Below are 459,934 nucleotides of genomic sequence, written 5' to 3' on the forward strand. Positions count from 1 at the left end.
AGAAACGTAAATAGTGTAATATTTAAGTAAGATTGTGCAGCTAGCTCGGCGATGCAAACCAGCCCTGTGTGAAGCAAACCACATACAAATATTGCATCTAAGCAAAAATGTAATTAAACTCTCAGCAGACCCTAATCAGCATTCATGAGTGGCATCAGCTCCTAACATGATATACTGTCAAGGTGATTTCTCACTCCTCGCAAGCTCCTCCAACGGCCCTCTCAATGGCCATCTCATTCACTCACACACACACACACACACACAGCTGCTGCATGCTGGTCCCTCCCAAATTAATACCCACAAGTGAAACCGTGACCTGCAGAAGGCAGCCCCGACCCGCCGTCCCAGAGCTTCTCAGTGGATCCGCCCCCATGAGCGCATGGCTCTGGGACGGGCTCTGTCTGCCCCCCCTCCCATCCACCCACCCCAGACTTAACAAGGACAAGAGCTCACCCCACTCACAGGCTGACTAAATGGATAAGATCATCGCTGGCACTACCTGAAAGTGTAGGTTTGTGTGTGAAAACATTAATAAAAGGTGTTTTACTTGCTTTATTAAAACAATTAAGTTGTTACCCTTGACTCACATTATCCTATCACAAAAGTTAAGAGAAATGAAAAATTACCATCGGCTACTGTGAATATGAACTGAGCATCAAGTCATCGCTAACAAAGCAACATTCAAAAAAATCATTGTCACACACTCATCATTTATCCCACATTTCATCTGGTTAGGTTCTCCCCAGTGGTTGACCAGGCCTCCAGTGTTTCTCACCACAGAATTTTGCTGATTAACGAGAATGTGTACGGTAGCCTGGGGGGGCCAGAGAGGGGCTGGACCACAGAGCGGGGCAGAAACAGACTCAAGGCCAGGGAGACAATAATGGGCCTTGTCTGTACAGTCACCAAATGACTACTGCTTGGTTAGCTGTAAGCTCCATTTTGGGACCTTTGGTTCCCACATTTAATTAAAAATCCATTATCACCTCTCGGCATAGTGAGCAGCACTACAGCCCATACAATCCAGATCAGCTCTTTTAATTGGTCTTAAATGGCTAAACTACATTTCATGCAATCAGTCTCCCAGTTTTATAACAAGAGAAGTTAAGAAACTATTGAAAGTAGTTTAAATTGTTGTGCAAAAGCTACTCTCTCAGTTGACTGATTGTCTGGACTGTGTACACTAAGAGGCAATCAATGTTATTACAAGGAATTCCCAGACATTAGAATGCACGCACACACACACACACACACACACACACACACACACACACACACACACACACACACACGCAAACTTGACCAGACCTTGTGGCAGACCTTGCAGGCAAACTGTTGTTTAGGTGGCACATTAATATTCAAAAGGTGATGCTGCCAAAGCACCTTGAGCAGATGCACACTGGCACACATCGATGGCCTGAGTGAGGAGCCGCAGAAGCCACAGCAGCAGAGAGAAAACATTGCAAGAGACAGACTGACAGAGAAAGAAAGAGAAAGATAAGACAGATAGAGACTGATGCAAAAGAAAATGAGGAAAAAATGAGAGAGCTAAAGGTAAAGCAAAGAAGGAAAAAGAAAGGAAAGTAGAGGGAGAAGGATGAGCTCTCCGCTCTCCTTCATTGTTACCTCAATGAGTGCGGCCAGGGCTTGGCTCCCTTGGCAGAAACTAAGTGGCTTGCTGGCATATGGTGTAACCTCCATTTGAGTGCTAAAAGCTGGATATTGTTTTTGTGGAGCAGATGTTGGCGGGCATGGCGAAAGGCACAGCTGACTGGGCCGCACAGCTGGGAATGGTGTGTGTGACCCACATACAGGGGGAGCAGTAGTCAACTGAGAGCCACAACCTTAATGGAGAATGGCGAGACACGATTACATGATTTGAAGATTGTCTCCCTATCATCTTTACACGCAGAAGGTGTAGAAAGAAGTCCCTTGAAGCTCTCTACTTCACTCATATTTTATTTCTTTTCCTATCACTGCTCTCTTACATACCCATATAATTGCAGGAATACTGTCATCGGAGCTTCCAAATTCTTTTGCTTTGTACTATTGTTCGCTTGTACTTTTGGAAATCCAGGAATCTAAGTTTTTTCTTCTGATGCACTCATAATCTGCAGTTGGTAAGAGTCAGCTAGATGCTTAAAGTGTAATCGAGAACTCCTGCTGCAAACATGCAACTCTAAAATCAAGTGGGGATAAGAGTAGACTCTCCAACAGATTGGACTTTTTTTCCAGGACCATTTGAATTTTGGGAATTTTAGTCAGGCTAATCACCATAGGAAGGCAAATAACCTCAGGTCCCCGTGTGTCTCTGAAAACACACAACCACCATGTTATAAATTGGAATTAAATGAGCTTTCATGCCCAGATTTGAGCTAATGAAAATGAAACGAGGACACTTAAGAGTCCTGACCGATTTCCCAAACCCAGAAGTGTCCCATTGCCAAAAGTGGACAAATGAAGATTATGCTGAGATTATAATAAGGATGCCAAAGCCATTATCCAGTCTACTTTGACAAATGTTGTGCCTTTCTGTGAGCAGATGGGACCTAGAGTTTGGGTGGGGAAACAGGCAGAGTATCCTTCACCCAGTTGGCTACAGAAGACCAGGATAAACGGCTAGCAGAGACTCTGTCAAGATACCGCAATATTCCATGTAAAGATTATGTGCCATTCATTTATATACATACACACATATGAAAAAAGTTCAGGTTTTACCAAAGAACACTTTCTGAAGCTGCAACAATTTTATCATATTTTTTTAAAAGAAATTTAAACATAATCAAAATTCCACATTGTACCACCTTCTCATATAGGTGCTATATGTAATGTGTGCACTGAAAACATCCATATTTTAACGACAGCAGGACATCAATTCTCCCTGCACTCGTCTGTCAATCAGTGCCAGGCAATAGCTTCAGATAGGGAAGAGCACTTTGGCATCAGCTACTTAATTATGAGAGTGTTAAACGCCGTATGTTGTGGGCTGGGGCAAAACAAACTGACCAGGGGCTGCAATAAAGGCTGTTTCCCTGGTGAAAAAGGATTAGAATGGCCTGTCACTCAGCAGGGTCATGCAGAGCAGAGACACTACTTAAAAAGTCATTTAGAGAATTAAGATGCCCCCAGTTGGGCATGGGAGCAGGAAAAAAACAACATGCTAAATAAAACACCAAATAAATACTCAGCACAGCCTTCAGGCAACCACTGACTGACCTGTCTCCCACCAACTATTTTGTTTTGAAGTTCGGAGTCCACAAGGCTCTGGCGTATTTAAAGCTGATCTCTCATAGAGGTCTCATTAATTAACAAGAGTTTTTCTTATCTCCAGGCTGATAACCGGGGCCCTGAGGGAGAAAGGTAAAATGTGGGCAGCACCTTCATGTATACTTTCCTAGTGGGAGCTGTGATCTCCAGAGGCAGGGTTTAGCCAATTGCACCAAGGCTAATGATGTTAGAAAAACACTCATTTTCCCTGCGAAAACAACTAAATTTTCAATATTTACAATGCAGATGTTCTATTTGAAGTGTCTGTCCCTGAACGGACTGGGACTGGAAAAGCACCTACAGCAATGCATGATGGACGTGCAGCCTGTTCGAGGACAGAGATGAGATGAAAACAAGCCTCCCACAAAGTGATCAAGGGACTCTGCTGTAATTACCACACAATTACCTTTGATTACTGCTGTATTTAGTTACTGCTGCTGTATTTAGTTAGTCTGAAAACACGTTATTGTCTCACCAAGAACGGTCATGGCAAAAATATGAGCAAAACCTCAAGTATGATCACTGACTGAGTGGCTTTAGTACATTTCAATTTGTGTGGTGACACTAAAAACTTATTCAACAATTATTTGATTGTCTCAATCACAGGTCTAGGTGATGCAGACAGAATCAAATATCACACTTAATTATTTGACCAAATACCCCAATACTGATATTGTGACAAAACTGTGGGTATAATTATTGGTGCTTTGGCGAGATATTTACACAAGAGATTTTATTAATAAAGTTATTTGTAATGTGGATATGATGGCCAAGCAGGTAGAGGCAAACAGAACAGCTAGAACAGTCTAATTATTTCAGAGAGTTGCCTCTCTTTACAGGAATGCAGCCTTTAAAACCAAGATCATGTCGCAATATTCCGATTACAATATCTCGTCTCATATCACAATATCAAATCAATCAGTCAAAATCTATATCATGGTCTGAATGAATACTTAATTCTGAACATGGTTTAAACAAAGGTCTAGTACACTTTTAAACCGTGTAATGCACACGTGCTACAGTCAAATTCTTATAGCTTCAAAAAAAATTGTGATTATTTGCCAGCAATTACCACTGGCATAACATTAACACCAATACTGAGCTAGCCAAACTATTTCTGTATGTTCAATATTTAATCAATTAAGGCAAAACCACAATGTCTAGAATAAGGTGGCTTGCAGTTACTGGTGTATGTTGCTAACATAGGCTGTTCCATATATTAGTCTGACCCGTACAAAAATTGGGTAGGCAGATTTCTTTCCTCCAGATATATTACTCCCTAAATTAATTCTTTCTCCCCATTTTTGCTGTTGGCAAGTGACCATGGCATAAGAAAGACAATCCACTCCAAGGTGTGCAACCACCTACCACTTTTCATCACTGTTCACTCATTTTGTCACTGTTTTTCCCCACCACGTTATGTATTAAAACCCTTTAACACACACCTCGTTGTGGATTATCCCTTGTACAGCCCTGTTAAATCATTATAATGTTTAGAGTTGGCATCACTGACAATGTTATTCATCCACTGTTTCCGCAAACATCAGTGTAACACCCCTAGCTCTCTCTTTCAGGGCTAAACAATCCATAATTCATAAGTTGAGTGAATCAGATAAGGTGTGGTCCATGGTTGTAGCGTGACTCGGGACCTTTGAGGATGCCGTGACAAGGTTTAGGTAAAGCAGCAAACCTCAGTCAGTACATCTCTCTGTGCTTGGCCACAAAGCCGCATGATAAGAACAGGTTAGAGAGATTATACACACGTTACTGAACACTGCTGCTGCTGCTCTTCACGGAGGCTGCGAGGACAGACTGGATGGTGCTGCTTTGACAGAAGTTATGAATACAGATCGGACCTCATAACTGACAGGCCTTACTGATGGACGCTCGGGGCCTCTGGGACTGAACAGAGAATTTGACGGCGAGATATAGAGACCTGCCACTACAGAATCCAGTGGGTGGACAGCAGACAGGTGAGCACCAGCTGGTGTGTGTGTGTGTGTGTGCATGTGTGTGTGTGTGTAAGGGAAAAATGTCAGGGTGAGATGCAGATGTATCTTAGAGGGTTATCAAAAATCAACACCTTACCAACAAGACTGTTGTTAAATCAGCTGACCATATTAAAGTATCAGTTCACCCAAAATATAATAAAAGACATTTTCCTACTTAGTTCTAGTTCAGTCTGTACATCAAGACAGTTCATCTGTGATTTGGTGGGTAAAATTGCACTAGGGGTAAAGGGGAAAATATGTCTTTTGGATTTAACTTTTCCTCTAAGGATACTATGTGTGCAAATGTTGTCTATGATATATGGATAATGCAGATCTTTTAAATGGTCTCCTGATCAGTACTGTCACAAGATAATGTTCTTTATCTGAGAAGAATATTTTCCTACTCATCCCTCCATAGTGTTCCATATTGTATTTGAATATGCTCCAGTTGCCATAGTTGCCACAGTTCTCCATAGATCCCGTGTGCGCTGATACACTGTGGCAGTGTGCTGTGTTGTGAGTGACATGCTGATTCCTGAGCTTCTGTATGAGTCAGTCCCACCCTTCCATCTCCCAAGCAGGCCTCAGCCCTCACGCCTCATATCAGCCTGACTTTGATGGACACATGCTCCCTCCATGCTTGGCAGGACGTTCTTTTGAGGAAATGGAACAAAAACAGCAACAGGGATTGGGACGACACACCCCGATGCCCCCATCCCACAACCACCAAAGACGTACATGTACAGTTGGCTCTCACAGACAGACACACAAATACAGACACACATGCCTTTACGCAAACCTTTATTTCACTGGTTGATGTTCTCCATGTTGTCACGATGAACTCTGGAGATACGTTTGCGCTGAGAGCCTCTTCCCCTTTAAAATTTGAGGCCAACTTCAGTCCGCCAATCAAATATATGGATAATGTCTGAGGGAACAAGCAAAGGTGGAAGACAACGGTGACACCTTGAAATCATGCTGGTGCCAAGCCATTTTCGTGTGTGGTTACATGTTGCCTGACAAATATCTAGCATGCAAAGAGCACATAACTACTCAGACACAGAGAAGTGCCAAAAAAAAAGCTCATGTTAAAGCTTTCATTAGAAATGTGTGCTTTAGTATGGGGTTAAACAAACAAAAATGTATTATTTGTTTTTGATTAGATTTGTTTTGATGTGCTGTCTGTATTTTTATAATTTCCGCGTTTAGAAGCTTTTTCTTGCCCGCTATGTGGGCAGTTTTGTTTCATTTTGTATAAACTGTGAGGCTTTAAAGCCCTTTGAGACTGTAAACAGTGAATATGGGCTACTTGAACTCTGCATATCGTAATTACTGGACACTTGTTATGTAACTTTTTAGTTTCAGTTTCCACTGCAGTGAGGAACATCTAAATTCCAAAGCTTTGAAATTGCTTCATCTAACATCATTATAGTGTAATAACTAATAAATCAATGCAATACTTACTGCAGCACTGTACATTAAGTCTTATTTTTTGTAGTAAATAGTGTAGTTAGCATTAGAGTTGGATGCGCAGTGCTGTGGAATAAAAACATTATTTACATCTTTAGACTATTAACATTATTTGAATGCTTGCAATACTAATGCCAACACATCACCCACAGTGCTAAAACTCTTTAGTTGGATACTCTTTATTCAGCATGGCGACATATTTGACTGAAGCAAGGTCTACTCCTCAGCCCACAGACAAAGGGAGTCCTGTACTACGTCTGTGTCAGTCTGCTCATCCCATTATATCCACTCTGCTGCTCCCGGTCTTCAGCTATGACGAGCCTTCACCTGAGTTGACAGGTGACTGTCCTGAGGCAGCGCAGCACCCAACAGGGGAGCCTTAACCTGCCAACTATCTGTCAGTCCCCCAAAACCAGCTCTGTCATGTCATCTCCTCCATGCCAATCACAGTGACACATCAAGTTTGTGTCAGGAAACAGTGTTGGAAATTATAATCTAATATAACACTGCCCTGAGCCAATGGGAGGATCAGGCAATTATTATGAGACAGAGATGATAATGTAAATGTTGCCAGGGCACATGTAAATAATTATAAATATGATATCTCTCCCTACAGTTTTGACTGCTGTTATAATTACCTGTGGAATATGAGGGAGGGGTAAAGACTCAAGAGGGCACATTTCTGAAAAGATGGCAGAGTACAGAACAGGGCCAAAATGGATTCCATTAATAAAGTATCATGTAAAGGTGTTCACCTTGCCTTTAGTTAGACGGGGAAGATGAAAATAATTTACCATTAATGTCCAATTTACCAATGTTTAAGATCCATGAAGAGATGACAAGCTTGCTAAACTATAGTTTCTTACTTTCACCAACAAACTACTTTGAATCAGGATCGATAAAGTAACAAACAATACCATGATTCCTTCACATCTCAAAACTGTGTGAACCTATAGCAATTAAATATGGTGGTTGTATTCTACATTTCATTGATGAACTATCAAGAAATGCTGCACGTCAGCCCTGTTTCAGCTTTAATTTTTCTGTTGTCCTTCCCCTTTGATCAGACTGAGATTCATTTGCGCAATGGTTAAGGTTGCGCTGACCTAGCCCTGTAATCGCTGATTTTTGAATGTTAGGAGGGGGGAGCAGTCTGTGCCATATGGCTAACGATCACAATAATAAATCAAGTTCAGACACCCCATTATAATTTATCTGAGAAATTATGCATTTTTCCATTCAAAGAGTAGTCAGTTGTTATGGCATTCCAGCACCTCATTTTACAGAGGCGTGTGGCAAACGGGCAGACGAGAGTTTCAACCGACTGCTGGGATTTTACATGGGACTGATCATGAAGTGTTGATTGATTGAAGCTCTGTTATCAGTGGACGTGTTTTTTCCCCCCATATGTAAATGAGTAACCTTTAGGAGGGCTGCGAGTGGCAGCAGTGGCAGATGGGCAGTAACTGTAATGGGGTGGAGGTTGGCTTGAATAAATATCCCATGGTCTGGACCTTACCTAGTCTCCACAGCGTCCAACTAGGCGCCATTACAGAGTCCACCACAAAGAGAAGGTTACCATACTGGAAATCAAAGTCATGAAGAGTTTCTGGCACTCCGACAAAACATGGGTTATATAATCGAAACTTTTAGGGAAACAATAAAAAATCATATGTGCATAAAAAATCAAATATGTGAAACATGATTACATCTCGCATCAAAACCATGTATTACCTCACAAGCACTATGAAGTGTTTTCCTGCCAATCTCCTATACTTTCTGTGAGGAAAATGCATAATCATGCATTTATGTATTTAGTCAAACGTCTAAACAAAGGATTTTGGGTATTTGTATGAAAAGCCTCTATGGATTTGAGTGTGCCATTCATTTCAATTCCAGATACTTAAAATGAGAAAGGCTGCAGTGATGAGGCCCTTTTGTCTCTCCAGCCTAACTACAGGGAATACACAGACACAAAAGCATCAGTGGCGTCTAATTGAAATCCTTTAGAGAAGGAAAGGAGATGGAGGGAGGGGAAACAGACCGACAAACAGACAGAGGCAGAGATCATGTTGGGATAGAGAGACAAAGGTGAGAAGACAGTGGAAACAGTGTCAGGCCACCCTGTGAAAGTGGCAGCCGACATACCAAATAAATAAGAGGAAACAGACAGAGATCCCACCGTGAGGCAGAGGTGGAAACAGCCATTTCCCCCCACAGCCTTAAATTAACATGACAGTCAGTAGCTTCTTGCTATTGCAAAAGTGAGTGATTAGTATTATCGTTTAAATTGTAATTTGGCAGTTAATTAAAGTGACCTTGGTTTCTACTGCTGCATCTGTAAACGGGCAACCAGAGTGCCGTTCTGCCTCTCAGCCGTCTGTGAGTCCGCTGTCACCGGGGCCCGTTACAGGATTAAGTCACCCCGGTGACAAAACCAAATTAAGCAGCTGTCACCGCCTACCTGCAGCTCGGAGCTTAAGATGATCAACTTATGACCGGTTGGGGACCAGGACCTTTTCTCTCCCTCCCTGCTCCCATTATCATTTTGTAATTTATGATGAGGTTTAATGCTTTTATCAGAGTGTCATTAAAAGCGAGATGTAAAGAGCGAACTGCATGAAATCATTGGTAGCACGCATTAATGTTTGATGAAAAGTCTGCGACAACATCTTTAAAACCCAATGGAGTGTGTTTAACAATTAGTTGTGTAGACCTGAGTATGGAAATTGTTCACTGTGCCGTCTTACTTAGATGAAAGCGTGCAAAATGAATAATTTAACAGAAATGCTAATGTTTGACATTCCCACTGTATAACGTTGTCTAAACATTCTAACCTCTGGGGAAAAATCAGCTGTGACAGAAGTAAGTTGAGGTAACCTTCACAGGACACAGAGGCAGATTGCGCTCAGTCAACACCATAATGTTATGATACATATTTCATATACTGATGTAGTGTAAGACGTGAAAAGAGTCATACATCGTGATATAAATTATACACACATTCCCATCATCCTAGGAGATGCCAACAATGTTTGAATTGTTACAACTCTGCATACTAATTTACTTGATGTGAAGCTTTGTAAAACATTTGAGTTTACAGGAAAAACTGACTCTTACACCAGTCTATATTATTAACCTTTATTGTTGAAATTCGAGGAATTAATTTGTGATGAAATGTTGCAATTTGTTTTTTTTGTTTTTTTTGGCTTGCCTACATTCGCTCAGCCTGCTTCATTTATTTCTACTTCAATAAAACCGTGCTTGAACTTCACATGCTGGCAGGAAGAGCGATAGCAACAAAAATAGTATAATGCAGTTACAACATGAAAGTAAACTCTACACTGCATTATAAAAGCTGAATTATAAACTTCAAAGTTTAGTATGTAGTTAATATATAACTTCAAAGAGATTTGTATCTTTTACTTTTCTAGGATTTCCCCTCTATGACACAACCCTGGTTAAGAGCAAACAAGTACAGACCATGTGTGGACGGATGCATGGATGGATTTATGGATGAATGTGATTGTTGAACATCAGAGTAACATCATGGGACAAAGAAGACAACCTTGCTCTTTGATTCTGAAGAACACTAAAACATCATGTTTACCACTGATTTTAGATAGTGTAACGATTTTCTGCTGTTAAACTGCACTGTATAGTAATAACAATTCACAGTCTCACAGATCTTAGTTTACTACAGAAGTCAGTCCACAGAGGTAATTTGGCGCCATCATACATCATAGCTAAATTGAACAACAAATGTACACATGAGCCAAATTTACCTTGAAATTTAATAAATGACATCTGGGGTTGCATAATGAACCTGCCCTTACTTTAACATGTCGTCATAAACTGAGATTGGTTCTAAGACTCCACTACAAATGGTGAGCTACAAAAATCCACAATATCTTCAAAAAAATGTAGTCTTACATCCACACAATTGCCAAAATTTCTCCAGTGTTTGTCAAGTGTTTACGCACTCTTTTTGCCCTCTCCCTACACAAATTAAAAGTCTGCTGTCCTCATGTTACACTGTGCTCGCTGACTGTGTTTCTAACATGCGGTACAATGACAACTCACTTTCAAACAGGACTGATCCCAGGCTCCACCCAGTCTCTACAGCTTAAAAGACAATCTGTAAACCTTATCTCACACTCACAGTCACTCTTCACCTCTCTTTAACTCTCAACATGTAGCTGAGGGCTGAAAAAGGTGGAGGGAGGTAGGGAGGCGTGGGGCATCACAACAAATACTCATAATAAAACGGGCCCATACGGACTGACAGCAGGTAAATTATGTGTCAGCGAGGTCTGCATTTCAATCCTCGCATATTTCGAATATGCACTGATGAAAAGCCTCTCCGCTCTCCTGCCTGCAAACAGACTGATTCAGTGTTAACTGTTTCTGATTAAAACGTCAATAAGGCTGTGGGCTCCTTTCATTTCTGAGGCCCCAAGCTGTCCATCTCTTCGCCCCTCCTCTCACAAGCAGGGTCCGGCTCGCGACATGGACAGCCATTTATCTACTCTGAGGATCATGTCATGTAATAAGCCCCGTCTCCAGAGAGCATTTAGCCTGATAGGGAAAGCTGATTGGGACAAAAGGCCCCTGAATCTCATTCTGACTCCCACGGTGGCAGGTGACTGCCGAGGTAAACACACATTTCTCTGGGGATGAAGCGGGGGAGACGCAGGGAAAAGCAGGCAGCAGGAAAGAGAGAGAGAAAATGCGAAAATGTGTGTGTATTTCATTGGCATGACAGCTGCTGCTTAGGTTGAGCTCCACTGTAGAAGAAATGAATGCCCAGAGGTGCGATTTGTCACCATCGCTACTAGCAGTTACACTAGTGGTAACTTTACTCTACCACCTGTAGGTGCTGCAGGTTCACAGTCTCAATGTTGCACACATAACAGACTCATACAACATAAGGAGAGACTTGCCATACTGCAAAATTATAAAAAGTTGATGGATATGGATGCAGTGTTCTTGCCAAAAACAAGACATGAACTGGCATCATAAACAATGGGGCCTGTAGATTACAACACTTACCCAAAACAGGCACACAAGGCTGCTGTCTTGTTTGGCTTTGTTTGTTTGAGCTGGAGAGAAACAGAGAGGAGAAGGCAGGATGGTCAGAGCGAGCGGCAGCTGTATCCACAGATGCTCATGTAAAAACATCCTTATTCACATGTTCCTCTCCACTTGTTTGTTTCCTGGTAATTTAGCCCTTCAGCACAGGAAAAAAAAATGCTGCTTTGTTTTCATACTAACAAGGCAATTAGCAATCATTACACATTTTTACTCTGGGTTGCCTATTGGTGGTGATTTAAACCACTGATAGCTAATCTGTAATCTGTACACATGCTTGTGCATGTGTACAAAAGAGCAAGAGATGGATAAAAGATAACGTCCTGGGCAGGTAGTGTGTTTTCCCTCAGCGATACACTTTGACCCGCGTCCTCCTCTGTATAGACGTGTATAACAGATATGTACCTTCTGAGTAGGGAGTCTGGTGGAAAGTGGGGGGAGGCTGTGCAGTGGGGAGGAAATAGGAGCAGACAGGAGGCATTGACACCAAAAGAGCTGTAAACGGTGCTCTGGGCTCCCCAAGGACCGTCTGTCACACTGTGATCACCGGTAACACCGCCAGGGGAGAGAGACCAGAGGGAGGAGGGGAGAGGGGCGGCAGGCTACAAAAAAAGATGATAGCATTGGTACACCTAAAAAGCACCAAGAGTAGCACCTCAGGGAGTGAGAACAAAGCCCAAACTAGAGGGCAGTGGGTCAGCCTGTACTGTACTTCAAAGCAGATAAGCCTATGAGAAAAAAAGTATCCTCAGACTCCATTCATAATATGATACTTGAATAACACCTGCAGGGATTTTTTTTTGCTTGCCACACTAAACATAAACATCTCCAAAAAACATCATCTTTATAAGCCAAGTATAAATATGTTGAAAGAATATGGCAGATCAAGCCATTAACTCTTTAAATAAACAATTAGCATAGGAAACAAGTGAGATTATCCCATCCCAAGGTCTGTTTTTTTAACTTGTTTAAAAAAAAAAAAAAAAAAAAAAGATTTCAACACTGAATATGAGACTAAATGATTTGTTAAAATGGAGGTTGTAGAGTGCAGTGTCAGATATGTGAGGACAGAAGAGGGCCAGTATCTTGCTCAAGGACACTTCAGCAGTGTAGACACTCGCTAACATAAGGACCTCTTTCCTCTACAGGGTGATGTCACTATCCACTATACCACGCTGCTGCTTGGTCACAATCAATAATTTTTGCGAAATTACTTTTAATACTACTCCTAAAATGCATCATCTTGAGGAAACTCTGCTGAACTTTAACTGATGAACTTTACAGCTAAAACAAGCCCATTCCCATATGTCTAGCCAACACAGCATACACAACATCTACGCTCTCCTCCCTTGTTCAACGGTCCCCAGCTCTTTGGGCTCTGTGCCTTCATTTCATATGCAGGTTCATCTGGCCTGGGACAGCGTGGCCCTCACTGCAGAGTGGCCCAGCAGAGTCCCCAGGGCCAGGCCCTCTGTTCGGGGTCCCCAGGGGCCAACCCCCTGCCCCCCTTACCTGCTTCAGTTCATATGAGCAGCTACGGCTGCCATATGTGAAGCTGTGGGAAAGCAGATGCTGTTTTTCCATTTGTGAAATCAAGTTTTTGGAAAACAGTCAGGGTTTTCATGGCCAGGGTCGGCAGTGTGAGGAGGAGAGTGTGGTAAAGAGGCAGCGGGCTGCATCATGTTGGGTTGAGCGCTACAACTGCTACATTTGGAGTGATGATGGTATGTGAATGTCTGATCATCTCTGTGAGGTTATGCTGATCTCGCAAAGAGATGGCGCGGCAGTATTTTATGTTCACACTGTGTTAACACCTGCATCGTGTGCATACAGACCACACGCAAACACATACACTCCTACTCACGCACACACAGCCCTGATCTGGACCTGTCTGTAGCTGAGCAGTTCCTTTGTCAGTCATCTGCTGATGCTGACAGACAATACGGGGGTGAGGATGCGTGTCAGAAAGAGAAAAGCCTGAATGGAATGACAGACTCTCTCGCCATCCCTCTCCCCCACTGCCTCCATCACTCCCTGTCCCAGCAAATCTCACCCACAGCAGCCAGGAAACCCAATGACAAGCCTGACACCTGTCAGTCACACACACACTCATACACACATAGAGTCTGGATGGCAAGGACCACACCACACATAGCTCCACATGTTACTGCCACACAGCACTGAACTTAGGGAGTCTTCCTCCCTGTCTGACTTCCTTTCTTTCACACACACAAACACACACACACACACACACACACACACACACACACACACACACACACACACACACACACACACAGCAGGTTTACTACTGTGCTGCTGCATGGTGAAACTGCTGATGTGACCTATGCAAAACATAAACTGTTTATCATCCCTCTTGGTGCTTCATCTGCAGCATTTACAGTAAAAGAGGAGACAATGAACAATTAATTCAATAAAATTTGAGCAATTTCATTATTTCTAATAGGTTATCAACAATCTGAGAGCAATAATCCTTAGGGCAACCTAATGTATAATGTTTGGATGTGGGCAATAATAATATTACTATTAAAGTAATGCTGAGTTGAAGTTTGAAAGGTTAGATTTCACACAATTATGTGTCAAGGCACTGAACGACCGCAGCCACCGACTTCCTCCTGGCGACAAATTTCATTAACAAACCTGATGTATACAGCACACGGAGCCACAGTTCAAATGGAGGACATAAATTTCAGCCTGTGGGGTACTGCGGTCACATTACAACTAATCAACCGCTCTCCTTATACCCTTCTGGAAAAATCTTCTTCTGTTCGGATGGGGGACGGGGGGGTGGGAGTAAAGGAAAATATGATGCTTTATTTCTAATCAGCATAAATTACCAGCATCCATCAGGGGAGGCTCAAATTAAAATCCTCATCTGACAAAGCAATAGGAACAGCGTGAGCTCACTCATGAATCAATATGATTTAACCCAATCGCAGAAGACCCCCAAAGCCAAAATTTCCAGTCAAGATCAACCCAATTGCGCCTTTTCACATTTTCTTCATTAAGTATTAAAAGGGAACATTTGGCTCTGAGGTTCACCCCAGTTCAAAGCTCCTATCACATTTTTCTCCTCATAAGATCATGACCCACAGAAGGACCTCAGCCTGGCTACACAAAGTCCTGAACAATCACATCATGTCATTCTGCCCAAAACCTGGCCCTGTCTTAATCATGTTTCACTTGTATGATGAAGTACAAGCCTTGTAATATTCTCTAAAAGAGCATCAATCAAGCCTTTATCTGCAAACCATGTGTTACTGCAGTGAGTGCACAACACACAGCACAACTGCTGTACTTAAACTTCTTAAAGTTTTAAAGTCCCAGCAAAAACTGATAACAAAATTACTCTATACAGCTCATTTAGCATGACCCAATTTTTCCAAAGCCAATCGCATTGTATCATATCCTGAGTTACACTGTTATTTAGCTCCTCTACTTAGCACATTCACTACAGCCTTTGAGAGCAAAACAGTTCAGCAAAGCCTCTCATGTCTACGACCTCTTCGCCACTCATAATCTTTTCATTTTTGAGTGAATTGCTCCTTTGAAACAAAACAAAATAACGTGGTACACAAACAAGACTGCAGCAATGATGTAGCATACAATGAGTCCATGACTGGTGAGATTTATTTTGACTTTGACTGTAAATTTGTTTTCATACTTCTCATTTAGAAGATCTAATGCAATGTTGTAACTATCATTACATCAAAAATAATCAATTTCTAGTAACTGGTCAGTCCCTAATGTGCTGTTTATTTTTGCATGCAACAGCAAGATCAGGGCTGTCCAGCAGCTACTATTGCTAAATATCAAGTACCATTACTTTAAACACTACATGACAACATTGACATGAGCATCAAGTTCAGGCTGTTGTTACACACATCTGTTTGTAAGAATAATGTATCAGGGCCCACACACAGTTACATGAACTCAATTTGCATATTTATGAGACTAATATACATTAAAAGTATACTATTAATTCCATAAAAACAACAGTGCGCTCTATCCTCAACCTAACAATAACGGTAAGTGGCTTGTGAACAGAATGTTGCTGGTTCAAGTCTGCAGACCCGCTGGGGAAAAAAAGTGAAGTAACGTCCTTCTCTCTGTCAACAATTTCCACTGATATTAAGCTACATAAATAACCCCTAACTGCCCAGGAACCAGCAGTCGAACACTGTGGTTGTACATGTGAGGCAGAATGTTAAAAGTTAAATAAATGGTTAAATAAAAAGTCCTCATAAGATTTTATTCTACTGCAGTGGTCCCTTGGTCTTACAACTAATATATCTCCAGGCCAAAAACGACCAATTCAATTTGGGTGAGTTTTTTAAGTACTATTATGTTAACCTTAACTGAAATGACCAAAGCCTTGATGTTCTTGCAGTTCATCTGCACAGCCACCGGTAATAGATTTAATACCAGAGTAAAAAAGACAGCATGCAGCGGATATCAAACCTTAAAGCCACTTTACTGTTTTCAATTCAACTTATAATCTTAATTAGTGTAATTGATCTAATTATTAGCTGAAGTGCACATATTTAACATTTGTAAAAATGTTTAAAAGTGGATGATTAAGAGTACTCCAGGACACCTCAATAAAACATGGCAAGTAGAGAGTGGCTACAGTGGAATTTGTCCAATTAATCAAATAAGTGTGGCAATTAACTAAGTGAGTGCTTAGGGGGTGCAGCAGAGGAGAGGACAATTGATTTCCTCTGGAAGTACTTATGCCCTCTCATTTCATTAGAACTAAAGAATGAAGATGGTCGAGAGGTTGAATCCAGATATACAGTGTACAATAAAAGTGCCTACAACTGAATTATTAACATGGAAGAACTGTTAAATATGATAAAATACCATGATGGCAATAAAAGACCTCAACTTAAAAATTAGGGAATTCAAAAATCTAATTCTAGTTAGAGCTCTTGGGGGGAAATCATGACAATCCAAGACCTTGATTAGATTTGTTTTTGCTTGTAGACCAGCATCAACAGAAATGCACATTCACTTGCAACTGACAATATCCTGGGCTGATTCTGAACCTTGTGGCAGGGAGTTCAAAGACAAGAAACACATCCAATCAGGACAGCCTTGGAAGCAGCTCTCCCTGCCTAGATTAGTTTTATTGAACAGATGGCGTTTCAATTTTGAACTTTTGCACTGGTGCAAAAAAAGCTTGGAGAGTCAGGCTGTTTTTCTCACATCACTGACAGAAGCTGCGCATCAGATGAAGGGGATGTGTGAAATAGCATTCCCAAGCATTTCTGTCTCCATGCTCAGCACACAGACACTCAGATACAGACACAGTGCGGAGGCCGGACCATGCTGCTCCATCAGATGTTGAATCAAAAAAATATCAAAGGCTAAGATTTCAGTATGAGCCAGCTCTCCATTGAATGTCAGGAAATTTGATAGTGACGGGGTTGTGATATATTTAAAGATGTCTTTTAATGTCTGTGCATCTATGTGTGTGTGTGTGTGTGTGTGTGTGTGTGTCTGTGCGTGTGTGTGCACGTGCCTGCATATGTTATCAAATAAACAAAGAGAGGCAAATCATGGGGGTCCTGTCATATCAAAAATAGAGTACCCGTCGTTTATTTAATGTCTCCCCACCACCATCCGCTCCCATTGCCCCACATTAGCAGCATCATGTTCTCAATTTTCCCCCAATAGCATTGCTAGTCCTGGCAGCCAGCTCGCCCACGCCGGCACGAGTCGAGAGGACAACTGGAGAAAGATCACAGTTCAGGCTCAGTCAGACGGAAAATATGGAAATCAGGCGGTGGATGGACGGACCGCTGTGTGTCCCCCCTGTTTCAGCAAGCTGCCACAGTTTGACTGACAAACTGACTTTTTGAGGGGCCTGTGCCCATTCCAGTCAGAGTTTATTGAAGGTGATTTTGATCTCCTCCATGAGGCCACAGCAGTGGCGCGGCCATCTGTCACCTTGATTGCATGGCGGCCTCTCTAGGGGGAGCGCCATGGCTCCTGATCGTTTACAGATTGCGCTGCTTTCGCCTCCATAAGGGCCACATGCACAGGGCCAGATGGTGAGCATACACGCTTATTATGAGTCTTTATCTCTGTGCAGGAAGGAGTGGAACCATTAGGCCTCCCTCAGGATCTCCACTCCTCTCTGCAGCCATGCTGTTCCTCCACAAATACAGTCCTCTTCTTCAGCTGTCACTGGCCTACTACACACACACACAAATACATACCCTGCACACAGGACCACTTGTCAAAGAAACAAACACAAATCTACTCAGGGCACGTGATGGTTTTGTAAATACATCTGCATACACACACACGTACACACTAACACCTGTTTCTGATCCTGAATAATGGGAAAATATGGCTGGTGGCAAAATGTTTGGTGGGGATGGGTGTTGGTGATGCTCGTTGTCATGGTAACACAGTTGCAATTGTGTCATGGATTACACCTTTACATTTCAAAGCGGTATCAATAGTCTTTGTGATGATTTGATGTATTTGCACATATAGTATGATCACTGACATATACTGTGAATGTTACACTTTATTATACAGAGAATAACTAATTGGAAAAATAATATAGTAGATAAGACTGAGAATATGACCACATGGCCAAATCAAGGCCAACAAAATCAACCCTAATAAGTGGTTCTACAAAGAGACTTAAATGTCAGAGACTAGAAATTGTCACAGTAAAATAATGTGAGCATCACTCTGTGCAATAGAGTCTGTGAGCACAAATGTCCCTTCATGCGTGAGGCTGATTCAAGCAGATTCAGCCTGGTATGAGACATTGGCAGGAGGCTGTTGTCCCTATCCCTGACATATGTACTGCATGACCAGGAGGGTGAAGAGTATGTTCAGGATTACAAACTGACATGTGTAACGTCACCACACATTTGTCATGCTCTTTCAGAATTCAGAAGTCTATTTGCTTTAATACCATTCACCGTTTGGCAAAGTGTGTAAATTTACAGGGAGGCAAAAAAATGGAATTCATAATTATTGAGGCATTCACAGTGTAATGCTTTGATGAGCATTTAGTAAGCTCTTCATAAGAGGTAATATCCCACTTGATCAGAGATTAACAAAGAGCATTTCAGAGCACACTTTAATGCACAAAGCTTAACTGCTTGAAGCATGGCTTCATTTCTCTCAATTACATGTAATCTAATGTTTTGGATTCCCTCAGCAAAGATGCACTATTCAAGCGCATAGCTGACCTAATGAATGGAGTAACACTCCCTTGCATGAATAATGTCTCTGAATCACCACTGTAGCATATCGCCTGAAAAAGAATCAACATAATGCCTTTGTATAAGTACTAAAAACCCATTACAACTACCATCTCTGCCTGTTTGTCATAAGGATGGGTTGGCGGCAGTAGAACACTACAGTATGCATGCTATTGTCCTTTGCTGTCCCTGATTCTCTGTCCTGGGGCAATATGGCAGTGTGCTGCACTTTTAGGACAACAGCCGGCTATCTGCAAGGGTGAGCCCCCTCGTCAGTCTCCAGCACGGTGTACAAACTGACATACTGTACGCCAGCCTGTGGTCACATTTCGGCTCAGGGCAAAGCGGAAACGCTCCATGGCCACAAAATGTAGTATTACTTTGGTCAAACTCAGCCAAGGCAATCAGTACAACTAATGTAATAGAACCTCACAAACTAAGAAATTCAGAAAACAATTGTTTAACCACAAAAATTCTAGGTTACAATAATGAATGATAATAATGCCAAACACACAGCTGCACATTTAGCTGCATCACAAACTCACCTGTTTGTACCCCCCATCTCACAGTCACAGCCTATTAGCAAGTCATTATTATCCAGTATTCAATGTATCACCAGTGATCTATTGCAATTTCATGCACAAAAACAAACATCACACAAGTAGCTACCATAACCCACCACCAACCCCATCAAAGAGACAGAGTGCCTGACTAGCTAAATGACCACAAGGTGCTATAATGTCGCCATGTTAAACATGAAAATAATCGCTCATGAAAGAAGGTCATCGGGGCCTTCAGGGGGTGTACTGTACTGCGCAGCACCTGAACTGGACCCAAGTGCAGATCAGTGGGGTATCATGGAAAGTGCCACAAGCACCCAGCCCTCACAGGCCTGTCACAGACTGAAGGTGTCACCCAAAAAACAGCAGTTAAATTAACCTTGGTGGGCTCCAACCACACACAGCCTGCAGCATGCCAGCACAGCCAAGCCGAGTCTTCTCATTCTCTGCCCAGTCCTGTTCAGTCTTATCTGCTCTGGACGTTGCTGAAACAGAGCTGTAATGATATAAGCAAATTTTGGCATGAAAGGGAGAAAAGTTTGGTGAAAATACTATGCAGAGTGTATTACATTAATGAACCACAGCGCTTTGCCTTTGAAGGCCTTAAGTCAAATGCCAAACATTTAAACAGTTTTAGATGCTGTCTGATGACTGATGTAACCATCATGAAGAACCTCTGTGGCCATATTACATGCATTCAGCATTTCTCTATGACACAAACATAGTGTGTGTCTTACAGTTTAAGCACAGAGGAGCAGCAATGAGTGTACTGCTAAAAAGCACTTTGGCAGGGACACACTGGCTGCTACAGGGGTCACATTCCAACTCTGGGACAGTATTTCCAAATACCATCCCCTCCCCTGAGGTCACAAAATCTGACATGAAACATTCATCCAATTTCAGATTATTCAGATCCCATCAATGAGACAATATTTGTTAAATTCACATTCTACTATCTGTAATATAGGGGATTTGGTGGCCAAACTTCCATATAATTGAAGGAGCTATGCAAGACCCCACAGGAGACATACCATCAGAGCACACCAGAGCTGAGTTACTTAGAGGAAGCTTTCTCTTGTTTGCCTTGGAATTAGCTTGAAGAGCACACACACATACACACCAATTTCAGTGCACACATACTCACTCACAGCCTTTTTCACCCTTCTGCATCAATCTGTTCCCAAGCTGTTCCCACATTTTGGTGAATTTCCCAGGCTTATTCTCTGGCACAAGTGGGTACTGGGGCTGATTACTTTAGTGTGAACCCAACAAGTCTGCCCAATGCCGGCAAAGTATGCATGTTCAAAAACCAACCACCTTCCTCTTTTTGTCTTGAGCTTCTCAGAAAAAAACTAAAACTTGAGCATGAATACAAGACAATGATACATACACACCCACACAAGATCCTCTCTTCCCAGATGTGCTAATACACCGCAGCATCCACATCGGTCTTCTATAAGGAGCAACAACCAGTGACGAATCCAAACCTCGTTAAAGAATATAAATTCAAAATCTATTCTGGCACTCAAACCACTGCAGATTTTCTCCCTCTTTCTCTCTCATAAATTACAGTTCTGGTGCACTGTGCAAATATTACCAAGCTGTAAGACAGCTGTGCCCCATTAAAATGTGTTATGGTTGCTGATTTCCTACAGCACATGGTCATCGTGCCAAATCTACAGCCAGTAATTAGCGGAGATGAAATGTTTAATTGTGCCTTAATTTTGATAAAATTTATCTGTCACCCATCCTATAATCAGGCATTATGCTCACAAATCAACGTCAGCAGATTTAGGCAGGGAGACATCCACTAACCTGACAGACGTGTCTAGATGTCGCTGCCCTGCTCTGCCTGCTTAGGGCCCAGGAGAGAGGGGGCATGTTATTACTGCAGAGAGGAGACTACCGAGAGGATAAGGTTTTACTGCAGAGGGTATTGCATTACTGTCGTGGGTACTTCACAAAAGTGCATGCTTTTACTGTACGAAGCACAATACAATATACTCTATGCATCCAGAAATTTTAGATAATATGTATGCTTATTTAAATATTACAGTAATAAATGAAAGAAACCCAAGACCAACTTTCCAGCACAAACAATAGTTGTGTTTAACGTCTGTCTTTGTCATCACACACTGCAATGGGAGCTTGTGGGTGATGGTGTTACAATCATAGGATGACAGGAAGAAAGCATTTTCTGACAGATGGATGACAGGAGAGCAAGAGAGGAAGAAGGTCAAGATGGAAGAGATACAAATCTCTCTGCACTAACAGGGAGAGAGTGTGTGATCTCTCAGGGCGCTAAACCCTGTAGTCCTGCCAAAGCACGGCCCAGGCAGGCTGAGAGGGGCTGCTAGTGTCTCTGAGAGGTGACATCACTCTCCAGAGGATGCTAAGACCTGAGATGAAGCAGTGGAGAGGATCACTTACTAAGTCCACTCTGAGAGCAGGAAAGAGACTGAGGCTGAGAGAGAGGGGTAATGAAAATATTATCAATTCATCAACGGCTGGTTGAAGGCTGTGGCAAAGTGATTAAATGGTAAATGATCAGCTGCTCAGCCAAGTAAACATTCTTGTTCTGCTTGAGCATCATGTGGTCTTCCACATTATCCAATTTAATGCAAAACATGCCAACACTGAAGAGCCTAAAACATAGAATCAAATTCATAAACTGCTATAAGTCATGGTGTCTTTTCAAACTATATAAATAAAGCATTTTTAAATATACAGTATGAGCAACCTTGAGCCAATGCAAAGCCCTCTGACTGTGTTTGTGAAATAACACGCACTAAGGACAGTAGCTGTTTTGCATATTTATGACTAATGTTGTCCCTGAGAGAGGCCGCACCCTCCCTCGGGGCATTATGGGTGATTATTGTCATCTCGGTGCAGCCAGTTATTCACCAACATGCACCGCATAAAACACATCATTACAAAGGGCCATGACAGGAAATGAGATGTGGGGCAGGGCTCCAGGAGCAGCCCTTTCTAATCACAATGGCCAACTGTCACCCTCTGCATCCACTCGTCTGCCACAGCATTAAGCAGCAGCATGGAAGGATTTCACTGCAAACTTTTAAGTGGATCTGCAGTGGTAGGACATCCTGCATAACATGTGGCACCCATGATAATTACGGCAGAATTAACACAGGCGGGTTTATGGCCCTTCTGCCGCCAGGCAATGGCTGCCAGATAGACACAGGCCTTGTGTTTGAGCAGCAGACTCGGGTCCAGACGCCCACCCGTCTCTAACACTTCTCACTACAACAACTGTTCTGGAGGAGAGGACCACTTTCAGCAGAGCTGCCTGTCACAAACCCTCTCATCTTCACAGAGGAGAGTGAATAAATTGAGGACAGTTCTAGGAAACTGGCAAATTCCAAACACATAGTTGCCAAATGAATATTGTTAGTGCTAGACTTATAGCTTACATTTCTGAATGTACTTATTGTACTATAAGCACAATGAAGAGGCACACTTATTTTGTATTTTTGTCACAATGCTAAAGTATATGAGAAGCCATGGTAAAAAAAAAAAAAAAAAAAAAAAAAAAACATGTACAATATCAATCATATTAAAACAATCCAAGTATGTGTTAACATTTCAGCCTATTTTCTTGAGGCACCTTCAATTAAAAAAAGTGAGATGGCTTGGAAACAAAGGCAGTCACCCACCTGATCCTGTGTACCTTGAACAGAGAGATTTCTTTTCCACAGATCACAGAATACACAGTACTATAGCATTATCAGTGTCATGTATATGGAGTAATTGAGCACCGACAACCAGGCCCATCAAAGCCTTTTTGTCCCCCCATAAACTCCAATCTATGGGCTGCCACTACAAGGGAGGGGACATCAATAAAAAAAGACCGAGCCACCCTCCCGTCCTTGATTTCTTGTTTTTTGTTCTTAGATTAAAGAAGAACATTTGTGATTTGCATTTTAAAACATCATGATCAAAAACAATTATCCTCCCCCTTCTGTATTTTTCTCACAACAAATGAATCAGATTACAGGCCTTGGTGAGCACCGGCTTCTTATGGCCTTGTTGCACTGACAATATTTGAAGTTTCCTGCAGTAACTTCATTAAGCGTATTTTGTCCAGAATTAGTGGAGCGTGCTGAAAATTGCTAATGACAGATGTTTCTCCACACTGTCACACTCCTTGTATCATTTGATTTGGAAAGCAACATACGGTGTTCTGCTCCATCAGTATGTCACAGACTGTCTGCAAACAGCTGGTCATAACTCAGTTCAGTGAAAACCATTACTTTCCAATGAAGTGCTGGACACGTTCCAAATTGGGTTTTGGCATGGCCTCAGCTGCACCCATGATGCAGTGCAGCCCAGTGTTGCAGGTACACAGGGAGGAGAGAGAGGGGAGGAGGGAGCAGGTGAAAGAGACAGGCTTTCCACAGGCTCTCTCACTCTCTCTCTCTTTCTCCATGCCAGCAGGGCAAAGCACTCTGCTATAGGATAAAATCTGGGTTAGCCATCTATAGTGCAAGAACAAAGGCCAAGACAAATTTAGTCAATCCCTGCAGTTGGTGTACAGCAGCCTGTGCAAACTTCCTCCCAAACAACACAACAAGGGTTCAGCAGGAAATGGCCATAAGTGGAACTTTGGTGGCCAAACAAACAAACAACAAAAAAAGAATTACTCAACAATGAACCTCTTATTTGCCTTACTGAGATGATCAAAGCATAATATTTGTAAAAATAAAAGAAACTGCCAAAAATCTCCATCTTGACAAGTCATTTTTTATTAAAAGGAATGGAATGAGGTAGGCTAATTCCACTTGTTTCCAAAGCAGTTTCACTTGTCTCAGGATTTTGTTTTTCTGGGAACAAGCTTAAATAGGTTGAAATAAGGCAGAATAAGGCAGATCAGGTCACAAGTAGCAAGAAAATGACACTTGATTCAAGAAAATTCAGAAAACATGTTGATTAGCAATGGAAACAAGTGGGATTATCTCATCCCACTGTCAGATTTTTTCACTTGTTTTAAGAAAAACAGGATTTTCAACACTGAGGCTAAAATGACTTCCTAAGATGGAGATTTGGCAATGAAGACGGAAATCTCAAAAAAAGAAAGAAAAAAAAAAACGCTAATCAAAAGCAAGATTGAATAGCGAACAGGGTTGTAACTGTACAGCTTGCTTTTTATCAGGAACCGGGAACCAGGCTTTGTGATTATTACTCTCTGTAAACATGTTCTCTTTTTCATAATAATAAAAAAAAATTTTGCTGTTCCCTTGCTGTAAAATCTGGAAAATCCCACATCCCTTTTGCACTAAACCCTCATTAACATAGAGGGATACTGCACAACGGACCATACAGCTGGCATGGCCACAAACCTCTACCGTGAACACAAACTATCACTGACATATAGTACTGTAATTAAAAGGTAAAGATTATGAGTGTTCTGCCACAAAGCTTTGGCCAGGAGGACTAAACTATGTGCCAGGACATCTCACGGCTCAGCTGCTGCCTGCATGCAGCAGAAGTGTCATTGACACCTCGCTCCATCTCTAAAGATAAGGCAGTAATGACGCTCTGTATTCCTGGGCTTGTCTGGCCTGGATCTTAGTCACTATTTGGCCAGAGTGGTAAAAGAGCTCAATGGCAAAATGGCATGCTGAAAAGAAAATATGCTAAATCCATGTATAATCATTCTTTTCCTTGTCATCTTGGCTTCTCTGAGTAGCCTCCCTCATAAAGACTGCACTATGAGGGTCAAGGGAAACGAGAGGAAAGAAAAGACAGGATTTTTTAATACAGCCCAAGATGGCAATATTGTTGTCAAAACAAACACCAAAATGTTTGTTCTTCCTAAATCCCAACATGTCTTTAAACAAGGATGTTGCATAAAACATGTTTTGAATGAATCCCATCAGTTATTCATTCATTTACTCTCACTATTATAAAGGGTCAGCACCTAAACCACCTTTGGGCCTGTTTTTTTGATGAGAAACTTCAATATGTTGCATTCCTACTTAGTATATCAACTGTTTGACCTCTGGCAGTATCTGGTCCTTTTTTCTCCTGACTTATAAGTGTTTGGTAGAGTGACAAAACAGAGGAGAATTGGATTAATGAAGACAAATGTGTTAAGTCAGTTGTATAAATGTGGCCTTTCCATCCTTTTGGGATGGTGTTTTCGCTGCAAAGGCCCGTTCCCTCAATCATTGTAATAAGGCTGATCCCACTCAGAGCTCTGACAGCTCGGAGACAAGGCTGCCCTCCCTCTCATCAGCGCTCGGCTCAGCTCAACACACAAAACTCACTGTACAAGCAAAACCGCAGCGACTTGGAGAGCTCAGTCTTAATGCCGCGTCTCAAACATAAACCTGTAGCCATGAGCTTACTCCTACCTCTTTTAACTTTCGGCAATGAAGAGGCCGACGAGCACCAGGCCGCTTGTAAGTATGAAGCGCTATTTGGGTCACGTGACCTGACTAACTGACAGTTAATATTCAAATTTGTCTCGCAAGCTCGCGTTCTGTTGTCCTGCATAGGCTAGTGTAGCTTTGGCTGATGCTGCGTTCAAAGCCTCATGGGAATAATGACCTTGACCTAAACTTGTGACGTTTTTGTGTTATGTGTCAAACAGACCAAAAAAAAAAAAAATTCAAAAATACAGTAAGTAGATCTGTCCTTCAATGACATTTTAGACATGCTGTTACAAAATTCAGCTCGTTTTGTTGGTCAAGTTCCTCAGTATTATTATTTGAGAAAGGACAATTTTCTTACCATTTTCCATGTTACCTGAATGCAGCATGAAGCACTAAAGGGAACATAAAATCATTAAGTAGCCTATACTGCCCTTGTTTAGTCTCTATACCAACTTACCACAATGCAAATTATGCTTAACATTATAGTTAAACATAGTTTGTAGTCATCATGTCTAAACAATGTTTCTTTATTAGATCAATAGTTTGACCACTATGGTAACATGCATAAAAAGCTGGTAAATAAAGCATTATTGTCCAAGAAATTAGTACACTGCAACTTCAGCTGAGACAAATAGCACATAAGCACGCTGCTATTTTATTTTGGTTAAATGTGTGTGTGTGTGTGTGTGTGTGTGTGTGTGTGTGTGTGTGTGTGTGTGTGTGTCAAATATTTCCTTGTTCCCTCTGTAAGAAGTCTGCATCATTCATATTTGGTTTCAGGGATGAAAGCGGCATTGATGTAGATATGGGTGTTATCTCATTATCTCAGGCCACATTGCTATCAGACCATAAGCAGGTCCATAACATCATACAGTGGAAGTACACACAGAATATCTTTAGAGGAATATCGTCCCATTAAGATGCTTGGATGTGTCCCATGTGGATATACCCCTTTATTTCCTGTATGGTATTAATGCTAGGTTAGCGGTTCTGTGGAGTGGAGTGCATTAATGTGCTGTTTAGCGGCGAAGAGGTGAAAAATGAAACATCATTTGTGTTTTCATGGTTGCGTAAACATTGAGCACACAATTCACAAAGCATATCATGTCCCTGCCTTTAATGGGATGTTGTTTATTCTCCAATGTGGGGAGACACGTCTAATCGAGCTACCAAACTTAACACTGTGTGGCCTAGAGATAGTTCCTGTAAAGAACCCCATTGTTTTTATAGGTTCTGCATTAGTGTAAAGGAAAACTGGCACCAGCAGTAATGCTAACAAAGCTAATTACCTTTAATAACCCCTAATCAAGATATTTTTCCATTTAGTATACCCATCCTAATCTTCCCTCAGAAGACTACGCCAAGACTCAAAACTGACAATTGTGTTAATTAGATTTGATGAGGTTAGTTGACACAAATTTACATTTAACTACATCAAAATGAAAGGAAGAAGACTTTGCCCTTTGATTCATCAGCTCAATCAACATTAATGACTCTAATGCCTCTTTGAATTTAATACTGTATAGACATCACACACCTAATTGAGGTTCAGCTCACACAAACCAGAGAGGGGAAGGTGAAGGAGCAGTGCTGTGTGAGCAAGTTCTCTTCCCCCTATGTTCTTTGTCGTTTTACATTTTTTGTATTTCAAAGATTATGCTGACAGTTTCTCCGGAGCACCATTCAATGACAGCAACACTAGAATAACCTTCAATTCCTTGATTACCAACTTACAAACAGTGTTAAGGAGTGCAAAGGTCAAGGCTGCAGAGCTACCAATAGTACTCCTGTACCCGCAATACCCCAGACCCAAGTGGGGTCTGGGGATCCTCTGGGGTCCTTGAGGGGCTTCCACACAGTCCTCAGCTAAGGAATAGTTTGAACTCACTATAATTTCATTCACTAGAAATTAATATGATAGAAAAAAAAAATAAAATTCTGAAGAATTATGTTCACATTGTGCATTAATCTCACAGCTTTGAATCTATTTGTCAGAGATCTAGTATAACATCTAAAATTTTTAATACTGAACACAAGCCATAGTATCTTTTCATATCAGTGTCCATGGACAAAAATATTTCAAATTTGGGTTTGTGGCTTAATTAAAGTCAACTTTGGAAGTCCAGAACATGAAAAAGTTTTAAAAGATTTATCCTAGAATGACAGAGAGGGGTACAAGGAAAAGAAAGACTTTTTTTTTTTTTTTTTTTTTTTTTGCAAGAGTAAAGAATATTAGAGCAACTTGAGAAAGAAGGAAGGGAGATGTTACATAATGGGGATGTAAAATCTAGTTTTTGCTTTCTTCCTGCTTTTTTCTCACTCTCTTCATGTTCATCTCTTGACCTTCAGATCCTCTGTGCTATTGTCTCTCACACTTTGATCGCAAGCCGCAGCAGTGATCAGATATTCATGCACAGCAGGACCATTTCTCCATCTCTCCACTCACTCTAGCATGCTCTGTGGCTCTCCCTGATCTCTCCACAAGGATCCTCTGCAAAACAAAAGTCACATTTATCTCTATAATTGGCCTCAGCATTTAAGTGGATAATATGGTTATTACTGCATTCTTTGCTTCATTTTTTTCCCTCTACCGCTCCCTCCCTTCTTTCCCCTTTCCCTCTCTCCCTTTTTTCTGAAACTGTTGAGCTGGTAAGTTCAATGCAGAGGCACGTATGCACTCTGGAAAGGTAATCTAGAAGCCAGTTGAGCCATGACAAATAGGGACAGCTGGCCTAATTGAATCATTTGAGCTAAGACAGCTCAACTTGGTTATCCCCTCTGCAGCCCACACTGATATTAGTGCGGGAATCATTAGCCATGAAATCATGTCTGCTCTCTCTGACTGCATCCTTTATGACATGACAGCCAGCCCAGCCTGTCTCTTTCACTCTCACACCAAAAGAAGCCCTTCATCATAAACAGGCAGAGGTAGCAGCAACAAGGACTGTGTGCACATCAGCTGAGCGGGGTGGTCTTTTTGCAGTTTTTTTAGGACACATATACATGTGAACCTATTTCATCCAATGCCACGTACTCTGCTTTTTGTTTACGTCATAACATTACTGTACCATTAAATCACAAACATGTAGTTTTAATCAGATTGCACTGCAGTCGCCAAACAATCTGTTGTTCATTTCAGTCTCCAATTTATTGTTATCGGGAAAAAATCCTTTTCTATCATTTGTTTGTCAGAATGTGTTTATGTGTGTGATGAAGGCTCCAAAGTGTGATAATTATTGCTTTTAAAAAAGTTTTTTGTGTGTTTTTTTCCTGTTGGACTGTGAGTGTATTGTTTTTTTTTTTTAGGGACGGTCTGTCACACTTCGGAGCTCTTAATGAGACACAATTGCAATCATTCCTGAAGACCATTTGCCAGTAATGCAATCAGGTGGGCATGATGGGGTCCTCCCTTGCATGGCGTCCTCTTGGTGGAGTGGGAGAGGGGTGCCACATGTTCGGAGACCCCTCCTGCCTCACAGCCTGTTTTCTCTGGTTCCTCTCTGCAGGACACCCCTTCATGCCAGGTTCCGCCATGGGCATCTACAGAGCTGGAGAGGGATGGAGCAGCCAGGCAGACATCTCCACTGAGAGCGACATTTGGTTGGGCAAGGAGGGTAAGGCATTGTAGCACTGGTGCAAGGTTGTTTCACAAGGTTTAATTTGTTCTTTACACATGATTTCATGTTTCATTTGTGTACTGTGATTCCAAAATGCCACACAATGGAAGTAATAATAATACTTTGGTAACTATATAGCCATATACCCTCGCGATTGTCTTCTCTTGCCTTAGTGTCATGATGTGGGACTTTGAGTGGATTATGGTCGGTGAATGGATAGTCCTTGTACTCAGTGTAATAATCTACATCCATCCCAGAGTGAGGATGCCTAGCTTAATGGAGCTCAGACTGGGGATACTGTGCAATGTTCAGGCCCATTTCCTTTTGACTCACATTCCACAGGGGTGGCATGACCCCAATGAGACGCCTGCTTTACCCAGGTGGCAGTGAGCGATGCTCTCCCACAGTCCCAGAGCAGGGGAGCGAGGAGACCCTTCTTTGCCCAATGGGCTGGGCTGGAAAAACAGACGCCCACACAGACACACACACATCTCTTATGCACACATACACTCAGTCGCACCCTCAACACCCTCAGGGCTCCAGCCCACTTTCAAGGAAAATTTGACATGAGCAATTATTGAGGGCTTGGGAATGACAGGTCTGTTCCAGGTTTCAACAGGCGCTCAGAGGAAAAGCGTGCTGACAATCGTCTGGAAAGACAGAATTACCATTTGGGTTAAGGCAGTGCACTGGACTAAGTGAGCTGCATCTCTGTCTTTCTCTCTCGTTCCCCCTCAGGGCTTTTTAGACGAGCACACTGCCTCTCCCTGGATGTTTACACATCATTAATGTTCCCCCATCTCGTCTTTCCTCTGTCCTTTAAGAAACGGGGATGTAGGTCTGAGATGGAGGAAAAGACAGTTCCTGGTCAAGCGTGAGGGAGAGAAACGAGCGCTGTAGCCCTGCATTATTGGGTATGGAGCAGAATCCCTCAGACATGATACAACAATTCAGTTCAAGTCAGGGAAATACCTGCGTGCAGACTTCAAATCATGTTGGAAAAATAACTTTACAAAACAGTGCTGTAAAACTGATAGCCAATTTGTCAAAGTTTGCTCTATTATTAATGCATCATGCATTTATTGCATCATGCAATTAATCATATCCTTCACAGTTTTACCAAATGTGCGCAGTAGAGAAATTTTGAATTATTATCATCATCAAAAGTAAAGCAATCAGCGTTGTTTTCATGCAAACATCATCAACAGTGCTTTAAAAACAACTTTAGAAATCTTATACTTCCGAAAGAGTGAAAAAAATGAGGAGGAAAGTCTGGTGTGTGGCAGACACGTTAGACAACACTGGTAATGAAGCATTGGCAGAAAGTGATAATTATTTTAATTAATGATAATGGTTTTAATGATTCAACATTTTGGCTAATTGATTATGATTGATTGCACATTACTAAACAAGGAAAGTGAATCAGGGAGGTAATCAGGGAGATGACAGCACAGGTCAACACTACAGCGTGACGGAACATACACTACACATGCTAATCAGACCCACAGAGACGGAGAGAGGGAGAGGGAGAGACAGGCAGATGGAGGGAGAGGTGGGGAGACGAAGTAAAAACACTGAATGGTTGCTGTTTAAAAAGAATGGAGTGTAAAGGAACGGAGTAGACTGTTGAGAAAAAAATGTCACAGAAAGAGGAGGCAGTTGTAAAGACATTTGGCGAAACAGGGAAAGAGGGAAATAAATGTGGCACAATTCATCTGGCTGAAAATTTTTGGTTGTAAAAAAAAATTTAAACGACTTTCTGCAAATAAGTTGCTCGCATAACTAGTCTTTATGCTGCAAAATGTCTGAATGCATCGTAATATATATATTTATATATATATATAGAACAGTCGCACTGGTTGCATATGAGCTGTGGATGCTGTGTAGGGATGCTTCATCAGTGTGAAAAAAGCCTTAATGCTTAATATTCAACTTTACCAAAAGCAAGCTTGGCAAGCAACTTTTGAATTTCAAAATATTTTTTTCTGAACCAATATCCATCTAGATCCAGACAGCTAAATAGCTCATTATCTCTCCCCATGTGTATCTAATTGTGAATTTCTATTGGTTTTTGTAGGTGCAATCTATAGCATAATTGCAGAAGATGAGAAATTATATCAAAGGTGTTGCGTTCTGTATAATTTCCTTGTGCACGAGAAAACCATAACACCAGTGTCTCCTCACAGCCTCTTGAGGTGTGTTTGTGTCAGGAAGGAGGCACCAGCAGCCTCTGTGTCCTCATCACCCCCTGGCCTGCCGCTGGTTGTACACTACATTTACGGGGCTTGGAAACGGGGGTCAGTCCTTCCCTCCCACTTCTCCATCTCTTCCTGGTTTTCTCCACAGTGTGGACACTTGTCAGAAGGGTTTTACTTCCCAGGCTTCCCACTCCACCCCCATCATCAGCTGCTATTGTCTAAGCCACCCCCCACTCTATGCCTCACACACACACACACACACACACACACACACACACACACACACACACACACAGAAGCCCATGACATGCAAATCTGTCCCCTTGATTTCACTTTGGAGAGATGGTGAGTGGAGTGGTGGAGTGTCCTGCCCTCTGCCACCCACCCCCCCACCCGCCGTCCTCACCCACCTCTGTCTCCTGCTCTTACCCTCTGTATGGGGCCCTCCTCAGAGTAGATGGACTGGGTTCGAATTTAATTAATGAAATGTATGATAATGTGATTTCTTTAATAGAATGACATAGTCTAATGGTGTTGTGTGATTATGATTAATATAGTACTTTGGTGGGAGAGAACACCAGCCAAGGGCTAAATGAGGACCTTCTCTCTCTCCGTTCCAACCCTGGAAACATTTCAGCGCTGCCTTGGACCTCTGCACTGTGCTTGTGTCAGTCTCTTAGCTTAGATAGTGACTGTGGAATTTATTCTGAACCACATGCACTGCTTTTTTTTTTTTTTTTTTTTTTTTTTTTAAATCCCAAATAAATAAAATCTACAAACATTTCCAGTTTGCCAACACAAATTTTCTATGACTCTCCAGTTACTGAGTCAACCAGCAAAACGATCAAAGGATGTCGATTCCATCATTGCCTCACATTTTGCATTTATCTCATATTTAATGTACAACATGGAGAAGATTAATGTCTTAAACAGAGCCCTCATGGTTCTATACATACCCTGTTTGAAATGGATCCCATAGGTCAAAGGTTGCTATTTTCTCTTTCAGATGTAGTCTACTCGAGTGGCAGTCAAGCATGAATCATATTATCCTTGAAGAGATGAATGTGTCTGACTGAATGAAGAGGGTAATGATGTGGACAAAGGCCACTTATTTTCCCTTTATAATGGCAGTGACTACTCTGCACGATTATCTGTGTAGTGTTTTCTTCATTCTGCAAATTTATGGCCTAATTTTACCATATGGCAACAAAAACTTTCTTCAGAGATGGATTCCGTCCTGAAGTGTGGAATGAAATTTTGGCTTTGAGCACCAAAGGCTACTGGGCCTTTGGCAGTGTGTGGAAGGCGATGAATCAAAAAAGATGCCGCGCCGTCAGGCATCTTGAAGAAACGAAGCCTTCCATCATATTTAAGTGTTTGAAGGTTGTTTGAAGGACAGAAGTGAAGTCGTCGTCTGGAGAAACAGGAGGTTTGAGGGAAGTGCTTCTCCACAACCGTTTGTCACTCTGATATCTGGTAAATGTGATAATTAATACTGTAATTTAACTAAACCCACTCTGCAAGGTCTGTAATTAAAACTGATGTACCTACTTAGCACACCAAGCATCACAGGTGGGCCCAAATTAATCTGCAAATAGAGCTAAATTGCCTGCGCTTAGCATTTTCGTCAACGTCACTCACTTTGGGGGGAAATATCTGTAATTAATTCTGATATAACAAAGTCATAAATTTGAGGTTAAATGCAGCCTTGCCAACAGACGCAGTGACAGCAAGAGACCTCATCTAGCTGTCCCAGATGGGATCCAAGACTCCGCTTTCTCCCAAGAACTTGGCTGAGACTTCCTCTGACAACTGTGGTTTGCTGCTAAGGCAAGGGGAAATATTCAAAGATAGAGAAATCTTTTTTCTCGCATTCTCTTTCAGTCTTTTTCAATTTGAGTAATCGAAATGAACTGGAGTGAAAGCTGACTTCCATGCTGCAGAACGGAAAATGAAAAGATTAGTTCTGGATGAAAGCCAAATGAATGCATTTTGATTTTGAATCACTATGAAATGAAGCTGCAGCCACACTACGATATACAAGCCTGTCTAGTCTGTTTGAGTTTTTTGCTCCTCCTAATATTTCTCTTCTACTTCAGACCTAACTACAGTAATGGTCACTATATTCCATGAGTGCTGTCGTAATTTATTTGTATGATCTGCTGCTCATATAGACATTTATTTAAAGCTCTATGAACACCGTAAGTCAGACAATAATGTAAAATTGATGATACAACTACAGCTTATTTAACACAGATTGGAAGTGGTTGTTGCAATCTTTTATTTTTCACACACAACCCTCACTTAGCCAACATGACCTGTGGCATGAGCAGCAAGTGACCTTTCCAAAATCCAAAGGGATCCCAGTCATCAACAATCATAAAGCTGCACAATGGGTGTAAAAAAAAAATTAATAAAAAAAAAAAAATAGAGGTGTGGCGACATAAAAGAATGAAAAATTAAAGAAGCTATTATTTTTGTCTGTTGAGTATGAGTTCTATGAATGCACAATATTGTTCATTGTTCCCTCCTGTGTTTTTGTTTTGGTTAGTGTGCACAGCACAACCTGGCGCACTGCTATTGTTGAGCAAAAATAGTAGATTAAACTGAACGACAGTCAAATCAAAGAAATAATCACATATTTATGAATATTTAATATGGTCATGGCAAATAAGGGAAGTAATTAGGAGTTTCCATAAATTAGCAAATTGTTATTTTATGTTAATGAGAGATCTTCAGTTTTTTCTCATGAATAATTTATGAATCAACAAAAAGTTTAGTGGGGAAGGAATGAAAAGTATGACTGTTATGTTGATCAGACACATGCACACGTGCTCAGACACACTCGTACATGCATGCACACATGCACAAACCCTCCTTCCTTTCCTTCCAGTCGCTATTGTTTTGTTCAATTTGTCACTTGATATTCATTAGGTATCCAGCCTAATGAATTAGGACTGCAGGTTTTATTCCAAAGCACAGCTGAATTGACAGTGCAGCCTGGTGTGGAGTTGTTTTGGAGTGTTAAGGCAACACTGACAAACCACTTAACGCCTGTTCATGTCCATTTCAGTCACAGTAAATACTAGCTTCCACCCGAAAGGTACAAACAAAGGGTTCCGTCCTTTACTGCAGCATGTGTGCATACGGTGAGGAGATAGAGAGGTGATAAAGGAGCTGGTTAGGTGTGAGAGGAGGTGGACATTGGAGACACATCAGAGTAATGGGCTGTCGAAGGTTAGCCTAATATAAGGCTTGTGAAATGATAGGAGGGAGCAGTGCTGGAGGGGATGTGAGAATGGGGGTACAGTAAAGACCTCAGAGGGGAAGGGGGGGCTCACCGAAGGGGTTAATGTGAAGGCGGAGGAAAAGGGTGGGTGGGGAAGGGAAGGGCAGTGAGTCAGAAAACAAGAGCAAAACAAATCTGTGATCTGGAACTCAGAGAGCAGCCACTCAGGAGGGATTAATGAGAAGTAGGAGGCTGTGAAATTATGTGGCCTTTGAGTGGGGAGAATGGCCCTAGCAGAGCATGGCCCTGAAATGAGGTGAGACAAACTTCACCTGATCCACAATTAACAGCATCACGCGGATGGGTGACAGAGGGTCACAGCAGGGGAGGGAAAAATCACAATTCGCTTTGTGGCAAATTATCACCCCTCCAAAAAGGGCAGCCATCAGAAACCGCAGCTCAATGAGGAGAGGAGAACAAGATTTTACACACCCGTCTTTTTAAAAGACAGGGGGAGAAAGACAGGGATGAGAGCGAGGCTTGTTAGAAAGATTTATGCTTAATAAGAACAGACAGTAGCTGGAGAGGGAGACAATTAACGGTATGGAAAAAACATATAAATAAAGAGATAGAGTGAAAGAGTGAGGGAGACAGAGGAGGAAAATAGGGTAGAGTTGATTGCACAGGGGGTGAGGAGCAATAACAGGAGCACAAATGATTAAGTGGTGTTAGGGACTAGGAACACTTGTTTGCAAGGACAATCTTTGTGTGCTTTTGTTGTCTGCCGGCCGCCTTTATCTTTGTGTAATTCTCCGTCTGATGAAATGTGTTTAAAGAGATGAATTGGGATCGGAGGAGCCGTCCTGACATGATTATGAGGGATTCATCTGCAGCCATCTGCCACCGTTATGAAAGGGGGGGCGAGGGAGGGCTAGCAAAGAGAGAGAGAGAGGAAGAGTGGGAGAGAGAGAGAGAGAAAGGGATGGAGGGAAGGAGGGAGGGAGGGAGGGAGGGAGGGAGGGAGGGAGGGAGGGAAGTGCAGACCTTCTGTTCAGCAACCCTGCCACAAACCCGACATTACACAGGCCCCTGGCCCACAGTTTAACATGAACACTTCTTTTGCCCCAGTATCTGAAGGTGAGCTCTGGGTCCAATTCAGTCAAAAGGAAGCAGAACCAGGGCATGAAGCTTGTACACTTGTTATTGCACTGCACAGTTTAAATACCCCATTAATTCAACAACAAGAGGAACTAAACAGCGGTTTAAGGAAATCAATTTCCACTACGATGAATGGAAGAGCTTTGATGCTAAGCCTAGTAGGGATATCACAAGAACCGAGATTTAGGTTGCAAGTTAATATCAAAAATTCTGAAAATGATACCAGTACTACTGTGTTGAGAATAGTTTGTATCAACACAACTTGAAACCTATCTCTGTTTTTATTCTAATGTAGCCTTAGCCTTCATGTTTAAATACTAGACAGACTCAAAGTTGCATTCATGCTTACAGGACTGTAAATCAAAATGAGATTTGAAGTCATAATAATACCAGTGAATCATAATAATACCATGGTGTCTGTTGTTTTGCAGGACATTTCATACTGCTCCTCCTATATAAAGTCAGTATTTTGTTGTGTTGCTTTGTTTGACTTGTAACTCTGTCTGCTTATTCTAATGCAGCCTCTATGTTTAAATACTTAAAAAGATAAAGATTCTATTTATCGCACAGCATCTTCAAATTAAAGAGTGTTAGATTTCTGGTTTTGTTAAGGTATAGAATCATGTAGCCTATCGAGAATTAATATCAACTACCAATACTCATGCACTGAGTGTAAGCTCTAACGTAAGCCTTCATATGTTCGTGTGCCTCACTAGCACACTCGGGTACAGTGAGATCGTACTTCGTCAGTTGCTCAGAGTTTTCTGGAATCTTTTCCAGGTACCACTGGTATTATATTGTGACTTGGAAATGGCACCTACAGAATACATCATATTCACACACCAGTTGGAGGACAGGCTACAACAGATGGGTCCATTGCTCATCACAACGTCCACTTGTTCTAAAGGGGAAAGCGGGGGCCTCAGACAGCATGTCTTAAGTTGTGTAATAGGCTTTTAGTGTCACAAGTGAAAGTCACACTTTTTTGCCCCCTCCCGCTTGTTTGTTTTTTGACTGAAAGATTTTTTTTCCCACACTGCTGTACATCTCCGTGGCTAAAAATGGACCATAAGTGAAATTTATGCCTAATATTTTTAATATACACAATCTTGTAGAGGAATAAAACTCATGGATATTAGCTAATAGATTGTTAATTTATAAATATCTGGCATAGTCAAATTCATCTTTGCTGGTGATTGGTATCTCTAATTATTACAGTATCTCATAAGCATGTGACAGAGGTTGCCAGGGCAGCTGACACAAAGTTTTCTCACTTTTGTTAAACCAAAGCAGATTTTTTTTTAACTCTAAGTTTTTCAGACAAACATGAGAATTGAATTTTATTTAAGAACACCGTAGCTTATGAATGAATATAGCTGTCATCTCTTTATGACCACCTTGTTTTATCGATCAGATGTGGAGACTAGTCCATAAAAAACTCCCCAGGTATGATAAGACAATATCTCCCCTCAGTTCTTCTGTGTTTTAACAAAGTGCCTATTTCATTCCTGCCCATTACAACTCTGCCATCACTTCATATTACAGGTCAACGTTGTGGTGCTTAATTATATGCCGGCTGCTTGGGGCTCCTAATAACCTGTCATTGAGGGAAATTTGAATGTCACACCATATTGTTGGGCCCTAATGGCAGCAGGCAGATCCACTGATGAGCCGTTTTGGGACAATTACAGCGGATATTCAAATCACAGGTGGGGTGTGGGGTGACCCACCACACACAGCCTGACAGGGGTTCACACAACTTGCACACACTCACAGGCAAAGGCTGCTGCATTATAATGGGAGAGCACACAAACACACGGGCGCGCGCACACCCTGATTATACTCGTCACACGCGCGCGCACACACTTGTTGTATCTTGACCGTGTAATCCACCACTCCTGACACATAAAGGGGCTGCCCCCCCCGTCCCTGCTGCTGAAATAGTTTAACTGTACCCTGATCGCTTTTATTATCCGCCTAATCCAGATATCAGCGATTTCATCAGGCCAGGAAGATATGCATATCATGAATTATTTTGACATTGGGACCTTTTAATTTTCGCCGGCAATATTTCATCCCACCAATCAGTGCCTGGAGTGGTTGTCGCCGGGCGGACGTGGCGGTGTCAGAGGACGAGACTCTCCCCGGCGGCTCCAAATCATCCGGAGGCCATAATGAGCTACGGCCACAATTATGAGCTGCCTGTGTGCGTGCACGCATCTCATCAGGCCACCGAGCCTCTGCGGGAGGAGGAGCACTCTGCACACACACACACACACACACACACACACACACACACACATGCACACTACAAAACATATCCATCTTAAGTCATTTCATCTCCTGTTTTTTCTAAAAATGTGTGAATATGTGCCTGATGTGATTTCATAATTTCACTTTTTTTTCAAGTGCAACTCAACTTGTTTCAAGATTTTTTTTTTCAACTGAGTGAAAATACCTCGATGCTGATAGAGAGATCTGGATTGTTTTGCCTTGTTGCAAGATGATGCTTGTGATTTTTTTTCTTCCTGTTTTATTTATTTGTTTGTTTGGCGTGTTTTTAATTCTGGAACCAGCACAGCAAACAACAGAAACAATTTCACTTAAATGGTAGATTTTTTTTTTAAACTTGACACGTGGAAAGCAAGATTTTCAGACTGAATACACACTGGAATTACTTATGGTTAACATTTTTGCAATGACAAGTCCTCTCCCCCAAACACACACACACACACACACACACATTAGCCTATACTATGAGGTAAACACAGAAGATATGCAACCTCATGCCACACAGTGTTTTGCATGATAAAAGAGGTTTTCTCTCACACAGTGGAGAATTTCATGTATGTCTGTGATGTGACTCGTGATATATGGACTCCTAACTTACCTAATCAAGTTGTCTTTACCCACTTCCCTATAGGGGTGGGTATTATGTGAGCAAATTGGATGCTCCAACAGTCAGTCCGTGACCTTCCCTCATCCTAGATGCTGACCCGCCGTATAAAGAGAGACATTACATCTCGTTACACAACAACACGGCTCTGGCGCTCAGCTCCAGATAAAGAAAAATGTCTCAATTAAATCTTCACCAGCCCCCCCCTGCCGAAGAGTTATCGCTGCCCCGGTAGCGCTGATCGCTACACTCACACATCCTCAAAAGTTATTTGACATAAATTGCCGGAGTCACATCATTTCCTGCCACACTCTGAGCGGGATTTACGGCTGATCCCATTGACTGGGAGCTGAACCTCCAATAAAATTCCTCAAAGAGCCCAGGGGCCGTGAGACGCACCTATCTACCCTCCATCAGGTCCTCGCCCCTGCGCACAGATTAACCATGCAAATACACACAGGTGGACGGCTGATACCGACAACGCATTTATGCACAAATAGGCAACCAGGTTGATATGGCAGTGGGACGACGGCTGTACACAAGACAGCCACTGATTGTGTTTAATCTGATGTGGATGGGGAAATGAAGAAGTGGGGAATGGGGTTTATCTGGAGAAGTCAGGGAATGACATTGTGCTTTTAATTCGAGAGGTGAATGCCATTGCCATTGTGTGTTTTGTGGAGGATATCCCCTTATCTGCAACAACTTCTGAGTGCAGTAATATCATTACAAGGCAGCATATGAGTCCATGAAGAAAATTATTTTAAACTGGAGGCAGAGCTAATGCACCAACTTTAGTGTTATTGCTTTTTCCACACACATTAGTGCTCAGGCATTGTGGAGAAAGGTGCATGTTATACAACTCCAACAAACAAGCTAATGGCTGCACAGCTCTCCTTACAGCCGTAATAGGCAGATGTCTGCAGATACTATATAGCATTATAACGTAAAAAGTATATAGTGATAATCTTACTGTACATTAAATTGTGGCTTTACTTATTCTAAATTCAACTGGACCAGATGAAAAATAAACAGCAGTTTTCACCAAGGCTTTCAACAGCATTAGTAATCTAAGTCCTTTAATTATGAGAAAGTGTTTTTTTTTATCAGATGTTTTGAGATTATATTCTGGACCTCACTTTTTTTTTTTTTTTTTTTTCATTTGATTGCTCCTCTTTGCCAAGCTTACTGTCTCTCTCTAGTGGTCATGTATGAGAAATCTGAGCCAGAGGCCTCATAAGCCCCATCTCCTATGGCTTGGTAAATAAGATACCCCTATAATGCCCAGTTACTGTGAATTGATTGTATTCATTTGCAACAAACAAGCTGTTTGTGGCATTGCAGGGGATATGTGATCATCATTGTGTTGAAATACAGGCAGATTATGTTGTGATGTTTTTTTGTGATGCAGAGCCATGCAACTACTGCACATACCGTGTTTCTACATATGCCATTGAAACCTTTACCAACATGTGGGGTGACCATTTCTTCCAGTGAATGCTCTTACTGCATAACTTCCATCTTTCCTACACCTGTGCAACTACCTGACTCATATCCACAAAAATGGCTGTGCTGGGAGTTAGGCCTTCAAGTTCTATATCCTGATAATGAATTACAAACTGTGCTGAAACTGGACTTCAATCCTTTGGATGCTTTAAACTTTCCTTGAAACATTTTTATAGTAAATTTAGATATCTAATGTGGGTCTGCAATGTCTGTGTTGTTGTCAATGCTGAAATATTTTGTCTATTTTGTTTTGGATTGTGCATAAGGAATACATTTCCCTCTCTGATGGTGTTATAAGGGTTTAATAATAAAAATGCCCTGAACAGACACAAAATCGTTCTGCTGGTGGCTGCCATACTATCCGCTATTGTCCTTCTATGTGCTCTTTAGTCACCCTCCATCCAGATGATATAGCTAGGGAGTGAAGCCTCGTCTCCAGCTTGGCACAGCAGCTCCTCAGAGGCTCAGCAGTGGAGGCAGCAGCAGCAGCAGCAGTGGCTCCAGGGCTTCCAGCTGGGGCTGGCTGCTGCCTCTGCCTGCCTACCAGCACCAGGGCTGGGGGAGGTGGTAGGCAGACCGCTGGAGCGCCCTGGGGCACTTCACTTATGCACCAGTAAGGAAAACAGAATTTTCTCTCTCTACTAAGAATGGCTGCTGCCCTCAGCAATCTGATTTGACAAAGTAGGGTCTGCAGCAGTGGCGTGTCAGGGCGGCCACCGCAGACGCCACAAAGATGACATTATCAGTAATATCAAGAAAGTGATGGATCAAGACTGTCCAATCATATTCTGTAAGTAGTATTAGTTTTAAAATGAGAATAAAAAGCATGAGACAAACTTTGAAGTTTAACATTATCTTCTTTATCAGTGAATGGGAATCAACTGTTTTAAGATCTGCAGTACATTATATTACATTTGATGACAGGTGCGCTCTGTACACATGAAGTTACATTTCTGAGAACTTGCTCTGTGGTTATTTGTCAACTGTTGGTAGGTAGTGAATATAACAACAAAAGGAAATGAACACATTAGCACATAAAAGAACCGTTCCTAGAAATAATGTTCAAGTATTCTTGCTATACAGGTATATGAGGTGCAACAAATATTAAAATAAAATTACATGGCATGACATGACAGACTTTTATTCTGAGGACGCTGAACAAATAAGGAAGACTTGAGATTTTTTAAAAATTATAATACTGATAATGATCTCAACTTCAAGCTCTCATTCAAAAGACATCATTTTGAAGACTACCGATGGACTACAGTTGGTGAGTTTCATGCAAATATAACGTACAAATGTCTTATTGCTTTTCAAGTGAATTGTCACAATCAGCTCGGGTCATTCAGGTCAACAGTATGACCGCAAACCAACTGTGACGTCCCCACTGTCAAAAGAATCAAAGTTGTCTGGTCAGCATTTCACGTAATAAATGTTGATGACACCAACACAAATCCAATGATATCATGATTAAAACTGGTGTGAGTCACGGGACTGTAAGTGTTACAGAATCAGAAAAATAAAACACCAAAGACCATTCGGTGCAGCTAAAGCTTTGTATCTTATTTTGCTACCTAAGAAAGTCAGATGCTGTGACCATAAATTGAAAAATCAGTATTACAAAACAAACCAAGAAAAAAAAAAAAAATTACCGCTCACGTGTAAGGTATGAGACCACAAGGTATCAGGCACCATTTACAAAATGTACATATCCACACCCCTGATACAATACCACTACTGCCAATGTGACAGCACTGGAGATATCCTCTGTGTGTGTGTGTGTGCGTGTGTGCATGAATGTGCGCCTGTGTGCACCAACAAGATCTTTGCTTTAAGGACACTGCTGGCTAAACTGAAAAATAAAATCAAACTGTTCATGTACTTCTAGGTAACAGATTAGTATTTGGCAAGCAGGTGTCAATCAAGTTCTTGAACCAGGATGTCTTCACCATGCTGATCTAAGATATTGCTAAAACTAAAGAGGGACTGTAATGCTGACATTTAACTATTAGGCTGAAAGTAGAGGTAGCCTAAAATCTGTGCAAGTAACACAAGGAGATGTCAGTCGATTCAACACCACCAAAATATAAACTAAAAGAACTCACATTCATATTTTTTCTGCATTGCATCATCAAAGGAGTTCCACTTTTTGACTGAAATGACTACAGCACAACAAGAGTTAGCATATTAATTAGCCTAAGTAATCACATCCCTTTTCAGTATGCATCAAATAGTCCTATAGTATGAGGCAGCTGTTGTCAGCCAGTGGCTGAATGCGCTACAGCCTCTTGCTGGTGTCTAGTTTACTAATTCTGCTGAAATGCCTCCCACAGTGAGATATAAGCTGGGGGAGGCCTGCTGCTGCTACGGGCATTTCAACCCACCTTGGAAGCACAGATACTACATCTCACAAGCCTAGAGCTCTCAAATCACTGAATAAAATTACAATGATAAACAAAATAGTTATAGTGAAGTGTCAAAAGGCACACACACAAAAAAAAAATCATGGAACAAGCATGAACAGCAATAAGTACAAGCAAGATTGGCACACAAAAATTACAGCATGCTTTAAGTAAAGATCCCTCTGAGAAGGATAATATAAAGAAAATTAAGCCTAATCAAATTATGCAAAGGAAAAAGGATAAATACATATATCAAAAGGACGATGAATGGGGAAGAACGCCAAGAGAAAAGCACTCAAACTCAAGCTCAAACAAAGGAACTCCCAATTTTCAGCGAATGCAGAGTCCGCCTCAGAACAATTAAACATGAACTCCCACCACAAGTCGACTCTGGCAACACAGCGCGACACATTTCCACAGTACCATTTGGTTTCAAAGTGTTGGACGCATTGGAAGTTGGGGGAAAATTTTCAAGGTATGAAAACAAAAGTGGGAGGCCGATTCTGCTGGCTATGGCTTATGTTGTCAGATACATAATATGCAGCAAGAATATAATTGTGCACATACAGCCAGTGGTGATAGTTGTAGCTCAATGCATCATATATACACACACAAGTTGAAGTTACTGCAGGTTCTGCTTGGCAGTCCAGCGCTTGTTGCAGACAAAAAGCCAGGCTCAGTGTGTGCTTGGCAGAGGGGAGTCTAGACTAGCGAAGAGCTGAATGACATGAGGCAGAGCTTAGGCCCAGACTAAGCTGACAGAGGCTGAGCCAGCAGTTGGATGGTGCTTTCTGGGGAAAAGGGGGGGAGGAGAAAACACAGGAAGTGGTCACCAGTAAAAGGAACGGGTCAGGAAGTTGGCCGCTGTGCTGAGCCAGCCCATGCCATCGGTGATGGAGCCGACCCGTGTGACAGCCTTGTCCTGCTCATGGGATGGACTCTCCTCCTCAGGCAGGTAGTCTGGGATGTCTGTGTTCTCCTCCACCAACACGGCCTCCTGAAATGGCAACATCAGCTACACAGACAGAAAAAAGAAATATTAGGAAAAAGATGTAGGGAAGCAAGGGGAATTGTTTGTGTTTGAGTTACCACAAAGCACACAAATTTATCCACAAAACTAATTTATAAGATTCCCGGATTAGCGTGGATACAAGACAGGCATTTAATCACTGAACAAAAATACTACTGACTTAGTGGCACAAGATACATGACTGAGCTAGGTCTGCCCCCTGCTGGCCACAAGATGTACAACAAATTGTAAATATGAGGCTTCTTTCATGCAGCCCAGTTTCTTTTTTCAGTATAAATCATTCAGGTTCTTCATGAGGTGAGGTGATGCTGAAGAAAAAACTTTGGAGTTTCAAATAAACTTTGATTACAGAGTCTGGGAGGTGGTAACACACAGCTCTCAGGGCATAACTGGGACTGGTCATGTGTTTGGCAAAAAGCGTGTAGCCTACAGGGTGAGGCAGAGATGTGACCAGCTAATCATGTCAGTGTGAATAACTCTCAGCCTTAGGCAAGGGGTTGTGCTCCCCGACACACAGATACAGGCAACAGACTATTGACTAGGCCTGCTCAATTAATCTTGTATAATCAGCTATTGCAATTTCAGCTTAAGCAATTAATAATTGTAAATACTGATATATAAGCAATATTAAGATATATTAGTTAATTCAGACATATATGAAAACAGTCAAGATGTTAATGGAAGTCATCCAAGTGAAGGAAAATTATTTTGTTCCTCATATCGTCAAGACCAAACCATAATAACAATATCAAGCAAAAAAAAAAAAAAAAAAAAAAAAAAAAAAATCAAGATTGTCATTTCAGGCGTACTTGTGCAACCCTACTACAGACCTATGAATTGATCAACTTTAATCTTAAAAAGTGAATCTTATGTGTTGTGTAGCCAAAAAGATAATCAAAAACAGAAATCCCAATCAGTATACATTCCTATATTTAAAAATTAAGTATAAAAATTGACAAATAAAAGGAAACTTTATGTGTTTCAAGTATTGAGTTGCAAGTGCAACACTGGCCTGTAGTGTTCAATCAGAGAACAAAGCAGCCCAACAAAATACTGATTTCAAATTAGAGGAACTGTATAACATGTCCCGCTGTGACAGTAAATACAATGCTATGATTATGTGCTCTCATATTTATTTACAGTCCTTTAAGCATGACTGCAGCTGCGGGTGTGGCAGTATTTAAACCTACAGGCTAAGACTACCTTAGAATAACAGTACTGAGGCAGAGACTGAGGGGTCAATTAAACTCAATGTGACTGATAATATAAACACTAGTATAGGTATCATATCGTCTTGTGACATCTCTAATAACCATGGTATACTGTTAAAGCCAGTTTTTCCTTCTCATGTGTCATCTCTGGACTTACCTCTCCTCCATCGTCTGCCTTCACCACCTGCTGAGCCTTCATTACTTTGGTGGAGTTGATAGCTGTGCCCAGAGCCTGGGAGAAACAAGATTTTTTTGCTTTAGTCTCTGAAGGTAAGTACATTTAGCTGTACGAGTCAATCACATTATAGCATTCACTGGGTGAATGCATTTTCAAATAACATTAAACCTCTATCACTGCACAGTAGCAACTGTAGCAGTAGCTGGTTTTCTAACCGTGTGCAGACAGGCACTTACCTCAGCTTTAAGGTCGGAGCGGATCCTGACCACACACCTCTTGACAGCCATCTGGAAGGTGAAGCTGATGACCCCTCGGATCTTCAGCAAAGCCTCCTCACACAGACTCCTCCGAGTCTGACAACAAACAAGAGACAAGGGAAAAGTATGACAAGATGTGCTGAGCAGGGAGGAAAACAGGGCAGCAGCTCGTCTTCAAGTCCCTGCCCTGGGCGAACTGACACCCTGAGCAAGATAGTCTATATTTCAGTGTACTATTTTATATTTTAATACTGACATTCAGCTGCTATAAGCCACATTCCATTGAGAAATACTGTTTACATGCTTAGCTGCCATATTCTGGTGTGTTTCTGCTTGTATTAGCCGTGCTTCCCACCAGAGGACATCTGTCTGTTGTAATGTGATCTGGCTAGGTGCAAGGTTCCTGTAGAGCAGTGTTCAGGTTCAATCTCAACGTCCTGCTGTTCAATGCCTGACATTTACAACATAAACCCACCTCCACCCCCAGCCCTGTGCCAGAGACACTGCACTGACAACACCGTGACAACAGCAGCAGCGACAAAGCCCTCCCTCCCCCACCAAAAGTAAAAAGCTTTCCCTGTATCAAAGTACAACACTTTCACTTACAGAGTCATCCAGTCCATCAATTTGCAGCACCACAGTCTTGGCTCTCTTGTTGGTGGAGCCCAGGAAGAACTGGGCCTTACGTCGGCAGGAGGCGGCAGCCGCTTCAGCCTGTTCGGCCTCATCTTTACCAGCCGCCTGTAAGATCTCATAGATCTCAGAGGCCAGCAATTTGGTTTCCCCAGGGGAGGTGCTCCTTTGGTGGAAAAGGAGTTAAGAAGATCAGTAAAATAAAAGAGAAGGAGGAAACAGTCATAGTAATAACAATTATACAGTAATAATAATTATTCCACTGTTTAATGAAAATCTTTAAGTTTGAATTACTGTACATACAGCACTTCAGGCTATTGTTGGTTGCGAATATTCTGTTTATGAACTACCAACTGGGTCATACCAAGCCAGAAGCCTCAGTAGTACATTAGCTTACTGAGTTGAAATCATCTGTTGAGCTGATGTGGTGTCCGTAAGTTTAACTGTATGAGCAGTGCAAACGCAGTGCAACTGGATGTATGTACAATCAGTGTCAAGAAAACCACACACTGTGGTTACGATCTGGTCAAGTGTAAATACATCCCTCTACGCCAGCTATACATGCGATTACTATGCTGCACCTAAAAATTCTACACTGTCACCTGTATTTTGTTCAGTAAAGTGGAATCGGATATCCATCCATCTAACAAAGAACCACTGATGTGGCTAAAAGTGTGAATAGTATGTGGGTGAATTGTATCCGGATATTATCCAGATGATAGATGCTGGAAATGACAAGAGTAAATGGGGCCTTCAATAACAAAATGTACTGAGTACCATGTGACATCTTTACGTGTGAGGCAGGAGTTTTAAATCCAGCCTACAACCAAGGTGTATCCATTAAGTCTCTGTTTGTAACCTTCAACCCTCACACTACCATCGCTTGTTTTATCTCCATTTGACTCCAGAATGGACTGCAGTCTGGACTTGACCATGTCATTTCCAGAGCTGAGATGGTGATATTTCTAAAGGTCGCTGTATTGTGGCCTGACGTTGGAGAGTTACAATACAGCTGCAGTCAGAGGGTGGTCGCCCTGCCACAGGGGGCCACACTGACAGCCATAATGCCACCTAACCTTTCCACCACAAAAGTAGGCACCCACTTTTACAGGGAACACATTCACAACAGTGCCTGATGAGTCTCTATAGGCCACGCGTATTTATACATAATTATTTATATGAAAATGTAAGGCTGGATCCTTACCACCATACCCACATAAACTAGGCTTATACTGTGCTTCAGTGAGGTTTATTGCTCTCTTAGCAGAAAACCAAATTATTAGCGGGCAGCATCTTTCTGTGAATACGCCACATGAGGTTGGTCGTAATGCCAGAACTGATCTTCTGTGAGGGATTCTGGGATACCCCTGCAGGCTACACTGTTGTATATGTCACCAAGCCGTCACTCCATGTATAGTAACCAGATACGACATCAGTTGTCTGGCACAGCTGCCCTCTGGGAGCCTCATGCTCCCCAGCGCTGTACAACACATTCCTGCCCCAGCTCCATCAAGGGCTGTCGGCCACGCTGGAAGCCAAACTTTCTCTTTCTGTTGCACTGAGAATGGAAGGAGCTCTGCTGTGACCAACTTCTCTGATAAGTACAACTAAAAGAAAGAAACCTCTGTAATGCCTTCATTTTTAAAGAGCCAAAGGAGTAAGAATGGCATTCACACCTGTTTGGTGCAACTTTGCTAGACATTCCCCCTCAGCCATGTGTTCCCACTCTGTCCAGCTATGATCGACCTCTATCCAAAGTCAGAGTGACTGCATTGGGAGAAGGGGAGCTGATGCTTTAACTGCAAGGCTCTTCTTGACGGCACCCCTGACTAGCTGAAGTGACTGGCTTACTCTGGGGCCAGCAAAAACAGCGCCGTAGGAAGAAAAGGAGGGGGTGGGGGGTTACACAACCTGCTGTCGTCCATTTGAAGATAGGCCTATTCCAGTCTGGGTGCTAATGATAAACAGCAGTCACTTAGCACAACTGCCACTGAGCCTCTGGTAACAGCAGCTATCTGGAGCACAACACCTCCTCAAACCAAAGACCTCCCTCTGACACCACATGGGTGACCAATGTGTTTGGCATGTTCTTTTTAGCACGGTAAAAATGAAATTGAACACAATTCTGTTTTGAAAATGCATCAAAGTACATGTAGTAACATAGAAACAAGCAATGAGATTTTCTCTTAAAACATTACAGTATAAAATGAGTTCCGTCTGCAAAATAACCTGCTAACTCCAGCACAAAACAAGTGCAAATATAAGCCAACATCATTCAAAAAAAAATTATTATCTTGAAAAGCTAGAGACATGGCAGGATGCATTAGAGTCTTGTGACATGCAGAAACAGCAAATTAATTGTTTACCACCCTATGCTAATTCAACATTAATCTCATTCATCCTGACATGGCAAATGGGAGGACATCATCCTGCCTGGAAAATCTGCAGACAGGCACACACTGTCTGCGCAAAACAAAAGAAATCCTAGGTTAAGGTTTTGTGTGGAAAAAGTGCACAGTGAGCACATGTGTGCACAGTGTATGTGTGTGCGTGTGTGTGTGTGATGGTGGTGACAGGGACTTGCTTTTGCATGACATTCTGCAGACTCAGCATCATGCCCAGCTCGCCCTTCATCTTCTCCCTGTTGGCCCGACATTCCGCCAGGTAGCGCACCGCCTGGAAGGACGAGGGCAGCGGTTATCTACTGACAGCTAAAAGGCAACAGACCCACTGAGGTATTATGAGACAGAGAGAGCTGTTTGAGTGTATGTGTATAACGATATAGTATTACACAATCAGTGTAAATACTCTTGCATTCTGTGTTCATACACCAAAGCACCAAGAAGGTACTATTATATAAAACCACTTAGACTTGTACTCACAATAGAAGTCATGCACAAACAGGGCAGGGTTTAGGAACTGCTGCAATGTCAAGGGCTTTTATTGTGTTTACACTACATACCAATGTGGGGGTAAACGCATCAGAATGGCATTACTTGGTTTTGTAAATGCAAAACAGACAGCAGATGTCACCCTTCACCTGTCTCTCTAAGAAACGGGTGAGCTGGGTGAAGGCCACCACGTGTCTGTCTGTGACTGAGACACAGATAGTGGGAGGGAATGCCCTTCGGACTGTCACTGCAGCCTGCTCTGACTCCACCGGACAGCAGGGGGGGACAAATGATGGCAGGAGCAGAGAAACTAGCCAATTTACAGAATCAGCAGGAATCTTAACTAATTAATCTACATCAGTAAATTCAAACGTCACCTAACCCACAATTTTAAGTGTTTAAACAAGAATGTAATTCATTTCCAATCAAGATTTCACAACCTGCACCTTTATGATTTCCTTTCAGACAACAGCAGCAGTAGTACGAATAATTTGTAAGGCCTGCATGTAAAATATAAATGGATAAAACTTACCAACAGAGCAGAGTAGACGATCTGAGGGTTGGAGTGATCCAAGAAGAGGATGAGCCCCGGTAAGCAGCCTTGATCTTCTACTATGGCTCTGCGGTTGAGGGGATCCGCTGCAAGATCTCGCAGCTGGTTCACCACAGATAGTGCGTCCACCTCCCCACTCATGGTGCCTCCTCTCTTGATGCCATGCACATCAAACCAGCCTGTTTACTGTATTGACAGAAGAGGAACCTGGTGAGCCGGGAAACTAACAAAAAAAAACAAAAAAAAAAAAACAATGTAGCTACTGGCATTACTCAAAGTCTCATACAGCTTTTGGACATCTAAGACTAGATTTTGTGACTATATTACCTGCTAAATACACCTTAGAGACAACCAAAACAGCCTGTATGTGTAAGTTGGGAGCTAACAGCTGACTTCAGACTGTCTGCCTAAAAAAACAAACTTATATGAAAACTCCTTTATTGTGGGCGATGTTCACTTAACCTAACTGTTTACGTAAATCAATTAAATGGTTTAAAATTATCTGACTGATTAGTGTGACCCTTGCTACTGACAGCACCGATTGGCTTTGATTAGATTTCACTTATCCCACATGCAAGAATGGCGAATAGCTCGGCGTGGTTGGCTAAACGTTAAATGGACACCATTAACTACACGGTTCATAGCTAACATAGTGTTTATGAAGCGAAAGATAAACCACCCTTGTGTCGCAAGGCACTTTCCACGACCCCAAACTAACCTCAAATCACGCCCTGCGGAGCACAGCCGATCCAGCCGCTAAGCTACAAACTCACTAGCTAGCTAACTGACAATGAGCCCTACCTTTTCGTCAGTTTGGGGTAAAATCATAAGACAACCCGAGGAGAAGAACTTCAGTTGGACATATAATTACGATGTAGTGATCAAGCCAGTGGATTATCGATGACAGCACGAAAACACCCTTTTCAAAAACGGTATCCCTAGGCCTGTGACTCTTTCTCTCCTAGCCTGAGCTAGCCGCGGTGTCCACTGTGTGTTTGGGTTCTTTGCTCCATCGGTGGGTGCGTCTGTTTTGTAGCCACAGATATCCCGGTTTTCCATGGGGATTCCAGTACTTTATAAGGAACGCAACTCGCCCGGGCAAGTCAGAGATATGTAACGAACATCCACCGTATTTGTGGCATGTGATTTGACAATATCGTTTGATTGACGTATGGAATATCCAATAATCAGAAAGAGTTATAGAAAGTGTCGATTCCAGTTGATGATACGTTCTATCAATCAAAATAAATAGCCAATAGTGGCGCTTTGAAGTGACTGTATCCGCCCAGCTGTTGTAATCTGTGTAATCCAATTGGCTCAAAATTGTTCCATGACTGTTCCTCCCGCATGCAGATTGACAAGGTGGAAAATTTGGGAATTTTGTGAGCTAACCCGAAGTGACGCTTAGTTCGCCAAGTGTCGGTAAGTTTTGTTTTCGTTTAACGTCAAGGATTGATCCTCAAACGTGTATGCAGCAACTTCAGTTTGAGAGAAGGCTTGGTTTATGTGCGTCTCTGACAGATTGTACTTTGTTAAAAATTCAAAATGATGTTAAAAGTTCGCTAGCTTGCTAAGGATGTTAGCTAGCACGGTCGCTGGCCGCTCATTAGCTAACATGAGCCCGCTGCTCCGTGACTTGTCAGTGTTGTAGTACCGGTCCAACCTCCATGTTCCCTCAGCTGTACTTATTGTAAACAAAGTCACGGCGTTAACTGTGAGCCTGCCGTTTGTTACAATTTAATGTCACTCAATATAAAGTCTGTTGGCTTGTTTTTTTAGCTGTCTTTTCATTAGAGGTAATGTTAGCAAGTTTGCATCAACTTCGGCTCCTTTCTGTTTTCATTTTCTCATGTCGTGACACTTGTCATTGGTGTTCTAGCATTTCAAAAAAAAAACAAAAAACAAGCCAGTCTTGGCTCATCAAAAGTCATTTTATGTAAGTGAAGATCTTAGTTGTTTACATGAAGATTGAGGGGACAAGTGCCTAGCAACGTTTAGTCTGCTGGAAAATAAAAGTAAAAAGGTGTCAAGAAGAGGAGAAACCAAGAGGCTCAAGTTGTTACTGTAATTAACAACTCAAGCCAATCTAAAGTTGTTGTTGTTTTTTTTTGTTTTGTTTTGTTTTGTTTTCTCCTGAGATGATGCCATGGAAATTCCTCACTTGTGTTTTGTGTTTTCAACAGGTTATCCTCCGGTGAAGATGCCCTTAGTCTTGGGCCTGTGTGCATCAGCCCCTGTGAAGTCCATGGAGAGATATGAGTAAAAACTATGCACGGATTGAAATGGACCTGGTACGTGACTCACTGCTGCTATTTCAAGAACTCGCTGAAGTGTACACACAGCACAGATTTCCACAATGCTGTCCCACTCTGATGAAATCATAGCTGTGATATGGCAGGGTTTGGGTCTCTTGTAGTTCAAAACGGTGTAAAGACAGTTTCTTCCTTGTCAGATGTGAAATGCCCTCTGAAGTTTCTGTTCCACCCTGTCACATGCTGCTGACAAGGTGCTGATTTGCTGCCATTGTGGACCTTATGTCAAATATCACCGTGATTGTCAATTTTTTCCCCCCCGATGTATGACACATGCTTATGTTTTGCAGGCTTTTGGATCAGCCAAGCCTTATGGGTCCTCACGCAGTATTGTCAGAAGAATAGCAACTAGTCTTCCTCTTAAACCCTGCCCAAGGGTCCATTTTCAGGTGAGGGAATGTTTTCAGCATCATTTGATTTGAAGATTTTGAAAAGTCAGGCCTGCTGGTCTTAGATAATGAAGAATTCATAGTGTGCTGTTTCAACCCAGTTAGAGTTTGATGTTTTTTTGTTTTCGTCACATTGAATTAGGCCTTTCTGCTCTTCTGGTTTCTTGTTTTTCTGTTTCCTGACTCTTGGTGTCACAGCATGCGATAACAAATCACACACCCTTCTTGACGCTTTCTTTTTAAATCTTCTCGACTGTCTGTTTTGATTTATGAAACATAAGCAGAGTAGATGAAGTCATCACAGACATTAATCATCATTGAAGCATTAAAAATATTCAGAGAATGTTTGAAACTTTAAGAATAAATTGACTTGCTGGTGTTTATTTTTTTGAGATAATTGTATTATTTGAAAATAGTCAATCTCCAGTCTGTAGATTTTTCCTGTTTCCTTCAAAACTGTACTGTCTCTTCTCTTTTCTTCTGTTTCCAGCACCCTTCCCTAGCTATGAGGAATGCAGCATGTCTGCTTTAGGTCAGTTCACTCGGCAACCAACAACAACCTTGTGCTGACTAAAGCCCTGCTGGGTTATGTGCTAGAGCCTTTCATTAACAACGTATAGAGTGTCCTCTATTTTATTACCTTGCCCCTCCCCCATCCGTCCTCTCTCTTCAGCCTTATTGCTTCCTTTATCTTTAGACATAGAAAGAAAGCTCTATTTTTTTAAGCAACAATGTTTTATTTTTGCTTATGGACAAGTTTTGGAGAATTTTTTTGTGCAACTGTTTAACATGGCTCTTCCTCCTCCGGCAGCTTCATCCTTATAATGAGGACGCTGGTGTCCTGAATGAGGCCAGGAGGCAGAACTGTGTCGTGGCCTCTCTGGCTGATGTCAGCTGGATTGACAGGGATGAGGAATGCGACGAAGACTACTTTGGGAGACCCAGGTGAGACAGGGATGAAGAGAAACCTGTTGTCTAACATAGTATAAGATTTGGCATTTTCTCACTCACTAACAAGCACTCCTTAGTGATCTCATTGATTTTTGAGGACAATTACAGTTAACAGTCAGCTTATCTGGGAATTTCCTTGCTTCTGTCTCTGTTGCCTGTCAGTAATTGTCCTTGTTGAAGCAGGTCAGGACCAGGAACGGGGCTCGTGTTCCGATCCCACCAGCCTCACCCTCACAGGAGACCCCTAACCCGACGAAGGTCATTACCCAGCCTGCACAAGGTGGAGCCAGACCCCCAGGGGCCGACAGTTGCCAACGATGAGGCCATTCAGAAGATCAGCGCACTGGAGACAGAACTTGCCAAACTCCGAGCTCAGATTGCACAGATTGTGCTGGCTCAGGAGAAGACCACACAGCCAGGTGTGTCCAACAGTAACTTTAAAACCATTTAGACTCATTTTGCCTGGCCTACAGGATTTCAGGCAGTCACTGATTTTTGGTGTCCCTCTCTCCCCCCTCTGTGATGTCATGTGCCTGCCTCTGGATGGCAGCAGACTTTCACATATTATTACAAGGCTGTGAGATTCCTCTCCCTCTTCTCTTTCACCTCAGCTCCTGCCACTGGGACCCCTCCACCTCCTCCTCCACCCTGTGGTGCCCTGCCTCCACCTCCTCCTCCCCCACCTCCTCCTCCTCCTCCTCCACCCCCCAGCCTGCAGCGCACCTTCTCAGCCATTGACTTGATAAAGGAGCGCAGAGGGAAGAAGATGGACTCCCAGACAATTTTGGATTCAGGGCCCAAGCCGGCAGAAATCCCCAGCATGCTCGACGTGCTGAAGGACATGGACAAGGTGAAGCTGCGATCAGTCAAAAGGTGAGCGTCTGCTTCTGACCAGAATAACTTTTTATCAAACATTTAGTGTTATGTCACATAGCTGCTGTAATGCAATGCAAGTCAGATTTTAGCACCAACATCATGATAACTATCCTCGCTGTTTGTTGCTGTAGATCATCGGAAGTTACTGCCAAGCCCAGTGAGCCCATAGATGCTGCAGCTCTCATCGCCGAGGCCCTGAAGCGCAAGTTTGCCCATCGGTATCGGCACAACAGTGAACAGGATGACAAGGATGATTTCAAAGTCCCTGCCCCAGAAGTGAAACCGCGAACAGAAACCCCCTTGGTGAGAACCTTTTAGGCTCTGTATTATATCCAGTAAAAATAAGAGGGTTTGTCCTCTTACTTTATTATTTTCCTAAGTTGTGGAATCGAGTGCATGTAGTGTAAACAGTGAAAATACTGTCCAAGTGATTTGTTTCATGATCTCTGTTGTCTCTCCTCTGTTCCAGTTTGGGCAGCACATGCTGAAACCAACTGGAAAAAGGAAGCTCCTCTGAACAAACGTGTGGTTCACTGATGAATGATGGTTCTGAATGAGAGGTCCAGATTGACCATGGACACTCTGACGTGCCTTATCTTTGTTTGTTTTGTTTGTTTGGAACGATAAAGGATTCTTCCTGAACCCGACGGCAGGCTGCTCATCTCTGGTCATCGCCTAGTGTGTATCCAGCAGTCATGACCATCTACATTATCTTTGCACTTTGATAACTTCTGGTGTTCACTTTTGTTGTAGAACCATGTGTTATTTTGTTTGTTTAGCCAAATGTCTTCTGTTTTTCTCGTCAGGAGTTTAACATAAATGTGCTTTAATGACAAATGAGAGAAAACTATATTAGAGGCACGTAAGTGCATGTTGTAGTCAGTACGATAGAATCCTTTTTAGGTTATTAATTTTATTGTTTCATCATTAGTTTGTTAGTTTTGTTGAAATTGAAACACAGGATGATTTATCATTTTTGCATTCCCTCTTTTGTAGGGTCTGTGAAAACTTAGAGCTCATCTAGTGCAGAGGAAAGGGAGCGCTTCATGAAACTCTCACTTGAGGAATACTGTGTCATATAGTTTGTGTGAAATGCCTTGTAGTCAGTCTAATTTATGATTGGGGACCATCTATTTATGTTACAGTGTAAGTAAATAATCTAGATTTTATTTAACACAGATAATGTCAGCATTTATCCAGTTATTGATTCTATCAAAGCGTGCACAGTGTTTTTTTTTTTTTGGATTTTAGGGAAACCTTGTCAGCTTTAAGGTTTCTGTTGCATTGAACACCTGTTGTATTGAAAACCCGGTCAAGTCTCAATGTGAGGTCTGAAGGACCTTGTTTTATTGTTGTTGACTCTTTATGTTGCCTCTTAGCTGCCAGTTTTGACAATATTAACTACATAACTTGGCTTTTGCGGGTTCAGGTGTATGCATGCCAGTTTTAATTGCCAGTGTTCATCTCACTTCTTTGAGCTTCTGCTCCACAACCAAAAATATTCCAGTGGTGCTCTGAGCTTCTTTTATTGTCAAACATCAACTTTTGTGCCCCTTTCCCTTCTAATTTGCCATAACCCCGCAAAGTCTATGTTTATAGATTATTGATGGTACCGTTTCATGTCTGATTTTTTTGCTATCAGTCAGCACTGTGCTCCCTTGATGAGATTTGACTCTCCCCCCTTGAAAACACAAAAGGCTTTCGTCAGACTGGTTTCAAAGTATTATCTTCATACTGGAAAAATTCCTTATTGTATTTTTCTCCAGTGGCACCAAAGTACAGAATCTTGAATCCTTTTTTTTTTTTTTTTTTTAAATAAAGAAGAGTCTTGGGTACCTGCAACTTCAATAATGTCCCAAAGGATTTATGCTTTTATGCCAGTAATCATGTTGGTAGAGTAATATCACATTTTCAAGCTGGCATCTTATTTTGGCACAAAGCTCTCTAAAATGTTGTGCCTATGCTACAGTGTATACTGTGTTTGATTTCCCTTCATCACAGGAGGATGACTGTCCTCAGGCAGTATTTTGTTCAGTATGACACTAATCTGTAAGACCTGTGTTCATCATGATTGCACATATTATCCTTAGCATTTCTGTTCACAATTTATGCAGCTGCCGCTCCAAATCAGCTCTATTATTAGTGTTCATAAGGGAAGGTGGACTGAGTGTGTCAGTAACTTAAAATCCTCATTGTTTTTTTAGATCTGTATGAAGAGGCCTGTCTTCCACATAAATTGCTATAAGCTGACTTGAATTGTCAAATCTCCAAATAAAGGATACTGGAAATCTCAACTGTTTTATATTGTGTGGGTCAGTTCTAGCTTTGAGTCGAAAGTGTAACTTGACTGGATTTCAACCTTTTGATCAAAGTCACCTTTCCTCAAGTTCCATTAGTTGCTCGTGGCTAAATGCAATTAACTCTGAAAGATAAGTTATCTTTTACTTTGATTTTTACATTATCCTGCCAGTGTTGAGTCAATAACATGTTATCTACATACCTTAAAATCCAAGAAAACATTTGTCAACAACAGGTTTTATTAATCAAATTGTAACTGCAACAGGCATGTATCAAAAAGGTCAATACAGCAAAGCCTTTACAAAATCTGGCTTGACACTTAAGTCTTCCCAAAAATGGCTGTCGCAACAAATTGTAAACATTTTTATATCAACAGTCTTACAGCACTTACAGCAAAATACAAATCAGCTAAAGTAAGAAAAGCACCGGTTATCTTTCAAAATGTTTAAACACAAACACAATTTGTGCCACTATACAGAATCAAAGTAGACAAACCAAACAGGAGGAAATGGAATGTTCAAAGTCACTCGACCATTTTGTTTCCGTACAAAAAAGGACAGCTGGAGTTGTTCCTCACAACAAAAGGCAAAGGGATTGGACAGTGCATTCAAAGACAAGCACACCATGCACTTGATGGGAATAGGAGTCGGTTTGGTCACTTAGCATATTTTGTGCATAGTTATAAGGCATCGATCGAGCAGTCCTTTAGGTTGCATGTGGCTAATGTGAGAGACATTCTGCGGAGAGGGAGAGTCTCCTAGGGTAGAAGTGATCCTAGCCAGGCAAAAACAACCTCGCACCCCCCGTCCCCCCTCTCCCTCTTGATAAGAGATTGGCAAAACCCTGAGCGAGTTGAGTTGCGCGGAGTGGAGTTCCAGGTGAGATGTGTGCGCAGTGAGTAACTGATCCCCAGTGTGAGAGGCGCCGGTGCCTCGAGTTCAAACAGCACTGAAATATTCTCAAATATCTGCTGCTTCACAAAGGACAGGAGAGGTTCAACAATACCTTCCAAAAAATGAGGGTCTTCGAGATGTGGAGGAAAAGAAGCTGCACGTCCAACACCGTCGTTATTTGGGAGTGCAAAGAGGAGAATACATTGTAGCACAGGTGGAGTTACTTATGGCATCTGGTGTGTTTGAATAAGGTTCTGCTCATGGCTTAAACAGTGGGATGACAGTTCAGACGAGCGGTTCTTCACATCTGTGCTTAGAAGGCAAACCGTGGAGCCAACGTGATTCACTTCAATTCAGTCCGAGGGAAAGAAACAAACAAGAAGATGCGTAAACAGTCTTCGTAGAGGCAGCAAAAGGACTGGGCTTGTCACATTTTTTCATTTGTACATGAGGAAGATTCATTACAAATGCAACACACAACGTTACTCCCGAGCCTTAGGAGAGTCTCGTGTCCGAATACTCAAGTTGTCTCAGTCAAATCAGTTCAAATCATTCTTCAAATCTTTGTTTTCAAATGGCACTTCAAAATACCAGAAAAAAATGTATTCTTCAGTTCTTATACTGGTTTTCCCTTAAGATTCGCCAACCAAAAAATATAGTGGTGTATTCAATCAGTAATGCCAAACTACAGTGGACAAATAAATAAAATAAAGCAAATAAAAGAAAATACAGCAGTAGCCAAATGAGGTATCTATGTATTGCTCTATGCCAAAAAAAAGAGGAATTTAAAATTAAATAAATTAAATAAAATCAGTGGTTTGTCAAAATGGGAGGCAAAAGCAACAAAATGTGAACAAGGTCTTAGGATCGGGTGTGGCAGCAGGAGGGGTGCGGGGCCATACACCGTCCCAGGACACCCCATCCGGCTCCCAGTGTGTGTTGAGGCCCTGAGGCCGGGGTCAAGAGACTCGAGTGAAAGGGCAAACATGGAGTGTCAGGATTCTCTGCTTCCCTGAGGTATTTCTTTGGAGCTGGTTCCTCTTGTGGCTGTCGCTGTGCTGCCGTCTGGTTGGGCAGAGGCAGCTGTGGTGGCCTCTGGGTCCGTGCCCGCTGTGCTGGGCTCTGCCTCCTCAGAGCCGGGGGTTTGTTCCTGCTGCAGGCTGCCCCAGCTGGCCTTGTTCAGCCCCAGGTGGCCCAGCATGGTCTGGGACACACGTGTGTCGGAGAAACGGGCCCACTCTGCAAACAGGGGCTCCACCACATATGTTATGAAGCCTGGAGGGACCGGAGGGCAGGAGGCAGATTCAGGTTAGGGTTAAAGGTGAGATAAAGGCTGTAGCTGATAGCTGATAACAAAGTTACTTGCCGATTTGAATGTTGCCAACTGTGTTGGTGTCTCTGTCACAAAGTGGGCTGACTTCAAGTTTGTGCTTCTTCTCAATATCTCCTACACGAAACAGAATAAAAAAGTAATACATATAATTATTATATGCATTTTTTTAAATTATATAATTATATAATTATTATATTTGATTATATGCCATTATACTTAAGCTTAGACAATACATAGATATCAGGATGAGACTGCTATGTGTCATCTGGGATTTTGGATATCACAGTATTGTGATATGGCATGTGTGTTTTGGTTCTTCTTGGTTATAAAAGGCATTACAATAAAGGATGTAATTTTCCAAGCTTACTAGACTATCTATAAGGGCCATTTGGTTGATTGTATCTATATTACCCAATCCTAATCATACTGTATAGGCTTGTTGTGTAATTAGTCATAATGAAAAGAGACTCTTGGAAGTACAATCAAGAAAAGGTCAGAGGTTCAAAAGAGCAAGAAAAAAGAACTGCATCAGGATCAAAGAAATATAGCAGTGACTGAGTGAATGTATGACAGAGAATGACCCCAAGAACAAACACTGTGAGTGAAGGCAGCAGAGAGAAAGATACCTTGTTGAAAGAACTCCTCCGTCACCTTCTCACTCCACTGTTTGCTGAGCTCCCAGGGTCTGCAGGGGTTGCAGATGTCCGCACACTTCAGGGCCATCTGCGTGGGACATGCAGGAGACAAAACAGTAAATAAACACCCGCTGTTTCCTGGGATTCAGGTCCATGCTTACGGCAGAGGAGGAAACTGACCTGTAGGACAAAGTGGCGGTGGCTGGCATTACTCAAGCACAGGTCATCCAGGTCCAGGTGCGTGCGAAATTTAGACAAGTACTCATTCTGTCTGCTGATGTCCGTGGCCAGAATTAAGGAGCCCAGCTGCCTCTCCATGTTCAGGCTGACAAGTCAAGTGCGGATGGATTAGACAACAATCAGGCTACATAGCGAAGCCTTAAGCATCTGCTTGACATTACCTCTAGAAAACGGCAAGATGAAGTAACCGGCTGAAAATAAACTTAATTTCTACATGTTCGGCAATAACCAGCAGCTGTAATTTCAGGTAACATGCATAACGTCCCAAGTGTTACATAGCCTGGGGTCTAGCAGTTTGTTTTGTACCATTTCAGTGTCAGACTGACCTATCCTCAGCAGGCAGGTGGGAAAACAGCCCAGTCTCTCTGAGCAGGCCCACTGCAGACTTCCAGTGGTGGTTTTCCAGAACTGAGGTATTCTGCAAAATAAAAAAAGGACAAATTGTGCACAAAAGCAGACACATGGATTTAATATTTTGTACTGTCTTCCACTGGATTACATTATAAGTTAGAAATGGCTCTGACAGCTTGAACACTGGGGTTGGATTCCCTGACTGTGTACAAGAGTCAGCTCTCACCCTATAGAGTGTAGCTAGGTAGTGATCAGTCTTGATGAGGAAAAGCTGGTTGACCCCGGGATGGTCCAGGTCATGAGTGGCAGCTGCCAGCAGGCCCAACAGGATGTCACAGGAGGTCAGAGACTTACAGAGCTGCACTCACAACAGAACAATGGCACACAAAACACGATTGCTGATCATTAATAAACAAAATAAATAAATAAATAAATAACTCATTGGACAGGCAAGAGTTCTTTTAAATCTGCAAATAAAAGACCGTCTGCTTACATCCATGCAGTTTTTGTTATAAAAGATCAGGTTATGCATGGATTTGAGTGTGTTTTCTCTCTCTCCCTCATGTAATTTAAGTGATAGACCAGCTGTAATGTATAAAAAAGATGCTGCTTTACATTTTTTTTTGCCTGTGGATCAAAATGTGTGCCATCCTGCAAGTCTCACCATTGGTTCCCGTAGGTAGCAGTACATGGCCTGTGTGACGTCTGCGGCGTGGACAGCATTGTGGTAGGGGTTGTCGCTGTGGTAGTCCTCCTGGACCATGACCAGAAACCTCCAGAGCTTCACCATGTCCAGCTGGAAGAGCTCCACCAGGCCATACTGGTTCAGCAGGTGGAAGGTCAGGGTGATCAAGCTGTTTCCTGGACACGGCCCAAGACGACAACCAGAACCAACATTCAGCTCTCATTTGCTTTGTGCAGGTCTTTTCACTCGTATTCAAGGAAAAACCCACCATGAGATACACGTATACTCTAGTGTATCACCATGTGTCATGTTCCATGTACACGAGTTGTTCCGTTGTGGACTTTTGGAGCTTAATTTTTACTGCACCCACTTTCCCTCTGCCTGCCTTGTCTACACCTGCTTCAGTCAGTGATTTGAAAATTTCACAGAATGACTGTCAACAACCACCAGATATACAGTATAGGATAAAATGTGGACTTGATTCATTCAGCTGTAGATTTTGCATGCAGGTGCAGAGAGTGATGGAAATAGTTATAGAAATAACTGAAAGTTTCACTCACTCAAAACGCATTTTGCAGCTGCATTGCATTCTGGCCCTTTAATGTTCTCATGCAATGACGAAAAAAGCAATGGAAAACCTTTATCTTTGCGTTTTTTAAATTTTTTGGGGTGGCAACAGTAACAATAATCAATGTTTTTATTCTTATCTTATTTATTTAAACAGACTCCAGTTTTTCTTAATATAGACCTCAACCAAATGGTTAAAACATCGCTTGGTGGTAAAAGTATCAAATACCAAAAATTAAACCCTTTAATGAGAACATTAACCCCAAACCTATATGATATTAACAACAGGAAATGTTCATAAGTTTTTTTTAACTTCATAAAAAATGTACATTTATCATCATGCCATGACTTCCTTTACCATAAAATGACATTCATTTAGTGGTAGATTCATTTTAAGTACATCAGCAGGGTTTACTACATTTACCATAAAATGACAATCTGTTTGGAAGCAAATGTTTTTAGAAAATTTATTCGACTGTTTAGGTTGCATCAAGTTACACAGTTCTGTTCAGTAAGATCTCTGAACCTATTATATGTTGAAAAAATGTTTTTTTTTGAACATTTTTTAAATTCAAATCAAACAGTTATGGTTGGAGGAGGCAAACTAAAACAGCATACTATTTAAAGACACAGCAACCTTTATAGATATCTTGCATTTGCCTTTTTGTCAGTGTAAATGACAGACTATTATCACAAGAAATACAGAGATGTGTGCCATCCAACAGATGGCGCCACTGGTAGTATCCTGCATCTAAGGCCAGGTTGGAAAGCAGTATGCAGCATTATGCTGGACTGTCCTGTTAGTGCTGTGTAGCCTGAATTATCATGACATTTCCAACAACTGTAGACCAACATTTCAGATAATATTTTAAAAATATAACCTACCATTAGTCAACCTATCAAAGAGGAAAATGTCAAAATTCCAGCTCCCAACTTTTTCCAGCATGCACTAAAAGAGAGGGAAAACAATAATTAAATCATGACTATTTACACAAGCCTCCATATTGTACAATACTGGTGTGCCTTTATGAGGTGGGTGTCATACCCTGGCCTGTCCAGTGTAGTCCTCATCGAGGATGTGGAGGGGGATCTGCTGGGGGATTCCACGCAGCAGACGGGATGAGTGCAGGTACCTCTGGAAGCTCAGCAGCCTGTGGACCCTCCGTTCAGGAGCAGAGCTGGCCGAGGTGGACCCAGAGCCCAGCCGTGCTTCAAACACACACACATAAGGATAACTGACTAAAAGGTGCAAGAGGTAAATTAAACAACAAATATTTCATTCAATCTTTCTTTCACAAGCTTGATAGGGCTGGTTAATCATTTGGGGTCACACAAACTCAGCAGAGACCTGACACCAACACAGCGATATACAAACAGACCCACTGCTGACACAGCCGCCAACTCTTAAGCCTCTCGTCTGGGAACACACACCAGTCATGCTTTGTCAATGGTCGCACACACACACACAAGCACACAAAAGCACTGTCTGTCTGGATAAACCATCGCTGCAATCCGGAAACACGTCAGCAACGAGGTTGGATTACATTTGGGTCAGGATATCAATGCAACACAGAGACTTGGTCCACGTACATGTTACGAGTTTTTAAAATTGAATTGTGAAAGCAGTTTGCCTTTTACAAGTGGTGCACAACCATTCACGTAGCTTTGATAAAAATCCTTGCACAAGGTTTATGCTAAGACACACCTTGGTCCTTATCACCGTGTGAAATACCTAAGCTGTGCACAAACATCTGTCAATCTCACTGGTGCCGAGTGGGAACTGTACACAGGGTTACAATTCAATGGCTCCATCTTGTTTATCATCAAAGAGGTTGGCAGGCCGGGGAAACTGGCTGTGATTCATACTCACTGTGAAGAGTTCGGAAGTCGATGCACAAATACGGGTGGGAGCTTCTTCGTTCTGGTTCAAATCCAACCTGACTTCTCACTCTCACATCTCCTAGAAGAAATCAGCACATACTTCCTCAAGAGTCATGCTGCTTGGAGAGGGAGACCACTGGAGGTGCTGGGCCGATTAGTATTTGCAAATTTTTTTGATAGTATATTTTACCCTTCTTAGGTGTCACATGGGTGGACTTTGCCACGAGACAAAGCAGTAAGCACTGGTACTGGGCCCTACTAATCCCCCAAAAGCATCCAAAAGCATCCAAAGAGACTCAAACCCCACCCAAATGTACCCACTCTCAGGTGTACTTGGGTATTATAGGGTACTAAAAACCGAGCACTTTAGTGTACTTCTAGGAACACTTTTAGGAACTTTGGGGGATTTTTAGGTGATTAGTAGCTTTAACAGCTTACATAAGACTGTGAATTGACTCTTATGCTACTCCAACTGTATTAAAATAAACAGAAAAGATGTCTTTGCAAATACTATTTGACCCAGGTCTGGCCTGTAGTACCCATGTGCGTGCACAGTCACACACAAACACACAATCCCACTTCCCCAGAGAGAAATTTCAATGAACAGACAGGTCGATCGAATAGCTGAGCATGCAATGGCGTGTCAGAATAGTCTGATCTACTATTAGTAACCAAGAGCCAACTGAGTCATCTACTGTCCATCTATGACCCTGTTAGTAATCAGGCAGAGGAACAGGGACAGGCTAGTACTCCAGACATGGACCAGACAAACGGCGGCCGGCCTGCTTGTAGACTGCAGTCAGGAGCAGTGAGAGCACAGTGAGGTGACAGCATGGTGCTATGGCACTGATGCAGTACAATGCTAGTGTGTCGTTCCAGGCAAGGCTCATACGGAAAATGTCATACTGATCGAGGCGATAAACAGCGCAATGGTATGTTTCCAGCATGGCACTTCTGATTTCAATGTGTGATTGTGTAGTATGTGCATTAGATAAAAATCAAAGCACTCACACAGGTGTGTTCCCCCAACCAGCATGTTACTTACTTGCAAACAGCTGTTTGAATACTACACAAGCTCCTATCAAAATACCAAAAACTAAGAATTACAATTAAATGCATAATGATGCTCAACATTACTTTAAAAAAGCTGTTTGTAAAGTTTGTTGGAATGAATGTGAAAAGTGAACCCATGTCAGTGAATCTCACATGCAGTAAACAAATTATGACCAAGTAATCACTAAAATTCATGCTCTCTTGGGCAGCATGTAGGTTTGTGCGTGTCTGCCCATAAGTGTGTACATCTGTCACATCTGTCACATCTGTAGATGCATGTGCTGGAGCTCAGCACGTGTGTGCTTGTGTGATTAGTGTGTGTTTTAAGAGACAGAGGGTCAGCATTTCCACAGTGGTGATCTGAGGTGGATGTAGGTCACGCCATTATTACGGATGTGGCTAAAGCTCTGAGTCCTGCTATTTGAAAGCACATCAGCATTAACTTGGCAGACTGAACCCTGGACTCGGCAAACACCATGCTGCATTAGCATGCCTCTCCTCATCCTCAATTTAATATAAAATCTACAGAGACAGATGCTTTATTCCAGTGACGTATGAGACTGCCATCATACTTAGCCAAGTAAAATGATTAAAAAGCTAAAGCTCCTTCAGTCGGCTCAATAAATTGCTGTTACTGTGCCCAGACACACGTGGCAGCAGTCAACTCATGGATATTATCAAGCTGGCAAGAATCGACTGGCACCAACAAAGTGCAGCAATGCGGTGTGAAAAGTCTCCATTTCATGTGCCCTGCCTACTCAGCAACCTTCACAAAACTGAGGCAACCTGATAGGCAGAGTCTGCACTGTCAGGATGACTGTCAGAAATTCTGCTTTCCAACTTGCTGCTCACTGTCAGATCTGTGAAGGGGAGTAGCAAAGGTTACAGGAGAAGCCAGGCCAGTCTGTGAGGGAGCTCAGACTGATGTCAGTGTGGGGTCTATGCAGGGGTGTAACCTGCCTATAATCCCACCATTATCCCCAGTAAACTTATTGATGGGGCGGATGTGTTTCCCCAACAGACAGATCAAGGCCTCATCTGGCTGTTCACTAGATGCATTTGAGTCAATCTGCTCAGCAAAGCTAGGAGCCAGCCAGCACTGGGCAGAGACAAATGCAATTGCACACACACCAATGCACACACATGGAAATATTAAAAGAAAAAAAAAAAATAAATAAAATAAAAACAAACATCACTTTGCATCAGCCTTTCGTCTCCTCCAAACCCAGTGGGGTTCTTAATCCTGGCCACTGGAAATGTGGTCATATTCAAAGAACACTGCAGACACATGCACAACCTAATCCTAGAGACTGAATGGACACATAATCTAATGGGTTTCCATCCCTTCATAATCTCTACATCCCTCTCTCCATCTCTGAGTCATCCTTTCCTCTTCCTATCTCACTGCTTCTTAAGCCACTGTGTTATTAAGAAGTAGAAAACAACATGAAAAATCTCTCATTGTGCTGAGAAATGAGTGTATGTGTGTGTGTGTGTGTGTGTGTGTGTATGTGTGCGCTGACAGTGGGAAACACTTACCTAGCATGCGAATGTACAGTGCCGTCTGGTCTGAGCTGTCATAGGAGATGGCCCCTCGTCTCTGAACAAACACAGAAGGAAAGAAATCATCAACAACTGATGTCAAAACCAGGCTTATACAGATATAATATTACATTATTACAGCAATATGATTATTAAGTTATGTTAGCAAATTTGGACCTATAAGTGGTTGATATGCCTTAAGTTAACATGTGTAAACCATGCTCACTCTCACTCAAAGACACAACACGAAGTCAAAAAGATGCAATAAGGGCCATTTTCAATAAATAGGACACACTGGGCCAGACGCAGCAACATTCTCTTAAATTTCTCTTATATTTTCTCTAATTTTTCTGTTGAGAGAAAAAACAAGAGACTTTAATTCCAGACGCACCAAATGCTCACATCTGCTCTTACCCAGGTGCACTGAATGATGAATCCTACCTGTGTGATTTTCTTGAGCATCAGCACTACCGTTACAAGAAAGTCAAAAAGCCATCAATGGCAAAAAAAAAAAAAAAAAAGTGAAGGGACGTACAAATGGTTCAGTATTAAACTACAGACTAAAAAAAAAACAAGAAAAAGAAAGAAATCGCACTGCCCACGCCACACACTCCATGGTGATACTTATGATTACTCTGAAACATAAAATAATCTACACGTGATTGTTCATTGATATTAATTTAAAGCATTTATGCTGTTCCATTATAAAAATGCAAGTTTCCATGTGCTGGACTGTGAGAAATCTTTTTCTAATTTTGGTAAGAGTGCTCTCAAGCACTCATAAAACTTTCTGTTACTCAAGAGAAAAGCAAAAATAACAAAAACTGGTGAATCCCAGAAATCAATGGGCACAAACAAATTGTGATTACCAACAAAAATAAGAAGAAATTTGTTCATATATTGCTTACTGCATCTGGTGGTGTGACTTGGGTATCCACTTCATGATACGTGAAGGGTGGTGTTGCTACTGTTGGTTCTACTCTGCTGTGTGTGTGTGTGTGTGTGTGTGTGTGTGTGTGTGTGTGTGTGTGTGTGAATGTGTGTGTGGTAGAACCGTTGCACCGATAAACAGGTTCCAGCTCCATATCATCTGGCTGATAGGACGCGCGCACACACACACACACACACACACACACACTGCTATCAGTCATGTGAGAAACACACACGTGTCACTAAGACACATGCACAGGCGCGTGTACACACACAAAACAAAATAACAAACTGAAATTAACAACTAATCTTTCTTGACTTGGTTATTGTAATTGTAGATGACGTAGGTTAAGTGATTCAATGTACTTGATGGCAGAGCTCTATAAAGACAACACAGGGAATTTTTGTTTTTGTTCAGACCAAGAGACAGTGTGTCCTTACTTATTTAATCACACCTCATTTCCTGGTGCAATAGCTCCACAACAAAGTGCAACTTTTGTTCTGATACTGTTGCATATGTACAAAGGTCTACCTTGGTTTTTAATGCTTTCATGAGCCTTGAGTACAGATATGCACGTGTACAAATATTTTAATTTGTATAATTGTTTTTGCCCCAAGTTTTTCCAAATTGAATCAGGACTGTCCTAGTTCCTTGAGGCAGAAATGCACTGAAAGTGCTAGGTGTGTGTATTTTAAACATGCCAACTGTTTTCAGTGGCTTGTCATGCCTTAGAAAAGCCAAGAGATGCACTGACCCACCATGACGCATCTCCTCTAAACCTGGATTTGGAGCATCAACCAAGAACCAATAAGGATGCTTTTTCTTGGAGGGCACTGAAGGAAGCCAGGGCATGGATGAAAAAAGCTAAACTAAACTAAAGCTAACTAATTAAATCCAAACCTGATGGATACTTAAGCAAGTTATTTACAATTGTTCAAGTACATGGAGCAAATCTATTCTGCGGACAGTCTACTCACTGGTCTCCATATTTATTAGGCAGACTGTAGAATAGGCTATGGAACCAAAAATAAGATTTAGCTATTTCAGTAACAGTGGTGAAATGCAGGTGCCAGTGTTTCTGACACTTCAAATCTTCTGTCTGCAGTGCGCAACAGAAGCGTCAAATGTTGCACGTCAATTATTGCTCTCAGTGTGGGTCTTTCCTGGTGTCTCTGCAGCACTGTCAAGTGCCTGCAGTGTCCCTCAGCAAGAGCCGGCTCCAGCAGCACGACTCACAGGCACAGTAGTAGTTGTAGTGGGCATGACTCTGGGACTTGCATAGCTTGTGCTCTGAGAAAGACAGCTGCTCCGGGCTAGACTGAGGTGTTGGCTCACCTCTTCATGCACTCCACACATCCTGGCCCCCCTCCAGGCAGACTCTGTGCTCTCCCTCCTGGGGCTACACTCGTCTAGGGTTACCCTCTCTACTGGCAGCCTGCGTGTCTGGCTGATTGGCTCATTGACTGACGTGCCAGCAGGCTGATGGGCTGGTTGGATGCTTGGTAAGCTGAAGGACTTACTGGTTAAAGTATGAGGGGCTGCTTGGCTCACTGACAGCTGTCGTGTTGCCTGGATGACCAGCTAGTTGACTGAATAACTGATTAAGAAGCCGACTAGCAAAGAGATTCTTCTTTAGATTGAAGCTTCAGCTCTGTTTGCCAACTAGTGTTTCCCACATGGCACACAACACAAGCTCTGACGTGAATAGACACAATCTATTTGCATGCATGATTTTCATTCATTAGTATTCTCTTGCACTCTGCCTCACTCCATCCCCCTCCATCTTTTCCCACTCGACCTGTATAGCTGCATGAGCCGAGCTCCTTTCCAAAGAGAAACAAATTTTGGAGCCATCAGAGTATGCCTTCTAAAAAGGGTGGCAAACATTTCCCCGTGTTGAACAAATTTGTGTGAGTGTGTCCAAAATCCAGTCAGGGAAATATTATAGCCTGAACCAGAGAGCAGTGATTTGACACCAGAGCTGATATGTCTGCTTAGATTTTGAGATCATTTAATGACCACCATCACTAATCTGTGCACAAACATATATACATGCATGCATGCTCATTACACAATATCCTTAGATTAGTGTGTACCTCCTACGTACACACACACACACACACACACACACACACACACTCTGTCTGTTTTCTAACCTCATGACACCAACCAATCCAAAGCTAATATTTTACTGGCTAGCAAACAGCTTGACTCAAGGTGGGTAATCTGCAAAGCTGTATTTTAGTGTCAACAGGCCTCTGTGTTTACACACAGCACCAATGGTTAGTGTGAACAATATAGATTGTGTGTATGCATGCACTGTATGTATGAATGTGTGTGTGTGTGTGTGTGTTGTTTGGTGGGTACTGACTACAAGATGCAAGACTTATGGAACTGCACAATGTTGGCACAAGGACTGGGGAGGGGGGAGTCATCGGCCTTGCCAACACCTACCCAAACAAACCGTTTGGCCACAACCTGCTGCAAACACACACACGCACACACACATACACTGGCCAGGAGCCAGTAACCAGTTGGCCCTGAGGTGGACACTGGCATGTGATCCCTTGAGAGATGAAGAAACAGGTGGTGGTGCACACTTTGTCAATGTCACAACCCCACTGTGAAAGGAAGATGAAGTCACGTTTTGCCCTTGAAATGGCCAGCCCACACCACACACCCCTGCCACGCCTCGCAGTGCCAACAGACAAAGCCACACAGCTCCTATGGTCCAACATTCATTAACTCAGGCTCCTTTGTATGCTCTGTGTTTTGGGCATTTATGCTTCACAGCAGAAGGTGATGGGAAATACGGGAGAGAGACATGACGTGCAGAAGAAGTCGCAGGCAGCACTTGAACCCACATTGTCACAAACATATGGCACACGCTGCACCAAGCTGATCTACGCAGCGCTTCCTTTTTATGAGTCAGCTAATAACAAACAAGATCAATTTGATTTGCCGATATACTCTTTGCACACCATTAACCAAGATACCAATCATTTGGAACCATGTTAAGAAAATCAATCGGCGAGGGTGGGAAAACAGACTGTACACTTGTCTTTGAATAAAAACAACTTACTCACTCATCTGTATGTATGTCTACCTGTCATACATCCTGAGTTTTTGTGGACTAGCTCAGCTGCCTACCTGACTTAAGGCCTTCAATCTATCCTTGACGTTAGCATCACTTACTGTAGCACCAGTTACTGGGTAAATTAACTTTTTTTAAAAACCTGTTTGACCCAGAACCTCTGACATCAAACAAGACAAGGCTGGGATGCAGATTTCTACATTTTTGCTAACTCCTGGAGTGTTTTCAGCTCAGGGAATTGTCTTAACCTGTGCCGGTGGATATATTATGTACAACTGTAGAAGAGAAACAAACCATATTGAGCTCTTCTCTCCCTTTATCCCTTATTTCCTGCCCAAAGCGTTATTGTCCCTCATGATCAAAGACTGGGGAAGGGACTATGGATTGGGCTTTGTTCGTTCATTAGTTCATCTGTCCACCACACATGATTCACACATGATTTCTGAGCCTCTGCTGGCCTGTTGCACACTAAAGTTGGGTGAGTGATAGATTGGGACACCGGGTTCCAGGACTTCATTGGCCAGCACAGTGCCTCCACCAGGCCACCAGGGGCAAAAAGCTTCACACTCAATATCTCCAACACTGCTGGGTCAAATGTGATGAGCCTTCGGGGCAATGATGCGTTTTTACATCGATATCCAGTATCCACAAAAATAAACTGATTGGCCCACAACAGCACCACCAAAAGGCGCAAGTCACAGTTTTACTTTACTCATACAGAATCAAGTACATGCACAAATCCAAGCCTGTTTTGCCACCTTCAGTGTGTGCATTTGACTTTGTGGGTTGCAGCCTACCCACACTGACTAATAGAGAGAACAGTGTGACCTAGGTCTTAGCTCAGTGCGTTCTCTGTTTCTTATCTAAGCTGGAGATTTCTGCCAGGGGTCAAGGTGCTCAGGTCCCTGGGGTCAGGAGGTCACATGATGTCAGAACATCAGCCTGTGTGAGTATCCACAGGGATAGAGTATTTGCCATTTTCTGCCTCCTTGAGTTAAAAAGATAAAAACAACACTACAAGAGCTAAGTAAAGTGAACTGAAGTGACCTTCTTGGAATCGTGTGAACCCCTGCTGTATACCTACAAAGGTGTGTCAAATATCTGCCTTTGGTGTACATTATCAGCTAACTTATTATTATGGTGATGTCTGCACAAAGCTAGCACAGTAATGCTTGGTGTAAATGCGTATTAATCAAAATGAAATGGGTTTGCTGCAAGAGCTTCAGTTCAAAATAGTCCAGTGACTACTGCAAATGTGCTCTCCTGCCACGACAGCACTACAGCTGAGCTCATACTGTAAGTCTGCAGCATTCTCAATGGTGTTCAACTGTCTGGTGCACAGTGCAGCGTTCTCACACTTCCCTGTTTCAACCACAGCGATAAAACCTGCCTTCCTCATGTCATGTGTCATAAAAACAGGGTTTTAAGCTGAGGATATCGCACGGTCACACAATGACTGCCAAACAAAGGAGGAAGCCAGCAGTATTCCTATAAACTGTGACATATCAGAAACAAAGCAGAGCACGCACACACACATAAATTCACAAGATAAAAGCAGCTAGACTCAGCACAGCTTCATAAACTGAAAGCTTCCTTCTGAGTTATGACCTCTTGCAGTGCTCTACTGTGGGACGGCACATTCCAGTAAGTGAGTGCTAGGCCATAAACATGGACTTTACTGCACAGGTTTTGACTGAGTGAAAGTATGTGTGTGTATATGTGTGCGTGCGTGTGTGTTTGTGCAACAGCGACTGCTTACACAAAGCCATAGATTGAGTCTACCTGCTGCTAAGAGTGTTTTATGAGTGTCCACTCTGACACACTCCAGCTACACTGAGTTTCTCTGAGAGGGGGGTGGGGTGAAATGGCTCAATGGCCTGGACAAGGCAGGCCAGGTCTCTGTTGGAGAATGACAAGGTAGCGGTGCTGTCACCACAGAGCAAACTGCATGCTTGTCGAATAATAGCCTAATATATCTGCAACCATGTGTATTTTGTTTTTTTTACTGCCGATTTATATGTCATAAAACGATTTAAGGCGTCTTTACGCAGAGCGCTTGCATAAATGTGCTTTTAGGGACACGCTATGAAACAAGCAGGGTTTAAGGGGTGGGGGATGGGGGGCGACATGTTCTCACAGGGTGTCTCTACCCTGCAATGGAATTTCATTCATTTCAAACATCATCCCCAGGCTCTAATTGCTTTTCTGGACCGGCTTAACGCTCCCCTCTCCAAGCCTTCACCTTCTGAGAAGGGAAAATGAAAAACAGGTCTATGACCAGTGTGCCTGAGGGCAACTTCTAAGATATCCTCTCCTTAAGCCTGTAAATGGACGTGTCAATAGGTCTGCCAAGTGCTGTATTTGGTGAGTAAAATGCAGAATCAAGGCAAATGCATTCATCTTTCCTGTACAGTCTCAGCCCACATCTATAGGCCTACAGTAAATATGATTAATATTCAGCCAGAGAGGTTGGCGCTGACACTGTGTCAGTTAGAGTGTTGATGTGTGGAGCCACATTCTCACGGCCGATTGCACTCAACACTGCAGAACAAAAACAGAGTGGTCATGTGATAACGGGGGCCCCTTAGAGAGACACACAGAATATGTTTCAGTGAGGAGAGGATGTAAGGTTTGTTGGGATCCTGTTTATTAACTGAAGAACCCACATCCTATTTGAGTCGGGTCTAATGAAATAAACACTGCCATACTCTCCAGTTCACTTTCGTTTCATTCAAGCACATTTTGCAGAAGCCTAACTTCAGCAGTGCGAGGGTTAAAGGTTTTGTGTAAGGTTGTGAAACACCAGAGTAAGAGTCTGAACGGCTCCTTCAGCATTCTTACCACATCCTGAAACGACGTCAATCCGATGGCACTGCGTGGAAGAAAAAGCTTATCGGTTCAGTTAAGATCAACAGACTGACTCCCTTAAAAAGAAGTAGTGTAGTGTATTCCCTTATCAGACTCTGTGCAGAAACACCCATATCTAGTGCAGATGAAACAAGCAGTGCTATCTGCTGCTGTTGCGTAGAGGCCTATCATTTTCTCCTCTGCGTGCATGTGTCAAACATCTCAAGAGTAGCAGAGTTGATCTGGGGTTAGTGGTGAAGGCGCTCTTAATGATCTCATTGACTAAAATGTGAAGGACTAAGCTGACAACAGCCCAGTGTTGCCACTTCAAGCAACTTTCTCTCCTCGCCTCCTCGTCAAAAGCCATGTGACTGCCAAGCCTCATCAATATTGTGCATCTGTTTATTGATTCTTGTAACCGTGTTGCATTAAAAACAAAGCTAAATGTCAATTACACAGCCTCATCATAAAAACAGTGTGTGTGTCACCAGTATCAAATCAAGACATAGCAGCCACATGGTAGAGAAATCTACTCTCACTCTTGCTGTGAGCAACACTCCTGGGATGTAAACAAGGACTGGCCTGCAGTAATGCCAGCCTACCTGCGGGTGCACATGTAAATGCAAGTGTGTGTGTTGTACATGTGTACGTGCATCCTAAATGTGAACCACATGACTCATTGCTGTGTCCTACACTGTCGACAGGTCCTTTCATACTGCACAAATCTAATCTGTCTCAGTCCTGTGTTGGCCATTCAGTCCAGAGAAGCCAAAGGGGACTCGCATGCATCTTCGAGTAAAAGCAATAAGTCGGGCGAATCATCTTCAAGCTTGGTCTCAGGAATTAATCAACAACTAGCCGACATGCATGTTGATAAAAACAGTGCGGGCATTCTACTTGCTAAATGAGCCCATTTATTTCACGCTATTGCTGCTTGCAACGCCTCTTCAAGAGCATATTTACACCCAATCATATGCATTCCACAACCACAGAATGACACATTCTTCTAGGAGCCCGTCATCTCTTCAACCCTACTCTTTCGTCCTCTGTCCTCAAGAGGAAATGTCTTCATCAGAAGGGGAAAGAGAGAGCGGAGTGGGGGGGTGGAGGGGTAGAGGGAGCTTGTGAGTGAGCGGAACAAGATAGCCAGAGAAAGAAAGAGACTGAGACTCTGGCCATCTGTGAGTCTGGCAGCAGGCCAAACCACTGCCCCCAGAGCCCAGGCACATGCCTAACTGCCTCTTTCTGCAGTGCTAGTCCAGCCCTGCTTCCACAAACAACAGGCCTGTGGAACCACACACAAAAACACAGCAGCCACCAAGGACAAATGCACCCGTATGGTCATACACAGGGACTGAAGACACAATATTTAGAGGAGTGTAATTGCTCTGTGACAAAGACTGAGTGACTGTGTTGTGCGCATGTCTGTGAGAGTGCGTGTGTGTTTGTGTGTGTGTGAGTGAATGCACATGCTCATAACCTGCATCCAAATCTAACAATATTTGTTAGGGAAAAAAAGATAAATGACTATGTTAGCAGGTCTGTGTTTAATTACTGAACCTCTCTGTGTCAGTGTATTGTTTTGGCACGAAATACAATTTAAGGTTCACAAGTTTGTGAACCCTGAATTAGTGATTCAACATTGTTCCCATGAAAATGGCATGCAAATCTTTCACAGTTGTTTCACTGGAACCTCACTTAACACTACTAAGCCAACTGCATACTGCAAGCAAATCATTTTTCATAACAAAAGGCGCACAGTGACAGCACACCACACATTCTCCACTGACTGAAAATGAACTGTGGCCCGCTCAAGAGAAAGCAACTGGTAAACCTGAGCGACAAACACAAAAGGGGTTACTCTTGCGTTCATATGCTGACAGTAAGCAATCTCATGTTATGCTGAGATGGAGTTTCTCCTGAGGTTTTGGGATCCCTCCTTTGAGCTGCGGCCTGAGAAGAAGCACAGTCAGTCACACTGGACTGCCCCAGAACAGAACAACCAATGTGTGGCGTAGTAACAGGATTCTCCCCTGGCTAGCAATCCCTGCCCTGGCATTACTTTCAAAAGCCTGCCTCACAAAGACATACAGCGATGATGGAGAGGTAGGATAATGGCTGGCAGCATGCAGGAAAAGACGGATGGATAGAGAGATGGATGGATTGTAAGTTAAGGCTTGTCCGGCCAACATATCCAACATTCCACGACATCTGAAGAAATACTAATTACCCCAAAAGCCAAAGACAAGCCAAAGGGGCCAAAAGGGACAGACACTTTGAAGGCCTTTGATAGACAGAGCTGTGCATCCCAGGGAGTTGCCTGTGATCGTGTGGTGGGTTCAAAGCAGACACACATGGGTGGTTATGTGGAGCAGGGTGCTGGACAAAGGGCTAATGGACGGCCCATTGAAGGGGAAGCTCACACAGTCAACATCAGTAATTCAACGGCTGGTTAATGTGCTGGGGGACTCTGCAGAAGTCTCTGTACATGAGCACCTAACAGAATGTGACCTCAAAAGATCAGAGGGCATGCTGCTGTTTTAGTGCACAAACTACATAAGCATTGGCAAGAACACTTTAAAGTGAAACAATCTGAGGAAGCAGGGCACAGTAATATGACTCAGTGTGTCTGAATTGAGGATGCAGGCACACGTGGGTTACAGTTAGTGAAGCAAGTGTACTGGACAAAGGCCTAATGGACGGTACACCATCTGAGACACATGCACATACATGACAACAGTGACTCAATGCTTGGCTAATGCACTGGAGATGCATTGTGCTACTGGTGCGAGTTGCTGTGTGCACGAGAGCCAAACAGGAACGTGACCTCACAACATTAACACTGCTCTGTGGCCTACCTTTCCTCTTGCAGCAGAGGAGAAATATAGAGGCAGGCTTAAAAAGAGGCACTCTACCAAGAGCACAGGATTCTGAGAAAGCAGGAAGTTCAAGTATAACTTGGTGGTTTATGTTTCTCTTGTCAATGTGTCAAAGGATGTTAACATAATTAACAGCGTGGCACGTTCCTGACACATGTAGCCAGACTCAGAGGACAACTGTTGAGAATGATCTACTACTTTGGATATTACACTGCCAGTGCACTGGCTAAAGTGTATGCAAAGAGGGCCCCTATATCTTTGCACAACATGCACAAATGCAAAGTGGTTAGGGGATGGTCTGTGTGTGCGTGCGTGCGTGTGTGTGTGTGTGTGTGTGTGTGTGTGTGTGTCAGGGCCTAGGGAACCAAACAACCACCTGCAAGATTCCAGTGGATCATTCACATCTCTGCAGAAACGTGCAGGTTGCAGGCCTGTGTGATTCCCAGCACCAATCCCATGACCATTAAATGTTAAAACCACAGGGAAATGCTGAAGATTTTTCTTTTGCTTCTTTTTTTTTTTCTTTACCTGTGACAGCTGTCTTGGATCAGGAGCCCCGAACAGAGATGAGCTGGAGCTGAAACTAATGGCTCCCCTCCGGCTGAGGACATGCTTTGGAACCGGCCTGTCTAGAGGCAAAACCGGCAACTGATAACATACTTCCATTGAATAGTCAGGGCTGGATCCGGGTCAAAAATATAAAAAAAAAAAATAATAATAAATCAAACAACCAAATGTCAAAATAATAGTTGCAAGGCGAAAATAAATGACTGGCAAATCTCACAATCTTGCAAAGCGGACAAAAAAAATCTTTCAGTATAGTGGAAAAGATTTGTTATTGAGCTGCAAAGTATTTCTGTTCATTGTGAGCGACTTAAAACTTGTCCAGATCGCCTACATAGATGCTGCGTCTTTTCTACCTTCATCGTTTTACCTCCTTTGGTCTCATTGTATGGGAAAATTTCATGCTGCTTTTGCATTTGCTCCTTTCCTCCTCATTTCACTCAAATCCGGGCCCACGAACGACGAGACCATACCATTTTCTGAGTCTTTATAGAGACGCTTCCTCATTTTCGGTCAAAAAAGACGTCCGCTCATGTGCGTTTCGTTGCCTTATAGATCCGCATATCACATATCCCGAAATGAAAACAAAAGGCACGACCACTTCCAAAAAATGTCATCAACGTATATTATATGCAACACCGGTGGATGAAGTGATACAGCTCCAGGATGTGAGACCTTGTTCGCCGTAGCTTGGAGGTTTTTTCATTCAGGCTTACTGTAGTAAAGAAGCATAATCAACATGTAGGGCTTTTCTGTCTTTTTTTTCAGAAGCTGCATGAAGAACCAGTTGTCTAATTCACCACAAACCGTAAAACACAAAGTGGCTCAGAGAGGGAACCCCGACGTTCATCTCATTCACTGCGGATCCGGCGGATGTAAAAATACACAAATAACGGCACGTAACGCAAAACGGTTGACAGGAATGACACAATATTAACCCAAAGTGTGTTGATTTCCCTACAACTACCTACCTATCGTCCTAAACATTAGCCTACTGTATGGTTTTAAAGCACACACCACCTGCCAGAGATGGTGCTGTTGGAGCGAACAAAATAACGCCCTTGTGCGAGCTTGTCCAATGGCGTCAAGGCGTATAATGTTACGTCTGTGCCGATTGGACGAAACCACTTGGAATGTTTGAAAGGTCTTACCTGATTGGCCGGGCAGCCAGGGCGATCCCAAGACCGATATGAGCAGTCGTTTGCAGACGGCGCGGACCTTCACAAGGGTATTCCTCCACAACGGGGCTTGCCCTGCAGCGGTCCACATCATTGCCTGTGATTACCTTCCTCTCATGACTCATAGTACTTGAGAACCGGGACTCACCGGGAGTTTGAAATGTAGCCTAGGAAATATCGGAAAATGTTACAGCTTTGTTAGGGCTGACGCTGTTTGTTCCATAGGTCTGCGATGATCTAGGAGACGTGCAGACTACAATGTAGAGAAAGCTGGCAGCTGCTTACTGTTACATCCATTAACCACTTTGTTGTCTGCGGGCACTTTGGGTTTTCTGCAGTGTAATGTATTAACCTGCAGGATACTGGTTCACTGAATCTGTGACTGAAATAGCTCCTGGTGTGGCTAAATGGTTAAAGTACAAACCCCTCAGCAAAGAAAAAAAAAAAAAAAAAAAAAGTGTATTTACAACATTAAGAGTTCCCACCTGCACATTTTTACTCAAAGTTTTTGTGCCATGCTCTGGTGCTGGGGTATAATGGTGAACTGTGCCATGGCAACCGTGAGGCTCAGTGCCAAAGGAGGGCTTAGTTTCCCCACCCTCCCCCTGCCACGGTTGTGAAGGCAATTCCCCACATTCATACCCCCTGCAAAGAGGTCCTGCATCTTTTCCAGGCAACTAAGGCAACACTGTTGCAAACTGCTCTGACAACTTGTCTAAACCCAACAGCACATCCATCATAAATTATAATCTCACAAAACACTGAATTGGTCGCAAACTGGAGTAATTTTCCACAGTGCAGAGGTGTAACATTAGAATATAACTATATAATGGATATTAAATATGTCTGTATTGCCTGGAGAACATAGTAAGCCATCCCCACATGGGTGTACTGTTGTTGCTGTCACAGTTTACAAACCTGTTGTTGCCAGACAACTCTGAAAACTCTATAATCTGGCATCTGACTGCGTCACTGGACCATGTCAGCATGTATGCAGAAGACAGCATGCCTTCTACACACACTCCTCTAAGTGTACATTTGGGAAAACAATTAGAAGGGCATTTCTGTTAATTAATTTGTTCCACAGCCTTTTTTTGCAGACACATATAAATGCATATGTGCACACAGAGGCACACACACACACACACACACACACACACACACGCACATATACACGTTGGTCCCATGGCAGGTGTGTTTAACTACTCCAGCGGAAGTGGCAGCCTCGGGAGATTTGTGAAGACAGGAAACAGGTGAACTGCGTACCTGCTGATTCCCCCTGGGGTCACAGGTATCTGCTTGCGTGGCCTCCTCCCCCAGAGCTCCTTGTCTCAGTGGCAGCTCTCTGGAGAGACACCAAGATCAGATCCCGGTCTCCCTAATTGATTTACCTGTTACTCTACCAACATGCTGCCATTGTGAGCATCATAGTTGTGATTATCTTTAATCAGCATCTCTACCTTCTAGTGCTCTCTAACACACATATCCTACACATGTATCTGTGTGCTTGCATAGGTAAACACACACACACACACACACACACGCACACACACACAAACATTTGGAACTCTGCAATTAGTTTGTGCTGTGACATGAGAGGAATGGTGAAATACATTTTTACCCAAAAGTTATTTGGTCTAAAACATCACCCATCTTACCATAACAATCTACAAAATGTTTCCTATAGTGCCCAGTATGAACTTGGAGATATTTATTTTACGATATTTTGCAGTTTTGCAATGCCCTTTGTGTTGCCCTCTATCTGCAAATGTACTGCTGTGTGTGTGTGTGTGTGTGTGTGTACGTGTGTGTGTGTGTGTGTGTGTGTGTGTGTGTGTGTGTGTGTGTGTGTGTGTGTGTGTGTGTGTGTGTAGAGCCATCTTGTGGTGACAAAGAGCTTCTGCAAGGACTATATACTCTCCCCTTTGTATGACATTGCATTTGTCAATAATAAATATTTTGTCAACTTGGAAAAAATAACTTTGGGTTGTTTTCCAAGTTGGAAACATGGAGGTTGTTGATTGGGTATTTAGCTCCACTTATAAAATAATTAGAAAATGCCAGTAAAATAGATAGCATCAAGAAGCTCATTGGGTCTGTATTTTTAAATAATAATAATAATAATAATAATAATAATAATAATAATAAAGACTTGTAAACAACTTAATTAATTGACATCTATATAATTTCTGTGTAATGCCTTCCAATTACAGACTAATGTTAGTGACCTAGCAGTGCTTGATTGTAACTTAGTTTGGTGAAAGACTGCAGTTGTGTAGCTGGACAGCTGCAGTGTGAACATTTTAAATGTCATCCATGCTAAGAGGGTAAATCTGAAATTTAAGTTTAGTGTCATAATATACACATATACTGTTCGTTTGTAAAGATGAATGCCTTGGTCCTGGATGAGGAGGCCAACAGTGTGTGCTTGCTAGGTTTTCAGTGTTTTTGTTTGTTTGTTCTGTTTGTTCACATTTTTTCTCATCTATATTATTCCACTGGAACACATAGAAGGAGCTGTATTTTGAGGGGAAAATAGGATGTTAGGATCTACATGCAGCAGTATGATGCATGATAGTAAACAGTTATGGCCAAAGCTTGGCCTCTTTTCACCACTAGATGGCACTCTTTTACTATGAAAGCACATCAGTTTTAGATTTTAACCACACAAAGCACTCCTGAGTAGCAGATACAAAGCTTGTTTGATCATTATTACATAACGTACCAATGACAATAACCTTTTAAAGATGAAAGCATTTAACAAATTAAATTAAAAATAAACCTCCCCGTGCTAAATGGTGGTATGTTTTCTTCATTCACAGCCACTGACAGCAGCCACAGACACTTGACACCACTGGCCTGTGTGTTTTCCTGGGCAAGTGGAGGACTGGAGTTGAGAGGTAGGACACACACAGGCCATGGCAGAAACAAAAATCAGAAAGATAGCTCTGACATTGAAGTTGGTTAGGTAGCGCTGTAGGGTTAGCCTCTTTGCATCGATTAGTTGGTGCTGTCACCAAAATACTAATGCCTGCAACTTCTGTTTGACGTCTACAGATCTTTGTATCCACAGATTTTGGGGCAGTGGGGGCAATTGTTCAGTGGGGTGAGCTGTTTAAGTTTGTCACTCTGTAAAAACAAGCATGTTCACTTAGTCTACTTACTATTTCATGTTATTTTCTTTTCTTTTAGCTTCATGCTTTATTTTGTATTGTATTATTTGGTATTGTATGTTGAAAACAGTCTTGCAGGCCATTCCCCACCCCTGCTGTATATACAGTATCTTGCCTGTACAGTGCATGTCAGTTTCCCATGACCATCAGCTACAACAGTCTGTGTTATATTAGTAGTAGTAATGGTAGTAGTAATAGCAATCCCTGAAAGGAAGCTGGCTTATCACCGATGCCATCACCAGCAACACAAAACAGAGTATGCATTCAAACAGGGAAAACACAAAATAAAGATATTATACACACATAAAGAAATGTGTACTTCCACAGGGAGGACAGTCAGGTTATTCGCAAATCCATTCGTTTGATTCTTCAGGGTTATCACACTGAGAACAACAGACTGTTTGGGGAACCAATTACTGAAACAGCTTCGGTCTTGAGTCAGTGTGTTATTGAGTGGGTGATTTAGATCGTCTAAGATGTTTTTTTTTTTTTTTGCCATGGAGCTCTTATTATACATAACATGAATTATTCTACATTACAGGTACAGCTCTTCTCTCTGACCTGTGAGCTGTCATTACACCAGAAGAACTTTGTTTAAGGTTAGGATTCTAACACGATCTGGCTATAGTTAGGGATTAAGGATTAAGGTTATCGTCATTGTTTAACTAGAAAACTGTAATGTGAGGCCAGTGTGGGCCCTACCAACCTTCCCAACTTCCAGACAAGTACTTTTCACTCTTTGTGTCAACTATACACACACCATTTATTTGTATGTTAACATTAACTATGAATTTGATATGAGATCATCCTGATAGGGCTAAAAGGTCATGTGCTTCAGGCATCAGAGGTTATAAAAACCCACCCATATGGTCACTAAATAATGTTTTGTTGACAGCTTAAGTGAAGTAATTAAATTATCTGAGATGTTAGCAGTTACTTATAAAAGTTTTGGCCCTAAAGATACACTGATGCTTTTTCTTTAAATCAACTGACGGCTACTAATTTTGCTCATACTGGTATTAAACAAGGATGTCCATAAAAGGGACACTGTCAGATGTTTCAGACTGACCTTATCAGCAGGAAGGTATTTAAACCATGAATCACTTCCTACAAGTTAGTGTAGGTGGGACGGTGTGATAATTAAGATGTGAGTAAATGTCAAAAGTAGCAGAATTTCTCTTTGATTTTTGTGGATGTTATTTTGGAATGCCTGGTCAAACCATCAGTATTTGTCTTTTGTCTCACCTGTATCAAGCAGGTCATGAGGAGAGATGTCAGAACCAAGGCAACCAGGGCTGCCCACCTCAGGAGAAGATCTGTACTCTGTTCTGGGTCTGGAGAAGACCTGCACACAGGAAGACATAAGGAGGTCTTACAGGTACACATCTACCATCTTAACAGGAAACATGCAAGGAGATGACGCAAGACTCACAATAAGGCTAAAAAAAAAAAAAAAAAAAAAAAAAACCTGACGCTAAACCACTGACATTCATCTGATGAAATAGCTCACAGACTCTGGATGTAGGAGGCTCGGGTTGAGCGAACATGCACCTTTGCCAGGTCTGACAGCAATCCTGTGTGTTGGTAAAAGTGGACAATCCCTGCTTTGAATGAATTCCCACTAGTTCATGTGCATGGTGAAAACAGTACTCTGCATCCGATCTACGTAAACGCTTTAAAGTGAATGATTTTCTCAGGAGGTTCCTTTAGGGCAAAGACAGGAATATGGAGATATACAAGATCATTTGAGAATATGTAACTACTACAAGACCTTTTAAAATCACAGGCAGCGACTCTTTGCCATCTGCGTGAATACAATATGACTTCCATATAGCTAAAATATTCATGCAGAGGAACAGATGGCACCCTTCACTTTGCTCCGTATTCTGTGTAGGCCATACAAAACATCTCCCCTCACGCACGTTTATCTTTCATGCTTACGCATTTGTAGATCTTTATGTGTGCATGTGTGTGTGTGTGTGCAAACACATACCACCTCCTGCTATGCATTTCATGACCTTGTCAGTGCACCAATAGAGCCATTTCCAAAGCCCACAACATCAAAACAGGATAAGATAAATCTTACAACTAACTCTACTCTGAACTTCCACCAGCCCCAGTCACCTAAGGAGCATGGCCTGGTGCTCATATTAGTTTTTCATGTTCAAACAAGCTTTATTTGTGCTTAAATTGTCAATCTTGCATTTTTACTAACCAGCACCTCAATATTATGAGGCAGACAGTTAAGACGAAAGATTTCTGAATTCACTTCAGTCACAAAGATGTAACCCAGAATGACTTCATAATTTACCTCATCTGAATTCACTTTTAAGAGCCATCTAAATGGTTAGCATTTGAGCAATCCTTGCTTGATGTTAATGAATATGTAATCATACCAGCTCAGCCTTTTCGGTGACTGTCTGTACTTATTAAAAATGAATGAGCTGGCCGGCCCACAGCATCATAAAATGATGAGAAAACATAATTTGTTGTGGATCACAGACAAAAAGATGCAAATATAAAAGAGAAATCAGGTAAAACAGAATTTAAGTACCAGTGATCAAGCCGTGTTTTAGCAAAAAGCACAGCTGTGAATTTTCATAGCGACTGCTGTATGTTAACACAGGATCCTCTATTTTACATTTGCAGAGATTTGTCAGCGGTCTTGACAAAGTGTGTCTGTTTGTGTGTGTGTGTGTGTGTGTGTGATGTGGAGTTAAACATGTGGAGTTTGATTTAAAGTTGCATTTAAAAATAGGTGATCATTTCTTTTACTCTATTTTTAATTTCTCTCACATCATTTAAAGATGCAGTTTTCACTTTTGACTTGTTGAACTGATACATATGTTATTTACAGTCTTTACAACTGTGTTTCCCAACCTGTGGTGGAGTGTGTCTGGATAGGCTCTTGAGAGGGGCTGAACAAAATCAGATCTAATTGTATCGTTTTTTGATGATACCTTAAAAAATGTTTCAAGTCCTTCTTTCTTTGACTGACATAAACTTGCCTCTATGATGACGTATGTGTGAACAGCCATGCCGTACTATTTCTAGAGAAATAAGGCGTCAATAAGGCAGGTGCTATCCTGGGTGAGTCAGGTTAGAAACGCTGTGAGAATATGGGTAAACAAGGCAGTGATTCACCATGCTTTTACATGACTGTGATGTTTGAAATATCTTATAACCATTTTGTGCTGAATCGCATATTACCATATGTCCATAAGCGATTCAAAACGTTGCAAAAATAATTAAATTTGATGAACTTTAAAACAAACTTTAAAGAAGCTACATCTTTTACTGAAACCAGGAGAGCAAATTAGAAAAGCAACTTGAACATGACAGTCTTCAAGGAGTACATCATGGATAATGATTTTTTAATGCCTTTTTTTCTAATCTTTTTCTTGAGTGATAAGTGTATGTATTAGAAGCTAAAACAGAATCAAATTCCTTATACGGCCAATGAAGCTAATTCTGATAATAGCTCAATGATGTAAACGTGATGATGACACACTCTCTTTTCACTACACATTTACATTGTAACCATTATATATCACATTTGCATCAATGGTATTTTTTTATTTTTCCAGAAAACTTGCATTGAAATATCACCCTGACAAGAACCCAGAGGACCCAAATGCTGCAAATAAATTCAACGTGGTCCAGCATGCCTACTCGGTGTTGTCAGATGCCAACAAGAGGAAAGTCTATGACCAGTACGGCTTCTTGGGTCTTTATGCAGCTGAGCAGTTTGGAGAGGAGAACATGAACGCCTACTTAATGCTCTCTAGTTGGTGGGCAAAGGTGACGTGTTTACTAAAGGTGTCAAGAGTGTGCACACTGGTCCACCGTCAGGCAACCACTGAATACCTAATATGTTTTCTGTGTCTAGGGCCTGTTTGTCATCTGCGGGCTGGTGACTGGCTGCTACTTCTGCTGCTGTTTGTGCTGCTGCTTCAACTGCTGCTGTGGGAGGTGTAAACCCCAAACACCTGCAAACGAAGATGCGGACATCTACATGTGGTCTAAAGATGTGGAGGAGCAGCCACTCATAGACCAAGATACAGGTGAGACTCCTCCCCCTCCGGCAGCACCAAATCTATGTGACACAATGAAAATGACAACAAAAATAAGCAATCGTTTCCTTTCTACTTTTATCTCCAAAATATCATTAAGTGCATCACTCTTGAGACAAAAGATTTGAGAGCAAAATCATGAAAACTGAATAATATAGGGAATTTAATACTCACCCTAACCTCAGCCTAATCTTAATTCTAATCTTAACCCTGACCCAGAGTATTAAGTGAGTCCACACATCCTTAGTTCCTCTATTTTTCCATTCTAAATAATGTCTCTGGTGAAGATAATCTTATGATTCATCACATTGGAATATGCATACGCCAAAACAGAAAAATGGCAGCGTTTACAATAAACAAAGACACTTAATATCAGAGCCAGATGTGTGGCAATAATATATTGCTTCGGTGCCAGATAGCAGGGGGTGCCTCATGTTTGCTGCAGTCCTCAACAGAACTGATAATTACTTCAGCTGAGTCACCCATCTAAATGCATTTGCATTGCAGTTATTTTGAGCCATCCATAAAAGCAAAAGGTAACATTTGTTTTCATCAATAGGGCTAACAAACGAATCAAATACTGAACCATTACTTTTCAGCTCGCCTTTGAACACAATACTTGCAGGTGTGATTATCATTTAACATGCAGGTCTAGCATGTAGGCTATAGCATATGAAGTGTTTTTTAAAGTAACTCCACTCTCAGCAAAGCAATACTGAGCATTAATAATCATACCCCCTTGTCTGACAGTGAAATATCGGGATCTCGTGACCAGCGTCACTAATTATCGATCATAACAAACAGTGGACATTTACCTGTGGATTTTTTAAAATTGTAATATGTATTTCTTATGCTTTAATGTTAACTATTGTCAGGTATGCAGCAGCAATAAGAGATGAGTATCTTTCGCATTCCTTCCTTTAGAGAAGGACCAAGTTTTTTCCATATCTGTATTATCAAAAAGACAGACAACAAGAATACGTTAGAGTCAGATTAATGGTCTCTCCCTCCATGCAGGACAGCTAAGACATTTGTTACTTGAAGAATTACTGACATAAACGATTTGATAAAGGTTTGTTATCTTTGCACATCTTGATCTATCTAGGCAGTATGTAAAAGCAAGTTGTATATACGCATAACATCTCATTCTGAAACTGCTGCTTCACTTTGTATCTGTTTAGATGGCGGTATCCCAATGATATATCAGCCAAATGTAAGAAGAGACAAGACCCAGTTTTCTGGAGATGAATGCCATGCAACCTTCCTGTAGTGGCGATCCCAGCAGGAACCTTTTCTTACAATTCAAGCTGCGTGAGAAGCCACGTTCAGTCTGTTACAACAGCATATTGCTGCCATACCAGATAAAGAATAACAGATCAGTACAATGTTATTATGTGAAAAGTTTCTTGTTATAACAATGGTTTTTCACATTATACGTTGTGTTGTGTGACAGGCTGTAAGAGCCATTCACATGACCAGCGTAGTTTACACAACAGAATAGGTTTTTACAGATTTCCTGAATGGAGGCAAGACGATGGAAACTTCTGGCCTGGATAGCTGCACCACCGACGGAAGATGAGACTACACAGACATAAGCTGCATCATCAGGCCAGGAAGATGCTGCATTAATGCCACAGGTGGAGGACATTGAAGGTGAGACTGACCTCTGCTAGTCAGCAGCCAACAGGGAGATGACTGGATATGGCATAAAACCCATCTAACGGTACATCTGAGAATGAAAGTGAAGAGGGTTTTGTGATGTCTTCCTTCTGGTTTCACGTTCAAATCCAGATTTATTTGCTCAAGTATTAGGCAAACTGCAAAAAGGCAAAAAAAGGCAACAACAAGGGAAAGCAACGTAAAGTATCCAACATCAATAACAGCATTTTTCTTTTTTTATAAACCCAGAGCAATGAGTGCTGTTTTCCATGTCTATACATGCACACAAGGGAGTATTGCAATTGAAAAAGTAAAGAGTACCCTCTACCTTACCTACCTGTATACTGATGAAACATGCACAAAAAGGTATGAGGAAACGAGAGTGGACAAGGAGAAATAAAATAAGAAAGAAGGATTTTACAATAACTAAGGATACCTAAGAAGGATTTTTAAATTTACGGTGCTGCACAGAAGGAAGAATGAGTCTGACGGTCAGTAGAAATGATGCAAAACAGGATACATCCCTGTTTTGGACCACAGTGATGTCAGTCCATTGAGAAAGGCCCAATGCCAGGTCACGACTGAGGCAGAGGTCACAGGGGTCCACCTCCACCTGAGACCAACTTATCTCATAATGTGAAACATTTCATGTTACAATATGTTATCTTGTTATGACAAAAAACGTTTTATGTCATAACAGTAAGTTATCACATCATAACAATAAAGGTTTTATAGATAACTAGTAAGTTGTTACAATGTGATAAGTTTGTATGTCAAACGTGTATAGATGTCATAATATCATTATAATGTCATGTTATAACATGAAAAACAATACACTTTTCATACCATACTGATCTGTTTTTCTTTTTCTTGGTTGGCTGCAGCAATATGCTTCTGTACGTCTGCACAATTCTTTACAAGTGATCTTTTCTTTGTAAATTATTAAATGGAAAATGTTATTTCCACGTGAGTGCTGCGTATTTTCCCTGTTTGTTCTTCTTTGTTTATGTTTGTGACGAGGGAGAGTAAGTTGCTGATGGAGTGTTTTCAGTGGGCTATGAGGAAAAAGATGCTTCTCCTTCGAGCCGGATTCGAACCAGCGACCTAAGGATCTCTGTGAAACCTCTACAGTCCTCCGCTCTACCAACTGAGCTATCGAAGGGAGCTGTGGCACCCAATCAAAATATAATGCTTTTTATATCACTTGGGGAACATGTAACACATTCTTTCTTTTTTTTTTTTTCATTTGATATGAAATACTCTACACTCATTACTGTTACCACGGATTCAGCGCAAATCTTCGACCTCCACTACCGTAAGGTTTTCTTTAATTGCCCCGGTCGATGTTTTGTATCGTGTTTCCGGAAACAAACATTAATTTTCGATTTACCAGGGAAACATTCGCAATCAACTGTGCATTGATGTGAACGGAACGGAGATATACACTTGCAATCACCTTTATTAAACCAGAAAAAGCGGCTGTGTGGGGGTAAACAGGCTTTTGTCACGCAAAGGTTCTGCAAGATGCAAAGTCAAAATGGCGTAAACCGAAACTAACATTCACGGTGGGGAATTAGCTCAAATGGTAGAGCGCTCGCTTAGCATGCGAGAGGTAGCGGGATCGATGCCCGCATTCTCCAAAGAATCTTTTTTCTTTTTCCAATCATCCTGTAACACCAACACTGGACTGCGAAGGCTAAAGTAGCTAGCTGGTAGCTGATGCATAAAGTGGTATGAGCTAGCATGACCTCCAATCAGTGATAATGAGGTAAACATGAAACAACAATAAACTACATTTTCGGAAAAACTATACTTTTCTTTTTCTTCCAGCTTATGTTCAGCTAAAGTTAAATTAGCTAATGTTAGTCAGTGCTTACCACACTTTTTGAGGACAGTCACACACGCTGAATTATGCTTCCTTGTGTGCCAAATGTACAAGTTTGAAAAAGTTGGCCTACCTTCCAGTTTTCATGGTTTATTGGCTTCGTGGTGGTGAAGTTTAATAGCAATACGGATAACAATAGCAGGTAAAACTCAATGCTAACCTTTGGTGGGACACGACTGACAGCATTGGATATTATCGACATGGGTTAAGTGAGCTAGTTAACCTGCAACCTAACGCTGACCTTTGTCAAATAGAAATGAAACCTTACATCTGAAGTCAAATATTGATTATTTTCCCAATGATAATAAATAAAGACATAGCAGCGGATTGAACGTGCGCCACGACTCCCTCTCACTCTCCTGATTGGCTGGGAACCTTACACTTAATTATGGTGGTAATTAAAAAAAAATATTCCTGATTTGCTGCACTGTGGGAAGTTAGGATGCACTGGTGACACTGATAAAGACACCAAATCACGTCCATATCATTGTCGAGTCAGACAAGAGCCTGTTGGGTTGGTAAGCAGCTGTTCCAGTCTCAGCCTGCTCAACTGGCCGGGATCGGTTTCAAATATGGGCAAGTAAATATGGCAACCTTTGACGTGACAGCGGCCAGTTTCTAAAAACAGAAGTGACACCAGCCAGATTAGGACCCCACACCCACTGGGGCAAAGCAGCAGGCCTACTCCTCAGCCTAGCTCCGGGCCTATACTGTACATTCCTCCTAGAAACTGCCGCTAAAGTAACTCACAGTTTTGGTAGGATAGTGTAATTGATAGTGTAATTGAGTCTCGGTGGGAGGGTTATGTCGTAATTGTTTTTGCCAGAAAAATGAATGCCATGGAGAACTTGGAGAAACAACTTATTTGTCCCATATGCCTGGAAATGTTTACAAAGCCTGTGGTTATCCTTCCTTGCCAGCACAACCTCTGCAGAAAATGTGCCAATGATGTTTTCCAGGTAAGCAAATTAGCAAAATGTCACTGATTTATTTCTGGTAACAAGTGCAAAGTAAGTCATGTTTGTTTCCTCAGAGGACGATTGTTTTTAAGTAACACTAACCTCTCAATAGCCTCTATGTAGCTTGAATCAATTCATATTTATTATAAATGTGCCCTAAATATTTGATTTATTAATGAATAAAAGCATATAGGCAACATTTTTTCTACTGCTTTTCATGTTATGCTGAATAACTCAATTGAAATCTTTGCAGGCCGAGGTGAGCCGTTTTGTTACAACACTGTCCCATGTGCTCAGTCGAGGTTTTGATGACTGTGTCACTGTGTGTGTGTGTGTGTGTGTGTGTGTGTGTGTGTGTGTGTGTGTGTGTGTGTCTGTTTACAGGCTTCCAACCCATATCTTCCTACAAGAGGGGGCTCCCTGACGTCTGGTGGCCGTTTCAGATGTCCATCCTGCAGACATGAGGTGGTGCTGGACAGGCATGGTGTTTACGGGCTGCAGAGGAACCTGCTGGTTGAGAACATCATTGATATGTTCAAACAAGAGTCCAGCAGGTGAGAGAAATAAGATGCAGAGGTGTAATCTCATCAGTCTCTTTTGATGCAATAACACACATCTTCTCAAAATGCCCTTTAACATATTCAACCACAAATCCAATTCATGTGTCTATAAAAACAAATACGAGTGTTATCACATTCTCTGGCTTGTTGCACGCTCCCTATGCCCTGAATGCACTTTTTAATGACGCTTGATGATGAGGTAATGGTAAAAGTCATTAACCTGTATTGATTTGCAGTATTAAATATATACCAATCAAACCAGAGGAGACTTAAATGAGGAGAAACAGACAAGTAAGTTACAGGGGGATTTTGAAGCTTTGAGTCAGTTCAGATGTGATTGTGAAAAAGGAGCAGCACCTCGGTATTGGGAAGATGTCATTATTTTGTTCATTCAGTGTATAAATTACAGTATATATTTTGTATCACCACATTGTCCTTTGAGTTAGCTGGCAATCATACTCACCCAAAATTAACCAGATTGCTGTCAGTGTTTTGAACCCGTGTCATTCTGTTTCTATCCATGCATACTGGGGGTTTGTGGCTGTGGAAGATTTCGTGAGACAAACAATTTGCAATTTGTGAGACAAGCAATTTTTAAAGTAATTTGTGTCACCACGTACCTGCAGTGTCACCTTCATGGTTCAGAGTCAGGCTTAGTTTAGAAGTCCCAAGCTTTCTTCCACTCTGAGGCCAGGGGAAAGGAGGAGAGGGGACATGTGTGTTGGTTCTGGAGTGTGATGGGCCGTTTCATGAGTCAGATAGCTGGCATAGACGAGGAGAAGTTTGTGCTCTTAGTCATGCACAAAGATTACTGCCCTGCTGACAGTATACCTGGCAGGTTTATATGTCATACGTTCCATTTAACTCAAACACTAGTTGCTTTATAATAATAAGCAGTAATAGTCATAATACTGTTTTTTTGTTTGTTTTTTTGTTTAGGAGAAACACTGATACCCTGATACAAAGCATAGATTTGTCTGTTCATTCTGTCGATATGTGTGTGTGATTCTGCTGAAACGATGACTCAGTTACTCGAGAAAATGAATTCTTTCAGTCATTTGTGAAGGAAAAATATCAAACAATTGTTGGTTACAGCTTCACAGATGCAAGAGCTTGTTTAATGTGTGTCTTTATGAAATGTTGCCTTTTCTGTATCTTTTCTGTATCTTTATAAAATGAATACTTTGGAGGTTTTGGACTAAAACATGTTATAGATTAAATAATTAATCAGTTATTCAAAGAAGAAATCATTAGATTTTTTCAACAAGGAAATTACTTGTTAATTGCATCCCTAGTGTGTATGTTTATATGTGTATATGGATGTGTTATTGCCTGTGCATTGTATACTGCTGTGTGTATTTGTTTATATTGTTTCTTTTTCGACAGCAACAATCTGAGTGCTTATCATTACAACCATAGACAGGATTCTCAATGGAGTCACCCAAACTGAAAATGTACTGCATGTACTTGTGATATTTAAAGACGATTTTGGATGCCAAATGGAATATGCTATGCTATGCGGTCATGTACTAGTAACTGATATGTTTTGTAACCCTCACCGGCTAAAATAGTCCAGCAGAGCATGAGCATGACCCTGAGCTAAAGACTCATTCATTTAACAATTTTAATTAAGTTAAAGAGAATACCATATAGTTTTCTAGTGAAGGTGGTAAATAAAATCTGAGAAACACGTCTCTGATACTTTTGCACAGTCCATATCTCAGCAATCTTTAACACATGTGCCTCTCTTTATCTGCATATCCTTCTTTTGTGTAGATTTAATAATGAAAATCAGCAAGAGATAATGGCTTTTACCCGGATTCATCTGTATACTTAATGAAAAGACAAAATCTCCCTAATATTTTGTAAGTTCAGTGTACACAGAGTGAAGATATGTGCACCTCTGACTCGTTACAGTGCACATCACATTAACAGGCTCTAAACCATATGGCCTGACAAGAAAACAGCACTGATTTCTTTTAATCTGCCTTTCAGCAATAGTAAGCCAGCGCCAGAAAGAAAAGAGGAAACCCCCATGTGTGATGTCCATGAGGAAGAAAAGATCAACATCTACTGTGTGACCCACAGCGTGCCCACGTGCTCCATGTGTAAAGTTTTTGGAGCTCACAAAGACTGTGAGGTGGCTCCTCTCACAAGCGTCTACCAGACTCAGAAGGTGAGGCCTGAAACTCCCACTGCCCTCTACCCTTTTTTAAGATTCATGCTCACTCAGGAAGATAGATGGATGCTTTATTTTCCGCCAAGAGGAAATTTGTTTTCACGGCCTCTGTGTGGAAGCACTGAAGAGCAGTAAACAGCCTGTAAACCAAAAGCATTAAGGAGCAGTACTAGGGGATGTTGGCATCAGTTTCACATAATAAAATGTATAATAAATAATATATGCATAATAAAAAAAAATATTAATTTGAGAGATATATTCAGTTTTATATTCAGAGTTTTTACAAGGAAAGAGCAAGCAATGATTTGTAAAGCTGATGCAAATGATGATGATGTATTTCGTTTTTGCTTTGCAAAGCTTGCTACTTTCTCCTGTCATTTTTATGTATAAATTGTCCAAAAATAAAATTTGATCTTTGTAATCATCAAGTACATTTACTACGTAGTGCATTACACGCTTATGGGGTTCCCTGGGGAGAAGAATTAAAGACCCACCCTATTCATAAAATATGTACTTGTAGATCAACTAAAGGCTTGGTATCTACTTTATATATATTCATTTCTAATGCTGCCTTAAAGCCTCTTCAAATTAATAACCGATGGTGTCATGACCTTTCTATTCCTCCCAACATAATTAATTGGGACAAAGTTTGGGCAAATATTTCCCTGTCCTCTCGGAACCCCAACCACCAAATGATACATTATAATTTTGTCCACAGACTTTATTGCACCCCAGTTAAGTTATTTAAGATGAAGCTAGCACCAACCCCTAACTGCCAGTTATGCACTTCAGAAACTACCGGCACGTTTATTCATATGGTTTGGGAATGTCCTGCTGTCTCTTTTTTTTTGGAGCACTTTGGCTGATAAAATCTCTTCCATCTTAAATGTTTCTATTGCTTGTTCTCCCACTATTTTATTACTGAATGACTTCTCTACCCTATCCCTATCTCGGAAACAACAACGTTGGCTGCTACTGTGCTTAACTGCTGCTAAAAAGATGATAGCCATGAGGTGGAAGGCCCCACATTCTTTGTCATATCTCCAGTGGGAATCATCTGTAGTTGATCTGGCTGGACTGGAGATGTCGGTGGCCCGCATGCATGGGGCAACAGCTCAGAATATTAACAATTGGTCTTCCCTTATTAATGCCATGCAGGCGGGTGACTGACCTTCTCTGATTGTAACCATACCCATGGTAGGCCTACGCGTGCTTCTTTTTTTATTTTTTATTTTTTTTAAAAATATTTTTCACTTTATTTTATTTTTACTATTATGTGCTTGTGTCTAATCCTGTTTCCATATTACCTATCTGTTGGACGGGACCTCAAGGGGGTGGTGGGAGGGATTTCCAAGGGTGTGTGTTTGTCATTGTGATTGTCTTATATTTTGTATGGTTGTTTGTAGCGCGTCTTTTGTGTTATAATTTATAAAATGAAGAAAAAAAGAAGTACATTTATGTAAATTTGTCCTAGTTTTGGATTGCACTCGATCTCAGGTATTTACTTGGCCTTGTACTCACACCCCCCAGACGGAGCTGAGTGACGGGATTGCCATGATGGTGGGCAACAACGACAGGATGCAAGGCATCATCAGTCAGCTAGAGGAAGCCTGTCGGGCCATAGAGGTCAGTGTCCCACTGCTGCAGCGCCTGGCCCTTCACTCACACAGCAAGACACACTCTCGACACACTCTGATGCACCTGCACTCACCTACACAAACTTATAAAGCAAACTCTGTTTCTCCCGGTCAGTCCTACCATCTCTGTGTGTTGATATGTGTGTGAGACAGACAGAAAGAGAGAATGAAATGACTGTTGTGACATTGCTTCAGTCTCTCTTTCTTGCTCTCCCACTCTTGTTTTCCCTGCGCTCACTGAGCTACGTATTCCATCCTGCCTCTCACCCACTGACATTAAAAATGAGCGGTGAAATTGATGGGAGGAGAACAGACAGCTTTCCTGTGGGTCACATGCCACAGTCAGAGTTAGCAGAGAGGAAGCTGGAGTGGCTCCAGTCCCCTGTGTCAGCTTCAGTGGAGTCACTCAGGACAGACATGCAGAATGAGCAGCGCTGTCTTCCCTGCACATCTGGCATCACCGGACGGGCGGAAGACAAACCAACCCATGGCGTGTTCATAGTTAATATAATTTACATGACCATTCTCAATAAAATAACCACCGTCACAAGGTTTGATCTCTCAGGAGGTGGTGAAAGATAAGTTGCTTGTGTTTAGATACCCTGGAGTTGCATTGACGTATATTTGTCACCCATGTGACAGTGATGAATGATGAATGATTAATGCAGATGGACTTTCAGAATTCATGAACTATGTGACTGTTTCTGCATATGCATACATGCATGCATGTGTATGTGTTTGTCTGTATTTCTGTCTTTAACTGTGTTTGTGCATATACAGGAGAATGGTCGCAGGCAGAAGAATCTGGTGTGTGAGAAGTTTGACCAATTGTATACCATCCTGGAGGAGAAGAAGAGGGATATGAGCCAAAAAGTGACAGACGAACAGGAAGAGAAACTGAACTACATCCGGGGTCTGACCAGAAAGTACGGAGACCATCTGGAGGAGAGCTGTAAGATAGTGGAGACGGGCATCCAGACCATGGAGGAGCCAGAGATGGCTGTCTTCCTGCAGGTCAGAGTCAATAGAAAGTTTACAGATGTTTAGGTGTCGTCATTTATATGCAAAACTTTTATCATGATCACCATTTTCTGTTTGGTATTGGGTTGGACGAATCCATCTTTCTGTGTTTCTCTGTCTGTTTCTGTCATAGAGTACAAAGCCGCTTCTCAAAAAGTGAGTACATGTGCTTACGACAAAGTGTGCATGCGTCAAATAAAGGAACACTGGAAAAGGGTAACATACAATAAGTTTAAGGGCAGAATCAGTCCTCAGCAGCTATTAGTTATGTGCTTCACACTAAGGAATCCACTTCTGAGCCCAATTTGTTTTTTTATGGTGTATTTTTCTCATTCCTGCTGATATCTGGCCAAGCATATCTGATGTGACACCATGTCAAAATATTTCCAGTGCAGCTACAATGGGGTTTGACAGCAGAAAAAAATCAGCTGTCTAAAACGTCAGCATTAAATGTCAGGTTTTAGTGTCAGTCCTCATCATCAGTGATCAGCATTTTGTAGTGACATTCAGCAATCATGCAGTTACAAATCCATTGTAGAAGTTTTAGAGATAACAATTTCACCCCCAACAATAGGGTAAATATAACAGGAGGTAGTGCAGCCATAAATATGTTGCATTTTAAAGGGACAGTTCGCCCAAAATACAAAAAGCTATATTTCCCCACTTATCCCTAGTGCAGTTAATCCATGCAGATAGTATTGATGTGATTTGGCAAGGATTCATATTCATATTCCTTCGGGGCAGACAGATACAGTTTGCTGGTGGCATTGTTTTAGGGAAGAGCTGTTGCTGTTGAGTTTTATCTTTATGCATAAATTACATTAGGTGTAAGTGGGAAAATATCTGTATTTTGGGTGAACTGGCTCTTTACTGTACATAAGGTGCACTGCTCTTGCTATCACTATTGTTCTCTCCACCTACATGTAAACCCCACAGCTGACAACATGCTGACAATATTTTTACACAACTTCTCCAGGGGCTACTGAAAACTATAACACACCAAAAAAAAAATAATAATAATAATAATACAACATTTAATCACAAATTAACTCCTGGGATGTGTTGAACATAAGAGATCAGTGACAATAAACAGTGTGATTTAAGGATGGGATTCTCTTTTAAAGCCCTAATTGTGACTTTTGGCGCCAGGATCGCGGACGCATCAAGTATATCCCACCTGGACAAAGTTGAGCGCGGCTACGAGAACATGGATCATTACAGCGTCAACTTCAAGAAAGAAGGGAAGGCCCTTCGCAGCATCGACTTCATCCAAGGTGATGGAACGGAGATAGCGATGATAGCAGTTTCGCTACTTCCAGCTCGGCTTTTGTGGTAATCTGACTGTTGTCTTTAACTCCCGTATTTGCCCGTCTGCAGAGGATGAAGATGACGAGGAAGAGGATGAGGATGGAGAGGCAGGTGCTGAGGAAGGAGAAGGAGCTCAGACTGTTACAGGAAGCGGCACCGTCGTGGCTGCCTCAGTCCAACCTGGCCTCCAACCACAGACCAACGCCCCTGCTGCAGCCAAGAGTGCTGCCTCAACCTAGGTACCACTAAAACGGGTTTGCACCTAGATATTGATTCAGGTCAGTTACTCTGCTCAGTAAAACTTTTTTTGTTTGTTTTTCAGATCAGGGTACGATGAGAGGGATTTAGATTTGTGCCAAACAGGAACGTTGTTGAGCTAGAGCTAATGGGAGAGATAAAGCATCAACTCCCTTTGCTCTCTCTTATGATTGTGTTTGCACACATGGCTGTATGCAAACCGCTCTTGTTAAGATGAATGTGATCATTGCAAAGTTAATGAAGGCAAGGATTTATCTTCACATTAAAGACATGTCTGGATTTTTCAATTGGTGATTCTTCTTTGGTTTTTGTCCATACATTTTTTATCAAGTTGACCTCTTGCCACCCACCGCTTAAACTGCATCATTAGGGAACATCACAGGTTTAACATTTCAAACAAGAGGGTCTTCTTCTTCCTCCCTGTCATCTACTTTTTATATGAGTAGGGTGGTAGATTAGAAGACACGAGAGGAAGAATGAATATCATCATAGTTTCTGTGCAGAAAACTCACATTATGTGTCATTTCAGTCATCGAGTCACATGTCAGCCTGTATGTGCATTGTATTTTCTGATGTGTTATATATTTTCCTATGATGGACAAAACTTCTCTGGATGTATTATGTTCCTCTCTGTTTCATTAAAACTGAATTGTACCATCACCCATTTTTCAATCCTTGGTTGTTAACAGGGGTTAGAAATAATAAAACTGGACCCATGTTTTCCAGTTTCATTTATTTACTACAGTGTGCACAGCTTTATTTCAGGCCTTTGGCCAGACTGAAATAGAAATGGAAGAGATTTTGTGTTATCAAGCTATGACTGTCTTTTAGTGCGGTGTGTATTTGTGTGCCTGTGCGCACCCGTGCCTGTGTTTGTGTGCGTGAGCGCATCTGAAAAAGAAGGAGACTTATTTCTCTCTTTCTCCCTCCCTTTATATCTCTCTCACACTCTTTCTCTCTCATCTCTCCCTGTCAAAGGATATCCAGTTAGAAAAGGCATTAGTGCAGTTTTTGTGTTTGGCGCAGGCCGTTTTAAGACCTTTAACCATTACAGCTTTTAACCACTGGAACCATTTTAGCCATCAGCCAGACTGCAGTGTGCCTTGTTCAGCCTGTCATCTGCAGTGGTCTCACCTTGCAGGGACTCAAAGGAGGGAGTCCTCTGTCGAGTCCCACCTCATTATTGTACATCACCATTGAGCCAGTAGGATCCTTTACAGATGGGCTCAATGCAGCACTAAGCCCCAAGTTGCTAAGTGGGCCAAACAGAATGGGATGACTCACAGCCGCAGCACTTGTTTAGTTTACCCTGACACTGTGGGTCAAGGATCAGCATAGCATGCACATACACATGCACGCGCGCACACACGGACAGCACACATACACACACGCCCACCATTCTTTCACGCTCATTAGTGATGCATCTTCTAGATGCCTGTGTGGTTGCCACTTGCAGGTATAATGAGAAGTGCTTCTTGGGGATTACAGCTGTAGAAGAAAAGATGCTAGATGAATCCTTTTCAACTGCATGTGCATTGTTGCTCTTTTGCTGCCTCCTTGCTCACATCTTTATTCATTTTTTTCTTGTTGCAGTTTTTTTTTTCTTGGCAATGGTTTGGAGGAGGCTTGGTATTAACCCATGACTTAGCTCTAAAGCAATGCCATGGCAAAATCTTATGTAAGATTTGTGTATTTAAAAACAGAATGTATATTTTCTCTGTCAATCAATACCTGTGTAGGCTAAACTCTAAAAATGCAGTGGCCATGTGTTTTCTCTGCAAGGATTTGTGTTTCTCCACCAACTTTTATATGAAGTTGCTCTGTTTGAGATTAAAAAATCTATGCAACTTTTGAAAACACTGGGGAGGGTGCATCTTAATCACACTGATAAATGTAACACGGATTATTAACTAAAAAAGTTCCTGCGTGAGACTTTATTAGCTGTCGTATTTAAGGATATTCACAGAGAAATATAAACATTGCTTTTCATATTTTATTAAAAAATATAGTTATAAGACGTTCTCTTGCACAACAAAAAATGTCTGGTTGCTCATAATTTTATTAACAAACATAAATGCCATAAATACAATGAATCATAACCTAAAAGAAGATGTCATCTTCTCAATGCGATAATTCATATCATAACCCAAAATATTCCAGTTCAGAGAGAGTGAAGAACGGCGTAACGCTACAGCTCTGACACCAACATTAAAATGGTAAGGTACAATCGGATAATTATAAGTCAAGCCCATCGTGTACGCTCCCTTGTTTGAGGTTAAAGCTATAAATAATTGTGTGATAAAGCAGCACTATATGGTACAGAGTATGTTTTGTGCTGATGGTAAAAATGAACAGAAAAAAAGCAGAAAAGGAGGAAAAGGAGATCTTTGGCGGATTGGAAAGAGGTCTTCATTTGCCGAAGAGCTCCATCATTCTTCTGTTGTTCTGCGCTTGCTGGGCCAGCTGTTCCGCCCTGGACATCTCCATCATCTCCCGGAGCAGGTGGAAGGTCAGATCCAGGGATATCGGCGGGTCCTCGGACCTCCTTCCCCTCTCCATCGACTCGTCCACATGGTCTCCGAAGCCGCTTATGAGCGCCCTGATGTTCCCAACTTTCCCTTGTAAAAGACGCCGCGTCAGCTGAAGTTGCAAAGCTCTGTTGAAGACTGCAGGTGATCCGCCGGGGTACATCGACGGTGACCGGAAAGAGTTAGTGTCCCCGTTGCCCAGTCGGATGAAATATTCCTCTCCAAGCCGCTCCAGGATGGGACCAGACTGCTGCTGCTGCTGCTGCTGCTGGGAGGTTTGGGACTGGGCAGCTGGGACGCGCAGAGCACCGCCAGGGCTCTCAATAGCCCGACATTCGTAGCGCGGTATGAAGGCAACTAGCAGAATCACGGTGGTGCCAAGTAGATTGAGCTTCATGTCAGGATATCAACAGGAATCTGGAAAGACAAAATGCCTCGATTAACTTATGTCACGCGTTTATTATAACCTACAAATAAGTCCAAGTCCAGTGTGAACTGTCTGTGCTGCGTAATGTAGAATTTACGCACGTAAAAAGGCATTTCATTCATGTGATGTTTCCGTAACTATTAATAAAAAAGAAAAAGTTTGATTTTTGTAATTAGAAGATGACTGAATTACTTTCATCTGTATTAAATATATGCATTGGTAAGTAATGTGAAAATTGTGTTTAATATGGATTTTACGCAAGCAAAGATGTTAGATTCGATTATCCATTAGTTATTTCTAACTAATGCACACATGTTAAGTTTAAATATCTTCATTCTGGTTCAATCCCTCTAAAATAAGAAGGTTGTAAATACTATAGAGACAGTGGGCAGCGCAATCCAGTCGGTGATCCCTAAATTCATGGTTTGTATAAACGTTCGCAAATGCAAAACGCAGGACTTGTGTCGTCTGCGGAGAGCAAGAAAATCCTTGTAATTTGAGCTAAAGAAAAAGATAATTCCAAAATAAGCCACGCAAATAAACTCACAATGTGGAGCAAATATAAAACAGAAAAGTTTTTAAAGGTCTGTCATACCTTCAGTCTTCACAGGAGCTCCAGCACAGTAGCCTTGCAGGTTACCAGGTATTTGGCGAGATGCCGCCCTCCTTCACTTCTTTGAAGAAACTAGTGTTTAGTTACTTTAAGACAAGATGCTGAATGGACTTATATAGTCAAGACCTCACTACAAGTGTCACGCTCAGAGCTCTGAGAGTCTGCGCGTTCTCGCATGGGTGTAACGTGAATGAACGCCTCTGAAAAAGTACTTTAGTTTAGATGAGATGAGTCATATGTGTGCGTGCGTGTGTGAGTGCGTGTGCGCGTGTGCGTGCGTGCGTGCGTCTGTGTGTCTGTTTTCAAAATAGGCCTTTAGGTGCAACGTGCTGGCCTTTTTCACTGGAATGAATTAGTCCATTAAGTCTAAAAGGAAGATACCAGTGATAAACTGGTTAATTACATTGTATTATGTCTTTGAACTACCTGTCTTTTATTTTCCAGCCACAACTCAGATTTTCAATTTGTGTGCAGAATAAGATATCAGGATTAATTGCGCTGGGGGGATGCATGAATATTTATTCCAGATTATACCACAAATTAGTGTAATTGTTCTTTCTATTTGGCACAGATGAGGCAAAAAAATGCATTTACTTATTTTGTAGTTCAGAAGGAAAGCATGGCAGCGCACATGAAAATGCAGAGTAATTCTTGCATTTCAAATCATCATCGAAAGGCTCCAAATATGACAATTTGATGATGGCACGGCCCACAGGTTGCAGGCTGCATTTTAACATTGTTCGAGATCACACTTCCCCCTGACTGACTTTGTGACTACAGCACACAGTGTTAGTAATGATTATTAAGTAGTTTCCTCACTGGTCCATGTTGTATTCAGTGATTCAGTGTCCGAACAGCTCTGCCTGAGAGAGGGGCATTGTTCAACTGCGTCTCCCAGTGATTCATCGCTGCTGCACATATGTAACACCACTACCTCTGCCACTCACTGCCTCTGCACCTCGCTCCGCAGGGGCCCAATGCCAAGCCACGCTTTCAAGATGGAGAGCTTAATACAAATTCAGCCAAGCCAAGAATCCCAAACAGTCTCATGAAGGAACTTTTTCTTATCTGTTTTTCTTCATCTCTCTCACCCTCTCTCACACTGCAGTGCAACACAATCAAATAACCACTTAATTAATGCATGTAAAAACACATCAACCCTCTTACACAATAGCAATAACCAAAAGATGACACTTTTCCCCATGCTCATTTCCCCCTCAATTGTTAACTTGTCTTCTGCAGTAATGATAAAAACCCTTCCCATTATTCCTTAACAGAAAATCCATTTTACCCCTGAAATGCCACCTGAGGGATAAAAGAAGACATGGAAAACATATGCAGAGGTCAAAGTGACTTAACACATGCAATGCACTTAAGCATAAGAACAGGCAGTTTAAGTGTTGAGAGGGCAGGTTTGGAAAAAGCCGGGGAGAAAATTTGATTTTGTAAATGCACCTGGTGGACTTGCCTCCAGGACATCTACCATCCGCCGAAGTTCACACAAAATTATCTTTAGGCATTTTGGCAGACCAGAACTTAATTTGCAGTCAGAGTGAAATTGCTTTTCCTATAGCCTTTCCGCACTCTTCCTCACTCTTCTTCCATGCTCCTCCGGCGGTGGTGTCAGGTCCCATCATGAGAAACACATGTTCGCTGACACAAATAGAAAACACCGCCAGATGAGGGAGTGACTGCTTGTGGTCAACTCACGTCACCTCATTTTCAAATCACTGTCCCCAAACTGATCACTGGAAGAGAAATCCTCTGTTGTGACGCAACCCCGGAAGGGCTCAAGGCTTAAATTATAATCCCTTTGTTTCCTCAATTAGAGTATGAGTTGCTGAGATGATTAGAATAGATGAAACCTTAATGATCCCTATGGGGAAACTGGGCTTTTGCCACCTAATATGACCTTTGACTCTGACCTCTACAGGAGTAAGATACTAAAACGATTTCAAGAAGATTCTGGCTGTTTCCATGAAGTGTGCTCAAAGGTATTAAACTGAATCTTCCCATCATGCGCTGCAAACAGGGCCTCGCGTGAATGGATAAGGAGCCAGTGTCAGGCAAGTAGCTTCTCCATGGCAACTGATTCTCTTTAATTGATGATTTGCCTTTCTAATTGTGATGTGCTACAAGCAGAGACAAGCACTTCCCTGTGAACTGTCACCTTCTAAATAATTGGACAGCTTTCCCCAGTGTATTGAGCTGTGTTTGTACTGTGTTTTCCTAATTCTGCCAGTGTTCTGGTCAACTTGGAGGACCTAATCTTAACGAATGAGGTCACGCTGGCCTTATAAATGAGTATTTACAAGTGATCTGGTGCTGGGCACTGGGACTGCCCACTCAGACCAGGGCCTGACCTCAGCAACTCAGGTGTCCTTATGGTTTACAGTTCAGTAACATGAGCGGTTTTATAAATGCCTCTCGAATAGAAGTGACAGCATATCCAGATAGCCCCTCCAATTTAACAAACAAGATGTGGAGCAAAAGTTCAATTGAATCCTGTAGCTTTTTTTGTGATACAACATTAGTGCAACCAGCACATTTGTAACATAAGAAAATAAATATTTTGTTTAATGACAGCAGTTAAAGCCTAAACAGACTTATTAATTATGCAGAATGAAAGCTGTTGGCAAGTTTCCCCTCTGGTTTACTTGATGTTAAAGTATCTGGCTGTTTCATAGGGAAATATTTTGAATTCCTAAAATTTTAGCATTTATCAAACAAGGCATCTTAAATGTAATAATCATTCAAAGTATTCCTTCAGATTTAGGGAGAGGGAGGAATTGATGTGTGACACTGCTTGCATTGATTGTGTTATATTTTTTTTTCTGAGGGGATAAAACTTCAATAAATAAATTGTTTAAAAATAGTGTTCCTTTAGATTTCCATCTTTTTTTTTCTTTTTTCTTTCTTTTTTTTTTTTTTAAAAGAACATTGGGCAGTTGTTTAATGACGCCTTGCCTGGGCCGATCCTGTAGTTTGCATGCAGCTGAAGAACTGTTCATCTGCTAGTGAGGGAACATGTGAAGCAAAGCTGTCTGTAATGCAGCTAAACCCCCCGAGGGCCTTTCTGTCCATGTGAATCTGTCTTGTGTTGCACTGAAGGTGTTAAATCAGAGCCTCTTTTGACGCTTGTTCAAACAGCGGATGCCAATCTCATCACACAAGGGATGTGGAGGGAAACTACTGTGCATTACACAAACTAATATTTTCTCTCTCATTTCTAAATTCCCTCTACTATCTCTGTGCAATCACGGCATGATTTTTCCTATTCAAATACAACAGCTGGGAAGCTTAACATCCCTGTAACTTCCATCAAAGAAAGTGCTGGATCGAGGATGGATAGATCTAAGAATCTTTACAAGCAGCAAACATGGAGAGAAAAGAGAGTAAATACTTGTCTTCCTCATACTGCTTTTTTCATCCCAAATCACTTTGTATTTTTTGGTTAATGAGCTTCTTTTATTCCTTTTCTTGTAATATTTTGGTGTGAGAAAGGGAACACGACCATTTAATTTTCACAGCGATAGGACAAGTCACAGGTGCAGTATACAACTGGCTCTCTGGTTTCACAAGACAAAATCAATTGGCCTCAGATGTTCTACTTTTTACATGATTGCTGCACCGCTACATGAACAGAAATTGTTTGTTAACCCCTTCAGCGTTGATGTTGGATGTCTATTTTGCCATTAAGTTGTTTTTGGTGAAATGTTTTCAGTTGCCATTTAATAAAATGCATCTGCTTTGCGTGTCTTGTTGATTGAATATTGCATTAATGTGCTGAAGATACTGGCGATGATTGCAGCTGGTAAAGTGAGTAAAAAATTGAAATTGGGTTTCAGCGTTTTACTGTCTTTGTTTGAAATGTACTTTTTTTTATTCCCAAAAGAATAGATGCAGATTTAAAAGTCTAGCACTGTGTCAGGTTTGGTGCTTGATGCAAAATGTTCTGCTTCTGTGCGTGATTCAGTGCTATTTAGAGATTTTTTTTTTGAATGTACATGAATAATGTATTAAACAAATGCATGAGGCAGTAGCTGTCCGTTTTTATACTGTGTAGATCTGACAGGTCCACAATGTGTCAAAAAAAATAATAATGATGCAGTCTCGAAATAAATCTAGGCCAAAGCCATTCCATCAAAATTGTCACCCAATTTCCCTGCTCTTTTATAACACAATTTGAACACAAGTGGCTACTGGGGTCCCTTAATCTGAACATGCAATGCTGATATTTTCCTCACAGATGGGTATGCAGTGCAATTTAGCGGGTGAATAATTCATAACCCAGTAATTTTGTTAAACCTTTATGCACCGGGAAAAAACTGTGATTAGCACCAGGGAAAGGAAATAACACCAGGCTTCAGCGCAAAAATGACTGACAAACATAAAATACTTTGACTCTTACAAAAGAAGCGTTTCAAACGTCTTTCTTTATTTTAGATTTGGTCAGTCTCTGAGCATCCATGACCTTAAAAATATCCAGTCAACACTGCTACCTTCACTTCATGCACCAGTAACAAGTGTAACAGCTGAATGGTTGAGCAGGTTTCCTTAGACGTTTGGCTGATGTGTGTCCAGCTATCAGTGGCTCAAACTCACAGCAGATATGATTATGAATTTTGGGATGCTCTCATGAATTTGGGTTGGGATCCACAGGAAGTTCCTTAGACCAAGCTTATTGCCAGTATTCAGATTAAAATGTTTACCCGTGCTATTATATAACCTATTTTTCCTTATGTAATACATTCATGTGCAGGACAAAGAACTTGACATTCCCTCCAAGTGTATGCTCGACTGGTTGGTATGTTATGGCGAACAAAAATAGGGAGTCCTCGGATGTAATAAATATGCAATTGTAGTGGAAAAGGAGTGACCTTTTGTTTCTTTCGTCAACCAAGCATGTCCACAATGTTTTACGGACAAAACAGTCTCAGTAAGTTTCATCATGAGGGTGGCCCATGTGGTGACATAACAGAAATGCATGTCCGCCACTACAGGACAGTGGCCAGTTCAAACATTTAAGAAGGACAAAATAATATAAATTCAGTTTAGTTTAGCTGTGTCACATAACCTATAAAAGGTAAACGGTACATCATTTTGACTGAAACTTCATTATAGTACCCGAAAGTGACCAATTTATAAGAAACCTTTATCTTTATTGTTCTCCTTCTTCCTCTTCTTTCTACATGTCTAACCAGGGTGCATCCCGCCCCCCTATTCCAGCCTTATGCACAATATATGGGTTGTCTCAAATTGCAGCTCTGGGTATTCACCCCATGATAATGGTCGTCCTCTGCCACATTAGACCGGATGCAAGCCAGTGAAGATGCAGTGAAATCAGCTATGTTTGTGCACAAATTCAGACACTGGATTTAAAATACTATTATGAGCAAGATATAAGTATAGGGATGGGCCATGTTACATGTTATGCTGTTGTGAAAGGTGTGACAACCCTCTCAACCTTTCTAACTGCTGTTTTTTTACCTGGCAGGTACGGCAGGTGGGCGGGGACAGAGTGAGCTGCAGAGTGGAACACCTCATTTCATTAGCAGAGCTGACACACCTGGGCTGTGTGTCAGCGCAGCTTTTAAAAACCCTCTGCAGCTCAGTATCCCCCCAAAAAATTTTTGCCAAAAACTTGTCTTGATCCCCTTTTTCAAGCAAGGGATTTTGGATCAGATTAAGAAAATGTGAAATCAAAAATATATTGGCATCCTTCAGGCTATTTAGCACATTAGAAGATAATTAGAGGAGTTGCTGTCTAGTAAAGACACAGTATATATCACTCACCTCCTTCTCTTTCCATGTTTTACTCTTGAGTAGAGCGAAAGACTGACCCTGTGTGTGTTTTTTTTCCCGGTTGCCATTGTAAGATGACTGGCCTTTTTACTATTTTCTAATTTGTGCTTCTTCCTTTACCAGTGAGATCCTCGTTTAATTATCAGAGAGCATCTAACAGGCACTGATCACATCATGGCATCTGTCCAGATACAAACTGAGATGATGACAGCAGAGAGCATCACTAGGGAAAAAGATATCACTATTATCTGTGATATCTTTATAATAGTGCCTCATCAACATAAAATCTATGGGAGAGATAGAAAGACAGGTATTTAATTTACAGTACTGTGTGTCATGCAGATTAGGGTCGATGGTGTTTGCAGCTTGGGATAACTCAATGAGTATTCAGTAATTACCATTTAGACACAAAAGTATTTTAAAGTCATTTTTATGTTGTTTCCTGTGACTGGCAAACTAGTGTACATTATCAAATTTCCCTTCACTTCAAACACCAAGAGGGTAAATAAAATCCTAATTTGCAAAATCTAAATGAGCAAAGTCTAGGAAGCAACCTTCTGCATTGCTCTCCAATTAGATATTTTTCTAGTGTGTTGACTTTTCTGACTGTATAAGGAAGGGTCGGTTTTATTAAACAAGTGTAATGTTGAAAGCTAGCACTATTTCAGAGTATCATAGTTGGACGGAACTTCATTCTTTGTGATTAATTCAGCTGAATGGACGTGATTTAAAAGCCCCCAGGGCTCTGCATCAATCAGCTGAACTGGCCAAACAAAACTAATGTAATGAATCAAGCAAAAGAGATACACACATTAATCTAGAGCCATCCTCTGTCAGAGCCCTCTCAACATCAGATATAACCTTTCAGATGGAGGGAGAGGGAGAAAATAGGGATATTTATGATTAGGGTGCAGAAGTGGGGGATTGAGAGCAATAAGATGCAACTAAGGGCAGATGGAAGGTAGTTGGATGTCAGAGCTGCTTGTGTCTATTCAAGTCATCAGCGTAAGTGATTGTACAACACAAGAATGACATCACAGACTTTTGCTGGGACGGGCAACATAGTATGTCAGCTGTCAGGCACCAGACAAGAGCCAAGAACTGCACTCTCCTTCATCCAGTGATGGAGAGGTCATCCAGGCATTCACCGAGACACAAGATCTGATGTAACTGTCCACTCTGCGGCTGATGTCAAAACCTCTCTTGGATGTAGGACAATGTCAATGAGGTTAACTCCCACCTAAGATGTTTTTTGAACTAGTACTGATCAGACCTCCTCTTTTCTAAACCGTACCAACACTACACTGCACCTACAGGTAGCCCACAAGATTTTACCCAGTGATGTCCAACCTCTCCATAAATCTCATCAGCAATACACCAATGGAACAGCAAATTATAGTCCAGAAACTGTGTTGTACCAAATATCAGAGGCGACTGGAAACTCTGACCCTTCTGCCTTGAAATGGGCCACTTCGGAAACTGAATTGCATCAGCAAAAAAGACTTGGCTATTTTAAAAGCACTTTCATCAAGGGTTGAAGAGGACTTTAGCTTTCCAGCATATGACAACTCATCTCTCTAGCTGTCCTATTTTATGATAAATTATAGCCTTGTGATGGACTGGTGACCTGTCCGGGGTATTTCCCTTCCTTCAGACCACTGCCTGTTGGGATAGCCCCCCCTCCAACCCTGGTTATGAATAAGCATTTATACAAAACAAATTGATGGATCTAAATCATGATATGGATTACCTGCTGTTTCACTCAGCCTCTCCTAACTACCGAAACTTGTGCCTACTATGTGGAAACTCTTTGCTGGCTTGTTCTCCTTTGCATGCAAATTTTCAATTTGATTCATATGATTCTCTCTGCTAAAGGGTGAAGAATTAATTCCTGCTCATATATCCTTGATTGCAGCCAGGCTCTTGCTCTGCCACCAGGTATATTTACCTTTGAAAAGACTTTTGCATCTTGACAGGGTTTGCTTGAACACAGAGGATATGTGGAGCCTTCACTATCTGGACCAAGGCCTCCACAACCACGATGGTGTTGTCCCTCAGCATCTGCATGTCTAAATACTCGTTTATTTGCCTCTTTTGATGTCTAATTTCCACCCATTGCATCCTGCTGCTGGGTCCCTACTCTATGAGAAAACATGGTACATTTTGTCCCTTTTCGTCACTTGCACTGTAACCAGCCCAAGGTACAACTCTGCAGCTTTACGTTGTATCATCGATTTTTGAATTCTCTGTTAAAATTAGTCTTTACTGTGGATACAACAACTGCAGCTCTACTGACTTTTGTAAATTCTGTAAGCCTCTTAACACATCCTGCCCCGGCTCCTGCATCTGCTCTTTGTTGTAAGGTTCATGTTTCGCTGTCTTCCTGAGCTGCTGAACTGCTTATCCACAAAACTGCGTCTTCAACAGTGTAAAAATGTTCTGCTTCACCATTCTCTGTAATTATTAATCCCCTAAATGAGCCACAGCACGCAAGAACAGTAAAGTCGCGAGCCAGATATAGGAAAAATGTCGTCATTGTGACGGAATATCAGGATAACACCAAAATCAGCTGTGTTTTTTACGTCTGTAGCTACAATGCAGTTATGCTGATGACGTATATCTATGTTCTTTACCTTCATATGCCTAAGTGCTCAGAGGCACCACAGACATAATTGCATTAGACTGTCAGAGGTTGTTAATTAGATACCTAATTTTAGTTTAATTAGATCTGTTGTTTTCTCTTAACAGTTATGCAAGCACTTTCTTTGGTTAATTAAAAAAAAAACTCACATTTAAGATGGAGACTCTTTGTTTGGTTTATTATGTTATGTTGCAATATAAAAACACCTTTTAAAACTCTGAAACTGCTCTCTGGTGACAGCAGGTTGTACAATAATCACTTTAGAGTTTGTTCTCAGACTAAATAGAGGAAATTAGTTTAAACTGAGGTCATTACATTGGAGTACTTACATTTGCATAGCTACACAGTTACTGTTTCCACTTTTAGATACTAAACAGTAATATATATTTCATTACTTGGCACTGCTTCACTTTATTGTTAAAATACAGCATAATTGCAACAATCCTGCATTTATTCACCTTAATGCAAAGATGTGTATGCTCACTAACACAGAAAAAATACAATTGCATTTGCTCGAAAAGCCAGCATTCACTGACCATAACCATAGGCCATAATCAATCTGAACTTTAAATAAGAACTTTAAATTAGATTAGTTTATGGACACCTGTGCATGTGAATCGCTCTGTAACCAAAGTTTGCAAGCTGTGTTTTGTAATTAGAGTTTCTTTCTCTCTCTCTCTCTCTCTCTCTCTCTCTCTCTCTCTCAATCCCTCCTGATGTGTTCAGCTCACTGGGCTGTGCATGCAACTCCCACACAGGTGATTGTCAACTCAGGTGGGCTTCCCCTCGCTCCTTGACCCCTCTCAACAAGGGCGAGCATGAATTACATTAGGCACAGTTATGCAAACATTAATTAGATGAGGGATTTGGATATTGGTACAACACCAATCACTCTCTCGGCACTGAGCTGGAAACCATCGCTCACCGTTATGCAGAAGTGATTTTATGTGGCGCTGCACAAATGTGTACATCGCACGGCATGTGTATGCATTTGTGGGCTTGTGTTTCTCCAGCAGAAAACAGGGGCCCAGCCACAATGTATGCAACCATCTGCTTGATTGAGTTGGCTGATATAACATTTCACTAACACTTAGCCTCGGGGCAGACATAGCTTAGTTTAACTCGGGTTGGCAATGACTTTCAAACAAGGCAGAAGGAAAAAGCGCCTAACCCAACACAAGTAGGTTGTGTATCGCCCAAGGCAAGTCGGACGACAATTACACTCAGGATGCTGCTTTGTTGCACCCTTCCTCTCTGCCTGTACCAGTACATATAAAATCACAAAAGAATCTAGCCCGGTATTATCTGCTCTCAATCATCTCACACTGAATCATCATGTTTTATATGGGCATAGATGTGTTGACGTTGAGTTGGGGCCTTCCGGGTATCACTCTGCATTTTTCTCATTTGACACCATGTGCAGAGGCAATGAGCAAATTAAACTCATCACTCAGTGTGAGTGTATTTTATCCATAAATCTCTGCTTCAGAGAACGTATAAATAACCCCAAAAATAAACCTGAGGATTAGCACAGAGCTGGTGATATTTAGTTTCAGTTTTGAGGTAGATGTTTGAAGAATGAGAGTGAGAGTCAGAGAGAGAGAGAGAAAGAAAGCACCACTGTGTGTATGTCTATGAGTGTGTGTGTGTGTGTGTGTGTGGTATTCTCATAACGCGCTTTATGATGTCTGTAGTTTAAGCTGCATGGCCATAATGGAAATTAAAATGGAGTTATTTAAAGACATCAGGCCCCTGCTGCCTCTAACCCAAATTCCTATCCTCTCCCTTTTCCCCAGTTCACGGTTAGCACTCATGGCTACCACACAAAATCCAATTTTAGATTCACTGAGTTCTCTCATTTTGACCCTGGCAGTTTTGCATTCTTCATACTAAGAAGGCTTCATTCACTTCCTGGTGAGTCCAAAATGACCATTCTGGGCCAAGTGCGCAGCTGGGGTAACATCCTGCCACCATCACCTCCCACCTAACTTCAGGAGGAATTGCTGTGATTAGCTGTGATTAGCTTCATTACACCACTTAGAAAGTTGGCAGTCTGAGATAGAGATCATTTTTTAAGATTATTCATAACTGAATTACCCTCAACATTTACAATAAACTCATATTTCATCACTATGAACACGGCAAAATGGCAACCATATGGATTCACTTGGCTGTGGAAATTATTAACTCAATGCATAGCAGTACCCTTAAATGTTAATGCTGATGCAATAAATTTAAGATGAAATGTGATTACAAAATTGTCTGTATTTAAGTATTCTGAAACAGAAGTGCGTCATGATATTATTTGAAATTGTTTTACCCAAACTCCAGGGCAATGGGGGGAAAGCAGGGATTAAATTTACATATCAAAGTAGGCATCCTGATGCTTGAGGGTTCCTGTAATGATGAATGTGATCCATATTATTTATATCCCAGGAACATCCCTTGGGATTTTGATGCAATTCAGTGTCTGTCATGTTGAGCGAGAAGACAGTTGGGTGAGCGGAGCGTGCAATTAGTGAGTCTTGCATCATGCATCAGGCCAAAGGGTGGCACAACACGTGACTAACATTTAATCACAGCATACTATTGATCAGAGAGTGCAAAGACAACTTTGGGAGACGCAGGCAATGAGAGGCTGACATGGTCCACTTTGAGGGAATATGTGACACAGTCATTAGAGCGGGATAAAAGGTCTGTCCGATGCTGTGATAAATCCCTGGACTGCATAGTACTTCTGCTAATTCCCTGCTGCTAACATAAATCTGGCCATGCAGGGGGCGTTTAGCATGCTAGCAGCACACTGACTCTCTGTTAGCAGTAAATGGCAGAGGAAGCAGTGGCCTGAAGGAAGGCTGGAGCAAGGTGACTTCTGCCCTTTTGCTAATGAGCATCACTCCTCTGACTCTCTCAACAAAGATTGACTGATGCGGGAGTCGGTCCTGTGAAATGACGCAAAACCTGAGTCGCTATTCCCAGGTGCATGCCTTTGAATTTCAACCTAATCAGGCTGCAAAGATTTGTGTTGCACATATTGTAGAGAGAACATACACTGCAGGGACGTCACCTGTAAAAGAAGCAACCACAGACTGTCAGGCCGTACATGGAAATAATAAAAGTCAGATAGGTTCAAAATACGAAATGTTAGACAGTCAAAGCCACCACTAGATTGTCTTTGTCCATGCAACACACAGGGAGGTACCTCAACTTGCAGCAGCCTTTTCCAAAACAGCTGAAGTCAATGGATACTGCTTTTAACAATCCAAAAAGTCCAAAAAAAAAAAAAAAAAAAAGCCTGCAAAATTTCTCCTTATAGCTCCTGTAGCATGGTCCAAGTCTTCTAAAACTGCCAAACTTTTGACAGTTTTTTGGAAGAACTGTTCCTTTAAGTGTGACCCCTACACACTGACTTGAATCTGTTGGGCTGGCAACTTCATTTAAATCCCGACCGTGTCTCCCTCTCAATGCTTTTTCCAGCGCCGCTCACAGATGATTAAATGATTTTGAAGTTCAATAGACAGATAAAATGTGTGTTTGACTCCACAAAGGTAAATCCCTGTTGAATTTATCGCCTTTGTTTTGTGCATTTGATTGATGGCTCGTATGGAGATTTTCCAGCTCTTCACATGTAAGTGACATCAGCGGCGTCCATGGCTACTTTGAAACATCAGTGGGTGCCCAAGATAAAGCCCACGGGGAGGCAGTGGCACCTCCATAATGTATTTGGTACATCTCTCCAAAGGCCCATTTGTCACTTGTCAGAATGCAGATTTTGTGTGAGACGATGTCTTTCCATCTTGGTTTTTCTCTCCCATTCCCCATGGTCCATCACCATCAGATCAGTTGGCAATTGACTAGCTCTTGTCTTTGGGGAGGAATGTGAAGGGTATGTCATCATGGTGGTTTACTGCGTTTCTATTTCCCATATCCTCGTACAGACACCAATCATGTACCTCCAAAGGATCTCATTCAATTATAGCGTTGTCCTCGACAGAAAATGATGCATACTCGCTCAGTTGTTGTTTGCATACAGTACACCTGTCATAAGAGTGGTATCTCCAAAACAATGTCTGATTGATCAAATTCGAAATCTTTCCTGCAGTGAGCATTTCCCTGAAGCTATTACCAGTTGTCTGCATTCATTAAGCTCAGTCTAATTATGCGCCAATGTGCATCTACAGACTAATTAACAGAGGATCAATAAGGGCCCTGAATGCCCCTCACGTAGGGGCCCAGTGTTCAGCCCCCTCATTATTGGAGCAGCACAGAGGCTTCAAAGAGGATTTCTCCAGGCTCTACTCAAGGGGCTGGATGACATTATGCTGCACAGGTTTGGCAAAAGTTGGTGCTCTTTCTCTTTCTCTCTCTCTCTGTCTCTCTTTGTGCTGTGGAATATGATTATACGAATATGAAAAAAGACCATCACCTCGGGGTGCCGAAGACAACAGACTATTTACAGACACTTCACAACTGCTGAAGCCCTGTAGAGATTCAACCATGATGGGAAAGACTGGAGGGATCTGTGACAATACAAATTGAACCATAATGCCATAATACATTACAAGAGTGTACTGTAACTCTGGATACTATAACTCTGGATTGTAACTCAGTGGATCGTTATGCTGACTTTAAGCTTGGACAGGTATGCATCATGTTTCATTGACCAAAATCCTGCGTTTACAGAAAAAATAAAGAGAGAAAAAAAAGTACCTGTATTTCTGATGATGCGTTTGCCGGACACAGAGACCAAAGTGTTCCTAAATCAAACAACTAAGGGAACACTAATCTAGCCTGTGGGCATCATTTTTCTGTTACAAAGTTGGAAGCAGGGCAACTTGGTGGAGGCTGTGGCTTCACAGAGTACAGGATGTACCCTATGATGTCAATGTGATAAGCCCTCGCCGTGCTGCTGAATACCAAACTGAGGGATGACCTCTGTAAACTGCCATGACACCAGGCAGTAACCAGCTCTGTCTGCCTCCAAAAGTCAGCATGGAGCCACTGCAACACTCACACGCATATGGACACACACATATCACACTCTCACTTGTATGCTCTCTCCCTCTCTTACACACTCACACACACACACATATACACAATGTGCATGCTTGGAATGATATCTCAAGGACTCTCCTCTCCATGCTGCGTTGTTTCTAGGAACCAGGCCAGGTTTGGCGAGTAGCTGAACTGCTTCACTTGTGTTGCTGGCCGGCCGGAGAGGGTGTGCACTTCCGGGCGACTGTGGCTGTGTTTCCTGCTCACCTGCCAACAATACAGCTACAACACACCCACTGTGTCCTGGCTCCAAAGAGTGGGGTAATACCTCCCACCACAGGGAGAGGTGTGTATGCGCGCCAAACACAGGATTACCTTATGCGCCTTTGTTTGGTTGCGTGCACCAGATTTAAAATTAATACAGGGGATGCAGCAATGTGACTCGTGATTCAGCGAGCCCTTGTTGGTGTCCCTTCTCCCAGCAAAAAATGGATGATGCATTTTGTAGCTTGTCCTTCTCGGGGCGTGAGATGCCATGTGGAGCAGGCAGTAGTTTGGAAGCAGCAGGTAGCTGTGTGTGAGGCATCACACAAGGCCAAATGGTGTTTCTGTCCTGGCCACAGGCAGATCAATAAAGGCTCTGACCTCAACTGTCAGCCAACTCAACTCTGTTTGGCAGGGGACGCTCAGTTCTCCTCGCTGTGGAATTCAGGAAGTACGGAAATGTAATCTACAGTAGTGCCTAAACCTATCAGCAAACACCTCAGTCATGCAGGTTTTTTGTTTTGTTTTGCATGAGCAATCAAAAAATTCATACAGCCTAGAGTCAGCTTAACCTGAACAGACAATCACTCATATTCTGAGTCCTCTCTGGGAAAACTTGTCACGTGAAGCAGCCAGCTCTGTTGTGAGATATTTATTATATTATGGATCTACATTTTCTCTGTATGTTGCCCTTTGCATGTTGCAGGGCCAGATTGAAGCCCACTGTACGCCTCCAGCAACTCCTTCATCTGCAGGCCATTTAAACTGCTACTTTGGAAAAACAGATATGGCCCTGTGGTCTGTTGCAGAGCAAAATTACATATTATATTGTTACAAAAACTAAAAAAAATTGCATTCATAAAGAGAGAGAACATTTGTAAAAGAATAACTTCAGTGGTCCTTCAGCCAAGTGGGTCAAAGTAATTTATATAATAATACAGTAACTATAAATATAAATACTCACACAAGGAAACTCTGTCAACAGCTAATCATTTTAGATTTATGCCAGGATGGTGCTGATGAGGTTATTTCAGTTACCTCCCCCTGTGTCTGGCTGCTATATTTTGCTCTTGTTCCCTGTCTGGCCCCCAAGCGCTCTCTCTCCTCCCGTCTCCTCAGGTGCTAACAGGTCAACATGCAGAGGAGGAGAGAAGTGTAAAGCCTCTGGCTAGCTTTTGCATGAATGGACGTCCTTTTTTTTTTTTTTCATTGCTGTGATTCATAGAAAATGGTGGCCAGCGCTCATTTGAAGAGCCACCAGTCGGTAGGTATTTAAGGCAGCTACAATTGCTCACATTTATGCTACATATTATAGTGTTTTATACAGCATACGTGCACTCGTGTAGATGAAATATTGCATTGCATTACATATTACATATGTTTATAAGTGTATCACCACTTGGCATTTGGTCATATGTTGTCTGTGTGGTTCACTGTCTGTCTCATATTTAATAATGCCGTTATAAGTTTTTTGTCTCTTTTGAGGCAACCATTTCCAAAATATTTGCATGCATTAAAACATGAAGGTGCATCGGTCTTTAAGTGTTCATCACATCTCACGTCAGATATCTGTCATCCCCTCCACACTGGATATCTCTGACCTCGCACACTGTAAGTAGGTATGAGGTAATTATGTAATTACCTCAATATCCTTGACTTGAGCCATTTAGTTTTTCACTCTGCTGGAGAGATATTTTTCATTGGTGAGTATTTTTTTCTTCATATGACTCTTAATGAGCTCTTGCACGAAAAATAACAACAGCCAAGATCAATAGCCAAGATTTGCTGGCTTTTTTTCTGTCCTTATTGTCAGGGGAAAACCCTGTATCTCCAAAATGTCAGCTTTTGAGGAAATTAAGGAAAACAGCCTAATTTTTAACTTGGCCATCATGCATCTTTTGGTTATTTTTTGTGATTTGGGGGAATTTCCTTAGCACCAAAGGTCATATTACCTCAGTCCACAGAGGAATATTGTTAATTTGAAGTTAAAATTAACAAGGTTTTTGCAGGGGAACAACACCTTAAGAAAACCTCATTTAAAAATCACCCTGTAACTGTGGTGATGCAGAGCCACAGGATAGAAATGACTTTTCTCAGCTCACAGAGGGCTGAATCCAGTCTGGGCTGTGTATCCTAGCATAAAAGAAATGCCAGGAAAAACTAATCCTGTCTGGCTGAATTCATACTTTATTTAAAAAAAAAAAAAAAAAAAAAAAATAGTCAGCAAAAAAAAAAAAAAAAAAAAAAAAAGGAACATGGAAGGCCTGGACTGCTGAAACCAGTGGCTGATTTTTACTGCGAGTGTGTGTGTGTGTGTCTGATTTTTGGTCTGCTGCATGTGTATGTTCTTACTTGTTGATTTCAGACAACACACGTCTACGTCACAGGGGACTTTAAAGTCTACTCTAATTCAGGATACGGGGCTCTGGGCCTCTCATTATAGTTTTCCTCCTCACATCTCCAAACACAGCATCACTTGTGACCTTATCTCCTTGCTTGTCAGAGCGTTAGCATTCACATGGCAGGTCTGGCAATGAATATAATTACTGCAGCCCAAAATAATAACACCAGCACCTTTGGGCAACACCAGGAACAAGTGAATAGTAATAAGCAATGACCCCCACCCCCTCGCCACCACCTCCACCCCCACCCCCACCACTTCTCCTCCTCCCAATTAGTGGAGCAGAGGAAGAAACTATTCAGAAACAGTTCAAAGGAGGGAAGTGGAAGCTTAAAGCAAACAAACACAGGGAAAATGCACAAATCATATTGTTATTTCAGTGAACATCAAACCTTATGAAAAAAAACAAAACAAAAAACAAAGCAGTTACTTCCACCTAAGAGGGCTGTCCAAATGTGACAGTGAAACTTTAAATTGCAGTTCAGCCGCTTTGAGTCCACACAGAAATTCAGACAGATGAAAATAAGCCTACTATAAACTAAAGTCCCTATAAAGTTAGTGAGTGGTCTATCATAAAACATATACTACTCGTAATAATAATAATAAGAAGAAGAAGAAGAAGAAGAAGAAGAAGAAGAAGAAGAAGAAGTCATAAATACAGGATTATTCTATTCTCCAGAGATAGAGGAACAGTCCCTGCTCCACTGTTGCAAATATACCGAGGTAAGGACTAAGTTCTTTATTAAAATAACATATAAATGTAAAGGATTTGATACTTCCAACAAATTAAAATGCAATATTTGAAGAAAAACATGGAGGCAGCAAAATGTGTCAGAAAAAAAAAACTAACAAGTGAAAGCTGTAACCATAGTCCGTTTATTCCTTCAGCCTAAATTATTGTAGAGTGTTTTGGTTGTATTGTTTCTCAACTTATGTGCAAATAATTCTTATTAAACTGAGAGAGAGAGAGAGAGAGAGAGAGAGAGAGAGAGAGAGAGAGAGAGAGAGAGAGAGAGAGAGACAGAGAGAGAGAGAGAGAGAGAGAGAGAGAGAGAGAGAGAGAGAGAGAGAGAGAGAGAGGTTATGATCTCAGCGTTTCAGTGTGGCATTTAAAAGCAGTGAGACGACACTGCCCTCTTGTGGTCGCAACATGCAACCAAGTAACCCGGAAATAATAACATGTGCTCTTTTTTTTTTACGTACCACGTGACAAGTTCACACGTGGGGAGAACGCTAACATCCACCAGCATGGCTGCGTGCAGTGTAGAGGAGGTGCTGGCTAAAGCCGAGCAAGAAGAGGCCGAAAAACTCAAAAGTATCGCCGTCCAGAAGGAGCTCGACCTGGAGTTTGACGTTGGAAACCTGCTGGCATGCGACAAAAACCGCGTCGACTCCCGCGAGTTCAAGGAGCAGAAGAAAGAGGAGTTTTTAGCCTCGTTAGCCCGGGACAACACGCAGCTCCTCATCAACGAGATATGGAAACAGCCCACGGAGAGGATCGAGGAGGCGATAGTGGCCAAGCTGCCCGACCCGGCCACCCCCCTGCCCAGGGAGAAGCCTCCTCCGAAGCCCAGACCTCCGACCAAATGGGAGGAGTTCGCCAAGCTGAAGGGCATCCAGAAAAAGAAGAAGACGAACCTGGTTTGGGATGATGTCGCGAAGGAGTGGAGGCGGCGCTGGGGCCACAAGAGGGTGAACGACGGCACCAAAGAGTGGCTCATCGAGGTTCCCGAGACCGCAGACCCCAATGAGGACCAGTTTCAGAAACGCAACAAGGCCAAGAAGGAGAGAGTGGCGAAGAATGAGCTGAACAGATTGAGGAACATCGCCAGGGCGCAGAAGGTCAAGGTGCCAGGTGTGGGGCTGACTCCCACGGCACAGCAGTCCAAATCTGACCTGGCCAAAGCTGCGAGTGTCGCCAAAACCTCCACAGCGTCAGTGGGGAGATTCCAGGACCGCCTGCCCAAGGAGAAAGCCCCCAGGAACACAGGCAAGAAGAGGAAGTTTGAACCCCTCATCGGTGACTTTTCCAGTGAGAAGCAGAGGCAGCTGGACCTCCTGAACGTCATGGACAGCAAGAGGCCCAAGATCGACATCACCAAGGCTGTCAACAAGCAGATGAGAGAGGAGGACAGGGAGCAGGCTGCAGCCAGGTTCAAAAAGGGTGCAGGGAAGAAAGGAAGGAAGGGCGGCTTCTCGGGAAAAGGAAAGGGTGGGAAAGGGAAAGGTAAAGGTGGTAAAGCTGCTGGTGGTGGTGGAGGAGGAGGAGGAGGAGGAAGAGGCGGTGGAGGAGGAGGAGGAGGAGGAGGAAAGAAGCGCTCCAAGCCTGGGAAGCGCTGAGGATTCAAAATTCCCATCATCCTGCCTCTACATCTACAAGTGCCTTGTCATCAAAGCATTGAACTGGACACATGCAAAGTGAATGACTCTCTGTTTTCGCCCATGGAGAGACGAACTGTGATGCGGCTGTCAGTGTTGTCAGTGTATATTTTCACTGTATGCAAGGAGGGACTTGAAATTTGTGACTGTAAATATTGGCCCCAGTGCTGATGAAGGCCAATTAACATTCTTTATTTGTGGTGTAATGTTAATGATAAACATTATGATGGGTGTTGCAGCCCAAATTAAAATCTGAATCAGATGGTTGTTTCCTTTTATCTCTGATCGACTGCAGAATTCATACAGTCGCCTCTGCTATGGAAGACCTTATGATGAATCACACTGTTTAAATGGAGCTATTGAGCAATTAAGAAACACATCTGTAATTGTTTTTTTTTTTTTTTTTTTATAATTCAGCAATAGTTTAAGCATCATTGTACACTTGCAGAATAAAATACATCACAGTGCAGTGTGAGGGTTGAATGTTTTTCATGATAGCCTGCATTAACGAGTTATTATGGGATGCACAAGATGCAAAATCCTGTTGATGTGTTTCAGCTTAATTTTAGTAACTTCTGAGCTGTGTTAACACACGGCTGAAAGCAGTTTCTGGTGTCTAGGTTTCTGACTCCTAGAAGTAAACCATTAGTGAAGTTATCTAATCAGCTTAGCTGTGGTTTTGGTTACGTAAAGGCTTTGCTGTGGCCTTGCCGTCTAGACAGGAGACACCGCACTGAATGAAGGGAGGTGAGAGTTGTGTGTATCTTATAAAGGTAGAGGCCTCATCTTCATTGGGACAAAACAAACAGCATTTTACTGAGCATTTGCTTGGGTTGATGTGAAAGGGCAGTTTTCCTTCTCTAGAGGAATTAAGAGGAATTAAAATGCTGAATATCTGATAATTAGAGGTTTCAGAGTGAGGGGATGCAGTTCAATCTAGCTTAATACTTATACAAGACTACTAAAGGCAATGAGACACTAAAGACACTAAAGTCAATGAGATAAGTGGTGTCATCCATTTACAAGTATTTACTCTTTCAGACTGTGTGACTGTTGGTTAGGCTAATCCCATGACTCTCATAGGATTTCAACCCGGTTTCCTGTTTACATTGACTGTAAATGAGGAAAATTACAGCCCATGCATCTTTCCTATTCAGTCTTAATAGGTAAGAGAGTGAATGCCATGCTGCAAGTCCAGCATACCCATTAAATAACATTTTGCATAATAGTTAATGCTTGCAGGACACTTCCAATACTAGGATATGACTGTCACACTTTAATCTCTCAAGTTGTTGATGGATGCGTTTTGAGTGCTGACACAAGCTCACAGCCAAGCTCTATTGCACAGGAGGGGGGGTGAGGGGGTCCAATCACCATCTGTTGGTCAGTCCGCCACTCAGCGCCAAGCCCATTCATCTTTGTCCCGTCGTACCCTGCCTACTGGAAAAGGGGACACGGTGAATACACTAAATCAATCATGCACTCTGACAAGGTAAAATTATGAATTCTCATCTTTGTTAGGCGGGCAGTGGCTGCAGCCTCCCGACCTCTCGCCTCTTACCAGATGGACAAAGAACAATAGGCATGAGGATGAGGGGGTCAAGCATGATTTTTAAAAGATGAAAGACTTCATCAACAACAATAAGAGTGTTAATACATTCATTACTAGAGTGTATCAAGGGTATTTTTCAGGTGATGTATTTTTGGAAATAAAGAAAATTTTAAGTTTATTCAAAACCTTTTTTTTTTTTTTTTACATAATCTAGCCAGTGTTGTGTGCATTTGATTGCCATGTGGGCCCATGCACTGGGAATACATGCTTGTGTGTCTATTGATCGTATCTTAAGTATGATGCCTGTGTTTGTGCTTGTGTCCAGCTCGTCTGTGCTGCAGTGGCTTAGTCAGCTGCATTTATTTAAAGCTAATGCAGAGAGAGTGCAGGAGCCTCAGTCAGTGCGCGAGTGCCAGTCAGATCTTCAAGATGCAGCGTGTCTACGTGCAGAGCAATGAGCACTTTGAGGTCTTCACCACTGTCCTTGCTCCACAAGGTGAGTGCAATCATCTGCGTGCAGTGAAATATAGCGCATGGCTGAGGGAGCAACATGTTATTTAATCTGTTTCTGATGACAAAATGGCATATACATGTTCAGATGATTAACTTGCAATGGGGGAAGATGATCTGTTGATTTGCAGTCCAAGGTCAAGGTTCCAGAGACACCAATCCATTTGTATTAAGCTGCATTATGGCAGTGCTGTAATGGGGTGTTTTGACAAACAGTGACAAGGGGTTTATCATGCGTTGCGCTTGCAGTTGTTATGACAAGCACAAAAATAACCTTTGTGATTTGACTTTTTGCTGATTCATCTCAACTCTCAATGGTTAACAGGGAGGATTCGATACAGAGCAGCAGCTGAAAAGGCAAGTTAAAATTTACTCTTGATTTTAATATCTATCTAAAATACAATGCAATGATAGACAGCTGGATTTTGTTCCATTCCATCGGTTGTTAATGCAGACCCTTGTTTTTTGGCAACAGAAAAAGAAAGCAAAATCCCAAATTTCATAATTTTAAATTCTATTTTTCTTAATAATAGTTCATAGTTTGACTGTACACTGGTACTGTCAAAGCTCCAACTGTTTCCCTTGTTATGTTTAATTGTGTTTAATTCACCTAATTCCTAGAACAAACATGAACCATATTTAGGAGGAAAAGAAAATGTAGAGCAAACCCAGATTTAGGATATCTGCTGAAGTGCACAGCAGGTAATCTCTGAGTCTCAGAATATGTAATCCTTTCCATTCACTCTGTAAGTGTGAGTAAACAGTAGAAAGGATGTGGAAGCAGGCTGTCACATTATCACAACTGAGAAAATAATGTAACAAAGCACACTCGTTTAAAAGTTAGTGTGATATTTTACAGTACACTCTGCAATTTGAGAAACAGAATGTGAGTAAAAAATGGATTTACTGTGCACAGTGATCAAGCTGTAATTCTCTTTCTGTCCTGTAGATGGTAGTGGCGCACAGCTACAAGCCGCACTGGCCAGATGAGCTGGAGCTGTGCCAGGGTGACGTCATTCTGGTGCTGTCCAAGCATGAGGAGGAGAGGTGGTTTGGGCGGCTGCAGGACGGCCAGCAGGGCTACTTCCCCGCCTCCTGTGTGATGGAGCTGGGCCAGGTTAGTTGGCTGCCTGTGCTCAACTCTGCAGCATTACAGGGCCCAGTGGACTGGCTGTTGTTGCTGACTGCAGATTACATTCTCTAACACTTCTATTCTATTCTAGTCTTTTATTCCATTTTACAGTTTGATGCTGTTTCAAAGATGTCAGTTTTGGCAATTCATCCCTCCACAATGGCTTATTATAGCCCATAATAGTAACAGTCTGAAGTCAAAGCAAAGCCACTTTTGAAAGAAGAGCCAGAATAATCACACCTTTCTCTTTGATGTTAACTTTAATGTTTTTTTGTTTTTTTTTGTGATTCAAAGTTTGGTCATGTTTTCAATTATGTGTTTTTTTATATTAAGAGATCTTACATAGAATCTTAATATGATACAAAGAAAATAATATTTTATTATACACTTTTATTTGTTTTGTGTAAGAGGATGAAATGAACATCAACTATGGGATTCTTTGAAGAGGGGGTGCTGAACCAGAAAACATCCAGTAGAAGTTGTTAAAAAAAAAAAAGAGGGACACAGCACATCGGCAGCACATCCAAAACTTGAGAAACATTAATTTCCAACTTAAGTTTAGACTCTTTTCCTTTTCTTTTAAGTTTTGGATGCTCTGCCTCCCTCTTTTTGACACTTCTATTTCGGTCTAAGGAGAGGATGAAGTCCAGAGATTAGCTGTATTTAAGAGCGCTGCCTCTGGCCGCACATGTTCAATCCAAGGATCAAATGCCACCATAAACTTTTTTTCTTGTGTTTTCTTGTTTCATAACCCTCTCAGCACTCTACTGTCTCTGAAAAGATAAAGATAAAAGAGGGGCTTGGAGTGCTCAGTGTCCTTTTAGGGGAAAAGGCAAAGTTGTGTAGACTTAGAGAAGAGTTACTACAGTTGCCAGAGACAGTGTGCAGGTCAGTGCAGGACATCAGGAGAGCAGGACAGCAGCGGTAACTCCAACCAGATTGTCTCTGTTCTCAGGGGAACGTGCCTGCCAAAGACCTGAGGAGGATGTTATCTCTGAGAAGCTCGCCCCGGGACAGTGTTTCAGGTGGTAGATGTGGAAGGTGAGTGCTGTCAGTACATAAAAAAGTACTCATATAGCTCACACACTCACACACAAATGCACACTTCCCCCTCAACAAGTGCATGCACACACACCACACAGCAGCTGTTCCGCCACCAGAGCCCCACACCCCCCAGTCCCCAAATCCCCATCCCACTCTGCTCCGCCCATCCAGCGCCCCTGAACAGGTGGCCCCTCTCGTCCCTCATTAGTTGACAAAGCACACAGATTACTACCCCCCCCCCAACACACACATGCACGCACACGCAGATCAATCCTTTCTCACTGCGCTGCATCTCACTCACATCACCCAGGACCAAGGGGGTGGGTGAGAGATGGGGGATGACACTCACGAAAAGGGAAGGAAAGGAAATCTAGTTTTCCCTCTAAAAGAATATTGGGATGTATGATGGCACAGTTAAAATTTCATTCTAACACTTTGATGATATAATGTCAACTATAATTTAATATGAAACATAGTAATACAGTTTAATTCTTCACATGTATGATGGGTTATCTCTCTCGGCACTGCAGATATCACGCAAAAGGGGTGGGTGTTTATACTTGACAGTCTCACACACACACACACACACACACACACACACACACACACACACACACACACACACACGCATGCACACCCACCACACAGAGCCCTCTGTACAGCTCCGTGCTTGTCTTGTCTGCTTGCGGTGGAATTTGGGTCATGAGGAATAAACAGGGCCTTTGTGTTTGTTATTTCCTCTTTGTCCCCCAGTGGACACAGGCTGCAGGCCTTTGGGAGGGGGAGCAGAGGAGGAGGAGGAGGAGGAGCGGGCCTGGATGGGGGCCAGAGGGAGAGGGAGGGCCTCTTCCTGGTGATGAGGCCCCAGATCCCTGTGCCTGTGCCCCCGGTCTCCCAGCCGCAGCCCCAAACACACAGATCCCCAGGCTTGCTCCAAAGGATCTTGTCCAAGCGCCGGAAAAAGAGTGAGCGCCAGGGAGCCACCAACGGGGGCTTCGAGGCTGACTGAGGGGCTTGTGTCTCCCTCCTAGGTGGTGGAGCAGGGTTCACTTCTGATAGGCTGGGCTGGGGGAGTAGCTTGGTGGGCGGAAGGAAGTTGTGGAGGTTAAGACATTTCTGAATCACCCTAATCTGGGTGGTACTTGTTGCTGTAGAACATTTCTAGGAGCTTCAGTTTAAAGATCTATATCAACTGTGCAATGCAAACAAATATATATATATTTTTGGAAAATATACAGTTAGAATGACTATAAAACATAAGTGTAACCAGAAGGAGTTAGTGGCTAAATAATCACAGAGGGATAATTTTTCCAAAGCTTTGCTGCCACTACAAAAACTAAATACTGTTTCCAATATCTGTGTGCATGTTTGTTGTTCCATTATGTCATTCATGTTTATTAACAACTGGAACCACTCGTGTAAATCTAATGAGCTACATGTCTTTAACTGTATCATTTGTAAGTCCATCATGTAAATAATTATTTTTTCCATAAAATCTGTAAACCCTTAGTGTCTTAACATCTTTTTTTAGTGAAAACATGCCCCAGTATTACCTCATACTTCAGCTCCTGTGAATTTTCCTTTGAACACGGGGCCTCCCTCTTTATTTAACAGTGCTGGAGGAGAAAAAAAACTCTCTCAAGCGAAAGGAAGTGTGATTGAGGCCTGCTGAAAGCCTCACCAAAATCCAGGGATTGTGCAGGGTTGCCCGGGCAACACTAAAGCAGCTCTCAGAAGTTCTATGTAGTGTTCTTCTTCTGTGGTACCTCCCAGCATGTCCTCGACCCAGGATCTCTATAGGGTGGGCTGTAGATTACCTCCTTCCAGAGGACACAAACACCAATCCTAATCCTAACCTTGGCCTTGACCTCCATGGGTTGGAGATCCCCCCTAACCCTCACACCTCCCACCCTCATTTGCTCTGTGGAATAATCCTTTGTAATAAAGGCTGTAGGAGGCAGTCGTTCAGGGGGCAGCGTTTGGGAGAGCATGTTTTGCACTTTGGGTATGGCGTAAATGTTAGATCACAAAGAGAGACGGCTCCGCTGCTCCTCTGAGGAAACTCTGATTCATGAGGGGAATATTTAAGTTGGCCAATCAGACCGCCTCTGCTCTCCTCGCTCCCCACTGCTGCTACTGTTGCAGCTTATCTTCAGCTTAGAGCCCCTGGGTTTCAAACTGAGGTGGGGGGCAAAGTAGTGAGAATATATCACCTTCGTTTTGACTTAATCCTGTGTGTGTGTGTGAATCACCCACACCACATAGATAAGTTTTTACTGTTCCAGAAGCAAATACCACTCACTCTGACACCTGGACTTTCAAACTTGCTGCATAGATTATTTCAGGTTTACAAAAACCACATATGATAGAGACTGCTAAGGTTTCACAAAGTGTGTGTAGGCGACTACAAAAGCAAGAGATACCTCACAGCGTAATTCTGAGAAAAGAAGTCACTATGATTCATGAGGTAACGAAGAATGTGTGTGTTTGAGGGGAAGTTTCACCTTTTTGAGATCTCACCTCTCTCATCTGGCTGTATAAAACAGTGGAATAACACATGCTTATTCAGAAAGATTTTATTTGCAAACTCTCAAACGGGTAGATTAATTCACACAAATGCCCACTTAAGCTTAGAACATTAAATCATGCTGCTGTAAAACCTGGCACCCTCCTGGCCAAATGGGTGTGAGATTTACCTCACAGGGTGCTGACATGCACAACAAGTGGAAACAGTGACCTATATAGGGCAGAAAGGCCAGGGTCCAATTCTGACACACACACACACACACACACACACACACACACACACACACACACACACACACACACAAACACACACACACGTGGGTGTACACACACACACCACAGGGCACACTCTCCCGCCTAAACTGTCCTATCCCTGCTGTTTTGTGCTGAGTGTCTTTGGGGGGGATGGAGGGTGGTGGTGTTGAGGGGGTGGGGGGTAACAGGGTGCCTGCCAGATGACTGCCCTGTCAGCTCTATAATGGGCTGCCATCTGCTGTCTAGCATACACAAAGGCAAACAGTGTGTGTGTGTGTGTGTGTGTGTGTGTGTGTGTGTGTATTGCTTGTTTATGGGTGTGTGCCTACAGGGAGAAAGCAGGGCAAATTTGGTTGGAAGCCTGGAGGTTCTGTTTCATGTCTTTGCCCTTAATCTTCAGTATAAAGCACACACACACACACTCTCACACACCTTTCCTACTTTTTATCAACTAGTTCTATGACCAAAAATATAGAGGATATGGGGGTCTAAATACTTTAAATAAACTGGTGCACACATGACATATTAGTGTACATTTTATGCTCACAAAGAAAGGCAGAAAAATAATGTGTCATTACAAAATTTAAAAGCTGTGTGAATCTAGAGTGTTGTATGGAGTAGGTATTTGGCAAAACATCAATACATCAACCAAAGTGTGACGACTGCGTAACTGCAGTAATACATGGAGGAAGCATAAGGTGCAGCGGCTGCTGCCAATAACCAATTAAGAGCCAAGAGGTCGATGACATCTCTCAACTTAGTGCGGGTCACACAAGAACAAAAGACCAAGACCTAGTTGAACAAGCATGAGAGGGAAGGGAGGCAGATTGATTCAGTGGACATGTGCCCTGCCTGTGTGTGTGTGTTTACGTACACACAATTGTGTGTGTGTATGTTGATTTTCCTCCGGCATAAGGCACGTCATCAGGTTCTCTGCCTCCCTCCATTTGGGGGCAATTGAGTGAATGGGCCTGTAAAACCAACAGCCCTGAGGACAAAGGAGCCCAGGGGCATTAAGTCATGGGTGAGTGGGCCCCTTTAGGGCCAGCAGCTGACCCTGTGGAGAGGCTTCTTGTTCTGGTGGAGGGGGCTCGTGTCCCTGCACCCCAGGCCAAGTTGACAACATCCCAGTTCATATATACATACACAGACACAACAGGGGTTCAGCTTCAACCATGCTATCAGTGCACCCTAAAGCATCTGCCTACCTGTAATCTCTACCTGACTGAATGGGACAAATTACAGGATGGCAGGGATGAAGCCTCTGAATTTGTCTTGCCGAGGAATGTAGTTTTCAAGGATTTTTGGCAAGAGCTCAAGATCTTGTTATGCCTGCTGCGACCATGTCAGAAAAACTAAAGGATCATCAGAAATCTTCATCTTGTGGGAAATGCCCCATAATGTATACCAATTTGCACAGGGGCACTTGGCAGAGAAAAGCACCCCCTCAATTCAAATATCAAGTCATGCCATGACACGTTACAGGAAATGCCGTAGATGTCATGCAACAAATGCATTTTATTTTTCCAACATTAAGTACATGGTTACAATGATAGTTGGCAGGAGTTCTATGGTACCTTGGTTATGATTTCAAACTGAAAAATACTGTAAATATTGTGCAAGTGTTATATCTGTGATTTACCTTGTAAATGAATGCAACAGTCCAGCATCTTGTGTATTTACTCATGCATAACTACAGTAGTATGACAGCTGTGGCTATCCTGTACATGTACTTCATTCCCTCAAAAACCTATGGTGTTACATGGCTGTGTGTTGTTAAAAATACAAACATATTATCTTGGACTTACAAATGGAATGTACAAAACACAAGTCGAAAAGACAAACAAAACATTCAACACAAATATGTACAGATTGAGCTGTTAGACACGCCAGCCGCCATATTAAAATACAAACTTTAAGCTCTTGCGTGGATATTAATTAAGTCAGTTTAGCCTAGTTTCCCTGTTCTAGAGTCATGTTTGCTCCTGATCTTTCCACTTGATCTCCCTGACAAGATTCCCTTCTTATTCTCACTCAAATGCTTAATGCTGGATAATCCTCCCACCAAAATCCAGATTATGACTAATGCTGGATCTAGTGATGCCAATATAACTGAGAGGACCATTTCTACTTGTAGTGTTACTTTTACTGGTCTGGGTACAGGCCTGTAACGGACCATAAACACATGAACAGAAAAGCCTTCATCGCACCAGTATCATGAATTATCCTATTGAACATGGAAGAACAGTGCAGTTCATTTTAACAGCATCACAGCCTGAAATTATGTACATATACATTACAAATTAAGCATTTAGTTGATATTGATTTGAGTGAGTAGGTATGGGTTCAGTGTCTTGCACAGACACTTCAACATGATACATGGCTATTGTGGGGATCAAACGTGGGACCTTCTAGTTATGGGACGGTCTCTAACCACTAAGGCACACTGCCACCCGTGTAGCTGACTGTGAAAGGTTAGGAGTGCTATCATTCAGTCTCAATAATTTTTAAATGCAAGGTTTCGATCTAGTTTATGCAACTCTCAAGCTTCTACACCTGTAAACAGCAGAGCTGGAGAACAAAACATTGTAATTTAAAAAAATCGAGCAGCTTGAAGCTTAATGTCAGTATTCATTACTCACACGTAGTGAGACATCCGTCTAACACTTAAAAAAAAAAAAAGAACAAGTACAACACACAATGAACAAGAGCTACATCATCAGCATAAACAAACAATCCAACAATTAAAACAATGAGTAAAAAGTGCAATTTGCCTATGATTAGAGGTCGGAGATGGAATCCTGCTACCTAAAAGACAACAAGAACACACTTTGATTCAAAGAAAAAAAAAGTCCTACCTACCAAATCAGTGATACAACTACAAAATGGTTATTTGCTAATTCTTGTTGGATCGATTAAAAGTAAAAAAATGGATGGATGCAAGTAGTGGCAGTGCATGTTTACTTCTATCTTGGACAAATGAAACTTAAAGGTAGCCCCAATCCTGATTTTGACAGAGAAAAGAAAATATAATTCTTCAATAATTTCTCTTAAACGTTTTTTAAAGAAATAAATAAATTAGTAGACATTAAATAAATAAAAACCTACAGCCTTCACACAAAAGGTAAATCCTTCTTGACCAAATGCTTGTAGCAGAACACTGATGATATGCGCACTGTGGTCAGTACCAACCTCAACACACTGAAACCTCTGACCAAAGCAACGGTGACCTTTCAGAGAGGAGCAGCTGGACTGCTTTGGGGCAAGTGGGAATTTTTAGGCTGTCTTGTCAGCGAAGGTAAACTCATACGGTGTGAATTTATATTAATATCTAAGCTTTAGAGCTGTCAGATAATAAATAAAAGAAAAAAAGAAACAAACAATAAGGTACCTTTCCATTTTGAGGTTTTTTACACAATTACATTGCAATGAAATACATTCAACCGATGTCTCGACGGACATTATGGCCTTGGAAAGGAAACTTTTGTGTCGTTAAAAGGATATTGTATTGTCGCAAGTGCTATCCAGTTTGCCCTTAAAACACTGCTCCTTTCTCAGCAGCAAACTCAACTCAGTAGTGCAATACTGACAGCTTCCTACTTCCGTCCCCTCAAGACTTCATATCACCAGGGATAAGCATTCTCAACTTAACGCTGCTGTCTCTAAAAACCACATAACTGTATTTTTGGTGTCTTTCTTAATTGGATTGAAAGGTACTGTATATATACTGTACACACATACACATACAGTATATGTGCTTAGTGTGTTTTGTGACACATGGTCCCTTACAACTTGTTAAAAACCCATGGTGTCATTTGAAAAATACATGGGCATTAAAATAAAGAAAAAAAAGGTATGTGGTTTTTATCTGATAACAGCAACAGGGCAGTTCAATGAAACAAGCTGGAGAAGATACATAAGGAGTAGCGTTACTTCATAAAATGTGTTTTTTTTTCCATTTAAACAATATATTAACAATATAAAACTCAGAAGCAGCCACTGCTAGTAATAAACAATCTATATCTACAGCCTACTGTATGTGCAGGTTGTTTTAACATTATTGACTAGTGCAGAAAATTCTAGCTCTTCCTTATCTGTACAAAAACTGTTTAAGAAGCCAAGGCAACAGCTTGTGTGTAAGGAATATAAAGGCCAAACCAGATGACACTAAAAAAAAAAGGTACTTGGGCAGTGACCTAGAAACATGTAAAAACAGCAGCCATGCCTTTTTGTTGATGTCCTTGGCAGTGCATTTCTGTTTTTGCAAAAAACAAAACCAAACCAAACCACACACACAACTGAGAACTGAAACTCGTGTTTGTTTGCCTACACCGGATTGTCTTTTACAGGATTCAGTGGGGGTTGTTGGACGGGTGTAGTGTGTGTCTGCACAGCAAGAGGCTGGCTTCAAAGCACAAGGGCCCTTGAGGTAGAGCCAGACGGTGGGTAGGGGTTCAGGTACTGACGGGCTTGCTCTGTCATGATCAGCTGGTCCTCCGTCTTCCCATACACCACCGCCTCCCACTCACTGTTTATCTGCAGGGAGAAAACCGTTACCAGCGGTCAATAACGAAGATTAGTTGTTCATTCTGTTTAATGGCATATGCCACGTCCTTGTGACAACGATGATTCAGGACATACAGAGAACAGCTGACTCTCTTAGCTGACTTAATACAGCCAGCTCAACAGTTCAGAAACCAATATTAGCAAACAATAACCACTTATGTATGTAGCATAACCATGGCAACAACTGAGACAATAATTATTCAATTCAATTCAATTATTTTAGAAAAGTAGATTTTTGATACAAGGGCAATATTGGCAAATCAAACCCAATGAACACCTAACGCTAAATCTTTCCTCTAATGCTCTACAGGTGCTGCTACAGGTGTTGAAAGTACATTATGCAGCTTTCAGTTTCAGTTTCAAGTCGGTTTGCTATGTACCTGTACTGTGGTGTGTAGTGGGGCCTTCTGCGAGGTGGGGAGCTTCTTGACCCGCGGGCTGGAGAGGCGATGCAGTGGCACCAGAGGGGGCCCGTCTCTACCAGAGATCAAAGGGCGGCTGCACTCCTCTTGCTCAGGGATCGGTGTCATCAGCAAAGAGCTGGTCAGCAGACTTTCATCAGGCATCTACGATATGATGTTCAGTGAGTCAAGTCATTTGTTGTAAATGAATAGACCAACAATACAATAATGGTTATGCTACAAATCCTCCATGTAAAATTGTAAGTAACTTGTTACCATGCCAATGACAAACACTAACTTCTTGATATAATTTTTTATTTATCCAGACTGAGTAATGGCTGTGCTTTTTTCAGCAAAACCCTGCAACATATTCCTGCAGCTAGACAGTCACACCTACAACATTAACTAACCCTAACCCAGTACAACCATAGCCCTTTACAGCCTCTATCTATTTAACTGATGTTTATGTAATAGGGACAGATACATATACATTGAACATTTCATAAATATTCTAATGTCTTGAATCATAACATTTATAGCTTCAACTAATTTGCGATGCTTGTCCCTAGTTGGGCTTTTGTTAAAACACTTACACATTAAACATAATCAACAAGAGTTGCTAGAATAACTTGGGCTTAAGTTCTTGAGAGAAGAGATTACGTTTCTCATTCATTTTTTCAAACCAGTTGCAGGATTTGTAGGACTAGTGATTTTGTTTTGTGCCCAAGCCCACACAAGCTCTTCAGACTGATGTACCTGTGCGTTGTTGAGCTGCTCTTGGAAGAGCTGGACGTTGAGGCAGTCTTTCTCCCAGGGGTCCAGCACAAGAGACTTGCGCACCTTCCTAGCTGGGCCATCCATCTGATATGGAAAGACCAAGAGTCACACAGAAATATGTATTAATGATATGGTAAATATGGTACAATTTAAATACAGTGGCTCCTAAGGTGGCTAAACTATTGGTTAATATATTTATGTTTTCTCAAATAATACAATAGGTTATTATGGTATAATCCTGGGAGATCTTAAGGTGTTCATGTCACACGTACATTGTGTTTCCATGTTCTATACTCTGGCTGCAGCTCCACTTTGTTGAAGATATCAGCTCCTGTTTCCTGCTTCAGGACTTCTCGGATGTCCTCCTCTAGAAATGCCAGCGGCTGCGGCTGCAAAACAGATAACATAAAACACACACACCGGTATCATGAGAGCAGGCTACCATGGAAATAAGAAAATGTGAGGTGAATATAAACCAATTTATAGAAACATATCTTGTATATTTATATAAATAGACTTACCTCCATCTTCAGCGGCCCGTGCATTTTCTCCTGTGCAGCCAAAGCATTTTTGAAAGGCGTCGGTGTCCTCGGGGTGGGAATCGTGACAGTCTTACGGAATTTAGGAGTTCTGGAACTGGAATTTATGGTTGGAATGTGTTATGCAAGTTCTCTCTACCAAGCAATCTGATTGGCCAAAGACTTATTCTTACATTCTGATAATTCCCATAAAACACAGCATTCCTTGTTGGTTGGTATTGCCAGCTCTTGTGAGAACCAGACCCTAACCCTAACCCTAACCAGATCTAGTTTGCAATCATGACTTCTTTTTCCAGTTCATTCTCATTTATATGCATCACTTCAAACAAAATCTTTGGCACACCACATGCAGAGAAAAAAAAAATCCATGCTGCTTAAGATGTTCTTTACTGGAAGATGGGTTGATGACACTTGGTTATGCCTTGTACCTTTTGCTTAACACTTCACTGCTTACTATCAGGGTAAATAATGTAGCTGCAGGTATAATATGTAATACACTGCATATGGATACATGTGAATGAGGGGTGTAACTCTTTGGCTTAACAGAGATTCAATTTGATTCACAATTCTCTTATAGCCAATTGGATTTAAGAACTATTTTTGTTTTTGGAAGAATTCAATTGTAAACCTTGATTTGAGTCAGTGGTTCAATTCAGCATTTTTCGCCAAAATTACTTTAACATAATTTATCTCAAATAACTAAATAAATAGATTGATAAATAAATTAATAAATAAATAACTACAGTCACACTTCCTCATATTCTGTCATCTCTACATTGGGTATTTTTTTAAAGCACCATGAACAATTTGATTCAAGACATTTCATATCAATTCAGGACGAAGTCAGAGCAACTGATCCTATTTATTTTTTGCAGAACGGTGCATATCTACAAAATTTGCGACTGATGAATTGATATAATTAATATATTGTGACAACACTGAACCATACAGTACAATATGACCAAGACCATGCAGAGTTTGCAAAACTTTGCATCTATGTATTATTTACTTACCCAGCATTCTCTTTCTGGTGTTTAGGTGTGGTTTCTTTGTGGAGGGGCGTGCTGAGAAGGCACTTCTGGCCACACACAGGGGTTGAGGTAAGGGCAGGGTTATCCAAATTCAGAGGCTCAGCTCCGGATATATTGCAAAACTGGGGAAACAACCAGCGAGGATGGGGGTGTTACCCACAAGGCAATGCAACCACAGTACATCAACAGTATATGACCCAGAAGTTAGATGAGGAATAGCAGCGGAAGACAGATTTAGTTTACCCTGGACGGAGAGAACGGTAGTGACTTTGTTGGTGTTTTCTTGGGCGAATTTGAGACATTTTCCAAGAAGGAAGAGCACGTCCTGTCACACATAGGAGACTGTTCCCCCCTTTCTCTTCTCTTCCTCCTCCCAGTGGACGGTTGGGTGGGTTTGGACGTGTTGATGGGAGTGAGGGAGTTGACAAACGGAGCACAGTGCTTGTTGCGGCCAGAGAGGGAAGATGCAGTGTAACCCACTGAATCTTCAATTGTCCTTTCTTGTGGCAGGGTGCTGTAACCTCCATGGGCATGCCTGGGGGGTGTCCCAGTCTCAGACAAGTCAAAGCTGGTCACCTCACTCCATGCCACTGGGTCCTGCAGAGCAAAACACATCTACAATAGATCTTCAACACATTCATGTTCTGTGACTTCTGATAGATTTTTCTATACAAATTCATAGACATTATTTCTCTCTCAGTCTTTCGCCATAATCCAGGGTCACACTCTTTGTCAAATGAAAAATTCCTGGACTTTCACTGACTAAAATGTTGAATTTCCATAACCTATACAAAAAGTTTTTTTTTCCTTGACCAAAATTTTAATGGACAATAAATATTGTTGATGAATAACAATTGACTGATTTTTTTAACTGAGGCTTACAAAAATCTATGATTTTACATATCTTGTCCCAAGAACTTATTAAATCTCCAGAATTTCTCTGTCTGGAATTGACTTTTCAAAGTTCCATGACCTGTAAGAATCCTGCTCATCCCAAACACACACACACACACACACACACACACTCACTGAATCAATGAGCTCCATTGTCTCAGCAAACTCCGGTATCGTCTGCAAGGTGGATAGCACAGTGCTGGCCTCTACAGCCAGGAACTTGCTAGGGGACACAGGGAGCTGTCCCGGGGCCCCCTGGGGGACCTCAGGCCCCCTCCAGGTCCTTCCCTCCACCTGTTCCTCCAGGCTGCTGCTGCTTGTAGTCAGGGTGTCCTCTGCCACACTGTTAGTCCAGGCTGAGTAGTGCTCAAAGCTCTGAGGCGCAGGAGGGAAAGACAGCTAGTGTCAGACAGCTGGCTCCAGCATCAGAGCTGTCTCTGTGATGTTATTCTAAATTGGTGGTCACTTTAGACTAACCTATCACCACAGAAATTTCTTTAAAATGTAGAACACACATTGATGACTACATCAAGTCATTGTTGACCAGTCAGTCATACAGTAATAATCAATCTACCTTCTGCAGTAGGGCTGAACGATACACATACTGTGAAATGATTTAAGTGCCTTTTTTTTTTTGCATAATTTTCATTTCCACTGAAAAAAATTTTTCAGCGTGATTTTGGTTGGGGTCTACACCAAACAAACATGTTTTCTTATGCTTGGAAAATACATTTTGTAGGCCATTGCATCTCTGTAGCAACACAATACTTCATTTATAATGTTTTTTTTTTTGGTCACACATATTACCTTTATTTAAAAAGTTGTAGTTCCTGCAATTTGGATATTGCACTCATTTTAATCAATTGTTCAGCCCTATTTTGCAGTATGACTAATGAATAGGCATAATGACTAGAAAGAGTGGAATAAATGAAATGCGGAAAGGGTGTTTGGGCTGAATAAGACACAGAATAGTAGAGAGAGAAGAGAGTGCTTAGTTCAACACCAAACTGTCAGCTGAGCGTGGGCATGGGGCTGTAGGGGATGAGAGAGGAGGTTAATGTTTGGGGCAGTAATGGAGCTAAAGTGGCTACCAAGCATGGTTTCAGGCCAGTTTGAATGAGTAGCGAAATGGGAAGCTAGTTACTACAGCAAAACTACAGCAAATCAAGCTACAGGCACACATACATGTGCACTAATCTCTTTTCTGTGTGCATACACTGCAAAAATCCATCAAACTAAGTCATTTGGTCTCAAAGTCTTAAAATCATCTTCCTCAAAACAAGGAAAAGGTCTACCAGGGAGGTGAGATTTAGAAATAGAAAGAAGTGTCAGTATTTATGTTAGTATATCAAACAAGGCAAATTAAACCTGATCACTATATTTGAATACAGAAAACAGCACAGGATTCAAGAAACTTCTCAAAGTGAAATCGACTCACCAATTTTTGATTCACCTCAATTCAATCAAAGGGCAATTTTTTTCCACTTGTTTTAACTTTAATTTATGAGATTTTAAGACTCTATTCTGTATGAAATGACATATTTTTAAAATATGAGAGGTTTTGCAGTGTATGTGAGCTACAAACACACGCAGGCTATGCTGACCAAGTATGCTAACACACATTCGGAGTGTGTTCTTACACATGGACCTCTGCACTGCACTCGACGGACTTCGTTCTCTGCTGACATAAGCAGCAGCTCAAGCTCCTTAATTCTTTGCTCTCTGTCAGGGTCATCCAGGCAGGATGGCTGGAATACACAAATGTCAGGGGGGGACAAGAGGACATAAGGAGGGCCAAAGGGAAGGAGGGAAGAAAGAAGACCAGGAAGAAAAAGGACAAAAAAGGTAACAGATTTACACATAAAATATTCACAGAAACCTTTTACCCCCTTATCTATTACTGAATGTTAGTTGAAAACAAAAAGGTCACTCAAATATTTGATTTGAAGACCAGAGTTAGCAAATTAAAAGAATAATTACAGATAGTGGGGAAAATAAAGGGATGCGACAAGTGTTTTCCCACATGCATACAGAGAAATACACATGCAGAGACTCACCGATAAGAAGCCAGAGGTATCTGGGAGGCTGTCCATCATGTGTGCACTGTGAGGGTCATAAGGAAATCCCCCCATCTAAAAAAAGAAAACAGCATCACACCCAAGACAAGATTAATTAACACAGTAAAGTCGAGTGAAGTATTCATTTTATTGTGCCATAAAGTGTAAATAATCAAATCTTATTATTTTTAAAACAGTTACCAGCAAATGTTTGGTACTTGTTAAAACTGCAGTAAACAAAATTGCCATGATCAGATTTAGACTCAACTGACAACCAACCACAGTTTAGGACCAGTGCATTTAAATAGTTTAAATAGTTATAGGTGGTTAAGTTTAGGCATGGGTTTTACTCAGATTAAGGTTAGGGTAAGAGTCTGGGCCTGTTGGAGATAATTTGCATGCTGCAGAGCGAGTTTCAACTCTGAAACTGCTGGTCTACAGCTGTGGAGATTCTCCATGCTTGCAGCTTGATATGACTCGCTGATAAATTATACGCTTATTCTACAGTTCTTATCAGCTTAGTCTAAATGGTCATCATTTTCTCAATTTAAATTATTTGAGTTGATTATTAATTGTAGAACATTGTACTTCAATTTTCTGCTGAAGGACTAACTGATAAATCAACTATTTATTTCGGCCCTATGATAAAATGGGTGTTTTGTGCTGAAACAGTATCAAGCCAAGAAAGACAGAGGACCTGATTAGGTACCGGCACGGCCATGGGGCTGTGGTCACAGTGTTGGGTGTCTGGTGGGGGAGGAGGACAGGGTCTATGGTGACGTCTCTTTACTCCCCCTTGGGAGGAGGTGAAACCCCTGCAGCCCTCCTGTAGGTAGCCCTCATGCTCCACCTTTCTCCTCATGGTGGAGTTCCAGTGATTCTTGATGGAGTTGTCTGTCCTGTTGAGACGATTTTGTGTGTTAATGCTGATAATACTTACTTTTACACAGAGACTTGTTTCATCACTCAAAATGGATGGAGCCATCGCCGCCTACCACTGTTGGTAGAAGGAACAGATGTGTTTGTGAGGCTGTGTTACAGTATTACCGTCCAGGAAGGAGCTTGGAGATCTCAGCCCAGCGGTTACCCAGCCGTTTATGGGCCTCGTAGATGATCCGGTCCTCTTCCTGAGTCCATGAGGACTTCTTCACCTCTGGGTTGAGGTGGTTGTGCCACCGCTCACGGCACTGCTTCCCAATCCTCCCCTGCAGGTGCTTAGCAATCACCGACCAGCGCTTTGGGCCATATTTGTGCACCAGGTCAATAACCTGCAGTCAGGAGAGGGAAATTTAGTAAATCACTGACAGATGTGATTTCTCATTAAAGATTTTAGTCACTATATGGCTACATCTATTGATATCTTCTTTCTTCTTTTCACACTGACAGCCAGCAGCAACATCAGTGTTTGAAATGCCTCCTCTTCAGCAGCAGAGCTTGTTGGCTGTTTCTGTCACAGCTGAAAAATGTTGTGATGTCACAGTTGGCAACACAGGCTATTACTGATAGGTCTGTGTTTCTGTTGTTGTGATGCCAAAATTTTGGTGGAATGAGATGCCATTCTTGACATTCCTGTAGAGCAGTGCTCCATTTAAGGAACGCATTGTTCAGTTTACAGTTTGAACAGACATGAGCCATCACTCTGTACAAGGAAGGGCTGGGCTCCAAGCAACTTGGAAAGTCTGAGTTGTATTTGGGATGAGGTAGTGGAGAATTTACATGGCCAAAAAAAGCCAAGGCAGAGAAAAATTTTGGCGGGAAGTGAGCTTGTGCATGTGCACAGCTCTGTTAGCCTGGGAGGGAAAAGATACATTGCACATTGTGGCATTTGTTTGTATTGTGTTCTTTCACTTAACATGCCCTCAGCTCTCCCCACAGCTTCCTAATGCCTTCCCTATCATTTACCCATTTTCATCATCTCTCTTTCTATTCAGGGAAGGGAACTCCCAGCTCTTCTTACCTTCTGATCTTCCTCTTTTGTCCAGGGTCCTTTCACCAGCTCCGGGTTGAGCACCTTCTGCCAGCGGTGCTGACACTGGCCATCTGTCCTCCCCTGCGACAGAGTCACACAAAGCACAACACCTCATTACACCACACCTCCAGCAGTTCCGCCTACTCCTGACAGCGGTAAATAAATCTACCGCTCCGGCAGCCACGCCCTTGACTTACCCTCACTGTTAAACACATCCTCATTAGTGATAATGTTAATTAGTGTCTTCCTAAATGGCTTTGACACCCATTACACTTTAGAATGTTAAAGGATGGGCCAGTATGCTAGCTCCACTATATGACTAAGTAAAACACCAGCGATGACACCGCTACTTTTTATGAAAATATAAATGTTAATAATGTGGTGCCTGTATCAGATGACAACATGACTATTCAATGGACAAACATGTTCAAATGTTCAGATTTTAATATAACAAAAGCTGCTCTGGGTTCAGTAGTTCAAACTACAAAGGGATGCATATTTAAAATGAACATTCAATGTGTAATGATTGATTAATTAATCAAATGTGTTTGTGTAATATTGATCATGATTTCAAAGTGTTTGCATTAACACACAGCTTTCAGCACATTCTGAATACACACACACACACACACACCACCATGGTACTGTTCACAAGAAGGTTTTGGCCGAGGAGGGCCATACCTAGACGTGCACTTATTACATTATGCAGGCACATTACTGTGTGTACTTACTGGAAAATAGTTGGCTATTAATTTCCAGGACTCAGTTCCGTGCTGCTCCACTAGTTTTTTCAGCTTTTCATCCTAGGGAAAGAGAGGGAGAGATAGAAAGAGAGACTGAGAGACAAAAAGAGATTCCCTTTCATAAAACACCACCACTCTGATAATTGAGATTTCCCCATGAAAAGCTAATCACACTTAAGCATGTCATTTTCTTAATATCATGGAAACACTATGCATACCCTGATATATAGCATAGTTTCCATTTCACTCACACAAATAACCTACAAAATCCCCTTAAACCCAGACATGAAACCAGGCCTCTTAAGAAACTCACCTCATCTCGCGACCATTTCACTTTGCACAGGGACTTCTTATCTTTGCTCTTCTCTTTGCTCTCTGGATCTGTGGAGTGCAGCTCTTCATCCTCATCCTCACTAAAATATACAGAGTGAATGTGGAGGAAAAGTTAAGGTAAAAGAAAAGCAGACTCTGTTATTTTTATTTCGAGTCACTTCCTGTACAGTAAGATATAAGTAGGGGTATCTCTTGGACATTTTCGGCACAGAAACGAGGATCATTTACCTTATGTCTGATGCCAACACAACTTTTTTGATACTGTAAAATTACAGTAACAGAAGTAACAGAGGCTAAAATAATACTGCTAATGTGGCGACTGTGACTTGCATTAAAGTACATTTTTCAAAGCATTTATTCAATTTAGCAAGGGTTCCTCTTTCTTTGCTGTCACACCTGCAAACAGGATTGTGGAGAGAAATCAAATTACTGGATACTAATCATTATTAACAGCATTAATTGGCATCCTCATTTAAAGTAAGGTCATAGGAGCAAGAGTATAAGGAGCACATTGAGGTATCTAAGTTACAAAGTCAAACACTGGAAGTGTTAAAACTTTATACCTATTTGTTGTTGCTCTAAAAAGGAGTAATATATTGTACAGGAAACACAAAAACCTGGCAGGCTCAAGAGGACATGTTTTTATTGTCAGAGGGAAAGGTGTCCCAGGCAGTCTGTTAAATTACCTACACTGATTGACCTAAGAGCTAAAATACTTAAGAACTGACTCTTAACATTGTACAGAGCGTGAATACAGAAAACAGAACTGAATAAGACATTCAGACCACAGCATGCCAACACACTGCCAGCAACATCCATAACTGCCATGATGACTTTTTTTTACTACAAAATCTTAATGAAAGCAAACATTAGTGTGGACCCAAGATTGTTGCCTTGGTAGCAAGTAATGGGGATCCAAATAAATAAAATGAAAACAAATACAAAAAATACATGACATTCAAGCGCAGTGTTACCAATACAGTACAATGCCAATTCTCGCAGACCAAGGCCCACCTCATTTTTTGCCAATATTTATAGAACTGGAGCATTTAATGTACCCCAATATGGTGTATCAACATCACCTACTTAACCCAGAAGTGTGCCAAACTCAACTCAAAGGGTTGAGACCACATACACGATGTATAACTCCTGTTTTTGACATAAGTTGTAGGCTCACTCTGTACTTTTGTGTTCCTATAAAAGTTGTTGCTGGGCAACACTTTCTTTGTGGGCTAATGTTTTGGTAGTGGAGAAGACTTTAATAAATGGAGAAGAAATTAAGGCTGCTGTTGCCATAGAGCAGAACTGCATAGAGGACGGACACACACACACACACACACACGCACGCACGCACGCACGCACGCACGCACGCACGCACGCACGCACACACGCACGCACACACAAAGAGGGGAAAAACAGGGCTTCCCTCAGCTCTTGTATGTGACCTGGATGAAAGGTCTTCTTTAGCGTGGAGACTTGAACATGGAAATTCAATTTTGGCATGGACTGATTTCCTCAGCAGAGCAAATAAAAAAGTGGAAGTGAGTGTGGACCTATGGCTGAACAGGCAGGAGGGGCAAAAGGGGGCTGAAGGAAAAAGGTGATCCCACATCAACAGGCTCTTTCTCCTCTGGAGGTGTGTGTGTCACTGACTCTAGGAGGCGGTACGCTGGGGTGTGGCCAGGGGAAAGACACAGCACTAACGGTCCAGCCGCCCAGGCCACTGAAGTTTCAAAAAACAGTGGGTAGATTTACATGACTTCTTTACAACTTGGATAAGACAGTATTTGGCCTTTGGCCTTATCTTTGGACCAACATGAATTCAGTTCTATACTGAACGGCAAAAGTTTGAATCTTCTGAGCTCCTCTCTCTAAAAAGTGGAAACACAAAACAAATCCAATGTGCACACCATAATCATCAGTGTTTGCTGCAGTACTTTGTGAGTCAATGCCAAAATTAGGCAGTGGGATACGGACTATGGGCCAAAACATATCAGCAGCACACTATAATGCTTTCCCCAGGTCAAACATTGAGCTGCCCCATTTGTGAAAGGCAAGGCAAACCCATCTGACCCCAGATGGGAACACAAAGGGGGTGGGGGGTGGGACACGCTCCTCTGAACAGTTCATTCAAGCTGAAATTACATCATTTCCATGTTTATGTATCAAGACTCACATCACCAGCCAACAGTTAATATTCATAATTATCACATTTAATTGCAATATCCTAAGTATTCTGCATCCAGCTGTCTTTGAATATTAAAAATCATGATTTTACCAACTTCAGTCACAACAATTTAAGTGAACAATAATATAACAAAATCACAACCACTACATGGCCCTGTTTGTTATCAGTCTCTCAGGTGCTCTCTGACATTAACATCATGGAATGGAATAAGCAGTATGGGCAGTCTCAGGTACTTTATACAACTGATTTTTTTTCTCTTTACAGAAATACAATGTACCATGATTAAAAAGTAAAATATGTATCATTATGTAAAAAGATATCCAACTGGTTAAATGTTGCAGTTTGTGTATTTCCCCCCCAAACAACCACACCAACAATGAGGTTATACCTACAAGCTGACTGAGCTGTCACTTTCAAGTAAACGAGTGCTTCCAGGGATGCTGGGCTGCATAACAGAGCCGCGCGCCCCCTGCTCAGCAGTGGAAAATAGTCATTTATGATCTCTCTATGATTCGCGCTATTTTATTTAGAAAATAATAATGTAAAGCATAACCAAAGTATCTCTGCAGCAGCCATTTTAGAGTTTACCATTTATTGTACTACTATTTTTCAGCTCAAAATATCATTCACCTTTAAGAGCAACTGGACATATCTATCACCTGCAGGAAGAATTGTGCTGTTTATAATACTTTATGTAGCTATCCAGTAACTCATCTACAAATGCAGCCCATACTTCTGAACCCTTCTGAACGGTGTGTATGTGCAGGTGCACATGTGATGTATCATGTATTGCTGTCAGATGCACAAAGTAGCCATCCATCCTCCAATTCCCAGGACACGAATGCAAAATTCACTGTACTGAAAAGTTTCAGTGTGAAAAATAAACCCACTAAGGGACAGAAACAAGCAGATTCCGTGCAAGATAACTAAACAGCAGCCTCTTGTCCTCGCTGGCACCCACCTGCGTGATTTCACGTTGTCCATGACAGTCGTTTGGTTGATCTGAGCGTTACAATGACGTATCTCTACTTGTCAGCACTGTAAAATCCCACATGAACAGACGTTGTCCAACATTTAGCCATAAAAGTCGCTGTCAGTCATTGCTCAACTTTTCTGAAACGCAGCAACAGCTAGCTAGCATTATTCGGCTAGCCAGCAAGCTAACTTAACTGACGTAGCTACAGTCCATAACATAACGCCCTGTCTGTTAATGCGCGGCTCGTCGTTGATAACATCCTCCGAGGCAAGGAGCTACAATAAACCTCTACGTGTTTATTAACCAAGTATCTCACAGCGTCGACAGCCAGTGTTAAGCTGGAGAGGCTGCCGTACTAACACATCACTCCTGGTGTGCACAAAGTCCTGGCTATCCTCGTCCTGCACGTCTGTCCTTCTGCTTGACGTTATGATTTTTGTCCATCCCGCCGATTCTCGCGCCCAGCCTCCTTCAGAGGGGTGTTTGAATCTGCGCAGGCGGCCTCGCCTCTGATTCGTTAGAAATGGGGGTGAGAAACGAGGAGCGGGGACTCGCGTCTAATTGGACACAAATGAGCGGAAGCCGGCGCCTAATTGGTCAGACATCTGGGGTTTTGTATGTGATTGGTCATAAATGGGAGGGGGCGGGCATTGCTACGGCTAAAGGCACCTATCGCGTTGAGGGTGTGTGTACATTGGAGGCTACTGTACTGTCACCCTGCAGAATGGCTCTTTTCATTCAGTGGTTTCCAAACTGGGGATCGGGGATCCCCGCGAGTGCTTGAGGGAGTTCCAAGAGGTTGCAGAACAAAATGCAAGATGTAGAACAATTGTTATTTCATTCACTAGAAGTTAGCAGAAGTTAGAAGTAAGACAGTGTAGCCTATAGGATCACATGTTTTGCTCTGCCCGCTGTCTCTTCACTTCTTTTACTGAGAAATACACATTTTTGCCAGTTCACATACAACATGTCTCCAGAAGCGGGGCTCGGATGCAACTTAGTCTTTTCAAGATACAGGTAATTAGTGAGGTGTGCCTCTGTATAGGAGTCCTACTTGACATTATAAGCCTTAAAAAATTGTAAAAGGCACCTGATGCTGCTTCATCTGATGGTAATTGCTCTTTCAAGTGGCACTGTGCAATCTTGTAAGTACGCAGGCATCAGTGTTATGTATGCTTGCATACATTATATATATTCACAGGAACCGGGATATTTCTGACAAGCAGTACTGTCACCTCTCCATTTTGCGGAGATGCTTTACTTTGTGCTCCGCTGACACCGTGTGGACGTTTTGGTCTCATTCATGACTTTGACCCTCTAATGAGCGAGTTGAAAACTGAAAATGCAGCACAGGATAAAGTCCCACTTTACCTACAATTTTAAGTCCCATAGGCCTACATTCAAATAAATAATTTAAGTGTACATGTTTCATGCAAACAAGGCAAAAACATTATTTAAGATTATTTGAGAATATAACCTATTGATTTTGTTTACATTGTCTCTCCCACCCAAATCTATGGGTTACAGCATGCTTTATTTATCACCATATCATTGTAAATTATTTATATACCCTATACATTTGGTTTGGATGATTCATGACATCGGAGAAAACACTTAAGAATTACAAACTGTATGTGCAGCATACAGTGTAGCTTTTTGTGATGTGAAACCTTTCACAGCAAATAAACATCCAAATGTCGTAAGAATAAATGGCACCAGAATGGTTGATCTTTTCACAGTTTATTCTCTCCATGGGTAAAATTCTGTTGTAAACACATCTATCGGGTTAACCAAATGTGGTTAATTCTTGTATACTACCTTTCTACCTGTAGATGGCGCTATTTGATCAGTTCTTGCTTCTCAAAGTTTTCTCAGTTGTGTAAAGCTCGCCATATAGCACAAGAGCAAGATCGGAAGTAGACAGTTTTATCTTTCAAAATTAAAGCGTGAAATTAGTCAGTGGATAAAAAGACAATTTAGGCTACATCGTGCGAAAAAAAAGAACAAAAATGGTTTTATGTTATGAAAATATCAGCTTGCTTAAATTAAAAACAATCACTTTTTTACATTTGTGCTTGTCGTTGTTGTTAAATTGGGTTTCATTTTGAAACTAGACACCGGAAGTTGTATTGTTTAGTAGTCTAGACCTCATTTGGATTTATCCCGTGACAAACTGACAAAATTCATAGGAACTTTTTTTTTTTGCAGCCGAGGCAGGACAGTTGAATGCTTCCTGCTTTTCGGCGTTAACACAAGCGTATAGGTTAGAAAGAAAGTACACTCTGTGCTCAGTGGAGGAGGTGAGGAGGCTTTTGTCCCAACTACACCGGCATTTTGTTGTGTTTGTTGTCAGCTCCGCCGCCTTACACCGACATTCCTGCTGACTGGAGCTGAGAAAACAGATGGAAACCGCATCAGGATACTGTAAGGTACGACCAGTCCATCTTATGTCGTCCTCTGTTGCTAACGTAGCTAGCTGTTGGGTATTAACGGATATAAAAACATTACCTACCAGGCACTTTAATTAACATAATATAACATTAGAGGCAGGTAATTGAAGAGCGATGTGTAACGGCGACATTACATAACTTTCAACTGTAGGTTTTACGGCTAAGACGCTTTAAGTTAATTTGGAGCAGTGCAAATAACATTAACATTGTTTTACAAAAACCGAGACCATATGTGCATTTGCAGCTTTTTGTTTTATGGTTTAAAATGATACCCTCCTCTTCCTTTTCCTTTAATACGTGTGAAATTTCACAATTGTGGCGATGTAACGTAAAGTTAGGTAACTTAGAAGTACACGACATAGACGCGAGCTTAGCTTCCCAAAATGGATCTCCAGAAGAGAAACAGAAGTAGGTAGGAAACTTTTCGGCTTTCGCAGTCCTTGTTTTCTTGGGAAATGACACCCACCTCGAAATAATTGTGCTGTGATGTGTCAGGCCTCAGAAGCTGTCAAAATGAATCCCCGTCATGAAGCCTGTGTTGATCCAGCTGTGTCCCAGAGCCAGTGGGTGATAGGTTTAAATTCAACAAGCATTGCTCTGTTGGCTGACTTGTAGATAAATATTTGTTTTCCCATCTAATACCATTACAGAAAGCCTAGCTAACAACAAGTTGAATTCATCATAATTTGTGGTGAAAAGAGGGATGCTGTTCTCCATCATCATCATCATCATCATCTTCCCTCAGATTCGCCCACCTGGAAGTTTGATTTCTTTTCCTTTTGTTGTGATTAAAGGAGGCTCACAGCTTGATCTTTTATGTAACATGTGACTGGGAAGACCTTGTTAATTTAACCTCCCTATTTCCTTCCAATTTACTAACATTTTTTATCAATTGGGATCAGTTTGATCCCAGTAATTTAAACCTCCAGAAAATGCTTGTAATAAAGGTGGTTATGTGTTTATGTGCAAGGTTCTTAACGTGTCTTGTTGATTACCAAAATAGCCTTTTAAATAAAATATAACCTTCCTCTTTTGCATCAGAGTTCTTGTGGGAATCATGTTTTCCCCTCCCAAATGTCATATAAACTATCACTGGTTCTCTCACTACTACAGGTAGGCTATGGTTTTATTTGGTTAGGGCCCTAAAGCAGAGGGAAGTTTGTTGACAATTATAAATGGCATGTTAAAGTTTCTTCAGTGTCATCGCAAACAATGAAAGCAAATTTGCATAAAATGTTGATATTTCCTGTATGTTTTATGAAGTACACCCACCAGCATGTATCCAAATGATACACAAAGGCCAAATGTGTTGGCAAGTTTGTGTACTTCACTGTCTACAATTATGACCTCATTTTCTGCTTGCTGTAGTGTGTGCTCACACGACAAGTTGGTCTAGGTCTGTATCTGAAAGGCAGACGGAGCCATAGTTTGCAGTCTGTGAATGTCTGCAAGTTGTCTGGTCAGTTTGATTAGGCGTTTGTCCAGATGCTCAGGTCACACGCACGACGGGTGACTGAGTTTTGCCTTGCACACTTCTCCAGTTTCACTTCCTTTTATCAGAAGGAAAGCTAACTCAGTTGTGTCTCAAGAAAACAATCGGAATGTCGGCTAATATTTACACTGACCTGTCTTCCTAAAAGATAGTGTTCGGCTGTGGGTAAACAGTTCAGGCATTTTCTAAAATGTTGACACTTTTTTTTTTTACACAACCTTTGTTTAATCAGTGTAATTGTATTTATGGTAAATGTAATGTTAAGTATAATAAATGGTTATAAAAAGATGTTACTGTTGATATTGTAATTCTCTGAAGTGAGTAATCTCCCCCTTAATGCACTCAGTGAGTTCAGAATAGGCTTGTGTTTTGGTTAAATCCTCTAATCATTTTGGCTTTCCTTCTTGTGTGTGTGCCTTTGTGTTTGTCAGTGGACACATGCCTGGATGAGTATTCACATCTAGTTTATCATTCAGGCATGACTTTTTCTTTTCTCGCTCATATCACTTGTCATACTAGGCTCTCACAAACACACACACTCACACTCACAGAAAAAATGACGTTCGACATCCTCATAGGATGTCCACAGGAAAGGATGTGTGTTTGAACTAAGCAGGAACAATACTATTTTTGATCCCGTGTAGTGGGCTGGCATATTTGTGCCTGTCAGCACAAGTTAATTCATTTTGTAGTGTGAGTGCAAGCCGGGCTTAAACTGTGGCTTGGAGACACGTTTAACATTAATCTTGTGCTTTTCACCCTCATTATGCCTCTCCAAACCTGTGATTTGAATTATCCATATCCTGACGCTAAACTTAACAATGACTGTTAGTGGGTGTGGTGAGCTACAGCATTCCAAATGAAGGAGTAGCAGCGTCAGCCGAAAACGTAGGTTGTACTCGATGGTTTTAGTTTATTTCCCCTTTGAACAAAAGTATTTCTGGAATGTTAAAAAGCAGGTCCTACCCTGTGACTTCCAGAGTCATTTAACCATGAGAAACAGGCTGTTAGGCAGCTCAAGGAAGTACCCCTTCTGTCTGCACTGACCACATTGAGTGGTAAATGTCAAAATCCCCCAGCTACTTTCACTGTTTTCACAGCCAAGCTTTCAGAACACACAGGAACTGATGTTTACTTTTGGTAGAGGAGGCAAATCTACTAGCCACCGTAATGGTTTTTATAAGTTCCAATTTTAGCTGAAGTCCAACAGTGTTTGTGTGTGTGTGTGTGTGTGTGTCTGCATGCCAGTGATAAAGCAAGCAAGTTGCATAATATTGGTCTGTTTGAATGTGGCTTGTTATAATAGCAGGGAAAATGAAAGAGAAAGTTTGAAAGAGACGAGAGAAAGAGAAAGGGAGGCTAGTGAAGAAGAGGACATTGAAGGTCCTTCTGATTGCACACTTGCATTTTAAAGAGGGTGACTCTCTTGCTGTTTCCTTGCCCCAACGTGAGCAGAATGAGATGTCTCCCCCTGTCAGGATGCATTCAAGATCGATACTCAAGCAAGGAGAGTTGCCGAATGTTGTGAGATGGCGGGACTGAGTGTAAAAGGGTTGTGGTCTTAGGGAAAAGAATACTGAACAAACCGAGCTGACCTCACTGCCATCAAACAATGGACAAAGTCAGAGCAGCAGACAAAGAGCTTTGTTGTACAAGGAACACAAGACGTGACATAACTCATGGATTGATGTGGAGGAAAAAAATGCCTCTGTGTTATTCAGGCCAGATCATAGTTTTTATTACAATTTAATCTACACGGCATGGGTTTACAGCATCTTCAGCTGAGTGGTCACAGTTTGTTATTGTTGGTTATGATGCACCGTTTAGACTATTTACAACACTAAAGAGCTGTGCCCCCTTCCGTTTCTAGGAGGGAAGTGAGATTATAACCAGTTATTACTGAAGTTGTCACGGAACGAGTGTATTACACCAGTGATGAGCTCTCCTCTTGTTGTTAGGGAAGAACAACTTCATGGGGTCTTCCTTACATATATTGTGAAACACGGGCTTCAAAGACCCCCAGAAGGTTATCTAAAAATACCTTTCAACTGACAGGAACAAGGGAGAATGTCACAGACCCAGCATGTGTGTTTGTGTGTGTGCTTGCATGTGGTCACACTACACAGAGTGTGTGATGACTACTCATGGAGGAGGCTGCACATATCTTCACTCCGCATGGGAGCAGAGAGACAAGTCACCATCAACAGGAAAAAGAAGAGATAAGGTTCAGGAGAACTGAATTTCTGTGTGTTTTGGTGATATTTTCATGTTACGGTATATTTTGCAGTAACAATGGAAGAGGCTTCCCTGGAAATCAGTGCATGGAAGAGAGTATAAATATAGAGGCTGGTGAATAATCAGGTGAAAGTCTGGATGGTATTTCAGGACAGAGGAAGCAGGAGTGAGTTAATTAGCCCAGTGCTAACAGGGAGGGAGCCTGCCTGCTGTGTTGGTGTTGATGTTGCAGCTCACTGTGGCCGCCTGTGCAGTCATTCTACATTGTTCACGTCTTAAGAACGCACAAAGACATCAACATGGGGGTTTCAACTTTGGCCTGTATTGCTTTTGAATGCTATATTTTTGGACTGGAGTTGCCAGTAGCTGTGATTTTGTGCCAGTGTATTTAAATTTGACCGTTCGCATGCCAAAAAAATCACAAAGATTTTAGTGTTTGATTCTTGGCAGGATGAAAAAGACCACTGGACCATCATGTGATAACAAAACTCACTGAAACCCATAGTAATGAAATTCCTATACATCCTATACATTTCCTATATATCCTATTCCAATACTGACATATTCAGATGTGCTCTTGATATGGACACCCAGGGCAATCTGGTCTCAGGTAGGGGCCCAGAGAAATAGCGACACAATAAGATCCATAGAAGTGGTTCAGTAAGTTCTGCGAGAACCTCTAGGGATACCAGGGCTAAGGCTGGGGACAGTGCTCAATCAGTGTTGACAAAACTCAGGAGTATGTAACTATTTAAAGTATTGCAAAACAGTCAAATGAATTCAGGCAAAGAATTCATTTGAAAAATGTTTTATTGCATGTTTTATCAACTGATTTTAGGTAGCTGTGGTTAGGAAGGAATCTCTATCAAGTCAGCTAAACAGAGAGTCAATTAGATTGATGATTTACTAAGTTCATTGATGGCCATTAAAGGACCATACCAGTGATTCTGCATGATTCTTCCAAACTTTTCCCAAAACAAGCAGTCATATTTAAGTACTCCAATATAATTTTTCCTACCTTTTATGCATCCATTGTTTTCCATTCTCTCTATCATCGTATATGAAAATGAACTTTCCGCGACTACAGTATCATTGTATTTGCATGCTAGGCCTGTCGCTGCTTTTGTTGGATGATATATTGTTCCAAAAATAATTGCGATAAATGCTAGTCATTTTAAGACCATTCTATGTATTATATAATGGTAACATGATAACATAATAACATAATAATACATTCAATTCAATTAAAAAAAAAAATAGACCTTTGGGCTTTGCTAACACAAATCGCACTTTAACACATTATTAAACATTTTGCACAGGGCTATAGAGAGTCATTCACCCATTAAAGGCAATATACTGCCAATCCAGTTTCTCAATTGTTACACCCTTTGTTAACAAAAAGTGCAAAGTAACAACATATTAGCTGTAAGTATGATAAGTCAATGTTACATAAATGTCATACAACATTAGCTGTATTGTATTATAAGTTGGTAATATGATTATCGTGACAGGCTTAGTGCATACATATGTGCTGATGTTTACTTATGGTCTCAGTGTTGCAGATTGAAATATCTGGTGGTGAGTAGATGCACAGCAGTTTTCTGTGGGAATCCTAATTTTGCACATTTCTTCTCTGCCTCAGTGACCCAGGATGGGGATGGGTCAGTTCTACGGATGAATTTTTATTTCGGAGGGCCACTAAACAACTGGACCTCTGACCATTACTCTACAATCTTTCGCCTGTGAATGCCGACAGCCCCCAGGATGGAGGTGCAATCCAGCTGCCCCAACGTCAGCATCCCCTGCTACAATGAGCAGAGGGACAAGAAGAAGCGCTACACCGTACGTCCAAAAATTGCTTGAATAAACTGAATTGCACTAATGATCATTTAAATCTTTGTTAGTCGGACACTAAGTGTCTATGACTGCTGATGGTATAGAATCAAACTAGCATCTTAACTTTGATAGTACTGTGACAACTTTGGGTTTTCATAAGCTCTCCTGTGTTCCTTTTGTCCAGGTTTACAAAGTGATGGTCAGTGTCGGAAGACATGAGTGGTTTGTCTTCAGGCGATATGCAGAGTTTGATAAACTCTACAACATTGTGAGTGGTGGAACATCCTCGTTTATAACAAGATTGATCTCTCAGGGTGTGAGATAAGCAACATATGACCACAATGTCTTTGGGAGTTGAGTAGAAGTTGTTAAATTATGACAATGAATTCCAGTATGTGTTCTATTACAGCCACATTTTTCTTTTAATGAGTCTTGTGTTCTCTGGCTTTTGTTTCGTGCCGTTGACATTGACATTTAAAGAAGCAGTTAATTAAATTCTTGTGATTACAGCTGTTTCCTACATCCTTACATCCTCTGCTTTGTTACTATTTTCTCTTTTAATGCAGTTAAGGAAACAGTTTCCCTCTATGAACTTGAAAATTCCAGCCAAAAGGATATTCGGGGATAATTTTGACCCAGGTAAATCTTCATACTATATTGTTGTCATGTTGTTGTTTTTCCTATTCACCACGTCATTAGTACACTAATAAGTTTCAGTCAAACTTCTTAGACCACTGTAATGTCCCAGAATAGAAATACAAATGATTTGAGTCCACAACTACAATTGCAGCTAGAACAACCCACAACTAAAATGCTTTGTGGTTTTATTCTTGTGGTTGTGAATGAATGTTTTATAGTACGTCATACTGCAGACTTAATACTCATATGTTAGTGCTCCCAGTTTTACATTTACAAATACTCAAGATTCAATGTGAAAATTCCTTGTACCATAACCCAACAAAAGCACACACACAGGAGGTCTAATTCAGATGTTAAAAGCACAGCATCATTCTACACCGTTTTACATTTACAGAACTGTCAAACTCAGTAACACTCACTATGTCAACATAACTTCTCTTGTATCCATCCTGTAGAGTTCATCAAGCAAAGAAGAACAGGGTTACATGAGTTCATCCAGCGAATTGTCTCACATCCTCAGCTTTGCAACCAGTAAGTATATGTACCAGTGAACTCAGTAAGATGAAGGGCCTAAAAGATCTGAATTAATGAATCAAATAAGATGAAATTTTATAGTCATGCTAATACTCGAAATTAATAGGATTAAGTACTATTGCTTTGTGGTATTGTACTTACTAATTCCATTCTCATTATATCTGTCCTCCTGTAACTTCACAGCCCAGATGTGCGAACCTTCCTGCAAATGGACAAAATGCAGAACTTTTCAGATGCCTCAGAGGATGAGGATGACAAAGTATGGGGGCTCATTTACCAATTATTTATTTGCCTGTTTGCATGTCACCTTGATGAATGCACTGTATTGGTTACCTATATCAGATAATGGGCTATAATAATCAGTATCAGTGAATTATCCCTCCCAGAAGTGCCATGTCAAACAGAAAATAAACCAAAGTGACAAGATTTCTTTTTATCTATCTATTCCCTCATTTCCTAAGATTAAGGGTGCAGATATATATTCTGATCCCAGATATACTTGAATGGTGAAGTCCTCACTTTCTAAAATATATCTAAAGTAAATACACTGATCTAATATGATCAAATCATCACAGCACTTTCTGTGTCCTCCTCGCTATCTTCCTGTTGTCCCTGTTAAAATAAAATAAAATAAAATAAAAAGACCAAAAACTGATTGGATTGCCCATTCTCCTTTGTTGCAGAAATTGGTTACCACTGGTAGTTTCGCACTTAAAATCAATCTATGCAGTAGTAATGGTCTGTCTTTGTTGCCAAATGACAAAATATATCTTTTGTTGTTTTGTTGACAGGGAATAAATGTTCACTGCTCCACAATCTTAACCTCCAGTCACAACTTGGCAGCTAATCTAGATAATCTTTTCTCTCATATTTAACAGAACAACTCTACCTCCAGAAACATTAACCTGGGACCGTCTGGAAATCCACAGTATGTTCCTTTTCAAATGGACTTTAAAAAAATCAATGCCTACAAATGTAGTGTTTACAAACTGAACAGCATATATACTGTTGTTTTCAGTAGCTTTTCATGAGTTTAATCAGTACATTTTTTTCATAAAATGTTTTTATTATATTTCAGTGCCAAGCCCACAGACTTTGACTTTTTAAAAGTCATAGGAAAGGGGAGTTTTGGAAAGGTATGTGAATAATTCAGAATTGTTGAGGGCAGTCTCATTACAGTAATATTAGCAGAAAAATGTTTATATGTTTAGATATTATATTGTTTAAATGTTACTCACAGTTTCGTCACACAGGAAACAAAAAAAGTCAGTTTTGTAGGATTATTAAAACAGATGCAGTGTATTTCAGTCACACATGAGTCTTTAATGATTGCAGCTACTTTTTAAACAACTTTTTGTTGCGTTGTTGTTCTGATGGGATTTCAACAACAGTTTTACTTCTGCAGCAGCCTTTTTCGTGTTGGAAGTGAGAGTTTCACACTTCTGGAATGACAGTGGTTCATGGTTTGTGGGCTTTTGTTGTCCTTGGTGTTGATACCGTGTCTGACGCTCTTTCTCTCCCATGTGATTTAGGTTCTCCTTGCAAAACGGAAACACGATGGAAAGTATTATGCAATCAAGATCTTACAGAAAAGGGTAATTCTCAACAGGAGAGAGGTAATTTTAGCATAAAACATCACCTTAACCATAGCCAGACAGGTGTGTCGAGATCTATTAAATTATTCCCTTTTTTTCTCATTTTTTATACCCCATTCAGCAAAAACACATCATGGCAGAGCGCAACGTGCTACTGAAGAATGTGAAGCACCCTTTCCTAGTTGGGCTTCATTATTCCTTTCAGACCACAGACAAGTTGTACTTTGTCTTGGATTTCATCAATGGAGGAGAAGTGAGTAGTTTCACTATTATGAATAATGCACTCACACAGCACTGAGTCACGGGCCAAGGGGAGCTGAGAATAGCAATAACACAGGATATACAGTGCATTGTAAACCGTGTTGATAGTATTGCTCGGTGCTGGCCAGAGGCCCACAGAGAGCCATACAGCGGCTAGTTAACACACTTCCATGTGTCAACGTCTTTGAGGTGCCACAACATTACATCTGTCACGCTATCAAAAAAGTTGACTACATTATTGCAAAACACTTGCATAATAGAAATGAATGCTGCAAACTGGCAGTTCTGTTTGCTATACATGAACTACCTTCTCTCACTGTTGTTTTTTGTTGTTTTTACATGAAGAAGGGTATATCATAGCCAAAGCTTCCCAGATTAGACTCAATTCTTAATTAATTTATGTTTATTTATGAAAAAATATAAACATTTTTATATACATACCATTGAGGCACCAGCACAAGTGCAGCATTTGTGCACTACAGCATTTTCCAGCCTTTGTATTACAGTTAATTACAACTATAAAACATTTGTTAATAAGTAGGTCTGTGTTTCCTTCGTCATTTTAAAGCAAACAAGTGAAACCATCCTATTTTAGTAACTTTGGAAAAGCTCTCAATCTGGGGCACACTGTATTAAAAAGTAGAACAAAGCAGAAGTGAAAATGTGACCCACTTATCCATTTTGTGCCTAGTCATGTTCTATTTTTCTTGCTGGTGTACTGATACAGTATGGATGCTATTATGTGAAATAATTCACCCAAACACTTTCATTTCTTTCAGCTGTTCTTCCATCTTCAAAAAGAGCGGACGTTTCCAGAGCCCAGAGCAAAATTCTACATTGCAGAAATGGCCAGTGCGCTGGGGTATCTCCATTCTCTCAACATTGTTTACAGGTAAGTCACGGGTTGAGTTAAACTTATACGCGCTTAGTGTTCTTTTTATTAAGTGCTCTGGATGAGCAAATGAAAAGCTCTCAGTTAACTAGGAAGTCCAAACAGCTGCTCAAGTCTAGAAAGTTTGAGAAAATTTTAACAAGACACCACTTCCCAGCCTGAACATTATTATTAAGTCACTAGACGCTAGCACAGTCGTGGTTTTGTGTCCCTACAATACATTAAGTGATACCCTTGTGACTGAAGATTGTTGGCCTCAGTAATGATAATTTGTTTATGGGTTGAAACATATTAAAGTTGTTTTTTTCCCCCAGAGACTTAAAGCCAGAAAATATCCTTCTTGACCATGAAGTGAGTATTTTTTTTATTTTATTACTTTTAAAAGGTGCCGTATAATCAACATCACTTCAACAATAATCACTGCAGCTATGTCAGAATGTGTGAAAAGCTAATTTTCTCATGTTTCTTATTATGCTGCAGGGTATAATGTTGTGTTTTGTGTTTGTCAGTCTAGTATTTACTGCAGATTTACTGCACAAGGTCAGAGGATATATGGCACAAGCTTAATTCTCTTCCAACAGCAGCGTGAACCTACAGTGAACACGAGTGTCATTTCCAGTTTCTCCTGAACAGAATGCGTGTGATTGGATTAAGTCTCAGCAATGATTTTCCTGCCTGGCCTTATTGAGAAAGTGAGGAAACGGTGAATGGGACAGAGAGAGAGCTACACTACGGCCAACATTCCTGTACAACAATAGATTCCTCAGTCCCCTGGGATAATGAGCTGTTTGTGTGGCACACGCTGTCTAAAAATGTCCCTGATCTGTCACGTCTCTTTAAAGGGCCATATCATTTTGACGGACTTTGGTTTGTGCAAGGAAGGCATATCCCTGACTGACACCACCTCCACGTTCTGCGGGACACCTGAGGTATCACGGCATTTTGTAGTATATTTACATGTATGCCGACTGCCAAATTTTGTGCTAGTATTTCCCAAACAAGTGTTACCTTCAGTGTCAAACGTGGAATTATTAACTACCTTTTTGGAAGGAAATGTGGTTAATAATTTGGCAAGTATGTGTATATTCCTTCTTGGGGCCATGTGCAAAGGGTATGAGTCTCACTTGCAAGGGCAGAAAATTTTCTTTTCAGAACAGAAATTAGTTGTTGATAATATGCTTGTTTTCTTAATTCTAAATCTGAAGCAAAGTTCTGAATTGACTGTTGTATCTTTTCATGTTTTTTGCTTCTTACTCCCAGTACCTGGCCCCAGAGGTGTTGAGAAAGCAGCCGTATGATAACACGGTTGACTGGTGGTGCCTGGGCTCAGTGCTGTATGAAATGCTTTTTGGCCTGGTGAGTTATTGCTCTGGACCCTCTCTTCCTGAACCACCTTTCTGCACTGTATTTATTTTTTCCCCATTTGATAAACCTGACTAAAATGAATAGTGTTTTGGGGCTTGCAGCCTTGCAAAATAAATTCACTTTTCGCCCAGAAAGATTATTAGTCCCAGCTGCATGGCTGAACAGTTGCGAATTTGAAAAGGAAAAAAATAGTGTTAAAGCACTAAATGTTAAAACACCCTCTCAGTTACATACAATTTCTTCTTTCTTTTTCATATCCTAGCCTCCATTCTATAGCAGGGACACACATGAAATGTATGATAATATCCTTCACAAGCCGCTGGTGATGCGTCCCGGTGCGTCCAGCGCAGCCTGGTCTATTCTGCAGGCCCTCCTGGAGAAAGATGGCACCCACAGACTGGGCTCCAGAGATGACTTTGTGAGTGGGAATATTCACTGCCTCTGTCACGGCTGTACAGCTTTTGTGATTATATTGTGTACATATATTATGAGTATAGATTTTCCTAACAGCTCAGAAAAGAAACACTGAAGTGAGATACACAGGAAAAATTTCATGATTTTGGCTCCCTCTGGTGGCCAATCCTTGTACATCAGCTCACTACTTTTTTAATATGATCTACAGAAGATGTTTTCTATAAAAAGCACAGTTGGGATTACTGTAAATTTGATATTTGTTTCCTTAATTTCCAGAATGAGATCAAAGCACACGCCTTCTTTGCCTCCATCAACTGGGATGATCTTGAACAGAAGAAGATCCCTCCCCCATTCACGCCCAATGTGGTAAAGATCTCATATCTGTAGTCTGCTTGTAGGCACAGTGTTTGTTTTTTTGTTTGTTTTTTTGTCCGTGGTATGACTTTTGAAGGGCAGGCAGTGCAGTTCTGCTTCTTACATTTAAAAAAGGCATCAAAACCAGGTCTTTGTCTGCTACAGATTTAGATAAGGTCAGTCTCCAGTCTCATTTTCGAAAGTCACTTTCATCTGTCTCATTTTTTCTGAACACAGCATCCACTGCTATGATGGGCAGCAAATGAAAATACCATTTACAGACAGTTTGAGCATCACTGCACTGATTATCACATTTGGATTAGATTTGAAGATTTGAATGATCATTTTTAAAGTGCAGCCAGGACTGTCCCCTAGTTACATTACACATCTCTTCATAGTTCAGACTGAGATTCTCACATAGGCCAATATGACCATTTAAACGAATCAAACCTGAAGGGAAATGCAATTTTCACCATTTGGGCTGTGAAAAGCCATGCTTAAGTCAGTGTCATCAGTTAAATAATTTCTTCAAATGCATTTTGATAGACTAATTTTTATTGAATATTTTTCATTCTCACTTTTTAATCTTGTGTTGGTCTTCATTTAACATTTATTTTGAAAGTTCCCCAATGTTACATGTTAATATTACTTTTTCCTTCTATGTTTTCACAGAGCTCCCCCTGTGATATCTCAAACTTCGACCCTGAGTTCACAGATGAGATGGTGCCCAACTCTGTGTGCTGGTCTCCAGAACATTCCATAGTCAACGCCAGCGTGATGGAGGCAGACGACGCCTTTCTGGGCTTTTCGTATGCCCCACCCTCTGACGACTCCTTCTTATGAAACTTTAATGATGACTTCTTGAATTGCCTTAACCTGTCTTAACTTCTTTTGACTAAAGGGAAGAATTCATACCATGGATGAACCCATTTTGTGAAGCCAAAGCAAGCATTGGAGGAAAGATGGCACTTAAAAAATTTTGGTTGCAAAAAAAAAAAAAAAAAAAAGTGTGTCAAAAAAAGTATATTTTTACCAATTTGTATTTATATATAACAGATTATATTTTTAAGAATCATGCACAGCCTTTCTTTATTAATGTATTAGTTTCTGGTTTTGTTGATGGTCCAGTTAAAGTGGTTCCTGTAATGAACACTTAAATGAGTCACATAAATGAAATCCATCTTCCAGAGAGTAGTTGTCTTCAAAGGTTTAACTTGAACATCTCACAGGATAAGAAATGTGCTCAACTAGACATATTTTCCGACAGTCAGGTGGAAATGTACTTGTTTATCCCTGGTAATGTTTTCTCAGTGTATTTACTGTAAAAGCTATTATTATTATTAAGTTAGGGTGAACTTAACTTTCAGCTGGACATTGGGAATACTTGAGAGATCACTGAAAAGAGCATTTTGGTTGAAAGGTCATTTCAATGAATTCTGTGTAAAGAAAAAAATGTAGATTGTTTCTGCTTTTTCAGTGAGTTTATGTCTGCAAATACTCAGTGCATTGTTATTTTTTCCCCTTCATTTCTTCGCCTTTATTAACACATTTATTCATAATGACAGAAATAAGCATATAGAAATGCACAGCGCTTTGGTCCGCCAGGCGAAAGTATACTCTGCACAATTAAAAAAAAAAAAAAAAAAAAAAAATAGAACAAGAACTTGAAACTGTCCTTGTGTCAGTGGGTGGTTGGGTTGAATAATGATTTGCATGAAATTATTAATGGTTTCATTTTATTATTATTATTATTATTATTATTTTGAACGAGCGCTCCAGAGTGACGTCATCCTCTCACCTGCTGCTGGGAGAGTGGTCACCATGGTAACTGTTGCGGTCTTGCCAGTGTTTCATGTAACGTTAAAGATTAGTTAAGCAGCTTGCTATAACTAATCTTGACCGCATATTTATATTTCTTAAAACACAAAAAATGGACGCTGACTTATTAAAAGAATCAGTTCTGTCGTATTTAGATAGAAGTGGTGGCCTTCTGAAACTCGCTGAAGACTGCAAACCTTTCAACGGTAAACTAGCTAGCTAGCTAACTGGATATGAGAAAACTAGTGTTAGCTTGACCAAGTCATAGGGAATTACCATGACCATTGTTTAGCCTAACTTTAGCTGTCAATTGCTATTTTACCCAGCCGGGCTCTGAGCTGGCTAACTGAGATAACACTAACATTACTTCCCTTTCCAGACCCTCAACAGTCTGAGGCAGTCTACAGGTTTTGTATCAGTGTGAATCCCCTTGATGTGATGGAGCTGGATCCTCTGCTAGGTGACTGTGTTCTGCATGATCCACTGAAAGCAACAGCCCTGTTTCAGTCTGTAAGTTTAAAGAAGTAGGTTATGTGGTCACCTAGGACTTCCCAAATCATGGTGTTAAGGGTAAATGTCTACTTTTGTGCATATCCTCTTTCAGGTTTGCTTCCTAGCAATAAAGACACTTTCGCTCATTGAAAAAATACACACAGAAAGTCAGGTATGGATGATTTGTGTTTATTGCCTCCTCTTGATCATTTAAGACACTCCTAATAAAGGATAGGAATCCTTGTAGTATGTCTGCAGTGGATATCCCACTTTAATTTTATGTAAAGGTCCTTGGACTGTCAGCCTCAGCCCATTAACAGTTTCTCATCTGTCTGTTCATTTTGAGGTGAATATAATTCTAAAATTGACACACCTGCCTCCATTTCCTGAGTACACATTGGATCTATGTGCTTTCAATCGTGGGTATCGGCCCATGAGGCCTGTTGCCATGGAGGGTCTGGTCATTGCCATGACAAGAGTCACAAAATACACCCAGGGGGCCAGGTTCCTGTGCACTGAAGATGACTGCCCCGGCTCTACAGGTGCCCATAGAGCAGGGAAGAGACTCATTCTTCACTGGGCTCTCATTTCCTCTTTCTAATGTGTTCAACACCTGAAAATGGAATTGAGTGGAATTAGTTCAAATCTATTTCTATGGCCTACAACTAGTAACTACCAAGATGGGCCAGAATTAATGCATTATCGGGTTTTTACACTGAAATTGTTCTGTTGTTCCAAGCAGTATCTATACAAGTTGTTCACATGGACTTAAAATCAGATCCTTATTCATAGCCAATTGCATTTCTAGGATTCCGCCACATCCGGGTTCATGCACCTGGAGCCACTGAGTCAGCTACTGTGAGAAATGACTTCAGCTGCATGATCTGCAGTTCTCCCCTTAAAGAGGATGTCAAGTTCAGAGTGCTGGGAGGTCAGAGTGATGCCTCTGAATGATTGTGTTCTCTGGAATGGTAGTAGTAGTTAATAGAAAACTACCCCTGCGGGTCTGTGTGGTTGCGTACAATTTTTCATGTGTTCTGTGTGTTTGTGGAGACAGACAAACAGCTGGTGGAGTTGATCCATGTGAAAGCTCTGGGTAACCTGAGTGCTCATCCACAAAGCTCACTCAGATACCAATCTGTCACCGTGTTTCTCAGAGGTAGGTCTGCATCAGACACATCCTGACATGTAGCAGTTTGCACTGTACACTTTACATTGTGTATGTGTCCACAGTGGTCAAACAAAGGCCTGGTCTATAACAGCATAATGGTACCTATTCAAACAAGAGTGTCTCTTTTTATAAGTTAGTGATTTATTTGATGCCGAGAGCAGAACACCTGAATAGAGCCGAGCTGTGTTTGTCAGTTCTAGCAGGGCCTGTGGGTGTGTCTGTGAGGATGTACACACAGCATTAGCCCCACTGAAACACTAGATGGCACTATCATTGGGCATACAAGTATGTGCATATTTACTGTAGGTTTATGCCACTCAAATCATACTTACCCCTCAAGCACATTAAAGGCTCTTAGGCACTTTTTGTTTTCCTTGTATCTTATTGTCTTCGCTTGTAATTTGAGGTCTATCAGTATGCAACTAAAAGGCATTGAAGGGTGGCATAGTGAATATGAAGACTGTTCTTCAGCCAGAGGACTTGGATTCAAACACTTATGACAGCACATGTCTGCCCTGCCCTAGTGTCCTGCAGCACTCTGGACACCCAACAGTTTTTGTAATACTGTTCAGTAGCTCGTTCTTCCCTAAGAAAAACTTGTGAAACTTGTGAACCCTATGAAAAATGTTTATGGCATAGAACAAATCTGTGTTTCGAGTTCTGTTGGATTAAGAATGTTCAAAAACCCTTTGTTCAAGAACATATATGAATATCACCACAATGTAGACTTTCAAAAAAAAGAAAAAACTGGAAATTATTTCATTGCCTTTATATTAATCTTCCATATGAATGATACAGTTGTAATAGCTTGTATTTACACACAGTCAGATATCTTGAGGTTTGTCATTAATTTTCTCTGGCTTTCTAAATGAGGCTCATTTTGGAACACAAACTTAGTGGGGGAGAGTTCAAATAAACAGATCTTTGAGTAGGCAGCCACGCACAGTGCCTCTTGGTGAGATATTAGGTGTTCCTGTCCCCTCTAATAACATTGTCCAGCCATTACCCTTGAGAGACTCACAAATCTCAGCACCACGATTAGCATATTCTGTTGACCCAGTCCTGCGGAGGAATTCAATACACAGGGCTCCCGTTACTAAACATATATGTTAATAAGTGCAAGGAACACTCATTAGCTGGCTGTACGATCCATGCACAGAGGAATCTTTGTTCTGAAGGCCTCACTCTGTGTTTCTCTTGGCAGTGGTGTGTAGGTGGCATGCATGTTTCTTCAATAATCACCGGTTGGGACAGAACAACCCCTTAGAGTGTTATTGCTTTGTTTCCCCTCTTCACATAGATGAGCTGTGTAACTCGATGAGAATCGGTCAGCTCTACAGGGTGTTGGGCATTCCTGCGCATGTGCACCAGTGGCCCAACATCACCTGGAGTGTAGAGGCAAACAGTGTCCAACCATGGGAGCCAGTGTGTAAGGAAGTACATTAGCTCACATGAAATCCTGCTCCTGACCTATAGAAATACCAGCTGCTCTAGTCATGATGTGCATTACTTTAATTGTAAGAATTTAAGCTTGCCAGGGTACACAGCGATTAATCAGAACAACTCATGTTTGTCTATGTGGCACTGTGCATTGCTATAGTGCTTAAACCTTCACCATGTTCCCTAATTCTACCTAAAGATCTGCATGAAATCAGTAAGAAATTCGAAGCCCTGTTGAAGGCCACAGGCTGCTCTCCCTGGAGGTTCTCTGCTATGGTGGCTTACTCCTTTGCGTCAGCTGTGATTCCTCCAGGCCTGTTCAACACCCTGAAACTTTGCTTGTTGCTCAGTTTGGTGCAGACCAGAGCGGATGCAACAGATACATTTTACAGCCTGGATCTGCTCGTCCTGACAACTGACACTCTCATACTAGACAGGTAACAAGATCTGAATAATTTGACTTAGAGCATGCAATTGGGTGCACTCGATACTGATAGTGAGTTGTATCCTCCTTGTTACCCAAAACTGACTGACTCAAGGCTTGTGTTTATGTGTTTGTGTGATAGACTAATGGCGTACAGCTTGAACTTGGCATGTCGTGGGGTCAAGCATCAGGCTTTGAGGGAGTTATTTGCATCTCTGTCCCGGGACAATCATGGAGCTGGCACTGCTAACATCCACGCTGGCTCTGCCTTGCTGGCCACTGGGGGTATTTGTATGCTGGGAGATCTGGGCAGCTATAGAAGAGACAGGTTGGATGCAATTCAGTCAGGTACAGCCCCAATTTATAAATTATGGCAGTAAAACAAAGTATTTGGTATGTTAGGTATAAGAAGAGGATGCTGCTAGGTAAAGGAAGACTCTCAGAGCCCACTGATAAGCTTTCCACCACTGATCTGTGTCAGTTTTAGAGAGCCGCACAGTGTCTGTGTTCATCCCAGGGAAGAAATATGGTGAGGATGCTGACCAGCAGCTTTCCTTCCCAGTCCAGTGCAGCTTCTGGGCCCTGACAGACTCCTCCAACTCCTGCCAGCGGTCTGGCAGGGCAGACTGTGTCATACTGGGAACAGCGGTGGGTGTAACCATGTCATAATGGGTCATATTACCTTTCTATAGCTCACTCAAAGCATATTCAGGACATAGGTCTGAAAAGAAAATATTTTTGCAAACGCATTGTGTATCTTACAATGGCAGTGGAAAATTAAACTTGTCTGAGACAATGCAGTTTGAGTAATGGCAAAAGAAATACCCAATCCCAGTCCATTCAAATGTTGTTTGTAGATAGTACTGGCAAAACAGGAAATTGAGACAATTTACTTTCCTTGGAGGAAGGAGTTAATTGGCCCTATGCGAAAGCAAATGACCATCCTTGAATATACAATGCCTATTTTTCCTTAATTGCAGATGGGTGGACAAGAAATTGTATGACCATAATAGGTAAAACAGTACATTGAAAATCCGTCATTCTTATCAGTTTGTGTCCAGCTACTTTCTGTCTTGAAACGTGTTGGTCATAAACACTCTTTTCAATATAAAGGCAGGTTCAAAAACACATGAAAACAGTACATTTTTACAAATGGTACCACAACTGACTTGAACACGTTTGTGAGCCTGTTTCTTTTTTGTGAGCAGGAAATGGGTGCAGTGCCAGCTAAACTGGCAGAGGTCTTTGGCCTGATCATTCAGTGTCGGGAGATGGGAGAACAGGCTGTGCTCGCCCAGACTGTCCACACCCTCCAGCAGGCAGTTCACCCTGGTGAACCCCTCTACCCATCCTGCATGGAGTTTTCCACACAAGACTACCAGGAAGTAAACAAATACATTTCTATTATGAAGTCCATTGCAATTCCTGTCCACCATAATGCATTGTCTGGATTTTAACATTTGATGACACTAGTTCACACTATACATTTTTACAGCTTTTACAGCCTTTTACAGCTCTTGCCATTCTCAATTTTATATCCTTCAGCTCTTAGCCCATGCTCGGAGTTTGCAAGTGGAGCTGAGTCCTGGGGCAGAAAAGATGATCCACGGCTACTACATGGCAAGCCGTAGGGTCCGGTCAGACCAGAACCAGGGTGTCAAGGTGTCTGTAGCCTCCATCAAATTGCTGTAAGAGCTCTACCACAAAATGTGATTTCATCTGAATTTTCACAATTATGTGCTCCTGCAAGACAATGTCTATTAAATTTCCACTGTAATGTTACTGCCCTCCACTAGATGGCACACCCTCCTTCATGTTCAGCTTCTCCATCAAAAGACTATTTTTCATATATTTTTGACAAATGTGTACAAAGCTCTTTCAGTGTGGTGTCATATTTTATGTAAGAACAGGAATATACAAATAAAGCTATTTAAAATTAAAATCCAAATTAGGCTCTCAATTGAAAAACATTTTTGGAGGTTCAGATGCTTAGGCTATACATATGTATCAAGTTAGATGACTATACATATAAATTTAAATTTAATTTAATCATGTGTTGACTTTTTATTTCCTCTGCTTGTTCTTTTATAGATACGTATAGAAAACCAATTCAACAAGCCCTCAAGCAGTCGTTTGGTTGTGAATGTACCTCTTCACTGTTTTTGTCACAGGCTCTCTCTGGCAGAGGCTCACTGCAAACTGTGTCTAAGGACCAGAGTACAGGAGGAAGATGCTGTGATTGCTGTGCTGCTTTGTGAAAACTCTATCACCCTCAAGCACGGTACAATATTTTTATGGCACTATTCAGCAACTAACCAGTACCTAGTTTTGTATCATTTTCTGATATCATGTAACCACAATTGCACATGCTTGTTACGTTATGCCTTGTGATTAATTTTCTTACTGACAGTCACATGGTGTTTCCTACTGCTGGAATCTGTATGCTGTGTATGAATGCAAATATCCTGATAAAATATGCACAAAGATCCAACTTTTCCCCCAGCTATATTTATTATGTTTAATATTTTTCCTTTTACAGCTATAGCAATTATAACTATTTACAAGCAATATAAAAGCCCTATGTAGGCCACCAACAGCTTTGCAAGATTTTTTATGGGGATGGATGCTTCTCTCTACAGGGGCGTCTGCTCTCATTATTCCACCTGAAGCAGTGTTTCCCTGTGACCTGGGTGATCTGGATGGCTTGCACAGGAGAGACCTGACCTTGGAGCAGCTCCGACAGAACATCCTGCGCTTCATCTACGCCTACGCACCCGGGGCAGACACATACATCACAGAGGAGTAAGACATCTACAGGGTTCAAAAACCCAGGTATGCAACACTAGACCACACTAACTATGCTTCAGTGCTGATGATTCGGAGTGAAATGTTCTCCTCTGTAGTTCCATCACAATTTCCAACTCATGTAATAAGTGCTAGTGAAGGCAAACAAAAACACTTCAATAATTTATTGTGACAGTTTTTTGATGCTGGCTTTGAAGAATACATATTTGGAAAAAATCTGTCATAAAAAGCATGAAGTTCATATTCAGGCCAAATTTCAAAGATAAATTTGAATGATTAGGTGGAGACATTTTCCTGGCATATTGTAGATTTAATTAATGATGGGTTGGGTCAAATTTTCCAATGGGACAAGAACTTGACCACACAGATCTGGCAGGGAGTGATGGTTCTTCTGAATGGTGATCCAACAGCTCAACCAACACTGTAGAAGAGACATGAAAAACATTCAGACCAAAGTTGTACACTTGCAGAACCGCACTGAGCAACACGGTCTCTCATAATGCAGGCAATTCAGTTAGTCACAGTCTCAGCACCCCATTAGTAGTCTGATGGGTAAACGGCGAAAATGTGAGCTCATCACTATTACAGCAGAGACATAATATATGTCATGTGGTCAAACCTGTAATATTGCATAATAGCTGTGATGGTATGGCTCTATGAATGGTACTTACCACTGAAACTACACATCCCTCTGCCTGTCTGATCATTTGACCGGCTCAGTAAACCTGGCAAACAAAGTAAAAACGGTATTAAAACACATCTGGGGAAATACAGTGAATCATAGGGTTTCACAATCACAGCAGTGGTTCAGTTAGTCACAGTTTCAGCAGCCCATTTGGTCTGATGGGTAAACGGCGAAAATGTGAACTCATCATGTTTACTTAAAATAGGAAACAAGTGTAGAGGCCAGTCCCATACAAAACAGTCATGAGGTTAATTCCACATTAGCTTCCCTTACCAGTTAAGAAGAACCTGAAACCAGTTTTTGTTCCTTTGCTGCTGTGGCGTATCTGTCAGGGAAGATGGAAGATAATTTAATTTCTCATTTTAATTTGACATAACCTCTGTTTAGCAATGGTATGTTGGCTAAGAGAGCAATGCTCTTTTCAGCATCAACCTGCTTTACTTCATTTCTAAATATGTAGCACTTGGGCGGTCAATGCCAAAGTTTCAAGTGGATGCTTCCTGTTTACACTTGAAGCTTTGGGAATAAAAAAATACATAAAATTAGATCCCTAGGTGATTAATACATGACAAGTGCAGCTGCTGCTGGTGGTTCAGTTAGTCGCAATCTCACCACCCTGTTGTCTGATGGGTAAACGGCAAAAGTGCGAACTCATCACTATTCCACCAGCACAAATGACCAGTACTCAACAGCACAGACAGACATTTTAAAATTTTAGAAACTTACCCAAGCCTTACTACAGCTACAGAGAGACTCTCTGACACATCTGGTTTACAGTGAGGTGAGGAAATCTGACAAAATGACCGAGGCTGCAAAGGGGGAAAAAAAATCAGTGTGTTGGACAAGCGGGGCATACTTCCCAGATATCCATATTATCATTATTCCATTTACATCAGGGCAACGGTAGAATTTGTTTGAGAAAGCCTCTACTTTTTTAACAGTTAGACTTATGATTTAGTTTTACCACTCTACTGTGATGTGTAAATGGCAAAAACATGAAATCTCTGTTGCAGCAACAATGACCAACAGTAGACAGCAGACAGACAGATGGGAAACTGTAATAAGCCACTCACCTTCAGATTAACAGAAGAGAGACTTGTAATCTGACATCTCTCATCTCCAACAGCTCACACTCAGCTACAGTGAAAACAAGAAATCAGACTATTGGGGTGATAATCACCAAGGCTCAGTTTCTGCAAACCTTTTTAGTACCATTATCTATATCCAATTTAGACTCTGGTATAACCAGTTTTGATGGATGTGATCACTGGTAATTCAGTTAGTCACAGTTTCACCACCTTATTGTCTGATGGGTAAACGGCAAAAATGTGAACTCATCACAATACCAGCAGCAGTACTGCCCAGTAGCCAAAAGCACACACATGCACTTTAACACACTTCATTGCTCACCTCAAGCTCTGAACGGCAGATGAAGACCTACATTTTGCATCAGTAGTTTGCAGCCATGGCCTGAAATCTGAAATAACATGGATCACTGGATGAGCTACACAGACACCATTAAGCATCTGAAGTAATTCCCCAGCTCTTTTTCCCCAAACTCTGGCATATTACTTATGTTGACCAATAATGCAATTAAATGTCTAAATATGGATATCATCGTAATTAAACTTACCATCAGGTATACCAGTCTTGATAATTCCAGTCAGCCATCTTAATCTTAATCTGCACATATAAAAAACAAAAGTTAAAACATGTTAGCCATTTTAGCCTTTCATTTTTTTGTTCATCCATGGGTTACATCATTGCATATCAGTGATATACAAAGTCATAATGTGTGGCTGTCAACTTTCCCAAACCTTACAAATAATTACCCTCAAGAGTGAGCTATTGATTTTTAGCTTGCATGAATAAGTTGTACTGAAGGAATAGCCAATATGCTGAGGGCAGATGACTGATCACCCAAAGGTCAAAGGGCACAATGTAATACAGCTTGGGAGCACAGATTAAGTCGCAGGTCTGAGGACGGGTTCAACAGCAGGTCACGACCTATGCCATGACCTTTCCTCCTCAGAGGGGACAAAGAGCTGCTTTCCCCAATGAAAATAATTGAGAGGACCATTCCCTGAGCAGTGACCACCAGTCCACTGTTGACCTCTGGCTAAAACCACGTATGGACACTGCTGTAAGAAGCTGAATGACACACAAGGCACTTCCCCATTTGAACTGTCAAAAAGAATGATTTATTGCAATACTTGAAGGATGAGACTTGCCCACAGTGAGAGATAAATAATTTGGCTCTGGTGCAACTTAACATTACTTAGTATTTTTATTTGTCGTTTGTAATTCACATACATGCAATTTAAGTCTTAAAGAGAAAATATGCTTTCGATAACACATGACTTAAAAAAACGTTAATCACTGATAGCAAGAACATTATTTAGTCAGACTGATTTATTGCAATACTTGAAGGATGAGACTTGCCCACAGTGAGAGATAAATAATTTGGCTCTGGTGCAACTTAACATTACTTAGTATTTTTATTTGTCGTTTGTAATTCACATACATGCAATTTAAGTCTTAAAGAGAAAATATGCTTTCGATAACACGACTTAAAAAAACGTTAATCACTGATAGCAAGAACATTATTTAGTCAGACTGAATTTGTTCTCCACAGACAGGCGTGTTGTATTGTCCTGTTCAATTAATGAGTAAACTGACAATGGCAGTTCAGTTAAAAAAAAAAAAAAAAGAAAGAAAAGAAAAGAAAGAAAGAAAAAAAAAGGGTGCTGCCACCCCAGTTTTGGCCAATCTTTTTTTTTTTTTTTTTTTTTTTTTATGTTATTGCCGGTTTTAAATTTACAGCACAAAACCTCCAATATCCGAGTTCATATGAAAGCAGCATGGTACATGGAAAACTACAAATTCAAGAGTGATGAGACTGTGTTACTGCACTTTTTGTCTTAGTTGGTTTAAGTATGGGCTCTACATAACCGGCTGCTCTGTCTTACATTAAGTGATACACTGTATGTGCAATGTGTCCGTTCAGGCAAAGGCCATTTACTATTGTGAGACACATTACAGCTTTATATGCAGCATAGTAAATTATATAAATTGACAGCATTCTTGGGGTAACCCTAAGCGATTCTGTTGTTGCAACCGGTTAGCAGCAACTCTTGGTCCTAGTTTGAAGTCACTGTGCTTTCAGCTTCATGTTCAGAGGTTCTCTGATTAGTGTCTCTCCCCTGTAACAATTTGCTTGTGAAAAGTTGTGGGTAGTTATTCGTGTCGCACCTATAATTTTAGTAAATGGTTAGGGTTACCTGATTCACCCACGGCAGCGGGCAGAGCTCCATGCTACCACATGCAAAGTTTTCTAGATTCTCCACGGTGCATCGAGTGAAATTGGGATGTGCATTACTTAACTAAGGTTACTGGTGTCTATTGCACGGTAAATATAGTAACATTTACTTAGTTTTTCTGGAGCCAAATGGACAGTGCACTGAAAACTGAAACTGCACTCCCGTTTCCCACGTGGCCAACAGAGCTAGCTTAACTAGCTAACTTCCAGCATACGTGTACGAGAATCTATTGCGTATGAGCCTGAAAACACAGCGACATTCAGACAGTTCACCTCTACAGACAAATAAAGTCATCTTACCATTGCCGACCTATTCTTTGCAGATTAAATCAAGAAGAAATGTTGTTTAGGTTTAGGTTTGGCAGAGCACACTGCTCTCCTGACCGTCCCCGGGACGAAAAGAGAGATTTCCGGTCCGTGCAGCCGTCCCTGCGCCTCAGAGCTGCGCACTGCCGGGGCAGCCGCTGTGCAGAGCATGGCACACTGATAATACTGAGACCGTGTGCACTTAAAGCTACTACAGCTGCTGCTTACATGTACTAGGCCTACTTCAAATAACCAGAATGAAATGGTTACGTTAAAGTAAACAAATAAATCAAAAGATACTTTGTATCAAATAAGTGTCAAAAAGACAGACTTAACCATTACTTTCCCCCAATAAAAATGCTAAGAAGTGGATTAAATGCAATCCTATTAAGTTATACAAGCAAACGCGCATATCATTCACACATTTAATTATAATTTAATTAATTTATAATGTGTGCGTGTGTGTGTGTGTGTGTGTGTGTGTGTGTGTGTGTGTGTGTGTGTGTGTGTGTGTGTGTTTGACTTTTTTTTTTTTTTTTTTTTACTCTAATTTTCAAATACAAGGCACCGTAAATACAGCTGAAGCACCAGAGTCTATGTAATTTAGCTCATGAATTAAAATTAAGCCAATGTTATTTTGCCCATACTACATATTCTGCAGTTTGGTGAGTCATGTTAGTATGTATAATTTCTTTAATCTATACTTATATGTACATATCACCATTATCTTCACTTACTGATTGTATATTTGATTGTTTTGCTAAAAATATTTCTGACATGACATCAGAGAAACAAAATGGACTATGCCTGGCCTATAGCCTAACAAGAATATCATTTTCAAAATCCAGCAATATATTGTCAAGTCATGTATGACCAAAGTAGCCCACTACATAGCAAATTTAAAATAAATAATTAAAGAACTAAATCAGTATTTAGAAAATGACCCGATAACCTAATCTCTGGCTAAACGTTTGTGGACGCTGTCATAAGTCTCTTTGACCACTAAAATTAATTTACATGCTTGCTTAGTAGAAAACGGTTTCTTAGACCGTAAAATTACCTTTATTACAGATCTCATTGCATTCTCTTTTTTATTGTAAAGACACATCTTCTTTCATTTCAGTGATTTATTCACAAACACATTTACAACCATGCATGTAAAAATAAGAAAGAAGATGAGACGAAGAGGCTCCATTGTTGACTGTCTGACAGACCACTTCACATGACAGATGTTAAGTTATTCACACATGCATTTAGTGCAAATGTTTTAACTGAAAGTGCACACCTCAAGCATGACGGGCTCATTACCCCGTGGAATTTCAACAAATATAATACCTGGGACATGTATAGAGCTGCACAACGCAGAGAAAGGGGATTAGGTAAAAATAACAACAGAGAAACATAATATATGCTCTCAAAATTTATAAACATAAAATTCACGTAATATATTAATTTACATTGTTTTTCTATTGACGGGGTGTAGTGGAGGTATAAGCAGTTGGGCTAATTGTTCTACAATCGTACAGTGAAGATAAGCCATATGGTGCTGTCAGAATAAACAGCATGAAGTCATGCAAATATTAAATTGTTTCATAATGTTTGGTAATTGTTTCAAACGATTTCGCCTATTACTGGGATGTGGACGAAGATGGGCCTTGATTCTCTGACTCTGAGTGATTTGAAGTGTTCAGGAACTGTCCGGTTGCTCCGACGTACAGTCTGGATCGCATTGGCCATTTCTGTGAAGACATTGAAGATGATTATCACACTGTTCACCCCACCAGTTATATCCAATATATTCCCAACCAAACGTAATTTTTATACTTGCAAATAAAGTTGTATAAACCGCATGATAAGTCAGGGCTATAAGTAAATTTATGCATGCTCACTGTCTAGATAGTAAAATATTTGCATTTTGGATAATTTCAGTGAGTTCGTTGTGAGCATAAAGTAAGTCTTGTTTTCCAACACAATATTTGAGAATGATTAATTTGCCTCTATAATAATCCAATAATGATCATAATTAAAATAATAGTTGCACTGACAACAACAGCAACAGCAACAATAACAATAATAGCTAGTAGTAGTAGTAGTAGTAATAATAATAATAATAACAACAACAACAACAACAATGATAATCATGATAACAACAACAACAATGATAATAATAATGATAACAATAATATTATGGGAGTGTTCTTCCCGCCAGCTCCAGCTCACCTTCACCGGGTGCAGGTATCCTTCACCTTTGAGCGAGTGTAATGCCTCTGTTTGTTTTGTGCTCTCTCCCTCCTCCATGCCTTCCTCTTGCAGCGTTCGAGTCAAATGAGCAATATACGTGGTGGCCAATATCAACACGTCGAGTTTAGACAGCTTGGTGTCCGGCGGCACCGATGGCAGAGTCCTTTGTAGCTCCAGGAAAGCGTGTCTCAGAGTTTGCACTCGGCTCCTCTCCCGCGCTGCATTGGCCGCTGCCGGCCGTCCTCTGCTGCCCAGCCCGCTGGCCTGCATCACCCTGGGCCGCTGCAGCTCCCGGCGGCGTCCGTCCGGACTGGGACTGGAGCTAGGGCTGGATGCGGGGCTCTCATCCACCACCGTCCCGGGGCCATTACCACTGTCCATTCGGATCGTCTGTCGTCCAACCATGGGGGTGCGCTTACAAACCTACAGGATTATATAAAATTAGTAGATCCACATCACCAAAGATGAACAGTCTCCTGCGGCCATTAGCTCGTCTATAGTCCATGTTTTATTGACATTTTAACTAACTTAAGTTATAAATAACTAGCCAATAGTTTGTACCAGTGTTTGTTCTAGATTTAACTTGTCTGAAATTGAAGTTGTTGCAATTATTGCCTTTGTATTTTATCAATTAAACAATGTTCTCTAATTTGCAAGTCCTTGTTGAAAACATTTCTGATGTTGTTGAGAAGTTGGATGGTCCTGCCAGCTATACACAGAGTGGTCGACCTTCACATCGCATCCACACACTAGCCAGACTTGAATTTACCAAATGACAACACACAGACATGCAACAGGCCAACGAGGTCTGAAGGCAAATGAATCTGTGATGAGTGTTTGCTGATAGAATGAAATTATTATAGGCAACATATGAAATCTCTCCTAGGCCTGCAGTCAGTGAACAAACTCATGCAGCCTGAGCCAAATCATGCTGGTGAAGAGCGTAGCCTACCTCTGGTGTTCCTCAGAAGCGCACTCTTGAAAAACGACATCAAGGTAATCCAATAAAGGTTTCGGTAAGATGCAGAATTTGTTGCAGATACTGCGGAATAGTTCCAGTCCAAGTCCAGCTTATCCTTGTAAGAGGCAGGTCTGCTGAAAGAAGGTGCGAAACAGTCCCTGTCCGCGCATCGAGCCCTTCACCTGTGTGCGCACACGTCTCAGGAGCCCTTAATTTATTGGATACACAAAGTCTTTCACTCCAGAGTAATTAATCATAATCCCCTGTAAGACTGCCGCAGTGGAGGAGACTGCTCTTTTCCCTTTCCCAACTTATTTCTGTCTGGGGGGAGCAGAGAGACTCGCTTTCAACGCCAGAGGCAGGACTTCTCCCCCCTCACTTCTGATATGTGGTCGGCCCACTCCAATTGGCTGCGAACCTGACACTGTATTTTCTCCATAAGCCTATCAAAAACTGGTAAAGGCCAAAATTGCCACAGTTATTCAAAGCTGTATCCAAAAACCCTCAGAAATAAAGGCCGGTGTATCAAAACGCTATTTGCAATTGACCTTGAAGACAAACTGACAAGTGTAAGCTGATATGCAAAACATTTGACTAATTGCCATGGTGTCTTGAATTGCAAGCTCATTTGAACAGCTAATAAATAAACCCCAACACTGTAATCAACAGGCAGGCATTGAGGAAATTCTTGTGAGACTCATAAATTAATCACTCTGATTTCCAGGGTTCCAAACGGAGATGTCGGCAAATTAATGAAAGGAATTATTCATATTATGTATATCCTCGGACTGTTCTTAATAAACATTGTTTTTGTAAGGATGGAGTAATCGTATTGCTTCGGGCCACTAATTATGAGGCGAAGTAAGAGAAGGTTAAGTAAGCTTGGTTCTCTAATTACCCCACATCTTTCAGGGGTTAAACACCCACGTGGCTCGTAAAAACTCATTCAACACAGTCACAATAACGACAATAAATATATCAGTGCAATCCCCAAGTCATTGTAGGTTATCGACATACAAAAAGAGGCCGCATTATCTACATTATCTACATCACACAGCTGATGGAATAAAACATGTTTTATTAACTGACAACATCCCATTATTAGTTATTATCGTTTATTTACACGATGCCAGTCTGTCTTATAGTCCAATTATTTGCCGAAATGCATGAAGAAAATATTTTGTGTCCCATGCAAAGGATGCAATATTGTTGCCAGTCAAAATGTTTGACTCTAACGCAGCTAGACATACATCCTGACAGCGATGCCTAGGCAGATGCGATGCAAAAAAAAAAAAAAAAAAAAAAAAAAAAAAAAAATGTTGGTTGCAATACACCAGCAGATCCAAAGCCACAGCAGAAACAGTTTGATAAAATTGCATTAGATGTTCATCCCATAAGGTGCACCCACAGTTTTTTTTTTTTTTTTTTTTTTTCAGGCTTAAACTCCAGTTTATTCACATTACAGGATCAAGATTTGTTCAAGTTAAAACAAAATGATAGAAACAAATAATTTATTGTAATAAACAGGTAAGGTGTCAAACATCAAAAAAAAAAAACAAAAACAAAAAAAAAAACAGACCAACTGAGTAGTCTTGTTGGTAAGTGTTTGAGCCTTCAGTGAGTGTGAGGAGCCTAGAGCTGAGACACAATAATAGTGGCTGCTCTCTATGATATAGAATATTACAGTTAAAGTGCATGTACGTAGTGGGAGCACTGGCAGATTTCAGCTGTGTGTGTGCGCCTGTGTGTGTATGGGGGGTTAAATAACACTGTGTATATGTGTTAACTGTCAGGTTTGTCAACATAGTTGCAAATGGGGGGTGAGACAGCCACAGAGCAGTCCTCTCTAGAAATCTTTAAAGTCTGTGCCCAACATCAGAGGGGAAAAATTGATGAGATTTCCCCTATGATTAGCCTACTTCATATACTGATTCAGGCTGCAAATTATGAAATGGTCCAAAACTGAAAATGCATAAACACTCTCACTGAGTGAACACTGCAGCTGAGCCGGTTATAATCACAGTAATCATATAATATCAGTAATCTACTAGGTGAATAAAACTCATTACAGAGACAGTTGGAATGACCACAGAAAAGCAAGTCAGGCAAGAATTGAGGATGAAGAGGTGAGGAGGCAAGAACTGAAATGAACTATATTAACTTAAAATCAACTTACAAGAAAATATTAAATTAAAATCCAAAACCTAATTTTGTGTAATTTTATCTTACCTGTTAAGTGTCAGGGTACTTAAAAGGAGAAGAGTTTTTAAAGTTCTAGGGAAAATTATAACATGGAGCAGGATGCAGCGTGTTAGCAGCTCCTCTTAGTATCAGCAGCAGTCATATTAAGCAAGCTACGTTTCATCATCTAGCAGACAAATATGACAGTGGGCTGTATGACTAAATAGATTTAATATCAAACACTGAACATGTACAGCTACATCAGTGTGTCAGTAACAGAACGGGGTGAGTGTAGGGTGTCTGTAGTTTCTTGCTTCCCTCTCTGAGTCTGAGCAGACTCTCATGCTGGGCCTGAGAGATGGCAGCGGCTTCTTCCTGTGCAGAGCTTTAGTCTGGCTGTAGTCGTATCCAGGCTGTGAACTCTGCGCCGTGTTTAAGTCAGCTGGAATATAAACAAAGACACAGCAGAACACACACACACACAAATTCAAATTCAAAGAAATTCAAAAGCGTACAAAGCCACCTGGCATGAGGGAGGCAGTAAATATGGCACAGAATGTGTTCCCAATGACATTTCTATGAGGGTCTTCAAAAAATTGCTACTCAGTTTAATTAATACTTTATATTACTAGTTTCCAATGAATTAAATTCAATAAATACCAATAAATTTATATAATTCACTTATATAATACAGACTTGCAACTAATCAGAAATGTAATCTGAAAGTCAACACTCTAACTCGAAAAAGCAAATAAAAGTAGGAAAATGGGAATCACTAGTAGAAATAAATTGGCTGTGGGGTGTGGACAGAGGAAATAGGGGGATTTACTATGTAAAAGTATTCAATATGTGATTTGTACACATTAAAACTTGTAATGTCAATAAAACACATAAAAAAAAAAATTAAAAAAAAAAAGACAAAGGCAGAACTGGCCTGATTTGTTCAAAATACAGTACCTGATCTTCTAAAGAATAAATAATTGTGACACTGTGGGTATCAGGTACCAACTGTGATATGGTTGTTTACAAAGTGTTAGATTTAATAATTTACTTGTTAAGGGAAAGGCAGTCAGCTGGCTGGCCATGATGTGTTCATCCTTCACTTTCTTCTTGGCCTCTTTTGATGCTTTCCAATTGATAAGGAACTGTCTGGATAAGTCATTAATCTCCTTTCCATCAAGATCCTCTGTAAAACAAACAAACAAGAAATACAAAAAATTCAAACAACAAAAGTATATTTCTCATCTGTCTGTTCAACTGTTCTGAAGGGCTGACAGTGTCCAGTGTGACAGTTTATCATGAGGTGGTGGCTTAAATAGCTATCAGGACTATTTGAGTCAAACCAATAAAATGTAACTGTGCAATTTTAAGATGGCATTCAGAAAGGAGATGTAAAATATAATATTTCACCGAGTCTCCTGCACACAGTTATCAGGCGGTCTCTGTACTTGGCTGTTTGACACACAGGATTTCCACTCAAATCCATTTGGTGTAGCTGATGCCAGTGGCTGAAAACTTCTTCTAGCTCCTGAAAACAGATGAAAAAGACACTTCATCTATTAAAGATTGTGGTTTGCATTGTGCCAACTAATCAATCAAATAGCAATAGTTTTTCACTCAAATCATGCTCAGTAACTGCTCGAAGGGAAAATGGGCTATTTTCTTTTAAACAGCATGATGCGTTGTCATGCAAATATAATAACTAATCAGAGACAAGCATCAGGAAAACCTTTTAAAAGACAAGGTATAAGAGAAAGGTAATGTGAAGCACAAGGGCCTGTGGAAAATGCATAAACAACACATCAGTCTATTTTAACAAACAGTGTCACCGGTGTCATGTAACTACAAGTTTTCTCCTGGGGCGGTGTGAAGCTGGCTCCTCCAGCGAGTTGCCTGCAGTTGTATGTTTATCTAAAGGCACATTAATCCAAGCCTGGAAATATGAATACTCTCTGGACACGCTCTGATTGTTCATTGCCTTCCTGTCTTGGCCAAAGCGCTTCCACTTTTCCAGCTCGCGCCGCAATCAGTTCAGAGGGGACCCCTGAGCACCGCGCGCTCCCTGGCTTTGATAAATGATCGTGTCAGGGCCGTCACTCAGAAGGGCCTCACCGAAGAGCAGCCCAGCGCCAAATTGCCCCCCACGCGGGGGCGTGGAGAACAGCATGGGCTGGATCCGCACTGGGCTTGGCTGGCTCCCTTGCCTGGACTAATGATGGGCCAGATATGAACCTGTATTTGACCAGGGCTTCGATTCCCCTGTCCTCTCTGCCCTGCACACAGCTAACGGCCTCTGAAGATACTCCCCATTTGTCACCCTGGCTGACTGCCTGTCATAATCTATTTTAAAAATCCATAATGTTTCCTCTGGATTCTGACCAAATGGTGCACAAGGAGGGATTGATCCTTCAGGGTGCTGTCTTTGCAGAATCAATAGTGGCAGTCGGGTTGTATAAATTATAGGAGATATCTGCTAAAAATGAAAGGTCCCTCTGGATGTGTACAGCAATTACCTGCACCTAGGTTCTAAACAGAATATCACTTGTATTGTGTTTAGAAAGTAATCTTTAGCGGTGAATGGAATTATAGTGTATAGTGTCCTGCAGTTACATGGTGGTGAGAAAGAGGACAAGAATTAATCTCCTTAAAATTAAGTAGTCAAACTTTTCAGCTAACACATCCATTCAGAGCAAAAAAAATCTATGCCATCAGAGACCGAATCACAAAAAACAAGGGTACATAATTTTTCAAGGTCAACGCTGAGCATAAATCACATCTCAGCTTCAGATGAAATCTCCTATAAAGTTTAGTGCTGGTGGTGTTGAGTATCAAATGCAGGATTCTACAGCAGAGAGGAAAAAATCAGCCTCCCAAGGAAGGAGAGAAACTTGTGCTTGTTTAAAGCTGTCAGCAAGGAGAGTCTCAGGGGAATGGCCCGCTGATTTGTTGAATAATTCTGACCCTGTGCGAGTCATGCAGACTGGGAACGTATGGCGGGATTTGCAGGATTTGGTTCTTTAGCACCCTACTCTCCATATCATTTCACACATCGTTGCAGAGAGTTACGGAACAATGTTAATCTTAACCCGATCAACTAATAGAGGGTATGTTGACTTTAAAGCAGCATGTCCTGCATACTTGCTGTGATGTGGTACTGGTTCATTTGTAACTGCACAGCATGCACTGAATTTCTTCTTCTGCCATGCTGACAGAGAGCAGAAAAGTCTTGAGTGCTGACTGGTTTCATAGCAGCATTCAGTTGAGTAATAAATGTACATATTTTTTAATTTACCTCCATATCATGCAATTTGTTGTCAGCAGCAGAGAAATGCTTGAGTTCCTTAAGCACTGCCAGGTCCCTGATCTCATCAATGTTATTGTTATTGATATTCAGGACACAGAGTGATTCCTGCAAGCAGAATGAAGGATGATTTCATCTTTTTTGTCAATACAATGACAAAATATTTCAAACAAATATTACCATGGAGAAAAATATGTGGGCCACTCCACATAAAGTCCATAGCAGTTGATCACAAAGGCAACACACATCCCAACAAAAGTGACAGAGTACTGCTTATAAATGAATTTATTTTGGACACAATACACTGAAACAAAATACTTCCATCTACTAGCACATTTTGTCAAAGCATTTCCTCATGACAACAACCTCTTAGCAGAAGCATGTCAGCATTTTATTGTGTGTCCAAAATTAATTTATAATATACTTACCTATAATAATGTGGTGAGTATTCATTATTTTTGCTTTTATGGGATGTTCTACTATTTTCTCTTTTATGATTCATTGCCTATGTGGATTAAACATCTACATACCTTCTCTTTATAGGACTGAACTACTAGGCTTATGTCCAAATCCGATTCTAGATACCGCTGTTGCTAAATATTCATTTTGGTTTGAAGTTCTATAATGGCACATTTATAAAAAGCTGGAACTCTTCACATTTGCACAGCAATTTCTTTAATTATCCAAATAAACAAGAAGCTGAGACTTCTGGTGTGTTTATCCATGGCCTAGGCATTAAACGAAGTAAACAGACCTAACTGATTTGTCAGACCAGAGAGAGCAACAGAGCTCTCTTTGACATCATCAAATCCAGCACAATACTGCTTTTACATGGATCACTGGCCCCTGAGAAATCTGAGATCTTTTACATTGGATGTGATAACACACCACACTGGAAACACTATACATGTGAAGTAAAAGGAGGAAATGAGGCGGTCCTCTCACTTTGGGCTTGAATGCATTGACATATTTGGCAAAATTCATATTTTAAAAATAGACTTTTAAAATGATGAAAGCCAGCAAGGTTGTCTGGGGAATGTGGATCATCCTTTTTCTCATCCTAAATCTACAATGGCCTAATTCTGGCAGAAAGTGTAAATATGGCTCTTACAGCGAGGGAGAGGAGAGTCCTGGGGTCAAGGAGCAGCTTCTCCCCTGGTGCCAGCTTCTGATTCTCCAGATGGAGTTCCTTAAGCTCGCTGAGCTGATCCAAACCCTCCACCACTGTTATGCTGTTTCCACCAAGATACCTGCAAAGTACAAAAACACACACACACACACACATTGTGTCCACCTGATTTTCACAGCACAGGGGAACAACCGGCTGAGCTCATCTACTCACAATTTGGAGAGCTTCTGCAAATTGAAGAGATTTTCTATACAGGTAATGTTGTTGTTCTGCATATACAGATGGGTGAGGTTGGAGGCAAAGCCCAGGTTGCAGATGTGTGTGATGTGATTGTCGTACAGGTACAGAACAGTGAGGTTTCCACACATGGAGAGATCACCCTGAAAAATAGATAAAGCATGATAAAGTCAGGCACAGAGGAGTAAGAAAAAGCTTGAAGCACCAGTGCTAATATTTAGAGTGACAACAACTTACAATATTCTCAATATTCCTGTTGGAAAAATTGAGGTGTGTGAGCGTCTTGAGGTATTCTGAGAGGGAGTGGTTCCTTTTCTTTTTGAGGTGGCTGCTAGATTTAGCAATCAGATCCGTGGTCAGACACACCATGGTGTCTCGTCACAGACGCTGACTCAGAGAGGAGCCTTTTCAACTTCAGCCAAGCGTTCAGCCCACAGCGGTGACTGGAGCTGTCTGTTGGACAAGAAAAATAGACACATGTGAGCTAAAATGCACACAAGGAGGGAAACAAATATTATTGCTCCGTCACAGAGAATTACCCAAAGGACAACACAAGTAGTTTCATGATTTTCTTTACTTTAGCATTTGTGGACACACAAAAAACACCTAGATTAACCTTGCACAGCTCTTTAAATAGGCCAAAAAGCTGATTGTCAATCCATAATTAGGGATAATTGATGGAAAAGGCATCACTTTTCTTGTAGAAACTTGGTAAGGGGCCAAAGGTTGGGTGACCACTCAATTTGTGGTAATTAGAAAAGTCTATTCCCCAAACAGATTGCACAGAGCTCCCACTACTTCCTTTTCTCAATACTCATGGGGCTTGTTTATTAGCTTGACCTGACACTGAGGTGGCCGGCCGAAACCTAAACCTCGATTTTATTTTCAAAACAGGCATCATTATGCGCCACCCCACCCTCTGCTAATCACACGCAGTCCATGTGTGTGATGTATGGGAGGAGCTAAAAAGAGACACAGACAGAGATGTGACAGGAGATCTTTTCTACACTTGATCTCGGGGCTGCAGGCCGAGCTCGGCTGATCAATAAAGCTAAAGCTGGACTCTGTGGACAATAAGTCAGACCTCTGGGCCTGCCCTCTCCGGGGATTCATGAACAACAGTTCATCACTGTGTAAGAAAGGGTGGCACCCATCATCGTCTGGACACTTTTATTTAAGGTAGGTCACCCAGGTTGCAGTGTACACTTGCCGAAATTATCCCAAATCAGGTGAGCCACTGCAGGCAATGAAGTTAACGTCTAGCTTGCATGCTAACGCCACTTTGACAGGAAACGTGTTAGCTTAACTCTCCAACAAAGTAAACTCAGAATTAAAATTAGTCGCCCATTATTAATGTAAACTTGAATTTAACGTTATAAGAACCGTTGGGTGATAAAACGTACCTGTTGGGGGCTGGCGGCAGGTTGCAAAATGATGGCAACAAACTTGTCCAAAGTTGTGAGGCGAACCGCAGGTGTACCAAGCGAGGTTTGTTTGAGAGTGTCAAACGGTTGCTACGGTAACCACTCCAAGGAACTAGTAGGCTACGTGCTCTTCTCTGGTGTCAGCTGATTGGTCACGCAACGTGCACGCGACACAGCACAGAATTCACCGCAGCTTTGGCAAATCTAAAGCAAGAGGCCGCTTAGTTACATTAGAAATAAATGAGACTCCTTTTAATTGCATTTTAATTATTTGGCTCTCGATTAAAAAGAAAATAAATCATTTAACAGAAACAGATATGTTAGCAGTAATAACTGTTAATTCATTGTAAAAAAAAAAAAAAAAAAAAAAATCTAAAAAAACAAAAACATATTCTAATTATCACCCAAGTACTACACCTAATCAAGATTATAGAATAATCCAGTATAGCTACTAATTAATATACATTGCATAATACATCAGAGTCCTGCATTGTGGTTATGACTTCGTGCTTGTTAAAAGTCAGAATAGGAAGAACTCTCCCTATTTGATCAAAATCAGAAAATGTATAATGTATAAATACATCTAAAACCTTACGTTTATCATAATTTCTAACTTGGTTAAATGCTCACGCTTTTCAGCCCCAGATCACATTGCTCAGAGTAATAATGTGGATCATTCCTGGTAAAATGCCAAGCCAGGACCACAAACCACTTCTCCTAGTGACCCCTGCATTGTTAGGCTATTTCATGTCGAGACCTGGGTTTCCTGTGAGTGAGTGACTTGCCTCCACTTATGCATGCAGGAGCAATTGGCGGAGAGGAAATGTAGAATGTAGTGCTGAGAGGACCTCCCCCTTCCCATTTTTGCTCAACTCCCTCCAGTTTTCTGAGAAGGGTTGAACCCCTTCACTGCTCCATGCTTGTGGGGTTAATTCTTCTGAGAGCCAAAGTAAACACAGCATCTCTAGACTTTAGTGCAGTCATTAGATCTACAGGGCCTATAGGTGCCCAGACATAAATAACTATTAATCTCAGGCCTTTATCAATCTGCTGCTCTCATACCTACAGTGTCAGTGTCAAATCACCTGTATGTTGTCACAACATAACTTGATATGGACCGCAAAGGAGGAGGAATTCTACTGTATAATTAGAATATTGCTAAGTACTAAGGGAGTAAGGTACTTGGGCAATGGATGTTTGGCTGCCCATAATTTGAATTCATTTGAATTTACATACATTTTCTTATTCCACATTTAGTCAAGCATACAAATATCCATCTGGTGATAATCACAATATTTACATGGCCAACGAGTTCAATATGTTTCAATGATTCTTAAATCACCATGAAAGACCAAGCATTAGGTGAAACTGTTTCAGAAATCGCATAGTATGAATACTTTCTCAGCACTCTGACAGTCAACCATGTAATACATTTAAATATCTGGCAAAAACATAAGCTATTCAGTAGACCATGTGTGCAGAAGACCTTTATTCAACAGTTTCAAATTCCTAAATTACATTACAGATAATCTAATAGGTTTCCCCTTTCTAAACCGCTACATTACACACCCTCTATTTTAGAACATGGCTTAAATAATGGTAAAAGAAAATCATTATAAGAATTGGTGCCAAAGCTCATGTACATGAGAAAGAGCAGACACCTCCACTGCCCCACTGGGACTCTCTCCTCTGCAATAGACGACATCAAAAATATACATTTAGCCATTACAATACCATCAGAAAAAAAGAGACATGACATGAGCCCAGGCCAAAGTGGTCATGTGTAAAAAAAGGCAGACTCGGTGAGTGTCTGCTTCGATACAGAGCAGACACACTGGGTGAATGGACTCCAGTGTGCACGGCTCCTGTTTCTGCGCTGCATCACTGCCACACCGCAACCTGACGGGCTGGCGACGCTGCCGGCCTGTGCGCTGCCGAGAGCCAAACTGTGTCGGGAGTGGCTCCACAGAGACACCCCGCACATGCCAGCCGATTGCCTCTGAGCCGACGCAGAGGCTTGAGTTTGTTGTTCCATTATGTAATGCTATGACAAGCTACAGCTGAATGACTGACTGGTGATAGGATAGGTTGTACATAAACACACCCATGGTGTGTGTTCAAGCATTGTGCTGCGTCAAAGTGCAAACCCTGTGTGTGTGTGGACATGTAGCCGGTGCCAAAGCATGAAGGGGTAAAATGTAGTGGTGTATCGGGCCCTAAGAATATCCATTATACCTGTAGAGCTGAGGACCTGTAGGCAAAACAGTTTTGTTATCCATATTCCAGTGAAATTGTTAGTTTCATCAGCTGCACTAGTACTTGATTTTGCATATTACTCACAATATTAAATTCTATAATTTTGCTTGAAAAATGATGAAATCCCCACACATTTGTAATTTAAAATCATGTTTTATTTTTTGCTTGTGTTCTGACTGTATTCCACGCCTGTTACCACTCACACTTGAGGATAGATAAAGAATAGAATAAAAAAGCACTCCTAAGAGAAATGACAGATACTGCTAAACTTAGTAGCTAAACACAAACCAGTGAAGTGCTGGACATGCACGAGAAAACACTGCAGCGCGGAACCCAAAAAGGCTCGTAGTTGAGGTTTAGTTGGCAGACGTGTTGATTTGATTGAAGAGTTTGTCCTTAATGACTTGAGACATCAGGCCGTGAATTGCCTCTATGGTTGTCTTGCAGCTTAAATAAACCACAGAGATAAACAGAGTTTAGTTTTACCAGGCACCAGAGTGCATACAGACAGAGAAATAACATTTAGAGTGTAACAGTGCAATTCTAAGGACAGAAAATAGCTTTTAATGGTAAATTGTATCACTTGTGCACCAGGCATCGCTGAAACCAGTACTAGAAAGATGAGTAGGCTTTTGTTTTCAGTGACTACAGAAATTATAAACATATTATAAAAATAATTATGAATGTAATAATCTCACTAAACCCATACATAGGCAAAATAAGTTGACTTTTTTCTGTTGCTCTGTTTTTACTCAAACTGCATTTGCATCTCAAGATTTAGAAGTTCGAATAAAATAAAGACAATGCAGTCATTCAAACTGTTAAAAAATCTGAGACTTGAATTGGCATACACATTAATTTCAGATACATGTTCTAAAACGTATGTAATTCATTAATTCTATAATTCTATTCTATAATTCTGTAATGTATGTAATGTAATTATGGTTTGAAAATAATTTTTGGTGATTTAAGTATAGCAACAGATCTCACATAGTTTTTAAGTTATGAACTGAACTGAGTCAGTCAATATGTCACACAACAACAAATCATTAGTTAACACATGAAACAGGGTTAAGGACTAATGACAATAACGGAAACTAAAATAATCAATCACTTAATCAAACAAGTTTTTTTTTTTTTTTTTTTTTTTTACAGTTACCTACAATTAAGACATGGGTTTACCTGTCTCGTGTTGCTTTGGCCAGTTTGTCCTCAGACTTCCTGTCATGTGTGTCCAGACCCAGCATGAAGCTGCCTCTGCCCAGCTGAGCCTCTGACTGCTCCAGCTTCTCAGACAGGTCAAACACCTGGCCTGTTGTGTAGTCCGAGTTCTGAACACACACACACACACACACACACACACACACACACACACATACACACATAAGTAATCATGAACAAATTCATGCACAATTTCACAACAAAAACTAAACAGTTGATTTTTCACCATGAACAAGAATTTTGTGGATTCTAAACAAATACATCTAGCTGCTTGCAGGAGTACATTGTGTGCACAATGAAAAGAAGTCAGTAAAAAGTTTGCTTAAGGTGAGGCCATGTTTTCAGTGGAAAAGGTAATTAAAACACAATGACACGGGGGCCCCTGAACAGGGCGACAGTGTAGCAGCTGACAAAGCCCTTCACCAGTGGAGCGGCCCGTTCTTGACATGTAGTCAATTCATCTTCATCCACAATGCCAGGAGTCAACTGTTTGGATAAGCCTGATGCCTATTTAGACTGTTTAGTCAAGCTCAGGACAGGGCGACTGCATCCACAATGGGAATTCACATGAGAGGCTTTCAAACTTTACAAAGTATTAGGGGGAAAACAGATGATCCATGGTGAACCACGGCAGCATCTGTATCACTGGAACTGGGTCTAAGTTAAATATTTCTCTCTCTTGTCTCAAGTTCAAAAAACCAACAAAGAACAACTATTAGCTGATAAAGCACAATAAATGAGAGCATCTGCAGGCAAGTGATCCAAGTGATCCAGTGCATCCATGTCTATAATAGTTACGAGTGCATAATTTACTATAAATCACAATGTAAGACAATTAGCCCAAATTTATATTTTTGAAAATAGCCTACATACCGTGAGAAGACTTGATGAGCTTAAGGTATTGACCCAGTATTTATTCCAAAGGAGCTCCAGCAGCTTTCTATCTAGGGAGGACTTAAAGTAAGTTACCTCTAAGGCATAATACCTAATTGAGGAAGAGAAAGAAAGAAAATTATATTCAACATGAATGCCAGTTATTGTGCAATCCATTTTACAGTGCAGCGGTGAAGTACGTTTAAACACCGCAATTAAGGTAAATATTTACACTATACTGACTTTATACAGTAGAAATACCTCTGATATGGTGACAACTGAGTGAAATATGTGAGCGAGCAACACTTACTGTTTACAGTGAACACCAAAATCCTCAATCTTGTTCAAGGGAATTGTCTGATACTCTGAGGGTCCTTCATCAGGAGGTTTGTACCCCTGAAAATCCAAAGACAAAATGTGGAGAGATAACAGCAGAAGATAAAAGCTAATCTCTTAATGGATATATACATATATTTTTTTAACAAATTACTTCATATAACCAAAATAATATCTAAACTCAAAACTAGTAAAGATAACCTTGATGAAAAGCATTTATAGCATTTTGAATTCTAACTGAAAACTATAAAACGACAACTTTAAAAAATAATAATAATAAAAAAACACTGGCAGTAAATATTTTTAATATTACTTAGAAACTTAGGCTTGGAAAAAAACTGTTGGTAAGACTAAAATCTTGTCTGCACCTTTGGGTAGGTTCTGAAGGCGCCAAGGTTTACTTTCCCTGCAGATATGGTCCGAGTGGGGTCGATCTATAGGGAGAATGATACAGTAGAACAGGAAAAGGAAGTCAGGGGTCATGAAAAACCTCCAGAGACCACTCCAATCTGGCCACCAGGACTGATTTTTCCCCCTTTTACTATGGCTGTCAGTGCGCTGAAAATGCACACTTAATTATACAAAGCCCATGGCATTTAAGCCCTGCAAAACCAATGAAGTGTAAATAGCATATACAGTTACAATAGCAAAATATTCATCCATACTACATGGAAACTTCCAGCCATACATCAACAATCTCACCCCCTTCTCAGTTACTCTAGCTTGAACTTGTACCATCAAACTTGGAAAGAAATAAACACAAAATTCTAAGTATGAGTCCAATAGAGCTCAATTAGAAATAGGAATAAATGGAGACACTGAGCTGCTGGCACGAATTAAAATGATCACAATTTCCCCAATCTTACCACAACAGCCACAAAAGGCTCCTGAAACTGCTGGTTGAGCATCTGAGTGCTGACATCGATGCCTGAGAGCCAGCATCCATAACCTGGATGACTGTGGTACCAGCCGATTGCATTCTCTAGACGCCCAACCTGATGGATCAGATTATAGCTCACAGGTAATCAACACAGTAAAGCCACACGTATTATGAACATAACTCTAACTTTTCCAGAATGGTAGCCATCAAAATCACATACACAGTATATGACGCATTATAAATTTTATGGCTGAAAATTAAGAATACACCATTTGTTTGATGCCCTAGAAGGGGCGACGAACCTGCTTGGCATTTTCAATGTAGGCAGCCATGTATTCATATGCTGCAGCCTGGGCATTGACTCTGGTTTCTGTGCCTTCCACTGGTAAGGCAAAGCTGTCCATAATGATCATGGTCTCTCCATCCACCTTCCCCAGCATGAGTCCCATCACCTCCAGGTTCCCTCCAGACCTGGCATGCATGACCATCTTCAGCAGCGCCAAGGCCGAGATCTTGCAGTACTTGAAATAGTGGTGACTGTGGATCAGACAAGGGTTAATTCAATGTTGGCTGCTATACAGTAATTTTGATCATTTAGGTTGCACGACTGCTTGTGTCTGATATGTGTGTAGGTTACTGTATGTGAGCTATTATCAATAACCAATATTAATGCTCCCCCTCCCAACACTCACCCTGACCACTGCTAGCTAGGATAGCTAAGCTGCTACCAACCATTTTTACAATATTTTACCGTAAAACTATGTGCAGCAGGGCTAAAAAGAAAACACAATTTTAAAAAAGAATAATTCCAGTAGCAAAAACACATTTTTAATGCATACTTACTCCTTTGTCCATGGCTTTGCAGCGAGAATTTCTTGCTGTTGCTTTTTGTCATATTTGTAAATTTCATCTATGCTCTGGACTTCCTGCATGCTGTTGGACAGCTCCCATGTTTTCTGGGCTATGCTGCTCCCTGCCATGTTGGGTCACCTTAGCACAAAAACTAGTCGTTCAAAGGAAACTCCTCTTCCTACAAGTTTACGAGAAAATACTGAATGTCTCGCAAAGACTTTGATAACAACAACAAGGCCAAGCTTCCACTCGTTTAGGTAGCCATGACAGGTGACGATACCAATGCATGAATGCGTAAGTTAACCAAGTAAAGGGGACACATTTGTTTCACTTGAATACATCTTTGTGTTACATAGGCGTGATGAATGTTACAATTCAAACTACAAAGACGCGAATAAACAAGATTACTATTCGATGGAAAGCGACTCTTGCCGTGTGTAACTTTTATATTGAAGTAGCGTCACCCCTCCCACTGGAAAAAGTGGTTTAGTCCGCAGACGAATCACCGAACAAATGTGAACACACTGACATCTAGCGGCGGTATTTAAGAAAGCAGTTGCACTTATGTAGGGTCTCACTCTCACACTAACTCGCTCACTAAAGCACCCAGGCTAATTTTAAGAGTTCATTGCCTTTGCTGAGTGGATAAAATCTGTTAGTTAGTTAGTTAAGTGATAAAACTAAACTTACTAACTAAACAATAAGCGCGCTCGTTTCGTCAGTTATCCCACCCATGGAAACGTTAATATTGAAGTCTGCTGAGGTCCACAGCCCTACTACCACGGTGAGCGACTTATGAGACTATTACCAAATACCGAAACATTCATTCAACACACAGTGATAGGTATTTCCAGTGTTTTATGCCTAATCGACGTGTTTACCTTCCCGGCTACTTTCTGTGTTGGTGTTGTGGTTGCCCCTAGCAACGGGTGGAATGATGCTTTGCCCAGGCAACCAAGACAGGAGCATTTATCAGTGTTTAGTCTGTTTTTGCCCATAAATAAGTTAACATCAAGCTATGTAACCCGAAGAATTTCATCATCAGAATTACAGCTGAGCAACACAGCAAATCCTGAGGTTTCCACTATGTCTAAATGCAGTGATTACAGAAAGTAAATGGACGAAGATGGCAACCCTGGACAACACTGAAGAGTGATCCACCTTACACATCAAGGTGTGTAAAATGTTGATCACCACTTACTTCCACGGATTAATTTGCTTTCACCCTTTTGTGTGTTAATTTAGCTCTATACTTAATTATACCCATTCTGCCTGTGCATTAGTTTCTCCTTGATGTTTACAAAGATCCAAGGCTTTTATCCTGAAGATGAAGTAATGCCATGTAGAAATATAATGCCTGTGGTTTCTGTGGTAATCATGCAATTTTAGAACCAAAAATGTAAAATGGTTTCATCTGTTATTAAACAAAAAACAACAATAAACCAACTTACAGCCGCACACAGACAAACACAAACCAGAAGCTAATTAATTGTTTACAGTTTATGCTGCATTAATTTGTGGATATCCTCTGTAATGAACAGCTGGTGATACAAACAACACCATGGATGCACCGTCAGCATTTACACAAGGAATAACCACAAATCCTTGTTTCATATTTGTCCTGTAACAGTACGCAGGTTATACTCTATTGAAAAAGTCCTCACTGATTGATCACATGCAAACTGTAACTCAGGAGAATGACTGATATTAGCACCCATACTCATTTACTGCCCCTCAGCACTTCTTTTACGTCCTACATGCTTTTTATTATTTCCGGTTTATGCCATTTCTTTAACTGCAAATTGAGCTGTTGTCAATAAGCTGTTAATGTGGAGGGCTATTTGCTGTGATTGAGGGTGAGGCTTGGGCCAGCTCCAGGCATCCAATTACTCACCACAGCTCCATCAGAGAGGCTGGATTGATTGGAGACACTCCCTGTGTCTGGGTCAGAGGCTAGAGAGCTCTGCAGGCAGGCTGGGTGGTAGTGGTGGTGTGGTGGGAGCTTATGGTTGGGTATGGCTCAGAACGGGAGTGACTGTTAAGCTGTCACTTTAATATGCTGCCATTGATTTGCTGAGTCTGTTGGAGGGTCTGTGACTGCGTCCGAATGGTCCTGTCTGTGTATATGTGTGTGCAAAAGTCTCAAAGCGCCAGACAGCATGAAGATCGCCGAGAGACCTCGATTTGCTGCCCACAAGGATAAGGCTGAGTTTGCTACTGGACTCATAATCGGTAGGAGCCATTCTTACGTCAAAGATTTTCAGACACATATTGGCATATGGAAGTGCTTGAAAAATATTTTCAGCATCAGTGTTGACAGAATGTGTGTATGTCCGGCTCTCTGATGTCATGCAGGAGCAGAGGAAGGGAAATTGGCCTCTCAAATGAGGAAAGAACGCTATAGGCAGGAGCTGCTGGAACAAATTGCTGAGCAGCAGAGAAACAAGATGAGGTGAGTAACTAAAATAAAAACATTTTTGATAAATTTGTCTCGGATGACACATCTTCCTGTGTCAACAAGATAAAAGAGGTGTGATGCTTCCTAGGAGTCTGAACTAGCCCATGTACTTTATTCTCTCCAAATCTCCCTCTCTTCCCTTTTTCTGACTGGAAGAACCACTTTCAGGCACAGCATACTATTATTTTTACATTTTTAAAAATTATTATTATTATTTTCTGTAGGGAGAAGGAACTTGAACTGAGGGTTGCTGCCACTGGAGCCACAGACCCCGAGAAGAAGGTAGGAGAGAAATGAAAGGCAGAGAAATTTCTGTATGATACTTTTAAATTATGTATGGTGCTTTAAATATCTCATACTCACTGTCATTCATTGCTTAATCATTCATTTCTGCACTTGCATGTAATGCAGTGCCTCAAGGTAAATATTTTGCAACATTTCTTACATTTTTTAATACAATCAGAAATATACAATACAATATAATTTTTCATGCTCACTTTCCTCTGTTGTATCTTCTTCGAATTACTTCTTTCAGCCCGACCGCATTAAGCAACTTGGGGTTGCAAATCGACAGCATGAGGGCTGGAGACGGGATGTCCCCGACAAGCTTGGAATAGGTGTGGATGGCTTGGGGAATGATCCAAATCCAAGGCTGAAGGATGACAAACCCCTGGTGGGCACAGAGGAGAACGTTCCCCCAGGGAAGTCCCAGGTGGCTTTGCCCTCTCTGCTCCAGGACGACAGTTCCCCTCTGGGCCAGCTGACAGGGAAGACCGTGCCAAGGTTAGGGATGGGAGCAGCACCAGGGTTCCCCTCACCTTCATTCATTATTGAGGACTACCACAGGAACCTCTCAAATGCCCAAGGAGAGGTGGCTGCCCCAAGGTAGCTCACTGTTACTTTGTGTCCTTGCATCTGAATACATTACTTTTGATATGCTCACGTTCTTAGCTTAGCAGTGCATACTCAGATTGAAGGTTTGTTTGTGTTCTTTTTTTTCAGATTTAATGGCATCCCGCTTCCAATACTTGTAACAGATACATACAAGACCCCATATGATTCAGCCTATAACTACTATGGAGCAAGAAATCCATTAGATCCTACCCTGCACTTCTATCAGAGTATAGTATTATGTCCATTTTTCATCATATTGCATTTTTACACAAATAATGGCTTGGGCCAAAAAATGATGTGCTCCATAGTAAGTGTCTGTGCTGTTTGTTATGACAGGAGGTTTTCTTAAAAAAAAAAAAATGTCATAATCATGTCCGTATCTGGTGTTTTAGTGCTCTCATTGACTTTGTAGTATCTGGCAACTCTCATTTCAACACAGCACTGATTCAGCTGCTATACTGCTTATTGGATAGAAGTTCAACAGATAAAAGTGGATCTCTTTCTATCCAAATTGGTTACATTTCATTTCCTCATCATTTATATTTTATTGCCACACTGCTGCCTTGGTGTGACCTCATTGAAATTTCAATTTCAACTTCAATTTCAAATTTAAAAAAGGTGGCACAGACAGTTACTAGGGATGACATTGTATGTAAAGAAGTGCCATTTTTTTTGTCACATCTGCATTAGATAGTCCAACTGGAGGAGGGCAGCATCCTGGGATCTTCCTCAACCTGCCTCACATGGTGCCTCCTCCCAGAACTGATGAGTGCACTGGGTCAGTGTCCATCTCTCCATTTTATGCTTAATCAGTCGAAATGAGAATTTTCATTGTACACACTTAAATCTCATTTCAGTCACAGATTTTTTTGTGTGTGTCTCTAATTTTTGTCCGCCACCCAAGGACTGTGAATTTGTGCACATCCATCCATTCATCTGTTTGTCTGTTTATCACACAGTGACATAACTTCCAAACTGATGCTCACCAAAGCTGGTGGGAAGGTTGGTCATGGGCCAAGAGGAAGTGGCTAACTTTTTGCACCTCTTTGCCAGAAGGGGGCATGGCAGTGGGCATGGCACACCACAAAAAGTCACATAACTTCTCAGTGGATTAGCATAACACCACAAAAAAAAAAAAAAAAAAATGTGCTGAAAGGCTTGTCTTTGGCTTTAGAACAACATATAAACTTCTCACACTAATTAGGCCAACCATGCCCACTTCAGGCCACATCCACTTCAGATTTTTGCAAATTCTCCTTGTTGGACAACACGGCTTGGGCATGAAATGATGTGCCTGTACTTGTTTCCCCTGAAAACAGACTTGCAGTGTGTGTGTCAGCTTGTACATTACTGGACGAGTGAGTGTGTGTCTTTTTTCTGTCTGCCAGAAGAGGGCACTCACAGCAAACTAAATGTAAGTTTACTGTTGCCTCCTGTACCTTTGCCGTAGTGTTTGTTATGGTGTCCTTCTGCTTCTAGAGCAACTGATCAGCATGGAGCATCTCCCCTGGCTGTTTCAGTGTTTCCTAGAGAGAGGCCCAAGCAGACCCAAGAACATAAATCAAGTTACCAAGAGGCACTTAACCAACAGGTATGTCATCAGCACCATGTGCCATACAGACAACTAGAGTCCATGAATAAGTAATGGCAGCTTCTGAAAAAGAAGACTATTTACTACAGGTGAAGTAAAAGCTACTGCTGTTTTCAGTGGATTGGGAGAGTGCAGTTGATGTTTGAGGGGGCAACACAGATCAGTGACCCAGATCAGTGACAGATCTCAATATTTTGCCAGGGTGAGACCAGATGAGAGTGGAATCAGCATTTCCCCAGTGTTAAAAGGAATATATTATTGCAAAATAAGCAGACTAAAACACTCACCACATTTTTTTTTACTAATAGCAGTGGTTTGGAATAAATGAAAATTAATGCAAGACATTCTTTATCTGCTTTCACCAAGCTGATAAAGTCAAAATGCTCAGGTGCATGGAGCCCTCCATTTTAAGGGTTAGTTTAGGAAATTTCCTCAAAGTTCACAACTTCGGTCTTTCTTGTGTCCAGATCAAAGAGAATGAGGAGCATAAAAGAAGAGCAAGAGAGGAGAGGGAGCGATATGATGCCAAGATCAAGGCCGAGATGATGGCATACAACCCCTGGGGGAGAAGCGGGGGAGGCGCTCCAATTAAAGACAAAGGCGGCAACCTCATTAGTAAGTTGGCTTTAATCTGTGCTTTTTGATAAGGTCCATTAAACCTTGGATACATGTATGCTGCCTTTACTTGTTGCTCGAGTTTCTTGATGCATTTGTGGAGAGACTGTACTAAAACTTGTTTGTGGTTACTTAAAATGTCTTCCTGCCCTCAGTTGACCTGAAACAAATGCACAGGACCAATGAGGAGATGTACATAAACCCTGAAAGCTTTGTGGCAAGGAATCACCCTACATGTGGAGTTGAAGACAGGGCTTTGTCCACCCAGCAATTATCAGGTAGTGGTGACTATACTGTGCATATCCATATCTCTTCTATTGATAGCTGAACTCCTGCTTCAAGTTCAAGTTCATTTAGGGCCCAAAATCACTGTTTACATTCTCCAAGGGCTTTACAGGCCCACAAGTTTACAACAAACAAAACAGGATGACAGTCCCAGACTTAATTCTCATAGCAAGCAAGAACAAACCCAAAAAACTCAGTGTGGAAAAGGGAAAATGGAAGAAAACATGAGACGAACCACAGAGAGAGGAGATCCCTTCATGTCTAGACACGCGCGAACAGGTGGCAACACAGTGGGCAAATTTCCAAAGCAGTGCAGCCACATTACAGATTAAAACACAGCACACAATATAAAGATAACAAAAGCAGGCCTTGCTCAGCCTCAAAGCTGCCACAACAGCCAGGATGAGGGGGATGGAGAGGATGGGAGGGCTGATGAGGATGAAGGGGATGCAGATGACGAGGGGGGTAGGGGAGTGGAAGAGGGTAGGGGTCACACCTGGAAGGAAGTCTCACCCACACAAGGCATGCATTCTTGAGCATATGAGGCACACACAAAAGATGAGGGAGGAAAAGGAAAAAAATTGTAGAGGCATCAAGACTTGAATGAAGCAAAGCTAATGACTGTGGAGGGCACTAGAGTTCTCATCGGGCCTGAAAATTAAGACCCGACCCGACCCGGGCCTGACTGGGCCAGCCCGAGGCCCGACCCGATCCGACTAATTAGCCGAACTTTAGGCCCGACAGCCCGATAAAGCCCGAAAAAAAAAAAAAAATCGCCAAATTCGCCATTATTTAACAGAGCCGGTCGGCCGCGGCACCGGGGCACCATCAGTCGGTATCAGGCGGGCCGGCCGCGGCACCGGCCAGCATCAGGCAGCTCACCTGTCAGATCCGGCAGACCTGACCGGTGGGCGCGGTACCGGACGGTGCCGCGGCTGACCCGCCTGATACCGACTGATGGTGCCGCGGCATGTGCGGGTCAATACGGTAGTCTAGAAAGCTGGAGATTTTTTTTTTTTTTTTTTTTTTTTCTCGTGCGCCCCCAAGTAGATTGCGCCCTGGGCAGTTGCACTGCCCATAGCAGAAAGCGTCCCTGCTGCCGAGTCTGCCAGCACAGCGGGATACTGCTGCAACTCTCTCTCACTTGTTTGCGCTGCGCTCGCACAGCTGTTTGTCTGTCTGTCACTGAAAGTTTAGCCTCCAAATCCAATCCAGTCTCTCACTCTCTCCACCAGTCACATAAAAATGAAACGTCATAATCAATAACAGAACACATAGCCTAATTCTATTTTTTTATTTAAAAAAAAAAAAAAAAAAATCCCCCACAGAACCCGAAGCCCGACCCGACCCGCCCAATTCACGTAAATTTTAGGCCCGACCCGACCCGAAAATGTCGGGTCGGGTCGGGTCGGGTCGGGTTCGGGCAGAATATGAGAACTCTAGAGGGCACAGGGGGAGCAGGTCCGTGCAGGGAGAGCAGAACCAGGGACAGCAGGGCACGGAGACAGTCAGGCCGCTGACCTAAAACACATTCACCAGCCACTCAGAATAATGTTAGTAACACAAAAAACAACATTCAAAAATGAAAATAGAGAAGGTAAGGAGAGAAATTGGGAGAGACATCTAAACCAGCAGAGGATAAACTAAATTAATGGGAGAGCCTACAGGCTGGCAGAGCTCAGGGAGACAAATGAAAATAGAATTTTATAAGTTAAAGAAAACAAATAAGTCTTAAGTTTGGTTTTAGGAGAGTTTGAGTTTGATTTCCGTACGTACTGTACCTCTGTACTGTTGGAGAGTGGTAGGAAAAGGCTCGGTGATCAGAGGACCTCTCTTTAACTCTTGGAACAAGTTTCTGTGTCAGCTATACTTAGCCTGGGCCTAAGTTTAATGATATTGCGTACGTGATAAAAGGCAGTTTTAGTAGAGGTTTTGATATGAGCGAATAGCAAAAGACTGGAGTCAAAAATCACACCAAGATTTTTAGCTTGTGAGTTTTGAGAGATGATACAGTTATAAAAATGCGTATGTGTAGGGGGACCGATGACAAGTACATCAGTTTTGGCTGCGTTAAGCACCAGGAAATTTGAAGACATCTAACATTTAATAGCACACAGGTTATTTCAAGGTTAGCAAATTCAAAACAGCCATTTTGCGTAATAGGTATGAAGCTCTAAGTATCATTAGCATGACAATAGAGTCTAATGTTGTGGCTATGAAAAATATGCATGTATACAGAAAATAGGTAAGAGCCCAGAACTGACCCCTGAGGAACACCACATATATACGCATATAGTCTCACGCATCCTTATTCATCTTTGCAGGTTTCATTGATCAGCCCATTCCACAGCAGCTACGACCACAAAACAGTCATATGGACTTCCTGAAACAACAGGTAGGTCCTGTGCCTCTGCCCTCAGTGAATGAAAGAAACTGACTTTTGGTGTCATACTGCACTACATGGACAAAGTATTTTCACTGATTAGTTCCTCATCTCTGCTTAAAAGTGAGGTAATAAGTTTTTGGTTGGAATGAAAACCTGCAGACTCTCGGCTCTCTGTGGCACATGGTTGCCTAGCCCTGATATAGTGTATATACAAGGGATCGATCTCCATCTCCATGGTGTTTATTTGCTACTTCCACCATAACATTTTTGAGCACTATTAATAAGCAAGCCGCTTGGTATTTTTTGATGCAAACAGATTGAAGAAAAAAGGCGAAAGGAGGCAGAGGAGAAGGAGCGTATCAGAATTGAAGAGGAGAAGGAAGAGAAGAGGCTTGCAGAGCAGAGGGCTCGAATACAGCAGCAATACGAGGAGGAACAGAAGAGAAACAAGGAAACGATGGAGGTGAGGAGTTCATTGCTTTGATAAACAGAATGCTTCATCACACCTCCCTTACAGTTAGGAGGTCTCTTCACACCAGACTTGTCACTGAGAGCAAATATGGTTTTCTTGAGTTTCTCCACAGAAAAGGCTGGAGAATCAAAGGCGACGTTATGAGCATCAGCAAGAGGAGGAAAGGAGGGTGAGGGAGGAATGGGAGAGGGGGAAAAAGCTACTGGAGAACAGAAAGGAGAGGGAGGAGAGGCAGACACCGGTGAATAATGAGGTACTGAAGCCCGAGGGCACAATGACAGCTTGATATTTTATTGAAATTCTTTGTTAACAAACACAATTCTCTCCATAAACTTGCAGAGAGCTCTGTCTCCTCCCATACCGACGTTGCAGAGGAGGTTGGGGAACCACCAGGTGCCAAGATCTCCCATGGCTGTAAATGAGACCCCTTCTAGGACTGGGCCTGTAAGTCACTGGACAACAAAAGAAAATCACACATAGAATAAATCTGGGCTGATATTTGATAATATTGGACATTGCAACATTGTGGTAGTAGCTTTCTACAACATCAAAGCCCCCCACCAACCTTACCCATTGAGCCTGCTTATTTTGATGACATTAGTGTGAAAGGCATCAGAAGTTTCAAGTTAAAATTTGTTGTGCAACTCTTTAACATCCAATCATATCGACCGTATTTTTGCAGTCTTTTCACTAAAGTGTTTATTTGATTCATGTCACGGGTGGAGGAAGGAGGACCCAAAAGCAGGAGCCAGGAGGCACGGAGCTCAGCAAACAAAAATATATTTAAATAAATCACCAGAAATGCAGGGAACACAAGACAGGAATGACCAAACAGCACAAAACAATACAGCACAATGAACCAACAAGGAAGAGAACTCAAGACAGGACTTAAATACGCAAGAACTAAATGATCAGACAAGACACACCTGGGGAAGGAGCTGGAGCACAAGACAGGAAAACACAGAGGATAGGCTGAGGGAAACACTGGGAGGGATCAGAACAATCAGGGATAATTGACAGACACAGGACAGGTGTGGCACTGGGAGGAGCAAACGAGACACAGGTGAAATCACTAAAAGAACCAGGCAAAAGAAACATATGAAACAGAATCAAACAAAACACAAGAAACACAAAACCATGACAATTCAATACAGATTTTTGTTTCAAACCTATTGTTTTATACAGATATTTGTTTCAGATTCATTGTTTCTTTTCAATGGTTAAACTGTTGGCAGATAAATAGATGCCTAGTTCAGTTCTGTTGAGTTCAGATCTTTATTTTCCCACAAGGGACAATAGACAGGATAAAAATAATCAACAGATACAAAACAGTTAAAATACATAAGAGTTAAAACAACTGATTATATTAAAAGTCAGTGACAGTTCATAAGAAAAGCAATAAAAACTGTAAAACAATATCCTAAAAACAAAGAGGTTACATGGATTAAGGAGATGGGCAGGATCATTTGCAGAGTGACAATAATAATGTACACAGTTAATTGTAGGGTCATGCATAAGAGTTTTGATTAATGTGCAGTTCATGTATATAAAACCCTTAAAGGCTCTTGATGGGCAGGTTGGCACCTTAAATGGCAGCTTCTTCTTCTTCTTCTTCTTCTTCTTCTTCTTCTTCTTCTTCTTCTTCTTCTTCTTCTCTCTCTCTCTCTCTCTCTCTCTCTCTCTCTCTCTCTCTCTCTCTCTCTCTCTCTCTCTCTCTGTGTGTGTGTGTGTGTGTGTGGGAATGGCTGAATGTGACAAACATTGCAAAGTGCTTAGAGTGGTTGGTATACTAGAAAAGCAGCTGTAGAAATGCAGTCCATTTACCATTAAATATTTAATTTAACAAGCCTTAATTACCCTTAAATAAGCCTGAGGACACAATGCTGTTTCATTGAACATCTTTGTTAATGAACATGATTCTCTACACACACTTTGCAGAGAGCGCCATCTCCTTCCGTCCCAACCTTACAGAAGAAGCTTGGAAAGCACCACGTGCCCAGACCTCCCATTGTTGTGAGCCAGATCTCCTCTATGACTGGGTCTATAAGTCACAGTACAACTAGTGAAAGCAATGCATGCATTAGGCCTGGGCTGACATCCAATAACACTGAACATTGCAATATTTGAATAATGTGCAATTCATGTACATAAAACATTTAATTTAAGGGATTTTAAAAGGAGAATTCAAGTCAAATAAATAGATTTTTGGAAATTCTGGGTTGTGTGACATCCCAGTATTGGTTATTGTGATAGTGTGACAGGATGTTGCATTGTTGGATTTTGGATATTGCCCAAGGCTAGCATGGATGGACATATTATCACATCAAATTTGGCAAATTATGGCAAACAAAACCTAAAATGAGTAATGCCTGTGTCAATACCTCTTAACTCAGGAGTGCTCTGTACAAGCACCAAACTCTCCACCTGTACCTGCCAGAAGAAACCAGCTCCAAGCCAAAGGTGACATTACTTTTGCCGGTCTGCACTGTCAAAAAAACTCAAACACTTGGTTGCTCATAAGTCATAAATTGCCATTTAAACATTAAAGGCACACTTTGCAATCTGTCATACAGATTTCTCCCTCAATCTCTGCTCCTCTCTCTCCTCTCTCTGCCTCCACCAGAGAATCAACACCAAGTGATGGGCAAGCTGTCAGCCCTCCTTAAGTATCTGCAAAATGAGCAGAGACAACTTGAGGGTCAGCTACGCCAGGCGGCTCAAGAGGAGATGAAGACTCCTTCTCCCACTGGGTAGTATGGACATCTCTTAACACCAGGGAGACGGTGCTTAGACATAGGGGACATGCACAGAATAAAGAGGATTTTATTCTATTCTTCTTGGCTAAAGAACAAGCTACTTAGAGTTCTATTAGTGATGCTTTACCTCCACAGGTCCCAATTTGTAATTTGTGTTTGAGCAGTGCCTCTTGTGCTCTGGGCTAATGGATATGACCCAGGCCAACTTGGCTATCTACTAATCTCTGTTCTGATTTGTTTCAGTAAATCCAGCTTCAGTAATGTAACAAAGTGAGACGTATTTAATCCCCCCAGGGAAATTTTCTTTTCACTTGCCTCAGAGCCTGCCTTACCCTCCCAGGGAGATCAGCAGGGTCAGCTGCAAACCAGCATTCCTGGATCCAGCAGAGATTCAATGTCTTGCTGAAAGACACTTGCAGCATGCAGGCTTACCTCTCTAACCACGAGGCAAGCCTGCCATGAATACAGACTTATTGTTTATGTTGTAAAAGTCCTCAACTATAAGCGGAATGTGTTACAAGCCACCCGCAAACACTGTGCTTACATTTAAATGAGTTTACAACAAATCAGCGGGGAAATGCCTTTGAACCACTGCCAGTTTCAGGGTTTTCCTGTGGTTGCAGTATAAGCTGCTTACCCAGAAAACTCTATGCGTTTAGGCCTCATAAAGGCATTGTGTGTAACATCTACAGGCTAGGTGTTATGACTTTGCTTCGATTTAATGCACGAAATCATTTTGAAGCTCCCCTGACTAACCAGGAACAAGCAAGTAAAATTTCATGCTGTGGTCAAGGGGAAAGCGGTCATGGCGGGGAGTTATTGGCATGTTTTCAGGGAAACATCTGGATATGTCATTAAAAGTAGTTGCCCAGCTTAATGTAGGGTTGTCCTCCTTATGCCCAGGTGCAGAAGACCCTCCAAAGTGTCTCCCTTTGATGTGGTGCTGCAGCGCACGGCCCAGCGGTCAGCCAGGAGAGCTCAGTCTGGTGATGGACAGGTCAACATGCAGAACATCAGGGAGTTCAACCAGCTCAAATACAGGGGTAACAACTTTCTTTAACTTGCACACTAAGCTTCCATTCTGTTGAAGCAATAACTTTGCTTATGGACCACATCTTTACCATATTAAGTGGCCTTAATGGCTTTTCCCCTACTTTTCTAATCGCTCACCCTACAAGCAAGTTTGCTTAATTAAATTCACAATTACAGATTGCAGAAAAAAATCTTCAGATACCCAAAAATAAAACAATATATCTTCAAGTGACATGAGTAATTGGTCACTCAGGGACATAACACAGAAATAATAGTAGTGAAAATATGATACAGTGAAATGTTAACTGTTGATGATGAACTGAATAATCATTACAATATGATTAATAGCCAGTTTTCAGTGAGCTAAAGCCTTGGCATTACTTTCTTTGGTTGTCCACTGTAAACCAACCCATTTTTCCAGCTGAAAGGAAGTCATGGAGGAACCCTCTCGTAATTGCCTTGGTTATGAAGTAGACACATGGACGAGAGAGCGGGAACACTGCAGTCTTGAGCCAGCCGGGCATGGCCAGATGGTATAGCTTTTCCAGAGCCTCATCAGTGCTCTGTCTCTCTCTAGCCACACTGTAACCTTAATCTCATGAGGTCATGGGAGGCCTTCATCACTGACAGGCAGTTTGGCACCGTAAACAGGGAGTGTAATGCAAGCGACCAAGGAAATGGTTTTGGATGGCTTCCCGGACTGACTTGATGCAATGGTCTGGAGTACACTCAGACCTGCAACTTCCAAAAACAACAAAATACAGGGGGGAAAAAAGAAAAAAAGAGGCTTAATTCAAAGACAAAATGATTCATTTAGATGCAGGAGGCTGTATTTGTAGATACATACAGCATGGTTGTATTTGTGCTAAATTAATCATTGGATGCATTCTGTATGCTTTTAAATGGACTTCTTAAATTGACACCAGTAGCTCCAAAATTCAGGTTTGGCAAAGGTGTTCAAAATTTGTTCATGCTATGTAGGATCTTGCAGGGTTTTCATTTTTCCCTATCATGCATGTAGTTAATGAAGAATTGACCAAATCATCGGGAATGGCTATCAGTCTGCCACATGTAATTATGGACAATCCCTGTGTCAACCTTACATCTTAAGATTGAATCTGACCTGTTCTGCAGAGTCACTCCTTATCAGGCTGTGGTGTAGAGTCAGGCTGCTGAGTCATGGCCAAGCTGGGAGTGCAGGGAGAGGCTGCTGAGAAAATAAAGAGGGGAGGGGGGAGATGCTACCCCACCATATATGGATACTGTTGCTTGTCTTATTTAATCTCTACATCCTTGCCTGTGCTTTACCAGGCTTTTTTTCATTGCTGCGGCCATTGAGCGATGTTCCGCTGCTGAGGAAATCCACTGTGATAGGCTAATGTGTTTCTGTCTGTACTGTAAATGCACCCATCACTGCTGCATCAATGGAGCAACACAGCCTGAGCACCGCTAGCTGGCATTTGTAGCATGGGGATGGGATAATTCTTGATGCTGGGATTTAACTCTCTCTTTGTGTGTGTGTGTGTATGTGTGTGTGTGTGTGTGTGTGTGTGTGTGTGCCAGACACAGCGTCCCGTTCAGAGGTTCTCCATGTGTACCCCGAGCCCCCTACTGATGCACAAAGTCTGGACATCCAGCAGCAAGCTCTGCTTCGACAACAGCAACGCACAATCAAGAACATGCTTAGGCGGGAAGAGAATGGTCAGTGATCCAACACACACACACACATGCACACACACCTGTTCCCCCCCTTGCCTATTTGTTGTGCTTTTAAACACAATTTCTCCACAGATTTCCTGGACCAGCAACTGAGCCATCATCTTCCAGTGAGTGGTTTGTCATCACATTCCTGTTGTACGTTTTCCCTCTGACAGGTTGGATAAATAAATCTAGCATGGCTCTGGCTCTTGCTCTTCTCAATCTGAGGTGTTTTCACAGTGCCTGCCTGTTTGTTTGTTTCTTCTTCCAGAGGAACAAACCTGCCTACAAAAGCCAGAGAGATTCTGAACTGGTGTCTGAGAGTGCCTTTGTTGGTAAGCCTGGCTGAAACAGCCTGTACTAACAAGCTGCTGCTGTTCTGCTGCATGGTTTCTCCACACAGAGCGTGTACATCAGTGATGGCTACAGGGCAACACGGGACTTTCTCTGTATGTAGGAGCTGTACAGGGGCTTAGCTCACAACACTTTATTACGAAAAATCCTCTCAAGTGCCTTTCTAAGAGGAAAAAAAGGAAAAAGAAAAACAGGGAAATTAGATTCTCAAAAACAGTTCATATATATTTTCTTAATTTTCTTGTTTCTTCTCAGACAAAATATATGGCATTCTTAAAATCAAAGTTCTCAAATTTGTTCTTTTTTTTTTCACAACTTCAGAACAACCCCTCACCTGTCTGGAAATTCCTATAGTGACAAGCTCAGTCTCTGTTTTTTACATTTAAACAAACTTTAGACAATAATAATACAGGTCAAAGTCTTGATACGTTTATATACACCTCACATTAAGATGAGCAATTATTGTAAAGCTTTAGTTGGTGTAGGACCAAGTACGCCTGTGTCATGTCTGTTGTAAATAAGCCAGCAAATTGTACAGTTGCACTTAAGGGCTCTAACGATATAACACCAACCAATGTTAAAATATATTCATATGGTTATTTAATTAAACTTTAAGTTGAATTGATTTACTAATGCAACACAATGGGCCAGTAGCTTATTACATCAAAGAAAGGTTTCTACTTGCTGATAAACAGCATTAATATTGACAAGCATGCATATTTAATTAAAAGAAAAATTAAAATCAATCTCAGTGGTTGTAAGCCTAAAGTTTATTAGCCATAATTAATTCAGGCTGTATTTTTAGAAGTCTCTAAGTAGGTAAATTGAAGAGATTAAGAAGGAATGTCTTTTACCAAGAAAATAGTTAGGAATTGCTCTTAAGCCTTCTTAAGAACTTACTAATTTATTTCCTTGTGTCATTTCTTAAGTTCTTTTTTTAAGATTGCATTTCTGAATCCAGCCCCAGATGTTTTTCATGAAGGTGACATGGCTTGGGAATACAGCTACAGACACTCTCACAATACCACAAATAGAACAGTCAACCAAAGGGAAGGGCACAGGGTGGTCTTTGCCTCTGTACCAGTCTAATTGTGGCACATGCCAAGCCATTGCTCCCTCTGACAGCTGATGGAGGGCCTGTCTGAGAGCAGCCCATGCCAGCTGCAGGGCGGTGATAGCACAGTGCCAGGCATAGAGGATGCGGGCAGCGGGGAAATTAGTAAAAGCCTGAAGGAAGAAGAAGGAGGCTATTTAATCCTTTTCCTTTTTCAACCATTCTGTTAACAATTTATGCTGAGTGGACTGATTTCCAAACAAAATTCGTTTCTACATTTCACACATTCCCACTGAATGAATGGCAGGGGCATTGGCATGAACTTTAAAGATCCTAATCTCTGTCCGGTTGTATGTTATGTTTACTGACAAACGGCTTGTTGGACTTTGTCAGATTTGTACAGCAGAGATGCATCCAAAGGGCTGGGCAGTGAGAAGACGTCACCTCAGGCACCAGCAGAGGACGGAAAGAGCAGGACAGCCCTGCAGAGGACAAATGACAATGGTGTATGGTGCTTATTAGCAAAGAGCTTCTTTTGTTTACGCCACTCAAAATTTTCTGTATCACTTCAATACTAGAGCGATATCCATTTCCAGTGCTTTCAGCACTACGTTACTCAAGTCCTGTACTTTTGTCATTTGACACTTTAACAGCAGAGTATCACAGTTTCACATCGCTTTTATCTGATGAGTTTCTGTGTTGTCTAGGACATCTTCATTCCTGCGGGTCAGAGAGGGCATGACATGCAGCCACACGCCCCGTCTGTGGAGTCAGGGACCAGTCTGAGTGTAGAGGCGAAGGCGAGGGCCCAGAGCCGCGACTGCAGCAGTAGACTGGACCAGCCTCATGGTGACCATAACTGCACATCAGGTCAGAGCAAACAATTAACACTCCTGTATTTATTAGAGGATTAAAATAAGCCAAATATGAAAAAAAATGTTCTTCAGGTGGAGAGAGGTGAGCAGCTCCTGACTCCCATTAACAATTATTTTATCTGAAATCTGGAAAGTCTGTCTGCTACACTCATAACACTAAGAAATGTAAATGTAACAAAGTCCAATTCATGCAACATAATACTCATTTTGGCTTTAAATGTGCACTTTGCAAAGCACTTCTTATGCAAAAACACTTCTTTGGCTCTTCCCCGAGTTCCTCACACACAGGCTTCAGCACCCACTTAACAAAATGGAGACAAGTATTGTTATCTTTACAAATTGTTAAAAAGCTCCCTTTACTCTGGTTAACTCAATTCCCAAAACGAATACCTTGTAACAGTAACACTATCAATATGTCAAAGCTTACATTCCTAACCATCCTTTAATGTCTCTGATAGCCTTTAGAAGTGTGTGTGTGATGGATGAGGCTCTGTTGTCTCCAGAGAGGCTGTCTGGTGATGAAGTGGATGTCTTCTCTCTGCACTCAACCCCCTGTGGCCGGGAGAGGTGCGTCTCTGCGGAGACAGTTGCCACGGAGCCCTGGCTGCGGCCTGGCACGTCTGACGCTGGAAATCGCCAAGGCTGTAGAGAGAGGCCAAGCAGTGGGATGGATAATGCGCTGTGGCTTACCCAAAGCCTGAAACTGCCTCCGTAACTGGTGGGAAATTGCACTGAACAAGGCCAGCTCCTAGCAAATCCTCCTTTTTCTTCCAATAACTGTGTAGTGAAGGTACATGCGGCTGCCTATTATCTCTCCTTTCTGCACTATATCAGCCCCATAGTTCATAACAAATATATGGTTATGTTTTTTTATACATGTAATATTTACAGGAAAGATTATTCTGCAATTAAAATTTATAATATTTCTAATGTTGTCCTGGCTGGTTGTTTATGTTAATAGCTGGAGATAAATGACTTAAAACAAATGATTCAGTGTTTCAAATCAACCAAGTTCAAAAACTTTATTGACCTAGAACCTGATTAGAATGCCAGATGGTGTATTGTACAGAAAGTTGTACATAATCTTTTTGCAACATAGAAAACTTTACATTGCTGTATCATATACATTTTGTTTTCTACATCCATGAGCAGGAATGCATCCCATCCATACACTTTAAAGCACAGCTAACATTATTCATTTTTTCTATACATATAACTTTCCCCAAACCAAAGGAAAAAAAAAAAAGAAATATATTATTAATTTTTGATTTTGTACACAAGAGTGAAAACTAACTTCAAACATGAAAACAGACCAATGACTCAAAAGCAGCTAGTATCAGGTTGCCCTATTCTCTTCCAGTTTCAGGAGCCCAGTTATCATCTATCTGAGTTAAAAACTTAAGAACATATAAAATGGAATAATTTAACCCTTCACTTGCCACTGTCTTGTTCAGTTACAAATCTTACATAGGACAATCTGCAGGAGATGGTACAGTCAAATAAATTATCACAAAAGTAAAATCTCCAGTGCATTCAAAAAAGAGATCAAGTGCAGCAAATCCAGAGAAGGAAAAACATAAAAAAAAAAATAAATGAAATCTAGTGTTACAAGATTATATTACATAGCGGCAGATCTGTACAACTAATTTCATCCAAGAGGCTATCAATACTAATGTTAGCCATCTGCGGTGCAGATAGAGAGATCAATATTATCACTGTGTGACAACTGTCACATTTCATGGTTACTGAATATGTCATTTTGCGTGATGTTGAAACCATTCATTCTTTACTTTTAAATATACAGTAAGAAGCACACGTTAATTTGAAATATATTCCTTCTGAGCAAATCAGAGATATGGGTAATTGTCAGTTGTTGCTAATCAGTAGTATTATCCAGTGGAGGCATCGCTACACCTTGTACAATGTAATCACTGCTGTTTAGTGATATCAAGTACTCTGTGTGGGTTGTGTGTGTATATGTGTGTGTGTGTGTGTGTGTACACGTATCTCTGTGTGGTGAAAGAGGTTGGGTGTGGGGGCGGAGTTGGTGGTGGTAGGGAGTTGGAAGGGGGGAGCAGCTGATTGATTATCAGCCAAGAGAGTCAAGCGTTCGGCAAAAACTGCTGGGAGGGCCCCATGCCATCACCGGGGCGCTTTGAGGCGATAAGGAGCCACTGTGAGGTCACGTACAGCCTCAAACTTAAGGTGGGGGTCTCTGAGCCCAGTGGAGCTCCGGGTGCTGGCCTGCATGTGGTGCACCATCACTGAGCCTCCTCCCCAGCCTCCTCCCCCACCTCTGTATCTGTCTCCAGCTCAACAGCCTCTGGCTGAGGCTGAGGCTCGGGCTCAGGCTCGGGCTCGGGCTCAGGCAGCTGTGCAATCTGGAACACCAGGCCGATTCGCAGGTAAAATTTCCTTAAAACGGCCCGGAGCTCAGGGATCAGGTCGAACTGCATGATCTCACACAGCAGAGGGTAATATCTGGATGCATGAGCCTTAAACTGGGGGAGAAGGTGGAGAGAAAATGAGAGAGAGAAAAGTCTTGCTGTTACAAGAATAAGGTAAAGCTTTTGAGCACTTATAAAAGCTAACTTCAGTGTTTTGGTTCAGAATGGACATCAGCGACTGGATAAAAATGAGTATTATATGTCATTATATATCAGCTCCTTACCCTTTCATCACTGATCTTCAGCACCTTGGTGAGGAAGAGCAGCAGCAGGTTGGTCCAGGCCTCCCTGTGGCTCTCTGAGGTCAGAGCCAAGAAGTAGGCAACAGCTTCACTGCACACGCTGGACAGAGACAGGATGACAGAGCCAGTTTAAGGATACATAAAAACATTTATGTAACTATATATCAAACAGATTTGCTATGAATCAGACTGTTCCTACAAACTATGTAACAACTCTTCAAACTAATAACATAAACAGCCTATTAATGCAACTTTATTACTAGTGAACTACAGAGAGAAAGCATCAGGTTTCTCTGCCTCTCTTGAAAACTACTTGAAAAACACTTAAAAACTTGCTAAGATGGGCATAATGGAGATTATTTTCACCCATTAATTGCTAATGAAAACAACTGACTGAGGCTATTATGGCTGAGCGAATCATGAATTCCCTTTATTAGATGTTTCTCTACACATTTTAAATGTGCGGAGGACTGACATGACCTCTGACCCCGTTTCCCTGACCCAAAATCTCCCCAACATCAGCGCCATCTGCTCCCCATTCCCTCCTCTTCTCACGCCACAGCTCCCTTGCACTCCATTCTGTATGACCTAATCGCCTCCCAAATCTGCTCAGCACACTACAATAATCAAACTTGCATGTCTGATGCACATGCCCTCCGGTAACAGAGGGTGTGTGTGTGTGATTTAGGAAGACATCAGTTGTTGCTGGAGGTCAAGGGAGACGGGGTGAGGTGTGGGTGAGAGAGTGCAAAACACAGTCATGATGACGCGTGGCAGCGCCTGTAGTAGTGTTTGTATGCATCTCTAAGTCAGGATTCTTGAGCCGCTGTGGCATGCAGGCACGGCCCCCCTCCTCCTCCCCCTCTCCCTCATCTGCTCTCTAATAATGGATGCGAGTCAGAGAGACATGCAATGATTCTGCTTTATCTTGATTTCATCATCAATACGAGGGCGAGGCTGGAACAGACAATGTGACGCCTAGCGTGAGGCGCCGCATAAAAACAAGGCAATGACAGCGGCATTGACTTGGTAATGAAACGTCAGCGTGCTGATTCCTTTGGATCTATAGAGCACATGGCATCCATTTCAGATAACTGTCAAGCCGGGCGCGTGCTCTTCCTTTGCCATAAGTAGCTGACTGTAGATAACGACATCAAAACATTTCTGTCTGCATCCCTCTCGCTCGCTCTTTCAGGCCCGATGCCTTTTGATTTTCTGCTTCCACTGAGGTGGTTATTGACGATTTGTGGAGGAGTGTGATTTCTTTATTCCCTGGTTGGAGCTAGTGATTGTGTGTGTGTGTGTGTATGTGTGTGTGTGTGTGTGTGTGTGAGAGACTCTCACCTACAGCTGTGCCATGGGCAGACTACCACTCTGATTGACGATGCAGTGTTATCAATCATGCGATGTACATGGTCTGATTGAAGGCATGCACACTTACACAGACAAAAGCCATCCCTTTCTGTCCTAATGAAAATGACTACAGAGGCTTCTGCAAGGCAGAGTATATATCCTCTCTCCTCCAAGTTGTGAATGAATTCAGTGTTTTCGCATTACAACTTAGCCACAACAAAAGCACCAATTAGTTCTCAAATTGTCCCAATTGAGAGCAGAGTCTCAGGCATATGCGCAGATATTTCTTTTGTTTTCCAACTGTCACTGAACATGTGCTGAGAAGGAGTAGAGTGCCTGCTAAAATGATGATGATGGACCGCGAGGAAATGCAGAGAGTCTCGTTAGTGGAATGAAAATGAGCAGAACAACCGTGGAAAACGCTACAAAGACCAATAGTTCAGCTCGCTCAGAGAAGTCCACACTGCTTCGCTTGCTAATGGAGTAGCTTGTGTGAAATGCGTTATTTCTGTGGGCAAGTTGGGGCGCAGGTATGGGGAGAGAGGAGGTTAACTGCAGATAATGAGTGCTAGAACCGTATGGTGAGAGTGCTGTGCCTAGTTAAAAGTCATATTTAGCACTAGATGTGGGCAAATGAGTGGGTGTCAGATTGTCTTGGGACCCTGAGATGTAGCAGTGATGCTGTCAATCAATAGGATATGAATGCAATATAGAAACAGTCTTAAAGGACTGTACCAGTGATTCTGCATGTTCAGAGTAATATCTACAAGATGTATATACTTCACATTTCTGCGAATCTTTGCCCAAAGCAAGCAGACATACTGTAGAAATCCAGTATAATTTTTCCTGCCTTTAATCCAGCCATTTCCATTCATCCTAATACAATTTGAAAAAGAACTTTCAGAGACTTCAAACGTTCTTCAGGGCAGTATTCCATCACCATAATAAAGTTGTTCATTAATCTTCCTAAAAGCAGCAGCACTGCTGTGTTTTGATGACTTGAAATTGGATGGAGTGAAGCAGTCCTTCTGCTGAAAAACAGTCTCGTGGGAAATATTTGCTTACACAGCAAATTATTAGTTACATGATTTATGAATGGCAATGACTTTGTGGGCCACAGAAGTAGAACATTATAAGCTGGCTGTTTCAACCAAAAACTCCAATTTAAAAACTGAGGATTTGTCCTAATGTAAAATCCAGGTAAATTGTAGTAAATGGACCAAACATTCAAAATCAGTAGTAAGGTCCTTCAAGTGAGCAGCTGATTTCTTACTTGAGCAGTCGTCTCTGCACCTCCTCCCAGGCCTCCTGGCGGCTCTCGTCGGTGTACATGCGGAACAGGATGCGCAGGCCACACGCCAGGCTGCTGGTCTCCTGCTTCAGCAGGTTGGGCTTCGACTTGCCTTTGAACCCTTGGAAGTGCACACATAAAGAGATGCAGATACATGGTTGCAGCCATTTTAAATAATAATTTTTCTATTATGGATTTTCGCCCACACTGCCCCAAGAAACAGCATAAAATCCCTCTAGCCAGCCTGGCAACATGGTCATCTTTTAACCAATCTGCCTCAGCATGTATTTTCTTTGACTGAGTATATGCATTATGGCAAGAGAACAGAAAGAAATGCACATTAGACACCAAGTCCAAGTCCATCAAGTCACCTACCTGCCTTCCACAGTAAGGTCCTCTGCTCATTGTTGGAATTGAAAGCCTTGGCGAAGCGATGTGACTCCAGCAGGCAGTCCAGCAGCTTGAACAGCTGCTCAGAGGTTAGGTAGCGATACATGCCCTGGTCCTGTGTCTCCACAGGGACATCTGCTGCGTACAGAGCGTCCCGCTTGACAAGGCAAAAACAGGACATATTGGGGACTTGAATCACATAGGCTAGAAATACAAAAAACACCTAAAGCAGGCGCACTTTCTTAACTCTCCATCACTATCCTATAATCTTATCAAGTAGAGTTACTGAACCGTAGTGCTTGTACCTGTGCAGCAGCAAAGTTTTCAGCGTCCTCCTTCTTACTGGTAGCAGGAAAAAAAACGATGTTGTCAATAGTCTGGATCAGCTCTAGTTGCACGACGCACTTTATCAGCAAGGCCGAGAACAAGCGCTGCTCCTGGACTTCTGTGGAACATACAAATACAGGCACAAGCAGATTAGACGATGCATTAATAAGCCCACATTGACTCAGGCACATACATATAGACACACTCATGTAAAATAAATCAGTAAGAATCAGCTTTTAAGCACAGAGAGTTACTAACTGGTTGGGGTCCTGTTCCTGGGCCCGTCCTCACACATGCCTGAGGACGAGCTGTACTGACTCTGCCGACGGCTCTCCATGGCAACCCGGTCCCCACTGCTGATGGAGTGCTGGTCCTCGGAGCGCGACTGGATGTCCACTGACTTCTGGGAGATGGAGTCCTGGGAGCACAGTGAGTGTAGTTACTGCATGTCAGTGATTACAGCATATATATTAAGTAAGCAAAAGCAATGTGCAGAAAGATCTAATAACAAATCCTTTCCCTGTAGCAAGATTATTAGAGCAACTACAAATATGCAGCAGATGAATAAATAAAAATGTGAACAAAAGTGATCACATGAAAACAGCAGAACAAATAGCAATTAATTCTCAGGGAAAATAGGAAAATGCTGCAGTTTCCTTACCAACTGTTTGTCCGACAGGCTCAGTGCCGTCATGTGTTCTCCCTCTGCTCCTGCTGGCCTCCATGTTAATAGCCTGAGAGACACAAGTGGTGATTCAATCATCCACAAAAAGTACTCAATTAATGAAGGCTAAGATCTAACAATAGTGAGGGTCACAGAGGGGTATTAGAGAACTTTTTTTTTTGTTGTTGTTTGGGCCAGTGGTCTAAAGTTGCTCCTCTCCTTTCCATTATTTCTGGTGTATCTGCACACGGAAAATGCACTTGGAGATACCGCTCATGAACAGTATGAAGAACTTCCACAGAGCTAGACAATCCATCGCAGTAAACACAAAGCCCTATTTGCTTTTGCCAAAGTCTCTGGTTTATTGTGTTTTCACTGTGCTCTAGTTTAGTGTTTTTATATCAGTGCACACAAGTTATGCTCTGCTAACTGTCAATCACCCGACACCCACGGGGAGAAGTGGAAGCCTCTGCCAGGAAATACTGTAATCCCTCTGAAACATGCTGCCTTACAAACTTTATTGGCACATACATGTCATCTTGTTTTGGAGGTCTTTGTTAACTGGGACAGCAGTTAATTTCAAGCTTGGGTTGTTATTTTGAAAATGACACAAAAAACTTAATTGCATTCTGTGTGCATTGCATAGTGATTGAGGAAAATCATAACACAGACGGTGGTAAATGGGCAATAACCCTAAATGACAGTGATACTCTCCTTTAATTCTGTTTCTCTCTTTTAATGAGTGGCTAAGCCCCCTGTTTGTGAGGCGATTCACTACTCAATTTATGCTCGGCACGCACACATGTGGCTTATATGTGACTGTTAAGAGGTGGACATTTCAGAGTCAGCGCAGCAGCTTACGCATGTGGGATGGTGGTCTTGAAGATGTCCAGCATGCAGTTACATGTCTTGTCCCAGGTCTCCGGGGAGAACTTCTCCCCGTTCAGGATGACCACGTTCTCCAGACAGTTGGTGCCTGAACGGGCAAGCTGCTCATTATCTGCACATGCACAGGGGAGGAGGAGGAGGTATGGTGTCAGGATGAGGGGGAAAGAAGGAACGGTTTGGTTAGAAGACAGACCAAATAATTAGGATGCATCAATATGTAACATTCCAAGGTCAAATATTTGACAGTTTTTCCGGAACTGGTGAGATCTCTGGCTTTCAATTTTTTTCAATAAATCCATCAATCAAACCAGTGATTAAAAAATATGACAAACACACATTTATCATTTGCTTAACCTGCATGTATTTGTGATATGTGTGTGTATTTGTGTGGTGGATGATTACTGATGCAGCACATCAAATCTCAAAAAAAGTAGAAATGCTGTCTCACAGGTGTATGCCTCCACCAACACCAGTCAAGCTGCAGTTTACATCCATGTCATGACTCTTAATATACTCTATAATAATGTAGTTAATAATATTTGTAGTCAAGACATTGTAGGAATTTCTAAAAAGTACTGAATGTATATATGTCACATGTCAATATAGTTAGCACTATATTGACATGTGACATATGTGTGATTCCAGTGATGACGCAGAGGCTTTAAAATAAATAAATAAATGAATAAATAAATGATGTATGTGTATGTATGATGTATGTATGTATGTATGATGATGCCCCAGATGACAGTGGTTATACAGCACTAAGAAATGCTGCTGTACAATGTGTCTGTGTGCTGTGTGTTCATTATACTGTGATGTTGCTGCACTATGTTGGAACTATGCTCTGTTTACACTCTATATCACAAAAATAATGTCCAGCAGACTGGCTGTGTGGAACCTGAATCTGAATCTGAAGTTAAACTTGTAGTTTTATGACGTGCCGTGCACCCAAGCCTGTTTGTGGCTCGTTCCACTAATTCATGTCTTCTAAGGCTTTCTATTGTTTTGGCCTCCAATTCCATTCAGCAACATCATCATTTCCACCAACATTTAATGACAAGATGGCAGTCTCGATAGCAGCGCTGGGCACAAATGTAACACTGACAGATGAATCTAGAAAAACAGAACTTCCTGCAAATTCTTTATCTGGCACCAGCCTACGAGCATCTGTCCAAATGTGGTAGCCATCCAAAATTCATGTGCATTGTTACAGTTATTTATTGGTAAGTCTGTTTGAACACTGTGGACTAGCTGCTTGTGCAGGGTCCTGTTCAAATTTCAATGAAGGAAGGAAAGAAGCACATCTGACAGGGACATGTAATTTTTCACTGCCAGCTGAACATTTACAGTGATTATCTCTGTATATTTATTAATATTTCTACTTAAGGTTTATTTACAGAAAAAATGTGACAAGAGGAGAGAGAACGGGCTGCTCCATGCTCACCTTGCTGCACACACCAGTAGAGCTGAGCCAGAATGTCGTCCAACAGGACGTCGTTCAGAGACTCAAAGTACTGGGTGAAGACGTCACAGATGGCATAAAGTGCGTGGTTGCAGGTGGTGGTCATCCACTCCGCTTTCTGAGGGCACAACAACGCACATGGAGAAACTCAGTCGGAGCTGTGTCCATGAACATGAGAGCCAAACACTAGAATATACTGTCTTTGCACAGCTGATGCAGGTGACAGACAGGAAGCGTGGTGCAGGTCTGGAGGCTGAGAGGCCTGTAATGTACCTCAGTTTGTTGCTCAGGCAGCTTCATGTTGTCAAAGATCCTGAAGACAATCCTGAACAGGTCCTGCCACCAGTGCTTCTCAAAGGTGTGGCCGTAGGTCTTCATCACTTCAAACATCACCGTCAGGCCCCTGAGAAACACACACAAGCAAACACACATAAACATCTGTCTTTCCATGATGCTGCTGGGAACAAATAGCAGCAATCACCCAAAGCAAGTTTAATACTGGAAAAAAACAAAACAAAAAAAACAGCCTGTAAACCTTCAACAATCCAACAGTCTTCCTCTTACATTCTGAGAGTGCAACTCCATCTACTACATCTTTGACTAGTTGTGTCATCATCTATGAAAATGCTTCTTTAAATAGATAATGGAATATAGATTAGATTGGAAAGCATATCTTCCTGACCAAAGGATGTTTTTTTGGTAATAATATACAATTTTGTATGGAATGGCTTATGACTGAGCTATTTTAGGGTGTGCTTTAAAATAATTAACTGGCTAACTGTAGCTTACAAAACAAAGACACAGCAGTGGGACTGTAGGGAAACTACGCTGAGGTTCTAATGGTTCGACCTTTTCATGGTTTGGTTTGCATCATGCTGTATCTTGAAAAACTGAACTGCCTCAGAATTCAAGTTCATTCTTATTAATAATAATAATAAAAAAAAAACATACCCGTGATTCAACAAATTGACTTGAATGGGGCTTTTGCCAATGATTTGCAAAGGTTGTGCGATGTAGTAGCACAATGTTTTAGTATGCAGGTTGTGGAACAGCGGGCGTTTTGTTATCGTTAATCAAACGCCATGTCGAATTTCACAACTCGCCACACATCAACGGTTCATTTAACTGGGGACCGCACAATCGTGGTTTTGGTACAAAATCATTACACCCTTAAACTATACTGATTTTACTGTCTTTACAAACTCGGTTAATGTATGAGTTTTCTGGTTCATGAAAATCGAAGTTCTCTGATGGAGCGTGAGGCATCAGGCGTGTTGAACCCGGCCTACCTGGTCCTGACATCCAGTTTACACCTGTTGATGATGCAGGAGAGCTCGAACAGGATGGGAAACCACCCCCGCACCCACACACGGTCCTCAGGCGCTACATTCATATCATCACTGGTGTAGTCTTTGAAGGCCTGCCAGAGAAATAAGAGCCACGTTTACTGTTTCTGCCTCAAGTGGGAATTAGCCCTCCTACACCAAAACATACACTATATTACCAAAAGTATTCGCTCACCCATTCAAATGATCAGAATCAGGTGTCCTAATCACTTGGCCTGGCCACAGGTGTATAAAATCAAGCACTCAGGCATGCAGACTGTGAAACAAGACATTTGTGAAAGAATGGGCCGCTCTCAGGAGCTCAGTGAATTCCAGCGTGGAACTGTCATAGGATGCCACCTGTGCAACAAATCCAGTCCTGAAATTTCCTCGCTCCTAAATATTCCACAGTCAACTGTCAGCTCTATTATAACAAAATGGAAGCGTTTGGGAACAACAGCAACTCAGCCACGAAGTGGTAGGCCACGTAAAGTGACGGAGAGGGGTCAGCGGATGCTGAAGCGCATAGTGCAAAGAGGTCGCCGACTTTCTGCACAGTCAATTGCTACAGAGCTACAAACTTCATGTGACCTTCAGATTATCCCAAGTACAGTACGCAGAGAGCTTCATGGAATGGGTTTCCATGGCCGAGCAGCTGCAGCCAAGCCACACATCACCAAGTGCAATGCAAAGCGTCGGATGCAATGGTGTAAAGCACGCCGCCACTGGCCTCTAGAGCAGTGGAGACGCCTTCTCTGGAGTGATGAATCACGCTTTTCCATCTGGCAATCTGATGGACGAGTCTGGGTTTGGAGGTTGCCAGGAGAACGGTACATTTCAGACTGCATTGTGCCGACTGTGAAATTTGGTGGAGGAGGAATTATGGTGTGGGGTTGTTTTTCAGGAGCTGGGCTTGGCCCCTTAGTTCCAGTGAAAGGAACTTTGAATGCTTCAGGATACCAAAACATTTTGGACAATTCCATGCTCCCAACCTTGTGGGAACAGTTTGGAGCGGGCCCCTTCCTCTTCCAACATGACTGTGCACCAGTGCACAAAGCAAGGTCCATAAAGACATGGATGACAGAGTCTGGTGTGGATGAACTTGACTGGCCTGCACAGAGTCCTGACCTGAACCCGATAGAACACCTTTGGGATGAATTAGAGCGGAGACTGAGAGCCAGGCCTTCTCGACCAACATCAGTGTGTGACCTCACCAATGCGCTTTTGGAAGAATGGTCAAAAATTCCTATAAACACTCTCCTCAACCTTGTGGACAGTCTTCCCAGAAGAGTTGAAGATGTAATAGCTGCAAAAGGTGGACCGACATCATATTGAACTCTATGGGTTAGGAATGGGATGGCACTTCAGTTCATAGTATGAGTAAAGGCAGGTGAGCGAATACTTTTGGTAATATAGTGTACATAATACCACATATACTGTACCTCCCCCGATATATGAACACATAGTCTTCCTCGTGGTTTAAAGATCTGATACAGTGTTTTCTCGCTCTTTCTGGTGTCGGCAAGGAGCAAAACGCTTGCATTGTTTTTGCCTCAGGCTTAACAGTAAACCTATGCACGTTCAATAATACTGATCATGTGAGTGGCTTTCGATGAATCACATTTGGACACATTTCTGTACATCTGATATTCTGTGTGCATGATAATGTAAAGCGATATGGGGCAGGTCTAGTGAGGCGCACTTGCAGGGCTGGGTAAAAACCCTGATTTTCTGATTAATCGTCATCTTCATTTGAACAATCAGATATCGATTTTTATCCTGAGAGCAGTGTTTTCAGTGGATGTGTGAATATTTTTGCTAAATGTTATTTGTAGCACCTCCCATCCTGCAGCTGTCTACGAGCCGATGGAAACTCAGCTGATATTACAGCTCAAATTACAAGTTTTGAATAAACACATGAATGATGGCTGGAGATTCCCACAAAAGGTGTTTTGTTGTATTTAGGATTTAAAAACCATTAGGACAAATACGATTTGGTCAAAATCAAAACTGGCACATATATATAAGATGCAAAATTGGTATTGTAACTGGAATCTCCCTAACTGAACTGATATGAGAAGGAGTCAAATCAAAATTGGTATCAAATCAAATTAGGACTTGAATTGGAACTGAATCCAAATAAGAGCCAATACCCAGCCCCACAGAGTGCCAGTAACACACATTTTGCACAACATGTTTATAATAGGTTAATTCATACATTTTCATATGTTAATTTACATATTTATTAAATATTTTCATTCTTTTTTGATTTTAAGTTGTTGTTGCTTTTGTTTCCCACCCTCTATTTGCTCTTGCTTTGCTCTTACTTATGTCCCAGCCACTGCTGCATAATGTTTCACCAAGTTTCATTCACTGTTTCATCAACGCGACTCCATGTTTCACTCGTGTTAGTACCCCTGCAGTAAGAGACAAACTGGTGCACAGACCTGTGGCCTGTCAGAGACGTATTTGGCGCAGTGTCGGATGAGGCGGATGGCCTCCATGCTGGTGTCTGGGAACGAGGCGTTACAGGCAAACTCTGAGAGACACTTAACGGCGTCCTGGAAGGAGTCGATGGTGGCCGCAAAGTGCTTCTCAAATACATTCGCTGAGAGATGGGAGGAGGGAGATAAGGACAGAAGACAGACGTGGGCAGTGGGAGATAAAGAGAGAGATGAAGGGAAGGGGTTTAGAGAGAGAACAAGCCTTAAGAGCAAATCCAACACCTGCTGACCAGAGGAGGGATGCTAGCCTGTCAGTCAGGATAAGAGCAAGTACATAATGATACAGAAGTCTCTGAGCTGAAATAAGAGATTAACAATTCATGTTTCTTCCTCTTTGTTTTAATCTGAGCGTGAGCATGTTAAGTCTGGCATGACAAAGTATCACTGAATCCTTTCACATTCCTCAGTTCACCAAAATGAGAAATAATCTCTGGCATGACAACAGAAAAGATCTGAAAATTTGCTGGATGATGTAATAATTTGTCAAAATGTATAAAAATATCTCTTTACAGGTGCTGAAAATAGTGCAAAATCTGTGAACATAGTTAATTTCAAAATAATGTAATAACATTACACTGGGTTATATTAACAATAAAAAACAGGTTTCACATGTCAACTGTAAAAATTCACTTTTCCATGACTTTCCAAGACTAAAGTTTTGAATGACATGTTGACCGAAACTTTAAACACAACTGTGATCCAGGTGATTTTTTTTCTTATTTTGTTTTAAACGGAGGCTGACAAAATTCCATAATATTCCATGTCTTGTCCCAGTCATCTAAATCAATTCTAATTAAATCTAATTAAATTCCCCATCTTTCCCCATCTCTGAAAGAGACTTCAAAATTCAGTGACTTTCCAGATATTCCATAATGTTAACCGGATCTTATTACATTAAGAGCTGTCTTTCTTTTATTCTTATCATTTCCTTTGCAAGGTAATACCATTATTTCTTACGAAGCAATAATCCTCTGTAAATGTAATAATGTGATGATATTATACAGCAATTTACACCCCTCTATTTGACCATTTCTGATCTCTTTAGAAGGATGTTTCTATTACAAGTTATTATCCAGTAGTTATATTGTTTGTTGCTACAGATCTCATGAGTGCGTGCGTGTGTGTGTGTGTGTGTGTGTGTGTGCTGGACTTACTGACGATATGGCCCGTGGTCTGGAAGGCCAGCTCTACGATGCTCTCATCCTGGTCAGAGGCGGCCAGGTGGAAGACAGAGAAGATGTTTTTCCAGCCTGAGCGGATGTTTCCTGCCTGGGAGTTCACCATCTGGGCTATACAGCGAACCACCATGTCTCTGATGGTGGGAGACCTGGAGAGACAGGGAGAGTTGGAAGTAGAAGAGGGACAGAAATAAGAGAGGTTAAGTTTGAGGAGGATAAATAGGTTGGCAGGGAGGAGAGGAAAGCACAGTCAGAGCAGGAGGAGTAGGAGGTGACAGAGGAGAAGAATGAGGTGGGGATGAAGGTGAAAGAAAGGAGGACGCACAAGAATAAATCAACTGAGATGAAAGATTCATCTCTGCACTGATGTCAATTAGCTTTAAAAGCACTTGCCCACATTCTCAATCCCATTTTCAGGCAAAACCATTATTCCAGCAGTCTCGCTAATCTTGGCACGATGGTTTCTGACAGCAACTGTTGCCATAGTGAAGAGCGTTCCTATTTTTGCTCAGTAGTTATGAATGAGAGAAAAGGCTGTATCTGCTTAACTGCACAAAACAACACACACACACACACACACACACACACACACACACACACAAACAAGGAGGAGGGCAGTATGAGTGAGTCTAATGGACACACTGCGCTGCAGGGTTTACGTGGCTGCCTGCCATCTCCACTCTGTTGAGGCTCTCAGCCTGTTCAATCTGTGGGTGGATTTATACTTATACTGCTACTCCTCTTTCGCGTCAATGAAAAGTGTGCTGCAGTAAAAGAGGTTGCCTTTTGACATGCCGCACAGAGACAATTACAGCAGAGAATATTTAGGGGAATCAAACTCGTCTGATGACTGCTCACAATTCTGATTCTATTCAAGACAGATTTGGACCAAACAGGAAAAGAGAGAGAAAAAAAAAGGTTTTGTTACATAAATTCAGTGAAAAGGTGATGCAAACAGACTGAAACGCTTCAGTCAAAATGTCTGCTTGCTGCTCGTTCCAGAGCCAACAACCAAATAATATGCTTACTCTCTGTTCTGGGGGAGAGAGAGAGAGAGAGACAGAGAAAGAGGGAGAAGGAACAAGACAAGAGATTGAGAGCAGCTAGAGGATGATGGGAGGAGGGGGTGGTGTGTTTCTGGCAGACTCTGATTCAGAGTGTGTCTGCAGCCATGTGAGAGACAGCACTGAAAAAGGAACCACTCTGTGCCACAATGCAGGCCATGTGTTTGAGCCAGCAGCACTAGAGACATACATGGCACTTAGCACCACAAACAGATGCACACACACACACACACACACACACACACACACACACACACACACACACAGGCATATGTGCAGCTTGTCTTCTTTACCTGTTCTTTTTCATGATGTGCTCGAAAGGCCTCAAGAAGTCTTTCTGGAATCTGAAGTTGGCCAGCTCCCCCTTCTCTAAAAATTTCATGGACAGTTGCCGGAGAGAGTCCACTGCAAAGATAGCCACGTCTTCATTGGGATTACAGCCAACCTTGAACGGAATGCGAGAGATAATAAATTTCAACACTGCTGGTAACATCGTAACACTTCATAATCCCACCCATTTTCTGAAATGCAGCAACTCGAGCCCAGCGTGGCTTTTAGAGAACAAACAGTACCTTCAACGCTGCCTGCTGCTTAAAAACAGGCCTCTCTTGGCGCACTTGAGAAACAATCTCAAAAGGGATATGTGATTTCTTAAAATCCACTTTCCAGCGTGATGAAAGGCTACTTTGATGATTTGCTCTCAAACGCGCCAGTTTACAGCTTCTCACGGAGAAGCAGATTCTTGGTGAGAGAAATGTCCTTGAATACTCCCAAGTACCAGTAAAGTCCCAGAAAGCTTTCCAGGCTGTTTATTTTAATCAGAGGCTGAAGTGAAATGGTAGTGGAGAAGGCGGGGGAGAAAGGCAGGACAGTCTTATGCACAGAGAGAAGACAAACCTACCCATATTGTGGAAATTAAAACATTTTTGGGGTTCTCAATATTACTGACAATTAATCCAAACTGCCTGTGTATCATTGTCGTTATTTAGAAAGACCAGGCCAACCACCCATCTGGCTGAACTTTTCCCTTCAGTGACCAATTCCCACCCACCTTGTTGAAATGGTCTCCGATGACCTCCCAGATCCTGGACCACTGCAGCCTGATGCGGCCCATGTTGTAGTACGAGATCTCCACTATCTTCTGCAGGCTGAACATACGTGGGTGTGTGGGCGAGGCCAGCTCATCCATGGACACAGCACACAGCCAGCGCACAAAGTCGACTGATAAATGGATAGAGGACGTTGGCAATGAGCAGAGAATAGCTGAATGGATTAATGACTCATGAGAATCAAAGAAGCTGGAATGCCCCTGGCCTTGGTGTGATACTATGTGGTGTGATACTAAGTGGTTGTATCAGCCGGACTCACCTATTGCATTACCATCCAGTCTGGTAGAACCTGTGAATATCCTGAAAGTGGAAAAAATATGTGACAATATGTTTATTTAAAATCCTGGTGACATTTTTAGACAATAAAGATGAGCAATTTTGCAAAAACGAGAGAAAGATAAGCAGAGTGGAACTCGTTCTGATTCAAACAGAGAGAGAGAATATAAATTCATATATATTGCCAGAAGCTGCCATCTAGCCACAGTTACTATTCATCTGACTTTGAGCACGTTTGTGGCAATGTGGCTGCAAAATAGTTTCCTTTTGCATAAAGAAATAGTTCCCCTTCCCACTGTTGTTCTGGGAAATTGTCGTCTTGGGAACATTTTGTCCTTCTTCACAATCTTCACAGTTATTCCAAAAATTAGACCCGACACAATACTTTGATCATTATGGCCCATTATGTTATGTTACTCACAATAATTTTGTAAAACATCATCCAAGTCGAACACAATACTGCCTTGTCCGTCCATGTTTTATCGGAGATACTTCAGATAATAATTCATCTTCACAATGAAAAAATAAAAAAACAACATGCAGACAGAGCACAGTGAAGATCCCTACTGTAATAGCTGACCAATAAACTTCATATGCACAGACAGGGTGTTAAAGCACAACCACCTAGTTAACAAACAGTGCTGTCCTGAATTTGTCACTTGTCGACCACTGTTTCCCCACAGGATTTCACAGTGCCTTGGGGGTTGGCATTTCTCTGGCTTATATTGTTGTCATTAACAGGACAGCATTGCAGCATTTTTTTTTTTTTTTTTTAACTGCACGGTGAAGGAATAAACTAACTCTGGTTTAGATAGTGGCCAAGATACCAGTTCCCAGGCTGGTATCTTGGCTGATACCATGTATTAATATTATATAGGAAACCGTGGCTGTACCGTACCTGTCCACAGCCACCACCACACTCTGAGAGCTGGTCTCACCGATGGACTCCTGGATGCTTGCAATCTGCTTACGGTCCACTGTCCCTCCAACTGGAGATCAGAGCACAGGGAACATTACATGTCTCATAATAAACACACAAATGATCTACAGGCTGGTTTCACAGACAAGGACTAAGCCTCAAAAGGAGTGACTTATGAAATAAAACAGGAATGTGACACAGGACTTGGTGTACAGTGGCGATGTTTTGTGTATGAATGAATGAGCACAAACCTAGACCCAGGTACTCGTCATTGCTCTGCTCCTTGGTGCTCGTGATGAAGCCCTCTTTGCCCCTCACCGTCCCTGAGATGTAGCGCGCCTTCACCCCCGTACCGATCAGCTGAGCCAGCTCCAGCTGACTGATGCACTTCATGATCTGAGGGGAAGCACAACAGAGGCATATTCAAAGAGACAAAAATCACAATAAAAACAAATACTAACTTGGACAGGGAAAACAACAAAAGAGGGAGACAGAACAGAAAAGGGAGAAGCTAGGAGATACTAAGACTGGTAAAAAGGCCGATTACAACAACAGACTCAAATTAAAAATGGATAGTCATGTTGAACCACTCTAATTAGGGAAGCCCCTAATGCATGAAGTGAAAATCCCTTCTCATACCAGCTATCTTGTGTCACCTTGCAACCATTATCAACAACTGTTCAAAAACTGTGTCGCTTGGTGAACGAATATCAGTTACTACTGTGATTAATTAAAGATAAAAGATTTAACTGAATATTTGAATTATTTTTTTCACACAATGCTGTTTTTCCCAACATCTTTTAAAAGGAATAACACGTTAAGAGGTTGCTAGTCTGCTTCACAGAAAAAAGAAAAGAAAATACATACAATGGGAAAACTAGAGGAAGAGAAACAGAACTGAAAGAGAAGAGGTGGGGTAAAAAATAGAGGGTTTTGTGAGGATGAACAAAGAGCGAGAGAAAGACAGTTTTAAGAGACGTGAGCAGACACAGTGGTGCGGATGAGCAGACCTCGTGCCAGGAGTTGCCCAGGTAGTTGCCATCTGTGTGGGCCACAGTGATGAGGGTCTTGATGGTGTCAATGTTCTTCTGCTTCATCTCTGCGATGCCAGAGCTGGCTGTCAGCAGGGTGAACCTTGCCAGGGCCTGCACATATGCATCCCTCTCCAACTGTGTGAGCGTGAGAGAAGAAAAAAAAAAGAGACAAGAGTGTGAGAGCACTGCAGCTGCCATCATGTTCCACAATTAAAATCTGTTCCACAGTTACAAATGTATTTCTCTGATATCGGTTCCTGTTGAAATGTCGCCTCAGATGGATTTCCTCCAACTCAGGCTACTGGAGTACCTGTATGGAGAAGATGCACGCTATTCTGATCGCACAGCGGATTCCCTCCAGGCAAAGGGAGGCCACCTCAGTGTCGTCACAGTCCTGAAGTCCCACACTGAAAGCAGCAAGGAAGGGCGTCCACGCCAGCTGAGGGACAACAGAGGAACGAGCTGTCAAGTTTGCGTCTGTAAAAGTGTGTGCGTGTGTGTAAGGGTAGTGTTTGTGTGTGTGTGTGTGTGTGTGTTTGTGCCACCTTGAACATGGGCCTGACGTGCTCCAGATGTGTAGCGCTGGTGAACGGAGCCTGGACGTGACTGACAGCCTCCATCAGAGCTTTGGCCGTTTTTGCCATCTGCTCCATCTCCAAGTTGTAGAGCAGACGCCTCTGCTTCTCACTGGCCACACCTGAGAGGAAATCAACACACACACATAAAGTGAGCTATTCACAGCAACCAACCAGGAAGAAAAACACTGCAGTAGTTCAGTTGTCAAGGTATCAAAAGAAGTATAAACTGTCTGGAGACACAATTAAAATTCAAACATTTCATTTAAAGTGTTTTTCTCAACAGCTAACATGAGGATGTCAAACAGCGAGTGTATTTAGTATTGCATATTTGCAGAATGCTTCAAAAATACTTTTGGTGGTGTGCAAAACTCTTGAATGAATTCTTAAGATGCTGCCCTATCTTTGTTCCTGATGGCTTTTATGAACTGCATTTCTGTAAGAAACACGATGCAGCCGATCATCTCCAAACGCAGGGGTTACTTCTGTCTCTGATATTTCTAACACAAATAAATTTTACAGTTACATGTTAACTGTGCAGACAAATTTTTGACCCTTACGGTAGATTTTGACTTTTGCTGACCAATCAGCAGTTCAGTCTAATCAGCTTTAATCTAACAGATTTCTGATGGCTTCACACAGCGACAAAGACATCAGTGTATCAGACATATTACTTTAGATAATATCTTGTAATGGCAGCTCTGACTGAGATCCATTACCTCTTCAAACAGGGATTCAATTCTGGCTGCGAACGAAAACTCGTCTTTTGACACGCTTAATTTCAGAGTGTAATGAGACTGTTGCTGGATCACACCCAGTGGTGTTGAAACTCACTCTGCTTGTTGGACTTGATGGTGAGCTCTTTCGTCTCCTTCATGGCAATCTTTTTCCCCGCAATTTCGTCATAAATGGCCGACAGGTACTCCTCGGGCAGGTCTTTGCTGTCGTTGATGCCTCGGTTCATCTTGATGTACTGCTCTTTAGTCATTTTATTCTTCACCTTTGCGGAGCACAACAACGATACGGGTCAGATGATGCTTATGCAATCAGCGTGATTTATGTTGCATAGGTGTCTAAGGAAATGACTGCTGTCAAATCACATTCCGGGAGACAGCTTGCTCACTGAGGTGAACTGCTTACCTGTGGACTGTGAAGGTCTGTTGTCAACATAATGATGGAGTAGGCAAGGACATATGCAGTGTCAGCACTAGCAAACAGGGTTTGCCTGGAAAAACAGAGTGAGGGGGAGAGAGGCAAAGCAGATTAATAAAACAGCATGCTGTATATGGGTCACAGAATAACAAGTTCAGCTATTTCGATCGACTGGAAGTTTTGGTAGCTGGAACCGTAAAGATCACAGGTGACGTCCAGAGATCTCAGCTCACCCCTGGTTGCATTCCAGGTATCTAGCAGCAAATTTCTCCATGAGACGGTCTATCTTCTGGGCTTCCCCAGGTAGCCGAAATCCCTCCAGGAACATCCGCAGCGCAGAGACAAAGTCTTTGCCCTGGAAGTCCATTTGGTCCACGTAGGCATACATCACTTCTTTATTAAAGCGGTCATTGTCCCCGAGGAACTCCCCCACTTGAGTCTAAGAGAAAGAGAGGCGTATAGTTCAATTTACATCCACAATTTGTCAACAGTACAAATTCAAAGTTGAAAAACTGAGTTTCAGCTAATAATTCTCTCATCACAAGTGGTGATACATGGGAGAAACGTCAACTTCAGCTTTCACCGGCATGAAAAAGTAACTTATTTTCCTGCCTCTTCAGCCATTTCCACTAAAAGCTGAGTGTGAGAACGGCTGTCCCAACACGCATCTGATCTCATCTGTTTGCTACCGTCATTCACTCAGTGTCTGTGTGGATTAGATAAACACATGCGCACTTGCTTGTCTCTCCACTCTATCAGCCACCACTGTAGCGCCGGTAGATGTGATGGCACTTGCTCCGGAGCAGATGTTATAAACGCTCTTTAATGCCGATTACCACTGCGCACAGACACCCTTGAGGCCGTCCAATCAAAGCAGTATGCGCTGCTAATTAAAGTAAACATTTACACTGATTATACGACTCTGAGTCAGACTGGGTGGGTGGCAGGGTAATATTGGTGGACAAGCTTTGGATTAATGATGTGAGGCTTCAGTGTGGTTTGCCTCTGGCCTTGCAGCTGTAAGGGGGACAGTTGAAGGGGAAGGCGTACAGTTCGATTTGGTAATTGTTTATTCTTCAAGCGATCTGCTGCTCCCTTTCCGCATGGGAACGCCCCCCAACAAATCTGATAAATGGACAGGCTAGAGTTGAATGAGCTACTCTGGATGTGTGCTTTGGTCCACTGGCTGCGAAAGTGAGTGAAATAAGGGGCGACTTGTTACCGAATCAAGCCTCTCTTCCTGGTGCAAGAACTGAGCAAGGTCCTCTGGGGTGGTGCCAAGCATGCCTTGCTCTTGAAGGTACTGGATGCCTCTCTTTGGTTTCTTGTTGAACCTGTGTAGAATCCGGACACATGGCCAATTCACAAAGTATGAAAACAATTAAGAAGGAATATCTTACACGTGTCTGCATGTGTTTAGGAAGACTTACAGGTCGATGCCCTGTTCGATGATCTCCTTTTGCTGTTTGAGGACCTCAAACTGCTCTGGGTTGTCGGTGCCTGACATCTGAGTGCTGTAGCTGCCGATGCCAGAGGAGGCTGTGGAGTCCAGGGAGTTGATGCTCCCATAGCGATTTATGGTCTCTGGAGCCTTGGTCTCTGTGCTCTCCTGCTCTGACGGCTTCTCTTGGCCTGAGGAGTGAAGAACCCATGATAAGAACCGACAGAAAAGGCTATGATAGATGAGTGAAAATAAACCAAGTATTTCTCCCGCCATTTTAGGAAGGCCTCCACTCCCCATTCCCTCTATCTTACTCTCCCAAAACCATCATAAAGGTAAGGCTTTTAATTGAAACTCTGTTGTTGGCAGGGACTGAGCCTGGAGGCTGTTAAAACTAGTTAACTTAAAGCTAGAGCTAGAGAGAGAGAGAGCGAGAGAGAGATAGAAAGAGCGAGAGAGAGAGACTTCAGTAATTGGACACAGAGAGAATGAACAAAATGAACCCAGAGTGTTGTTTAGCGATTACTGTTGGCAGGGAGGGTATGTTCACAATCCCAGACCAACAAACTAAAACAAACACACATGCACAGACACAGAGCAGGTGCAAAGCAAGGTAGTGTATTGCGCAGCTGGAGAGGACATTATGAAGCAGGGTTATCTGATAAAGCTCCTGGCAGTGGATGGAAAGGTGCCAGAACATGGAGAGAGTGCACTTTCTTTAGCCAGCGGGGACGAGCGGAGGGATCTGCTGCTGCTAGAACAGGCCTCCTGAAACACTGTGCTACAGACAGGAGTCTGATTACCCACTGGAAACTCTTTAAAACATTTAGGACAGCGTCACTGTAATGCGAGCTGGCACTGAGTTTCCCATTCTCAGGCTTACAAAGTACAGAGAGAGGAGCAGAGGACGACAGAGGGAGTGGGGAGCAGTTGGCTTAAAATAAAACCCAGAATAAACTCTGGACTCACTGCAAAAAATGTTCATCCTAAGACGTTTTAATTCAATCTTATACATTATACATTATTTTTCTCAAAACAATTAAAAATAGAGCAAGCAGGATCAATTAATCCCACTTGTTTCCAGTGCCAATCATCTTGTTTCCAATATTTTCTTGAATCAAGTGTCTTTTTTGGGGGGTTTACTATCAGTCTCATCTGCCTTATTTCAACATATTTGTACTTCCAAGAAAAAAAAAAAATCCTGAAACAAGTGAAACTGCATGGAAACAAGGGGATTCTCTAATTACACTGGTAGACTTTTTCCACTTGTTTTGAGAAATACACCAAATATAAGACTAAATGCCTTGTTGGGATGGGAAATTTTTGCAGTGTGGGGAACATGTCACATTTCACTACTTCTAGAAGACTGGTCCTCAGCGCTTTACCCATTTACATGTGGTCACAACAACTGCATCTGCCATGAGCGCAATGCACAGTGAATCCAAACAGGGTTCTTGGTTACAATCTATGGTGTTTCAGTGAGTAACAGGAAACCATGGAAATGACAGCAAGCGTGTCAAATGCACGCCGGACTCTGACGAAACCGTCTAAAGCTACAGACACCCAGGACACAATAGGTTTCAGAATGAGTCCTACTATGCGGTAACCACAGCGACACGGTCTAGCAAACACTCCTTAACAGTCTACTATTCTATTACCTGCTCTCCCTTTGAAGTCATCCAAGAAGGAAAGAAAACAACACATAAAGGGCCAGTTGAAAGAGAGAGGTGATATACTGCAATACAATGCCTCTGCTTTAAAGTAACAAACATCCATTTCCTTTTTTTTTTTTATTTTGTATTCACAATACACTTCCATTGTAACATAAAAATTGTGTTTGCCTGAAGCCAGCGTGAGATGGCACAACACATTGAGAATTCCAAAAGCAACCAAAGCTCTCCTGATAGAGCGCTAATGAGTTCTCATGAATTTTGGTAAGACGGTGTCCCTGGGAGCTAGGAGTGAAAACAGCTGCCTTGGCTGGCTAGCTTTGGCAGCTTCGCCTCAGGGTAGCTTGTGGATAGTTCCAGGGGCTTGTGGAATATCTTTCTATCCCGCTCAGAAAGTCAAACTTCCTCCTTAGTTAGATCTCCCATCCTCCTTTGGCAAACAACAGGAATCCCCCAGTGTGTAGAGGACCCGGGGGCCTGTCTCACACACAGGATGCCCCCTGCACGTCCCGGGCAGGTTTCATCACGGCTTGGCCCAAGGTGTTGCTCTGTTTTACACTAAACCTGCTGGATTAGCTTGTCTGCGCTGGCCTCTGGGCGTTGACGTTCGGCTTCTTCTGTTTGGAGCCGAGCTGATGAACGCTATCCTTCCTTCTCGGAGGGGTAGCTTCCCTGATGAAAGCCAGCCTTCGATCCTACAACTGATTGCAGATGGATGTGAGCCTTATCCCTAACCCCGGTTAACCTTGGTGGTGAACTGCTGCCAGAGGCAAGTTTGATCAGGAGGAAGACTTGTTCCGCTCCGACAGCCTCGTGTCTGACACAGACTTTGACACAATTCTCCAGAGACTCCCAAGCAAGAAATCTTCACTGTCTATGGGTCTATAAAGCACATAACGCATGCATACATCGTATTCCAGCATGTATTATCCCCTGTGTTTATGCTATGAACATATACATGTACAAGGCTGATAAGGACCACTGACACCAAAGGATTATGTTGTGTTGACATGGATTACTGTGACATGTATCACTGTATGCAACCACAGAGGGCCTTTCATCTTACCCATAAAGGAACAGGCAGCGCACTGTGCTCTCCTCAAATCACTGAACACTTCCTGATGTAATTTAATTCATCTTACAAGACGCTCTCAATAATAGAGGGATGGTACAGCTACTCCACCATTAACACATCACTCTGTGAGCTTCTCCTGGCAGATCTCTGCATTGACTTGAACCAGGAGACAAAGCATGAATCCTTCGTCGAGAAAACGGTTATTTCATCAGCGCATGGAATTTGAACGGGTAGAGAAGTAATCCCCTGGTGAGCTGAGGTACTCTCTTCCTGTTCAACTAAGATGTCTGCCAATGAATCTTGATAAAATCCAGTCATGTTTGGGGTTCAGTGTCTTACCGAGGCTGGTCTGGGAGTTGGGGTTGACATATTGATCCTTACTCCATTCCACCATACACTTCAGGATGGAGACTAGACATTCAAGGCCTTTTTTTCTCAGGGTCAGCTCCTAGACACGGTACAGAAATATTATTCCAATGCCAGACTTTACTGCGAATGATACTTTGAGTAATATTGCAATAATGACGTTAGCTACCCGCTGAGAAAAAGACAAGAAATGATCACCTGAAGAGGTGTTGTGCCGAGCTCGTGGCCCCCCCGACCCTGTGCGATCTTCGAGAGGTCGTTGACCAGGCGCTCAAATATGTTAGCAGCATTCAAGTCACAATCATAGTTCACATATATGTCCACCACACTCTGGGCATCTGAGAAGGGAAGATGAGACACATAAATGTAGGCCGTTCCATTAGAATCTATAAAACAAGTTCAGACTCCATATATTCCCCCGGTACAGCACAGGCCTAATTAGTTAGCAACGCATTTGAATGTCATTTCAGCTCTCTGGCAACAAAGTTGATTAGCTGCTTTCATCTCTTCTATGGAGAACATAGGAACTTTAGCCTGCACATACTCTAGATATACATTATATATATCACGTTTATTAGTTACACGTGTACAATCTAATACAATCCCATACAACTGTTCTGCCATTAAGTTTACTTTTATGGTGCCTATAATACTCAGGTTTTTTTGACACTGAGGTAAATGGTGCTGTTGTACTGGACTGCATTTTACTGAGAGGTGTTTCCAATATTCTGCCCCCCTCATGAATATAAATAGAGAGGACAAAAAATTAGAAACACCTCTCAATATAATGCAGTCCAATAGAACACCACTGCAAACAACCTCAATAATAAACGTATAATTAAATTTACACATTTGCCAACTTTGTTGACAAAATTATAAACTTTGAAAAGGTAGTCTTTATGGCAGAGCTGTTGCACTGAATTGCATTAGATTGTACAGGTGCACCTAATAAAGTGGCCGCCGGGTGTATGTAATGGATAATCCACGATGAGATGTTTTAAAGGGTGTTAATGGATGACGTGCAGGCAAATAACCCCCCAGTGCGAAGCGGAGGGTGGTTGTCTACGTGGAGCGCATTAAAATCCCTTTAACACACACCTTGGCATGGATTATCCCGCTTCTAACTCGGTCACAAATAGAATAACAGCGACTTGGATACAAAATTAATAAGCTTTTTTAATTAAGTAGCAGAGCTTTTAATGTTTACTGGGCCTGCTACTGTTTCACTTTGTTGCTATGGTTACATAGGCTGGTTAGAAAGTTTATGGCCAGTGCATAAATTCAGATAAATTCAGTGGATACTTTTATTTGTCCACCTGGGGAAATTGGTTTCCAGCATAATCACAAAGGCATTTTGTGAAAACAGAACAGGAATTAGACTTGAAGCGGACTATTTGTGCATGATGCTGTTTTACACACACTCCCTCCGGCCTGTCAGAAACAAGTATTCCCCCAGACGATGGTTTATGTATACATAAATGCACTGTGTATGCAACATTTTATATTATAAAATGCCACAGTATTGTCTTACAATGAAAAAAGGATTCAGTTACATGTACTGCCAACTGTTCCTGTTGTCGCTGCAGTCCATTCAAACTAAGCAGACAAAGTGAGTTCTCCCATCATATCACATTATGTCAAATTCATTACCATACAAAAAGAGGATTGAGTTGTTGAAAATTATGAAAATTGAAAAGTCAAGTCTAAGGATTCAAGTTTCAATATGTTATTTCCATTATCAGTCAGTATGTCTAAGAATATTTGTGTGTCGGTGCAGCTTCAGGCAATGACATTTACTTTTAATATCACAAAATAACATCTAATCATGGATGCATTTCCAGAACAAACCAAGTCAAATCATTCCAATAATAAATACATAAATGAGATAAACTGCAATGGCATTGTTAAAATCAGATTTACACGGTAATACAACTTTTAGTTCCATTTATTAGGTAAAAACTGCTCACTGTATAATAGATTTGCTTGATAGAAAATTATCTCCCAAGGACTGGATAACCTTTGCCTACGTCTTCGCAGACACACTAATGCAACAAAAATCAAACCTGAGATTGAGCAGAAATTGTGTTTTGCAATTGTACCAGAAGCTTCTCCGTTGAGTCTCCTCTACACACACCTCTGTGCTTCACTACAACATAAACACTAATATTCAACATTTACTAATAAAATGAGAGATACAAACCTGCGCATATTCTAGTCAGTGTTTGTATGACCATCCACTTGTGGTCGTAGGAGCTTGTGGACGTCTCAAGAATGTACAGGAAAATCTCCTTGAAGAACACCTGCGGAGAGAGTCGCTGTGTGTGAGCGTAACGCGGGACAGTTTACACCAAGGAAACACTAACCACAGAAGACAGGAAAAGTTAAAGAAAGCTTCGCAAACAGCTTCCAGAAGTTCAAACTGCTGGCACTGTACTGTTCAACAAATAGACCTATCATCTGTCAACGAGGCCAACGCCGTTCTCCAGGAGCCTATTTGACTTTCCTTCACCGCCGCAGACACAGTGGATATAAAGCCGTCAAATACAATTGGATTCGTTTAAGTATTAGGAACGCTGAACCAACTCAGAGGGGACAATAAATCAGCGGCATCAGAAAGCAGGTAATATTGAGACTCAATTGCACAGGGGTGGAACTACATTACAGCACTGTGAGGAACCACATCTCCCATAAATCACCTCTGTCAGCTGCCGGCTGCATTGAGAGATGTGTCAGCCTGTCAATATCAGAATATATGTGATGTTTTTCCACCGGGGGAAAGCAGAGACTCGAGTTAATGGAAACATGATACACAGCCAGAAAAGAAAACCTCCATCTGTATTTTCTGTTGTTGTTTGAATTTGAACGGGAGCGTTTGTGAGAGAAAACACACCTTGTAACACGCTGATAAGACGGAAATACACAATCTGATACTCTTGTGCTGTCAGACACCATCTATTTGTGATGAAGTTACTCTATTATAACGAACTGCTGTATCTTACTTTGTTGGTGTACCCGCTTTCTCTTAACGTGTTGTCGACTTCTACTTTGGTTGGCGATTTCCTACATTTCCCAGAATGCATTGAACAACCCCCAGAGATCGGGACTTGTTGTCTTCAATCAAAGACGCGCATATGAGCACATGAATATGGCTGGTCAGCCGACTAGTTCAAAAATACTGGGACCTGTCTATGATTACAGCTGTGTCCCTCACTCAAAACATGACATGTCTTGCAGCTGCATTGCATTATGGTCTATTGAGGCCACTGTCATATGAGATATCGGTATCTCCGTCTCTTCTATGATGGATTTCTCCCTATATGACTTTAAGGGACTAACACCAAAATGTAAAGTTAACTGTTGATGTTTTGAGAGCTGAAAATAGTCCTACCATCCACCTGCATTGTCACATCACATGATTTTATCGGTGTGGCCAGTTATTCACAGGAAAAAGAACAAATTACCACCAAACAATCGACAAACTGGGCACAGAAACGTGAAGCACACTGCCTGTTTTAACAGCATTTTAGGATGAGTTTTTCCTCTACAACTAACATAGGCCAGGGCAATAAATGGGTTACCTCGATCTGCATCTTGAGGTGCGTCTTGAAGTGGGACAGGAGGGTGAGGAAAATAGAGAGCGACAGCTCAAAGACCTCAGGCACAGAAGAGACACCATTCTTGGACAGAGCCACACACAGGTACTGCTTGATGGCGTTGATGAACATCTCATTGGTCTTGAAGATGGGCCCGGCGTTCTGGAGGATGGACAGGAGCAGCTGGAGGGACAAGACCTTGGAGCGCAGCTCATGGGACCTGAGGCAGGTGGAGAGAAGAGCAACAAGCTCAAGGTCTAAGCAGTGGATTTGAAAAAAACAGCTGAATCAGTCCTGTGCTGGCATTCAAAATGTTTCCAGGGAGGATCCATTTGCAAAAAACAAAATAACACAAAAACTTAGGTCATTTGTAATAGTCAAAAGAAAAGGGTTGTAAACATTTTATCAGTTGATCTTACTGACAATACTAAAACAAAGATATTGTCCTGAATATTTAAATTGTGGCTGAAAAAAAGACTGATGGATTATGTGTGTTTGTGCGTGTTGCTGCATTAAGTATATGTTCATGTCAATGCCTTTTGCGCATGTACCTAAACCTTGCAGAATATGGCTGGCTGCAACTCCAGCCTCTGCTAAGAGGCTCTTAGAGCACACTGTCCGATCTGATGTGCATTAAAGCTCATATAGACATACTGTATATTCAGGGGTAGAAACAAGATCCACTAAAACCCTGCATTCATAAAGGGAAATATCAGCTCCCAGCACAGCAGCATCACAAAGAGCAGCAGAGGAAAACAGCACTGTATTCTGTTATCTCTCCTTCCTCAGTGGCTTAAAAACTTCTTTAACACAGTCTTCAGAGGGCTGGTAGGCAAATAAGTCAGTGCTATCACTGGTACCAACAGCTTCAGCTCAGCTGAATTGTTTTTTTCCACAGCAGAAGAATAGCAGTAACTAAAACAATGTAGTTTCAAGCTAGCATATATGCTGAGACTGACTGCTTCTCTGCGACGTGCTCCATCTCTGCTCAGCAGACGTGAGTAGGATTTATGTGACATAAAATAAATGTGTCCCTGCGTCTTTAACAGACCAAAAATATAGCCTTATTTTTCCAAGGCACGCAGCAAATCTGACTATTCATCACTTAAACTCCAGCAGGATGTAGATTTTGTACCAAAACAAAGAAAAAATCCAGCATTGCTTTTGTTCGGGGGGGAAAGGAAAGCATACCCATACCCATTCATAAAGTGTGAACCAATAACAAACGACCTAAGTAATGCTGTTAATGCTCTTAGGAAACATTTATTTTTATTGCAGAAGAAGCAACTTTATCCTTCATGGAGAGTTGATCGCCATCAATCCTGAGGATATAAATCCATTTGAAAACAGATGCCAGTTGAATAAAACACAATGAAGCAGTTTTCCACAGTGACTTTTTACTGAACTTTGGTTAAAATGGAGAACAAACACAACTTAACTAAGAGCGGCAGCCTAACTGCACGTCTCAATGACTTAAAATCAGCCTCTGTGTGTGCGTGCGTGTGTGTGTGTGTGTGTGTGTGTGTGTGTGTCTATCTGTGTGCGTAAGACATCAGGCAGAGCAGTCCCGTTAGGACGGTAAAAGGTTTCTGTCTGACACTGACATGGCACATCAATGCTGTGGTAATTAACATGGCCTTCTTCCCAATCATTGTGGAACACACACACACACACACACACACACACACACACACACACACACACACACACACACACACACACACACACACACACACACACACACACACACACACACACACTTCTGTTGTATTTCCACAACACTGCCAAAGCTGTCCAAATACAGACAGGACTCCCCCTTTGCCAACTGACATTAAAACCACTGAATCGATACAAGAAGCAAAGTCACCCAGGCGAGGTTGTATGAATTGAGTTACGCACAGAAACCAGATTCAGGAAATCCTGTTTCACAGAAGCTGCTTCCACAATAAGCCAATCAGATGTCTCTATCCTGGCAGCCAACAGCCTGACCAAAAGCTATGTTGGATAATGGCAAAAATCAGATTACCTTGTTCCTATTGGTGCTCAAAAAAGGAAATAGTTAAAAAGGGGCCGCTGTGCTTCAAGAGACAAGGAAGTGACTCAGAGTCATCAAAATTCTGAGCAATGCCTCATCATCTCCTTCATCGGCATTTATCAAAACAGCTCGGCTACCACTGGAACGATCCTCATTTTAAATCATGACTCATATCTATTGTTAAATCTAACACAGTCAAAATGATCACTGAGGCAACACAGGGGATTTTTCACAACAGCTTAACTTAATATAGAATATATTAGTGATCTTGAAATTCATCAGCCATTCACCAAATACAATTGTTAGGAGTATAATAGGGGCTCCAAACAAAGGTTATTTATCACAAAAACGGCCAGTATAGTAAACAAACATATGAGCTAAAGCCAGCAAAGGCACCAAGGGAGGATAACAAAAATAGAAAATAACAAAAATCCCATTATGTGGAAAGAACTCTTACTTGGGGTCAGGTGGTCCATCTGACAGCGGCTTCATAGACAGCTTGCAGAGTGAGCGAAAGACAAGGAAGGCATCCTTCTGGAGGATATGGGAGAATTTAGCACCCGGAGGCTGGCCTGGTGCTGCCCCAGATTCCTGCGGAGTAACATCACAACAAAATTAACAGCAAAAGCAGTGTGCAATTAGCGACATCAACATCTTCTTTCCGTGTATCTGACATTCTCCCGCCTACTTGACATTAACAGCTTCTGATGAAAAGCCTCCAGATCTGTTAGAAGACCGAAGATTTATTTAACCTTGATCACTGTGGAGTGCAATCAAATAGAATCACAGAGTTCATATGTGGCTGTAAAAAAAAATGGGGGGTTACATATGTCTTTCTAGTGAATATAGAATATTCATCATAATTAAAGAAACTGCCTTCAGTAGCACTCACAGTCCAAGTGTTTACAGGCTCTTTCATGGTCTCCCCTTTTGATTCAATCAAACAGTTTTTTTTTTCCCAGAGAGAGTCTAGCGCAGCAGAGCTGTTCATCAAGGCCAATGTGTCACATTTATATATAAGGAATTACCGACACTGAAGGCAGGGGTGTACACCGACTCACTATCATAACTACATCATGAATAACCTAAAAAGCTAAAATTGTAGTATATTTCACACAGAAATTATTCATTACGTAATATTTGTGGCCTCCCTTATTTCAACCATCAGATCTTCCTTTGACTTCAATGAACAAACATAATGTGCTTCAGTGGTTTTTCCATGGTGATGGCCCTGGCCCGCCTCTCACCTGAGTGTCATTGGATGAGACAGACAGTCTGTCGTCAGGCAGAGACGGGGTGAAGCTGGCAGAAATAGGCGTGCCGGGGATGCCATTGGCGTGGACGTGCTCACTGTCGCTGCCCAGCGTGCCCTCGTCCTCCAGCGAGCTCTGGGTGCCCTCCGTCACCCTTTCGGTGGACTCCGACTCTGCCGGCTCGGCCTCGCCACTGGGCTCCTTGGTGTCAGAGCACAGGTGGGCGGGGTCCAGGCAGTGCCCTGTGGCGGAAATGGGAGTCAGGATGAGCTGAGCTGACAGCGTTGGCACACGGATCTCTGGGAATCGATATGTACCGGCCTTTCTTTCTCAAATCTCTGTGGATTTGTAAAAGGTCTTACATCATGCTATACAAGGTATGTACAGCATGCGTGATGATAAGCAATGCAAACCAACATTAAACTGACAGATCTGGGCATGGAGTTTGACGTGACATTCTCTCACGTACAAAGAGAAAAAAGGACAATGGTGCACTGCTGGTACAGAAACAACATTTCTAACTGCATTTAAGGGAACTTTCAGGTTAAGAGAGTGTTTTTTTTGCTTCATGCTTCTCTAAACAATTGACGTCTTCCTGTGGAAAAAAAAAAAAAAAAGTGCTCAAGGGGAAAATAATATCTGAAAAATGTTGGGCCAGGTCAAGAAGTTGCCTTAGATGATGAAAACCAGAGCCAGGACACTGTTCCTTTCTGTCTAAAAGTTAACAGAACCATTATTTTTAGATGGCCAAATAAAGGCTTTTTCAGGTTAAAGCACTCTTCTTTTGTGAAAAGAAAATGATCACAACAGAAGAGTGCTCTGATGCTTTGTTCAGCGTTTAAAAGGGACAGTTCATACAAAATACAAAAATAATAATAATGGTAATAATTTTCCCCACTTACCCGAACAACACTGGCAAACTGTACAAATCCACTCCCACCGAGTACAAATTAGGGCAGACAGATAACAGTTTGCTGGATTTCTAGTGCTGCTGCTGTTAAGCTTTTCACATGAATGTTTGGACAGGGGCAGGGAATGTTGGGGCAAACTGGAAACCTTGCCAAATCACACAGAAACGATCTGGATAGACTGTACTCGCGTTAAGAGGGAAAATATTTTTTTTTGTGGGTGAACTGTTCCTTTAAGGGTAGTCGATGAACTTGAACTGACCTTATGTGTCAGTGGGACTTCCCAGTAGCACAGGCCTGTACTTCCTTACTTTACTTATGATTCTGAACACAACTGCCTTCAGTTCTGTCTACATGAGCAATGGCCAGATTTTGTATTTTTTTTTTTGGTATTATTTTACTTGTGGTTCTTCACTATGTTAAAGTAATTCCCAACTGTGCCATGAATACTATAGTGCCACTACTTCAGCTGCAATATTATACCTTATATACACACAGGTACAGAGACGAAGGCAGGAGGCAGGACAAACAACAAAAAAAAACTAAACATAATTGAAATTCAGGTCAAATTTTCAGCGTATTGAACGAGCCTCACCTCCAGCAACAGTATTGACCACCTCCTGCAGAATACTCTGGACGATTTCCTGGGCTTTCTCCTCATAGTTTGGGGTCTCCTCTTCTTCCTCCTCGCCTCCCCCCTGATGCTGCTGGGCTGCTGCATCTGGACAAACAACGCACATTTTGAGGACACACACTTTCATCCATTATGTGACAAATATGGTGCAAAATGAAATTGAATCTATTCTGCTAAAGTGCAAAGTGCTTTCTGGGCCAGCATGCATAAGCTTATGAAAGTCATTAGCAGACTGTTTTTCATCCTGTGTCACCTCCGCCCGCTGTTCATATTCCATAGCAATTCTCTCAGTGAATGAGCTGCTCCTGTGTTGGATGTGATAGCAAGCGTTTTACTAAAAAAACATACATTTTTCCTGGCTTGCAATAGCCCGAAATGTCAAAAACTATGCACTTAATGTAAGTCAGGATGTCTCTGTCAGGAAACGTATCAGCCCACACAGTAAGCTCAACAGATAGACAGTAACATCTACAATACATGACTGTAAACATAGCTGTGTTTGTCAGTGAGTGTGTGGGAGCTGTGATGTGTTTCAGTTTCAAGTCACATAAAAATAGCATCTTGAGAGCATCTTGTGTTCAGAACTGGACCAATTTCTGCTGGACACAGGATGCTAAGGCTGAACATGGGAAGGGAAGGATAAACGTGGAAAGCAATGGGATGTCCATTATGGAGAGAAAGTATAGTTGTCTGCATATGCATGGGGAGGTTCTTCAAAAAACAGTGATGGTTTTGTCGGTTTTTATTTATATAAGGAAACTATTAATGATGCTCTGTTTTCCAGTAAGTAACAATAATAGGATGTAAAATTACAAAAAACAAATATTTTTAGGCCTATCCTGAATATCTTTTTAAAATATTCATATAATCACTGTAAATTATTTGGCCTATAAAAACAAATCAGGCTATAAATGAGTGCACCTCAAAAAACACACAGAGCACTGAAAGTATAGAAGTGGTGCATCAGTCATTTCCTGCACAATTTCCACAAGCTTGTAATAAAAACATATGACACTGTGACATTTTTTCTAATACATGTAATTTATTTTGACTTCTGTTTCTATTTTACTGCAGTATTTTCTGCATTTCCACACCACTACGTGCATGCTCCAGCTGGCATGATAAGATAATGTTTGTTTGCATACTTGACACTCAGCCTTCTTGTCATCAAATAATATAAAGTGGTGTTACACTGCAGATATTTTCAACATCTGGGCCTGCTTGGGGCCCAAAAAAAAGAAAAAAAAAGAAATTAATATTAATATACAATGCATGTGTGTGGTATAGTACAATGTGTTGAATGCATCCTCTACAAACAAAAAATTCCCCCTGGGTGCAGCCTTACTCTGTGCTGCTGCGGTGGCTTGGTCTGCCTCAGTCTGCTCGTTCTCTGCCACGCAGAAGTCGGAGCCGTTCTCCGGGTCGGGGCTCTCGTCTACGGAGCCGTGCTCTCCCTGGTCCTCCTGCTCCCCAGACACAGGCGTGTTACTGCCCTTGGGAGCAGGGACTGTGGGTGTGGACGGGGTGGATGGAATGGTGTTTGAGGGCGTGGTGATGGGGGTGGAAGGGGTGGTGGGCCCGTTGGCCTCCTGGGGCAGATCCTTGGCCTGAGGGTGGATGTGGGTCTGGAGCTGGGGGGAGTCGGGCTCGGGGTGCTGAGCAACTGGAGAATGCTGCCGGTGTCGCTCCCGCTCCAGCTGCTTGGCTTCCTGCAGCTGCAGAGGGGTGGGGAGGACAGGCATACACATACAAAAAAAAAAAAGAAAAAAAGAAAAACACACACACGTGCGCACACACCATCAAAGGCACACATATACACACACAGACAGAAAAGCAGGTTAACACTATGCAAACACACTTATGATGCCAGTTACAAGCTTGAACAACCTGTCTCCCTTTCCTACGGGCTCCCAGAGCCCAAAAGCAGAGCTGAGACACCTCCAGATGTCAAAGCAGGAAGCAACGGCCAGCTTTGGGACCCACAGTCTTCCAAGACCACAAGGCTGCACCAGGCTGTTTTAACATCCGGAGGAGTGTGTTGGCATTGATTTGTGTGTTGCTCGTGGATAGTTTATGAATGAGCACTCACTGTGAAGTAGGACATGCCACTGAAACGGTGATGAAACAAACTGTGTGTAATCGATTCATGCGGGCTTATATGGACCGGTCTGTTTCGGTGCATCAGGGGCAAAATGCAGCTCTGGTGGAAAATGGCTCATACAGCATGTCCTGGCTGATGTGTCATGGTTGGCATGTGTTGCCACCGTTTCAAATATGAAGTGCTGGACAGCATTGCCATTCCTTAGCTTGGTAGGTCATGACCCAAAAGTGGGTGGCAGGACATTTAGACAAGGTTGAGGGCTAAGAAGTTCTTAGATTGAGGAACTGTATCTGAGCTCAAACAGTCTATATTGGGTTGCCACTTCATGGACAAGGTTAAATTTGGGTGCCAAGCAAAACCACTTATTTTCCTGTGCTGATCAAACAGGGAATCAATAGTTCCAATATGTACAGTTACACAGGTGACAAGTTCAAAGCGAACACCATTACAAAGGTTCCAAAAGAGAGCAAACAATTGCAAGCAGTGGGATTTCATACTTCTGTCAGCCAAGCTAAATTAACAGCAGCCCACGGTGCATTTTTAATCCAAGTGCATTTGTACATTTGTAAGGGAAAATGTTGAAAAAACAAATTAATAGACTCGAGTGACTCAAGGCAAAATAGCACGGTTCAACTGAAGAGACGTGGGTCACAGATGGAAATATAAACAATGTGACACATTTACAAAACAATGGTGATAGATGGTAATCCTCCTCTCTGCAAGTAGATTAAATGCTAAATTAATAATTGTATCTAATATTGCAACTCTACCGAGTGCAGGGAGCCTGATGATCAATGTGATTATGTTTCAGTCTGTTTCATCTCCCTTTCCCAAAACCTGGCCACAGCTTACAATTATATTATCTATCTCATATTTCTCCAAGGTTTTTTTTTTTCCTCTCATTTGCCAAAAAACAGCAAAACTGCATTTCACTTTCTACTTTATACACAGGCTCCTTTTATTAAATCCATTATATCTTGTTTCAAAAACCACGCTGCCATCTGAAGCTACTCCTCTCTCCAATTTAATGAGCCCGCCGCTATCATCGCATTAGAATTTAAATGTAAACAACCAAATTCAATGACACAGCATTCTAAATGAAACAATTAGTATTGAATGCGGGGAGCAGTAACAAGGCTAGATGAACGCACCTCGACTTGAGGGGACAGGCGAGGCAGCGCTAACAGACTAAGCTCATTATTTAAATGCCACCTTGGTCAGATACCGAAGGCTGAGTCAGTGTGAGAGCAAGAGAGAGAGAAAGGCTGCGTGTGTGTGTGTGTGTGCGTGTGTGAGATCATACCACGCTGAGCCGCAGTTGGGAGGATAGAGCTACACACAAACACTGAAAGTGGATCTCCCTGTGCAGCAGCCTATAACACCACGCAGGCTTTGACAACCAAAACAATAGCTCTGTCCCCCCTCTCCGCCTCAAAGTCTTCCTTGTCTCTCGATCTCTATCACTGACTGTTTCTTTCTATATTTCTCTGTCTCGGTCTGACTCAATACCAGTCTCTTGCTGCTCTGAAACAAGTATATTAGGCCTTTGGATAAACAAAACAAAACCATCCAAACTGAGGGAGGCGTAGCTGACCTGCAACACAACACTGGCCATACCCACAAGTGAATGCAAAACTGAAATGTAAATTGGTGCAGGAGAGCGAGATGATTTGTAGGCAAGTCAACAAAAAAAGCCACAGCAAGCATGGTGAGACTACTCGGCATATCGGCTCCGGAGCCGGAGCGAAAGGAAGAGAAACGGATGAGTTTGGTGAATGGATGGACAAAGCCTAATGCGCAAACACAGACACACAGAGAAGAGTTGAGAGTTCAGATCAGGCAAGTCACGGCAGTCCTGCACGCTTTACCTGGCGGTCACGCTTTCTGGAGGCCAGAGACCAAGATAGCTTGTGATTTGTAAGCTATGTGTCCGAGGGGCAAGAGGAAGGGAGGGAGGCGGGTGAGGAGGGGGGAAAGTGTCAATCAAAAAGAAAAAGATGACATTAGAGCAAGCTTGTTTTTGCTGAAGGTAGAACCTAAAATGTACCTCTGGACACAAACCAAACATCAGACTTTAAATACCCTTGCAGGAATACAGTAGGTGGTTTGAGTGAATCATCTAACTACAAACTTTTTCACAGCAAAGGCTCTGTGTGTCCTGGGTTATATTACAAATCAATCTGCTTCCATATCAAAACATTTAGTCATGTTGGCAAGTCGGCATGGCATTTTGTAACAGCAGCCCAGTAGATTTTTGGGTCAAAAACTGTAAATCGGGAAATCTGGCTTTATCTTAGAGGTTTGCCCTTTCCCTGGAATTGTGTGTGTCTGTCTAATTATACAGCACCCTGCATTGAAAGTGAAGGGTGGACATACTGCCTGGTTCTCCATGCGGGCGAAGATGACATTAAGCATCTGTGTGAGCGTGGCCTTGGCTGTGGTCTGGTTGATGAGGTTCTTGCTGGCCAGGTAGATGTTGTAGCAGGTCCTGACAGCCTGCAGGACGGTGCCTTCATGGATCTCTATGTGCTGGGACGTCACCGCTGTCAACAGAGCCTGGAGGAGGAAACGGACACAGTGACTGGAGAGGGTCTGGTGTGATAAAACACTGAAATGATACAGGGAATCAACAACGGTCACTGATGCTGGATCTTGCACAGGGAGATATTTGATGTTTCACTGAACAAGGAACAGGGAACTCATTCCATTCTGTGTAACTACTTTTGAACCATTCTGAGCATTTCGACCAAAAATAAATTGGTTTGGAACCTGAAATGTTGGTTCACAGCTGGAACAAAAAAACAGTAGGACCTGCAGTGGTCTGCTGAGGGAAACAAAACTACTGCTTTCGAATGTACATCTCCTGAATTTGAAAAAGACAAAACTGAGGACTAGGAAAAGTAAATTTTCTTGAAATTGCTTAAGAGTTGGCAAAGGCAAGGGTTGTTAGAACCCAGAACTAAATTATCAACAAGTTAAAACAAATTGAAGAGGGAGTACAGAGACTTAAAAAAAGGATCTAGTGAAAATTCTTGATGGGCTACATAACATGGAGGAGTATTATGATCTCGTTGATGGTGTGCTGGGTCATAAACAGCAAACCAGCAAACAGGAGCTCAAATATTATTTACTGTTTAAAAATATGTGCATAAGATATTGTCTATTTGTGTGTATTTGATTTTTGCAACTTGAAAATGACCGAAATAAAACATTCACTATCACTGAAAAGAAGTATGAGTGGCCAAACTGGAGACACCACAGTGTTTCTACTCCATTCAAATGAGTTTATTTTTTCATTTCCTTAATAGCTGAGTTGTTCATATTACATATACCCAAAGTAGTCAGTTACAGGAGCTTCAATTAACCAGACATACCTGTGCAGTGTTTTTTTTTTTTTTTTTTTTTTTTTGTGTCCCATTGGCCCATCAAAAATCGCACAGTAATTCTAATTGACAGGCATTTAAAACCTTTATACCGCTGTCTAAATTAGTTTTATTGACCTTAAATGCGTTTGTCTCTGGTGCAATTTATTATGATTGCTTTGGTTATTATTATTAATGTGGTATAACAAACTGAAATTTGTGCCAACGGAGCTTCTGATTGCCAGGAGGACTGAGAGAAAAAAAAAAAAAAAGTTAAATTGTCATGCTGAACGGCTGAATGTTATTCAACTGCGGAAATTCGTTGACAGGTAAAGCAAGACTAGAGCTATACTAAAGTAGAGTTGGCAAAACCCAACCTGTGTGTTGGCAAAGCAGCTAACTGACAAGCCCTCATCAGGTCCTATTAACAGATTGGCAAGATGGATGAAATGAGAGATTTGCCAGCCTCAGAAATCTCCACTCTGTATTTCTTCCCCCTTGTTACTGTTAATCACATTTACCAAAAAGCCTCTTTCTTGTCCAAGAAAAAAAAAAAAAACAACAGAGTTCAATTCACACACTGGAGTTATGAATTCATTCATTTCAAATGAATTACAAACAATTACTTTGTTGCTGTTAATTTGACAGATTTTTCCTTTATTAAAAATGGGTTGTTTTCATTTCAGTCTGCTGGGCCTTTAAACAAAATAAACTTTAGCAGTGAACCCTACATCTTGTTTAAATGTCACTGTTCCTCTCCACGAGTCTGTGTTGTGACAGGGCAGTCCGTGTTGCAGCACGGCCACACACTGAGCCAAACCCAATCAGATTAACCCAGAGCCCGATGGCCGGGGCTGCGGTCTGAGCACCAGCCGTGCTGTTGATGTTACTCAGCACAAGACACAAGACAATCCCAGCAAAACAGGATGACAGCTGACGAGTCACACACAGCCTCCTCTCAGGCGAGACCTGAGGAGAACACACTCCAACTCTGTGGCCTTTGAAGAGCATTTATCTGAAACAGCGACCGAGACAGACACTGACAAATACTGGGCACACCAACTACACCCCGTCACACACAGAGCGAGATGTCAGATGAGAACATAATATCTTCACCCGACTGTCTTATTCACTTGGGCGGGGCACATGGACAAGATGGCTGCTTGTCTTGAATCATCTTGAATCATCCTGTGCTTAGTTTTGCAATGATGACCAAGTCCCTGTCCATTGTTTCAAAATATAAACATTTCAAAATCAAATAATGATTTTTTAAGTCACAATGAATGGCATTTTGAGCGCCTCTTGCTTCCTTAATTTGATGCATTCCTGTTTGAAAAGATTGTTAGGGTGGGGCTTAAGGGAGAGAAAGGCAGTTGTATTTGATGGGAAAGCCATGATTGTTAAAAAAATGTGACGTGTTTCTTGGCTGAAATGTTTGTTCACACCTGTGAGTGCAGCATGATTTCATCACTGAAAGGAAACTATATGCATAATATAGAATATCCATAATATTTTGGCATGGAAATTTAGCTAACAAGTTGAAAAGTCATTTTTCATTTCATTGTGACTTTCAATTATTTTATTACAAGCTATTGCAATTTGCAGTCTCGCGTGATTTATGGTCTAGGGTGACGCTGCTCTTGAGTGCGGTTCACAGATCAAAGTGTTAAGCTTAAGTCAGACAAGTACAACAGTTTGGTTAAGGGTTAGAGTGACTTGATCTGGGACCAGACAACTTCACCCGAGAGCGCAATTTCAAGTTTGAGTTCAAGTTCAAGCTCAAGTTCATATTTATTTAGCCTTTAATCATAGTTACAGTGTCAAAAGGCTTTACAGGCCCGGAGTTGATAGAAAACAAAAATGACACACGCTGACCACGACCCTTACAGCTGGCAAGAACACCCCGTCCTTAAAAAAAAAAACAACAAAAAAACAAAAAAGGTAGGAAGGGGATAAATGCTCCTTCCAAGCCCGGCCAGAGTGCTCCAACCAAAAAAATAGTCCAGCTGTCTTTTTGGCAAAAGGTGAGAGTTATTTACTTAGAAGTCGACAAAAATGAGCAGCCATCTTGACTGCAGAGTGACAAAACAGCAGAACTGACTTCACAATGCTTTCACAAGTTACGTCTTCACTGTAGTCGTTCAATAAAGCCGCGAAGCTGCTGAGAAGGAAAATAGCGTACCTTGATGATCTGCAGCTGCACGCCCTCGTCGGTCTGCGGCCCTTGGAAACAGGCGCAGATGGTCTCGATGATCCTGTCGATGAGCTTCTTTCCCGGGGCGGTGCTGTCCGGGGCGCTGCCCGTCAGGTGGCCGTACGCTATCAGCTTCTACAAGTGGCACACATTCATCCATACAGACATATATACATGTACAAACAGAAGCTGTGCATGATGCCTAAACATGACAATCTGGACAGCTAGCATCAATTCAGGCATGACAAATCCACACACCATGCACTAAATGGATTTTTATTGAGTCACATTTGTGTATTTATATTTATGTATGGATGTGAACATGGCTTTTTGGTGCACTAGTCAAGCTGACATAACAAAGATTGCCTTAAGCCACTGTTTGTGAAGTTACTAGATATTGCAGATGAAGACCACAGCACAGACTGCCATATACAAACAGTCAAGCACACGTTTGGGCTTTGCATCCCGACTCGACCTGCCACTGACCTGTAAACAGTCGAGCGAGGTGATGACGATGCGGGGACATTTGGACTGACATGCCAACTCAAACGGCAAGAAGTACTTGTCGGCTTCAATGAAGTTGGTCTTTGATTTGATTGGCGGTAAAGTGCTGGAACCCGATTTGCCGTCTCCAGTGGGCGGACTGGAAAGGAAAAAAAAAAAAAAAAAAAAAAAAAACGCAGAGAAAGAGAGAGAGAGAGTGTGATAAACACGCCGATCACACGGTCCAGTGTGTCAGCTGGAGTCACTAGAAAGGCAGCAGGACCCAACAATCAGTCTGACACTCTGACATTCCCCTTGACATGCAGGCATGACTAACAGTGCATGAAAAAGGGTGTGCTAGGAATGGCGTTTTTTTTATTTCTCAGAACAGCCTCTACATAGCCACATTTTGTGCAAGGCACTAAACTTCTACCTGTTAAGCTTCTGAAAAATGGCCGGTCCTCCGTGAACCATCGGCAGAGGTGCAGCAAAACAAATTCTTTATTACACTGAATTTAATATGGCTAGCGTCTGAGTGCTGCAATTTTTTTTTAGTTGATCTCTCTTAGGAGGGGAAGTAATCCCGGGGGTTTGTTATTCAAGCTCTCACCATGCCATGCGTTTATGCTGACAAAGCATCTCCTGGCCATGGACTCCTTACTACACTGTGAATCAAACAATAAAGCTATATTCCTGAATTTTTAATCACTGGAGGCATAGATATAAAATACAGACTTGAAATGGCCATGTGCCTTAAGCATCCCCTAGCAGCCCTACCACACCCAGATTGCACTTGCTGGAAAAGGGAGTGCCAGAGGAAAAAGAGAGAGAGAGAGAGGGAGAGGGAGTGCAGGAGGGAGGGAGGGAGTCGCTTTGTTTATGTCTTGGCAATGAAAAAGGATGACTTCAGCTCCTTTAGAGGGATGACCTCGCAGAGTGTAGCAGGGCACAAGCAGAGAGAGAGAAGGAGAGAGAGAGAGAGAAGGGGGAAGAAACAGAGACGAGCGTGAAGCGACTGGCAAAAGAAGGGAAATACATTATAAAGAGATCAGGCTACAAATATATAAACAGAGAAAACTAGAAAAAAAAAAAAAAAAGCTGCAAATGGAATCTGTCCAATAGCCCTTTCAGCATTCCAATTTTCGGGCCGTTCTGGACGAGGACTTCAAAGCAGGGCAGTGATTCAGCAAGAACCTCCACTCCCGCTCGTTGACTTGTACGGCCTGACCCAGTCTCGCTCTCTGCTATTGTGCTGCGTGTCTGCAGAGAGCTATTCTCCCCTGGCTTATTCCTGGACTCGCTGCTTAATGTCAGCTGGCCTGCTCCCTCCCTTAAAGTCAGCCCGGCCTCAGCCTCAGCCTGCTTATATTCACAATGTGGATATTAACTGGGTTTTAGTCAGGCAGAAACTGAGACAACTACAGCTCCTCAGTGCTAACGTGGCTGCAGCTCAGAGTTTGTCTGGGCGGGGAAATCTGATGTTTATGGACACTGAATAAGAAATATGGTACAAACATAAATGGAACCGCAAAAAAAGCAAATGGCAAGAAAGAGGCGATTCTGTGTTGCACTACAACACCACTCTATCATGTGCAGAGAAAGCCACATGCGCTTTCATAACATATTTACCCAGAAGAATTTTTTGAAAAACAATAATTCATAATGTGAATATGAAGACCAAGCAACAAAAAAATGCATTCCTTTAGTAAAATGCAGCATTTAAAAACAGGAAAAGATGACACTTAAACCATATCATGATATTATGATGTATGAAAGTGCCCAGCCCTAATAAATATAATTTAAAAATAAATGCATCAGCCCGCTACTCAAACCCAAAGATGCACCAAAAAGGGGGCAGGGTATTTGCATTGCAGGGGGGCGCAGATGGCCACTATATCCGTCTATGGGATTCAGGGACAGAAACCCTAACCTCAGGGGTCTCGTTTGGACAAAGTTGGTAACCCGTCCTGTTAATTTGGAACGAGTGGATAGGCAGGGATGGAGAGCGAGGGAGAGAATTAACGGGCAGTCAAGGGGAAGGGAGGGGGGGCTGTGGATGTAAGAGGAAAAAAAGGAGACGGCAGGAGGGGGAGAGAGGACTTGGGGAGGAAAGAAAAGGGGTGGCGCTCATGCTACATTTCATTCCAAACCCCACGTTACTTGGCAGCCCGTACACCGCACACAAGCACACACACACACACACACACACACACACACACACACACACTCTCAAAAACAAGTTCAGCATTAGGCAGGGGTTCGTGAAGAAAGCCATTAATGAGAAGGCAAAGGATGTTGGGAGCAGGACAGAGAGAGAGAGACAAACAAAAACACACAAACGCACAGCAGAGGAGCACACACGCGCGTGAGCACACATACACATGCACGCACGCACACACACTCACTCACACACTCACTCACTCACACACACAAATTCTAATCCCTTTAACTGAGCACCACAGAGGCTTGCTGGCGAGCCATGAATTTTACAGTTTCTGAACAGGCAAAGACAAGAGACAAAATCCTTTAAATGACCCTCAATCCATTATTGCTTTAAGTAATTAATCAATTGCTTACCTTAATTTTTCAGATTCCTCTTTGATTTCCTCTGAAATACAAAAGAGAGGGGGGAAAGATGTTAAATCAGTCACGTATCAGCCTTGGGAATGTAAATTCTGCAGCATTTTACTCAGCTAATGACACCGTGGGGAATAGAGCACATATCAGGCCCTGGCAGCACATTCAACTTATTTATGAAGTTTGGGTTTCACAGAATCCTCTCTCTGTTCCTGATGAATGCACAATGTCTGAAGTGTTTATGCACATCAGATCCGATGATGTGTTTTTACAGACTCTTAGGAGACAGCGAGTAACAGCCTCACGTTTTGTGCACAACCAGCTTCACTCTTGAGGGGCTGGGCGACACACCGGTCTAGACACACACGTACACAGCGTTTCTGTCTTGCATGTTTTGTAAATGAACAAGAGATGCACTCAGATGCACTTTTAGTGAGCATTAATAGTAATTCAAGCAGAAGAGTGTGTGGTGTAGTGCGCTGGTGACATTTCTTCCCCTGCAAGAGGAAAGGAGTCTGGTCAGTGTGTTGCCTCACTCTCAGCTCGGTCCCACAAATGTAAATCATCATTCACTCCGCACAGCGTCTGTGAGCCAGCCTAACATTTGTGTTTATTTCACAGATCCCCAGGCATGAAAGCGGTTGTATGAACTCGCCCAGCTCTGGCACATAAGAGCAGAAGAGAGAGAGATGGAGGATGGAGGATGGAGAGGCAGAGACACATAGGTGGGGGGGGGCACAGACAGAATGAGAAGGAAAATAGAGCGGCCAGTTGATACTTCAAATTAAACGGCGTCTGCATTGACGAAGTGTTTTAAAACACAGAGACAATCGGCAAAGTCTTTACAGAGTCCTGCGATGGTTGGGAAAAGCCCCTGCAATGCAATGACAGCTCAATTATTTCACTGCTGGGAGGCTAACGCTCCTTTCAAAGAAATCTACTTGGCGAGAATACTTAGCACTTAACACTCCGTGGAATTCAATTAGGGCTGGTTTCAAGACTGTGTTTTACTGTAGAATCCAACAGGGACACGAGGGGAAAAAAAGAGTCAGAAGCAAAAGAATCATTTTCATCATAGCCACTGTAAGCCAAGTGCCTTTTTTGATTTTAAACTAGAGCTGGACAATTAATCAAAATGTTACCATTATAAATGAAGTACTGTGTGTGCTACAGAGAGGCCCTGGCCTAAAAAAATATATTCTCCAAATGTAAGAAAAAATGCTTGTTTTGGTACAGACTTCAAGAAAAATCACTGTCATTATTTATTCAGTGATAATAAAAACGATGATGCAAAAATGATTGTTCCCAATATAGTGAATCATATCACAATCGCAATATCTGTCGAAACAGCCACCGCAGGACGATGTTTTACCATGTCCTTCACTTCCATTTAGAAAGGTCTGATGCCAGCAGCACTTGAGCAATGTGGGGCCGGGGACCCGAGTGAAACGCTCCTGCCTCCCTGTGGACCCGCATCTGACATGAGATCCAGGGACATTTTATCCTGTCAGCTTTTCATGTTATTACCTCGTGCCAGATTGAATGGGACTGTGGCCCCTTGATCCAAGCCTCGTCCATCTTTCAGTTCCCCACTGCAGCGTGTGTGTGTGTGTGTGTGTGTGTGTTCAGCTACCTGAGAGTGTTACACAACACCATATAGTGTGAAGCAGTTTGACTGATATGTTCATTTTTTTTTTTACAATCAATATTACTGCTGATATTTGTTTAACTGCAGCCGCTGACAGCTGACATTTTGTGCAGCCATCTTAAAATTAGATTTTTACTATGTGAAAACAAAAAAGAAAAATCTTTTAATGAAGTGTTTGAATAAACAAAATGAGTAAAGAGAATACTGCAAATGCAAAATGAAATGATGAGACAGATACTGTTAAACAATATTAAAAAGCTGTGTTAAAAAAAAAAAAAAAAACCTTGACAATAACCTCCTTCATATGAGAAAGAGAAGCCATGAGCAAGCAGACATCATTTATTCAAAAAAGGTCAAATATCAGCGAGTTATAATCGGTAGACCAAATCCGCCTAGTCCTTGTGTTTGTTATGTTGTTGGTGGCCGTGGTGCAGAAGCCATGAATGAAAAGAGTCATGATGAGACTAGGCGGGGGGGGATAAGGGATGATGTGAAGTTCAAACCCTCAGACTTGAAATGAACAAGAAAAGGAATGAATAAAAAAACAGGAAAAAAGAGAAAAAAGGCAGACACACACACACAAACACACACACACACACACACACACACACACACACACACGAGTACAGTCCCATCCTTCACCTTTCCGAACAAGCCTTATGCTTCGGCTGGTGCTACACAAAGCCAAACATCAGAGGGTTAGACCAGAGAGAATACCAGTGCAACATCAGAGCACTGAACACAGCTGCAGACATCGAAGGGTGTGTGTGCGTCTGTCTCTCACTCACTCTCTCTCTCTCTCTCTCTCTCTCTCTCTGCTCAGATGAATCCGTGTCTCTGAGCAGCTGAGCTGGCATTAAATCTAAAATAAAGTCAGACATTAAGTCTACTGCTCTTTAGTCGATAATATAAAAGTTACTGCTATGCAAGGCTCTGGAGGTTTCCTTTCCAGGCTGTGAGCAGAATTACAAAGATGTGCTGACCTGAGGCTATCCTGCTTTTAATATTAGCTTGATGTCAAGTGATTTCTGAAGCGGGCTCTTATCAACTTTATTCAAACACACACATGCGCAAACACGAGTCACGCAAGAAGACAGGCAGATGGGCTGGCACACGCTTTGATTGGTGGGATGGGGATTGTCATATTGACAATGTAAGTAACTGTCAGATAATTAGCCTGGTGTGTCAGTGGTGCTGATGAGGAATTGTCACCCCAGGAATTGAACAGTGAAACCATGGCAACGGCGGCGGTGGTGGTGGTGATGAGAAAGAACAGACATATTAGTGGCAGATACTCCTGGGATTGGAGAGACAGGCGCCGCAAATTAAAGCCTTGGAATAACAACTGATCTGCGAGCTATTGCTTTCAAAACAAACACACACACACACACACACACACACACACACACACAAAGGGGGGAATGTGTTACCAGTTATACACCCGTTTGCCAGGAAGAAGGCGCACACAGCCGGGCAGGACTGAGAGACACACACACATATGCACACAACACACACAATTATTAATTTACATCTCATTTTCACCAACTCAAGCATGACATCATTTTTGTCTCTCAAACGCTGCACTGAATGAACGCAGTAAATAAAAGGGAAAATTGAATGAATGCAACTGTTTTAATGTGTATCCGCCATGCGGCACACAGGGAGGAGGACCGCAAATGTCTGCCATATCCCTCTGAGGCACAATCACACGCCGATCAAGGCCAAAATAGAGAGTGGGGGGGGAAAAAAACAGCCATGCAGAGATTTCATGAGCACAGGAGCTCCTGGTGACTCCCAGATGCCATTTGATGGGTGATTTAGAGAAAACACTATGATGAGAGCATGAATGAACCCAAAGTTGATGAGTGCCAAGTTGTGCTGCATCTGGCGGCTTGTGTACACATCTAAACTGCTATAATGTGTGCCTGCTTAGTGTGCTTCGCTTCAGTTCCCTCAGTTATAGGCAACGATTACACAAGAATCAGCCTCCTTTTGTCACTTATTTACCCGGGACCGCTCTCTTTCTACGTAGGCCCTTATGCCGCACGACTCATACTAAATAGTGCTGACCTTGAAGACTCTGTGCTCTGTGCCCTGCTCTGTCCCGGGGCCCTGGTGTAATCAAAGAGGAAACAACAACAGCGGGCGATGAGGGGAGCGGTTTAGCCGCCTCCACACTGCTGTCATACAGGACAACAGTGATGCCTATGTTAATCAAGTGGCCCACCACTCGTCAATCTAATGAGGTCATATGAACAGGACCAGGGGGCCGCTTAGGGGCCTCACTGAAAAAAACAAGAGAGGAAAAGGGCATATTTTTCTTGTGCATAATAACAACTGGTGACATGAATCTCGGTTTGCCCTTATAACTGTGTAAGTATCAAGCTATTATCAAGCTATTTCGTTTCATAAACCGTGTTAAAAACGGATTTGTTCTTAAAACAAGTAAAAACAATCATTTAAAACAAACAAACGAAAAAAAAAAAAACAATCCACCAATGGGATGAGATAAGTCCATTTCTAAAAAGCATTTTAATGTGTATCTGGAACTTTTTAGAAACACGTCAAACTTTAAGAGCAGCAGGGTGACGTCGATCATGGTGCTTGTTCCAAGACAATAACATTTGATTCAAGGAACATTGCAATGGAAGACATGACATGACCTCACTCTGCTGATGGGAAAAAAATATATGAGACTTATTATGAGACTCAATACTTTAATGCATTTTGCAGGCAAGAACAAGTGCCCCTATTGGTTGTCTTTGCTCTTTCCTGCCTCATTTACAGTTGCAGTTTGTCTGGATGGAAAAACTAGATTCTACAGTAGATACTTTTGGGATGCCTTTTGGTGCATTCAGTATATGAATATACTTACACACAAGATTCAGAAAATTGCATCCCTTTACTGAAATGGAGCCTTTAAAACCAGGAAAAGACAACAATAATGCCATATCATGATATTACAAAACCCAAAATTCAAGACAATATCTAGTGTCATATCATGATATTGACTTATTATTGGCATATTGCTCAGCCTAATTAAAAATCGAACCTAAATTGTCGGTTTTGGGGAACCCACTGCACTGACCAGATACATTAACGACGCTATACTGCTCTCCTGGGAGTGACCAAATACGAAGTCAGCCTTTGTGACTTCCATAATGTATGAGGGCAACCGAATAAAATCTGACTCACCACCTCTTACAGGGGCAGCCATTTTCTCCTCATGTTCAAGGTACTTAGATCTGTTACCCTGACTTTGACCCAGATACTTACAGTAAATGACAGTAAGATATATAAACGACTATTAAAGTTGCCTCACTGAATTCCCCCTTGCAGGCAATCATAACGAGCCTACATTTCTTTTTTTCCATCATCAGGACACATGTGGGTCAGATATAGATGGAAATTTCCCCTACTTCTGGTGCATCATTGCATACGGCTATTTCTGCCAGTGCTGCAATAGAACAACAGCACCCAGAAAGGCCAACTATCCCCTCCAGCTATGACCAAACTCAGTCCAGATACTTAAGTGTGAGCCTTTTTACTCTCATTTCAGTTTGTACAGACTGCCATATACCCAGGGGTTGTCATCTATTCAAAGCCCCCCTAAAGCTGCCTCTAAGCTGGGGAGAAGGTCAGTCAAAAGCTGGCTAATCATTTCTACACTCTCTTCTGGAGTGACTGCAGTCTCCCTGCCTGGGCACGGCAAGAGGGGGGAGAGGGAGATTCCTGAGAGCAGGCGAGAGAGGACAAAGCACAGAGGAAGAGAGACATGCATGAATGATCCTCTGTGTGTGTGGTGCACGCGCGCCAAACACACACACACACACACACATACACACATGCATGCACGCGCACACACTCACACAGTCTCCAGTCAGGTACTTCCCCATTGCCAACTGATACTGTTCACCTAATACAACGCCCTTTGTCCTTTTGATGGAGAATCTGAGTGCTTCCTGAAATTCAGAGTCCAGCTCTAGCTGCTGTCGACCATCAATACTGTTGAATGCTGCCTGGCTTATTATTCCAGTCTGACAAACAAACATACACACACAGATTTTTAAAGCAAATACAGCACAGGCTAGGTAACCTGTGGTTTCCCACTCTGGACCAGAAATCCTGCTGTTTTTCAATCTAGCCATCTAATAGGAACTGATACTGACCAGGTGATGCCTGGTGAATGCAGCTAATTACATCTGGCAGGACAGCAGGACCTACAGTAAGGTCTCAACCAGGCTGGGTCAATATCCAATAATATGGAATGCTGCAATATTTGCAGCCATATGCAATACTTCCTATATTAACAAATACTTCCTCTCCTTTGTCCTCCTCCTGTCAGTCGTGTCTGCACTTCCTCCAGGACAAGCAGACACAACTGACAAAAAAAAAAAAAAAAAATGATGGAGTTTTATGGAGTTGAGTGAACACAGTTTTCAATGTCAGACTGTCTTATTGATAAATTTGGTGCTTATTCCACAATTACTGTCAACTGTGTCTACATGGTCCTCACACTGACCCTCAATTTTGCATAGTCGATACTTAATAAATCAATGTTTTTCTTTAAATGTTGGGATTTTTTTTTTTTTTTTTGACAATATCAAATTCAAGCCTAATGTTGACTCGAGGAGTGAGCCAACTGCACCTGTGCAAATCAAGTGAAATCCTGCAGAATGGCTTGCTGTTAATCTGAGAAGAAAAAGGCACAACACCCTCACAGTTTCAGATGACGGCTTCTAAACCTGACGCTGGAACACTGCAAATTGCAGACTCAAGGACGGCTTCATCACATGCAACTGGTGAACTTGACAAGGAGTGGGGACACAGATCTTGCAGTGCTTTAAATAATCCCTGTGTCCGTGATCCTGCTATCACTGAGTTACAGCGAAGGCTGATCACAGTTTAGATACCAGCTAAAGCACAATAGCCTTGTGAGCCTCTTGGGATGCAAAAGTTCAGCTATCATAGATAAGGCACGTGGAATGGTAAGTAATTGGGAAGCTGATGAGCCAAAGATTGGAGACGCAGGCTTGTGATTGGAGCGTTGCCTATTCAAATCTCTGGTATATCTGGGGGGGAAATCAGGGCAGAGAAACTGAATGAGTAATGCCCTCCACTCCTCCAACAACTACCACCAAAATCCCTTGAGCAGGGCAGTTAACACCCCTGTGGCCCGGTGCAGCTGCTCATTTGCCAAAAGTTGAAGGCCAGATTTGCAGTTTCTGCACCTTAATGAATATGAAACCGGGTGCAGCTGAAAAATGGTGCCTGCAAACTAGGGCTGCCTGATATTGGGGAAAAAAACTGATAACTGCATTAAAAACTGCATTATCTTTTTTTTCCAGTGACTGCAATATGAAAAAAACATATTTTCAACATTTATGCAACTGTGACACCGGCATGGACAAATGGAGAGAGAACAGGTGGAGAGGTACTTAGGAAGCACAACAAGCTGCTAAATAAACTTTACAAGAGGACTTTGGGGCAACGTTATTTACATGTAATCTACCATTTCTAATTATGTTCAAATGTATGCTTAATGTGGAAGATTAATTGGCCTCCTGGCATAGCTGACGATGGTTAAACTCTCAAACTCAATCAACAAACTAAGGGCAAACTATATGCCAGCAAGAGGTAAGTAAGTACAGATGGATCTGGATACTACAAGTTTTTTGTGTGTATTAAGTGTTTCTTACATTATGGCATGGACCAGCCCTGTGACTTAACTTTTTAACTTTCAACCAGCACTGGGATGAAGTGCCAATGGTAACGGGAACACACACACTCAAATGCCGCCTAGTGTCACTGAATGCCTGCCTCTAACATCGGTAGCCACATCTTGTGCATGTTTACGGGCGGGTGACATGCAGGCTCGGCATGCACAGCGATCAGTTCACTATGTGCTCTGATGAGGGAGTGCACTTCAGTTCAACAGCCAAAACAGGCAGCACTCATCTTCAGGTTGTGGTCGGTCACTAGTGGGGCTTTGGCTGTTTGATAAGGTGATCATGTGCACGCCTTCACCGTGAACTGAACATAATGAAGTTGAGGGACACCAGCAACAAACTCTGTGTATTCAAGAACCCTTAAATAAGATGGACTTTTCTTGTAGGTTAGTCGTGGAAAATGAGAACCTTTAAACTTTTCCTTTTGTGTCAAGCAGCAAAAACATTGTTCCATGACATGTTTGAGTTAATTCGCTTTAATTGACATTGCGCATCCTTCAATATGACTTTTGCACATGCATGATGTCGATGCTGAGGCGATATATCGTGCAGCCCTACTGCAAACCTTCACTCAGTAACTAGAAATAAAAGAGTGGCAAAAACTGTGTTAGTGAGTGAATATACAACACATTTTAGAAGGAACCAACACATACCACAGCATCGTTGCCTGTAAACAGAGAGGTAGCCTGCTTTCGTACTGCATCACATCAAAGTCCAACAGCTTCTTGAGGCAGCATGACAAAACAAGCTGCTGCCGGTCTCCCACTGCTGACAAGAGCTGCTTACAGGCTCTAACTAGAGACTCCCTCTTTCCTGGTGCCTGAATGGCGTGACAAGGCATTCCCCACAGCCAGCTGTAGCGAGGCACCCCGCTGGGACTGTCTGCCAAGTGGACAACACACCATCAACACTGAAATCACAGGTCCCACCCCTCACCGAGTGGGTGTTTTTCTTAGAGTTATGTGTGTTTGTGCATGTACAGCATGATGTATGTGTCTTTAAAGTGGCTCATGAATCATTATCAGAGTTTTTTCCTGCATTGTGAAGTCCTGGGCCGGCTGTGTAAATATTTTGAGCCTCCTACAGAAAACTGAATTTAAAATCAGCTCAAGAACTGCATTTAAATAAGGTTAAGGTTGCAGTCTTACATGCATGGCTTCCATTAAAGCTTTCATTTAAAAAAAAAACTACTATTTATTTATTCTTACATATGATTCTCTCTATCATAAGAACACTGAAGAAAATCACTTAAAACTGCTCCATGTCCATGTAATCCCACACCTGACTAATTATTTTTTCTACGTTCTGTTTACACAGCTGAGGAATGTTTATTTATTGTCTGCACTAATCACGCAGATTAAGAATTCTGTTATTTGTTGTAGGCTCATATCAAACAGCAGAGCAATCTTTATTATGTATTTGCTCTTTCCCAAATTAATCAAAAGAAAACAGGAAAGAAAAAAACATTTATGCGTATTAATCAAAACAACAACAATCGTGTGCTAATCCTGTCAACATAAGCCATAGTTGAAACTGTACAGGCAATGGCAATCATTTTTAGTGAAATCAAATGAAGAGATCTCAGTCACATAGAAACACTGCTGTAAAGAACAAATGAAGCTGATGAATCAACACTGTCAAACTTACGAGTCTCCTCTGGTCCTCTTAGCCATGAAAAAAAAATGAATGAAACTGGATGTCAAAAGCTAAAATACGCCTCAACTAGCACAGCATTGCATTACTCTACGGCACAAACTGCTGCCTATAAAAGCATAAAATTGGAATAGAGGTTTGGGTGCTAAGCTGGTCATGATGACAAAGCCATGCTGGCTGCACTTAGGCACCACCTAAGCCTCTTTCTGAGCCAGAAAATACCCCATTTCAGTGTTTAAACACCCACTGAAGGGTCTATTCTAGCCTTTGTTGCTCCAGTCTAAATGTGAGGATTGACAGTATGTGCCATACACAGTATACGAACTAAAAGTTGAGATTTCTCCATCGACTCAGACTCTTCCATGCACCACAGCCTCCCTTCACAGTAGCCCTGTCTACCTATTGAATTCTCTCCTCTGAAGTAAATGGGATCATCGTTTAGACGGCAACAGTGTGGAACAAGGATGCAGCCTAGAAAGGCAATGGCGATGACAGGCCTGGGAGGCTGCATACACTTAAAAAAAAAAAAAAAATCTTGCTGACTAAAGCTGTTGGATCAACACTACTAATTCAATAAGTAGACATTCTGCCAGCAAGACGCTGCCATACACAATCACACACAGTCTGTACATGCACAGGTGCAGTACACACACACACACACACACCGAGAAACACGCTGGGATGCACTTGTGCGTATAGCATCCACACACAAACACGCAGGCAAATTCTCCTAAGAGCGTTAACATTTCATCAATTAAGACACAGCAGTGCCTGCACACTGCTGCTCCACTGGCGAGAGGGAGAGAGATAAACAGACAGCTCTCTGGAGACGCTCTGCAGCACGTCACCAGACCAGCAGCAAGAAAACAGCGAGCTGGGAGGGGACGGCTGGAGAGAAAAGAGAGAAGACAGTGAGAAAGCGGGGATAGAGTGGGACAAGGACAGGGCTGGCTTCCAAAACAAATCAACTCTAAACCTGTCTCTAGCTGGCTCTATGCTTGGGGTGTGTGTGTGTGTGGCTACAAGAGAGGAATGGAACGCTTGGTTCGATTTTAACACTTGAGTGAGCCATGTTTTTATCTTTTCTGTGAGAGGTATTCTGCATTAAGATTCTGTACCAGGGAAGGGAAGGAAGAAAAAAAGCAAAAGATGCAGGCCGAAAGGAAAAAAGAAGGGAAGGATCGATGCATTTTACTGACATCCTGCCCTAGAGGCTGGCCACAGATCTGGAGTGTGATAAGATTGCAGACACTTTTCTAATACACTTCCGCCAATCTCTGTATGCACACACACACAGAAGGGTCAGCCTCTGACTCAGTTTCCATCACCTGAGCGTGGTGCTGGAGACTGAGGGCATCCCGCCTCCCGCAGTGCCATTTCCATTTCAAAGAGCTTCCAGCCCATCTGCATCTGGCATGGATCCCACGGTTGGCTCTAACCGCTCTGAACGCAGCGTTCAGCTCAAAACCCATCCACTGCCTGGCCGCCCGCGCCTCACCACCACACTGACAGTTCCTGTGCCTGCGTCCCTGCAGACCGCTGACGGCGCGTGGTGCTTGAGCACAGTGAGGGACTGGGTGGCGGGGTGTGGTGGGACAGGGTGGGGAAAGGGGTGGCGGAGGTCAGTGGTATTCAAATGAGAGAAAGCACAAACAGGTCTCAGGACCCACAGAGGTACGACAGATTGTGTAGATGATGCACCTGAGAAACTGAAATTTCCGACTGTAGCTGGATGATACATCATTATTATTTCAATATCACTACATGAGACTAGATATTGTCTTGCATTTTGAATGATGTAATATGGCATCAATGTTGTCTATTGCTAGTTTTAAAGGCTGCATTACAGTAAAGGGATGCAATTTTCTGAAATTATTAGACTGGTGCCCTTACTCCACGCTGTGATCACTTATTACATCTTTGTTGTGTTTGTTAATGACTCAACAACACTTGCTTATGATTCTGTGACAGGATAATGTTCATAAACATAATAATAAAGACCACACAGTAGCTTTTGGCTGAATGGCTGAAAGAGATGGCTAATCTGAGGCTGAATCTGCGTGTAGGTGTCCGCCTCCCCTCTCTAAAAAACACTGATAAACACAGGGCAGCTGCTACCACCACCGAGAGCCTGAGAAAAATCAGACCCCTGACATTTCTATTGTCCAAGCTGAAAGGAAAGGTTGCACAGCAGTAATTACATTTGGAGGGGAGGAAGGAAACACTGCCAGAGGTTGTCTGGGCTACCTAATAGCATGCGTGCATGTGTGTGCTCGTCCATTTATGTGTTTGTGTATGCATGTCTCTCTCTCTCTCTGTGTGAGTGTGTGTCCAACCAACCCCATCACCTACACTTGCATAAGCCTCTGTCTAATCACTAGTCTTGCTCCCATGGCTGAATCAAAGGCTCTCATTTTCTGGCCAAACAGTCACAAAGCACCCGGCCTCCATAAGGCCTTGATTACTCAGCTGCTGGCTTTTGTTATTGAAAGGAATCCATCTTTAATAAATTTTGCAGTGGATACATGATTTGGCACTTTTCTGCCCTGATGCTATGAATTGCACTTTCTCTCTTCTTAAATTGGTTTATTATTGCGCAGGACGGCACAGCACAAACTGGAGATTAATAGCGGGGCAGTGGAAGAAAAATATGTGTACTGTGGACCGCATTCCTCTTCAGCTCATTCGGCTCGTCACACCTGCCCTCTTTCACTTCTCGGGATGCTCAATAGCAAATCCGTGGTGGAGTAGACACACTCACTCACTCCTGTGAAACTTCCACAACCGCATCACTTCCTCACTTCTCTCTCAAACTCCCAATCTTTCTCTGCAATGATACTGCCTCCTCACTCGCAGGCTACCTCTGACTGCATCCTCCCTCCTCTATGTCTTTCGGTAATGGTGACATATTGGTACCAGATTTCCTCAGATGAATACAGATGGTGGATAAATGCAAGGTTGATAATACAGATAAATACAGGCACCACAAGGAGAGAGATGAAGAAAGAGAGAAAGGGGGAGGGAAGAGGGGAAAGACAGACAGAGAGGAGGGATTCTCTCCATTCGCCTCATCTGTTTGTGGTATAATTAATTTATCACCTGTCCCGAGACTGAATCAGGCACCACTGTGGAGATATCATGTATTATGCATGCAGGTATCGGTGTAACAAAATAAATTTTAGAAAGAGAGGCGGGAAAAAGGACATTCTTTTCCCTGAAAATTCCAAATCTGCTCTTTACAGATAAAAAGATTTATGTTTGAGCTGGCTCTGGCCCCGAGACGTCAACTGCTCCGCTGCTCATTATCTGAATACCTTTCAACCTTTGGGGTTACAGGGAGCTTAAGTGTCTGCATGGAGGAATTGAGACCGAGACTGGCCACAGGGCCTCACCCTTGCTCACCTCTCCTGCTCCTCTGGGGTGATATTGCAGTAGACTGGCTTGGGAACCCATTTATCTCACCATATTTGCTATACCGCCCAATGCCAAATCCAGGTAAGGTCTGGCCTTATTCCATCAGCCTCAGAGAGTAGATAGCAGGATATAATGCTACAAAGCATTTCTGTGTCTTACAGAGCTTATGTGTGTTGCTCTACTGTGCAAGCATGTGTTGGCATTTTATACCTTTAAGGCTTTGAATTGCCATAGGTTTGTGCACACATGCACACACGCACATATGTACAAACACATATACAGTATCTGATTCCATTTACGGGTGTAACAGCAGAACAGCCCTGAGATAACTCATCTACTTGCAGTGAACATTTCTGGAAACCCTGACAAATAAAGGTGACATAAAAATGTGGCTGACGGCTGCTGTCTCCCTCCCTCATTTACACTTTCTCATCCTCAGCAGTGTCTGCCAATTCTACCGGCGGGTTCCCTGGTGCATCTCAGCCGCATAGAAATCAGAATGAAAATGCCTGGTTTCGACTTCTGGGTTGGTAAATTTTCAGTCAAGTGCGTGAAGAATGCTGGAAAAAATTGTCAGGTATACAAATCTGTAAAACCTTTATGATTCAGTGACAGTGCACACAACCTAGGCTTTGCCCAACAGCCGCCTTCAGCTCCTGCTGTTTAATATTTGGAGAAGCCTGGGATGGTGTGTGCGGGTCCTTCGGGAGACATGGTAAAAACCTTAATTAACAAACTGGATCGTTTATAGCCCAGTGCTTATCATGGGTGAGCATGTGTTGGCTATGGTGCAGCTTATCGAGGAGGAGCATGTGTTCACCATGCTTAATGACCAGGAGTACATTTGTCCCATACTCCAATCCCGGCATCCCTGGCAGCTTTGCCAATCCCGAACACAAGGCAGACCATGCAGGCTATCCTCAATTTGGAGTAGAAGTGCTACCTGAAAAGTCCTGTTCATTTTGTGTGTGTGTGTGTGTGTGTGTGTGTGTGTGTGTGTGTGTGTGTGTGTGTGCGCTCGTGTATGCGTGCACCTTTTAGAGTGATTTCACCTTGGCTGGCAACATATTTTGGCACCATTACGCCATAAATGCAGCCCAGTAACAACATGGTTTGCCTTTGGTCTAAATTCAATTTTACCCTAATGTCACACATGAGGGTAAAAATTCCCTAACCTTGCATGCTTATGTTAAATTCTACCTGTCTTGAAAGCTTACTTTAGAGACACATTTGAGACATAGGGATCTTTGAGAGCTTTCTGCACATGAATAATATATATCAGCAGTGGGGAAATTGTTCTGTGGAAGTCCTGAATAAAAGTAATGGATATCTTTGTGTCTCAAAACTGCTAGCAGTTTTGAGGATGGGTTAAGCTAAATCTACAGGAGATACATAAAATAACTCCCACAAGACTGAAAAGGCAATGAACAATGAAACCACAACCCACCACGAAATTACTCGCATTTTTCTAACATGCACAGCGGCCATATTCAACTGCAAAATGAAAGCAATACCATTAAGGATAATGTTATTGGAGAAATTATGTAATTTTGACAGTGAGGAGTGGATTTATACATTTGTTAGATGAAGACTGAAGGAATCACAGAAATCAAACAGTCTGGCAGGATGTTTACAAAATCCTGGGTTCCTATCAGATCATGCAAACCGTGAGCTTTAGTCGTCCATGCCAAGATTCATGTCCAGACAGCTGATAGCTCCCTCCCTGGCTTAGAGTCAGTTCTCCTCTCATGACCATCCCATGTTGCATAACATTCAAATTTAATGAAGATCTCCACTCAGAGCATTAAGAGCACACCATGGGTACTCAAACTGACCATGCCTGCAAGGAGACTAGCTGACATGCCACACAAAGACAATAACTTTTCATCAAAACACAACCCTCTAATGGACTTGCTATTCAAAATTCAGCTGACACTGTCTTACAAATACTTGAAGCTGCAATAAAACTGACCATAAATATTTGACTGTTGATTTCCAGCCTTTTCATCTGCAATATGGCCCTATAAATAAACATAATTGACATAAATATATATATATGTTTTACCTCTAAAACCAGGGCGCTTATTCATCCAAAACACCAGACTGGACTGATCAACATGCCCACCAAGATTGGACATGCTGGCATGGAGAGTACTGCAGTGCAGGATGGGCCAGCAGGACTGAATAGCATCATTGAGAGGGCTGAAATTCTCCATGAATATGGTTTAACAGAAATTATACAGTATAATTATTTTGGCTGTTTTATAAAGTAAGTAATGTCTTGGTTTCATGAACAAGAAACACAAGACTTTTCCTTTCTTCAAGGTTAGAATAAAAGCATTTTAGCTCAGGCCAGCTGAACATTAACATGCATTTGTACTGAAATAAAGACAAATCAGGAGGCCAAGTTCCAATTATTTCCTGAGACATCTTGATGCATAGCTCTTCACAGTAATGTATGCAGACATTTAAGACCAATGTATAGAAACAACAGCAGCTGTCCCTCTGAAAGCATAGCCTATTGTACAGGGCACTGAATACAGAGTCGCATCAAAATTACATAATGCTGCACTGACCACACAACGGCATATTTGGCCAATAACCATCAGCTACAGCTACAGTTATTAACTAAAGATAGCTTATCTTCGGTGCAATCAATAACAAAACAACCATACACAACAAAATATTGAGCGTGTTGAATGCCTCAGACACAGTGGTGCTCTCTTTCCAGAGGCTGCCTCCAGTGTGTGAGCTGAATATATTTCTGCAGGTAACTGTGAAATGGGAGGGAGGCATGAAGAATGCAGCAGCAACAGGATTTCAGGTGGCTGTGACCTCTGTGTCTGACCCTCAGATCATGCACCCTAAGGGGGGAGATAATGAGCAATGTGCTCAATAGGCTTGAACTGAGCCTTCTCCTGAGGTGAACACAAACCTAAACACAAGTCTAGACGCTGCTTGTGGTATTTACAACGTCACATGTTTTAGTTTATGTGCCCTGTGTGATCTTTCCTCACCTATACAACCATGTAAACCATACAATGAAATCACAGGTTTTAAAACACTAGCCAGTATCACATGCAGCCAGCATAGCATGACAATAATGAACCAAAGCCTCTACGCCTGTTTTAATGAGTTGGTGGGCAGCTACAGCCCAAAGGCCTTTGATATTTCAAGTTAACCATCAGTCTTAGCCTCTGTCTTGCCACCACACAGCCCCTCACAAAGCAGTGGAAAAAAAAGTCTAATGTATGATCCAAAGATAATAGGATAATGGACCCTCTGCTACCAGAGCACCTATCACTGTCTTGGTGACATTTTAATAATCAAAGAGAAAGGTCAAGTTGAGAGTGGGAACAGTGGTCTGTCTCTGGCAGAGGCAGTTAAAATGAGACATTTTAAACTAATTTCTGCACATACAAAAACAAAAACAAAGAAACCCTGCAGTGATCCACAAACAAAGAGGCTAGGACAAAAAGAGACATTTCATAGGCTACAAAAAATATATATAAATAAACAGATCTTTGTAAATGTATATGAAATATCTTCAAATGGGAATGGATAAAATGGAAAATTGCAGTGCTGTCCTGTGTCATGCATGGCAACTCTGAGACAATGCTTAGCTTTAAAACAGTGAGTGCCTGTGCCTGAGTTGCAGTAATGGTGGAGGGCTGCTATAACAGGAGGACTCTCAGTGACAACAGACAGGAGACTGTGGCACAGGCACTCTCTCTCTCACACACAGAGATGTCTCAGAGCCCCAAGAGCTGGAGGGGATTATGTAAGTCATTCAACATACTAGGTCACCCAGTTGTTTTGATATGCGGTGCTACTGTACTGTTGTTACTTTCATTGCATTTGCATTGTGTTTGGCTGAGCTCGAATGAAACTGCACCCAGAAGTTACAAAACCAACACATGAGGGTGTGTGCACATACCATTATGTTATAAAATGTTTGCATTACAGTGCCCTAGACTAGTGGTTACTGGCTTTTACCATTTGGTGGCAGAATAAGGATGCATTACATTGTCTTCCTCTGACCCTGAACACCCACAACCAGTGAATGTCTTCCTAATCCTGCTTTTTAATAAAGCATAAGAAAAGCCTCACTCCTTCAATAGCCGTCCTTGGCTCACCTCTCACATTGTGCAGGTTTTCTCCTGCTCTGCTGACAACAAGGGGAAAGGAATACATTATTTGTGTGGGTAGCTTGGTTTACAAGCCTAGACAAACGGCACCAAAATATAAATAGCCTAAAGACATTTGGGCTTTACACAACTGTGCACCGCCTAGCTGCATGTGCTAATACAGGCAGCAACTGTTGGGATAGGTGGTTTCTTTGGCTGCAGTACAAGTTGGGCTCATTGTTTCTTTGATAGTGTCATATTACTTCCATTGCAGAACAGAAGCCGGCTTGTTCCGAGCCACAGAGCAAAACCTCTGGCAGCATATGAAATAACATAGGACTTGGCCTTGTGCGGGTACAATATAAACCGATCCGACCCTTTACGTCGATTTCTATTCTTGTTTTAACCCATTTCCTCATTTATTATTAATGGACACGCCTGCTATTCTTCACAGCGTCAAGGCAGACGATCCTGAGGAAAACGTGTTTCGGAAAATACACCTGCTAACAAATAGCTGCGTCAAGCAAGTCAGAAGAAAAACAGACCAAGACCAGAAGGTGTCGGTGTTGCCTTCAACATAAAAGCACAACATCACCCATGGGAGAAAAAGTAGATAATGGGAAACAAAAAATGACACCTTAAGATAAAATTGGCCCACCCGTCTTACAAACAGATTCCTACACAAATATGACATCCACTAAAACAATGAGGGAGTGACTTGTAAATCAGTAACGCTTTATTTTGAAAGTTCAATCGGAAGTGGTACTTTCCAAACTCTGGGTAACTTGATAAATCTACCTAGCAAACGTAGGTGCTACTGACAGCTGTTACCTTTCGCTTCCTCTTTGATATGGTTAACGTAAACGGAGAGGAGACGAGTTGTAACAAGTGAATTCAGCTGTTAAATATGTAGAAACACATAAGCTATAGGTAAAAAAAAAAAAAAAAAAGAGAAGAAAATACGTCTTCAAAATTACCCTGCACTGAGAGGGCACGGCTACATCTCCTGTACACCTAGCGTTACCAGGAAGCGACGCAAACATCGCACCATTCTGCGATTGATGGGTTTAACGAGATAAAACCAGGCAGACAATAAATAAATACTGTTGTCTGTGTGCTGGTGTGTACGCTGTGCCCCTCTGGCAGCCTGTCATTCAATGCACACACAGCCTGTAACAACTTTTCTTTTCTGTCTGGCCTATCTCACATCGCTGGTAATAGTTTTCGCAGCAGCAGCGGCGGCACGGTGTTGCAAGCCACCCACCCCTTTTGCACCATTTCCGTGTTTTATCCAGGATCATTTCCACACCGGCCGTGCCACGTCGATTAAATCGGTAGTTTGTGCAGAATGCTAATGTGACACGATAGCGCCGTGACACCCAGCAACATGTCTAATGCGTGGAAAATACGCTGCCAAAACACTGCGACATTGTAGGAGAAGAGACACACAGCCAGTGAATAAGTGGAGAGGGGTGCATGACGTGTCCAAATCAATGAATCCCAAACAGCTACGAAAAAAAAAAAAAAAAAAAAATGCAATGTGAACATGATGATTTACCTAATGCCACCTCGCAGGCTTTGCGCAACTGAGAGTGATGAGCCTTTTTCACCTCCTTGTCGGCCAGGATCTTTTCCAAAGCTCGGGTAAGGAACATGTTTTTCGTCTTTTTGCCCTCAAACATGTCGCACCGGAATTTGGGGCGAGGTGTGCCTGGTCCCGAGGGGGCTGCAAGCGTCTCAGATACAGACGTATTCCTTTAGAAATGTCAGCCGCAGTGCCCCTAACAGACAAACATAAATAAACACAGAAGGTGGGGTAAATCCCTCAGATTTCCATTAGCGACCTGCCTCCTGCGCCATGTTGGAAAGAGGAAACGACGTCACGTAGGTTGCGAGCGGCCGCAGTGAGGCAGCAGAGAGAGAGGGAGGGAGGGAGATGTCATGATTATAACTGTGGCATTACTTAGTTCTATACATCCATACATAAAATGCAAATGTGTAAAATACGTGCATTAATGTATGCATATGAAGATATGCGTTAAAGAACGCATCCCGACTTCCGTATGCAACATCATTCTACCTGTATAGCCTACTTACAGTATGAGTATAATGTACAAGTATATTTAATGCATGCAAGTGTTTCATATATTTATATATGAGGAGGACCAAGAGGAATTCACATTATGAAAGGAAAAAAATACCCCCCCCCCCCCCCCCCCCCCCTCAGAGTGGCAGTTCTTTTTGATCCTCTTTATTTTATTAAGTAATTATTTTATTTATTTATTTTGCACCCGAGACTGTGCACATCCATTTGGACATGTATGAAGAGCACAGACATCCTCGCTCACGCACTGATCTACAGCATTGTCCAAATATTGGATAGGATATGTGCATGTGTATGTATTTTTGTACATGCGCTCACCCTGTGTTCGCCCTGGCAATTTTTGAATTTATGTTGAAGTTTATGTTAAAAACTGGCTTGTGACTGTAGGAAAACATAAAAGTAGGACATAATAAACAGCAAAATATGAGCACTTTCTGTCCCTCTCCCTCTCATGAACCATGGTGCAGAAAGAGCAGGTGCTACTTTTTGATTCCATTTTGATACATCCAGAACACGTTTACTTTGAAAATGCATTACATATTAATACATAAGATTTTTTAAAGATGAAAAAAAAAAATCCTTTTTTTTTTGGTGAACTATTTGCTATCAGTATGCCTTTATTCTTTTGCTTGTTTGTTTAATAATACAGTCAAGTTATGCTTCATCTGTTCAGCTGCCTGTACAGTACAAACACTTACATGTTTAGGAGTATTACACAGCTTCTCCGCTCTTAAATTAAAGTAACACTTTAACAGCTTATACAACCTGAAAATCTGGCCATTTGACAACATAGTTTCAGCAGTCATGGGTGGCATGTTTCACTTTTACTTTGGGTTGTGTTGCATGTCTGTTCCACCACTTCTAAAGGGTTTATTCAGAATTTATCTTGTGGGATTGGCTATTATCTACAGTCAGTTACACAGAGTTGGGAACATCTTTGATTTGCACGCTAAAGCCCAGCAAGCATCACCTGATAGTACTGATAGTTTCTAGCAATAATTTCAAGATAGGGCATAAATTATACTAGACCCAACAATAATACCACTGAACAAGAGAATAGCTCAAATCTATTAAAGCACTGAGAGATAATTGATAGACTAATAGAGACAGAACAACAAGAATTTAAAAATGCTATAAAGATCATTTCGGATTGCAATGGACAATATGATTTTGATTATCTACTTTCCTTCTTTCATTTACAACAGCACCCTTGTGTTTTCTTCTTTAAAATTGACTACCAGGATTGACCAAATTCAGTCTCAGTCACATGGACATAACAGCAAAAACATGTCTAACAAAAAATATCTCCAACCAAAATCATATATAATCAAGTGATAGCATATATGCACAGCCCTGATCTTGCAGCAATAAAGGCAATAATACATTAACAAACAATGTAAGAATAATAAGTAGCACTTGGTTAAAGAGTAATGCAAAACAAAAAAATTGAAAGGCAACCAGCATGAAAACAATGATACATTTCCTCATTCATCAGTCATACTGCTTCTGAAAAGCTGTGGAACAACTGCAGTTTGTTTAACATAAGGCACCTCTGAAAGATATTCAAACCCTTTTAGAAAAGTGCTGCCGTGTCATGACAAAATTAATCAGTTAAGTCCTCATTCAAGTGCTTACGTGACCACCATTCAATGTGAAAAGCTTAGTTCATAGAAATGTCTGGCACTGTACATTTTAATAAGCAACACTTGGCGTGTGATCTCATTGTATGAGGAGACTGGTCACTTGTAGGATCTGTGGCTTTTGGCACAAAAAAACCCCACCACCATCAGTTTATATAAAGAAAAGCAAGGTGAACAACCTCAAAAACAAACAAACAAAAGAAGCACCAGGCTCTCCTAGTCCTCTTCAGCGCCCGGCCTGATAATATCTGTGAGAAATATGAGCGTCAAGATGTGTAGATGGCAGGGAGGAGCTCCTGTGACCTACTGTGCGGTCATATATATGGAAATTTGTCCCTGTCTGTAGCCTCACACTTCTTCAGCAGACTCGATGCGATGGCTTTCACAGCCCTCATCGTCTCAGTGCAGGTTGGGTTGATCAGGGATTCGGGCAGGAGGAAGCCAAAGTAGCCCGTATCCCTGAGCTCAAAAGCAAAGGCATACGGGATCCCGTTCCTGTACGCCCAGTCCATAGAGCTGCCTGAGCTAACATCTGTGGAAAGTTAAAAAAAAAAAAAAAAAAAAAAAAAAAGTTTCCGTGACTCTTAGGGCACCTCATTCCTTTATATTACATCTACAATAACATGTGCATCTTAGCTGACACCCCTACCTTGAGTGACTTACAAATACTCTGAGTACAACAATAGCATATGCTTATAATAATATCAAACTGCCACCGCTTGCTTATTCATAACATGACCTACTAGAGCTAATTAAATTTCATTTTCCCTGTCAGCATATGAAACAAGCAAAGATGCGGGCTGAGGGAACCCGAGAAATAAGTCCTCTGGTGCACCAAAGCGTAGAGTAGCACAACAGATACTACAAGATAAATCAATGACTCTATTTCCTTGTGCTCAACTACAGAGATGTGATGTGTGATAAAGAGGAAGTGTGACACTCACACAGGGTGGTGGAGGCCGGTCCGTATCTGTACCTCACCCCGTAGGCAGAGTACAGGGCTGTAACTGCATTATGAGCTGCCGACTCCTGGAAAATTAGAGCGCATGGCCGGCTCATTAGTGATATACATTTCTTTTAATCCAAACTGTTTGGGTTGAATAACTCCTGCGTGATGATGTAGGCCACTGGAGCTCTGTCTGCTATTATAAGGCTGAGAGGGGGGGTCGGGCGGGGGGTGGTAGACGGTGATGGATGACTCTACAATAAGAGCAGTAATGAGGATGGAGACGGATTATCTATTTAGGCATCTGGACATGCACAGCTACTTCCTTTTCTCTCACTCCACAGGCAAAAAGCAGGCCTTGTGTTGCTGGGTGATGGTCAGAAATGTCACAAAGAAAATACAGAGATAGTAATACATGACTTTAAGATGTATGAATGCTGTTGGAAGGAAAATAAATAAGTGAAATAGCAGTTTTTTAAGGTATTTAACATTCTAAAGATAAACTTTTACTGAATTAAAGGAAAGTTCACCCAAATAAAAAAATAAATAAATAAAAATACCCGCAATGAGTACAAATTACACACATATACAGTTTGCCAGGTTTCTTTGGCAGCAAATAGTTCCCAACAAAATTCTTCATCCTCGAGTGCTGTGGATTATGCTGGGTATCTGTGTCGTTGTTTTGGGGAAAACACTGTTTGACTGTCTGAGCTCCACAAAAGTAGACCCATCCAGCCCCTTTGTATTGGGTTGAAGGGAGAAAGGGGAACCGGCAACAGACTGGAAACCACGCCAAATCACACACAAAATATCTGGACTGATAGACTGCACTAGGTGTCAGTGGGCATTTTTTTATTTATCTATTTATTTATTTGGTATTTTGGGTGAACTTTGGTTCCTTTGACTAAATAAATTAGATTAGAATCATCTCTTAAACTATGGCTAACTATGTGACAGATAATTTCCCTTAAATAAATAGTGTGGTTGATAATTGGTTGAATAGTTGAGGTAAGCAATGAGTCCCTTACCACACAGTTGAAATTGGGGATTGTGGCGTACTTGTAGGAATATGGGTAGAGCAGCATTTGGGCATAGGCATGGATGGATATGTAGGCTTTCACGCGCTTCTTGTGCTTGCGTAGAAACTTGGCGACGGCCTTGACTTCAGGCTCGGACTCAGGGAAGGGTCCGCAGTAGGTATCGTCACAGGGGTGAGAGGAGGCGCCCTCGTCTGGGAGGGGAAAGAAAAAAACTGAGTTTGAGCAAAAGCTGCAGTTACACTTGGCATTTCAAGTTGCCTTTTCTAATCTAATCACACCAGGATGCATAAAGTGCCAGGTCTGCACACACAAAAATAAGACTTTGCTCACAAGCTATCAGATCGTCGAAATCAGATATGAAAAGTTTTCAGCCACACATTCAGATCTGAATTCTTTATATTCTGGACACAATCCAGCTGCAGTGCGCATGCAAGCAATGTCAGGAGATGGAGGGAGAATGAGAAAACGAAGGCAGGCACAGATTCAAATAACCACAGCCACAGAGGACGCATGGCAACCATTTTCAGGCCATGTGTGGACACACAGCTGTCTGATCTCATAACATTCAAATCTTAGAATCTGATCTCCAAAATCATATTGAAATGCCAAGGGTAATAGCAGCAAAAGGTTAGCATCAAGTAAAAAAAAAAACAAAACAACAAAAAAATAGCAGACACACTGAACCTGCTCCCTGACTTACCAGTGGCAATGACTGAATGATTCTGGATGTGATTTTCTTAGTATATCTTAAAAATATATTTTAAGGATGTAGCGTGCCTGCTGTCCCCTTCTCTCCCTCGAAACAGATTATATTAGCATGCATTGTGCTCAGAACAGTGAACATCAGTGTACGTGCCCTTGAATGATGTAAATGAGTAATGCAAAAATAAGTATGCGGCAATTTGTGCATGAGACTGGGCTTGATCTGAAAGGCATATAGAAGACACCGCCAATCATTTACACCTTTGCATGTCATTTAGTCTCATATTCAGTTTTAAAATCGTATTTCTCTCAAAAGAAGTCAAAAATACTGCAATTTAATTCTGATACTAACACACAATAGTAAATGAATTGGCTCGACATTTTCTGCAGTGTAGCTACAAACACCAGGATACATTAATGCTTGCATATGAAAATCATCTTGAAGGTAATCATATGTAAATATATAGAATGAGCAACATGTTGGTCTGTTGGTTGTTTTATCTTATGCAAAATCCTAAGAGATTCTGCTAAACTACAAGCTGTAGTATTCATATCCATAGAGTTCATTTTTCTCTACCACCTACATGATACATTATTTCCAATGCACAACTCCCCTCCCTCCCATTGCTGTAATAAGAAGCATATAGTGCTGCCCTACAATGATTCTGTTTTAATCAATACAGTGAAGTACTGTGTATACGCAGTCGGGGATTTGCAGTAAATGTGTTTTCACCCCTGGGGGTCTCCTTGGAGAAAAAGCTTCTTATAGTTTGGGCAACGTGCCATTTGTATACAACCCAGGGAGTTGGGAAAGTAAGAGGAAACAAACTGTAAGCTAATTATCTTTTGGGGGAGGGGAAGAACATCGGGAGTCCGTTTCCGCTGCGGGCCTCGACATGATCGTGGAAACATGATGCCTCTATTTCTCGCCCTTTCCCTCCTCACCCCATCTCTCTCTTTCTCTCGCTGTACCAATAAAATTTACGCCGTATCCTCAAAGCCCTCGTGCACTAAAGATGACTTAGCAGACCAGCCCCCCTGCATCACCCTCCAGACACCAAGTGACATCAAACAGCGACTGCTGTCACCACACAAATATTTAATCCACAGCTTACACTCATTAGAAAGGGAGAATAGTAAGAGACACAGCAGTAACAGATAAGCCATGCCTTGCAAAGAGCCAATGTGTGTGTAAGTGTGTGAGTGACAGAAAACGAGCATGTGAGAGTAACTCCATTCAGCTGCATTTCTTTCTTTTTCTCCTAATTTCCTTTTTTGGTGTTAATTCAATGTTATCAAACTCACCACACCACTTTACTTTCCAGTTTCTGTTAGCGTCTACACCCCGGCAGTGGTATTTGTGGTTTTTGGACCGTGTTTTCCTCCAGAAGCGATCCTAAGGGAAAGTAAAGGCACTGTAAGCCTGTGTTTAGCGGATCCACCAAATGAACAGATTTACGTTAAAACTCCAAAATCAGCCAGCTGTTGCACAGTCATCTCATGTATCAGCCCTCTGCTGCACTGGGTGTATAACTTGTACATTCACTGATATCAAAACAATGTTTTTTCTTTCATTAGAAATTTTCAGTGAGTGGATATTTTGACCTAAAGTAGGACTGCAATAATATCACATTGCAATCCTTACTGCATAATAAGAATATAATATTTCACCTCAGTATGAACTGTAATACAAATGGGCACAGATTTTTCAGTATAATGTCTTAATCAGGAATTGGCAATATTCAAAATATATGGGAAAGAGTGATGAGATACCAGCCTCTCAGATATGTTTCTTGATTTGCTGGCCTCACATTACACACAGCACCAGAATACTGTCAGAAACGGTTATTTCTTCCAAGAAAAAAATCAAATCTCAAGTTTTAAAATTGCAGTATAATTGCAGTCATAGTGGCATTTATTGTGCAGCTTGGGACTGAGCCATGTTTTAGTGAGAAACAGTTGGAGTCTGTGGTGCCTATGTAGAGAAAGTTACAGTACTGTGGTCCAGCTGAAGTGGTATCCATCCACATTGAAGACAGGCATGATGTAGAAGTTGAGCTGGTTCAGCAGCCGTCTCATCACAGAGTCATGCTGGTAGGAGATCAGGGCCTGTGGTCATAACACAGCATAGTGGATTTAGCAGATTTTGTACTGGGTGCAAAGTTTTTGTTTTTATTATCATTTTGAAAGCATATGCATGTTCACTGTTATAATTCCTTAAATGCGCAGCAACAGTAGGGTAATACTCAGACTACAGGAGGGGATTGGGGAGAGGAGATCTGGGCACTGGGGTAATGCGTCTAATACCTGCTCTGTAAGCAGACTCAGGGCCAAGGTTAATGTGCCTTTGTCTTTGATCAGAGACAGCACCCTGACCTCCAGTGGTCAATCACAGTTACTGCAGATTCACAGTACAAGGCACATAGCTGATCCATGCAGGGCATCTTTCACTATCACACAGCATCAGTTGTTTTTCCTCTCCTATACATTTGATATCTGTCAGATTTTGATTCCCTGTATCTCTACAGTATATTTCTTTCGCCCTCCTTCCTCCCCACCTTGCTTTTTACTTTCTCTCTTTTTACTTTGAAGAATTCACTTGCTGAATTCCCATGTCCATGTCACGGCCTAACAATGTTAAAGTAAGAGCTGTGCAAGTAAGAGCTTGGATCAGGCTGGCAGAGGGTGGCCAGGTATTTCGTCTCCCTCTCTCTCTCTCTCTGCTGTGAGAAGTGCCTGACAAGTCCTCAGAAGAATCTAACCACCACATCTGAGCCCACTTGAAGTGGTGTCAGCTAAACAAGGGAAGGTGTACAACAGAGAAAAACTCTGGTTTGTGAATGTAAGCTTATGTAAGCCTTAGAAAGGCGTATTTTTAGAGCATATGTGTTAATTAATGGTGGTATGGATGAAGTAAAAAAAAGAAGTTGAATATATCTGATTGCTGTAAAACTGTAGCAAGATTGTATATATGTCAACTGGTAACAGCTAATAATTCTCAGCATTTGTTTTAACCTGTATGACCTATAAAAAAAATCAATTTTTGAAAACATTTGCTGCCTGAACTGTAATACGCTCAAATCTATGCTTGTATGATGCACTTAATTTCCATTAAATTAATCCTCCCACTCCATATTGAACCAGCAGTCAGTATGGGCTGGATGTTAAGGGTGTTTCATTTTTTTTTAATGGTGAATATCTAATTTCACAGAGGAAATTATTCATACAGAGTCACAAAAACTGTCAGTCATATCAAAATCTATAAAAATTGATGTTAGGATACTTTCCAATGGCTGTTTTGAGTTTAATTGTTTTGTTCTGTTGTCCTAGGCTGCAAATCCCACACATCTGGCGCCTGAGTGAGATACAGCGAACAATCAAAGGCTGCTGCAGAAACTATCTGTCTCTGTTCTGGTACGTTCCTCACTTTAGAGAGTCTTGACTAAGACTTGAAGGGTGTGATGGAATTTATGTAAACGCCTTGGTTATGTTCACCATCTGAATATGAAAAGGGCGCTCTTTAAGTATCTGCCTAACTGTAAGACAAGTGAACAGATGTTTTCTTTTTGTTGAAGATGCTGAGACTGCAAATCACTGTCCCCTGTCTGCTCTGGGCCATCATTCAGACTGCGGGGAGCACTTAAGACGCTGTGACCGCATGTATTCATTTGCTACGGTGCACGGAACGCTTAAAAACTCAAACAAACCTTTTTCAGATTAATAAATTTGGAGACTAAAACCTCAGTGCACGTACCTCTTTGACAAACCACTGGCAGAAAGCGGGTCCTATCCACTCTCTCGCATGGACGCCGCAGTCGATCCACACAGCTTTTTTCTGGGGTCGACTTCTCTTTCCTAGCTGACAGGAGACAAGAACTGTCAGTAGGTTTTAGAGCAGTTTGGATATGGATGCGTCTGTTTGTTTGTCTTTGTGTGTAGTTACATGTGTTTGATACAAGTCCCATCCAGTAATGAAAATTGCCCCCACTCTTTTTCTGAGGAGGTGTCACATTGCTCTGTCAATACTGAACTATAAATATGCTTTACTGTAACAGGACAGGAGCTTTTCATGAGCAAACACAAATCCCCCATGTTTGTCTTGTTCTAGGCTGTGAAGTCGAGGTGAAATGAAAAATGCCTCTTTAACCCTTTTATATCACATCCCTGGTCATATTGTGCATCTGTTTAACGATATTGTTACCAAAAAGATGTAATAAAGAACAATTTCTTTGCATGCTTATTTCAAAATAATTTTGTTCTTCCTGTGAAACAAAATATGACATGTGCTTGCGCAGGCATGGACAAACCAGTTTCAACCAGTAATATCATGACATCCACTCATCAATCGATCGATCAATCAATCTACTTTCTATGGAACAGGGCTAAGATTCCCACCCACTTTTGAACATTCACATTAAACTCCTCACATCGTTATGTCCTGCCTGTCTATCGTGTTTCACTCAGAGATACGTCACCAAACGGAAGTTAAATGCTGTTTCATCTGGTCTATAGGACAACTAATTAGCAAGGCGTTAACTAATTAAATGAGATGTACAAACCCAAGAATTGAACAGGTATGACCTGCAGGCAGAAGATCCCTGTTGTAGGATACAGCCTTTTAAACATTACTAAGGTGACAGAAAAGATAAGCTCTTGGTAACTTTAAGGGGTAGAACAATAACAGCCATCTCGAGCTGTTATTAAGCTACTATGTAGGCATAAAAACAAGTATTAACAAGTTGAGCATAAGTATCTATTCAAATCTGCAGTTGGTCTACCTTGAGTCATGTGAGGCTGTGTAAAAATGCAAATTGGAGGAAATGAATTTGAATAGCTAATAATTTTCTGCGGAGCACCCCCAGATCTACCCCCCTCCTAAAATTGTGCCACCACCCCCACCTTTCAGATCAGAGTTACACCCCTGCTTCTCTCTTACCTGAAGCACGTACAGAGGTCTTCCCTCATATGACTTCCCTATGGAGAACATGTCCACCAGGTCGGGGTGGGTTTTGTTTATCTGGAACATCCAGCTCTGGATCTTGAGCACAGAACACACACAGCACACAGGGATGACTGATATTTGAGGTGATCTTTATCAATTTTACAGAAAATAAAAATTTGAAAAGTCATCCAATTGAAATCTGAGCACATTCAAGCCAGTCAGATTTTGCTTCAAACCTTGACAGAGTGAAAATGTTTCTTAGCTATGTTTGTGTGTCTGGTTCAGTGTCTGTGAGTACAAATGAGCATCATGCATGTGTGTGTATGTGTGTGTGTGTGTGTGTTCCACGGTGAAGGAGCAGTTCAAAGCACAGGGTAATGAAGGGTTTGCAGAGTCTTGTTGAAAGGCTCCCAGGATCCCCCCATCTGTGTGTGGAATGCATGCGAGTCCTGCTGCTGCTGCACAAGGCCTGACAGATTCATGAACCAGGAGTCTGAATGCAAATGCACATCTCAAAGACTCCTGATCACCCTGGGAAAATAAAAGCCCTAAAGCTGTGAAGTGTCTGAACTAGTGTGTGTGAGAGGGAGAGGGAGACAGCGAGAGAGAGAATGGAGTAATTGAGAGTTTGAGAGTACCTTGGAGAGCATGTTTGTTTACTTTTTGTATGCATTAGAGTGAGAGACAGACAAACAGATGGGGAGATGGGTAGATGGTGGGCTTCACATCTACCTCTTCCAGAGAGTGGTAAACCTCGTAGTCATAATGAGACTCTGACCTCCGCTTGCGAGAGGAGCGATATCCCGTCTGCTTTTCAATTTCTGTCTGCAGATTGGAGATGAACACCCTGTGGAGAGGAGAGAGAGAGAGACACGGACAGGACTGAGTCAGACAGACAGGCACAATCACAGCCAACTGCTGTAACAACCTCAGCATTTGAATGTGTGAGTGTCGGCTAGAGCAGTGCTTTTCAAAGAGGGGTCAGGGACTCCCAGGGGTCCTCGAGGGATTTCCAATTCATCTTCAGAAAAATGAATAAAAGTTTAATTTGGCTAGAAATTCACCAGATGTTGTTGTGGTACAAAAATGTATGAGTAATCATGTTATCTCTCTCTCCCCTGTTCTTCCTGTCTCTCTCCACTGTCACTGTCTAATCAAGCACAAACTCCAGTATTATTCTTTATTATTAATTTGCATGCATGTTCCACTAATACACACCATACGTTTCAGCCACTGAAGAAGGCATGTAGCAGACACATGTGGAGCATATTAGTGTGACATGTTTGTTTATTCACAAACATCATTATTCTATTTTTTGAGTGCTGGTCCTTTTCAATAGTGCTTGTGTCTCTGCACCTTTTTTTTGTTCTTATCATAAGCGTGCTTAAAGCTGAGGAAAATAAGCTTGCAACAGCGACTCTGACATGATGTAAAGAAAAGAAGTTAACAGTTTAAAGTTTGAGCCATGAGCATTGATTAGACCCAGATTTTTAATTTTTTTTCTCTCCTTTTTTATCCCTTGTGCCAAACACCATAAACACTGCTGTGATCGTCTGCTCATAGATTCCTCTCATGGCTGATCAGATCCTATGCAACTCTTTCCACTCCACCTCGCACTCCAGCCTACACCAGATGACACAATCTGTTTTTATAGCAGCAGTGTGGGCATTGACAGCAACCAGCCTCTACTAAAATATTCCTCATAAGGGCCTCTCAAACTCATAAATTCATTCAGAACTAGTTAAACTACTCTAAAATATCTGGATTATTACTTTGTGAGTCATATGATGTCTTTGATGACACCCCTACCAAACCCAACCACCTACCCATGACTCTTCCCTCTTCCCTATTCATATGCAGTATAAATCATTTCTGAAAACTCCTCAGCCACTCAGTGCAGACTGGAAAACATCATCCTCAGATCTGCAAGTCCTCCCCGAGGACAGAGATGACAATGGAACTCTTTCTAGCTGTGGCTGCTTTGATAAAACGGCATCATTTCAGCGTTAATTGTGATGATGGATGGGGTGGAGAGATGAAAGGGTCGCCTTTTTGGAGCAGATTGGGGAACCGGGTGTCAAGTATGTGTGTGGGTGTGTGCGTGTGTCACAGCTTTGAGGAAATATGAAGCCTCTGCATGTGCAAATCATACTCTTCGGCTGAGGAGAGCCGGGTAATTGTGACGCCCCTTTGGGTAGCAGATGCATTTCCTTTGTGCAAGTTACAGTGTGAAGTTCTGCTAACAAGATTACCAAATGTGTGTGAATATACAAGTGAGCATGAATATACTATATTTCCTTGTGTGAAGTTGTTTTTTTTTTTTTTTTTTTTTTTTGGCTGCAGGTTCCATCAGTCTTACTGATAGTCAATACGTTCTTGCTTCAAACGTGCACGCAGCCCTCGTGTGTTGTTGCGTTTCACGTGCACGTCCACGGTGGAGTTGTAGCGAATCAGGGAAGCACTGTTGGGCTGCCAGAGGTCCACCTGAAAGACAAGGCAAAGACGTGCAGCCTAGAGAATACGAAATTCAACATCACAATCATCATGACCAAACTGATCATGGTTTTTCACGGCATCATGGTTAAAGTGTGCTGCAAACATCAAGTAATTATTAATACACACTGAAATGATGTCACTGTGTTTTGGACTGAAAACCACAACTTCAATTATCAGCACTGTGAACGGTTTGCATTAAAATAATAACAGACCAATTGACATATGTTAATACATGACATATGGATGATTTGCACCATGAGAAGTCTGCATCTTGTGCTCATGGTACAAATGAAATGTGCGCTGTGCATGTAAGAGCAACACAACGGTAGCACTAGCAGTAGTAGTTGATGTAGACTTTGGTTGATGGTAGACAGTATGAAGTGCAAAAACTGTGACTTTTTAAACCGAAAACAGTCATTGTGGTGAGTAAAATTTCACAGAGTATGATCAACCCTTGAATTTTCATCACAGTTTACAGTGAAAACAGTAACCGTTCCATCCTTAATTCAGACCACAGGGTTCACTGACACACACAAACACACAGGCACAGGAATTTTATTACGCAAGAGTTAAGTATACATCTCATAGAACTTCATAAACACCAGGAAAGAGCCATGTATCTTTGAGGAGAATCAAACATTTGATGACAAAGGACCAAATAGTTTTGGTCAGACCTGGAAAGCTGAACATTCCTCCGGTCTCCGCCTTCACGTAATGGGTTGAACCTGAGGAATGTCGATGACTCCACAGTGTTAATGGGGCACAAAACACCAATGTGTCCCATTAACAGCCCGGGCATACCTCTCCCTCTGCTCCACTCCCAACTGTTTGGCTTCATATTAACAAGGACAGCCCTTCCTTCCAGGGTCTGCTATCAGGCTCTGATAGTAGGGCATGTTAGCTTTAGCTGAAACAACCAGCCCATTGGCCAAACATGCTGGCCAACCAAATAAACACAGACACCATGTGCTAACACTGATGAACTAACAGAGACTGGAGGGAGAGAGAGAGCATAGGGAGAGGGGGTTTTAGAGGGAATCAAGAAGACGTTGATCTAAAAATCATGAATAATCCAGTAATTTTAGATTCACTGCTATATTGTCCTGTATAGCCACTATAGAGGGAATACATTCATTGCTTCTGTCCTTTTAGAGATGTGGGAGCGTTCACAGCTGGCTCTTATTTGTAGCATGGGGGCAGAGACATGCAGGCTGGCACACATGCTTGTTAATGTGTCAATTGGTTTAATGGTTTGCAGAACACAGACCAGATTAATTTAACTTTGTTTAGAGTCGGAGGCACTGAAAGAAAAAAAAAATCTCCGCTGGACTGTTTGCTGCCCTCAAGTATAAGTCGCTCCATACTGCCGGGCTTTTATGGCATTTCCAACTGGTTAAGTGTTCTGCACATTAAATGTTTCAGCACCGCTCCTCTGTTAGCCAAACAAATCAAAAGGCACATGCAAAATAGGCACTTAAGCGTCGCAGATCAGATAACGCAGCGCCTCGCAAACACTTCTCTTATAGGCTCATGTTAAAATTTTTATTGTTTTATTTATGAGACCTTAAGATGCATTCTTTGGCTGATGAATTAATCCTGTATCTCTTGTTTGTTTATGCGATTTTATCTGGCGGGTACAAGGTAGCTATAAATTGAAATTTGTTTTGTTTTGGTTTATGTAATATTGGCTCGGGCAGAGCAAGAGAGCGAACATAATTGTTCAAACAAGAGAGCCGGCTTTACCTAATGCAGATGAAGATGTAGCTGAGTGATAGTAGACATGTTGGCCATAATAAAAGCCAGTTGTTGTGTCCTCATGTATTATGTATTATGCTATAATCAACACTTTAAAGGGCAATGTGCCAGGTCTTCTCGCTTATGTTCTCTTACTCTCAATCGTCAGCATAACAAGCTTCAAAGAGCCTGACTGTGGTTGCTCTACTGTTCTTTTCACAATGCCCCTTTAAAGTGGTAATCCACACAATCCTGTTTTGTGTTGTTTTCAGTTTTTTTGTCAGCATCCTTTTTTTCAAGCAGTCATCGCTGTGGTGTTTTTGCAATGCACTTCCCATAGATCAGTTGGCAATAAAATAATTCACACAGAATTGTGGCTTTTTTTTTCCAATTGGATTGTATGTTGATTTGGTTTCTGTAGGTGGCGATCTGTTTTTCTCTTTGTCTATGTGGCTGTGACTGATTTTGCCGCTCATGCAATCTACCAAGGCCTTATTCTGCCTGCTCCGAATAAACTTCTGTTGAAGCTGCTTGAAACATAAAATACATCATTTTATACTGGAGGGTTTTTTATAGGAAAGACATACCTGACATGGCGTCTTTAAGCAGCAAATGTAAAAATTGTCATGAACTGGGTTGGTCGACTCCCCGTTGCGTCATATCAGTCAGTGATAGAGTGTAGCAAATCAGATATTTAGCAGATTATTATTACTTCAAGAATGTGTTATTCTGTTGATAACGAAGATGATTCTGTATTCTGTAGCTATGCAGTTATAATTCGTCATGTCATGCCTGAGGCTGAGAAGTTTGACTTTGGCACTTGAGGCATCACAGTGTGGCTAAGCTAATCACAACACATGCCCACAGCTGTCCAAACAGAAGCTGCCACCGCCTCGTTTGGCCTTGGAGTGCCGTGTTCGCTGCCCTTCTGTACCCAAACCTCCTGTCCAGACCCAGACCAACAGCCTGGCACTCTCCTGGTACCCTCCACCATAATTACTCACTGTCTGTCATCCTTTCCTTTTGTGTTGACTGGCCCAGGATCACTTGATGAGGCGTGTAGCTGCCCACATGCTATCAAACCAAACCAAACTGTCAAATATGGGCCCAAAAAGCACTCCAAAACTGATCCCACTGCGTAATATTCTTTGACTGAAATCCAAATATTAATGGATCTAGTTTTCAGTGACTTTGACTGTAAGTATCACATCATCCTTTTTTTTTTTTTCCAAACAATCATTGCTGTGTATTTCCAAACTAAAACAACGTGCAAAGGAAGGTCATCCATGTTCCTTGGACTGCTGGGTAATTACTCCCAAATGAGTTTGGGAAATGAGCGGATGCCTACTTGTCCTCCGGGGCTCCCTCCGACTTCAGTATCTTTGAACCACATGTTCATCTAGTTTGTAAACCGTAGAGGATCCAAGTATTCAGTCCCATAATGAAAAAAAAATCCACTCTTCTTTCAGACTTAGGAGTCTCTCTGAGATGAATAGTGAGGGTTCTATCTGCAGTGTATCTCAGCCTCTCAGACAGTGAACATGTCCTGGCTGTGGCAGGTGACCACACTTGGGTGCTCGTTGCCTCTGTGTTTCGCCTATCGCTGTCCCCAGTTCTCTGTCACGCTGCCATCCCATCCCGCTGATGGCCCGCCTCACTGTCTCTGTGACTGCTATTCAACTGTCACATGAAGACTACAGTGGGACCATAGGCTGATGTGAGGGGAATAATAACTGATGATGAAGTTTATTCATACGGCACTCCAGTAAAATGCTGCAAGCTGCTAACCAAAATAAAGTAAAACCAAATAAAATAAAAGTCAACACAGAATTGATTGAAAGCAAATTATACATAAGCCTGTCTGAGAAATTATTTAAAGGGTGTCACTGATTTTTAATGGACCACTCTGCCATAATGGTTACATCATACTGTATGTGTCAGAATGTGCATGAGAGTCAGTGTGTGTGTGAGTGTGGGTGCCAACCTTGATATGTCCCAGAATTTTCTTGAGCGCCTGGACCTCCTCATCATTACTCGGAGTTATCCTGAAGACTTGATCACTGCAAAAACAGCAGAGCCTCTCTAAATGTCACATTACATCAGGGATAAAAGTGCCTCCCGACGTTTTAAAGCCACTAAAATTCACAGTAGCTGGGTTTGGATCCATTTCTCTAAGTGCACGTAATTTCCAAAACATCTGTGCCACAAGAGTCACAGGTAATGCAATCGGCTTTTGTGCAGACTGGAAGTTGACACTTACATTAGCAGATGTTTGATGTAGAAAGGGGTGGCTCCTCTTCTGGAGTCCCATAGATGACAGGGTCAAACCCCAGTCAAATAATCTGTCTGAGGCATCATTACAGGATTATATTTCAACGTTTCCAGCTTTGCGGTAGCACCTGGAACAATTCTTTGGTGTATACTTGAGCCGCATATGTTTTACATTTCACAGTCTAAATCCATCACTCACATGCTGATTTGCAGATTTATGAGAGAAAAGCCCAATAGCATGTCAAATATTCATAAAATCCGGCAAACATTTTAGAAGACAAATGCTTAACGTTTTTCTTTTAGAAGAAAATATATAATTCTCATTGTAAAATGCTATACATTATGACAATGCCATTCCCCTGACTTCAAATATCAAAAGGTAAATCCACATACTTGCACTTTAACACTATCAATTTATTGTGTTAACCACATACAAAGAATATCTTTTTTACACACTGAAAATTAAGTGATAGCATCATAACGATAACAACGATATGAGAAAGGCAAAGCAATGTGCAAAGCCGCTTGTGTTTGGTTAGCTTCAACCATAGAAGCCACATAACATGATTTGTTTTCATATTGTCAAGTTTCGTGGGCTAGATGAGGCTTACAATAAAGCTCTTTGTTATGTGAGGCGAGACAACATCTGTGGTCAGATTAAACAATGATACTGTCATAACTCCTTGTGAGTGCTTAACTCAATTTCATGATTAGATAAGAATTTGATCTCAGTCGATTGTGGTACAAGTGGTGATAAAAATCATTTCACAAATTTGTTATTCCTGACTTGCTATTCTGGGGGGATAATTGACAGAGAAATTGCAGCAGTTAGAGAGGAGCGTGTGATTGTTTTGTTTTGAGTGAATCTGGGAGCCTCATCTATTGTATCGCACCATTAGAAAACAAAGACTTTCTTTATCCTCATTGTGATTTTTTACATCATGTATTTTTCATTCTGCTGATCCTAATTGCTGAGGTTGAAAAGCTAAATCCGCTGCCAATAATCTATTACAGACCCTTAATTACAGACTCCCTTTGTCTGCCCGCCTGTCTGCCTGCCTGGTTGTCTGTCTGTGTCCACTTTCATGTCTCTTTTTTACCTCTCTTCCTCTCTCATCTGCGTCTTTCTCTCTCACGTTTCTCTTTTTTTTTTTTCAAACCTCATTTTACAATGTGACACAGGAAGTTGGGCCCCTCTAAACAAAGGTGGCGCTGGGACACTCAGTGGTGAGAGGTATGGGGAACAAAAGGGACCAGGGCACCCCATGGCAGTTGCCACCCCACTTCAGTGACCACAACACATACCACCAACAACCAGTTTCCATGGCAGCGGGGTTGATGGAGGATGGACTTCAAAGCAGAAATGACGTCAATACATATTGGAGGGAAAATATCTTGGAGTAGATGAAATAAATTTGGTGCAATTGATAAAAAAAAAAAAAAAAACTAGGACATTCACTTCCTCATAGACAGATTTCAAACTTCAAACCTTCAAACCTCTTTTTTGGACTTTGCAGTGCAAAATCTTCTCCCCATCTGTCACAACAGAGAGATATATCTTCAATCATACCTCACTGATGCTGTAGACAAGTAGGACTCAGTTTTAAGTTATATCAAGACTGCATCCGATGCCAAACGCAGACCTCAACACTACAAAGACGTGGTACCCCGGAGAACTCTCAGCTCTATTATAGTCCAAAATGAACCATTTTTCATCCCTAAGAGATCCTCAAAGATGACAGATTTTCTGCCACAATACAAACACAGACACTTGCTGTAGCTCCACCAGCAGTGGGGCTTTCTAGGCTAAAGCTGTTCTTTAGCTGTCAGTTTGGTGATTCCCACAGCTGTCTCCGGCATGGAAGCAATTTGTTTTTAGGATGCTCCGGCCCTAAAACACAGGAGCTGCCTCTCAGTAGTGTATTACATGCTTTATTATCATCCTTCAACTTTAAATGTCAAATTCTGGGAGTAGGGATGAGAATGTATGCATCCCACTGTCCCAAGTCGGTATGCCAAGATGCTCCATTAACAAAAGATATGAGAGGTTTTCACAGTAGAGGTCTGCTTTAAAGACTAAAGGCTCATTGTGCTGTGCCTTTCCGTCTCAGTGGGACAACACCCACCATGTCCCCGAGTTTGGAGCTGAACAGGGCTCCCCCACAGGGCTGCATGTCGAGACTTTTGTTTGTTTGCCCCCACTTTCCTACCTTGTTAAATGTGTGCAGGGAAACCTAGTCTGCTGTGGGGTACAGGATTTTGGAATATATCCAAAAGGTATGCTGCTTGAGACAGATGTGGAGGGGCGCGGTGGAGACGACTAGGAGGGTTTTGGGTTTTCCAACAGATGCCCCCCCCCCCCCCCCCCCCTCTCCAAAACTTAAAAAGCCCTTTCAAAAAGCAGGCCATAAATATCTTAACTTGCCCTAAGATTGCTTTCTACGTGTTTACACAAAGAGCCCATAAAGTGTTCATTTCCAGGGCTCCACAACTGAGATCTCCCCAATTTGTTATCGGCCCTACCCTCGGATTTCTCCCTCAAAGTCAAATCCCCTGATATATTGAAGTAGAAACTGTCCAACATTTAGCCTCATAAACAGTTCAACAAAGCAATATATGTCAGTGCTTTTGACAAAGATTGCTGTTAGCTATGACACGTCAAGTTTGTCTTTTTTGTAATTAGAGAAATACAAAATGCATGACTAAACAAAGGCGTTTTGGGAACTGCTGCTATCAAACAAACAGAATTTTTAATATGAAGAGTCTGAGGTTTTTGTCAGGCTGCTTTTTTTGCTGCAAGCGTCTGTAGTGTCATCTGTACTTATCATTGGTCAATCTGAGTGGCTTTTCTCTGCAGTGGAACAAAACAGATGCAAACTTAACCAGCTGCCATCAGAAAACTCTGTGCCCCTTCCATACAGCGTGTAATGAATATTTCAAAGGGTGTAGACTCCACGCAGCATATTATGTCTCTGACAAGGAATACTTGTGAGCAAAGATAAAAAATGGTGAGCATAAAGACTCGCTTTGTTCATTCTCTCTCCTCACAGCAGAGGATACGTTATAAGGCCTTCTCCTGATGTACATATAGAGTTGGTGTCTGTATAAAACTTGTGGGACACTGCTCAAAATGAATGAGAGCTGCAGTGTCCGGGCTCACCGTCATACTCATGAGGCACAGAAATGAATGGGGGTCTCTTTACTCACCCTGCATACTGGTTGTTGTACAGATAGGCACCGACGGGACATAGCACATTACTGCAGATTATCACACACGCTAGTAAAACGGAGGCGCCAAATGCGCACCTATAGTCCAGTGCCATCCTTGGCAAGTAGATCAAAGGCGGAAGATGCTTCAGTTTGCCCTCTGTGGTGACGATCCCCTCACAGGCTGCACATCAACTTGGTATCAAAACAGATTTCTGTGAGTGGAAATCAAAAGCTCGCTGCAGCAGCTCATCAACAGGTCTGCAAAGTCTCTCATTTGTGGTTGCGGGCTCGCGCTGCCGTCCCGAATACTTCTCCTTCTTACAATTACACAGAGGTGCAAAAGGTGCGAAAGTCAGTCAGCTGGCACATGGGAAGCATTTACCACCTCTTTGAAGCTCTGGAGGGAATTGCAGGGTAGCAGCTCTTTTTAAAATGAGGAGGATCAGAGTCACGTGGGCCGGTGTCGGCGAGGTTGGTAACCGGATCCCTCTCCGGTGCGCACTGTGCGCTCCCTGTATCATCTGCGTGAACCGTGAACACTCATATAGACACGCATGCAGTAGTACTCATCACCGCTATGTTGTCGGCGACACGGCCATGCCTCTTACAGTTCAAGTGAACGCAGACATGGACTGTATCAAGTAACACTTACCTACATCTTCATCAAGTCAGAACAACAGGCCTATTATTCCAGTGCTTTATTTCAGCTGATGTCCTATGCAGAAGACACTCAAGCTCTTTCATGTTTTCCTTAACAGCTGAGAACTTTGATCACACTGTGAAATGACAGCACATTGAACCTGATGTCCCTTGTTTTATCTCTTCTACACATGGTGCCAGGAGTAACTTATTGACTATACAGACTTCTGAGCATAATCACTACCCACACAACTTTAATGGTGATGCTCATTATTTTTTTTTTATTTGCAAATCTGCTTCTAGTACACATCTAACCCCCTGCTGGTGCCAAAGCAACTTGACCAGGGGTGATGCAAGGAATCTATGCCCTGCCTGACAAGAAGAAAAAAAAGGGAGAAGCGAGAGAATAATGCCGTTCAACAATGACAGATTTTTGTTGCTGAGTCCTCATCACCCGTTTCCGTATAGGTCTACTCCAAAGCCAGTGTGATGAGCAGCAACTGCATCTCTGTCAATGCCTTGGCCTGGCTCCACCAGGAATCCCTCTGTGGAGCTTTAGGTGGCTCTCCCTGTTATTCTAGGCTTTTCGTGCCTCCATTTGATCCTTTACTTATCATCCAACACAGTGATTAAATGTCTAAGTCAACTGCCAGCCTTTTCCCTTTGTGATTGCATGGCAGCAGCACATTTTTCACATGCTTCCCTCCAATGTCAACAGTGCGCCACCTGTTTTACACCCAATTACTGTACAACAGAACACCCCCCCACACACACACCCACCCACCCACCCACCCCACACAACCCCACTGCCCCACAAAAAAAAAAAAAAAAAAAAAAAAAAAAAAAAAGGCATGGACAGGAATGCTGTTGGACTCCACCCAGTTCAATGAGCAGGAGACAGAGAGAAGCAGCTCTGGGGAAGTAGAGCAGAATCAGGGTCTTTTCAAAAGTCATTGTAATTACAGAGTTCGCAGACTGATATTCACAAGAACGCAGGTGTTCAAATGCTAACACATGGTTGCTGCTCTGCACGAAATAGTTGCAGCATTACAATCAGCAGAGTACCAACAGATGACTTGTGGTTAGGATTACAGTAACATAAGGCTCATCCTCTCTTTCATTTGGTGTTGGTTAGTGTTAACTTTAGGTAACACTTGCTATTGGGAGTCAGAGGTAAAGTGTCCATACTTAATGAACTGACCAGTTTATAACATGCTCCACCTTTGTTTGCTTGGTAACACTTTACAATAAGAGTACAACAATTAACGTTAGTTAATGCAGTAATAAACATTAAGTAACAGTTAACTAAACGTTGACTAATGTGTCTAAGAATCATGTATTAATGCTGTTCATGCTAAAGTATTAATTTATATGTTATTTAAGGGTTATTGTAGATATTATTAACATTAGTAATAATCATTAACTAACAGTTAATTAACCATTACGGCATTAACTAACGTTAACTAACGTTAATTGTTGTACTCTTATTGTAAAGTGTTACCGTATGCTTTCATCTAAGGCATCACGTAGATGCTCATGATCCATCAGCACAAATGGCACGTGTAAAAAAAATTGCTTACTATATTTAGAGATTTGTTTTATGGCAGTAGCTTCTCACTTATTCTACATCTGTGAAGAACACTTGATCAGGATGTAAAAAGGGTGATTCAGATGGAATGAAAGGGACTATGGCTGAAATATGGTAAAAATCGTAAAAACTTATAAGTCATCAAAACTTAAATTGAATGTACCAAGATTATCAGAGGAGCTTTCTGACAGGGAAAATAACATAAACCCAGAAACTGAAGTGTTTTTGAGCACTATGACAGCTGCAAACAGAAGCATATTCATAAAATGCTTGCTTTGCGCTCCATGTATGTCATGTTCAGGGATTTGTGGCTTGAGTGAAAATGCTTGCGTATAAATACTCTTACGTTGGCTGGTCGTTTAAGCATGACTTGTTGGGCATGAGGACGTAGGCTGAGGCTGCCACCAGCACCTCTCTGGGAGTCGGTGTGTTGGCCTTGGTGTTGTTTTTAACACACAGGAACGCAGACCTGGGCTTGTGGCGCTGCCTTTGGGCTGTGGTCTGGGGGCAAGTCGGAGAGCTGAGCATCTCTCACAGAGCCAAGTCTCTTTATGCTGTACAATCTGGGACAGATGCCGCTGTTGGCACTGAGGTCCAGTAAATCACTATGTTTCTCCCAGACTGTGTTGAACGTGGAAGCCAGGGTGTGAATGGGCTCTTTGATAAGTCTGCAGTCTTGGAGCAGGGCTTTTGCTGCCTGTGGTGGTGAGGAGCAGGGGGGATGGGGCGTTGGACTGGTCAAATTGTGGCCCTAATAGCAGCTCAGGGTCTCTGCTGGATCAGAGGGGTCCCAGCTGACCCCTGAGCAGGGTTGTGAGTGCACACTCATGACCTTTTAAAACCCTGAGGGCAGGAGTGAAGGAATCAGTCAGGGAGTCACTACACACAGGCTGGAGAAAGTTATCGTGCTCCTAGTTGGTGGGAAAGAGGGCAAGTGACAAGCAGCTAACCTCTGTGTCAAGGATACAGTTTGTTACAATTTGTACCACATAATACTAAAGCTGTGGCACAGCAGCTTGGGTTCAAATCTGGCCCAGACCCTTGCATGTCATCCCCTTTCTTTTTCCTGTCCCGCTCCACTTTGACTATCTAATAAAGCAGAAATGCCCAAAAATAATCTTAAAAAAGCATGCACTTCAGTTTGTTTTGGTTTGTTTAAAATAACTAACTCAGTAGCTTCTCTCTTATGTCTGGTTTAGCTCCCTGTCCTAGCCTGCAGATCCGAGCTAGAAACTCTGCTCTTATGCAATTCATCCATCATCCTGGGACAAACAGATAGATGAAACATGAGTTACATGAGCTTTGCTCAGACATCTGCAGCCCACAGTCTTCCATCTGAAAGATGAGGAAGCACAAAGATGTGTGTAATCGAAATCAGTGAAGTTGGAACTGGGACAAAATGATGAGATACATAACGGGGGGCCTTGGCAGCAGAGCACAATAGCTACAGAGGATAGTTGCTCTAACTATCAAGTCATCTTACATCATTGACCATGCAGTGATAAAGCCTGTTATTTTGCCAGACTGTTATTTTCTATGCTATATTTTATCTACATCAATCACAGAGAAACTTAAAGGCAGACAGATAAAGACAGAGAGGGTGGAGAGCCAGGGGAGAGCAGGTGAGGTCTTAGTGTGCTATAAAATTGTAGAAATAATATGTACATAACAGAGATGTGGTCTCTGCTAGCAGCATGCCTGAATTTGATCATGCTACTTAAGATGAGGCTACCTGTTGCGCACCACAGCAAAGTCAACAGAGCACTTTGGCCACAGGGCTGTGATTATGTTACATGCCATATGCTGAGACTGGATATATGAATGTCTGTTTTGTATTAAAAATGGTATTGAAAAACAGCACAGCCTCGAGTTAGTATTGCTCAATCAAGGCCGTCCCTTTATCATGAAATTATCTTTCACTTGACTTTCTTATACTGGAATAGTCTGGTTTCTTGATGTCCTTTTTTTAGCGACTGTACGGGAGACAAATTACTACTGTTTACATAGTTAACTGTTAACCAGGTAATTCAAATTCAAAGCCATATATTGGTCAAGTTAATAAAGTTTCACAATGGGTGTGTGCCTGTAACGCACCTCAAAAATGGGGCAATAACAGTTGGAGAACCTGAAGCTGAAACAACATAAAACCATTAACCTCAGCTTGCCACCACATATCTCCTTCTTCTGTCAATGTCTCCAAGTTTCCCTCTATCAGAATATAGTGCGGAAAAAGCTGAACAAAAGGCATCAAGAAGGCTGACTGACACTCAAGAAGATATGTGTTACAGGCATGTTGGTTTTGGCTCCCGCAAACGGATGCATGCATGAAAGGCATATGGGTGGAAATATGGGCCATATCAGTTTAAATCAACACTCTTATCTCAACACTCGCTTGATGTTAAGTGCAAATATCAGAGAAAGACGCTCATATCAGTTTGACCCTGTTTTGCCAATGAGAAGAACAGAAAATGTTCCTGGTAACACAGTAATTATCACAAATTAGTTTTACAGAGCATGGTCATGAGCAATGAAGTTACCCCAGTTTTTAAAATTCATTTATTTATTTTTAATCCAGATTAGGACCTAAATTTGATACATTTAGTGCCACCCTGGCACCCAGATTTTTGTCCAAACTAAAACCTTTTGCGGGCTATGATTTGCAGCTCTGTATAGTCATGAAGACACTTTTGATTCATAGTTGGATCACCAATTTATCCACAAACAACAGTGCTCCCTGGTGGCAGCATGGAAATATTACAGCCCTTCATCATCAATAAATGTACCAAAATGTTGCAATACCAGATATGACCACCAGAGTATAGTACATGTCAAGATTTATTCTGATTGAGCCGCATGTCCTCACATCACCTCACAAAACTGACAGTGACCTGCACTTGAGACATGAAACAGCTGCGTGAAACAAAGATTCCCTCTGCTATTGACAAATTAGAGCAATTGGTTCAAGCCTCTCTGTTATGGCGAATGCATTCCACTACGCGCCACAGAATATTCTCCTGAACATCCAAAAATTAAGTTGAACAAAATGCATGGATTTACAGCAGAAAGGAAAGCTAACGGAATCCCTACTTGTTGGGATGCTAATCCTTAAATCATTATTGTGTGCTGCAAATGACTCTCTGAAAATCCTCTCAAAAGAATAAGTCTTTCAAGCTGCTGAAATTAAAGCTGCTTTTGGTGTTGATTGTGCTGCTATTTACCCAGGTGGAAAATGACTGTGTCTGACTCAGTCTGTAAACACTTAACCGGCTTCTCAAGTGGCTGTTTCTGCACTCTGAATGGAACATGCTGAGTGGCTGCACGCAGCTTTCACCTTCGGTTGAGGGGCAAATTCTGTGTTAATTAAACATACTCTCTAATTTATCTGAGGTAAATACAGTGTGTGTGTGTGTGTGTGTGTGTGTAATACCTATCCTGATTGGAAAAATTGGCCTGCTTTTGAGCACTGGCTGACCAGATCTCCTGCGCTGCCAGGTTGTGAGAGATGGGTTGAGGCACAAGAGCATCTGCTCGCTTAATTAAGAGCACGATCTAAAATCGATCCTATAAATACCAAGTAGAGGCACTCTGCTGCAGACAGGACACATTTGTAACAAGAGAATTACTGCCAGATTTTCTCTTTAGTGAGATATGTCAGCATTTTCCTATTGGATACTTCAGTGCAGCAGTGGGGAAGTGGCAAACTCTGATCAGCTGCTTTTATTTAGCACAAGCATGTGTGGCTGCTAATTTTGCCTTTTAAATATTGTGTATTTAAAAGGTGGTTTAGCACTCACAACAGCTAGTTTCAGTGCCACAGTGTGAAAGAAAACAAAGTTGAATGTGTTTGACACATGATTTTCTGGTTAGATGGGACCTCACATGGTGTTGGAGCCCCCCAATACTTAAGCTCTGGGGCCCCTCTGCTGAGATGGGGCCCCATAGCTAACGCCGACTGTAATGTAACTCTTATCCCTCTGTCTCATTTACCCACCGTTACTCTGTATGTCTCTCTGTTTGTCTCACTTGCATTGAAAATACATGCATTTTTGCATCAGTTTGCAAGCGACAATAGCGTGGAAACTCTTAAAGTCGCGGGCTGTTGAGAGATGTGATCATGAGAGGAGGAGAGGGATCTGCTCACTGAGGCCTGGCTCCAATTCTCTCTTTCACTATCTGCGTCTCCATCCATCCAATCATGCATTTTAATGTACGATCTAAAGGTCTGATGACGTTGGGACTAATATGAGAGGGTTCACTAGTTCCAGATATCAGTGATAATAAATTAATTTGCAAATTAATGAAATAAGAGGATGTTTATGTGACTGAAACACATTAAAACAATGTGTTGGCAGTTATTATTGTGTAGTAATGCAACAATGGGGGGATAGAAGGGATAGAGAAAAGGACAGTTGTAAATGGAGCTTATACAAGGCAATTGTCAACATAATTAACTTCTGCAGCTACAAACTTCAAAGTGGGGTCCGGGGACCACCAGGGGTCCTCGACAGGGTTGTAGGAGGCCACCAGAAAATGACCCATAGTTTATATTTCCAGGTTAGCACTTAGAGAGAGGGTACACAGATGACTGTTTTGATCAGGGTCTTCTTCCTACTTTTGAGCCAAGTTGCATAATTGTACTCAATGTGTGTCTTTTTGCTGATCCCTGCTGCCAGGAAGAAAAAAACAAAACTTCAGGAACCCCTGTTTTAGGCTGCAGATGGAAGAACCTGAGGACAGAAAATTTACTTGGCAGTTTTTTTTTTCTGTACGGGCTTAAATTTTGATTAATCTACTAAATCATGTTCCTCCTTTTCCTGTGCTTTTCCTGTGCCTCAGCTGCGTCAAGAGGACAAAGCATAGACCAAATTACCACGGAAGTTGAGCTATTTTGCCTTCAAAATAAAAGCATGAAAATGTTGCTTAGAAAGAAGTACCATGTTTAAACCAAGGCGCATCAATTTACTCCTCCCAAAAGTATGACTAAGTCCTTATATCTAATATTATTTTAATTTAAAAAGTAATCTGGGAAACTGGAGCAACGACAGGCAAGATGTTATTATTTTGTTACTTTGATAAATCATAAACCACAGATCCAGCACTTGCATGTATAAGTGCATAAGTAATTTGCTTTTTATTACGGTGATAAAAAAATATAAAATAAAAATACAAGGACTTCTTAGGCTCGCACAGTATTATGCATTGTGCCCAAAACCTGTTGCAGGCTGTGGTCTCCGGTAAGGCTTTTATTTTGTAACCGGAAGTTGTGTAGTTAATTGTGGCGAACTTGACAGCGGTCCTCTCAGCATGGTAAAGAGTGGAAGGAGGCAGGATTAGGATGAAGGTTTTAGGAGTCACATGGACCCAAGTTTCTGACTGGTGTCCAGAAGCCGTTGTTGTACACAGCTGCTCTGTCCGGCTCTGTGTGGAATAGGCTCTTGTTGTGAAACTCTCACATTTTTAAAGGTTCTCTTAATATTTTGTATGTTTTCATCCAGAATTTTTCCTTTTTTTCCCTTTTAAATTTCCGTGGACTTCTCTCCAGTGACCGATTCCCCCCACTTTCATTTTAACCATGCTGCAAACTTCACACGTTCGCAACTGAAAAAAATACATTTTGTGGTGTGAAACTTTTTTTTCTACCGCAGGAAATTACTTTTGCATTCATTTGCGCATAATGACCGAGGAGAGCAAAGCAGAGCACAGAGCTGAAAGCGGGAAGGACTTGGAGAAACAGCTCCGGTTACGAGTGTGTGTCCTAAATGAACTCTTAAAGACTGAACGGGATTATGTTGGGACACTTGAGTTTCTGTCGGTGAGTTGACATTGATTTTAAACAGAGACAGCCGCGTAGTGTACATTAAGTTTTCTTCCCCTTCAAACAAATGCAACCTCAAAACAAACAAATAAACAAATAAATAACAGCCAGCCTACTTAGTATGCACAGCGCATAAAGGCTCCAGAGCAAGAGCTCCACTGTGCATTGCACGTCAGTGTCAAAGACCAGCCTATAGAAAGTAACCTGAATACTGCTGCAGCCTGTGATGGGAGAACAGGCTCTCTAACATGAAAATCAAGCTGATTCGTGTTGCCTGTGCTGCTGTACCCAAACCCGAGCCTTTCACGGAGTTATTAACTTTTCAGATTTCAAGTGTGAAATCGGGAAAGCAATCACAAAGAGGCACAGCACAGCTTCAGCTCTTTCACACAGAATGTGACGGTGTAATCTTGTTGCTCTTATTCTTCTCATAAGCTATAGATTCACATTTTGTCTGGCGGCAGATTGGTCAAAACATATATTGCAAAAACAATTTGGCAATATTGATCCACAAGAACTTTTTAACCTCCATGAGGATGCCCTTATTTATTCTTGCAGAGTGATATAGATGGATCCAAAGTTGGGTAAACTATGACACCTAGTCAAGACAAAAAAATAGATAATTGAGTTACATTCCAAGAAAGACAAATTTAATTTCTTTTTTCCGTATCTCAAATAGCCCCACTGATTAAATAGCATTAATCAGTTTGATACAACTTACTTCATATGTGTGCTATGAATTTGCAGTATTTCGACCGACTAGGTGGTTTTACCCTCCACTACCCTGCACTTACATCCACTACATTCTGCGGTGAATGTAGACTTAAACTGAGGGGGAAATGAAATGGCAGTCCTCAGGGAAACCTGTATAATGGCATCAGTCTCTCAACTCACTGTGTCTTTGTCGCACCTGGCACAGCATATCGGGTGGCTGTACTGTATAGCATTACTCTTCCACCCATATGATTACCCCACTTCCCACACAGCAGAGGAAATACCTGAGAGTGAGTCTGAACCATTTGCCAAGTTCTGATCAAACCCAGAGGGGAGTTGTGCCAAGGACGGCACAGGTGGACTCAAATGAAAACCGCTGGGTTTGGCACACAGCTGGCAGCGTGTCTCCGTTTGTCTGCTGTGATCAGCACTTACTGCTGCAACTCAGGAGTGATGTGCTGCAGCTTTGATGGCATTTCAAAGAAAACAACTAACTGGAAAAGCAGGAGGGAAGGACAGCTCTCGGCAAATGTTCCCTGTTTAAATCTGCAAGTTGTTACTCTTTTTCACTGATAATGAAGTATTTTAAGAACCCTATGTGACCAAGGCTGCTCTTCAGAACTGAAAAGCAGTGGCTGAGGAAGTTAACTCTTATCCCTTATGACGAATACACCTTGAGAAGCCCAAATGTGATGCGATCATATTATGTCATGATCAACAGCCCGACTTGTGGGTTTTGGATGGCTTCCACTTCTTTTTCTCAGCAGTTTCAGTTTCTCGGTGCGATGGGAACTTTGCAGGGAAGCAGGGTCAACAGGGCACTGTGTTGTGTGTCATTACGAGTGCTATTTCCCAGACCACATGTATGCATGTGAACACATTCCTCCTCCAGAAGCCCCCCTACTTCCCAGATGGTTCCAATGCAGGACAGAGGGACTGAGTAGGGGACAGCTCTGCATCTGACTGGCTCTCACATGGCCTTTCTTAGAAGCTAGTGCCATCACTCCTGCTAGTCTAATGGAGGAGGCGATCGCATGGGAGTCTTGAGGGAATGTCCTCTGTCCCAGTTTGGGTTTGGGGAATGCAGCCCCCCCGACACCTCCCCTGCAGTGCTGGAACTGGGATTCATTTTAGAGCCGACTGATCCTCACAAGGCATCTCTGTTCTGTCAGGAATGCTGGGATGGATGTATCCGATTGAGATCTGACAGTAAAAGGTAGTTCACTAGTTTAGCTGCATGTTATAGCTCAAGGAGTTTGGTAGAAAGAGAAAGACATAGATTGACTAACTGCTGTTTTATCATCTGGAAGGTCCTGGGGAGCATCACAGTGGAAGATACTCAGAATGATCAAAGACAACCCCACTGGGGAGAGGGGTTGTATTTAAGACTTTCATCTGATTGTGCACAAACTCACGCGCCTCCCCCGCTTCCACCACTGCCACCAGACATCACAGATGAAGAACTAATGCTTACAAACACACACATTTCTCTAGAGATGCTTGTGTGTGTCTGAATGTCAGCATGGAGGGCTTCCTCTGGTGGGGTAAACTCAGGGACTCTGCTTGCCAGCAGGGAGGAGCGTAGACAGGATATTTCCCGAGGGGTGAAAGGGAAAAGGGTAGAGAGGGTCATGTAGTAGATACTGCCAGGAGGGGGAAGGAGGGGTTGGGGGTTTCTTACGTGAGTGGCTGGGCTTGGTGCCTTCTCTTGTAAACCATATTTCCTGGAGGAGGAATTCCTCCGAGGTTAGGAAATGCTGGGGAACAATGAGGCTCCGGTCAGTAGCAGAAGTTGAACAGTAGAGCAGAGATTGCTGGTGCTGATCTTTGGAACCCAAACACAACGCACCTCGTTTGACAACACTTACTGTATTGTAGGTGGTGGAAAACAACACGGGGGAACAATGATCATTAAAGCAGTTGTTTCCAGGTCAGGCTGAGTTCTTTGTTGTGGCATTTTCCCCTGTAATGGGTTGCCTTGTGATAAAACTGAGAAAACACAGATTCATTTACATGTAAAAGGTGTCCGTATGAACTGTCTTTGTTAAAATGCATAATTCAAGCACCACCCCTTACTCTTCATTTTTCAAACATCAACTCATGGCTTCTGTGGTAGTCTCACAGTCACAGGAAGGCTCTAGGGAAGCTGTCTGAGATATCTCAGGCCTATCTTACATAATGGACGATTATAGCTGGAGATAGTGGGAGGCGGTGGACACTGGTGTTTATCTTGGACAGTTATGAGCCAAGAAAATGACATTCACTCTTAGAAATGTCTCCTTGAGAGAGGAACAAATCAAGAGATAATGTAAACACTCCCCATAATGAGGTTTTTGCATCTCTGCTGGTTCCTTTGCTAACAGTGTCAACTGGAATACTTTGCTTAGACTCTGCTATTGTTACTCTTGATAGAGGAACATTGAAAGGCACTCGCTCGCATGATAAGCACTTAGGAGAGAATGCTAGAAGGGACAATGGAGGAAACCTTTCATGTCCTGATTCTGCAGGGAGATCTGAGCCACAACTTTGCTTAATATATTCCCAAGAGCTTTGCAGTGCATTAAGTGGTCCCGTAGCTGCCTTCCTTTCCTTAACAAAAGCCTGTTGAACTGTGAAGCAGCCACCTAATGTAATGTTTAAAACCTTTTTAATCCCTGTGATTAAATGACATGTGGCTTTAGACTTTCTAATACTGGATTCCTGTTGTTATCTAATGTCTGCTTTCTAATGTGTTATCCAATGTGTAGTTTCTATTTTTTGTTAGGGTTTTTATATGCCTCGTGCTTTCCCCTGTTACGTAATTATCCTTGTATGTGAAAAAAAACATAGTCAGCTAATATGTTGGTGGTTGTTAACCAGTGGTACCTTTCCACTGAAAATGGGAGTTCTAATGGTGAAAACAGCTGCTAAGATGGATTGCTCACAGGCTTGCACAGACCCAGGTGCTCAAGCGAATCCTGTTTGTATTTGTGTGTGTGTGTGTGTGTGTGTGTGTGTGTGTGTGTGTGTGTGTGTGTGTGGATCTTTGAGGTTCCATGTCTCTCTCTCAGGGTTTGGATGTATTTACATCTCAGGTTAGCCCAGGCTGCCGATGTTGTCTTTGCGTGTGACACATGACCAGTTGGTAGCCCTGAAGCAGGTCAGGTCAGGGGCCTGAGGAGGGGGGGTCCATATCCTCCGGACAGACAGCTGATGACCCCAAAGGTCGTGACCTCTTGTTCCTATCCCTTTCCTGTCTGTTAATCTCCAGACTTCATACCCAACATCCAGCTCCCTCCTTTGCTCTGATTGAAACAAGAGCGGAAGATGCTGATGATCAGTGCGTCCTGATTTGATGAAAACACACACATAGTCAGAAACATGCACACAGGCATGTGGACAAACACACACACACACACACACACACACACACACACACACACACGCACACACAATTGGCAATTTTAGCCAGGTTTCCGCCAGGTTTTCTTGTAATATTCAGATCTTTTCTCAGTATTACGAGATCTCTTTGTTATGTTATGTCTCCTTATTATGAAATATGGGTTACAAAATTAATTTCCCATTCGCAGCTTTGGACTTGCAAGTTTGAGGAAAACATAAGAGGAGGCATAAATCTCTTTCTCCATGTAACTCTGTAAGCCAACACACACATTTTTTCACTAACACATTTTAATGTTACTCAGTTAAATTATGTTATATTTTCATGACTTTGACATTGCTGGTCACTATAATCTGATAAAGGGCGGGAAGCTGGCTGAATGATGGCAGACGTTGAATGAGTTGTTTATGGTGCTGTAATGAGATTATATAGCCTCTTGTCTAAATTCACTCCAAAGCTGAAACATCTTTTTTTTTAGCTATTTGAGCTGAATCTTTTTTTTTTTTTTTTTTTTTTTTTTTTTTAGCTATTTGAGCCGAATCTTTTTTTTTTTTTTTAGCTACTTGAGCTGAATCTTTTTCTTTTTTTTTTTTTAGCTATTTGAGCTGAATCTTTTTTTTTTTTTTTTTAAATAACGGATCAGATAAGACAAGTGCACTTTTAACACGATGCCGGTGAGCTCAGAAAAGGCTTGGGGCAAGTTGTTGAATGCAGAATGCCTGCCAGTGGCCACTGACTATTCCTTACAGCAGTTTTTTTCTATAATTGGCTCGGTGGCTGCTGTTTCAGCGATGATTTCTTTCCTCTTTCCTCAGGACGATTGATCGCCACACTGTACTCCGCAATAACTATAGCTTGAAACTCTTTCTTTCTGCCTCTTTCTCTTTTTCCACCTCCGTGTCCTGGAGGCAGTGGTGGCTGCATATGTTCCATCCATTATTTTGGATGCTTTGTTGTCAAGGAGTGTATTTTCCCCCTTGCTACGTGAAGGATAATTATGATCCCTATCTGTCTAATCAGACCGGGACTGTTTTCCCCTGTCAGTGACCAAGAGGCTAGATGACTTCTGCTGGGGTTAAATCAGAACTGGCTCAACTGTGTCTTCAAAGTGTAAGTGAAAGTGTAAGAGGGAGGGTCAGAAAAGTGAAACAGGCAGGGAGAGGTGAGATGTTTTCCTCCTCGACTCTTTAATTGGATTTGGTCAGGCTCTCCTCCCTGAGACTAGAGACAGTCCCTCTCCTTGTGTCTGTCCCCGAGCGTGAAGCCCCTGACCTCATGACGTGTCTGGCTTGCATTTTAATTTTACACCATCCCCCCCAACACACAAAATGCCTGCTTTTCGTGTTCTTTTTATGTTTGCGAGAATGTAACCGCCACTACCCCATTGCGTGTGGGTTTTTCATAGTGGGCATTCTTCAGTACACTTGAGTGTTAATGCATTTTCTCAGTTCTCTTTGTTTGCCCATACTGTTAATTTTTTTTTTCAACCATGTGTGAATGATCATGCCTGTCTGTCTGTTTGTGCATCGTATAATTTGTGTTGTTGAACTTGTTTAGCACCCAGGCTTCAACCTAAATCTGTCTCTTTTAGCCAGAGTGAAGATGAATGATAGCAGGGATTATCTTGGTGACAGCAAAGCCCTCCCCTGCTCATCTTTTTTGCGTCAGCCAGGTCTACCTCGAGTCCCATATCAATTAAAACTCTGAATGGGATAATCCTTCATCGCACCAGTCAGCAGTGCTCAGGGAGCTGTTGTTGTTTGGCTGATTTATACTTTCATCTTTACAGAAAAAGAGATCCTCTAGCAACTTTATAGATGTAACAAATGCGATAAGTTGTGGAATTACTGAAAATATTGTGGTTTTTTCGATGAGAGGCATTTAAAAGAAAGAGGTAAATTGATTTTTAAGGTTATCAGCCTTGTGTGTACGTGTCTGTGTGTGGGAGTCAGTGTGTGTGTGTGTGTGTGTGTCTCCTCCCTTCCCCCATACAGTTGCTTCAAATAGAAGTTGCCTCCTAGTCAGCCTAATTTGGCTAATTAACAGTGGAAAAAGAGGAGAAACGTTTGTTTTTGTTGGTGCATTTTATGAGCTCGGTGATCGGTGTTTGTGTACAACAATTCTTCACATATTTCTGTCAGTGTGAAAAACTTTTAAAGTCCTTCAAGCAGACTGCAGCACTGGAAAGAGTTCCTTTGCTTTTGTCTTGGAGGCCATTTTGTAAGCAGGATTTCCTTCCTTCCTGGCCCTCCCCTTCTTTACATTGTGCCGCACGTTTCCTGCTTCAACACACACACACACACACACACACACGCACACACCATATGCACCTCCCCCCTTTCCTAGGCTGGGCAAAGCACAGTTTTGCTACAGATGCCTCCTTGGCAAAGCGGACCTTGATTGCACGAGCAATGGGCTATACGGGCACATGCATTCAATCCATCAAGTGGATTCAGCTCAGGAGGATGAGGTGGCACTGTTCCCCTGCCCAGAGGAGAAGGCAGCCTTTGATTCAGCAAGTGCCAGCTGCCCGGTCACATGGTGCTTACGTGCGACAAGTGGAAGAGTGGCAGGACTTTGGTAGACACTTGTGGGGGGGGGCGGCGTACATGCAGTGCGAAAGGGTCATCATCACAAGGAGCCCTGTGTTTTGTCTGGCATGCCTGATCGCAGGGGAACATGCACACCGACACACACCTGCTCAGATCAGTAGCCCCGCAGTGCCGGACCAGCGCCGTGCCTCACTCAGAATTTTGCAGGACACATTTGAGAAAATATCAAATTCATACTTTAACTAACTAATTCAAAGCTCATCTGTTGCTCATAAACCCAATTAAAGCTATTGTCTGTAAAGAACTAAATTACCAAGTATGAAGTCTGGAATTTTAAAATGTCCCACAAAGTCTGCGGTGCAGCTGCCTCTACATTTTTAACTTTGATTTTGTCTCTCTTGATGAATTGTGCTTAGAGTATGTCCAAACACGTCTGTGTGCTCTCTGAGGTTCGCACTCACACTTTCCATGTCGTTCACGTCTGTCCGTCCTACATCCTTGGGCTCACAATTTATAAACAGCCGTGCAGCCCAGCCAGACATGATGGGAAATTCCACTTCGCTCTAAATTATTCAATTAAGCACTTGACTGAAATTTTGCTAAAGAAGTCCTGATGGTTAGACAAGTATCCCTCTGTCCCTGAGCAGATGCCCTGTGTGCACAGTTGTCCTCTTTTCTTTCTTTCTTTCTTTCTTTCTTTCTTTCTTTCTTTCTTTCTTTCTTTCTTTCTTTTGCCTGGGCCATATTTTAGGCACAGACAGAGAGTAAGCCTCCATGCTTAAATCTTACACTGTCCTTTCATATTGTTTATACTATAAAGCCGTGACATGTGTACAGCCAATTTGGTTTAACTCATAAAAGAGTAACTTAATTAGTAAAATTATACCATACAAGTAATGTTTTAAGTCTGGGTTTTGCAATGAGACTTTAATTGTCTTCATTGTCTGTGCTTTAAAGATCCATGTTGGTCAATTTAAATTCAGTTTGTGTTGTTGGGAAATTACATTAAAGGTGCACTAGATTCACTTAAAACATCCCTACAGCCCTACTTGTATTTGATGGAAGCTAACATATGTGATATGAGTTAATCTCACCTCTGTATGAAAAGTGGCTTCTTGCAGATAGTATTACTAATTTGATCTGACTTGAGGGAATGGCCTCAGGTCTCTTTCTAGAAAATCTGGTCGTATTGGATAGTAGCAAAATCACTAGCCTCTCAAAAGTAAGTATCTCGTTTGCAGCACAGTGAGAATGAAGTTGACGGGAATAGTTGGACATAAAATGCAGCCAGTGATATTTACTAGAATTCTTGATATAAAATATGTTCTGACGTTTTAATCAGCGCCTATGATTATGAGACCTGGAGGGGTAAGCCAGAGTTTTTGGTCATACAGTGTTTATTCAAAATATTGCAAACCTCAATTTTCAATTTACAGCCCTAACTTCTCATAACCACACAGAAAGATGGAAGACTTGTTTCCCAGTGGGCCTTTTAAAATAAGAGGTCTTTAGAAGGAAACTTTCCACCATATCACTGTAAATATCTTTCTAAAGTAGAGTTAGTGGGTGGGATGTTGAGTTAGCCAACACACTATTAAGACGGGGTTGCGAAAGGCTGGAGGTCAAAACTGTGGCAGCGGAGAAAAAGCCCCAGGCCTTCATAGTCTTTTGGATGAGTAGGGAGCTGATGCCTACTGCTCCTTTGCAGTCATGTTGGCATGGTGGCTCCAGCTCTGTTCATTCATAGACACAAAGATGGCACAGTGTGCAGAAGCCTGGCAGGAGTGGATGTTGATGGGGGCGGATCAGGGGAAGGGCAGGGGTAGGGGTGTGTGATGACCTTTATTTAATGTCTAGGGGAACACAGGGAGTAACACAACATGTTAACCAAAACCATTGCAAAAATGGAAGCAAAACTGCAAGAAAAGGCTGCTAAAACATGCAAAGTGTGACAATGAATAACACTTATTTACAGAAAACGATTAACAGAGATAATGCAGAAATGAAAGCAAATAAGGCGCCAGGGTTTCCAAGGCCAAAATAATAAACAAAAACCCACGCTAGCCAGAAAAAAAAGCTCAGTTGGTCTATAGAATCAAACAAAAACAACACTACACCCCATAACAACAAAATTTGAGAAAAATAGAGCAAAATTAATGGTACCAAGATGAGTTTAACAAGGCAAAATCAAAGGATAAACTACACAGAGCTGCATCAAGGTGCAAGCAAAAACGAGACTTTCAACAATGGCAGTACCAGCTCAACAGCAGCAGCATGAAATGGCAAGGACCACTGCTTCTGGGGGGTTGAGGTACAGCTCCACCGACGATCAAATGAAGTTCAGGTGTAGGTGATTGAACCCGTCAACACAGCGAGTGAGAGGCGGCTCTCTACCAAAAAGAGCCGGGAGGAAAGTCGGTGGACATAACAGGGTGCTTACATCTCAACAGCTGTGCCCGGGGCGAGGGAGGGGGAGACTGGCAGAGTTGTTGTTCACTTCTCCATTGATGGTGTCCGGCGCTGTCATGAGAGAGAGAGAGGCTGACGCTGCATGTTTCCCTTTGCCTTGCCAGTCCCGCTGAGATGGATGGCAGGCGCCCTCACTCCCCCAGAGGACATTTTGAGGCCCCAAATGGAAACCACTTGAACAATCTGGGTGCGTGGCAGTCATGCTTTCGAGTGCGTCACAGATTGGGACACTGACAATTTCGCTTAGTCATCGTGCAGTTCAATAAATCGCGCTAGTGTGTGGTGCTGTTGGGAATTGCCAGCTATCAGTGGGTGATGGTTTGCTTGGCTGTACATGGAGAGTGGGGAAGCAGGGTGGGAAAGTGATAGGGCTCGTTCTCTAAAGACTAACTCCCATTTACTGGAGGCTAAACTCACTGCTTAATATCCAATTTCACAAGCCAAAGGAGCTTCCTAATATGTTGAAGATGCCTGCCATTCATAGCGCGATGGTGGGTGAAATTGAGCAGACCCATAAACCTATAGGATATGCAATTTGATGGACATGGCTACAGGCATCATTTAATATGTGCTCCTCTCTCTCCAGTGTCATCAATGCGACTACCTCACCCAGAGCTGGGCATTGGCATTGGACACAGACATGTCCATTAGATAAATTCTTTCATTCCAGCTGTTCATATATCGCTCGGGGTGCTGGGGTCATCGTGAGGACAGCGGTAACATCAAAGAGGAAAAAATTTTCTTTACGCATCACAGACATTAGTCAGTATAGCCTTAAAGAAAACTTCCTGGTTGGTTTGAATTTTGCAAGCTAGATTCTCTCCCACATATTCGATCCTCTCGACAGAGCGGACGATTTCTAAAACAGTCAGTGTGATTCCACGCACGTGGCTTTGCAAATGCAAGCTCTTACCGCAGGTTAGATCTTTTTCTGGCATAATCATAACCTCATATGCAGTGATAACCTTTTTGATTAGTACGTACATATTTTTTTGCCTCCTCCTCTCCACTCGCGTATGCTCACTCTTTCAGTATTCAAATAGACTGACTCATTTTCAAAGAGACAGCGGACAAGTGTTTCTGGGACAAATGTGCTTTTGTTCAGTGGAGGAGGATCCTGTAAAAAGAAGACACGCTACACTGTCTGTCATTAATTAAAACCAGAGGCTCTGCGTGAATCTGTGCAGACGAGCCCTTAATAGCCGCTCCCAAGATGAACATATTAACATTCCCCGCTGTATTTATAGTGTCTGTTTCCTGTATACATTCCCAGTGGAGGAAAAGGAGGCTGCTAGAGCACTTTGGGAAAACTTGCCACAGGACTAATGAGATGGGAAGCCTTGGGTGACTCGCGGAGGCTGGAGGTGTCATCAGGACGTGTTAAAGACAGGAAGGTCTGGGCCGTGGCAGGGAATCAATACAAAGAGGCCTTTCTCTTTCCTCGGATGTGCCCCGGTGTGCTCTCAGCATCACAGACTCACTGCGTTGTCTCTGGGCTGTACATCTTAGGGGGAAGTTCAGCTTTTGCTTGCCAGGAATTTTGTCTATAGCTTTGTGTGTCTGAGAGACCTCTGTACAGGAGATTTAACTCCTTCATATTGAATTCCCAGTTAAAAGCAGTTCCTCCCTGCAGGAAGTATGGTAAAGGCACCATATCCTCCCCACAGGCCCAGGGGGTGGGTGTGTTAAGACGAAGGCCAAACAAGGCTTTCTCTCTCTCTCTTCCTCTCTCCTGCTCTCTCTCTCTCACACACACACAGCAAAATCCAGATACTCAGGTGTTTCGAGAGCTTGCCTGAGGGCGTCTAAAGCTCCTCCTGCACCTGTTACCTGCTGCCTTCCAACATTATTACAGCACTTCATTTTATATCCTGCAGTCCTGTGGGGCAGATGCATGTCAGTGAGACACGCACACACACACACACACACATGCACTTGCACAAACACAAACACTCACAAAGACTATTACGTTAATGAGCATAGCTTCACAGTCTAGTGATTCACTCCAGTGGGCTTTGTCGTTTGTGTCTCTATCTCTGGCCTTGAATACCCTTTGTCTCCGCTTTTATTTATTAACAAGAGGGAATATCTTTGTCTTTGGTGAATCAGGATGCACTGAGTTATCTGTTAATGTGTTAAGTTTTGATACCGCTTATGCATTTTCATTGTTTTTTTGTTTTTTTTTGCAGCAAAAGTCATTTGGATAAAAAGTGGAGCAGTGTCTTGTCCATGCAGCGTGTTTACTGTATGAGAGTTTGTTTGCCAGCCGGCCGGTTAGGACAACAAAGAAAATCAGTGAATCATCAGCGGACAAAAGGGACAGTTTGTCCAATAGACTCTGAGAATAGTCTATTCATTCCTTCAGAGTGTGATAGGGTATACCGGTGTCCAGAGCCAATAGACTCACATTGGACCTTTTGTCAGTTGTGAGAATAGTTAGCAGGAGACCCAACACTGCAGCAAAGGCAGTCTGGTAACACTGTAAGGTTTAAAAGTGTGCTGACACATACATTCTTGTGTTTTCTTACTTTGACTCCATGTAATAGAGCTGCTCCAAGGCTTTTAATTTCTGGGCGAGGACAGCGTTCAATTGCTCTACAATTGAACTAATCCATCCACAGGGACTTAAAATGTTGTTTTGCATGTAATACTGTACATCAAACGGATCCAGTGTTGTTGCCCACTCCCTCAATGGTTTTAACTTAAACGCATAAACAGATGTTTGAGGCTAGCTTTGTACTTGACTCGAACAAATTTTCTGCAGCATGGGAGCAGTTAGATAGCTTTCTTCTTCTTTTTTTTATCAAAGTGATTTGCTGCATCATTTTGCTCTTTTGGATCTGTTTAACTGTCTTTTCCTCTCTGGGTGGGATTTATATTCCCATCACAGCACATTCTGCTGTGTGTGTGTGTGTGTGTGTGTGGCTCTGTGACATGATGAAAGAAATGCTCCCCTTCCTATTTTTTTTTTCTTTTTCTTTTTTCACTTTTTCCTTTCCCTTCTTCATTTTATTGTCCCCCTCATTTCACATTCTGTGTAGCCTTTCTTTGACGCAACACTGAATGTTAGTTTGGCAGACACGTCCCCACATACACACAAAGTTCATTAATGCTGAAAGTCCATCTGCCACTCTGTCTTGCTGCCCTTGTGTTTGTTTGGACGAGCAGGAATCTCTGTCATTGTCCTGCTGCTACATCGCTGGTAGTTTACTTGTTTCAGGAAACAAGTGGCCTATGTTTTTGCCAAACTGCTCAGGTCCAGTTCAGGGTCCTTCTCCGTTTCGCGAACACTCACACACAGATAAAAATAAAAATATACTTGTGGAGCAGCTAGTCTTTTGCCGATTCTACCTTTTCAGTTTGATGGACAGATGCCAGGGGATGTGGGGGAAGCACGACATAATGTCCATTCAAACAGTGTCCTGAACTTTCAGTCAGGAACTGGACTAGCCCAGCACACACTCTTACGGTAAGTATTGTATCGGCATGGAAATGACACACCTCTGGGGCCAGTCTGTCCTTCAGGCGCCTACCTTTCCCTCTGTGACACTTCATCCCAAAGGACACAGTCTCTACTCCCCCTCATGTGAACAAATGATAAGTTGTAATAACCTGCAGTTACTGAGGAACCTGTCACTCATATTTGACTGAGGCAGTTTTTCCACACTGTCAAAGAGATTATTTGGTCATAGTAAATTTGTGATGCAAATGCAGGTCTGCTTGTTATGCAGGTTAAAGTTGTCAGTGACCACCATAGATTTCTGGCAGAGGGCATTTTTAAAACCAGTTTAGATATGTAAAAAATATTTGTGACACAATAGTTTCTGTAAAGATTTTTTTCCCCACTTTAATCAGTTGTGGTCTTATATCAGTAACTCCTTAATCTAGATATAATGATGTCATTTTTGCAACACTCATGACAGTAAGAGGTGTGTTTAAGTTGCAATTACCAGCCTATTTGGAATGACTGTATTTTTGCAGTCAGACCACTTCTGCGTTGGACAGCATGCCCATGATTTCTGCAGCCATGGCTGTAGTCCACGCCATGTGTGCCTTTGTTACTTGATTAATGACAGGTAGGACCACATGCAGTGATTGGACCGTTCTATTCATCACACCCATCTGTTCTGTGAAATAATGAAACCTTTAATGGGGTTTTAATGTGAATTTTCCCCTCAGCTATCAGAGTGACAATCCAAGTGATTATACCTGGGCCTCAGGGAACAGAAATCACTTCTCAGTAATTTTTTAGACAGTTTTTTCCCTCCTTGTTTTGAACGCTGTTAATGCTGCATAATTGAGGCCAGAAAAGTTGTTGTTAATATTCAGCATGTTTGTAGAGACCAAAATGTTTGATGCATGAGACAGCAGCCGATGCCAAATCCCCTTGCAGAAAAGGATGTTGGTGTCCCAGGTTAATGTCAGGCATCCAGAGAGAGATATGTGTGTGTGTATGTCTGTGTTTGTGTATCTGGGTGTGCGTTGGGAAGAGGAGTTGCCAGTTTGGAGATGAAATCTAACTTTCCTAGAACTGTCAATGGAAAGAACATCATAAGAATATCACTGTTGTCATCCAACTCTTTTATCCTCACTGGTCTTCTCAGCTCACCTTTACTTTACCTCATGTTTTCCAGAGGTGCTGCAGAAACCATCTGATGTTCAAACACAATCCAGATGGGCCTTTTGAAGGCATATGACAAAACATTGTTCAAACCTTAGTGAAGACTTGTAAGCCTGCACCCCTGAAGTCGCACCCTGCTTCTGTTTGTGCTATATAATTGATTCAAAACGTCAGTGTGAGGTACGTGTTCGTGGCTCACTGGCTCGTTACGGCACGTACCTTGTAGGCACAAATGTCCCGGGATTGAATCATCTCTCTCAGACTTTCCTGTCTCTCTGCTTTTAACTTTCAAATAAAGGCAAAGATGCCAAAAAAAGTAACAAGAAAACAGTCCATCTGTTGATGTTTGGTCAGATTGCGAAGCTGGGATCACTCATATGTCCCGTTTAGGATCAGACAGCGAAGAAGTCTGCTTTTGATTCGACGGCGGCCTGTGCCCAGACACGGTGGTTTCCTGCTACAATGCACATCCGGTCCTAGGGAACAGAATGTGTCCCTCTGGAAGGCCATTGGCCGTCAGCGAGCATGAGGACAGAGATAGCAGCCATGGTGGAGAATGGACATGTGTTCCCCATCAATGGGCTCAGTGTGAGAAACTCATCTGAAGTCTCAGGAAGAGTCATTGGCTGAGTCTCTCGCACTTCTTCAGCTAATTTTCTGCATGTCTTTGGCTCGAGGCCACACTAAGTGTAAGTGTTTGCAATGAACACAAATCCAACATAAAACAAAGTTTTTTCAAGTCAGTAACTGTTGTGATCATGGACAGTTCTGTCAATATTCTCTTACTCCCAAAGCTTGAAACCAGACAACAGATGCTCTGCTTGGTGATGCAATCAAGAGACAAATCCTGGACCGGCTCCACTGACAGTGAATTACAAAATGGGTTTGGTGGACTCATAAAATATGTTATATTTTTACAGTAGATATAAACTTCTGTACAGGAACTGCACGTTTACACACTTACAATCGCTTTGGGTAATGTTATTTTGTCCACAGATTATGGTTTGTTGGTCTCCTATTCACCATCCATGAAGCCGTTCCAGGATTTGTCTCTTGATGACTTCACCAAGAGTCTTGGCTCTCTTGTCTTTAGCTTTGGGAGAAACTTGTTCATTACCTCAAGTTTCCTCCAGTCAGAACTGCTCAAAATCCCAGGAATAATATGAGTAGTGTTTTAAATCAATTTTTCTAGTAAAACCCATGTACTTTTCTCTCTCATGCAGGGTTTGCTTGGCTGAACTCATTGTGATCACACTTGTTCTGAGTGGTTTTCTTTCAGTATATTCAAAATGACAGTCAAGATGTTTTGGTTTTTGCACCGGTACACCCTGCATCTTTTCAATTAAAACAAATTGTCTTTTATGTTTTGGATAATAATACACAATTTTATTATCTGTCACCAATGAGATTTAGATTCTCTGCTCCTCATTATGCCTTGTGTTTATTTCATTACTGTTGTTGACTTCAGATAAGCTGTGTGGTGTGGCTCCTTATCTTTTTCGGCAGATGCCCCCTGTAGCTGTACATACATAATTAGCAGACAGCATGCAGATTATTTCCTTTTGAAGAGACTCTTCATCACCGAAATTGAGATTTCCTAATGAGCCCGATGTTTGATGTCACACGTCGATGATAAGAGACTGTTTTGATGCAAATTAGCGAAGTTCCTACTGTAGGCTCAGGCAGGCCTGTGCAAGGGCCTGTCAAAGTCTGCTCCATGTTTGTACGTATTAGACTTGCTAATCAGATGCTAATGCTTGTGAGTGGCTGAGTCGCAAGGCAAGGCAGCTACAGAATGGTAATCAGCATGGAGTTGGCCTACAACAAAGAGCCTGATTGCTTAAGTCCCTTCTCCATCCACAAGCCCGAATTCAAGCATTCAATTATACAGTTCTTTTTTCAAGTGTTGCTTGAAGTCAGTACAATCTGATAAGGATGTGGTGTGATTTCAGTAAAAGTATTTTTCTGGTCAACATTTTTTCCCTAGTCACTATAACTGGTTAGCTGAAAGTAGACATTAGCCGTGCCTGACTCATTCACAGTCTGTTCACACTCATCAACAGAAATAAGTTTTCAATCAGCGTAGCTACCGTACCACCACTCAGTTTGATCTGGGTGAGAGGAAATGCCTCTTGGCTCGTCTGGTCATTAAAGTTGGTTGTTTGCATGCTTTGTGGCTGTGTTGTGTTGGCTTGCCCACCTCAGGCTGTCTGCTGTGTGGCTGTGCCAAACAACAGATGGCATCACGGCCCTCAGGGGCAGTAAAGGGATGTCCAGTTATGCAGCACGCTGGAGCCGTGGTCAGGGTCAACTGCGGAGACAGATGTAACTTCTTAGTCCACTAACTGTGGCTGTGTGTGTCACACTGCCTTTCTGTGCGGAGTTTGATCATGTTGGCTCTGTTGTTTCGTGTCATGCTGTACCCTGAAATGATGCTTTGTGCTTCCAATGTCAGAATGTACTGTATTGTCTTGTTTTGTTGCTGTCATGTTGCTTTAGTTGTGTGTAGGAAGTGTGTGTCGTCATAGCACAATGACAGGCCATTGATCGACTCCATTGTCCTTTACTTTGCAACATGAACCTTTTGACAGCCCCTACTACATTTTGCCTTCTGCAGATTTTTCTGACACTTACAGTCGATTATGAACAAGAAACTATAAACTGCTGCTCAAACTGACACTTCCTTACCTCGTTTTTGTCTGTTTCTTAATTATGCCTCATCAGCGTTGTCATGACTCTTACCACATGTCGCAGGATTGGTTCAATAAAATCCAAAGGCACATTCTGTTCTTCTTGGCGATCTCTGCTCAAAATCAATAACTCTGCTTTATCCTGCTTTGAGGATAGATGGAGTAAGTGTTGTGACATGGAAAATGAAAACAAATGTCAGTGTGGTTTGGTGATGCTATGCCAAGGAGAGAGTTTCTTCTGCTTAATCGCGCTCTCATTCACAGCTGACACGAATATTTAACATTAGCTTGGTAAGAGGGGCCGGGGCTGTAACTCATGAATTCCAAGCAAGTTTGATGGAGATAAGGTTCAGGGCTGCGAAATGCAATTTGCTTCATACTTTGTATTTTTGTAACTTTTTTTTATTATTATTTTTCATTATCATCAAGGTAAGCTTTGCTTTGGCATTCATCATATCTTCTCTCTAACTCCCTGAAGTGAAGAGCATTAAGGACATTCTCGTCAATCTAAATGAAAGTCTGACTTTGCCAATTTGTTTTTCTCGCTGCTTTTTACTGAATGTAGATAAATATCACTGTCTTCCAAACTGTATTCATAACGTTACCCACATGGATATAAAAATTCTATTCTGATACCTGTTGATGGATGTCTCCTTCTTTAAAAGGCACTTCATGAATCAGGGTTCAGAAAATGACTAATTCCTCCGTAGTCACATTTTAAGAATGAATTCAAAGTGCACCTTCTTAATTTGTCAGCGTTCGGTGCCCTGCGGCATTAAGTGGGTTGTGGTATGAAGTAGTCTGGGAACCGGCGTCCTTAGGGACTGAAAAAAGTAAGAACACTTCCCATCCATCTCCACTCACACACTCTTGCCCTCGCCAGCTCCTTTCTCCAGCCAGCTAACACTGCCTTTCAAATGCCATGCACTGCAATTATTATGCTTTTTTTCATCCAGCGCTCAGATTGTATTTCATGTGTATCAGGTGTCCATTGTGTTGGTTTGCAATTTGCCCTGGCAGCCAAGTTCTGCAGCTGCACAAGGCCTGAAATCCCTTCTATTTGGCTTGTTAAACCTTTAAGGATGAGGTACAAACGATGGGACGCCAAAACGTAATTTTATCCCGGTGCTGGTTCAAACTTCAAACTTTGTTAACTGTTGCTTTCCTTTTTTTTTTTTTTTTTTTTAAACCCCCTTTCAGGTGTTTCTACATCGTCTCGACCAGTATGCAGCCACCAAAATTGACAAGAACATCACAGAGGACACAGTTAAGGTGAGGCTCACCCTCTGAAGTAGTTAACCAGCGTGGAATTAAGACTTTGGGCTCAATTATGTCCAGGACAATTCAGTTTGATAGGAGATCGAGCCCTTTAAATCCCACCCTGCACACAGACGTTGTTTTCATAATGTAATCCAATGAAAGGACCGGAAATTACATTGGAAACTAAATAAAGTGGGGCCCTTGTTTGAGGCGCTCTTTCAACCAAAATAGCCAAGTTCTGAATGAAAAAAAAAAAAGTAGTGGGTGATCCAGGAAGCAGCTGTAAATATAATCTATTTATAAATGATTCCGGCTGGAGGAGTGGAGGACAATAAAGGATGCTCTCTGATAGAGGGAGTGTCTGAGCCGTCTCAGCGGGCTTGCTTACTCTTGAAGGTAAACACACATTCACTGGATATTTACTGTATATCCCATGTTTTGGACTTTGTCTACTCATACTAAGTTTTGTTTGGGAACATGATGTGCGGCGAGGTTTTTTTTTTTTTTTTTTTTTTTAAGAGTGACGGTCATGCAGGGGTCAGGCAGCAGGTTGCGGTGTCACCAAACAAAACGCCTGTCATCCACGAGATGAAAGTGGGAATGCATTGATCCAATTATACCTGACTCTTTGCTGTTCTTTATTATCGCTCGATTGCCTTGCCTTGATACACCCACAAGACTTTCATTGTTTTCATGCTTTGGTTTTATTTCACTAACATTACAGGGCCTCTTCCCCCAGCCAGAGTCAGCGTATTATTTTCTCCTTTAATACGGCCACATAAATGACATAAAAAACAAGGACAAAAGTCAATACCACATGAAGGCAAAGTTTCCATACGACAGAACTTAAAAATATGCCTCTTTCATAGATGCTCTGTTAAAATATCTCGCTCGTAATGCTTGAATTGCAAATGCCAAAGAAGTCTCAAAAGATGTCCAGTACAAAGAAACCTCATTCTTTATTCTGTGGCCCTCTGAGCCTCAGACGTTCTCTCACTTAGCGCAATTGGCCACAAAAAAGCGGCATATGCACAAGTATTGATTTGGTCTGACTCTGGACCCCAGCAGCCTGAGGAGCTACACAGGGATCAAAAATTAAATAGTCAACACACTTAAACACCAAGACCACAACCATTACCCTTTTGTGTTAGGATCTTAAGTCTTTAAACTCTCTTTTCTCTCCAGATTTTATTCTCCAACATTGAAGAGATTCTGTCGGTCCACAAAGACTTCTTGTCGATGGTGGAGGAGCTGCTGCAGCCTGACCCTCACGCTCACCATGAAGTTGGCCGCTGCTTCTTGCACTTTGTAAGTAATGGTTTACTAATCGAGGGTTACTTAACCAGTTTTAATGATCTTTTCACTTTGTGTAATGATTCATTCATTGCACTGAAGGATCGATTATAAATTCTGCTTATTCAAATGAATCAATCTGCTAAAAGAAACTTGATCAAACTTGAATTGCTCCACAAAAAGAAAAAAATCTTATCTTATGCCAAACATCCAACTGGTGAAGCATGAATCAAATTAAATCAGTTGTAAGCGAAAGAGTGACTGCTTGTCTGAGATCTTAAAGCTCAGTTACACTGATGTTTGCTGTTAGTAATACTGCTTCTGTTCGCTCAAGCCTCAAACTGGACTGATCAATAAATACTCTTTTACGTGCAGAGAAAAGATTGAAGGGGGTATCTCTCCAGTTTCATTATCAGAGCTCTTTGGAAGCTCAATGGATGAGAAGAAGATAAGATACGCCATATGTTGTCGATTCATCTCTCCCGATTACCCGTGAGCGCTGTGGAGAGCGTGCACATGTGTGATATGCCTGATAGAGCTCTGATATACTGTAGACTCCCATTATATATCATATTTCTTTGATGCGGAGCCGTGACTGGCATATAATAGGCTTCAAAGACAAATAAATCTTGCTGTACCTCTGCGTGGCCTCAGGCTCAGGATTTTGGACCTGTGGCAATCCTCCTCTCAAAGCCAGCAGGGCCCAGATGCAGCGGTGGGCTGCTGTTTACACAGGTGAAAGTGAGATGATCTGCTGGTGCAGATGGCACAGTTCAGTTTATGACGAGATGACCTCATTGTGAAAATGTGATATGATTCAGACCATAATCTAGCATGCATGACTGGTGATTATATTTCCATCCATCCATCCATGTGTGATTATTGTGACACCAGAGAGGTAGAAATTGGACAGAGTCTCTCTCTGTATCTCTGTTTTTCTTTCTCTCTCTCTCTCTCTCTCTCTCTTACTCACTGCAAAAAATCTCCATCTTAAAAAGCCATTTAGTTTCATATTCAGTCTTAAAATTTTATTTTATGAAAAAAAAAAGTGGAAAAATCTGCCAGTGGGATGAGATAATCCCACTTGTTTCCAATGCTGTTTCATTTTTTTCATCATTTTATGTGTTAACAAGTATAACTGTGTTGAAACACTGCAAATCAGCCCACTAGAATCAAGAAAATGTCACTTAACTCAAGAAAATTCTGGAAACCAGTTGATTAGCATTGGAAACAAGTGAAATTATCTCTTTCCACTAGTGGATTTTTTCCACTTGTTTCAATAAAATGCAGTTTTGAATAATCAATAGTTGGTGAGATTACGTCTTACAGTAAACATTTTTTATAGTGTTGTTTCTCTTACTCCCTACCTCCTGGGAAATTTGTCAATTTCCTTTTCTCAGTAGTGATTGATTGTTGATGCTCCAGGAGTTCCAAGAAAGTGTTGCACAATCTAATTTTGCTGAGGAAACACATGTAGGTAAAAGCCAACTGGACAGTGGGGTGACTGGCAAATCGAAATTCCCCTGTGATTCCGGCATGCAAATTGGTTCATGCTGACCAGAGATTCCACTTCTGTCTGCTGGGCTACAGTAAAAACGATCCCCATCGCCAAGTAACTACTCAGTCTTTTTTTATGGTCTATCACCATCGGCGTAATATGACTTCTTAGGAAATGTGACTGGAGATCAAAAGTTCGAGCTGTGTTTTCACAGGCGCTCCTATTTGGTGTCATGTCAGATTGTCTCTCCACAATCACTGTGAGGTTTGTGTTTCGAGGCATGGCTGAAGTCTGTCTACTATCTTTGGCTTTGTAATGACTGATTTAGAGGCAGTGTGGTCTGGTCCCACTGCTGCCTCTCAAAAGGACAATGGGGTGTGAGTGGCATGAGAGCTAGTTTGGAAAGCGGTCTGTCGTAACGTCACATGGCTGCAGGGCAGATGACAGGATATGATTTCAACCCCCCGCACACCATATATTTCATGATAGAAAAGAGCGGATGGGAAGGAATTAGATACACACTATATACTTCATTTGATTGCTCTGGTCTATTTCTGTCAGTCTTTTTTATTCTTTATTTCCATAGTCACTATTTTTATCTGTTCTATTGCCTCATCCTGCTCCCTTCTTATTTTATCTCTTGAGACCCCCCTTTTCCTTTTTCTCTTTTTTCCCTACTCTTTATTTCTCTTCTGCCTCACTGCCCCGCTATATCTCCCTGTCTCTGTCTAAATCTTCCTCTTTTACTTTCTTTCTGTTATTTTTCATGCTCCTTTCTTACCGTGTCTTTTCGCTTGTGTCTTGCAGAGGAGCCGTTTCCAGATTTATGATGAGTACTGTGGGAACCACGAGAAGGCCCAGAGGCTGCTGCTGGAGCTCAATAAGATCAGGACCGTCCGCACATGTTTACTGGTGAGAGGGCTCAATTAACTGTAAACAAGCACAAAATGCACAGGTTGCGATGCACATGCAAAGATGTAAGTAGGCCGCCGTGTTGTAATAGTAAGCAAACCCCATATCCAAGTCGAGCCGGGATAAGCCTGGATTTCATGGACAAATGAATTCACACCTATCACATTAAAAGTCATTTTAGTAGTCAGAATGGTGACTATACATTCTGGATTCAGCCATTTTTTTTGTCACTTTTACTTTAACAGTGTCCTTAAGGCAGACTATGTAGTTCCAAATGGGAGAGCACACCATTTTGTCTACTAATTTTAAGGATACTTTATGAGGATAAAAGCCCTCAGGTTCATGCCAACACTAATAAGCCATAGAATTAATGTAACACTTGCCTGCCTGTCTGTCTTGAATTTAATGTTTTGATGTCAGATGAACACAAAAACATAAACAGTAGTGTGAAATGCTCATATATTTTGAGTTATGGTGGGGTAAAAGAGTTGTCCTGAACTAGAATATAACTTTCCATGTTGTATTATTTTGAGAATATAGTGGCATTCATCAGTTTTTACCACATAACAAGAAGATGTGCCGCCCTCCCATTTGAAACTGCAACAGTCTGCCTTTAACAGCTAAGTTTTAATGTCATCCTATCACTGGTTGTGTTGTAAGATAAATTTCCATAACCTATGTTTACATGATGGTCTGTGTTTTAAACTAGCTAGATGTGTTTTTTTTTTTAAAAAAAGAAATAGGGTTTAAACGTTAAAAAAAAGACGTGCAGTGTGTCTAAGATGATCAAGTCCCAAATTCAATTTCTGTCTGGGTCCAAATCATCACTATTTAAGACCAAGTTTATTGTGTTGCCTCTTTCACAATGTTACAAAGCTTTTTACAGAAAAAAGAGTGTTAAACAGTGACAGTAGAAACTGTAGAGAAAAAAAAAATACCCAAATGACACAACAAAGCACAACAAAGTGAGGATAAAATGCACATAAACTGCATAAAAATAGAATATTGAAGGATATTAAATACATAATAGCTAAATTGTGGTACATCAGAGAACTCATAAGAAATGGAAAACAAATGTACTAGTAGTTTGGATTTGAAACTTGAAAATGTGAGTTGAATCAGAAAGGATCAAACTTTGGGACTTGAGTTGGACATGAGTCCCGAGTTGAGGATTTAAGTACTAAAACGCTGGTAGGCGGACAAAAGAAAGGACACGCACTCGTAGACATATAAACACAACCACACACACACATTGACACAGCAGCTGGACTGTGTAAAGACCTGTACTCCATGTTCCAGTGTGGCTGACAGATACATGGAGGCAGTGACTGACCCTGCCCTGTGTGTGGGCGGTATCTCTCTTCCTGTCCCGACACTCGGGGAGACTCTCGCTTCCACAGGGGAGCATCATGTTGCGAGAACAAAAGGAAGACTACATCCCCACTGCTGGCTCTCTAAAATGTGTGTGTGTTTGTGTGTGTGCGTGTTAAACTGCACACTCTCCGAGAGGTCAAGCTGCTCACCTCTTTTTCTCCTTCGCCTCTCACAGCTCTTCACTTCCCGCTGTTTGCAGTATTCTGTCCTACTTTTCACTTTCTCCCGTAAGCACTGATAGTGTGTAATACTAGTCCCCTTTATTCCTAATCCTTTGCCTCAGAACGGCGCATACTTGTGTCACTGCACCCCATCACTTATGTTTTAAGACCTCCATAAAAACAGGCCGCTTTGAAACCGAGACCTACAGCACTGCTACACCCCCAGAAGAACCAGAGTACAACCGCAGAGTTGCTTGTATTGATTGGCCAATTCAGTGGTAGAGCATATGGCCTTTTCTTAGGCTGTAATTGATGGAGTGAGAAATGAAACACACACACACACACACACACACACACACATGCTTGCGCACACTTACTCACAGACTCGAACACATACAAACACACGCGCCCACACCACCAGAGACGAAGTGGTTATAGCAAAACAAAGAGCTCTATTTCTGATTTAGTGTTTCTGCACGTCTTTGAACTAGAGGACCAGAGGAGTGAAAGATGTTAATTGAATTTGATTTAATGGGGCCTTTATAGCCTTGACCTTGCGGAGACATAGCCGTGCATCAGGACCATGTGGATCTCGTGTTACCCTCCAACCTGCACTTGGCCTTCAGCTAATATACTACAGGTCACCTCCCAACCTCCGCAGTGACCAGGGTGTAGCAAACCTCAAGTTACCCACTAACCTCCTCTAAACCTTTGGCCTGCCGCGTGCTACAAAGTCTGGCTTGTTTTTTGCTCTGTAATTCAGCACCTTGTCTCAATCTCTGGTGAGGTGGCGGTGAGAATGAATATTAGCAGCTGACCTCATAACCTTTACCTCACAATCAATTAAGGGTCACTTTGATCGACCGAGGGCAAGGTTCATCTGTGAGTCAATGCTCTTTTTGACGAGGTGTTTCTCTTCTCTTCTCTTCTCTTCTCTTCTCTTCTCTTCTCTTCTCTTCTCTTCTCTTCTCTTCTCTTCTCTTCTCTTCTCTTCTCTTCTCTTCTCTTCTCTTCTCTTCTCCTCAGAACTGCATGTTGCTGGGAGGCAGAAAAAACACAGAGGTTCCACTTGAGGGTTACCTGGTAGCTCCTATTCAGAGGATCTGCAAATACCCGTTGCTGCTCAGAGTGAGTATGGCCTTGTGCACGCTAACCATGTATTTTGATGATGCCACACCCTTGTGCCACCTCTGCAGGGCACCGTCTGCTCCTCTATTCATCCACCACTGCCTAGTCATTATCTAGGGCTGTCCCGTCCTATTCACATCAACCTCTCCCTCACTAATGAAACACTCGTCTCGTATTCCGACACGTCTCTGCTTCAGTTTGCCCGGCACAACCACATCGTAGGAATAACACAAGACCTATCATCACATCCCCTGCCCAGCTGAGCACTCAGACACATTGGCTGCCCTCATTCATACCTGCACACTCTGTTGACAAGTTAGAAACGTGACACTTTGTGTCAATGATCTGAGTTGTTCCACCTCGCTCATGTAGTGAAGCTGTTTTAATTCGCACAGGCTTACTCTAAACAGCCGGCAGCACTGGCATAGACATGTAATAGTAATAAGGGGTAACCTGAAGCCCTGCCATTTGAAGTCTTACAGCTGGAACTGCCAAGTCCTCCTCCCCTCTATAAAATACCACAGATAGCCCATCAGTGACTGCAGAAATACTCAGAACAGTGTAAATCTGTCCTGTAGTAGCTGACATGCTGAAACCAGAGATTGCCATCGCTTTTGCTAGACCATGGCATGCGGTAGCAGGGCTTTAACAATAGCTAACCGCTATAGACTGTAAACTCAGAAACCACTGGAAGGTGAGGGGGGTAATTAAGTGGTAAGCTGTGAGGATTTGAAATGGAAGCAAATATATTTCTTTTTTTTTTGTTGTCAAAGTTTTGATATGGAGTAAAAATAGCTGATGATTTTTACCTCCATCAAGGAGATGAGCCCTCTGGTAGCGGGTTATGGTATCGTCCCTTTCTGTTCTTCCATCCATCTTTTAGCAGGATGTCACAAAAAGTACTGGATGGATTTGCACAAAACTTAGTGGGACAGTTAGTCATAAGGCAAGGCAACCATTGGCTGATTGGCTGAAAAGAGTGAGTTGTAGAGGGGGCAGGGCTTAGGCTATACAGGGCTATAGCTTCCAAATCACATTTGTGTAAAATTATAAAACCTGGTGGGATGGTTGGTAATGGGTCACCAACTTTTCCCACTGATTGACCTACAGCTGTGTTCCTATGACAACAACATTGTCAAAAAAGGGGGCATGGCTTAGCACAGACAGAGATGTAACTTCTAGCTGCGGCCTTGGCAGAGGTCTGTGCCTTCCTGTGTTTTGAAATGTGTCTTGAAAGCAATTGTAAGTGTGTACCTGTGTATATTTATGTTTCTTTATGCTTTCATGAATCATGTTTGTGTGCTTGTGTGTGATCTTCTGATATTCAGGAGCTGCTGAAGCGGACTCCTAAGAAGCACAACGACTATGCCCTGGTGCAGGAGTCTCTGCAGGTGATGAAGGCTGTGTGCTCCAACATCAACGAAGCCAAGAGGCAGATGGAGAAGCTGGAGGTTTTGGAAGAATGGCAGTCCCACATCGAGGGTTGGGAGGTGGGCCTAAACAAGCTCAACAACATACTGTGTCTAATGGCTTCACATTCACCTATCAAATTTCTTCTAATGGTGCCTCAGTCTGACTCGTCCTCATTATACTTTATGAAAAATCCTTTAATATCATGTATTTTAGGCACTTGAATGGCTGCATTGACTGGGGCTGTATCGTGAAAGTGTGCTTTTTGTTTTTTTTGGGCCCCTTTAACTTAACTCATAGCTGAAGTTACGCGACTAAAGCTTAAAGTCATGACTTATTTAGAGCCACTTAGCCCAATGGTAGCAATTCAACAAGAATTCCAAGTGGCGTGACTTTTGCTGCCTTTTAAGCTTTCTCATTCTCCCTGGGAACAATGACTTGTATTCACAATGACCAAATTCCTTCCACTTGGATGAGCTTATAGTCAAAGTGCTTCACGCTTTGGGGTGACTACTCCAATCATCATCAGGTAGACCACAGCCCTCGGTCTGGAGGTTGGCTGATTAGTTTTCTTCCTGAGTTCGGGGATGCATTAATAAGGGCTGAATAGGCCTAGTGGTAGCAGCAAAGGGAAAACAATGGTGGCAATTTTAAAGCAAGGGCCTGGGATGCTTATGTAATTGACCTGGCTCCGCGCAAAGAGGGCCTACAGGCTTCGTAGACACAATGCAGACAAACCAGAAAACCATATTACAGACAGTCTGGTGAGAGATGCTGCAAGTTGTAAGTTGTAATTGAACAGCTCACAGGCTTCCAACTTAAGTCTTTGTAGTGTTGTGCTCAGATGTGAACAAGACAGTGTGTGGCATAGCATCACTAGACTTCTTTGCATATAGTCAAGATGTTCTGGCTTCTGTGTGTGTTGGCCCAGGCTCACTGATAACAGGCAGTTTGTTGCATTGCAGCATAATCAGCACATTTTGAAAGGCTTTAAACTTGGGTTTTTTTGTGTGTCTGTAGTATAACATAGAGTATGGCTCAAAAATAGGAAATATTTCTGAGAAAAAATGTACCATGAGTGCCTTAATAAAGGCATAGCCTGAAAATCATTCAGACTTAGCTTCATTAAGGCCTTTTATTGATAGAGCAAGAAAATTGGTAATTGAAAATGAGTTGAAACTTTTACAGTGTTCCATCCATTAAGTAGACGGAATGATTTAAATATTTCTGTTTGGAGCCAACAACATCACTCAGACTGCTTGGAGTCAAAAATTTAACAGGACCGCCTTCAGACTAGTGCCAGTTAACAGCACATAGTGTTCTGGGTGCATTCAGAGGTCTTGGGGGGGGATGGTGGTGTATTTTTTTCCTGACAGAATGTTGTGTGCAAGTCCTATGTCTCTTTTAGCCTTCGGTGGTTTGACACTTGGGCCAATGGACACATATACACACGTACTATCAGCATCCAAACACGCACACATCCTCACACACACACATACACACAAACACAGCTAAGAATAGTGTGATGTATCAGAAGCAGGCTTAGCATTGGGTGGAGTGACTTAAATTTTACTTTGCATGGTCCTGGTCTAAACTACTCTGTGGTTTCCCTGAGAGCTTTTTATTAATTATAAACATTAGCTCATTCTGGAGCAGGACACTCTCAGTGCTGCCCGCCAGGCTCTGCACTCTCAATGGGATGGAACTAAGAAGTAGAAAGGAGAAAAGTGGAGAGACACGAAAAAAAAAAGAGGGAGCTGAAGGATGGTGGTGTCTTGTGTTTCCGTGTGGGTTTTTGAGGAATGAATGGAGGAATGAGGAATGGTTGCGAGACCTGCTGTTTTCCCATTCTCGCTCCTCCGCCTGGGCTGGCTGCTTGTTAGTGTTCACCCCGTCCACAGCTGGGTGCCCTCGGGGCGCCCTGGCAGCTTGGCCCTCATGTGGGAGAGACAGGGCGATGGCCCGCCGTGGTCACCATGGCGATGGCTGCCAGTGTTTTGTCAGGGCGACGACTGCCAGGCGGTTTGTGCTGCAAGTGTCTGTGTTCTGTCACTGTTTCTGTCACCATAGAAATATGCTAAATTCAAGACTTGAGGGTAACAGATCAGAGTTGTGTTTCCTGTCACGTTGTGTTCTGTTCTTTAATTGGTTTCCTCAAGATCTGGTTGAGTTGTCTGCTGGATTTGGCTCGTTGAGTTTGTAGCTTTGCAGTAAAGGGCTCTTATCTCTCAGGCTAATTGACAAATGCCTCTTTAGAGTCCAGCATGCACTTATCTTCCCATATTATTCTGCTAATTAATGTGATATCCTGCTTTGTCATCCCCAATCCTTTCCCCTCCTCTACAGTTGTTATGTCTGGCGGTCCTCTGACAGTAAAAATAGAGGGATGAGATTTAGATGAAACAGATGACTGAGGGTTTAAAGTGTTGTTTGGGCTTCAGACTGGTTCTCTGAATAAACTCTCTGTGGAGCTTTGACTTGGAACAAGAGGGATGTGAAGACTGATAGGGAAAAAAAGACTGCAGAGAAAGAGACAAAGTAAAGAGGGGTTGGGTCCACTGGAATGTATGGTCAAGGGGGTCTGTTAAAAACATATGAAACATAAGGAGGAAGTGTCTGTTCTTCCATTAAGGAAATGCGGCCCTATAGTCAGGTCCAGTGGGATGTTGCTGTTGGCCTCTTGAAATGACCAAGACAAGTTGGCCTTGCCATGTGTGGTGTGCACACATTAACCGGCTGCAAATTAGTTTAACATCTGGCCGTGAGCTGGGGAGTAAAAGGGACCTCAAAGAGAGAGGAAGAGGAATAAAGAAGTGTGGAGCAGAGAATGGAAGAGTCGGGGGGAATCGAGAGGAGGATGAAAAAGTGAGGAACAGCGGAAGGGAGGAGGAAAAAAATAAAGAGGCTGAGGAAAGAAAGAAAGAGAAAAAAAAAAAGCGGGCTAGGTTTTGGCCTGCTGATGTCTCCAGCAGGAGGAAATGCTTAGCACATTTTCCGGCTGTGCACTCACAGGGGTTATTTTTAGCTCTGAAAGGGCTGATCAAACATGGTACATAAATTCCCAAAGCAGACAAGGTAAAGGAAAAAGGCTGCACATTTTATCACTTGCAGCAGGGACCCGAACCAATATGGTGACCAGGTGCAACAATGCAACACTTCGACTTTGACTGGACGGGATGTTATTCTATTGAAGCTATTAACAACCATGTATTTTAAAATCCCCCTGCAATCTGCTCAGAGGAAGCATGGAGTGTTTTTACAGACCCCTAAGAGAGGGAACAGGAAAGGCTGGGCTTTGTAACCCCTCCTCCCACTCTGAGACTTTGCATTATCATTCACTGGCATAGAAAAGACTTTGTAGACAGGCCTCTGCAGCGTATAAACTTACTCATTCAAATTATAAGTTTATATCTTGGCTATAAACTTTCAGATATTCAATATAATGAATAACGCCTTATCTTCCTACCTGTCTTTGTGCATCTTTTTGTCCCACGGTCTGACAAACTGTCCATTTGTTGTATTCCGTTGGACTTTCTGTTTACTCCGTCTTTTTTCTGTTGGACTTTTTGTCCACCTGTCCGTCTCCAGGGCTCCAACATCACAGACACATGCACAGAGATGCTCATGCAGGGCGTCCTGCTGAAGATTTCCGCTGGAAACATCCAGGAAAGGATCTTCTTCCTGTTTGACAAGCTTCTGGTCTACTGCAAGAAGAAAAACAGGTGTCTGCACCATCTGACTTCTATTCGTTTGTCTACAAATCAAATTCACAAAGCAGAAGAAGGAATTAAATTCTCATTATAGTAGCGTATTTATTTAACAGACAGAATAAAAATCTTGTTTACATCCATTTCTAATCTCCGGAGTGTGTATTTATTTAAGAGACAGAGTAAAAAGCTTGTTTGCATCCATTTCTAATGTCCCTCTAACTCTGTACAGAACATTTAGAGCATGGGCTCGATAAATAATTCAGTGCACCAGTTCCTTTACTTTTTTAGAGGAAAGTGAGCAAGAGACTCCTGGAAGTACTTTAGCTCCTGTGAGAGAGTAGAAAGAAAAGTTGTGGTGTTGGGGAAACACAGGAGAAAAAAAAAAAGATGTGGTGGTTGTTGAACCTGCAGGAACAGGAGGGGCATGTGGTTAACGTAGGTAGTTATCTTAACCACTTCTCCATCTCTGGACACATGTTCATTTCCCTGAATGTATATTTGCCTCCAGCATAATTTTGTGGTGTAATTTACTAAATAGCACGACATTTAACATGATCACGGCATGCAGGGAATTCTTGCATATACTTCACAAACACCATGCTCTCTATAACTAGTTTCGTTTTAGCCAGGTCTATGCTGCTCATATCTTTATACTGATTGTTACCTGAATGTGTATGTCAGGTATATTTATCCACCTGCTTGGATCTTATGTGTTGTATTTGGGGTGTGGGGTGCAAATAGTATGAAAAGCACATCCATTCACTGTCAAAACCAAAAAAAGAGCATGTGTTTTTATGACATTATAATTCAATAAAAGTGTTAATGCAGTATGTGAGTTATCTTGATTTAATTTGGGTGATTAGTGGTAATTGGGCCTTGGACAATCCAGAGCATGGTCTTATTACATATGGCCAAACATCTGATGAATGTTAAGAGCCTGAGTCTCACATACCAGAGTGTTATGTGGAACCCACTGAGCTGTGAATGAGACGAATCGCATGTAATGACAGGAAACGACGGCGCTTTAATCACAAGGAAACTGTCGGATAATAACTGTGGGCTCCTCTCTTGATTCAAGGCGTTTAAAAAACAGCAAGGCCAGCACTGAGGGTCCTCGCTACCTGTTCAGAGGGAGGATCAACACGGAGGTGATGGAAGTGGAAAATGTGGATGATGGAACGGGTGAGTGATCATGTAAACGATGTTAATCTTGCATTACTAAATATTTTCTCTTTTACTGTCTGTCTCTCCACAAGTGATGAAATGCACCCCTATCTTGGGAGTAAGAATTTAAAAATAGGCCATAATATCCCACATAGGCAGCTTGACAACATGGAACTTGGGCTGAGTTGGTGGACAACTGTGTACTTTTATTCTTAGAGGAGCACTGGGAAAATAAGACTTACCTTTAAACATTTTTCAGCCCTCTAGAGTCACTTATCCTTGGGGCAGCGCTGACTGCTACTAGGTGAACTCGAGCACTTGTGTCTCTTGGCCTCACATAGCCACTGATTATCATTTATATTTGTAGAAGCCATCATTTCCTCTCCAGTGGACTCAGATGGGTAGTAATATCGGGTGTTTCTGGTGAGAGATGGATGGGTTTGGGTCAGGAGAGGGAGAGGGAGGATAAACACGCTAGGCAGGCGGTGGTGCAGTAACTCGTGGGTGTTCTGTGCCACAGACGGAAGATCTCAATCTGAAATCCAGAGCGACAAGAGTATTTTAGCTCGGATTCCAATGTAATGAAAACACTGTGACTTTTTCCCAGGCACACACACTCGCTGCTGGAGGTTAAAAAATACCCACAAGGCATACTGCATAAAGGACATCACCTTGTTTGTAAATACTTTTAGACCTGATTGCAATTGATGCTTGGGAGTGGAAACAGTGCGCATGTGTAGAGAATATGAATTTAACTCGGTGTCAGGAGTTCATTTTCATTCACTGTGTTTTGACGTCCCAGCATCTATATTTGAGTCGTCATGCTGAATCAATAGAGGCTGTCGACTCTGGTGGAGTATTTTGAGAGCTCGGTAGTAAATAATGCTGATGGATGCCTCTATCTCTGCATGTGTGTGCGCTCGTTTATCTCATTAAAGGAGTGGAGCGATAATCAATGGAGCGCTCGATGGAGAGGCTACGAGGGCCAGCACTACAGCGCTGTTGGGTTTCTAATGGCAGCGCTGGTGGAAAAAAAAATGAGTCTAGGGCTCGACTGTGCGCTAAGATAGAGCACATTACTCTCAATAGTTTCATAATGGATGTTGTTTACGGAGGAGAAAAAAAAGACTGCTGCACGAAGCACCAAGTTGGTCTGTCTGACCCGTAGTGTTGCTATCACGGCCATGGCTGTTTTCTCTCAGGCAAGTCATTTGAGTACTGCCTCATGTTAGTGCTGTTTTTCATGTGGTAACGCTGGTTTACTCTAAACTCAGCTTCCTAACAACTCTGTTTACAGTGTCATCATCAGTCCAACCACTGATTGATGGGCCATCCCCTCCAACATGAAAAAGTGCTCCAAGCTTCAGCATAGTGGATCTGTGTTGGTCCACCCCTTGTGAGGAGAGGACATTATAAAACAAGTGGAGTCAAGATCACATTTGTGCTTTCCTCCTGTCTTGCAGCTGACTACCATAGCAGTGGGAACATCGTGAACAACGGCTGGAAGATCCACAACACGGCCAAGAACAAGTGGTTCGTCTGCATGGCCAAGACCCCGGAGGAGAAGCAGGAGTGGCTGGAGGCCATCTTGAAAGAGAGGGAACGCAGGAAAAGTAAGAAGGCGGTTTGGTGTGTCAGTATTGGGGTCAGGGTCAGTTCACTTTCAGGTCATCCAGTTTAGGAAATCAATTTCTTCACTATTTTTTCCATAAAGGATCATACCTCCTTTGAATTAAATAATAATAAGAATGTGAAAATTGGTGAAGAGTGGTTTCACTTGAATCATTTTGAAATGACTGAAAGTGAATTAATCCAAACCCAGGCTTATATGCAGTGTGTGTATACAAGTAAAAAAAGATAGCAAATCAGTGTGTGTGTGTGTGTGTGTGTGTGTGTGTGCACATGCATGCTGACAGATTATTTATGTGTTAAAACAGATTTTGCAGGCTGACTCATCAGAGCAATCACTATGTTCTGTTTTTCCTACAAGATGGCAATATATTAAGAAGGAACACGACTGGGACAGCAGATTGTTTACAGGTTGCCCAGTTCAAGATGGTGTACACGATAAACACTTGCTGATTTCATTCATTAACCCTGCCTAAAACTATTAGCACAGATGCTGAATGGCACTGCTAATTAGTGTGTGAAAAGAGGCAACATTAACCTTCTCTGCTTAGTAATTGGTGTCGCATCTCGACTAGAGGCTGAGTGCAAAGATTAGTGTTGTGATATTGTCAGGTTTTATTAGAGCACCCTCCCTCTTTCTTTGCTCCTCTTCGCTCCCTCCCCCCTGCAGGTCTGAGGCTGGGTATGGAACAGGATACGTGGGTGATGGTGTCAGAGAAAGGAGAGAAGCTCTACCACCTCATGACCAAGGGACACCTCATTAAGGACCGGAAACGCAAGCTCACCACCTTCCCCAAGTGCTTCCTGGGAAGGTAGGGAGTCTCATGCTGCAAAAGCTGACGCCAAACTTGGCTCGTCCAGTGAGGAACGAGCTGCCGAGTGTTCAGATCTTGTCATATCGTACATGTTGAGTTAGTGTGAGCTGTGTAAGTGCGAGGCGGTGAGTGAGTGTTAAACTGGTGTTAAACTGTTCCTTGGGCTTTTTGGTCGGTGAGATGAACTGGAATCAACATCCAATCCTCCATATAGATGGATTAAGTGGATTATTTTAATAATTACAGGTCTTTGTGTTCACTTGCATAGTGCACTCAGTACACATGAAGCCATTTACAGTATTAAGCTTCAATTAAATGAATAATAGCACTTTATATGCCTGATTAGGACTTTGAGATATATTGGTACATTGATATCATGATATTACGCTATTACATATTGTCTGTGAGTGGATATTGTAATGTCATAATATGGCTTAATTGTTGTCTTTTCCTGGATTTAAATTCTGAATTACAATAAAGTGATGCAGTTTTCTGATGATATTAGAATGTTTTAGCTGCTCTATTATCTCTATCAAATCAGCTATTATCTCTTCCTGCTTGGTCAGCTTAGTACTAATGACTATTTATCAATAATATTGTGTGTAAAAATTTAATGAAAGCACCACTATTCATCCCTACAATATTGTCATAATATCATGAAAAAAATATTGTGATATTTGATTTTGTCCAAATTGCCCAGCCCTGTGCCTAATCCCTTAAAAGTGGATTACATAGAACACGTTTGTATTCACGTCAGTCTCTCACTCTCTCTGTTTCCTCTTTCATTTCTAAACTGGCAAAGATTTCTAAAGACAGCTGGGGGGAAGAGAGCATCAGTGCTTTCTGTTCAGGAGACTGCGTGTTATGTATATCTGCAGTCTCGGTCATGGGAAAATCAAATCCAGACGGATTTGCCCATGAATCTTATTTAAGGATTATTGGTGTGGTGTCTAGGGACGGCTCGGCCATTGAGGGCCAGTCATAAATCACAGGGTGATATCGCTCTGCGGCTCCGCTGACCACTCGCTTTCTCTCACCGTGCTGGATTACAATAAGCCTTCCGCTGAGGAATTCATGAGGTAACTACCAGAGAGGGCCAATTACGCTAGAGGGCAGCTGTGCGTGTGTATGCCTGACATCAAATGACTGCGGCTATGTGCGTTTATTTATGTGTGTGTATGCATGACTTATTTGCATTTGACCTCAAACTCAGGACAAGCAAGTTTTTTGCAACTGCATCCCTCCGTTCTTCTGTTTTCAGGACTAAATTAGTGCATATTCCATTTTCATTTTAATAAGCCAAACATCTGTTTATCCTCTTGACTTAAATGGAGTTTCGAAACAAACCCTACCTTTTGGCAATTTTAGATTATTTTCTCTTTTTGCTCCCTTTTTTAAATGCATAAAGTGCTATAGATTTCATTATTTTGCATTCAACACGTAAGACATAGATGGCTTTGTTGTTAAACCTGCAATAAGTGATTTCAGAACCTATTAGCAATCCTGAAATTCTCCTGTGCTTTATGGAGACTTTTGTATCCCTAATTATATAAACCAATACCAAGTTGCAAGGACCCGCCATTTTTCTCACCTCTTTTCTCACTTTGTTGTCAAATGAAGCTCCACCCACCTCACCGCCTACAATGTAAAAAAAAATGGCGCTCTCCCCCTCCCACTTCACGCCCTCGCCTCTTTAGCTTCATTCAAATTGACTCTGAAATGTCACATTCAGCAGATAAATGTATTCAAATTTCAGATCACTTGCACAAGTGCCTCTGTTGCTGCAATCAGCACTGCCGTGACAGAAAAAGTTCATTCAAAGCAGGTGTTTACCTCGTTGCTGAAAGTCTGCAGCTTCATCAAATTGTCGAATTGGAGCTCAGAGACAACATAATCAAGCGAGACCCGTATGAGAGTGAAATATAGCCCTCATTTCCTTCTCAAAATGTATTTTTTCACTTGAACTTTTGGTTTTGTACAAGCAAGCTGCCGTAAACCTAGAAGCGGGACTGACTTTGTTGGTTTACATTTAATTCTCAACTCCCTCTAGTGGTCAGCAGTTACTTACTGCAGCTTTGAGCAATGTATATTTTACCACCGTGCCCATGTCAGCTTTAGGCTCAAGCTGGTTTATGTTGCCCTGGCTCTAATCCTGTAATGGGAAACATGGCCTGGATTCAGGTCTGGTGCTCTAGCAAACTATTTCAAAATCGGATAATTGGAGGACATGGATTGCTAACTCCAATCATCGACGTACGTGAGTTCCAGTCTCTCTGATGTATTACCAACCAGAACCACACGACCCTCAAATTCCCCACCGTGATATTATGTACTTTTTATTAAGCCTGAGAGCATTTAACAGGAAATCTTGATGGGATATCCCACCTCTTGCTCTCTCAAACGGAGAGAGAGACGAGACCTATAACCTCAATTCTTCTGTGTATTCTTCACATTGAACCAGAGAGCCCAGCTTTTACTCTTTTGTTCTACTTCCAGTCAATATAATCTGCTTTCCACATGGATGGAACATGACTGGAACAAGGAAATAAAATCATCATTCCGATGTTTGTAGCTGCCTCTTTGGGCTGAAGATTGCATGTGACAACCACTGGCCTAGTTTATAGAGTAATGACACTCTGCAGCACATACAATTTATGTAAGGTTAGGAATAAAAGCTGTTAGTTTCACAAGGCAGTCCTGGTTGGGTGTAATTCTGAGTGAGCGTTTTTTTCTCGACTGTAAGAAAGCCTCAACAAATTTGTCTTGAAAACGCCCAACTACGATTTAGAATGAACCATGTTTTCCATTTGTTTTAAAATTTTACAGAGATGTTTTGACTGGTAATAATTGCAGTCAAATCACTGCAGCTTAAACAGTCATTTCAACATCCCTGTTATTTTTAAAAGCATGGAGAGAAAAAAGCAACCAGAAAGTCCAATTGGACATAGTTGTGGCCAAGTTACATGGCATGGTGGTTTGGAATGGGGAGTAACTTTCTCCTTTGGTCCATGCAGACAATACCAGATCCCTTGCGGTGTGGAGAAGGAATGGATCTGTCAGCTAAAAAGATTAAAAGGATCAAACCTTGGTCACAAGCGGGTGCCTCGTTGACTCTTAGGAGATCATATGGTGAACAAGCACCTCAATGTAGCTATGAAAGCCGATCCCTCTAAGTAGAGCTTGGCTAACACCTGGATGACCACTCGTGGATGAAAAGGCGTCTAGCTTTGCAGAACGTCCCCTGACAATTTTCGAGATGATTTTGTGGAGGCGTGATTGGTGAATTGGAACCAGCGTGGTATGCCTCTGATGAAAGCCACATTGCCTATGGCTTAGTCTCAGCCCTCTCCCTCCATTGTGAAATGCTATTCCTTTATTCACTTTCCACGGCTGCTCTCTTCCTTTTTGATTCCTTGAGGCCCAGAGCTATTTCTAAGTCTTGAACTCCTCCCCTTTAAACGGTAGAATCTTATTTTTGGTTTTGTTCCTGCGACAGCGTAATTCATCAGGGAAAATGCATTTGGCAGTCACGTCCTTCCAGCTGTTATCATCTCATTCTAAACCTGGGATACATACAGAAAGATGAATCCCATTCAGGGGTTTCTGTCTTTTGCATTCACAGCAGACAATGGTGCCTCTTGTGATAGGCGCTGATGAAAGGTCCTATTATAGATTGTAAAAAGCATAGACATCTTTGAGGAATAGCTGCCCTCGCTGTCATCCTCTGCAGTATTTCTTTACATGACCTGGGTAATATGGAAATTAAAATCTTGGACTGAATGTGTCAATGTTGATTTTATGACGATAATGTAGGGATTGGTACTTTCTGTCTTTGAACTCCCCCTCCTCCCCTTTTCTCTCTCTCTCTTTCTCCCTCTCTCTCTCACTCGCTCTATCCCAAACCCAGGCGGTCGAGGCAGATGGCCGACCACCCAGAGCCGGGTTCTGCTTGAGGTTTTGTACCTTGCTAAAAGGGCTTTTTCCTCGCCAGTAGTGATGGGAATTACAGCACTTTGACGGGAACTGTTCATTCTCCGTTCCTTTCGAGGAGCCGTCCAAAAGAAAAAGGCTCTTTTGAACGATGATATTTTTCATTTGCGAATATTGCACTGCTTCATCATTGCCTTTATTGCTGAAGTGCATCCAAATGCTGCTTATTGCTTATTGCTTATTTTCTTTCTTTCTTTTTTTCTCCAAACACATTGTCTGCCTCTGAGTCTAGTTGTGCTATCCCACCTCGGTTCCTGTAATACCTGCCCTCACTCTGCCTCTGATTGGCTTCTACTCATTGCCACTCATTGCCTCTGTTAGTTTAGGTTGGTTAAGTTTAGGTGGGGTTAGGCTAGGGTTAGCCAGTCAGAGGCAGAGTAGGAGCATGTCCTCCTGCACTCCAGATGGGCCTGGTGACTGCTCTCAGTCACTTCACGTAAAGGGGAGTGGATTGGGTCAGGAAGTTAAATGGCTCTCACCTACAACGTGGTTCCCATCGTTCGTACCAAAGCACTGTTCAAAAGAATTGGATTGTTTGCCGATGTAACATCACTACTCGTCTTGCTTGTGGGGGAGATTCTGCCTCATGAGCCAAAATCTCTTAGGTCTCTATAAAGTGAATTGAATTTAATTGAAGATTTTAAAACAGTAAAGATTGTTTCTGTAAACAATCATTAGTATTTAGGAAGTGCTGACCAAGCAGGTAGAGGCAAAAAATAGAGCAATTACAACAGTCTAATTAAGTCATAAAACTCTTTATTGGAATGCAGCCTTTAAAACCAGGAAAAGACAAAATGTTTGCTGTATTACGGTATTATGATATCCCAGCTGAAGTCCCAGATGATATTTAGTCTCATATCATGATACTGATAAAATATTGATATATCGCTCTGCCCTAAGCTGTAGGACAAAATAATCCTGCGTGACGTTGAGTATTGTAAGGGAAGGTAATGATACTGTGAGATGCTGTTTTATGATAAATTCAACTAAATCATGAAGAAAACTAGTTGTGAAATAGCAGGCTTTGTGTTTACATGCAGGTTGAACAGAGTGAAACTGCTTGTTGCACAAGTGACCCTAATCTGCCCAAGGCCATGAGAACTATGTAGTCCAAACCTTTCACGGTATATTTTTTTTTCTCCCCATGGCTGTATGGGCAGACAAATTAACATTGTTGTGGACCGCTGCTTTTCTCTAGTGGTCTGTTAGAGTGAGAGAAAGGATGTCAAGCATGACAGGCAAAGAGTGAAAGACCGGGGGCGCTCGGGGGTATCGGGGGTGTGCATGCAGCGTGGTGTTCCTCCAGAAACTTCCCTAAGCCCTAATGACACTCACGTCTCCATCATGAGCTGGAAGGGGAGACCACAGGATTGCACTGGTGCTGCTGGCCATGCTTGTTTGGCTTTTGTGGGCAGACAGGACATCGAGGATGTAATGTGATAGGCTGCTGCTGCTCTCCATGTTCAGTCCTCTCTCGCTCTCTTTTGTTCTCTCACTCTTGTATTCTTTCTCTTTCTCTCTCTGTCCCTCTCTCCCTCCCTTTCCCTGAATCACTGAATTACAGAGAATTACCCCATTTAGGTCAGCAGAAGATTGGATGCTGTGTTTGTTATTCCAGTGGTCGTGTTTGTTTCCTCTTCCCAGTCATAAATAACACACAGCAAAAAAAAAAAATTATCTTGTGTTTTCAAGCGAGAGCCTCCCAAACTGCAGTTGAGTGCTCTTGGATAGGATGGTGTTACATTGTACGTCTAAAATAAATAAAGTTAAAGTTGGAACAAGACAAAACACATGAACTCAGCCCTGCTGGTTGTTTTAACAAACAGATGCGGCACCCAACCTTAAATAAATCATGTCTTTTGGCCAAGACTGTTTGTTGCCACATCGGCTTAGAGTAAATGTTATTTGTTATAAGTCATGAAAGCTCTCTGGAATGGTCGTAAAGGTCTGTCTGTCACTCGTCTTGCAGAGTTAGCTCTAGTTTATTGACTTGATCAGCTGTTTGTTGACAGGCTTTTACAGAAGAACGTTAATGGTTTTGTCATGTCAAGGTTACACAGATCTAATGAGAAACAGTTTCATACTTTCCCATTGAGCCTTTTTGGGTTTAAATGTATGCTTGTTGTGTTACATGCAAGTGACTATTTGTGCTTAGTCACTAGTGCTGTTTTGTGTGTCCCCAGTGAGTTTGTGTCTTGGCTGATGGACATTGGTGAGACAGGCAACCCAGAGGAGGGGGTTCACCTGGGACAGGCACTGCTGGAGAATGGCATCATCCACCATGGTATGTTTCTTTCTCCTTCTTTTTCTTCACTTTGCCCTCTGAGACCTGTTAAAAGAGTTGAGGCAAATACATCAATGTTGGAGAGGTGCTGACCATAGTACAAAAACATGCTCACCGGTAACCTTGAGGAAGAATTATTTTTTATGGTAGCTTTGATAGATAATTCTTCATTAGGATACTAAAAGTTATGAGGATGATGGTCAATAAATAGTGGAAGACACAGATGAGGTTCATCATTAGAGGGAGGTGCACACAGTCACATATGCAAAATACAACCACACAGCTTCACATCCAAAAAGTAAATGATTCCATCATATGCCCATGAAAAGGCGAAGACTTATATTAGGCTGATGCTAATAAATATGTGGCAGTGCAAAAACAAACAAACAAACAAAAAAAACTGTTATTAAAAAAAAACTAAAACGAGAAAACACTTGACATTTGTAGCAAGAGCAATATCAGACATATTATCTCCTATTAAAAAGCCTAATAATCTTATGTCTCCAATTGGATTATAACTAAAAAGGAGAATTAAAATGATAATATAATAAAAAGGGATTAAAAAAAGGGGTTAACTTCTAGCCTGGCCTAAGTTCAAGCCATGTGTAATGACTGTTTCTTATTCAACAAGTTGCAAGTTTTGCTCCCCGGCTGGAACCTACAATAGACGCAGCTCTCTTGTTTACGTCCGAGCAGGTGTCCCGTTTAAACACTCCCTTGACATACTGTTTAGTTAACGGATTATAAATATTAATCTGTTCTTGCCCTGGTGTTTGTGTAATATTGTCTCAGTGGATGGTGTGTGGCTTTGGAGAGGAACTGTGCAGCGCCTTTAGTGCACCAGGCTTAAGCTGGTTAATGCATTGCATTCATACTAAATGGTGCGTACCGCCCTGTATGTATTTTTCCTCAAAAGAATCGGGACTCTGGCCAAGTCGTATCTTAAATCACTCGCGGGCGCTTTATTGCTTCCTAACAGAGAGCAATGAGATTGGGCTTTGGAGCTCTCACTGACAGAGGGGAATAACTCCAAGCCTGTCTGAGCTCTCACAGCACAGTCAGAAGTCCCCATGTGAAAAGCTACAGAATTTCTTTTCATAAAAACCTTTAATGGAACCTACACGGCTACAGCCAAAGATGCAGTGCCAACTGTTTTTTATTAGGAGGGTCTTCAACAAAGCCTTCCAAAGCGAGCGGAGCGGGAGGCTTTGAGCTGCTCCGTTATCTGTGACCACTCAGTATGAATTTGGAGCCTCTTCCTCTTGCCTGGAAAGCTGCTTCTTTTTTCACTCTGCCCAGCTTGGTTGGAATACGTTTTTAAATCTCTAGCACTTTCAAACTTTGAATAATGCTCCATTTAGGGTTTTGACGCTTTTCACTTCTGTCCTCTTTCATTAAACATCCCTTTGTTGTGAATTGGGTTTTCAGTCACAGACAAGCACCAGTTCAAACCTGAGCCTGTGTTGTACCGCTTTCGCTATGATGATGGCACCTACCACCCCAGAACTGACATGCAGGATGTCATATCCAAGGTAACACTGCTTCAGTGGAGTTTTGCTCGGAAGCATTTGATGTCAATACTTCCTAAATGTACAGTTTGACTGATAAGACAAAAATCTTTCTTGTACTCTTCTCAGGGTGTCAGGCTCTTCTGTCGTCTCCACAGCCTCTTCACTCCTGTCATCAGGTAAGTGGACATTTTTGTCTCCACTCCCTTGCAAGTGTCCCTTCTCACCTCAAGCAGGCAGGTGGAGCTCCAGGAGCTTAGCATCTGACTCTCACTCCTAAAAATAGCTATGCCTCAAAGTTGGAGAGCGCGGAGTAGAGGAGAAAGAGAAATATCACAGTGAACTATGAGCTCATTGTTTTTAAAGAGGAACTTACATACAAGGAGTTGGCAAAGAGGGTGATGGAGTGCGGTGGGGCCTGTGGGTGATAGAGCTTGGCAGGGTTCTTCTGCCCAGTCTCGGGGAGCCCAGATGTGGTGGAGAAGATTGAGCCTCTCATATGGATACAAATGAGGAGTCTGGATACTTGTGGAGAGCAGATAAATGGCTCAAAGGCACCAGTCTCTCTTGGTGCCACTGCGTGTTTCATATTCTTTCTCAGCACTTCGTAGTTTGTTGACAAATTGGCAAGAGTTGACATGTTAAACTTTGTAACAGGCTAACGAAAATGCAATTTCGAAGTTAAGATGTGGCTCACTGACCATCCAAGATATGTAGTTTGGATGGAGATTGGATTGAAATCTATAAACGGGTGATTTATATGAAGAGAGGCCATTCATTTGGAATACATGGGTCTTTCACATTTCACTGAGTGTGACTGATAGCGTATTGATCCTGTGGTGTAAAAGGCCCAGCAGTGGTAGCACTCTAGCAAGCCCACATTGAAGTCAGTCCCGTTTCTCAGTGTACAACTTGATGCAAAATTTTGACAAGTGCTACTGCTGCTTGTAAGCTCACCACTGAAATTGGAGAGAGCCCTGTGCTTCATTATATGTGAATCATTCAGATATACACAGGGGATGATAAAATTGTATTCATGGTTACCAGTCTCAAAGTATCTTGCTGTTGGTAATTACTGCACACATGCACCAGAAACATCCAGCATACCCATGAAATAGGCACTTCAACCCAGTTGCACAAGTGTTTTGTGTGTGTGCGTGTGTGTGTGTGTTTTTGGGCGATTTTGGCACTTGTAATGAAACATCAGTCAGTTTGACAGCGTGCAAACCGACCTAGAGGTGGAGCAATCTCACTTTATTGGAGTAATTTGCTGGCATGCTTTCGTTTTGGTGTTGTTCTTCTGAATTCCATTTGAACAGTGTTTGAGGTACGCTCTGATAATGTGTTGTACCGCAAAGTATCTCATCAAGGTTGGCTGTTTATGTTGGATTTCAAATGGCCTGGAGAACAGCTTTGATTTCCCCCAGTAAAACTCTGCTGTAGCTGGAGGGCCCACATCAATGCCCTGTGTGCTCCAGCACAGAAGCCTGTCTGTATTTCTGCTTGATCTGAATACCATAAAGCTTTAGGGGTTATTTTATGTGTGTATGTGTGTGTGTGTGTGTGTGCATGCGAGTGTGTGTGTGTGTGTGTGTGTGTGTGTATTTGCTTATTGTCCGCATTCAGCCCATTACCGTTTCTGTTGAGGCCAAACCCCTTGACGTAGTAACTCTGTGTCTGTGTGTGTGTCTTTGTGCTGGAGTTAGCAGTGTGTGTGTGTGTGTGTGTGTGTGTGTGTGTGTGTGTGTGTGTGTGTGTGTGTGCTGTAAGCCAGAGAAGCTGTGCTCTACGTTCTCACTCAGAGCCCAGTACAATGCGTCCCAGGGCCTGGGAATGCCAGGGTTTAATTGGAGCAACCAGCCCCTGCCTAATTAGGTGGAATTTCCTGGCAGAGCAAGAGTGATGAGGAGAGGGGGCTGGAGAAAAAGGTCTGACTCGGTGTTAACGCCCCCACTTTCCTCAGAAGAAAGCTGTGAATCCATCCCCTCCAGGGGATCTGATTGCCCAGTTTGAAATGTTGAACAGCACTACATGCTAGCACTTCTTACACAGCCTTACACACTCCCGTGTCTAACAAGACAAGGGCTTTTGATGTTTCCATAGAAATGCTGCAAACACACAATTCAGTGAAGGTCACTCATAAATTATTTTCATGCAGAATGGAAAAAACAGGCATGTAAATAAAACATCTGAGAAATATTGACAAGTTCCTTCATTATGCTGATGAGTCTCTCAGCAGCTCAATATTTATGGATTTGTGTGTAAGATTTTCAAAATAATAGCTAATGATATGGTACTGTTGTAATTCAGCCAGAGTTGAAACTGTTGACTAAGAGCTAGAACTTTCAGCATCTTCAGTTTAATGAATCATAAATAATGCTTTGAAATACAGCACAGCATATGCTGCCCATTTACCCTTCACATAATGGCATGGCCAGCTCTCCACTGTTGTGTTTGTTGCGGTGATCCAGCGAGCAGCAGGCACGTTAAAAACCTCCTCTTTGACCTTTTCCTCTGTTATTCCTCGAACTGGCGTTTCCCTTATGCTGGGCATATGGCTGCCCACTGGACCGCTGTTTACCCCCATTTTTCACTCTGACAGTCTCAGTGTGTACCACCCGCTTAAGCCCCAACCTCACTGGCTCCAGTCTCCAGTTCGGGGGGAGAAATAGGGTGCCTCTTGCCACTTTTGGTCCAAGTGGTTTATGCTGCATGGCATGGCAGAGCAACGTGCCTCGCTAGCAAACAGTACTGTCCGCATCACAGACGAACACAGACTGTCAGATGTAGTTATGTAACTCAATGTTCCATTATGGGGGAAGCCAGACGGGTGGGGTGGCGGGGGCACCCCCACCCTCACTCTCTTATGCTCCGCTTTTTCTGGGGAGCTCCACACAGCTGAGATTGGACTTTTACTACTTGACTTTTACACGTCATATTTGACGTTGTGTGAAAGACAGTCTTTCTGTGTGTATGTGTGTGCCTTCTCGTCTGTCTGTGTTTGTGTGTGAGTGCTCACATGTGGTGGAAGCGGTGGAGGAGGTGTAAGTCACGGCTGTTCTGGACTTTCCCGGCCTGCCGCTCTGCCCCGGCGTGTCCCTAGAGAGACCCTCTGTGTTCATGGGAAAGTCACGGCTCCATTTCAGACAGCATTCCCGGGGTCTGGCAGGCAGTGTCCGGCTGTGTGGTAACACTGAGAACAGCAACACCAGACTGACATGGGGCACCCTGGGGCCAGACGCTGCTACAGCCTTGACCAGCCCTGTTAACTGAAATGTCCTTTGGCTGTCATCGGCTGTCAGAAACTCACTTAGATTTATGATGCAATTGCCAGCACTTGACCACTGACCGTGCCTGGCTAACAGTGGGAATTATTGGTCCTCTTTTACAATGTGGCCTTGTTACATGTTACATCTGCATGATCTGGGCTTCTTAGACTCAACTGAGCTGAATAGGATAATAGTATGGCAATTTCAATGCCAGTTTCATGGTCTGAATTTCAAGAAGAAGATGTAAAATCTTGTTCTGATTTGTCATACACCAAGTTTTATGTTTCTTCCAATCATTTTTTTTTTCTTTCATGCCCATCCAGAGACAAGGACTACCACTTGCGGACCTACAAATCGGTAGTGATGGCCAACAAGCTGATAGACTGGCTCATAGCACAGGTAAGCCCTCAGCGCTGCTTCCTCCATCGTGTTATTCTAAGTGGCCCCTACTGGTGTCCAAGCATATTAGAAACACATTTGGGCCCCTCCGGAATCACAGGAGTTGAAAGAAGATGTAAGGAAGAGAAAAAAGAGAGAGGGGAAGTGGCTGCTGTCATAACAGGCGGTCCACTTCAAATATGCAGCAGAGGAAAGAGACTGAGACAACAAAGCGCAGCCTCCCGCCACCAGACTTGAGGCTCTCCGTGGAGCAAAAAGGAAACAGAAATACAAAATTGATTAGATGCCTGAGTTTTATTGGCTTTGACAGGAAGCTTTGAGGTCGACAGATTGATAGTCCTATCCAGAATGACAACAAAGAAATGAAATGTAGATGTTGACCACGGAATCAACGCCAGACGTTGTATGTGTGCATATATGTGTGTGTGTCTGTGTGTGTGTGTGTAAGCGTGTGTGTGCGGGAGCCTGGCTGAATGTGTTTGACCTGGGTCAGCGGAAAGGCTCTCAATCCTTCCTTGGGACTTCAAGAGCTGTCACACTCTGCTGTCTAGACATCATTTTGGCTGTGTTCGTGATGGAGTGTGAAGCAGCTCTGCTGGCCTGTGGGCCTTTTTGGATGCAGGAACAAAGAGGGGGGTGTGAGTGTGACATTTTGACCGCTTTCTAAACACACAATGTCCTTTGTTCCCTTTCTTTACTCTCTCTTTCTGCTTCCCTCCCTTCTTCACCCTCTTTTTTTCTCTCATCTCATGTGTACTCCATCCACGCTCTCTGTACTCCATCTCAATTCGGACTCCTTTTCCTCACTTGTCCTGTGCTGCTGCTTTGTGTCCCCTGGCTCTCTCTTCCCCTCCTCTCATCTTTTCTGGTGCAGGGGGACTGCAGGACGAGGGAAGAAGCATTGATCTTGGGGGTGGAGCTGTGCGACAATGGCTTCATGCATCACGGTACAGCACTTGGTCCTGCTAAAGCCATAAATGAAAGTTTTGATCCCACTGCTCACAAACCAGGGAATCATCTCCCATCAGCTGCTAAGTGAGAGTTATATGCTTTGGAGCAGCCATGCAGAGAGTGCTTGCCATCTGACATCCTGTTTCAGGGCGCAAGTTTCTCTCTTTCCATTTCTGCTTATAATCCCCTTGACGCATTGCAGAAATAGAATTTTCCTCAGTCCAGTGAATGAATTTGTGTATGTTTGTGTGAGTGCGTGAATGTCTACGTGCGTGCGTGTGGTTATGGCTGTGGCTGCGTTCATGCATACTGTCATTACATCCACGCATACTTGTGTGCATATGACTAAGTGACCCAGCGCTGGGTGGATGCATGGTTTGCTCTAGCTGTGAGAACTTGGCAGATTACACATGGAAGTTTGTCAGCCTAAGTGCAAATGGTCAGTAGCCATGGTTACAGTTTGTTTATGAGAGTCTGACTTGTTTTTAACTCCATGCTTCCCCCCGTGCCAAAGTCCACATCATACACACTGCAGCATGAGTCACGATGCGTATCCCTGTACCCCAATGATGTAACTGCTCTGAACTACCCACAGTTCAGCCTCACACTACAAATTACCAGCACATCTATGGAACATAACAGCCCTAGCCATCAAACTTCCTTTCACTTGCAAAGCCTACAAGAGTAATTTTACCATTCGTGCCAGTAAGTTATTTGGCCTGATGATGTAGCTATTAAAACTATTGGCGCTGTATCTGATCCTGAGGGGAAGAAAGTCAGAGAACGTTTGAGGAAACTCTGTTTTTCCCCTCAGGGCTATTTTTTTTTTTATTTATTTCAAATGTTAGGGCTTGGTCAGGGCCTTTGGTGGTGTGGGCGTGATTTTGCCATGGAAGTGGGGTCTTTCTTTCACTTACAGTGTCTCTCTGTTTGTGCATTTGTTTGTGCATGGGGTGGTTGCATGATGCATGCATGTGCATGCATGCATGTGACAAAATAACACTATTGCTCTCACTTAAGCTTGATGACAGGTTTAAACCTTACATCTAGCGTATACTGTATTTTTTTTAACACTAATTTGAGCATTCTACTTCTGTTCATCACTAGACAATGTTAGTGTAAGTGGACCCAGTTTTCAGAAGCATTCTTTCTGTGTTCAAATGAAGGATACATGCTCAAGAGAGACAGGTTTTTTAATTAACCATCAAAAGACAGCTCAGGAACAAGGACAAGCTTAATATCTTACATTTACCTTGAAGCTAAGCTTTGACTTTTCGTCATTATACTGAACACTTTACTTGTTTGGTCATTCACTTATCATTTATTCATTCATTCATCACTTTGTTTTTGCCTCCCTCAGTGCTAGAAAAGAGTGAATTCAAGGATGAGCCGTTGTTGTTTCGTTTCTTTGCTGATGAGGAAATGGAGGGCTCCAACACGAAACACAAGCCCATGAAGCATGACTTGAAGATAGTGGAGAATGTCATTGCAAAGTCTCTCTTGGTGAGCGTTCTACTTCTGATCTATAATGAATGCACTGTTGTCACATAGATTTGAGAAAATGTAAAAAAACAGTGTCAAAAAATGTTCACCTAAATGTCTGTTTATCTGTTTGCCTGTCTGTCTGTTTATCATCTGTTGTATTTTTTGACTTTGCAATAATTTGCTTACCCATAACTCAGAGTAAACTAAAGGCATAATAAGTCATGAGTAATCATCCAGCTGTGAGACGAAAAACCTATAACTCTGCAAAAGTCCATTTTATACCCCCGTAAGCATTCTTTTTTAGAGGAGTGAGCAAAACTAGCACGGCTGCTATCTGCCTATACCAGTATCTGCTGGTGGTGTGTGTGTGTATGTGTGTGTGTGTGTGTACGCATCTCTGTGTGCTCTGTGAGAATGCCTTGGTCTGCTGGTTTGGGTTTTTGCTGATGGGAGACATCTTGTCCTCCAGATAAGACCCAGTGATGGAGGCTATGGCTTTACCCTGGAAGAGAGGAACAGAGTCCCCATCATCAAGTCTGTGGAGAAGGGCTCCCCGGCTGAGGTAGCGTCTCACATTCAACCACACACACACACACACACACACACACACACACACACACACATGCATATGTGAAGTACACATCCATATGCAAACATATATATACCCACAAGTGCTTTGAAGCATTCTCATCTTACACACACAGAGACATACAAACTCATGAACCCTCAAACACAGTGTTGCCTGAGGCCCCTGATCCTCAGTTGATATGTTTCGTCTTTCATTCTCTTCTGTCCCAGTTAGCGCTGCTAAGTGGGTTTACCCAATGTATAGAGGAGAGTAAACCCACCTAATCTCAGTTTTGCAAACCTTTTTGTTTGTAAAGTGGTCCCTTCCCCTCCCTCCCTTTAAGGATATGTAAATCTGTATCTGACCTTGGCTCAAGCCCTGTGTCAGTGTCCTTGATGGGAATCTTTGTACTTCACTTTTGGTGATGCTTGTTCACTTTGGCCAATGAGTTTAGGTTGATGATTAGGTGAGATTATAATTTCACTGTTTGATTTTCCATTTCTTTTAAAATGAAATGGGTATGGTTATAAACAACAGCTTGCAGTTTTATTTTTGTTTGAAGTCCTCACTTCCTCCTTCCTCTTGAGCTTTCCAGAATGTCAGCTGCGTGAAATGGATATTGGAATGCAGAGGATATTCTGTTCAATTTTGTTAAAACAAGGCTGCATGTCTGGGTTGCATTTGGAGGAAACTTTGGATTGGGACAGCCTTGTTGAGCGATTCTGATCTATGGAGTATTGAAGGAGGCGCAGCTACTGAATTTTTGAGGTGCAGGGACGTGCTCTGACATCTGACCTCTCCCTGTAAGGAGGGTAGCAAAAAGAAAATTTCCCTACAGACAAGTATCACATTACATGGCATGCGTTGTAGTGCATATTTCAGTAGACCACAAACTAATTCTAATTTGATTATCATTTTGTTTATACTGGCCTTTAGTGTGCAGAGACGAGAGTTCTTTTGGCCACCTTTTTATTCACTGTTACACCACTGGGTTTACGCAATTTGTAGCTTTGATTTTCTGTTTTTGAGAGGTTAACTGGCAGCGCTGTGATGCTATTACAGCAGATCAGTGCCAGTTAGCAGGGGCCTTTGTTGTTAAATCATGGTTTGATCATCCGTCAGAAAAAAATACGCCCCTCTTAATGCGCTGTTTGCTCTCAGACTCAACTTGCTCTGTGGTAATGGACACTGATTCTAACATTAGGAGCATTTTACTGCAGAAATATAATACATTAAAAGGACACCACATTTTTGAGGTTTGCTTTTGTGTTTAGCTTTGATCTGCTAGATGAAAATGTGACAGTGGAGCTTCAAGGGAAATGTGATCAATCTGAGAGCACAACCCACAATTCCCTCCAGTCCTACAGCAGTGCCATGCACCCTCGGAAGATTTGGATTGCATACAGATTCACGCTGTGCATGTTTGCATTTAAATATTCAACATAGGACAACAAAAACCTCAATAGGATCCAGCTGTGTAGTTATATAGATAAAGATTACCCCATGTTGTGTCCCACTAAGTGTGTACACTCTGCTTTACAGTGTATAGAAGTGCTTTACTCTCATACCGTGTACCAAGTTTGCTTGAAACTGAACCGGAGATCAGAACATACAGTAGGTAAAGAGAGAGGGAGGAGTTGCAAATTTCACATTAATAGTTAATAAAGTTCTCAGGCCATTAGTTGATCCCTTATGTAAACAAGCCTGTACACATTTGCACAGTGCATACAATGTAAATACTGTTTTGGACAGCCAAAATGATGGTGTTGAGGAGTATGTCATGATGAATATGATCAGACTGACAACCTTTCCTTTCCGTCTTTCTAAGATGGCTGGTCTGGAAGTTGGGAAGAAGCTGTTTGCCATGAACGGGGACCTGGTTTTCCTCAGGCCTTTCTCTGAAGTGGAGAGCCTCCTTAAGCAGTGCTTCAGCAGCAAAGGACCTGTGAGGGTGCTGGTCAGCACCAAGCCAAGGGAGTAAGTCAGGGCTCTGTATGTATTCTACATGTTTGAACGCCTGTGTGTGAGGGTATTTGTGCACCTGTTTGTAGGTGTGCATGTCAAACACATCAAATTGGGGCTGCAACCAGGCTGAGTCATGACTGCAGCGTCCTGGGTTCAAATCTGACCTCTGGCCATTTGCCTCATGTCATCCCCTCTCTCTCCCCCCTGCCCTTCCTGTCTCTCTCTACTGTGACTGTCAAATAAAGCAGAAATGCCAAAAAAGTAATCTTTAAAAAAAACAAAAAAACAAAAAAACAAAACATCAAATTGTCTGTGTTTGTCTGTGTAATAACTTAAGCTTGATTTGTGTCTTCTTTCCACTCTTTCTCCCATCTTCAGGACAGTAAAGATCCCGGACTCAGCTGACGGGCTGGGCTTCCAGATCCGTGGTTTTGGCCCCTCTGTGGTCCACGCTGTAGGGAGAGGTAAGAGGGCACCACCCGTACCAGCTGAGCTCTCTGCCCTCCTGTCTCTATCACCAGGAGGAAGGGGCCTCCTGTCATTTCTGTTACTGTGGCGCAGCTGGCAAACAGCTGGTACGCTGGTCTCAGAGTGTGTGCGTGACTTGGCCGCAACAGGCCACTTTATCCTCCTCATACTCTCCATGTGGCTCATTTGGTTGTTAAATGGTGTTGCCAGAACCAGGGATTACTTGGTTATCATTCACTTTCCACATGGTTTCCGTGTACCCATATGCATATTTCTTTCCAGTTCAACTTCTCTGTGTTTTGGAGGGGTGCTCAGCTAATTTTTTTCCCTCCAAACTCAGCAGAGCCCCCTCCCCCCCCTCCCACCTCCATCCCCCACAGCATGTTTAGCAGTACTGCTATCAAGGCTGGCATGAGATAGGAACCAATCGAAAAACAATCTGTGGCCTTGTCTGGCTGTTCTCAGGGGAATTGATTCTTGTTTTTTTCCTCTTAAACAATCTAGGAATGATGGCAGGGTAAAATTGATGCTGTGAGTGTGTGTGTGTGTGTGTGTGTGTGTGCTGCTATGTGGCTGCTCAGGAACCTGCTGTGGGCTTGAGTAGATGCCTGGGTCCCTGTGAACAAGTGTCTAATATCAGGGATTGTCACAACAGTCACCGTTCCCTGGTGTCTGGGGTCAACAGGGGCAGGCAGCACCAATTAGTGAAGGGGGGCGAGAAGAGAGGGTCTAGGAGAGAGAGAGAGAGAGACTGAAGAACACTGGGAGGAGAGTCAGAGAGGTGAGGTGAGAGATGAAGCGGTGGAGCAGAGATTGAGTGTATTTGAAGTGACTGCACTTGCATAATCTTTTCATTATGAAAATCATTTTAAGTGGTAATCAACGAGAGCCTTGTTATTTCGATTTTGCCGCAGTCTTTGGTTATAAGTGGTCATTGCTGTGGTGTTTTTGCTCTGTACTCCCTTGAGTTCAACCAGTGTGGTCTAACATTAACTGTAGCATCTTTTTCTATGGATTTTCTATGAAGTTTGAGTTTCTGTTGCTGTTTGGTATCTGTGCTGGTTTAGCTGTGGCGCTTATCGCTTCTCATGGTAACCATCTAGTTCTTCTCTTTACTAAAAAAAAGTGTTTCTAAATGCTGCTGCTGGAAGCAACTCACTTCCTGTGCACCCTACTTAACCCCTGTGGGTGTTTAGACGAGCAAATGTCAGGTCTCTCATGAACTGGTTGGGTTCATATTGGGTTCAGACAAAATTTTCTTAGCCATGGTTACTTTGGATATTTACACTTATATTTACACTTCTTTTTCTGGTCTTTTTTTTGGGTTTTTTTTTTTTTTGGCTTATACCGGGACCTGAGTGCTAATTTCGTACCACTAGCATGTAAGTGTGAACTGGTATGACAATAAAGTTCCTTGAATCCTTGAATCCTTGAATCCTTGAATCCTTGAAAATAGGGCGATAAATGATTATGATTAGATCGATTAATTCGGATTTATGTTTTAAATTATTGCAGAAAAACTGCTTAATCAAAAATTTGAATACCTATGTTTTAATGTTGTAAAAGCAGCTGAGCACTCTGTTAAACAATTCACTTATCTACACAGAATATTCATCCCCAGTAATGTATGGTGAATCACCAGTCAGATGATCATGCCCGCTGAGATTCCTATCAGCTCCCATCAGTAGTTAGTGAAAAATGTGAAAAGTTTGAAAAAAATCTAGATTTTATTTTTTGGCATATATCCCAGCTCTAGTTCAAAATATCAGCGCCAATTTAAGCTGTATACCAAGAATACACAGGTAAGGGGCCTTCATCTTGTACTTTTACTTGAGTTTTTGGTTTAAACAATCTCTATCCTGATACTGGTGTGACAGCCTGCATCCAGCTTACCCTGACTCAAGTGAGTTTCAAGTTTCAGTTTTTTTGAATTTTGCTAGCTATAGTTTTAGTTTCAGATGATGTTTATTTACTGAGGCTCCGGCAGTATAGGAACTGCAGACGAATCATTTCATTCCTGCAATAGTTGATTCAACTGGGAGAGAGGAACATAGATATATTGAAATGTGTGGTATGTGTGGTGTGTGTTTAAGAAGCTATGAAAACAAATGGGAGGAATATTTAGTCTGCCATGCACTTCCTCCCGATAGCTGTAAACCTTGAAGTTCTCTTATAGTCTGAATCACATCCCTCAGACGGGCCCTCGTCTACCCCAGATAAACAACTTCCCTCCTCTCCACACTCTCTCTCTCTCACCCTCCTCCTGAGCTGCCAAAACAGGAAACAAAGTTGTAAATGCAAGAAAAAAAAGCAAAGTAAACCCAACCCTATTTGTGTACAGGATGTGACAGCTATTTTTTGACGTGTGCCGGTGTTTATTGCATCCCGATCCAGCCCACATCTGCATGATAATATGCAGTGGTTATTGACCTTGACGCCTCTCCTTCCTCTTGCCCTGTCTTCCTCATCAGGCACAGTTGCAGCCATCGCTGGCCTCCACCCAGGCCAGTGCATCATCAAGGTGAACGGCATCAATGTGAGCAAGGAGAGCCACGCTAGTGTGATTGCTCATGTCACAGCGTGCAGGAAGTACCGCCGGCCCACACAGGTAAGACAGCGGGAGAGGGGGAAACAGAGGCAGGGGGGCAGGTGATTAAATATCAAGCCCAAAATATCAAGTTAATGTCTGATGTAGAGCTAAGGCGCAAAACATCATATTTTTGGTGGTAATAAATCGTGTTTGGGGGCAACAGACATTGAGTACAGACTTTTCTTTCTGTCATGATTTAAATGAGGACCCGTTACATTCAACTGACAAAAAATGCAGAATAAGCACAAAATTTGATGGTTGAGTCTGTCAGTCTAATTCACTGATAAATTAAGTGTTTACATGCTTAATAAATGTATATTGAGTCTAAAGGGCCCTCACTTTAATTAACCCTCACCTGTAGGGGAACATCCCAGCCTCGAACACGTTAATACCATTTATTTAAAACCTTGGAATGGAATCGTTGTGTTTCCGGTGCTGTTTTGTTGTTTGGTGTGGTATTTCTGTTATTCCAGGGGCTAAATAACCACAAGCAAATTCGTTGACGTCACTGGGTGATATTCTCAGCACAGCCGCTATGGTGTTTAAAAAAACAATAAATGAACAGCAGCCTAAAACGGAAATGTTAAGTTTTTAAAACAGTATGTACCCCTAAAAATAAAAGAGCAAGGGCTTCTTTGTAGATTCAGCAATTTGCAGAAATGTTAGATAGACATGAAAAAATACTTGGAGAAGTCCAGCGTAGAAGAGGGAGAGCTCCGTTCTTTCTCCCGTTAAGCTCCACTGTGGCTGCAGCTGGTCTCTGTGCCTTTGAGTTCATCAATGGAAAAACAGAATGACACCCTAAAACAGGTAAACAGCACCAGAAATGCAATGCAAGTCGCCAGCTCCTGCTTTTTACCAATGCTAATGCACTTTAGGTGAGAATTTTCCTTTTAAATAAAGTTTGGATCTTCTAACCTTTTCCTTGGTGTTTAGTGATCACATAGGATTTCCCACTTCCCCTGGCTTTTTTTTTATTTACTGCCGCATCACTGGTAAAGAATTAAGATTAGTTGAATATGTAGACTTATGGATCTGCTGGGATATGACATTGGCCTTCAGAGGGAGATATTTAGAAGATTGTAGAGGAGCAGGAGACCCGAGGAGAGCAGAAAGAGCGAGGGGAGACGAGGGCTGGGTGACCGTGAGAAGAAACATTGCAGAGGGGCCTCCTTGTCCTGTCTAGCTTCATATTTCTCTCTCTCTCTCTCTCTCTCTCTCTCTCTTTCTCTCTTTCTCTCTGACTTTCTCTCTGACTTTCTCCTTCTCTGGGTCATTACGCAGAAATAATAGTAGTCTTGGCTCCTCCAGTGCTGACCCCTGGCTCACAGTGGTGGGCCTGCTGTGGGAGACTGGCAGGCTGCAGGGAGAGGTGGGAAGAGACGTGGGGTAGCTGGGGCTCAGCCTCAGGCCGGGGAGAGAGCGATCGAGGGAAAACGAGACAAGCAAGCAGAGGAAAGAGAAGTCAGAGTCGTTTTCTCTGATTAAGTGGTAGGAGAGCGGTTGGCACAGACGGACAGACAAAGAGAGAGACTGAATTCAGATCACCTGTTGAAAGAGAAAAGATGGAAGGCGGGAAAATATGTGTGAAAATCACGAGACAAGGGTGTGAGAGTGTGTGGTGTGAGTTTGTGTGTGTACAGTGCAATTGAGCCCCGTTGGGACTGGAGGCTTAATGAAGCACTACACAGTTCCAACACTGCTGGAGATCTGGTTTACATCAGGCACGGACATGGGGGGAAACGCCCTCTGTGTGTGTGTGTGTGAGGGCGAATGTGTGTGTATGTGTGTGTGTTTGTTGTACCCCAGAAGACCACAGACCAGTAGGCAAGCACAGCCTGTAGCCCTGGCAGGAAACCCGCTGTGGGCTTGGGTGTGGAGAAGAGAGAACAGACACCACACAACACACATGAATACACACACAGACACACACACACACAAGTTTCTGTGGCACGACAGAGTGGGTTGATGAGATTGGCACACGTTTGCTTTTGCGGTCTCACCAAGTACCATGTTTCCATATGTTTGCGAAGGCTTTTTGCTGTATACTCTGCCAACCCGACTGTGACATTGTACACCAAATCTGGGCAGAGTCAGCTAAACATACATCGTCAGACCCAAACCTCAGCTTGTGTACACACACAGAAGCACCGTTATAGTATAGTTTCTCATTTTTCAAGTCATAGAAATGCTACCTCGAGTTGAAGGATAACAATGACATGCAAAGCATGGCATGCCAAATTTAACTGACAATTGTCTGTTTATGTATGTATATCTTCCATGGTTAGGGCCAATTTACTTCCAGTTCAATACAAACAGCAGGTTCCCAATTACACAGTTCACTTAGTTCATAATTACTTAAAACTGCAATTCATTGGACAGTGACAGAACATTCATTTTCAATTATTTCTTAATGGGTTGAACATGACAAACTTATAACGATGAAACATTTTCAGTAATTAGATTCATAAGGAAATGTCTACATGTTTATTATCTTCATATGCAGCAAGATACCATTAAGTGGGTATACAACAACAGTGAGAGCGCTCAAGAGGACCACCAGAAAAGTAACCAGAAACCTGCCCCTGAGGAAAATGGAGATGGCTTTGAGTGCAAAGTAGAAGGTGACCACACACACACACACACAGACATGCACACACAAACTACATGAAAATAACCCATTTGGACCAAAATCCTGCTTAAGAGCTTGTGGATGTAAGACAGTTTGGTTCACAGCAACTCAAGCTCTTTGCCTTTTCCAAACACAGCCAGTTAGAAGTTGGCCGTCGCTTTAACAGCCTCATCTGGAGTGAGTTAGTCTGAGAACAATCACCCCCTCTGGCTCATCAAGTGTTAATTCCCGCCCTACGATTTATGGATCCCAGCGAGAGAGTAAAATAGGAAAGCTATTCCCCTTCACAGAAAATAGCTCCAGAGCAGGATTTATTGGCATATTAAGTCATCGCATTTGCATAGTGCTGGTTAACAGCAACCACATAGCGGGCGGTGAAGATAAGAATATTTTTTGTGTTGTCGGAGTGCAATACCAACTTCACACCAAGCAAACGGGATTTTTTTTCACCTGGGACTCGTGGTTAAAACAAAGTGGATGACATGTTTACATTAATAGAAGCCCTGTATTTTACTTATATTTCACTTCCAGGTTAACTGGTGTCATTACAACTACACAATCCAAAAGATCTTGATTTATTGGTAATTTATCATGTCTCACAGGTTATAGTAACACTGAAGTTAAGATTGCCTACCTAAAATGAAGAGCATAAAATGACAAGCACAAATTAGCAGGTACCTCTGCCAATCAGAGCCGATCAAGTTGTTAATTACCTGGGACTGTTCCATAATCAGAATGTGGGTGTAAAATCCCCGTTAACCCGTTTACACTGAGCTCAAGTCTGAGACGGCAGTAGGGTTTTAGGTCAGTGTGTAAAAGGCTTATAAGTGCACATGCTTGTATGTGTACCTTCAAGTGTCCTGAGACCTGTGCCTCACCCTAACTCGGCGTTTGTTTTGTGTACTTCCACATCCACAGAGGTGATGGACAAATTTAACACGATAGCCATCATCGACGGGAAGAAGGACCATGTCAGCCTGACAGTAGACAACGTCCACCTGGAGTACGGAGTGGTGTATGAGTACGACAGCACCGCCGGCATCAAGTGCCATGTGCAGGAGAAGATGGTTGAGCCCAAGGGATTCTTCAGCCTCACCGCCAAGGTAGGACAAGCAGAAGAGACATACGCAACACAGCTGTCCTGTATGTTCACTTATGCCTACCATACACTAGAGGAATAAGACTTTTAAAAGACTAAAGTCTGACACCCTCTCACATCTAAAGAAAATGTGTGTCACTGAGTTTTCTGTCATAGACGATAAGGTTTGGCAAAGATCCTGCAGGGTCACTGTCTACAAATACATTCCATTCATTCCACTGTCTGATGAACATTTTAGGAATATTATAGTGATTCTTCTTCAGGTAATCCATAAGGGGTGAATTATGAGTAATACTGGTGTGTATGTATGTGTGTGTGTGTGTGTGTGTGTGTGCCTCTATGCATGTGCATCTGTATGTGTGTGTGTGTGTGTGTGTGTGTGCCTGTCTGGGTTACCTTGACTACCGGTGTGTGAAGGTATGGATTCTAAAAACAATCCTGGTTATTAAGGATGTAGCGGCATAACATGACAACTGGAGGATGGCAGGAGCTTTCAGCAACACCACACACACACACACACACACACACACACACACACACACACAAAACTTGTTCACTGGGGTTTTTTCACGTTCTTGTGTCTCAACGGGTTCCCTACCAAGTCTAGCATACTGTGTACTTGTCTTGGTGCTGGAGAGAGCGCACCTAATTGTTGTTGAATCGGAATGTCAAGACAAGGAGAGAACTGAATTGGACTGACTGGCCGCCTTACACCAAACGATAGAGATGACGCAAGTGCACCCCAACTCTAGCAAAAGTCTTGTGATTTCATGCCGACATTGGAAATTTGTCTGCAACGGTGAAATCATTTAAAAAGTTGTTTGCTGTAAGGCCGGCATTAGTCAAAAATTAGACGGATTAGAAGGATTGTTCACAGCAGAGCAGCACTTAACAATGTGGTTGTGGTGAAGTGTTCCTTTAAGCCACAACTCTGCCTGTATATTTTTCATCCCAGGTGGCTGTGGATGAGAGAGATAGGCAGAGAGTGAGAGAGAAAATTCTATTACCTTTCAGTTGGATGAATTGTAGTGTCGGTGTTTAGCACCTCAGAGCTTCGCCTTCATGATTCAGAGCAATAAACACAAACAAAACAACAAAACCTCTCTCTGGGCTGCAGAGGAGCAATAGAAGAGTCTCTATAAATGTTTGTGTGAAGTTATCATATTTCATTTTAATAAGAGGATTGTGTTGACTGACATGAATTGGACACAATTCTCAGCACAGTTCCTGATCAATCAAATTTGATTGAATGGTCCATAATTTTTTTTTTTCAAGGCTTCAGTTGTTCCATCTGCCAGTCCCATCGGTGGCCTCATCATTATAAATGCATGCTGTACAGCCGAGCTTTGTTCAAACTGAACTTATTTTAAATTCTAGTGAAGATCCCAAGGTTTCCAAAGATATCCAATATGTCGAGCTGAATTACAAGGGAATGTGTATGAAATGATGCACAAGACATCTAGATATTTACTATTTGATGGAATGGTGCAGCCATAAAACAATGGCATTCTGGGTTTCAATATTTCACTATATGTGTTATGTGGCTTCAATGAGGCATTGCAATCTGCAGATACAGAATAAATATGTGCTACTGCTGTACAGTATGGAAAAAATGTTTTTCTTACAGTGAAACTGCTTAGTGGGAATGTAAGGGAATATCAGAGCACAAAGAGTTGCGTTGGAAATGATGTGCATATTAAGTCATGTCACATTTTGTTCCTAAACTGATCACAGAGTTAGATCATTTAGTAATGAGTTGAACTTTAAGTACTTCAGACAGACAATTATAATAGGGGGGAGTTCCCTGCTGATGTTGATTGAGAGGCTTGATGGCAGTTAATATTGACAGCTTTATTTCAAGTGTGTTGGTTTCCAGCTGTGTTAATACTTGGAGGGGCTGAGTGCATGCTTTCCACATCCCAGGGGAGATGTTCACTGAATGATCATTATTGCTTTAAGATAGACAGATGGAAGAGGACTCACTTAGACATACACACATAAACGCATCATGTTGCATCTTGCTGCCAAATGCCTTGATAAATAGCATCTCTCTTATTCTGTATAATGCCCAAAAGCATCCATCATGGTGAATTAACCAGGATTACAAGCTGTGTTCATGTCTTAAAATGATCTAGATTTACAGCCCTGGTGTTCTAATCTCTTTTAAAGCACCAATTTAAATGAAACCCAAATCACTGAAGAAAAAAAAACTTGTTTTCTTGTCATATCCGCTCCAACTAAAAGTAGTTTCCCATTCCTCAAAATGAAAGTAATTTTAGTATTATTATAAACATATGCCCCCACAGTTCACGCTGTCCACTGAGAGTTGTGAGATGTTGAATTTTAATATTGCCAACACTGTTGGGTGCATGATTTTCCTTGTGCCTCAGTCTCTTCCTGCTGTTAAATTTCCTGCCCTACCTTTCTCTCTCGCCTCTGGTGGGCATCTTATTAGAAGACTTAAAGATTTGTCTCTCTCTTCCTCCTCACATGTGATCTCTAAAAATCACAGTCTGAATCTATCTATCATGCAATCTGGATTCATGAACGGTACAATCTGCTGTACATAAAAATTTTGACAACATTCCTTTACTGTTTATGAAATGTGATAGAGAAATCATGTGGAAAACATTACATTTTATTTTTTTCCAGTGGAAAAAAAAAATGCAGTTAACAGTGAAAGTTCATTGGCATAGTCGATTATTCACATCTCATTTGCTCCTAACACCAACTGAGTTGTCCAAAAGGGATTTTTAAAAGCCTTCTGTGTATCAATTAATCATTCCTCTCACTGCCTTTTGCCCTCTGTCTGACCAGATCCTGGAGGCGCTGGCGCGTAATGATGACACGCTGGTGCAGATGTGCGGCAGGTTGAGCTCCAGCTGTGATGTTATCCCCGAGGAGCTGCAGGTACGCTTCAGTGCCATGTGTGGCGAGAGACTGGAGCACATCAACCGGCGCATTACAAACTACAGGAAGGTAAATACACTGGACTTCTGTGGAGAAAAAGTAGAGTCACACAAAAGTGATCTACTTTAGAGAGTATGGCTCTCCAGGCTTGGATGATATCCAAAATTTAATATCAAAATACTGTCGTGTTGAAAGAGCACAATATTTGATAGTATTTTGATATTTAAAAAATGTTGCATACGGCCACAAGTACTGTAATATTTGATTTTTTTGTGCTATTTTGATACTGCAGGAAATATCACATATGGCCACAAATATTGGAGTATTCAGTATTATCGTGATAGTTCAATATTGTAGAAATATCATATATTGTATTCTACATAATTGGATATTGCCTTAAGACTACTAGTCCACTATGGCCTATATATGTGTTCATATATGTGTATTTTCATGCAGCTTTTCTTTCATACAGCTTTGTACCATGAAAGGGTCCAGTGCTGCTTAGTCGTCTGCAAATTTCTGTGGACTTGCAGTGAAAGAAACATATTGCTGCTATTTTAGACAAGCTGCTGTTCATATGGTTGCGACTGTGGAGCTGCACTATTATTCTGCTGCTAAAAGCAAGTATGAAAACCCAGCTACCAATCTAAGATATGTGCAGTGTGATTTGACTGAAGTCACTGCAGCTGTGTCACAGGCACTGTGTTGAGATTGAATCAAATCTTCAACCTGCAGGACCTAAGCAAATAAAGAAATGCGTTCAGAGAAGACTGAAAAGACAGATATGTCCTTGACTGATGCTTGTTTACTCACTCCGCTGACATCAAATGTGAAAGTGCATCAAACCAGTGACACACTATAAACAAGAAAAATACCAATAACAACAGTGTCGGAATGCTGCAGTGCAAAAATGTAATCAGTTCTCATTGACTTGTGAGGGAAGAAGAAATATTTATGCAAGCACGCCGTCATTCCTTCACTTGTGTGTACATTTGTGTAAGTGTGGGAGGAGGCATGCGATATGTGTGCAAATATGCATATGTGGTATTTATGTGATGTGCTTGTGGGCACAATAGAGCCAGTGCCTGACAGAGCCAATATATTTTCATCAATGCTTTCACATCTTGTAAGCATGTCTCTATAAGCAAAACATTCATGTGCGTGCAAAATGTGTGTGTGAGAGAAAGGAAAAGATCTGACTCAACATTAGAGTGGGCCTTGGATTAATTACCAGTCACTTATAAATAGCCCTGAACAGCCACAGCTAGGACTGTTGTTGTGTAAGATCCCTCCTGCACTGGAGCATTCCTTCTCAGACCCCTAGAGAGAAAGAGAGGGGAGGGACAGGGGGGGCAAAACGAAAGGAAAAGAGAGTAAGCATGAAATGGAGAAAGGAAAAAAGAGAGAGATTGAGAGACAGAGAAAGAGACAGAAACACAGATCAAAGAGTAAGACAGAAAGAGAGGTTGACAGAGAGGCTGGAAACAAGAGTCCCCAACCTCCAGAGACAGACATGAGATGTGGTAACACTCTTAGGTCTCCAGAGAGGGTCAGCTCACGGTCCATCTGGAGCGTATCAGCTGTCCTCATACTCCAGCTATCTTAGATAACCGAGAAGAAATGTTTGGTTCAAGTCTCTTCGTTAACGTATACATCGCCTATGTTGTCTGACAGCCCAAGTTGCTAAAAACTCATTCCAACCATCACGATGGCTCATAACATATGCCGTGTAACATGTATGACAGGATGCAGGCCTTGTGACAGAGGGTTCAAGGAAAGTACAACCAAATGTTCCAAGAAAAAATGTGTGGGTGATGTTCTATATCAGCTCCATTGGATTCAGGCAGCCCCACAGGCTCCCTTTGTATTGCATTTTACATGGAGATGCTATCTCGTTGCACGCTAAGGAAGCATGCCTGCACACCGGGGTCCTGCGGAGTTACTATGTATGTTCAGGTGTTTGCTCCTGTTAGCCACGGTTCTCTTGCACTGGTGAACCAGCCCAAAGGATATTTATATTCATTCGCCAGTGTATACAGCAGGGATATACTGTTGGCTTATCTGAAAGAATCTCATGAAGTTATTTCCTCAGCCAGTGGTGTTTTCACTGGGAAGCATGATTGATATCGCTGTGATAGCTCGTAGTGTTCGGATATGGTTGCGTATAAAAACCGCCGGTTCCTCTAGAGCAAATTCAAACCATGATCATACTTTCTGGAGGTTGTTGAAGTCACAAATCATATCACAGATAGTAAAATAAGACAATTCATCATTCAGCTTTACAACATAATGATACGATCTGCTCTGCCATCAGTTTAATTCAAAGCAAAGGCATTCCAAGGCATTTAAATAATCGTCTTGATGATTGTTCATGTTTGCGTCTGGGATTCTTCAGAGCAGCAGCAATGTGATGCGTCTGTCCTGGAGCTTGGATTTAAATATTGGAGCTGCCACTCAAAAGGAGTCCTGTGGAAAATGTAATGGGTGTTTATAGTACTCTCCTGGCTGGTGCTAGCTGTCATATGTGTAAAACAATACTTTACATGAGCTGACAGGCATTCCATCGTGTGTTTCACATATGGACTTCCATTGCTATGGTACACACTGGCTACAGTATATTATTGCTAAGGTTCATAGTGTGCCTTTGTAAGCCTGTCCACTTCAAAAATTGCTTTTGAAAAATCCTGTCATAAGCAAACCTTTCTAAAAGGGCACAGAAAGGCACTCCTTAATAGCCGTGTTAATGTGCAACATCTAAATCTTGAGGATCTGTGCAAAACTCTCACACTTCTCAGTTAAACCATGTTGCCAAATAGCAGACATATTAAAATATATTTTATCTCCAAACTGTCTCTCTTTGTCTGTTGTGTGTCAGTTTGCACGGGTGCTGAAGAACAGGGCATGGCCCACCTTTAAGCAGGCCAAGACCAAGGTGTCTCCCCTCCACAGCAGTGACTTTTGCCCTACGAACTGCCACATCAATGTGATGGAGGTGTCCTACCCCAAGACCACCACCTCCCTGGGCAGTGCTTTTGGCGTGCAGCTGGACAACAGGAAGAACACGCTGGAAAAAGGAGGACGCAGCAGCACTGAGCACGGTGGGTGAGGGTATTGGGAATGAAAAACTTGACGTGCTGGAAGAGGTTTTCCTGTTTTCTCTTGAACAATGACGCTTCTTGATCTCAAGCTCCTTTGAAATTTCAGGCTGAAAAGCTTGACTTTTGACAAGCAGTTCTTTTCACTGATACTTTTGTGTTCCCTCAGGCAAGCTTAACCCAATGGTTTACGTCCAGCACACCATCACCACTATGGCTGCTCCCTCAGGCCACAGCCTGGGCAGGACAGAGGGCCACGGCCTTCGCTTCCTTCTTAGAGAGGAAGACCTGCTCACCCTGGATGCTTACCAGAAACTGCTCACCAAGCTCACCACCGTTGTCAAGGAGATGGAGACCCATGGTGCTCATATTCACGAGTGAGTGGCAGCAACCACACGTATACAAATGTAGCTCACATGCAAAATACACACACACACACACACAGACACGCAAATATGCATGGATATATGCAAACAAATATACACACCCACAAACAGATGCAAATGTACACACACTGGAATAAGTTGCCACTCATAACTCTCTTCCTGTTCCTGCACACAACCTCTACTGTAAATAACTCCCGTGAGGAAGAAACATTGTGTTTCATTACAAGGGCTTGAATTTGAGTTTAATATATTCAGAGTTATGTGCTATGAATTGCAAAACAGTGGGTGCAACTGGTATTTTTCTAAACACTTAAAATGAATTGTTATTTCTGATGGAAAGAGATGGCCTCCCATTGATTCATTTCCACTGGAAATGTCCTTTGAAACCCGAGCGCCTCATAAAACCAGCTGTAACTATAGTAGCCTGCTCGTCTAGTGTGCTGCATCTGGCACTTAGCATGCATACATTTTAGTCATTATTCCGGCACCTGTATGTTTGCGTGCATGTGTGTGTGTGTATAACACAATGTGTGTGTATGTGGCAGAGTTGAGGGAGAAAACAAAAGAGCAGAAGTAAATTTGTTGATTTATAGTACAGTATACATGTACACCTTCTATTTAAGTGCAGTAGTTTTCATTTATGTCTATGGGTATGAACCGACTGCTGGTATGTGTATGTTAGACCTAAGTGCTTCCTGGCCGGCCATTCTGTGTCCAGCGCTGTTGACGGGTTCATTGTTTTGGGACACATGAGGTTGCAGAAAGGAAATGGGAAACACTGCCCCAGTTCTGCTCTCCCCCCAAAACAGGAAATACACACTGAATGAACTAGCGGGCGTGTCATTGGGCCAGGTGCCCTCTGGAAATGCCATTCACCAACAATGGAGCACTGATACACACACAGACACGTATGTACGCACACACACACATAGACAGTCCTTTAAAAGAACACTAAATCTTTTTACATAAAAAAGTCTGAAAGAACCTGATTCACTAACAAATCTCTTCCCGCATTCATTTGTAATTACTGGACGGCTGATTGATGATTCTAGGTGTGTGTGTGTTGTGAGTTTCGGCGTTAATCAGTCTTATCATTTAGTCATTAGAAGTCTCCTCGGCTAAGGCGGCAGAATTCACAGAGTGACATTAAAAGTGGCAAAATGGAGCGGAGCTATCACCTTACCATGGTAATTATGAGTTGAGTCCACAGCAGGGCTCTTAATGACTGAGTCTGGACAAATTTTGTCATGCTCCTGTCGATGCCAATTAGTGTAGCGGCATCCACGCGTGCTCAAATGATCTGAGACTCAGCCGGTGAGAAGATAATGACCTTTTTCTCATCCGCCTATCTTCTCAAACATGCAGACGTACGCACACACTCACACTTGCGCATACTTAGATGCATAAACACAGACGCGGACACACTCTGGGAGCTTGTTAAGGCTGAGCTTTGAGGGTGGGCATGACCGTGTGACAAGGGTGGAACTAATATGGGTGGTAAAGGACAAATAGTCGTGGCCTGGCAATATTGCTCTGACCTCTCTGGGTGTGTTAGACTCTGCTATGCTCCTCAGTGGATTAGTTAGCATATTAACGTGCTCTCTGGTGAAGAAATTGGCTCAGGGTCACTGTTTAAGATGAGTGCACATTAATACATAACTTGGAAATGTCCATATTTTTCCTTCTTTCTCTCACGGCTGGCCGGCTCTGTCCAGTTTTCTCAGTGTATCTTTGCCCCTGTCTCATTTCGCCCGTCTGTCTGTCTTTCTCTCTCTCGCTCGCTTGCTCTCTTTCTCTCGCTCTCTCTTTCTCTCTGGGTTTGACTGACATCAGCAGCGCTGCTGTAATGATGTATTGATGGACTGAAGGTGCCAGCCATATTTATGAAGGGGGGTTTGCTTGCTGTATCAAACACATCCTCTTTTCCCAGCCCAAACTCAAGTGGGGAAGTCTACAGTGCGGCCATTGGAAGTTGGTAATATCCTCAAGTAGTCGAGGAAAAGAAAACAACTAGACATTGAATAATGGTTGCACAGTTACATAATATCTGGGCCGACCCCTGAGGTATCCGTTTTGAGGCAGCGACCTATGAACCTTTGTCTCAGGACCACAGACAGGGGTCACAGCTGCTTGGTGACGTGCGTTTTATCAGTGCCTCCTCCCTTCCTGGATCAAACTCCCCTCTCGGTCCTCTCACTCTCCTTTTCCTCTCCCACTTTGCATAAGATATGCTGTTATCTTTCCCTTATCCAGTACACATAATTGGAAGTAAATTTGTAGTTGAGCGCTACTCTGCTTTATTCACTTCAGCATAGATTGAAGCACATGCAAATATCTTCTTATGAAACTGTCTGATGTCGAGCTTTGTAATGCAGATGCACTTACACATGCCATGAAGGCCATTGATATGTAATTGTAATGGTTTAATGTATAGACGTGGGTTACAGAGATTAATTTGGGAGATTAAGGGATCTTATAAAATTAGAGATCTGAGTGTTTTGGCTTGCTCTCTCTCTCTCTCTCTCTCTCTCTCACTCCTCTCTGTGTCACTCTCATTTTCTCTTTCCCTCTCCTCCTCCCTGCCTCTCTCTGTTGAAGCCCCTGCTCTGATCCAGTCATTGTTATTCTCCTTTGCTCCCTCCGATACTTTGTGCCCCAAAGGCCCCAAACTGCGCACACTTCCTTATTAACCGACAGCCAATCAGAGAGCCTGCAGAGCCTCTCCATGGCGATGGAATGCCACTCTGCTTTGGAGGGGCATTGTGGCGGCTCCTGGAGTGGACCATAATGAGGGCATCTCTGTGGCCTAGTCAGCCTGTGAATGAATAGAGGGGGGTGGTGGAGGGTGAGAGGGGTAGAGGGAAACAAGCGGTGTTTGAAATGATAAAGAGGCATAAAAATGTAGCATCAGAGATGCCTTTGGGAAGCTCAGGGGACAGATTGTTTACTATGAACAGGTCTGTGTGGCCCTTCACTGCCCCTCCTGGCTGGCTCCACTTCGAAATGTCCTCAAGGCCTGCGTTATGACACAATGGAAAATGTAAGCGGACACAAATGAAATTAAGCAGAAACGCAAACAGACATCGCGTGGCAGTGTGCGCACGGAGAGAGATCAGAAAAGTCCAAGCCCAGCATTTATTGGGAATATGGCTTTAAATGCCACCATGTGTTGCTGCAACTGTGAAAATATCCCGGATAGCCTCTTCCTGCTCTTCTGATAGCCGTCTGGTAGAGTACAGGCCAGCAGTAACGGAGAGAGGGGGCTGATCTGTGCGGCATAGTTGCAGCCTGTTGACACAGCTGTACTCAGCTACATGTTTGAACCTATTAATATTATGTGGATCCCTGGCCCTCTGTGTTGTGCGGAAGCCAAACACAAACAGCTTGGGGTTTTGTTTGACCCACTCGGTCAGCTGCTTCTTAGAGGCAGTACCTCAACCCACACACGTATGCACACACACAGATAATACATGTTACAGTGCTGGGACACAGAACAGCTATGCTTTCTGCATTGTATATACTGTACACACTATTGTATCTTACTTAGAGCAAAGAAACTTTTTTTTATCATGCTTTCTTCTTCATCTTGTTCTTTTCATCTTTGTTGATTTCTTCTATGTCTTTGTGTCTCTCTTTTTGTATTTTATCTTTGTCATTTTCTTGTTGTTTTTCTTCTTCTGTCTTCATCATCCTTATGAACTCCATCAGTCACTCTCTCCCTTTCTCTCTCAATCAGCCTCCTGTCCTCCATCACCTACCCCCCAGCGTCAGAGGCGAAGACCCCAGAGAGCTACATCTCTGCAGAGAGTGAGGGGGAGAGAGGGGAGAGGAACGGCAAGAAAGTGTGCTTCAACGTGGCGGGTGACGAGCAGGAGGACTCCGGACACGACACCATCAGCAACAGAGACTCTTACAGGTAAAAGTAGCACAAGAGGCCAATAAACAAGAAGCAGAGACATTCAAAGAGAAAGAAATGATTACTGAGAATAATGGAGAATAGGCAGTAATGGATAGAAAATATTGGAAATGAAACATGGATCCATGGATTACTGAGGTATAATGAAAAAAATGATACGAGAATATAACATATAATACCATACAATCCAATAAGATACCAAATGGTACTATAATAAATAACTGTGCCATTGTGATACATGGTCAGAATGACAGTATGTGTTAAGTTTTTCTCCTTACATTTGGTATTTCCTCCCTCTTACTCCCCAGTGACTGTAACAGCAACAGGAACTCCATCGCCTCCTTCACCAGTATCTGCAGCAGCCACTGTAGCTCCTACGTTCACAGCGATGACATGGACTCAGGTACACAAAGAGCAGCATAAAGTAAACCTCACAAATACACAAAAATCGATCTTGTAACAATGTTTTAGAGATGAATATGATGCTGTGTGCTATTTACACGGAAGTGATTTTTTTCATTAACAACCCTTATTGATATGTGTATGACTAGCGAGCAGGTAGAGGCAAATGACAGCTACAGAACAGCTACAGAACCACCTAAAAAAAATCGGAAAATTGCATCCCTTTACTGTAATGCTGCCTTAAAAAGTACAATAATTGAAATCACAAATCACAAAAATGTGGCCAATGTAGACTCAGCAGACAAAAATGTGAAATAACCATGTAGTGTATTACGACTGGGGTCACTAATAAAGACTAAAATAACTGTATAGACTCAACTCAGACTCAGATATGCCTATTCCATACATATGCCAGTTGAGTCCATACAGTCCAAAATCCCAAACAATATCTAGTCTTATATCACATTCTGTCTATCTATATAATCTCTATATATTGCCTGGCCTTATCCCTCTCCTTATAACACATGATAAGGCAGACACATCTTATGTAATATACACAGCCAGTTGAACAGGGATGAAATGGACCTTCTGGGTAATGCACTGTAAAATAATTTTAGTTATGGTCGCAAGAATAGCCATTTACAGTACAAAGAGACCATTTTCTAATGAAACAGAAATCAGTGTTCCAGCTGAATGTCACAATCTATAACCCCGATCAACCGCAATGCTGTGAGATAGTCCCATAAGTGACTGGCCATGATTCCTATCTAACTGCATGATTATACCTTTTAGGAGATGAGAACAAAAAAGCCTCAAGTTGGATCCAATTGGATATGGCAGGCGTTCGGCCACAGCTCTCACACAGGGTTGTGTTAACGTCTTCCACAGCTGTGTAGCCACTCAAATATCCTCCCCTCTCTCTCTCTTAGGATGTCAGTGTCACTCACTCTCTCACACACACACTCACACACACGCACTTCACAGCTGTGCATAATGTCAGATATTCCCTCTTTTTCTGTCTGTCAAAAGATAATCACACATGCAATCGCACAGACAGACACACGCACATTTCACAGCTGTGTGATGTCAGATATCCCCTCGTCTCTCTGACACACCCACAGACACACACTTAAGGGCTGCCAGTCATCAAACCTCCACCTAGTGATGCCATATTAATGAGGCATGCCAATTGCTCATACAGCACCCCATTCGGAGATTTTCCAAATTGCATTTGGGTTTGCTGATGCAATATGGCCCTGCAGAGTAAAAGTGCCCGTGCTTAGTTGTAACTGTTCCTCTACAGGAGATGAGATGCCCTCCAGTGTGTGGCTGTCCCATGATAAGCAGAAAAAACTCCACAGCTTCCTGGAGCATCTTTTCAGCCAGGTGGGTAAACGAGACATCCGCACCCTTATCGTCTCTGGCTTGTCAGTAGAAAGCCCAGGCCAGGTGTTGTCGAGTTTTGGTGCGGTTTTCTTCTCTTCTCTTCTCTTCTCTTCTCTTCTGCTTGAAATATCACATGCTGTATGACTTATATGTATATGACCTTGCTATACCTCAATAGGGTAAAGCATTGAATATATACTCCATTAGGACCACCCACACAGAAAATGTACCTATACATTTATGCGATTCATGCATAGGCCATTCAACTCTTATTTTCATCTATTAGGCAATTACCTCTACAGTATTTCACATGCACAATTTGTGCAATTTTTGTTGTTTTTGTTGTTTTTGCTTTTTTTTTTTTTTGCTTACATGTTGATTTACTCTTTTTTGTTTGGGAAATGTATGTCCTCTCTTGACTTCTAACCTCTTTTAAACTGTTGTCATGAGTCAGGAAAAGAAAGTCGTGAGTAGCCTTACGCTGACCCTTGAACCTCTCTGAAACCTTTGGAGCAAAGGTTGACGTTGACAGCATGACCTATCTGACCACACACATGCATTCTCTAAGACACATACACACACACACACACCACCTAGGAAAAGTTTTGAGGATGTCTCCATTGCCGGTAGAGGAGCAGAAAAAACATGCTGTGCTGTCTCTGCAGTTTTGGGCTGTTTCCTGTCATTTGTTTTATTGTAGAGCAGTTTCCCCAGCTTTGTTTACATGTTGCATAGCAAATTGTATTCACTGGGGCTCTGTGGGATTCTGAGTGTGAGAGTGTTTGTGTGTAAGAGAGCGAGAGAGACAGAGAGAGAGTGGAAGAGGGGTGCTGGTTATGTCTGGGCAGCAGTTTTTCACTTTCCTCCAAATAGCTTCTCTCTTGTCTTAGAAATAAATGCTTTTAAATTGCACCAATTTTATCTGACACTGAAACCATCTCATCATCTTGTCCTTTCCCTTCACTTCAGGTGGACTCGATCACCAGCATGCTCAGAGGAGCGGTTGTGGCTCGAGCCTTTGAGCAGACCAAGTGTTTCACACCTGGCAGAGGATTACAAGGTAAAACACCAGGATAGTCTCTCGCTCACAGCTCCGTCACGCTGATTTCTTGCCACTTCGCCTACATCAGCCTCTGTTGGGTTTTTCTATGACACCTTCTCATTTCACACCGCATCTACTGGTCAAAGCAACTGCGAGAAAGCAGGTGTTCAGCTCATGGAACAAAATTTTACGCCCATGAGAAAAAACAATATAGAAGTAAGCCTTTTAGTATGGAAAGTATTGATTCTTTTTGGCACAGCCTTCCCTCGCTCACATTTTCCTGTCAAAGCATCTCACTTTCTGCCATGGCAGCTTATGGGGTTTCCTGTGTGGAGTGTGTTTTGCCAGGGTGTAGCTCTGCTTCAGGGGCCTTGCTGGGCTGCACAGTGGGACTGGGAGAAGTAAGATAACATTGGAGAGCCTCCAGAGTCGGTCCAGCACCAGCACAAAACACTGGAGAGAAAACAGAGAGCACACTGAAAACACCGCAGCCACCCGCGCAAAGGGGCTGCAACTTCCTGTCGCAGAATGTGTGTGTGTGTGTGTGTGTGTGTGTGTGTGTGTGTGTGTAAGAACATGGAGGAGGTGGATTCAAGCTGCTATAAAAACTGAGGGCCTTGTTTCTCTCTTTCCCCTCATCTCGTCGTCCCTTCCCCCCATCCTTCCATCTCTTTTCCCCTTGAGCCGTCCCACAGTGCCCTTCTCTCTGAAGCACACTCCACTGCTGGAGCAGCACCACTCTGCTGACCGCTCATCTCACACTCTAAGCTTTATTGTAGCACCACTTACCAGTTAATGGGAAAGGTGACCCTGTAACAACTCTTGTGACTGTGTGCTATCTAATAATGTCGTTGTTACACTATCTCAAGCTGCTGATATGCACTTGTTTGCCACCTAACCTCATCTTGGCCTTGATTTTCAGCAGCACCCTGTCTATTGTTAAGGTTTATCTCTTACAGGAAAGTGTAGGAAATGTAGCTGGAAGGAGCTAAATTTGTCCCTATCATTTCCCAGGACAAAAATAAACTAGCTCACCCATGCCCTGTCATGCTCTGACTATGCAGCTTGATGACTCCACACATTTTGAAGATTAGATAGAATTAAAGTTATACTCAAAACACCTCAGCTGTTTTTTTTTTTTGTTTTTGTTTCGGTGGCAAAGGAAAGGTTCCCAGAGCGATGACTGTATGTTTTGCAGAAAGACTCGGGTGGTCTGTTCTGCACTGTACCGTGAGGCTTTTACTAAGCTCCAGAGCAGAAAGTTTGCTGATTTTGTGTCCTTGAATACGACTTTATTGCAGTGTGATGAACACTACGAGCAGAAGAGCAAGATTAGCCAGTTATTCTGTATGTTTTGATAAGTGAAGCCTCCAAACTCCCCGACCCATTTTGCACACACGCTCTCTTCTCATCTCGGCCTGTCCTCAAGTGAGCACAGATGTGTTTGATCTGGAAGTGGGTTTTGCTTGTGTGTGTGTGTCTGTTTGTCTACACTTTGTGTGAAAGGGCCTGTTTATATGCATAACCAAATGCCCTCGGGGGACATGAGGGCCTTGATCAGAGCTGATACACGTCAACACCAGTAATGTGTGTGGTTGATAACAGAGAAAATGGGATTATCTAACAAGTGGAGCATTCCTGCATCCAGTCACACACACACACACACACACAAAACGAACTCCCTTGAAGCCTCAAACCTACTATCGCAGATCTCCTCTTGCTCTCCCAACTAAACTCTATCACAAGCCCCTCTGTCTAGTTTGGAGAGCAGTAACATCAGACTGATGGGCTATTACACTTGTGTTCTGTCACTGCCAAGACAGGATGAGATGAGGGGAGATTAGATAGCAGGACGGGTGGTCTGCAGGCCAGACTAATAATGTGGGATGAATAATAAAGGGCTCATTAACCCTCCTAAATTAAATTCCCTTTATTTCTTTCAAAAATGTTTAAAAATCACTACTTTGGCCTATGAAGATACTTTTTTGGTCAGAGAGTGCAGACTCTTGTAGCAGCTGTATATATTTTTCTATATTTTTTTATACTAGACTATATTCTGTAATGGTTTAATATTTTATAATACTTTGCATTGTTTTTAAAGCTAACTTTTCTTTTGTGCTGTGAGAAGGTATATTTATTTATTTTTAGACTAGAGTCTGCACTTTTCAATAAAAAAATTACATCTTTACAGGCCAACAAAGCTATTTTTAAGTGAAGTAAAGGGCCCTTTGAGCTCCAGTGATGCATTTCTGTTTCAGAGGGTTAACAGCAGGTCTTTGCTCGGTTCTGGGTCAGACTGACCTACAATATAGAAAGAGAGAGAGAGAGAGATTTAGAGAGAAAGGGACAAGGAGAGAATGAAAAACTACAGAGAGGAAGAAAGACAGAGATGAAGGGGAGGGAGAGGAACGGGAAGGAAAACAGAGAATGCAAGATGGACAGTGGCGGTCCGAGGAGAGAGAGAAAACTGTTGTATTTTGGAGATGAAGGTAATGGAGGAGGAGGCGTCAGGGGAGGCTTGGAATAATGAGATGTGCTTACCAGTGAGAACACTTCTCTCTCACTCTGTTCTGACTCATCAATAATGCAAGAGGTGGAACAAGGGCAGTTTGTCAGCTAATCCTCTTTCTGTCTAGCTGCCTTATAAGCATACAATCATGTCTTTCTGTCACCTCGTCACTAAAAGTCCTTTGTGTGTGTGTGTGTGTGACCATCAGAGTTTCAGCAGGAGATGGAGCCCAAGGTGAACTGCACTAAGAAGCTGCGCCTCCACGTCAAGCAGGACCCCTGGAACCTCCCAGGCAGCGTTCAGGCCCTCACAAACACTATTGCCAAATTTGTGGAAGGTTAGTGTGCACCTGAACGGCTCCACACAGAATTAAACATGCACTATGTAAGTTTATGTGACCACTAGATGGTATCGAGAGCAGCAGCAACTTTATATGAAAACTCCTTGCGTAGACTCTCCTGCCTCCTCCCCGCAAAAGGTTGCACACCTCTCTCCATGTAAAGTAAATTATTTCCTTTTTTCAGATCACACACACATTTTGGCAGTTTGCCTTCATCAGGGTGTCATGACAATAGCCGGCTTCCCGCTGTTGTGCCAGTCTGAGCTCGGGTTATCTTCGAGCCAGACGATGCTAATGGCCCGTCGCCTCAATCCACGGGAACAAAAAGCATTTGTGTTTCCACTGTCGTACTGATAGCCCCACAGTCTTGCCTTAGAACCTGCACATTCACATGCCACATCGGTGTAAATGCACTTGAGTGGAAAGTATGAAGCAACTCTGCATACCAGGCACCAACTAATTTAACTGTGCTGTACTGAGGCCTCAGTTTTTTTTTCATGGATCTGTCCCGTTGTGCGCTGGATCCCCACTGTTGCCAGCGTTCTCATTATATATAGCATGATGTCCTCATTTCGGCAAACACTGTTAATTTGACATTGGACATTATCCTCTGTCCAGATAGTGAGCAGAGCCCTAATGTCCTCATTTGACCTTTACTGCAGCTTGTTTTTCTTTTCTCCGTTATTTTTCTGCCACAAAAGCGAGCTGCTGCGCTGACATCTGTACTTATGAGCTGCCCCCGTCTCCCCACCCAAACCCTCGGTTAGCCCTCTCTGTCCCATGGGTATTTGGCGTAGCCCCATCGAGGCACGATCAAAGACTGGAAGTGGCGGTGGAAATGCAACTGGCCTTGGCACACATGAGCGCCTGCTTTTGTCGCGACAGTGGAGAGCCGGCTATGCATTAAATAGGGATATGTAAATCAAATCAGGTCAAATCATTGGCGACATCACCTGCCACCAAGTACCAGACGCCCTACTTTGTACCATTAGAGGTCAGGCCTCACAGACATTTGAGTTTAGGGTTAGCTGCTCTTTAAACAATATGGCAAACAGCGGGAGGAGCTTGAGTCTTGAGCATATTTTGGTGATAAACTCCAAACATCAGACGAGAAACAGGCTGAACAGAAACATGGCTGGTCCACATGATTTGGTACTGATTCATATCGTGTTTCAAAAAGTGTCTTCTCAAAGCACATATTAGTTTCAGGATTGTTAAAAGATTCTGAAATTGCATAGTGTAGGTTTAACACACACACACACACATACACACGCATATTACCATTTCTTGAAATGTTCATGGCCAAGGACACATGCACACACGGCTCACATACAATATTTACTGAAAAGCGTGCGCGGCCTGGGAGGTAATATATATTATATTGAGCAATCCTCCAGTGCACCAAGCCGTATTTATTAGATATATCACCCCTGTTACAATTTTCTATGTTCAGGCATTCCCAGACTGCTAAATACACTGTCCTCCTTTAACTTTGAACATAAAACCACCCTGGGATGCGTAAAAAGTCAGAAGAGTTGGAGCCGAAAATATAGTGAATTGTAGCGTTGAAGACCTGCACACTGTGAGACTTCCCTGACTCCTCATTATTTATCTAGGCGGGGGACTTCAGCCTCATTTATCCCCAACGGAATGGTGGGTTTGTGTTTGTTGGCACACAAATTAAATCCACAAACACACAGACATATACATACATAGACTCACACACGCACACACTAACACAGACAAACACCCGCACAAACAAACGGCCCGAACCCCTCGGCTCGTCACATGACACTCCTGGGAAAGGTGAGCTGGCGGTCACAAGTGAGAAAGTACAAATAAGCAGAGTTAATATTAATGTGCAGCTTGGCTTGTGTACACCACTTTTTCTACCTCTCACCATGATGGCCCTCCCTGCCAAGTTTTTTTACTGTTCTGCGGATACCACCGGCGGCTCAGATATGACTATAAACAAACACAGATTTATGTTATTATCTTTCTCCGTGGCTGTGTTTTTTATGAAGCTTGTGTTTTTCCTCACATGTGAAGATAAACAGCCGGGGAGCTGGGATGGAGCTGTCTGGAGCAGAGGGGTTATACACGATGTTCGTTTATGGCTTAAAGGAGTTGAGTTTATAGCGTAGGTCATGCTATAGCAGGGGAGGAGACAGGCTCTTTTTGTGGGTTGCGTTTAGCCATGTTCACTGTTTCACAGGACTGTTTTTATCTGTTGTTTTTCTCAGAGGTGAAGACACGGCTGCTTTTGGTCTTACTTCAGTATACAGGTCAGTCTTCCTCTCCTCTTGCAGTGATTTGCATCCTGTAAAAAATATTTTGGTGTACTTATTTTAGATCAGCGAGGAAAAACAATGCATTTTGAGTGGGTGACCTAAAAGGGGCTGAAAAGCTATGGATTGAAAAAACAAACAAACCAACACACGTAAAAGGATAATGAGACAGAAGCAAAAGAAAAATCATGTAAACATCACTGAAATGGAAAAAAAGATGGAGAGAATAGAAAAAAGAAGAGAAACAATAAACAATAAATGAAAAACAGAAACAATCTGAATGAGATCAAGTTTCTAAGTTAGTTTGATTGTGAGTGTTTCTGTGTGTGGAAATTCCAGGGGATCGAGTAATTAATCAATAATTATAGGACAAGATGTCAGTCACTCAGAAGTATTAACATTCTTAAAGGAACAGTTCACCCAAAATACAAAATACAACAACAACTACAGCTAATAATGATAATAATTATTATAACAATTTCCCACTTACCCTTAGTGCAGTCTATCAGTCCAGATAGTTTCTGTGTTATTTGGCCAGCTGTATCTGTTCTCCTCAGTTTGTACTCCTTGGAGATGGATAGGTGCAATTTGTTGGTTTTCTTTGGCAGGAAGTAGTTCCCAATAAAACTCTTTGACCCAAGGGCTGTGGCTTATCCCGGGTATCTGTGTTGTGCTGTTACTGCTGGGTTTTTGACTGTTGGAGCTCCACAAATGAGCCCCAATACAATAGGGCTGGATAGGCAGAAACTTCGCCAAATTCCTCAGAAACTATCTGGATGGATAAGCTGCGCTCTATTGCACTTTTTTTGTCATTTGGTTGAGGTGTTCCTTTAAGAAATGCAACATTAAGTGGAGCCCTCATAAATAGACAACATCATAACTGGAGTAGCCTGACCACTGGCTGCAGCTTCCTATAGACACATGAACCAGCCGGTAAATTTTATTAAATAAGTTTGTAGCATCGGCCTGCAACATCCACCAGAGGCCATCTCATTCCAGTGCATATGAATGATATGAATGATATTTCACAAAAGTAGACACGTTCCATATTATGCCTTACACTGGTGGTAATGGCACTACCAAAGTCAGAGGCAAACTCTGCTAGAGAGATTATGCTGATGAAATTAGTTGTTATGAGCCCATTACAACCTCTCAAGAAAAACACAATGCAATACAAAAGCAGAAAGTCTGTCTTGATTTGAGTTTCTCAAGGTTGAGCGGGGAATGGTTAATAGTGTCAGAGTTTGCCTTCGTGGATTATGGCACATTATTAATTTCTGAGGGTTTCATGAACTCATCATCAAAATGTGGATTGTTAAACTTCCTCTTTTCAGGGATGCTATTTCTCAGGAAATTATGGCAGGCAATTATTTTCTGCGCTGGCTCACCTGTCACTTGCTCTCATTTATTTCTGATACAATATTTAATACCCAGCAGATCAAAAAAAAAAAAATGGCCAAGACTTTTTACTTTTTTATCACATCATTGAAAACCAAAAAATTGCCACAGTGCAGTGGCTGACCCCAAAAATCGCTTCGATTACCATTGCAAACTCATGCCACCGATTTCTATCACGTCTTCTCTTTTGACCTTTTGCCTGTACGCTTCAGTTTTTCCTTTTATGTTTCCTTCATGTTGTCATGACTATTCCTCGCTCTTCCTTTTCGTGTTCTTGCTTTGTCTTATCATGGCCTCCCTCTCGGCCTCACGTCCTCCTTGTGTCCCCTCCCAGACTCGGAGATCCAGCTGCGTCGGGATATGGTGTTCTGTCAGTCCCTGGTAGCAGCCGTGTGCGCCTTCTCACAGCACCTCCTGGCTGTCCTCAACCAGGTAAATCATACACATATATATTCTTCTTTGGACTTGAATTGTAATGAAGAATGACAATGTTTTGAGATGGAAACTGTTTAAAGATAGGGTTTGCTGGAAATCATCATGCATGTAATATTAAACCACTAATAGCAAATATCTTGTTTCATACTTGACGTTTAAGACGTTGTGAAACTAGAAAGCACTCAGTAGTGGTATGAATAAAGTATTATGTTGCAACAGCGATGCCCTGGCCCTGAAAAATACTGCAATTGCAATATCTGTAAAATTAATAGCAATATGATTTTTTAACTATATCGTTCAGCCCTACCCCTGTCCGACTCTGCTGGTGGAAGTAATAACACTGTTCCCTCCTTGATTATATGTTTTCCCTGCTGTACCAGGACAGGGGCAAGACATAATGAAGGGGAGGGATTGTTGGGCAATGTGTACCAACAGGAAATCAGCTAAGGAGAGAAACACAGTTGAATTTGAGAGGAGAGCTAAAGGGCGGGATTGCTGAAAAATGTGTGAAGGTTTTATTGATTAATATTTTTATTTACTCCCACTGGGGCAGCCTGAGCTCATTATTAAAGATGTTCTGTTTTCCAGGAATTAGAAGTCATGGGAATTAATTTGATGATTTATTTAATGCTATAGTCAAGTTTCTGTGTCCACTTTCAGTTCCATAATGTGGGCAGGGACGCCGAGCAGGAGGGCCTGGACCCTCAGGACCCTCAGGACCCTCAGGAAACCAGCCGGCGTTGGCTGGAGCAGATCTCCAGCACTGGGTTGCTGCTCCACTTCCAGTCCCTCCTCTCCCCCAACCTGGTGAGTACCAGACCTCAGCCAGGCCACAGCCCTCAACTAATCCCCTTTAGCAGAAGTCCACACTATAAAAACTAAATTTGTTGTCCCTATACCCACATGTGCATATGGATTTGGACTTACACATATGGACTTACACAAAATGAGTTAAAGATGTGTTGCCATTAACGTACAACATATGCAACACATCTGTTTGTGTGTGTTTACGAGAACTACACATTTCAACATACATATTTTAAGATGCCAGACTGGTATGTGTGGTCTATAGAAGAAGACCAAAGCATCACTGTATGTTATTCAAATCGACTAAGACAAGTAAGCCCTAAAATATCCTGCTCATTGTCAGCTCAGCTCAGACCTTGACTTAAATGCCCTGCAGTGGTGCTTATGTCAGTTTTTATGCCGCACTGAGTTGAATGTGTGCAGGGATACAGCCTCCTGAAAGATTCACACTTGAAGTGATGAATATGCAAAGCAAGGCGTGTCCGCCCTCATATTGTCATAAACACCTTCACATTACTATACATCGAATCTGGCTTTGACTTAAGTCCATTTTTACACTTCTTTTCTTGTAAGTGAGTAAATAAATTTTTATTGATATAGCATTTTTCAAAACCTTGGTTGCAAAGTGCTTTACAAAAGGATAAAAGGACAAAAGATGATTTAAAATATAGCAATAAAAACTAATACTGTAATAGTAAAAAAAAGACAAATGTGCCCTGCAATGCTTTATATCCATCACCCACACTGCTTGCGTGATATACAACAGGAATACTAATAAATGCCACAGACATCAAATAGATTATGAATTTCTGAGTCGCAAAAATGAAGGAAGTGAATCAGAATGTGCGACACTTCGTTGCTCTCTGGATAAATGGAATGGTGAGCAATTTGATGATGCGCCACAGATAAGTAAATAAGATGTGTCCTGCCATTTATGTGCTTTGGTTTTTTTATGCAATCATCACAGAGGGTGGCCCTATTTGGGTGCATGGTGGGTGCCAAGAAATCATTTGAATGTGCAGAGTTTAATAGATGCTCGGTGCACAAAGTGACTGCATATGGATAAGGCCTCAATCACTGAGCTGATGTGCAGAGGCAGATCCCACATCCAGCAGCACTCAGGTAACAGCCTCTCCATCGGGGTGACAGGCGCTGTATCAGGTGGGAAGGGTGCCTGGGGAGGATGTGGGACTATCCCGAGACTCTCTGCTCCTACTTTAACGTGATAAAAGGTCCAGTCAAGAACAGATTCCATCATGTTGCTCTCCAAATGTCATTTGTACAATCAGCTCTGACTGTCAGTGTGCAGAGTGCGCAAGAACAAATACGGAATAGGAAGACACAACAGTCCATGAGCTTAAAATTTGTAGGAGAGGCAGACAAGTTATAAAAAGGAAAAGTTTCCTCGCAGGGGGAAGACTGCAGTTGGAAAATGGTTTCTTGGTGAATTGATAGAAACCAGTTGAGGCGAAATCATCATATTGGAAAGCATGAAATTGAAAAAAAAAAAAAAAAATTAGTTGAGTCTTTGTGCACCCGTGAATTAAGAGGCAGCATGATCAAAACCCCAAATCCTCAGTGTGCAAACAGAATAGTCCCAGTCTGAATAAAACCACATAAGGCCTGTGTAACTTACTGTAAGGGAGACAGAGTCTGTTATCCTCATCCAAACGTACTCTTGGTTGTTACATTCGACAGTAGATCTTGGTCTATGTTGCTGTAAATTTCTGTATTAGTCATTGATTTAAGCAAGTGTGACTTGGCTGCTACTGAAGGCAAAGCTCTTACTTGGCCTGACTATGGCTGCTCGGCTTTGTCGTCACTCACACCCTGAACTAAATTAGCGGAGCCTCTGCATGTGGATTCTTACATGAGAAATAACTAAGATGCATGATGCATGCTCTCATTCCGGGACACAGTCTATCCATTTTGGAAAAGTTTTACCAACTGAAAATCATTACTCCTTATTTTTAAAACATCAGCAACCTTGAATTTTTTTTTCATTCGGAAATGTTACAGAGATTTGTTAATTACTTACTTACTCATAACTTAAATACAGCCCATTACATACTTTCATGCCAGTAATTTGTACTCATTTTGGAATTAAACTCCTCACGTCGTTTACATCCCATCTAGTTATTTAGGTTTATTAGGTCTCAGGCTGTTACATGTATTTAAGTCAATCCAGTAAAAGATACTGTTTCAGAGGAGAGCTTACTTTGAGCAGCCAATCACAGATACTTATTGGTTTTAAAGGTACACTATACAGAAGTACCAAGAGTCATTTGAAGTGTTGACCCTTTTATCCCCCCACCCCACCTTCATAAGCACATAATTTAATGGTTGAGTACACATGGTTCTCATCATTGGCTTGACTTACTGATGAATTAAATGCTGATCCCACATCTTTGTCAGCTGATTGTAAAGGCCTAAAATTGCCTAGTCAGTTTTTCATAGTGCATCTTTAAAGGACTCTTAATTTGTCACTTGTAGTATGAATTGCATTGTTTAATGACTAGGCCAAATAACTTTTCTATGTTTTTCTTTAAGTAAAAGTGAATTTTGGTTTTGTACGGTGAAATTCTCTGTTACGTAATTATTCTTAGTCACTCCTTTTTTACCTTAATATATTATTCAACCAGAGAGACAGCGGAAATGCAATTTTAAGTGAAAATGAGATGGGGCATTTAGATTTAGTTTCTATTTTTATTTCCTTTCAGCAGGAATTAGAGACACAAGAGGTGCTTTAATAGTGTACTGTGGATGACGCTCTATGTAGGTTAGAGGGGTGTGCAGGCTTGCATCAGGTCCCCAGTAATCATGAATGCTTTTCTGTTTTTTCTGCCTCCATCCGCTCTCTCTCTCTCTTTCTCTCTCTCTCTTTCTTTTCCTTCTCTCTCTCTCTCTCTCTCCCCCTCTCCCCATGTGTCTCTGTGTCGTTTTCTTTGTCTTTCTTGAGACATTTCCCTTTCAAGTGCCCCCATGGAACAAAGCAGGGTCTCAGTACCTGCGGGTGATTCCACTGAAATCTCAGCAAGCTCCTTTTTAGGGCATCACATGAAAGGCAGCATGAAACAAGCTGTGGGTGTGTTGCTCTGTGTTTGTGTTTTTGTATTTGTGTGTGTGTCTGTGTGTGTGTGCGTGCGTGCGTGTCTGTGTGAAGCTTACCATGATAAACCTACCCACACACTGCAGCCCGAGGTGTCACTTGGCAGCGGGGCAGAGTGAGCACCCTTCTGTCACATGTCAGGCCATCTCTAATGTGTCTTTAGAAAAAAGCCCTAATCCTCCTGCACCGCTACTCTGTTTATCCTCTGTGTGTGGTGGACGGATGGAAAGACGTGGAGAGAGGGAGAGACAGAGAAAGAGGGGGAAGAGGGGGAGAGAGTGACAAGAGGAGTACAGAGAGGCACAAACTGAAACATCCAACCTCCCACTTCCATGTGGCGAAGAGCAGATGTGCCTGCTTGCGTGTGAGGTTGTTGGGGCGGATGTTTGAAAAGGAAACAGGCACGCACATGCATGTATACACACACACACTCACACACACACACACATGCACAGATATAAACAAACATGGAGGGAAAAGCAAACATAAAAAACAGGCCCAAACAGTCGCTGACGTGCTGACAGACTTTCACAGGAGTTCCGGGCCGCACGCAGATGTGAGCGCACACACACTTTGTCACGTGTGTAAACACAAGCGCACGCCTCTCAGATGGGCATGCGTGAATTTTGCCACACTGGAAACAAAACGGAGAATGTTTATGTGCAACACACTCTCCTTTCACTTCTCTCTCCACAGGCTTACACAGACACACACCCACACACACGTATACATGCTTATAGGTGTATTTTGTCTCTTTACAGACGGATGAGCAGGCCATGTTGGAGGACACTCAGGTGGCCTTAATTGACCTGGAGAAGGTCACTTTCTACTTCCGGCAGTTTGAGGGGGAACCGCTGGTGGCCAGTATGTAAAAATTTGACTTAAAAGCATAATTACATCCTCGTCGGGTACTGGTATAAAATTTGTCAGAACTTGGTGGCTCCGAATAGTGTTGAATGATCATAATGTGTGATAATAACCATTATCATGTACACCCAGGAATTAATGTGACAAGAGAGTTACACTGCACTGTGAAAATTTTGCTCTTAATTATCTGTTCTCTCCTCTTCTCTTCTCTTCTCTTCTCTTCTCTTCTCTTCTCTTCTCTTCTCTTCTCTTCTCTTCTCTTCTCTTCTCTTCTCTTCCCTTCCCTTCCCTTCCCTTCCCTTCCCTTCCCTTCCTCTCCTCTCCTCTCCTCTCCTCTCCTCTCCTCTCCTCTCCTCTCCTCTCCTCTCCTCTCCTCTCCTCTCCTCTCCTCTGACAGATATGCCAATCTCATACCAAGTGGAAGGAACCCGTCAGGCCCTGAAGGTTTGTTTCTACTTGGAGAGTTTCTACTTCTCCCAGCTGCCTCAGAGGCTGAAGAACGGAGGAGGCTTTAAAATCTACCCTGTGCTCTTCACACAAGGTACAGTGAGGAAAGTTGAGGAATTTGAATGCTCTACATATATTAATGCTGCTTGACAGATAATCAAAAAAAACCTCCGATAGCCTCTTTTTCACTTCCTCTCCCTTTCTGTGCCTTTCTCCCATCTTCAATTGCTCTCTAGCGCTGGAGAGTATGGAGGGATACTACTACAGAGACAATGTGTCTGTGGAGGAATACCAGGCCCAGATCAATGCAGCCTCATTGGAGAAGGTCAAACAGTACTACAAGAGACTGAGGTATTTTACACGACACATGTGGACACACACCACACATTGAAACCCCTCTCTAATTTTACAATTGCACTTGAAAAGTCAGCTGCAAAGACTTGATAACAGTTTTCCGTTCACTCTGCTTGTCCTGTGGTGAAGGAGAAACAGATACCATCCAATATTCATTATGGGACACTTTGATTTTCTTGGTCTTGGCTCTGAAGACCCAGCGGGGCCTCAAGGTGATTGGCTGAAAGAACGCAGCAGGACTGTTTTATGATTGGTGGAGAACACACACAGCGGGGCAGCAGTGATTGGATGAGACTGCCCAGCGTGTCGCCAGGGATGATGTAGTGCCACTGTAGAGCTGTTGCACTCAATTACTTCACACCCCATTGGTTTGTGGCACGCCTGAGACCCTCTGTGATTGGCCAGGCGTGGATAACTTGATGAGGTGGAAATTTGTCTGAAGAGTCTGCTTGTGGGACTTAAAAAAAATAAGGACTCACCTTTATTTAATCTCCGCATTTGCAGAGTATCACATCTGTGCAGTCTGCTTCGTGAATATCAGTGGCGTCTCATATTAAGCGCTGACTTGTGATTTCAGAAATGTTAGAGGACTTAAATTACATAGAGGCAGGATGGAGAATTCATATTGAGAAAGATGAGAGACTCTGCATAATTGATAAATGAGTCATGGCTTTTGCAAGAGAATGTATCTCGACACACGTTTTCATACACACTTATCCGATCCTCTTGAAGTCTGTAATAGGCACCCTGTCACCCTGTTATCTTATATCCAAGCTCTCCATCCTGTCTGTATGTGTAAATTTGAGTTCAGTGCCAGTTTTTAAGTTGCCAATGAAATGCAGGTACTGTAGTATTAACACTGGAGGATATATAGACCAATGCCATCTCAGTTAGAATCAGTCATGCTCCATAAAAGCATTATGAAGCCTTGCCAGAGCGTATTGCCTTATTGAATACCTGGGAGGGCGACTGGTTGACACGACAGGCTCGAGCAAAACATCTGCTGCTGATTGTGTAGATAATTAGATGCAGAACAGAGCCCACAGCCAAACTTCATCATGTTATTTAGGGAGAATCTGCATGGTGGTGGTGGTGGTGGGGGTGCGTGATTTACAACCAGAGCAGCCGTGTGCCACATCACTTGCATATCCTCCGCAATAACATTTATGTAGCGGGTATACTGTCCACGCAGAGTTTTTAATTCGGTCGTGCTGTTGATCCTGATGAGTGAGGAGGACGCCGAGCATGCTTTTGTGCGATCCATTTGCCTCATGTTTCCCAAAACAGTGTTGTGGTTTTGCTGGGCAACAGAAATCCAATAGTGCTGGGTCATTTTACAGGCCTTTCGCTAAGTCGAGTCTTTCTGACTGTACCTCTGTCTCTTTGCGTAATATTATCGCTCACTACATCTTCCAGCATGCCGTAGCCTCTAAATAGTAAATGAGAATATTGACATTTTTCTGGCGACTCTTTCATTTTATTGACTCGTTTTCAGGCTACAGTGGCTCTTCATGATCAGTATCCCAAATGTCACTGCTCTAATGAAGACACCACAGGGATGTGTACTTTCTGTGTTTGGGTGCATGTTTGTGTGTCTAGTCTCTGTTTTTGTCACCACCTGCAGCACCTTTCCACGTAAAACTAACATCTTACAGGAACAGTTCACCTAAAATACAAAAAAAAAAATATATATATATATATATATACACTACTCACAAAAAGTTAGGGATATTTGGCTTTTGGGTGAAATTTATGTAAAATGTAAAATGTTCATGCTACAGTGATATTATATCATGAAAGTAGGGTATTTAAATAGAAGCATACACTGGTGATTTCCTCATCTCAAACAGTTTCTTGAAACAAAAACCAACAACAGTGGTGGATATACCACAACAAAAAATGTCAGTGTCAATAACTTGTCATGTGCCCTTGAGCATCAATTACAGCTTGACAACGACGTCTCATGCTGTTCACAAGTCGACTTATTGTCTGCTGAGGCATGGCATCCCACTCTTCTTGAAGGGCGGCCCTCAGGACATTGAGGTTCTGGGGTACAGAGCTCTGAGCCTCTACACGGCGACTCAGCTGATCCCATAGGTTTTCTATGGGATTCAGGTCTGGAGAAAGTGCAGGCCACTCTCCAGCCTCCAGCAGCCATTCCCTAATGATACGACCTCGATGAGCTGGAGCACCAAACACCTGATGTGAATTTTGCCATTAAGCTCCTTATTAGAGAACAGCAACTTGTGCAAAAAGTACTGAAACATTGAACAGTTGGACATGTGCATTCAGAAGTTTACAGAAGGTCACATTAAGTTCACCTGTAAAGGTTATAATGCATTTTAGGTTCATCCTGAAATTTCACCCGAAAGCCGAATATCCCTAACTTTTTGTGAGTAGCGTATATATATTTATTTGTGGTGCAGTTTATCCATCCAGGCAATTTCTGCGTGATTTGGGGAAGTTTACAGTCTACTGCAATCTCCCCTGTCTCGTGGCACCCCAATACAGTGAGGCTGGAGGAGTTTGTGGATCTCAAACTGTCAAAAATGTACATGTGAAAAACTCAACAGCAACATCTTTTTCCACAAACAGTGACACAGATACTTAGTGTTTTCCATAGCCCTCGGGGGAGGACAGTTCCCTTCTGAACTATTATCTAAAGAAAACCACCATCAAACCCTATCTACTCGCCTCTAATTCATACTGGTGGGTGGATTGCAGCTGTGCAAGAAATAGTTCCCAACAAACCGTCTCCCCCCTGAGTTGTTGATTATGCCCGGTATTTGTGTCATTGTTTTTAGAAGAGCTATTGCTGTTGAGTCTTTCACATGAACATTTTTGACAGTTTGAGCTCCACAAACGAGTACCCTTCCAGCCCCATTATAACGGGTTGAAGCGAGATGGGGGAGTTCGTGGCAGACAGTGTGATTCCCAAAATCACACAGAAACTATCTGGATGATTAGATTACAACAGGGCTAAGTGGGAAAATATCTTTCTTTTTTTTTTTGTATGGGGAGAACTGTTCCTTTAACAAACATGTATGATGCTACACGCCACTGTACCGAGTGAGAGATTCAGCTGGGTTATTCAAAATCCAGCAAGCACACCATATGAGTGTGTGTTTCTGCATATATGCACGTGTACAGTATGGCTTTGTACAGTTTGACCTGTGCAGTAAAGGCCTAATTGAATTGACAGCAGAGACTCCAGCAGTAACACGGAGCAGATGTGTGCTGACAGCCCGGGCTGAGGCAGAGTGAGGCTGGTGATGGGGCGGGCGGGGGGATTAGGGAGCTGGGTGGGGGTATGGGATAAGGTGGTGTGCTTCAGAGACCCAACTACAGAGAAATGGAACTCTGTGCTCTGTCAGGTAACCATACAGTAAGTCAATCTCCTCTGCAGCGCAACCTGTCACAGCCCAGAACTGCAGATTATTTCAGCCTAAATCCAATCATCTCTGTCCTCTCAAGCAAGTTATCAGTTCTCCCACTGTGTATATAGTCCAGTGGGTTGAATCCTTTGGTTTTGAGGTGACATACTTAATATAAGATTGATTTCAGGAATCAGTGTCACCTTTTTTGTCAAAAGCAATGTAAATGTCAGAGAATTCCCCTCAGAGGTGTTTGTGCTGAGACATATGACAACATAGAGAGTTTCATGGAGAATGCATGCTGACACACAGCAGAAGCAAAGCAGGGCATCACACAGGGCTGGGAGAGATGTCAATATTAATATTATGATATAGAGACGCTACATCTGGGACTTTGAATATTGTTTTGATCTTGTGATATGGCATAAGTGTTGTCTTTTCCTGGTCTGAAAGGCTGGATTACAGTAAAATGATGCAATTTTCAGAGCTTATGAGACTGTTCTAGGTTTTCTATTATTTGCCTTTACATATCATATCCACATTACTAATAATTATCATAAATATCTTACGAAAACATTAGTCATCCCTGCAATATTGTCACAATATTGATATTTAGGTGTTTTGTCAAAGATGTCGTGATTTCATTACATAAACTGCAAAGGGATAGTGAAACACATATGGCTGACAGTAAATTATTCATATTCCCGGATAGTGCTGTTCATTTGATATTGTATGGCACTGAGTCACCCATATGGTATAATGCAGTGAGCACTTGGAAAACCCAAGTAATTTTATTACACCAGGAGTACATTTCTTCTCTCCCACCCGGAATATTACCTTGTATCATTTGCTGTAATGTAAATACTGCCAGCAGGGTTCCAACAGACAGCGAATACAATGTCTCTATGCAGTATTACCAGCAGTTTTCTCTAGTCTTTCTGCTGACCACAGCCCAGGCTGTGATGTCACTCCTCTCCCCGGTGCAGCCTTCCAGCCTCAGGCAACTGGTTATCCTTGGACCCTGGCCACGGCAGCACTGGGTCTAAGCCACACGATGGTCCGAAGCCAGAGGCTGACTGACACTCAGAAATAACGCGGCACACGCAACTCTGAACTGAATGAACTGCAGTTCCCAGATCAGAAGTTCTTGATTGTTTTAGTGTCATGGAACCCAGAATACGCCCATGTCAGGCCACAGACAACCATCTGACAAAATTTTGCCCCAGGGGCCACGACATGGGATGATCTTTGTTTTGGAGGGGTTTGGATACAATTTGTATCTGTCAACACAATAAATCTAGAGATAATGGGAGTGAAAGAGAGTGAAACCTACAGTAAAATAGGTATAACCACTCTTATGCTTTGTCTAAATGGGATAATTGGTTGTGAATTAAATTATACAGCCATTACTTTATTATCCTGGAGCCCCCTAAAGAACCACTGGCCTAGATAATGTGCATTCCTGTAGATATATCTATGTGTATGCATATGTGTAGTGTCAATTATTATCAGTGTAGAAGTATGAAGAAAGCATGCCTTTTTTCAGCATTTTCTTTTTTATGTCTTTGTGCTTCACTATTGAAGCCTTTGCCAGTGTGCACTGTGGGATTTATCCTGTTTCAGAGCAGTAATAACTGTCACGTAAGCGATACCACTGTAAGGGTTACTTTGAGATTTCCCAGCAGCCCACTGTCTCTGCCTCACGCTTGCATTTCCCACACCAAGATACAGTATGGTCTGAGCAAAGCCATAGTGCCTTATGAAGTCACTCAAATGCACCGCAAAACATAAACTCACTGGCCAAATCACAAGCACATGCCTGGTCCCGTAGGACTGAGTGCTACACAGAGCCAGCACACGCACCCATGTTTTCAATATTTTATGAGAAATCTCAGCTGATGTGCATTGCTGTAGAAGAGATTTGAAATCCTGACATGTAACAAAGAGGCAGTTTCCATAGACTTAATCTCATTTTAGGTTTAAATCTAATGCACATCGTTACTTTCTTGCCATGCAGAAGCAAGACTGCAATGTATAGCCTGCTTTGGTGGGCAAAGTAATTGTCTCAGCATGTGGGAAATGTCCAGATGCATAGACTCCTCTGTCCATTAACTCCTGTCTCTGGGCGAAGCTCCCTGTCACAAGCCGGCAGCAAGAGGCATCTGAACAAGAACAGATAACAGCTTTCCCTTTAGGACAGAGCAGCAAGGCAAAGGGGGAAACGGGAAAGAGGGAAAGGTAAGGGGAAGATAGATTGTGAGAGGAAGTGGAGTGAATCGGAAGGACGGATGGGATTTTAAGGGAGCAATGCAGATGGAGTAAGGAAAGTGTGCAAGGGAGGAGAAGACAAAACAGAGCAAGGAGAGTGTGCAGATGTATTATGCAAAGGGCGAGATTACTGCAGGTTTCTGGCTTTGTCTTATTTTGCTCTTCTTGACAGGATGTTTTACAAAGGAATAGGGTTTCACTTTCGCAAACCCACTCTTTGTATTGTATTGAGTCATTATGCACGAAATAAAGAATTCATTGTATGTATGTCCATACTGTATGTTGTTTGCCTTGTGTATTGTATTGTATTGTATCTGTGTGATGTGCAAATGCTACTGCCTGCAGCTATAGCATTAACCTGTCAACATAACCAGACATGTTTAAATCAGTGGTTTCTGGCACAGGGACAGACAGACAACTACAGTATACTGCAGGCATTAGGCAGCTCTCCCTAATGGAAATGGATATGGGCAATAGTGGAGAAACATTTGGCACTGGAACACAAAGCAGTTCTGCAATTCTCACAGCTCCGACTACAACTCCCTTTCACATCATTGCATGCACCATCTGTCTGAAAGATAAATAACATGCTGGGATTCAGGATAACAGTGTTCACAAAATGGTATTTATTACTGTTATATTTCATGCTTCTCCATTGAAACAGTTAGGGGTCATTAGCACAACGTATTTGTACCTCAATTGTGCCTTCCTAAGTCATTTTTGCTCATGTCGTATTGTTCTAACAACTATAGGGAATTGATAATCGCGCCACTGCAGCACAGTTTGTCTTGATTAGTTGGTGAGAAAATGCCCTATGGTTATTGCAGGTCACAGAGTCAGTTTCAACACAGCAGTAAGCTCCCTCACTTCTCTCTTTATCTCTCTTCCCCTATGGCTGGAGCAGTGATCGATCCCCTCGCTCCTGTTAAGGCGTGACCTAGTGTTTGGTGTTTAATTCTGTCGGTGGGAATGATTAATGCTACTGCCCGAACGAGCAAGGCGGTAATCGCTAACTCAGGTTGCACTTGGTTAGTCTTATCTACTTGGATATGCATGCATACACTTGCACCCACATGCCTGCATACATGTACACATGTACACACACGACAACCGCACATACAAGCCGCCCTTACAACTAGCTGTAGATAATGTGTGCTGTCTGTTCCCCAAGGATACCACTGCAATATCTGCAAGACGATGGATGGCATGCGGTACATCACTGAAGGTCGTTCGACAACACAAACGTGAATTCTACCTCTGTGTTCTCACATCCACATAAGACCACTAGTCTGTAGTTGAGCTCAAACAGTAGCTTCAGCATGTACCCCGTAGTTTCTCTCGTTCACAGCAGCAGAATTGTGCAGCTATGATTTATACAGTGACTAATACAAGGGAGCCGCAGTCTCCCCACAGTTCTGGAAGTGATGAAAATGCTGCAATCTTTGCATTGGCGCAGGCAGCCCTGGTTCACAAAGAGCAGTGGGAAGGTGGTAGGGCTTTGTTCTGACCTAGCTAGAGTGCACTGAAAAGGTGTTTCTAAAGGCTAGTAAGGCAGAGGATCACTGACCAGATTGCATTTTGGGTTTCTTCCATTGTGGTGGGGAATGGCTGTAGTGTACATGACTCTGCACTTAACCTTAGCTTCGCTTGATATTGTAAAAAATACCTTGACTCATCTTTGCAGCAGCTTGAATTATGATTCAGTTATGTGTTGTATAGGGGTCTTGGCTTTGTTTCTTGTTATGGCTGCTCTGACTTGTTGTAATATGTAACTGCTTGTGTTTCCTCAATGACAGTGATTTAGGAGACCTACGGTGTATCCTAAAACGGCTCTGACACTGAGACCCCATTAGGACTAATCTGCTTTTGGTGTTAAAGAGCGCCGTTTGTTTCCTTGTTTTGATTGACACTTACGACTATGACAACGGCCCTCTTGACCTCTATAATGAAAGGATGAAATTAAATCTAAGCAGCATGTAATGTGTATTCAGTAATGTTTTTTTTTTTTTTTTTTTTTTAACTTTCATTTTAACCGAAAATGAAGTTATGTTGCTGTATTTGTTATCTCAGATGTGTTTGAGGTTATCCCTGCTGATACACATTTCCATATTAAACAGTGGCTGTCGTATCACTGGTCATAAATCCTTGGTTCAAAGAGAAATAAGATGGAGGCTGTGCGATGCGGAAATGACCTGTAGCACACTACACACAGCCTCACACTGGCATCAATGATGAAATATCACTGTGTGGTATCAGGGGGCTCCGGCAGGTCCTCATTAGCCCATGGGCAGTTCAGCAACGCACTGCAGGGATTTGTGGGGGATTTAATAACAGTGAAAGTCGTTCATCATGACTGCATCAGTGATTTACATCGACCAGCATGTACCTCTGAGGGGTCACACACGTGGAATGGCATAAATCCTGGGCACTTTTCCCTGCGAACCTATGGTTTGATGGGTGTGAGGCCTAATCCACTGAATATGCTAAACATTACATTTGCAAGGTTTTCCTTATATTTGTTCACATGTGTCAAGGGCCATTATCTTTTCTGTTGTTGGTGTATTTTTTCCAGCAGAGGATGTCATGCATCCATACTCATTCCCACGCTGCTTGTCTGAAAACATCTGTGTTTTAGATTCCCCTTCATTGACGCTGAAGCCACTGCTAATGCTCCTGTGCTGGGAAAGGGCCCGAAGTGTCCTATTGTTATGAAGAAAGCAGAAACAAAGAGAATTAAGTATCCTCATAGGCCCAATAAAATAAGGCTGGTTGAAAGCCGAGCGGGGCATCCCTGGCCTGCAGCCAAATCCTCCATTAGGCTCTTGTGTAAAAACCTATTGGGTGAGTTGGTGGGGGATGATGTGTGTGTATGTGTGTGTGTATGCGTTGGGCCCGCTGCCCCACTAGAGGTCTACAGCCACAAATACAAACAAAGCAAATGTTCTCGCCAGATTTAATAAAGCCACAGACATGATCACACATGGAGAGCAAAATATTCCTTTGTTACACATTCTGCAGTTGGGGGAATAGTAAGTTTGGATTTTGATTGGAAGAAAACCTCCCCCAAAATCAGTGGAAATAAAGTGGAGAAGCTGTTATTTTCTAAACTTTTTGTTGTTGGAGAGTGCCTGTAGGTTAAGGGAATGATTGCAATCTTTTGACCAGACTGCTGGGGGCCCTCTATGGCCTTTTCTACAATCTGGCTTTCACTGCGTCTTGATTGCCTTTAAAATGGGGCAGCTGGAGCTCAGGCACCATGTGAGAGTTGAGCAAAGGGCCATGGTTAAACCTGAGAGCTGTCGATGGGAAAAGAAACAATATAGGCGCTCTGTGGCTTTCAGCCTACCACCTAATAGGTATGTAATATGTTGTTAGCTACACAGTGATATGTTTGCACACTGTGTGTGGGCTTAAAATGTAATTTTTCACCCATAATAAAACTTTCTGAAGCCTAGCTTCCAAACCTCTGACAAAACATCATAAGCCCAGAGGATGTAATACAGGCTTTCTGCAAACCATACATCACTCGTAGTCTGAGTCTTATTATTTTGTCATTAGAGACCTCCAGGAGAGGCAGCCCTGTCCCTCAGTCCGTGGTTGGCTGTATTTTTAGAACGCCCTGCCCCTTGGAGAAAGTAAGAGATAATCAGAGGGTAAGATGTTCTTGTCTGCACCAAATGTGTGTACAAGGGCAAGATGAGATGAAGTGCCTTTTTTCCTGGCCAAAACAGAAAAAGGGTAAATGCCTGCATTGTTCAGTTGAAGTGGAGTTGACCATTTATACAGAGGTGACTCCTCTCCTAGACAGATTCTCTTATAGACTTTCAAGATAAAAGTCTGAGCAGCAGACCAATAAGAGGGACAAGGGTGAGTGGCTTACAGCATACAGTTGAGGGTAGACAGATAACAGGCCATTCCTGCAGTGAGTGCTTCAGTAAGAACTCTGTCACAGCAAGCTTTTGAGTTTCAATAGAGCTGTTTTCTTTTTTGTTTTTTGCAGTGAAGATGTTTTATCGCTTCAATGAATCTCACCTCCCTTTGTTTGTCCTCCAAGGAGAATAATGTTTTGTTTGGAGCGAGCCAGATACAACTTTCATGAAGTGCTGCGGTTTGTTTTGTACACCAATATAAGTGTGTATATTCACACACTTGCCTAAAGTGTGTGAATATACACACTTTAGGTTCTAGCGTCCATAGTGACGCTAGAACCTAGCGTCACTATGGACGCTAGGTTCTAACAGCATAAACTACTGAGGAGATGAAAAATTAGTGTTTTAAACACAGAGTTGACCCCACAAACCCCACACCCATCACAGATTATTCAGCAAACTATGTTACGTGCCTCGTGCCACTTTATTCTGTAACCTCTTCAGTTCCTCCCATTTACAGGAGGAAATGAAGAGGTTAGTGTTTCACGCTGAAGTGCTGTTTAATTCCCAGACGATCCTGAGCATCTTGTGAATGATAAGGCCGTCTTGAACCAATTACATGGGCTGTTAACTCCGTTTGAACCCCGTAGTAAACTCTGCTCGTAGTCATTTAGTAGTGCACACCACAAGGGCAAAGGATAACTCGCTGGATAAGGACGAAATAATTGGAAAACACTCGGAAACTGTCAACAAGGGAAGGTATAAAATGACGGCGGCGCTCATCTGTATCTGAAAACGTGTGTTGCGTAGGGTCATGTACGCACTATTAATGAGCTGCTGTACTGTTAATCAGGGCTAAAATGACAAACATGCTGTTAGTGTGTACGCAGCATGCTGTGTTGAAGATGAGAAAGCTTTAGCCCCATTAGTCTAAATGAGATCTGATTGTATTATGGCATTAAGCATTACAGCATATCCCAGTGGGTGTGGGTGTTTACTACGGTTGTATATGTGTGTGTGTTCTTGGTGATCTACAGTATTTCCTTTCAATAGAGCTGAATCCTGATTTATATCACCATAAAATCTTGAATCATAAATGTTTTAATGCCGTCTCTGATTAATTGATTTCATTAATATTATGTCAGGCAGAAATACCACAGCCATAACGAAAGCCTTCATGGCCTGATTTTAATCACTTGCTGGCGGACTGAATGTAGATGAATGACCTGTGTGTCACCCATTCTTGTAAACAATCTTCTTCTTTCAAAGTCTGTTCCGCCTGCACCTCTTTTAAGCGAATTTGACCATAAACATTACATTTGTGGTTTCATAAGCAGATTCTATATGCATGACTGTGCTTATGTTATTACTTATAGCATGGGGCAATTGAGTGTATGATTTTTCTGCAGGGGGGGCGGGTTAATGTAGTGTAGTGTATCTATTTTTAGCCGAGTGCTGGAATACAGAGATTTGATAGAGACTGCTGAGCATGCACCAATACCAATCAACTTCACTGGACTCATTGCAGCATGCAGCCTCTCCATCTCCTCAAAGATACCAGTCCAGTGCTGCCTCCAATGGGAGAAGAAGAAATTACACCAAAGCAAGTGTGCTCCATGAATGAATGAGGCAATGGCATTTGGAGTGATGCCCAGGACAAGAGATACTTAGTCTGTGTTTCTGCTGAGCTGTGCCCGAGTTACTCTCATGATTGATAGTCGGACGCTAGAGCTCCGTAATGAAGGGGTGGCCTACTTTTCCCAGAAAGCCAGCCAGTGTCCTGCTCTTGATGACCTGACGGTGCAAGGAGGAGAGCGCTGCAATGTCTTGTTCAATCAGTGGAGCTACTAAAAGAATAATAACTTTTCTACTATGGTTTGAAGAGTATTTACTGTACCATAATACGTGCAGGCTCCATATCTGAACTGTTTTGTTTTGTTTTGTTTTGTTTTCCTCAGGGCGTTCTTCCTGGACCAGTCCAACATACCGCCCAGCTCTGCACCCAAAGCTGCCCTAATAGACAAGGTAAGAAGAACCACACACAACCTTGTGCCATGTGCAGGTCATACCGTTATAAGTGGTACAATAGGATGACATCATGTCCTGACTGCTTGGAAGTTTTCACATTTAACAAAAGCCATTCTGTAAGAGAAGCCTGTGTATTTCTGTCAGGAGTGCATGCCTCCCTCAGCCGCCATTCCTGCTGCACTGTCTGAATAGAAGTCAATGGAGGAGATGCCCTAATGCATTAAACAACCTGTATTTTCATTGACAGAATTCACTGATCGTTATTCCAATCCAATTTGGATCTAAATGTTTAAATGTTTTCTCGTGCTTTTGCATGGAGAAACATGTATGCCTCCTCACTAAAACACATTTTGTCGAATGAAAGCTGCAAAAAGTTCTTGCTGCACATTTTTACAGCACACAAACTACGTATCTTATAAATTAAAAATGAATAAAGAGTAAATTGATGCAAAGCAAATTCTGCTCCTTGTTAACCATGCTAATGTGACATTATGTGTCTATATTGATCTTGCCTGACCTTCGGACTGTGAATTCTGATTTGAGCAGCCGTTCTATTGGACGCTTCCAAGTAGCAACATCCAGCTCCAAGCAATCAAATGCAGCATTAATTTGCCTTTAATGACTGTTAGGTTTTCCCCGAGGGAAAGTGAGCAGACTCCCTTTATATCAGACTGTCTGTGGTTTAACTCACTGGATCGTCCGCATCTGCAGCAAGATACCGCTCACTGTATTGGAGTGAATATAGCAATTTTGATTTCTATTAAATTTGAGCGCAGAAATTTTTGGGTTTGCTGTGTTGACCCACTTCTGCATTTCATGATGCTCACTGGGAGATATCAGAGCCCACATAAAAATTCAATCCCAAATTCAATGTCCTACTTGTAAATACCACTAGAAAGCTGACGTAACATTTTTTCCCCAGTGGACAGTTCATGGTAAATCTGTGAATGCAGCCTTGCCACCGCCTCCTGGGTCTAACTGATTGAGGACCACGAGCACATTCTCGTCTGCAAACCCGCTTTCCCCCTCTTGTTTGCCATGCCTCTCTCACTGTGTCCTCCTTTGTACATGAACAGGCTGGCAGGCAATCACATTATTCCTTTTTGATCCTGACTTAGCCCCTCTCCCACTGTGTCTTACTAGTTGATGCGTCCCCTCAATGCTCTGGAGGAGCTCTATCGTCTGATGGAGAGTTTTATCAGTTGTCGCCGTACTGCCGCCTGTCAGTACACAGCCTGCGGGGCTTCCGGAGTCGGGCTGCTCACTGTGGCCTCCGAGCTCTGCTCTCGCCTGGGAGCCACACACATCGTTATGTGCAACAGCGGCGTTCATCGGTGAGTGCGTGTGTACTGTATATACCCTCATTTTCCAGTATCTGCATGCACCACCTCCAGTTAAGTCATACCTTTCTGCTTTCCTACTCCACATCAGTGACAGCCCTCTTGCAGTTTTCCTCTCTTTCATCTCCGTCTCATTGACACCCTTCTCACCCTTGCCATCATTACCTCCATTTCTCCCTTTTTCTGTGCTCTGTCTTTCATCCTCAACCTACCTCTCCATTTCTTGACATCTCCATAACCCTGCACTCTCCGCTGTAGGGATTTTCTATTAATACACCTTTCTGTGCATTAATTACCATTAAGATATTCTCCATAATGGGGCCCATTGTTTCCCCAACCAGATTAGGGAGTTTTTAAGTACACATAGCACTTTACACAGGAAGGAGATGGGTCAATTACCTCCATTCTCATTGAATTCTATATATGGCTCCCTAATTCACCTGGTGCTGAGGGCACCATTCATCAATGCATGAGGACAGAAATATCCTGATCGTTTGTCACCCTGATCCCCAGTTCCAGCTTTCATCTTTCATCTCTTACTTTGTTCTCTCTCCCCACCCACCCCTCTCTCTGATTCCCCCTTTCTTTACTCTATGGCCGTTTCCAGATCTTTTTGTCTCAGTCACACACATGTACACGCACACACTTGTGCACATGCTGGATGTGACTGATGGGTTGATAAAGTGCCTTAGATGGAGCCGCCTGGTTGCTTGAGCTCTAATAGAAAGTTCCCGTCTGTGCGGTGACTGCTGCTCCTTCATTAACCCACAGCCTATTTGTATGTGTGTGTGCATGTCTGTGTCTGTGTACGTGCAATTACACGCGCTAGCCACAAGTCACTCAGACAGGCGGGCTGAGTGTACCATGACACAGCAGGTGACAAGGCCTGCCATGTTCAGGGTTATTTGTGAACTGCCTTTCTCCGTAAACACTTACCTTCCAAGGCTACAGGAAAATGGATACAAAGAATTCAGAATCACTCTGTGATGCTTGATTCTACTGTAATATTCACAAAAAAAATAGGCTTTAATTATACCAGTAAAGCTGTGGTGTACAATATAAATTATCTGACTTATTATTTATAGAACACAAATTATGCACAGATAAATCTGTTTCAGTGCTTTCATTGTAATTGTAATAAACACAAAAAATGACTCTATTGTATTGCACATGCAAATGGAGAAAACAGTGAATAAATGTCTTTATATAAATGAAAAACTTATGAAGCCCAGCCAGTACAATAGTAGTGTGGAAATTCAATTATCAGTGTAGCAGCCTTCTCATACACTATTGATTGGATTAGTAGGCTTGATGGATGAGTTTTAATAACAGTGGAAGGGGCATCAGCATTTTGCATTATGCTGTGTTCTTCTCCTCAAGATTTTTTTGTCCATCACTCGCAAAAATTCATTAGAGGGGGAATAGGGAGAGTTTGCACTCCGCCAGCAAGACAAAAAGATATCAGGAAGGGAAATGTAACAAAAGCTCAAAGCCTCACACGCATCGAAAAGCAGTAACTTTCACACAGAGTTTGACATCCTTTGCCTTTCACAGACGTATGAGACAGCAGCTGTACTTCTGGGCCACATGCTCAGATTTCACAGAGGCTTCTTTTGCCTCACTTCCTGGGGCCTTTTTATTCTCTACTCTGTCTTTTCCTTCATCTGACCTCTGCTTGTCAGTCAAGTGCAGAGTTTATGGAAATGTGAACGAGGTCTTAAAACAAAGTTATTGAAAGAATGATGAACTGTGCATGCAGTACTTTATAATGTCAAATTTAAATGTTCACTCTTAAGCAGGGCTGGGCGACATTAAAGGGATGACGATTGGTGCTTTTTCAAAATATTTACACCCTGAAATTTTTGATATACAGTAATTAATAATGTGGATTTGATGATCAAGGAGGCAGACATAAATTATTGAACACCTACAACAGTCTATTCATCTCAGAAAACTGAATCCCTTTAAAACCAAGAAAAGGCAACACTTTTGTCAGATTATATTACAATATCCAAATTCTCAGTATCTAGTTCTCCATCACAGTATCGATACAATATTGATATATTGTCCTAGTCTTAAGTCTTTTTTTTTTTTCTGCTTTTTACTTCCTCCTTTTGTTGATCCCCTTGCTGCATCCTTCCTATCTGTCTCTCTTCTTCTCTCTCCCTCTCTCTCTCTCTCTCTCTCTCTCTCTTTCTCTCTCATTTATCAGTATGGACTCAGCTCGGAGGGAATAGAGGCTGTAAGTGGGATGTGGGTTGGAACCACATAAAACAGATGGATATAAATCACCTCATCCTATCACACCAGTCCTAATGAACAGGAGGACCGAGGGGCCTCATACACATGCATTTTGTGTAGTTGCTCCATCCTGCCCTAGGAGGAGATATATTTTTTCTCTGTTATCAGTGTAGCGAAGCTCACGTGGCAGGTTAAAAAAAATCCTGGGGTGGCCTGTGAAAGGACATCTTTTGCAAATCTTGACTGGAATGCCTCTCAGCACATACAGGCGATGATCTCTGAGTTCATTACTTTTATCACATTGTGATATGCTGTCATAAAGTTGTGCAACTGGAACTCAGGGGGACATTTAAATCCTGATCCAAAGTGATGGCTTTTGGCAGCAATATGTCTCTCACCGCACATCTGTTCCGTTTTTTTTTTTTTTTTTTGGAAAATTTTATTCCATTTGTGTAAAACACCGCCATGCGAGAGAGAAAGATATTCATCACATAGCTCAGATTTCTTACCAGCCCCATGGCAGTGTTACTCACTGAAACTCAATCTGGCTGTGTTGGAACTTAGGACAGTTCAATTTGCTGTGAGAGGACCCTGGATGGATATGTTTGTGTGGCTTGTTATCATAGAAAGGTCACCCAGTACCCTTGACACCTATCACTGGCTCTCTAAGGAGTCATCTACATGCTGCTGTCTGTGTGTGAGAAAGCGAGAAGGAGGGAGGGACACAGTGTGTATGTGCATGTGTGTTGGAAGGAAGTTTGCTGCAACTAATGAATCACAGACACACGTCAACACTCATTTTACACACATCACACCCCTACTGCAATGAGCGTATATAGCTTCTGCTGCAGAATATACACTGACTTGTCCTTGGACCCTTTTCCCCTCTTGCTGCAATGAAAAATATCAGTGATGATGATGAGAAAACTCCCTGCTAGTGCTAAATGTCCACTTCAAGGTTTGATTTTTCCCAAGCACAAAAGGGGGGGTTTATTTCCTGATGCTCAGTTTGAGTGACATTTCACTGGGATGGGAACTGATTAATTAATGAGGAGATGAGCAGAGGCGAAGCGGGGAAAACTACGATGATAATAATAAGGTGTCAAGAGAAGCTGAAACATGAGAATGATTTGATAGTCGTGCTGAATTCTGCCAGAGATCTGACATATCTGGGTGTAGCCCAGAGTGATAGGTTAGCATGCCTTTGTTTCGTTTTCCTTCACAATCCCAATCTCCTCCTCAGATCTTGCTGAGGAAAGTCCTCATCTGTTGCACCGACTGCTTTGTTGCCATTAGAGCATCTTGAGAGCTGTGAATATCTCAATGTGGTGTCAGCACAACCCTGTATTGTCACTATAGAAGATTCTCCTGTGAGTCAATAGCAGGCTGTGTGCTTCGATAGTACAGTATCCCTGGAATGAGAGAATAAAAATTCCTTGCTTCCCTACATTTTTCAAGAATGATACGCTGCACAGTGTCTGGTCATCAGAGAATTCAAGCTCTACTCTCCATGACACCAGATTGATCTTCAGGCTGTGAACTTGACCTTATGTTCCTCTCTGACCCACAGCTGTACCCTGAGTGTGACACTGGAGCAGGCCATCCTGCTCGCTCGAAAACACGGCCTGCCCCCTCGTTGCATCATGCAGGCCACTGATGTCATGAGGAAACAGGTATGTGGTTTGTGATGAAGCATCCACGTGCATACACAGGCATGCAACACGCACACACACACATGCTCACACACATATACATACAGGGATGGAAGGATGCATTTGTATTTACTCCTCTATACATATTCCCTCTCTGTTTATATTCCGCTCAGCCGCCTTCTGTTTCCACTACGGTCTGATCTCGTTGCTAGATTACAAATTGTTTGCTTTCATTGGTACATTCCCAGCAGTGAGATTTTACTACCATTGTTTCACTTGGAGTGAAGCACGATCTGTGTTTCTATCCATGGTGCAATTTCTGCTTCCAGAAGTGATGAGATAAACTGTTTGCTTCATTGGGTCTGGCAAAGTTGACTGCCAAATCTGTTCCCGTTGGGTGTAACATTGCCAGTGAAGGGGACATTTGCTGTAGGTCAACAAATGCTTTGGTTCTCCTAGTCCGACTTTCTTGGATTGTTTGGTTTCTCCCCATTAGTTGAACAAAGATGCAATTTTTCAAAGGCAGCCTCCAGGTCTGCTAATGCTAAGCACATTTGTTATGAAATGCATTTAAATCGTTTTGGCGGAAAGAGAGAGAGAGAGGGGAAAAAACAACTTTAGCTTCTGTCCAGAAGCAACAATCATTTTCATTTCTCCACTCCTCATTGTAATTTCTCTCTCCTCTTTCTCTGTTTTCTCTCCCTTTCTCGGATTGCAGTTTTACCAAATATGTATGACCACCTGCCAAAATAATATACAGAGAAAGGTAGAAAGAGAGAGCAGAGAGAAGGAGAGTTGATGAACTGGACCTTGTGTGTATGTCTGCATGTCTACCTGGGGCCGAGGGAAGGAATTACCTTTACTTTCTCGTTGCATACACATTTTCACCCCACAAAAGGCTTCAGCTCTGACCAAAACTTGGCCTGCATCTCTAAGTCTCATTAGAAGTTGTGCGAGTGCTGGTTATATCGCTGTTTGTAGTCACAGGAGAGGTTACTTGAGGGGCTCAGAACCTGCTGGAGGGGAGGCATTTAATCTGTACACTTTCAGAGAAGTGGGCTGCCAGCCAGAAGAGTGCAGCTCTGTGCATTGTTTGACCTTCAGCACTATGTGGCAAGAAAGAATACAGCCATGAGCAGGATGTGGGTATGAAATATTGCTGAATAGAGCAAAAGGAGGTACATGCACATGCTGTAATGCTGTTTAAGTGAATTTTGCAGTGTCTAGTGGAAGCCCTGTCATTCCTTTTCAAAATAATCAGTCCAATGTGACATTTATTGAATAGTCTTGTTGAAACAGGTCATTAATGGATCAAGCAATCTGTCTTGTTTGCTTCCTGTCCGCTTTAACATTTTAATTGTGTTTGATTGTGTCTCCTTTTTGCTCATCCATTTTCCAGCTTTCTCATTAGGCGTTTGACTTGCCATTTTCGTGTGTCATCATTGACTTAGGTGCCACTGAGAGGAAGTCCTTCAGACCAAATAGAGAGCAGAGGGGAGTCTGTTCTCTCTGTGTGTGTGTGTGTGTGTCCTTGGTCTCAGACATCAGTTGATGAATCTGATGAATATGAATATCACTCAGGGGCTGGCTATGTCGCTTCCACCGAGCTGAATATTCAACTGCTCACTCACAAAAGGTTACCTGGCACAGCATTGTGCCCAGTAGGACCCATCCATCATGCACAGACACCAACATTCAGCTTGGAATGCACCACTGTTGCAGAGATTCTGGCAAAATGGGTTCAATCCCGGCTTCATTTGTAAACTCCTGCCTGGCAATGCCAAATACCTGGACTGTATAGGAAGTGAGAGCCCAACGCTTCGAAACCTGTCTCTAACTCTGAGACTTTATACAGTCCATTTAATCATACAGCACAGCCAAGTGTTGAAGTCATAACAGTTTTCAGAAATGTTAGAGAATATACTTAAACGTGCGCATCCAGAGAAACTGTTTTGCAGGGGCAGGCCAGATCAAAACAAATCTAATGGAATAAATTAAATTCAGCATGCTGAATAAAATATTAACTCCCAGGAAATTTTTGCCTCACCTTCTCGCTGAGAGAAACCAAGGACCATTTAGTCCTTGACAGAATGTTAAAAGTTTCAGTTTGGGTGGAGAGACGTCATTCATAAAACATCCAGCTACACTACCAGTGTTTGGAGCCTCGGGTAAAACAGAAAACATGCAAAAATACAAACACAAATGTGCACATACAAAAGTGAGACACTAGATAGAGTATATTTCCTCCATTTACTTTGCAAAATTCCACTTGCTGAAGCTACTGTATAAAACAATAGTTTGGGTCCGTCTACTGTCACTAAGTCACTTGGAGTTCTTGATGTGTGTTTGACCGACACATTCTTTAGGGACATTAGGGGCATCTCTGTCTGGAGGCATCAGAATGGATGGCTATGATAGGCATCGGATAATTACTGATGCTATCCTGCTATCGGTCGTAGCATAGGACAGAGAGTAAGATGACTGACTGCAGAGTTGTAGCAGGGAGGTCAGATGGCTAATGCACTCCTGGCCAGTTGCTCCGTCCCAGCGAGGAGAAGCTGAAGACCTCTCAGGGTACTGATTTGATTATGTATTTCTGTGTCCCGCGCGTGTGTGTGTGTGAGAGAGAGAATGCACCTTTGAGTGCAGGTGTTCTTGCCTCTAAATTGCAGAAAGGCTGAGTTGCCTCCTGCCCTCCCACAGTTTTGTATTTGCCGACTCTGCACACGGCCAGCAAAACAAAGGAACTTTAGCAAATGTGAAGACATGCACCTGACTGGGCACAATCAAAGTTTCTCAAACACAAACACACACACCATTCATCATCCAAAGTCCTTACTGTGTACTTTCCTTGCAGAAAACTACAAACATGCCTGCATACTTTCTTGTGTATTTGATGAGACAGCTTACAAATTGATAGCACGTAGTAGCACTGGCTTAAATAGCGGTGTCACAACTTGCATCATATGACGTCTACAAGGACGGCCACAATATTTTTATGTTATAAATATTTAGCAAAATGTCCAGGATTTACACCTTTGTTCTCACAGGTGACTGACACTCATTCAGAGCTTGACAAAAAGCAATCTCACTCAGGCCAATAAATAAACACCATAACCAGAGATTGATTCTGGCTAAGATGGCATCCAATCCTAGCTCATCCCTGAGGCCCTGGGGACATTTAAAATATATGTATCCTGTATTTCTCAATTTACAACCATAAACAAATCCATTCAACAACCAAGGCCGAGGTAAAGCAATCTGTCTAGAAAGAGTTAAACCACTGAAATCAGCAAGGCCTCAATGGTTCTCAGCGTCTCCTGATAAAATGTTCAATAAGCTAGTGTTGGCAGTGGCAACAAATATAATTCCTGACAGCTGAGAGTTTGGCTCATATTGCTTAGCAGTTTATTTCCCAGCAAAAGCTGAATCACGAGACTCAGTGTCAAATCTTTTTTACATGCAAAACTTTGGGCTAAAGCATTCCCAATGCTCGGAGGGCTGAAATGTCCTCTGGCTTACTGTCTAAGCTTTGTTTAAGCTCTTCTGTCTGTGGGGTTATTCTTGGCTGCTTTTCATATCAGTTGCTTTTTGGATTGATCCAGGATGCCATGAACTGTTGATTCTGTTTGTCTTTCAGGGGGCAAGAGTTCAGAATTCAGCCAAGAACCTGGGGGTGAGGGACCGTACACCATCATCAGTGCCCAGGTAAAACTGCAGTCATGTCGTGTGAATGTGTCTGCTCATGTCGTCCCAGAACGTCTGACAAAAGCAGAATCAAGTACAAAGCTTCAAAGTGTGGATGTGTTTGTGCAGAAAATACCTGGAACACTTGTTTGTTTTGGATCAGTGTGTGCATGTGTTTTTTTTTCCATGTGGCTCCATTAGAAAGGAGCTCCCCACACTCGCTAGCACCAAGATAAGGACGAGGACCGCCTCAGCTATTTGGCTATGACATATGGGCTTTTGTGTGACAGGCGGACCTTTTGAACCTTTTAGTGAAATTGACAAATACAATTAAGTAGGGGGATGATTAGTGTTGAGACGTTGTGGTCGGCAGGCAAAATTGCTGAACTCTGAGTAGCTTTATGTCATATTTGTCAGAGTGTGAGTGACTGCTCCCGAATATTTCTTCTTGACTGTGAGACATGTTCCTGTCCTGAATTAAATCACAAGTAGTTCACAAGATGGAGACTCTCTCAACTGCTACATCAGCCAGAGTATAGAGGAGAGAACAGTGAAAATGAGTGTCAGGTTAAACTACTGGAAGCTGTCGAGTGTGAGTTTGACTTGTATGCAGCTGGGTGAAGTTGTGCGTGACACTCTTGCACCCTTTGGTAATTATTGAAATTACAGAGAACGGCAGTGCTGTGATGGGATGTAAGAAATACTGCTGATAGTAGGAAACATGCATGTGAAATGTAAAAGGATAACACTGATGTGGTTTAAGTTTTTTTTTTTTTTTTTTTTTTTTAATGCTGTTACTGTTATTGCCCATGATAAGTCTAGACACAGCAGTGTATTTGCCCCAGTCAGAAATTACCGCTGTCAGCCCGAATGCAGGGTTGGCTTACTCCCAGAAGTCATAGGCTCCCATTGTTTTCAGAATGCATTAAAAACTGCTCTTACGTACTGCTGCTTTGACTAATGTATTACATCATGTCGAACAACACAATGCACTGCACTGTTTTCTGACATGACTTTGTCACACAGGTAATTATTGTTTATAATTTGGATTGTTTACACCTATTTTCACTTTTTGTGAACGACGACCATTTGAGTTTAAAATATTTGCGCTAGTGAGAAAAGTCATTCCCCACAATGAAAATAAAAATACATATATCATGCGGTTTTCAAGGATGCGCACGAGGACATGTAGATGTTGCCAAGCTGCTGCACTGAAATCCAGAAATAAACATTGTAGCCTTGTAAACATTAAAAATTAAGACCCTGCGGACATCTTTGACGGTAATGCTTTCATTGCACATACATTAGTCAACAACATAATCTGTTTACATGAAAATATAATTGTTTACATGGAAACTCTGATTGTGATGTTTCATTGTGGCATTTTATTGTCACATTAGGAAATTATGCAAGTGTTATTTGAAATGATGGATTAGGCAAGGCAGCAATACCGTATGTCTTTGCACGCTGTTTTTAATGGATTTTGTGAAGACAATGGGAACCTACAGTGTGACAGCTGGGACATAAAGCAAACCTGCAGTAGAACAAACAGTAGGAGCCTCTGATTGTGACCAATACTGTACATTTGTTGTTTTATCCTTAAAGTGCTGCAGAGGGGTGGATGTTGTGGGATGAGGAAATGGTTTGGGCAATGATCTGTGGAAGCTTTCAGATAAATGTGGGCCAGCAGGAGGATCATCCTCCTCTGCCGTAAAAATGCAAACAGCTGTAACTGACTGTTGTGGGTTTAAAGGTCAAAGGTTGTGATTTGGTTTTAGATTTTATACAAACACCAAAAATGTCCCCATAAATATTACTAACCTATAAACAGTTAAGTTTTGTACTACAGTACTTTTGGCAGGTTTGGAGACAGATAGTTAGGTTTGTTCTGGATAAAGTTTCTGGTCACAATTCCTCTGCACTGGGCAGAGTTTTCAGGAAAAAGAAACACTAATAAAGTATTTTGGCAAAAATGGGAAATGACACTCAGAGGGATCATTCAGTGACAGATCATCTTTAGATCATCCTCCTGTGTCTCTGCATGGCTGTGTGCATGTTGTTTAGTGTTTATGATACAACATTAGTGTGCTGTTCACCAGTGACTCAATTAGCTGAGGTTAATGCCGTCTCCTGTGTCTCTCTGATCAGGCTGTACAAGCTGTGCCAACCACCACCCCCAGATGGTGACCCATAATGCATTGGCATCCATGAAGTTACAGAACAAGTGCTTCAAATGTCAACCACCCCATTCCTGATGTCTTCTCTCCACCCATGAAGGATCAAGCTGATTAAAAACAAAACCCCACTTGATGATCTGTCATTGTGTCCAGTTTTATATATTAAGAGTAGCCATTTTTGTGTAAATAGAATTTTAAAACAGTAAATAGTATTTTTAATACTTTATATTTTTCATTGTTGTACTTTATAAATGGTTTTAAAAGTTCTCTTATCCTGCTATAATGCATCATGTCAGAGCATGTTCAGAACTGAAAAACAAAGGATTTACACCTAGAGGGTGCAGTCTAACAGGTCGCTGAGATGGAAGGAACCCATCATTTCTTGAGCTACATATTATGGGCTTAAAATTATCTGTTTGTTTTCATGAGGGAAATTTGCATTTCATTACACTAGTTCGATTTGCATATGAAATGAGTGAGATGATACAGATTAAAAGGATATTGAATGAAACTTGGCATCACACTTGTTCAAGTTGGCCACTTTCATTCTTTGCTTTTGTTTTCTTCAGCCCTCACGTCTTTGCTCTATTGATTCCCTCACTGTTGGATAACTATGTGAAAGTTTGTGATGAAACTTTTTCGGCCTGTAAATGTGCACATTTAGCAAAAAACGGTTCTGTGCTGAAATCAGAGCCATCCCCTTGTTCACCCATCTTCTGTGGATTTCAAAGACTGTTATAGTTAGTCATCATGGCTCACTGCAGGGTGACCTGAATGTTGTGCTTTTTACATTGAAGCCTGTGCCTGATCTAAAGAGATTTTCTATGGTTTATCAGTATTAACACTTAATAGTTTATGCCAAGTTGTTGGAAGTAGAACTATGAAATATATTCTATTTTATATTGCCAGTACTCAGGATTAAAGTTTGTCTTTGTTACTTATATTATCAATGTAGAATGGATGACTAGCTAACTACTATGCAAAAAAATAAGTGGTAATAAAGTGCATCAGTAAGCTCCAGTTTATTAGTGTTTCTCATATACAGTATGTCTCAATATTTTCTTACTGTAAAAATAAAGGGTGACTTAGCATGCAGCGTATTTTCTTCAAAACATGAAAATGAAAGTTATATATCTGTTTTAAAAAAAACACATTAAAATTGCTGACACTGCTTGGACTCAACATGTCTTCCATTCATTTTCTTATTCTTTATTATTATTATTATTATTATTATTATTATTATTATTATTATTTTAAACATCTGCTCATTGCAATTGCCAACTTGTATTTTAACCGTACATGAAACAACTGACCTGCACTGTGCAGAAACCACGCTGTTTGCTCAAGAACTATATTACATGGCGGAAGATTAAATTATCGATTAAAACCATACATTACAGATTTATTGAGCTTCCTCACTTTTCGTTTGCGTTGGTCAAACGCCCTGCACAGATAGTTTAGCGCAATTAATTTTAATTGCAATAATAGTGCAATTATGTGCATAGTGCAATATTATCCGGTTAAAAAGCAACTTTGTAGAAAGTGCTGCACCGCTCTTCATCACTCATAGTGCAAGTCTTGCTGCACAATTAATTAACATGCAAACATTTGCTGCAGGCTCCATACAAACGTGCATAATCGCGTCTGATACAGTTAAGACCTGTAGATAAATGGTAGGGGCGGCGGCACCGGTCATACTTGCAGCCAATGAGCTGAAGATTTGTAATCATTGTCAAAGAGCTGCCTTGCCATTGGCTTCGAGGGGGAAGCTGTCGCTAGAGAACCAGTCAAGCGACAAGCTGGGAATGGTCCCGGGCTGACTCCACAATGAGCGAGGCTGCGAGGCACCCGCTCCGCACTTGACGCATCCCGACCTAACTTAATGTGCTGCCGCTGCACTTAGGAGCAGTTTTTTACCTTTGAAGCGTCGAGCCTAGTCTCGAAGGGCGAGTAACACCGGCTCACCTCATGATTTCACCCCGTTAAAGGTTCTTGCAAGACAGTTTCCTCATGGCGTCTCCACAACAGTCAAGAATTCAGTCGTATCTGGAGAAGAATAAAATCGGACCCTTGTTTGAGGTGAGTGCACCAATAAACTCTAAAGAAAAGACTCGGTGCCCGTTTAAAGCACCATTGGTTTGCAGCAGATTCCCTATAGTTTTGCTTAATCCTATTTTACGCGCACATCTGCATTGAGAGCAGTCACGCTAGAGTAACAGAGGATATACTGAACTGGACTGCATAGATCCACCTCACAGCTGTTATAGCCCTGATTTGTAATCGGACAAAACTAACAAAACAAAAAAGCAAGCCAGTTATCTGAATCATCCGCACTGGTGTCAGGAAAGCTTGAGAGCCGGCTTGGTGGCTTGCTGTACCTCTCTGAACCGTCCCGGTGCGCTACAATCTGATAAGATTTAAACTGAGGCAAACTGGGGGAATAGAGGAATTCAGGCTACTTTGTTTGCCATCTCATTTTCACTGTTAACCTTTACATCAGTGATTTCCTTAAAACTATAGTACAGCCACCGCTGTGCCATTTAGATTTGCTTTTCAGATGATCATGAGGTTGTCTGGCTGCCTCCAGAACATTACAGTTCCGTCAAGTTAGGGTCACTCAGGGAGGCTAATTCTAATTCATATTGGGAGGGTTGGCATTTACAGATCGCTCTTTATTAAATGCTACAGAGGAGACAGGGAGCCCTAACCAGGTAGCTGCTGCTCTGGCTGTCCGTCAAGGGAGCCGTTCATCACAGTGTATTCTCAGTGTGGCGTCTAAGCAACCCAGGGGAGGGCATGACTTCATCCTTTGTTTGCTATTGGATTTCTTGTTGGAACAAGACTGTACAGGTGTGCAGCATGATCAGACTGAGGGCTCAGCTGAGCAGCCTTTTGTCTGAGATTCAGCAAATGCGCGAGTCTGTCATTATCAGTCAAATGGGACTGACAACTAGAGAGAGCTATATTATCATTATGATGCTGTGAGGCACAGTGGTTGTGTGTGTGTGTGTGTGTGTGTGTATCTGCAAGGCAAAGCAATATTCATTCTTGTGTTTCACAAAGTGCTGACGTTTCAGTTGTAGACACACACAGACACACAGACACACAGACACACACACACACACACACACACTCAGCACATACACTGCATGCTAAGCAGTCATAAGAGCAGTGTGAGCAGTGGAGAGGATTGTTTCAGCACCGTGGACAGCGACTTTATGGCTGACAGACATGCAGTTTGTTGGTGAAGAGCAGGAAATAATGTCAGGCCACAGCAGTCAGTGTGGGTAAACTGCACACTGAAAGTCCTCTGTGTACGCCCCTGTCTCTGCCTCCACCTTCCTCTCTGTTTATCTTTCCTCCCTCCATCTTCCGCTCCCACCTGTCTCTCTCCACTTGCTCCCTCCTCTGTCTCACTTCCTCTGTGTTTGTGTTTTCCTTCATTTCTGGTGAAGTAGCCATGGCTCCATGCACAGTGAAATCACATTTTCTTGATGTGGCCATTGAAGATGATTAAAGCAAATGGCTTGTTTGTCTTAAAGGTTATGCTTGCGGTGTTGATCAAAAGGACCTTTGTTCCAAAAGATCAATGAGCTCATGTTATGAAGCTTTAAACGTGTTGGCTATCGCTCCTTTTGTGCAAGTTTTTGTGTGTGATACCAGGAAAACTTTTTTTATTCTTACGAGCAAAGACATGAATCACTGTTGAGCTGGTATACTATGCATTATACAGTCTCTGTCTTTGCAGAGCAAAATGTTTTTATAGGGAGTGAAAAGACCTGTACACAAGGAGAATATGAAATATCCCTTGTGTCTCTCACTGTCCTCTTGAGAAAATGATGTAGCTGCTACCTTGGTTTAGCTCTTGAAAAACTCTGTCCACTAGTTTATTGCCTCAAAGCAGCTCTATCTATGTGCATTACATTTTTAGAAGATAAATCCAAAAGAGCGGCCGGCGTTCTCCTGGTGATTTTCTGTTTTGAGAATTTGGTCTTACACGTAATAAAACAGCTTTGTTTCACCCCGCCTAAAACTAGAAGGGGCCATCTGAAAAACATGTTTATCGCCCAAATATGAGGAAGATGCTTGGGCACAAAATATATCTCTTAAAGTGACCAAAAACAGTTTCTGAAAACAATGTGAGAGTGCAATGGAAACACAAGTAAGCCGGTAAACAAACCTTTATTTATGTAATACCTTTGAAACTCAGCCTTACAAAATGCCAAACCAAAAAAAGGAGAAGCAGTAAGATAACAGTAACTTAGCAGAAAAAAAGGGACAAAGCTAACAAACAACGGTAAATTGGTTGTTAACTGAACCAGAACTGGACTAGTAATGTTAAGATGGAATAAGGAACCATTGTAACTGTGCTGTATAAATAACAGTGAAACAAAACCAAGAGTTTTAATAATAGATGATGCGTTGCAGTTTCAACAGAAATAATGAATGGATTGGTCCTGCAAATCTGGTTTGCATGTTGGCTGAAATAAGCTCAGTATTATACACAGTATGTAAAAGACGCCTGCAGTTGGTCAGCACAAGAGCTGCCTTAATGCATATCTTTTGAGTCTTTTTATAGTCTGTCAGTAGTAGAGCTTCTTTACATTTCTGAGGTTTCTTGTAGTTTATGTAGAATAGTGCCCTTAAGATATATAAAGCATGTAGAAGATCCTTCTTAGAGCATGTATGTTGAAATGTTCCCTGCCCAGGTTCAGTACATGAAACTGAAGTCCTGGGCTGGGAACAGTATAAGTCGATATAAGCTCTTTCTTTGCCCTGACCCCTTCTTTCTTTCTCTCTCTGTGGCTCGTCTTGCCAGGCACAATCCTCTCTTCCACACACCCAGCACAGCTGCAGTATTAAACTGTCTGTGTAACAACGAAGGGGAGCGGGGGGTTCATTTACTCACTCTGATGAGACACAGCTTATGATTTGCCAGTGAATTGATTTTTTCCCCTCGCTAATGAAATGGTTGCTTTGCAGAGATAGCTAGCTGAGTCAACACTGACGGAATATGCTCCAAAAAGTGAAGCAGCCTTTCATAATAATTGGAGTAATTGCACCCCAGATTATATTCAACCACTTGCCTGCTTTGGTAAATTGATATTCTTGTCAAACACCTCGTCTCTTTCAATCACTTAACAGTTTTTGCGCAGCATGCCCTTTTGTTTTTCTGTCTCACATCTACTGAGGCTTTGAAACAGAACATGAAGGGATCTTATTAAAGGTTTTGTTGTATTAAGGATCCTGTTTTCTACTTTGAATGTTAAACACAATAAAGAGTAACGGTATATTCAAGGATGTTGCTTACTAAACCATGCATTTTTCATATCAAAGAGTCGCTGTAATCATATGAATAAATTGTCACATTGTCTCATCTGTGTTTTATCAGTGAGTATTTATGTTTAGCTGCAGGCATCTGACAGCAATACCCTTGTAATGGAATGGGTAGATGAAAACTGAGCAGCCACTGCCTTCATCTGCATACAGTATAAAAACCTGCTCTCATGGTCCTCCCTGCTGTGACCTGTCAATCATCTTTTCAATACAGTTGTTTTGCTGGAGCGATGAACCGCTGGAGCGTGCAAGTGTAGGTTAGAGCTAAAAAAAAAAAAAAAAAAAACTCGCTAAATTGAACCTGAATAGGTAGAAGTTTGTTCTGAGGAAAAAATAGTGTCATTTCTCATGGTGAAATTCAACCTTCTCTGCAGTGGCTTTAGCAGCTTTAGCTTGGGGTCTGCTAATCAAACCACATTCAACTGAACACCAGTTTCCTTTCAGGGCCTCTACTAATAACCTGCTGATGTGTGTGTTTTATTCTCTTTAAAGACGAAGGTGCTTATTTCATGCAATACCTCAAGTGCAAGTTCTTTGATTGCGCTCTAGCATCCATTTGAATAATAGCTTGTTCTTTACAAAAACTGCTGCTATATATAAAAATGTTGTTTGAGCTGATTGCGTGCTTTATCTTGCACAAAGTTTTACAATTTAAATGAGTGCGGTTGTTACGGTGTTGAAAAAGTTGATCTCCGTACTGTTCCCAGTGTTGTTGTTGCCACCAAATTGTGTTAAATGACTTTGCTTCTGCACAGTAAAGTCGTGAATTCCTCTGGGGAACAGTACATCCATCCACATTGTAATGGTTCAAGTGATTCAATGCTTTCCTGTCCACTCCAACCTGCTTGGCGGTGTAGTGTTTCTAATCTGCTTTGCTCGGGGTCTCCAGGGCTTCAGCCCCCCCCGGTCCTGTAAAGAGGTCAGTCAGTCAGACAGGACTCACACATACACACACACTGCCTGACCTATCGATCCTCTCCCTTACCAGGTAATTTAGAGGAGCTGGTGAGATTGGGTGTGAGCTATGCCTCTATTCATTTGCAGCGTGCTCTCTCTATTTCTTTCTCAGTGACATTATATTATTTTTGGTGCGTGTGCGTGTGTGTGTGTACTCTGGGGGAAACTGCAGTGATCCCCCTGATTACCACCGTTGTTGGATAATTGATCAGTAGAAGCCTATATTTCTGTGAATCACACTGCTTTATGCTGTCGCCTCACATTCACTGTATTTGTTGTATTCAAATGGAAGATATTGAGTTTGGAATTTATAAATCCTTGACCTCTGAGACCCATTCAGACAAAAATCTATGGCCAAGTCGGGACAGGAGAGGACAGGAGAGACAGAGAGGTTTGCTAATACAGCCAAAAGAATCCCTAAGAGGTCTTATTATTTTAATATATGACTTGAAAATATTTTTTCTGCCATAGCCACAGCTCCCAACCACAGCATGATTAATGAATATGAATTTTATCTCAGTCACAGGCTGCTTTTTTTTTTCCCATAACACATCTTTGTTTATTGCTCCTTCACTCTGCTGTTCAAGTCAACATGCATACAAAATGAGGTCAGTGAGTGCAACATGTCCCCTTTCATTAACATTCACGCTGACCATTGATTATACAGCATTGCTATGAACTAACCCATTAGCAGAGGGTGAGGTGCTTTATTACACTGGAGAGCTGGTGGGCTCCTCACATGGACAGGCTCATTACCCACACGTTCGTCATGACTAAGCACAGTGTGGAGTTTTAGTGTATATTTTTTTCGTAAGCAAACAAAGAGATGCTCACTCTAATCTTGCAAATCAAATCAAGAACCGTGGACTGCAGAGGCATGCCAGATGTCAGTAAAATCAATTTGAAGAGAGTTATTGCATTTCCCATTGGCAATTCATTATGACACCACATAAAATTTGAAACCAGGCTTTTTTATCTATTATTGTCTCAGAGGAGCAAGGGAAGATGTCAGAATTCAAATTCAGAAATCAACACTATCAAAATTCAGAGAGGAAAGCGGTTTGTAATTGGCATAAAATGCCCCTGATTATATTTTGCTTCAGAATTCAAAAACGCAGTCATGCTCTCAATCAAAAACAGTGTTATTTCATCATTTTGTCATTTGTCCTTTTTTAAAGTTCCCCTTTTTTGTTTAAACCAAGTGACGGTTTTATCAGGTTAAATGATGTGACAAAAATCCAGTCTTTTGGTCATGCACGGGTTAATGCAGTTCCCCTTCAGGCACAGTTAGAGTAATTACTACAAGACAGGCAGCTGAACACACAGCCTAAGGCCGGGTTGGTCCTGAGGGAGTACAGGGAGAAGAGAGGAGGGAAAGCAAAGGATAGCTGAGAGATCAGACAGTGAGATGGGAGAAGACAGAGATGGGGAAGAGCTAGAATGTGCCATGCTGAGGTTTGGGGAGAGACGCTGGGAGATAGAGACCCATAGGAAGTGCATGCGTATTTGTGAGAGAAAGAAACAGAAAGACTGCAGTGGCTGGAGTGCATGCAAATGAAGTTATCATGGCCCTTTCTAGCCTAAGGACCCCGATGGCTGAGTGCTGCATGTAATTGATAGTCATGCTCATGGTGTGGGAGACCTCATGATTTGATCAGAGGACCTTGACAGTTACCCCACATTTGTTCATGGTGACTAATGAACATGTATGTATGTGTGTCTATGTCTGCCTGTCTGTCTGTGTGTCTACATGTGAGTTGCAATGTTTGTAAAAGCAGCAAGTTCATTGCTTCAATTTTCATTTTGAAATTATAACTTATAGCCTACTGTAGTCTAAAACAGTGGTTGGTTTTCAAGCTTTTTTGTGTTGCAGATCCCCAGGTTGACTTTCATTATGTATCACTATTGTATTAAGTATTAAACTGTTATTTTCACCAGGCTGTAGCTGTGAGGGCCCCATGTGTTTGGTCTGGTGTGTCTCTCTGCAGCTAATCTCGCAAACTACTGGGCCTATCAGCCAACATTTTTTGCCTGTCATGACTGTGGTGATTCAGAACCTTTTAAAAAAAGTTGTTCTTGGGGTGTCCCTGTGGCGTACCATGTAAAACTAAGATTAAACCACAGCGGCCTGGGTTCAAATCCTCCCCTTTCCCTTTGCTGCATCTCATTCCCTCTCTCTGCCATGTCTTTCTTGTCTCTCTCCAATGTGATTGTCTAATAAAGCAGAAATTAAAAAAATAACCTAACAAAAAAAGTTTGTTCTCACTTGCGTTTATTAGGCGAGTTTATTAAACACACTGCTGACAAGAAAGTCAAGGCAACACAGAGCAGACACACAGTGAAAAACACTGTAAAAGGTGTCACAAGCTGATGTAACTTGTCAGCAAGCAGGGTTTAAAATAGTTGAAATAGACTGATGCTTCAGCACTGTAAAAAATGATATGTAAAACAGCCTTCGGGGTTTCATACATCAATAGACTAATTTGCCTAATCTTTGTGGGTCTGTCAAAAGCCATATGACTTCTGGCAAAGAGCCAGAAATGGCTCTCGAGCTACTGGTATAATATGTGTAATGAAGTGAAGCAGATACAGAGAGAACAAGAAAAAGCTCAACTTGAGAGGCTTTGAGTTTTATGTTATATGTTCTATACAGTACTGTATTATATGTGAATCATACAGTAACATATTTTTATAATTTGAGTGTTTGACAATATAATCAGTTGCTGAGTCTCTCCCTAGTTTTGCTCAGCACATAGGGTAGCTTATAGTTTGGAAAAGGGGACAAAAGCCTGGTGGAGATCTGCATTCTACTGTGTGCCTTCTTTTAGTTTCCTTTTTTTGTTTTTAAATGTCAAACTTGAATACTGACAGATAGATTCAAAATGGTGAGATTAAAACAAAGTAATAAAATGGCCACTCATACATTTTTGTTTCCTAACCTTTTCTAGTCAGTTAAGTGAAAGTGAAATTAAACTGTTCCTCATTTTGCTAACGGCCCACTGGGAGTCCCGGGACCCCACTTTGAAAACCACTGTCTAATATACAGTATATGATCTGATTTTTTTTTTTCCCATTGTCCCAGACAATTTGTCTTAGATTGTTTGAAAGACATAGCAGCTCATAATTTACTCCCATGCTGCTGTACATGACTTGGTGAAGTCAGTGTTCCCTTACTCCTTCTCAAAATGTTTCCAAAGTTGAAGGGCAAGGCCACGACTGTGCAGCTGCGAAATGTGGAACTAGAGATGAAAATTGACTTCAGGCAGTGCTGCAGGAATGAGCATGTCAGGGGGCATCTATTTCTTCTGAGCACCAGAGGGGTACATAAAGACATGTTTTTTGATCGTGTGACCTGGTAGTGCCGGTCTAGTCAGGTGATGCTGCCTCTCCCACGGTCTCCTCTTCCGCATGATCTCCCTGTTCTCGTCTGCCTGCTGATTCAAGGTCTGGATCTTTTCCAGTGGCACCTTTCTCTCTACTTATCTCCACCCAAACTGGCTCACTTGGCTACTGCTGTCACCCTCTCTTTTTCAATACAATGACCAACAGTATGCAGAGCACACTGCATAGGCACGGAGACTACCGTACCTCAAATACCCTGTGATATGACTTTGTCTCCCCATATTACTCTGATAAACAGAAAGTAAATCAGTTGCAGCCATGAGACACTGTTGCATATGACAGGGACTTGAAGCCCTCTTGAAAGTCTTGGAACAGCTTTGGGCTCCGTTTAGATCATCTACCTGTGCAATTTTCCTTTTCTTGTCACTTTTTATTGAGGGACACGTTATGAAAAAGGGAGAATGTCGTGTTTCATGGATGATCAGAAGCACAGCCGCAGAGTTCTGAAAACGCTACTTCTTTCCTAAGGATTTGCTGTAGGTGTCAAGCATCTGAAGATGTAGGAATACAGTTTGTTGTAAACAAGCACACACTTGCTGTTGACTCAAAACTTTGTTCTCTTTATCCTCTGCTCTACATAAATGTACACAGATGTCTCTTCCGTCCTTGCCTCGGTAGACATGTGGATGGATATGCACAGACATCATGGGTAGGCAGCTTGTGCAGAGTTTGTGTTTTGTGCAGGTGGTTCCATCAGTGTCTCCCCTCATCTGGGCATCCATAGCTCAAACGGACCACCAGGAGACTGCAACAGCTGAGGTGGAAATGCGCCAGCCCTCAGGTTGACAACAAAGAAACAACAACAAGAAAAAAACAGAAAAAGGTTTAACCAAAGACGCTGAAACGGCAGAGTGTATTTTTTTTCAACTTGGTCCTTCTGTTTTTCCCCAATTTACCTTTTTCTCTCTTTTTCGTGCACCACTATTGATCCTCAAAGAAGAAATAGGTCTTTGTGCTTGCTATCCTCCATGGACAGGTTAGAGTGCAGGGTCAGCAATAGAACAGCACCCATGGAGCTGGTAGGGATTGAGCGTCTTTTTTTATAAGCACACTTAAGCAGGGTGGCTGTGTGCCGTCACTGTAGATTGAACCTGGACTCTCTAGCTGAAGGACTGTTTCCCTATTTCACCACCTTGCTACTTGTCTCTTACTCCTGACTTTCCCTCTTTATTACCCTGCAAGTCTTCTGGTGTCTCCCTGGTGTCTAACCCACCCTCCACCACCCTGCTATGACCTTAAAACTCATCCCGTTTACTGTCCACCCTCCTTTGCTTTCATAGCTCCCTCCTCGTTTCCACTTTGTGAGTTTGTTGAAGTTGCAGGGGTGTGGGGACTAAAGGGAGACTCAGTGTGAATGTCATGATTGTCATTGTCCCCGGAGGGAGTCCTTGAGAGCTGCCAAGGACACGGGTGTCTCTTGGCTGGCTGACAGCTTGTCTATTAGTGCCACCAAACCAAACTGCCTGGGGGTACAGAGATATCTCGCCTGATAGCAGATAAGGACACTTTGCCTGCAAAACAGTTGCTCACGCCACCTGTAGGTAAGCTTACAGTATACAGATGCAGGGACTGAAACACTCCCCGCTCTCTCTCTCTCTCTGTCTGTCTTTTAAATGGCCACGTACACACATAAACAAATGCTGTGGGTGTTATTTCGCTGAGGCAAGTCAATCCAAACCAAACAGCATCTGCTCCTGTATAGAGATGTTGACCCAAATTTGAGTCAACACCCGCCTATGGTTCCTGTCAGGGAAAATATGATTACCAGTCAAACTGCACCAGCTTATGAAACAGGACATGCATTGCATTATTTAAAGCACTTCATTACCATAGTAAGTGAAAATGTCAGATACAGTTACCTTGTCCTACTGGTGTATGTGACTTATGTAATTTATGCATATCTAGCAAGAAGATAAAATGGGATCAGTTACTAACAGTACATGTCTCAGCCTTTTTGTGATGTTAGATGGTGAAGGACATGCAGGGACGAGCTCATGCAGTATCTTGGGTTCTACTGCATGCACAACACTTGGTGTGTGTAATCAATATATACTGGCACCCAAGCATTCAGCACAGAAGAGCTCAGACGATGACTGCATGCAGATCTAGCCACATCTACAGTATCTATCCATCTGGCTTTTTGTCTGTGTGTTTTACTGCTGCCTTCCTCATGGCTCCCACCCATGCCAGCCATACTCCCTCTCTCTCCACACATCTGTGTGGTTGGTTTCCACTGGGAAACACAATCATGAAAAACACCACTCGGCAGTGATCCATGAAAAAAAATTGCACATCCTTCCCTTGCTCACAAAATCTATTAAGACTCATGAACCCTGGGGCATTTAACAGAGTTCTGCTAGTTTGGCATCCTGAATAATCTGCCAAATTACAACCTTCATTTATAGGCCTCCTGTTGCTAGGTTAGTTGAATTACCCACAGGAGCAACTAAGCAGTAATTACAACTTTTACATCTCAACATTGTTAGTGGTTTATAATTGTTAGGTGCCGGCCACAAAAATCCACTGCAGTTGTTTGAGGAGAGGCTCTCTGAAAAATACTAGTGTGCTGTGCATTCTCTTATTTTCTTATATGGAGATTTCTCAGCAATGCCACATCATCACTCTTCTCTGAGCAGCTTGTATAATCACTTTATGGGAAGCTGGGCAGAGAGCGTTTCTAAGGTGTTTTACTCTGCCATGTCCCTCGGTGAGAACTGCAGTCTACTGCGAAGCACTTCCTAATGCCCCTGATTCCTATTCATCCATTCACAGGCAGTTTGCTGTCAGAGCCGCTGGAGACACTGAAGCCAGGCAGGAATGTCCCCCTGACCAATTACCTGATTAGCTTTCCCAGCACACACAGCACAGCCAAAGTGAGCCAGCAGTAATATAGACAGGCAAGGCTGTCTCTCTTTATACCCACTCCCCGACACACACACATTATATAGGCCTATGTACAGTGCTGCCAAATCATTGTGGTCCACTAATGGCTTTCTCAGCTTTGGTTGAGCCCCACTGCAGTTGCTGTCCTGAAGTCAGCTTCAGCTAATCTGGCTGGCTAAATGCAGTCGGCCAGAGTTCAGGCTCATGATGTTCCCTGACAGCCCCTCCTCTACCTGCTTGATCATCATATGCACATAACTAATTATTGTTTAGCAAAAGTCTCTTGTGTGTAAATACCTTATGAAAGCACCAATAGACATCCCTGCAATATCATCACAATTTCAAGGTTGATGTGTTTTCGGTTTAGTCCACATCACCCCGCCCTAGATTAGATAGTACCAGTTTATTTTCCTAATGAAAAACATCCTAACTTTTTTCATTAGATTACTATTTTTGGCTTCTGTGTTGTTGACGAGTCAGAAGTCTTCATCAAAATGCCAGTGCTCATATTCATATTTATGAGTGTGTGCCTACACGGCTGCTTTAGTTGGCTGGGTGTAGAGAGGATATGATTAGGCATGACATGATTGGCACATCTGATGCTGAACTCCCATCATGTGTTTGACAGCCCCATAAATTAGCATTCAGAGTGAGATGCAACCTCTCCCCTCCTCACCTGTTACTCCATCTCTTCCTCTGTTTTCCCTCTTTTCTGCTTCCTCTAACACATTTTCTCTCCTCTTTTCAGCTGTCTTTCTCCATCAGTCCCATTTGTCAGTCCCTCCCGTGAACATTTGCTCCAACTCTCTCAGTCTGTCTGTATGCCTCATGTCATCTCCACCCAGTCGAACAAACAATCCCGCAACTTTACCTTTCAAATCCTCTTCGCACGCACATCCTTCTCCCCCTTCCCTGCAACTATATCCCATCTGGACAAGTAATTAAAGTCTAGTATTGAGCATTATAATCTTATTTTTCATCCCCATTCAAACCAGAGAAAAATCTTCCAATGTGGGTGCAATAATTTCCCTCACTTTAAGAATTAGCTTGTATTGACTGTCGTAGTTTTCATTTTGGTGCAGTGATGTGCCTTGCTAAATGTGTTTGATTTGGTTTTAAATTACTTGTTAAAGGCAGACTATGCAGTTTGAACTAGGAGGGTGCACCACTTTGTTTACTAATGTTAAAGATGATTACATTAAGTCTGCCACATTTTTTAAATGCCTGCCTTGAATCCAGTGTTCTGATGTCAAATGTACATAAAAACATAAACAATAGAGCAAAATGCTCAAATCATCTGGGTTATGATGGTAAAAGAGTTGTCCTGAACTCCTGAGGCATCTAAGTTAAATTGTTTTGAGAATTGAGTGCTGTTCATCATTCTTTACCACATCATAACAAAGTCAGGTGACCTTGAAACTGTATAGTCTGCCTTTAAATTAATTTGATAAAATGATCAGTCATGGATTCCTTTAGGGAAATTCTCTTTTTGCTTGCCCCCCATCCACAGGGAGGCCAGCTATACAACAGCCCTGATTTTGGTAGGGGTTCAACGTCTTGCTCAAAGGCACCTACCTAATTCCGACCTACGCTGACTGTCTATCCTAACACAGCCACCAGTCCCTTCATCTGAGTGCTGTCTGCTTTGCTCTGCCTCTTCAGGAGTTGATGACCAGATTGATAACTGAGACTCCAGACCATCCAATCCCTTTTCTCATTGATCACCTGCAGACCAAGCAAGGCAGCCCGGGCAAACTGCAGAGAACTCTGTCGGGCTCTGCAGCACTGTGGGCGCAGAGCTCTACAGGTGGGTACTCTCACATGCAACACCTCATTCATGAGCTCACACATGCAGAAATCTGCATTTGCATTGATAATGTACATACTCAACCCATATACACACTTATACTCACATACAATGCATGTATACAGACATGCACAATTTATTAATAAATGGCAATTGATTCAAAGGTGCTTTACGTGAAAGCTAGGGACAGTTGGAGCTTTGGGGCAAAAAACAAACAAAACAAACTTAAGCTGCATTGTCACATTCTAGAATTTGCTGAACAAGAATAATGTGACTCTGACTGTCTCTTCCCGCAGAAAACAAAAACACTCGAAGGGAGTGCAGGAACTACGAGAAGCCATGGCAAATACACCCTAAGAAACCGAAGAAATCCAAAAGTGACCTGGCTGTCTCCAGTCTCTCACCTCCTTCACCAGAGTCCAAGTCCTGTGAGTGTCTTTTTTTGAGCCATCTTTTTCAAATCCTTCCATTCAGAATTTAACAGAATTAACAGAAATTCAAATCGAGAATGCTAATTATTGCAAAAAACATGCAGAAGCACAAATAAAACTTCAGAGAAAACAACGAATTGCATAGAAACTTTTGTGCCTGTGATTCAGAAACAGCTGGAAGTTCAGTTGCTGTCATAGCAAGTTTCAATAAAGGATATTATTGAGACTGTATAAAATGCACTGCATCTTAAACCCTCTCCTTCATGCACGGTCCTGCAATTTCTAATGCAAAGCGGCACAGTTTTGATACCTGTTGTATCCCAATTACACGCCCCATTGACTTTAATCTCCACTTTTAATTTGATATAATTATATCTAATTAAAGTTAGTCACAGTGTGTAGTCCCGTGGCCTCTTTGAGTTGCCTCCCCCAAGCCCTGCAGAGGTAGCAATTATAGAGTGCCACATTTTACACACTTGCCTCACTGCTGCACTAACACACAATTTTTTAAGTCATTCCTGAAGTGAATGCAGGATAGATAACAGGTTGGTGAGGCTGCTGTAGTAGTTTATGGTATTTTCTGTAATCAGCTGCTATAGGTTTGGTGGTAAAGTTAAGGATGGCGCTGGAGATTTTGAGGTTAGGTCAAATGGGGAGCAGGCGGAGAGTCACAGAGGCAGAGACCACTTCAATAATTCAACAATGTGCTCTGTCTCTGCCAGACCAAGTCTATTTCAGGCTGTGGTTATATCGTTCCTCAAAATCAAGAGGAAATGGTTGTCAAGATGAGTGTGTGTAGTGAGAAAAAGAGAATAAGCAAGGGAGCACAAAAGTTAGAGCGAGACAAAGCCAGACATTCAACACATCGACATATTCTTGAGTGTGTAGCATGTTAACATACTTCTTGGCGTCTTGATACTGTAGATTGCCTCAAAGCTAGATTTCAACCCAAGTCATATTAAAAATACATATATAGGTATTTTTGTGTGCAGAGCTCATGAAACTTTTAAAGAGAAAGACATGCCTCGCATCACTCTGCAGTACAGTAAGGACAAAACAACAGCCGTCATAGATTGCCTGCACATGCTAATATGTTAATGAAAATGAATCGTGTACCATTCCATGGGCGCAGTAGGGCTCCTCCTTTGCACCCAGACAGATCTGTGCACAGTATGGTTACGGGTTAATGTGCTCTGCCCTTCATTTCTATTTGATTGATGCTTTAATGGGTGGCAGCAGTGGGAACTGAATCCTTAACCCTTAATCTAAGCTATTAAGCTACTGCGCAGCACCATGCAGCAGCACCACAACACACAGAGCCCCACTGCTGGAGGACAGAGAGGCACTCCTTGCCGATAGTAATGAAAGACTTTCTCTCTAGACTGTATTTGTCAGAGATATTTGCTCTCTGTTTATGGTGGTTACAGTGCCAAGCAGCTTACTCAGGGTAGAAAAGGGTAGAGGATGGCAGACTGCAGCAGTAGACCTGTTAATATAGTCACTAGCAAGTGTGTGTGCAAGAGTGCTTGTGTGTGTAACTGCAAACAGAAATGTGCTTTTCTTTACATGCCATCACGTATCATGCGTACAGCTTATGGATTTAATTTAAAATTGTTTGTATTAAATTCTAATTATTATGTCAGTGAGTGCATGCACAGGCACATGGCATATAGTGGCCAATGTTTAAAAAGACAACTAGTGCTGTACATTTGTTTGGCATCTCATCAGTTCCCAGTGGCTTTTATGTTTTATTCAAATTCGGCAATGTTGGGTATAAGAACGTTAGATATGGATGAAGTACAAGTAATCCCATTCCTATAAGAGAATATCTCTCTCTCTCCCTCTATAAATAATGACCGTGTCCTCCAATTCATGAATTAACCATTATATAGAAGCTGAGTGACACTGCTAGAGGACGTGGGTAGGATGTCATGCTGTATGTGGGTCATTTCCTCCTGTTTGAGCTATTTTGAAAACTTAATCAAACAGAATGATAGACCCTGTCCCTTGGCCCCTGGCCAGTGAGCACTGTGCCTCTGGAAGAGACACCCTGACTTTTCTGCAGGCATTTCCATTCCACTTTACCCCGCAGTAATTCACAAAGTCCTGTTTGGACAAACAGTCCATCCAAATGGCATCCTTTTTGCTGCACCAGCGGTGGAGTTTATAGATCAGATGTCGAATTATGATCGCTTTTTTCCCGAAATGATTGTTCAGAGTTGGATTCTGGTTGTGGTTGTTTTGACAAAATCCAAACAAGGTTTGGATTTGGTGGCAGGACATCTGACAGAAATTGTATACTTGTGCCTCTGTTTATGTTTATGTCCATGATGCTCAGTGCCACGTTCAATTGAATATCCATCCTGGGACTGGAGGGAGAGCCGGGACTTTGATGAGCTCAACCACATCTTGCAGGAGAGCAAGAAGCTTGGAAAGGCCCTGGAGAACCTGTCACGCAGTGAGTGGCTGTGGCACAGTGTAGCGCACACTTATAAAACTTGATCTTTACACAATACCGAGCACAGTGTTTAATACATCTTAACATATACAGTGCTAAACCGTGGGATCTAAACCCTAGTCCTTTCTGTAAATGCCACTGTAAATCCTGAGCAGAAAGCAGATCGGACACCTAATCTTACAAGCTTTCCACTAAGCTCAAAGAAGTCTAAGCTGAGATTTTCAACAGCAACATTTGATAGTGAACATTTAGATGCTCCCTTGTGCTTTAAACCATTCTCTTTTCTCCTCTGCAGGCATTGCTATCTCTGATGAGCTTGACCAGGTAAATATGAACTATACTGGAGTGAGTTCGTATCAACTGGCATTACATCTATGTGGAAATATGTTTCTGTCACTTAGCAGTTCGCAGCATTGCTCATACTACTGTACATCAAATAAAAACCATGTTTCATAACTTTCACTTGGTTGACAGAGTAGCACAGCTCTTTGTGTGATGATGAACTGCCATCTCATGGGAGTGATACGCGAGTGTGATACTTCAATAAGCGTGTCCTCCATCTTTCTCTCCCTTGTTGCCTCAATGTGCATCTTAGCAAGCAAAGCCTTGTCTGAGCTCCATCTTTGTTCCTGCCTGGCCCCAATTCTCTCCCAACACAATAGTGTGATAGCTGCCCAGACTAGAGATGCAGCAAGTGATTTAGAAATGATGGGTCTGGATGAGATGCACAGCATATGTTTTGACAGGGACTTCACTTTTTGTTCAATGCTGCAGTACATGTCCATGTCCTTGGCTCCCAGCCCAGAGATTTTCCTCCTTTTCTTCAAGATGGGACAGAGAATGAATACTAAACACCTGCTCCGATCATGCATAGACAATTGAATTTGGTTCCAACCTGGATGTAGTTAAAGAGAAACAGACATATCCTATGCCTTTTGTTTTGAGCAGGGTTGTGAACATGTGCTGGCTCCCAAGTATTGTCTGGGAGAGATTCCAGACAATACTGTGTTGCTTTTAGAAACTCATTCTCTTCCTTAGAACACAAGCAATTGTTATTGTGGGCAAGAGATGTAAGGCCTTTGTTATATCTCCATTGCTAGCTGGAGTGCTTTTGGAGATTTGAAAGTGTTGCTACAGTATATTGCACTGTGTTGAGATAAACTTTAATCGCAGTCCACTCACTCCCACCCCCCCTTTCTCCAATCTCCTTTTTTTTTTATATGATTCTCTATCTTTCTGTCTGCCCTATTTCTGTCTGTCGTCTTGCCTCTCTCCCTCTCACTCCTGTGCGTTCCCTCTCTCTCTTTTAGAACTTGGGAGGTTATAACTCGGTGCTGCGCCCTCGGGTGGTGGGGGAGTGGGTTGGTCGGGAGGAAGAGGACCCAGACCCACTGGCTGCTGAGATGCTGCAGCCCCCCGTCCCACGGGCCAAGACCGAAGCGTGGGGGAGTGCAGACAACAGCCCTGCTGGGAGGTGGGTGATGTATGGGGTTTATATTTGTGTAGTTCCTAAAGACAGGCATGTGGCCCCTGCATTTTCCAAATTCTGCCACTTCCCTGTCTATACTTTTACATGAAGCTGAGGAGGTGCAGGCAGATATCCAGTCATTTCCCAACATCCACATCGACCTGCTTTGCAGTCTACCAGAAACCACTAGCCACTATTGGTCTAGCTCACGCTAGCTGGCTGCTAAGCCATGGATACAGTGTTCATGTCTGATGTCCTATTTGACCGGTTTCATCTGTGTTGTGCCCGTCTCATCACGGTAAAGGATGTTACTTATAAATTAGCTGTGCACCCTGCCTTGGTCTTGTTTCTAAGGGGAGCACATTTTCATGAACACTGTGTCATGATTGGTCGAAATAGCTTCCAGTGTGAAGAGCTTTTACTTTGGAAGATGATGGCTCCCAGTTTTGTCAAGGCATGGACAGCAGATTTTTGGTTTTCATTTTGAATCCGATTCCTTGTGGTGGAAATGATGTAACCATTTCTAAATCGATTTTGATTCCAAGGGTTAAAGGAAAAATATATGTCCAGCTGGAAATGGTGCCAGAGTAGGGGTGGATATTCAGGATGTGAATATGTACCTTATGTATTTTTGATGCTCAATCTTTTTTTTGTTTCACGAACATGTTTAAAAAACAAACAAACAAACAAACAAAAAAACAAAACATGGGAATCAGCACGGTGTAATCAAGAATCAGTTCTTTTGGAGTTGACTCACCATCCTCGGTTTTGTCTTGTACTTTTAGGCTGCAGTACAAACTCACTACAGTGTGTGTGTGTGTGTGTGTGTGTGTGTGTGTGTGTGTGTGTGTGTGTGTTTGCGTGCACACCTGTGCACACCATGCACGTACATGAATATTGTGGATCAGTTTGAATCACACATCCTTAAGAAACCTCACAACATGAAGAGGTAAACTTCTGACTCGCTCCCGCTGCCGGAGGAGCGCCCATCGGAGAGGGGTTAGATAATCCCATTTCAAAGGCACGATCAAACATGTTTGCCATGATATTGCTTCAATCCAATTTTGAATTAAAGCTAAACTCATTTCAGTTTGCTCAAGGCCAGGAGAAATTTTGCGCTTGTTATTTTAAAGAGGGCCATCTTGAACAATGCATGTGCGTCATGTGCTAAACTATCATATTTCTTGCCGTCTTAGGAATCAACCTTCACACGTTTGCAAATCTATATCCAAAGTGCCAAAGAGCCCGAGACCTTTCTGAGCTCCTTGCCAGATGTTACTCTTGTTGCGTGTATATGTGTGAATGTGTGACTTTGTGTGTGTGTGTGCCACATGCAAGGCAGCAGCTGATGCGACTAATTAGAAGAGGATCGGATATAAAACCATAAATCATGCGCAGGCCTGAGCTGACATACAGACAGTCTTAATCTCATTAGGTTACTGTATGGGTGGATTATAGGGAGAAATCACGTAGTTAGGAGCCTGAGCTGGGAGATAGGGATATGTGTGGGCTTACTGAGCTCTCTGTGTGTGTGCGTGCGTGCGTGTGTGTGTGTGCGTGTGTGTGTGTGTGTGTGTGTGTGTTCCCAGGCATACGAATCGGAGGTTTTTGCACTCACCTATGAGGAAGTGTTTGAGAATGCACTTCTGCTGCTGCACTAGGGTGGTCCTATGTGTTTGGCATGATGCAGGATCCCAAAATAATCACAGTCTCTGCTCCCATTAACCAGAGAAGTACTTGGCTCATCTGATAGATCATCTCTTAATTGTATTTACTGGGTACTGAGATACTTGAGAATCTGTCTGAGGATCAGTTTTTCAGCCTCAAAAATGGATAGATCAGAGCAAATACACATAAATATATGTCTTTTGTGTCTCTGGTTCAGGTTCATGTTAGGGTTTGGTATACAGTGTCATTTCCAGTGGTTTAGAGATCATGTTTAATCGACAGTAAGGTTACATTTAGGTTCATAAGCTGTTTATAGCTTGTATTCAGAGCAAAATGGAGTGACCCGTCTGAGCCAGTGGAAAACTGGCAAAATCAGAGCTGCCCTCGCCACTGCCTGCCCTGAAACTGATCTCAGTCTCGGTGGAATACCGTCTCTGGTGTCCATCCACATTCAGAAAAACTGTCCTCATATTTTTTCCTCTTATATCTGACCTTATTTGTCAAACCAGTCCAGCTCCCTCCTCGCACCATGGCCAGTTTACTTCATTTCATTCTCTTTCTTACTTTTCTGCCCCTCATCCCAGTGTACCTGTCACAGAGGACCCTAAGGAGCGCTGACAGGTGGTGGTGGCTACCTGTCTGATTGGCTGCTGAGTCTAGGAAGGAAGCACAAAGGGCATGAGGGAAATCAGATGCAGCAGTGGCAGAAGTTTATTCAAGGAAATGGTTTATTGTGACAGAATGTGTCCAGTGGTGTGGGACTTCCTCATCCTATATCTTGGTCACTTCATCCTGCTTCTTTCTCCCTCTCCCTCCACCTATTTTTTCTTTCCCATCCTCATCCCTCACATCTATACAATGTATTCCTTCTTTTAAGACCAGTGGAGGCAGTGACAGATCAGACTAATGTACATACAACCAGGCACAAATAATGACTAACAAGCAGACTAAGGCAGCGACTAACGCAACTGCTTCCCAGTTTTATGGGTTTATACCTGGTTTGTTATTACTTTAATAATTGTCATCATTAATGCCCTGGAGGTAATGCACAGACTCGTATACACACAAGATGAGCAACACATATTCATTTTGAGCGAGATTTAGAAAACTGCCAATTTAAGTGTAGTTTCTTTATTTCGAGTGGGTGCCATCATAAAAAAAATCACAGTAATTACTCTTCTGCTTTTAATTCAAGATTCGTTAGGCTTCTCCCTTAATGGGAATTGCACAGGGATTTTCAACTTAGTTTGTGAACTGCAACACTGCACAAAAGTTTTCTTCCTAGGCTGAAATATTTCTTTGTTTTCAGCCACAGGGAGATGATTGCCTTTTTTTCCAAAGAGAGCAATTAGACACAGAATAGAAAATTGTTGTGGAAATAGACTGCGCCACCCAGATTTTAAAATGTGCGAAACTCTGACAGGGAACAGCCGTTTTGCCTTGTCTATATTAGCAAATCTAATTAGCATAGAAATACCATGCACCGGGTATGAAGAAATATCTGTTCTGCTTTTGACCCGTCTCCATTATCTGTAAATAGGAGACATTCAGATGAGATTACCATCATAGTCTTCTTCCCCCATCTAATCCATGCCCTCAGCAAGCAGGACATGGAAATTAATTTCTCCAATATGGAGGTAATGCAGAAATCAGCCCTTATAAATTATTTCCCTATCTGTCTGTTTAAAATTGGAGGCATTATTTGGTAATTTTTCAGCCATTTCCCATGTTCCAGGCTTAGCTAGAGATAACAGCATTTCACCTGAAAAATGGATAAAGCCATTGGGAAAAGCAATAAACAGAGAAGCGTCTGATTTCTCCCGATACAAGTATTAGTGTTTAATTAAAATAGCCTGAGAAAAAGCCTGAGAAATGAGAAGTGGCTGCTAAGCTACAGTATATGGTGCTGTAAGAGCTAAGTACTGGAGCAAATACTGACTTGTAGGATTTGGATGGACTTTGCACATGCAGGCTGATAAAAAAAAAAAAAAAAATAGTATATCTCCTTGGCTGCATCCCTTGGCAAACAACGGCTTATGTAACAATAAAATGTTACCATTAGACTTCATAGTAAACTAAATTATGGAGTTGGGGAGGAAGAAATTTGCAAAGGAGAAAGCAAAGTCACTGAAAAATACCATTGCCATGCAGTCGCTTGTTTGTTTTCATTTCTTTTTCATTTGATTTTAAAGCAATGCTCAACAGCCTGGGTTTTTATGAATATTTTAAAAATGATCAAAACAGCAGGCCATGTTTGCAAGTTAGCATCTGCCTACAGCATTGTCACAAAAATTCAAAGAATAACCTATTTCTCCAGTTGCATTCTTCATACATACCGTTCACTCCTGTTTTAAGTACAGATTAGTTCTCATTATTCTGTCTCCAGCTGACTAGTAGAGGGTAAATTCAACACCTCAGATCCATCCATTGCCTGCTTATACTGTAAAACGCCCCTATGTCAGGATGGTTTCCTACCTCTCAGCAGCTCCTTTACACAGCAACTACACATGTCTACATACTACTGCGACTTGTTTGTGGGTAGTGTTACAAGAAGGGTTGGCTCTGTTTCTCAGCTCGTAGCAATTATCCCTCCTTATCTCTTTCCTGTTAACCGTTCTCAGGAAGGTGTGCTGTACCTGCGTGGCACTTGACATGATTGTGCGCTATATTGTCCCTAACAGCTACAGAATGGCTGCCAAGTATAAGCCACGGCCTTTAAGTGCATCACTTAAAGGCAGATGTGGGGACATTTTGCACAGGCCAGAAAGCCTGAGCGGGCTAAGATATGACCTGACAGATGAGGATAAGAGGAATGTAATGACTATAGGAACACTGATATTATAAAGAGTGCTATTTCAGAAGGCACAGTTCCCAGTAGCTCAAAGTGTGCCACTGTGGATGAAGATAGTTTCGCGAGGCAGTGATTCTCGACACATTCAACATGCAAATTCTTTATGGGGGAGGAAATGATTAATAGGATCTTTATTAATGTTACATAATCTGCCATGTAGGGAAATATTAGAAGCAACTGACGCATGTAAAGAAACGTCATTTTGGGATGCGTGTGTGCACATAGTCCTCTAATATTGTATGAATGTTGCCAAACCTTTGAGTGCCTACTTTCTCTTTTGCCCTAACCCTTCCCTCTGCATGCCTCCCTCAGCCTGAAGATGGAAACAAAGAGCAAAGGACTGAAGGAGCAGCAGCAGCATCACAAGAAGCTCCTGGCAGCCATGTTGTCCCAGGACTCCTTTGACTCAGTCCACAGCCCTGCCCCCTCTGTCACAGAGGAAGAAATTGAGGATGAGGATGATGCCATGGAGCTACTGGGTAATGTCACATACACAGCCACCCCCGTCCCCACCACACTCAAAAAAGACGAATTAAAATATGTCTATATATATATCTATATTGTACGGAATAAGCAAAATGAGAGGTTTTCATACCTTTCATGTGTGTGTGATTCATTGCGTTCCAAATGCTTTCTCCCTTTTAATCAAGGCGTGTTTAAAATCCTGTTGAACTTAAAAGAACAGAGCTACTGCCAAGCCAACCTGCTATGCGGGTTTACAAGGCCTCACTGTGTGTGTCAGCAGACGCTCTGTTGGTGTGTGAGACAGACACCTGTTTTCTTGCCTTTCCACACAAACCAAGAACAGCCTGCTGTGTTAACCGCGAATGTGTGTGTATGTGTATGTGTGTGTGTGAAGTAGTGAGTCAGGTATAAGCTGACTAATTCCTCCTTTACATCAAAAGACTAAGGCAAACATGCATCGCTATGCAACATCTCACAATTAATGACAGTTCATCCTTTTGGCAGAGCCTTTTCACTGTCAGAAGCTACATAATCTTGTAATGTTTTTTGAAACCATAAATACATTATATTTTGATTTTCAGAAATCCAAATCCAGGTGAATGACTTTGTAAGGGGAGCTACAGCTGCATCAGTTACCCTTTACATTAAACAACGTAAGGTGACTCATCAAGAAGAGAATAAAAGTAGTCAGTAGAATAGACATCCAAACCAAAACACTGTTAAAAATAGCTATATGTCATATACCATCTGTCATGTATGTTGGTACCCTCATGGAAAGCTAACCAAAGGTAGATGATGTGACATTAATATTTACAGTGCAGCTACAGTGGAGTTGTTATAGTAGAAATTTGTTTGACTGTGAATTTCACTCCCTCCTTCCCTTATAGCACAATAGCAGTTTCTTCCACTACATGCACTGAATGCAGCATTTTCAAGCACATTTTCTTCAAGGAAATGTAGAAAATGACTACCTGAAGCACAAACAGATGATGCATTTGAGGAAAAGTGCATACAGCAAAAATATAAATTGCAACACTTCAGCACAGAATGTACTCTTGGCAAACGCTGAACATTACAGACTACAGTATAACAGATTATTTGTGAATGGAGCCTTTATTTGATTATTGTCTACTGGGATTACATACCAGTGTAGGAAGCACTGCATGCATCCAATTCCACCTTCAGATTGCCCCGAGGAGCCACACTTTTGTTGTAGCTAGATGGCTGCAGTTTTGTGTTGCAGCAGCTCCTAATTAGAAGTATCTCCACTTTGCTGTACATACTCTGCACACATTTTTAGCCAGTCTGGTTTTTCAAATCAACAAACTCTGGTCACAGTATTGCCTCTTTGATTTGGTGTGTGCCTACACAAGCACGTGTGTGTGTGTGTGTGTTAACATTCCTCTCTGTGCATGGCATTTTGCGCTGATTCAGGCCTGAGATGGATGAGTAGGAGAGTAAGGAGGTGGGATGAGTAGCTGATTTGAAGTCTTCTTTAGGGATTATTCAGCGGAGGGTCTGCATGCTCATCACCTTGTCTTGGCAGACAAAGGATGTAATGCCCCATGCCAAATTGAATTTGTTCACTGAAATGTTTTGAAATGCTTCTCCCTCACTTCTTCCCACCGTCTCTGCCTCGCTGCTGTGTACTCATCTTTTACCGGCAGAGGTGGCTCTGTTGACTGAAATAGTTTAGCCCTGTGCTATAACACTACTGTAATGGAAGGTCACACTCACAAATACATAAACACACATACACATACAGTACGTGACTGCACACACACTCCTGCCAAACAGGTATAGCAAACACATGCAGAATGAAAATGTCACTAATAATCTCATCGAACCACAGCACCACTGTATAAAATGTAAGACAACTGCATGGATTACTGTATCTGCGGCTCCCATCTAAATCTAATTCTATATTATAAAAGCATTACTCATCTTCCGTAATATCATGAGCACAGTTCAACATCACATAATACACAGAAAAATCTACACTGCCGGTGATTATGCTGAATATTACTCAACAAATGTTTGACATACATTACTCCTTTGAGGAAGAATCCCTTACAACCCTCTCTTTTTATTTCCCTATGTCTATAATATGGGCTCCAATTATAGTGCCAGTGTGTCTCTCCAGCCTCCTCAGAGCCACCCCATGTGCTGACAGATAATCTATATCTTCACTCTTTGCTCTGCTGTCACAGCACTGTGGCACTTTTGGCTTGTTAGCAGGATGTTTTCGTCAGGATCATCCAATGGGTCATCTTTCTCTATTGGTAGCCTATAGGATGAGTGACGGAGAGGGGGGGCTCCCGGCTACAGACACTGTCATTCAACCGGATGACCTAGATTTAAGCCGTGTATCGGAAAGCATCCACCCTGCTAATGTGTCCTTGAGCAAGTTATGAATCTCCTCCACTCCAGGGAATGTTTTTACAACTGAGCCTGACCCCTGATCTCACTGGAGAATAGCAAGAGAAAGGAAAAGTTTCCTGAGTATCAATAAAGTATCACATTATTTGTTATTCATTAATATGAATAATTTAAAATAAAAAAATTGAATTATTTAAATACATTCCAACAGCAGCTGTACCCATGCTTGATGCCATACTGCTATAAATTTTAATGCATTTTAGCTTGTCTACACAATGCACACAGTATTAGACATCTCCTTGATATTGAGCTGCAGGCCCTTTTGGACAGCCACATTTCAGCTGTTGTTTAAGCTCAAAACCATAAAATTGTACTCTAATTAATCTGCTTCCCTTTACCTACATCTACATCTCATCCTTTGTAATTGATCTAAATTTAATAAGTGAAGTCAGTGAGGGAGAACAGTATATTTAATGAGACCCCTTAATGTTTTTCTACATTCAGTATATGTAATGGAATTGCTGGTTTTACATCTTTCACTGTCCTGTCACTGTTGAACTTTGTGTCGGGTGCTGTTGTCCTTGTACCACGTCTGGCGGCGTGCCATGTGAAAGTCTAAGTTGTCATGATGATTGCTGCTCTGGCAGCACCAAGAAAATTGCCTGTACATTTTTGCACTTGGGTAGTTTATTCTGATCTGAGTTTGCTTTCCTTGCAGGTCCACACACGTACACTTAGACTGTATTGTGATTCTGCTCAACTGCTCTCTACAGTGATAAATCAAAGTAATTATCTTTTGAAAACAATACATAAACACCAAGATTTCCTCTCCTTTTTGACTTTCAACCAAGCACAGCCATGGCCCAGAGCAACAGTATATAATAGTGATAAACACAGCCGTATATCCGGATGCTGATGGTCTGAAATGGCCCTCCTTGATCATAGCTGTGAATCCCTTGCTAAATTCCCCTAGTGGCTCTTGCACCATGGTCCAGGGCAGTAATTCAAAGGAAATAATGTAGCGGGGTCATTTGTGATTCTGTGTCAAGGCCTGGCCTTGGTGCACTCCTGTGGGACCCTGACAGCCAGTGAGCACTGTCACACTGAGTGGCCCACCACAGCAATGTGGGCTGATTAAAGTGATGCTAGCTTGCAGAAATGCACTGGTGGGCTGGGGGAAATTCGAGACCTCAGGAGGATTCCAGGGGCTCATTTACAAAGAGGTTCCTCAGGAACATCTTGTGGTCATGATCAAATCCCTGCCAAATGACTGAGGTATGATCAAATCCCTGATGAAGATGATTGATGATCTTTGGCATAGATGATGATCTTCTGATATGATGATCTACTGATATTCTATTGATCTTGTTTCTTTTCACTTACCTCTGTCCAAAACGTAGGATTAGTTTCAGACCAGCGCCCATGGAGCTGATAGGGACTTGGCAACTTGCTCAGGGACACTTCAGCAGAGTAGATTCTTGCCATTGCGAGGTTTGAACCTTTGGATCAGTGGATTGCATTGATTTTCTATAATACCTAGGTAGGTATTATAGAAAAAGGTAAAGTGAACTCTAACTGCTATCACCATGTAGGGTATGATACACACATACTACACATTTACAAATGTTTCTGTCCAATTATCTTTAATAATACTACTCTGGCATAAAGTGCCTTCTCTATCCAAGATGGTATAATTTTCTGTCCCTCCATAAGGCTATCTTGTTTATTTAATTTAATTTTTATTGGTGTATTTGTTTCCTTAATTCAGGTCTACAAGAAGCCATAAATACTAGATTCAAAACATGCTACATAGGCTGCCTTGTGCATTGCTGTGAAGCCCTTGTCAATGGCACTGTGACTGATTACATTTTTGGCAGAAAGATATCGATTTAAGCTCAAGCTTAGGATGACCTCTAGTGGCTAGATGTGGTATGACAGTATGAATTGTCCTCAGAGGAGATGAATTGCTGCAGCCCTCAGTCAATGAGGTCTTGCAAATTATTATTAATGTGTGTTAGTAATGTCGTGTGTGTGTGTGTGTGTGTGTGTGTGTGTGTGTTTTAACCTGCGTGGAGTATGAGATAGATGATTTAAAATTCATGCAATTTGACAGAAAAGTACACTAAACTGACTTACAAATACTGAACCATGATAGCAAAAACTGTTTCACATGGTGATGTAAAATGGCACAATCCACCCATCTGGCACCTAAGTGGGTTAAAAACCATAAATTATTTTGGTCCATGTCTGAGCAGTATCCATCTCTGTGAAGCATACAGCAACACAAGTTACCATCCAACACACTCTGAGCCCTGCCAGCTTAAACCATCTGTGCTATGTGTTGAGCTCACATATCCCAGCATGCATGTAATATCACACATGCACCACAGACATAAATACATACATTTGCATGCATGCGTACCCACACTCAGGCACGCACATAAGGCACACATGGCATGTGCAAGCACAAACAAATATGGTTATATATGCAGTACAAAACAGCCATCTCCTAGGCATATGATTTATTGTTCTTAGGTAATATAACCAAGATGCTGTATATTGCACACAAACATACACACTCAAACACATACCTTCATACGCCCACACATGTCTCCAGGCACAAATCTTTCCACCTCCTCTTTGCAGAAACCCACGTTCACCTGTACGCACCCACAAATGCACACACACGATTTTGTTTGGTGTACCAAGTCATGTACGATGAGTGGTTGATCAAAGCCTTCATCCCAGAGGAACATATGTCCAATCCAGCCTGACACACATCAGCAGTTTCTCCGTGCACTTGTTGTATTGTCTGATGAGCAGAGCTTTGTTCATCACACCTGCTAATTGGCTGCAAACGTGCCTTTTGTGTTGATTACATCTGCACTGAGAAATCCGCATCAATCATGGTCATGCTTCCGGTCCTCTAGGGAACAGAGAGGAGAGGAGAGGAGAGGAGAGGAGAGGAGAGGAGAGGAGAGGAGAAAGGGGTGGCAGCTGACGGAGGAGGTTTGCTCTGTAGTTTAGAGCAAAACGTGAACATATGCAGAGTATCCACTGGGAGGCAGGAGAGGAGCAGCAGTCTGCCTTACCACCCAGCAAACAACATCTGTGACAGGATAGTATTTGTAATAAAAGTCAGATTCAGAAATATAAAGAAAGTCACCAACTAATCCCCATTTCCACATTAAACTAAAGGCTTTTCTGAACTGGATGCCTTTTGCCAGCACCTGGATAAGGAGCTTATGAGAGAATAATAAGATCTTCTTGGAGCTGTTTACAGCGCTGTGAGCCAAGTTTTCCCAGATTGAATACATTATTAAAATCCAAAGAAGTGGCTTAAGGTTGATTTGTTTTGTTCAGATTGCTCCAAAAAAGAGAAAATAAAATCAGATAAAGTTAAGTCTGATTGATGCCGGAGCTGCTCTCGGGGATGGCCCCGTGTGTTTTTCCCAGTTGTTTTCATTAGCCTCATGCTTAATATTTACCGCATTCAAAACCATATTGAAAATGAATATGACTCACATGCTCTTGTAAAAACCATGGAAAATGTTAAGATTCTAGCCTTCGTCAGGCGGTGAAACCACACTTTTATACTGATCTGAAATAAGAAACAAGTTGAGTTCAGCATGTGGGGAGAAACACCCTGTTTTTGGCCTTGCCGTGTTGTTTTATGGTAAGTTAATGAGACAAGTTCGCCAGTTTCCCACTGTAAAGTCACTGTTCTCATCATGCTCAGTGGAAGTATTCCATTTCAGGGACATATTATCCCAATTCTTTGAATCTACCTTTCTCAGTGCCAGTTTGTGATTTTACACACATGTAGGAGCGCTGAAAGTTATTTAGGGTCAGTTTACAGTTTATCTGTCATTTTTCTACCTGGCACCTTGTGAGAGGGCTTTAACACATAAATCACAAACACACACATGCACACACGCACACACAGCAGTGGGTAAGAGAGATGCTGTCAGTGTGAAACATCCATAAAGCAGACATCAGACCCCCCTGTGTGAGTCAACAGACCCTCTTTGTGCATCGCCCCATCCTGGTGGGCGTCCTGAAACAGGAGAGGGGGACATAAGTGTACCTTTACTTACTCTAGGTGATTCACAGTGACAGAGGGTTTGATGGGAATAGGATGAAGGCATTATAAAGCTATGTCTGATCTTTGATACATGTAGAATTGAAGCAGTGTCTGGTGGCTGGATCACTGTGCCTTTGTGTGGCTCTTTTATGTCTTCATTGTATCTGCCTTGATAAAACCCAGCCTGGGCGAGACAATGGAATCAATTTTTTTTTTAAGCAGGGGAATGTGAGCAATAGTTGCCTCCTTTCTTCATCTGTTCTTTTCTTTCCCATCTTGAAACTGAAGTCAAGAGGAGTCGCATATAGTTACATATAGCCTCCTTGCCTCTCAGAGCGATTAAAGTTGAGGTCTGCCTTTCAACTCGTAAAGTTTCAGTTTGTGCAGCTGAACGGCTGTCTATGTTAAGGCATCGTACTGCAGCATCTTACCTGTGGATCATGTTGATTGAATCTGTTTTCCACTTCATTTTTGGCATCTTGAGTGATGTGTGTGTGTGTGTGTGTGTGTGTGTGTGTGTGTGTGTGTGTCCCTGTGTGTGTTTAATTTGACTAATTTCAGTGCTAACTGAGCTAAGAGCTGCCTTTTTGTTCCCTGCCTTCAGCCAGTGCTCAGGTTGCCAGCATTAGCAGACAAATGAACGCACTTCCTGACGCCAGCAGTGCTCTCACTCCAGCCTGGCAACCCTGCCTTCACACTCTCATCCCCCCATTACCCCCTTCTACCTTGCCCAAACAACCAAAGACACAACAGTTGCCCTAGCAACTATGTAAACAAACAACAATCGAAGCTGTATCATCACGGTGTGGTGCATTGTTTGCTCTGCGAGCAGGCGTGAAGGAGGTGGATGAGAACATACATGTTGGTGTTGTGAGTTAACTTCCACACTAAATCTTTCACATAAAGTACAGGCTTGGACGGGCTGGGTGCACCTCTGAAGGTTATGCCAGTCTGATGGCAAGAAAAATGTCCCCAGTAAAAGTCTAACAGCTCCCAATTTGAAGCCTGTAAAAGTCCCCGTGGTGCAGATGGATAAGTTAATCGAGAGGCAAATTGCTGTGGTATTACCGTGGTATTACTGGAAGCAGACTGGTGTGATCATACCATAAATGTGGCTGTAGTCATTATGTAGAATATGGCCCGATTCCAACCAGTGGAAGATTTCTGCATGAAGTGACTTATCTGAGATTATCTCAGTAGAAAGGCAGAATGGACGAAATGATGCTGTATTGTGGCTGCTGTAGACAAACAGAAGCAAAAGATGTTAGATAGCAACTCAAGGATGACATCTATGGGTAGCGTTATAATCGAGAACACACAAGCTCAGTGAATGAAGGACGTGTGTGAATAGAGCATTGTGTCATTTTAGGGTAATCTGCTGATGCATCGAAAAGAGTACATATATCTACCTGGTGACCGCCAACATTACTGTGTGCAGACTGACAGTTTTGTGTGTTTGTAATGATAAAGAAAACAGAGTCAGCTCTCAGGTATTTCTCTAGTAGTCAGAAAGGCTCCTGTCTGCTCCAAGATTAAGATTTAGCGTACAAATACACAGTTCTGATGGGAGTGAGTTATGGACTTGTAGGCTTTATGCAGTAATTGCTGTGTAATCAGTAGTCATTGTCTGCGAGAGTGTGTGTGTCTGAGTGCTCATGTACATATATGTGCCTGTGCAGCCACATTACTGTCTGTGGTTCTTGAACTGTGTGGTGGTATATCTGTATGTTTGCCACCACCATGCAGGGAGTAATCAAAATATATATGTATAAATCAAAATGTGAGCTGAAAGCAGAAGTTTCACTCCCTCAACCAAACACTGACATTTTTGTGATTTTTTTTTTTCCACTTTCCCCTACAAATAGAGTACATACATCCAGGATATATAAGGCAGTAACAATAATAAAAACACTGAATTAAAAAATGCTCCCAAAAAATTAACACTCTGATCATATAAGGATCTTTGTCTGGAACCTTCGAGAATCTTGGGATTGAAACATCGATCTGAATTGACATTCACTTTTTGGGGGGTAATACTTGATTCAACGTGTACAATCTTCCCATTTTCCATGTTTTCCTCCACAGTCTCTTCTTAAAATGAGTGCACTCATGCTTATTCAGTTAATTGATCCTTTTATCAGTCATTAACCATTACCCTTTTGAACTGAAGATGGCAGCCTTGGTCCTGGCAGATGACTGCCCACCATTGACCGCATACTACATTGCAAAATGAGCCTTCTCAAGAATCAAATTCATGATAGCAATACAATTTAATAGATATTTTGACATTTCAAAAATTAAAACAACTCAACTTTCCCCCTAAGTAGCTATCCAGTGACTGGCATTGTTATAGGTCTTTATATGTCTGTAATGGCATCATAGTCTCTGTGGTATTTGTGGTTAGAAAGTGAGTAAAAAGGAGGTTTGCATCAAGGTCTGTGATAAGACTTTCCACAGGCCGTGGAGCTGTGATGTTACCCTGCTCATGTGTGTCCCCATCTGATTCTGATCAGTGTTTTACTGCTGCACTCAGAGATGTGAGGTTTTGGAGTCTGACAGGCATACTTTTAGGGTGGGGGTTGGGGGTCGCTATTGAAAGCTGAGACATAATTATGAAATGTAAGTTGGAATATTGTTTTTATTACAAAGCCAAACAAATGCGTCTCTGCTCCTTCTCACATCAAAGATGTCTGTGTGACGACTAACCGCCAAGTGGAGGCTTTGTGCTCAGGGCTTAATGAAACACAAATGCTGGCTGTATGTGTGAGGGCAGCGAGAGTGTGGGGTCTGCAAGTGTCACAGTGTGTGTATGTGTCGGGCAGAATGTGTGCTCTGTGCCTTTTTATCTATATGTCTGAGTATGTTGCACACACATGTGGGTCCCTGTGTGGCACGTCTGTGTGTGTGAGAGAGAGAGAAACAGAGAGAGAGGGGCTTTTGTCTTTACAGCGCAAAGACTAGGGCATCTATCACTTACAGTCTATTAATTAGAGCCTAGTGTTTTGTGGCAAGACGTCGTCACGACTGCCTGTTCTGGAGTGACCTCCCATACACCAAGCCGCAGCTCGCCAAGCACTTTTATCGCTCATGAAAGAATGGAAATTCAATTATTTCACTTAGATGAGAGACAATAACTCATAGTCCTCGATGAAATGACTTGGGTTTGGTGCGAGAGATGATGAAGTGTGTGAGTGTGTGCGCGCGTGTGTGAGTCTGCCCGCTCCATGTGTGGGGTAGTGTGTCAGACGAATCCACCCTATACATCTGTCAACGCATCATCTAAGAAGGTGTATATTAAGTTATTTGTGAGGCGAATGTGCTAATTATGACTTCAGCTCTGTTTTTAGCGCCGTGAAGAGCAGCAGAGAGCCAGTCAGTCGGTCGCTATCTAAACAACATTAAATTACATGGAAACTTGGAGGGAGGAGCTCGCAAACACTTGATCTGTGTGCTGAGCCGCGCTCTGCTCTGGCTTTGGTGCGAGTGAGTGATTGCGGCACGGAATTCCTCGTTGCTCAGGCCTTTTGTTGGGATTGCATCGCTCGAATAGTTTCCATCCCCCCCCAGTGCAGACCCATTTTATTTATCTGCCATGTCTCATCGTTTGACATGGAGAGCATGCATGGCTGCCCCAGTGCCCAGGGAGTGGAAATGTGACGGGGCTGACAAACGGGCGAGTGTGGACAGACGTTTGTTGTGTCTAGACAGGGGCCTGGGAGGCTGTCATTGGTCCCAGGGTAAACTGGTCTCAGGGGAGATACAGTGTAAACTTATCATGGTGGTATTGTGTGGGAGGTGGAGGGGGGAGAGAAGAGGCTGTGGAGGCATGCTGGGCTGTGAACGTGGAGAGAATGCACTCAGTCATATATGTTTGACTAAGCAGACTGTGACTCTCTAATGCACATGGAGAGAGGGACATTTAAACACAGACACACCACACACACTGTATATTCAGCAAGCATTTACGTGCACATAGTGTTGTCACTAATAGTTTCTATGCGAATTATGGTCGTACCGAGTGTAAGCTGCATTTCAAAAATCTCTCTTTACTTGAATTAACAGAATATTCCAAACATCAAAATGGAAATAGGATTAATCAAGACCACAAAAAACCTTGGTATTCATGCTGATATTAAAGTGTCAAACAAAATGCACTCTCCAAAAATCTTTTCAGGCTGTGGTGTTGGATGTAAGGCCCCTTTAGAGCAGAAAATCAAAATGCTCCCACAGTCAAAAATTAAATTCTGCACCTTTATTATATTGATGTTTTAATCATCAATCAACCTTTCTTAGTCAGCTGGATGCCTGAAACATCGACATAATAAAGGTGAAGACTTCAATTTGTGAGTGCAAAAGTAAATTGATTTTTTCTTCAATATTACACTTTTCCAGCTAAACGTTTGAGCCTCTAATCATAGCAATACAGTATGAGCGTATGCTGAACAATATGAGTACTGAACATGCACATCAGTATGAGTAAAGATGTGCATACACAGTAAATGCAGTCACTTACGATGCTATCACCAAAAAACATCACATCCATCCTTTAAGCACTTCATTTATAACCCATCCTCAGAGACAGTGTGGTGTCAACATAAGAGATTTGTCACCTCTCCCTCTGCAGAAGCAGTGGCAGAGTAATGTGTTAGATTGGGCCGTGCGGTTGGCTGTCATGGCCAAGGCTCAGACTGCTGCTGCACAGATGAAGGGCTGCGCCCAGTCTTAAAGTCCGTCCCTGGCTCCAGAGCACTGGCACATGGTTGGCGAGACAAGCAGATTTAAAGCCACATAAAAAGCCAATTCAGCCTTTTTTTTGCACCCACATTTATCCAGGCAGAGTTGACAGCACGCATGCTCTTTTTCAGCCCTGCTCTGCTTCACACTCAAACAGTCAGACACATTCATACCTGGGCGCTGCTCCGTATACCGCAGTCTGACACTGTTGGCCACTGGGCAGCTGGGGGCTAAGAGCTGTTGCTTAAGGGCACCTTGATAGTAGCTGGAATTTTTTCAGTGATCCACACACATACACAAACTAGGTAGGGTGATTAGCATGAGTTCCTCTTCCCTTCCTGTTGGCTGCTGTGGCTGCAGCAGTCCACAGTTGATACTATCAGCTGCAGCTCTCTCCAACCAAAATGAGCCCCAGCAGCAGGATAATGACAGAGAAACTGATGAGAGGGCAGATCCACTTGCTTTAGCACGGCATGTTGTCACGCTTTGCTAATCGGTTCAACCTCTGCTACACTTCCTTTTGACACAGAAGTCTTCAATCTGCGTGGGATGTGCCTTCCCTACAAAGACCTTTTGGTTTACCTCAGCGACCTGCATGTATCTGAGATTAGATCTCTTCCTCCAGACACTGAGCTCTTTCTCTCCCTCTGCATGTCTCTTTATCTTGACCTGAAGGGCACAAGGACAGGGGAGACAGAGCGGGGGCCGAGGTGACAGGCAGCTGTGTGTGCTGAGCTGGGTCATAGCCCGGTGCTGTTATTCTTTTGGAATTTAGCAAAAGCTGCAGACTCACAAGTGAATGTCTCCAAGTGTCAAGTAGTGATTTGTATGGTAGGCTGCGACCCAAAGAAAATCTGGCATGCCACATTAGTCGTAGTCAAAAAAGGAAAATGGTTAGAAGGAGAAGAAGAGCGAAAAAGGTGAAGGACCAAACTTGAGCGGTTCCCACGGCCAGCAAATTGCCCAAATCGCTTGTGGCGCTCTCCATCCCCACTCCCCCTTCTGCATACCATGATGAATGGGATATTTAATATCACCCTGCTTAAGGGTATTACTGGAATGTAACTGTCCTTCTTTACACACAAAACAATAGTCCTTCTCACACTGCTGCCCAGCCCAGATTCAATGTGAGTGACATGACTGATGTGAATGATCATAACGTGAGAAAGCCATGACTGTATATGCATCTGCACGCGCTAATCAGACTGTGTGCACTGTGGTTTTATTAATCAGTTGTGGAAAAACTGAGCTAAGAATCAATTATCCTTAACAGCTACGCTAAGCAGAGTCATGTGTTTCAGTCACGTATCGGCGGAGTGGACTGAGGCATTGCGTTTTCTGGCAGGGCAAATTACTGTGTATATGCTCGCATCCAAATGATTCTCTGACACCCGGAGGAGAGGGCGGGAGAGAGGAGACAGGTGAGAGAGCCTGGCCCTGCGCCTGCTGATGGATAGGAGGAGAGAGTTCTCATGAACGAGTGCCTCACCTCTAATCCCGGTGATTAGTCATGCGTTCTTTGCTTTCAAGGTGTGAGGCCTGTTTTTTCTCCGCCAAACCAGGGGCCAGGTAATGTGATCTCGAAGCCAAGAAGTGTCAATGTTGGTGTCATATGACTCAGCACACACATAGGCAGGCACATATGTAGTTGTGTAGAGACAATGGCAGTGAGAGGTGAGAGCGCTCGTCCTGAAAGTGACCCCCCTCCTTCTCCTCATTGGCAAAGTGCTTCAGTTGCTCTGGTGTGATGAGAAGAATGGGACAAATGTTGTTATGGTGTGGCTGACTGGTCAAAATGTTCTGTATAATTCATCATGTTTTTAAAAGGCTTGACCACCTCCACTAAAACCAAATGAGAGAGTCCAGACGCCCACTTGCTATTCATTCTCATAACACGGAAAGTACTGCAATATGTTTTATCTCTTGAGGATGTATTCAAAACCAAAATGGTCTGGCTGATTCGGACACCCGCTTTGATCTTCTGCTATATTTAACGAACCGTTACCGCTCTCTGCTCCGCGGCACAAAACACTGACTTCATGTTATTTTATTTCGCTGCTGTTCTTTCATAAAGCCCATGGCCCCTTGTTATTGGCGTGATTTATGCTTTCTCTTTGCTATCACGCTAATACAGTGACTCTGTTGTCGAAGCATGCATTGTTTACTGCGCCTTCAAGCTGAAAATTCAATTATGTGATGTGATACCTGATCACAGAGTCTTGTTTAGGCTTGGATCGGATCCAGACGTTGGACCTAGAGGAACTGTTGCGTGTGGAGAGCATTTTATCTCTGTCAGGGGAGAGCAACTGCATTTCAAAACGAAGCAGAGAATTTGGGAAAAGAGAGGGATGACAGAGACACTGAAGGAAGACAAGGAAAGTGCGTTTAACATGTAAGAAAAAGAGGGATGGCCCAAATAGAAAGGTCAGGTACAGATGGTTTCCAGCCTCTCCTTCTACTGTTCCTCCTGCACCTGTTAGCCCTACATGTGTGTTTGTGCGCACATGTGGCTATTAGCGAGGCAGAGAAAAAGAGCTGTAGGGAGGTCAGGATAAGAAAGATACTGGCGTGTCTGCTACATATGGACTTCTTTAGAGAGTCAGTGGGAAGAGGGAGTTTCTGTGTGTGCTAAAAGAGAATTTGTGCTCTTGAGGACACAGGATGAGATCAGACGAGCCCATCTTTCCAGCTGTCCGCTCCTTTTTCCTTCTCCCTCGCCGAATTCATTGTTCTCTGTCCCTTTTGTCCTCAGCTTGTTAACGTACCCTTCCTCTGTTCCTCTGCTGTCATGATGTGCCGCTGTCCTCAACTTTGTGACATCCCTTATAACAAACAGTTGTGTGTTGAAGATGCACTACAGTGCTTTTTTTTTTTTTTTTTGGGTTGTGTGTCTCTGTCATCGTGGATGTGCGTGTGGAGGCGGGGAACACAGCAGCAGGGGCCTGTTTGAGAATGTTTATTTACTGTGATGTGCATGCTTGCTCCTTTGGCTCTGAGCGAGCTGTCATCACTGGCACTGATATTGACACGGCAGAGGCTTGAGAATGATTTATGACTGTCCTTCCTCTAACTGTTTCTCGCCTGCTCTGTTTTTCAGTTTCACCCTTCATTCTCTTTGTCTTTTTCTTTGTCTCTCTTCCTCTCAGAGGACCTGGATGACCTGAGGATGGAGGGTGTGACGGGGCTGGCTCTGTCCGGCAGTAAGTTCAGCCAGGGACGCAGCTCCTATCAGCCCGAGCCGCAGGCCAAAGTTACACTCAACATCTGCTCCAGGTGTGCCAGGTAAACGCTACCGCCTACTCTGCTCCTGCCAAGAACCACTTTTCACCTTCTCATGTCTAGTGCCAGATCCTGGATCCGTATGGCACAACCTTAAACAGCTAGTCACAATACAAGAGCTGCCAGAGTGTCTATAACAAGCTTAGGATCAAAGCGCGGATGATTCAATGACTCTCAGTGACTGAAATAAGACAAAGCTTTTGTGAATCAGATACCAACCAATACAATGAGATTCTTTTCTGTTCGCTGTGTTTTTCCAGCACTGGCTGCAAGATGTTTTGGCTTAAATGATGGTTGATACTTAATTTGATTATTGTTTTATATATATATATATATATATATATATATATAAACACACACACACACACACACACACACACACACACACACACATATATATATATATATATATATATTGTGTGTGTGTTTTATATATATGTGTGTCATATGTGTCATTTTTTTAATTAATATTTGCTGCTATTTTAAATCATGATATGGACTTATATGGACATTATATGGATTCTATGGAGAGTGAAGACATTGCTTGTGTTTCCATGATTTTCAATAATTTGACATTTGTTGGACTTGTCATCATACGTTGCTATTAGTGAAAGTAATGAAGCAATATAATGAGTAATATAATGAGTAACTGTGTGCAGAAAGTAATAATGTAGCATAATTACAGTAAAATATTGAAAAGTAATATATTGCATTTGGAAAGGAGCTTCCTCAACACTGCTTATGCATATCAGGTTTAGAATGATAGGGATTATAGTCAAAGAAAGCTGAGCTATAATAAAACAGTAGCTTCATTGTTGTTTCGTTGCATCGTCTACCCTTGCTCTCATCCCTATTCATGATTGTTCCTTGCCCCCCACTCTCCTTGCTCTCTCTCCAGCTGCATCCATGCTCATCAGAAGGCCACATACCTTAAGATCAAGAGCAGAAAAATCACATCAAATCTTAAGTGCATTCCGGTGTTGCTTGTTTTCACAAAGCAGCCCCGTTGCTGATACCCGTCTCCATTATCACAGTTTTTCTCTTTCTTTATCGTGCCTTTTCTCTTCCGACACGCTTCCTGTTCCCTCGGTCTGCAGCATCAATGTAGCGCTCAGATTTCTGGGTGTCGGGTGTGATACTGTAGGCAGGTGTGGGCAGGACTCTCCCTTGATGCCAGGGACAGATAAACAGGTATCTGGTCAATGAGACGCCAGGCACACGTCTGCCTGTATGGCCTCCTCTGTTTGGGGTGTGGAATTTGTTTGTTTCTTGCTTTTCATTCATTCATGCTGCTTATCAATTTGCTTCTATGCACGTGCAGCTAGGTGTTCTCCGGGGTTTGCAAGAGGATGAATGGTATCAGTGAGTTTTGGTTGAGCGTTTATCAACTGAATGTTTAAGGGGAATAGTTTATATCTTTGGCTTATCGCTGGGGCCTCTGGTTGGATCAGTGGCAGAGCACAGACGCATCTGTATCTGGAGTCAGTTTTGGCTTTTGTGCTGAGTGTGTCTTGACTGAAATGTCACACATCTGTTCTCCCTCTCTGTCTTTCTCTCTCTGGTTCAGGCCAAATTCCTGCTTCGTCCTCTTTAACCTGACCACCAAATCCTTCCCAAGTTTTATTGGCAAAGGAGCCTTGGTCTTTCATTCTCATTTTTGGTGAGTGGAAGGGCCATAAACAGATCTCTAAGCTGGAAAAGTGTTGCACACATGGTATGCCCTTTGCGCTATTTTGGAGACACTGAACTCTAAAATAAGGAGTTGTGCAGAAATGCATGCACGCTTGTACACAGTGATGTGTGTGTGCACACATGCAAACATGTGTGTGCATGCCCTTGCATACATCCACACAGCGTTTTGTGAGGGAAGAGAGCTCCTGTGAACAGAAGGCAGTAAAGGCAAAGGTCAGGAAGCAGTATGGAGGAGGGCAACCCTGACAAAGGCTTTGCGCTGCGTGCTTTAACACTCTACCTTGATGGGATTCCCAGAAACACCTATCAAACCTTGCCCACTATGGGGCCAACCCTTAAACCTGCTTCTCTGAACACCAGCATATGAGGCACAGTTGGTCTCATGTGCATGTGTTACCATGTGCAGACAGTACTACAGTACAGATTTGACCTTGCACCCAAGATTTTGCTGTTTTTATCTTTGTGAGCCACAGTTTTGAGTATGTGTATTTTTTAATAGTCACCACGGAGTTGGTGTATAAAATTAGACTCCCTATATATTGAGCATATTCTTTCAGGTATCATATGACTTTCACAATAGTAGTAGAGGGCAGTATATATTTAGCAGGTTGCTTGGCCCTGCCTGGACCTGTGGACACAGTCCCAAGTTGGACAAGCATTCCTCACATACTCGTCACCCCTCAGGCAAACACACCAGGATTCATCTGCTTTTTCACTGCATGTGGACTAAAAAAAAAAAAAAAGTCGAAAGTTCTGTTCTCTGCACTCTTGCTCTAAAGCATGTACACTATATTCACCCTCACCCTCAGTTGAGACTGAGCCGCATTACTCACCATTTACCACCCAAAGGCAAGGAGCAGGTGACGCAGACTTTCACACCCACAGCGTGAAGGCGACAACTCTCGGTTCCTCGTCAGAGAACATTCATTAATTTCCAACAGCATTCCCAAATGTTACTAAATCCTTGCAGCCGCTGTTCAGGCCAAAGTGTATTCAAGATCCACCTGCTGTGTTGCAAGCCATTAAAGAGAAGGGGAGACTGATAAATTAAAGTTATTTCCATGACAATATAGATTTCAGCAGTAAAGTAACATTTCATTAATGTAACAGTTTAATATGATAATGCAGGTGTTTTCAAACCTTGAAAGATTGACTTTCAGTAACACTTTCAAGGACCCCCATTTGAGCTGATTTTTCCCTGGGGACACTGATATAAGAGGATATTTTTGTTTGTGTTAATGATTACATTTTTTCAGTGTTATACACTGATTAAACAACAATAATAATAATAAAGCGGTGAAATTAAAACATAATGTTAAAATAATCACTTGTATATTTTTTGCATCATGATTTCTGATGAATGAAATGAAAGCCCTATTTTGGAAACTGTTGCACTCATGTTTAAATGTTCCAAGTACTATGTGAAAAGACATGTGTGATATATTTACACTGCGGGATTTTATACACAAGGGTTCAGGTCAGTTCACTTTCATGTAAACAATTTAGGAAATGGGCTGTCTTTAAAACTCGAAAATGTGAAACTGTTTTTCTTTAAAGTTTCACATGCATTATCTTGTGTGGAATAAATAATACTGCTTTTTTTGTGATTAACCACTGTATCACTCTGCATTTTGAACCGGCTGACACGGTAGTGAAATTGATCCTAGCCTTGTCGGACACCTTCCTGGGTCATTGTCCCCTTTTCCCTCTTTTCCATCCAGACGATGTCCACACCTCTTACCCGGCCTCTCTGGTCCGGCCTGCCTGTGTGTGGCTCCTAACCAGCAGTGGCAGGTCAGGAAACAGGCTGCTTCCTCTGGCTCTCTGCTGGTCGGTTGAAGTGTAAAGTGCAGTGTGGCCTGTGTGTTGTGGGCATGTCCCTGTCTCTGGGGCTATAGCTGTGGTTACACCAGCCTTCACCCACCTCCTTCATATACCCGACCAGTCCCTTTTATGGCTATTTGCTCCTGCCACAAAACCTCCTGTGTGCAAACGCATCCCAGATCCTAGTTGTAGTCCAGAGGAGCTGGTGGTACTTTTTTAGGAAATGGCTAGATCTCCACAAACCTCTGTGGGTCTTGTAGTTCTCATTAAATTAATTGTTTTCATATCTGGAATGTACTGAGGGAATGGTAGTCAGGACTTGTGGCTACGTGCCGCTTTCGTTCAGAGAATGGGAAAGGCTGGTGATAGTCTTCTCGGGGACATTTTAATGGCTTTATAAAGAGAGAAAGACAGAGATGGAAGGGGGGTCAGAAACAGAATATACTTTGAAAAGCTGTATTCTGTTTTTAGACTCATCGCAGAGGTAGAAATCAAGAGCCCTGCGGCTGTGGCGGAATGCAGCCGCACCATGAAAAAGCCTATGGATTGCTTTCTTTTGTCTTCAGCTAATGGTCGCACTGATGACATGGAAATAGCATGGAGCGAAAGAATTTTGAGCTAAAGTAGTGTGTAATTACATATAATATGCGGCATGATTTACAGTCGTTAAATATATGCTGTAGAAAAATAAATATGGTGCATTCATGGCGTACTGCAGTTGCTGTGTGTGAATTAGTTTGCAGAGGAGCAGAAATGCAGTGAAAAGCCACGTGTAACCTATTTATCTCTCAGTGGACCACAGGATGGAGGACAGATTGGTAGTTAGTGTTCCCACTAAAAACGCATTCCGATCGCTGTTTGTCTTTCACCCACAGTATACTTTCCTATCTCAGAGAACATTAAATCTTTTAGTACCTTAAGGAGACAGCCAAATCTCTGAGACCCACTCCCATTTCACTCCAAGCAGATAGCTTTGAAATGACTATAGGGGCTTGGAACATATTATGATAAAGAACAGTAACAATATGATTTAAGGGGAAATGGGAATATGCATTGGTTTTTCATTTTTCGCTTTTTCAGTAGGTGAGAGAGTAAGAGTAGAGTTGCAGCTGAAATGAAGGATCCACACAAAGTTTTTTTTTTTTTTTTTTTTTTTTAACCATGCACAGACCATATGTCTGTAAGTGTATTACTTTGGTTTCATATGAATGTAATACACTCAAGGAAGGCCCATTTCAGTTTTCATTTCAGAGGGATGAGAAGCTGCGATGAAAAGATAGGACCTCTGCCCATAAGCTGTCCCCTATGTTCTTCCTGTCTTGGTACCATCCCAGATGTTTGTGCCCCTATTGGCTGATGTAGAGATCATAAATCCGCTAAACACTTCCTCTTTGTCTCATCACCCTCAGCCTGATAGAGACGTACTGTCTTTTCATCATCTGACATTCTGTTTCCAAATATGCATTGCTGCGGCTTGGTGGAAAAACGACAGTTTCACAGATTATTTAAGCAGTCTCCGTTGCCAACAACACTGCTATGGTTATGCAGTTGCGTTGCTAACGTGCTGCGCCGTGTGTTATGTGTTGTCTCTAGGTTGCAGGGGGACAGTCTATCAGATACCAGAGCCGACGAGGAGCACAGGCCAAACATCGCGGAACAAGCCGTACCTGACATCTCCTGTGAGTTACACAACACAAACGCAAAACAAATTGTTAAGCTTTTTCTTTTTTGTGATCTCATTGTCTCCCTGTTTTCTCTCTCTCTCTCTCTCTCTCTCTCTCTCTCTCTCTCTCTCTGCGTGTGTGTGTGTGTTTTCATGTGTGGCGTCTGGAGCAGGTCCATTGCCCGGGGTGGACACCGTGGTGGGACGGGGGCAGGAATGCGAGTCCGTGTCTCAAGTGTCAGGCGCTGTAAGTGTTCTCCCTGCATCCATCGTCAAACAATTAAGATCACTTTACCCCCATCAATTACCGTGTCGCTCTCTCATCCACAGCCTCTATTGTCAGAGAGAGAGCTAAAAACACCTCAAGCATCTTGTTATTAGGACAAGACCCCAGCACAACTGATCCATCGTTATGGGGGCATTTCAGCTTACACAACAGTCAATAGTGCTGAACAAGTGATACCCCTCATTAGGGATCTCCCTATATCACTTTGCCGTCCTCTCAGGGCACTTGTGTGCAATCTGAAAAGGAGGGATGAAAGGAATATCTAGTGACACAATTAGAATTTAGAAGTTTGATACAATACAGCCAAAGAGCTACGGGTTTTAGGAGCACACACACTTTTGTTCTATGGGTGGATGGCGTGATAGCTTCACATGCAAAGGGGAAGGAATCCATAGAGGCCTAACTGTGGCGTACACCACAGACTCCGACACAGGCAGACAGTCACATGCTGTTAATAAAGCGGTGAGCCAAGACGCTGGTACCTTTGTATAATTACCCAAAACAGTCAATACCTTTTTATAATTACCCAAACTAAGTGTTGGGAAAGGCTTTTTACAGCTTTTTTAGGGAAAGAAAGGGGTTCGGAGCCGAGGCGTTTCTCCGTGTGCGTAGCAGATGCAGAGAGGCTCCAGACTAACTGGGAGCAGACTTTTAGAGCCTGTAGGACCCTATGGAATCAAAGGCTGCAGTCGGAAGTTGAACGCATCAAGCCAAGTACCCAAGCCACCATGTACAAATGAGAGAAACTGTATAGTATAAACTGTTCTCATAGTTTGACAAACTGGCCCTTTGAATCATATTTCATTTGAATTTTTCAAATGAAACATGGCTCAAACTGACTGTTTGAAGCCTGTATAAGGCATTGATGACATTAGACAGTGTCAGTTTAGATGCCAACATATAAACACTTCTTTCTCCGTGATTTGACCTGATTAATAGAGGCTCTAGCTAGATCCGATTTCCCTGTTTTATTTACCAGTGGCTTTCACAGCCACAGGGGCTCCCTAGTCTGTAGCAGCTTTTACTGCAGGCCCGAAGCACTCTATCTCTCCCCTGCATTACAGCGCCTTAGGTTGAGCCCTGTCTGGCACACTAAGGAGCAAGGTACTAATGTTTCCCATATGGAAACAGCAAGTGTGAACCTACTGTCACCTACTGTAGGTAGTGTGGTTGTTTTCTGTTTAATTGCTTATGTTTGGCCCCTCTTTGAAAGGCTAATGCAATTTGTTTCCTAATAGCTTGTTAGTTTAACTGGTCCTTCAGGGACTTTTGGAGCTAAGATGCTAAATGGCATGGAAAACAAAACGTAATGATTTTATGAGTTGAGTCACTTCTTTGAAAAAACAAAAAACAATGGCTGAAGTCATACAAAATGAGATGTAACTCAGCCTCTGTTATTACCATTCTTTTATTTATTTATATAATATATATATCAGTATCTATGTCTATAGATAGATAGATAGATAGAGATAGAGATAGAGATGTAGATATATCTGTACTTGCCACATCTTAACTTGTATTTAATAGTGAAAGAGAACATATTGTGTTCTTTGGAATGGCCAAACAAATGCAAGAATCAAACTGTAGGCTATTATTTATACTTATTGAGCTGGTAAATTGCTGATGTAGAAAATGATTTGTAGAACCTGCTCTAGGTTTGAAACAAAAAGTGAAAAGTTTGAGATTGTTCTTTATTAACAGGGCATTTCATAAGGTATGGTTGTCCAAAAGTGAAAGATGCCTTGCATTGCTTTGTGCAGTAAAAGTTTGGGGATGTTGGAAAGTAAACACTGTTAATGGTTATTATTAGTTCAACAAGCCCCCTGTGTCTGCCAGCTCCTTTAGGTGATAATTGCCCAATAAATACAGATACTTTCCTAAACCAATAGCCCAAGCAATTCCCCAAGAAATTCTTGCACAGTTTCCTTTGTAAGTGTTAAATGATATGTTTTAATCAAATTCTGCTAGCCCTTGTGTGGGTGTTACCGTCATAAAGTCTGTCAAGGGGAAACTGTTCATTTTTATGGTAGAAATATGATAATTAGAATGATGCAATGCCATATGTATGATACAAGGCAGTGCCGTTGTGATGGTTTATTTATATTTCCAAGGGAATTTGGCTGGCTTTCAGCAGATATACTGCATGGCAGGGGCCCTTTTATATTGGCACTCTCACTATGCACCCCACACCTCTACACTTACTCAAGCATGATTATCTTCAGAGAAAATCTCTATGATTTAGAGCAGAGGTACTGTAGCCCTAGAGCCATTTCACTCCAGCGAAGGTTTGTATCTTTAGGATTTCCAGACTTTTCATATTAGTGGTTTTCTTTAATGCGGTATCTGTGTGCTGAGCCCTCAGTTATTGACTTAATACAGTAAGTGACCCTGAAGAACGACTGGAAAGCTTATTCATTCTCAATATAAAATTATGTGTGTTTTACTTGATACAATGAGCTGTTTTGCCATACTCATTACCACTCACAGTCCCATTCATCAATCCATATATGCAGCCGTTTTCTATACTTATTCGTAATCAGGGTCATGAGGGGGCTGGAGTCTGTCCCAGTGTACTTTGGGTGGAGGTCAAGGAAACATCCTGGGCTGGTCAATCACAATCCCTACCATTTTAAATCTTTAAAAAAGTTATACACCATGGTAGTTTTACTTTGTCTAATCCTGTCTGATGTCCCTGGCAGGGTTTCTCTGTTCTCTACCAGTGCCTTGACAGTCTCTAGAGTGTACCACCTGCATTGAGAGAGCTGCACAGACACCTATGACTAAACAAGTGCATGAGCTCTTTTTAGGTACTCGGAAGGTATACATTGCTGGAGTGGCATGGGGCAACAGTAAAAATACAAAAGCTCACACGTCCAGTGTCAGTGCTATTTATGCCTCATTGGGGTTAATGCTATATGTCCATGCTCACGCACCCACAAACGCTGCCTATGCTGACAAACACACAGATCCCAGCTCTACTGAGGTGCTGCATCTTGAAAACTCAATAAGAAAGGGCGTCTAAGCACAACCTTGGCAGTGTTCCTCATTGCGTGGAACAGATCAGATCAGAGTGGTGTTACATGTAAAGCAACCATAAACAAAGAATCATAACTAATGTTCTTTTAAAGCAAAAGCTCATTGGAAAGCCTCAAACAAACACAGGGAAATCACCCTCCATGAACCCAATAAACCAAAAATTTGTGTTGTGGTGAAGTGATTTTGAGGGCACTGTTAAGTATAACAACTGCTCCATTTGAATTTGAAGGGGAAAAGGTCTTTTGGGCGCTTGTAAATTTGTGTAGAACTATGCTCACTCTCGCTCGATTGTTGATTCTGATTCTTTGAACTGAAGCCTGTGTTTACCTTTAAGATAATAATTCCAATCTATCTGCTATTCAACACCCATTTTTTTGCACGGCTGGCTATAAGACTATACAGTAACTGTTACTCCGTGAACTGTTTGCAAAACATTGGACTTGATTACTCTCTGATTGAACTTTCCGACTCCCTCCAAACATCTCTCTCATTTTCCCCTTGCTAGTTTTTCATCCTTTTTTGACATCAAAATGATGAGGTATTGCTGCTACGCTCAAAAGGTTTTCTGTTGTCGGTTGTTCTTTTGTGTACGAGGCATAGACAGTATGTCATCAGACCTGTCTTTGTACTGTCTCAGGAGGAAGACTTGAATCAGTCTAATTGTGTTATTGTCAATATCCTGTTTGCTTTTGTCTGTGCTGACTCAGTGTTGGGCCGAAGAGTCTGGGAGCCCCTCGTACAGGCCATAAAGTCCATTAGGTGATTCTGCCGTGAGCCAAGACAACAGGAACTCATTAAAAGTCGAGTGTTAACCTCGTATCCCGTATCCTCCCGTGGCTATGCTGGCAAGAAGGGGGTAAAACAGTTTAACTGGTCATTTGGAAAACATATCTCTTTATTTTTATTCTGTTGAATTTGTCATGGTTATCTACTGGGTAAATCCAATAGGAGACATGCCATTACTGTAATAGAGACTGAAACTGACCAGCTTTTATTTGCATCCACTTCAGAAATTACCAAAGCTGTTTTAATCCCAGAGCACAAGCATAGTGTGCATAACACTTGTCAAACATTGTAAGCAGTGTTTTCTGCCAACACACTGGAAAATATTTTAGACAACGGACTCATACCACGTGCCATCAAAAGAGATGATCCCCTCTGTGGCTGAAGGTGTGCTAAGCAGTGAAACCAGCTGCTGTAGTGTGCAGCTGGAATGAAAACGTGCATACACATGGTTCTCAGTGGCACATTACTCACAGAGCAATGCCTTGCAGAAAAGCAGAAGGAAGCCTCTGAGATGCGCAGGGAACCGGTTGTCACATGAATAGGAAATAACTCAGTTATTTGTTTTAACCAAAGTGCCAAATCACTCAAAGGCATGTAAAAAGGAGATACTTATTGAGCATCACATTCTCTCTCTCTTTCTGACCCCCCCCTTTTCTCATTCCATCCATCCACACATCATGACAGCAACCATTGAGAATCCTTTCAAATGGTTTTCAGGGCCTGGCCCAGGGCCTTGTGTGACCAAAGTAATAGCGTGCTGTATTGTGGTGTGTGTTACTTCCTTGTGCAAGGGTGGCCCCCCGGCTGTCATGGGCATATGGCAGGACAGGAGTCAAAGAACTTAAAGTGAACACAGAGATCACATCCCTCTGTAACAGCTGTGGCAGGAGTTGTGTAAAGCTAACCTTAGTGCAGGCAGATGCCACACACTTTTTCCCAATAGCATGTGCCAGGTGAAAGCCTAAAATAATAACTCTCCTCACCTGTGTGTGTATGTGTGTTTGTGTGCATCCTACAGCCCTAATAGTGCTTGTTGTGCACTGGGCAATGTTGAACCAAACCCCAGTGTGTGGTGGCTATTGCTGTTGACCACACACACATAGCTGCACACATGCATGCTGTAAAAAATTGAAGTTTGGACTCCCATCCTCTCTCTCTCTCTCTCCTTCTACTTCACTCTCAACGTGGATTCAATTTTCCAAGAAACGAGATCCATGTTTGTTAGTTGGGCAGAGGCATCACCAAAGGGTTTTTCCCTTTTTTCTTTTTTTTTTTTTCAGATGGTCTTTTGGTTTTGTCAAAGTGGGAGGGGGATTATACAACTTGGGTTTTGCGCCGCTGACATTAATATCCTCATAAGTCATTGCAAAATTATAACAGCTCTTTATTTCGGAGATGAAAAGGCCGTCTTTCTCGTCTCTTCCTCTGTGTAGATTAAAACACTCCATCCAAGCATCCCAAACAAAGGGAAAACAAACAGTGTGACTCATTTGGGTTCATGGCATACATCATTTCTGATAAGGACAATAACTGCTTCAAACCACAAGGCAGGGAAAATCTCTTTTCATCCATTCACTCTGTCTCTCCAGCGAGGCCGCATAATCAAGTGTAGTCCAATTTATCTTGTCATTGGTATGAGAGAGATGACGTGGTCTATGGACTTTTGCTCTTTTGTACAGTATTTTAAAATTTTATAGACATACACCATTACAAAGTATAAAAAAACGTTTTCATTGTAAGCTATTACAAAGTTTTGTTCGTGAAGTGTTCCCATTCATTTCGTCAAGAACTGGAAAAATCAATTCTGCCTATGACACTGAATGTGAACTGCACCAACCTCTTAAGCACATGAGCATATTTGCCATATGTTCCCCATTTAGGACCATGGGACCTTAAATAGACATGTAAATCCCAAATGCACCAAGCATTGTAGAGTCTTGATAGTATTGATCCGAATGACCTTAAAGCCAAAACCAATTCTAGTAGTCTGCACCCCTCCTCTGAGACGCTTGAGGAAAACCAGTCCAGTGTTGTCCTCCTAATCAAAAGCAACCGTTTCTTTTGCAACATTCATATTTTGACTCTAATGTCTGTTTGTTTTTGGATGTTATCAGGAGAGGTGGATTGCTTGCAGACTCTGTATATCCTGTCTGTGTGTCTGGCCACAGGAGTGTATCACCAAGGGCCCTTTGCCTCCAGTCTGGAGTTTCTAGGATATATGGTCCTGATTACAGTGCACTCTGTTCTCTGGGCAGAGGAGTTAGAGAGCTGGAGCAGTGCAGATGGTTCACTGTAGACCTTGCAGATAAGAAAAAGTCCATACGGACCAGGCTAGCTTTCTGTGAATGTATATTTTTTTTGCATATTTGACTTATAATACACAGGTGAATCCTTCATATTCTAGAGGAACTGTAGCTGTGAGCCCTTGTAAAGGAATGACGAAGATTATGGGAATGCTTTTGGGAAACTTACCCTAAAGATCATGTTAGTGGCTTTGTTTGAGCCAAGAAGACAAGATGATGTCATGCTGCTGTATTGCTGTATTGCGGGGATACCACCATAGAGAAAGACATAAAGTTGGGGAAGGGGGAACGGGCAGCATCAGTTGTAAAGTTTTACCCCCCTCGCTGCTTGTGGAGGGCTGTAATTAAGAATGGGTTGCGGTGTTGTGGCCGTACTGTCACAAAGCGCCTAATGTTGCTGAGACCAAGTCGACAGACCCTGGGAATCAAATTCACACCATTTATCTGTGGGTAGCCGGTTCGCTTGTTTTTCACCATACTTCTTTGTTGCAAACATGTTTTTCACAATTCGAATCCCAGATCTCTAGAAATTAGTGGATTCAGACTTGTGTATCCCTTGCTTGTCTTTAAATGTTGGAAGACTGTGCACCCATTGTCACATCTCAGCTTTAGCCTGCGTCGGCACTTTATCATGTCAAGTCAGCCTTTCTGTCAGTGGGTGCTAAGCATGTAAAGTGAGGTAACTGTTGGCATCAGGGGCACCGTAACTTGTAAAGTGTAAAAGCAACATTACATGAGGTGGGATTATGGCAGGCAGTTTTTATTTCTCACCTGTACTGGAGGCTTATGCACATTTGATCCAGTGGCTTAACAGATCATCTGGCCACTTGTGTCGCATCACAGGGATAAAGAGGGGGGATTAGGCACTCTGCCATTACAGTACTTAATGACTCCGGTCCTTTTTAAATGTGTCCCTTTCCAAATATTAAACTAGGCCAGGAATAGGTACAGCAACATTGTCCAGGGTAGCAACCACTAGAATCCCTTGTCTTTTCATTGGCACATGATCGGCCTTATGTATGTATCATAACAATATAGGCGGCCTACGTGAGTTTATGAAACTCTCCAAGTCGGCTGATTTATTGTTCGTTAACTGCTGGTAGAGGATTTGCTGCTGTCAGGCTCTGTGCCAGCAGAGTAGTTTGCAGAGCTCCTATAGATTTATTGATAGTCTTGCAAAAATGTCCTCCACCACTACTGACAGTCTAGTGCCCCGCATTCACTAAACACAGTGCACGCCATGCCGCACGCTTTCATCTACACTTGCTGTGGTTTCTAATGTTTTTCTAAAGCCCATAAAAATAATAATTGCCTCTTTTTTCCCAACAGATATGGCTCAGATATTTTCAGCAATAGCTGGAAATTATATAAAGGATTAACTGACGGGTCTTTCTTCTAATGTGACTTTCTCTTTTTTTCTTTCTTCTTGCTAACTAGCGTCAGCCTGTCTGGGAGACTGATCTGAAGGCTGTGAGAGGAGGGAGCTCCATTGGGCAGACAGGCCTGCTACTGGGCGACTCGCTCTTTTCTAAAGAGCTGGAGAACATGGGCAAACACCTTGCTGGTAGGCAGTGCTCTGTCAGAGTGCGTTTCATGTGTGTGTGTCTGTGCGCGTGTGCATGTGTATTGTATTGGTGGCTTTAATGATGAATAGTGAGGTAAACCCAGATTAAAAGCCTACTTTGGAATACAAAACATAGTCCACACACACACGCACACGCACACACACACACACACACACACACACACACACACACACACACACACACACACACACTTTGAACTACAGAGACTTATAAAATAGAGAGGGGTTTGAGACATAGATGTTGGGGGGGGTTAGGGTTGGGGGGTGTGAATAGTTACTCTTTTAAGCCACAGGAGTTTCTTCATTAATTAAAAACTGATCCTATTGCTAAAATGTGTCAGGACTAAATAAAAGCACTAATTAAAATAATTACCATTTGCCAGGAATTCATCTAATAATTCCATCTTTGACATCTTCAATTGATCTAATAACACCAGCTATGCTGAGTCATTTGTGAGTGTGTGAACTCTTGATGATGGAAACCAATTTTGCACGACACGCTGGGATTTGTGTGACATTTTGGAGCCACTATTTCTAAGTGTTTAAAGTCTCCTCTCTTTGATATATGTGACGTCTGGGTGACTCATACCCTGTCTTTATTGTCATGATGATCAAGTATGCGTTTTTTTCTGAGCAAGATGAAAGCTTGGGGCGGAGACCAAAGGGAATGTCGCCATTCCCTGTCATGTGTCACCCACTTGTTTGTTTATGCATGTCCTCCATTCTTTCAGACTGCACCATTGTGTGTAAAGGCCTCAAACATGCCTTCACATTCCAGACTTATGTGAAGCATATTGGCCCCACTTAGTGAACCCATTAATGTCACCTAACAGCGATCCCAGCTGCTAAGGTCTTCTCAGCTCATCTGCACATTGGCACACTGAATACTTTGGCTTAGGAGCCACTAAAGGAGGACTGTGTGTGTTAACAACACGCTCACTTTTGGCCCAGCGGTCCTCAGATGGCATTGATTTCTAGTTGTTTTACGCCGAGTTACTGAATATTCAGGCAGAGGGCTCCCGCCAGGCGGTTAAATGAGGCTGTTGAACAAGCTAATTTGGCTCTTTCATGCCTTTATTAGCTGCTAATACTTTCCATGTTGAGAGCCAGGACCTCTCTTTTCATCTCATCTTCTTACCCCAATTATGTGGCTCGGCAATTTCTCTTTGTCTTCCTTTTTGATAGAACCAAGTTACATTATATGTAATATACATACTATAGAAGTCGCTGGTATTTTGTTACTAAAAGATGATATGAAGTACAGTTTAATTGAAATGTGGTTGCACAAAGACAAATGAGTCTTTTGGCAAAATAAGTTTAACCTTGTTGAGACTGTTTAATTCATAGCTAGGCTGCTCTTAGTTTTGCTTTATTTATCTCTGATCACAGAACTACTATTTTAAGTTGGTCAGGCGATGTATTTTATTTTTGTGGGACTCCAGATGTAATCCAGACAAGAGATGAGTCGTTAGCAATTTCATTTATTTTCAAAGCATGGCCCCAATAAAGATTGCATGAGTTCTGAATGGTTGTATAGCGTGCTGTGGCCCTGTACTCTCTCACCAAGTGCAATTGCTGCTTGATCAAAGACTGTATAATAGATTAGATCTGTTTCTCTTTCTCCTTCTTCTCTCTTTCTCATTTTCTCTCCCCTCTCTCTTTCTTCCTGTTCTTACTGCTGAAAGATTGCACCAAAACTTATCAATGTTTCATACCATATGGATTTTGATGCAATGTCTTTGATTTTCAAAGGCTGTCATTTCGTATCAATGTCTGTAAGATGGCCTACAGTAATTTCTGTGTTGAACACAGACAACTGCACAGAAATTCCTCAATACAGCTGGTTGTTATAGGCTCCTCACTAATGCAAGGAAGTTGGGGGGAGCGAATCGTTTACAATAAAATCATGACTGGAACAACCATTTATGGAAAGGGGAATGGTTTTCAAACAAAAATGTGGTGTTTATCATTACATTGGTAAACTCCAAGATTAAAATATCAACTTTATGGGAACAGATTATTAATCAGTACGTCCTGTTTACGATGTAATAAAAACACCCATGTGATTGTCATGGTCGGGTTGGTGTGGGTGGTTAAGGGCTTTAACTGGGAAATCTTCAAAAACGGAAACTCAGTTTACAACCAGCATCCTTGCTGTGTATAGTTTGTTTTTTTCTCAACTCACACAGCGGAAGTGAGGTTTTGGTCACCATCTAGCCTTGTTTACAACCTAGCAACCCCAAAACAATGCATTCATACAGTTTGTAATGTTCCATACTGCAATCCTGCCACAAACTGACGTCATGATGTGTCCTAAACACCCCACGGAGTTAATTTTCTCCCAGCCTTCAGTCACATTCAGACCAAGAAAGGCCAAACTGTAACCGGTGTCTTTATTTCCCCTGCTCTGTTGATATAGAGAAGTAACACATGTAGAGTGCATTAAGGTTAAAACAACACAGACACAATGTCATGCAGTACACATGCAGGTCATTGAACACATGAGTAAGGCACTATGCTGTGTGTGCTCTGCGTTGTATCTCACTGTAAAGGTTTACCTCCCCTCCAATCAGAGCTAATTAAGCATGGAAACGGCAATCTAATTATACATGTCAAAGAATTAAACGTATTGGGTCCCCGCAGGACAGTATGCAAAACGATCTGGAATAGTTTTCAAGCAAACTCAATCATATCCCAAAAGCTGCATTCAGAATAGCATTGCAAAAGTTTTCTGCTTTGCATATTTAATGAATAATGATCTGTAGAGACACACATGTGTTTCACATTTTTGTGTGGAAAAATTTTGTTTGTTTTGGAGGAAGCGCCATTCGCTCCAAAACAAGGAAGTCAAGGTTTGTGAAATACTTGTCATGCTTCTATTTGTTATTTATTTCCACGTCACACATACACAGTTGTCCAGGAATAGTCACTTCTGGTGAGTCATGTCTGAGATAATCCTTCTCAAATGATAATTCTTGGGCTGGTTTATTGAATCCTGATTGCCAAGATCTTAAAAAAAAGGATAAAAACATGGAAAAAGTGACCCAGATGTTGATCACAGGAGTTGGCTGCGTCACTTCTCTTTTAAACAGGAATGCTTTTGAGACTACCAATGAAGCAAACAAATGTGTTTTTCTCAGGAATGGCTAAAAAAAAAAAAAGTACCAGGCTGTGCTAATATCAACTTGGAACCATTTCTGACAGAGGAAGCAGGATTCACCACAATTTACAGGGTCTATAAATATTGTCATCATTGCCCAGAAGAAGGATTAAATAAAAACTGTCTCACCCACTTAAGTCTTCAGTGAAGTCTGTGAATCATCTGTCTTAAAGGATGTATACTAACTTCAGAGCAGAGCCTGTGTAATGTCTCAGACAAAGAATAACCCCGACTTTAACTTTCAGCCCAGCTCTAGGATCAAAAGTTGTCAGGAATCCTATTGTAGAAATAGTGGCATGCAGAAGTTAAAATTCAATTTGAACATTCTCCTTGAGTATGTGATAAAGATTAGAGAAAGAAACAATATTAACTCACTCTTTTGGACACTGCATCTGACAGTTAAGCTCTAGGAGCTGAATGTTGACTTGTTGTTTCCCCTCTGTGCCTTTTTCCCCTCCAGAGGTTGAGAAGGACCTGGCCAAGCTGGCAGAAGCAGGCAAAATGACCAGTAGGAGCCCCAACAATCCCCACAGTAGCCTGCTCCTCACCCCTCTGTTCCACAGGACGCTACCCAACACGCTGCCTCTCCCCAGCCAGGTGTCCAGGCCTCAGTCTCCAGCCAGCAGCCTCTCAGCCAAGCCCAGCACCGTAGGCCTCCCCTTGCTCAGCCCCAAGCCTACGTCCCTGGTCATGGGTCGGACTCAATCTCCTAGCAACCCCAGTAGCAGGACTCAAACCCCCAGAACCCCCAGCAGGCCTCTGACCCCCAATAGCTTATTGACACGCTCTGCCATGAACCCTGGATCTCATAAGGAGGTGACCTTCAGGAGGTCGCGGAGCCGCCCAGTGACGCCCACAAGTCAGCCCACTCGTCCCCGACCGTTGCTCACCCCTCCTGGGCTAAGTACCACAGATAGCCTGGGTGCTAGCCTACGGGCCTACCTATCTGAGGTAAGACCCTAAAATGAGGACATGTCCACACAAAGCCAGGTAAATCTGAAAGCCCTGTTTTGATGTTCCATTCACACTAAACCACAGTAGTGTTGTCACAGACCCATTTTCAAAAGCTTGTCCACACTGAAACACTCCAAAACCTTATAATTCTCTTGTTCTGCATGCACATGGTCTGCACATGCTCAGTACTAGACACATAACAATCCTGTATCACATTTTCAAAAAGCTCAAAAGCCTACCCCATACCAGACTGGTGTTTTAAAATGCCTACAGTTTGGAGAGCGTTTTTTGCAAGGGGGAAGCACCGGTTTCGTGCGGACAAAACAGGCCAAAATGAAGAAAGAAAGATGTAGTTTCAATTTTACCCAGCTTAGTGTGGCCATAGTCTCAGAGATCCTCTTAACACTTGGTATTAGCATCTTAAGTGATCACAAGTGGACAGCTAAGAGAGATCACTCTTCACACCTGGCATTATCATGTATTTCAAATACGTCTCCAGTTACCGCTTGTGATCAGATTTGCGATGGACCTTAGACCCTTCAGAATAAGGCTACCTCTTTCCTTTGTTCCTTACTTTGATTCCTCTGTACATTACTCCAACTCCCTCTTGGTTCTTCTCTCTCCTTACTTACTGTATGTCATCCTGTCACTATCTTACCAAAATTTCCTGACCATTCTATGCTTTATCTTTTGCCAGTTCACAAAACGGTTGTGCCCAGCCAATCTATTATTTGGATTAGATGATGAAGACACCACGATCTCACCACTGAAAAAATACAAACTTCATCCAAACTTGTATTTCACCACCAACAGTTTGCTCTATCCAATGCTGTTCCCCTCGAAGTATCAGATGTTGTCAGGGAAGCTTCGGTACACATAAGCATTCACACTACAAATACAGTGTGGCTCAGTGCGTCCCTTATTGTATGTGATGGTCGTTTCAGTAATTGGATCACAATGCGTCTCCAAAACACAGTGCACCCCATTCATTAGCTCTGTCCACCTCTGAGACGGATGTTAAAACCTGGAGTAAACAGGGTCAAAAACTTACCTTCCTTGTCCAAAACTCCTAAACCACTCACTGTCCGGCAGCCTTTAGTTTATCTTTTTGGTTTGTTCTAAGAATTATCTTGTTATGAAATAGAATAGCTAGTCAAAGTAGAGGCACAGTGTGTAAAACGCGAGGTAAAATAGTCATAAACTTTGGGTCATGTGCTTGAAAATCACCGCAAATTTATTGTAATGTCTCAGTTTGGTAAGAGTGAAATTATGTGGCGAGTGTCAAATAGGCTGAACGCCCAAGTAAAGTTGGCCGTGGAACATGAGAGTCTCGACGTACAGTGACTGAAAGTGAGAGTGCAAGCACACGCAGTCACACACACACACACACACACGCACATACACACATTCATGCATCGTGTGGGGTTTAGGGGAGAGTAGTGGGGGTCCATGCAGTAGGATGGCATTTCACTGTGGAAAATGTGTCTGGCTTAAAAGGCAAATTTTCAATCGGATTTCTCTCGCAACCTCCTTTCATGGTCTGCTTCACGGCAGCGCTGTTAAATATGAAACCATTTTTTGAGGGCTTTATTAATGGTGGGCCGGAATTTTGCAATCCTTCTCTATTCTTTTGACAGCTACGTTGGTTGACGCCTAGCGGGATTATCAAAAACACCAGAGAACCAGCTCAGTTTTTATTGAGGCCACCTGGTCCCATGTACAAGGACTGACGCCACTAAAGGAGGCCTGGTTAAACCGTGAGGGAAGCCATTAGAAGTGCTGGATGTACAGGAAAGAAGAGATGTAACGACGGGTGTTCTTCCTCTTCCTTTTCCTGTGTAGTTACTCATCCCTGAGCTGCTCAATGGTTTCCCCCTCTTTCAGAGAACTGGAGGCTCCATCACTCTTTAGCTCTGAAAAATAAGAATACATAAAAGCGTTTTGCAGAGAGCAAGGGGCAATTTATTTATTAAAGGTTTGCCCTGAGGACTGCACTCAGAGGTGTACTCGATATGAAAGAAAATAAAACCAGCTGGTGCGCTATCGGGTCTTACATGCATGTGTGCCAGTACTCTACGTTTTTGGTTTTGTGCAGTTCACTTTTTTGACCAGGTGCTCTTTTCCACGGGGTCATTGCAGCTCTTCATGTAATACCATTAGAGGATTTAACAGGAGTAAGAGAGAATGTCTCTGTTTAGCCGCCAAGACATTTTGAAATTAGTTTAGATTTGATTTTCTGTTTGGACATTCCAGAATCTAAAGTTGCTAAATGACATCTTGCAGCTGGACTGAATACATATTTCCAGATGTTTTTCCTTTCATTCTCTATAAGCCCTGGAAGAGGACATGTATATATATCTCCACAGTAGATGGAGGAACAAATGGATAAGTAAACAGACAGACTGATTGAGACCAATTGTACTTCCATCTCTCTTTTCCTCTTTCTGTCATTCACAGAGTATACATTAACCCAGCAACCTCTCTTCTCTTCTCTTCTCTTCTCTTCTCTTCTCTTCTCTTCTCTTCTCTTCTCTTCTCTTCTCTTCTCTTCTCTTCTCTTCTCTTCTCTTCTCTTCTCCTCTCTTCTCTTCTCTTCCCTTCTCAGGATGAGTTTTACCAGCAGTTACAGGCCATCAGACAGCCCTGGCACATCCCTAGTGACACAGAAAGCGACATCCTGGAGCCTCCTGAGCAGGACAAGAGTGAGCGACCTCTCTCACCCTTTCTTCTGCTTTTTCTTCCTCCTCTCTTCTCAATCATCCCTTTTCTTAGTTTCTTAACTCTCGTTTTTTGAAAGAGCAAAAGTTCACAGTTCAGCTTATTCTCAAAGCCTTTCATTTGACTCCACAGTTCCCAAGTCTGATAAATTGCCCCTCTAATGCCTTTAACTTCCCACAGTCATTTTCTCAGTAAGTTGTGTAAGTTCATTTCATTAACGTCACTTCTCCAATGTGAGTGACTAATGCGTACAAATGGCAATAGATCTATTAAAAAAGTACAGATTCATGCGCAGCTATTCCCTGCAAAACGCTGAGACGGAGCACAAGGGGAGAGGCATGAAATTTTCCGTATTCCACAGTTGGGTGATATCCTCTGAGGTTCAGAGGTGGAATATGGTGTTGTCTAAGATTTCCTTTCCTGGCGTTATTTAAGAGATTCATCTCCATTAAGATCTAGTCGATAGACATGAACGACTCTTGGTTGAAAGTCATAAATCCAATCATAATAATGGTCTGGCCAGGGTACAGTACAGCACATTGCGCTGGCTTTGAACATGACAGAATTAGATCAGACCTCCTTGAAGGTTCCAGTCCATAAATCACATGAACGTATTTAGTAGTATGGGCTGATAGTGAGGTTTGCCAAGGTGAAGCAAGGAGTAGTCTACTCACTGAGGACAACTAACAAACTGTCAAGCTCATGCTCTCTTAACATTTATGGTGAGATATTTGCATCTCTCTCATCCTCAAAGATCAGTTTCTAGGCACTAATGTTATTGCTGGAATAAATGAAATCAAAGTTTCATAAAGATTACCTAATCTGCAGTTAATTTTTGAATCCACCCAAAAACTGCCATGAAGTCAGGAATGAATGTAGCCCCATTTTCTCAGTAAACAAAAATCGAGCATCAGCTGCTCAAACAGAAAATCAAGTGCGTGTGGGAATCGGAGGGACAGTTTTTATAGACCTCATGGCGCAAGAATTCCAGTCAAACAAAACAGTAAGCAGACAAAAAAGGTTGTCAAGTGGAAATATAACCATACGTGACAAGTCCCTCTTGAGAGTAGTTGTTTTGCCAAATGAATATCTTGCAAAATGAATGGATATAGTTTCCTAATAGCCCCCGGGGGCCTCTGTTAGGCCTTGGCAATGGCAATGACGTGTTGAGAAAGGATATGAGCCACACAGTGGATTAGAGGTGGCTGGGACACAGAGAGAGAGACTGACAGAGAAAAGGAGACCCAGCAGCCTCAAGACGTGACAAAGCACTTTTTGGCGTGAGAGAGGGCCCATAGTGTGGTTGACTTACACTGGTTTGAGTGTGTGTGGGTGCTTGCGTGCATGTAATTGTATTTATGTGTGCACGGATCAGGGTAAGGATGTTTTTTTGCCTCCTTTATCTGATTAGTAGGGGCATTTTGGGTAAGTAGTGTTTTTAAATTGTGAAATAATACAGTTACATTGCAAATAAACAATCTATTCCTAACAATAAAATTTGTTTTAGCATAAGTCACAACTTACCAGCGTATAAACAGAGTAAAAGTAGACATCTTCTGCTACCTCAGGCTGCTTACATGGATGTTTTGCCAACAAAATCACTCTATTTTCCTTCCATTTTTAGCCCAACAAATTTGTGAACAGGGAAAATGGAAAAAGAGTACCTCTGTTTATTTTTTGAACTTATGGACCTCGGTTCATACATTTGTGCATGTGGTGTGCTGTGCAAGTGTGTGTGTGTGTGTGTGCGCAGCTGTATGTGTGTATGCTAGAATATGGGGTTCCCTTCATTAGAGCAGTGACACCCCCTTTCCCAGCTCCATGCCTGTGCATGTGTCTGAGCCAGTGCCAAGTCCATGGTGAGAGTTAAATAATGGAAAAAATCCATAGCTATTTCCTGTTATTCGACAAACTTCCACAAAGGGATAACCACAGATACCGCAACAGAGATGAAAAGAAAGCTGTCTTTTTCCTCATTCCTAAAAACTTTGTCAGTCATATCTGTCACTAACTCACTCAACCCATTATTGAATTAAACACAGAAAGGTACAGTCTAATTAAATCAGTACATCACATTATATACCTGTCAGAATTACATATGTATAGTGTTCATTGGTAATAGGTATGATTCATATTGAGGGATATGCACAATATTGTCAAAATTCTTATTTCATCATGCTTAGTAATATTGCAAATGAATTTGACTGACAGGGGTTTCATTTTTCCACAGGTGGATCACGAGATGCCAACAAGAGATCTGTGTTTTCAGGTGAGAATCGGAACAGCTAACAATCTCTCACGCTGAAACCAAGAGAGATACAGTAGACTGTGATGTGCTGTATCATCTGCGTCACCAGCAACCACCAGTTCATGTATTATTCTCACTGGTGTGTGTGGCTTTCTTACCATAAGCAAATGGCTTATTTTGAGAGAGCCTCAATGTCTGTCAATGACCTCATTTGTAGAGCCACAGCATGTTGCCCAAATTAGAAGCCTCCACCTTCATTTATGGTCCATTCAATTACGTTCATGGGCTAAATGGAGGGCATAGAGGCTCTGAAATGTGATTGGTGGAAAGCGGCCTTGTGGGGAGGGAGGAACAGTGTTGCCCAGTTCCATTAAGTCACTTAGGTTCTGGGTTTACATGCAGCAGACAGCGTCAACTCTCAGCGTCAACATTTGGGAGAAGGAGAAAGTCTGTCTGGTTTGAGGTTGTCTGCGGTTCTCCTTCTTGTGGCTCTGGAGGTGCCCACAGTTCCCAGTGTCAGTGTGCCAGTCTGGAGCGAGATCTGAGAGCACGCTGCTGCTGCTTGGCTATCAGCGAGGCCAGAATGCTGCCATGGCAACCAAACCCAAAGCTGGCTGCTGAAGTCACCCCCAATCACTTTGTCTCCCAGAATTCATATCATGAAATATGGCCCTTGGAACCTCCTTCGGGCAGCACCAGGCCTCATTTTCCACCTCATGTTTATCTATGACATGTTCAAATATTAAATGTCTGTTTTATAGTAATTGCCCCAGTTATTATTATTATTAGCGGCTGAATGTGTCTGATTCTGGTTTCTAGGAGACTAATGTTTTTTTCTTTGCGCTTAATTTCTTACAGGCCTATAGTGATGAAGACCAGAGACATTGATCCAATCAAACAATTATGCAAACCACTGGACATTTTGAATATGTGTACAGAGACAATTATTTTTATACTTCATAGGAATAAAAAAAGAGATTGTATACTTTTTTCACAGATGCTGATATTTCATAGAAAATGTACTGTAACTATATGATATAATGTGGAAATATTACTTCGGAGTATGGAATATAACAATTATTTTTGGTTGCTCTCTAGCATGCAATTGAACCTCCGTGTGGAGTGAAGAAAAAAAGACGCATTTTGTTGTTGACAGACCCTATTTCTAGGCCTAGTGCATATTGACATTGTGAGGGCAGCACACCTCTGTTTAGAAGCAGTCTCTCGACATGCACTGTCCAGACGCCGTGTCTTTGAAGTAGCAAATAACAGTTGTGGAGGGAATACAAAGAAATGCTGTAATACTAATTAAAATGATTTAGTGCACAAGTCCTCATTACTTCTGTTTTTATTTTATCTCTATGGTATCTTACTTTTCTATATGCTTCCTTTTGTAGGTATAACTTTTATTTTGACACGCAAACACTTACAATGGAGCCTGTAATTCAAAGCTAAGTCAACTGTTTCTGGGCCAATTAATAAAACACATTGATGTCATGTTTTAATGACTTAAACTTTAACACGGCATCGGTTACATCCATCGCTCCTCTGACACATAATCTATCTTTACTTTGTATTTCACACACTTACTGTGGTGCTGACACACACACACACACACACACACACACACACATACTCACACACAAAAATATAGCAGAAATCTGTTTCTGACCAAGGCTCCATTTCTGCCGTGTGTTTGCCTGGGCATGTGTTGGTTAAACTGTGGTTGTCTGAGTGTCATATAAGACACGTCACTTCTAGGTTCTGAAGACGCACACACACACACACACACACACACCCCGTGGACACACCCTCCTGCCCGACACAGTCTGATCCTTCTATTCAAACCCTACAGACTTGTGGTATGGTGTACCAAGCCTTGCCAGCTTTCGAGTCTGTCTCTGCAAAACGGGATGTGGTTGAGGGAGGACTCCGAGCTCCAGCACTGAGTGATTCCTGTAAAAAGGATGTGTCAGAACACTAATCACTTAAAACCCCGGCTTACAAACTATGGCATGTGGATTAATACCCCAGGTATTTCCATACAACATCTACTCATTTTCACTGGAAAGGGATGTGGTTTTGAAGGATCTTTGGTGGAATTTAAGGATAGGGCATGATCATGTCACGGCGTGGCGTGCTGATATAATCTATATCATTACAAACAATGTTTTCCTGTCTCAGAGTGAAACCGTTTGCACTGCACATTATGATTTTCACATATCATATTCACTAGTCAAGATAATGCCATTGTCATAGAGCAGATGAGAGCTTGACTGCCATCTGCTCATTTTTCACAGATCATCAGCATGCCAGCTCCATATTTGCTATCAATATTTTCTGTGTGTTCATATGTCTCTTCTTTTCTTTCGTTTGTCATGTCAGCATAATATCAAAGCCTGAAGAGTTATGGTGTAAGGCGAGACACTATGTGAGTTGAAGAGTTAAGTTACTGCCACAGATGGTGCACAAAGTAGGCTGTAGCCTCCCTTTGTGTCTCTGTGGAAAAAAAAATCAACTCCATCTTAACACATCATTTTAGTCCCATATTCAGTGTTAAAAATCTTGTTTTTCTTAAAACAAGTGAAAAAATCTGACAGTGGGATTAGATAATCCCACTTGTTCTTAATGCTAATGAACTCGCTTCCAGAATTTTCTTGAATCAAGTGTCATTTTATTGATGCTAGTGGACAGATTTGCCTTATTTTGCCATGTTTCAACATATTTATACTTTATCCCACAAAAAGCGCTGAAACAAGTGGAAGTGCTTCAAAAATATGTGGGGTTATTTTATCTCACTGGACAATTTTTCCACTTGTCTTAAGAAAAACAACATTTGTTAAAATGGTGATTTTTTTTTTTTTTTTTTTTTTTGCATTGCAGTGTGTCAAAGCTTCAAACACTTTTCCAGGATCATGCCAGAAATTATGGCCATGTGACCACATTATTTTGTTAAACAATAAAAGCTGGTGATGTTCGCATATATGTATACATTTTAAGATGATATTTCTTTTTATATAGATTTAATCATATACTGTCGTTGAAACTGAAAAACAGCATTCTTGGTCAGCCATGTTATGCTATTACAATTCAGTTTCATATTCTTGATACCATCTCCCCGGAGCTGGAAACCACCAATAC

At 42.2% G+C, this 459,934-nt stretch overlaps 19 protein-coding genes, 2 long non-coding RNA genes and 2 other non-coding genes across 38 annotated transcripts; 12 read left to right on the forward strand and 11 right to left on the reverse strand.

Annotated features, from left to right (window-relative positions):
- Window positions 1-41,468: 41,468 nt before the first annotated feature.
- Window positions 41,469-50,831, reverse strand: armc1 (armadillo repeat containing 1). 5 transcript variants are annotated; one of them, XM_030079347.1, is made up of 7 exons: window positions 50,588-50,831; window positions 49,766-50,009; window positions 48,927-49,018; window positions 46,316-46,508; window positions 45,689-45,805; window positions 45,432-45,506; window positions 41,469-44,048 (listed from the first exon to the last, which is right to left on the reverse strand). In XM_030079347.1, the coding sequence occupies exons 2-7, from the start codon at window positions 49,925-49,927 to the stop codon at window positions 43,863-43,865; spliced, it is 825 nt and encodes a 274-aa protein (XP_029935207.1). In that variant the 5' UTR covers window positions 49,928-50,009; window positions 50,588-50,831; the 3' UTR covers window positions 41,469-43,862. The 5 variants fall into 5 exon arrangements, with proteins under 5 accessions (XP_029935207.1, XP_029935206.1, XP_029935202.1 ...); XM_030079346.1 differs by having other exon boundaries at window positions 49,766-49,977; window positions 50,505-50,831; XM_030079342.1 differs by having other exon boundaries at window positions 49,766-49,972; window positions 50,588-50,830.
- Window positions 50,832-51,089: 258 nt separating this feature from the next.
- On the forward strand, window positions 51,090-56,608 carry mtfr1 (mitochondrial fission regulator 1). The gene is made up of 8 exons (XM_030079232.1): window positions 51,090-51,208; window positions 51,970-52,077; window positions 52,389-52,487; window positions 53,299-53,432; window positions 53,622-53,857; window positions 54,050-54,311; window positions 54,446-54,617; window positions 54,784-56,608. Exons 2-8 carry the CDS (start codon window positions 52,042-52,044, stop codon window positions 54,829-54,831), a joined length of 987 nt encoding a protein of 328 aa, XP_029935092.1. The 5' UTR covers window positions 51,090-51,208; window positions 51,970-52,041; the 3' UTR covers window positions 54,832-56,608.
- Window positions 56,609-56,815: 207 nt separating this feature from the next.
- Window positions 56,816-77,097, reverse strand: pde7a (phosphodiesterase 7A). 7 transcript variants are annotated; one of them, XM_030079226.1, is made up of 14 exons: window positions 77,079-77,097; window positions 76,072-76,222; window positions 65,790-65,850; window positions 64,243-64,275; window positions 63,187-63,276; window positions 62,362-62,525; window positions 62,202-62,265; window positions 60,729-60,925; window positions 60,291-60,422; window positions 60,040-60,131; window positions 59,654-59,798; window positions 59,465-59,561; window positions 58,872-58,952; window positions 56,816-58,780 (listed from the first exon to the last, which is right to left on the reverse strand). In XM_030079226.1, the coding sequence occupies exons 2-14, from the start codon at window positions 76,207-76,209 to the stop codon at window positions 58,500-58,502; spliced, it is 1,575 nt and encodes a 524-aa protein (XP_029935086.1). In that variant the 5' UTR covers window positions 76,210-76,222; window positions 77,079-77,097; the 3' UTR covers window positions 56,816-58,499. The 7 variants fall into 7 exon arrangements, with proteins under 7 accessions (XP_029935086.1, XP_029935083.1, XP_029935085.1 ...); XM_030079223.1 differs by having other exon boundaries at window positions 76,478-77,093; XM_030079225.1 differs by having other exon boundaries at window positions 76,464-77,093.
- Window positions 77,098-81,729: 4,632 nt separating this feature from the next.
- Window positions 81,730-85,801, forward strand: dnajc5b (DnaJ (Hsp40) homolog, subfamily C, member 5 beta). Its single transcript, XM_030079957.1, has 4 exons — window positions 81,730-81,836; window positions 84,046-84,259; window positions 84,348-84,522; window positions 85,713-85,801. The coding sequence occupies exons 1-4, from the start codon at window positions 81,730-81,732 to the stop codon at window positions 85,799-85,801; spliced, it is 585 nt and encodes a 194-aa protein (XP_029935817.1).
- A 1,465-nt stretch (window positions 85,802-87,266) lies between these two features.
- trnay-gua (transfer RNA tyrosine (anticodon GUA)) lies at window positions 87,267-87,352 on the reverse strand. Its single transcript is given in 2 exon segments — window positions 87,267-87,302; window positions 87,316-87,352. It is a non-coding gene; the product is annotated as a tRNA-Tyr (tRNA).
- A 405-nt stretch (window positions 87,353-87,757) lies between these two features.
- Window positions 87,758-87,830, forward strand: trnaa-agc (transfer RNA alanine (anticodon AGC)). The gene has a single exon. It is a non-coding gene; the product is annotated as a tRNA-Ala (tRNA).
- A 1,075-nt stretch (window positions 87,831-88,905) lies between these two features.
- trim55b (tripartite motif containing 55b) lies at window positions 88,906-95,977 on the forward strand. The gene is made up of 8 exons (XM_030079866.1): window positions 88,906-89,034; window positions 89,419-89,588; window positions 91,590-91,770; window positions 93,304-93,399; window positions 94,191-94,424; window positions 94,564-94,586; window positions 95,580-95,704; window positions 95,808-95,977. Exons 1-8 carry the CDS (start codon window positions 88,906-88,908, stop codon window positions 95,975-95,977), a joined length of 1,128 nt encoding a protein of 375 aa, XP_029935726.1.
- A 1,994-nt stretch (window positions 95,978-97,971) lies between these two features.
- Window positions 97,972-99,734, reverse strand: crhb (corticotropin releasing hormone b). The gene is made up of 2 exons (XM_030079868.1): window positions 99,547-99,734; window positions 97,972-98,941 (listed from the first exon to the last, which is right to left on the reverse strand). Exon 2 carries the CDS (start codon window positions 98,919-98,921, stop codon window positions 98,406-98,408), a length of 516 nt encoding a protein of 171 aa, XP_029935728.1. The 5' UTR covers window positions 98,922-98,941; window positions 99,547-99,734; the 3' UTR covers window positions 97,972-98,405.
- A 17,142-nt stretch (window positions 99,735-116,876) lies between these two features.
- On the forward strand, window positions 116,877-118,311 carry rrs1 (ribosome biogenesis regulator 1 homolog). The gene has a single exon (XM_030079970.1). It carries the CDS (start codon window positions 116,919-116,921, stop codon window positions 118,008-118,010), a length of 1,092 nt encoding a protein of 363 aa, XP_029935830.1. The 5' UTR covers window positions 116,877-116,918; the 3' UTR covers window positions 118,011-118,311.
- Window positions 118,312-119,726: 1,415 nt separating this feature from the next.
- Window positions 119,727-123,296, forward strand: LOC115379236 (rho guanine nucleotide exchange factor 26-like). Its single transcript, XM_030079958.1, has 6 exons — window positions 119,727-119,741; window positions 119,927-120,097; window positions 120,437-120,468; window positions 121,061-121,228; window positions 122,199-122,284; window positions 123,041-123,296. The coding sequence occupies exons 2-6, from the start codon at window positions 119,974-119,976 to the stop codon at window positions 123,294-123,296; spliced, it is 666 nt and encodes a 221-aa protein (XP_029935818.1). The 5' UTR covers window positions 119,727-119,741; window positions 119,927-119,973.
- A 3,271-nt stretch (window positions 123,297-126,567) lies between these two features.
- On the reverse strand, window positions 126,568-141,896 carry mybl1 (v-myb avian myeloblastosis viral oncogene homolog-like 1). 3 transcript variants are annotated; one of them, XM_030079833.1, is made up of 16 exons: window positions 141,528-141,896; window positions 138,359-138,458; window positions 138,034-138,105; window positions 137,291-137,383; window positions 136,381-136,601; window positions 136,031-136,232; window positions 135,334-135,408; window positions 134,917-135,024; window positions 133,412-133,651; window positions 132,626-132,979; window positions 132,365-132,504; window positions 131,334-131,448; window positions 131,085-131,201; window positions 130,792-130,896; window positions 130,015-130,200; window positions 126,568-129,604 (listed from the first exon to the last, which is right to left on the reverse strand). In XM_030079833.1, the coding sequence occupies exons 1-16, from the start codon at window positions 141,548-141,550 to the stop codon at window positions 129,476-129,478; spliced, it is 2,280 nt and encodes a 759-aa protein (XP_029935693.1). In that variant the 5' UTR covers window positions 141,551-141,896; the 3' UTR covers window positions 126,568-129,475. The 3 variants fall into 3 exon arrangements, with proteins under 3 accessions (XP_029935693.1, XP_029935691.1, XP_029935694.1); XM_030079831.1 differs by having other exon boundaries at window positions 132,626-132,997; XM_030079834.1 differs by lacking the exon at window positions 134,917-135,024 and having other exon boundaries at window positions 132,626-132,997.
- Window positions 141,897-143,738: 1,842 nt separating this feature from the next.
- sgk3 (serum/glucocorticoid regulated kinase family member 3) lies at window positions 143,739-156,586 on the forward strand. Its single transcript, XM_030079318.1, has 17 exons — window positions 143,739-143,971; window positions 149,362-149,561; window positions 149,740-149,823; window positions 150,122-150,194; window positions 150,650-150,725; window positions 150,912-150,987; window positions 151,607-151,656; window positions 151,807-151,864; window positions 152,261-152,344; window positions 152,445-152,576; window positions 153,364-153,476; window positions 153,791-153,827; window positions 154,319-154,405; window positions 154,737-154,832; window positions 155,104-155,259; window positions 155,532-155,621; window positions 156,282-156,586. The coding sequence occupies exons 2-17, from the start codon at window positions 149,466-149,468 to the stop codon at window positions 156,450-156,452; spliced, it is 1,479 nt and encodes a 492-aa protein (XP_029935178.1). The 5' UTR covers window positions 143,739-143,971; window positions 149,362-149,465; the 3' UTR covers window positions 156,453-156,586.
- A 250-nt stretch (window positions 156,587-156,836) lies between these two features.
- mcmdc2 (minichromosome maintenance domain containing 2) lies at window positions 156,837-170,573 on the forward strand. The gene is made up of 15 exons (XM_030079317.1): window positions 156,837-157,633; window positions 157,807-157,937; window positions 158,032-158,091; window positions 158,266-158,461; window positions 158,728-158,850; window positions 158,977-159,078; window positions 160,391-160,535; window positions 160,746-160,967; window positions 161,097-161,302; window positions 161,436-161,602; window positions 162,163-162,339; window positions 162,500-162,642; window positions 163,126-163,235; window positions 163,594-163,786; window positions 170,383-170,573. Exons 1-14 carry the CDS (start codon window positions 157,540-157,542, stop codon window positions 163,758-163,760), a joined length of 2,043 nt encoding a protein of 680 aa, XP_029935177.1. The 5' UTR covers window positions 156,837-157,539; the 3' UTR covers window positions 163,761-163,786; window positions 170,383-170,573.
- LOC115378808 (uncharacterized) lies at window positions 163,909-168,237 on the reverse strand. The gene is made up of 8 exons (XR_003930165.1): window positions 168,064-168,237; window positions 166,078-166,127; window positions 165,855-165,921; window positions 165,518-165,581; window positions 165,171-165,253; window positions 164,718-164,769; window positions 164,431-164,484; window positions 163,909-164,180 (listed from the first exon to the last, which is right to left on the reverse strand). It is a non-coding gene; the product is annotated as an uncharacterized LOC115378808 (long non-coding RNA).
- On the reverse strand, window positions 169,698-170,715 carry tcf24 (transcription factor 24). Its single transcript, XM_030079319.1, has 2 exons — window positions 170,290-170,715; window positions 169,698-169,808 (listed from the first exon to the last, which is right to left on the reverse strand). Exons 1-2 carry the CDS (start codon window positions 170,713-170,715, stop codon window positions 169,698-169,700), a joined length of 537 nt encoding a protein of 178 aa, XP_029935179.1.
- A 2,949-nt stretch (window positions 170,716-173,664) lies between these two features.
- ppp1r42 (protein phosphatase 1, regulatory subunit 42) lies at window positions 173,665-179,643 on the reverse strand. 3 transcript variants are annotated; one of them, XM_030079569.1, is made up of 8 exons: window positions 179,523-179,643; window positions 178,357-178,572; window positions 178,096-178,262; window positions 177,865-178,003; window positions 176,745-176,861; window positions 174,863-174,980; window positions 174,504-174,638; window positions 173,665-173,894 (listed from the first exon to the last, which is right to left on the reverse strand). In XM_030079569.1, exons 2-8 carry the CDS (start codon window positions 178,486-178,488, stop codon window positions 173,722-173,724), a joined length of 981 nt encoding a protein of 326 aa, XP_029935429.1. In that variant the 5' UTR covers window positions 178,489-178,572; window positions 179,523-179,643; the 3' UTR covers window positions 173,665-173,721. The 3 variants fall into 3 exon arrangements, with proteins under 3 accessions (XP_029935429.1, XP_029935431.1, XP_029935430.1); XM_030079571.1 differs by lacking the exon at window positions 179,523-179,643 and adding an exon at window positions 178,813-178,984; XM_030079570.1 differs by lacking the exon at window positions 179,523-179,643 and adding an exon at window positions 178,736-178,984.
- Window positions 179,644-181,936: 2,293 nt separating this feature from the next.
- Window positions 181,937-186,336, reverse strand: cops5 (COP9 signalosome subunit 5). The gene is made up of 8 exons (XM_030079568.1): window positions 185,953-186,336; window positions 185,412-185,646; window positions 185,096-185,224; window positions 184,598-184,663; window positions 184,204-184,289; window positions 183,894-184,005; window positions 182,982-183,130; window positions 181,937-182,246 (listed from the first exon to the last, which is right to left on the reverse strand). The coding sequence occupies exons 1-8, from the start codon at window positions 186,087-186,089 to the stop codon at window positions 182,156-182,158; spliced, it is 1,005 nt and encodes a 334-aa protein (XP_029935428.1). The 5' UTR covers window positions 186,090-186,336; the 3' UTR covers window positions 181,937-182,155.
- Window positions 186,337-187,064: 728 nt separating this feature from the next.
- Window positions 187,065-203,356, forward strand: cspp1a (centrosome and spindle pole associated protein 1a; the record flags this gene model as incomplete). The annotated part of the gene is made up of 24 exons (XM_030079566.1): window positions 187,065-187,135; window positions 188,102-188,193; window positions 188,317-188,413; window positions 188,644-188,701; window positions 188,955-189,304; window positions 189,422-189,540; window positions 190,004-190,091; window positions 190,793-190,904; window positions 191,372-191,519; window positions 191,675-191,797; window positions 194,129-194,199; window positions 194,507-194,653; window positions 194,775-194,915; window positions 195,002-195,106; window positions 196,601-196,675; window positions 197,056-197,122; window positions 197,286-197,412; window positions 198,322-198,461; window positions 200,014-200,151; window positions 200,242-200,276; window positions 200,420-200,483; window positions 201,950-202,062; window positions 202,264-202,426; window positions 202,935-203,356. Coding segments are annotated over 24 exons (2,856 nt in total), but the record flags the coding sequence as incomplete, so codon positions are not given.
- A 71-nt stretch (window positions 203,357-203,427) lies between these two features.
- Window positions 203,428-264,767, reverse strand: arfgef1 (ADP-ribosylation factor guanine nucleotide-exchange factor 1 (brefeldin A-inhibited)). The gene is made up of 39 exons (XM_030078839.1): window positions 264,453-264,767; window positions 246,324-246,354; window positions 243,750-243,906; window positions 243,252-243,398; window positions 240,084-240,263; window positions 236,952-237,321; window positions 235,568-235,693; window positions 234,059-234,306; window positions 233,269-233,402; window positions 230,762-230,996; window positions 229,384-229,483; window positions 227,382-227,521; window positions 227,157-227,265; window positions 224,062-224,263; window positions 223,854-223,965; window positions 222,865-223,070; window positions 222,620-222,704; window positions 222,314-222,479; window positions 221,450-221,601; window positions 221,215-221,343; window positions 220,881-221,039; window positions 220,122-220,266; window positions 219,850-219,940; window positions 218,935-218,975; window positions 218,618-218,787; window positions 217,860-218,011; window positions 216,479-216,651; window positions 215,268-215,428; window positions 212,785-212,915; window positions 211,769-211,898; window positions 211,478-211,613; window positions 210,007-210,145; window positions 209,143-209,215; window positions 208,740-208,899; window positions 208,460-208,599; window positions 208,140-208,311; window positions 207,747-207,885; window positions 205,103-205,220; window positions 203,428-204,932 (listed from the first exon to the last, which is right to left on the reverse strand). Exons 1-39 carry the CDS (start codon window positions 264,574-264,576, stop codon window positions 204,693-204,695), a joined length of 5,823 nt encoding a protein of 1,940 aa, XP_029934699.1. The 5' UTR covers window positions 264,577-264,767; the 3' UTR covers window positions 203,428-204,692.
- LOC115378566 (uncharacterized) lies at window positions 264,065-273,500 on the forward strand. Its single transcript, XR_003930143.1, has 3 exons — window positions 264,065-264,538; window positions 272,657-272,740; window positions 272,902-273,500. It is a non-coding gene; the product is annotated as an uncharacterized LOC115378566 (long non-coding RNA).
- Window positions 265,620-284,092, reverse strand: cpa6 (carboxypeptidase A6). Its single transcript, XM_030078840.1, has 11 exons — window positions 283,977-284,092; window positions 280,483-280,558; window positions 276,628-276,752; window positions 275,001-275,115; window positions 274,263-274,364; window positions 273,081-273,185; window positions 271,325-271,435; window positions 270,632-270,722; window positions 268,613-268,815; window positions 267,583-267,667; window positions 265,620-267,170 (listed from the first exon to the last, which is right to left on the reverse strand). Exons 1-11 carry the CDS (start codon window positions 284,090-284,092, stop codon window positions 266,953-266,955), a joined length of 1,347 nt encoding a protein of 448 aa, XP_029934700.1. The 3' UTR covers window positions 265,620-266,952.
- A 7,450-nt stretch (window positions 284,093-291,542) lies between these two features.
- Window positions 291,543-397,512, forward strand: prex2 (phosphatidylinositol-3,4,5-trisphosphate-dependent Rac exchange factor 2). 2 transcript variants are annotated; one of them, XM_030079423.1, is made up of 42 exons: window positions 291,543-291,669; window positions 291,852-292,018; window positions 309,647-309,718; window positions 310,892-311,014; window positions 313,305-313,409; window positions 315,971-316,072; window positions 317,401-317,562; window positions 321,071-321,204; window positions 322,271-322,374; window positions 323,820-323,969; window positions 324,656-324,797; window positions 330,974-331,074; window positions 332,503-332,606; window positions 332,712-332,761; window positions 336,175-336,250; window positions 337,125-337,197; window positions 338,562-338,704; window positions 339,156-339,248; window positions 341,083-341,231; window positions 341,598-341,683; window positions 344,159-344,295; window positions 346,784-346,901; window positions 347,828-348,012; window positions 350,826-350,987; window positions 353,794-354,016; window positions 354,183-354,390; window positions 358,136-358,315; window positions 358,624-358,718; window positions 360,021-360,103; window positions 361,073-361,163; window positions 363,863-363,991; window positions 366,238-366,279; window positions 368,015-368,112; window positions 368,776-368,922; window positions 372,793-372,895; window positions 373,296-373,439; window positions 373,582-373,696; window positions 385,169-385,235; window positions 386,382-386,572; window positions 390,390-390,492; window positions 394,112-394,179; window positions 396,307-397,512. In XM_030079423.1, the coding sequence occupies exons 2-42, from the start codon at window positions 291,881-291,883 to the stop codon at window positions 396,350-396,352; spliced, it is 4,842 nt and encodes a 1,613-aa protein (XP_029935283.1). In that variant the 5' UTR covers window positions 291,543-291,669; window positions 291,852-291,880; the 3' UTR covers window positions 396,353-397,512. The 2 variants fall into 2 exon arrangements, with proteins under 2 accessions (XP_029935283.1, XP_029935282.1); XM_030079422.1 differs by having other exon boundaries at window positions 291,560-292,018.
- A 651-nt stretch (window positions 397,513-398,163) lies between these two features.
- Window positions 398,164-458,111, forward strand: c20h8orf34 (chromosome 20 C8orf34 homolog). The gene is made up of 15 exons (XM_030079416.1): window positions 398,164-398,414; window positions 410,577-410,721; window positions 411,018-411,149; window positions 413,491-413,610; window positions 413,906-413,934; window positions 414,921-415,084; window positions 419,910-420,076; window positions 434,406-434,541; window positions 439,648-439,733; window positions 439,891-439,964; window positions 447,566-447,692; window positions 451,334-451,824; window positions 454,433-454,529; window positions 456,776-456,814; window positions 457,652-458,111. The coding sequence occupies exons 1-15, from the start codon at window positions 398,346-398,348 to the stop codon at window positions 457,657-457,659; spliced, it is 1,884 nt and encodes a 627-aa protein (XP_029935276.1). The 5' UTR covers window positions 398,164-398,345; the 3' UTR covers window positions 457,660-458,111.
- The last annotated feature ends 1,823 nt before the right edge of the window (window positions 458,112-459,934 follow it).

This window comes from Myripristis murdjan, chromosome 20 (assembly GCF_902150065.1).
Source record: "Myripristis murdjan chromosome 20, fMyrMur1.1, whole genome shotgun sequence".
NCBI classification, from domain to species: Eukaryota; Metazoa; Chordata; class Actinopteri; order Holocentriformes; family Holocentridae; genus Myripristis; species Myripristis murdjan.

Excerpts from the sequence above, each read along its gene's own strand:
- cops5 (XM_030079568.1), bottom strand. The coding sequence starts at position 186,089 with ATGGCAGGGAGCAGCATAGCCCAGAAAACATGGGAGCTGTCCAACAGC. Across the intron at positions 185,225-185,411 it reads ACATTGAAAATGCCAAGCAG|GTTGGGCGTCTAGAGAATGC; the intron begins GTTCGTCGCCCC and ends CTGATCCATCAG. Across the intron at positions 183,131-183,893 it reads GCTCATCAAGTCTTCTCACG|AACTCGGACTACACAACAGG; the intron begins GTATGTAGGCTA and ends GTGTGTGTTCAG.
- pde7a (XM_030079226.1), bottom strand. The coding sequence starts at position 76,209 with ATGGAAGTATGTTATCAGTTGCCGGTTTTGCCTCTAGACAGGCCGGTT. Across the intron at positions 63,277-64,242 it reads ATTCAAACAGCTGTTTGCAA|GAGATGTGAGAGTGAGAAGT; the intron begins GTAAGTAACATG and ends GATTTCTTCTAG. Across the intron at positions 60,132-60,290 it reads ACCTAGCTACACTCTATAGG|AATACCTCAGTTCTGGAAAA; the intron begins GTGAGAGCTGAC and ends TTTATTTTGCAG.
- arfgef1 (XM_030078839.1), bottom strand. The coding sequence starts at position 264,576 with ATGTTTGAGGGCAAAAAGACGAAAAACATGTTCCTTACCCGAGCTTTG. Across the intron at positions 211,899-212,784 it reads AAACTGGATGTCAGGACCAG|GGGCCTGACGGTGATGTTTG; the intron begins GTAGGCCGGGTT and ends TGTGTTTCTCAG. Across the intron at positions 207,886-208,139 it reads GACCTTACTGTGGAAGGCAG|GGTTCAAAGGCAAGTCGAAG; the intron begins GTAGGTGACTTG and ends TGCACTTCCAAG.
- prex2 (XM_030079423.1), top strand. The coding sequence starts at position 291,881 with ATGACCGAGGAGAGCAAAGCAGAGCACAGAGCTGAAAGCGGGAAGGAC. Across the intron at positions 311,015-313,304 it reads GCCGCTGCTTCTTGCACTTT|AGGAGCCGTTTCCAGATTTA; the intron begins GTAAGTAATGGT and ends TGTGTCTTGCAG. Across the intron at positions 368,923-372,792 it reads CCCTCCTCTCCCCCAACCTG|ACGGATGAGCAGGCCATGTT; the intron begins GTGAGTACCAGA and ends GTCTCTTTACAG.
- trim55b (XM_030079866.1), top strand. The coding sequence starts at position 88,906 with ATGAATGCCATGGAGAACTTGGAGAAACAACTTATTTGTCCCATATGC. Across the intron at positions 93,400-94,190 it reads AAGCCTGTCGGGCCATAGAG|GAGAATGGTCGCAGGCAGAA; the intron begins GTCAGTGTCCCA and ends GTGCATATACAG. Across the intron at positions 95,705-95,807 it reads CAGCATCGACTTCATCCAAG|AGGATGAAGATGACGAGGAA; the intron begins GTGATGGAACGG and ends GCCCGTCTGCAG.
- dnajc5b (XM_030079957.1), top strand. The coding sequence starts at position 81,730 with ATGTCAGAACCAAGGCAACCAGGGCTGCCCACCTCAGGAGAAGATCTG. Across the intron at positions 81,837-84,045 it reads GACATAAGGAGGTCTTACAG|AAAACTTGCATTGAAATATC; the intron begins GTACACATCTAC and ends TTATTTTTCCAG. Across the intron at positions 84,523-85,712 it reads ACTCATAGACCAAGATACAG|ATGGCGGTATCCCAATGATA; the intron begins GTGAGACTCCTC and ends GTATCTGTTTAG.
- cpa6 (XM_030078840.1), bottom strand. The coding sequence starts at position 284,092 with ATGGCACTGGACTATAGGTGCGCATTTGGCGCCTCCGTTTTACTAGCG. Across the intron at positions 275,116-276,627 it reads CAAGAACGTATTGACTATCA|GGTGTTCATCTCCAATCTGC; the intron begins GTAAGACTGATG and ends TCCTCTCCACAG. Across the intron at positions 268,816-270,631 it reads CTGGAAAGTAAAGTGGTGTG|ACGAGGGCGCCTCCTCTCAC; the intron begins GTGAGTTTGATA and ends TTCCCCTCCCAG.
- armc1 (XM_030079347.1), bottom strand. The coding sequence starts at position 49,927 with ATGAGTGGGGAGGTGGACGCACTATCTGTGGTGAACCAGCTGCGAGAT. Across the intron at positions 46,509-48,926 it reads CTGCAGAATGTCATGCAAAA|GAGCACCTCCCCTGGGGAAA; the intron begins GCAAGTCCCTGT and ends TTTCCACCAAAG. Across the intron at positions 45,507-45,688 it reads GCTCCGACCTTAAAGCTGAG|GCTCTGGGCACAGCTATCAA; the intron begins GTAAGTGCCTGT and ends TGTTTCTCCCAG.
- mtfr1 (XM_030079232.1), top strand. The coding sequence starts at position 52,042 with ATGAGTAAAAACTATGCACGGATTGAAATGGACCTG. Across the intron at positions 52,488-53,298 it reads GCCCAAGGGTCCATTTTCAG|CTTCATCCTTATAATGAGGA; the intron begins GTGAGGGAATGT and ends CTCCTCCGGCAG. Across the intron at positions 53,858-54,049 it reads GGAGAAGACCACACAGCCAG|CTCCTGCCACTGGGACCCCT; the intron begins GTGTGTCCAACA and ends CTTTCACCTCAG.
- sgk3 (XM_030079318.1), top strand. The coding sequence starts at position 149,466 with ATGCCGACAGCCCCCAGGATGGAGGTGCAATCCAGCTGCCCCAACGTC. Across the intron at positions 152,577-153,363 it reads ATTTCATCAATGGAGGAGAA|CTGTTCTTCCATCTTCAAAA; the intron begins GTGAGTAGTTTC and ends CATTTCTTTCAG. Across the intron at positions 155,622-156,281 it reads CCCCATTCACGCCCAATGTG|AGCTCCCCCTGTGATATCTC; the intron begins GTAAAGATCTCA and ends ATGTTTTCACAG.
- rrs1 (XM_030079970.1), top strand. The coding sequence starts at position 116,919 with ATGGCTGCGTGCAGTGTAGAGGAGGTGCTGGCTAAAGCCGAGCAAGAA.
- tcf24 (XM_030079319.1), bottom strand. The coding sequence starts at position 170,715 with ATGGTTGGACGACAGACGATCCGAATGGACAGTGGTAATGGCCCCGGG. Across the intron at positions 169,809-170,289 it reads GATACCTGCACCCGGTGAAG|AAATGGCCAATGCGATCCAG; the intron begins GTGAGCTGGAGC and ends ATGTCTTCACAG.
- crhb (XM_030079868.1), bottom strand. The coding sequence starts at position 98,921 with ATGAAGCTCAATCTACTTGGCACCACCGTGATTCTGCTAGTTGCCTTC.
- mcmdc2 (XM_030079317.1), top strand. The coding sequence starts at position 157,540 with ATGGACGCTGACTTATTAAAAGAATCAGTTCTGTCGTATTTAGATAGA. Across the intron at positions 157,634-157,806 it reads AGACTGCAAACCTTTCAACG|ACCCTCAACAGTCTGAGGCA; the intron begins GTAAACTAGCTA and ends TTCCCTTTCCAG. Across the intron at positions 159,079-160,390 it reads TGTCACCGTGTTTCTCAGAG|ATGAGCTGTGTAACTCGATG; the intron begins GTAGGTCTGCAT and ends CTCTTCACATAG.
- LOC115379236 (XM_030079958.1), top strand. The coding sequence starts at position 119,974 with ATGCAGAGAGAGTGCAGGAGCCTCAGTCAGTGCGCGAGTGCCAGTCAG. Across the intron at positions 120,098-120,436 it reads CACTGTCCTTGCTCCACAAG|GGAGGATTCGATACAGAGCA; the intron begins GTGAGTGCAATC and ends AATGGTTAACAG. Across the intron at positions 121,229-122,198 it reads GTGTGATGGAGCTGGGCCAG|GGGAACGTGCCTGCCAAAGA; the intron begins GTTAGTTGGCTG and ends CTCTGTTCTCAG.
- ppp1r42 (XM_030079569.1), bottom strand. The coding sequence starts at position 178,488 with ATGGTGTGTCTGACCACGGATCTGATTGCTAAATCTAGCAGCCACCTC. Across the intron at positions 176,862-177,864 it reads GGACTCTCCTCTCCCTCGCT|GAATCACTCTGTGTCCTGAA; the intron begins GTAAGAGCCATA and ends TTCTGCTTGCAG. Across the intron at positions 173,895-174,503 it reads GACTGCCTTTCCCTTAACAA|CTGACTTAAACACGGCGCAG; the intron begins GTAAATTATTAA and ends TTTATATTCCAG.
- c20h8orf34 (XM_030079416.1), top strand. The coding sequence starts at position 398,346 with ATGGCGTCTCCACAACAGTCAAGAATTCAGTCGTATCTGGAGAAGAAT. Across the intron at positions 411,150-413,490 it reads TTCACCAGAGTCCAAGTCCT|TGCCACGTTCAATTGAATAT; the intron begins GTGAGTGTCTTT and ends CATGATGCTCAG. Across the intron at positions 415,085-419,909 it reads GACAACAGCCCTGCTGGGAG|CCTGAAGATGGAAACAAAGA; the intron begins GTGGGTGATGTA and ends TGCCTCCCTCAG.
- mybl1 (XM_030079831.1), bottom strand. The coding sequence starts at position 141,550 with ATGGACAACGTGAAATCACGCAG. Across the intron at positions 136,233-136,380 it reads TCCAAGCTCCTTCCTGGACG|GACAGACAACTCCATCAAGA; the intron begins GTAATACTGTAA and ends TCGTCTCAACAG. Across the intron at positions 130,201-130,791 it reads AGCAGCTCAACAACGCACAG|ATGCCTGATGAAAGTCTGCT; the intron begins GTACATCAGTCT and ends ATCATATCGTAG.